Source organism: Homo sapiens, chromosome 22, assembly GCF_000001405.40.
Source record: "Homo sapiens chromosome 22, GRCh38.p14 Primary Assembly".
Taxonomy (NCBI): Eukaryota; Metazoa; Chordata; class Mammalia; order Primates; family Hominidae; genus Homo; species Homo sapiens.
The window spans coordinates 34,713,730-35,232,408 of NC_000022.11; the positions used below are offsets into that span (position 1 = coordinate 34,713,730).

General features: G+C 44.0%; 1 protein-coding gene, 6 long non-coding RNA genes and 1 pseudogene across 8 annotated transcripts, besides 23 other annotated features; 2 read left to right on the plus strand and 6 right to left on the minus strand.

Moving 5' to 3' along the window:
- Window positions 1-42,935: 42,935 nt before the first annotated feature.
- LINC02885 (long intergenic non-protein coding RNA 2885) lies at window positions 42,936-284,187 on the minus strand. Its single transcript, NR_138042.1, has 5 exons — window positions 283,990-284,187; window positions 188,894-189,034; window positions 184,107-184,227; window positions 46,626-46,758; window positions 42,936-45,332 (listed from the first exon to the last, which is right to left on the minus strand). It is a non-coding gene; the product is annotated as a long intergenic non-protein coding RNA 2885 (long non-coding RNA).
- Window positions 43,731-55,134, plus strand: LOC105373014 (uncharacterized). Its single transcript, XR_938204.3, has 3 exons — window positions 43,731-50,468; window positions 50,887-50,971; window positions 53,756-55,134. It is a non-coding gene; the product is annotated as an uncharacterized LOC105373014 (long non-coding RNA).
- Window positions 46,511-47,710: an enhancer, noted in NCBI's record as "CDK7 strongly-dependent group 2 enhancer chr22:35156231-35157430 (GRCh37/hg19 assembly coordinates)". NCBI's record gives its function as "activates an origin of replication core promoter dependent on BRD2, BRD4, P300/CBP, MED14 and CDK7 cofactors, with strong dependence on CDK7, by STARR-seq in HCT116 cells {active_cell/tissue: HCT116}" and the evidence as "EXISTENCE:reporter gene assay evidence [ECO:0000049][PMID:35650434]".
- Window positions 120,635-121,191: an enhancer, noted in NCBI's record as "NANOG-H3K27ac hESC enhancer chr22:35230355-35230911 (GRCh37/hg19 assembly coordinates)". NCBI's record gives its function as "activates a minimal SCP1, AML or CMV promoter by ChIP-STARR-seq in naive H9 embryonic stem cells {active_cell/tissue: H9 hESC(naive)}" and the evidence as "EXISTENCE:reporter gene assay evidence [ECO:0000049][PMID:30033119]".
- Window positions 122,887-123,387: an enhancer, noted in NCBI's record as "H3K27ac hESC enhancer chr22:35232607-35233107 (GRCh37/hg19 assembly coordinates)". NCBI's record gives its function as "activates a minimal SCP1, AML or CMV promoter by ChIP-STARR-seq in primed H9 embryonic stem cells {active_cell/tissue: H9 hESC(primed)}" and the evidence as "EXISTENCE:reporter gene assay evidence [ECO:0000049][PMID:30033119]".
- Window positions 126,447-127,170: an enhancer, noted in NCBI's record as "NANOG-H3K27ac hESC enhancer chr22:35236167-35236890 (GRCh37/hg19 assembly coordinates)". NCBI's record gives its function as "activates a minimal SCP1, AML or CMV promoter by ChIP-STARR-seq in primed H9 embryonic stem cells {active_cell/tissue: H9 hESC(primed)}" and the evidence as "EXISTENCE:reporter gene assay evidence [ECO:0000049][PMID:30033119]".
- On the minus strand, window positions 159,631-170,496 carry LOC124905109 (uncharacterized). The gene is made up of 2 exons (XR_007068083.1): window positions 170,412-170,496; window positions 159,631-160,190 (listed from the first exon to the last, which is right to left on the minus strand). It is a non-coding gene; the product is annotated as an uncharacterized LOC124905109 (long non-coding RNA).
- Window positions 190,557-191,757: an enhancer, noted in NCBI's record as "CDK7 strongly-dependent group 2 enhancer chr22:35300277-35301476 (GRCh37/hg19 assembly coordinates)". NCBI's record gives its function as "activates an origin of replication core promoter dependent on BRD2, BRD4, P300/CBP, MED14 and CDK7 cofactors, with strong dependence on CDK7, by STARR-seq in HCT116 cells {active_cell/tissue: HCT116}" and the evidence as "EXISTENCE:reporter gene assay evidence [ECO:0000049][PMID:35650434]".
- On the minus strand, window positions 233,357-239,053 carry LOC105373015 (uncharacterized). The gene is made up of 3 exons (XR_938205.1): window positions 238,962-239,053; window positions 233,833-233,922; window positions 233,357-233,394 (listed from the first exon to the last, which is right to left on the minus strand). It is a non-coding gene; the product is annotated as an uncharacterized LOC105373015 (long non-coding RNA).
- Window positions 236,115-236,616: an enhancer, noted in NCBI's record as "H3K27ac hESC enhancer chr22:35345833-35346334 (GRCh37/hg19 assembly coordinates)". NCBI's record gives its function as "activates a minimal SCP1, AML or CMV promoter by ChIP-STARR-seq in naive H9 embryonic stem cells {active_cell/tissue: H9 hESC(naive)}" and the evidence as "EXISTENCE:reporter gene assay evidence [ECO:0000049][PMID:30033119]".
- Window positions 236,617-237,116: an enhancer, noted in NCBI's record as "H3K27ac hESC enhancer chr22:35346335-35346834 (GRCh37/hg19 assembly coordinates)". NCBI's record gives its function as "activates a minimal SCP1, AML or CMV promoter by ChIP-STARR-seq in naive H9 embryonic stem cells {active_cell/tissue: H9 hESC(naive)}" and the evidence as "EXISTENCE:reporter gene assay evidence [ECO:0000049][PMID:30033119]".
- Window positions 310,177-310,767: an enhancer, noted in NCBI's record as "H3K4me1 hESC enhancer chr22:35419897-35420488 (GRCh37/hg19 assembly coordinates)". NCBI's record gives its function as "activates a minimal SCP1, AML or CMV promoter by ChIP-STARR-seq in primed H9 embryonic stem cells {active_cell/tissue: H9 hESC(primed)}" and the evidence as "EXISTENCE:reporter gene assay evidence [ECO:0000049][PMID:30033119]".
- Window positions 329,432-329,661: an enhancer, noted in NCBI's record as "active region_18889". NCBI's record gives its function as "activates an Ori minimal core promoter by ATAC-STARR-seq in GM12878 lymphoblastoid cells {active_cell/tissue: GM12878}" and the evidence as "EXISTENCE:reporter gene assay evidence [ECO:0000049][PMID:35858748]".
- Window positions 352,429-373,658, plus strand: ISX (intestine specific homeobox). Of its 2 annotated transcripts, NM_001303508.2 has the most exons (5): window positions 352,429-352,733; window positions 353,023-353,587; window positions 368,789-368,940; window positions 370,654-370,770; window positions 371,725-373,658. In NM_001303508.2, exons 2-5 carry the CDS (start codon window positions 353,359-353,361, stop codon window positions 371,962-371,964), a joined length of 738 nt encoding a protein of 245 aa, NP_001290437.1. In that variant the 5' UTR covers window positions 352,429-352,733; window positions 353,023-353,358; the 3' UTR covers window positions 371,965-373,658. The 2 variants fall into 2 exon arrangements, with proteins under 2 accessions (NP_001290437.1, NP_001425661.1); NM_001438732.1 differs by having other exon boundaries at window positions 352,429-353,587.
- On the minus strand, window positions 359,053-362,242 carry LOC124905110 (uncharacterized). The gene is made up of 2 exons (XR_007068084.1): window positions 362,068-362,242; window positions 359,053-360,909 (listed from the first exon to the last, which is right to left on the minus strand). It is a non-coding gene; the product is annotated as an uncharacterized LOC124905110 (long non-coding RNA).
- Window positions 362,332-363,531: an enhancer, noted in NCBI's record as "CDK7 strongly-dependent group 2 enhancer chr22:35472054-35473253 (GRCh37/hg19 assembly coordinates)". NCBI's record gives its function as "activates an origin of replication core promoter dependent on BRD2, BRD4, P300/CBP, MED14 and CDK7 cofactors, with strong dependence on CDK7, by STARR-seq in HCT116 cells {active_cell/tissue: HCT116}" and the evidence as "EXISTENCE:reporter gene assay evidence [ECO:0000049][PMID:35650434]".
- Window positions 373,659-406,094: 32,436 nt separating the features above from the next.
- LINC01399 (long intergenic non-protein coding RNA 1399) lies at window positions 406,095-517,327 on the minus strand. Its single transcript, NR_126356.1, has 6 exons — window positions 517,269-517,327; window positions 481,128-481,290; window positions 458,610-458,731; window positions 457,706-457,873; window positions 406,284-406,338; window positions 406,095-406,175 (listed from the first exon to the last, which is right to left on the minus strand). It is a non-coding gene; the product is annotated as a long intergenic non-protein coding RNA 1399 (long non-coding RNA).
- Window positions 413,180-413,229: an enhancer, noted in NCBI's record as "active region_18890". NCBI's record gives its function as "activates an Ori minimal core promoter by ATAC-STARR-seq in GM12878 lymphoblastoid cells {active_cell/tissue: GM12878}" and the evidence as "EXISTENCE:reporter gene assay evidence [ECO:0000049][PMID:35858748]".
- Window positions 413,270-413,329: an enhancer, noted in NCBI's record as "active region_18891". NCBI's record gives its function as "activates an Ori minimal core promoter by ATAC-STARR-seq in GM12878 lymphoblastoid cells {active_cell/tissue: GM12878}" and the evidence as "EXISTENCE:reporter gene assay evidence [ECO:0000049][PMID:35858748]".
- Window positions 413,340-413,599: an enhancer, noted in NCBI's record as "active region_18892". NCBI's record gives its function as "activates an Ori minimal core promoter by ATAC-STARR-seq in GM12878 lymphoblastoid cells {active_cell/tissue: GM12878}" and the evidence as "EXISTENCE:reporter gene assay evidence [ECO:0000049][PMID:35858748]".
- Window positions 417,598-417,767: an enhancer, noted in NCBI's record as "active region_18893". NCBI's record gives its function as "activates an Ori minimal core promoter by ATAC-STARR-seq in GM12878 lymphoblastoid cells {active_cell/tissue: GM12878}" and the evidence as "EXISTENCE:reporter gene assay evidence [ECO:0000049][PMID:35858748]".
- Window positions 421,407-421,943: an enhancer, noted in NCBI's record as "NANOG-H3K4me1 hESC enhancer chr22:35531129-35531665 (GRCh37/hg19 assembly coordinates)". NCBI's record gives its function as "activates a minimal SCP1, AML or CMV promoter by ChIP-STARR-seq in naive H9 embryonic stem cells {active_cell/tissue: H9 hESC(naive)}" and the evidence as "EXISTENCE:reporter gene assay evidence [ECO:0000049][PMID:30033119]".
- Window positions 434,965-435,014: an enhancer, noted in NCBI's record as "active region_18894". NCBI's record gives its function as "activates an Ori minimal core promoter by ATAC-STARR-seq in GM12878 lymphoblastoid cells {active_cell/tissue: GM12878}" and the evidence as "EXISTENCE:reporter gene assay evidence [ECO:0000049][PMID:35858748]".
- Window positions 440,905-441,428: an enhancer, noted in NCBI's record as "NANOG hESC enhancer chr22:35550627-35551150 (GRCh37/hg19 assembly coordinates)". NCBI's record gives its function as "activates a minimal SCP1, AML or CMV promoter by ChIP-STARR-seq in naive H9 embryonic stem cells {active_cell/tissue: H9 hESC(naive)}" and the evidence as "EXISTENCE:reporter gene assay evidence [ECO:0000049][PMID:30033119]".
- Window positions 440,905-441,441: a biological region, named in NCBI's record as "Sharpr-MPRA regulatory region 1139".
- Window positions 441,147-441,441: a silencer, noted in NCBI's record as "tiled region #1139; HepG2 Repressive DNase unmatched - State 12:CtcfO, and K562 Repressive DNase unmatched - State 12:CtcfO". NCBI's record gives its function as "represses a minimal TATA promoter and a strong SV40 promoter by Sharpr-MPRA in HepG2 and K562 cells {active_cell/tissue: HepG2 | K562}" and the evidence as "EXISTENCE:reporter gene assay evidence [ECO:0000049][PMID:27701403]".
- Window positions 441,414-441,613: an enhancer, noted in NCBI's record as "active region_18895". NCBI's record gives its function as "activates an Ori minimal core promoter by ATAC-STARR-seq in GM12878 lymphoblastoid cells {active_cell/tissue: GM12878}" and the evidence as "EXISTENCE:reporter gene assay evidence [ECO:0000049][PMID:35858748]".
- Window positions 444,503-445,334: an enhancer, noted in NCBI's record as "H3K27ac hESC enhancer chr22:35554225-35555056 (GRCh37/hg19 assembly coordinates)". NCBI's record gives its function as "activates a minimal SCP1, AML or CMV promoter by ChIP-STARR-seq in primed H9 embryonic stem cells {active_cell/tissue: H9 hESC(primed)}" and the evidence as "EXISTENCE:reporter gene assay evidence [ECO:0000049][PMID:30033119]".
- Window positions 457,497-458,696: an enhancer, noted in NCBI's record as "MED14-independent group 3 enhancer chr22:35567219-35568418 (GRCh37/hg19 assembly coordinates)". NCBI's record gives its function as "activates an origin of replication core promoter dependent on BRD2, BRD4, P300/CBP and CDK7 cofactors, and independent of MED14, by STARR-seq in HCT116 cells {active_cell/tissue: HCT116}" and the evidence as "EXISTENCE:reporter gene assay evidence [ECO:0000049][PMID:35650434]".
- Window positions 463,889-464,390: an enhancer, noted in NCBI's record as "H3K4me1 hESC enhancer chr22:35573611-35574112 (GRCh37/hg19 assembly coordinates)". NCBI's record gives its function as "activates a minimal SCP1, AML or CMV promoter by ChIP-STARR-seq in primed H9 embryonic stem cells {active_cell/tissue: H9 hESC(primed)}" and the evidence as "EXISTENCE:reporter gene assay evidence [ECO:0000049][PMID:30033119]".
- COX7BP1 (COX7B pseudogene 1) lies at window positions 480,672-481,298 on the minus strand (annotated as a pseudogene).
- Window positions 517,328-518,679: the final 1,352 nt, after the last annotated feature.

A 518,679-nucleotide genomic window follows, 5' to 3' on the forward strand; every position in this document is an offset into this window, starting at 1 on the left:
CCTCCTTGACAGAGAAAATTTTGCCCCTCCAATTCCTTCCTTCCTTCATTCTCTCACCAAATATTTATTGCTAAACAGTGTTCTAGGCATCAGGGCTTAGCAACTATCTGTCCTGGGGACATTCACACTTACATGTAGAAAAAGAGACAAGTCAGCAGTCCATTTCATTGCAGTGTAACAGGTTTTGAGATGGAGGGAACAGAGTCCTGCAGGGGTACTATGATGGGACACCCAATCCAGGTGGCTGAAGAGTAAGAAGCAAGACAGTGATAACACAATTCATTTTCATCTCTTAATTTGGGATGTGATGAATTTTATCCACCTCCCAAGGATGGAGTGCTCCAGAGAATGGGGATTTCAGGGAGGAATTTTCTCAGAAGGCCTGTTCAGGTAGGACTTAAAAGAACAGGAGATATATGTCAAGAATACAGAATAATCCTCAGCATCCATGAGGCAAAGCATTTTTCATGGTCAAGGCCAGCTGTACAAATAAGATATTGCCCTCCCACTGCTTCTCATCCTAAGACCCAACCCCTTAACACAGCAGATCAGACCCTGCACTATCTGATCCCCATAAGGGGGCCCACAGTTATACCACATTCAACCTCCCCATCCCTGAGGCTTTGACCTCACTTGCTTTCCTCTCCCACACACCTTCCCAGTCACACTCTTCCCCCTCTCTGGACCACTTTCTTTGCCTAATCTCCCTTTTCACTCTCCAGCTCTTAGCTCAGGAGAGCCATTTGTAGTGGGTTGAATCATGTCCCCCAAAACTCATGTCCATCTGAAACCTCAGAATGAGATCTTATTTGGAAATAGGGTCTTTGCAGATGTAATTAATTAAGATCATACTAAATTAGAATATGCCCTAAATCGAATGATTGATGCCCTTATAAAAAAAAAGAGTACAGAATGCACAAGATACACACAGGCACAAATGCCAAGTGACAGCAGAAGCAGAGATCTAAGTGATGCAGCTATAAGGCAAGAAACAGCAAAGCTGGCTGGCAATTACAAGGATTTAGGAAGAGGCATCTCCCCTGGAGCCTCGAAGGGAGCATGGCCCTACCAACACCTTGATTTTTCACTTCTAGCCTTTGGAACTGTGAGACTATACATTTTGGATGTTGTGAGCCACCAGGTTTGTGGTAATTTATTATAACAGACTTAGAAAATGAATACCTCTTTTCCTGACCCATGCTATCCCACCCCAGCTTGTTCAGAAACATCCCACCTCTGTCCATATACACACACACCACTTTTATACTCTTCTGGCAATCTGAACTTCTCTCAGATATCCCTTATCAAAGTTTGTAATTACATAGTTATTTTTGTAATTTTTTCATTGTTTGTCTCTTCTACTAAATTATAAACTCTATTTTTGGTAGGGAATCTTATTTGTTTTAAAACACCTTCAAATCATCAGAGCTTAACATGATGTAGGTCCTCAATAAATCTAAGTCTATTCATTAAATAATTATCGATCTATCCCTACAAATGTGAATAACCACAAGAAATAAATTAAGTAAGTGCCAAAAGAATGGAAGAGAAGGGTGGGAACAGGAGCAGAAGAGAGAGAACCTGATAGTATGAAATTAACAGAGAAGGTTCTGAGAAATTAGGAGACTTGCATTATTGTATCTTAAGTGGATTTCAGCGAAGACTCAAAGGCATGTGCTTAAAAACAGTGGCTTTTCAAACTCTTTTAACCATGACCCCAGTAAGACATACATCTTAGTCATGACCCAGTGCATGTATTAATAGACGGATTTCATGAAAGAGTAGTTTAATGAAGCAGTTCTTCCTCCCACTATGTGAATGTGCCCCATTGCTTTCTGTTCTACTCTATTCTGTGCCTTGCTATGTCTTTCTTCCTCTCCTCCTCCTCTTCCTCCTCCTCCTCATTCTCTTCCTCCTCCTCCTCATTCTCTTCCTCCTCCTCCTCATTCTCTTCCTCCTCCTCCTCCTCATTCTCTTCCTCCTCATTCTCTTCCTCCTCCTCCTTCTTCTCCTCCTACTTCTCCTTCTCTCCCTCCTCTTTCTCTTCCTCCTCCTCTTCTTCCTCCTCCTCCTCCTCTTCCTCCTCCTCCTCCCCCTCTTCCTCCTCCTCCTCCTCCATCTCCTCCTCCTCCATCTCCTCCTCTTCCTCCTCCTCCTCCTCCTCCTCCTCCTTCTCCTCCTCCTTTTGCTGCTGCTGTTTGCACAGAAAACATTAAATTCACTTCACAGACAACCAATGGGCTGTGACTGCAAGTTCTGGACTAAAAGCTCCACAGGTGCAGAAGTCACAATTGTGTTGTTCACACCTCTATTCCTAGAACTTAGTGCAATCCCTGGCAAGGTCGTTAGTTGATAAAACCTTGTTGAATATATGAAAAATCAATATGTTAATAGTTTCATCTTGTGGTGTCTCTTAACAAGTTCTCTCTTTTCACATCTGAAGCTATAAGATCATTCTTTTCTCTGAACCTTTCAAAATATACTGTTTTCAAGGCTATGTAAGGTAGATTGTATTTCATGATGTTCAGTGTTCCTGGCCATACCATTAAACACTCAGTAATTTCTATGTGCTAAAAGGCAAATCTAATAATTTGATTCCTCCATTTAAAATTCTTCTCTTTATTTGATTTTATAACTAACATTTGTCTAACACATGCCGCATGTATGAAGGCAGATACTCTACAGGTTTATATTTTCATCCTTACCTTGGGGTTCTTCCTTTATCTCTCTTAATTCAACTTCACCAAGTAGTTTATCATTCCCTTAAATACACCATGACACTTTTACATGTCCCCTTGCCTCTCCTAAAGCTGGCCTCTCTGCTTGGAATTCTTGGAAAGTTTCTTGTCTATCTTACTTGGTTGAAGTACAAACTCCTATACATTCTAACAGACGATATCCAAGTGGAACCAGCCCTCTAGCTAATGCCACCATGCACACATAACTCTCTATATATAACTTCACAATTTGAACACATAAATATAATTTCTTATGTTACTTTTTAGTTATATTTTGTTAGCTATTTTCTCCCTCCTGTGAACTCCTTGAGAACACAAATGAATGAAATGCTATTAATCTTTATTTTGTAACTCTGGCACTGAACATACAGTAAGCGTGGAGGGAAGATAGAAGAAAGGGAGGTAAGGAAGAGAGGAAGGCCCCTCCACTTTCTTATCACTACCCTGTTCCATTAGTCTATGTATCTGTTTTTGTACCAGTATCATGCTGTTTTTGTTACAGTAGCCTTATAATATAGTATGAAGTCAGTTAACTGATGCCTCCAGTTTTGCTCTTTTTTGCTTAAGATTGCCTTGGCTATTCAGGCTTTCTTTTGGTTCCATGTGAAGTTTAAATTTTTTTTTCTAATTCTGTGAAGAATGTCGTCGGGAGTTTGATAGGAATAGCATTGAATCTGTAAATTTCTTTGGCCAGTATGGCCATTTAAACAATATTTATCCTTCCTATCCATAAGCGTGGAATTTTTAAAATTTATTTGTGTTATCTCTGATTTTTTGAGCAGAGTTTTGTAACTCTAATTGTAGAGATCTTTTACCTTTCTGCTTAGCTGAATTCCTAGGTATTTTATTGTTTTGTGGCTATTGTGAATGCGATTGCATTACTGATTTGACTCTCAACTTGGACTGAAAATTCAACAACCTGCTCCTGAATTACTTTTGGATAAACAATAAAATTAAAGCAGAAATCAAGAAATTCTTTGAAACTATTGAGAACAAAGATACAACATAACAGAATCTCTGGGACACAGCTAAAGCAGTATGAGAGAGAAGTTAATAGCCCTAAATGCCCACATCAAAAAGGTAGAAAGATTTCATATTAACTAGCTAACGTCACATCTAGAGAAACTAGAGAAACAAGTGCAAATCAGCCCCAAAGCTGGCAGAAGGCAAGAAATAACCAAAATCAGAGCTGAACTGAAGGAAACTGAGATGCAAAAAAACATACAAAAGATCAGCGAAACCAGGTGTTGGTTCTTTGAAAGAATAAATAAGATAGATAGACTGCTAACTAGAATAATAGAGGGAAAAAAGAAGAGCCACATAAACACAAACAGAAAGGACAGAGAGGACTTTACCACCAAATCCACAAAAATACAGAAAATTGTCAGAGACTACTACAAACATCTTTATGCAAACAAACTAGAAAACCTAGAAGAAATGGATGAATTCCTGGAAACATGCAACCTCTCAAGATTGAACCAGGAATAAATTGAATCCCTGAACAGATCAATAACAAATTCCAAAATTGAATCAGTAATGAAAAGCCTAGCGACCAGAAAAAGCCCAGGACCAGACAGATTAACTGCTGAATTCTACCAGACATACAAAGAAGAGCTGGTACCATTCCTACTGAAACTGTTTGAAAATATTGAGGAGGAGGGACTCCTCCCTAACTCATTCTATGAGGCAAACATCATCCTAATACCAAAACCTGGCAGAGACACAACAAAAAGAGAAAATTTTAGGCAATATCTTTAATTAATGTAGATGCAAAAACGTCAGCAAAATACTGGCAAGTTGAATCCAGCAGCACATCAAAAAGCTTATCCATCACGATCAAGTAGGCTTTATCCCTGGGATGCAAGGTTGGTTCAACATACAGAAATTAATAAATGTGATTAATCACATAAACAGAATTTTTAGAAAACCACATGATCATCTCAATAGATGCAGAAAAGGCTTTTGACAAAATTCAACATCCCCGCATGTTAAAAATCCTTAAAAATACCTAGGCATTGAAGGAACATACCTCAAAATAATAAGAGTCATCTGTAACAAACCCACAGCCCACATCTTACTGAATGAGCAAAAGCTGGTAGCATTCTCCTTGAGAACCAAAACAAGAAAAGGATGCCCACTCTCACCACTCCTATTCATAGTCCTGGAAGTCCTAGGCAGAGCATTCAGGCAAGAGAAAGAAATAAATGGCATCCAAATAGGAAGAAAAGACAAACTATTTCCATTTTCAGATGATATGATTCTATATCTAGAAAGTCCTGTAATCTCTGCCCCCAGAGCTCCTAGATCTGACAAACAATTTCAGCAATGTTTCAGGCTAGAAAAACAATTGCTTCCTTGGAAATGAAAGAATTTGAGTAGAGAATTTCAAACTCAAAATAACAAAGCTACATTTTCTCCAAAATTTTTGGAAATAAAGATGTTTGAAATAACCTAAAGTTGTTCATGTAATAACAAGCTAAAAATAATAAATTGGTTAAAAAGTGCTTGAAAACCAAAACTCAACACAGATCTGTTTGCCCTTCAATTGACACATAGTCTCTATTATCACCCTTGACCATGAACTTGCAGTTTTGCATGTAGCATATACCTGAGTAAACTAAAAGATCAAAAATCAAAAGAGTTTAAAAAAGGAAACTCAGTAATTTTTATTTTTACTATACATTACTAACTCCCACATGTATGATAACCAATAGGGGTCTATGTAATGCAAACTGTATATCTCATTAACTAATTAATTAATGGTTTTACAGCCAATTTGCATCTTGACAATGCCTGTTGTATGAGAAGACTAGAATTCAGTATGATAGTACCCTTGCTTCAATGTGCAGATTTGAACTTCTCCACACCAGTGTACATTATCTAGATGGAACTGCTATTCCACAAGTCCATTTTGCAGGTCTGTTTTATTTAAACAAAGGCACATTCTCACATTATTAGTCATGAGTCCCACCCTTGTGAAGCCCAGTGACCATTAAACTTCTCCACACTGGTGTATATTATCTAGTTGGGAAGTGTTATTCCACAAGTTCATTTTGTGGGTCTATTTTTATTTAAACAAGGTACAACCTCACATTTTACAATGTCATGAGCCCCACCCTTGTGAAGCCCAATGACCATTGAAGGGCAGGGCCCCTCTTCTGTCCCCAACTAGCTCTTACAGTCTACCCTTTCCCTTGCCACTAATCCCAAAGCCCCCTCTATCTATGGGGGTCCCTCCCCTCAAGCCTGATTGAATCTCTCGAGTTCCTCTTCTGGGTTCTTCCAAAGAAAAACTCACAGGCATTTGCCTTTATGATTCTTAGTCATGATGGAAACGAATACAAATGGAAATATTCAAGGAATAAGACATTATAGAAGAATATTACAAAAATCCCCAAGTTTTTCAGGTCTCAAAATCATGGTCTTCAGTTCACAACTTGTTTGCCAAGGTAGTGCTTAGAATCCACAGTAAACTGTTGATCTCCTCTTTAGTTCCTAAGAACATATTCACTCCCCAAATCTTTTCTTTTCTTTTTTTTTCTTTTCTCTGCCTGTAGTCCTGTAAAAGCCAGCAAGGTGGACCCACAGGTGTGACCTAGTGTACACTGACGTGTTTATTGATATTACTGAGATAACTGGAATTTCTGTGACCGGACTAGGGGAGACAAAGATGAATCTCACATATTTACCTATTTGGCAAATATTCACTGATCACTGCTCTTTGTTTATCCCATGGTCATAGGAGGCAAAAGCAGATAGAAGAAAATGTGTTATTCCCTCACGAGGTTCCTAGTTTACTCAAAAAAGATGCTAAATTACTGAGGAAGAATTTAGAATGCTATTTACATTAATTATAGTATTTATGTAATTATGTAAATATATCTTAAATATATATAAGATATATAAATTATAGTATTTATATATAATATTATATATAAATATATAAATAAGTATATATACTTATATATAAGACAGTATATCAGAGTATTTATATAAATATAGTATCTTATATACATATAAGATATATGTGTATATCTATTATATAAGTATATCTATTATATAGATGTAATAATAGATATCTGTATTATATACATATATTCATATATCTATTATATACATATATACATATAAATATAGTATCTTATATATATGTAACATGTATTATATGTATTTATTTATATGTATTATATACATATCAATATAGTATCATATATAAATACTCTTCCAAATTTTTCCTCAGTTTACCCAAAGAAGCCAAATTACTGAGGAAGAATTTGGAATAGTATTTATATAAATATAGTATCTTATAAACTATCATATGTATATTTGGATGTATCATATATATAGTATCTTATAAGTATATATGTATATAAGTATAAAATACATATATAAATATTTATATAAATATAGTATCTTATCTACTTATATGTATATAAATATTTCAAATATACATACAAGATAGTATGTAAGATACTATATTTATATAAATACTATTGCAAATTCTTCTCAGTAATTTAGCTTCTTTTTTGGGTAAACTGGGAACCTTGTGAGGGAATAACACATTTTCTTCTACCTGCTTTTGCCTCCAATGCCCTCCCTGAAGGAGAAGGCATGACATAGGTAATTGATGAGTCTGGGAGAACACAGTTGCCCTACAGGGCAGATATGCTCACTTGCATGGATGCGATAAGTTCTTAGCCAATCACTAAACTGCTCCATTGCAAAGGGCTACATTTTTTCCAGAGCTTCTTCTGACTAAATGGATTGAGTTTGCTTTAGGAAGCCCCCACACCTCTTAGTTAGCTCAGGCCGCTATAACAAAATACCATTGACAGGGTGGCTTAAACGACAGAAATTTATTTTTTCACTGTTCTGGAGGGTGGAATCCAAGATCAGAGTGCTAGCATAGTCAAGTTCTGGTGGGGGCCCTCTTCCTGGCTTGCAGATGGTCATCTTCTTGCTGAGTCTTCACAAGGAAGGGGGCTAGGGGAATCTTTCTGGTCTGTCTTCTTATAAGGGAACTACTCACATTATGAGAGCTCCACCCTCATGACTCCGTCTGAACCTAATTATGTCCCAAAAGCTGCATCTCCAAATACAATCACTATGGGAGTGAAGGCTTCCACATAGGAACATAATTCAGTCCATGGCACCTCATGACTAAAAGACCTAGAGCCAGGCGTGGTGGCTCATGCCTGTAATCCCAGCACTTTGGGAGGCCAAGGTGAGAGGACCACTTGAGCCCAGGAGTTCAAGACCAGCCTAGGCAACATGGTGAGACCCGTCTCTTAAAAAAATTAGTGCAGTGGCTAATGCCTGTAATCCCAGCACTTTGGGAGGCCAAGGTGGGAAGATCACAAAGTCAAGAGATCGAGACCATCCTGGCCAACATGGTGAAATTCCGTCTCTACTAAAAATATAAAAATTAGCCAGGCGTGGTGACAGGCGCCTGTAGTCCCAGCTACTCGGGAGGCTGAAGCAGGAGAAATGCTTGAACTGGGGAGGCGGAGGTTGCAGAGAGTCGAGATCGCGCCACTGCACTCCAGCCTGGCAACACAGTGAGACTCCGTCTCAAAAAAATATATATATATACTAAATTTTTAAGAATAAATAAAATTTATTTTATTTATTAGTTCTCCATCTGGCTTTGATTAATAAGAAAGATCACCTAGATATTCTTTCCGACTTCATTGTTTGTCTCTAAACTGGCTCCCATAGTAGGGAATAGGCCTTCATTTATTGAGCCCTTTCAAATACCAATCAGTCTTCTCAGACGTTTGTAGAATTGTGGAAGGAGGTAAAAGGGATTCTATAGAGCTACATTCTTCTAAATCAGTGCTTCCCAGTTGAGCTACCATGGGTCACTAGCTTATTTATGATACCTAAGGAAGTGTCAGTGGGAAAAAAAAATTCTATGGTTAAACAAGTTATGGAACCCTTTGTTCTTTAACCCCCTCTCAAAGTCACCATGCATATTGGTGTGAGAGGTTAGGTTTCTCTAAAGAAACCTGATTAGCTCTGTGTAACCTGAGGTTTCTCACTCTTACTTGATCGCAGAACCATTCTTAGCTGAATACCAATTAACCTCATAGGGAACTGAAGTCTCTCGCATTTGTGAATAGCTGTTCTAGACCATGCCCTTCATCCTCCACAGTTTCCTGATGTATTGTTTTATCTGAATGCTTCTTCTGTCTCTCTCGAATTTCAGTTTAAATCCCTCTTGATCAAGAGAGTAAGTTAACTCTTAACAAAACACTTTCTGAAGAGTAGCCTCTAGCAGAAGCAAGCTTATTATTCTAGTATCTCAAAACACAGTCCACAGGACCATGACCTGTTTCTTTTAAATCTTCTACAAGGTTCACTTCACACACCTTCCTTTCACCTCTAAGTTATCATCCTTGAGTGGGAGAATAAAAGGAAATGTCAATATCTTGTATCTTGAGGCCCTCAGTCTTCTTTCCCAGACATCAAACTATTAATACTAGAGACAAATTTCAAGCTGCTTAAGGTTGCATCAATTTTACCCACACGTCCTAAAAGAAGTGGGTAGTGATTGCTGGATTTGATGCATCTTGGCAGGTGCTCAGTCACTGCAGGAAGTCAGCTCTCCACCAGATCAGGCATATTCAATCTGTGTGCAGCCACCCCCATACAGCTCAGCAGACTCCCCAGTCACCCCTGGCATCTTTTTATCCTGGACCTGTAGTCGCAAGACTCCTTGCACCTGCTCCTATACTGTTCTCCAAGCATGCACTGCAGTACCTGTCTCAGAGGGTACAGCTTTACCTTCTGTAGGCAGAGCCTCAGACATGCCTGTGCTCCAGCTTCAAAGCTTTGCCTGTCCCTTACTCTTCTGAACTTCATTCTTCTTCTGGCCAGCCTCATGACACTAGTTTTAATTCCTCTCCTGTCTCCTCTGAATTTCTTTTTTTTTTTTTCTGATGACCTTAATGAATTAAGTCTCCCATCCAGACAGGAACTGCTTCATCCTCACTTTCCCTACTTGCCAGCCTCAATTCATCTGATAATGCAGTATTTACCAAGCTTATTAAGCCATTTAACAGTTTGAATACTATCACCACTCTTATGCATCAGTGGAATGATAAGAGAGTCAGGGGTTCATGTGTTATAAAGTGCAATTATTTGTCTTTACTTGGAATTGCTTTCTGACTTTTTGTTTATTTTATTCAGACACTGTGAGGAACATGAGACTTCACGTGTTCTTTTTATTTCTGTCATATGTCCTTTGGGAATAAGTTGGAATCATATAAATATTTACCGTGGAATAAAATTTGAATACAATGACAAAAGTATGTTGAAATTATAAGACAATCTGCATAACAAAGATGTCACTAATGTGATCAATTGGTGTAGCAGAACATATTTTAAAAATAGTTTATCACATAATTGTTAAGACAATTGCATAAATGTATTCAGTTTCTAATGTGAAAAAGGGATCAAAGATCATTTCAGCACAAAGACAATGTAATTTTTTTATTGTCTTGCTAGGTTCATCAGGCTAAAATGGTGGTTGGTGATAGAGCATTCCCCTAAAGGAAATTAACATTTGCTTTGCCAGTCATACTGGAGAAGTAGTTAATCCAGGTTAGAAAGTGGAATGGGATTTTGGAATAGAGAAGAGAGAAACTTCTCCTTTATGGGTCAGAAAAGACTCTAGACATGTGGAGAGGGCAGGAATAGCCCAGATTTTTGAGGCAAATGACTTCTGGACCTGTAGAGACAACAGGTATAAGTGGCACCACTGAGCATTCTGTTCTTGAAGGAACTCTCAACTGGAAGCAGCACTGGCAGCAGAAGCACAAAGAAGTGGCTGGCTTCTGAAACAGTCAATGTTGTACAACCCCTGTTGAAAGGTGGCAGATCTGATTTCTCGTTCCAGAGAATCCAGGAGAGTAGGCAAAATGGACATTTTGGACATGAGAGAAGCAGTGTATTCTCACTGGGGCTGGGAAGAAATCAGCATCAGTTCCAGTGGAAACAATAGAATAAACAGATGAGGGAGCAAAATTGTAACAAGCAAATTGGAACTGAGGGGTCAGAGAAACTTGCTCTTCCATGTAAGTATTGCAACACCACGGGAAAACTCAGAAATGACTGCAGGGAACACTTTGATGTGAAATAATATTTAACAAGTAGGATGGCAGGGGCTAATTCTATAACGATACTTTAGAATGATGTCAGAAAGATAATAATATGTAAGGTGACAGCCCTCATCCTCCTACAGAAATACCAGTTTTATAACCATTCATAAAGGAAAATATCTTCAAAAGAGCTCTGGAATCCAGGTAAGAGATTACAGCACCTGGGTGGAGCCCAAAAATGAGAAAAGATATATTAAAGAGAGTAGGAAGGATAGTTTCACATTACCCACAGCACTCCTCTCACAAGCCCATGCAGTGCAGTATATAGAGAGATATCTTCAGGCCTGAAGTCTCCTGTGGGGAAAAGAGAGAAAAAGGAGTGTCCAACTTCTCCACAGATCCTGGCAAAAATACCTGCCTCTCAAGACTTGTTGTGGGTCTGCCCTCATAGATCCAGGCTCCAGGTTTTCCCATGAAGACCCGGGCTCTGGGACCATCACCCATCCACATACCCCAACAGCATTCCTACCTGGAATCTTTTGTCAAGCTACCTGGTGAAAGGCTTTCCTTGCTGAGTCCAGTCTGCAAAGATTGGTAAAAGTGACTACTTCAAATGTGCACATACCAACACAAGGCCACAAGGATCACTAAGTTTCAGGGAGATTTAGCATTTCCAAAAGAACAAAATAAATGTCCAGTAACCAGCCCTATAAAAATTAACATCTATGAACTGTCTGACGAAGAATTTAATCTCCTTTTAAAACTCAGTGATCAAGAACAGAAAACCAAACATTGCATGTTCTTACTCATAATTGGGAGTTGAACAATGAGAACACGTGGACTTAGGAAGGGGAACATCACACACTGGGGCCTGTCAGGGGGTCGGGGAAGGGGGGGCTAGGGGAGAAATAACATTAAGAGAAATACCTAATGTAGGTGATGGGTTGATGGGTGCAGCAAACCACCTTCTGTAACAAAACTGCACGTTCTGCACCTGTACCCCAGAATTTAATAACAAAGAAAACCTCAGTGAGCTAAAAGATAATGCAAAAAGATAACTAAATGATATCAGAAAGATAATACATGACAAAATAAGAAGTTCAATAAAAAGACAGAAACCATAAAAAAGCAAGTATAAATTCTTGAGCTGCATAATACAATGACTGGAATGAAAAATTTCAGTAGAGAGTACCAAAAGCAAACTCAATCAAGCAGAAGAAAACATCAGTAAGCCCAGGTACAGGCCATTTGAAATTATGCAGTCAGAGAAAATAAAAGAAAAAAAATATTTTTTAAAAAAGAGTAAAGAGAGCCTACAGGAGTTATAGGCCACCATCAATATATGCATTATTAGAGTCGTAGAAGCAAAAGAGAAAGAGAAAGAAAAAAAAAAGCTTATTTAAAGAAATAATGGCTGAAAACTTCCCAAATCTGGGGAGGAAATGGGCATACAAATTCGTGAATCTTAAAGAACCCCAGTAAGTTTAATCTCAAAAAGTCTACATTGAGACACATTATAATTAAATTGTCAAAACCCAAAGACAAAGAGAAAATTGTAAAAGCAATAAGAGAAAACTGACTCATCATATACAAAGAAACTGCTATAATACTTTCAAAGGATTTTTCAGCAGAAATCTTGCAGGCTAGGAAACAGTGTGATGAGATATTTAAAGTGCTGAAAAAACCCTACAAACTAGTAATATTATATCAGCAAAACTGTCTGTAGAAATGAAAAACAAAAACTTTCCCAGACAAACAAAAACTGAAGGAATTTGTCACAACTAGACCTGCCTTACAAAAAGTTCTAAAGGGAGTTGTTCGAGTTTAAACAAAAGGACACTGGCAAACAAAACAAAGTATATAAAAGTATAAATCTTACGGGTAAAGATAAGCATATAGGCCAATACAGAGTAATGTAGTAGTATAAGGGTGATAAATCATCACTTTTATTCCTAGTATAAAAGTTAAAAGACAAAAGTATCGAGAATAAATACAACCCCCAAAATTTGTTTGTATCGAGTATAAAATATTTAGAAAGTAAATTCTGATATCAATAACATAAACTATTGGGAGGGTGTAGCATCATGTTTTGTATGCAATTGAAGTTGATATCAGCTCAAAAGAGACTGTTAACAACAATAAGAAATTTTATGCAATTCTCATAGTAGCCACTAAGAAAGAAAATAGCAGAAACAAAAAAAATAAAAAAGAATAAAAATATATCCCTACAAAAATGATCAGATTACAAAGGAAACAGCAAGAGGGGAACAAAAGAACTACAAAACAGAAAAAAAAAAAAAACTAACAAAATGGCAATAGTAGATCCTTACTTACCAATAGTTACTCCAAATGTAAATAGGTTGAATTAATCAATCAAAAGACACATAGTAGCTAAATGGAAACAAAGAATCTAATCCAACTATATTCTGTCTATGAGACCCACTTTAGATTTAAGAGCACATATAGGTTAAAAGTGAAAGGATGAGAAAAGATATTCCATACAAATGGTAACTAAAACAGGGAGTGGGTGGCTATACTTATATCAGACAAAATATACTTTAAGTAATAAACTGTCACAACAGAAAAAAATTCATTACATAAGATAAAATTGTCAATTTGACATGTGCAATTAAAATTATATGCACCCAATATATTTTGGAACACTTAAAGGTATAAGGAAAATAAGCGTTATAAGGAAATTAAATGTTTCCACGTTGGAACACTTAAATTTATAAGGAAAATATTAACAGAGCTGAAGGATAAATAGCCAGAAATACAATAACACTAGGAAACTTCAAAACCTCACTTGCAATAATGAAAAGATCATCCAGATAGAAAGCCAACAGGAAACAGCAGACACTAAAGACACCACAAAAATACTTAGGACCAATAAATGAATTTAACAAAACTTCAAGGTGTAAAATCAATATACAAAAATGAATTTTTATAAACTAACAGAATAATCTGGAAAGAAATTAAGAAAAATCTCATTTACAATAGCATCAAAAACCTAAAATAATTAGGAATAAACTTAATAAAAAAACATAAAAGACTTGTTACACCCAAGAGAATAAAAAGACACCCTGTGTCCATGGATTGGAAGAATTAATATTGTTAAAATGTCCATACTACCCAAAGCAATCTACAGATTCAATGCAATTCCTATCAAAATTATAATGGCAATTTTATAGAGATAGAAAAACATCCTAAAATTAATAGAACTATAAAAGATCCTGAGCAGCTAAAAAAAAAACTTGAGAAATAACATACTTTATGATTTCAAAGTATATTTCGAAGCTTTAGTAATAAAAACAGTATGATCCTGACATAGAAACAAACAGATAGACCAATGGAACAGAATAGTGAACCTCAAATAAACTCATGTATTTATAGCCAACTGATATTTGACAATTGTAAAATACCAGCTAATCAAGAGGCTGAGGCATGAGAATCACTTGAATACAGAAGGTAGAGGTTGGGGTAAAATTGCACCACTGCACTCCACTCTGGGCAACAGAGTGAGACTCTGAAAAAAAAAGAAAAGAGAGAGAGAGAGTTGGGGGCAAGAAGATGAAGATGAAAAGAAAAAGAAGGAGGAAAGGAAGAAGGAGGAGGAGGGAGAAAAAGGAAAGGAAAGGAAAGGGGAGAAAGGATATTTTCTTTAATAATACATGGTGTTAGAAAAACTGGATATCCACAAACAAAAGGACAAAATTGGACCCTTACCTCATACCATACAAAAAACCCTCAAAATTGATTAAATATTTAAACATAGGACCTGAAACCATAAATCTTCTAGAAAAACCATAGGAAAAAAGCTTCTGGATATTGGTCTTGGCAATAAATTTTTGGATATGACACAAAAAGCTTGGGCAGCAAAAGCAAAAATAGACAAGTAGTATTACATTAAACTAAAAAGCTTCTGCACAGGAAAGGAAACAATCAACAAAATGAAAGGCAACCTATGAAATCAAATAAAATATTGGCAAACCATACACTATCTGATAAAGGGCTAATATTTAAAATATATAAGGAACTTCTACAAATTAATAGAAAAAATATTAAGAAATGGGAAAAGGTACTGAATAGGCATTTCTCCAAGGAAGATATACGAATGCCCAGCAGGTATACAAAAAGACATTCAACATCACTAACCATCAGAGAAATGCAAATCAAAACCACAGTGTAATATTATTTCACATATGATGGCTATTTTTATATACATATATAGCAATATTGAATGGCAAACAAGATAACAAATATTGGAGAAGATGTGGGGAAAATGGAATCCTTGTACACTATTGGTGGGAAAGTAAATTGGTGTATTTACTATGGAAAACAATATAGCAATTACAAACTAAAAATAGAACTATCATTTTATTCAGCAATCCAACTTCTGGGTATTTGTCCAAAGGAATTGAAACCAGGATCTCAAAAAGATATATGCATTCCCCAGTTCATGTCCTTTGCAGGGACATGGATGAACCTGAAAACCATCATCCTCAGCAAACTAACACAGGAAGAGAAAACCAAACACTGCATGTTCTAACTCACAAGTGGGAGTTGAACAATGGGAACACATGGACACAGGGAGGAGAACATCACACACCAGGGCCTGTCTGGGGGTGGGAGGCAAGGGGAGGGAGAGCATTAGGACAAATACCTAACGTATGCGGGACTCAAAACCTAGATGACAGGTTGATAGGTGCAGAAAACCACTATAGCACATGTATACCTATTTAACAAACCTGCACGTTCTGCACATGTATCCCAGAACTTAAAAGTTAAAAAAAAAGATTTATGCATTCCTATGTTCATTACAACATTATTCATGATAGCTAAGACATATAAGCAATTTAAATGTCCATTGATGAATGAATAAATAAACTGTGGTTTATACGTATAGTAGAATATTATTTAGCCCCAAAAGAGAAGGAAACCCTGCCATTTTTGACAACATGGTGAACTTGAAAAATACTATGCTAATTGAAGCAAGTCAGACACAGAAGGAAAATTATCACATAATACCATTTATAAGATGAATCTAAAAGAGTCAAATTCATCAAAGTAGAGAGTGAGATGGTGGTTACAGAGGTTGGCAGGAGATGAAAAGGGGGAGGTATTAATCAAAGGGTACAAAGTTTCAGTTACAAAAAAAGAATAAGTCATATAGGTTTACCATACAGCATAGTGCTTATAATAGTTAATACTATTCTGTATACTTAAAAATTGGCTGAAATTATAGATCTCTTGTTAAGCATTCTTATCACAAAAAAAAAAAGAAATAAGAGGATGAAAGGAAACTTTTGGAGGTGTTGAATGGGTTTACAGCATCGATTGTGATTATGGTTTCATAGATACATACCTCCAGACTCATCAAGTTGTATACATTAATTGTGTATAGTTTTCCACATGTCAACAACAATAGAGAGAGAGAGAGAGAGGCCCTTCCCAGAGCAGCTCTCCTTGCTCCTATGCCAACTGGGAAGCTTCAGTTCCAGCTCCTGTCTTCAGACTTTTCAAATGTTCATCAGATACCAAGTTCTGCACTTCTCAACTCTAGGGAAACCATGTCAAGTTCTTCAGATGTCTTCCTGAGGCTCTCCTTGCATGACTGGAGTTGTAGGGCAGGCACCCCATGTGCTGTGGTGGAGAAGGGAGTGAGGACTCACAGCTTTCTGACAGCTCCTTCTCTAACAAGTCCCTACTTTTTAATCTCTCCAAAGTCTTTTATTCCATCCACCTTTCCTAATACTGAACCTAGAAGGGCATAGGACAAGAGCAAGTCCTGGAAGTGTGCATCTATAGCATGTGGGAGTACTAGGGACTGCTGTGTTGTTCTTGACCTTTGAGGTCTCTGAGAAAACAGAAAGCATCTCACTTAATACTCTTTTATATAACTGTAGAACAAATTATTGTTACATCATATATGTGCACGTGTGTGGATGTATGGATATAAAACCACACTAACATCTTGCAGAACTCAGTTTGGAAAATCTGGGCTAAGGCATTTCTGATTAACTTGCATTAGACAGAAGTTACCCCAACTTCCTTCTGAGAACAACACTTGCTCAGAAAGTCTTAAGCTGAATGATCCAAAACACCTACAGTGTTTTGCTGAAATCAAACTTTGGGCTGCAAAGTTGGCATGTCTTTCCAGCAGAGGGTATTGGATTTGAATCGCTCAGCTCTATTTGGAACCAACAAAGCACAATTATACAACAGTTGTGCTGGGCTTCTAATGATGTCAGAGAATGGGGAACATGGAAAACACAATTGTCCCACTTAGAGAAATTAGCAAGGACCCCAATGTCATCATCACGAAACTAATCAGCTTACTCATCAGCTCCATATTCTGAAACTCAGCTAGTTTTTACGAAGCCTCTATGGGAATTAGAAAAGACCCTCCCCACTCTAGGCAGATAAATTAGAAAGAGATAGCCTCCTGGACAGGTGTACCTCCAGGCCACAACTGTGCTTGGTCTAGATTTTAACCACATTCAGCCACATGCCCTGGCTAGTTACAAACTGTGCCATTGTAAACAGTGGCCCCAAATATATTTTGTTTATTTTAAATAAACTTAATATTTTCACCATAGATGTGATAATGTTTATACAAATTATTTCTAAAATATGTAAAAAACAACTATTTTTGCCACCACCCAAAGGCATAAACGTTGTATTTCTTGAGCATATTTTAAGTGGTTGTGATCACACTGTATATGGCTTTGTATGCTTCTTAATATAACGATATGATACAAGCTCCTTTTTTGTTCTACAAATTCTTTGTCAATGCCATGTTAAGTAGGTTTTCCATAGATATCAAAAAGAAAGACATGAGCGAATCTTAGGGAACTCAGGGAAAAGCCAAAGACAGCTGAAAATGAATGAAAAACTCCAGGACCTATCTTTCTGGGAAAGATTAAAAGAGGGAAAACACATATACAGATGGAAGGTTTGAAACCTATATTTTGGCAGGTATTTTCTGAGTCAGAGTGCAAGTCTTGAAGGGACTTAGGATTGATCTTCAAGAAATCTGGAACTCACCGTGGTCCAGCACTCTCTCCATTTGAGGAAAGCTGGATCAAAAAGCACCTCACTGGACCAACTCATGCCAGCTTCTCAAAGCCAAGGATAGCATTTTATCCAAATATTTTGCTTTAATGTCAACTGAAAGTCAAACTTTAAAAATAGCAGGAGGCATTTTGCAAATCTAATTAGTCTCCTCTGAGATGCTCTGGGGTGCATTGAGTACCATCTACCTGCATTTGGTAGACTAGAAGTAGGGAGAGGTGGAGTAGAATAACCCACCGGTGAGCTGCAGCCAGTGGAGGGCCAGGCTTTTATGAAGCTCAGGGTGACAAACAGATAGCCACCCCATTCACTGACCTGCTTTATGGAGACCAGAGGTGATGTTCGGAGACAGCCTTTAGAAAGAGCTATTGCTTGGGACTGGGAGTGGTGGCTCATGCCTGTAATCCCAACACTTTGGGAGGCTGAGGTGGGTGGATTACTTGAAGCCAGGAGTTCCAGAACAGTCTTGGCAACATGGTGAAACCCCAACTCTACTAAAAATACAAGAAAAAAAGCCAGGTGTGGTGGCGCATTCCTGTAGTCCCAGCTACTCCAGAGGCTGTGGTGGGAGGACTGCTTGAACGCAGGAAGTGCAGGTTGCAGTGAGTCAGTATCTCTGCGCTCCAGCTTGGGTGACAGAGTGAGACTCTATCTTAAAAACAAAAAACAAAAAAGCTACTGCTTGCAGAAAGTTATATTTGGCATTCCTAATCTCTTTGCATCCTGAAAGCACCTCACCAGAAAAAGTTCTCATCCACATGTCTCTCCCCAACCCCTGCCCATCAAAATAAGTTCTATAGAGGGCTAGATTTGTCAGTTCTCCATGGGACGAAAACTCAGAGCTCTACATCCTAGGACGTGAGTTCTCTAAGTCATTAAATAAACTCTGGCCAATCATGTAAATCCTTTGGGATTCTGGCAGTGACTTGTTATATTTGAAAGTTTCTTAGATTTTCTTTATGAAAAAAAGAATGCTCAGGATAGATTTTATGTCACAACTCATAAATTCAACTCAACATGTGTTTATTGGACACCTTTTATGAAACACAAATTTTGTAATAAACTATATTAAATCATTCATGAGAATAACATGCATTGTGTATATTTCCTGAATGGAAATGGTAACCAAACTTGTTCACAAAAACTCCTAATGAATCACTTAACTGAATCAACTATACCCCTAACATGAAACAGATGATTCACACAAAAGGGATAGAGTTTAAGAAAAGGAGTATTTATAAATATGTTGGCAGGGTGAAGAGAAACCCGCTAGGGACAGTGAAGCACCCTAGAGCCAGCAACAATGGGAAGCTTTTACCTGTCCTCAGCCAAAAGATAGAAGAAGCTGTTGCTGGAACCAGTGAGACCCTTAGCTCTAGGAGGATGGGGCTTCCCAACTGGTGCTGGGATTTTCAAGGGAAGAAAGTAGCCATTGCCAAACTGTGACCAGAAGGGACACAGAGGGATAAACACTCAAGCTCTCTCCCTTTCCACTCTTCAGTCTTCTGCCAATGATTCTCATTGACTGAACCCAACAGGAGCCCAACTATCCTTAGAGGTTAGCTTTTGGTGGCACAGAAGAATGACAGAAAGGTCTGGGGAGTGGATCTGGGAAAGTAAATGATGAACACCCAGCGTAGCCCATTCACCGCCACCCCACTTTCTCCCTTTGCATTCACTCTTACGCTTTGGATGGAAAGCTCATGATCTTAACAGGTGGAACACATAAAATTTTAGTAGCTTTATATCATCACCTGATAATGTCAATTCAGTTTCACCTTAAACCTAAAATATTAACACCAGGAGTGCTCTGCTCTTTCATATAAGGCAGTTGGGGTGGGAGGAAGAAGACAAAACATAATTAATTCACCTAAAATTTAGCTGCTAGAGTTTTCATTGCTGTAAGTGGTCACAAGAAATTAATTGGTAATCATTGCTTCTTTTTTCCACACATATATTACATTTACTACCTGCAGAGTAGCTTCTGCATCATCTTGAGATGGGATGACTCAAACCCTCATTTCTTTAGGGTCTTAGTCATCAGCTATCCTTTTTTATTGAACTGCAACAGCTTTCCATTGACTAAGACTATTGGACAAGAAAGTACTAAGAGAGACCCAGAGAATTCCCATGGGTCCCAGATTGGTCTTAATTTAGTCCTTCTGTGTGACAGGGCACAATAAATATAAGCCTACTGCTTCAATTATTTCTTCATAAAATAAGTGCTTTGTGGTACTAAATTTTACCTTCTAAAATGACCCCCAATAATCTCTATCTCTTGGTATTGATACCCTTCTGTGACTCCCCTTCCCATGCTTATGTGTGTGAGCTGGTCTTAGTGACTTGAATCTAATGTACAGAATATGGCAAAAATGATGGCACTTTACTTTTGAGATGAGGTCATTAAGGGATTTGACATCTGTCTTCTCTCTATCTCTATCTCTGTCCCTTTGGCTATTCTGGAATTCTTGCCCTGATGAAGCATGGTAACATGTTGTTAGGGGCCCTGTGGAGAAGGCCATTTGGCAAGGAAGCCCAGTGAAGAACTGAGGTCCCCAGTCCAAGAGCCATCATGGAACTGAATTCTGCTAACAACCACATGAGTAAAATTAGATATGGATTCTTCCCCAGTCGAATCTTCAGATGAGACTGCAATCCCAACAGACACCTTGATTGCAGCCTTGTGAGAGACCTAAAATAGAGATTTAGTTAATAAATGCCTGTTATTTTAAACCACTAAGGCTCAGGATAATTTATCATACAGTAATAAGTAAATAATGTAAGAGACAATGTAATGTGATCTATCATGGTAATGGATAAGGCAACAAACTTTCTTATTGGTAATCAGGACCTGATCTTTACAGTGACAGCCATCTCTGCCTGTTGGATCAACAGCAAAAGGACCCTAAAATGGCAGGGGCAATTCCCAGCTTGAAATATAACAGAACCATGTCTGTAATTCCTGTTAAAAGTATTCTTCTCTTGGTCACAAGGACCTCCAAACCCATTAAGGTAAGGTTGTAGAAGAAGGCAGCAAAAGTTCCTTAAGTATACTTTAATTTCCATTTCATTAATCTTGGGCCTACGCATTCTGGCTTGAGGGAAGGCAGCACCACTTAGGGCCACTGATTTAAGGCATGTACTTTATCCTGTAAGTTCTAATCTCATATGGTGGTGTCTCCCAGCTGGCACCATAAGTGAATCTTCAACAGGGCATTCTATAAGTTTATCCAGCAAGCTTCTCCTCAGTGATGGGTCGCAATAGATGTGAACCCATTGGTATATTTCTTTTACCGTAAGTTCCTTGTTCAGAGGCATGAAGTATGAGACACCATGGCAATAGATAAAATATTTATAAATCCTTGACTGGTGGTGCCACCAGAAGTATTGCAAGCAGGGAAGACAAGTTTATTTTCAGAATATCTGTATATCTATATCTATCTACACACACAAACACACACACATATTACCTTGAAGACAAATTGATATCTCCTCCACAAGGAGAGAAGTCTAATGTAATCAACTTACATTAAGGTAGTTTGTTTGTTCCCCAAGAATAACTGCGTGCCATATAAAAATTTCAGCAGTAGCCTCTGTTGCTGGCAAATTGAGCACTCAGCAATGGCAGTAACAAAATAAGCCTTCTTGAGAGTAAGTTCTTGTTATTGAGCCCAAGCATTCAAAATGTAAAGATACACCCCTAATAGTCTGCCTTTCTCTTTGTTATAGGAAAGTGAAAGAAGCAGCTACTTGTATCTCACTCAGAGGGGAATTTTCTTTCCAGACTCATGAAAACTTTACCAATATGTCAGGCTCCTGACTTTTTAGATTTTCTGTCATCCTCTGGCATGCATGTGTCTCATAAACTATATAAGTTGCTTGATACTTGGCTCACTGAGTCCAATTAGCATTATATCTTTAATATAATGGATTAGAATGATGTTCTGTAGGACATCAAAATAATCAGTTTCCTTAAGACCAGGAGAGCTCACATCATCCTGTGATAAGACAATGGGTTCTTGTCCCGGACAAATGAAGGCAAAATGCTTACAGTTACCTTTATCAATGAAGGTTGGTAAATAATAAAGCATTTGCTAAATCAACCACTGTATATTGGATGCCGGAGACTGTGTTGATTTCTTCCAGTAAACATCCCTCATTTTGAACCATGCTGCAATTGGCATTACTACCTAATTATATTTGTGATAATCCACAGTCACTTTCCAAGGCTATCTGGATTTTGTACTGGACACAGAATCAAGTTAAACAGAGAATCACCATCCTTGAATCTTTCGAGTCTTTTATGGTGGCATTTATATCCACAGTATCTCTTTGGGATACAGTATTGCTTCTTTATTTGAAACAAGTGGTAGACAATTCCTTCCTATCAAAATACTCCTTACTTATTGGGTTGGAGAGTAATAGAGGGATTCTTCCAATTGCTAAGTATATCTATTCACAATTGTATTCTCAATTTTCTGCTGCTGAGTAACATTACCATAAATTTAGCAGCTTTAAACAACTTCTATTTGTTATCTTACAGTTCTGCAGATAAGAATTCCAGGCAGGCTGAACTGGACTATCTGCCTGGGGTCTCACAAGTTCAAAGTCAAGGTGTTAGCTGGGATGGGCTCTTATCTGGAGGCTCTGGGGAAGAATCCACTTCCAAGCTAATTCAGATTGTTGGCAGAATTCAGTGCTTTGTGGTTGGAGGACTGAGGTCTTCATTTCTTTGCTTCCAGCTGGAGACTTCTCTCTATTTTTAAAGACCCCCTGCATTCCTTCGCATGTGGTTACCTCCATCTTCAAAGCCAGCAATGGCACCTGGAATCCCTACTGTGCTTGAAATCTCTGACTCACTCTTTTGCCAGTAGCTGGAATAAAAACTTTCATCTTTTAAAGGGTTCATGTGATTAGATTAGGCCCATTCAGATGATATCTTTCTTACCACATAACATAAAATAATCATGAGAGGGACAGCTCATCATATTCACATGTTCCACACTCAAGGGAAAACACTGTACAAAGGCAAGGACAAGAGTCATTGGGTGCCATTATTAGACTTCTACCTACCATATCAATTACATTTATGGTGGGAAAATAACCACAGTATGGGTTCACAACCCTCTAGTCCCTGTAAGGTAGACTCAATTGATCACCTGACTTTCATAGGCCTCCACTCTGAATGACCAGACCATGTGGTATTATGAGGATTAGGAATTAGTTTATGTTTCTGAGAATTAAACATTAGGTCAGAGCCAGTATCTAACAACTTATGGGGAAGCCCAGATACTTCTTGTCCCCTAATTTGCAGACACCCTTGCAAATGGCAACATATCCCTCAGACTCAGAGGATGTTTTTGCCGAGAATTCAGCATGTAAGATTTTCAAGAGTCTTTTCTCAAATGGACCTAGCCTCCCCATTAATTGATGGACTCTGGATGAACGAACTCTCATGAGTCTGGCAACTGGGAATGAGGTTATAAATCTCTACTATGGCAACTTGAGACAGGCTTGCACCCAAGAGACCTAAAACTTTTCCGCTTATATGTCAAGCATCACCTTAGTAGGCTGCACATCTATTTTATTACCAGGGACTCATTAATCGTTAGCCATCAACATAGTTTGCTGTGGGTCAAAACACTCTGATTACCACTCTATCCCTGGGGCTTAATTCAGTAATTGCACCCACTTATCTCTGACAATTAATCTACGCCACTGGACCTCCACAGTGCCTGGATCCCATTATTCCCAGTGAAACCTGTGAACCTAATTTCACTGCAGCATCTCCCACCATGATCATGGGTGTACATAGTACAGTCATCACAGACTTTTTCAAGGAATCCTTCCTCTTTGCCAGGAAAGTTCTAGGATTCAAATATCCTTGACTATAGGGTGCTGTTGAGGCCAGGCTTTAATTATCCAATCTAGTAGATTGTTAATGCCATTCTTAGCTGCTATGGCAATATATTAAATCTCAAATCCTAGATGAATACCCTCATTGACAAATTTGTTCTGATTTAATCTTATATTTTGATCTTCTTGGCCTATTACTCTTAGAATCAACTCCCATACCTTTTTCCGAGATTCTGCTAATAAAAATTAGCAAGACACAGCAAATATAGCAGTTTATAGGTATGGTAAAGATGACTGCATATGCTTTGCTATTTGTATTAGTTTGCAAGGTCTGCCATAACTAGGAACCATAAATTGGATGGCTTAAACAACAGAAGTGTATTTTCTTACAGTTCTGAAGGCTAGAAGTCTGAGACTAAAGGATTGACAGGGTTAGTTTCTTATAAAATCCTCTCTTCTTGGCTTGGGCATCTTTTTGTGCCTCCACTTGATCTTCTCTCTGTGCATATCTGTGTCCTAATCTCTTCTCACAATAAAGACACATCATATTGGATTAGGGCCCACCCTCATAACCTCATTTAATTTTAATTACCCTCTTTAAAGACGATGTCTCCAAATACCATCACATTGTGGGGTACAGGAGGTTAGGACTTCAACCTATGAATTTGGGAAGAACACACTTCAGCCTGTAACACTATTCTCCCCATAATATAAGTGAAATTGATCATTCCCCCCTTGAATATCAGCTGACCCTGCAATCTGTTTTGAACAGTAACGTGGTAGAAATAATACTGTATAACTTTCAAGGCTGGGCTTTAAAAAATATACCTCTTCCTTCTTGACCTAGGACCACTCTCCCCTTCAGAACCACTTACTAGGTAAGGACAAATCTTGCCATTTGTCCTTTTCTCTGTGTCCTTTTCTCTCTAGTGCCACCAGAGGTGATGTGCCCACTACTGCTAAAGAGAGAAGTCAAGTGGAGGGAAGCCCAAAGTTATGTTTGATGTTCCAGCTCCATCTGCTCTCCAAGCTGAAGAGCTGCACAATTGAGCTCTAGCCAACCTGTAGAGTATATGGTGATTAGCTCAAGCCATTAAGTTTTAGGGTGGTTTGTAACTACCCTACACTGAACCAAAACAACAGGCTAACTACTCCTGGAGTAAGCTTTGTACTTCTCTGTCTGGCTGCACAGGACTCTGACTTTTGTCATGGGCCTGAAGGCAATGAGATAGTGGAGATAGGTCTTGAGGAGAATTTAGCAGTTGCTTAGGGTGAAGTTATTGGAAGGATTTTATGCATGGGAAGTCAACCCCTCAGCCAGAATATTCAGAGAGAGTTCTCAGCTACAGCTATGTCAGTCCAAAACCCCCATCCCATATGTCTCAGGGTCTCATTCTGTTCTATGGTGCTCTTGCTTAGCATAAGAAATATAGCTGCTGTTGGCTCTGCAACATCATATTTCTTACAATCTGGACAGAGCTTGATCCTCAGCAGCTATTACTAGACAAAAGAGATTCATTCAAAATGACTATAGGGGCTTTCTGATTTTACCCCTGCACCCCTTCAAGGACATTCAAATCTTGCCATTTGTCCTTTTCTCTGTGTATAATCTCTAGTGCCACCAGACATGATCTGCCCACATCACATCTCTAAAATCTTTATTGTTGCCATAGTGACTAAGTATCTCCGTCCTTTGATCTCTCCAAGTCTTGGCTTCCACCAGCACTCTCTCCCATGCTACCACTGGCAATAATTTAAGTAATTGATGCCAACACATGCTACGGATTACCAGTGTCTCGTTTCCCCCAGTGAGGAGGATATCAGAGAACTCATCAGATATGTAAGCAACCCAGCCCCTGAATCTTTTTTGACTGATGCTGGTGCAGTCCCTGTATCAGCTAGGGCCCTGACTAAGAGTTTAAAGAAGGAACTATTTACAAATGCATGGGCAGAGGTGAAGAGCAGCAACAAAGTAGGATGAAGCACCCAGGACCATCCCCAGCAGGAAGTGATAACCATTCCTAGGTTGAGAAAGGACCAGGGATGAGAAGAGTTAGCAGACCAGACCTGGCAAGAGTTGAAGCTCCAGGATAGATCTGATCCATTGGAGCTGTAACTTTCATGAAAGAAGTGCAAGCATTGCTAAGTGGAGGCCTGGTACAGAGGAATCCAGGGAAGTTAACACTCCATCCTCTCTCTCCTGCAATCCACCCATCTCCTGCCATTGTCTCCCACTGGCCAGAACTATTGGGAAGCCAGGAACAAGGAAGCCAAATGATGTTCCTAAAAGCCAGCCTCCTGGGGCTCAGAGCAGGTATAGAAGAGTGAAGCATATCTTGAGGACCCCACAGAAAATTTCTAGCACCATGACTCACATTCAAATCTTATTTTCTACCTGAATGTTCTCCACACCTCCTGAACTGATCATCACTTTATTCACGTTGAGGACCTGATTAGGACATTTGGTAAGACCCTTAGCGTTGCTAGTGTTGTTCTTATTAATTTCTTTTTCTTGATTTTTTTGTCCTTTTAAAATTTCTTTTCCAAGCTTACTATGTCTACCCTCCTGATCAGCCACTCTGATGTGTTTATCATCTATCCTTGAATTAACATATACCCTTGTAAACATGTAATTTTGTCTTGTAAGCATATATATCATGGTGGTTAACTTTATGTGTCAACTTGATTGGGCCACAAGGTACCCAGGTATACAGTCCAACATTATTCTGGGTGTACCCACAAGAGTGTTTCTGGATGAGATTAGCATTGGAATCTGCAGGCTGAGTAAAGCAGATTGCCTTCCATGATGTGGGTGGGCCTCATCCCATCTGAAAGGACAAAAAGACTGGAACTTCCTCGAGTAAAAGGGACCCCCTCCTGCCTGTGGCCTTCAAACTGAGACATCGAGGCTTTTTCATGTGTTTGAATTTGAGCTGAAGAATTTGCTCTTCCTGAATCTGGAGCCTGCTGGCATTCAGACTGGAACTACACCATCAACTCTCCTGGGTCTCACTACCGACAAATCTTAGGACTTGTCAGCTTCCATGATCATGTGAACCAATTCCTTATAATAAATTGTGTGTGTGTGTGTGTGTGTGTGTGTGTGCGCACGCACGTGCGCGTGCACGTATATCTCCCATTGGTTTTGTTTCTCTGTAGAACCCTGACTAATACTGGCATCATTAATTTGCCAGAATGGTACTGCACTGTAGAGCTTTCTCTGATTCTTGCCTTTGCAATGCAGCACTGTATTTATAAGTGCTTCTTATTCGTGTTGCTGTGTGTATAACTAGTTGGCTGCTTCTAACTACTGCTAACTACTATTCCATAGTTAATATACATTCCTTTTATTTAGCTATTCCCTTCATGGTGGCTTCCATCTCCCAGATAGCACAAACAATCCACTAATGAACATCCTTTTACCTCTGTCCTCATAGACAGGTGTGAGAACGACTCAGAGCTGTACGTTCGGGATTGTTTTCCTAAGTCAGAAGGACTCTTACTTTTGTATCTCCTGAACATGGGTTCTAGTTCTCTTTTAAAATGTTGCTCAATAAAACAGCTGCTTGGCTCTCTTCTTTGGTTCTTGCTTCATGTCTGTAGCCTCCTTCCCAGAAGAAAGAAGAGATCATTTTAGAATAGTTGAAACACACCTGAACCCCTGACACTTATAACCGCCATATATATGATTTGCATGTTAGAGATAAGGTAGCAAACTGGGAGATTTTGGGTGACATCCCCAACTCACTTGAGTGGTGTAGAGGTGTGCCCATTTATTATGTGCTCCATTCATACATGGGCGAGATCACACATGCATCAGTGTTGGTCTATTGGGAAGTTAAAGTGATTGATTTCTATCTAAAAGACAGATCATAAAACCTAGCACCGCTGTTGGGAAATGTTGGTGCAGAGTTGTAAAGGTTAGATTATTGGATTTGATAACAACACTAATGCTTGCTTGTAAATAAAATTTACCCATGCTGCTCTTCTTTGGAGTCCTCTCCTCATTTTTGTTATTAAACCGAGCATACCATTCCTGCTACCCTGAGTCTTCTCTATATCACCATGAAGGAGACTTGGGGATCTGATCCCAGGCCTGTCTGTCTGCAGAGTGTGCACTCTTAGCCCTTTGGGAAGTACAGCAAGCAAAGCTCAGCTCCAGTGCCCAGAACCCTTCCTGCCACCCTCCCCAGCTTCTTTTCAGAACCTCAAAGTTCTTCATTTTTTTTCTCCCTTAACGCTTTATAGCTCTCAGTAGGTATCAGGGATTCTTATAAAATCTCACATGTGGTAGAGCTTTCAAAGATTATCTTTTCAAAGCTCCCACCTGAAGCAGGAATGCTGCCCCTGGCACTTCAGCAGCTGGTTCCCTGCTTTGCCTGGAGAACATCTCACTTTCTCCATTGCCCTTCTGTGACACTCCTATCCTGGAGAAGTGCCAACTCTGCTCTGTCTGGAAATGGCTTTTTGTACTTCTTCTGCTTTGTGCAACCCAGCTACCCCAGGCCACACAGACTGGCACCACTCCTCCCAACTCCTAACAGCGATTTGAGCACTCCCAGACATCACTGCATCTTCCCCTTGTCAGATAACCCCATTCCCTTCCTTGTGTATCTTTCAAAAATAAATTTACATGGGGTACATCTCCATCTTTACTCTTATTCCTTCCTGTGGAATGAGGGACTCTGAACCCTAAAAGACACCTCAGGAACTTCTACAAGAGTTGTGGTTAGGGACTTAGAGAGCCTTTCTTTGTCCCTTAAAGAATACTAGGTCAGGTGCAGTGGCTCACGCCTGTAATCCCAGCACTTTGGAAGGCCGAGGTGGGCAGATCATGAGGTCAGGAGTTCGAGACCAGCCTGGCCAATATGGTGAAACTCCGTCTCTACTAAAAATAAAAAAATTAGCTGGTCGTGGTGGAATGTGCCTATACTCCCAGCTACTCGGGAGGCTGAGGCAGGAGAATTGCTCGAGCACAGGAGGCGGAGGTTGCAGAGAGCTGAGATTGTGCCTCTGCACTCCAGCCTGGGCAACAGAGCAAGAACCCATTTCAAAAAAATAAAATAAGGGAAAAAAGAATACTAAGTAAGCAATCTTATCTATCCTTCTCACCCTATGTGTGCTGTAAATTCCAGAGGGATGGTTACAGAATGACTATTAAATGGGAATCTCACATACACAAGCACACAAAGGAGGGCCTCTGGGGTTTGCCCTGGTCAGAGAGCTGAGATCCCTGCCAAGATGACATTAAAGAAAAATTTCTCCAATGCCAAGAAAGCCACCATGCAAAAGGGAGACACACAGAATTAAAATACGTGAGAGACTGAGGGGCAGAGGAGGATCCCAAGTACCATGGGATATTGGATGGCCAGACCACACCAAAAAGAATCACCTCTGCTGAAGACTTAGTTGCTTCATTATCTATAACCAGGTTAAATCAAGGAAGTTAACTGAAGTCCATGGGCCTGTGCTTTTAAAAAGAAATCTCAGCAGCTGCAGGTCACAGTTGCAAACATCCAGGGAGCCCAGCCTTTGCCCTCTCCTCCCTCCAACCAGCTACAGGAACCTGACATCATTTCTTAAAAGGATAGAATTTTATCTGCTTGAAAACTTCCATTTTGGGTCCTCTCAAAGCAAAGGGTTATTGTCTTGATGAAAAATTAATGGAGAGAATCATTTCTCGTGTGTGTGTGTGTGTGTGTGTGTGAGCGTGCATGCGTGTAGTGTTAGCATGTGCATAAATGACTGAATAACTTAACCTAAGGAGGGATGTGAATGGGTATAGAACAATGGCTAGAGAATGCCAAGCATTTGCCTTGGAAACAAGGAAGGCTGCACCTTATAGGGCCGATCTGGCTTTTCCAGATTGGTTATTCCAAGGCACCCTGAGGCCATGGTTGAGCTGTGCAAGTCTGATTTCATTTAAAATTGTATAGAAACAAGTGTATTTATAAAACGATAGTTAGTTCTGCAATTCCTTGAAAAAGAAATGCATATATGAATATGTACATATGTTTATAGTGTATCAAATCGTTCTGGAGGAAGGCTGAGGCTAGACATCATAGCAGAATTTTTAATTCACAATGTGAGTAGCAGAAAAGGCACCTCCTCCTCCCCCAAACCACCAGCTCATCACTACCAAGTCAGTCCAACCACCAGTACTATTCTGTGAGGGACCTTGTCAACTGTCTTAACATCTACTTTTTTGGGTCTGGCACCCTTTTGTGCCTACTCTAGACTGGAACTGGGGCCTCCAGATGATCTTTTCTAAAACTACCTACAGAATCTTCAATGTATTCAAAGGTTTTTTTGCTTCCCTTTTTTCTTTTTTTTTTTTTTTTTGAGACGGAGTTTTGCTCCTGTTGTCCAGGCTGGAGTCCAGTGACGCAATCTCGGCTCACTGCAACCTCTGCCTCCCGGGTTCAAGCGATTCTCCTGCCTCAGGCTCCCAAGAAGCTAGGATTAAAGGCACCCACCACCACACCCAGCTAATTTTCTGTATTTTTAGTAGAGATGGGGTTTCACCATGTTGGCCAGGCTGGTCTGATCCACCCGCCTTGGCCTCCCAAAGTGCAAGGATTACAGGTATGAACCACCACTTCTGGCCAATACATTCAAAGTTTAACAGATTTGATCTGCCTGCTGGTTGCTGCTCTCACATGCTTTCCACTTCTCCAGGATTCATAAGGATTCCTGATAGAGAGCAGACCGTGATCAGTGGTACCATTGCACCTGCCCCCCACCACCCCTCACTGACTTGCATGTTCAGAACCAGCACCCGCCTCACTGCTACACCTGCTAGGCTCATTCTCAGGAGACTTCAGAAAAAGCTCAGGCCCCCTGCTTTAACATGAAAACCTTTGAGAATGGCCTTTTCAGCTTCAAAGCCACCATGGTGGGCAAAGCTTCAAAGACAGAGCAGGGTTAGCTTTGAAGATCTAGTGTTTTCAAAGCAGTGGTCTTAACCTTCTTCTAGGTCATAGACCCCTCTGGAAACCTAATAAAAGCTATGGAGCCACATGCCGTGAAAATACAAAAGCTTGATGAGAAAGTTGTCTGCAAATGCAGAGGGCTTGTGGACACTGAACACCAGCGTAGACCATAGGATAAGAATTCCTACTATACTATCATAGCCAGATGTGCGCATCAGTATGTCTTTTGCAAGTCTTCTCTGAAGGACCCCAATGAGTCTTTCTGATCTCATTTGTCAATATTTTCACTTTTCTCTATTTCCCAGGTCTGCGTTCCATTCATCCATCCGTCTAGGTCTGATATTCAGTAAGTAGATTATGGTTTGGGTTGTATTTTTTCTTTTAGAAGCCAGCATCCATTCTGACTGGGAGGTGCCCATGTCCCATAGGGTTATTTTGAATAATACTGTCTCTGAATTCATCATTCATCCATGCATCTACAGATCCTGCTATCCAACCATTTAACCATTTATTCCCACTCAGTCAAAAAAAAAAAAAAAAGAAAGAAAAAAAAAACACCTTCCATACTCCAGGGACTGGAGAGACAGCAGGAAACAAGACCAAGATTTTCTGCCTTCATGTTATTGACAATTGAGTGAAAAGATGGACAAATAAAAGCAATTATAATGGAAAAACATAAATGTTCTAGAGACAATCAGGACACTTTGAAAATATATAAATGTTTTTAATTTTTTTTTAACTTTTAAGTTCATGGGTACATGTGCGGGTTTGTTATATAGGTAAACTTGTGTCATAAGGGTTTGTTGTACAGACGATTCCATCACCCAATTATTAAGGCTAGTACTCATTAGTTTTTTTCCTGAGCCTCTCCCTCTTCCCACCCTTCACCCTCCAATAGGCCTCAGTGTCTGTTGTTCCCCTCTTTGTATCCATGTGTTCTCATCATTTAGCTCCCACTTACGAGTGAGTATGTGTGGTATTTGGTTTTCTGTTCCTGCGTTAGTTTGCTAAGGATAATGGCCTCCAGCCGTATCCATGTTCCCGCAAAGGACATGATATTGTTTTTTTTATGGCTGCATAGTGTTCCATGATGTATATACTCCACATTTTCTTTAGCCAGTCTACCATTGATGAGCATTTAGGTTGATTCCATGTCTTTGCTATTGTGAATAGTGCTGCAATAATCATATATGTGCATATGTCTTTTTTTTATTATACTTTATGTTTTAGGGTACATGTGCACAACATGCAGGTTTGTTACATATGTATACTATGTATACATGTGCCATGTTGGTGTGCTGCACCCATTAACTCGTCATTTAGCATTACGTATATCTCCTAATGCCATCCCTCCCTCCTCCCCCCACCCCACAACAGGCCCCGGTGTGTGATGTTCCCCTTCCTGTGTCCATGTGTTCTCATTGTTCAATTCCCACCTATGAGTGAGAACATGCGGTGTTTGGTTTTTTGTCCTTGCGATAGTTTGCTGAGAATGATGATTTCCAGTTTCATCCATGTCCCTATAAAGGACATGAACTCATTTTTTATGGCTGCATAGTATTCCATGGTATATATGTGCCACATTTTCTTAATCCAGTCTGTCAGTGTTGGACATTTGGGTTGGTTCCAAGTCTTTGCTATTGTGAATAGTGCCACAATAAACATACATGTTCATGTGTCTTTATAGCAGCATGATTTATATTCCTTTGGGTATATACCTAGTAATGGTATCACTGGGTCAAATGGTATTTCTAGTTCTAGACCCCTGAGGAATTGACACACTTACTTCCACAATGGTTGAACTAGTTTACAGTCCCACCAACAGTGTAAAAGTGTTCCTGTTTCTCCACATCGTCTCTAGCACCTGTTGTTTCCTGACTATTTAATGATCGCCATTCTAACTGGTGTGAGATGGTATCTCATTGTGGTTTTGATTTGCATTTCTCTGATGGCCAATGTTGATGAGCATTTTTTCATGTGTCTTTTGGCTGCATAAATGTCTTCTTTTGAGAAGTGTCTGTTCATATCCTTTGCCCACTTGTTGATGGGGTTGTTTGCTTTTTCTTGTAAATTTGTTTGAGTTCTTTGTAGACTCTGGATATTAGCCCTTTGTCACATGAGTAGATTGCAAAAATTTTCTCCCATTCTGTAGGTTGTCTGTTCACTCTGATGGTAGTTTCTTTTGCTGTGCAGAAGCTCTTTAGTTTAATTAGATCCCATTTGTCAATTTTGGCTTTTGTTGCCATTGCTTTTGGTGTTTTAGACATGAAATCCTTGCCCATGCCTATATCCTGAATGGTATTGCCTAGGTTTTCTTCTAGGGTTTTTGTGGTTTTAGGTCTAACATTTAAGTCTTTAATCCACCTTTAATAATGTTTGTATAAGGTGTAAGGAAGGGATCCAGTTTCAGCTTTCTACATATGGCTAGCCAGTTTTCCCAGCACCATTTATTAAATAGGAAATCCTTTCCCCATTTCTTGTTTTTGTCAGGTTTGTCAAAGATCAGATAGTTGTATATATGTGGCACTATTTCTCAGGGCTCTGCTCTGTTCCATTGGTCTATATCTCTGTTTTGGTACCAGTACCTTGCTGTTTTGGTTACTGTAGCCTTGTAGTATAGTTTGAAGTCAGGTAGCGTGATGCCTCCAGCTTTGTTCTTTTGGCTTAGGATTGACTTGGTGATGCGGGCTCTTTTTTGGTTCCATATGAACTTTAGAGTAGTTTTTTCCAATTCTGTGAAGAAAGTCATTGGTAGCTTGATGGGGATGGCATTGAATCTATAAATTACCTTGGGCAGTATGGCCATTTTCACAATATTCATTATTCCTATCCATGAGCATGGAATGTTCTTCCATCTGTTTGTATCCTCTTTTATTTCATTGAGCAGTGGTTTGTGGTTCTCCTTGAAGAGGTCCTTCATATCCCTTGTAAGTTGGATTCCTAGGTATTTTATTCTCTTTGAAGCAATTGTGAATGGGAGTTCACTCATGATTTGGCTCTCTGTTTGTCTGTTATTGGTATATAAGAATGCTTGTGATTTTTGCACATTGATTTTGTATCCTGCGACTTTGCTAAAGTTGCTTATCAGCTTAAGGAGATTTTGGGCTGAGATGATGGGGTTTTCTAAATATACAATCATGTCATCTGCAAACAGGGACAATTTGACTTCCTCTTTTCCTAATTGAATACCCTCTATTTCCTTCTGCCTGATTACCCTGGCAAGAACTTCCAACACTATGTTGAATAGGAGTGGTGAGAGAGGGCATCCCTGTCTTGTGGCAGTTTTCAAAGGGAATGCTTCCAGTTTTTGCTCATTCAGTATGATATTGGCTGTGGGTTTGTCATAGATAGCTCTCATTATTTTGAGATACTTCCCATCAATACCTAATTTATTGAGAGTTTTTAGTATGAAGGGCTGTTGAATTTTGTCAAAGGCCTTTTCTGCATCTATTGAGATGATCATATGGTTTTTGTCATCCGTTCTTTTTATATGCTGGATTATGTTTATTGATTTGCATATGTTGAACCAGCCTTGCATCCCAGGGATGAAGCTCACTTGATCATGGTGTATAAGCTTTTGGATGTGCTGCTGGATTTGGTTTGCCAGTATTTTATTGAGGATTTTTGCATCGATGTTCATCAGGGATATTGGTTTAAAATTCTCTCTTTTTGTTGTGTCTCTGCCAGGCTTTGGTATCAGGATGATGCTGGCCTCATAAAATGCGGTGGGGAGGATCCCCTCTTTTTCTATTGATTGGAATAGTTTCAGAAGGAATGGTACCAGCTCCTCCTTGTACCTCTGGTAGAATTCGGCTGTGAATCCATCTGGTCCTGGACATTTTTTGGTTGGTAAGCTGTTAATTATTGCCTCAATTTCAGAGCCTGTTATTGGTCTATTCAGAGATTCAACTTCTTCCTGGTTTAGTCTTGGGAGGGTGTATGTGTCAAGGAATTTATCCATTTCTTGTAGATTTTCTAGTTTATTTGCGTAGAGGTGTTTATAGTATTCTCTGATGGTAGTTTGTATTTCTGTGGGATCGGTGCTGATATCCCCTTCATCGTTTTTTATTGTGTCTATTTGATTCTTCTCTCTTTTCTTCTTTGTTCATCTTGCTAGTGTTCTATCAATTTTGTTGATCCTTTCAAAAAACCAGCTCCTAGATTCATTGATTTTTTGAAGGGTTTTTTGTGTCTCTATCTCCTTCAGTTCTGCTCTGATCTTAGTTATTTCTTGCCTTCTGCTAGCTTTTGAATGTGTGGCTCTTGCTTCTCTAGTTCTTTTCATTGTGATGTTAGGGTGTCAATTTTAGATCTTTCCTGCTTTCTCTTGTGGGCATTTAGTGCTACAAATTTCCCTCTACACACTGCTTTGAATGTGTCCCAGAGATTCTGGTATGTTGTGTCTTTGTTCTCATTGGTTTCAAAGAACATCTTTATTTCTGCCTTCATTTTGTTATGTACCCAGTAGTCATTCAGGAGCAGGTTGTTCAGTTTCCATGTAGTCGAGTGGTTGTTTCTTAATCCTGAGTTCTAGTTTGATTGCACTGTGGTCTGAGAGACAGTTTGTTATAATTTCTGTTCTTTTACATTTGCTGAGGAGTGCTTTACTTCCAACTATGTGGTCAATTTTGGAGTAGGTGCGTTGTGGAGATGAGAAGAATGTATATTCTGTTGATTTTGGGTGGAGAGTTCTGTAGATGTCTATTAGGTCCACGTGGTGCAGAGCTGAGTTCAATTCCTGGATACCCTTGTTAACTTTCTGTCTCGTTGATCTGTCTAATGTTGACAGTGGGGTGTTAAAGTCTCCCATCATTATAGTGTGGGAGTCTAAGTCTCTTTGTAGGTCTCTAAGGACTTGCTTTATGAATCTGGGTGCTCCTGTATTGGGTGCATATATATTTAGGATAGTTAGCTCTTCTTGTTGAATTGATCCCTTTACCATTATGTAATGGTCTTTGTCTCTTCTGATCTTTGTTGGCTTAAAGTTGGTTTTATCAGAGACTAGGATTGCAACCCCTGCCTTTTTTTGTTTTCCATTTGCTTGGTAGATCTTCCTCCATCCCTTTATTTTGAGCCTATGTGTGTCTCTGCATGTGAGATGGGTTTCCTGAATACAGCACACTGATGGGTCTTGACTCTATCCAATTTGCCAGTCTGTGTCTTTTAATTGGAGCATTTAGCCCATTTACATTTAAGGTTAATATTGTTATGTGTGAATTTGATCCTGCCATTGTGATGTTAGCTGGTTATTTTGCTCGTTAGTTGATGCACTTTCTTCCTAGCATTGATGGTCTTTACAATTTGGTGTATTTTTGCAGTGGCTGGTACCGGTTGTTCCTTTCCATGTTTAGTGCTTCCTTCAGGAGTTCTTGTAGGGCAGGCCTGGTGATGACAAAGTCTCTCAGCATTTGCTTGTCTGTAAAGTATTTTATTTCTCCTTCACTTATGAAGCTTAGTTTGACTGGATATGAAATTCTGGATTGAAAATTCTTTTCTTTCAGAATGTTGAATATTGGCCCCCACTGTCTTCTGGCTTGTAGAGTTTCTGCCAAGATATCAGCTGTTAGTCTGATGGGCTTCCCTTTGTGGGTAACCCGACCTTTCTCTCTGGCTGCCCTTAACATTTTTTCCGTCATTTCAACTTTGGTGAATCTGACAATTATGTGTCTTGGAGTTGCTCTTCTCGAGGAGTATCTTTGTGGCTTTCTCTGTATTTCCTGAATTTGAATGTTGGCCTGCCTTGCTAGATTGGGGAAGTTCTCCTGGATAATATCCTGCTTATAATACAATAATTTCTATTTCTTTGGGTATATACTAAGTAGTGGGATTGCTGAGTCAAATGGTATTTCTTTTTTAGGTCTTTGATGAATTGTCACAGTGTTTTCCACAATGGTTGAACTAATTTACACTCCCATTAACAGTGTATAAGTGTTCAAAATAGAATTTTAACCAGTACTTGAAATCAGGCAATCAGGAATGCCTTCTGAAGAAAAATATGTATAGCTGAGAATAATGGATAACTGGGAGTTACCCAAATATAATGCAGACGGAAGAGTAGATGAAAGAATGTGCAACTGTCCAAAGTTTTGCGGTTCATCTTAAAGCTAATGAAGAGCAACTTCTGGCTCTTAAGCAGAACATTAACGATTTGACCTGAACCTCCCAAAGCTCACCCCAGTTCTCCAGAGGAGAGAATGAATAGAAGGAATCAAGACTAAAGACAAGAAACTAGTTAGAAGGCTGTTGTGGTGTTCCAGATGGTAAGCTAGACTTGGATAATGACAGCAGGGTTGGAGGAAAGTGGGTGCTTTGGTGAGCTATAGAGGGTATAAATGATGAGACTTGGTGATTGACTGATTTAGGGGTTAGAGCTGAGGGAGAAGGAATAGCCAAGAATACAATGCCTTAATTTCTGATTTGGGCAACTAGGTGGCTGGGTGCACAACATTAAGAAAAAATGAAAAGGAATCAGATTTGTTAGGGACACAGAAAGATAAGATAAATGCAGCTTTGGACATGTTGAGCTTGAGTTGCCTGCAAGACATTCAAGCAGAAGTGTCTAGAATTCTACGGGCTCTAATATGCAAGAAAGATCCAGCCTGGAAATACAGATTTGGGAGCCACCAGTGTACACATTGTTTTTAAAGCGTGGAGAAGAGTATGCAGAGCAGAGATTTTCAACCAGGGAAATGCCACAACCCCTTCAGGGTATATTTTGGAGATGTACACAAGCATTTTGTAGTTGTTACTGTGACTGGGGGCAATAGCTGGCTTCTACTGGGTGGGAGCCAGGGATACAGGTTGCCCTGCAATGTTGGAGATAGTCCCACACAAAGAATCCTTCTCTGTCCTGTGTTACTCTCTCACTGTTTATAAAGATCTGAGCTTAGATAGTCTAACTCCAAGTAAATACCTTTTTTAACATTGCTTTATTATACGTTGGGTTTTCTAGGAATGCAACTACAGGGTAAGGGGAAGGAAGACTTCTCTGTAAACCCAGTCCATATTCATGCCTTCAGACCAGACTTCTGTTCTGAAATCCTGACTTCCTGACTTCTGTGTGTTCAACATCTCCATGTGGAGGTCTAATGAGCAACTCAAACCTAAATTGTCCAAAACTGGACTGCTAATCTCTCCCCTCTAACTTCACCTCCACTCAGTCTTCCCCATCTCCATGGAGAGTGACTTTAAAGTCAAAACCTTTCAATTATACTCAACTCCTCTAATTTTTTTCTCACAACATCTGCCCATTTCATCAGGGAATCCTCATGGCTGTACGACCAAAATACCTCCAGGCTCTGACCTCATCTTCCCATCCCCATAGCATCATCTCTTCTGAGCCACAGCTATCTTTTTTTTTTTTTTTTTTTTTTTGAGGTGAAGTCTCACTCTGTCACCCAGGCTGGAGTGCAATGGCGGGGTCTTGGCTCACTGCAACCTCTGCCTCCTGGGTTCAAGCGATTCTCCTACCTCAGCCTCCCGAGTAGCTGGGATTACAGGCGCATGCCATCATACCCAGCTAATTTTTGTATTTTTAGTGCAGAGGGAATTTTGCCATGTTGGCCAGGCTGGTCTTGAACTCCTGACCTCAGGTCATCCACCCACCTCAGCCTTCCAGTGTTGGGATTACCGGTGTGAGCCACCATGCCCAGCCCATCTCTTGCTTGGTTTATTGCAATTGTACCTAACTGGCTTCCCCACTGTCATTCTCGGTCTCTTACAGTTTATGCTCAACTGCAGCCAGAGTGACACTATTAAAACCTAAGTTAGATTACATCACTCCTCAGATCTAAACCCTCCAATAGCTTCCCATGTCCCTCAGAGAAAGAGCCAGGTCCTCATGCTAACTTATAAGGCCGTTAATAAACCTCCCCTGGGCCCTGCTTACCTCTCTGACCTCATCTCCTTTGCTCTCCCCTTCACTTGCTCCTGCCAGCCACAGGGGCCTCCTTGCTCCTCTTTAATACAAACGTGCTGACCACACTCTTGCATTTCAGCCTTTCTACCAGCTATTTCCTCCACCTGAAACACTCCTCCTTCAATTATCCAAATAACTAACTCCCACATCTTCAAGCTGTGGCTCAGATCTCAGCTTCTCAATGAGTCCCACGCTGACCACCATTTCTTAACTTGCAGCTCCCTTCCAGGCAGCATTCCTATTCTTTCACTCTACTGCATTTTCTCCATAGATCTTCTCAGCTTCTAAACAGCACATTATTAACTTAGGATTTAAGTTTATTTTTTGCTGTCTGTCCACCCTACCAGTTGCTAGTTCCATGAGGGCAAGAATCTTTGTTTTATTTATTTCTGTTTTCCAAGTGTCTAGAATAAAGCCTAGCAAATAGTAAGTGCTCTATAAATATTTCCTGAATAAATGTATTAATGAACTATGGTAAGATTAGCTCTTATGCCGTCATGTTTTCTTCCCAAACTATTGATTCTGGCATAAATTCCATGAGAAAGACTTTCTTGTTGATATTCAAAGCTAAGCGTTCAGAATTTTTTTTAAAACTTACTTTATTTCTCAAAACAACAACAATAATGAAAGTCTTGTTTTTCAAGACTTCTGGCTCTTCTGGAAGTTCATATCCATTCAGGATCTCAGTTGTGTCCTTGGTTCTAGGCCACATTCGCAGTAGCAGTAGGAAAGCAAGTCTGGTTGTGCAAGGTGAGTCTGGGGTATCAGAAAAAGAACCCTCAACTGCTGTCTCCAAATACTCTTCTCTGCACATATTGGAGCAGCTCTGATCTTTGGGACATTCTTGGATGAAGCCACAGTCTTACTCTCTCTAACCTTTATCATTTGACCTTGGTACTTCTTTCTAAGATGAGCAAGGACAAGACTCTCCCTTCTTCTTTCAGGCCTAATTGAAGGCCTAATTTAACCCTTCAGTCTTTGCACTCCCACGCACTGTCCCATCTCTTAGTCTTCTCATTCAAACATCTACTGGTTGTTTATCTCTCCTCCTATGACACCAGTTAAATTAAGCACTTTCAACATCCTAGTAGAATCTTCTGCATGGACTCAGATTTGTCTCTATCCCTCTTACAGCGCAGGACCCATGATAGACACAATATTCTAGGTGTTATGTAACTGTGCATGGATGAGCCAGAACAGAACCAGTCCCTGAAGCTTTACTTACTTATTTGTGCAACCACTTCACATTTGTCCAGAGGGTTCAGTGTTATTCTAACAGAAACAGAAAGTAACTGCAGGGTTTTAAACAGGAGGATCAGAACTGAGTTTCCCTAAGCTCGCCCCAGAGGAGCGAATAGATCAGAAGAGTCAAGGCTGAAGGCCAAAAACCAATTAGGAGGCTGTTGTAGTGTTCTTGATGGTAGTTCGCTGGGAAACTCTGGTCCCTAAGTCCCATTGACACATGTTCTGTGAGGCTAGATTACCCCTGTCTTACACTTCTGAACTTGGATTTTGGTTTCTTTTTTCATGGGTTAGGAGACAAGGGCCCTTATTTTTTTAATCCGAAGCCTTTAGTCATTTATTTGGGTTAAGCCAAAATGTATCCTCCTTGTGCTCCTAAAACATGCTTCTAAAATTTTACTTGGCATTATTTTTCTGTGTATTCAGGTTTCTTATTACATTCCCTCCCACCCCTGCCCTAAAGCCTGGGGTTTCTTTGAAGAGAAACTCCGAGCCTTTTCTATTTTACATCCCCATAGCACAAAGCAAAGTGCCTTGTACACAGCTACCCTGATCGCATTTGTTGAATTAAGCTAAGGTGAATGGGTCTGAATTAAAAGCCGCTGTTAAAAATGCAAGTATGCTATCTGGGCTCCACATGACATTAAGGTACCCATTAAAACCTTGGCACAGAGTAATTTATTGAATCAGTTAATAACCACCCAGTAGGCAGTGAAGGGCTGAAACATGGGAAAATATAGCTTAGACTTGGGAGAGCCTTGAGGGAAAGGGCTGTGTGGTACAGAAATGAGACACAAGTCTACTGGCTGAGGAGCAGGCAGGTTGAGTCCTGCATCCAATAAAGGGGCATGGAGTTGAAGCCAGAATAAACTAGAGTTCAAATGCTGTTGCTTACTAGCTCTGTGACCTTGGGAAAGTTAATTAACCCCTCTGGACCATGACTCTGCCTAAAGAACCGCACAGTCAAATGCCAAATACTTGTACAGCTTGTCTTTGATTTCCTAAGGTTATACACATTGTGTTCAGTCTCATATATTTCCGGATGTGTTGTAGATTGGTGCCTGGCACATTACAGGCCCTCAATGTCTACCAGTTGGATGACTGAAAGTGACTGGGGCATCCGCCTGTCATGGGTACGAAAGCCAGCTTCACCATTCTCTACCAGCTTGCTCCAGGTAAGACTTCAGCTCACAGTGCCTCGCTTTTTAAATCTATGAAATGGGAAGTATAATGCTTTCCTCTCCTCTCAGTTTATCACAAAGATAAGCTTATCACAAACTTTAAAGTGCCTTAGTCCAGTTTCTGTTGCTTATAATGGAATACCTAAAATGGGGTAATTCATAAGAAAACGAATTTCTTTCTTATAGCCCTAAAGGCTGAAAGGTGTAAAGTTGAGGGGCCACATCCAGTGAGGGCCTCCTTGCTGGTGGGGACTCTTCTGAAGAGTCCCAAGGTGGCCCCAGGCATCACATGGTGAGGGGGCTGAGCATATGATCTCAAGTGTGTCTTCCCCTTCCATGATAACCCGTTAATCCATTAATGGATTAACTCACTTATGTGGGCAGAGCCCTCATGTTCCAATCACCTCTTAAAGGTCCCACTTCTCAATACTGCCACATTGGGGATTAAATTTCAACATGAATTTTGGAGGAGACAGATATTCAAACCATAGCAGAAAGTATGCAAAACACCTTGCACACAGTTGTTTATTAAGTATTGGTGCTTTCCATTTCCCATTGCTAACACACTTAATGCCATTTTCACACATTTTTTGGACAGAAGAGAAATTGCTTGGCAGTTGGATGTTCCTGAAATTTTCCCTTCCAGATGAATTTCTGATCACAAAAGACATGAATTACTTTAGGTGAACTTTCCCTCACTCTCTGTATGTGAACTTGGACTGCAGTTTTATGTGCTCAGGTGCCTTCACTTCCTTTCCCCAAAGAAAGAAAGAAGCAAAAATGTGCATATGTTCACTCACACCCCTCTGAGCAATGACAGTAAACAACCAACACACTGCAGGAGCCAAGAGGCTGGCCCTGTGTGCCTGTGTATTTCTAGCAGCCCTCACGTAAATGGGCACGTGGCCCCCATTGAAGCAGAAAGTTTACAACTCGCAGGTGCAAGAACAATTTTTCAATTAGGGATAATATGGTTCTTCATCACGTTTTTCTGGAGCCGTGTGGGAGGAAGGGTTCTAGCCAGGTGGAAACTCAGCACAACAGTTACAGTTTAGTAATCTGAGATGTGTTTTGCCAAAAAACAAAAAGCTTCTGATTGATTCCATAGCTTTGCAAGATATAAGTCTATGGTGGTGATTGGTGATTTACTCCTGCTGGAATGAATGAGTAGATTTAGTGGTAGCCTTTTAAAAATTCTTGCAAATGTATGAACTTATTCACTGGCCCTTTCTGTTTCATCAGGCTGAATTCTCGTTTTGGCTCAATTATCAGCCTCCACATCCCATTGATTTTCTCTTTTAATGTCTCTCCTATCCATCTTACCCCTTTTAAAGCAAGCCTGCGTTCCTGCTGGTCAGGATGAATAGATATGATAGTAGAGCTTCATTCTACCTTAAAGGAAGTAGTTGGGATGAATAGAGAGGAGGCAGAGGTATTCTAAGTTCTGGGGAAAAATGTGGGAACATGTCTGCTTAAAGAAAGGACAATTAAAAAAAATGAGTGTGTGGCACTGAGGACGTAAAGATGCAATGCAAGGTGAGGTTGAAAATGTAGATCAGAATTAAGTTGTTGAGAAACTTGATCACCTTATACATGTATTTTTGACTTTAATGTGAAACCCATGGGGAATTATTGAAGAATTTAGAGAAGAGAAAATGTTGTCATCAGTCTGGTGTCTGTACGAAAAGATAAGATAGATTGGAGCAAAGACTAGAAGGAGGGAGATTGGGTAGATGTACTCAGGTTTCGTAATTGGGAGGAAGAAAGAGAATATAATTCCACTCAACATGGTTTGAGCCCACCTGTGTAACAATCCAGAGGCATGGAAGGATTAAATGCCCTTGTCAATACCAGAGATTTGACGTTGAGAAACTGACACAAACACTAAAAACTGTAGAGAGCAGAGATGATAATTTTATTGAATTTTGCCCCCAAGACTCACAATGCAATACAGATTCATATTCAGTAAACACTTATTGGGAATCTACACTATCAGGAATGCTTTTTAACCACAAGTAATGGAATACACAAATAATAGTGGCTTAAAGACATTAGTTATATCACATGACAAAAAGGCTAGAGATCATTGTTTTTGTGTTAACTTGTTGCATTGCTATCATATAACTGCTTTCACTTCAAGCACTGTGCAGAGCCTCCCAGAGGACCTCCGTGTGTGCTCCTTTGGTTCTTCCTAGGTTCCATAGCCAGCCTTAGCTGCAAGGGAAGCTGGAGAGTGAGCATTTAGCATTTCTAGCCTATAGAGTAAAAGGAAGCCAGGGAGGAAAGAATTGGGAATAAAGGTTGGATCAGCCACCCAGCAGTGAATACCACACCTTCTAATCTGCCAAGCACTTTCACAACCAACATTGCTGCATAACATTCTTAGCCATGAAGTAAATATCATCTCCAAAATTATCAACACAGAAACATAGGCATGGAAGGATTAAGTGGCCTTCTCAGTATTGCATAGCTAGTAGCAGAGATTTGAAGTTGAGAGACTGACAAACACTCCTCAACTAACTGTATACTTCAGAAAAACTGTGCCCACATGAAGAAAGGTGAAGAGTTAGTCAAAGGACTATAAAAACCCAGAAAATAAATGTAACATTTGAGCTAGGCTTTGAGTGAGTTTTTACATGCAAAGAGTCAAGAAACAGCATTCATGGTACATGAAACAGAAGGAACTATGACCCAGAGTCACACAAACATTAGAGACACGTTGTTAGGGAAGGACAAGGAGTCCACCAGTTGGAGAAGCCAGGACATCTTCCAAGAAATGGACTGAAACCACAGCAGTAACTCTCACCCCAGGTATCTGTCTCGAGGCCACCCTCCCTCAGATGCAAACAGAGGCCACACTGGCCCCCAAATCCACTGCTCTGAGAAAGTGGAACTGGTGCCCACCAGGCTGAGGTCATGACTGAGGTCTTCACATACAAGCCATTTGTAGAGAATTTGTAAATATCCACCAAATAGTGATTTGCAGAATATAAATTTGCAGAATATAATAGGGTGTGTTGGAAGCACCAATAAATAAATATTGGGGCTGTAAAAAGTTTAGTCTGAGAAAAAGGGAAGCAGTTACTTTACTGCAGTGTAACTTTGGTAAAAGCAAAAGAAAAATCTGAAGAAACAAAATCCAATTTGGTGAATCTGACCACATAAGCAATATGAGAGTAAACCAGTCTAGGTTAACTCCCAAGCTTACCACTTCCTAGCTTTGTTACCCTGGGCACATGTGAACAAAAGTTCTCTAAAAAGGAATTTTGAGGAAAGAGACTTTATTCCAGAGAAGTGATTGCAAACTTGGAAGATGCAACCTTCAATGTAAAGGAAAGGTGCCATCCAGAGAACAAAGGGAGAGTTTTGCTTTTATAGAGAAAATTCACACCCAGGTTCCCAATCAGGTTCATTTATGCAAATGAAGCATTCAAACTTGCTTAGTTCTAATTGGTTGATATAGTTGATCCCTGATTGGCCAAGGCAGGTGAGCTCTGATTGGTTAGTTCCCAAATTAGACATTTGGGAGTTCTGAAGGTCCCAACCTTAAACCCGAGGAATGAGTTTTCTGGGAACTAAAAGATATGTGTGACCTCTAATTAGCAAATGACTGCTTGACTATTTTAAATTTAGGCTCAGTTAGGCTCTTGGGATTCATTTTGAAGAACTGGCTCTTTCAGGTTCACATTTGGAAATATTTCATATTTCTTCTCCAATCTGAGCCCCATGACCTATAGCAGCTTAGTATTATGCAAAGCCCACTGATTTTTTAATCAGATGGCCAAGCCCAGGCTGTCTGACAATAGCAAGTCACATGGACTTACTGAGCATTAATTTCCTCATCTGTACTTGAAAATCAAATCTGAGTGAAATTTACCTTGGTGTTCACAGATCCTAGCACCGGGAAAATGCCCAAGAAATGCAAGTTACCATTATTAGCAGTATTCCTAGTGTCACTCTGATTAATATAAACAATGAGAGCAATAATACCTACTTCACAGTGCTGTTGAATAGACTAATTACTAATGAATAAAATCATTTAACCAGCCTTGTAATGTGAAGTACATAAACAAATACTTGGTTCATTTGCTTCTTTCTCACCAGCTTTTTCTTGGCTGAAAACAAACTTTCCATTTAAAATCAAAATTTCAGTAATGATAACAAGATCTCTTCTCCATGGTTTTCTGTTGGCTGAGTCTGTGTGGTTCATTGATATACCCAGAGGTGATGTCAGCTCAGAATTCGAAAGGGCAGAATGATGGGTGGTCCCAGGTGGAAGTCTTGATAAGCTGATAAGATAGGAAGAGAATGAAGATAGATAGGAAATTAAAAATATTGGCAAGAGAGAGATCAAAGCGAAGGGTCGTGGGGGTTAGGCTTGAAAAGGAGAGAAAGGCAAGATGAGGTTGATGGATAGGAAGAAAGTGGAAGGTCAAAGATTAGAGGGCTCCGAGAAAAGAATGTGAATGAGAACGGAAATGACTGGAGGTTGTGGTTGGGAAGTGAGGTGTTAAAATTTTAAATTTCTGCTTCAGGAAACAGCAGGGCCATAATGGTGGATGGCTGACACTGGGTGAGGAAAGGATCCCCAGAGACTAGGAAGCAGAGGGTGTGAGAGATCAGCATGCTGATGACTTGTTGGGATCATGGAAGGACGTGGAGAAGGAGGTTCAAGGTGTTGAATGACGTGACAGCAGGCTGGCTGAGGATGCACATTCTGCAGAGATGTCTGCTTAAACCATAGCCCTCTGGGAACAGTGTCCCTTCTTCAGTACAGGCAATTTCCAATGAGTAGCTAGACTGTCACCTTCTCCCAGTTCTGTGTCCTGTTTTGGACTGATACTTGTCTTCCTTAACATGGATAGCTGTCACCATAATTAGGGTTGGAGGCTGTGGTTCCCAGTCAATCAGGATCCTGCCATTGACGATTTTGCTAGTGCTTTCCTAGGCTTGCAGCCTTTGCACCCACCTTAAATTCCTATCCACAAACCTGGTCAATATCCCCAAGAGGAAAATACTTTGTCCTACATACATTCCCCATGCCCAAATGTGCAGTCACCCTTACTCCTTTCATATCTGAACATTGCTTCCTGAAGGTTTCATGTGCAGAGACTCCTTCACACACAATCTAGAATAAAATGTAACCAATTTCCTCCTCCATGATAGATGTGATGTACTTAATACTCACTAATTGTTAAGGTATTTAATGGCTACAATCTATGATGAAGGTGGAGATGCTTTAAAGTAATTTATGGAATTTATGCCTGTTAATTAAATAAGCATTTCACATGTGCATTGGTGAGTCTTTATACATTTTTTAAAAAATGAACATATGAATTTGTGAGACATCAGATCTGTCTATTCTGCAGACAACTGTAGACCTCTAAACAATAAACCCATAGCCACGGAGAAGTGTCTGACCCACAGGTTGGGAACTGCAGGTTTAAGATGTTTGGTCTTCACAACTCTAGAGAGATTTTTTAAATGAGGAAACCGATACCCAGGCATAATAAGAAAAACAGATCAACCACAGTAGGGACTTAAGCATCAGGCAAGTGTGTATTCAAACCCGGTCCTCATACCTACATGGCTTGAGAATTCTTCCTTTTCTTCTACCTGCTGAACCCTGAGCTCCGCTGGTAAAGTGAAGCTAACCTCTGTTGCTTTACTTCTGACTTCTTCTGTGCCCATATGCTCTTCCGGTACAGGTCTGGCCTGGAGTATACAGGGGTGATTTGTCATTTTACAAAACAAATACAGTTCGGTTGAGAAGAGAGCCAAGTGAAAAATAATCCCAAGGCTAGAAAGCTACAGTGGAAGTTTGGAGCAAAAGAAAAAAACACAAACCAACCCCCCAAAAACATAAAAGCTCAGGATGATTTATTTCATAATTTAAAAATCAAAATTGCCTTCAGGCAGGAAGGCTTGTTTGCCCAGTTTTACCCTAGAGTGAGTCATAATAGCTAAGTTACATACCCTTGGAAAAACCAGGGTTTTTCCAGTGGGAGCACTGAGATGTCATTAAGCCCAGCACTGTGTGTGGCGGTGCCAGAATCAAATGTCCTTTGAAATTGAGACCAGCCAAGAGAAAGCCCCAGGGCCAGTGCTGCGTTTCTCCAGAACATGTCATGTCCCCGCCGTCTCATCTAGGAGGTGGCAGGGAAAGAATTGTGGGGAGCAAACAATCACTCTAGCTGCAGGGATAGGGCAGAGCTAGGTGGGCAGTGGGACATAGACAAAGGAAAATATTAATCACAAGGACTAGATTGAATTCCATCTGCAGTAAGGACATAGTCTGGACACAGCCACCAATAAGTCCAGACCTGTATCAGTTATCTAGTGCCCCAATATTTCAGCATAACAAATAACCCCCAAACTTCAGAGGCATGCAACAATAAGCGTTGATTTTCATTCACAAGTCTGTGAGCCAGGCTTCGGCTAATCTCAGCTGGCCTTGCTGTTGTATCTGTGGTCATCTAGTGCATCAGTTGGGGAACAGCTGGTCTGGAATGCTTTCACTCACATGTCTGGCATCTGCCTGGCTATCAATGAAGCAATGGAGGTATGTGGCTCATGTGTCCACCGTCACCCAGGAGACTAGCCTGGGCTTGTTCACGTGGTGGTGGCAAAGTTCCAAGAAAGAATGGAAGCACAAAAGGCTAAGTCACAACGCCAACCCAGATTCGAGAGATGAGAAAGTGGATTCTAACTCTTGACCAAAGGAGATGCAAAGTCCAATGGCCAAGGCCACAGATACAGAGAGAGGTGGAGAATTGGGGACCTTTTAACAATTTTCTACAAGAACAGTGCCGCTGGTGATGTTGCAGAAGAGAGCTTAGACTTCATCTATGAAGCCACAGAGCATGGTGTGGAAATCTGCAGTTAGAAGATGGATTTTGTCGGACAGTATAGGGACAAAATAGTCCAAGCTCTCCAACATAAAATGGACTGTCTTAGGAGATGATACTTTTACATGATTATAACTACTAATGTTGAATGTTTATTACAGGAGTCAATGTTCTGGGTGGCTCACAGGAATTAATCATGGCAGTAACACCATGAGCAGGGTCACTGTGAACTGTTATGCAGGCATGTTCTGCGGAAAGGGTCCACTTGGCTGAGAGGCATGCTTCTTGCCGAATCATGAGTGCAGGTGTGGAGCTGTGTCCACTTGGAGGAAGGAAGACCTTTTGCTAATGCATATCCAGGTGATGTATTAACTGGCAGCAGCCCAGCCTGCTTATGAGGTTGGTAATAGTGTATTCTGACTTTCATTTTAGAGTTAAACAACATGAGACCTAAGAGAGTTTAGGTAAATCACTCAGAAATATTCAGGTTTTGAGCAGAAGAGAGATTTGAACTCAGGCAGTCTGCCTTCAGCTCAGGCTTTTGACCATAAAACTATCCTGCCTGGCTTGATCCTTACAACAACCTACTAGAAAGGGAAGCCATTTCTGTTTCACAGATGGGAGATTTAAGGCTCCAAAAGTCAAGGAACTTGCTAAAAAATTAAGAGATTCAGGTATTGAATGGCAGTAGGATTTTTTCCCATACCTGTCTAATTCCAAAGCCTATTTGCTTTTAACTGTAAACTATCTCTTCTCCATCAGTAGTCTAAGAAGTTCTCTATCACTGAAAGCATGCAAGAAGAGGCTATATGTCACGATTGCTAGGAGAGATTAATGCATCAGCTGAGAACTGTAATTTAGTGTCCCTTTACCTTGAAAATTCTATAAATAGGACTGGCCACGAAAGCTTTCTGGGTTGCTCCATCCTTGCTCCGCTTGATTCCTCATGTTCAGAAGTAAGATCAAGACAAGAAGTTCCCTTCCATGGAAACAAATATCCAAAGCTGAGAAAGGCACGGAGATGTAGACAGGACATTTGCTTTACCTTTTATTACTTACCTGCTCTGGGCTAGGGCATTCAGGGGCCCTCAGAGTCTCACTGGGTTCCTATTAACTGCCTGTTGCGTACAATGGGCTTTGGAAAACACCCTTCCTTCTGGGAAATCTTCCCAAACCTGCAAAAACTATTTTGCTGACCTCCCAATGGAATTATATAGAAGATAATTTAAAATAAAATGTCTAACTCTGTGTGTCAGACTCACCAGTGTAGCCCTGGAAGGTTTATGAGGACAGAGGGGAAAGAGGCTGGGCTACAAAGACCAGAATATTCTGGAGGCATCGACACACCCTGGTTTCCTTTCCTGCCTCTATCACTCTCTGGTTCTGATTCCAACTCTCCTTAACTCTGATGTAGAGCCTGGGATTCCTTTGGAATCGAGTACTCATGCTCACCCACCCACACTAATGGGATGTGCTTCTTTAACCCTCCAGATTTCAAAGGCACTGTCACTACCAGAAAAATCCTGCCTCTGCCCCCAAAATTCTGTCCCAACACAACTTAGCAGTTGATGCGGTACAACGCAGGCTGGTCAACCAATGGCACCAATGGTACTGTTCATCCCAGAAGGACACTGAGTTTGAGACCCAGCTCTACAATTGATCGATTAGTAGCATGACCTTGGGCAAGTGGCCTGAAACTAAGCCTCAGTTTCCTCATCAGTAACAAAGAAAAATATTATCTCCTGGGGTTATATTAAGAATTCAATGACCAACATCAAAGACTACAGAATTTCAGTTAGACAGAAGAAATGCATTTTTGAGATCAATTGCACAGCATGATGACTGCAGTCCCCAGTCTGACCACCTCTCACCACCTCCACAGCTCCAAGCTAACCTAGTCACTGTCATCTTACCTGGAGTATATAATATAACAGCCTCTTCCCTGGTCTCTCTGCCCCAACCTGTGGAGGAATTTGAGAGTGAAGCTCTCCCCTTGTAAGGAAGAGCATGTCTATGTCTCTATACAGTTCCCCATTTCACCCAGAATCAAAGCCACAGCCTGGAAGTGGTGCAGAGAGCCTCACAGGCTGTGCCCACCCCCATTTCCTCTTAATCTCCTCTCTTACTCTCTCCTTCACTCACTCTACTCTAGCCACAGGGAGCTCCTTGCTGCGTCTCAAAACACACCAGGCACACTCCATCCAAGCTCCTTTGTGAGAGCTTTCCCTCTGCTTCAATTTCCCCAGATATCACTGTGGTTCATTCTGCCCCCTTCACATTTTTCATCTTATGCCATCAGCTGCAAGGTGTCGTCCTACCACCCTATTCACAACTGCAACCCTCTCTCACTCTCAGCACTCCAATTTCTACAACCCTGTCCTTTTATTGATTTCCCATTTTCATTAGCATTTATCACATTCAAGCATATTATCTAACTTAATCTAATCTAACTTATTTATCATGTTTATTATTTATTGTCTCTCTCTCCGTTAGGATATAAGCTGCTACAGGGCAGGGCTTTTTGTCTATCCTGTTCCCTGATGGATCCCAAGTGCCTGATCCAGTGCCTTGCACAGAGTAAGCACACCACAAATATATGTTGAAGGAATCAACAGATTAATAGTAGCCATTAGTATGATCATGTTAAGAGCCTCTTAAGACCAAGAATCATGTCTTATTCCTGTCTATATGCCCAACCCTTACTATAGGGCCTGGCCCTGCTGAGATGCTCAGCAAAGGTTTACTGAATGAATGAAACCAAGAAGCCTCCCTTCCTGGAGACAGGGAGAGGCTGAGCACTAAGCTCATATTGGCTTGCCTGAAGGACAACCCTGCATGTCACATCCAGAGAGCAAAATTGTCTCTGACATGTAATTTAAAACCTGAGATGCCTGGATATAAAGTCTTACTCAAGTAAATGGGATCAAACATCAGGGCATTTCCACTCTACCAAATAGATATTCTGGATTTAATATGATCTCTCCTTCCTTCTCAGGTCTCTCAGGCTGCCCTCACCCCTGGGGGAAGTGGGGGATGAATTTGGCAGAGCTGGCCTCAGGAGGTGGATGGCCTTGCTTCAGGTAATCCCAAGTCCCATCTGAGTCTCAATTTTCTGATCAGTGAGAGGCCATCACCTCCTTAATTTCCATTCTGAGCCTCCTCCATCTATCCCAGACCTGGAAGAACCTACAACCTTCTTATGACACTCTCAATTCTGCAGAATGTGGATTTCATCTTAGGTCACATGGCTCCCAGAATCCTCAGATCAGTTTATCACAGTTAATTGTGTCCATGGAGAAGTGGGAAGAATAATGGCTTCAGTTTTAATCCCCAATCCTCTAATTACTCACTGTGTGACCTTAGCAAGTTTTTTAACCTCTGCAAGACTCAGTTTTCCCATCTGTAAAATGTGCATAATAAAACTTGCCATTTATTTTTGTTGTGGAATCTATATGAAATATAAATGCTCTTTCCCTACCAGAACCTGACTTCTCTAGGACAGAGATTTGTCATTCTTTCACTCATTCATTCACTGAGCACTATGTTTATTGAGACTCATACAAGGTCTCAAAAGGATAATTATTAAGGTACAGTCCCTGCTGTACAAGAGCCTAGAGACCTGTGTAATAAATCATTACTAGCTAGTGTGATAAATATTAAAATGAAACTATGAGCACACACCATGAGAACTCAGAGGAGGGAGTAATTATACTTAGGAGGAATGAGGAAGGCATCAGACAGAATATGATGTGTAAACAATTTTGAATAGCAGTTTTCCAGGCAGACAAGGGGGTCAGGAGGAAGGATATTCAAGGCAGAGAGAACTGTGTGAATGAAGCCACGGCGCACTATGTTACTCACCATTGAAATTGTGACTCTCCAGCCTCCACCTTAAAATGCAACACCTGGAGGTTCTAAGTAAATATATGTTCAATAGACAAATCTTTACTAAGGACATCACATAGTCATCATGGACTGTTCCTGGCATTTACAAAGCCCAGTTTTCATTCACACCCAACTTGTTAGTAGTGGGGCCGGGGAGGGGGGTGGGGAAGTGCACTCAAATTTTCTCATCACTGATTTCTTACATTTATGAAATCACTGATAAGACTTAGGAGGATAGTGAGTGGATACTGAGAGACTGCATTTACAGAGGAAATGGGCTCTCTGCCCTCTTTTCTAATTAGCTTCACTGGGAAGATATTGTTATTTTCTTTATCCACACACTTGGCCTCAAAACTCTTCCAGTTTAATGCTAACTTTACTGATAAGCCTAACCTGGAAAAGTATATCTTATTACTCAAAGGCAAATGATGAACAGAAGTGTGATCTAGCTTCTGAGGGAAGGAGATGGGAAGTGACATGTCCTGAGCATTTATACATCACAAAGACCTCCAACATAAATTCTCAGAGCCCCATTTTATAGAGGGAGAAATTGAGGTTTGGAGGATTAATGTTTCTTGCTAGTAAGTGGCAGAGCTGGGACTCCAAGTTGGGATGTAAAAAGAGCAGGTCTATTTTTCTTGTGTTTATGGACTGAATGTTTGTGGTCCCAAAAATTTATGTTGAAGCCGTAACTTCACTGTGAGGCTTCTAAGAGGTGTGGCCTTTGGGAATAGGGTCAAATGAGGCCATAAGCGTGGAAGCCCTATGATTGATAGGATTAGTGCCTAAGAAGAGGAAAAGGCTAGAGCTGTGTCTTTCTCCACCACAAGAGGACACAGCAAGAAGGTGCCCATCTGCAAGCTAGGAAGAGAGCCCTCACCAGGAACCAAATGGGCTTCCCAGTCTCTAGAACTGGGAGAAATAAATGGCTGTTGTTGAAGCCACACAGTTTATGGGTATTTTCTTACAGCAGCTTCAGCCAACTGACACTTGTCCTCGCAGAACATATATGCCTGCAGCCCCTGACCAAAAGCACCTATCTCACCCTGTTCCTATACCAATCGCTCTTCAATTTTCCTGGAAATAATAGAATATTGGGTCTTTTTATCTATTTCTTGTGCTTTCTCAGTCTTGGTAACTGAGCTACTGAATCTTCTTGACTCCCAAGTAGTTCCAGGGAAGGTGACAAGTCTATAAAACGTCTGTGCATGTCAGAAATAAAGACATCACCCTCTACTCTACTAGGAAGCCAAGAAATGACCTGGCCAGGGATGAGAATCATCAGGGTCAGATCTGAACAGGCAGTGGTCACAGGAGTTACCAGGGCATACCTAACCAGAAACACCAAGGACACCTAAAAGCAAAGCTGAAAATGTATGGAGAAAGTAGCCATGCAAAACAACCTTCTGGCCATCCTTGTGTCTGTGTGTATGTGTATGTGTGTGTGTGTGTGTGTGTGTGTGTGTGTGTGTGAAAGCTAGGAGATGGGAAATGGGAGATGGAGAGAAAGAGTAACATACAGTGGGATGAAATAGATTATAGAGATAAACTTGAAGAGGGAGAGTATACAGGAAATTAGTGTTTCCAAGAGAAACCTCAAAGGGTTCTTTCTTCTGTGGACACTTTTAATACCCTCATATGCCACATCCATTTATTCCATTCAGACTCTCTAAAGTATCTTTAGTTTTGATTAACTGAACTGTTTCCTTTACTACCTATCAGGAAATTATTCAAACCTAAGTTAGAGACTTAAAGGTGTTCTATTGTATAAGGCATGATTTTTTTAATAACCCATCACTAAATACAATAATAGTCTAAGAAACACAGTTTGCAAGGTCAAGTAAGTCATCTCTGGTATTAAAAATGTTCTTTTTATGCACATAAACTAAATACTAGGTTGATGATAAATGATGTGGTATGTGGCTTGCCAGTGTTGGGGTTGGCGAATCACAAATTAAAGCTTATTTATTATTTTCTAGAGGCTCTCTGTCAAAACTCTTTCTACTGCTCAATCATCTTCCTGGGAAAAAATATCAGATGGCAGGATCGAGAGGGAGCAGTGTTGCCTGGACAGTGTGGGAAGTAAATGGCACAGTATGGGATTAAAGAAGGATATTTGGTAAGTCCTGAACTTGTGTCCCACAATCAGTTTTCCTCAGACAGGACAATAAGACACTGCAGGCCTCAGAAGGATCAAAGTAAATCAGCCATGCCTAGCATATACTGAAACCATATCTGCAAGTTCTGAAGATCATGGAACACACAGAATGTTTGTTGAATTCATATCAAGATGAATGAAAATAAGCGTGGAAAAGAAACTAAGAAGTGATTATTCTGTTGTTTTCCAAGCTGGGCAAACCACATGTGTAGCAAGGCTGGCATTTGTCCTGAATCACTATGTTTCCAGGACCACAGACACCCAGGAGTATAGTCAGAAGTAGGTACGTGGATCTCAAAACAATGTTATAAGAAAGCTTGAAGGAATGGAGAACATTTAGCCCAGGAGAGCATCCATGGGACATGACTATTATTTTCAGAAAATGGAAGGCTCTTGATGTAGGGCAGGGAATCACAATTGTTTTGTATGGCCTCAAGGAGCACTGGAGCCATGCATGTGAATTGCATTTTAGCTTAGAATTTAAACTTCGGAAAACATTCTAATAATAGAGCTTTTAAATATAGAATAGGCAGACTCAGTAGGAAGTCAGCCATCTACAAGTAAAGGTCTTCAGCATGTGCTCTATCAGGTGACAGATTCAAAAGTTAGTCTGGATTACCTTTAAAGGAAAAAATTATTTGATTCTATGAAAGGGGGGAGAAAAGTCACTATATTAGTTGGAGTAAGGGCTCCATAACAGAGACTCAACAATTCAATCACATAAAGGGCCAGGAAATTGATGACTCTCTCCCAGAACACTGCAAGGCAGGTAGGCAGCCTCTGCTTCATAAAACCATCATGGGAACCAGGCTGGGGTGGGAGAACCTCAATGTGAGGCTTCTGAGGCAAACCCGGTTGTCAACCATATCCAGTCAGTGGGAGGAAACAGGCGAAGTCCAGGACTGGATACTGCTTATTAACCATGGAATACAGAAGTTGCACGCATTACTTCTACTCCTGTTCCATTGGTGTATCTGGTCTCCTGACTACATTTCACTGCAAGGGATGCTGGGAAGTGTACTCTGAGCCAAGCAGCCAGGAAGAAAAAAAATGAATTGAGAATCCCATGGCAGACTTGTGATGGACATCCCAATTATCCTGATTTGATCATTACACGTTGCATGTAGGTATCCGAATATCACATATACCCCAAAAATATGTACAACTATTATATATAAATAAAAAAAATTTTAAACAGCACACTTGGCTACAGTCATCTATCAAACTATCTGTCAATTGTTTATACATCTATTACTATATTAATAATAAACACCAATGTGTTATATTAATATTAATAAATTACTACAGTTAAAAACACTGCTTTAAAGCCATTCTGCCTGGTTATGACACCTAACTCCACCATTTAGTAACTGACCATGAGCAAGTTAACCTCTGTATGCTTCCATTTCTGTATCTGTTACATGGTGATAACAAAGATACTTATCTAAAAATATTTTTATGACGTTCAAATGAAGTAATGCAACTAATGTGCTTAGAACAGTGCCTGAAATATAAAAGGAGCTCAGTAAGTATTATGATTTATTAATTACTATGTGAATATAGAAAGAAAGAAGTACTTTCTTCAGGGTATACCTGCAGATACAGAACTCCCATTGACCTACGTGATCAGAAGGTGAGGTATTTTCATGGTAAGTAACTGAAAGGGATGATTTAGGCCTTTTTCACCCTCAAAGTGGCCCCACTCACATCCTCTGGTCCTAATTTACCAGCTAAACAGAGACACTTGCTTTATCACATTTCTCTTCCATCCACCTTCCCAAGTGCTTTGGAAGAAAGGCAGACTAGAAAAACTGCAATGTGCCATCCCTGGCTGTTCTATAATGTAATTAGAATCTAAGCAAATGAATGCACCCCATTTGCTGGATGGGCTCCAAACAGCCCTTGGAAGAAGGATAAACACATCATCACAAGAACAAACACTGAACCACAAATAAATAAAAATATCACCCCTGCCTCGGTGCCAGCTTGCATTAGCAAATGGGTAATCGGGGTTTTCAAATGGAAATATACTTTTGCCATCTCATTTGGATTGTCATGATAAATTCTACATGACACCCGAGGCTGCTTTACAAGAGACCTGAGAAGGCCTCCTCTTATTAATGGGGCTTATGATCCCCTCTGAGAGGTTAAGTTTGCTTGAAAATTCAACCCATTAAATTAGCAAGAACCCTGGATGCCTGGGTTGGTATAGGGCCTATGGGGAGTTGTAGAGTTGGCCATATGGGAAGATTCATGCTGCTGGGAGCTCGGATACCTTTGGCAGGGGAGAGGGTTAAGACTGAGAACTAACAATGAGGGAGGCAAGATCTAATTATTTTGAGCACCTCCCTGTGCTAAGCACTTTAAATGGAACTGCATTTAATCCTCACAACAACCCCACAAAGACAGTATTTTAACTCCAATTTTATGGATAAGTACACTGAGGTTCAGCAAGTTTAAGTGATTTGCCCAAGCACATAGCTAGACAGGAGGTAGAACCAAAAATCAGATTCACCCCTGCATTTCTCCTAATCCTGGGGGTTGTTTTTAATTGTTTTTTCATAATGCTGATGTAAAACTGGGGCCAAGTCCTGAAAAAGTTCATGATCAGTGAAGTCGACCTGAAATGCTGAGAGCAGGTAGCAGTTACATGAGTAGTACAGCTTGTAAGAGTCACACAGGCTATAAGAAGAAATACTGCCTGCAAGGTCACACAGCTTGTCAGTGACAAAGGCAGGACTGTCACCAAAATGTATGAGATGTCAAAGCATGTGCCTGATGGTTTATTACAGAGGTAAGACTCTGGCTGAGCCTTGAGGGACATGCAATGTTTGGAATGGAGGAGAAGAGGAGGTGAGAGAGGTGGATGGGTGGGCGACCAAAACAATCACAAAGTGAGTGAGAGTTTCTTTTCCTTATTTGGCCACCAACCCTCATTTCTTCCTCCTTCAATTACCTTTCACCAGCTGTGTTTCTCCTGCACTTGGCTCCCATGCTTTTGCCTAGGCTAATGCTTCCTCCTGGAATGCCTACCCAACTCAATCCCACCCGCTTGTCAAGGTCAGCCTAGCGTCTACTATCTGCTTGGAGCCTTTGTATTGTTCACCCATTCATTGAACAAGTATCAATTTAGCCCCTAGAATGTGCCAGGTCCCCTTCCAGGTACTGGGGATTCAGCAGAAAATGATATTAAATTCCTGCCTTCATGGAGCTCACATTCTAGTTGGAAGAAACAAAAAATAAACAAATATACAAATAAACATCCATCATATGTCAAATAGTGAAATGTGCTAGAAAGAATAAGCAGTGTATGGCGACAGAGCATAACAGAGATAGAACAGCACTCCTGTAGACAGAGAGGTGAAGGGAGACTTCTTTGATGAGAGGGTTGATATTTGCATAGAGACTTGAACGAAACAAAGGAGGGATGCACACAGACACTAGGGATGCAAATCCTGCTGGGTGTGCTCAAGAAACAGCAGAGAAGGGGCACACCTGGGGCAAGGTGAACAGGAGGAAGAGTGGGAAGAGACGGTGGCAGAGGGAACAGAAGCCTCACTATCCCTGACCAGAATATACCACTCTTTGCCCTCCACATTCTCGCCATGACCCCCAGGACATTTGTTTTTACATCTCCCATTCTGCCTCAAGTCGCACTCTGGTCAATTGTGAACATATCAGTCCCGCAGTAGACTGTAGCCCAGTGAAGCTAAGGGCCTTGTTCTCATCAGCACTGTAGCCCTTGCACCCAGCACTGAATGCCCTCGTAGCTCAGACTAGCAACAGTCAGTGTGGAAAAGAGCACAGCACAACCCAGTGGGGATGGGGAGGAAGACGTCTAGGAAGGAGCAGAGCATGGAGTCAGCCCCCTTGGCATCCTGTGGTCTAATACACCTTATCTGCAGGAGCTCAACAACTTAGGCCAATGGGTCTGATCCCTTGCATGTGTGATACTCAGAGCCAGTGAGTATGCCATGCCTATATGACAGTCATCAGCAAAGATACCAGTGGCAGGGCCAGGGTCACCCATGGACTGTTAAGATGTAGTAAAAGAGTTGGGAGGCTGAGATTCATGATAGAGCTCCAGTAGCTCCGGTAGCTATAGTAGCTAGTGTAGCTGAGAAGTGGTGTGCTGAATAGGAAATGGAAGCAGGTAGCCTGTCTATGAGACTGGGTGAGCACAGCCAGTTGAAGGGAAGGCTATGACTCGACAGGTGCCCTGGCTAGCCCTCTCACCCCAGGCACATCCTGTCCTAGACCTGTAGCTGCTACAAAGATGGAGACGCCAGTCTTTCGTAACTGAATCAGAGTCTGGGAGGAGTGCCTACCCAACCGCCAGAGACCGAGGTGCATTTGCTATACAGAACCATTCAGCTAATGCTAACTTGCTGTTCTTCTATCAGCCTGAAGCTTTGCACACACAATCTCTTCCCCCGCCTTCTCTGTGAGCTCCTAGGAGATCTTCCCATGACAATCTAGGGGATAGTGAAGAGCTACACTTCAGATCCAATAGGTCTCTCATTACAGCCAATTCTGAGTCTGAAAAGCAAAATGCATGACACCCCCTGGGCCCACCCCTGCTCCTCATCAATCAAAGAGCTCTTAATTAGCTCCCTCGGCCTCCCTATTCTCCTCCCGGTTTGCTGCTGAGTCTCTGGTGAAGCCCCTAGAGTAGCTGAATGTGAATGTAGACCCTGCCAGGCGGCAGGTGATTCTCCTTTCTGCCCTCCTGGCAGCAAGCACTCCAGAACCATATGGAGCAGCTTGGTACCTCAAAGGGCAGAACTTAGAAAAATAGGTCCCTTAGGATCTCCAAGTAGAATAGTCTCATTTTACAGATGAAAAACCTGAGATCCAGAGAGAGATTTTTTGGTGGAAATTTGCTGGATTTGAGCCTTTGAAGACATTGCCTACCTCTCTGCTTACTTCCTGGTTTCCAGATATATTTTAATCTCTTTTTATTTCTTCATCTTTGGTGACTTTGTATTAAATAAGAGCATTCTTGCTCAACATCACTAATCACCAAGGAAATGTGCATTAAAACCAGAGTGAGCTATCACCTCACATCTCTTAGATTGGCTATTATCCAAAAGCTAAAAGAGAACAAGTGTTGATGAGGATGTGGAGAAAATGGAATTCTTGCACACTGGTGGTGGGAATGCAAATTAATATAATCGTTATGAGAAACAATATGGACGTTCCTGAAAAAACTAAAAATAGAACTACCATATGATCCAGCAGTCCCATTCCTGGGTATATATCTAAAGGAAATGAAATCAGTATGTCAAAGAGATATTTGCACTCCCGTGTTTGTTGCAGCATTATTCACAATAGTCACCATGTGGACTCAACCTAAGCGTCCATCAACAGATAAATGGATACAGAAAATGTGATCTATATACACAATGGAATATAACTCAGCCTTAAAAAGAAGGAAATCCTGTTATTTGTGAACACAGGTAAATCTGGGGGAGATTATGTTAAGAGAAATAAGCCAGACATGGAAAGACAAATGTTGAATGATCTTACGTACATGTGGAATCTAAAAAAATTGCACTCACAGCAGCAGAGAGTAGAATGATGGTTACTGGGGCTGAGGGTGGGGACATTGGGGAGACATTGGTCAAACAACACAAAATTTCAATTACATAGGAGGAATAAGTTCAAGAGATCTATAACATGGCGACTATAGTTAATAACAATGTATTGTAATTGAAATAAAAAATTGCTAGGAGAGCAAATTTTAAATACTCTCCCTCAAAAAAAAATGGTGCGTATGAGGTAATGCATATGTTAAATAGCTCAATTTAGTTATTCCACAATGTACACATATTTCAAAACATCATGTTGCACTCCATAAGTATATATTTTTTTAATCTGTCAATTTTTTTAAGGAGGAAAAAGAAAAATAAATACATGTGTGTAGCATATCAAAGTATTCCCATTCCCTAATACCATAAGGTCATAGCTAGGGTATCAAACCAGATCAGCATAAACAGTTCAATGCAGGCATGTCTTCCCATAAGCCAGGAAGAAGGAATATTAATGAAGAGGAGATGTTTGAGAGAAAATGTAGACACACCATAGGGGGTCATTCAGGAATAGAAACATGAGAGTGCGAATATCTCTTCAACATACTGATTTCATTTCCTCATATACATACTGATTTCATTCCTGTGATATACACCCAGGAATGGGATTGCTGGGTCATATGGTAGTTCTCTTTTTAGTTTTTTCAGGAACCTCCATATTGTTTCTCATAATGATTATATTAATTTGTGTTCCCACCACCAGTGTGCAAGAATTCCATTTTCTCCACATCCTCATCAACACTTGTTCTCTTTTAGCTTTTGGATAATAGCCAATCTAAGAGATGTGAGGTGATAGCTCACTGTGGGTTTTAATTCTCATTTCCTTGGTTTCTATTCCCCCTGAAAAGGAATGGGAATCCCATGTATCTGTTTGATTAGATACATTATAATTCCCACCTTACGGATGAAGAAAACAATCCCAAAAGCTAAGCAATTTGCCAAGGATTGCAGGCAAGATAATATAATAACAAGATAATAATGACCATTTAAAGAGTGCCTCCTAAATGCAAGACACTCTATGAGACATTTTGTAATTACTGTATCATTTGACCTTCATAATCATTCCTAGTAATTGACAAAGTCAAGATTTGAAATCAAGTCTCTCTTATTTCAAACCTTATGCTCTTCTCCCAATATCATATTGACTCTCTAGAGGTTACCCTTCCTAAGTAGGAGAATTAGACTCCCGTAACCTAAGGATTTTTTTTCTATTTTAGGTAAGGATCAAGCCACCACTCTGGGGCTCATTCATAAATAAATGGATTCTGCATTCTGCAGAATACAAAAGTTTATTCCACACTCAGAGTGTGGCCAATTCTGTGCTAAGCACTTTATGTGCATTGTCTCAACTGAATGACCAATAAATGGGTATGGCCATTCCCCTGGTTTTACAGAGGAGGACACTGAGACTCAAAGAGACTAAATTCTTTGTCCAAGGCTTCCCAGATGGTATAGTTAAGAATCAGTTCTGCCTGAATCCACTACGAATGATTGCATGGGAAAGGCAGGCTTATCACCTGCCTTTTAGAATGCAGAGTTTCTCAAACTTTTGTGTTTTAAAACATTACAGACTCCAGAACTTCATCCCAGAGTTCTGATTTATCAGACCTGGGTTAGGGCACAGGATCTGAAGCTGCAGTAAGCATCTCATGGAATTCTGATGCTAGCGGTCTTAGGAACATGCTTTGAGAAGTGCTGTGTACATGTGGTGCAGACAAGTCAGACCCGGCCAACAACTAAGGCTCTCTCTGAGGCAAACCAGGCCTTCCTATCCATCAGCAGACAAAAGTTTGCGGAAGGATTCTGGAGAGTGTTGTGAAGTCTCGTGCCCCAAATGCCAACGTTGAGCAATTTATAGAAAGGGCTCCAAGGTGGGTTGGATGAGCTAGCTTATTATTACAGGAAGCTGTTTCTTCTCCGTCTTTTATTCCCACTTGATAGCATTATCACTAACCAGTTATACTGTCTGTACCACCTCGGGCAAGTCACTTAACCTTTTACAAAAAGATGCTGAGCTATAGGACCTCTGTGATTGAACTTTCTGTGATAGAGTCATAGTCCAGACTTGCTCAAGTCACAATGCTTTCACTCCATGATGTTAATACTTCAGACCACTGACTAAGCATTCCTTTTTTAAACTTATTTTATTTATGTATTTAACCAAATGAAATACTTCTCTAGACCTCTAAACTACAAACACTCTGTTTCTCCTTAAAGCATCTTTACTGGCTGAAATTCTAAGAAAAGAAAAAATGTATGTGGAAGTATTAATTATTAAGCCATTATTGATACACTGAGCAAGAATTATGCTTCTCTTTGGCATGGCCTCCCAGGTCTGAGGAAGTTTATCCTGTGGCTGGAAAAAAACTTGTCTTCCCTGCTGAGTTCTATAAGACCAGATTTCTGTTAGATCCTATATCCTCATATTCTCATTACCAAGAAGAGTGTCAGCAACTGCATACTAAATGACTTCTTTGCGGGAAAGGAGAGTTAGGAATGAATGCATGAATGAATGAAGTGCTGAGAAACTTCTGGGGTTGAATTTTTGAAGAAAAGTTTCAAGGACATAAAAATGGTGAAAGTGGAGGAGATATTAGCACAGTTGGCACAGAGATAAGACAAAACCTGTGCCTGTTCCATAAAAACCCTGCACATAGTGAATATGCAATAATCATCGCTTATCGAATGAAGTCATCCCACCCACTGAGAGTATAGATGTGGCAACCTTTATGTTTTAATTTTAATAGGTTTTCAACCCATGGTGCCAAGGGAATTATGGATGGATTTCAGTCATTCTCACCGAATTAGGATTAAGACAAATAAAGCAAAATAAGACAAATGACCCAGGTTTTAAAGACTTGGACCGGGGTGTCTATCATGGAACAAGACTATTATAACTTAATGTGATGTGTGCTGCAGTAGAAGAAAGCATGGAGTGTCACGGGAGCAACAGGAGGGGCCCACTAACCAGGCTGAGTGGGATTCCAAGAGGACTTCCTGGAGGAGGGACACATTGGCTGAGTATTGGGAAAGAGTGGAATAGAAGGAAGGAAAAATGAGACTAGGGGAGTGATCCAGGTTCTGGATGTAGCATGTGGAAAAACTCCAATAATGGGAACTTGACCGTATAGGGCTAAGACACATGAAATGGCTCATTGTAGCTAAAGTATAGTTCTATAGTGTGGTTAGAAAGAGATGGGGCTGGATAGGCAAAGAGTGATGGTCAGGGAAGTGGGTTGTTGGTCTTGCATAACAGTTAGGGTAAGCGGGAGGCCAGTAACGATTTTTAGGAAAAGAACTGACTAGATCTGATTTGTGTTTTTGAAAAATCCCTTTCGCTACTGTGTGGAAGGTGATCTGGAGGGAAATTGGTTAGAGGTCATTGTAATAATCTAGCCAAGAAGTGATGAGAGCCTTAACTAAGTAGACACAGAAAGTATAGGATTTAAAGACATTCAGAAGAAGAATTTATGGGAGATGGTGACTAACTGCATGTGGAAAAGAAAGGAAAAGACAAAGATAAGAATGATTGCTATGTTTTGTGCTTGGCTGACAGTTAAATGGGTGTTATCACTGAAACGAGGAGCATGAAAAGGCAAAGACAGTTTGGAGAGAAAGACAGAAGTTAATTTTTTGACATGTTGCATTTTAGATGCCCATGAAACTCACAAGTGGTGGTTATTAATAAGCAGTTGATTTTATAGGTCTGAAGCTCATGGGAGAGTTCTGCGTGAAAAGAACAGAGATCTGTGAGTCATCAGCCTGGAGACGGTGGTTAGACATGGGGGCAGGGATGAAACACCCTGAAGAGTGTGCTAGAGTAAGAAAAGTGAAGGGCTTAGAAGGTGATATGGTTTGGCTGTGACCTCACACAAATCTCACCTTGAATTGGAATCCATATAAACCCCAGGTGTTGTGGGAGGGACCATGTGGGAGGTGATGGGATCATGGGAGCAGCTTCCTCCATGTTGTTCTCATGATAGTGAGTGAGTTCTCATGAGAGCTGATGGTTTTATAAGGCAGTTTCCCTGCTCTTGCTCACTTTCTCTCACCTGCCACCATGTAAGACATGCCTCTTCCCTGTCCACCATGACTGTAAGTTTCCTGAGACTGAGGTACTGCTATAAAGATACCAAAAACTGTGGAAGTGACTTTGAAATTGGGTAACAGGCAGAGGTTGAAACAGTTTGGAGGGGTCAGAAAAAGACAGAAAGATGTGGGAAACTTTGGAGCTTCCTAGAGACTTGAATGGTTTTGACCAAAATACTGACAGTGATATGGACAATGAAGTCCAGGCTCAGGTGGTCTCAGATGGAGATAAGGAACTTACTGGGAACTGGAACAAAAGTCACTCTTGCTAGCTTTAGCAAAGAGGCTGGCAGCATTTTGTCCCTGCCCTAGAGATCTGTAGAATTTTGAACTTGAGAGAGATAATCTGAAATTGAAAATTATGTTTAAAAGGGAGCACAGCATAAAAGTTTGGAAAACTTGCATCTGACGATGCAATAGAAAAGAAAACCCCATTTTATGTGGAGAAATTCAAGCCAGATGCGAAATTTGCATAAGTAGGAGCCAGATGATAATCAACAAGACGATGGGGAAAATGTCCTCAGGGGATGTCAGAGGTCTTCATGGAAGCTCCTCCCATCACAGGCCCAGAGGCCTAGGAGAAAAAAATGGTTTCATGGGCCTGGGCCTGGGCCAGGGCCAGGGCCTTGCTACTTTGTGCAGTCTCCAGACTTGGTGCCCTGCATCCTAGTGTGGCTAAAAGGGGCCAACATACAGCTCAGGCCATTGCTTCTGAGGGTGCAAGCCACAAGCCTTGGTGGCTTCCACATGATGTTGGGGCTGTGGGTGTGCAGAAGTCAAGAACTGAGGTTTGGGAACCTCCACCTAGATTTCAGAGGATGTATGGAAATGCCTGGATGTACAGGCAGAGGTCGGCTGCAGGGGTGGGGCTCTTATGGAGAACCTCTGTTAGGGCCATGTGAAAGGGAAATGTGGGGTTGGAGCCCCCACCCATAGTCCCCACTGGGGCACTGTCTAATGGAGCTTTGAGAAGAGGTCTGCCATCCTCCATATCCCAGAATGGTAGATCCACCAACAAAACCACAAGGAGATGACATCTCACACCAGTCAGAATGGCAATTACTAAAATGTCAAAAAAATAACAGATGCTGGTGAGGTTGTGGAGAAAAAAGAATGCTTATATACTGGTGGTGGGAGTGTAAATTAGTTCAACTATTGTGAAAGACAGTGTGGCAATTTCTCAAAGACCTAAAAAAAAGAAATACTTTTCCACCCAGCAATCCCATTGCTGGGTATATATCCAAAGAAATATAAATCATTCTATCATGAAGACACATGCACACATATGTTCATTGCAACACTATTCACAATAGCAAAGACATAGAATCAACCTAAATTTCCATCAGTGATAGACCAGATAAAGAAAACGTGGCACATATACACCACGGGATAGGGATACTATTCAGCCTTAAAAAAGAATGAGATCATGTGCTTTGCAGGGACATGAATGGAGCTGGAAGCCATTTTCCTTAGCAAACTAACACAGGAACAGACAACCAAATACTGTATGTTATCACTTACAAGTAGGAGCTAGATGATGAGACCACATGGATGTATACAGGAGAAGAACACACACTGGGGCTTATCAGAGGATGGAGGGTGAGAGAAGAGAGAGAATCAGGGAAAATAATGAATGAATACTAGGCTTAAAACCTGGGTGATGAAATAATCTGTACAACAAACCCCCATGACACAAGTTTACCTATGTAACAAGCCCGCACATATACCCCTGAACTTTTTTTTTTCAAACTTTTTTTTTCTTTTTTTAAATTATTATACTTTAAGTTTTAGGGTACATGTGCACAATGTGCAGGTTAGTTACATATGTATACATGTGCCATGTTGGTGCGCTGCACCCACTAACTCGTTATCTAGCATTAGGTATATCTCCCCCCTCCCCCCACACCACAACAGTCCCCAGAGTGTGATGTTCCCTTTCCTGTGTCCATGTGTTCTCATTGTTCAATTCCCACCTATGAGTGAGAATATGGGGTGTTTGGTTTTTTGTTCTTGCGATAGTTTACTGAGAATGATGATTTCCAATTTCATCCATGTCCCTACAAAGGACATGAACTCATCATTTTTTATGGCTGCATAGTATTCCATGGTGTATATGTGCCACATTTTCTTAATCCAGTCTGTCATTGTTGGACATTTGGGTTGGTTCCAAGTCTTTGCTATTGTGAATAGCGCCGCAATAAACATACGTGTGCATGTGTCTTTATAGCAGCATGATTTATAGTCCTTTGGGTATATACCCAGTAATGGGATGGCTGGGTCAAATGGTATTTCTAGTTCTAGATCCCTGAGGAATCGCCACACTGACTTCCACAATGGTTGAACTAGTTTACAGTCCCACCAACAGTGTAAAAGTGTTCCTATTTCTCCACATCCTCTCCAGCACCTGTTGTTTCCTGACTTTTTAATGATTGCCATTCTAACTGGTGTGAGATGGTATCTCATTGTGGTTTTGATTTGCATTTCTCTGATGGCCAGTGATGGTGAGCATTTTTTCATGTGTTTTTTGGCTGCATAAATGTCTTCTTTTGAGAAGTGTCTGTTCATGTCCTTCGCCCACTTTTCGATGGGGTTGTTTGTTTTTTTCTTGTAAATTTGTTTGAGTTCTTTGTAGATTCTGGATATTAGCCTTTTGTCAGATGAGTAGGTTGCGAAAATTTTCTCCCATTTTGTAGGTTGCCTGTTCACTCTGATGGTAGTTTCCTTTGCTGTGCAGAAGCTCTTTAGTTTAATTAGATCCCATTTGTCAATTTTGGCTTTTGTTGCCATTGCTTTTGGTGTTTTAGACATGAAGTCCTTGCCCATGCCTATGTCCTGAATGGTAATGCCTAGATTTTCTTCTAGGGTTTTAATGGTTTTAGGTTGAACTTAAAAGTTAAAAAATAATAAAAAGGCAACTTAAAATAAAAGTATGTTAACAGTCATAGCTCTGAGATCATAATTTCCCAATGACTAGAAACAACACAAATGTCCTTCAACTGGTGAGCAGATAAGCAAACTATAGTATATCCATATAAGGGAAAACAACTCGGCCATAAAATAAATGCAGTAACACGAATGAATCTCAAATGCATCACACTAAGAGAAAGAAGCCAGCATTAAAAAGCGACATACTGTCTGATTCCATCTGTATGACATCCTCAAAAAGGCAAAACCACAGGGGCAGAACACAGATCACTGGTTGCCAGAGTCCAGAGAAGTAGATGTTACCTACAAAGAGGTACAGGGGAAATGTTTTGAGATAATGGAATTGTTCCAGTATCTTTACGGCAGTAGTGGTTATTTGACCATGTTTGCTTGTCAAAACTCACAACTGTACTCCAATAAAGGTAAAATTTTTACATGTGAATTACATCTCAATAAGAAAATGTGAAAAAAAAAATTCAGAATGTTGCCATAAGAGTGGTTGGTTAAAGCCTTTTGAAGGTCAAGGTCATTGAAATGGAATAGATCCAGGGTCTATCAGGTGGAAAAGTTGGGGGTTGAAGTCACCAGGATAAAATCTAGTCATGGAGAATAGAGGGAAACAGAGTCAGGTGCCAAAATTCAAAGGAACTCACTTCCTTGCCAAATATATATACTCACTTTGGCATACCAAGATTAAGAATATTTCACTTTAATTATATTTTAAATATAATTCATAAATACATGGGATTTTATATATGATCCTTAATGTATAGGTGTGTGAATGTGTATGCACCTATGTGTATATATACTTACATACATATATGCTTATACATATATGTTTATAAGAATATATATGAATATATGTATGTGTATACATAAGAATATGTATACATTTTAAAAATAATTCTTAATCTGGGTATACCTAAATTAATTCCCAAATTCCTAGGTCTCTCATGTAGGAAGAAACATACCCTAATGTGAGTGTGAACGCAGACATTTCTTGAACAACCTGTCACAGGTGTAAATCTTAGACTGGGTGTCTAAATAAAGAGACTGACTTGGGGAGTTACCCAGCAGCCCCCAGGCATGTAAGGCTCAGGCTGTCCTGATGGGGACAAAATCCCCCCGTGTCAGTGCTCTTTGGAGGATCCCCTAATCTACATGTATTGGCCAGCTTGTTACTTTTATCCTAATGGGAATATTAGCATCACAGTATGATCCTGGGCTCTTGTCTGGAGTACTCCACATGTCCCTTTGTGTGACAATATTGGGCAGCTGAGGCTCATATTATAAGTAGAAATGAATGAGAGGAAGGGAACATAAACTTCCCTGCAATTATTGTCCTGGTAATTGAAGTACATCACTGCACCTATTAAAAACCCCACTTCTGTAAGTGACCCTGTGGGGATGGGACCCTGTATCCTGAGCTCAAATCCTGTCCTTCCACAACTACCCACCTATGCTGTTTCAAGCAAAGCACCACTGGGACTTTAAGCCAAAACCTTAAGTCAAACCCCAATCCTGGTGAGCTGGCCCAGCCTGCAGAAAGCCCTAAGGCTATGGGCCCAAGGCCAGGACCAGAGCAGATCAAGCTGTCTTTTTGCCCATTTCTCTCTCTGGATGCACTCACACTTTTCTGCTCTCTGTCTTCCCACTCCAGTGGACAGGAAAGATGAGCTTGAGGAAAAGAATGCCAGGAAACAAAAGGGTAAGAGAGCTGGCCTGGCTGGAGTGCCTAAGCCAGCTCCTATGGTCCAAGAGAACCAGGGAGCTCATCTTTTCCCAATTCTGCATTTGGTGATGTTTTAGTCTACCAGGGCTGCCATAACAAAATGCTATAGACTGGGTGGCTGAAACAATAGAGATTTACTTTCTCACCATGCAAGAGGATAGAAGTCCTTGATCAGGGTGTCGGGCAGGGTTGGTTTCTTCTGAGGCCTCTTTCCTTGGCTTGCAGGTGGCCATCTTCTCCATGTGCCTCCAAGTGGTCTTCCCTCTGTGTGTTTGTGTCCTAATTTTTTTTTTTTTTTTTTTTTTTTTTTTTTTTTTTGAGACAGAGTTTCATGCTTGTTGCCCAGGTTGAAGTGCAATGGTGTGATCTCGGCTCACTGCAACCTCCACCTCCTGGGTTCAAGCGATTCCTCTGCCTCAGCCTCCCAAGTAGCTGGGATTACAGGCATGTACCACCATGCCTAGCCAATTTTTTTGTATTTAGTAGAGACGTGGTTTCGCCATGTTGGTCAGGCTGGTCTCGAACTCCTGACCTCAGGTGATCCACCTGCATCGGCCTCTCAAAGTGCTGGGATTACAGGCATGTGCCACCACGCCCGGCCCCTAATCTTCTTATAAGGACACCAGTCATGCTGGATTAGAGTCTACCCATATGACCTCATTTTACCTTAATTACCTCTTTTAAGGCCCTATCTTCAACCCCCTAGTACCACATTCTAGGGTACTAGGGGTTTAGACTTCATGTGAATTTGGGGGGAACACAATTCAGCCCTTGATAAGTGACATCACATTGGCAGCAAGAAATTGGCCTTAAAGGGAGTATTCACAAATACAGAAATTTGTAAAAACATTACAAATCAGGACATTTTATTTTATTTTCCTGAGAGCCATTGTGAAACATTTACTAGTGCAACACTGGGTTACCTGAATCACTAAAGCCACTGTTCTTGGTAGTCCTGGGGTTCTCAGGGTGAAGAACTGCCCCAAAAGAGCAAACCCGGGTTCATTGTATAGTACTTGCTTTGTGAGAAAAAAGAAGAGAAGAATTGAAAGAGAAAGAAGAAAAGAACAGCCTGATGCTGAGCTCAAAGTGTTAATGGCTTTGTCATGTGTCCTTCTTTCTACACTTCCTCCCAAAAAGTGACCTTGAACTTCAGTCTCCTTTGGAGACAGTACGAGGAGAGGGGTAGGAAACAACAAAGAATTCCGATCTCTCAGCGGGCCCACAACCTTGCACTGGTGCACATCTTTTAAATGTTCAGTAGTTTTCCACAGCATCTCATTATATTCTGTGGATAGGCAGAGTGGGTAGTAAGCCCTTCAATTATAGACAGATAACGCCGTGAATCAGGAGCCCCGGATATTCAGTAGCAGAGCCTGGCTGGAGACAGGCAGCCTTCATCATCATTCCCAGAATGCAATGAATGCATCCCTCCCAAAATGAGAGCCACGTTCCAGTTTCACCCGAGAAACACTGGAATGGGATCACAGGGAATTTACCTAATATGCAGCTTGAAGCCGCGTGGGAGTTAATGATCTGGTGGGTAGCACACAGAGACAGGGTAATTGAAGGGTTAGCACCATGAGGTGTTGGGGTAATAGCCAGATTGATGGTTGAAGCTTTTGTTTCAGGTCCAGAAAGCAATTAAAGACCCTGGCACAGTGCTTATTATCCAGAGATCCAGGTGGCCACAGGCTTGTCCACACACTGTAATTTGCTCCAGACCCTCGCCAGCCCCCCTCACTGGGCTCAATTTTGGTCCTGCAAACAGTGCTGCTCTCCCCCAGAAACAGATAGAGGCACTCCTCTCTCTGCTCAAGGCTGAAAGGTTTTGTCCAAAGCATTACATTCTCTAGTGGAGAACTACAGGATTTTTCTTTTTTTAAAAGCAAAGATCTAAAAGACTAATTTGAAAAGACAGTGGCATGATTTACATTTTTCTGCTGTGCAAAGAAGGCCTGAGGAAGTGAGGGGTTGCTTTGTTGACTTGCTTTCTTCGCATTTCATTCTCAGCAGTATCTCTACTTCCCTGTTTTCAAAAGTTGCCTTTCTTCTATCTTTCCAAGTCTCCAACCAGTGCCTGTTTGTCTAGTAAATTCCCAGGAGGAAATCAAGTCTTATCCGTCAGCTCAGGACGTTTTCCACTTATTTATAAGGGAGAAAAGTCAACAACTCAAGAACCATTAAAAAGAAGTGAACAACAAAATGGCAAGTGGCTGCTTTAATTTTCTTTCAAATGCTTCCTGGCCAGGCTGCCTGGAGGAAGTCTGCTTGAGGGCTGACAGGCAGAATTATCTGTGGGCAGCTCTACAGAGTGTGGCCCTGTTTCTCAGACCTCAGTCATCTGCCCACTGCCAGCATGAACAATCGTTTACTTGGTATTTCTTTCTTTACATTGATGCATTTATTTTCACTTAGGTAAATGTGTTTTGAAGAATAACTGTGTGTCAAGGACAAGAACTCCTTCCTCTGTGCCTAAAGGGGATTACAGAACATTGAATTTTGGGAGGGACCCAAAGAGTCCTGTAGTGGAGTAAAGTGGCTGGGAAATGCAGCTGAGCAACACAGCAGGTACAGGAGTATGTGCCTGTGGCTGACTTCACATCTCCATGCATGGCTGTTCCTCTTTCCCACCTTTCTGTCTCTCTACTATCCCAAATTCCAGAGCCCTACACTGACTCAGGCTCCCAGGGGAGAGTAGCAAATATCTGAACACCAATACAGCCTATCCCAGGATTGAAGTTAAAAATAAGATTCTTTATTGCACAGAATCATGGATCATACATCTGTTTTCTTTTAGTGTCATGCAAGATAACTCTGGGTGTAGTGGTTAAGGCATATTATCAATATCAGCCAATTTTGTGCCTGATATCTCAGACTATGAGAGTACTGAGAAAGGGGAAGTTAATACTAATCAAAGGAATTACAGGAAAATTTAAGCCGAAGGCCCATACTCTGACTTTAGAAATGGATAACATTTTGATAGGGAGTGATGGTAGAATGGGGTTCTGGTTGGGGGGAACAGCATGAACAAGACTAGGAAGGACAACAGTGTCAGGAACAGCAAGTAGTTGGGTGTGACCACATGTTAAAGAACAAAAGCACTAGGGCAGTAGCAAGAGTAGAATTAGGAGATAGGATTGAAAACTTAGGCTGGGAATAAAACACACTTTGTTCTCTAGGCAATGGAGAATCAATGGATAATTTTATGCAGAAAAAACCTGCAATCAGATTAATGGTTCAGAGTTAACTGGTACAGCATAGAAGGGTCAAAGTATAGGAGAGACAAAGACCGTTTTATAAGGTGATATGGTTTAGCTGTGCCCCCACCCAAATCTCATTTTGAATTGTAACTCCCACAATTCCCATGTGTCATGGGAGGGACCTGGTGGGAGGTAACTGAATCATAGGGGCGGGTCTTTCTCATGCTGTTCTCGTGACAGTGAATAAGTGTCATGAGATCTGATGGTTTTACAAAGAGGAGTTTCCCTGCACAAGCTCTCTTCTCTTTGACTGTGGCCATCCATTTAAGACATGATTTGCTCCTCCTTGCCTTCCACCATGATTGTGAGGCCTCCCCAGCCATGTGGAAGTGTAAGTCCATTAAACCCCTTTTTCTTCCCAGTTTGAGGAATTTCTTTTTTTTCTTTTTTTTTTTTTTTTTTTTTTTTGAGATGGAGTTTCATTCTTGTTGCCCAGGCTGGAGTACAATGGCGCGATCTCGGCTTACTGCAACCTCCACCTCCCAGGTTCGAGTGATTCTCCTGCCTCAGCTTCCTGAGTAGCTGCAATTACAGGCATGTACCACCACGTCGGGCATTTCTTTATCAGCAGCATGAAGATGAACTAATACATGAGGCTATGGCTGTAACCTCATAATATGAATATGAATATGAAGGGTCTGGATTGGGACAATGTTCATTCATCCATTGATCATTCAGCAAATACTTGTTGTAGAGAGTATGGTAAGCAATAAAAATTTACAGTCTACCAAAGAAGAAACAGACCTTGATCACACAATTATGCAAATAAATGCAAAATTGCAGTGGGCTTTACTTGCCAATTGGGAGCCACATGGGTGTGTATAACAGGGAGATGTGACTTGATCTTGAAATTCTTCATAAAAAGAATGACAGTTGAGCCAAGATCTAAAATATTAATACAAGTTAGGTTGGCATAAAAAGGAAGAAAAATCTTTCTCTGATGAGAAAACAGAACACGTACAAGTCCTCTGAAGATAGAAACATGGCATATAGAAAAGAAACTAGAAAAAAATGTTTCCCAAGGCTGGGAAAAAATGATGAGTGGATATTTGGATCAAAATGAGGCTGGGCCCCTCTCTATGCCCGTGTAGAGTCCCTTAGACTATGCTCAAACTTTTTGCCTTTATTCTAACAGCAAATGGAAGACAGTAAATAATTTTAAGCAGAAAGGTGACATGATTGGATTTGCATTTCAAAAAAATACATATCTGGCCTGATTAAAGAATAGATTGGAAGGGAGAAATAGTCAATGGGGAGAAACTTATCATAAGGCTCTTTTCGTGGCCAAGTAAAAGATAATTTCAGGCTGGACTGGGGTAGCAATGGGGGAAACAAAGAGAAGTGGACAGATTCAAGGACATTTAGGAAGTGTAATGGATTGGGATTTGGTGACAGATTGAATACAACAAATAAGAGAAAGGAATCTGTCAAGACCATGAGGTCTGGCTTGTGTATTTGGATAGATGGTGGTTATGTTCCCTGAGACAAGGAATGATGGGAGAAGGGTGTGTGTGTGTGTGTGTGTGTGTGTGTGTGTGTGTGTGTGTGTGTGTGAGAGAGAGAGAGAGAGGAGAGAGAGAGAGAGAGAGAACGAGAACGCACATAGAGAGATCCTTAGTCCAGTTTTGAACATTTTAAGTTTGGGCTGTGTCTTTTCAAACATCCAAGAGTTGCTGTCAACTTGACAGTACATAGAAAGGTCTGAAGTTCAAAGAGAGGTCTGGAGTTCAGTGATAATAGAAATGAAAGGCAGGCATTAGAGTAGCAGGATGACATTTATAGGTTAATTAATTTTATGATCATTAAAGTTCAGGACTAGGACTCCCCAAAAAAGATATCCATTGTATCATGATTATATCAGGATACTTTTGACTGCAAGTATATGAATGCCTTAATTCAAACTGATTAATAAAGAAAACACATCTTGTATCTTTGGAAGACTCATAGTAGGGTGGACTTTAGTGTTGCTGATCCAAAGGGTCGTTGATGTCATCTAGAGCCCAGATTCTTCTTATCCCTCTGTTTTGCCATTCTTAGTGTTGGCTCCATCCTCAGAAGATGAATGAGGCCACAGGTCCAAGTGTTACCTCTAGATGTGATAATGGCCAAAAGAAGAAAATAGACCAACTATTTTTATGATTTTCCCCTCAAGCCCCAGTGACTAGGATTAGCTCACATATCAATGCCTGGATCAATTACTGGCAAGGAGATGGGATGACCATGATTGGTTTTAGTTAATGATCTGTGATGAAATGGAAGTCATGTAGTCAATCTCTGTGTTTTTCAAAACATGAGAGAGAGATTCATCATATACATGTAACAATAAAAAGGTATGGCAAGTTAGCTACATCAAGTATTGCAGTAAATTTTTTATGCACATTGCCTCATTGAATCCCCACCAGAGTCCACAAACGCAAGTTGTATTTTTATTTCCATTTTACTAATGCAGAAACTGAGGCTCAGAGAAGTGAAATAATTTTCTGAAGGTTGCACCACCAGTACGTGCCTGAGATTTCATTACTTGTTTAATTCCACAACTATTAACAACTATGCTATCCTGCCTTTTTCAGCATTCCCAGTATTTTTAATATCAAAAATAATGCTTGAAAAGAAAATGTGTTATTTTGACACAGACATGTATACCTCTAAACAGCACACTAGCACAGAAAACACATATTTATACAATAATCTTTTTATAAAGAAACTTTGAATTATCCCCTCTAGTTTTGTCATATGCATTTACATATTTACTTTGTGATCATAGATTAGATTTGTCTCCTCCTTTTCCTCTGAACACTATATTGTGTACATTTTTATTGTTTCTCTAGTCGTTATAATCTCTTTTTTAATAACCTTATAATATTTCAGTGAGTGACTACACAATGATTACGTAAACTTACTTAATGATTCTCTCACTGTCGGAAGGCATTTTCAGTTTTACATAATGTAGATAATGTTGCCCAAAAGAGTTTCAGGCACATCAGGAATTTGTCCTCTTTCATTGAATTATTTCTTCATTTTCCATGCTGATGTGGAGAAACGTTGGGCCAACAGGTATGAAGCAGCTTATAGTTCTGGATATGTCCTGCCAAATTACCCTGCAAAAATGTTTTACTAATTTGCATTGCTGCATAGTCTATAAGTATGCCATTAAAGTAGCTATCCAGCCAGCATTGGTCATCTGAATGGCTACTATTTTTTATTATATAATAGAGATAAAATGGTAATTAAACTAAAGAGCTTCTGCACAGCAAAAGAAACTACCATCAGAGTGAACAGGCAACCTACAGAATGGGAGAAAATTTTTGCAATCTACTCATCTGACAAAGGGCTACTATCCAGAATCTACAAAGAACTCAAACAGATTTACAAGAAAAAAACAAACAACCCCATCAACAAGTGGGCGAAGCATATGAACAGACACTTCTCAAAAAAGGACATTTGATGGGCGGTTCCAAGATGGCCGAATAGGAACAGCTCCAGTCTACAGCTCCAGCGTGAGTGACGCAGAAGACAGGTGATTTGTGCATTTCCAACTGAGGTACCGGGTTCATCTCACTGGGGCTTGTCAGACAGTGGGTGCAGGACAGTGGGTGCAGCGCACCGAGCGTGAGCCAAAGCAGGGCGAGGCATCGCTTCACCCGGGAAGCACAAGGGGTCAGGGAATTCCCTTTCATAGCCAAACAAAGCTGTGACAGATGGCACCTGGAAAACTGGGTCACTCCCACCCTAATACTGCACTTTTCCAATGGTCTTAGCAAACAGCACACCAGGAGATTATATCCCACGCCTGGCTCAGAGGGTGCCATGCACACAGAGCCTTGCTCGTTGCTAGCACAGCAGTCTGAGATCAAACTGCAAGGCGGCACTGAGGCTGGGGGAGGGGCGCCAGCCATTGCTGAGGCTTGAGTAGGGAAACAAAGCAGCAGGGAAAATCAAACTGGGTGGAGCCCACCACAGCTCAAGGACGCCTGCCTGCTTCTATAGACCACCTCTGGAGGCAGGGCATAGCCGAACAAAAGGTAGCAGAAACCTCTGCAGACTTAAATGTTCCTGTCTGACAGCTTTGAAGAGAGTAGTGGTTCTCCTAGCACAGAGTCTGAGATCTGAAAACGAACAGACTGCCTCCTCAAGTGGGTCCCTGACCCCCAAGTAGCCTGTCTGGGAGGTGCCACCCAGTAGGGGCAGACAGACACCTCACAATGCTGGGTACCCCTCTGAGACGAAACCTCCAGAGGAATGATCAGACAGCAACATTTGCTGTTCAGCAATATTTGCTGTCCTGCAGTCTCTGCTGCTGATACCGAGGCAAACAGGGTCTGGAGTGGACCTCCAGCAAACTCCAACAAACCTGCAGCTGAGGGTCCTGATTGTTAAAAGGAAAACTAACAAACAGAAAGGACATCCACACCAAAACCCCATCTGTATGTCACTATCATCAAAGACCAAGGGTAGATAAAACCACAATCATGGGGAAAAAACAGAACAGAAAAACTGAAAATTCTAAAAATCAGAGCACCTCTTCTCCTCCAAAGGAATGCAGCTCCTCACCAGGAACGGAACAAAGCCACACAGAGAATGACTTTGACGAGTTGAGAGAAAAAGGCTTCAGATGATCAAAATTCTCCGAGCTAAAGGAGGAAGTTTGAACCCATCGCAAATGAGTTAAAAACCTTGAAAAAAGATTAGACAAATGGCTAACTAGAATAAGCAATGCAGAGAAGTCCATAAAGGACCTGATGGAGCTGAAAACCATGGCATGAGAACTATCTGATGAATGCACTAGCTTCAGTAGCTGATTCGATCAACTGGAAGAAAGGGTGTCAGTGATTGAAGAGCAAATGAATGAAATGGAGCGAGAAGAGAAGTTTAGAGAAAAAAGAATTAAAATAAACGAACAAAACTGCCAAGAAATATGGGACTATGTGAAAAGACAAAATCTACGTCAGATTGGTGTACCTGAAAGTGATGGGGAGAATGGAACCAAGTTGGAAAGCACTCTGCAGGATATTATCCAGGAGAACATCCCCAATCTAGCAAGGCAGGCCAACATTCAAATTCAGGAAATACAGAGAATGCCACAAAGATACTCCTCGAGAAGAGCAACTTCAAGACACATAATTGTCAGACTCACCAAAGTTGAAATGAAGGAAAAAATGTTAAGGGCAGCCAGAGAGAAAGGTCGGGTTACCCACAAAGGGAAGCCCATCAGACTAACAGCTGATCTCTTGGCAGAAACTCTACAAGCCAGAAGACAGTGGGGGCCAATATTCAACATTCTGAAAGAATTTTCAACCCAGAATTTCATATCCAGCCAAACTAAGCTTCATAAGTGAAGGAGAAATAAAATACTTTACAGACAAGCAAATGCTGAGAGATTCTGTCACCACCAGGCCTTCCCTACAAGAGCTCCTGAAGAAAGCACTAAACATGGAAAGAAACAACTGGTACCAGCCACTGAAAAAACATGCCAAATTGTAAAGACCATCGATGCTAGGAAGAAACTGCATCAACTAACGAGCAAAATAACCAGCTAACATCATAATGACAGGATCAAATTCCACATAACAATATTAACCTTAAATGTAAATGGGCTAAATGATCCAATTAAAAGACACAGACTGGGAAATTGGATAAAGAGTCAAGACCCATCAGTGTGCTGTATTCAGGAAACCCATCTCACATGCAGAGACACACATAGGCTCAAAATAAAGGGATGGAGGAAGATCTACCAAGCAAATGGAAAACAAAAAAAGGCAGGGGTTGCAATCCTAGTCTCTGATAAAACAGACTTTAAGCTAACAAAGATCAGAAGAGACAAAGAAGGCCATTACATAATGGTAAAGGGATCAATTTAACAAGAAGAGCTAACTATCCTAAATATATATGCACCCAATACAGGAGCACCCAGATTCATAAAGCAAGTCCTTAGAGACCTACGAAGAGACTTAGACTCCCACACAATAATGATGGGAGACTTTAACACCCCACTGTCAACATTAGACAGATCAATGAGACAGAAAGTTAACAAGGATATCCAGGAATTGAACTCAGCTCTGCACCACATGGACCTAATAGACATCTACAGAACTCTCCACCCAAAATCAACAGAATACACATTCTTCTCAGCTCCACAACGCACCTATTCCAAAATTGACCACATAGTTGGAAGTAAAGCACTCCTCAGCAAATGTAAAAGAACAGAAATTATAACAAACTGTCTCTCAGACCACAGTGCAATCAAACTAGAACTCAGGATTAAGAAACTCACTCAAAACCACTCAATTACATGGAAACTGAACAACTGGCTCCTGAATGACTACTGGGTACATAACGAAATGAAGGCAGAAATAAAGATGTTCTTTGAAACCAACGAGATCAAAGACACAACATACCAGAATCTCTGGGACACATTCAAAGCAGTGTGTAGAGGGAAATTTATAGCACTAAATGCCCACAAAAGAAAGCAGGAAAGATCTAAAATTGACACCCTAACATCACAATTAAAGGAACTAGAGAAGCAAGAGTAAACACATTCAAAAGCTAGCAGAAGGCAAGAAATAACTAAGATCAGAGCAGAACTGAAGGAGATAGAGACACAAAAAACCCTTCAAAAAATCAGTAAATCCAGGAGCTGGTTTTTTTAAAAGATCAACAAAATTGATAGACCACTAGCAACACTAATAAAGAAGAAAAGAGAGAAGAATCAAATACACGAAATAAGAAATGATAAAGGGGATATCAGCACCAATCCCACAGAAATACAAACTACCATCAGAGAATACTACAAACACCTCTACACAAATAAACTAGAAAATCTACAAGAAATGGATAAATTCCTCAACATATACCCCCTCCCAAGACACTAAACCAGGAAGAAGTTGAATCTCTGAATAGACCAATAACAGGCTCTGAAATTCAGGCAATGATTAACAGCTTAGGAACCAAGAAACTCCAGGACCAGACGGATTCACAGCCAAGTTCTACCAGAGGTACAAGGAGGAGCTGGTACCATTCCTTCTGAAACTATTCCAATCAATAGAAAAAGAGGGAATCCTCCCTAACTCATTTTATGAGGCCAGCATCATCCTGATACCAAAGCCTGGAAGAGACACAACAAAAAAAGAGAATTTTAGACCAATATCCCTGATGAACATCGATGCAAAAATCCTCAATAAAATACTGGCAAACCGAATCCAGCAGCACATCAAAAAGCTTATCCACCAAGATCAAGTGGGCTTCATCCCTGGGATGCAAGGCTAGTTCAAAATATGCAAATCAATAAATGTAATCCAGCATATAAACAGAACCAAAGACAAAAACCACATGATTATCTCAATAGATGCAGAAAAGGCCTTTGACAAAATTCAACAGCCCTTCATGCTAAAAACTCTCAATAAACTAGGTATTGATGGGACATATCTAAAAATAATGAGAGCTATTTATGACAAACCCACAGCCAATATCATACTGAATGGGCAAAAACTGGAAGCATTCCCTTTGAAAACTGGCACAAGACAGGGATGCCCTCTCTCACCACTCCTATTCAACATAGTGTTGGAAGTTCTAGCCAGGGCAATCAGGCAGGAGAAAGAATAAAGGGTATTCAATTAGGAAAAGGGGAAGTCAAATTGTCCGTTTGCAGATGACATGATTGTATATCTAGAAAACCCCATCGTCTCAGCCCAAAATCTCCTTAAGCTGATAAGCAACTTCAGCAAAGTCTCAGGATACAAAATCAATGTTCAAAAATCACAAGCATTCTTATACACCAATAACAGACAAACAGAGAGCCAAATCATGAGTAAACTCCCATTCACAATTGCATCAAAGATAATAAAATACCTAGGAGTCCAACTTACAAGGGATGTGAAGGACCCCTTCAAGGAGAACTACAAACCACTGCTCAACGAAATAAAAGAGGACACAAACAAATGGAAGAACATCCCATGCTCATGGATAGGAAGAATCAATATCATGAAAATGGCCATACTGCCCAAGGTAATTTATAGATTCAATGCCATCCCCATCAAGCTACCAATGACTTTCTTCACAGAATTGGAAAAAAGTACTCTAAAGTTCATATGGAACCAAAAAAGAGCCTGCATTGCCAGGTCAATCCTAAGCCAAAGGAACAAAGCTGGAGGCATCACACTACCTGACTTCAAACTATACTACAAGGCTACAGTAACCAAAACAGCATGGTACTGGTACCAAAACAGAGATATAGACCAATGGAACATAACAGAGCCCTCAGAAACAATGCCACATATCTACCACTATCTGATCTTTGAGAAACCTGACAAAAACAAGAAATGGGGAAAGGATTCCCTATTTAACAAATGGTGCTGGGAAAACTGGCTAGCCACATGTAGAAAGCTGAAACTGGATCCCTTCCTTACACCTTATACAAAAATTAATTCAAGATGGATTAAAGACTTAAATGTTAGACCTAAAACCATAAACACCCTAGAAGAAAACCTAGGCAATACCATTCAGGACATAGGCATGGGCAAGGACTTCATGTCTAAAACACCAAAAGCAATGGCAACAAAAGCCAAAATTGACAAATGGGATCTCATTAAACTAAAGAGCTTCTGCACAGCAAAAGAAACTACCACCAGAGTGAACAGGCAACCTACAGAATGGGAGAAAATTTTTGCAATCTACTCATCTGACAAAGGGCTAATATCCAGAATCTACAAAGAACTCAAACAAATTTACAAGAAAAAAACAACCCCATCAACAAGTGGGTGAAGGATATGAACGGACACTTCTCAAAAGAAAACAAATTTTGCAGGCAACAGACACATGAAAAAATGCTCACCATCACTGGTCATCAGAGAAGTGCAAATCAAAACCACAATGAGATACCGTCTCACACCAGTTAGAATGGCAATCATTAAAAAGTCAGGAAACAACAGGTGCTGGAGAGGATGTGGAGAAATAGGAACACTTTTACACTGTTGGTGGGACTGTAAACTAGTTCAACCATTGTGGAAGTCAGTGTGGCGATTCCTCAGGGATCTAGAACTAGAAATACCATTTGACCCACCCATCCCATTACTGGGTATATACCCAAAGGGTTATAAATCATGCTGCTATAAAGACACATGCACACATATGTTTATTGCAGCACTACTCACAATAGCAAAGACTTGGAACCAACCCAAATGTCCAACAATGATAGATTGGATTAAGAAAATGTGGCACATATACACCACCGAATACTATGCAGCCATAAAAAATGATGAGTTCATGTCCTTTGTAAGGACATGGATGAAGCTGGAAACCATCATTCTCAGCATACTATCACAAGGACAAAAAACCAAACACTGCATGTTCTCACTCATAGGTGGGAACTGAACAATGAGAACACTTGGACACAGGAAGGGGAACATCACACCCCGGGGCCTGTTGTGAGATGGGGGGAGTGGGGAGGGATAGCATTAGGAGATATACCTAATGTAAATGACGAGTTAATGGGTGCAACACACCAACATGGCACATGCATACATATGTACCAAACCTGCATGTTGTGCACATGTACCCTAGAACTTAAAGTATAATAAAAATATATATGTAAAAAATAGAGATAAAATGGAATGTCCATATTTTCTTTTGATAACCAGCGAGGTTGAGCATTTTCCAGGGTATGCAATTTCTACTTGCATTTCTTCATATATGAATGTTCTGTTTGTACCATTTACCCCTTTGATTTAGGAGTTTTAGATAGTGTATACTGAGAGGGTTACTGACAGTGGCCTGGGAGATAAACTCCATTTAAAGGAGAGTTTGTGGGGAAAGAAAAGTGCCTCCCATGAAGCTTGGGCTTTTTAAGACCCCAGAATGTGTTTTGAGCAAAACATAGCTAAGCCATAGATGTGAGGGCCCTTAATGGGACTGTTAGGGGAGACGTTATTACCAAGATTTATTTGTCTTATTCCAGGCTGTAAATTCATTTCTTAGCCCAGTTTCACCATGTGCCATAAATAACAAGGCTGTGTAAACAAATATCGCCCAGACACATGAACCAATTGAAATTAGACTTAAAAAATACTAATAACACTGCCATTACTTGATTCTTGTTTATGTCATGACCCACGGTCACTCACTCTTGACTGCCCCCAAACCTACACATACAGACATGCACACACAGAAGCACATACATATATGCATGCCTACAGAGACATATATACACACACACAGACACACAGACACACACACACCCACCATGGTTGCTTGAGAGACAAATGACCCCATAAGGCTATCCTAACCAAGTACGCAGAAGTGGAGAAACATGCTGACAGATAAATAACTGTTAGAAAAAAATTAATATTTCCTTAAGTACTTCTTCAGATCGAATAGTATTTCCTAGGAGATACGTGAGAAAATAAGAGGCAGAGAAATATGGGCTTGTTGCCAGCTTTCAATCACTGCCCATCCCTTAGGTGAGAAAATATGAGGGTTTAATTGAGTAGCTCAATAGACAGTGAAAATGACTCGACATACACAGTCAAAATTAAGAGACGAACCAATCAGGGGATGATTTAGTGACTCAAGTTTGCAATTACAGCCTTCAAAGGCATCCCTGTCTCCTTGTTTCCCTACAAAATCCTTGGGCTGGTATGTCAAAGCCTGGTAATAACAGTAACAGCAACCATCAATAGCAATTCTGAGTGATTCTTAATGAATCAAGGACCTAGAAGTTTCCATACAAATCACAGAGACATACTGTGCCACTGGACCTCACAAGATAAGTTTAAGCAGCAATTTTAGATAATAGGGCCACACCATATTGAGTCCCTCTCATGTGCCAAGCAATGAGGTTTCACCGTCAGAGCAGCCCCGGCAGCAGATCAGAGGAGCAGTCTGTCTACATCTCAGGTCTGCCTGAATCCAAAGCTCAAGATCTTCTCCTGCCCCATGCTGATGATTCAGTGGTCACCATGTTAGTATCATGATTTGGAGCGCTTTCCCCACATGTCATCTTATTAGATTCCTATTCACTGAACACTTTGAGGACCTACAGTATGCCAGACACTGTATGGAATCCAGGATGCAACACTGAATAATACATAATCCTTGGCCTCAGAGTGCTTTGGGTCTGGTGTAGGAGAGAGATCAATGTTTTAAAAAATTAAAATACAATATGAAGCTCACCATGATGGGGATAGGCAGAGGTGCTATGGAGACGATCAGGAAAAGATTTATTTGCCCCTGAAGGAACTGAGGCTTAGAAAATTTCCCTGACTTGTCTAAGGTCCCACAGCTAATACATGGCACAGCTACCTTCAGCATCTGCCAACTACCTACATTCTACTGGGTGTTGATTTTCCCATCTGTAACGTGGACATACTGCCTCACAGGCTTTTTGAAATGCATGCGAAGGTATTTTATGAAACTTAAAAGAATTTAACAAATGTTATTTATGGTTGGTGCTACTGTTATTATCAGGCTATGTATGACATACTAGCCCAAGGATTTTATAGGAACAAAAAAGAGACAGAAAATGAGTGAGAGAGCTCAAATATAGGTGCCATAGGATCATTTTGTCTGATTTAACATCAATTTTAAATCAATAATTGATCAAACAAATTGACGGCCTACAGCATGCATGGCACTGTGATAGACTCTGGGGATATAGCAGTAAATAAGACAGACAAACCACCAATTAATTATACTTTTTTTTTTTGAGACAGAGTTTCACTCTTGTTCCCCAGTCTGGCATGCAATGGCACGATCTCAGCTCACCGCAACCTCTGCCTCCCAGATTCAAGTGATTCTCCTGCCTCAGCCTCCCGAGTAGCTGAGATTACAGGCATGCGCCACCACACCTGATTTATTTTTTGTATTTTTAGTAGAGACAGGGTTTCTCCATGTTGGTCAGGCTGGTCTCAAACTCCTGACCTCAGGTGATCTGCCCACCTTGGCCTCCCAAAGTGCTGGGATTACAGGCATAAGCCACCGCGCCCGGCCCCAAATACACATTTCTTAGTCAATAAATAATGTTCAACCATGCAACAAAGGAGAAGTTTGGGGAACATGAGGGCTTATAAAGGGGAGGCTGACCTGCTCTGGAAGGGCAGAGAAGGCTTTCCTGAGGAAGTATGGTGAGTTGAGAGCTGAAGTTGAGTAGGAGTTCCAGGAAGAGGGAAGAGTACGTGAGGAAGGCCCAGAGGCAGGAAGGAGCATGCTCCTAAAGGCCAGTGTGGCTGGAGTCAAGACAGCAAGGGCAACAGTGGAGAGAGATAAAAGTAGGGCCCTATATGTGATGGTCAGAAATATAGACAATGAGGACCAGTAAAGAGCTCGGAGCAAAGAAGCACCATCATGGGGTTGACATTTGTAAAACCTCACTGTGTTGGAATCGAACGGAAAAGAGGCAAACTGGATGTGCCAAGGCCAGTGAGGAGAATATTGCTCTGGTTCAGGGAAGAAAGGATGAAGCTTGGACCTGGGAGTTGGCAATGGAGATGGAATTCCTCAAAGGACAGATGCTAGTGAAATACAAGATCCTTCTAATAAGAAATCTTTCCCATTTAAACAATGTTGGAAACCATGTAGTCATCTAGTACTGCATGTGTGTGAATGTGTCTTTCTCATTAAACTGCATGTTTCCGCTCCCTAGCCGAGCCCCTTGCACATAAGGAAGTCCTCCATAAATGTTGTTTCTTCACACTGACTTTAGATGGAATGTACCAGCAGTGAGCATCCTGCATTCTTGGATAGATGTGAGTTGAGAAGTATGAGAAAGAAAAACGCTTGAATCCAATCCAGATTATTTTTTCTCTTCTGTAATATAGATCCTTCTTGTCAGTTAATTCTGAGTGATTTCTCAGATAAAGGCAACTTAAGCTGCCTCATGCCATCCAAACTATGTCTGCCTGGAGGAAATTAAACTGCCGTGTCCATGCAGTGTAACACTTGGCAGAAAAGAGACAGTGCTTCACGTTCCTGCAGTGGTATCCCATCTTTTCATAACCGCTTCCACTTGCTCTTCCTCCTCTGGCTGCCAGAGAAATAACCCCCACTTCTTCCTCTTGTATCTTTTAAGGACCTATGGTGCTTTCTTAGTTCAGAAGATAGGGCTGGAGTCCACCTCTTCATCTGGACTTCTTGGGCCATGCAGATGACCGTGATAACATATATTTTGCCTGCTCCACCTCAGTAGCCATGCTGTAGGCCAACCCTAAAATTTCAGAGATGAGGCCCATCCAAGAAGATGAGGTGGTGGTGATTGTCATAGAGCAGGTTTCCTAGAAGCTGAGCCTGAGATGGGGGAGGAACCTGGAGGGGAGCGAGGGAAGCAGGACAAGGTAGGGAAGAGGCTAGACAACAACGTGGCTTCAGTAGAAGCCTGGACAGCCTGATTCCTCTGGGAGCCTGAGCATAAACTGCAGCAAGGACGTTTTCCTGCCCAAATGCAAGACAGCTGGGCCTTGATTCCCACACAAAAGTCACTGGTCATGGGCTGCACTTCATGGTGACTGGGGAACTTGATCTCCCAGGCATCCCTAGGGAAAGGGCTCCATCAGCCAAGATTAAGCCTCCACAGAAGAAAGCAGCTGGATGCCCTTAGCTACTGACAGCTGCAGTAGCTGGGGGAGGAGGGTGAGTGCACTGGCCAAGCAAATGGGACCTGCATAGGGCAGCGAGAGCATCTGCTAGAGAATTCATTCCAGTTCTTAAAGTATGCATTTGTGATGAGGATGGTGGTTCAGGAGAATGTTCCAAGGGAAATGCTGTGAACCAGCCACTCCCATACTGCGTGTTCTTGAATAAGTAACATCCCCTCTGTGAATCCCCTTGACCTTCTACTAAGTGAGTTACCGGTTATAAAATACTTCCTGTCTCTACATTTCTGACATGAATCCTAAACTCCAATTAGGTTAGAGTCTATTGGAGAATTTCGATTTTTTTTTTTTTTTTTTCCTTGAGAAGGAGTCTCTCTCTGTCGCCTAGGCTGGAGTGCAGTGGCGGGATCTCGGCTCACTGCAAGCTCCGCCTCCTGGGTTCATGCCATTCTATTGGAGAGTTTCTATAACCAAAGAAGATAACTTGGAAAATGCATTAGTCTCTGCCATTTGGGAGTCCAGAAGCATGTGTTTGCTGGAAAATTTAGGAGTGGAGCGTGAGAGGGAAGTGAAGTGATCCCATAGACCATGAGGCCATAGACCATGAGGTCCTCCAGGCCAGCAGCTATAGTTCCTCATCCTCCAATGCCCAACCAGCAACTGGCATTTAAAGTCTATGTGAAGAAGGAGAGAGAGGTAGAGCAAAAGAAGAGAGACACGGGAGCTAGGAAAGTAGCTGGAAAGTCCTGTGGTAGTTATTTTATTTTGATTTCCCCAATCCCCTCAACTTAGATAGCAATGAGGATGCTTCTAAACATGTACAAACGAACCTGAAAATATAGACAGAGGAAGAATCTGCCAGAAAGGTAAGAAGAAAAGCAAGAGAAACCTACATCTCAGAACCCATTCTAGGTTATGGAAGAGTGGTCGCTAGTGTCACATACTGCCAAGAAGTCAAGTAGAAAAGGATGGAAGAGATCCGAGTAGAATTGGCAGCCTAGAGGTGATTGGCAACTTCCTTTGGCAAGAAGAGTTCTTGATTCCGTGAACTTGCATTCATTTCCATGGCTGCGTTCTCCCATGGGAGGGCTGGCAGAGGCTGAAGGATGGAGGGAGGTGATGGGGAAGAGAAGAGATCCAGGCTCCTTCACGCATCCCCACGCGGATAATAGAATGCTGCTTAAACTGCCCTGCTCACACCCCCTTTCAAGTCAAGAATTGGAGCTAATGGTAAAAACATTCCATATGTTCTGAGTGGCTACAAACTCATTATTGTGCCTTGGCTGGCAATGTAGCCCTTCAGTTAATGAAATCCGGTGCTGGAGCAAATGAATCCATGCAGGAGAGGGGTGTCTGATGGTGGCAGCTGAGCTTCAATTTTTTTCACTTTTTATTTCTTCTCCCGCAGCCCCATCCCAGAAAGAGAAAGAGCTAAGAGAAAGGGGGAGAAAAGAAACAGGACTTAAAACAGCCCCCAAGTCCAAACAACAAAAACAGCAATCGCTATATTTCAAAGCCAGTGCAAATTAGACTAAGCGGCCGCAGAAGCCAAATGGAAATCGTAATTCTTCCAGTCCCTTGCTGCTCAGACACGTGTAATAGGTTTGGCAGAGAGTCAAGGAATACAGGGGCCAAGCCGCGGTATGTTTTAAAGAATCTGAAGCCTGTTCACTGTGGGGAAGCCAGATTTCTGCACAGCTCGGAAGGAGGGACGTCTGGACCAGGCTGGACAGGTCCAATTCTCCATTGGAGAAGGGCCCTGGACCTTTCAGAGACTTGGAAGCCTAAGGTCAGGGGCAGGTCTGTCCAGGTGAACAGGAGTCATGCACAGGCAGGGCAGGGTTTGGGTGGGGAAGCCTGTAGACCACCCAGGACCAGGAAGCTATGAAGCAGTCTCCTTTAGGGAGCTAGAGAACAGCCTGAGAAGGCTGCAGAGGAGGCTGCCAGGAAGTGATCTTGGTTACATTTGTCACAACAGTGAGGGAGAGGAGAAGGAAGGAGACACAGAAAGGAATTGCCATCCTCTGTTCCGACACTCTGCTGGGCATTCTCATTCAACTCCCTGAGATGGCCACCAGCCTGCCTGCTTCCCAGAGGAGGAAACTGAGGAGCAGAGAGCTCAAGGAGCCTGCCCACTGTCATAGAGCTGGAAATGGGGGTTAAGAGTCAGCATTTGAACCCAGTTCATCCTAAGTTCCAAGCTCATGCTCTCTCACCTACCAGTGATACGGAAGCGGGGCAGGAAAGTGCTGAGAAGGGAAGGGCATGATCCCTGGCAAGGACTCCACCCCAGGAGCCTGTGTCTACTGACCTAGGTGAGGGCAGGCACTTCTGCCTTTGTGCCCAAATGTTGCATTTTCCAAGACCACCCTGGCCCACCACACCCCCATCCTGTGCCTAAAAAAACCCCAGGACCCTAGCAGACAGAGACATAAGCGGCTGGACATTGAGAGGAACACATCAGCAGAAGACACAAGCGGCTGGGGAACATCAAGGGGAACACGCCGGCAGAAGAGCACACCGACAGACACCTGTAGGCCTGCAGGCCATTGACCAGTGGAACAACTTGGAGTTTGGCTGGCGGGGCCGGGCGGGGGTATCAGAGGAGAGACTGGGCAGCTGAGCGGCCTGACTCCAGGGGAAAACCACCTCCTTTCTGGCTCCCCCATCTGCTGAGAACTACTTCCAGTTAATAAACTCTCACACTCATTTTCCAAGCCCAAGTGTGATCCAATTCTTCCGGTACACCTAAGTACCCCAGTACACCCGGACATACAAAAAGCCCTCTGTCCTTCTGATAAGGCAGAGTGTCTAACTGAGCCGACTAACACCAGCTACGTTCTGAGGGCTAAACTAAAAGAGCACCCTGTAACAAATGCCCACGGGGGCTTCATGAGCTGTAAGCATTCACCCCTAGATGCTGCCATGGGATCGGAGCCCCATCGCCTGTCCATCTGCATGCTCCCCCTAGAAGTTTGAGCAGTGGGGCACCAAAGAAGCGAGTCACACCCCTATCACATGCCCTGTGAGGGGGACAAAGAACTTCTCCTGTTTCACCAGGGGTTGGCAAACGTTTTCTGTAAAGTGCCAGATTTTTAGGTCTGCAAACCATAGAGTCTCTGTTGTAAATACTCAACTCTGTTGTTGTAGTCTAAAAGCAGCCATTTGTAAACAAGTGAACATGGCTGTGTTCCAATAAAACTTTACAAGCACAGGTGGTGAGCCAGATTTGCCTCATGGGTCATAATTTGCCAATACATGCCCTACACTAATACAAAAAGGGAAAAACAGGACATTGCAGAGACTTGTTGGAGGAAGCCATCTTAAGACTATGTGACATATGCAACTAAAGCAAATTTACTCACACAACAGCTGGCAATATGACATAAGGGTTAGAGCACAAGTTTTATGTAAGACGGTCCTGAGTTTGAGTCTGACTTTGCCCCCACACTGGTCAGTTAAGCTGGGTCAAATTACTCAACCTATTTTAGTCCCTGTCTCCTCTCACATTAACTGGAGATAATAGTAAGATCTAACTCAATAACCTTGTAAGAATTAAACAAAATAATTATTGTACTTAGCACAGACTTGACACATAAACACTCAGTAAATATTCACTTCAATTATTTCAGCATATTCCCAATCATCAACAGACCTGCAAAGTGAGTCTCCTCTCCTGCATGTCATAGATGAGAACACAAAGTCTCCGTAGGATTAAGGGCGGTGCCCATGGCCACACAGCTGGGAAGGGGCGGAGCTAGATTGGGAGCTGACTTCTCCAAGAGTCTAACACTCATTTTTCCATCCCACTGTGGAAGGAAGAAAATACCCAAAGACGGCCGGGTGCGGTGGCTCACGCCTGTAATCCCAGCACTTTTGGAGGCTGAGGCAGGCGGATCACGAGGTCAGGAGATTGAGACCATCCTGGCTAACACGGTGAAACCCCATCTCTATTAAAAAATACAAAAAATTAGCCAGGTGTGGTGGCAGGCACCTGTAGTCCCAGCTACGCAGGAGGCTGAGGCAGGAGACTAGTGTAAACCCGGGAGGCAGAGATTGCAGTGAGCCGAAACTGCACCACTACACTGCAGCCTGGGCAACAGAGTGAGACTCTGTCTCAAAAAACAAAAAAAAAGAAAAAAGAAAAAGAAAAAAAAGAAAATACTCAAAGCCCAGACATGTGGACAACAGAAAGCAAGAGCAGAAAGACATGACATTCAGCTCCAAAGCATGCGAACAGATCTGTCATGGTGTTCTCTGCAGAGTCACAGAGGATCACTATCCAGAGCTCTAACCTGGGTCAGGAACCAGGCCTGTCATGACAGTTTTCTGGAGGCCACACTCTTGATTAAAAATATTGCCTTGGTGTGAAAAGCCACCTCCTCTGATAGATTTGCACAGCTCCAGAAGCCTGTGGGGGCAGAAGCAGGGAGCCGATTATCTTCCCATTGCTCTGGACCATGGAGGAAAAGGGCAATGGCATTCTTTTCTGCCTGGAAGGGGAGACAGCAAAGCCACTCTGATGCTCAAATGTTTCAGGGGCTCAGTTATCCAGTGCTCTTGCCCAAAGCAGACTGGATAGAACATTCCAGCAGAAAAAAATAAATGGACTTTGAAAAATCACTGCTTCAGTTGATTCCTGGCACAGGTGCCTCCTTCTTCATGCCTTTGGGGTGTATGTTGGGGTGGCTATTAAAACAAAAGGCCAGAAGCTGGAAATCCAGGTATCAGTGGGGTCTTTCTCTTTCTCTGGGGAGAATCTGTTCCTTGCCCTCACCAAGTTTTGGTGGCTGCCCTGGCATCGTTGGGCTTGTGGCCACATCACACCAACCTCTGTCTCTATCTTCACATTGCCTCTCCCCGATGTGTCTCTCTCTTGTAAGGATGGGTGTCAGTGGATTTAGAGTCCACCCAAATAAGTATGATATTCCCATCACAAGATTCTTAATTATATCTTTGAAAAAAAAAAACCCTTAGTTACACCTTTTTCCAAATAAAATCCCATTCACAGTTTCCAGGGACTAGGACAGAGACATATCTTTTAGCAGGCAGGGGCATTATTCAATCCACTGCAGGATGTCTCATGGTCTGATTCAGAATCAAGGTGATGTTTCTTGATTCCAGAGAATCCCTGAATGTCAGAGAAAGTATCTAATGCCTGCCTTTCTCTCTCTCGACTGCTCCTTCATTTTTCCTATGAGAAATTAAATAATCTGCCCCAAATTACTCTACTTGGAACAGCAAATCTGGGCTGAGAATCTGGCCCTCCCCCTCTAGTTCTTTCTCCTTGTATTTTTCCACTGCTCTCCCTGGTGAAATAAACACACCTCCAATTCTCTGCCTCGCCTGTCTCTGCCTAGTCTGATTAGGTCAACCCCAGCAAGCTCAATGTGATTGTACTTTTATAAAATGCACCATGCTGTCATGCTGGATGAATGTCATCTTTTCCCTAGAACTTGCGTTGTAACGGACTTCAACTCAGTTTTGTATGTAGCTTCTAGGAAACAGAATCTTGGTTGACATCACTGATTCTTCCTCCTCTGTTCTCTCTGCTCAGATGCTAACTTATGGGCATCTCAGTGGACACAGGAAAAAGGTTGGCTTGAATCTAGGCATAGTGACTGAGGAGTTTACAGAAAATCAGTTGTATGCATATTGTGTTACCAACACCATGGGAAGACTTATTTATGGAAAAATAAATGATCAGTCACTAAATATTAAGTGCCTATCATGCCAGACCATATAAGTGGAGCTGATAGTTTAAAAGAGTTTACTTAATATTTTTTTGTTCATCTACTGAGCTACAATGGGAATTTCATCTGGCAATGGCTAAAATCATATCACTAATACATGATTTCATCAGAAGATGGGGCTGTGTGAATAGCAGGAATTAGTATGTGCACTCAGCTCTGAGAGGTGGGGAGCAGACTTTGTTTCCGTAGAAGCAGGAGTGTGTCTCTCCAAAACCCATCGCCTGAGGGCACTACAGAGAGTATGGCCTCAGGGGACTCAGCTGCCAGAACACTGTGAAGCCTAGAGACATCACTCTTGAAAGAGCCTCACTTTTCCCCTGTCATTGAGGTAAATAATTTTTAGCTGACTGATGTCACCCAGAAATTCCCATTGCCTGTAAGCCATAAAATAGTTAATTAAGCAACACACTTAATGGAGAATTTGCGTGTGTCACAGTGTGTTCTCTTAATTAACATTTTAATATGTTTGTGGTAAGAGGGCTTGAGGTCATCTAAAGAAAGAAAATTAAATGCATTCTAAGGAATTAATATGGTGCCAGGTATGTGGAAACTCCTAATCAATAGCAGCCATTATTGTTTATTTATTTATTTATTTTTATTTTACTTTAAGTTCTGGGATACATGTGCAGAACATGTAGGTTACATAGCTATACATGTGCCATGATGGTTTGCTGTACCTATCAACCCATCATCTAGGTTTCAAGCCCTGCGTGCATTAGGTATTTGTCCTAATGCTCTCCCTCTCCTTGTCCCCCACTCCCTGACAGGTCCCAGTGTATGATGTTCCCCTCCCTGTGTCCATGTGTTCTCACTGTTCAACTCCCACTTATGAGTGAGAATATGCGGTGTTTGGTTTTCTGTTCCTGTGTGAGTTCGCTGAGAATGATGGCTCCCAGCTTTATCCATGTCCCTGAAAATGACATGAACTCATTTTTTATGGCTGTATGTATTCCATGGTGTATATGTGCCACATTTTATTTAGTCTATCATTGATGTGCATTGGGTTGGTTCCAAGTCTTTGCTATTGTAAATAGTGCTGCAATAAACATACATGTGCATGTATCTTTATAGTGGAATGATTTATAATCCTTTGGGCATAAACCCAATAATGGGATTTGCTGGGTCAAATGGTATTTCTAGTTCTAGATCCTTGAGAAATCACCACACTGTCTTCCACAATCATTGAACTAATTTACACTCCTACCAAGAGTGTAACCATTATTGTTAAGAGGACTCTGTGTGCAGTACTGTTCAATGAAACTGCATGGTAGAATTCACAGAAGGCTGCACATACAGAGAGGGGCATGACGCGTATGGCGTGTCTGATTCCCCATCTCAACTTCACATATGTCTTGAGAGGGAATGCAGAGCTTCCCTCAGCCCTGCATCTCCAGATCCTGGCTCTCTGCCTGGAAAATAGCAGGCCCACAGTGAGTGATTGCCTGGTGCTGCATAAACTGCCAGGGTTCCCCAGTGGTGCAGAATGAGACCCCTGGCTGACACATCAGGGGATCAGGTTCTAACTTATCATGGGATGTTGGGAAAGATGGAGCTCTTGCCCAGGCTTCAGAGTTTCCATCTTAGAAAGTGGGGTTTGGAACCCATTCATTTCTGTAGTTCATGCCAGTCTACATAAATGTCAATGATTCTGTGACTCTTTGTTCAAAGTCATAAATCTTGTTAAGTTGCATTGGAGTTGGAGTCATCATGGTAGATTTGTGAGGCTACTGAAAGATCATGAGCCTCTGCCCTAAATTGTTTTCCAATCTGATGACGGAAATAGGGCTTACCCAACATGAAAAAAGTAATAAAGAGTAATTAAAGACTCATAATAATGCATTGCTTTATGGCTAGAGACAATTCTAAACAAGACATCATTTTTCACAGAACAAATGGTCTTGATCAGGGGTCAGCAAATGACTCTGCAGAAGCTAAAATTTAGTCCCTCTGTATTATATAAATACGGTTTTATTGGAACACAGCCATCTCATTGTTGAGTATTGTCTATGGCTATTCTCATACTACTGTGGCAGAGCTAGGTAGTTGCAAAATAAACCACTTATTTCACAAAACCTAAAACACTTACTACCTGACCCTTTTCAAAGTGTACTGGCCCCTCATCTATTTGAAAAAATATGTACCTTCAAAGGAGGCTATATCTTGGTTACTGCAGTGATCTGGGAAAGCTCCCTGGAAAAAAGGGTCTGAAGAGCTCTAAGAAGTGGACAGGTAATGGAGAGGCAAACAAAGAAAGGAAAATCCCATACTCATAGAATCCTAGACTTACAGGAATCTTCCAGGCACCTGTGCATCCATGCAGTTTGCCTTCAGGATTGAATCTTCACTGGATCACACCTGAACAGATAACTGTTCAGACAAGCCCCGCAGAACTCTCGAAAAGAGGGCAGACACCCCATGCAATATGCCATCAGCATCACAGTGTTTCACCCAGAGTTGAAGAGACAGGATAGCAAAAGAGCCCTCCCACTAAGAGATAGAAATCTACTTCCCTGTAGGTTTTTGAGAAAAATAAAATAGTTTCTTCCCAAGTCATCTCTATACCAAACTGAATTCCCACAGAACAGTTCCCATATACAGTTCTCAGGCCCTCTCCCATCATCACCAGCCTACTTCAGGCACACTCCCGTTTGTGAATTTTCATCTCCAGGATGACACCAGAAGAGAGCCTTGTGGCTCCGGGGATTTTAGTCTTCAGTGGATCACTACCTCCCTGTGTCTCTTTCCAGCTGCTTCCCTCCAGTGCACTGTGTTTGAAAGAGCTGTGGTTTGGGCATTATATAGACTTTTATATAAATCTTGGCTCCCCTTTTTCTATCTCTCTGAGTCTCAATTCCCTCATTGTTTAAATATAGCCTACAGGATTGCTGTGAAGACTGGAGATAATGGTCATAAAGAGCCCAGGACATGGTAAATGCTCAAGAAGTAATAGTTATCTTTATCGTTCTAGGTAGCCACCTCTATTAATGAAGTCTGATCTCGCAGGAAATCAGTCTGCAAAGCAGCTTCACTCTGCCAAAATTCTCCCCGTGTCTGTTCCCATAAAAAAATTGACAATCTCTGTTTCTGGGAAAAGTGGGGTCCTAATTTGCCCCAACTGAGGTCTATGTCCAATTACAAACTGTCCTTCCAAGTTGCATGGCTCTCTCTGTGCTCATTCTGCTCTGGCTCCTATGAGCAGCTCTGTCTGCTCACACCCATTCCTCTGATCCTGGTATTTTTCCCTTGACCTGCCACCTCTCTGACTCCTCTGAGAAGCACAATAGGCTCTGCCTGGTGTGAACTTCTAGGTATTATTCTTCTCCCTCACAAAGCTGGACCGTTAACTTGACAATGTTCCCTAGCCCAGGCAATGCGGGGGCTTTCCAATGCTGGGACCAATCCTACCACCATTTGTATGCTCCTTCTATCCTTGGTAGCTCTGCAAAACAAACTTTCCCTTTTCTCACAAGGAATTTTTCCAAATATTGAACACAGAGATACAGATTGTAAATGTGAGTCCAGTAGCTGGACCAGTGTAAAAAGCCAAGGATGGATGTGAACTTAGAGAAGAACTCCAGAAATGTCTGCGATATGGTTTGGCTCTGTGTCCCCACCCAAATCTCATGTTGAATTATAATTCCCCAGTGTTAGAGGTGGGGCCTGGTGGGAGATAATTGGATCATGGGGGTGGTTTCTGGTGATTTAGGACCATCCCCCTGCTGCTGTCATATGATTGAGTTCTCACGAAATCTGGTTGTTTCAAAGTGTGTAGCGCCTTCCCCTTTGCTGTCTCTTCCCCTCGCTCTAGTCATGTGAAGATGTGCTTTGGTTCCCTTTTGGCTTCTGCCTTGATTGTAAGTTTCCTGAGGCCTCCCCAACCATGATTCCTTATAGCCTGTGAAACTGTGAATCAATTAAACCTCTTTTCTTTTTAAATTATCCAGTCTCGGGTATGTCTTTATAGCAATGTGAGAATGGACTAATACAGTCTGTGAAATGCTCAGTGTGGTTGGCAGAATAATGCCCCCACCAAAGATGCCCATGCCCCAGTCCCTGGAACCTGTGACTCTGTCACCTTACATGGCAAAAGGGACTTTACAGATGGGATTACAGGATTGTTTTGGATTATATGGGTGAGCCAAGGCAGTCACAGCACCCTTAAAAGTGGAAAAAGAATGCAGAAGAGAAGTCAGAGTGATGCAATCTGGGAGGAATTTGACCCTTCATTAGTGGCTTTGAGGAAGAAAGAGGGGGCCAGCCAAGGAATGTGGGCAGCCTCTAAAGCTGGAAAAGGCAAGGAAACAGATTCTGTCCCCCAGCCTCCAGAAGGAAATAATGATACTGACACTTTGATTTTAGCTCCCTGAGGCATGGGTCAGACCTTCTACACTACAGAACTTTAATATGAGAAGTTTGTATTGTTTAAAACCACTAAATTTGTGGTGATTTGTTATGGCAGCAGCGGAAAACTAATATACTCAAGAAAAACAGACAGGAAAGTGAGAAGACTAGCAGAGAAGATTGTCAAGAAAATCCAAGAAGGTAGAGTTTCAAGAAGTAGGAGGTGGCAAGAATGACAAGGAGGTTGAAGGAGATAAGAACTGGAAAGAAAAAAAATCTGGATCCTCTTCTCCCTGCATGCTAACCATATCTTCTATTTCCAGCTCCACCTCCCAAAACAATATCCTACAGCCACCGGGGTGATATTTCTAAAATAGAGATAAAAACACATCATTCTCCAGCTTAAAATTCTCTACTAACTCCCACAACCTTCATTATAAAGTCCCAAATTGCTTGAAGACATAATCTACCCACAGATAACCTTCCAAGTCTATGCCCTGCCACTTTCTCCATGTTCCAAAACATGCTCACCTTTCCAAACCTACTAACTCTCCAACGCTACATTCCGCAAATATGGCACTCACAGCACTTGCACCCCCGCCAAACACTGCACACACTATTCCATTCCCCAGGCCTGCCCTTGGCAGGTTTTCAATCTTAGCTGCAATCTTCAAGACCTAGCTCAAGTCTCCCTTGAGATGCTTTCTCTCATAAACTCCCAGCCTCAGTCCCGGGCTTCACCATGAGCTTTGACAGCTTATATATGCCTCCATCATACAGTGCTGTGCTCTTTAGGGCAGAGCCTGTATCTTCATCATGCAATTCTCAGCATATGGTGTCTCAACTCCCCTCCTTGGATATGTAGGAGGTCTCAGATCTGACCTAAGAGCCAAAGCTAAGAAAACAGAACTGGCGACAGGGTGCGGTGGCTCACACCTGTAGTCCCAGAACTTTGAGAGGCTGAGGCAGGCGGATCATGAGGTCAGGAGATTGAGACCACCTGCCTAACACAGTGAAACCCCATCTCTACTAAAAGTACAAAAAATTAGCCGAGCGTGGTGGCACATGTCTGTAATCCCAGCTACTCAGGAGGCTGAGGCAGGAGAATCGCTTGAACCTGGAGGGCGGAGGTTGCAGTGGGCCAAGATCATGCCACTGCACTCCAGCCTGGACAACAAGGCGAGACTCTGTCTCACAAAAAAAGAAAAAAGAAAACAGAACTCGCTTTTGGCTCTCCAATGCTGCATTCCGCAAATATGGCACTCACAGCACTTGCACCCCCCCATACACTGCACACACTATTCCATTCCCCAGGCCTGCCCTTGGCAGGTTTTCAATCTTAGCTGCAATCTTCAAGACCTAGCTCAAGTCTCCCTTGAGATGCTTTCTCTCATAAACTCCCAGCCTCAGTCCCGGGCTTTGCTATGAGCTTTGACAGCTTGTATATGCCTCCATCATACAGTGCTGTGCTCTTTAGGGCAGAGCCTGTATCTTCATCATGCAATTCTCAGCATATGGTGTCTCAACTCCCCTCCTTGGATATGTAGGAACACAGCATTAGGCAAGAACACAGCATTAGGCAAGTTCTAGACTGTGCAGTGGTATCTTAGGCAATGATGGAAATGTACTATATTTATGCTGTCCGTTAGCCACAGGTAGCAATAAAGCACTTGAATATGGCTAGTGTAACTGAGGAACTGAACTTTTCATTGTATTTCATTTTAATTCATTTAAATTTGTGTTCAAATAGTTACAAGTGGTTAGTAGCTACCTGATTGGATAGTGCAGCTAGTGGAAAGGCAAGATAAATAGGAATATAAGCAAGGCATCAAATCTAAAGGGAGGACGGGTTAACAATTATGAAACCACTGTCTATTCATACTGGAATTGAACAATTTAATAAATGGGTGGTAAATGGTGGAAGCCAAGATTTTTTATTGTTGGAGAGAAAGGTTACAGACAAGCAAGGGGAGAAGGCTAGAATGATTCATCTGGTACCAGATCAGTGTCCTACACATGAGTATTTTAGCTTAATATAAGGTGACATAAAGACACAGTTAATGATATGCATATATACACTGGTTAGTACATACGTATATATTTCCTTGCTCTGTCAGCTGCAAGGGCCTAGAACCAACAAGCACATATCACACCTCCATCTTGGTCTCTAAAACCATTCTACCATAAAAGGAACCAGGGCTTTCTAGAGAAGTGATTGACTGTAGGACTGGGGTAAGAAATACGTAAATATGTAAGATGAGACTGGAGCATCTTGCCGTACCAGGAAGCAAAGAAGTGAAGAAACACACACAATGATGAAGTAGACCAAGGGGACACAGGAGCCAATTAAAAAAAAAGAAAGAAAGAAAGAAAGAAAGAAAGAAAGAAAGAAAGAAAGAAAGAAAGAAAGAAAGAAGAGCCCCAAGTGACCAAAGCTGAGATGATTTGAGCAAAAAAGTAATAACATGAATTGGATTACAACCCAGAGTATAAAAAAAACCATGAGTCCATAGTAATATGAATAAGTGACTGAATAAAAATGAGGTTGGTGCAAAAGTAATTGCAATTATAAATGGCAAAAAGGGCAATTACTTTTGCACCAACCTAATAAATAAATGAAGGAGAATAGACAAGTCTCTTGCACAGAGGATTCCACATCTTTCATAATCAATGCAGATGCTGCATCTTTAAGGAGTTACAGCATAATTCCCATTCTTTATGTGCAGACTATGCGTAGTGACATTTTGCCAAAGAGTGCAGTATGAAAAGATAGAAAAATGAGTGCTTTGCAGCTGGAAAACCTGATAAAAGCTGCCTTATGTCACATCAAAGTAAACATCAACAGTGACAGGACATGTTGATAGCATGTACTCCTGATAGGATGTGATAAGAAATGTTCTTTACCTTTGTGGTCTTCCTCCAAAAAACCCATAACCCTAACCTAATTAAGAGAAAAACATCAGACAAATCCCAACTGAGGGAGAGTCTACAAAATACCTGACTAACATTCTTCAAAACTGTCAAGGTCACCAAAAACAAAGAAAAATCTTAGAAATTTTGACAGCCAAGAGGAATCTAAGGAGACAGGATGCCTCAGAGCAATATGAAATCATAGATGGAATCCTAGAACAGAGAAAGGACATTAACTAGAAACTAAGGAAATCGGACTACATGTGGACATCAGTGAATAATAATGTATCAGTATTGGTTCATTAAGTGTGACAAATGTACCACAGTAATGTAAGATGTTAATGATAGAGGAAACTGAGCATGGAATATATCTTTACAATTACTCTGTAAATCTAAACTACACTGAAATTAACTTTATCTAAAAAAAATCCAAAGGGATCAGGGAAAAGACAAAAAGGATGTGATTTTTTTTCTGAGTCTCCTGGTCATAGCACCCCATATTTCTTGAGGACTCCTCACTTCCCCTAATCTTAGTCCATGTGATTTGGATAAAGCTTTTCCCTACATCCTTATTCCAATGGAGGGGTAGCATATGATCCAGGATCAGCCAACCAGTGATATGGTTTGGACCTGTGTTCCTGCCCAAATCTCATGTCAAATTGTAATCCCCAATATTGGAGGTGGGGCCTGGTGGGAGGCGACTGAATCGTGGGGGTAGATTCCCCCAGTTGGGACTGTTCTGGTGATAGTGAGTGAGTTCTCGTGAGATCTGGTAGTTTAAAAGTGTGTGTCACCTCCCCCACCTCTCTCTTCTTTCTGCTCTGGTTACGTGAAGACAGCCTGCTCCTGCTTTGCCTTCTGCCATGAGTCAAAACTCCCTGAGGCCTCCCCAGAAGCAGATGCTGTCATGTTTCCTAAACAGCCTGTAGAACTGTGAGCCAGTTAAAACTCCTTTTTTTATAAATTACCCAGTCACAGGTATTTCTTTATAGCCATGCAAGAACTGACTAATACACAAAGCATTTCATCTCCATGGCCACTGTGATAGGCTCAGGAGTGGGCACTTGCCCCAACCCAGGCCCATGAAACCCATCTCCAGTTTGTTTGTTGGAGCAGTTGAAGAAGACAGACTCACCCACCCCATGCCCCACCAGGATCACTCAGGGGATGGAAGCTGGCAGCCATCCAATTACCACAAGCCAACATCTTGCCTGAGAATGGTGCCACAATAAAGGAAAACAGTCAAGAGAGAAGGAAAAAACCAGAGTTCCAATGACAGCCTTTCATCTCCTAATGTTCACAGTGAGTGGATTTGGCAGTTTGATGAGCTACTATAGTCCCTTTTGCTTAAACAAGTTTGAGTTGGGGTTTCTGTCAATTGCAACCACAAAAGTCTTGACCAAAACAGTTGGTCTGAGCATCATGGTCTGGGGCCAGAATCTTTAAGAGGGACATTAGAGGTCGCCTTTCTTCTTAGCCTCCACGTTTCCATGCAGAAACTTCTAGTGAACTGGGATTTAAGTAACTCTTCTACCCCTCTCCGGGTGCACTGATGACTATCTGATAGGTGACATCAGTAAAAATAAATAAGTATATATGGATCTGTCCCATTGGGGTCCCCCTCTTTAACCTACCTGCCTGCAAAACTGGATATGTTCTACTGCACTGCAGCCAGCATGGGGCATGAGCAAACACCTGCATTCTAGTGGCAGTTCTCAAAGCTCATTTTCTTTTGGTCTCACTCTTCAGCCTTGGTAGGCTTAAGGCAGCTATTCTGGGTAAGATTGACAGCTTCACAGACCCCAACTTTCCCTTGAATGCATCATCCTGAAGTCTCAACTCAGGGGTAAAAACTAGAATGCCTGAAGGTTGCTGCAGATCCAAGACACGGTCTCCAATTTACCATTATCCATAATGAAAGTGGTATTTTGCCCATTAGTTGTCTGACATCTATTTCTCATCCTGTTCTGAACTCAGTCTGAAAGAAGAGCATAATTAATTTCCACCTCTCAAATCTCGGCAAAAGAATGAGGATGAGGGATAGGGTATGGAGAACAATACACAGAGATGTGGAAGGATTTCGACAATGGAAGTCATTTTATGGTCCTTATATAACTCTTCTCCTGTGTGTGTGGACAGAAAAATGCTAAGGGTAGTCTTTTAAAAACTGTAAGAGGGGTCAATAACTAGCTTGACAAGAATAAATTCCTCTTGTCATTATGAGTAGCATGTATACGGCAAGCAGAAAATTTCTTTATATCTTTTCTATTGTCCTGAATGATAACTAAATTGAAATATAAGGTATATTTGCACACCTTAAGTAAGTTATAGAGGAAATTTGTCTTCCCCTCCAGGGATTCCTCTGGCCACGGGTCTTGAAAGGGCATCCTCTCAAGATTCTATGTCTGGTTAATCCCTTTATCCCTCTGTTCAGTGGGGACAGTAACTTCTCCCATTTTTATGAGAGATTAACTGTGAAAGTGACTTGGTTAATGCTTCCAAAGTGCTGGGCAAGTACCAAGAATTGCAATAAGGGAAGCTGGAAAGCAGAAGTGAAGTCTGAGAAAACTCACATTCCTTTTACATAAATAACTTGTGCCATTATCTTGGTTTCTCAAGTCAGAATTTCTTCTGTAAATAATTCACAGTAATAGGCAGTGAGCTTGCTGTGAAGGGAAGTGGTTAATTATTTACAATACTGATGGAATGTGAAACCTAACACAATCTGGATGGAAAATGGGGAATGTGTTAGGGATAAAGGAGACCAGGCTCTGTCAGAGGAGAAGATGGCAGTGAAAAAATTTAATAATATTAGTGTCTTTCTTATAGAGCTAAATCCTACTGGGCTCAGACTCTGGGGCAGTGTAACAGTGAAAGAGCAGGGTTCAAACAGCTAAAAATACATTGACTCTTGAACAACACAGGTTTGAACTGTGTAGGTCCATTGATATGCAGATTTTCTTCCACATCTGCCACCTCTGAGACAGCAAGACAAACTCCTCCTCATCCACTCTGCTTACTCAGTGTGAGGACGACAAGGATGAAGACCTATAGGATGATGTACTTCCTCTTAATGAATAGTTTTCTCATTATTTTCTCTAACAACATTTTTTCTCTTACTTTATTGTAAGAATACAGTATAAAATACATATGACATACAAAATATGTGTCACTCGACTATTTATGTTATCAGCAAGGCTTCCAGTCAACAGTAGGCTGTTAGCAGTTAAGTTTTGGTGAAAACAAAACATATACATGTAGATTTCTGACTGCACAGGGGGTTGACACACCTAATCCTAACATTGTTCAGGGGTCAATTGTAATTTCAAGTAGCACTCGCTTGTATGTCTTGAACCCCATGCAAGAAACATATAACTTAAATACACACATTGGAGGTCTCTTCCACTGAGTGATATGGGGAGAAGATAAAGAGTTAACTGGACCAAATTAGCATTCCTTTCAATAACCAGAAAGGGGTAGAAAATCTGAGAACACTCAAGCACTAATAACTTTTATCATTTCACAACGTAATAACTTAAAACTATGGTACTCTTGCCTTGATTCTACCTGTCCTGTATACACTGAATGTATAATTTCATTCTTACAATGACCTCATTTTCCAGGTACCATCAACCATCCTTATGTTGTAGATGAGGAAACTGCACTTCAGAGAAGTGCAATAATTTGGCTGTGGTCACACAGCTAGAAAGTGGAGACACAGGTCTGTCTTTACCTTTGTGTTTTTTTCACCAAGCCTGATGAAAATACACCACCAGTCCCACAAGAGTTTCCAGCAGTTCAAGTATGTCCAAAGCGTTAACCCTTCTTTCTTTTTGACCACAAAGAGATGCAGACTTAGTGTTGCAGAAGGGGAACAGCATTAGCTCCAGGTTGTGACCGACCGGGGCTAGACTCCTTGCACCCTTGTTTAATATCTGTATTAATTCATTCTCACATTGCTATAAAGAACTACCTGAGATGGGGTAATTTATAAAGGAAAGAGGTTTCATTGGCTCACAGCTCTGCAGGCTGTACAGAAAGCATGGCTGGAGAAGCTTCAAAAAACTTACAATTGTGATGGAAGGCAAAGACGAAGGAGTCACGTCCTACATGGCTGGAGCAGGAGAAAGAGACGGGGGAGGTGCTACACAGTGTCAAACAACCAGATCTCATGGGAATTCACTCACTATCATGAAAATAGGAAGGGAGAAATCTGCCACCATGATTAAATTGAACATGATATTTGGGTGGGGACACAAATCCAAACCATATTAATAGCTGTGTAACACAGGCCAAGTTGTTTAACCCCATTCAGCCTGTTTTCCCTATTGATTCATTGCACAAATACTTACTGAGCAACTGTCATCTGCTGAGCAACTGAGGTAAAGAAAACAAACACAAGTGTGCCTGCCCTCAAGGAGCTTACATTCTAGTGCATATAATGAATAGACAGTGGAGGTGGGGAGTAAGACTGCTATAGGCAAAATAAATCAGAAAATGATACAAACTAAAAAGAAAGGAGAAAGAGCTGAGGGAGTATGTACCACAGGGATCCAGTTTTAAATGCAGTCATCAAAAAAGTATCATGAAGATGTGAACATTTGAACACAGACTGAAGGAGTCAGGAGCCAACCATGTGGAGATCTTGGGGAGGATTCCAGGCAGAGGGAAGAGCAGGCACAAAGACCCTGAGATGAAGACATGCAAGATGATAAGAGGTTACCTGGTATGTTTGAGGAGCATCAGTGAGGCCAGAAAGGCTGGAGCAAAGAGAGTGAGAGGGAGGAGGTGACAGGAGATGAGACCAGAAAGGTGATGTGGTGCAGGGGGCAAGTCCTACAGAACTTCCTTAGCAAAGGGAGCCATTCTTAATGTGTGAGATGGGGAGCCCCTGGAGGGTTTTTAGCAGAGAAGCAGCATGAGCAGTCTTAGGTTTTAAGACTTGTCTTGCGGTTCCAAGATGGCTGAATAGGAACAGCTCTAGTCTACAGCTCCCAGCATGAGTGACGCAGGAGACGGGTGATTTCTTCATTTCCAACTGAGGTACCAGGTTCATCTCACTGGGGCTTGTCAGACAGTGGGTGCAGTATAGTGGATGCAGTGCACTGAGCATGAGCCAAAGCAGAGTGAGGCATCGCCTCACCCGGGAAGTGTAAGGAGTCAGGGAATTCCCTTTCATAGCCAAGCAAAGCCATGACAGAAGGCACCTGGAAAATCGGGTCACTCCCACCCTAATACTGCGCTTTTCCAATGGCCTTAGCAAACGGTACGCCAGGAAATTATATCCTGCCCCTAGCTTGGAGGGTCCCACACCGAGGGAGCCTGACTCATTGCTAGCACAGCAGTCTGAGATCAAACTGCAAGGCAGCAGTGAGGCTGGGGGAGGGGCGCCAGCCATTGCTGAAGTTTGAGTAGGTAAACAAAGTGGCTGGGAAGCTCAAACTGGGTGGAGACCATCGCAGCACAAGGAGGCCTGCCTGCCTCTGTAGACTCCACCTCTGGGGTCAGGGCTTAGCGAAACAAAAGGCAGCAGAAACCTCTGCAGACTTAAATGTCCCCGTCTGACAGCTTTGAAGAAAGTAGTGGTTCTGCCAGCATGGAGTTTGCGATCTGAGAACGGACAGACAGCCTCCTCAAGTGGGTCGCTGACCCCCAAGTACCCTATCTAGGGGGCACCCCCCAGTAGGGGCAGACTGATAACTCACACGGCCAGGTACCCCTCTGAGACAAAACCTCCAGAGGAATGATCAGACAGCAACATTTGTTGTTCAGCAATATTCACTGTTCTGCAGCCTCCGCTGCTGATACCCAGGCAAACAGGCTCTGGAGTGGACCTCCAGCAAACTCCAACAAACCTGCAGCTGAGGATCCTGACTGTTAAAAGGAAAACTAACAAACAGAAAGGACATCAACACCAAAACACCATCTGTATGTCACCATCATCAAAGACCAAAGGTAGATAAAACCACAGAGATGGGGAAAAAAACGTAACAGGAAAACTGAAAATTCTAAAAATCAGAGCGCCTCTTCTCCTCCAAAGGAATGCAGCTTCTCAGCAGCAATGGAACAAAGCTCGACAGAGAATGACTTTGACGAGTTGAGAGAAAAGGCTTCAGACGATCAAACATCTCCGAGCTAAAGAGGAAGTTCGAACCCATCACAAAGAAGTTAAAAACCTTGAAAAAAGATTAGACAAATGGCTAACTAGAATAAGCAATGCAGAGAAGTCCTTAAAGGACCTGATGGAGCTGAAAACCATGGCACAAGAACTATGTGACGAATGCACAAGCCTCAGTAGCCGATTCAGTCAACTGGAAGAAAGGGTATCAGTGATTGAAGATCAAATGAATGAAATGAAGTGAGAAGAAAAGTTTAGAGAAAAAAGAATAAAAAGAAATCAACAAGGCCTCCAAGAAATATGGGACTATGTGAAAAGACCAAATCTACATCTGATTGGTGTACCTGAAAGTGATGGGGAGAATGGAACCAAGTTGGAAAACACTCTGCAGGATATTATCCAGGAGAACTTCCCAAACCTAGCAAGGCAGGCAAACATTCAAATTCAGGAAATACAGAGAATGCCACAAAGATACTCCTCCAGAAGAGCAACTCCAAGACACATAATTGTCAGATTCACCAAAGTTGAAATGAAGGAAAAAATGTTAAGGGCAGCCAGAGAGAAAGGTCGGGTTACCCACAAAGGGAAGTCCATCAGACTAACAGTTGATCTCTTGGCAGAAACTCTACAAGCCAGAAGAGAGTGGGGGCCTATATTCAACATTCTGAAAGAAAAGAATTTTCAACCCAGAATTTCATATCCAGCCAAACTAAGCTTCATAAGTGAAGGAGAAATAAAATACCTTACAGACAAGCAAATGCTGAGAGATTTTGTCAACACCAGGCCTGCCTTACAAGAGCTCCTGAAGGAAGCACTAAACATGGAAAGGAACAACTGCTACCAGCCACTACAAAAACATGCCAAATTGTAGACACCATCGATGCTAGGAAGAAACTGCATCAACCAACGAGCAAATTAACCAGCTAACATCATAATCACAGGATCAAATTCACACATAACAATATTAACCTTAAATGTAAATGGGCTAAATGCTCCAATTAAAAGACACAGACTGGGAAATTGGATAAAGAGTCAAGACCCATCAGTGTGCTGTATTCAGGAAACCCATCTCACATGCAGAGGCACACATAGGCTCAAAATAAATCAATGGAGGAAGATCTACCAAGCAAATGGAAAACAAAAAAAGGCAGGGGTTGCAATCCTAGTCTCTGATAAAACAAGACTTTAAACCAACAAAGATCAAAAGAGACAAAGAAGGCCATTACATAATGGTAAAGGGATCAATTTAACAAGAAGAGCTAACTATCCTAAATATATATATGCACCCAATACAGGAGCACCCAGATTCATAAAGCAAGTCCTTAGAGACCTACAAAGAGACTTAGACTCCCACACAATAATAATGGGAGACTTTAACACCCCACTGTCAACATTAGACAGATCAATGAGACAGAAAGTTAACAAGGATATTCAGGAATTGAACTCAGCTCTGCACCACATGGACCTAATAGACATCTACAGAACTCTCCACCCAAAATCAACAGAATACACATTCTTCTCAGCTCCACAACGCACCTATTCCAAAATTGACCACATAGTTGGAAGTAAAGCACTCCTCAGCAAATGTAAAAGAACAGAAATTATAACAAACTGTCTCTCAGACCACAGTGCAATCAAACTAGAACTCAGGATTAAGAAACTCACTCAAAACCACTCAACTACATGGAAACTGAAAAACCTGCTCCTGAATGAATACTGGGTACATAATGAAATGAAGGCAGAAATAAAGATGTTCTTTGAAACCAATGAGAACAAAGACACAACATACCAGAATCTCTGGGATACATTTAAAGCAGTGTGTAGAGGGAAATTTATAGCATTAAATGCCCACGAAAGAAAGCAGGAAAGATCTAAAATTGACACCCTAACATCACAATTAAAGGAACTAGAGAAGCAAGAGCAAACACATTCAAAAGCTAGCAGAAGGCAAGAAATAACTAAGATCAGAGCAGAACTGAAGGAGATAGAGACACAAAAAACCCTTCAAAAAAATCAATGAATCCCGGAGCTGATTTTGAAAAGATCAACAAAATTGATAGACTGCTAGCAAGACTAATAAAGAAGAAAAGAGAGAAGAATCAAATACACACAATAAAAAATGATAAAGGGGATATCAGCACCGATCCCACAGAAATACAAACTACCATCAGAGAATACTATAAACATCTCTACACAAATAAACTAGAAAATCTACAAGAAATGGATAAATTCCTCGACACATACACCCTCCCAAGACTAAACCAGGAAGAAGTTGAATCTCTGAATAGACCAATAACAAGCTCTGAGTTTGAGGGAATAATTAATAGCTTACCAACCAAAAAAAGTCCAGGACCAGATGGATTCATAGCCGAATTCTACCAGAGGTACAAGGAGGAGCTGGTACCATTCCTTCTGAAACTATTCCAATCAATAGAAAAAGAGGGAATCCTCCCTAACTCATTTTATGAGGCCAGCATCATCCTGATACCAAAGCCTGGAAGAGACCCAACAAAAAAAGAGAATTTTAGACCAATATCCCTGATGAACATCGATGCAAAAATCCTCAATAAAATACTGGCAAATCGAATCCAGCAGCACACCAAAAAGCTTATCCACCATGATCAAGTGGGTTTCATCCCTGGGATGCAAGGCTGGTTCAACAGATGCATATCAATAAATGTAATCCAGCATATAAACAGAACCGACAACGAAAACCATATGATTATCTCAATAGATGCAGAAAAGGCCTTTGACAAAATTCAACAGCCCTTCATGCTAAAAACTCTCAAAAATTTAGGTATTGATGGGACGTATCTCAAAATAATGTGAGCTATTTATGACAAACCCATAGCCAATATCATACTGAATATGCAAAAACTGGAAGCATTCCCTTTGAAAACAGGCACAAGACAGGGATGCCCTCTCTCACCACTCCTATTCAACATACTGTTGGAAGTTCTGGCCAGGGCAATCAGGCAGGAGAAAGAAATACAGGGTATTCAATTAGGAAGAGAGGAAGTCAAATTGTCCCTGTTTACAGATGACATGATTGTATATCTAGAAAACCCCATCGTCTCAGCCCAAAATCTCCTTAAGCTGATAAGCAACTTCAGCAAAGTCTCAGGATACAAAATCAATGTACAAAAATCACAAGCATTCTTATACACCAATAGTAGACAAACAGAGACCCAAATCATGAGTAACTCCCATTCACAATTGCTTCAAAGAGAATAAAATACCTAGGAATCCAACTTGCAAGGGATGTGAAGGACCTCTTCAAGGAGAACTACAAACCACTGCTCAACGAAATAAAAGAGGACACAAACAAATGGAAGAACATCCCATGCTCATGGATAGGAAGAATCAATATCATGAAAATGGCCATACTGCCCAAGGTAATTTATAGATTCAATGCCATCCCCATCAAGCTACCAACGACTTTCTTCACAGAATTGGAAAAAACTACTCTAAAGTTCACATGGAACCAAAAAAGAGCCTGCATTGCCAAGTCAATCCTAAGCCAAAAGAACAAAGCTGGAGGCATCACGCTACCTGACTTCAAACTATACTACAAGGCTACAGTAACCAAAACAGCATGGTACTGGTACCAAAACAGAGATATAGACCAATGGAACAGAACAGAGCCCTCAGAAATAATACCACACATCTACAACTATCTGATCTTTGACAAACTTGACAAAAACAAGAAATGGGGAAAGGATTCCCTATTTAACAAATGGTGCTGGGAAAACCGGCTAGCCATATGTAGAAAGCTGAAACTGGATCCCTTCCTTACACCTTATACAAAAATTAATTCAAGATGGATTAAAGACTTAAATGTTAGACCTAAAACTATAAAAACCCTGGAAGAAAACCTAGGCAATACCATTCAGGACATAGGCATGGGCAAGGACTTCATGTCTAAAACACCAAAAGCAATGGCAACAAAAGCCAAAATTGACAAATGGGATCTAATTAAACTAAAGAGCTTCTGCACAGCAAAAGAAACTACCATCAGAGTGAACAGGCAACCTACAGAATGGGAGAAAATTTTTGCAATCTACTCATCTGACAAAGGGCTAATATCCAGAATCTACAAAGAACTCAAACAAATTTACAAGAAAAAAACAACCCCGTCAACAAGTGGGTGAAGGATATGAACAGATACTTTTTAAAAGAAGACACTTATGCAGCCAACAGACACATGAAAAAATGCTCATCATCACTGGCCATCAGAGAAATGCAAGTCAAAACCACAATGAGATACCATCTCACACCAGTTAGAATGGCAATCATTAAAATGTCAGGAAACAACAGTTGCTGGAGAGGATATGGAGAAATAGGAACACTTTTGCACTGTTTGTCGGACTGTAAACTAGTTCAACCATTGTGGAAGTCAGTGTGGCAATTCCTCAGGGATCTAGAACTAGAAATACCATTTGACCCAGCCATCCCATTACTGGGGATATAACCAAAGGAATATAAATCATGCTGATATAAAGACACATGCACATGTATGTTTATTGCGGCACTATTCAAAATAGCAAAGACTTGGAACCAACCCAAATGTCCAATGATAGACTGGATTAAGAAAATGTAGCATATATAGACCATGGAATACCATGCATCCATAAAAAAGGATGAGTTCATGTCCTTTGTAGGGACATGGATGAAGCTGGAAACCATCATTCTCAGCAAACTATCACAAGGACAAAAAACCAAACACCGCATGTTCTCACTCACAGGTGGGAATTTAACAATGAGAACACTTGGACACAGGAAGGGGAACATCACACACTGGGGCCTGTTGTGGGGTGGGGGAGGGGGGAGGGATAGCATTAGGAGATATACCTAATGCTAAATGACAAGTTAATGGGTGCAGCACACCAACACGGCACATGTATACATATGTAACAAACCTGCACGTTGTGCACTTGTACCCTAGAACTTAAAGTATAATATATATATATATGGACTTGTCTTGGTTGTTATGCAGTGAGTAGACCTTTGAGAGATGAGGGTTTGCCTTCCACCAGGCATAAGATGATAGTGTTCCATGTTGGTGGTAGCAGTGTAGGGTTAACACTACTGACAAAGGCCGGCTGGTGAAAATTAAATATGCAATGTCTGGAAAGCACCTGGCACACAGTAGGGTGTGGTGAATGACAACTATTATAATATAGATCCTTTTGCAGGGAAAAAGATATCATTTTCACACTTGTTCCAATCCCAATGATCTGTAGGCAGCCTTTATTATGTGAAAGACAGAAACTTCTAGAAAACTGGACATGTGTTATTCAGATTTTCTTTGCACAGCTTCACATGCACAGCTTACATGAGTAAGAAAAACAAAAATACACAAGACTCTCTTTCTAAAGAAAAATGTAAAATAACACGATATGAGCTTCCCCTTTTAGGGAGGGAGCTGGCTTTGATTGATTAATTGCTTTGCTATCTGGAATTGTCTTGCTAAGAATAACAAGTTTCAAATCAGATTGAATTTCTACTTCATGCTCGTCTTTCTAACTCCTTAAACTTCTCGACATCCAAGGAGGAGAACAGTAACAACCAGACAACCAAACAGTCCGTTTGGCCTTGGACTTTGTCTTTCTCTAAGAGAGAATTCACATTAGGACCCCTTTGCTTGGTAGTTTCAGGTTTTTGAAACATTGTTAGATAATTATTTAAGTCATAAACAGTGACAGTATGATTATAAATCTTATCAGCAGTACTAATCATGCTTTTTTCTATAGAAGCATTTTCTTCAGAGCCACAAAAAGCTCGTTTTACAGTATCCGCTTCTGGAGGAGAGTGATAGTTTTACTGATCTCCATTCTTACTGTACAGAATTGTTTAATAAAGTGATTTCTGTTTTCCTGAAATTAATCAAAATAATAAGTTCTTGGTTTTCTTGATTTTTGACACTGAGAACTTAATGAAGTTTGCCATTATAATATTATGGTTCTTGGATTTTTTTAATCAATTCCAAGACATATTACTCATTTATTCATTCAACAAATATTCATTGACCATCCGCCATGTGACACCCATTATGTTGGGTGCTGAATATACAAAGAAGAAGAAACAGCCCCTGTCCTCAAAATACTTCCAGCCTATTGGAGTGACAGTCAAGCCAAAAGGCAATTCAGCACAGCAAGATGATTTGTACCTTGGAGGACTGTGAAAAACACTGTGGGAAGGAGAGATCAGGAACTCTAAACCAGAGAGCTGAGGAAGTCTTCATGGAGAGGTAGCATTTGATGTGAAGCCTAAGAGATAAATGGGTATTTGCTAGGCAAAACTAGAGGCAGGGAACTGGCCTCCAGGAGAAGGAATAGATTACCTAAGAAGGAACAAGAATGGAATACGGGAGCCTGTCCTATGGAAAAAACTACAAATATTTTAGACAGGTGTAGTGAGGCCATATTTTCGGAATGCATATAAAATACAGAATAGACTCCAAGTCCTCAGAAGTCTGTTCTGATTCCAAGAATCTGATGATTATCCAATCACACAGGATAATGTGTGCCAGGTAGTAGGAGTTCAGAGATGAATAAGCCAGTGTCTTCCTTCCAGAGGTTTATGGTCTTGTCATCTAAGCTGGTATTCTAGCAGCATAAAACAAAGGATTTTTTCCTGTTTGATAAATCAGAGAGATATTGTTCTGCCCACATATCAGCTTGTCATTAGGCAATTGACTTACCCTTTGAGGGTCTCAGTTACTTCATCTATAAAATGTAGGCCAGTATACTTACTCCCAAGGGGCTTCTGATGAATGATAAAATACATGAAATTGTCCAACCTCATGTCCAATACATGGCAGATGCTCAACAAATATTAGTTACACATTTTATTTGTAAAATAAAGAATTCTATTTTTATTGAAAACCAAGGAGATAAAGTGGCATGTTCTAGCATTGGGGAAAAAGAGAGGTGAAGATAATTAATAATCCTGTTACCTCTTGCATTTTTTCCCACCCAGCCCAACTCACAGAAGGAAAGAACATGTGAGGGGGAAAGGTGGTCAACACTAGACCAGGATCCAGACAATGGGAGAGAGGAGAGGTCTATGTTTGCTCAACATATATCCCCAGCATCTAGTATAATTCCTGACTCAAAGCAGGCGCTCTGTAAATCTTTGTTGAATGTATTATCTGCAAATTGGAATCTGCATTAAGCAACTATATAAAGAAAGATGTGTAGTTCTGGAATTGAATAATGCACATATCCAGTGGCCAAAACCCACCAAGATGGTTGAAGGAACTAAGGATGTTTAAGCTTGGGAAAGAACCCACAGAGATGTGATTTCTGCCATCAAATATTTAAAGCATCATCTTGAGAACAACTGAATTGACTTGATCCATGGGGCTCCAGGAAAATGTGCTAAGAGCAACAGGAACAAGTTACATGGAGGTGAATTTCAGTTCAGTTCTCTTTTAGAGCAGTTTCTCCCATGCTGCTTCATTTGAGGGTGGCCTCAAATATGATTGCATTGTCTATCACTGGTATGTTCTAGTACAGTATCACATAATGGGCTCTTGCGTATCAAATGGACAAGTAGAAAGATAATCTTTAAGTTCTAGGTTTCTCTGGTGGATACTTGTGGTTTTAGTCTGGCACATGCCTCCTTTTCATGAACTTCCCTTCCTTCCTCCAGGTTGTTTTGGTGAGGTTGCCAATCACAAGGCTGCACTCCATGCCTCACACCTTCATCCCTCACACCTTCATCCCTATCCCTGGAGCAGTGGGCTTGACAGCAGCTAGGAAAATCAGCATCTCTTGATGAGGTGGAATTTGTCTTAAGCAAGGGCGCACAAAGTCAGAAAGTCCTTGCCGTTGGTAATCTGATGGCAGCCACTCTTGGAACCAGTTCAAGTGTTTCTAATGCTGAGGTGTCCTGGCGTCCCCTGGTTCCTGTCCTTTCTGCCGGCTGTTGGTTCAGCAAATACTTTAATATTATGAGTTACTCAATAGCCTTTGAATAAGCCCCTCCATTACTTAAACTAGTAGGCAAGTGAACACTTTCTTACAAAGGAAAAACTCTTGTAGAGGGGATTTATTAGTTCTATGACTAATTTTGCCATCCATAGCCTAAAATGGCCTCCTAGTCCCCTACCAAAGAGATACCACAGGGTAAAGGGGATCATCTGCATCCCCCAGCCATGTACTGTAGTGCCAACGTAGCAAAAAGCAAGAAGTAGAAAGGAGGCGCAGTTTCAGGAAGTACATTCTGTCTTTCTCTTTCTTTTTCCTTATGGTCTACATCTTCACATGATAAGTAGGGCAGTCTAATTAAGAAAGGTGCAGAAGGAAAGGAGGGAGTCTCAGAAGAACAGGAAAGAAGAAAGAAAATTGAGAGGTAGAGATGTATGTCTTCAAAGAGTAATGGTCCCACAAATGGCCTCTGCAACTGTTAAAACACAGCCTTAGTCAACTAATTACCAATTACAAGGCTATCAAACCATAAAAGTTAAACTTGCCCACCCTGGCTGCCTGTCTTTAAAAGCAGAAAAAAAAGGAGGCTGGTGCCAAAGCCCCTCAATCATGATGCTCAAAATAGAAGCTATTAATTTAGCAGAGATCATGTGGCAGCCTTTCAAATGGCCTTGGCTTGACCCCTGAGGCTCACTGGGAAGGGTTCTCTCTAAAAACCACCACATTTGCATGCCATTCCCTGATCCTAACCTTCCTTAAGGAAGTTCAAGTAGGAGAGTGGCATGGTAGAAGAAGCACTAGGGCTGGATCCCACAGGCCTGGGTTCAAGTTTGGGTCCTGCCACTGACCATCATAAGGTCGTAGTATAAATCTGCAGTTTGGGGGCTACTATTCAAAATTTACTCCCTTTCCTTTTCCCTACTGGCCTTCCTTTGTAGCAGAGCATATGGAGGGCATAGGGGAAATGTATGGGAGTGGTTCTTGCTGTCTCAATGATGGGGGCACTTTTAGGCAAGGACTTGGTGTGCTAGGTGCTCTACAGAGCTCACATTGGCTCCATCCACCAAGAATTGCCTGACAACTCTCACAACCTCCAAAGTTCCTGGCAGACAATCCTGCACAAGGAAAAAAGTTTATCATTAGCTGAAAACCTTTCTTGGTTTTACATGAAAACATAGTTATTTTTGCCCTATTTTTACACTGAACTATCCAGGAGTACAATTACCATGTAAATCAAGAGAATATTGTATAACATTAGTTTGTTCAGAACTTTCCAAGAGTTGATAGCTAATTCACAAAATATCCCCAATAGCAGGACTGCTGGCAGTGTTCACAAGGTGTTAGCAAAACAGTATCTCTGAATTGCAGTTCCCTCAAATTCATGGTGATTTTATGGCTCTAGTTTCTCATCTTCTGATATAGCTTCACCTGAGACATTATTTCCTTATTAAATACTAAATGCATTATGATTTTATTAAATATGGCTTTACTTTTATTTCTTTATTATAGTTAGGGAACATTTTAAAAAGTTTTTTTGGTGTGTTGAGGTAGGTATATTATCTATAAATTTCATTTAAAGAAAACATAATATCTGTAATATTTGTATCTTAAGCCCGGTTTCTCAGTAAACAAACTCTGAGATGGAAGTCTATACGCAGAAAGCATACTGGAGGGTGCCCCTGGGATCAACCGTGGGGGACCAAGGAGGTAGGATGGGTCTGAGGGAGAGGCTGAGCTGGAACAGTTACAACAGAGACAGCCCTTCCCACAGGGAGCTCTGGTCCTGGGATGATCATTGGATAAAGGACGCCCCTGGGGAAAGGACATAAACTTAAGTGAGGACATGAACTTCTGGTGAGGGCAATTTTTGAAGAGAAACTCAGCTGAGCTCTTTCAACATTCTTGGCAGCTGGCTAATTGATGGACTCAGTCTCGAAAAAGGCCCTGGGCAGCACACCACAGTATCCACTACAGTCCACCCTTGCTCTGGTCAGATACAGGTGCTTAGTAAAACAAGTTCTGGAAACAGCTTCTGCATGGTTCTGGTGGTTCTCTTTTCTGGAGAAACTTAAGAAATGTGTTAATATGCTCAGGCTGCTATAATAAAATATTACAGATTGGGTGGCTTAAATGACAGAAATTTGTTTCTTGCTTTTCTGGAGGGTGAGACCTCCAACATCAAGGTGCTGGCAAGGCAGGTTTTATTCTGAGGACTCTTCTCTTGGCTTTTGTGTGGCTATCATCTCATTGTGTGCTCACATTACCTTTTCTTTGTGTACAAATAGGCAGAAAGAGAGAGAGAGAGAGTGAGAGCACTCAAGAAAGCTCTCCGGTGTCTCTTCTTATGAGGATACTGATCTCATCAGACTAGGGCCTCTTATGACCTCATCTAACTCTAATTACCTCTCAAAGGCCCCATCTCCAAATATCATACATTGTGTTCAACATTTGAATTTTGGGGTGACAATAACATTCAATCTACAACATTAAATTGCTATTTATCATGGTTCTAGATAAGTTATAGAGATACAGTTGTAGATCTGTTGTTTAAAAGCATATATATTTTTTATATAGGTATACATGTATATGTATACTTATATAAGCGTGTGCGTGTGTGTCTATATGTGTGTGTGTATACAGAGAGAGAGAGAGACAGAAAATGAGAGATTTATTATAAAGAATTTGCTCACATAATCATGGTGGCTAAGAAGTCCCAAGATCTGCAATTGGCTGGAGACCCAAAGAAAGCCAATGTGTAGCCCCAGCCTGAAAGCCATCAAGCTCTAGTCCTAAGAAGAGCTGATGTTTCAGTCCAAGTCCAAAGGTAGGAAAAGGCCAATTTTCCTGGCTGAGCTCAGCCATCAGGCAGTCAGAGCTCCTTCTTAGTCTTTTTCTTCTACTCATGTCTTCAATTGATTGGGTGATGCCCATCTACATCAAGGAAGGCAATCAGCCTACCAATTCAGATGCTAGTCTTGTCCAGAAATGTCCTCACAGACACATACAGAATCATGTTTAACCAAATGTCTCAGCACTCCACGTCCTGGTCAAGTTGACACATACAATTAACCATCACAAGAAGGTTAGTGGGAGAAACTATAGAACCTACTGTTGAATCTGGAGCTTTTGCTGCAATTGACACTTATCATTTCCTTTATCTACTACTCATTGAAGACTGCCCTCACCTCTGGCCAGCCCCTCTTCTGGTCTAGTGGCCTGTGTCCTCAGGTCATGGCCGGTTCATTCATCCATTTGCCATCAAAATTGAACAAGGGAGTACAAACAGATGCCCCAGTGGATCACCTGCTACCAAGTATGTCCTTCTCTGCCTCCATGGTGAAAAAGTAGACCTACTTCCTGCTGATCAGCAAAGTATATTCTCACCAGGAAGGTGATGTCTTTACCTGTCGGTCAGCTTCCTGTCATGAGGAGCCTGAAATGACCAAGTGACAGCCAAAGTTTAAAATTTAACGGGACTCTTTCTCTGTGCCTTGGTGGAAATGCTCCTGCTCTTTGACAGAACCTCTAAACCCACATACCCCAAAGTTATGGGAATGGGAGACACAAAACCGCCAAGTAGGTAACTGGGTATGATGATAAATGGGGTCACTTCTACTTTCACCCTTTAGTTCTCAGACCCATGTCTTCAACTCCCTGGGGATGCAACACAATACAATGATCTATGGTTTAGGATATACAGTGCATGCTGAAGGATTATGTTCCATCTTTGTATATCATCTCCAAGCCATTTCATCAGTGGTTATTTGAAAACGCCATGTCAGCAACCTAACTGATGGGCAAATTTGGGGCAGTCTACCATGTCACATGGTCAGCGTATCCCATGGTCATGCTACCACTGCTACACTTCCATTGCCATAAAGCGGGTTGCTTACAGGAATCTCCTAAAAATAGGTAGAACACTCTGCAAGTTCTCAAATGGCAGTGCTAGCTGAGGTCATGCAGGCTGGAAAGGCAAATGTAGACAAGTGTAAATTCTGGTCAAAGTGAATCACAGCCTTTCACAGGTGAAAGGAGTCCAATGTAATCAACTGGCCAGAAAGTTGCTAGTTGATCTCCTCCAAAACTGGTGCCATATCAGGTAGTCAGCATTGACCTCTATTGCTGATAGAGTGAACATTCAGTCATGACAAGGGCTGGATCGACCTTGATATTAAAGTGGGAGCCTGTTTGTAGCCTCCATCCCAGCCATCATGGCTTCTCCATCACTGTGTTCACTGTGCCAATATTGAAAGGACAATGACCACCTGGCCAGTATCTCCTGGCCATGTCATTCTGTCTACCTGGTTGTGCCATGGCTCTTCAGTGGTAAATGCTAACACAAGACTGTTGTGGACTAACACAAGACTGGCAGGGTTTCACTAAAACAGTGTTCCCAGGAGTAAAGCATATTGCCTCCAGAAGCCAAAAAAAAAAAAAAAAAAAAAAAGCCTATCAGGCATTATGCTTGCTCCCTAATAGTGGGAAAGACAAAATGCAACAGTTTAACCTTTATTTTGAAGAGGTGTCCTTCACGCACCAGATCATTAAGTTCCTAAAGAGTTCCCTGATGTAGGAATGCCCTGAAACTTAGTTGGGGTAATCCCAACCTCTAGGGTGCATTTGTCTTGACATAGCCTCCAACATACATGCCACTTTTTGCTCATCTGTTCTGCTTAGAATCAAGATTTTTTCATATGGAGGATATGTGTGATATCCTGAAGACTTTCCCATTCCAGTCTTGGTGTCTCACTCTTTCTCAGTCAGGGCCTGACTTTGGTAAAACAGCCTTGCCTGGACTGAGAAGACATTCTTCCCTGGGGCTCTGTTTTTCTAATAATTAAGCCCTAGGCTCAATTCTCACCTTTATCTGCCCTCCTACTATAGAAACAAAAACAAAAACAAAACAGTAGCTTTATGTGCTACCAAGGAAACCCTCTGACTTTCATACTTCATGGTATATCGATGTTTGATCACCCTGACCCTAGTTAGAAGTAGAAATGGGATGTTGTGATGTCATTCTAAATCAAAGAATAAAATAAATATATGTTAAAGAAAAGGGACAGGTGTTGTGGCTTATGCCTGTAATCCCAACACTTTGGGAGGCTGAGGTAGGAGTATTGCTTGAGGTCAGGACTTTGAGACCAGCATGGGCAACATGGCAAGACGCCATCTCTACAAAAAACTTTTTTAAAAAAAAGAAAAGAAAAATAAATTAGCTGGGCATGGTGGTGCTTGCCTGTAGTCCCAGCTACTCAGGAGGCTGAGGTGGGAGGATCGCTTGAGCCCAGAAGTTTGAGGCTGCAGTGAGCTATATTCACACTGGAAGGAAGGAAGGAAGGAAGGAAGGAAGGAAGGAAGGAAGGAAGGAAGGAAGGAAGGAAGGAAGGAAGGGAGGGAGGGAGGGAGGGAGGGAGGGAAAGGAAAAGGATGAGTAAATCATTTATGTACCCCATCCGTATGCCATGCACATAATAAGCCTTATTTCATTTATTATTCACAAAAATCCTGTGAGGCCACCATTGTTATTCCTATTTTATGAAAAGGAATTGAGGCCAGAGAGGTCAAGCAAGAAGCCTAAGATCACACAGATTGGTAGAGCTGAGATCTGATATGGCCCACCTGAGTCCAAAGCTCACGCTCTTTTAACTATGTGACAGAACCTTCCAGATGGCTTCATCCTGAGCAAGCAATTTAGGAACAACTTCACAGACATACATTTGAATAGGCCTTGAAGGATGAATCAAACCGCAATAGAGAGCCTCTGAAGATGAAGGAATAATAGCATAAGCAAAATTCGAAAGCACAAAAGATTAAGAAAAAGCACAGTGGGCCGGGCGCGGTGGCTCATGCCCGTAATCCCAGCACTTTGGGAGGCCGAGGCGGGTGGATCACAAGGTCGTGAGATCGAGACCATCCTGGCTAACACGGTGAAACCCCGTCTCTACTAAATATACAAAAAATTAGCTGGGCATGGTGGCAGGCGCCTGTAGTCCCAGCTACTCCGGTGGCTGAGGCAGGGGAATGGTGTGAACCCAGGAGGCGGAGCTTGCAGTGAGCAGAGATCACGCCACTGCACTCCAGCCTGGGTGACAGAGCGAGACTCCGTCTCAAAAAAAAAAAAAAGAAAAAGAAGAAAAAGAAAAAGCACAGTGTGACATCCAGGCAGAGCAGAGGAAGGGGATAGAAAGTAATAATACCTACTTTGAATCAGGATGGAACCAGGTTCCTTACATACATTAGAGGTTTTACTCAGCTTATTTGTTCAGAAGCTGCCCCTCTTTAGTCTATAGATTTTATCAGGGCAAAAACCACGTCCCAGCATCCCATTGAGTCCCCAGTACTGAGTAAATGCTAATGGACAAATCAGCCCAGATAGATTCCATCATTTACTAGCCACGTGTCCCACACAGAACATCTAACTAAGGCTTAATTTCCTCATAGGCAAAATAGAAACACTAACTCCTACATGGTAGCCATTCAAAGCATGTCTTATGAGTGAATAAATTATCTCACTATCCCCATCAATTGGTTCCATTATCCTCATTCTAGGGACAAACAGACCCAGAGACGTAAAATTGCCTGAAGTCACATAGGTATTAGGTAGGAAGGCGTAATTGGACATGGATCTTCCTAATGTCAAAGCTTATGATAAATGTGTCTGCCATGGGATCCATGGATAATGGCAGACTGAAGATCACACCAAGGAATTCCACAGGTTCTGCTGCAGGAAGGCTATGGTGTATTTTTTTTTTTTTTTTTTTTTTTTTTTTTTTTGAGACAGAGTCTTGCTCTGTCACCCAGGCTGGAGTGCAGTGGTGTGATCTCGGCTTACTCCAAGCTCCGCCTCTGGGTTCATGCCATTCTCCTGCCTCAGCCTCCTGAGTAGCTGGACTACAGGTGCCCACTACCACGCCTGGCTAATTTTTTTGTATTTTTAGTAGAGACTGGGTTTCACTGTGTTAGCCAGGATGGTCTCAATCTCCTGACCTCATGATACGCCCACCTCAGCCTCCCAAAGTGCTGGGATTACAGGCATGAGCCACCGCACCTGGCCAGCTATGGTGTATTCTAATGTGGTGACATGGAAGGCTCCAGAAAGGGATGTAGACATAGTTATAACAATATGGGGGAAGAACACACTCAGTGAGGAAAGACAGTGCAACCATCACGTGTCCATGGGCCCCACAAGTGTTTGAAGAGCTCCTATCCTCAGTGCAGCTCCATGTGTGCAGAAATGTTCCACCTCACCCACTCAGGGCTCTCTATTTACCTAATTTTTGTCGTGAGCCAGTGAGCTATTCAGTCCCCTGCTGGGGTACAAGACACTGTGACAGATAGCGGTGCCCAGGCTGGGGAATAAATTGCACACTTCTGCCAATAAAACTAGCCAGAAAAGCAGGGAGGTTGTCACTGGTGGGCAAATTAGGCAGGAGTCCTTGGGTTTGTTTGCAATGTGGAGCGGCATGGAACACAGAGAGCAACTAGGTCTCCCAACAGTGGGAGCTGGAGGTCCACAACCTCTTGTGAGTAGGAGGCAGAAATCCAGTGAGTCCCACTGACAATCACAGTCTCTCATGGCAGAAGCACACAGGGGCACTTAATTAGCATAACAGGTGTCCTGATGAACAGGCATTCGACGTACATGGATAAAGAAAAAGTGAAAATGGTCACTGCTTTGTGGACAGATGAAGAACTGTCCAAACTCACCTGTGAGCCCTAGAAAGAAACCTGAAAACACCTTTACTCATTCCACAGACCAGACAAAACCCAGAGCAGTCACTTAGCTCAACTCCAGAAGAGGCAGAAACAGAGGGGAAGGATGAGGCTCGAGGACTGAGTTTCACTTCAGGCTGTTTTGGTCTTTTCCCAGGCTTTCAGCTCCTTTGCTTTTGAAGGCCCTGTCTCCTGTATCTCACAGCTTAACAAACCAGTAATATGCACCCATATTCCACATGAATATAATTCACATAGACCTAAACTACTGAAGAGTAAAGTTGCCATGGGCAAGTTGACCTAATGTCATTTGACATAAATATTTAACTAAATGAATATTGCTTTTGATTGTACAGTGCTCTTTTGCTATTTTCGAGCTAGTCATTGTTTCTCAGGTCTCACATTTTTAAATGCTCTTAAACAGCTTGTGTGCTACAGGCCCCATGCTCAGAGTACCTAATGGAGACATCAACTCTGCCACATCGTAACTGTGTGAACTGTGTGATCTCAGGCAAGTCGCCCAGCAGAGCTTCAGTTTCTTCATCTATAACCTTGGGAGAGCAATGCCTGCTTCACACAGCTGCTATGAGAGGCCCTGTTGTGAGAAAGTGCTTAGTGCAGAAGAGCCACGCAACAAAACTGTCTTTGTTTTCACTCCATAGGTCCTTGGAAAGCCAAGAACAATAAAGGAAGGGGTAAGGATTCATCATTTGCTCCACACATAACACATGACAGACTCTGAAAGCCTCTTGTATATAACACCCCATTTGGTACCGCCCAACATTCTCATGTGGAATAAGAGGCCATATTATCCCCTGGTTTTAACTGAAGGCATTGTGGTGACAAGACTGAGCCAGGTTCACGCAGAGCTGGGAGGCAGGAGCAGGTAAATGCATATAAGGAGGTTTTTGGAGAACAAGAAATTAGAGGAAGTTGAGTTTCTCTCTCACATCCTTGCTCCAGAATTGCAAAGGTTACATTTTCATCCCTTTGGTAATTGTCAGGTCTCTGAGCTCAAGCTAAGCCATCATATCCCCTGTGACCTGCACATACACATCCAGATGGCTGGTTCCTGCCTTAACTGATGACATTCCACCCCCAAAAGAAGTGAAAATGGCCTGTTCCTGCCTTAACTGTTGACATTATCTTGTGAAATTCCTTTTCCTGGCTCATCCTGGCTCAAAAGCTCCCCTACTGAGCACCTTGTGACGCCCCCCACTCCTGCCTGCCAGAGAACAACCACCATTTGACTGTAATTTTCCTTTACCTACCCAAATATTATAAAACGGCCCCACCCCATCTCCCTTCACTGACTCTCTTTTCGGACTCAGCCCATCTGCACCCAGGTGAAATAAACAGCCATGTTGCTCACACAAAGCCTGTTTGGTGGTCTCTTCACAGGGACGCGCATGAAATTTGATGCCATGACTCAATTGGGAGACCTCCCTTGGGAGATCAATCCCCTGTCCTCCTGCTCTCTGCTCCGTGAGAAAGATCCACCTACGACCTCAGGTCCTCAGACCGACCAGCCCAAGGAACATCTCACCAATTTCAAATCCAGTAAGCGGCCTCTTTTTACTCTCTTCTCCAACCTCTCTCACTATCCCTCAACCTCTTTCTCCTTTCAATCTTGGCGCCACACTTCAATCTCTCCCTTCTCTTAATTTCAATTCCTTTCATTTTCTGGTAGAGACAAAGGAGACACATTTTATCTGTGGGCCCAAAACTCCGGCGCCGGTCATGGACTCTGGAAGGCAGCCTTCCCTTGGTGTTTAATCATTGTGGGGACACCTCTCTGATGATTCACACATGTTCCATTGGTTTCTGATCTCCATGGGGACTCCTGCCTTGATCATTCACCCACGTTCCCTTGGTGGCAAGTCAATTGCGGGGACCCCTGCTTTGGCTGCTCACCCACGTTGCAGCCCAGGGCTGCTCCCTACCCCCTTCTCTGTGTCTCTACCCTTCTCTTTAAACTTGTCCCCTTCACTATAGGCAACCTTCCACCCTCCATTCCTCCTTCTTCTCCCTTAGCCTGCGTTCTTAAGAACTTAAAACCTCTTCAACTCTCACCTGACCTAAAATCTAAGCATCGTATTTTCTTCTGCAACACCGCTTGGCCCCAATACAAACTTGACAATGGCTCTAAATGGCCAGAAAACGGTACTTTCAATTTCTCCATCCCAGAAGACCTAAATAATTTTTGTCGAAAAATGGGCAAATGGTCTGAGGTGCCAGGCATTCTTTTACACATTGTTCCCTCCCTAGTCTCTGTTCCCAATGCGAATCATCCCAGTCCCAACCCCAAGCGTCGCTGAGTCTTTCTAATCTTCCTTGTCTACAGGCCCATCTGACCTCTCCCCTCCTCCCCAGGCTGCTCCTCGCCAGGCCGAGCTAGGTCCCAATTCTTCCTCAGCCACCGCTCCTCCACCCTATAATCTTTTTATCACCTCCCCTCCTCACACCTGGTCCGGCTTACAGTTTTGTTCCGTGACTAGCCCTCCCCCACCTGCCCAGCAATTTCCTCTTAAAAAGGTGGCTGGAGCTAAAGGCATAGTCAAGGTTAATGCTCCTTTTTCTTTATCCGACCTCTCCCAAATCAGTTAGCATTTAGGCTCTTTTTCATCAAATACGAAAAACCCAGCCCAGTTCATGGCTTGTTTGGCAGCAACCCTGAGACGCTTTACAGCCCTAGACCCTACAAGATCAAAAGGCCGTCTTATTCTCAATATACATTTTATTACCCAATACGCTCCCAACTTTATATAAAGCTCCAAAAATTAAATTCGGCCCTCAAACCCCACAACAGGACTTAATTAACCTCACCTTCAAGGTGTGCAATAATAGAAAAAAGTTGCAATTCCTTGCCTCCACTGTGAGACAAACCCCAGCCACATCTCCAGCACACAAGAACTTCCAAACGCCTGAACCGCAGCAGCCAGGCGTTCCTCCAGAACTTCCTCCTCCAAGAGCTTGCTACAAGTGCTGGAAATCTGGCCACCGGGCCAAGGAATGCCCACAGCCCGGGATTCCTCGTAAGCCGTGTCCCATCTGTGCAGGACCCCACTGAAAATTGGACTGTTCAACTCACCTGGCAGCCACTCCCAGAGCCCCTGGAACTCTGGCCCAAGGCTCTCTGACTGACTCCTTTCCAGATCTTCTTAGCTTAGCAGCTGAAGACTGATGCTGCCAGATCGCCTCGGAAGCCTACAGGACCATCACAGATGCTCTAGGTAACTCTCACAGTGGAGGGTAAGTCTGTCCCCTTCTTAATCAATACGGAGGCTACCCACTCCATATTACCTTCTTTTCAAGGGCCTGTTTCCCTTGCCTCCATAACTGTTGGGGATACTGACGGCCAGGCTTCTAAACCTCTTAAAACTTCCCAACTCTGGTGTCAACTTAGACAATACTCTTTTAAGCACTCCTTTTTAGTTATCCGCACCTGCCCAGTTCCCTTATTAGGCTGAGACACTTTAACTAAATTAGCTGCTTCCCTGACTATTCCTGGGCTACAGCCACACCTCATTGCCACCTTTTCCCCCAGTTCAAAGCCTCCTTCACATCCTCCCCTTGTATCTCCCCACATTAACCCACAAGTATAGGACGCCTCTACTCCCTCCTTAGCAACCAATCATGCACCCCTTACCATCCCATTAAAACCTAATCACTCTTATCCCGCTGAATGCCAATATCCCGTCCCACAGCACGCTTTAAAAGGATTAAAGTCTATTATCACTCGCCTGCTACAGCATGGCCTTCTAAAGCCTATAAACTGCCCTTACAATTCCCCCATTTTACCTGTCCTAAAACCAGACAAGGCTTACAGGTTACTTCAGGATCTGCGCCTTATCAACCAAATTGTTTTGTCTATCCACCCCGTGTTGCCAAAACCAAATACTCTCCTATCCTCAATACCTCCCTCCACAACCCATTACTCTGTTCTGGATCTCAAACATGCTTTCTTTACTATTCCTTTGCACCTTTCATCCCAGCCTCTCTTCGCTTTCACTTGGACTGACCCTGACACCCATCAGGCTCAGCAAATTACGTGGGCTGTACTGCCACAAGGCTTCACAGACAGCCCCCATTACTTCAATCAAGCCCAAATTTCTTCCTCATCTGTTACCTATCTCGGCATAATTCTCATGAAAACCCACGTGCTCTCCCTGCTGATCGTGTCTGGCTAATCTCCCAAACCCCAATCCCTTCTACAAAACAACAACTCCTTTCCTTCCTAGGCATGGTTAGTAAGGTCAAAATTCTTACACAAGTGCCAGGACTGCGTCCTGCAGCCTTTCTGTCCAAACAACTTGACCTTACTGTTTTAGCCTAGCCCTCACGTCTGCGTGCAGCAGCTGCTGCTGCTTTAATACTTTTAGAGCCCCAAAAAATCACAAACTATGCTCAACTCACTCTCTACAGTTCTCATAACTTCCAGAATCTATTTTCTTTCTCCCACCTGATGCATATACTGTCTGCTCCCCGGCTCCTTCAGCTGTACTCACTCTTTGTTGAGTCTCCCACAATTACCATTGTTCCTGGCCCAGACTTCAATCCAGCCTCCCACATTATTCTGGATACCACACCTAACCCCTATGACTGTATCTCTCTGATCCACCTGACATTCACCCCATTTCCCCATATTTCCTTCTTTCCTGTTCCTCACCCTGAACACACTTGTTTTATTGATAGTAGTTCCACTAGGCCTAATCGCCACATACCAGCAAAGGCAGGCTATGCTATAGTACCAGCCACCAGCCCACCTCTTAGAACCTCTCATTTCCTTTCCATCGTGGAAATCTATCCTCAAGGAAATAACTTCTCAGTGTTCCATCTGCTATTCTACTACTCCTCAGGGATTATTCAGGCCCCCTCCCTTCCCTACATATCAAGCTCAGGGATTTGCCCCTGCCCAGGACTGGCAAATTGACTTTACTCACATGCCCTGAGTCAGAAAACTAAAATACCTCTTAGTCTGGGTAGACACTTTCACTGGATGGGTAGAGGCCTTTCCCACAGGGTCTAAGAAGGCCACCGCAGTCATTTCTTCCCTTCTGTCAGACATAATTCCTCGGTTTGGCCTTCCTACCTCTATACAGTCTGATAATGGACCAGCCTTTATTAGTCAAACCAGCCAAGCATTTTTTCAGGCTTTTGGTATTCAGTGACACCTTTATATCCCTTACAGTCCTCAGTCTTCAGGAAAGGTAGAACGGACTAATGGTCTTTTAAAAACACACCTCACCAAGCTCAGCCACCAACTTAAAAAGGACTGGGCATACTTTTACCACTTGCCCTTCTCAGAATTCAGGCCTGTCTTCGGAATGCTACAGGGTACAGCCCATTTGAGCTCCTGTATGGAAGCCCCTTTTTATTAGGCCCCAGTCTCCTTCCAGACACCAGACCAATTTGGACTATGCCCAAAAAAACTTGTCATCCCTACTATCTTCTGTCTAGTCATACTCCTATTCACCGTTCTCAACTACTCATACATGCCCTGCTCTTGTTTACACCGCCGGTTTACACTGTTTCTCCAAGCCATCACAGCTGATATCTCCTGGTGCTATCCCCAAACTGCCACTCTTAACTCTTAAAGTAAATAATAATCTTTGTTGGCAGGACTATGCTGAATCTCCTTAGGTACTCTCTAATTAGATGTCCTGGGTCCTCCCAATTCTTAGTCCTTTAATACCTGTTTTTCTCCTTCTCTTATTCCGTTTAGTTTTTCAATTCATATAAAACCATATCTAGGCCATCACCAATAATTCTAAATGACAAATGTTTCTTCTAACAACCCCACAATATCACCCTTTACCACAAAATCTTCCTTCAGCTTAATCTCTCCCACTCTAGGTTCCCATGCCGCCCCTAATCCCGCTCGAAGCAGCCCTGAGAAACATCGCCCATTATCTCTCCACACCACCCCCAAAAACTTACGCCATCCCAACACTTTACTACTATTTCATTTTATTTTTCTTAATATAAGAAGACAGGAATGTCAGGCCTCTGAGCCCAAGCTAAGCCATCATATCCCCTGTGACCTGCACGTACACATCCAGATGGCTGGTTACTGCCTTAACTGATGACATACCACCCCAAAAGAAGTGAAAATGGCCTGTTCCTGCCTTAACTGATGACATTATCTTGTGAAATTCCTTCTCCTTGCTCATCCTGGCTCAAAAGCTCCCCTACTGAGCACCTTGTGACCCCCCCACTCCTGCCCACCAGAGAACAACCCCCTTTTGACTGTAATTTTTTTCTTTTACCTACCCAAATCTTATAAAACAGCCCCACCCCATCTCACTTCACTGACTCTCTTTTCGGACTCAGCCCGCCTGCACCCAGGTGAAATAAACAGCCATGTTGCTCAGACAAAGCCTATTTGGTGGTCTCTTCACACGGACGTGCATGAAAGTAATAATACAAGAAGTAGGGATTTCAAAATCTCCAGAGTGTTTAGAGTCTTTGGAGGGGCAGTGGAGAGACACACATCCCAAACTTAGCCCACCTATTCAATGCATTGGATGGCAATCTTCATAGTTACAAATGGTAGAGCTGACCCTGAGGTCCCTAGAAGACCTGTGACATAGCCAACAGTGGATCACAGATGGAAAGAAGAAAAGGGAAAAAAGTTTTGGAAGAAAAAGGAAAAGCACATACAAATATATGCACACGCACATACATATGCATAAATGTATATATTCATTTGTATATATGTGTGTCTGACACACACACATATAAACAACTTAGAAAAGGAAAAAATATCTCCAGGTGCCTGGTTATCTTAAGAATACCAAGCCACATGACCGCCTTCTCAAATGACCAAACATCAGCCATGTTAAATGACCTGTACAAGTGGTAGTCAAGGTCAGGGTCCTGGTCAAACAAACGGGAAACCATTAATAGTTTTTGTACATATGTTACGTATTCCGTAAAATTCTTCCCTTTTTACAAGTAAGGATACTGAGTCTCAACATTTTTGCAATTTGTTTAGGTCATAAAGCTAATAAGTGGTAGAATCAGATCTTGGACCAGGTCTGTCTAACTCCAAGGTCCAAGCCTGTTCCCCAAATGTCTGTGCCTCAGCATAGTCCAAAGTTTCACTCATGTCCATGTGAAGACCACTAAACAGGTTTTGTGTGAGCAATAAAGCTTTTTAATCACCTGGGTGCAGGCAGGCTGAGTCCAAAAAGAGTCAGCGAAGGGAGAGAAGGGTGGGGCCATTTTATAAGATTTGGGTAGGTAAAGGAAAATTACAGTCAAAGGGGGGTTGTTCTCTGGCAGGCAGGGGTGGGGGTCACAAGGTGCTCAGTGGGGGAGCTTTTTGAGCCAAGATGAGCCAGGAGAAGGAATTTCACAAGGTAATGTCATCAGTTAGGGCAAGGACTGGCCATTTTCACTTCTTTTGTGGTGGAATGTCATCAGTTAAGGCAGGAACAGGCCATTTAAATATCACTTCTTTTGTGATTCTTCAGTTACTTCAGGCCATCTGGATGTATACATGCAGGTCACAGGGGATGCTATGGCTTAGCTTGGGCTCAGAGGCCTGACACAAAAGTTTATAGTTTTTTGTTTTAAATCATCTTAAGATAGCAATGGACACGCTCAAGCAGTATACTGAATATTTTTCACTGGGAATTGAATATTCTAACTTCCAGTTTATAGGTGAGAAAATGAAAGTTCCAAGATATAATGTAGCTTGCCCACACAGCCAGCCAGTGATGGTGCTGACGTAGGATTTAGGACTATCAATCCCTATGTCATTTCCACTCTAGAGAACTGCCTTCTCATTGCCCTGAAGCAAACCGCATTAACTGACATCCACACAACTAAGTGTCTGTAGGGGTCAGGATTCTTTTGCAGGTGACAAGCAAGATAAAAATCCAGGAACTTCTGGGGAAAGCAATGCAGAGTGATTCCCTATTGACATAAGTGCATTCCTGAACTCCCACTTCTCAGCACTCAAAAGAGGTTACGCTTTCCTCCATGCTGATCTGGTAAATGAGTTTGCATCAGCATAAACTGAATAGAGGAGAAAGAGGTATCAATTCAGGGCTTCTAGTCTTAATGACAAAGCTGTAATTGTGTCCCTGGGCCAGACAGCTGCCAGCTTCCTGAGAAAGGAGATATCTTTTAAGCTTTAAGGAGGCTTTGGTTAAAAATAAACACAGACAAAGTCCTGGTTTTACTCACTCTCCTCCACCTTGTCCAAGGGGGAAGGAAAAGCCAGTGGAATTGTAATTGGTGCGGGCATCTGCTAAATAAAGTAACACAGACATGCAGTTTCCACCCCTGTGCAAGGTGAGAGTAAGAATTTTGTATGAGTTGGTGAAAATACGACAATAGAAATAGACTGCAACACACCAAGCAAAGGTCATAAATAAAGCAACAACCTCACAGTAATGGGCATGACATGGGATGCGAATCTTGATCCAAAATCTAACAGGCAGAAGCAGGCAAGAATCAGCTCTTGACTTGCTTTTGAGTGATGTCTTGGAAATGGTTCATAATAACCATGAATTCCAATTTGGTTGAGTAATTCTGTCCAAAGCAGAACCTAATAAGGGAGTCATCAGGACATCAGATTGCAGCAAGTTTAGGAAGACTATGAGCAAATTTTAGGGAAGCAAATCAATAAGTGGATAATCGTAAATGTCTCGGTCCTGCCCAGCACTCCATCCACCCTGAGATTTTTACTGTCAGTAAAGAGAGTGTCTGAACTGGGAGCAATCCCAGAGGAGAGAAACAAAGCAAGGAAAATGAGCAGAATGAGTATAGATTCACTGGGGAAAAGATTAAATTCACCGTTATTATTAATATTACCATTATTATTTTATAATCAAACACTTATGAGCAGTTGTATTCCAAAAAGCACCTTGGTAAGTGGCTGAGAAATATAGATGCTCCCGGGTCTCTTTTCAGTCCCAGGCTTGGTGCCCATTTGTCTCCAGGGACTCAAATACTTTCCCTCCACCCATAAAGCTGCAAGTTCCCACTCTTTCCCCAGGGGAATAGATATGCTAAGGTCTGGTTGCAGTCTCCCTCCAGACTGCCTCAAAAAGCACCTCATAGGCTCTTTTTTTGTTGTTTTAGGAGTCTTACCACTGACCACCAAAGGAAAAACAGGAGAAAAAATAAAAAACTTAAGAAAAGTACAAATACATCTTGCAGAGTTCTTACCTCTGTGATCCTTAATCAGCAATGATGAGAGAATGGAGCCAGTAGGGGACAGTGCAGCGCAGTTCAAGAAGCTCTGGCTTCTTCTGGCTTCTTCCAGCTGATGCCAGCTGGAGAGGGTTTGAATCCCAACTCAAGCACCTGTTAGTGGGGCTGCCTCAGGGATATCACTTAAAAATCCTGAGCCTCATTGATATGGTTAGGTTTTGCGTCCCCACCCAAATCTCATCTTGAATTGTAATCCCCAAGTGTTGAGGAACCTGGTGGTAGGTGATTAGATCCTAGGGGCAGTTTCACCCATGCTGTTCTCTGGATAGTGAGTGAGTTCTCATGAGATCTGATAGTTTTATAAGTGTTTGACAAGTTCTTCCTTTGCTCACTCTTCTCCCTCTTGCCACCATGTGAAGAAGTCCTTGCTTCCCCTTCTGCCACGATTGTCAGTTTCCCTGTAAGTTTCCAGCCATGTGGAACTGTGAGTCAATTAAACCTCCTTCCTTTATAAATTGCCCAGGCTTGGGTATTTCTTTATAGCGGTGTAAGAATGGATTAATACAATAAATTGGTACCACAGAGAGTGGGGCACTGCTGAAAAGTGGGGCACCTGAAAATGTGGAAGCAACTTTGGAACTGGGTAATGGGCAGAGTTTGGAACAGTTTGGAGGGCTCAGAAGACAGAAGGATTTGGGAAAGTTTGGAACTTCCTAGAGCCTTGTTGAATGGTTTTGACCAAAATGCTCATAGTGATATGGACAATGAAGTCCAGGCTGAGGTGGTCTCAGATGGAGATGAGGAACTTCTTAAGAACTGGAGCAAAGGTCATTCTTGCTACACTTTAGCAAAGAGAACTGGCAGCATTTTGCCACTGCCCTAGAGATTTGTGGAACTTTGAACTTGAGAGAGATGGTCTGAAATTGGAACTTACGTTTAAAAGGAAAGTAGAGCACAAAAGTTTGGGAAATTTACAGCCCAATGATTTGATAGAAAAGAAAAACCCATTTTCTGGGGAGAAATTCAAGCCAGCTGCAGAAATTTGCATAAGTAATGAGGAGCCGAATGTTAATCACCAAGACAATGCTCTCCAGGGCATGTCAGAGACCTTCCTGGCAGCCCCTACCATCACAGGCCCAGAGGTCTAGGAGAGAAAAATGGTTTCAGGGACTGGGTCCAGGGCCCCTTGCTGTGTGCAGCCTCAGGACTTGGTGCTCTACATCCCAGTTGCTCCAGGTTTGGCTATAAAGGAAGACACAGCTCAGGTTGTTGCTTCAGAGAGTAAAAGCCCCAAGCCTTGGCAGCTTCCATGTGGTGTTGGTCCTGCAGGTATACAAAAAACAAGAATTGAGGTTTGGGAACTTCTGCCTAGATTTCAGAGGATGTATGGAAATGCCTGAATGTCAAGGCAGAGGTGTGCTGCAGGGGCAGAGCCTTCATGGAGAACCTCTGCTAGGGCAGTGTGGAAAGAAAATATGGGGTTGGAGCCCCCACACAGAGTTCCCACAGAGGCACTACCTAGTGGAGCTTTGAGAAGAGGGCTACCCTCCTTCAGGATGGTAGATCCACTGACAGCTTGCACCATGCCCCTGGAAAAGTGGCAGACACTCAATGCCAGCCCATGAAAGCAGTCAGGGTGGGCATCAGGGGTGTAGATGAACCCCGCAAAGCCACAGGGGTGGAGCTGTCCAAGGCTGTGGGAACCCACCTCTTGCATCAGCATGACCTGGATGTGAGATATGGTGTAAAAGGAGATTATTTCAGAGCTTTAAGATTTAATGATTGCCCTGCTGGATTTCAGACTTGCATGGGGCCTGTTTCTTCTTTGTTTGGGCCAATTTCTCCCACTGGAATGTGAGCATTTATCCAATGCCTGTACCCACATTGTATCTTGGAAATAACTAACTTGCTTTTGATTTTACAGGCTCCTAGGCAGAAGGGACTTCCCTTGTCGCAAATGAGACTTTTGACTTGAAGTTTTGGGTTAATACTGGAATGAATTACAACTTTAGAAGGCTGTTAGGAAGGCATGATTGGTTTTGAAATGTGAAACGGGCATGAGATTTCAGAGGGGCTGGGGCAGAATGATATGGTTACGCCTTGTGTCCCCACCCCAATCTCATCTTGAATTGTAATCCTCAGGTGTTGACGGAAGAACATGATGACAGATTATTGGATCATGGGGACAGTCTCCCCCATGCTGCTTTCATGGTAATGAGTGAGTTCTCATGAGATCTGATGGTGAGTGAGTTCTCACAAGATATCTCTCTCCTGCTGCCATGTGAAGAAGGGTTTTGCTTCCCCTTCACCTTCCTCCTTGAATGTAATTTTCCTGAGGCCTCCCCAGCTATGTAGAACTGTGAGTCAATTAAACCTCTTTCCTTTATAAATTACCCAGTCTTGGGTATTTCTTTATAGTCATGTAAGAATGTACTAATATACTCATTTTTTTTCTGTAATATGAAAATAGAATTTACCAGGATGAGTTTTTTTTAGGACTTAGAATTATTTTATTTATATATATATGTATATTATATATACACATTTATGTATACATAAATGTAGATATAAATGTATATATATTCATTTATGTGTATATATAGGTATATAGAAATGATATAGATATAAATATAAACACAAACACAGATACCTATACATCTATATATATATATATCAATCATACACATAACACAATAGGAGTTAAATATGTGGTAGCTATTTCTATTTTTATCCTTGGAAAATTAACTGGATGACCTCCCTATGTTATTACCCTGGGGGTGAAATTCAACAAACTCTCTCCTTTCTTCCTGACTCATCTGAAAGTGAAGCGCTGACTAACACATTTCATCCTGATAGCTCCTCTTCCAGTCTTAAAATGTAACCCTGCCTAGTCCAACCATGAGCAAAACATCAGACAAACCCAGACAGAAATTGAGGGGCATTTTATAAAACACCTAACCAGTACTCTTCAAGCCACCAAGGTCATCGAAAACAAGAAAAGACTGAGCAAGTTTCACAGACCAGAGAAACTTGTCAACTAAATGTTAGATGGTATCATGGAGGTGATCCTGGAGCAGAACAAGGCATGAAGTTAAAACTAGTAAAGTCTAAATAAAATGTTGAGTTTAGTACTGCTCCACTGTGTTCCTTAGTTGTAAGAAATGCGCAATGGTAATGTAAGATGGGAAAACGTGAATGGGATGGGACAATGGGAAAAACTGGGTGAGGGGTATTTGGGAACTCTCTTTACTATTCTTGCAACTTTTTTTTAAATTTAAAACTATCCTTTTTTTTTTTTTTTTTTTTTTTTTGAGACGAGTCTTGCTCTGTCACCCAGGCTGGAGTGCAGGGGCGCGATCTCGGCTCACTGCAAGCTCCGCCTAAAACTACAAGTTTATTTAAATAAACATTATTCTAATGGAGCAGTAGGTGCCTCTAGATAGACTGAACAATCTGAATCATTGTAATACTAATTAACAATTACTGAGTACTACCATGCCCAGAAACAGAAATAAACTTATTACCTGGCATTATTTTATTTAATCATCCCAATCACTCCACCAGGTAGGCACTAATATCCCGATAATGTAGCTAGTAGGACCTCTAAAGAGGGATTCACTTTATATTTATATTATATTTTTCTTATGATAGGCAGCAATTTGGAAATCAAAAAATATTTCCTCCAGGAAAAAAAAATTATAAGAAGAGTGTTTCTATGAATGTGTCAGAGTGAGCTGACTTAGTTCCTCCTATAGGAAATTCCTTGCTCTAGAAACAAAGAGATAGCTCAAGGTCCAAGTATTTAGAGTTTGAATTAGCTATCAATTAGAGTTTGAATTGATGCCATAGTGGTACAGCATCATTCACTCCAGAAATAGGAGTAAGGTCTAGGGACTTGAGAATAACTACCCAAGGATTAGAAGAATAGGGCTTAGAATAAGCTCAAGAAAGCAGCAAAGAAGACTGTCTTCTACCTGTCTGAATAGAGAACTAAAGAATCCCCCTTGAAGTCAAAAGTCTAAGTTTACTCCACAAGTGAAGAGAGGGTCAGATTTTATACTTATCACAAGGTAAGGGGATCCCGAAGTCAGAATTTCATGGAAAAACTAGTTTAGAAACAGTGAAGTCTCTGAGTCTTGGAAGAAACAAAAGTTAAGACTATTCTATAAGAATACTTTCATAGCCCAGAACACAAGGTAGTCCCACCAAAATATGAAAAAAACACAAAAACATAATAAAATCTAACAATTTATTTTACCACATTAACAAAGGTGAAAAAAATTGATCATAATGATAGATGGTTTTTAAAAATTGCCACATTCAACACCAATTTACAAAAGAACAAATAAGTCTTGGAAAACTAGGAGTAGAAGAGAACTTTCTTACACTCATAAAAGGTATATGCAAAGCTCTACAGCAAACCTCAAAGTTAATGATGAAACATTAGAAGATTCTAGGTTCTGCAAAAAAGAAACTCAACAAACTCTCCCCTTCCTTCCTGACTCATCTGAAAGTGAGAAGCTGACTAACACATTCCACCCTGAAAGCTCTTCTTCACGTCTTAAAATGTAACTCTGCCCAGTCCAACCATGTCCTGGAGGTCTTACCTAACACAATATAAAGAAAAAAAATAAGTGCCAGATGAAAGAATGGGAAAGAAATGCACAAAGGATAATAATTCAAAGAAATAATTTTCTACATAGAATAGCCAAAATAACCTACAGCCATGTTATTAGAGCTCATCAGAATTCAGCAACAATGCTGGCTATAACATCAAGATGCAAAAAATGGAATTTCCATGTTTAATTTTATAATAAACTGCCAAGATACTTTCCAGAGTGATATACGTTTTATATCAATAATGCCTGCCTGATCCAGTTTCTATGCATCCTGGCCAGCATCTGATGTTGTCACTATTTTTTTATTCTGCTCATTCTGATAGGTGTGTAGTTACATCTTACTAAGGTTTTAATTTCCATTTCCCTAAAAGCCAATGATGTTGAATATTTTTTCATGTGCTGCTTTGTTGTTCACCCTCTTTGATGAAATGTCTGTTGATATGTTTTGCCCATTTTCTAGTTGAATTGTTTGTTTTACAACTGATTTCTGAGAGCTCCTTATATATCACAGACACTAGCCTTTTTTGAATATGTGGTTTGCAAATATTTTATCCTATTCTGTAACTTGTATTTTCATCCCTTTAACAGATCTGTTGCAGAGCAGAAGTTTTTAATTTTGATAAGGTTCAATTTTTCAAATTTTATTTTTATGGATCATATTTATGGTATCAAATTTTAGAAATTCTCCACCAACTCTTGGTTCTGAAGACTTTTTTCCTATGTTTTCCTCTTGAAGTTTTATATTTTCCATTTAAGTCTGTGATACATTTTGACATTTTGAGTGAACTTTCATGTAAATTATGAGGTTTAAGTCAAGGTTTTGGTTTTTTTTTTTTTTTTTTTTTGCCTATCAACATCCAGTTTCTCGAGCACCATTTGTTGAAAAAAACTTATTCCTCCATTGAAATTGAAATTGAAATACAAAGGAGCCAAGAAAGCTAAGGCAATTTTGAAAGAATGAATAAAGTGGGAGGATTTACTTTACCCAATTTCAAGATGTATTATATAGCCACAGTAATCAAAGTTGTGTGGTCCTGACAGAGGGAAAGACACAGATCAATGGAATATATTAGAGGACCCAGATATAACCTCACATAAGGAAGGCCAACTACTTTTTGACAAAGGTTCAAAAGTAATTCAATGAGAGCAAAACAAAATGAGCTTGAACCTAAAGTTCACATCTTATAAAAAATTAACTCAAAATGGATCATAGATTTACATGTAAGACATAAAACTATAAAACTCTGAGAAGAAGACATGGAAGAAAATCTTCAGGATTTAGGGCTTGGTTAAGAGTTCTTAAACATAACATCAAAGGCATAACCCATAAAAGGAAATATTGATACATTTGATCTCATCAAAATAAAATAAAAAACATTTTCTCTGAGATAGACCTATTAAGGGGATAAAAAATAAGCTGTGGAGTGGAAGAAAATATTTGCAAACTACACATCTGACAAAAGACTATTATCAAGAAAATATTTTTAAAAACTTTCCACAATAATTTAAAAATCCCAAGTAAAGGCTGCAGTGAGCCCTGATCAGGTCACTGCACTCCAGCCTGGGTGACAGAGCAAGAACTTGTCTCAAAAAAAAAAAAAAAGAAAAAGAAAGAAAAAAAAAGAGGAAGGAAGGAAGGGAGGGAGGAAGGGAGGGAGAGAGGCCGGATGCCGTGGCTCACGCCATTAATCCCAGTACTTTGGGAGGCTGAGGCATGTGGATTACCTGAGGTCAGGAGTTCAAGACCAGCCTGGCCAACATGTTGAAATGCCACTTCTACTAAAAATACAAAAGTTAGCCAGGTGGTAGTGGCGCGTGCCTGTAATCCCAGCTACTTGGGAGGCTGAGGCGCAAGAATCGCTTGAGCCTCAGAGGAGGAGGTCGAGGTGAGCCAAGATCCCCCTGCCACTGTACTCTAGTCTGAGTGACAGAATGAGACTCTGTCAAAAAAAAAAAAAAAAAAAAAAAAAAAAAAAAAAAAGGAAGGAAGCAAGCAAGCAAGCAAACCACATGAACAAACACAGATGTTCACTATCACTAGCCACAGCTAAAATTAAAAGTAGTGATAGTCCCAAATGTTGACAGGGATATGAGGAAACTGGATCCCTCATGCATTGCTGGTGGGAGTGTAAAATGGTGCAGCCACTTTAGAAAATACTTTGGCAGTTTCTTTTCAAAGCTAAACATACATTTACCGTGTGACCCAACAGTTACACTCATTGTATGTTTGTCTCAGAATAAATGAAAATATATGTTTATACAAAAACATGTACACAAGTGTTCATAGCAGCTTTGTTTATAATAGCCAAAAACCAGAAACAACAAAAACGTCCCTCCCTAAGAAAACAGTTAAACCAATGCAGTACATCGATGTCATAGAATATTTCTCAGAAATAAAAAGAGAACTATTGATACACACAACTTGGCTGGATCTCAGGGCATTATGTTTAATGAAAAATAGCCAGTCTCAAAAGAGCATATGCTATGTGATTGTATTTACATGGCAATCTCAAAATGATAAAATTATAGAGTTAGAACACAAATTAAGGGTTTCCAGCGGGTAGGCATGGTGTGGGGAAGAAGGTGGGGTTGGCCATCAAAGGGTAGCATGAGGGAGATCTTTGTGGTAATGTAACCAAGAGTAGGCTTGGCTGCTTGCCACTTGCAAAGCCGGTAACAAGGATGAAGTCCAGTAAAAGGAAAGTGACTTTATTTCCAAAGCTGGTAGTAAGGAATGGCTGAGAAACCACTTTGAAATTTAGGCTGGGGAGAGGGGCCTAAAAATAAGAACTTGGAATGGGAGGTATGCGGTAGGGTACTCAGTACAAGGTCTGTGTGTCAGAGGCATTTGAACCACAGCAACTCCGTCTTGAATAGGGGCTGGGTAAAATGAGGCTGAGACCTAATGGGCTGCATTCCCAGACAGTTAGGCATTCTAAGTCACAGGATGAGATACGAGGTCAGCACAAGATACAGGTCATAAAGACCTTTTTAATAAAACAGCTTGCAGAGAAAAAAAACAAAGCCAGCTAAAACCCACCAAAACCAAGAAGGCAACAAGGGTGACCTCTGGTTGTCCTCACTGCTACATTCCCACCAGTGCCATGACAGTTTACAAATGCCATGACAACATCAACTGCCCTTTATGGTCTAAACGTTACCCTATATGGTCTATAAAGGGGAGGCATAAACAATCCACCCCTTCTTTAGCAAATAATCAAGAAATAACCATAAAAAAATGGGCAACCAGCAGCTCTCGGGGCTGCTCTGTCTATGGAGTAGCCATTCTCTTATTCCGTTACTTTCCTAATAAATTTGCTTTCACTTTATGGACTTGCCCCGAATTCTTTCTTGTGCAAGATCCAAGAACCCTCTCTTGGGGTCTGGATACGGACCCCTTTCCTGTAACATGTGTGTCTATTTCCAGGGGCCACCTTGAGCCCTAGTCCACCTGGAGCACAGGCTGGGATCAGTAACAATGGCCGGGTTGTTGACTAACCACCTTGGGGTAACCTCTGGAGTTTTTCAGCTTTGTCTCCATGCTTGGTCTGTCTCAAGATTAGTCCCTGGAACTTTTAAGTAAGCACAGAATTAGATACAAAGATGCAATTAGATACATATGCCTGGGGTAAAAGGAGTACACAGTGAGAAAGGGAAGGGAGTGAAGTTTCAAGGCTACATTTTAAGACTAAGAGAAAAGGATTTTGTTTCAAGGTTACATCTTGAGAGTGAAAAGAAAGGATAAAAGAAAAAAAGCTTTTAAAGTGTGTTTTGGGCTGGGCGCGGTGGCTTGCACCGGTATTCCCAAGACTTTGGGAGGCCAAGGCGGGCAGATCACGAGGTCAAGAGATCAAGACCATCCTGGCCAACATGGTGAAACCCCACCTCTACTAAAAATACAAAAATTAGCTGGGTGCGGTGGCACCCGCCTGTAGTCCCAGCTACTCAGGAGGCTCAGGCAGGAGAATCGCTTGAACCCGCGAGGCAGAGGTTACAGTGAGCCGAGATCGCGACACTGCACTCCAGCCTGGTGACAGAGCGAGGCTCCATCTCAAAAAAAAAAAAAAAAAAAAAAAAATGTGTTTTGAAGCTAAACTACTCAGTTACAGTAATGGAATTATGCCATCTCTTGATTTCAGTGGTAGTTACACAAATCTACACAGGTGATTAAATGTCAGAACTATACACACATGCTGCACCACTGTGAGTTTCCTGACTTTGATGTACTGTAGTAATGCATAGCTTTATGTATGTATATATATATATATATGTATGTATATGCTTATGAAACTGGGTGAAGGGCACAGGAACTGATCTACTCTCTTCGCAACTTCCTGCGGATTTATAATTATTTCAAAGTGAAAAGTTAAACTAGAGACTGTCAATCAATATTTTTTAGTATGTGAAATGCCTTTGATAAATGTAGTGTTATTATAACAGCAACAGTTTTATAATAAAATGCCTAGTCATCAGTGAAAAGGACAAAGCTACTTTTCTACTAGGTTAGGAAATATTGGGGCTCACCAGAAGCAGAATGCTGAATTCCTGTTCTCAGCCACACATGTCACAGATACTGAAAGCAACATGGCTAAGTAGGCTCTAAAGTGATGCTAGAGGCTGAAAGACCCGAGTGTGCATAAAAGTTTCCCCACTTTATCTCTTTGTACATTTCTTATGTCACTAATAGTAGCGACAAAGATGACTTGCTCATCTCTGACCCCTCAGCACCCAGGACAGCACCTTCCACTGAATCAGGCCTCAATTAATAATTGTGGGATTGCAAGTGTCTTTACCTTTCTGAACCTCCAATCCTTCTACTGAAAAATTACTATCTTTTTCCTCTATTTTCTATTTACCACCTCTTCCTGCAGGAAACTGGCATTTTCAAAAGCCACGTTTACATATGAAATCAACAAGATTAACACATTTATTGGTCTATTGTGCAAAGGAAGTATAATCACAATACTGAAAAGATGGCTAAGAAAGTTTTTTAACCACAGCTATCTTTGAGTGTGCAAATAGGGTTTCTGACACACAATCAGGAGGTCATCAGACACTGAGACTTGTTCTGAGCTGACTGACGTCATCCACTCCCTCCCAGGAAGGTTCCCTAGGGGTGACTGCTGATTTGGACAACCAGTCACTTCCTAGGAACACAGAAATCAGACATTGTATGCTGCTTCTCCTTTAAGGAATTTCCTTTACTCTCTTTTTAATTTTTCTTCATTCCTCTCTTTATTTTTCACATGAGACATGTAATTGGTCATTTATATAAATTAGAACCACAGACTAGAACAATCTTTGGATCTTCACTCTTATTAAATTTACAAGAATCTGAGGCCTGGATAGCAAGGCTTTTTCCTCAAGTTCATGTCTTAAGTCAATGGCAGAGCTAGAAATTCAACTTGATTGATTCCAGCAATCAATCCATAGCTCATGTATTCTGAACTATCTCAGGGAATCTCAGAGCCAAAGTGCTCATCTCAAAACTAGTCAGTTTCATTCCTTATAAAGTTAAAAAGATGGTAAGCTAGGCTCAGAGCAGCCTTTCTTTTGGTGTGGGAAGAGGTAGGAGTTATCTGTGTAATACGGTACTCCCACTTGCTCTGTGTTCAGGACACTCACTCTAAGTTCAGCAGGATAGATCTAAAGAAAGTTAGAGGAAGACAACTCTGTCCACCCAACAAAATAAATCACTTTAAAATAAATATGTAATAAACAAAACAATTTTTAAAACTTTTAACAATATCCACTGTGGGTACGAATGTAGAGAAATAGACACTCTCAACCACTAGTAGATAGATAAATTAGTACAGTCTTTGAGGGCACTATTAAAGAAAATTAAAAATGTATATAATTATAAATCTACCAAAGCGCATATATGATCTGTATGCTGAAAACTACAAAGTGCTGGTAAAATAAATCAAAGTCCTAAATCAATGGACTTTATTCCATGTTCATGGACTGGAAGATTCAGCATAGTAAAGATGTCATTTATCTTCAAATTGATCTATAAACTTAACACAAATTCAACCAAAATCCCAGCAGGACCTTTTGTAGATAGATAAGCCGATTCAAAAACTCATAGAGAAAGGCAATAAAACTAGAATGGTTAAAACAATTTTTAAAATGAAGGAAGAAGTTGAGTAGTAAACTTACCTGATTTTAAGACTTCTAATAAAGCTACAGTAATCAAGACACTATGGTATTTGTGGAGGAATAGACATATAGAGCAATGGACTAGAATACAGAATTGTAAAGTAGACCCACACAAATATAGCAAATGGATTTTCAACAAATGTATAAAGACAATTCAATGGTACTCCAAATATCCATATGCAAAAAAGAACTTCAATTCATACCTCCCATTATATGCAAAACTTAGCTCAGAATGGATCACAAATCTAAATATAAAACATAAGACCATAAAACCTTTAGAATAAAACATAGCAGAAAATATTTGTGTGCTGGGTTGGGCAAAGAGTTCTTAGATATGACACCAAAAGCATGATCCATAAAAGAAAAAAAAAGATAAATTGAATTTTATCAAAATTTAAAACTTTTACTCTGCAAAAGGCATTGCTAAAAGATTGAAAACGCACTCTATAGACTGGAAGAAAATCTTTGCAAGTGACGTATCTGGCAAAGAAGTAGCATGAAGCATACATGAAGAACTTGTGAAACTCAACAAACCCAATTTTAAAATGGGCAAAAGACTAGAATGACACTTCATCAACGATGTTTAACATCTTTAGCCGTAAGGGAAATACAATACCACAAGAAGATAGCACTATATGTCTATTATAACAGCTAGTATTTTAAAAATACAACACCAAGTACTGGTGATGATGCAGAGAAGCTAGACATTTGAAACATTACTGGTCAGAATGCAAAATGGCACATCCATTCTGGAGAATGGTTTGGCAGTTTCTTATAAACTTAAACATATATTACCATATGGCCCAGTAATCCAACTCCTCTATACACACCCTAGAGAAATGAAAATTTATGCTCAGACAATTCTGAGCATAAATAAGCTGATTCAAAAGTTCATAAAGAAAGTGTGTATAGCTTCTCTATTCATAATCACCTCCAAACTAGAGGCAATCCCAATGCCATTCAGTGGATGAATGAACAAACTTACTGTGGTTTATCCACACAATGGAGCATTACTCAGATAAAAATAAATGAACTGCTAATGCATACAATGATTTAGATGAATCTCAGAAGTATTATGCTGAATGATAGAAGTCAGCCTCAAAGATAACTGTGATTTCTTTTATATGATATTCTTGAAAAGACAAAACTATACTGATGGAGAACAGATTTGTGTTTGACAAATGTTATAGATAGGAAAGGGTGTGACTAGAATGGAATAGCAAAAGAGAGGTTTTGAGGTTGGTGGAATTATTCTGTAACCTGATTGTGGTGGTGGTCACACAAATCTGCATATTTGTTAGAAGTCATAGAAGTATATAACTTTAGATGTATGTGTGTCATACATAGAACTGTATGAGAAAAAAAGGTCAGTTTTACTGTACGATGATTTTAAAAATAAAATTAAAATATGCATATTATTAATGGATCTAGCCAGTGATCATGAAATAATGATTTTTTTTTATTTTTAGAAGTTCTATTGTATTTTTACTGAGCACTGTTGAAAGACACATCTAACACTTGTGAACCAGGTTTCCTCATCTATACAATGGGGATTCATTAAACGAGCTAATGCCCACAGTGTTTATAGAGGGATAGTCACAGAGCTAGTACCCAACAGTTGGTAATGACTGTTTTTCACCTCCCCTGGATGCCAGGTGCTGGAACCAGTTCAAAGAGCCAGTGTTGGCTAACTGGCCTTCCCAGTGCCTATTTCTCAGACTGAGGGCAGGGTTTAGTCAAAGTTGGATCTAAAATAAAAAGCATATTTCCTCCCTCCCCATAAACAATATGTAAAAGAGTTCCTTTTCTTCAGTTCTATTGAGCAAGCTGTTTGCTTTCTCCAAGTCTTAGTTTATTCACCTGTACAACGGGGTAAATTAAGACTCAACAAAATAAAAGAGACAGAGTACCAGACATCCAGGAAGCCTCCAATAAATCCTGGTGGACCCTGTGTTTGCTCACTTCAGCCCCCTCCTTAGAGCTCCTGAGATCATCAGGGGAGCCTCAAGACCTGCCTGCCAAGGCAGAAGCCATGGCCTACCCTGGTCCAGCTCAGAGGACTGGTCTGGAACTTGCCCCACAAGTTCCTGGTTCATACCTTCAGCAGCTGAGCACTCAGCTCCTGAAGGACGCTCCTGTGCCCAGAGAGATGCATGCTCTCTGCCCCCCCGTTCTCTTGCCCACCCCTCGCTTGTTCCAGGAAAGTTGTACAGCTCATCAGAATCAGAGCTTTCCCTTTCTGAATTTTATCGCTGGGGCTCTGGGGCCTTCTGCAAGTATAACTCTAGTGCTTTGGGTAATTTAAACATGCTGCGCTGCTTAACCTTTTCTTTTCTGCTGAGCACCTACAGATTTCTTATGAGCCAAAGAGAAGTTAAGTGACCTATAACCGCAAATCTGTGTAGCCTCAGTATCTGGTGCAGGAGAGGGACATTTGTAAATCGAAGGGCGTGTAGCTATCATCTTTTCCTGCAACGTGTGGTGGATCAGATGCCAATTCCCTTAAATGCCAAGCCTTCATTTCTGCTATGGGCTTTGTCAATCCCAGAACTCACAAACAGAAATCACACGCCCCAAAACAAACAAAATACTCAGTCTACAAGGAAGAGAAGTAGCTGATTTTTCTTCCCAATACATACAACTCTCACCCAATCTAGGACCTTTAAGAAAAAATAATAATAAAATATTTTCAGCCGGGCACAGTGGCTCACGCCTGTAATCCCAGCACTTTGGGAGGCCGAGATGGGCAGATCACGAGGTCAGGAGATCGAGACCATCCTGGCTAACACGGTGAAACCCCGTCTCTACAAAAAAATACAAAAATTAGCTGGGCGTGGTGGGGGGGCGCCTGTAGTCCCAGCTACTTGGGAGGCTGAGGCAGGAGAATGGCGTGAACCCAGGAGGCGGAGCTTGCAGTGAGCCCACATCGCACCACTGCACTCCAGCCTGGGTGACCCAGCGAGACTCCGTCTCAAAAAAAAAAAAAAAAAAAAAAAAAAAAATTCTCTTCCTGACCCAAGTTGTATGGGTTTTCTGGCAAACAGGAGGCAATCAGATTTCAAATAATGCAAGTGGTTGAAAAATGATGGTGGGTGTGCATATGTCCGTGTGTGCTTCTCGTCAGAGACAGCCGGCAGCCACAGAGGTACTTTCCGCAGGGAGCTCTTCAGGAACCGTTAAAACCAGGATGCCTGGGTTTTCTTTATGAGCCCACTGGCCGTACTTAGATATGTAGATATGTATAGTTACAGTTGTCCTTCACAGCTGAAGACATGGCTGCTGACAATGTTATTTCCCGTGCAGATAAATTAAAATATTGGTGATAATGTTGCCCTTTGGTGGCAGATCCTAGAGGTCCCTCCAGCTTCACAGCTTGAGCAAGGCTGGGCCTACAGATGGGCCCTTGCATATTCTTCCAGCTCATAGCCCCTCTGGAGAGCATTTTCTTCCCTAAAGCCTGCCTGCTTCCTCAGGCCACAGTAGGGCCTTGGTGTTTGCTTTTCCACCCACAGAAAAAGAAATAAAACCAAATGTTTAAGTTACAGGTAAATCAGGACCCCTTTACAATTGGGCATTTATCTTCTGCCAAATGCTTTCTCCCAGCAGTGCCTGCTGTTTACACAGAGAGAAGTAGGAGGATGAGTGAAAGTGGTTTGATTTGAAACATTTTTCATTCTCCCCTCCCCCTACCCTTTTTGCATTTTTTAATGTTCTCCCCTTGCTTTCTCCCTTTCATGTTCTCTCTCTCCTTTAATGTTCTCTCTCTCCTTTCTCCCTTTTCTTATGTGATGTCACCCACCTAATCCTCCCTCCTCCACTCATGTATGTGGGTCCTGGTCCTTTTGCTTCTTCTGCAGCTTTGTCCCCATCCACAGCCCATACTGTTACATGGAATACTTTTTTATATATACATACTTTAAGTTCTGAGTTACAAGTGCAGAACGTGCAGTTTTGTTACATAGGTATACACATGCCATGGTGGTTTGCTGCACCCATCAACCTGTCACCTAATTAAGTATTTCTCCTAATGTTATCCCTCCCCTAGCACCCCACCTCCCCTCAGGCCCCAGTGTGTGATGTTCCCCTCCCTGTGTCTATGTGTTGTCATTCAACTCCCACTTATGAGTGACAACATGTGGTGTTTGGTTTCTGATCTTGTGATAGTTTGCTGAGAATGATGGTTTCCAGCTTCATACATGGAATACTTTCTAAGAAATGAAAACCTGAGTGTATCACTCTCCTGGTACATGGCGGGCCTCACCAGCTTCCCCCTAAGCCTCATCAGAGGATCTAACAATTGGATCCCACTTCCTCCTACAGACTCAACTCCCCAATGCTCCACTTGACACTCTGTGCTTCAGTAATACTACCTTTCCTGCCATGGACTTCCCAGTACCACTCTGTGCACTGCTGTGTGCTGTGCCCTCAGCCTGATACTGCCATCTGCCTCAAAAGGCTTTGTTACTTACTCGCTATGAAATACTGAGCAAATTACTCAAGGTACTCTTTTGCCTGGATTACTATTACTTGCCTTTTAAGTTCAAATTCGAGTGAGACTTGTCTGAACTCATTCCTTCCCCTTAATCTGGATTGGGGCTTTTTTTTATTTCTTCACTAAAGCAGAGGTCAATGAACTGTGGCCTGTAGGCCAAATTGGGCTGCCATCTGTTTCTATAAATAACGTTTTATTGAAACATAGACACACTCATTTGTTTGCCTTCTGTCTAGCTGCTTCATGCTGTAACAGCAAAGTTTAGTTGTAACTGAGACCATATGTCTGGCAATCCCTAAAGTATTTCCTCTCTGACCCTTTGCAGACAAAATGTGCCCATTCCCATTCTAAAGCACCATATCACAGCACACACTACATTATATGGAATCACTTTCTTTACATATCCATCCCTACACTAGAATATACCTTCTTGAATTGAAAATCTCAGCCTACTCGTTTCTTAGCAAAACATGGTGGTTAATAGTCTGAGTCTGAAGTCAGACTGTTAGAGTTAGTATTCTGGCTTTGTTAATTACTCATTATGTGATACTGAGCAAGTTACTCAACCTTTCCTTTCCTATTTCTTAATTAAATGCAGATAGCAGTGATACCCACTTCATATGCTTATTACAAGTATTAGTTAGATGTAAATTTCTTATTACAGTGCCTAATACTCAGAATGTACTATATAACTGTTGACCATTAATATTAATATTAATATCACCAGGCCCTAGCAGATGGTAGGTACTCAATGGATATGTTTGACATTGAACCATTCTTTCTTGATTTATGCCTTTAGAAAATCAGCAAATTAGAAAACCATCTAGGGTCACACTCGAACTCTCAACCTGAAGACTATGTTATCATTGGTTGCTGCTCTCTTCCTCTGTTCTTTATCTTTTTCTCTCACCTTCAATGGCAATCAATTATCAAATCCTTTCAACACTAATTCCAACACATATGCCAAATCATGTTACATCCCTCCATAGTCACTATTTCTGTAATCCAAGTTATCATCATCTTAGGCCTGGACAATCTCAGCAGCCTATGTCAGCAAGCTTTTGCTGTGTAACAAACCACCCAAAACTTATTGGTTTAGAACAAAACCAATTATGTAGCTCACAATTTTGTGGGTCAATAATTAGGGCTGGGCTCAGCTGGGTTGTTCTTCTGGTCTCTGCTGGGCTCACTCTTGTGGCTTCTGGGTAAGGCTGGGGCTGGGTGGTCTTAGATGGCCTCTGCCGAGATATCTCCTCTCTGCTCCACCTGGTTTCCCTTGCTCTAGCAGGTCAGCCCTGGCTTGTACACATGATGGTTGAGTCAGTTCCAAGAACGCATGCAAGGTCTCTTGAGTTCTACACTTGAGTATACTGTGACTTCTGCCCCATTCCATTGAAGAAAGAAAGTAACAAGGCAAGTACAAATTCAAGCCATGGAGAAACAGACTCTATCCTTTGACAAGAATGGCTGAAAAGTCACTCTGTAAGTGACATGGAGACTGGAAGAAGAATAATCATGCCCTTTTGTGCAAATTATTGACCACAGCCTCCTCACTGGTCTCCCTGTTGTACCTTTACTGTTGCTCCACTCCAGGATCTGCACAAGAAACAGAGTGATCTTTTAAAAATATAAATAGATTAGATTACCCCTCTACCTAAAACCCTCCACGGCTTCCCATTGCTTTCAGAATAAGACACAGATTCCCTAGTGTGACCTTGCAAGGTGCACTCTCTGTCTTCTCTCCATTCATTCTGCTTGTTCACTCTGTTCATCCTCCCCGCGCTTCCTCTGCTCCTCCAGTAGGTCCACCTTGCCCAGGCTTTGGGTCTAATGCCTGACTTTTCTGACTGCCTTGGTGGGGGAGATGGTGGTGACTTCCTTCACACCTGCCTGGCTGCCTCCTTCTTGTCTTTTGGGTTTTGACTTAAACTCAAGTCAGAGATGACCACCCAACTTAAAGCCCCATCACCTTGCTTCATTTTCTTTATAGCATTATTATATTCTCTTATGTGTCCTTGCACATCTGTTCAGTCTTTCTCTTTCCCCACTTAAAATGGAAGCACCATGAGAATAAGGACCTCCTCTGTCTTGTTCATTGTCTCAGGGTCTAAAATGCTTCCCAATTCATAGTAAGTGCTCAATAAAGATTTGTATAAAGGGTGAATTTACTGAGTCATACCATATGCCAGGCTCCAAGTTAAGCACTTTATTCTCATTATCTCATGTAATCTATGCAGGAACCATGCAAGGTAAACATTTTCATCCCAATTTTACAGTTGGAGAAATCAAAACTCAGAGAAGTTGATGTTCTTTTTGAACGTAAGTCATTATTAGCAGTGACTATTCATTCTTCTCTGTTGCTTTACACTTCTTGTGGTGTCTTTTTCTGTGTTATTTATTTGTTCTGTTCCATTTTGTGCCTTAGTGCACAAAATTGGGTTAAACCTAACATTTGGTGCACTTTGCTATTTATTTGGGGTGTTCACATGCCTATTACTATAAAAAGTTAGACTCACAAAAATAGTGATATTGTCTATATACTATTGACTCAATATCTTCTGCCACCTCCAGTCTCTAGGTTGAGGCTATCTGTGATATTTTGTCATATGACATGTACTGGTGGGATAAGGTGGATCTTAGGAAACCTCTGACTCTTAGAAAGGTAAGACTCACTGGAGATCATATCATCCGTCTCCTTCACACCACAAATGGAGAAGCAGAAGGCAAGAAATGGGCAATAATGTACCCAAAGCTACCCAGTGACTTCTGCCACTTACCAGCAGATTACACCAAAAACCAGGTCTTTTATGGAAGGTGAGTCTTGCCATTCTTTCATTTTACTTTCCAAAGCAAGCAGAGGCAACCAGAGAACCAATGGCCAATACTGAGGTACTCTAAGCAGTCTCCTTTTTCCTCTTCCTCCACCCAGCAGAAATTATCTGTTTCCTTGAAATTCCTTCTGACGACAAATAGCAGGCACCTCTATGTCACCAAAGTATTTTAAAGCTAGTGGGTCCAAGTTGACTTTCCATCCAATAGAGAGTACCACCATTGCATGTTAAATGCATTCAACAAAACCATCTCTTATGGACCCTAAGTGTGGCCTTGTGGTTCCTTGCCAGGCATCCATGGTGCCCACATCTCTTGGATCCAACCCTCTCTCTCCACCCTACTATCACCATCCTTATTGTGATGCCACCATCTTAAATCTGGACTCAATGGTCACTCCTCACCCACTTAGCTCCCCTTTCGACTCCCACTCCCCACAAGCAGGCAGAGCATCTCTCTCTTGCCTCTGTTTACAGCCTTCCAGTGGCTTTCTACTCTGAGAATAAAAGTACAATGTCTTGGTGTGGCCCTGAAACCCCAAGAGGGCTGGTACCTCTCTGCATTGCAGTCACACTTCTCACCACCTTCCCCTTCACTCTGCTCTCAGGCCACTGGAACCTGTCTTCAATCTTCACTTCTGCTGCTTCCCCCTGACTCAGGCCTCTACCCTTGCTGTAGCTTCTATGTGGAATCACCATCTTGACCACCAAACCTTCCCCTGGCTCCCGTCACCTAAAAATCTCCTGTCCACCTGCTGCCTTCAGCATGTATCACTGACTCCAGGACATCTCCCTTGAATCTCTGACTGGGTCAGTCTCCCTAGTACAACTGTTCATTATGTGATATGTAGAGCATTTTCTGTGGGGATGTATTTATGTGATGATGATTATTGGCATTGTGTCTGTCTCCTCCTTCAGGTTGTAAGCAGTGTGAAGGAAGTGACCGTGGATCATTTGCTTCTCACTCTTCTTCTAGAGCCTGACACTCTGCCTGGTGCACATGAGAAGTTTAATAAGTATTTACTGAATGAATAAATAAATGGCACTCTTGCTTGGGGTTTTCCAATTACTGTAACCCATTGTTTGGCATGAATGACAGATTCCTAGGCCAATCAGAGTGAGGAGAATGGATAGGTGAGGTCCCAGGAGAGAGACAGTAACTCTCGGTGGTTACATCAAATGTCCAGGGTTGCTTACTCTCTGTGTTATTACTGAGCTTGGGTTTCAATATCTGTAAAAGAGGGATAATAATAGCAACCACATTAATAATAGTCATAATAATACTCAGTAAGACACTGGGAGAACTACATGATTCTGTGTCTGGCAGATAGCAAGTGCTCCAAAGTGCTAGCCATTGTGGTTATTATGAGAATGTATCAAGATAGCCGTAGCAAAGGATCATTTTTCTAAATAAGCAGAGAGGACTATGGAAACCTTTTCTCTAAATACTGGTAAAATCCTCCTAAAGTTCAGAGTAAATGACAGCCATGCACTTATGTCACCTTGGAATCCTGACTCCATGCTTACTCAGGATTCCACCTTCCTTGTGGTCTCACTCTCCTTGCCCTTGTCTCTGCCCCTCTCCCGGCCACATTCCCCCTCTTCCAGCCAGGTTCCCCACCTCTCAGGTACTTGCTTAGCAACTGAATCTGTCTAGCTAATGAGGGTGGGAGACGAGCCTTCAGAATCATTCCACAGAGTCTCATCTTCCCCATTCTCCTTCTTCCTCACTGCCCACGCCTCTACCAATTAGGCACATCCTTTCCTGAAGGCTCTCAACTCCCCAGGAGTAGGACAGAAATAGCCCCCTTGCTTCAAAATCTGGAGCAGCATTTCCACCTCCACCAAAGACACACAGCTACACTCCTGTTCATTTTCCCTCCTTCCTTTTCACCAGCCTGCACCATTTCACCTCGACATCATTCATTCCTTACTGCTGCTTTGAACTTCGGAATTCTACATCAATGTGGAAAAGGCATGTGGGTAACAAGTGACTTCTCAAGGGACTTCAGTTTGCTCATCTGCAACACAGGCTGCTAGAAAAACTGAATTGGCTCTTCACACTGTATTCATGAGAAAGAAATAAGATAATGTGGCTTTTGTTTGTTTGTTTGTTTGTTTGTTTGTTTGTTTTGAGATGGAGTCTCGCTCTGTCGCCCAGGCTGGAGTGCAGTGGCACAATCTCAGCTCACTGCAAGCTCTGCCTCCCGGGTTCATGCCATTCTCCTGCCTCAGCCTCCCAAGTAGCTGGGACTGAAGGCGCTTGCCACCACGCCTGGCTAATTTTTTTGTATTTTTTTGTAGAGAGGGGTTTTCACTGTGTTAACCAGGATGGTCTCAATCTCCTGACCTTGTGATCCAGCCACCTTGGCCTCCCAAAGTGCTGGGATTACAGGCATGAGCCACCACGCCCAGCCAGAAATAAGATAATGTTTGGCACATAGTAGATGTTCAGAAAACGTTGACTCCTATTGCTCTTACTTTGTGCTTATTTTCTAAATCATAATTTACTAATTATGCCTGACAAAGAAACAAACTATTTGAAATCAGGGCTCATCTGCAGGATCTGTCCAGACATCAGCCACCTATGGTTCTGGCAGGAAAGAGGATGTGGAGTGGCATCCATCCCATGACACAGTGCTGAACCAATCTCCCTACCTCCTCCCCTTTCACCCAGCCTTAGGAAAATCCTGTGATGAGATTACAATCTTCCCAAGGACAGGAACCTTATCATGCTCAACTTTGTACCTGGCCCAGTGCCTGACAGGTACCCAGCACTCCAAAGAATATTTTCGCAAGACCAGCCCAAGGCTGACTGGTACCTCCGCAGTTCGCTAGAATAGATCATGACCCTCATTTCAGACTTTGCAACTAGGCTGTGTGGTTATCACCCAGGACAGAGACGAATTCCTTGGGTCTTTGCTGCATCCTTGGTGAGGAATAACAAGGAACATCTGACAGAACATTTACAGTCTGTGGTATAGAAGCCTACTAATATTAACTACATAACACATGCCATAGCCTCCTCATTACAGGATAGGCATTCAGTCGTTCCCAATATGCCCTTTTATTTTGTTTTATTAAAATCTGACTTTTAAAAGGCCACCTCTGGGTGAATTTCTAAATAGGCATCTCAACAGGGTGGAACCAACCACCTAGAGGCAAGATTTTGGTAGCACGAATGGGCCACATCAGTCATCAGAATACTACCTTAATCAAGTTCAGCATTTACTGCATGTTAGACTTAACCAAGATTCATGCTTCCAGCAAACATTAAAATGGTGAATTTAATAAACCAGACCTTCTCCTTCTCACTAACATAATCCATTCCTTGCTCCCTGCCTCTGCCACTATCTTGCCAGCCTCCACACACTGTTTAGTAATTTGCCAACTGCACATAGAAACTGACCAGCTAAAAAGTTTCATTTGCAGCAGAGATACTTTCCTTTGGTATTTAGTTCTGCCGCCCACCCTCCATACACACCTACCTCTTACCTTCTGAAGTTCACGAGGCTTTCAAAGCGCCCATTTCCACATGCATCTGTTATTTACCAAAGCAAATCAGAGTACTTCACAGCCACAAATTGAAGAAACCATGTTGGGCTCCTCAAAATTCCCATTAATGGGCACCAAAAAGAAGTTCGTTAAAACAATGTAATATCCTTAATGCAACTAATGTGCTTCCTCCTGTTCTAACAAGCTCATGAATAATAGATGAAGGGAGCTTCATCTGTCTTAATTAATTTGGTCTTGAAATTAATTCAATTCAATACAAAATTAGCAAGCAATTAAGTCTCATTGGCCCAAATGGACAAAAATATGCCAATACGTCACTGGCTAGAGAAGCAAACTAGAAATGGACAAGAACCATAGTCCATTCTCCCAAACCAGAACTTCCAATAGGAGCATCACCAATCCCCATGAGGCCATAACTTGGTCCCTTCTCCAGATCTCATAATTAAATTTCTGCTTAATCACTAGGAATGTCAGCATTTATATGTTGGGAAATCCTTGAGGGAGGTTCCAAATGCATAGCAAGATTGCTTTTGTTTTTGTTCTACTTTGTTTCTGAAACTTGCAAATAATTTGAGAATTTGCTACGTATTAAGGCATAGAATCCAACAGCAATTATCAGCTGCAATACATGGGCACTTGCAATGAACACTTTGGTCTAAGAAATTATCACAGTTTGCTATGTACATGAGTTTAGCAAATTCTTGGTTCCATTATCTACTTGGCAATTACATATAGTGTTATAATAATAGTTTATCTTAAAGTAGGGCACTTCTTCTTCAGATCTTGGCGTGCTTAATGAGCACTTTTTTCTTAACCCTCACAATGCCCTTTAGAATTGGTAAGATATAAATATCATTAAAATTACTTTCAAAACAAAGATACTAGGGTTCCAAGACAGGGATGGACAATCACAGCATTCTAAGAGCTTCAAAAGACATTAACTCCAACCATCTATCCTGTGCTTGAATTCTACTTGCCTTTCTTGAACACCTCCAGCAATGGGGAACTCATTTACACATGAAGCTACCCATTCCATCTCTAGAGAATATGATTGTTAAATTGATCTGGAATTTATCTTCAGTAGATAATGACTTTTTAAACACCAAACAAGTCTGATTCCTCCTACACATGGCATCTACTCTCCATGTTTAGCCACCTTCTTCACATCAACTTCTCCTTATGATATGGCTCTGAACCCTTCAATATTTTGATCATTCTCCTGGGAATCAACTTCAAGGGACAATGCAATGTAGTAGTGGGAAGCATCAGTTCGGAAGTCAGGCAAACCTGGAGTTGAGTTGTGGGAGTATAATTTCAAGGCTGTCTGTGAACGGGCTACATGCTTAGGCCTTTGAACCTCAACATCCTCATCTATAGAATATGGTTAAAATCTCCACTTTGTAAGATTATTGTGATGATTGATGGACCTAATATATAAAGAATATTTATTATAGAGTCCAGCACAATTGAGTTTTCGGTAAATGGTAACCAAATAATAATTTTAGCTAATTTCTACATAGCTCATACTAAGCACTTTATACATTAACTCATTGCCACTTCACAGCAAGCCATGACATTGTTGTTATTCCTATTTTATAGATGAGGCAACTGATGTACAGGGAAGTTAAGGAACTTGCCCAAGGTTGCACAGCCACTAGGAAACAGAACTGGGACATGAACCTAGACAGTCTAGCTCCAGAGTCTGTATTTGGCAGCCATGTATCTTAAACTGTGGTCCCTAAAATAGAATGCTTTTCAGGTGTTGTCAGATCTAAGCTGATATGGTTTGGCTGTGTCCCCACACAAATCTCATCTTGAATTGTAGTTCCCATAATCCTCACGTGTAATAACAGGGACCCGGTGGAGGTAATTGGATCATGGGGGTGGTTACTCACATGCTGCTGTTCTCACGATAGTGAGTTCTCACAAGATCTGATAGCTTTATAAGGGGCGTTTCCCCCTTTTGCTCAGCATTTCTCCTTGCTGCCACTATGTGAAGAAGGATGTGTCTGCTTCCCCTTCCATCATGATTGTAAGTTTCCTGAGACCTCCCCAGCCCTGTGGAACTCTGAGTCAATTAAACCTCTTTCCTTTATAAATTACCCAGTCTCAGGTAGGTCTTTATTAGCAGGGGGAGAACAAACTAATAGGCAAACTGAAGAGCAGATCAGGACCCTGGCCTTCTCCCAATGGTGAGCAAAATTATCCTAGTTTTCCTCATGTGGGCTTTCATCTATTTAGGTGCTCCTCCCTCTGTGATGTTTTCACTGTGATGGGTTGCTGAGCGTTGACTCCCCAATCCTTTGTTTATTCAGCTGCTTTGTAAATCCAAGCATAAAACTTAACAATTAGCCTTTTTAAATGCCTTCTTGTTAAATTTGATGAGAATTCTAAGCTGCTGACATCTTCTGGGATCTTGACTGTCTCACTCAACACATTTTCTTCACTCCCAAATCCGGGTCTTTCACACATTTGATGAAAGTGCCTCCCCTATCCTCATCCCAGGCACTGATGAAAATACTGGGTCAGACAGGGCACCATGACATTAGAGTCCTCTCTCCAAGACGGAATTGATCTATTAGTCAGCACCCTCTGGGTAGGGCTTAGTCCTGTACAAAAATAGAACATGAGTCACCTTCCCTTTAAGATCGTGGCTTAAATGGGAAGGAAAGTAAATTGGTAATCTCCAAGAACATTTCCAAGTCTAACACTTCAGAAAAATACTAGTGTGTACTAGGTTCTCCATGGTCTGGACTTTGTGTCCCTCAGAAGTCGTAAATCCCACCATTCTCAGTTCACATGTAACTCGCCAGCCAGCCACAAAACTTACACAGTCCCTTAATCACAATCTCTGCTCCTTCCCACCACCATGATTGTGTCCCTGCTGCTGCTTCTGCCCTCATCTGTCTAGTTGATGACATTCTAGTTATTCTTCAAAACCAGCTCAGATCAACAAATGGTTCTGGAACAACTGACCATCCATATGCAAAAGGAGAACTTTGATCCATACCTTACACCATATGAAAAGATGAAATCAGAATGAATCACAACCCTAAATGTGAAATATATAAATTCTAGAAGAAAATATAGACAAAACATCTTTGTGACCTTGGGTTAAGGAAAGCTTTCTTAGCTACAACACCAAAAGCATGATCCATTTTAAAAATTGATCAATTAAACTTTATCAAAATTAGTAATATTTATTTTCAAAAGACACTCTTAGGAGAATGAAAAGACAAGCTACAGACTGGGAGAATATATTTTAAACTGACATAACACCATGATGGGCAAATCCACGGAGAACAAAAGTAAATTAGTGGCTGCCAGAGGTTAAGGGGAAGGGAGAATGGGGAGTAACTTTTAGCAAACATGGAGTTTTTTGCTGGGGGATGATGAAAATGTTCTGGAATTTGTGGTGATGGCTGCACACATTCTGAAATGCTAAAACCAATTAATAGTACATTTTTAAATAGTAAAGTTTATGTTGTATGAATTATATCTCAATTTTTAAGGAGACTTAGATCATCTTCTGCTGTTTAAACTTATCAATGGCTTCCTGTGGCACTCATACAAAAATCTAATCTCCTTACCTTACAAGGCTCTATTTTTTTTTCCAAAAAAAGGACAGATAAACTCTTGAGTCCCACTCTCAAGCCAGTTTCTCTCATATTCATTAAATATATATATGTTCCTCTATGTATTATGCATTGTTCTAGGCACTTGGGATTGAATAAAACAGATGAAGAACTCAGCCCCTGTAAGTTTACATTCTAATAGAGAGAACATACATTCTCAGGAAATGGCAAACACTGGACTCATACATGACTGGTCTCTTTCTCTCAGACCCCATCAGTATGCCTTGTCAATTTAACCTTCAAAATATATCCGGAATTTAATCACTGCTTACCAGCTTCACTGCAATGGCCTTGGTCTAAGCCACCATCTTTCTCTCCTGGATTATCACAGGACCTTTCTAAATGCTCACTCCGCTTCTATCTTCCCAGCTTTCAGAGTTTTCTACAAATATCACCCACAATTATCCTTTTAAAGCATAAGTTAGATCATGTTGCATCTCTTCCCACAACCCCCCCAATGGCTCCCTTTCTCACTCAAAGAGAAAGAACCTTATCATAATGCCTGTTGAGGCCCAGTCTGATCCCTAGCTCCCTTCCACAACCTCTCCCCACCTCACTCCCTCTGCTTCACCTGTGCTGGACTTCTTGCTGTGTATCAAGTAGACCAGGCAAGGATTCTGCCTCAAGACATTTGCACTTGATGCCCCTGTGCCTGAAATTCTTTTCTCCTGGATATCCACACGATTTGCAACTTCCTTTCTTTCAGGTCTTTGTCCAAATGTTACTTTATCACTGTGACCTCCCCTGGCCATTCTATATAAACTGGGAATTTATCTGCCCAATCTCTCAGGGGTTCTCTCTATCCTCTGACAGATTGTGTTTTTCTCCACAGTATTTGTCTCTACCTGACAAAATATTGATTGGTTAATTGATGCTCTTGGAGGGCAGATATCTGTCTGTTTTTCATAGCTATATTCCTGGTGCCTAAAATAGTCCTAGCATATGACAGCATTTTACAAATACATGTTAAATAAATGAATGAATTGTTTTGGGATGACAGGATATTTCTTTCTGCCTCTAGGGACTCACAGACACCAGAGCTGGGTTACAGGTATTCAAGTAACCCAGCGTGTACCACCATCAAAATAACACCTGCCATTTATTGAGGTGTTCCTTCACTGGCCTTCATTCATCATGTCTTGCATAAAAATACCAAAGAAGCTCAGAAAATCAAAGGCAGAGTCAAAGGGTCTCAGAGGCTGGAACTGGGTGGCTGTTTAAATTCCAACTCTGGTACTCGCCAGTTCTGTTGCCTCAAGTGAGCCCCTGAGTCACAGTTTCCTCATCCATAAAGCAGGTATAATATGTGCACATTTTGGAGTTGTTATGAAGATTGGAGATAATGCTTTCTTTTTTGTTTTTTGTTTTGTTTTGTTTTTTGAGACAAAACCTTGCTTTGTCACTCAGACTGGAGTGCAGTGGTGAAAGCTCGGCTCACTGCAACCTCCGCCTCCTGTGTTCCAGCGATTCTCATGCCTCAGCCTCTGGAGTAGCTGGAATTACAGGCGCCCGCCACCACGCCCAGCTAATTTTTGTATTTTTAGTAGAGATGGGTCTTGCCATGTTGGTCAGACTGGTGTGGACCTCCTGACCTCAAGTGATCTGCCCACTTTGGCCTCCCAAAGTGCTCGGATTACAGGTGTGAGCCACCACGCCCGGCCTGGAGATGATGCTTTCTGAGCACTAAGCACAGTGCTTAGTATCATGGCAGCCATGATTAAGAGGAGCTCAATGAGGAGGTGACTGTGGAGAGTGCACATCAGGTTGATGGAATCACCAGGATGGAGCATCCTCCACAGCATAAACCTAGTAACAGGAATGGCAAGTTGCAGATGCAGCAGGGAGACCCAGACAGGACCCAAGATGGAGACAGGGCTTAAAAGATTTGGTATCTGTTCCAGGCACTCAGCTCCTGTGTGCAGAAGTAAGAGGGCCCAGAATGAGGCTAAATATAATACATTTAAGATCCAAGGACCTACTATACAGCCAGAAACAGATGATGTCTAACACATGTGAATGAATGTATTGGCATTTGGAAGACAAACTCAGACACCAGATTCCTATCAATATACATTTATAGACACATAGATATAGACATAGAAATAGGTATAAATATAGATAGGTATGTTGTCTTTCATTCTTCTGTGGAAAGTGTATAGCCAAAAACAAAAAGGACCTTTTCACCAGGACTTCCAAAATGGTCTTTCTTGGAGTGAAATGACTGAAAATCCAGCCCAGGTTTTCATCAAGCCTTCCAGCCCTAGGAAGTAGAATCAGTGAGGTGGTGGCTTCCAGGGAGAATGGATGTTTTCAATAAAGGGGCAAGCTCTTTCCTTTTGTGGGAAGTTAAAATATATTCATTATCAGCTTTGAAGTTCACACAGAGTCAGCAAAGATAGTATTTATAAGCAAGGAAAGTTTATCAGAGACTAGAAACTCTGCTTTTCCTAATGATTGAGTAGCAAACAATGGTATGAGTTTATCTGTAGGGCTTCACAAAGAAAGTTGAACTCCACTTCTCTATTTCCATTTCTAGAGAAAGCCTGGCATTATTGTCCTTCCATGGGGGAGATTTTTCCTAAGTAAAATATTTCCTAAGTAAAAGCTCTACTTCTTGTTACAGGCCCACAATAAAATAATAATAATAAAGAAATACTTTTCCTCTTTCCAGTGTCCTCCCCCCATTCACTATCAACCACTCCCTACCATAAGTACACACACATACCCTCCAGAATGCCTAAAATTTCATCATTAGGAATTCAGCTTTTTGTGCCAGGCTTGTTTTTCTTCCAGCTATCACCATATAAAATGCAAATAATCTAGAAGTGGAAATAATACTGGAGTTTACATTTAGTTAGCAACTTGGTGTTTACAAAATGCTTTCACTTTCATTATGTCTTTGAAGTTGAACATAGTCTTGAGCTCAGCATACCCAGAACCAGCAAATGACAAAGATTCAATGTTCAGGGAATATCTCTTGAGTGCATAATTGAAATGAATGAATGAACTGACACTATGACATTTGTAAAATGAGAATTACTGTCTCCATTGAAACAAAAAGTCAAAAAGGTAAGTGAATTGCCCACAGTCACAAACAAGTAAGTGGTAAACCTGCAGTTTGAACATCTGGTTGCAAAACTAGGGAAGCGAAAGCTACCATCTTTCCTTTGGACAAAAGTGTCTGAAGCCACGTGAGAGTTAGCTGAGTACAGCAGGATTGGAATGGAATAGGACATTGGGTGAGGAGAGGTGGGCAATGCTGAGCTTGGAGCTGAAAGACCTGGGCTAATCATGCAATCTTGAACTTAACCCTTCCCTTAGCTTTGTTTTCCTAATTTGCAAACTGGAGATAATAAGATATTAATGTGCAAGGTTGTAATGAAGATCTAAATAAATACCAACTACAAGAGGACTTTGCAAACCTGTAAAGAGCATGCAGATGCTAATAAATACAGAGTTAGGAGGCGATCAAACCCTGAGCAGCCCGTAACTTAGCTTAGTTACTTACCTTTAACTCACTAAAAATAAATCTTAATAGATCTCTATAGAAGTAAAAGAGAACCACTTTTCCTCTTTTTATATTCCTACTTCCCAACCCCACTCTCCTTTCATAAGACGGACGACTCTTGCGTGTATTTGTATGTCTGGTTTGGGGTGATTCTTTCTGACACCGTTTTATCCACTATTTTGCTTTCTTGCAACTCAATGTGTTCCTTGCAACTTTTTCAGTTTATTACTTCAAACTTAATTTTTACTGAAAATTAATTAGAAAAAGCAAATATTACAAAATAAGCTACATGAATGAGAAAGCAATTCATGTTTACTACAAACAGATAATTACAAAAGACCTGATGACTGCATACCTCAGACCACACCATGGCCTGGTCATTGGACTCTGTTCCAGGACTAGCCCTGTTCTTGGGTTTATGATAAGACATCCACTTCTAGCCTATGCCACTGAACCCTCCTGCCTCCCAGAAATTCTTATTTCTAGGGCAAAAGACCTTGCACAGCTTCTTTTGTTTAGAGCTAGCAGAGAAATTTAATTTATATTTTCCTAAGACATCAAGATTTGCCTCCAGTGCCTCACATTGCCCTGTGGAAGCCCCAGTGACCTTTCTTCCCCAGAAAGCCCAGTGCTGGCCGTCCCCTTTGCCCAGCTCTCTAGACTGCAGACATATCAATTCAGTTAGACTCAGAGAACTCTGACTCTCAGGAACTTGAAGAGGCAGCTCCTTCAGGTGACTAGGAAGCTTGCGTACAGAGACAGGGTGGCTTGGCCAAAGTCACACACATAGAATCATACCACCTGTGTGAGGTGAAAGACCATCTAATCCCATCAGCATCCTCTCCATGAGTGTCCTGAGTCTGCAGGATTCCTGACAAGCATCACTCATCCATCCAGCCTCTCCTTGAACACCTCCAGCAGTGAAGAAATGAAGAACTTAGCACCTCCCAAAGCAACCCATTTTATGTTTGTTTATCTCTGACTCCTGGGAAGTTATTATACTAAGCTGCGAGAGCTGCAATCTCTCTCTCTGTCTCTCTTTCCATCTCTTTCTCTTCCTCCTTCTCTCTCTCTTTCCCTCCCTTTGTCTCTCCTTTCATCCCATCCCTCCCTCTCCCCCAGTTTTACTTATTTACTCTGGCCCTCCCTGTTGAGGCCATACAGGATTGGTCATCTCCAACAGTAGAGCTAGAATTAAAACCAGATCTCCTGACCTGCATTTCCTATTCATCCCACCACACTGTATAACCTCCCTCACCCTACAATACACACATGACAAGGAAAGGTAAAGGATTTCCAACAATATCTTTAGCAGCATATTATTTCCCTATTTGTATTATGAATATAATATTTAATCCACCACTCATTCATTCATTGGATTTATTGAATATTTTCTTTGTACCAGGCGTGGAGCACCAAGCATTAAAGAACATAAGGCCCTTGAGATCAAGAAGGTGGAAAACTCTAACTAAAATGCAGTGTAATAAGGGCTACACTAAGGATCCCTGCAAAGTGCTATGTGAGCACAGAGGAGAATGTTGCTAATTGGCTGAGACTAATTTCATCAAAAATGTCTTATTTATTCTTATATCTCCAATGCTTGTCCTGTAGTAGACACCTCAACAAATATTTGAATGAATAAATGAAGTGACACTTTACCAAGCTTTGGATTATAAGGAATTGTTCTCAACTTAGAGAAGAGAGGAATAGCTTGTACATTCTTTGTGATGCTAGGAAAGGAATTCATTTAGGACATATATTAATGTGCTAGAGCTGTGTATTAGTCTGTTCTCATGCTGCTAATAAAAACATATCTGAGACAGGGTAATTTATAAAGGAAAGAGGTTTAATGGAATCACAGTTCTACATGGCTGAGGAGGGCTCACAATCATGGCAGAAGGTGAAGGAGGAACAAAGTCACGTCTCACATGGTGGCAGGCAAAGGGAGCATGTACAGGGAAACTCCCATTTATAAAACCATCAGATCTCATGAGATGTGTTCGCTATCATGAGAACAGCATGGGAAAGACCTTTCTCCATGCTTCAATTACCTCCCACCGGATCCCTCTCATAACATGTGGGAATTATGGGAGCTACAATTCAAGATGAGATTTGCATGGGGACACAGCCAAACTATATCAGGCTACCATAACAGTGTACCACAACTGGGTAGCTTAAAACAACAAAAATTTATTTGCTCACAATTTGAGAGGCTGGAAGTCCAAAATCAAGGCGTCAGCATGGTTGGTTCCTTCTGGAGGCTCTTGTGGTCATCTGTGCCATGCCTCTTCCAGCTTCTGGTGGTTGCTGGTGGTCTTTGGTGCCCCTCAGTTTGTAGGCGTGTCACTCCAATCTCTGCCTCCAGCTTCACATGGTGTTCTCCTTCTGTGTGTGTACAAATTTCCCTCTTCTTATAAGGACACCAGTCATTAAATTAGGCCTAATACTCCAGTATGGCCCCATCTTAATTTGATTACATCTGTAAAGCCCTGTTTTCAAATAAGGCACATTCATGGGTACCAGGCATTAGGACTGACACAGTTCAACCACAATAATATATTGAATAAGATGGGAGATATAGTCACTTGATATATACTTAGTGCCAATTATGAGATGAGCACTGTTCTAGATCCAGAGAGCATGAACAAAACAGACAAGGAACTGCCTTCATGCAGCTTATGTTCTAGCTGTGGGGAGATAATTAACTTGATAATTAACTAACAAGAAAACATGAGAGAGTGCAAAGGACAAACATTGAGTGAGGTGATAAGTAGTGGCTACTTTAGATTGGGCAGTCAGGGAAGACTACTCTGGGGAGTGACATTTAAGGTGAGCTCTGAATGAGCAGCAGGATTCAGGCAGAGGGTGAGTCTCTACTTTAGGGAGTGGCTGTGGGATACCGTAGGGGCAGAGAGAAGACCAGTGTCAGAAGGTTGCTCCCCCCAGTGCATCCACTGCAGTTTCCTCTTGTTACCAAATGGTCACTCTTTTCCATAGTCTCTCTTCCAAATTTACAGGGAGCTGGTCAGATTGGCTCAGCTGATTAGAACTGCACCTACTTGGCTGAGCCTGCCAGGCCACCTCTGGGGGTGCAGGGGGGCTCTAGGAAGGGCTATACCTGATCCACCCAATGGTCATCTCTGTACTAGTCCAGTGCCTTCAGACCAGGGAGTGAGGCAAGACCAGTTTCAGTTAAAGACAGACAAGGGCACATTCAGGAACTTGGCCCACTGTACAATGCACAGACAGAGAGCACAAAAAGAAATGTGTCCCCTGTGAGAATCATTACAGCCTTTGGAGGCTGTGGCTGTGAACAACGAACAGCAATTCTGAGTTCAGCAAAAATGAATTTATTGGCATGGTATGGGACAGTTCAAGGAATCAAATGGAAAGCTGGGGAAACAGCTCTTAAAAAGAATGGGAACCAATACAGCTGGGGATCTGGGAGGCAGGAACAAGTGAACAGTCTATTTGGGCAATTGTTGTTGGAATGAATGGATGCCACCAAGTTTTCCTTGTAGTAAAATTTAAATTACAGGGAGAAAGTATGCGAATGGCCAAGCTTGAGTCTCATGCCCACCCCTTGGCTGTTGGCGGGGCACCCTGATTATACACCAAGACTAGATCAAATGGGCAAGAGAACATCTCCCACAGAAAAATCTGGATGCTCCTTCTGGATGGCCAAAACATCATGTTTATCAGGATAAACACCTGATAAACATGGTGTTTATCAGGCCGGCAAAAGCCACAGTTGTCCTCCACAATTATCAGCACATGCATTTCACCAGACTAGGTCTCTGGTCTAGGTAGAAGAGCCCATGAAGCTCTGTGGAAGTTTCTTGACTTATTAATTAGTGCCATGACTTTCTGCCTATTTATTTAAAAATGTTTAGATGTCCAGTAGTCATGCAGTCCATTTTTCTCCACAAAGGTTTATGCCAAGGTGCTGGCACGCCTCCTTCCAGTCAGACAATCTGATAAGCAAACACATTCGCATTTAAAAGGCAGGTCTGTGAATGGTCTTTTTTCCCCAAGAAGTAATTCATATTAGACGCCTGGTGAAGGCTGGGGAAAATATAACATGCCCTGGTGCTGAATAAGTTGGAACTTCAATGCTGTCAGCAGGTTCTGGATGTGAGCTGATCTCAGATAAAACAGCTCCTTACAGGCAGAGGCACTGGGTCCCAGTAATGCCTGGAAAAATGGAGCCACCCGAAGTGGACTCTCCTGCTTCTCAGGGAAATATCAAAATAGCTCAAATGATGACCCCTCCTTGGGAAAATTCTCACAGTGGAAGAGACAGGTTTCTATGTGCAAATAAAATAACTCTATCCAGGCAGTTTGCCAGGGCAGGGTCCCAGCCAGAGTGAGGGTACTCCCCTTGTCTGATGAGGATGGAGGGAAGGGGGGGCTTAGTCTCTTTTTCTCCATTCATCTTGGGATGTTATCCCACTTCAGCAGATGGGGAAGGAGACTTGAGGACTGCTTCATTCAGTGTGCACAGCCTTGGACCACAAGAAAAACCCTCATGGACACTCAGGTCAGGGAAACTACATTTTCAGGAATAAGAAGTGTCTGCCTTCCACTCAGAAATCTCACAAAAGTCATGAGAACACTGGTTCAGAGTCCACAGAACTAGATGGGGTTCCTGGCTCTGCTATGTACCAGCTGGTAACCTCTGTTTCTTTAGCCCTAAAATAAAAATAACAATCGACCCTACCACATAGGGTTATAAGGAGAAAGAAATTAGTCTATGAAATCAAAGTTCTTGACACAGTGCCCGATGTATAGTTAGTGTTGAATAAATGGTAGGTATCATTGATCATTATCACCAAAGGGGGACAAGCCAATTTTCATCTCCTCTCGAACCCTGAGCTTTTATTTACTGAACCAAATCCATCTCTCCTACAGAAGAAGAAATAGAAGGGGCTTGATTGATTTCCACAAATAGGTACAAAAAAACAGTGTCCTGCACTGGAAATAATTTTTGCTAGTAACACCCTGCATGCTATACATGCCTGAGGGTAATAACAAGCATATCCTTAGAATGACCCTGTATGGCACACACACCTGAATGTATGTTCCAAGCTAGGAATTCCAGGCATAGCCAACCCAGAGATTCATTCGTGGTCTGTGAGGAACATCTGGACCCCAGCCTGTCCTTTGGATCACAGGCCATATAGGGAATTGATGCCCTGAGTTTTGGGTTAAATGAAGATTGCCAGGTGGAGGTCATTAAGGGGAAGGTGTTAAGTGAAAATGCTGTATCAACTGCATGCTGTTTGCAAGTGACTGCAGTTTTCCTGCCCAGCCCACCACCACCAGGCAGTGCAGTTATCTTATCCAGCCCACTGCCACTGGACCATTTCTATATGTAAGGCGATTCTCCTGTCCAGCCTGTCCTGTCCAGCCCGCTGCCGTTGGACTATCCCCTGTATGTAATCCCCTGATGAAACCCTAAGTCTTGGCCAGGCAGGGTGGCTCATGCCTGTAATCCCAGAACTTCAGGAGGCCGAGGCAGGCAGATCACGAGGTCAGAAGTTTGAGGCCAGCCTGACCAACATGGTTAAACCCCGTCTCTACTAAAAATACAAAAAAGAAAAAAAATTAGCCGGGCATGGTGGCACATGCCTGAAATCTCAGCTACTCAGGAGGCTGAGGCAGGAGAATGGTGTAAACCCGGGAGGCGGAGCTTGCAGTGAGCCAAGATGCGCCACTGCACTCCAGCCTGGGCGACAGTGCGAGACTCCATCTCAAAAAACAACAACAAAAAAAAAAAAAAAAAAAAAAAAAAAAAAAGAAACCCCATGTCTCATATGATGGCTCTGTGTCTCTTCTTCAACTTCTTGAACCTGCTGGCTTCCCTACTGAGGTTAATAGGGGTTCAGCACAACACACCCCTTCCACAGTTTTACTAGCCATGCCCACCAACCCCCATCAAAGTGGTTTCTGCATTTCTATGTAGATCTTGACCAAGAAGCTTAAGAAGGCTGAGATTCATCCAGCTGAAGCCCATCCATGAAGATCACCTTCTTTCTTAACCCAGTCCCTAACTGACCTCTTACTATGTATGCATCAAATAGATTATCTGAGAGGCAGCTTGGCAGTCATAGAAAATGCAGACTTTGGGCAAGACATCCCTGGTGAAAATTCCTTGCTAGCTATGGGACCTTAATCAAATGATTCACCTCTCAGGCTTGCATTTGACTTTCAGAGGCATTTTGGGTTTTAGAAACAGTGCATGTGGTTGGGAGTATATAGGGTGTTTCTTTCCCACACCAGGTGTCTCCTGCAAGTAGAAGAAACTTCCTGGCCCCTCTCCTCCCCTTGTTTGTCTTTCCTAGGGAAGAAGAGCGTGTTTTATCTGATGGTGCATTAAAACATAAGTGTGTGTGTGTGTGTGTAGATGATAGAGATGGATGATAGAAAGATAAATAATATAGAGATGAGAGAGAGAGAGCGAGAGAGAGAGCAAGAGATAGTAAAGCTAGATAGACCCTTCTACTCTTTCTAACATGTGAGCTAACTAAAGGAAATTCATCCTTCCCCTGCTACCTGGTGCTTCAGTTTTTATAGGGGGCCTAATCCTGCAAGTCACATTGCCCCTATAAGAGGTCTGCCATTGGTTGAGATTCCCAACACCTTGTGCATTGAGGTATGAATGTTGGGAGAGAGACAAAAAGAGAAATTTAGGGGAGCAAAAAAACATGTAGAGAGCCTTTTAGTAATACCTAGGTGGGTGACCAAGCTTTATGGTACTTGGTGCAGTGCAGGTTATGAGCTGAGCCTCATCCTCATCCTGGGCACATACTTTGAATCCTAGTTTTATGGCTAACTAGCCATGTGACCTTGGGCAAATGACTCTGCTAGCTTTACACAGAGGAAAGGAACAATGAGGGATTTTCCCTTACAGGATCTGTTTGCCTACAATCATCAGCTTTAAAATTTAAAAAGACCCATGTGCTTGTCTCTGGATGCACTGAGGAAGGGGCTGGGGGTATTAGGACCCCCACCACATTCATGATTGGGGTGTTCAGAAATTATAAGATGCTCATCTAGCCTTTTAATTATGTTAATGTTTTGATCCATATTTGGCTATCAACTTCCTATCTTTTCTTTACAGCAACCAGGCCAGACTATGAAGAGCAAATCTTCATTTGTTCACTCAAAAAATTGTTTTTTCTGATATTTATGGAGGATCTACTGTGTGATGTATCTAGATCCTCAAGATACAGCATGAACAAAAAATAAAATTTTTGCCCTCGTGAAGCTTATAGTCTAATGAAGGAAGACAATGAAAACATTTTATAATGTTTATTTCAGGGAGAGGGGGAGAAGATAGACTGTTCAGGTGGCAATAAGTTCTGTTTCCCAGTAGGAAAACAAATGAAACAAGAATCAAGCAGTGGAGAGTGAGAATATTGAGGGCTGTGGCCATTTTATATAAAGACCTTCGACAACAGGCAAGCGTGCAAATGATGCAAAGATGTTTGAAACTGTAATCAGTGAAGGCTAGCTTTAGTTCCTCTTTGTCTGTTCCCCTGGAGCTAAACCATCTCCAGGCCCCTGAGGGGTCTTCTGAAACACATGCAATTCAGACAGGCCAGGTGCAAAGCATGTGCCAGACAGGCAGGCAAAGCCAGACCTCCTTCAGACCCAAGCAGGGAATGAGTTATAGTCAGGGAGAAGTGACTCAGAGAAAGTCTTCACATTCTCCAGCCCTGAAGCGTTTGACCATGGCTGCAGATTGGAATCATCTGGAAAGATTCCCACTCCCCTGCCCCACCCACCCCACCCAAGACTGAGTCTTGCTCTGTCACCCAGGCTGGAGGGCAGTGGCACAATCTCGGCTCACTGCAACCTCTGCCTCCTGGGCTCAAGCAATTCTCCTAGCTGGGACTATAGGCATGCATCATCAAACCCGGCTAAATTTTAAATTTTTAGTAGAGACGGGGTTTCACCATGTTGGTCAGGCTGGTCTCGAACTCTTGACCTCACGATCCACCCACCTTGGCCTCACAAAGTGCTGGGATTACAGGTGTGAGCCACCACACCCGGCCAAAGATTTTTAAAATACGGTTCATCTAGCCCACTCCCAGAGACTCCAACTGGAGTCTAGGGTGGGTCTCATGTAGTGTCTTCTTAAGGCTCCCTAAGTGATTCCAAAGTGCAGCCAGGGTTGGGGACATCTGCCTGGAGACCTATGCAGGGCATTAATCATAGGAGACATGGAGGTGGCAGGATTGGCCTCAGGGGCTGGGGAGTGGAGCTTGTAAGAGGAAACTCAAAAGAGGTTAGAGCTCTTTTCTTGCTGGAAGGTGCTCCTTGGAATTCCTGCTTTGAGGATTGTTTTGCATCTTGGAAGTGCTCTCCCAAAGCAGCTGAAGGTGCCAAAAAGTAGAATCACCACCATCACCATCCCAGAAACTCCCATCCTTGAAGGAAAAACTGGAAAAACTTAGGAGTCCAGAGGAAAGGGGCAAAGTCAAGCCCCCAGAATAGTTGCCTTCCCTTCTAGCCCAGACAAAAGTAGCTCTCGCAGTCTCCACATTCACTACTGGCCCAGCCTAGCTCACCCCCGTAGGAAATGTCACAGAAATCTGAGGCCAACAAACACCCAGTGAGAAATCAAGGGCAGCCACTGCCTCAACTGTCCTCTTCCCTATTGGGGTGATCATGGATCTTAAGGAACTTTTCAGGGGCTGGGGATCTTGGCCAACTCTCTCTCCATTAAACATAGCTAAGGAGTTCATGACAGGAGACAGGCAGGTGGGTGACAATTTAAAAATAAAGGAAAACAATAGCAAAGCACGCACTAGGTACTGCCGTGAGCAAGGATGCCTTCGAATGCTTAACCTGCATCCTATTTGGAATCCCAGCACTATTGGACATGTGCAGTAGGGTCTCCGTTTTGCAGATGACAAATTCAGGGTCAGAGAGGGCAGGTAAGTTGCCTGATATCACACAACTGGCCAGACCTTTCCAAATAGCCTCATCTGGCTCCTAAGCAGTCACAGAGATGGGCCCATGTTGGCCAACACCAGTGAAGACCCTTTGAGGTTGAATTTGTAGACTGTCTCCTAATACCCACAGTCCTGGAGCTGTGCTCTGAGGAGCTGGGGTCACTCATGGCACTGTTGCACACAAGGATATCTGACCTGGCTCCTGGGAACATTTTGCATCTGCCAGGCAAGGCCAAGGGAAACTCCTCCCGCATTTGCTTTTTGTAAAGGAGATTTTGGAGGGTTAAGTTTCCAGCCTCAACAGGCTTATCAGAGAAACTCCCTCTGCTACACAGTGAATCACAGAATAAAGTCAAACCAGCTGGCAACCCTGCTGTGCAGGGAGCCTGAACTTGATTCAGAATCCAGGGGATGAGCAGAGGGTAATGAGACTGGTGGGAGAAGGGGAAGCTAATGGGAAGGACTCATTTCTTGCTTTGTAGGGGCTGCTGCCAGACAGGGTGAGGAGGCACCCAAGACTGACAGCTTCTGCTTATGGATTTCAGCCACACAATGATATTTTGCTTCCCCAAGCACACCCTCAACGTGACCTATATTTGGGTGTAATAAAAATTGCATGCTGGGTGGATTTTCTTAGCAACACATGTTCTTCTGACCTTGCCTGCCAGTTCCTAGGCCCTAAGTGCACAAGGCAGCAGATCATACAGATGCACCCTCTGCCTCCATTCAACCAAGGTCAGTAGCCAACTGTGGGCCAGTCCCAGCGCTTCTCATGAGCCTTTGCACCAAACTCAGCCCAAGGAGATCCTGAGTAGCTGCTCTGGGTCAGTAGAGAATGTCTTTCTAGTTGGAGAAGCCAGCATCTCACCCATGGAGGTATTTTATTATCACTAGATTGCCAAAATGCTCTGCTCATCAAGAAATAAGAAGAGGGGGCTCCGTTTTCCTCCCATCACACCTGTTTCTCCCAGTTGCCCTCATTCAGAGGGCAAGTAGTACATTTCTCAGAACAGTATACAAATTCTCAGATCCAGCCCGATCAGCTCTGTTTCCCTCAATGCTGCCCCACTTGCCCCTGCCTTTCTCGTGCTTTCTCCAAGGCCCTGACTCCAGCCTCACCCTTCTACCTTGATGCACCAACTGGCCATCTTCCCAGTTTCCCATCTTTGGCTTTATTTCCTGAGCTCTCTCATCTTACCTCTGGCAGAGCTCAGCACAGACTGATAATTCAGTAATAAACCTTCAGTCTGGCATGTCCAAGACAGTTACCATGTAATCTAATTGGAGAGGGAAACCCTGGATGAATCTGTTTCATTGCTTCTCATTACCCATTACAATTGGATAATTTTGAGTCCTGAAGACTTTTCAATTCAGTTTAGTGGGCATATACTATACACCTATTATACACTTATTATACATCTACTAGATATGTGTATAGCACTGGGCTGGATGCCCTATGAGACAGATGATGGCACAGAATGTTGGTGCTCAGAGAAACCAGCAAAAGAAATTCTTAATACGTAACCTATGGAGCCCTGGGGTTATTACATGGATGGTTCCAAGTTCTCTAAAAACAAGACAGAAATTTTTATTTCATAAATTTCCCTCATGCTACGTTGTAAATTGCCTGTCTGGGAAAACATTTTTATGTCAAATTATATTGTTAAGGTACTGTTTTCCTCTTAACAAGTACTATAATCATGGTCATCATTTTATGGTATTTAGAATAGAATCTCAAAGTGATAGGAAAGAAGAAAACCTACTTGCAATTATGACTCCAACATGGCTGGTCTAAATCAGTCCTAGCTTGACCTTGAAAATGTCAGCAAAGCTCACCTTGCCCATACTTTCATCACCAAACACGGCAGAGCTCCAACGTGGCTGTCCTTTTGAATGACTGTGATCTTGCCACAGAAAGCTTAGAGCCAATCTAACTGAATTGTCACCTGACCTTTGCCCATTCTTAATCTAACATTGGACAGTATAAGTCACTGGAAAAAGAATGCTCAAAGCAAAGTCTACAGTGTTCTCCTGAATAGCAATGGCAACAACAATAACAATTAAAAAACAACACAGCAAGAATAATGGCTAACCTTCATTGAGTGCTGATTAAGTACCAGGCATTCTGCCAAGGACTATACATATCATAGTTCACTTAATTCTTTTAACACACACACACACACACACACACACCACATTAGATATTCTGTCATTCTTCACGTTTCAGATTTTTAAAAGACTAAGGCCTAGAAAGATTAAGTAGCTTTCCCAAGGCCACACAGCTGGGAAAGGGGAAACCAAGATGCAAATCTTTTTTCACCTACCTCAGAGGACAGCACTGTACCTCAAAGCTATAGCATCTTGCCCGCCACTCTCCTTAATCTTGGAGTAGTGGGTTCCTGTGTTCCATTATTGGGAGAGAAATTTACTGGTGAACAAATGGATGATATCTTGATGCTGTAGGTGACATGGAATGGCTGATGAAGCTAACGTGGTTGCCCTAGGCTGCTGTGGAGCTACGAACAGTTGTCTGTTCTCTTCAACCCATTGGTGGAGGCACCAATCCCATTTCCCGGTGCCAGCATCAGCTCCTCTATCTCCTATGGTGATCTATTTCCCAGACCACAGCACAACCAGCCCCCTCCCCTGCCCCAGAAGTAACTACATCAACCTACTACTGCCTCTAGCTGCATGTTTGGTGGGAATGATTCTTAACTTGAAAAAACTGCAATAATACTAAAACTTGTATTTGGCCCACCACAGAAGCCTTATCTGTAAGATGTAGAAGGTTCTATGGGAGAATTCTGTGACATTAACTGAAATGCTCTTCACCTGTATTTCACAACCCTGCCCTTCACCCCCTGCACCATGCCAACCAGCAGCAAAAACTTTCTGTATGTCCTACCCTCAGTGGAAAAGGATAATACAGCCTAAAACAAAACTCGACTGAGTTTTAGAATGCCAGTTTTACAGCCGTAACAGTGACAGCAGTCTTAACAGCCTTGAGAGAATACTCAAGAGCTGATCTTTGAAAAAAAGAAGGCATGGGCATTAAATAAATGATAAAGAAGCCTGAGAGGAGAGGTAACATATATGACATGGGCTAAGAAGAGGAGACAGGTTACCATACATTTGGAAGAGGGAAGTAAGAGAGTTGGTTATTGAAGTAAGTTCCAGAGGAAAGGACCACATTCTCACTCTTGCCCTTTCCACTTAAATCTGGAAAGGAGAGAGGATTCACAGAAACACCAAATGTCTTGGGGAGATCTCAGAGCATAAAATATCTGTATCTTCCCCTCCAGGGTCCCTTGGGGAGTCTGCAAACCTTGCAGAGAGGTTGTTCCCAGCAAGGCACAAGAGTGGTAGAGTTAACAATGGCAGAGGAAGGAGTCTTGATGGATGGGCCTGAAAGTGGCCTCACAGAATGGTGTCCCATGCACCCCAGTGGGGAAATGGGGGGAAAAGACACTAAGAGTTGCAAAGCGATTGAGGGGAGAGCAGAAGGGCTAAGAGATTGTAACTGGCCCAAAGGGGCCTGAGTTAGGATGAAGAAGAAACAGAAAGCATGGCCTATCAGTGGGAGACCACATAGTACCACAGACACCACAGAAGCAAATGTCAACACATGGTGATAGGGACCCACCTTCTTCAGATATTTCATCAGAGATCAGCACGAACAAAGGATGATCATGGACCAGATGCCCTATGCCCATCTGATTCCTGTCCCTTGAGGAGAAACAAAGGAAAAAGGAGAAGCTAAGCATCTTGAGTTAATTGTGTATTTGTCCCAAAGAGACTGAGTATTAAACTAGACTTGGCTGAGCATACTTGGTTTTGCAAGATTAAGTTTTTTGCCCTTATGGAATTGGAGGCATGAGAGCTAAGACACTGTTTTATACAGAAATAAAGCAAATTAACATCTTTACAAACCTGAGTTGGGGTTTTTGTGTTTTTGGTTGTTTGTTTGTTTGTTGAGGCGGAGTCCCGCTCTGTTGCCCAGGCTGGAGTGCAAAGGCGTGATCTCGGCTCACTGCAACCTCCACCTCCCGGGCTCAAGTGATTCTCTCGCCTCAGCCTCCCAAGTAGCTGGAATTACAGGCACCCACCACCACGCCCAGCCAATTTTTGTATTTTTAGTAGAGACAGGGTTTCACCATGTTGGCCAGGCTGCTCTCAAGCTCTTGATCTCAGGTGATCTGCCTGCTTCGGCCTCCCAAAGTGCTGGGATTACAGATGTGAGCCACTGAGCCCCGCCCAAACCTTAGTTTTGAGGACTGTTGTGACCATGAAAATTCAGCCCCCAACAAGTGCTCATGGAATTGCTAAGGAAAAATAAAAAGCACATAAACAGCTTCATTTTAGGGCATGGTCAAGCTACTTCGGGTCTTGGAACACTAGAAAAAAAAAATAGAAGCATCACTTCTGTTACACGGCATTCACTCCCAAGACATCAAATTTTCTCCAGTATTTTGAAATAGGTCATGGAATTGACAGCCATTTCTCTTCATCTTGCAGCAGTATGTAACTACTGATGTATTTCAATGAAGCTAATTCCTGGGTTTTTAATTTATTTTCACTTACACTATCAATGAAGAAGTCCTATTTTGCAAGTCCCATTGGGAATCTTCTCTTACCATCCACATGTTCACAATGATAAATGGTTTCATTGCCAAGCAATTTACTTAGAGGGAAAAAACGACACTCAGGGCACACACAAACGTAAGTATCTTCATTGCTTGGAAACACATCTGGGATAAGGGGGACCATTTTTCTCCCTCTCATAGCATTCCCACCTAGGCTTATAAATAGTAACATTTTCCCTCTCTTTCCACTTTTTTCTTTATTCCCATGATGGGAAAGGAAGTATCTAGCATTCAGTGATACAATTTTTCCCTACAGAGCAGAGGAAAAGAGTCTCTACCTAGCCCTCTTCCTTGTGTTTTTTTTTTTTTCTCTCTGGCATCCACCTACTCAAAACACACACACATTTTTAAGCTCCTGCAGGGGGACAGCTTCAATTCCAGATGATTACTTTCATTCTAGGAGAGGATTATAGAAAGTCTGTTCAGACTACAAATGCAAAATGGGTTCCCATTCTAACTTCACCAATAATTAAGCTGGTATTTGATCTGCCCCATTTGACCCCAGTGTACTTCTCTCAATTGGCTCTAAACTCAAAAGTGGGAGAAAGGTATAATATATTGGCCCCTTAACTCTTAAAAGGCTTTTGTGTTTTGCAAATATGGTAGATTAGAAAAATGGCCACAGATTAATCTCCTTCCCATATCCACAGCTTCACAAGGTAGTGTTTCTCACCAATAGTTGGAGTTTGGGTCCATGCCTTGAATGTGGGCTGACTAGTACCTTGCTTTGACCAGTAGGACAGGGGCAAAGGAACAAAAACAAATACTTGAAAAGTACTTGTTCTTGTTCTCACAGGCTTGCTCTCCGGCTATTCATGGAAGCCAGCCACCATGTGAACAAGCCCAGGCTAACCACCTGGAGGATAAGAAACCAACATGGAGAGTGAGCTCAGACATGCCAACAATCAAGACCAGGCTAGCTACTACAAACCAGCAGGCCCTTGCCAATCCACCAGCAGGAATGCAGATGCATGCACAAGCCCAGTTGAGATCAACTGAGCGCAGCTCAGACCAGAAGAACCATCAGCTGTGCCCAGCCCAAACCGCCAATCCACAAAATCATGAGCCAAATTAATGGCTGTTGCTTAAGCACTAAATTGTAAGAGAAGTGATACAGTGAAGAAAAAAGCATCAGATGACATTGCCCCTTGGTTGCTTTCTATATCGGTGTGCTCAAGTGTCAGATCCAGCTGATCAACCTCAGAGAACTTCCTGTTATCCTCTCCTTGAACCACCTTTTTAATACTTAATCAAGAAACAGGAGTAGAACTCAGAAGCCCTTATCTTGGGAGGCTCACCAGATTCTAGACACTAAGTCTTAAAGCACTCAATGGAACTTCTGGCATATAGTCACTATTATCATTATTGTTATTATTACTTTGCAGATTAAAATGCTCTTTCTCAGAATAATCTGACAGGGAGAAATTCTTGGTGGACATTTTTGGCAAGTTGGATAAAGTAGTGGTTTGAATTCAAGCCCGGCATTCACCGTTATGGACACTGCCAAAAAGTTCCTAGCATTTCAGCAATTTTCACTCTTCTGAAAGAACTAGGAGGTGGAAAATTATCCTGTTTCCCAGTCAAGAAAAAATGTTTTTGTAGACTGTTGTACACAGTGACAAAACCTTGTCTGTTTCTCCATAAGCAGAAATCTGTAGACACCAGGAAATATAGCAGAATTCTTCTGAGGTTTACTAGTGTGTAGACAGCCTTACGATTGAACTGGATTCATAATCCTTACCTTGCTGACACAGATGGCATCAAGAATGCAGAGCCAACCTCATTAACTCTAGGACAAAGGGGATTATACAAAATAAATTAAACTCAAAGAATCTTAGAGGATTCTGGGCCTCCTTGACACACATCTGACCTTGTGTGGCAAAGTGAGTTCTGGAAACAATAATGGGGTTTGTTACTTACCTTTCTGAGTCACAGTTTGGGGACTTGTTGCCAAAAAAACAATGTTGAAATGATTAGATTGCTGAAATGATGCTGTCATGCAAAGACAGCTCCAACATTTCTATTTCTTTTTTAAGTCAAACAACAGCAGGCTCCTCACTGAAATGTTACTTTTCAGCAGAATTTCAATTTACATTTTTCATTCATTTGCAAAATTTGGATTTATTGCTTTTTTAAGGAAGAAAGCAGTAATATTTTGTGGAGGAAGGCAGGAAATGAGACAAATAATTTTTTGTAAGACTTGTTTGTATGGTCTGTCCATATGAAAAAAATGAAATTCCCATGCAATAAAATAAATTACAAGCAAAAGTTTGTTGGTATATAGTTCCATGTATGTTTCTGCAGAGAGAAATGATAGCTTTTTATCAGTTGATCAGAAGGGGGGGAAAAGGATTAAAAATATTTATCAGAAAGAGGAAATGGGCAATAATATAGCAGTTAAAAAATGTGTTCAGGAGCCAGCTTTTTTTACTTTTTGCCACTTACTAGTAGAGTGATTTAGGAAAATAAAAATATGTCTGAGTTGTTTTAGTAAGAATGTGGCTAATAATGCTTATCCAATAGGGGAGTTGTAAAAATTTGATCAGATCAGATATATAACTGGGATATAGTAGGCACTCAGTAAACAACAATGTACTTTCTGTCCTCTAATTGAGCCCCTTGTGTTGTATTTAAAATCTCTCACAATCCAAACCCAACACAAATTCTCAAGAGTTTCATCTATCAACACTCTATATGTTTTTGTCATATATCCCAGCAGCCCTGGCCTGCTATGTGGTTTCTGTCAACTTCCCTAACCCCTTCTTACCAGTAAAATAGGTATCTACCTCATGGAATCACCATGAGGATCAAATGACATTATATATACAAAGAACTTGGACCAGGGCAGAGTGTATGATAAGCACTCAATAAATATTAACTAAATATTACACTTATTATCCTCATCATCATTATTAGGTACCACACCCTGACCTCTCCTTTCTCTGTATCATCATAGATGACACTTTATTTTTCTCGGCTTTCCTACATCCTGCTCATGTGTAAGTCTCAATTCACTGATCCCTCCCAGGAATGGCTGAGCCACCATGCCCCCTGATCCATGTGCCTCTCCTATCTCACATACCATATCACTCTATGGTTCCCTGCTCATCTGTCTGTCCCTCTAGCTAGTCTGTGAGCTTCTAAGGGCAAGAATGGTGCTTTGTTCATCTCTGTACTGCCAGGGCCCAGCACACAGCCTGGCTTATGGCAACTGTTCAGTGAATAATGGTGCAATTGAGAGAAAGAATAAATGTATGGATTCTATCTCCTTCCAAACAAGCATAGCTCTTATTTAATTTCTTCATTTATTTTAACTATTTTAGTTTTTGGTGGAAAAAAATGATTTAAACTGGTGTCTTAATCCATCCATTCAGGTTGTTAATAACAAAATACCATCGACTGGGTGGCTTATAGACCACAGAAATTTATTTTTTACAGTTCTGGGAAGTCCAAGGTAAAGACAGAAGAATAGTTGGTGTCTGGTGAGGACTTTCTTCCTGGCTCATAGATGGTGCCTCCTCACTGTGTCCTCACATGGTGGAAGAGACTAGTCAGCTCTCTGGTGTCTCTTTTAAGAGCACTAATTCTATTTATGAGGGCTGTAATCTCATGACCTAATCATTTACCAAAGACTTCACCTTTTGATACCATCACTGATATGGTTAGGCTTTGTGTCCCCACCCAAATCTCATCTTGAATTGTAAGCCCCATAATCCCCATAATGTCCACGTGTCAAGGGAGAGACCAAGGGAAGGTAACTGAATCATGGAGAAAGTTTCCCCCATGCTGTTCTCATGATACTGAGTGAGTTCTCACAATATCTGATGGTTTTATGAGACTCTTTTCCCTTCACTTGGCACTTCTTTTTCCTGTCACCTTGTGAGGAAGGTGCCTTGCTTCCCTTTCACCTTCCACCATGATTGTAAGTTTCCTGAGGCCTCCCCAGCCATGCTGAACTGTGAGTCAATTAAACCTCTTTCCTTTATAAATTACCTAGTCTTAGGCAGTTCTTTATAGCAGTATGTAAACAGACTAATACAGTAAATTAGTACCACAGAGAGTCGGGTGCTGCTATAAAGATACCCAAAAATGTTGAAGCAACTTTGAAACTGGGTAACAGGCAGAGGTTGGAACAGTGAGAAAGTTTGTAACTTCCTAGCAACTTGTTGAATTCCTTTGACCAAAATGCTGGTAGTGAAATGGATGATGAAGTCCAGGCTGAGGTGGTCTCAGACAAAGATTAGGAACTTCTTGATAACTGGAATACAGGTGATTATTGCTATGCTTTAGCAAAGAGACTGGCAGCATTTTGACCCTGCCTTAGAGATCTCTGGAAATTTAAACTTGAGACAGATAATTTAGGGTATCTGGCAGAAGAAATTTATAAGCAGCAAAATGTTCAAAAGGTGACTTGGGTGCTCTTAAAAGCATTCAGTTTTATGCATTCCAAAAGAGATGGTTTGGAATTGGAACTTATGTTTAAAAGGCAAGCAGAGCACAAAAGTTTGGAAAATTTGCAGCCTGACAATACAATAGAAAAGAAAAAAACATTTTCTGAGGAGAAATTCAAGCCAGCTTCAGAAATTTGCATAAGTAATCAGGAACCAAATGTTAATTACCAAAACAATGGGAACTGTGTTTCCAGGGCATGTCAGAGGTCTTTATGGCAGCCCCTCTCATCACAGGCCTGAAGGCCTAGGGGGAAAACGTTGTTTTCTGGCCAGGGCTCAGGACCTTGCTGCCTTGTGCAGTCTCGGGAGTTGGTGCCTTGTGTCCCAGCCATGGCTGAAAGGGGCCAACATACAGCTCAAGCCATTGCTTCAGAGGGTGCAAGCCCCAAGTCTTGACAGCTTCCATGTAGTATTGGTCCTGTGGGTGCACAGAAGTCAAGAATTGAGGTTTGGGAACTTCCACCTAGATTTCAGAGGACGTATGAAAACACCTGGATGTCCAGGCAGATGTTTGCTGCAGGGGTGGAGCCCTCATAGAGAACCTCTGCTAAGGTAGTGTGGAAGGGAAATGTGGGCTCAGAGCCCCCACACAGCATCCCCAGTGGGGCCCTGCCTAGTAGAGCTGTGAGATGAGGGCCACTGTCCTCCAGACCCCAGAATGGTAGATCCACCAACAGCTTGCACCATGCACCTGGAAAAGCCACAGGCACTCAATGCCAGCCCATGAAAGCAGCCAGGAGTGGGGCTGTACCCTGCAAAGCCACAGGAGCAGAGTTTCCCAAGACCATGGGAACCCACCTCTCACATCAGTGTGACCTGGATGTGAGACATGGTGTCAAAGGAGATCATTTCAGAGCTTTAAGATTTGACTGCCCCACTGGATTTCAGATATGCATGGGGCTTGTGGTCCCAATGTTTTGGTCAATTTCTCTTATTTGGAATGGATGTATTTACCCAATGCCTACACCTGCATTGTATCTAGGAAGTAATTAAATTGCTTTTGATTTGACAGGCTCATAAGCAGAAGGTACTTGCCTTGTCTCAGATGAGATTTTGGACTTGGAATTTTGGCTTAATGCTGGAATGAATTAAGATTTGAGGAACTGTTGGAAAGGCACGATTGGTTTTGAAATGTGAAAGGGACATGAGATTTTAGAGGGGCCAGGGGTGGAATGATATGGTTAGGTTTTGTGTCCCCACCCAAATTTCATCTTCAATTGTAATCATCATAATCCCCAAAATCCCCATGTGTCAAGGGAGAGACCAGGTGGAGATAATTGAATCACGGGGTGGTTTTCCCCATGCTGTTCTCATGATAGTGAGTGAGTTCTCTCACAAGATCTGATGATTTTATAAGGGGCTCTTCCCCCTTCACTTAGCACTTCTCCTTCCTGCTGCCTTGTGAAAAACGTGCCTTGCTTCCCCTTCACCTTCTGCCATGATTGTAAGTTTCCTGAGGTCTCCCCAGCCATGCTGAACTGTGAATCAATTAAACCTCTTTCCCTTAAATTACCCAGTCTCAGGAAGTTCTTTATAGCAGTATGGAAAGGGACTAATACAGTTCCCTTGGGGATCTGAATTTCAACAAATGAATTTTGGGGGGAGGCAAACATTCAGACCATAGCAAGTGGTTTAAGCAAAAGGGAATGTATCTCTCAATTAAGAAGTCCAATAGACAGTTCCTGGCATACCTGGATACAGGTATTGTACCCACTTCTAACTCTGCTTTCCTCCACGTTGGTTTCATATTGATACAGCCTCAGCCGTGCTCCCTTTTGGTGGCCAGATGGTCATTGGTGACTTCAGACTGCATATTCCCAGACTACTTGTGCCAAGGCAAATAACTTATTCTTCCCAATAGTTCTATAAATGTTCCAGAATTGAAATTAACTGGCTAGATACCCTCCCCTGGAGAAAGGTAGTAAGAACTCCATATTCTCTAAAAGACTAGTTGCTTCCCAAAGGAAATTGGGTGTGGTTACCCAAAGAAGAAAATATATAGGCTCAACAGGCAAAAATATACTTGTCTATTACAAGTTCCCTCTCTGTCTCTAGTCCTCCTTGCTCCTAAATTTTCACCTAGAGAATTGGGCTTCCACCAATACTAACCACCTGCTTTCTTCTTCTCAGTTTGTGGTAGCCTCTCTCTTACAATCTGTGACACTTTGAGAAGACCCACTAGCCACCCTCAGTCTGTGTGCCCATGGCCTGCTTACTTAAGCCACATCTGTGCAGCTTCCTGATCACACTCAGTGCTGGAGTTTTAGAGGTCTCAATACTGGACACCTCTTTCCTGCCCTGGTGCAAGACCAACTTAGAAATAAGCAAAAGGTTCAGGCAGTTGGGATTTTAGAAGTTCCCTTCCCCACAGACAACAGTTGTTGGAGAACAAGACTTAAATGAGTAGCAGCAATGGGTTTCCTAGTATTGCACATTAGAACTGGGCAGACTTCTCTACCTGGTCACACAGAGTGCTGAAAGCCTGCTGGCTTCCCCATGGAGCCTGCCCCAGAAAGAAAAAATTGAAAACATGAAAACAACTCTACTCCTACAGCATTCAGGAGTAGAGTTGTGCTTTCTGCAGGCAGGAAGGAATCAAGAGAAAAACAGAAAGTGGCCACGCCAGGGATGCCTAGTTCCTTCTCCCAAACTAACCAATCAAGTAAGTCTCTGCTCCCCCAGAGAAGGAGTGATGGACGTGTGAGGGAGAGATGCCTGTGTATTACACCAATGCATGCTCTTCTGCATGCAGTGGGAGACAAGAGTCCCCCCAACAATCAACCTGGGTCTGGCTTGTTTGTGCATCACTGGTGCTGTAATCCTGACAAAGAAAGCACCTCCTTTCCAATCATGTTCTCTTTGCAAGCAGCTGGAAGTAATCTATAGGGATGTTGTCACTCTTTGGACACCCCCAGGAAGATTCCACCTCCAATTCCACAAGTAGCAGGATGGGGCATGGGAAGAGGCTGAAGGGGAGGGGGCAAGTAGCTGATCCATTAAAATCAACTTGATGGCAGTTCCTTTTGTCTTCCAAAAAAACAAAGTGTGTGTACTACCAAAGATTTTTGCTGACTCTTGGCTTCTTTGCTTTTAGTGCTATTGTTCACCCTGGGGATTTATGGTAATTCTTACTCCCTAAAAGATATCTCTGTAAGAATGCCCATAAATTTAGGAAGAATTGTTTCGATTTTCCTTACTAATTATTTTGCCTCTCAGTTATATATCAGCAATTTTTAAAGTCATAGGATGTTTCTTAGATACAATGGAGTATGAGATACAGGGCTCTGGGATCCAACAGATACCTAATTAAGAGTAAATCAGGTAAAAGCACAGACGGGGAACCTACTGCACATAGAAGATTGCTCTACCTGCCATGGGAGGACAGCGGGGAACAGAAAAGTAGTGTCTGACCTTGAAGCAATAGCCATTCCCAAGGCTACTTCCATGAATACAAAATGACTTAGCAAAGCAAGGACATTTTAATACAGCAAGTTTTGTTTGGGATATTTCCAACTATATCAGACAGGGGTCTCTTGATGAGTACACAAGGGAGGCATTTCTTTCTGTTCTCTATACAAGAAAAATCTAGTAAATCTAGTATTTTACTGACAAATTATTTTGTTTGCAAACAATGAGCCATGAATATCATACAAGCTAATTTTGGTTTTCTTTTTTATTTTGGCTGCCAGGGAGCTCAAAACCAATATTCAACCCATTTCTAACAATTGTATAGGAGCTTGTAGCAGGCATTTTACATACTAATCTTAGCTTTCCTTGGTTCTCCAATCCTAATGGTCCCTTCATCCTAATTTGTTCATCCATTTATGGTGGCCTGCTCACTGGGTTACAGAGTCCCTGGCCTTCACAGGTTCATAATTTTAGAAAGCGGCCCCAGCTACCTTTCTCTGCTTCTCTGCTCAATTTCAGAAGATGTTTGTCATTACAGAAACCTGGAAGCAGCCCATGCTGCAGGTAAGGGGTAGCTGAGATAAGGCATGTTCTTGACTTTGGGTAGAACAGAAGAGACTAGAAAAAAATCCCTAGAACAAAGGCTGAGAGTAGAACAGAGTGTGCACAGCCAGGAAGGGTAATAAGCATTACAGAATTGAGTAGAAGTCATGAACAAGGACTTCCCAGAGCCTGGGTTGAGGTAAAGGGACAGAAAAGGATGGGGGTACTTACACATGCTGTGGAAGATGCAATACTGGGAAGGAGAACATATATTCCATGAAAGCAGGAGACATATTGTCTTGCCCATTACTGTCACACATGCCAAGCATGGGATTGCATTCAACTAATCTATTTTCAATGAACAAATGCCTCAGTAGGGATGGTTCATTCGTGATCTGCTTCTCTCTTGACACCTCTATACCTTGAATTCAACCTTCCTTTCATTCTCTGATGCAACAGTGTTGGAGAAGGCAAAGTAAATACAGTGACCTAGAATCAAAAGTTGCAATATTAGTGAGCCCTCAGCATGTTGGGCTAGCCAATGTACCAGGGGAGAGACTGATGCCATCTTACTTATGATTCTGCAGAGCTTAGCAGTTTAGCACATAGGCTGCAGATCCAGATACCTTGGGTTCATCTCCCAACTCTGATACCTGGCATCTGTAGGACCACAGCCAAGTTATATGAACACTCTGTGCCTCAATTTCCCCATCTGTACAATGGGGATAATAACAGTAGCAACTGAATAGGACTGTTGTGCAGACTGAGCCAAGATATGTGCCTGGTATATAATAAATACCATATAGGTGCTAGCCACTATTTCTAGCTAAAGACCTGGTCAGCTATGGCTCATACCTGCATGGTGATGCTATAAACTTTACTCTTTATAGTGAAGCAGACACTGGGAGCCAGGGTGGTACAGAGCATGGGAACAGAGCTATAGAGAAAGGGAAGAGGTCAACAGAATCGGGTATCAGTGAGGATGGGGTCAGGAAGGACAGAGTGCACCAGCAGAACACGCATCTGGGAATGTACCCCTCCAAGTCCTCACTGGCTGGGATTCAAACATGAGACCCAAGTCTCCAGACCAGTCTGGAAAGACCAAGTCAGAGGGCCAGACCTGGAGGGTCTGGCACCCAAGGAAGAATTATTGGTTCTTGGCTCCTTCCCAACATTCTGCTGGGGAAAAAAAAATCCTTAGTCCTTCCCTGGTGTTTTTCAAGGAACCACCATTCAACTAGTCATGTAGGCAAACACCTTAGAACCACCCTAGAGTTATCTTTTGCCCTCATCCCCAGAATTTCCACTGCCAAAGCCTAACCTACACCCAGCTACTTCTCTCTATCTCTGCTACCGCCACCATCACCTCTTGCCTGGGTAACTGGTCAGACCCTGCTTACTGGTCTCCCCAGAGCTTCCCCTTCTCTCCACAACCCACTTTCTGAACAGCAAGCAGGTGGATGTATTTTTTAGTGTAAATCTAATCACAACTTCTTCTACTTAAAACTCTACACTGGCTTTCTGTCACCCTTGGAATAAAATTGATGCTTCTTCCTTTAGCCCATGACGGCCTCAATCATCTGGGCTCTGCTGACTTCATCCTTCAACACGTTTCCTCTCTTGTACCATAATTTAGCTGCATATTCTTTTTTTTTGCATTTCCCAAACACACTAGGCTATTAGCACTCTGTGGCCCTTTGCATTGGCTGATCCATCTGCTTAGAACTTTCTGATTTCCAGTTTTTTCCCCCTAGATGGTTCCTTTTTGTCATTCAAGCCTCAGCTCAAATGGAAGACCTTCCCTAGCCACCCATGCTGGGGAAGCATCCAATTCCACTTTCTCTCGCCCTCCGCCCCCCACTTCATGGCACTGAAAACTAATAGGAATGTTCCTGTTTGTTTGTTTACTTTTTCACTGTGCCCCCAAGTAGAAGGTGAGCTCTATGGGAGCAGGGATTTTACCTGTCTTGCTATCTACTATTTCTCTAGATCAATACAGTCCCTAGAATAATACCCGGCACGTAGTAAGTGCTAAGAAAATATTTATTGTGTGAGCAACTTAATCAATCAGAATATGCCCCAGAGCCTGGGGTGTAGTCTTTAACCCTCTGTAATAGAGCAGACACTGGGAGCCAGGGTGGTACAGGATGTAGGAACAGGGCTATAGAGAAAGGGAAGAGGTCAACAGAATAGGGTATCAATGAGGATGGGGTCAGGAACTTGCATAAGCTTGCAGGTAAGTGTAAGGAGAGAGAGGACACAGAGACCAGCAGTCAAGCAAGACATGAGCAGCAATGTTCAACTGGATTGCAAGGTCACTGCCTTGGAGATGGAAAATCTATGTGTGAGGGAAGGTCAGGGCAGCTACTTGGATGGAGCATGTCAAGCTGACAGAGAGCCCATTTGGTCCATCCATCCTATCAACAAATCTCTAGGAACTTCTACCATGAGCAAGGCAGTAAAGTGAAATTTGTAAAAGACAAAGAAATTAGTGTACTTCGGTCCCTGCCTAAAGTAGGCTCCTGGGCTACTGAGAACTCAAGTACAGATGTGGTACTGTGTCGTAAGTACTATAACATTCAGAGTCTAAGGGAGCACAAAAGAAGAATTCCTCCCTCAAGTCCACTCGGGGGCCAAGGAAGGCTTTGCAGAGGAGGGGGCAATTGAGTTGGGCATTGATGGCCAAGGAGTTCCGGGGAAACCATGTTGAAGCTGGGAGAGTAGAACACCTGAAATCCTGTGAAATCCATAAAATTCGTTCCCTGGCTTTTTGGCATTATGCTTCCCCAGCTAAACACCCCCGGCTACAAGGTCTGCCAACTATCTGCCTTTTCAAATCATGCCTTTTATCTGAAACAGCTTTGAAGCTCCCTGGGCTTACTCTCTTCCATTGTTCAAAGTAACTACTGGAAACGCTACCTCTTGGCAGTGAACCGTCACTCTGATCCATCGCCAGTGGGAGGTTCAATTGGTACAACCTTTGGAAGAGTAATTTAGAAGACTGTTTCAGAAGTCTTTTTTAAATGGCCATGCATTTATTGTTCTGAATAATCCTGTTTCTGGAAATCTATCCCAAGGAAATGATCCTAAATTCGGAAAGAAAGATAAAAGCTGTATGTGTACGTGTTCACTATATATACTAGCTATATTAAGAGCAAGCTAAATGTTCAGTTATAAGGGAATTAATATTTTTAAGTGGTTCATGCAGTGGAATATTATTTAACCATCACAAAGGGCACTTTCTTAGAATATATAAGAGCTCAGAGAAATACTGCTAAAGTAATGTTACATGAAATAGGATTTCAAGACTTACGGGCAATATGAACACAACTATACAAGAAAAGTATGCCTTTGTCATCTTATGACAAAGGCTGGGAAATGAGTAGGAGGAATGTTTCATGCTCCATTACTGCATCTGGGGAGGTGTTTATTGGTGATATGCAGGAAGCACTGGGACTGTTTAAAAGGAATGGGTTAATGTGCTGTTGAAACCCAAACTGAAAGTGGCTCTTGCACTTGGGTTTTAAGTGCCCATTCTACTGATACAGCTTGTCTTCCCCTTCTGCCACCCAGACCCAACACAGAGAATACAAGCTTCCCCAGGGCATGAAAAGAGACAGAGACTGAGAAGGAGACATAAACATAAACCTAGCGGCACAGACACACAAACACTCTCAACAACAGGAAACTCAGAGGGATGGCACATTAGAGATACATTGAAGGAAGCAATATTGTCCATGGAAACCAGCTGATAAAGATCTAACTCTTAAAGCAAACTTGGAGCAAGTGCCTAAGTGATGACTCTCAATGAACTCATGCCAGTTAGAAGGTCTGAAAACAAGAGCCAGATCTTCCAATACTCCAATCTTCCACACTGAGCAATGTGGAACTCTCAGGAGAGTCCACATAGCATATCCTCAAAGACACAGATGCCACCCAGACCTGAATTTGGATAGGTCTGCCAATCTCACTGGCCAAGAGCTCACACCAGTTCCTTAGTGTGGGGAGCTGGAGATCAATAATGGAATCCTCTATTTGGTGTTTGTTTATGCTGTGGATGTTATGACTAAATTTTGTATATCTCCTATTCTGGAAGAATTTTGGTTTAAGTCATTCTGTTATTTTTACCTTTAAAAATAGAAAGCAAGGCAGGGCACAGTGGCTCATGCCTGTAATCCCAGCACTTTGGGAGGCCAAGGTGGGCAGATCACGAGGTCAGGAGATCGAGGCCAACAAGGTGAAACCCCGTCTCTACCAAAAATATAAAAATTAGTTGGGTGTGGTGGTACGCACCTGTAATCCCAGCTACTCAGGAGGCTGAGGCAGAAGAATCACTTGAACCCAGGAGGCGGAGTTTGCGGTGAGCTGAGATTGCGCCACTGCACTCCAGCCTGGCAACAGAGCAAGACTCCATCTAAAAAAAAAAAAAAAAAGCAAAACCTTTCTTATTCTAGATACATATATGTGGATACTTGAAATTATTGTAGTCAAGATTATATTCTCTAAAGCCACAAAAACAAACAACATAAAAGCAAATCTCCTTAAAGACTGTGGTTTTTTAAATGCTTATTTATACTGGGTGTAATATATATAAACATATATGTATGCAGGAGAAAAAAGGTGGTTAGAGAAATGTATTTCGGTGTTAACAGTGATTGTCTTTGGCTGATTAAACTGAATGATTTGTTTTATTTTGTTTTTCAATGTTTCTGACTTAGACCAATTTTTCTTATTTCTCATGTATTACTTTCATATTCTCAAAAGGAAACCTACTTCGCACATAGATTCTGTTGGAAGTTAATTGGCAGGGTGGGGTAAGGGGGTTTATAATGCTATTCCATATCCCACCATACAGTTTTGCTGGCAAACAATTCTCATCACACAAGAGCTGTCCCCCGGCTGCCTACACGCATTGCTAACACTTTATTTCCTTGTGTTTCCTGCTCTACTTGGACATAAATATGCCTGGCTCCAACCCCCACATTGCCCAATGCCTTCAACTCAGAACGTCTATCTTCTACCAGCTCTATCGCAATCCTAGACCTGATCAGGGGAAATTTAACAGCCTAGGCCAGCGGTTGGTGACCCAAAATCAATGATTCTGGCTGCTATTCATGTTGTGACCTCGATCCCTACACCTAGTAACTGGGCCATTCCAGGTATGAGCTATGGTAGATTGATTGTAGCGATGCCCCCAATTAAAGGCCTTCCTGTATCTATGCCCTTTCAAATGGGATATTGAACTCCCCACCACCCGACCACACACACACACACACACACACACACACACACACACACACACACACACACATCTAAAGATGGTGTCCATTTTTCTTACCTCCTTGAATCTGGGCTGGCTGTGTGAATTGCTTTGGCAAATAGAATGTGATAGAAGCATAGGCCTAAAGAGGATTTGTCCACTTCTGTTCTCTCTCTCTTTCTCTCTCTCTCTGTCCCCCACTCTCACACCTCTGCCATCATGAGAACATGCCCAGGTAGCATGGGACCACACCCAAACTAGCCTGCTGCAGGATGAGAAGACAGCCTACAGCCCACTATGCAGAGAGAGAGCCCTTCCAAGATCCACAGACTTCCTACCAAGCCCATAGATGACTGCAGAAACTACATGAGCCCATCTAAAAGCAGAAGAACCTCCCAGGTGACCAACAGATTCATGGCTGATAATGTTTCTTGTTTTCAACCACAGTTGTAAGGTGATTTGTCACATGGCATTATTGTGACAATAGATTGTGATACAGAGTTGATACTCCAGTTCCAATGATTGTCTTTTCTCCCAAATCATCTAAATCTCTGCCCAAAATGCAGGTCCATGCCCCAGTATCCAGAGAAACTTGAGTCTTGCCATGGCCCTAGAGTGCTCTCTGCTTTGGCCCCAGGGTCTGCCTGGCCAGATCCTTTCCTAGCCCCTCTTATCAAGACTTTCCAGACATAGTTCCTCTCTGGGCCACTGCCACCAAGCTCCATGTGACCTTGATAGTGACCATTAACCTCATTCACTGTGCACAGAGCCCATCCCACAGCCTGTGAACATGGATATACATGAAATGCTTAATGATAAGCACTAAATGTAGAATGATAAGAGCAATTGGGAAAATGAGGACAACCCATGGTTATTAAGCACACAGTCCGTGCCAGACACCATAGTCAATGCTTCTGCTTATCCCATTAATACAATGTCTCTAGTAGTAGATGTTATTATCCCCATTGTGATGAGAATATTGAAGTTCAAAGAGTTTGAGTAACTTGTTCAGGATTGCACAATTAATAACTGGTAAAAGTGTGATTTAAAAGCATGTTTGATTCAAAAACTCTGCTCTTTTCACAGTTGCCACGAGTATCAGTTAGCTATTGCTGAGGAAAAGTCCACCACAAAACCTGAACATCTATTTGTCACTGGTCTGGGGGATCAGCTGGAGTTTGGCTGACCTCAGCTGGGGTCCCTCATCCATCTGTGGCCAGTGGAGGTAGGGGGAGTGGTGGATCCACTCTAGGCCTGACTCTAGAATGTCCTGGTGGAAGCAACCTAGCTGGGATATAGCTCAGCTCTACATCCACAGAGGATGATCTCTCTCATCCTCCTACCTTTGGGGGCCAGCAGGCTAGCCCAGGCATGTTTTTCTCCTAGCAAAGGCAGCAGCACAAAGGAGCAGAAAGAGACAAGCAAGTGCTCTTGAGGCTTGGACTCAGGGCTGGCACACCATCACTTTGTCTTTTTCTATTAGCCAAAGTGAGTCACATGACAGAGCCCCAAATCAAAGGGTGGAGAAGCATGCCTACCTATAGGGTGAGAGCCCTGCTAAGTTACATTGCAGAGGCACAGATCCAGGGAAGGGTGAAGTATTGGGCCTATTAGTTAAACTTAGATATCATGTCCCCTTATACCTGTGAGATGGTGGCAAATGTGAATCCTGCAAAGCAATGTCTTGTGGGTCAAGAGCATGAGCTTGGAAACAGACTGCCAGGTTCAACTTGCAGTTCTGCCACCTTTTAGCTGCACAGACTTGGTTGAATTACGAACTTCTCTGTATTTCAGTGACCTCATCTATAAAATAATTAAGCCAACCTCTTAGCATTATTAATGAAGATTAAATATAAAGCACTTTGTTTATATGTATTATATGTACAGATAACATGATTGCCTATGTAGAAAATTCCAAAGAATCAACAGAAAAGTTCCTGGAACTAGTAGGTAATTATAGCATAATTGCAGAATACAAAGTTAATATACAAAAGTCAATTGCTTTCCTATAAAGCAGCAATGAACAATTGGAATCTAAAACTGAAACATACATAGCACTTAGTAAATGTGAGCTCTTATTACATAAAGAGGTTATAGGCACAGAGAGCAGGGTGCTTCCTCTTCTGTTCTTCCATTCGTTTGTCTCAATCTAAACCTCTTTAGGCCAGTTTCAGCCTCTAGCACTCAACATTGGTGTATAATCTCAAAGCACACTGATGAGTATTCTTTGTTATTGACCTCATTTTCCTCATGAAAAACTGAACTCTGGAGGAGATCTGGGCTTTATATAAGGTAACAAAGTAACCATCATCATCACCATAATTATCACCATCATAACCCTGGTCTTCAGGTTCTCGGTCTCCAGGCTCTTACCCAGCCAGTGAGCCATGCTGCTCCTTTAAATAAAATGAGGGGTTTGGAAGAGAAAATGAAGAGAAATCCTTGGGAAATTTGAGAGAAATGAGTAAAGAAAAAGAAAATATATCCTTTTACCAGAGTTTTCCTTCTTAACCCTGATTTGGAGTTGCTCTTTGCTCTGGAGGAGAGCTCTAGATGGGCTGGGAGATTTGGATCTCATTTGCAGTATTTCTCAAAAGCAGCTGTGCAAACCCAGGCAAGTCATTCTGCCTCTTTGGGTGTCAATTTCCTCCCTTGAAAAGTGAAAATGATGTCTCCCTGTCTGTCCTATCAGTGGTAAGGAAAATCAGATGAAATGATGGCTACAAAGGAGCTGTTCAAACTATAAAACATAGCATGGGCCGGGCACAGTGGCTCACGCCTGTAATCCCAGCATTTTGAGAGGCCGAGGTGGGTGGATTATGAGGTCAGGAGTTCAAGACCAGCCTGGCCAATATGATGAAACCCCATCTCTAATAAAAATACAAAAATTAGCCAGGTGAGATGGCACACACCTGTAGTCCCAGCTACTCAGCAGGCTGAGGCAGAAGAATCGCTTGAACCCGGGAGGCGGAGGTTGCAGTGAGCTGAGATCATGCCACTACACTCCAGCCTGGGTGACAGAGTGAGACTCTGTCTCAAATAAATAAATAAATAAATAAATAAATAAATAAATAAATAATAAATAAATAAATCATAGCATGAATGTGAGCATAAGAAAAAAAATGAAAAAAAAATCTCCAATGAGGTTGTGGCCTAGTCCTTTGCAAAGACATTGAAATTTGGTGTCCTGGTGACTTTCTACATAGTTCCTAGGGAGTAAAGAACATGTCTTCTACACACATACCCTCAAGAGCTCATTAATTGCACTGCTGGGTAGAAACACATGCATACACCTGAAAATCTATCACTTATGGTGCTCTAATAATACCTGAGTTTTGAAGCTCAGGAGAAGTCCAAAGCAGAGACTTGCAGGTACCTAGTGGTCCAATGGAGTGATTGTGCACCAAGGCTTTGAAGCCAAGAAGAATTGGGTTCAAATCATTGACTTACAGTCTGATGCTCAGATGCATTATTAGAGAAAAGAGGGCAGGGGATGATAATATCAACCTCATAGAGCCATTGTGCCGTATCAATATATATAAATATTTAAAATGAGATAATGTCTACAAATCTCATTGATTGAGAAAAAGAAGAGGGAGAGTGATATCTTAAGTGCCAATCCCTTGGTGTGTGTTACCTCCCTGGAATCCTTATAGAGTTCCTGCATTGTGGTATCAGTCTCCTTCAAAGCTTCCAGATCCTTGTGTGACTCATGCTAACACCTCTACAAATAGAGGGACCAAGGCTGTTAAAATGCTGCCACAGATCAGTTGGCTCATGGAAGGAGCCAGGAAAGGCTGAGGAAGGGAACAGCTCATACCATCATGGCACCCAACAGTTGAGCAGCAAAGGCTATGGCAAGAATAAGTGGAGATATTCTGAATCTTCAGCTCCCAGAGTCCCTCCAGATTTGCTTAGAGACTCACTCCACTCTATGGACCACAGGCACCGGGAGCACTTTCTGTGACAAAAGAAAATAAACAGAAGGATAAGTAAGAAGTACAATTTTAGGTTATTACAGAAGATTATCGCAAACAAATAGACCTAGGTCTAAATCTCAGCATGCAATTTACTAGCTGGATGGACTTAGGTGGGTCCCGTGACCTCTCTGAGCCTCTTATCTATAAAACAAGAATAATCAAACCTACCATAGGAATGTGCTGAGGATTAAAGTACATGTCACTTGTAAAACATCTAATCCAAAGCTGGTGCTTAATATATGTTAGTTCTTTCTTCTCCTCTTTCCTCTTAACTTCTTGCATGTGGAATAAATTATCAAATTAAATATATTTACATTAAAGGCAACATCCAAACAATAGAATTCAAAAGGAATGTAGGGAGAGGAAAAATTCACAGTATCCATTCCTTAGAACTTCAGTCCTTATTTTAAAAATAGATTATTACAAACCAATGGGTACTTTGAGAAAATCGTGTCTAATTCTGCCCATTTTGAAGACTGGAGGATGTAGAACTGATGCCCAGAAAAATAAAATGGCTTGAAAAAATTCACACAGAGAGTTACAGGCAGATCTTGTATTAGAACCCAGTGTATTAATCAGCTACTGCTGCATAATAAACATCCATCAATCTCAGCAATGTAAAACCTCCATTATGGATTCCTAGGCACCTACCTGTGAATTAGCTGGGCCATGATGGCCAAGATACTCTTCTCAGGGCAAGAGAAGCCCCAAGACAGCTCTACCGCCAAAGCACATTTCAAGCCTTTTCTTACATCATCTACTAACTTCCCATTGCCCAAAGCAAATCACAAGGCCAAGCCCCTCAGTAATGGGGTCAGGGAGTATGCCACATTCAGGGAGGATGACTCAGCCCAGGGTGTTCTTGTGGGAATGGTGAGAGATAGAGAGAGAATATAAATGCCTGCAGTACAGGCAGGTAACATGCAAGGGTGTAAGTGGGCCAAGACGAAAGGCAATAAGGAGAGGTAGGGCGTGTGGAACTGTGAGACCATGCCTTCAACTCCAACTGATTGTTGCTAGATCGTATCTTTCAAGAGATGCTGACATGAGGATCTCTATAAAGAAAGCTTCCTCTGTCTTAAATCAATGAGCAGGACAACAGAACAAGCTGATGGGCCACATTTCCTCGAGCCCTGCTCTTCACCACATTACCTGTCCCTAAGGTTCTTGTTGGTCTTTCTGTGACTGAGGATCTCAGTGTGAGTCCCTAGAAATATTCACAAGACTCAGATCATGGCAACAGGTGAAATGGCAGCCCTGCCACATCCTGAGTTGACAGTATGTAGCAGGTGTCCTAAGATTAAGCTGAGTGGTTTTAGGGAAGTAGGGGAAGGAGAAGTCTTACAAATTTAACTCTTAGAGGCAAGAGCCTTTCTTTCATCAGGGCTCCAAGCTACAGCAATTTGCACAAGGAGCAATCTGCACATTTTCATCCCGTCTATCTTCCCAGGTTATTAAATATTTCTTGTCTAAGCTAAGTCGACAAAGTTTCTTCTAACATCTGGAATTTTTAATATCTGAGACTGTTTTGGGGAACTTCATTGTATTCTTCTGCCGACAAGTAAAAAAAAGAATAATAGTAATAAGATGATGATGATGATAATAATAATAGAATAATAATGAGTCACCATATAATGAACCCTTGCTCTATGCCAGGCACTGTTATAAGCTCCTTATATGTACTGATATACTGGATTTTAATTATTCTATAATATAAATGTTGTTCTCCATTTTACAGAATAAGAAACTGAGACACAGAGAGGGGAAATAATCCAACTAATATTATTCAGTAAGTAAAGACATTCATTTTCCCCAATAAATAACTCTTACCAAGCAAGTGACCCACCCTTCAGAAAAAATCTGATGACATCCAAAATTGCCTTTATGAGTCACAAAGGCAGTTATTTATTAAATATCTACTCTGTGGTCAACATATTTTATTGAATTCTCACAATAGCACCATGGGGTGTGCCTAATCCCCATTTTCTCCATAGGAAATTAAGGCTCAGAGATTTGCAATCATTTCCCCCACTATCTAGATATAATTTGGAAGAAGAGGCTTTGAAACCCACATCGGTCTGGCTCCACTGGAAGACAGAGGCTCCAATTTAGAAATGAGGCCGCGATATTATGATATATGTATATGTTGGTTTTTGCCCACAGTTCCTGGCTCATAACTCACAGTTTTTTGTTATGATGTTGGGGAGCTTTAGGCCTCAGAAGCAGGCCTCAGAAAACAGAATCTGTCTCTCTCTCTGACCTTCCCCTGCCCACCTTTCACCAGCTCAAAGCAAGACTCCAATCTTCCCCTGCCTTTCTGATTGAGACCCTCGCTCCACAGAGGATCCTGCCTCATACCCTGGAGGGGAGAATGCTGCAGAGAGGCCCAATCATATTTTGACATGGTTGTCCATGTTTCAATCATGCCTGTGCAAAGTAGTCTCCACAAAGGGCCCAAGAGGACAAGTTCAGGAAGGTTTTGGATAGCTGAACACATGGAGGTTCCTGGAGGGTGGCCCGCCAGAGAGGGCATGCAAGCTCTGCACCCTTCCCCCATACCTCACCCTATGCATCTACTATCTGTATCCTTTGTAATATCCTTTATAATAAACAAGTACATAATTGTTTCCCTGAGTTCTGCAAGCAACTCCAGCAAATTAATCGAACCCAAAGAGGGAGTCGTGGGAACCCCAACTTGAAGCTTGTTGGTCAGAAGTTTGGAGGCCTGGACTTGTGACTGGTGTCTGAAGCAGGAGGAGGGTAGGGGAGAAGTCCTGTGGGACTGAGCCCTCACCCTGTGGGATCTGACGCTGCTTCCAGGTAGACAGAAGAGGTCAGATAAGAGATCTGAAAATGAAGAGATCGCATCTGCTCTGACAAAAGGGCATATGAGATGGTTTTGCCTGGGCCCTAAATCCAAAAAGCATTTTAACCAATCAACCCTTAGATACAGGGTGTCCTTAGAGGACACCCAGCTGGTGTCTGCTGCAGAATTGATTGCTTATTTGTTGGTGGGGAGAAACCCTTCACATTCGGACACAGAAGTCTTTTGTCTGTATTGATTGTGGTGTTGAGTAACAGAATAGACAAACACACTTTGAGTTTATGGGGTTTTTTCACCCACAGAGGCTCATAAATTCTTACTTACCTTCCCTCCCAGGCCTTCCCTCCCATCAAAGTTCCAGACTCATCACAGCCTCCCCAGAGCCTAAGCCAGAGATCCTGAAAGTCAGGTCCTGCCTTCCTCTGGCCTAAGCTGGAGATCCTGAAAGTCATGGTCCTGCCATGACCATGATAAAAGGTCATGGCCTTTTTATCTCACCAAGTGTGGTGCCTGCTCCTTCACATGCTTGGAGAAGGCTATGACCAGGACTGCTCTCTGACCTCTTGTCCTCTTGCTATCCTCAACTTCTCTTCAGCAACCCACATCCAGCTTGCCTTTTAATACTGCAATAAGGTCGATCTCGTAAAATCATGGGCTTCTAGAAACTTTGCTAGCATAATGAAACTTAGAGATGATCTAGTCTACCCTCTTAGTTTATCAGAGAAATTATGAGGCTTCCTGAAAACGCCAGCCCACACTGATCCCTAACCCTCCACACTCTCTTTTGTGTGGATTTTATTGTTGTTGTTGTTGATACCATGCATATGAGCACTATATATTTGTCTTATATTTTTTCTGATGGTCTTTTGTGTATCTTGTCTTACAATGACAACATCAAACAATCAGACCTTCAAGCCAGAGAAGCCCTTATAAATTCACTGGGCAGAGTACCTTCATTTTCCTGCTGAAGAGATGAGTAGAAAGAAGGACCAAGACACACCCAAATCCCACCACCTCCAACACTGGAGGAGCACAGACCAATGAATTTTAAGACCAGCCCCCTTGTACTCTACCAAAAGTAGGTGACAACTTCCATTGGCTTTACTTCCTAGAGTTGTCCAATAAAGACCAGTTGAATAGAGTGTAGAGATCATCACCCATTCAAGGTAACCAAACCAACTCTGAAACCAACAGGCCCAGCAATGAATGCTTAGAGGCAAGAGAGACTGTATAGAAGAATACATAGGTGCAGAGTGAATACACTAAAAATAATACTAGCTAAAATGTATTGAGTCCTCAGCAGTTGGCATGTATCAACTCCTTTAATCCTCACAATAATCTATGAAGGAGGTTGATATAATTTGGCTGAGTCCCCACCCAAATCTCATCTTGAATTGTAGCTCCCATAATTCCCACGTGTTGTGTGAGGGCCTCTGTGGGAAATAATTGAATCATAAGGGTGGTTCCCCCATACTGTTCTCATGGTAGTGAATAAATCTCATGAGATCTGATGGTTTTATAAGGGTTTTCCCCCTTTCGCTTGACTCTCATTCTCTTTGCCTGCCATCATGTAAGACATGCTTTTGCTTCTTCTTTGCCTTCTGTCATGATTGTGAGGCCTCCCAGCCATGTAGAATTGTGAGTCCATTAAAACTCTTTCCTTTATAAATTACCCAGCCTTGGGTATGGCTTTATTAGCAGCATGAGAATGAACTAATACAGAGGTATTATTATTATTCCTCTTTTACAGGTGAAAAAACCAAAGCACACAGAGATAAAGTACCCAAAGTCACACAGCCAAAAAGTGGCACAGCCAGGACTCAAGCCCAGCCTGTCTGGGTGCAGAGCATGTACCCACAATCCTTGCACCATAGTCTCTTGATTAATGCATCTCCTCTCACTGTTAGCTCCTTGAGAGCATGGGCACTGTCTTGTTCACTACTTTATCCCCAGCACACAGCAAGGCAGCCAGAATTGAAAACTTATTGACCTAAATCAAACTGAACTGAAAAGTCTTTATCACATGGCCAGGAGAAAGGTGCCATCATCCACTTGCTAATAGGGTGATCCAAAGAAAGTAGCTTGATCTCAACTCCTCTCAGTATATATAAATGGGGACAGTAGTACCTACGTCATTGCATTAACTCCAGTTGTATTTAAGATAATGTTTATAAAGTGCCCGGCACATGATAAGTGGTCAACAGTGGTAACTGGTGTTATTAATGGTGGCAGGGAAAGCAAGACAAGAAAATAAACCCCACTGGTGCTGGGACTATGTATGTGCTCAGAAGAGGTCAGATCAGAGATCTGGAAATGAAGAGATCACATCTGCTTTGACAAGAGGGGAAATGGGAGGGTTCCCCTTGCCTGGGCCCTAAGTCCAAAAATCATTTTAGCCAATCAACCCTTAAATACAAACTCTCACATGAATCTCAGAGTCCGCCTAATTTATGTAGGGAGTAGCCATGCTCTGAAATCCAAAGACATCTAGACTCAAGGTCTGACTCTATCAAAGACTTGCTCTGTGACCTTGGACAAGTCACTCAGCCTCTCTGGGCCCCAATTTCCTCATCCATAAAATAAGGCATTTGAACTAAATGATCTCTAGGCCTCTTTCCAGCGTTACTTAATAATCATGCTAAACGACTGGAAACAAAATGTCTTTCAGCCCATCTGGCTCCTTGGTGGAAGAACCAACACAGGACTTTATGAGTCAGGGCTTGGGAGCAAGCTCTAAATGGAGATGATAGCTTTGGGGAGGTTTTTGTTTATTGTGATGATAACTCACAGTTACATGGTGTTTTACCATTCACAGCACCATTTTCTGTAGATTCTCATTTCATCTGCTCTACAGCCCCATGAATCTGATCATCCTCACTCTGTAGAAGAAGAAGCTCATTCTGAGAGTGTATCAGGAATTTGTTCAGCTGCAAGTAACAGCTGGCCTGACCCATGTGGTTTAAGAAAAGAGGAGTTTATTTTTATCTAGAATTAGTCAGGGATGGGCCAGGCAATGGCGGCAGGGCTGGTGTCTCTGATTCTCTTGCACTTTCCTTTTAATCATAAAATGATCCAGACATCACATCCATGGTCAAGGCAGGATGCAGGGAATGAATGAACTAGTGACAACAGCCTCCCTTCCCAGGAAGCAAGACTTCCCCAGAACCCCTCCCAGCATCCTCTTTGCTCATATTTTATCAGCTCACACTATCACAGCTTTGGCCCTAGTTGCAAGGCAATCCGCCATGGTTCTTTTACCTGCCTGTGTTAGTTTGCTAGGGCTGCCATAGACAACAAAATATCACAGACATGGTTGCTTACACAACAGACATTTGTTGTCGCACAGCTCTAGAGCCTGGGAAGTCCAAGATCAAGATATCAGTAGAGTTGCTTCGATCTGAGAGCTGCGAAGGAAACCTCTGTTACAGGCCTTGCTCCTTGGCTTGTAGATGGTCATCATCTCTCTGTTTCTTTTCACTTCATCTTCTCTTTCTGCATGTCTCTGTGTCCAACCTTCCCCTTTTCACAAGGACAAGAGTCATATTGGAATAGGCTTCATGCTAATAACCTGATCTTAACTTGATTACCTCTGCAAAGACTCTCTCCAAATAAACTCACATCCCTGAGGAACATCAGCATATGAATTTGAAGGGGAGGGGAGCACAATTCAACCCTCTGTAGTGGAGGCAGCTAGGCAGTAGGGTATTGGCCAATAAACAGTGTCTGTCTTTGAGAGTTAAGAAATTTGCTCAAAACTAGTAAGTGGCAAAACTGGGACTTGAATTCAGCTCTTGACTAGAAGTTTAGGGCTCCTTCTCCTAAGACCTCCTACCTCTCATTTAGCCTCTCATTAACAGGAGACAGTAGTTCATAATGGTGCAGAGAACACGCTCTGGATTCAGATTCCCTGGGTTAAAATCTACACTCACTGTATGACCTTAAGTAAGTTACCTAACCCCTCTGGCTTCAATGAAAGGGAGACTCATTCACGATTTAACAAATAAGGATTGAGTTTCTTGTCTGGCACTCTTCTCAGTGCTGAGAGTGACCACAATAGAAATAAAAGCACCTATTGAATAGTGTTATATTAATTTGATGAGACAACTCATGTAAATAAAATATTTAGTTCTACAGTATTAGTAGAACTAATACTACTAATACTAGTGGTATAGCACATAGCAGGCATTCAAGAAATGTTATCATTATCATCACAGTAATTTTCATTAGCACTCTTCCTCTCTCCTCTTTCTGGAATTTCTGAGATTGTACTTTACACTCTGGTCACTGCGTATATCAGGACAATGGATGTAGGTGAGCCGTGAACACTACCGCTGGCGGACACAAAACCACAGTGTACAAGGTACCCTGGAAGCTGCCTAATACTCCACCGTGAGATGTGTGTTTGCTGGCCCAGAAGTCTGGAGAAGGAAGTCACTTTCCCCTTGATGCCCAGCAGAGCAGAAATGATGGAGGCGCCAAGACCAGTAGCCTCCAGCAATCAAAAGACGATGGGGCTATCACTGCAAGTTTGGCAGTCATGGGGAAAGTGAGCCAGAGAAAGAAGACAGAACTTGAGACCCTCTGGAAAGATAGTAATGGAAAATAAATGATTCATTTCATAACACTGGGTCCAGAATATGATGTTTCAACTGGGACAGTTAAGGTCTGTATCAAAGGAGGAAAGGTAGGACTGAATGATAATGACCTTGGAAAGAAAGGAGGAAGGGAGCTAATATTTAGCATCATTCTACTACGTGTCAGACGCTATATACCACATCTCCTGAATCCCCATGACAACCGAGAGAGGCAAAATGGTATAATAGATAAGAGGGAAACTTATGAGAACTGTCAGATAAAACCCAAATATGAGTTCCAGCTTGGCTATTTGCCATTAAATACTGTGCTCTCTCTGGAAAATTACTTAACCTTTCCGAGTTGGTTTTCTTATTTGTTAAGAATGGTAATGACCAACATACCTAATAAATTTTAAAAATGAAGGTACATGCTTAATAAAGAGTAGTTCCTGCTTTTATTATTTTTTGTTCTTTTTCCTATTATTACTGCTACCATCTCAACTAGTAAGTAGATTTTTGTGCCAAAATTCTGAATAATCCTGATATTCTGCTAGAAAGCTTCTTGGCTATTTGCATATGATGATCCATCTTTTACTTCTGAACATATAGAAGAGGCGAGTAAATTCTAAGAGCACTTAAGCCATTTTGTTCCAAGAAGATAATTTATATAAGTTATAGCAAGCAATTTGGAGGAAAAAAAATCAGAATAAAGGAAGCACTCCCTCTGAGGGCACCCAAATGATAAAGCCAAGTGTAACTGTCAATCTGTACTGTCAATCATTTTGGGTATAAAGGAAGAGGTGGGGCTGCTAAAAATCAGAGAAGCTTTGGTCCTCCCCCCACTTTCTTAGCCCCGCCTATCCTAGTCCCCACTCTCACCACCCACCTAAGGTGGGGAGAGGCCCCCAGATCTGCTGAGATGAAGAAGACTTCACCAGCAGAGGGCTGATAATATTAGATTTTTACTTAATAGGATCTTGGATGAAAAACAAAGAGTTTTTTTAAATAAAACACTTTATAATAAATGTCTGTCTCTCGACATTCCAAACCTTTTACTGAGTATCCTCTGAAAATAATAAATTTTGTGACTGGCAGGGAGAATTTTTGGCCAAAAACACTCCTGACACATAATCCTCCCCATTCTCCACATAAGGAGACGGGGCACAGAGAATGTAGACAATGTGCCAGTTTGTGGTAGACCTGGCTTTTGAGGTCACATGTGTCCATCCCCAAAGCCCATGTTTTATTACACCTCACTCATTTCCTTTCTTTAGACAGAAAACCTGTGGATTCAGCAGTCTCGGGGCCTAGGACTTGTGTCTCAGCCTTGAAAGACAGGTCTTACCTAGCACATGGGAATAATGATAATGGCTAACCTGCACATGAAAACCTCCCAAATGCCAAACGCTGTGCTAATTTTTAATGAGAATTATTTAATGTTGACAACTCTTTGACGTGGGAACTGTTATCATCTCTAGTCTATAGAGGAATCTGAAATTAAAGTGCCAAGTCATACAGTTGTGACTACTAAGCAGAGACAGGACTTGAACCCCAGCAGAGTATCATGGATGGGGACCCAGGCTCCTAAACAGCACACACTGCTGCCTATGGTAATAATGTACCTACATGGTGCTGGGAAAGGCTGTTTATGGAGAAGATGGACAGGACCTGTCTCCCTGAGACTTGTCAACAGTGACTCACTCTAACAAACATCAGTAAAAATCATGTAGTTATCAACTGATGAGCACGGCTTCTCTACCAGAGAGTGTATCCCCAAAGCAGGAGAGACCATGAAAGGGAATGAGTTGGGGAAGGAGGAACCACATGGGGTGTGCTAGCTACCGAACTAGCCACCATCAGGAACAACCAGTTCCTCGATCTTGCGGGCCCATCCTCTACAAATGCATCTTGGGATGCTTTACCAGGAGGTGGGAGAGGAGTAGGGAAGAAGAATTTACCCCTTGACTCCTACAACCCATGGGTTAAGAGTTCATCCTGGGGTGAAGTGGGTAGAGAAAAACAACACTTTCAAGTCTCAAGGTGCCTGACACTTCAGCTTCAACAGGGAAACTCTAGGGCTTGAAGCAAGAGGCTTGCAGCCCTGAACATAGGAGAGGCACGGTCAGGTTGAACCAGCATGCAGCTGGTCAAAATCCATATAGTGTAAATAGCCACAGCCCAGTGCAAAGTGAAAATGCAGGGCCCCTTGTTCAAAATGATTACAAATTTCAAAACGGCTATGGCAGAGCATTCAAGCAAGCGTGTAGCGCTTCAAAGCCAGGGCCCTGTCCAACTGCACTGACCACATAGCCATGAAGCAGGCTCTGCCATGTACAGTTGATCACCACAGGGGCAACTGGGGCCAGAACAAAAAGCCCTGAAGACAGGTAGACAGGTGAGGCTGAGAGCACCTGAAGTGGCTTCTGAGATGGGCTCAAGGCAAGGCTTGATGAAAGGGTGAGAGGAGAGAAGCTTAGGGCATAGGGTGGGGCTAGAATGTGCTGGGACTTGGAGAAATTGGTTTCCGTCATGTACACAGATCACTTACAGAAGTCAGCACCTGTGAGAACAACCTCTAGGTTGCATGTGTTATATAAAAGGTTAGCAGTCCAGGTAGTAAGAGTAGAGATTACCAAATGAGAACTAGATTAGCCAGAAAAGGCCTCAGGGAGGCTATTAGATGCTACTTGGGGACAGAAAAAGTGGGAGAAAGCAAGCAGGGGTCATTCCCATTAGTTCTTCCCAAGTACCCGGTAAAATCTGGTGCCCCCTGGCTGGTAGCAGACACCTGTGTCCATAGAAGTTAACAAGTAAAAGCTTTGCCTGTGTGCAGCAGACAAGGGGGACGGCTCTCATTTGCAGCTGGGACTAGAATATCTCTAAAGTAAGAGTATCGTTTCCTACTGGAGTACTCCTTCTCCATTATCCAGCTGAGCAAGGCGCTCTTGCCCTCCCACCTCTCCTCAGCCTCCACCCACTTGGTCGCAGGCAGCAGCAAACTTATTATGTGATTGTACAAGGACTCAGCTATGGACCACTTGTTCTTCAATTTTTCATAGCCAGGCAGCTTTTTATCTTTGAAAGGTTGGTTCTCATTATTCATTCTCCAGTTTCCAACCTTGCATCAGCCCTTAAGATGTGATATTCGACACTATCGTCCTAATAAGATTCTGAAGTTCCCTCCAGCATGTGTTAGGGTCTTCTGGGCCCACCCCAAGCTGTGATATCTTTAATTCATACCCATCATTCTTGGACGAGGTCCTAGTACCCCTTCTCCACATCACAGCTCCTCTGAAGCTCACCCTAGTCTCATGAATGGGAACTAGCTCTCCGTAGTTCAATAAAAGTAGGGCCTTCATATTCGGGGTCAGGCTTTAGCTGTTTCCAAAAGAAGACAGTCACATAGTTCTAATGCTTTCCCTCTCTATGATTCTATAATTTAGATCTAGGTTATATGCAAATTTGGGATCCTGAGGCCCAGTCAAGACCACCAGGTTGCTGTGACAAACTGGATCCTGGAATCATGAGGCAGGTGAGAGTCTTGTGGTTCCCAAGCCACAGCCCTTCTAGTAGTCGATGTGCTCTACCTGAGTACATACTCGAGTTTGTCTGGGTGACCTGCATCATATCCCAATGCCTCTCAAAATCTGGGGCTCACCTCAGACCCTTTATAGGGGCCTCATGTCATTTCCAGTGTTTGTGGGTCTCCTCCTCTCTGGTACCAGACCTGTCTGTCCTGCTGTAGTAGAATACTCACCACTAATTTCCACCAAAGCCCCCGTGGTTCTCACAAGGTCAGCCTCTGCCTGTTATCCCCATTGCTCATTGCCGCCCATCTGTTTGGCTACTTCAACAAGCCCTACTGCCAAAATTGGGTCTGAGATGGATGCAGACCCTATGCCTGGACTTCCCAGCTGTCCTTTCTGGAGCCAGCCTCTGGGCTGGGCCAACTTCCCCAGCTACTATCGTACCTGGCCCCAGCTTGCTCCCCCTGCTTGTAGAGCCTGTGCTGCCAAGACCCCAGCATGCCAATTTCCAAACCCATCTAAGCACCTTTCTTCCTGGAATACTTTATTAATCATGTCCAACACCAAGCACAGAAATCCAGGAGAGAGAGAGAATTAATGGGAGCAGGAACTCCACTGGCATCGCCAGCTGTGGATTTTATTTGGCTTCATTCATTTATTCATATTAAAAAAAATTTATTGGCCAAGCTCCCCATGTCAGACATTAGAAAACAGCAGTAAACAAGAGGGAGAGGTTCTGTCTTCAGCACACTTGGAATCTAGTAGGTAGAAAAGACTTTAAATGGAGTCACACAAGGAAATACACAGCAATTACATTTGTGGTGGATGCTAGCAAAAACTGCATGACCCTGGATTGTAAAACACAGAGGGATCCATTGCTGACTAGCCCTTCGTTATCCTCAACTGACATCACAAGGAGATGTAAACTGAAATTCTCCCTAATTCACAAATTCTTTGGCATTATTTCCAATTGTCCTTAACTTTGGTACAGGCATAATTTTATGATTCAAATAAAAATAAAAAGCAAACTACAACCTTCTGATTACTGCCATCAGCTCTAATAATAGCTTTGAGCTCCTTGAAAAGAGGGAGGGGGAACAGAAGAAAACTCTCTGGATAGATAAATGCCAAGCACTGTTTGATGATTGTAGTTCACATTACAGAGGCGAGGAGAGGAGCCAGGAAGCAGAAGTCAGGCGCCTTTGGGATTTCACAGGCTGGAGACCCCATGCATTTTTCTAATTCCAATAGGATAAGCCTCAGAGGCCCTTAATGCAAGATGGGTTTTGAGTGTTTCCAAGCTTCCTGAGAAAGATAAAGCCTGCCTTCTTCATCAGAATTATTCAACTGTGGTGTAACTGCTTAGCAAGGGAATGGGGAGGGCTTATAGGACTCCTGTAGCTCCTCCTACCCACCCTGAAGATTTGCTTGTGGCTAATACTACCCTGAGCACACCACATTTTCTTTCTTGGCCTCTCCACATCTTATCTTCCCAAGACTGGCTTCCCATGCCTCAAACCGCACATTGCAGACAACTCCCTTTCCTCAACCCTCCTGAGAAGCACCTCTTCCCTATTCCCTTACTCACGAATTCCAATTTTCTCAATGAGACCTGCTCCTGGTAGAGGCCAGGAAAGCAATCAATCCCAGGAAACTAATTTGAGCCATTGACATACTCCAAGGCTGTTTTCTTTTTAAAAAGGAGTGTTGCCTGAGTTCTGGTCTCAGCTTTGCCACTTATTATGTGTGAGCTTAAGCAAGCCTCCTGGCCTTAGTAGCTGCAGGTTACTCATCAGTAAAACAGAGATAATACCAACCATACCATGAGGTAATATAGTCCAGGGGCTAAAAGTCTAGCTTCCCAAGTTTGAATCCCAGCTCTGCCACTCCCTAGCTGTGAGATCTCAGGCAGATTACTAAAACTCTTCCTACCTTAATTTCCTCATCAGTAAAATAAGGATAGCAATAATATCTACTTCAGAGGGTTTTATGAGGATTTAATGATATGTAAATATATAAAGCTCTTGGGCCAGTGCTTATGCTTTAAGCACTATACAAGGGTCTGCTATTCATAACAATGGTATTATTATTACATGCACTGAAGCATGAATGTGCTAACCAAATGTGGGAAGAGATGGGACAATGCTCTTTGTACTCCAAGGGCAGTACTTACTTCAAGAGAGATCTCAGAACCTGAGCTCAGTGTATGGATGTCCTAGGAGGAAAGGAGCAAGATAACTGAAAGGAAAAAAATTGTAGTCAGAGACGGATCAGCAGAGGTCAGAGATGAAACAGACTCAACGCTTCTTGAGGACAGGACTGTGTCTATGCTATGGTCTAATGTTTGTGCCCCCTCCCCGAATTCATATGTTGAAATCTTAACCCCCAAGGTGATGATATTAGGGGTTTGGGGGAGGTGATTAGGTCATGAGAGTAGAGCCCTCATGAACAGGATTAGTGTCCTCCTAAGAGACCTTGCCCCTTCCACCCTGTGAGGACACAGCTAGAAGGCACCATCTATGAACAAGAAAGCAGGCCTTCACCAGACACTGAATCTGTTGGCGCCATAATCTTGGACTTCCCAGTCTCTGAAACTGTGAGAAAAAAAAAATTTGTTGTTTATAAGGCAACAAGTCTAGGGCATTCTGTTGTAACAGCTTGAATAGACTAAGACAGTCTATTTTTACCACTATTCAATCCACAAAGCCCAGTGTAGGGCCTGGCATATAGTTGATAGATATGGAAGAAAAGAAGGAAAAGAGGAAGAAAAAGTAACAAAGAGGAAAGGAGGGAGGGAAAGGAGGGAGGAAAGGGAGGGAGACGGAGGGAGGGAGAGAGGGAGGGAGACAGAGGGAGGGATAGAGGGAGGGAGACAGAGGGAGGGAGACGGATGCAGGGAGGGAGGGAGGGGAAGGAAGGGAAGGAGGGAGGCAGAGAGGGGAAGGAAGGGAGGGAAGGAGGGGAAGGGAGGGAGATGGAAGGAGGGAGGGAGGGAGAGAGGGAAGAAAGGAAGGAGGGAGTCATCATTCATAGTTTGGTAATGGGAGTGGGTAGTCGAAGAAGGCATATCACTGGATTTGAGAAAGCTAGTGAAACAGGAGAAGAAAGTATTTGTGAAAGGAAAATAAATCTTGGGGCCCCAAAATCACTAAGATAAAGGGAAAAGTTAAGCTGGAAACTGCTGGGGCAAACCTTCCTCCCATTCTATTCAAAGTCACCCTTCTGCTCACTGAGATTAATGCATAACTGATTGCCTCCTTTGGAAAAGCTAATCAGAAACTCAAGAAAATGCAAACATTTGTCTCTTATCCACCTATGACCTGGAAGCCCCCTCCCCACTTCCAGTTGTCCTGCCTTTTCTGGACCAAACCAATGTTCATCTTACATATGTCGATTGATGTCTCCTGTCTCCCTAAAATGTATAAAACTAAAGTGTGCTCTGACCACATTGGGTACATGTCGTCAGGACCTCCTGAGGCTATGCCATGGGGGCACGTCCTCAACCTTGGCAAAATAAACTTTCTAAATTAACTGAGACCTGTCTCAGATTTTGGGGTTTCACATACTGGACATGCCAGCCTCATAGGCATCAAAGTCCTTCAAGATAATGGTAGGACTGAATCTGGCAAGGAAGCTCATGAGTCAGGAGCTTCAAGAATGTGGAGGAGGAACCAGGAGGTTGAGAAAACTCAGCCAGGAGAAGAGACAGAGGGTGGTGGAGCTGCCGAGAGGCATGAGACTCAGAAACGCTTCTACACAAGGATGCAGGAGTAAGGATGGAGCACGTGCAGCCAGGAGAATGTTGTCTGGCACGTGGTGAAACATGCAGCTCCCCACAGCGAGGGCAGGTAAAGTGGTATATTTAGAGGAAGGCAGCCCTCAGCAAAGAGGAGAAAAGCAGAGAGAGCAGTCAAGGAAGCAGGATGTGCTTCCAGTGTAACAGTCAGTACAGGAGAGTCACAAGTTATTTGTGAGCACATAAGCTCACTTCAGTTTTATACTGACTATAATTTATTTTAACAAGGCTCTATTCCCAGCTGACAGTAAGAAAATTATATTTAGCCCAATGCAGTCCACACAGTCCTGTCTAGTAATTTCTCCAGTCACTGCTGTTTTAAGACTTAGTCATATCTCAGATAAGCATTCAATCTAATGCAACTATTATTATTATTATTATTATTATTATTATTATCAGTTATTAGAACATAAGCTGTAAGAGGGCAAGGATGTACTGATTTGATTCACCACTGTATTCACAGCACCTAGAAGGGTTCCTGGCTCATAGTAGGTGCTCAATAAATATTTGTTAAATGGATGACTGTCTGGTTCAAAGCTCCTCGTTGAATACACATTCTGTTCCCAAGCAATAGGGGTCTTCATGCTGCCCACTGCACCACAGCAGGGAGTGTGTATGACTCGACCTGGGCACATCAGCTGCTGCATCTGTGGCAGCATATTCCATGGCTCCTGGGCCCCCAGGAGTGACTTCTGTGTAGCTTGTTGCCCTGGATAATCAAGCCACTGGCATGCCTTTCCTTTCCTGGAGATGCTAGCCTTGACTCCACCAGGAAGTATGGTGGGGTGGTGAGCCAGCCCTGTCGCTACTAAATTCTATGGCTCATCCAGGCCCTTACAGGTTACTGTATCAGTTATCTCTCGCAACAACAGTGTTGCATAACAAACTACCCCCAAACTCTGTGGCTTACAATAACAAGCATTTACTGTTCAATTCTGCAGGTCAACTAGGTGGCCTTGCCTCAGGTTGCAGGTCTGCCGGGTGGCGGGTATGGTTGTGGCTCATGTGTCTTTCACTTTCCTGGAAAGGCAGGCTCTCCAGCAAACCCAGCCCTTCTCTAGGCAATGGCAGAAGGACTGAGTGAAAACACACACGTGCACATGCACACGTGCATGCACACGATGCTTCTCCAGGCTCAGGACTCGGCCCGTTACTCTCACCCACATCCCATTGGCTAAGGCAAATCACATGGCCATGCCCACATCAATGGGATATGGGAAGAGACCCCACCTCTAGCAGGAATAACTCCAAAGTCCCCCAGCAAAGGGCATGGATATAGAAGAGACGAAATATTGGACACAATTGTGCAGCCTACCACAGCAACCCTGCCAGTCCACCTGGTGGGAACTCAGACGTCCCTGGGCACTGACCTCTCTCTCCACCGCCCTCTCCACAGCTGTTGCGTCCCGCTCCTTCAGGATGTCTGTTGTGAGCCACCAGCTTGCATTTAGGATGCTGGAAGGAAGCAGACACTCCGGCCAACTTTGGAATGTCCACTCTTCATGGGAAGCATAAGGCCCCCAACCCCTTTCCTATCAAAGCCAGAGGGGGTAGCATGGCCTCCCTCAAACAGCATCACCTCTCTGCCTGCAAGATTGCTTCACTTGTGCTCTGAGGAAATGAGACAGAACCTTCCATTCTGGGTTTCCTGGTGGCTTTTATCTGACACTCCACAGGGTCTCCTTTGAGGTTAGTCTCGGGGAAATTGGCACCTTCATTGTTGGTGACCTGGCTAAAAATGGACAAAAAAAATACAGCTCATAGTTCAAATTATTGTCACACTTCTTTACCCTAGGAACCTGGGTTTCAGAGAAGAAAGAGAAAGGATTGAGGATGGCAAAGAAAGCACAGAGATGAAAACACCAGTGGGGGAAATAACACTCTCTCACAGAGTTTCAAGGGGGCTTAAATAAGAAAATGTGGGCGTTCAGTAAATATTTGTTTGATTTTCTTAAACTTTAATTCATTCTACCTCCACTAAAAAGAGCTCTGGCCAAAAACACCACTGGGCAACTTTAGAGAAAAATAGCTGCAGCAGGGAGTGTGGTCTGAGAATGATAACTTGCCAGTAGATAGGTGGAATTTAGCCAAAGCAAAAAAATAGTGTTATTTATCTTAGACTTCTAAAAGTACCAACCTGGCCCAGGCACAATTTTTCAAATGACACACACACACACACACATGCACACGCACCCCACATAAACAAACCCTATTATTATCCAAAGCAAATAAATGTACTAAGCAGATTTCTCACTGAAAGGAAATGGCATGAAATGAAGAAAAAGCAATAATTCCTAGACATTTTGGTTAATAAAAGCACAAAGCTGGCTAACTTTTGGTCTTTAATGTCTATATCAAAATTATGATAAATTGTACACATTAGGTGGGCCATAGGCATAAACAGTGCTCTACCCACCATATAAAAAGATAAAACCCTAGCCCACAAGCAGCATTTCCTACTACTAGAACCCAAGCCCACCCAGTCAGTCACAGAGTCCTGGGAAGAGACCATTTGAAGAAACTGGAATGTCACATGCCTCATGCTCAAGGTGAGCAGAAGCATTGGGATGTCTAGTCCATTTTAGGAAATGGAAACAGCTATGCAAAGGCTGAGGTCCAGGTGACACAGAGCAGTCAGGAAACCAAAAGGCCAGTGTGCCTGGAATACTGTCAGTGAGATGGTTAGTGCCAAGAGGTGCAACTGGGGAAACATCAATGGCTGGACCACGCTGTGCCTTGGAGAACACATCACTTACTACCTGACTGATAACCACCATCTTTCAGCTCATTGTGGCTCATCTGCTCAGCAGACATGATTGGCATACACAGAGCCCAATCAAAAATGACATCTTTCCCAATTCATGTTACTAGACTCCTCCCTTCCTTTTCTTTTCTTTACTTATATCCTAAGCAGTCTCTAAAGCAATGCTCTGAAAAAAATATTTACCACAATCCGTTGGCCATGAAATAGATTCTTAACAAAAGCACAGATCTCTTTTCTCCATCCTGTTGGACAGCTGAAGGATTAAGGTCTATCGCAAAGACTAGCTTTTCACCAAATCTGTTTTCCGTATATCCTAGGACAACAGCTAGACTGTATTTCTCAGCCTCCTTCACAGTTAGTTGGAGCCATGTAACTGAGTACTGCCAACAGAATGCAGGCAGAAGTGATGTATGTCCCATCCAGGCCTAGCCCATAAAAACTTCTCTCCATTGCCGTCTGCTGGCTGGACATCAGTGTCTGGAGACACCTTGGAAGCCAGCTACTGAACATGACAAAACCACCATCAGCCTGGGTCCCTGAATGACTGAGTGGAGCAGGCCTCATTCCTATCCATGCCCTACCTTTGATTAGATTTCATATGAGGATGAAATAAACTTCTATTGCATATCATTGAACTTTTGGAGTACACATATTATACCTACTAATGGTACCTTAACTATATCTGGAATTTGACCTATTTCCTCAAGGACAGTTTGGGTTAACTTTTCCCCATTTGGAATTACATAAAGCAAGACTCATGGTCTTCAAAATCCTCTCTTGAAGAGAAGGTAATGCACTATACTTGTTGGAACAGCAGAAGTATAGTCATGCAAGCTGGAATCATGGCAATCCTGCCATCCATTCTGGAATCTGCAGTTAAGGCATATCTTGGAGATATTACAGATTCAGTTCCAGACCACTGCAATAAAGCACATATAATAAAGTGAGTTACACATTTTTTTGTTTCCCAGTGCATATAAAATTTATGTTTACACTATTAGGTGTGCAATAGTATCTGAGAAAACAACATATATATCTTAATTTTAAAACACTGTATTGCATGACAAAGATCTAATATCCAGAATCTGCAAGGAACTTAAACAAATTTACAAAAAAAAAATCAAAAACTGGGCAAAGGATATGATCAGACACACTTCTCAAAAGAAGACATTTATGCGGCCAAGAAACATAAAAAAGCTCAACACTGAACATTAGAGAAAAGCAAATCGAAACCACAGTGAGATACCATCTCATGCCAGTCAGAATGATGATTATTAAAAAATCAAGAAACAATAAATGCTGGTGAAGCTATGGGGAAATAGAAATGCTTTTACACTATTGGTGGGAATGTAAATTAGTTCAACCATTGTGGAAGACAGTATGGCAATTCCTCAGGGATCTAAAACCAGAAATACCATTTGACCCAGCAATCTCATTACTGGGTATATACCCAAAGGAATATAAATTGTTCTGCTAATAAAGACACATGAACACGTATGTTTATTGCAGCACTATTTACAATAGCAAAGACATGGAACCAACCCAAATGCCCATCAAGAACAGACTGAAAAAAGAAAATGTGGCACATATACACCATGGAATATTATGCAGCCATAAAAAAGAATGAGATCATGTTTTTTGCAGTGACATGGATGAAACTAGAAGCCATCACCCTCAGCAAACTAACCCAGGAACAGAAAACCAAATACCATATGTTCTCACTCATAAGTAGGAGCTGAACAATGAGAACACATGGACACAGGGAAGGCAGCAACACACACTGGGGCCTGTGGGGGTTGGGGGGGTGGGGGCCAAGGAGAGGGAACCTAGATGACAGGTTAATAGGTGCAGCAAACCACCATGGCACACGTATACCTATGTAACAAACCTGCACGTTCCGCACATGTATCCAAGAACTTAAAGTAAAATTAAAAAAAAAAAAAATAACAGCCAGAAACTGAAAATTACAACCTAATATAAAGCAATGATTGGTACAGAACAGTGTTTTTGCTTAGAGAAGAATAAACAAGTAGAGTGGAAGCGTCTGAAGACAAACCTGAATAAACATGGGGAAATATGATAATGGTGGCATTTCAGATTGGTGGGGAAAGAGATATAGGTTGTTCAATAAATTGTGTTTCAGAAAAAAAATACTTTATTGCAAAAACTGCTAATGGGCCTTCAGTGAGTCATTATCTTTTTGCTGGTGGAGGATCTTGGCTGGATGTTGATGCCTGCTGACGGATCAGGGTTGTGGTTGCTGAAGGCTGGGGTGGCTGTGGCAATTTCTTAAAATAAGACAACAATAAAGTTTGTCATCTCAATTGACTTTTTTTCTTTTTTTTTTTTTTTTTTTTTACAAAAGAGCTCTCTGTAGCATGAGATGCTGTTTGATAGCATTTTAGTCACAAGAGAACTTCTTTCAAAACTGGAGTCAATGCTCTCAAATCCTGCCACTGCTTTATTGACTAAGTGTATACAATATTCCAAGTCACTGTTGTCAGTTCAACGATGTTCACAGCGTCTTCACCAGGAGTGCATTCCGTCTCAAGAAACCACTTTCTTTGCTTGTCCATAAGAAGCAACTCCACATCCTTAAGGATTTATCGTGAGATTGAAACATTTCAGTCACATCTTCAGGCTCCACTTCTAATTCTGTTCTCTTACTGTTTCCAACACATCTGCAGTTACTTCTTCCACCAAAGTCTTGAAACTCTCAAAGTCATCCATGAGGGTTGGAATCAAGTTCTTCCACATTCCTGTTAACATTGATATTTTGATCTCCTCCCATGAATCATGAATGTTTTTAAAGAAAGATGAATCCTTTCCAGAAAATTTTCAATTTACTTTGCCCAGATCCATCAGAGGAATTGCTGTCTATGGCAACCACAGCCTTAGAAAATGCATTTTTTTAATAATAAGACTTTAAAGTCAGAATTACTTTCTGATCTATAGGCTGCAGAATGGATGTTGTGTTAGCAGGCATGAAAACAACATTAATCCCCTTATGAGTCTCCATTAGAGCGCTTGGATGATGAGGTGCATTGTTAATGAGCAGTAATATTTTGAAAAGAATCTTTTTTTCTGAGCATCAGGTCTCAAGAGTGGGCTTGAAATAGGCTGTAAACAGATGTGCTTTCATCCAGGCCTTGTTGTTCCATTTCTAGAGCACAGGAAGAGTAGATTTAGCATAACTCTTAAGGGTCCTAGGATTTTCAGAATGGTAAATGAGCATTGGCTTTAAAGTCATCAGCTGCATTAGCCCCTAACAAGAGAATCAGCCTGTCCTTTGAAGATGTGAAACCAAGCATTGACTTTTCCTCTCTAGCTATGAAAGTTCTAGATAGCATCTTCTTCCAATAGAAGGCTGTTTCATCTATTGTACATGGAAAATCTATTGTTTAGTGTGGCTGCCTTAATTGTCTTAGCTAGATCTTCTGGGTAACTTGCTACAGCTTCAACATCAGCACTAGCCTTACAATTTGATGTTATGCACATGGCTTCTTTCCTTAAACTGCATGAACCCACCTCTGCTAGCTTCAAACTTTTCTTCTGCAGCTTCCTAACCTCTCTCAACCTTCATAGCACTGAAAAGAGTTAGGGTCTAGCTACGGATTAGGCTGTGGCTTAAGGGAATGCTGTGGCTAGTTTCATCTGTTCAGACCACTCAAATTTTCTCTATACTAACAATAAGGCTGTTTTGCTTTCTTATCATTCATGTGTTTACTAGAGTAGCACTTTTAATTTTTTTCAAGAACTTTTCCTTTGTGCTCACAACTTGGCTAACTTTGGCGCAAAAAGCCTAGCTTTCAGCGAGTCTCAGCTTTCTACATGCCTTCCTCACTGCACATAATCATTTCTAGCTTTTGATTTAAAGTGAGTGGCATGTGAGTCTTCCTTTTACCTGAAGCCAATGTAGGGTTATTAATTGGCCTAATTTCAATATTGTTATGTCCTAGGGAGTAGGGAGGCATGAAAAGAGGGAGAGAGATGGGTAATGGCCAATTGACAGAGCGGTCAGAACACACACAACATTTATCGTTAAGGTCTGCCATATTATATGGGCATGGTTCACGGTATTCTAAAACAATTATAATAGTAACATCAAAGACCATTGATCACAGATTACCACAACAGATATAATAATAATGAAAATGTTTGAAATATTGCAAGAATTATCAAAATGTGACAAAGAGACATACAGTGAGCACATGCAGTTGGAAAAATGGCGCAGATAGACTTGCTCAATGCAGGGTTGCCACAAACCTTAACTTTGTAAAAAAGACAATATCTGCAACACGCAATAAACAAAAGCACAATAAAATGAGGTAGGCCTGTATATTTTTATCGTCAATCACTGCACAGTTATTCCTCGCCTACTGTACCATCCAAGGGAACAGGGCAGAGACATGGACTCTGTTGCTCAGGGAACACTCAGACATTAGACTTCCATGTGACATCTTTTAAAAGGTTTTTCTTCAGGGTTCATATATAGACCCTGCAGACCTAGGAGCTGCCACCTGTCAATCATTGGTATTCTGGGCATGTCCTGTAATTGTCCTTCCAATTACTGATATGCAGGGACAGTGGACACCAAAGCATAAGTCAGCAGAAGTCCGGGATTGGTTTTTCCTGGCCTTAGTCACTTTTCCATTTGGAAACTTCCATTAACTAGGGAGGAGCCTGGAAAAAGGATAATATTTAGGAAATCTATGCCTCTTTCAGATTAACTGGCCACTGATCTATCACTGGTTCTGGGTATTGAAATGCTCCGTTAACTACAGGAATCCTCTCACTAGGGAAAAGGGTGGGTGCAGGTCTATGATGGGTGGAAAGGGAAAAGTCAAGCTGCATCTGTGTCTATGCAGCGTATATTTCCATCTGTGTGCGTGTGTGTGCGCGCGCGAGAGAGAGGAGCACCTGTGTGTGCATGCTGAAATAAACCTCTGTGGGAGTGACAGTTCTAATATTTGGACTTGGCAATAGCAAAGCCTTAAGTGTTCAGTAAAACCTTCCATATTCTTATAACCCAGAAGAAAGGAGGGCAGTGACAACGTAGTTGTTGAAGGCCCTATGTAAAGATGGAGTGAGCTATTGAAAGTTCTTTGAAAGGAAGCCTGAACAATGCAGGAAGCCTGCATGGCTTCCAGGTCAGACAGCCCTGGGTTTGAATCAAGGCTGCACCATGTAACCTGGGCAAGTTGCCTATCCTTTCCAAGATGGAGTTTTCTTATATGTTAACTGAGAATAACAACAGCTATTGCCTGGCTGTTGAGCCCATTAAACAGCATCATGTTAAAAACTTCTAAAAGACTGAGTATAGAAGGAACATACCTCAACATAATAAAAGCCATATATGACAGACCCACAGCTAGTGTCATACTGAATGGAAAAAATGAAAGCTTTTCCTCTAATATCTGGAACACAACAAGAATGTCCACTTTCACCACTGTTATTCAACATAGCATCAGGGATCACCTGAGGTCAGGAGTTCAAGACAAGCCTGGCCAACATGGTGAAACCCCATCTCTACTAAAAATACAAAAGTTAGCCAGGAGTAGTGGTGGGTGCCTGTAATTGCAGCTACTTAGGAAGATGAGGCAGGAGAATTGCTTGAACCCGGGAGGCAGAGGTTGCAGTGAGCCGAGATCACGCCATTGCACTCCAGCCTGGGTGACCCAGCAAGACTCTGTCTGAAGAAAACCCAATAAATTAAATAAATAAAGTAATGAATTAAATTAAAAGAAAACACCAAAGAAACTCTCCAGGACATTGGTCTGGGCAAAAATTTCTTGAATAATACCTCACAAGCACACGCAACCAAAGCAAAAATGGACAAATGGGATCTCGTCAATTTAAAAAGCTTTTGCACAGCAACAAAAACAATCAACAAAGTGAAGAGACAACCCACAGAACGGGAGAAAATATTCGCAAACTATCCACCTGACAAGGGATTAATAACCAGAATATATTAGGAACCCAAACAACTCTATAGGAAAAAAATCTAATAATTCAATTAAAAATGGGCAAAAGATTTGAATAAACATTTCCTAAAAGAAGACATACAAATGGCAAACAGGCATATGGAAAAGTGCTCAACATCACTGATCATCAAAGAAATGCAAATCAAAACTACAATCAGATATCATCTTACCCTGATTAAAATGGCTTACATCCAAAAGACAGGCAATAACAAATGTTGGTGAGGATGCAGAGAAAAGGGAACTCTGGTACACTGTTGGTGGGATATAAATTAATACAACCACTATGGAGAACAGTTTGGAGATTACTCAAAAAAGTAAAAATAGAGGTACCATATGATCCAGCAATCCCACTGCTGGGTATATACCTAAAAGAAAGGAAATCCAACCCAAATGTCCATCAATGATAGACTGGATAAAGAAAATGTGGCACATATACACCATGGAATACTATGCAGCCATAAAAAAGATGAGTTCATGTCCTTTGCAGGGACATGCTGGAAACCATCATTCTCAGCAAACTATCGCAAGGACAGAAAACCAAACACCACGTGTTCTCACTCATGAGTGGGAGTTGAACAATGAGAACACATGGACACGGGGAGGGGAACATCACACACCGGGGCCTGTTGGGGGGTGGGGGGCTGAGGGAGGAATAGCATTAGGAGAAATACCTAATATAAATGACGAGTTGATGGGTGCAGCAAACCAACATGGCACATGTATACCTATGTAACAAACCAGCATGTTGTGCACATGTACCCTAGAACTTAAAGTATAATAATAAAAAAAAAGAGAAAAGTGGGAGGGTAGGAGGGGTGTGGGGGATTAAATACTACCTATTGGGTACAATCTACATTATTTGGGTGATGGCTATACTAAAAGCCCAGACTTCACCACTACCCAATATGTCCATGTAACACCACTGCACTTGTACCTCAAATCTATAAAAATCTTACAAAATTTGAAAATTTTTAAAAATAAAAATGTGTATATTTGTCCAAAAAAAAAAGAAAGAAAGGAAATCTGTATACTGAAGAGATATCTGCACTCCCATGTCTATTGGAGCACTGTTCACAACAGCCAAAATTTGGAAGCAATCTAAGTGTCCATCAAGAGATGAATGGATAAAGAAAATATGGTACATATACACAATGGAGTAGTATTCAGCCATAAAAAAGACTGAAATCCTGTCATTTGCAACAACATGGTCATTAGGTTGAGTGAAATAAGGCACAGAAAGACAAACATCACATGTTCTCATGTATTTGTGGAATCTAAAAATTAAAACAATTGAATTCATGGAGATAGGGAGTAGGAGGAGGGTTACCAGAGGCTGGGAAGGGTAGTAGGAGGGTTGGAGTACCTTGGGGATAGTTAATGGGTACCAAAAAAAAATAATAATTAGAAAGAATGAATAAGACCTAGTGTTTGATAGCACAACAGCGTGTCTATAGTTAATAATAATTTGATTGTACATTTTAAATTGGATTGTTTGTAACACAAAGGATAAATGTTTGAGGGGATGGATACCCCTTTTTACATGATGTGATTATTACTGTTTGCATGCCTGTATCAAAACATCTCATGTACCCCAAAAATATATACACCTACTATATACCCACAAAAATTATAAATTAAATCCCTGGCACAGACTAAATATTCAACAAATGGTCACCATTATGGCCTTAGAGTCAATGGATGCCCTTTGGCCTATTTACCATCTCATTATTTCGTATGTGCAGTTTTCATCCTTGTTTTGTCTTTTGATTCAGCCAGCTACCTCAGTGTAGGTAGCTGGCTTCCTACACATTTCCTACACTTCTTAGGACCTTGAGTCCGTAGAGAAAACCTCTAGAGATGTGCTATCCGGTATGGTAGTTGCTAGCCTCATGTGGCTATTTAATTATAAATTTAAATTAATGAAAATAAAATAAAATTAGAAACTGAGCTCCTCAATTGCACTAGCCACGTTTAAAGCTCTCAGTAATCTCATGTGGCCAGTAGCCACTGTATTGGATAGCACAGATAGAGAGAGCATTTTCCCCATCATGGAAAGTTCTATTAGACAGCACTGGGCTAAAAAGGATTATATAGAACTATGAGCCATTTTCCAGTATTTCCAAAGGCCTAATGAAAACTCTATATTTACTCTCAACGAGACTGCCCAGGTTAGCTAAAACACCCAGGGGACTACTTTCGGCTGGAACTATAACAGGCTGTGCTGTCATATCTTCCATGGCCAATGATCAAATAGGTGGGCTGGGAACAAGCCAGGGCCCTAGGCCCTGCATCTGGACCTGGAGAGCTGGCTGTGCAGCAGGCACAGCAGCTAGCGGGCAGTGGGCAGGACCTCTGGCTGCAATCCCGGCCCCTAGTATCTTTGTGGTAGAAAGTGTGGAGGAGTCAGGAGCTATAAAGCCCAAGTATGGCAAAGCCAAAGAGGTAGGAAGGAGATATGGTGACTGGGGACCAACCAGGTGTCAAGGACATGGGAGGGAAGGCAGCACTGGACCCAAGCAGAAGCTGGAACTTGTGAGTGTGAAGACGACTGTGGAAGAGCAGCTCAGCTTCCTGACCCTGTGTATACTGCACAGTCTCCTAAAGGTAGCGGGCAATAGATCTAGATATTACTTGTCAACAAAAATGCTCCTCTAAGAAGTTGTGTTTTTGACTCATAAAAGCGGAAGAACAAGTTAAATATTACTTTATACATGCAGTTTACTTGTTGGATGTGACCAGTCCATGAGATCTAGTCTCCTTTTTTTCTTGCTAAGAGAATCCCAGCTTTGTCTAGCCTGTAGTCACATGCCTAGTTAAAAATACTTCCCAAACTCCTCTGCAACTAGGAGTGGCCATGGGACCCAGTTCTAGACAATAAGATTTAAGAGTAGAGCTTCTGAGAGAGCTATAATTTTCCTCATATAAAAAGACCAACTTAACTGGATCACTCCTTTTTTTTTCTTGGCTTTTTTCCCAATGTTTTCTGCCTGAAATTCACATGTGAAGTTTGACTGTGCAGCAGACATCTTGAGGTTGAAAGCCACATCCTAACAAAGTCAGGGTGGTGGATGGAACATGGGTTTTTTTGTTTTGTTTTGTTTTGTTTTCTTTTCTTTTGAGATGGAGTTTCGCTCTTGTTGCCCAGGCTGAAGTGCAGTGGTGCGATCTCGGCTCACTGCAACTTCCACCTCCCGGATTTGAGCGATTCCCCTGCCTCAGTCTCCCAAGTAGCTGGGATTACAGGCGCCTGCCATCACGCCCAGCTAATCTTTTGTATTTTTAGTAGAGATGGGGTTTTACCATGTTGGCCAGGCTGGTCTTGAACTCCTGACCTCAGGTGATCCACCCGCCTCGGCCTCCTGAAGTACTGGGATTACAGGCATGAGCCACCGCACCCGGCCCAGAATATGGGTTCTTAAAGACTTTGTACGTACTCTAAACCACCAACTCTGGACTCCTTATTGCATGAAAAAGGCAAACCCCCGTTTGTTGAGGCCACAGAAATAATGGTTCTTTACATGCTATCATAAACAATGGGCAAAATATACCAAAATGTGTACTTTGTGGAGGAAACACTAGTAAAAGGAGCCTTTGACAAGGAACAGATACTGTTTTCCCCTGCTTTGTGAGGTCAGAGAACAGATTCTGAAATCAGGCTGCAGGGTTTGAATACTGGTTCTTCAGGAGCCACTGTCCTATACCAAGTTTTGGTGCAAATCAAATAAGGCAACTCCTCTAGACAGATAAAAGTCCAGTGGGCCCACAGCTTGGTGAAAAGGTCATATCTTTTAATGAATTTGATAAAGGATTTGTTCCTCCCAACAAACTCAGCCTCATACTAGCATCCATGACTTGTTAACCAGATTGGTGGCCGGATTTCAGACTCCTGGGCCAGGCATCATTGAGCTGTGAAAAACATGCACAGACATACACGGTGGCCATGGGGTCCACCACCTCCCACTTGTGAAGCCTGGGCCAAATGAATGGATTTCCCTTTGCCTCAATTTCCTTATCTAGAAGATGAAGCTAATAATAACATGCTATCTTTACATGCTATCATATACAGTGGGCAAAATATATCAAAATATGCACCTTGTGGAGGGAACGCTTGTGAAAAGAGACTTTGGGCTCAGCACAATGGCTTAAGCCTGTAATCCTAGCACTTTGGGAGGCCGAGGAGGGGGCATCACAAGGTCAGGAGTTCAAGACCAGCCTGGCCAACTTGGTGAAACCCTGTCTCTATTAAAAATACAAAAATTAGCGGGGTGTGGTGTTACATGCCTGTAATCCCAGCTACTCAGGAGGCTGAGGCAGAATTGCTTGAATGGAGGCGGAGGTTACAGTGAGCTGAGATCACGCGCCACTGTACTCCAGCCTGGGTGACACAGTGAGACTCCATCTCAAAAAAAAAAAAAAATTAAAAATTAAAAAAAAAAGAGAGAGAGAGAGACTTTGACAGGGAAGCTTACTGGATCATAGATTAGGGAACTGGTTTGGAGACTCCTTTGAAGCAATGAGTTTAAGCCTAAACTCGCCGGCTTCCTCCCTTTAAGAGTTATTTTGCATATTAAATGAGATACCCAGTATCTATGTCTGCACAACAGGAAACATACTACCTGCTGTTGTTAACAATGCAATGGCCATTATCATCATTATCACCATCATCATCGCCATCATCATTTTCCTTCCCTCATAATGTATTTACAAACCCCTAAAGTGTTGGCCAGCAAATAAGGACTCAATTATTCTTAAATTTAGAATCCGGTTGAATGATGGCCCACAGCTCTGCCTCCATCCGTGTTCATGAGCTCCTCATCTATCTCAACTAAATCCCAAAGCATTGCCTTGATTCCAAGCATCAGTTTGTCATATCTGCAGCAGCATCAGCCCAGAAATGTTTTAATTGCCAAAAGTTCTGTTTAGCCAGCTGAAGAATGAGGACTTGTAGAATAGCTGTCTCCGTTTACTGTCACGTCAGCACAAATAGAAAATTTTCTCAAAGTGAGATGGAAGAGTAGAGGGTGGTCTGGAATGTCCTAAAGGAGGAATGAAGGTCTGTGTTGAGTCTGGGAGCTCAGGTCAGGGTTTTGTTGATGAGCAATCAATAAGGCAGGACCAGCGGGTAGAGACTGTTGCTCTGTGTTTAGAGCTGGGACAACAGCTTGTGGAATGTGGATCCCAGGAAGTGGTGGATCCAAGGGCAAATAGCTGTGTGATTCCTCCGTTTCTCCCTTCACAGCCATAACCATAGGTGTGAAAACAGGTGGAGAGCATCACTGACAAGATGCTCCCTTAGGAAGAGAACCAGCAGCACTGGGGTGGAAGAAAAGCCTGGGAGATCCACGTAACAGAGGAGCCCTGTTCCCCTCCACCAACTGCCCCTAGCCCAGGTGTGGCGCTGGTGCCAGGTCTTCAGAGGAAGGGAGTTGTCCCTAGGAAAGGGACCAGGGACAGAGTGAAGAATGAGGCTGGAAGAGAAGCAAGGAGCCAGGAGGATGGTGATAGACTGAGATGAACTCAGCAGTGAAATTACACGTGGCAAAATGGAAAATCTACATTAGAGAGTGGTGATTCCTGCAGTGCCTGTCAATGATGCCTCAATGTCTCCCCTCAAACCTCCAACCAAATTTCCATTGCTCACTGATGCCTGGTGTAAGTGGATTCACCTGAGGGGAACATAAAGAGAAGATGAGATTCACAGCTAGGTCCTCACTTTGCTCAACAGAGGCATCACAGGATGCCTGAGCAGTCTGGAGACAGTGAGCCCTCAGGACTCTGCAGAAACCCAGGGGAGGGGCTCTGGACTTCCTCAGGGATTGGCAGGGGTTTGAGTCTCATTTACATCTTTGAAGGGCAAAAGTTCCCAGTGGAGATCTGGGTTACACATCCAGGACCAGTTGGTCAGAAGATTGCACGTTTCATCTTCTGCAAAGCCTGTTTGGAAGGAGGGTGGGTGCCTCCAAAATGGAGACTCCAAAGATATCCATGCAGATCCCAGCTCTGCACTTACAGGCTGCTTGGCCTTGAGAAAGCTCCCTGACCTCTTGGAGTGTCATTATCATCTAGCACGGTGCCTGGTTCCTAATTGGCCTCAACCACTCTTCAATGACTGTGCAAATGAGCCTGGTGCTGAAGACAGTCTTTATGCAGAGACAGTTCCACAGACCCAGCCTGAGGGAAAGCTGTGTGGGGAGGAGGGAAGCCTGAGTGCTGTGTCTCCGGGGAGCAAAGAGGAGCAGGGGCCCCACCAACCCTCTGCCCCAGGTCTTCTAGGGTGGTCTGCATTTTGCCCCAAATACGTAGCTACATGTTATGCCATGTAAAGGTGTGGAGTAGAAGCAGGGATAATCTTGAAAACAATTAACAACTGGTACAGTCAGAATGGATGCCATCTGTCACTGGTGTGCACCAGCCACGTGTATAAGGTATTCGTGGGTGCAGAAAATAATATCCCTATAGGCAGCACATTGTGATCACCAGAATATCAACTCACGGCCTTTGAAGGAACATGTATGCTGGTCCCTGCTTTACAGCCTCACTTAAAACCACGCAATGTTGGAAATAGCCCTTCTCTCCATGAGCTTCAAATTCCTCACCTATAAAGTGAGTAGAGAATGGCCTGCAGAGCCAAAGTGAGGGTGAGGGAAGGAAGGCAGCGTGGAGTCAAGCAAGGGAGCAATTTCAGGAGTCCCAGCCTCAGCCCCAAGCCTTGGGGAGCTTTGGGGCACAAACAACCCCTCAGACTCTGATGGAGTTTGTCTGGAGACAGAGGAGCTGGGTGTTTTGCACCCACACTGGTCAACTAGTGACTACAGGCTGTTCCCATTGTGGCATGGACTCCCAGGCATAGTAGCTCTGCCTATGCTCAGAGACTCCGATTCCCAAGAACAGTCCTCTGACTGTGGCGGTGTAGGTGAGAGCCATCGCAGCAAAACAGTATCTGGGCTGGGTGCACAGAGTGGGTTACAGGGATGGGAGGGGAGGACCACACTAGCTGGAACTCTTATGAGAATCAAATTAAATCAATGCATGTCGGAGTTTTTTCATCTTCCCATCCCTGGGTGCAATAATGCTGATAACCACTTACATGTCTCTTACCATAAGCCAGGCACTGTTCTAAGTGCTCCACATGGATTCACTCATTTTATTCTTACCTCCAGATGTGAAAACTGGGGCACAAAAAGGAAAGTAACTTGCTCAAGGTCACACAGCCAGTAGGTGGCAAAATGGGTACTTGTGCCTGGAAAATCTAGGTCCACAGCCCCTGCTCTTAAACACCGTGATGTGCTGCATTCGGGTGTGGCCAGGGCCATGCTCCCTCATGTGCTGTCCAGTATGGCAGTTGCCTGGCACGTGTGGCTACCCACGTGTCAATTCAAAGTTAAGATTTTTAAGTTAATGAAATTAAAAAGGCAGTCTTTCATTTGAACTAGGCACCTCTAAAGTGCCTCATGTAGAAAGTGGCTACCATGTCATATTGGACAGTGTACACAAAGAATATTTCCAATAGAATGTTCTACTGGAGATTAAATATACATATAGTGTATTTTTTTTTTTTTGAGATGGAGTCTCACTCTGTCGCCCAGCCTGGAGTGCAATGGTGCAATCTTGGCTCACTGCAACCTCCACCTCCCAGGTTCAAGCGATGCTTCTGCCTCAGCCTCCCGAGTAGTTGGGATTACAGGCACACACCACGATGCCCCGCCAATTTTTTGTATTTTTAGTAGAGATGGGGTTTCACCATATTGGTCTGGCTGGTCTCGAACTCCTGACCTCAGGTGATCCACCCGCCTCGGCCTCCCAAAGTGCTGGGATTACAGGAGTGAGCCACCGCGCCCAGCCAAGGTATTTACTGAAATAATAGCTAAATACACATTAGCTATTATTACTCCTGCTACTTCTACTTATTATATTTGCTGCTTTTATTATTGTTGTCACTAATATAAAGCTGGAAGGAACCACCATAGAGCTCATATCACATCGCAGATGGGGAAATCAAGGCACAGAGAAGGAACTCTGCATAAAGGTGACAAAGCCAGAACTCTCACTCTCTCGATTCCCTGGATGGCCGTCTTTCCACCAGTGTGCTATAAAACAATTCCACAGCCATTTTAGCACTTCAACTTCAAGCTTTGTCTATGGGGTTTAAATATTCCATCTCTGACCAACCGTGAAACCATGGAAACTGAATGGCAAATTGAAAAGGCAGCAAACAAATTAGCTTGCAAAACCCCACAAATGATATAATCGCTCCAGTATTTAAGCTGCAGATATTCTCTGCATTTCAGCCAAGGCCTTTCTCAATTGCTTTTGTAAACCTGCACTTGTGTGTTCCACGTTCAGCATCAGCCCACACAATACTGTGGCCAGACTCTACATGCATCCTCAGCTCCACAGATTCAGAGCCAAACTCAAAGGGGTGAAACTTACCCTTGACCCAGACCTTTACCCTCCCATCCTGGGCAGGAAGGCCAAAGCACAAGAACAGGTCTCCAGTTCTGTTGTTTTATTCCTCCTGGGAGGCTCCAAAGATAAGTAAATAGGAGTGCTATTCTGTGGGTGGGAAGAGAGTAAAATTGTTTAAAGTGGAACAAGGGGGAAATTACAATAAAAACTAGCCAGAAGCAGAGAGGCATCTGTGGTAGACTGCATTAATGGTTCAATTTTTCACCCCTTCTGGTATCCACACCTTTTGCCAATTAAATGGGGTGCCGTACTTCCCACTATGCTAGAGCATAATTCCTTATCTCTGTGGGATTTTCTTTGGACAGTGGAGTGCTAGTAAATGTAACACAGAGTCCTGAAAGGCTCTTGTGTAATTGAGCTTGCTCCTTCTTGTGCCATGAGACGAACATGCCCGTTCATCCCAGAGACGATGGAAGAGAGGCAACGGGGTCAGAGCTGCCTCAGCTTAGCTAGCCCAGATAAGCTCAGATGAAAGCAGGGCACCCATTCCTCCCACCCATGCTGACCCAAAAAAGCATGAGTGAGTCCAGCCGAGGTCAGTAGGGAGCTCACCTTAGCCCAGCCAGTCCACGACCAATGCACAAGAGGCATGATCTGTAGTAAATGACTTGTTTTAAGCCACTTAATATGGGGGTTATTTGTGACTCAGCAATAGCTAGCTGATACAGCATCCTTGATTCCTCTCTCCCTCACTTCCAACATCCAATCCATCAGCAAGCTCCAAATAAATCTACCCACTTCTTTCCAATTGCCTGGCCACACCCTTAGTCCATTCCAGCATCATTTCTCATGTAAACCACTGATTCTCTCTCACCTACACTCTTGCCTGCCTCCAATCCATTCTCTACACAGAAATTGGGATTCTTTCTTCAAAGCAAAATTGAATTAGGTCTCCCTAGACCTAGAGTAGAGACAAATCTTCATAAAATCTCAGCTCCTAATGATGCCCACCAGGCCCCTACAGGATCCATCCCCTGATGACCTCTTCCAGCTCTGTTCATCCCACTCTCCTTGAAGTCTGACCAACCTTCTTTTAGTTCTTGAAACATTCCAAACTCTTTCCCACATTGAGGTCTTTCACATTCGGTTCCCTCTGCCTGAAATGCTTTCCTCCCTATTTTTAGCATAGCTAACTCTTTCTCTCCCTTGAGCCTCATCATAAACATACTTCCCTGGCTGTATTCCTAAAGGATGGTTCCCTCTGTTTTCTCCATCTCAAACTAGCTATCTCTTTCTTTGAATCATTGAAATTGGCTACTATTTTATTCCTTTGTCTGCTTTCTTTATTCATTCACTCAAAAGTTATTTATGAAGCTCCTATTATGTGCCAGGCATTGTTCTAGGTGCTGGGGAGGCCACAGTGAACAAGACAGACCAACTCCTTCCCCTCATGGAGACACTGAACAAGTAATAAATAAATTGTGGCTCACACACCTTGCTCTCTGTGGGGTGTCTGGTCATGTAATCGGGGCAACAGAGTAAACAGGGGAGACTCCATTGGCCTTGACTGCTCTGCTTAGAATTGGTTGCAAGTGAAATAGTGAGAGAAATAAAAAGTATACACAGACCCAGAAGCTCTAGGTCAATCTCTTCTACCCAGCGCTCAGTTTCATCCCTTTGTGATCTCATCCTTATTCTGTTGAACAGCCCCTCTTGGTTCCTCCCTCAATCTTGAGTTGTCCTGTCTTCAATGTTGTTTACTTCATTTGCACAGGATGTCTCTCATTATTATTTGTATGGGTCCCAGTACCTAACCAACTTAGTGTGGGAGATCAGACCCCCATCCCCATTGTACCCTCTGCTTCATTCAATCAAAGCCCAGCTGTGTTCTTGACTCACCTTACTCTTCTGCTCATCAGAAAATAGACCTCTGCTGGGCTGAAATCTGCTTATTTTTTGTCTGTTTCTCCATGGGGCAATAATGATTTATAGCAGTTCCCATGAATTTGCAGACTTCCCACTTTATATTTCTTCTAGCTCTAGCGAAACTTGATAACGTTTCCTTCTCTAATGCAATAAATTTACCTTCTGGTAAATACTACTCCACTCAAGAGAGATAATGTAATTTTAAGTAGTGATAAATGAGATGAAGAAAATAGAGCAGTCCTGTGTTTAATAGAAGTGGCAAAAGTGGGCATCCTTGTCTTGCTCCAGATCTTAGAGTAAAAGCTTTCAACTTATCTCTGTTCAGTACATCAGCCTTGGGTTTGCCATATATGGTTTTTACTGTGTTGAAGCACATTTTTTCTATTCCTAATTTGCTGAGAGTTTCTATCATGAAGGGATGTTGAATTTTGTCAGATGCTTTTACTGCAGCTATTGAAATGTGAGATAAATTATATTGAAATGATCATGTATGGTTTTTGTCTATTTGTTCTCTTCATCATGGTACTAGAAGTCCTAGCCAGAGAAACAGACAAGAGAAAAAAAAAAGCATTCAAATTGAAAAGGAAGAAGCTAAATTGCCTCTGTTTGTAGGCAACATAATCTTGTATATAGAAAACCCTACAGACTCCACTAAAAAATTGTTGGAACTCATAAACAAATTCAGTAAAGTTGCAGGACACAGTGTCAACATACAAAAATCAATAACATTTCTATACACTAACAGAACACTATCTGAAAAAAATCAAGACAACAATCCCATTTATAATAGCTACCAAAAAAAACTTATAAATAAATTTAACCAAGGAAGTGAAAGATCTCTACACTGAAAACTATAAAACATTGAAGAAAAAATTAAAGAAGACACAAATAGATGAAAAGGCATGCCATGTTCATGGATTGGAAGAATTAGTATTATTAAAATGTCCACACTACCCAAAGCAATTTATAGATGCAATGTAATTCCTATCAAATTATCAATGACATTCTTCCCCGAAATATTTTTTAAAAATCTAAAATTAATATAAAACCAAAAAAAGACCCTGACTAGCCAAAGCAATCTTGAGCAAGGAGACCAAAGCTGTAGGCATCACACTACCTGATTTGAAAATATATTAGAAAGCTGCAATAAGCAAAACAGCATGGCACTGGAATACAAAAAGACATACAGACCAGTGGAATAGAATAGAGTGTCCAGAAATAAATCCATGCATATATGGTCAACTTATTTTCTGTAAAGATGCCAAGAACACATGATGAAGAAAGGACAGTCTCTTCAATAAATACTGCGGGAAAAACTGGATATCTACACGTGGAAGAATGAAATCAGACCCTTATCTATCACCATATACAAAAATTCACTCAAATGAATGGCTATTATCAAAAAGACAAAAAATAATAAATGCTGGTAAGGATGTGAAAAAATGGGAACCTTTAAACACTCTCACTGGAAATGTAAATTAGTTCAACCATTATGGAAAAGAGTATAGAGGTTTCTCAGAAAATTAAAAATAGAACTACCATATGATCCAGAATTCTCATTCCTAGGTATATATCCAAAGGAAATGAAATCAGTATGTCAAAGAGATATCTGCACTCCTATATTTATTGTAGCAGTATTCACAACAGCCAAGATATGGAGTCAACCTATCGTCCATCAACAGATGTACAGATAACAAAAATGTGGTATATATACACAATGGAATACTCTTTAGCCATAAAAAGGAATGAAATCCTGTCATTTGTGGCAAATAAACCTGGAGGACATTATGTTATGCAAAAGAAGCCAGGCACGGACAGACAAACAGCGTATGCTCTCACTAATATGTAGGAGCTAAAAAAGTCAAAACTCATAGAAATAGAGAGTAGAATGGTGGTTGCCAGATGCTGGTGGGGAGGAGTAAAAGGGGAAAGGGGAGAAGTTGGTCAACAGGTGCAAAGTTACAGTTAAGAGAAATAAGTTCTGGTGTTCTATTGCACAGTAGAGGGACTACAGTTAATAATATTGCATTGCATTGCATATTTTACTTTTTTATTATTTATTTATTTATTTATTTATTTATTTATTTTCTTTGAGGCGGAGTCTCGCTCTGCCACCCAGGCTAGAGTGCAGTGGTGCAATCTCGGCTCTCAGCTCACGGCAACCTCCAGCTCCCAGTTTCAAGCGATTCTCTTGCCTCAGCCTCTTAAGTAGCTGGGATTACAGGCATGCATCATCACGCCTGGATAATTTTTGTATTTTTAGTAGAGACGAGGTTTCACCATGTTTGCCAGGCTGGTCTCGAACTCCTGGCCTCAAGTGATCTGCCTGCCTAGGCCTCCCAAAGTGCTGGGATTACAGGAGTGAGCCATCACGCCTGGCCTGCATTGCATATTTTAAAATAGCTAGAAAAGAGGATTTTGAATGTTCTCATTGCAAAGAAAGATAAATGTTTGAGAGGGCAAATATGCTAATTAATCCAATTCGATCATTACAAAATGTATACATCTATCAGAACATTTCTGTACCGCATAAATATGTACAATTATTATTTGTCAATTAAAAACAAAATAAAATTTAAAAAATAGGGGAGAAAATATGGCTTAGGTAGCTGCCCCAGTCTGTGTTCAATCAACATTTGTTGAATTAGTAAATTAACAAGTGAAAGAAACAATTAAGGGTCTTGCAGCTTTTCTTCTTCTCCCCAATCAAGCTTCTTCTCATCTCTCGATTTTCTGTCTTCTCCTGAGAGTTAGACTGAATTAACTAGGTGTTTCTTCCTCCAGATGTGATCCAGGTTAAGATCCAATAGATTCATTAATGTACAGACTAATCTGTTATAACAAAGAAGCCCCAAAATTCAACTGATTAAATAAGAAAAGAGTTTATTTCTTTCTTATCTAACAAAGATAAGAGGTCCAAGCTGACAGAGCAGCTCTGCTCCATGAAGTCATTCAGGGGCCCAGGTTCCTTCTATCTTCCTGCTACATCAACCCCGGGTATTTTGTCTTTACCTCCGTGATCAAAACTGGGTCACTACCATGCCCATACTTTGGCCTACGTAAAGTAGGAGGCAAGCTGTTTCTTAAAGAAATAACAGCAAGTTACACATTCCATTGGTGAGACTTTAATCAAACTCAGAGAATCTCAGAAACGTTGTCTATAGCTGGGTGGCCATGTACTTAGATAAAACTTGGGGATGTGCTATTTCTTTCTTTCTTTTTTTTTTTTCTTTGAGATGGAGTCTCGCTCTGTCACCCAGGCTGGAGTGCAGTGGCGTGATCTCAGCTCACTGCAACCTCCACCTCCCGGGTTCAAGTGATTCTTCTGACTCAGCCTGCCAAGTAGCTGAGACTTCAGGTGTGCACCACCACACCCGGCTAATTTTTGTATTTTTAGTGGAGATGAGGTTTCACCATATTGGCCAGGCTGGTCTCGAACTCCTGATCTCGTGATCTGCCTTGCCTCTGCCTCCCAAAGTGCTGGGATTACAGGCGTGAGCCACCGCGCCTGGCTGGGGATGTGCTATTTCTAACAGAAAGAAGGAGAGAATGGATATTGGGAAACAGCTAACAACCTTAGCCACACTCAAACCTTTTATGATAACCAAACCCTGGCAAGGCACCATTCATTGACCCTGCGGCTTCCCCTCTCTGAAATGTTCCTTTTCTTCTTCCTCACCTATCAAACTCCTACTCGTCCTGTAGAGTCCAGCTCAAATGAACCCAGCATCACTCAGCTATTCAGAGCCATTTGTGCCGAGGGCTGTGGAAGGAGTGCTAAGCCCCTGCATTCTGAAGACTTCACCATGAGATTCTGTAGGTAAAGCATTAGCACATTGCCTGACTCAGTAAGTGACTGAATGGATAGTGTGTTCTCAATAAATGAGCAATGTCATCATTGCTATTGTTCTTTTCTCAAGGTTTTCCTGGGAAGAGGCTATACGATACAGTAGGAGCACCAGCTTGAGAACCAGTAGACTGGTGCTTGAATCCTGTTTCAGTCACTTTTTCACTATGTGACCACGATCTGTGCTTAACCTGTCTAGGACTCTGTTTCCTCATCTGTTAAATGGGAATAATAGCAGTGCTACCTTACAGAGATATTTATTAAATTATATGATCCATGTAAAGCATTTAATACAATGCCTCCAAAGAGAGTTTCAATGAATGGTAGTTTTTCTGATTTAGCTATCATCATTCTCATAATCAGGGAAATATAACCATGTGTATTGATCAGGTGTGCATTTAGCTGTAGAATAACAGAACCCCATAACAATGACACTGAAAGATGGGAGTTCATTTGGCTTCCAAAGCAATGAGCCCAAAGGCAGATGGGGCTACAGTGGAGACTCAGGAGCTCAAGGACCTGAGTTCCTTCTCTCTTTTCTCTTTACCATCACTAGTGTGTTGGCTTTTCTCCTTGCATATGTCACTCCTAGCCCCCAGATGATGGCTGTGCCTCTAATATGAGCATATTCCAAACCGGAAGTAGGAAAAATGATAAAAGGAGGCTTGCCAGTCAAGTCTCTTCCTAGTTACCAGGGAAAGTAATGCTTCCCTGGGTGCCCCATCCCATAAACCTCCTCTGAGCTCTGAGTGGTCAGAACTGTGCCATATGTCTGCCCCTAAGTATCAGGTACCTGGAAGAGGACGTTGTGAATGGGAGTGGGATCAGCCACCAACAGTGACTGTTACGGGTTAAATTATGTCCCCCACAAAGCTATGTTCCAGTTCTAACCCCTGATGCATGTGAATGTGACTTTATTTGGAAATAGGGTCTTTATAGATGTAATTAGTTCCCGGAGTAGAGTAGGCCCTTAAGGCACTATGACTAGTGTTCATATAAGAAAAGAGGGGCACAGGGAGAAGACAGCCATATGATAATGAAGGTGAAGATTGGAGTGATGCTGCCACAAGCCAAGGAATGCCAAGAGTCATCAGAAGCTGAAGAAAGCAAAGAGGGGTCCCCCCCGGAGATTTTGGGGAGAGCATGGCCCTGCCAACATCTTGATTTTGGACTTCTAGCCTCCAGAACTGTGAGAGAATAAACTATTGTTGTAAGCCATCCAATTTGCAATATTGGGGTACAGCAGCCCTCGGGAATAAATACAGTGACACTGTCGCAACCAGGTGAATAAATGGATGCGTCATCCTGTGACCAGTGCTAAAATTGAGGGTTGTATTAAGCAGACTCATTCATTCATTCATGCAACCACAGTCTGACCCGGGTGATTTGCTTCAAGCTAATGTTACAGCCCCAAGTGCAGCCCCTTATCTTCCCAACAACCCCTGTTCTTGGGTCTCTAGAGCTCCTTGCTCAAGAACAGGTTTACTTGTCCACACATCAAGTGCTTGCCTGCGCACAGCTGAAGCCAACAGTGCAAGAGCGGACTTAGCCCCAGCTGGCCTCTATGCCTACACCTGGCTGTGCCGCTGGGAAGGTGTCTGGCGACAAGTAAATGTAACCTACAGCCTAAAGGACCCAAGACCCCAGAGCTGCAGGAAGCCTCCATGAGGAGCTACTGATGCAATTAACTTGGGAAACACTTGCTAAGAGTTGGAGTAGGAAGAAGCAACCCATGGGGCAAATTGGGACAAAAGACACATTTTTATGCAATCAGGTAGACTTGAACTGTGAGTTATTACTGCTTATCAGAATGTCTCTCCTGCTCTGCAAACCATCTTTAAAGATAAACAGTGCTTCTCCCCAGGGTGGATTCTTTCTCTTATATTTATTAAACTCTATTGAGCAAGCATAATGCATCATGCTTCATGCATCAGTATACTTCAGCCTCATCACAACAGGAAAATGGGGGAAAGTGCTATTTTAATCCTTATTTTATAGACAGAAAAACTGAGGAAATTGACCAAGGCTGCATAGCCAGCAAACAGCAAAACCTCGACTCAAACCCAGATCCATTGTTTCTGATTTGTGTGCCCTTGACCACTTAAAGCAATTCTGCCAGCCCAGAAATTGTGCTTAATTAGCTCAGAAGACAGTTTCTTTACTGAACACTTGCTGAATTCAAATGAAGTTATTATACCATATTTCACAGGAAAAAAATACATATTAGTCTTCTTACACTTAAGTTTGTTTCCCATAATTTTTCTTTAAAATATCATACATCTGCTTGTCTATGTGGGCAAAAGACAAGCAAATGAACAAATAGAAACATGCTTTTTATAGAAAATTGAGATGTTTTTAAAATTCTTTATGTATGTTTTTTAGGCTTGAAGACCAACTTTCACGTAATATAGTCAGATCTGAATCTGACCACATCATCGGCAATATTGTTTCTAGTTTGCTTTGTAGAAGAAAATGCATCCATATGTCACAGTATTCCATATAGGAGTAAATGTTTCAGAGTACTCTAACCCTTGAATAAATTAAATAGTTCAGAGAATTCTGGATTTAAATCACAACTCACCCATGTCAAATGAAAAACCAACCTTGACTTAGGATAGGAGAGACTATTACAGTGGGGAGAACACTGTGACTTTGGGGTCTTTGAAGCATCTCAAAATCAAACCAAATAGGGCTTTCTTTTCTAGGGAGGGGGAAGCAGAACTGGCAGGGACTTTGGGGGAGGCTGGCAGGTGGTGAGGGGAGCATATAACATGAAGGGGGAATTTAACTGGATTTCTCTTTCTGGTCAGCCTCCTAGAACAAGCTGTTCTACACCTGGATGCTTGCTTAAACTTAAGGATGAGCAAAGTTTAGGAGCCTGTAGGAAGGAGAAGCCTGACTAAAGTTTGGCTGAGCCAAGTTCATCGGTACTAGCATCATTTGCCCACCCGCTTCTGAGTTGCACGACCTTGGGTTACTTACTTTTCCACTCCAAGATTCAATTTTCCTTTTTTTCCAAAATGTGGACAATAACTGGTCCCTGCCTCACAGCATGGTAAGGAATAGATGAAACCCTTTGCAAAGAACCATCGACCTCTATTTCCTCAGGCCTAGAAGAGCACCCAAGGACATAGCAAGTCCCTGTCTACTGTAGCTGCCATCCTTGTATACCTGCATAAAATGGGGCTGGGTGAGGCTGCTTGTGCTTATGTTTGGAAAGTTCTCTGAGTCTGCAGCATGAAAGCAAGGCTGTCCCCACTCTCTCTGAGCTTGAGACCCCCGCTCACTCCCCTGCAATGACAACCTCTCAAATGCAAGCTTGGTAAATTTGTTCTCAGCCACAAAGGAAATGGATTACAAAGCTTAATTAAAGAGGACATTTTCCATTCTGTTATTTTTTTAATGCATCTGGTTAGGGAAAATAAATACTTTTTATCAGCCAGGAAATTCTTCAGATGCACTTTAGCCTGGGATGCCAGAACCAAGCAAAATGTTCAGAATCTTCAGTTCTTAGGAATGACATCTAGAAGGTAGGAACTGAGGAAAAGGAACTAGGCAGCTTGAAGAATGGGGAGTGTAGTTATTCTATCTCTGCTCCTTGTCCAGCAGAGGGTGTCACAGATGATGGCAAAGAGTCATTTATTCAACTGACCTGTGAGCACCCATTAACTCATGCACTTTTCCTACACCATCTTGTAGAATCTAACTCCAAGACCCCATCCCGAGCTCCGGGACCCCCATGACCCAGCCCTGCTCTTCTGACCTCATTTTCTCCCCCTCCCCTGTCATTCTTCTCCAGTCACATTGGCCTCCTGGTTCCTCCACTAGAGAAGGAGGCCCCTCCCTCAGGTCACTGCACTAGCTCTTCCCTCTTTCCTCGGCCTGAAATCAGCTCCCTTTCTTACACAACTTGAGTCCCTGCTGAAATACCAGAAAGAACTCCCCATCCCCAACCCCTGCTGTGTAAACAGCCCTCCCACTGCCCCTGTACCATGCCCCCCCGCCCCCCGCCACCATGATTCCTTTATACTCATGGGACTTAATACCACTTAAAATGATATTTTTACATTTGTTTTCCATGTTCATGTTAAGCCCCCCTACAATGTAAACTCCATGATATCAGGGACTTGGTTTTATGGCTACCAAATTTCCATTCTCTAGAACCGCTCCTGGCATAAACATAATAGGTGATTGATAAATATTTCCCTATTATCTCACTTCATCCAGCCTGGAAGGTAGGTATTGTGGTCCCCATTTGACAGATGGGGAAATAGACCTTCAGAAAAACTAAGTCACTGGTCCAGGGTTGTACAGCTAGGAAAAGGGAGCCCTGGCTTTGAATCCGCATCCCAAGCTTCCTGTACCACCCACTGCCTCCTGAGAAATAATGCCTTTAAAAGTGACTCTCAGGGTTACCCACAGGCTCCAGAGGACCAAGAACTCCGTCTCAATCCTAAAATGCAGATAGGCTATGAACTCCAGCTCATCAGGGTACTGGCAACTTACATAAACCCCAGGCACTCCTCCAAGATCAGATATCAGATTCGCTAAGTTCAAGTGTATTGGAATCATCTGTCACCCCTTCAAAATTATTTACTCTAAGCAGTTGATAATGAGAACATTTATAAAGAAGATGCCCACCTGAATAGTATCTTAAAGTAACAGACAGTCGGTGTAATGGTTCACTAATTGGTCTTTGCTAAACATCAACTCAAATGGCCAAAATACTCCTTAATGGACCAACTATATTAAAAGTCCAGGTGCAGGTGAGATGGGAAACAGCCTTCAGCTATGCATGCTGTGGGAAGGCCCTGAGGCCCTAAGGAGGCAGCAAGGAATCTGGCAATGAACTCAGGCTTTGGAGCCAAATAAACCTTAGAATCCCCCTTCTCCCAGCCCTACTATCTCCTTCCCTACTGCTTACTACTTATAGCCTTAATGGGAAATGGGCTGTGATTAACTTCTCTAAGCCTCACTTTCAACATCTACAAGGTGTGGGATGAAAGACATAATAATGGTACCCAAATTTATGGCAGACTATGGAAAATAAACCACATTGTACCTACAAAGCACTTGGCACATTCCTTGGCACATGGCAGGTGTTTGATAAATGATAGTTCACACATTTCTCTTCAGTGCACCTGTTTCCCTGAGCCAAGGGACCCAGAAGTGGGAATTTTATTAACTTTTTAATAAGGAGGCTATGAAATAATCTCAAGACTAGAGTATACTTGGCCATTCTTTTTAAAACCCCATTCACTGTATTTGCTGCTCACTTGTCTTGCACCAGGCTCTGTGCTCAGCTCTAAAAGAGACAGAGATGAATAAGACATGAACCCCAAGGATAAGACCCTGGTGATTGTGTCTATGGAGGTAATACTGCATTTTGCCTTCTAAATAAAGTTTGTTTTCTCATGCTTAATTAGTATCATTTCTTCTCTGTGCTTAGTAATTGGTTCAATGGATTGTTGGAACTGTTGATAACTGTGGTGATAAAAGTACTTTTCAGTTTGGGGCTTTAGCACAGTCTTAACTGTCTCATTGATTCAGTAAATATTTGGCCGGGTGTGGCGGCTCACGCCTATAATCCCAGCACTTTGGGAGGCCGAGGAGGGTGGATCATCTGAGGTCCGGAGTTCAACACCAGCCTGACCGACATGGAGAAACCCCATCTCTACTTAAAAAAATACAAAATTAGCCAGGCATGGTGGCACGGGCCTGTAATCCTATCTACTCGGGAGGCTGAGGCAGGAGAATCTCTTGAACCTGGGAGGCGGAGGTTGCGATGAACCAAGATCACGCCATTGCACTCCAGCCTGGGTGACATGAGCAAAATTCCATCTCAAAAAAGAAAAAAAAATGTATATATTTGGGGGCACTCACTAGGCGACAGGCACTATTTTAGATTCCAGGGATACCATGGTGAACAAAGCAAAGTTCCTGTCCCCATGGAGCTCATATCTAGCTGGGAAATGTGGTAGTTTTAAGACATGTCTGCAAATTCTTTCATCTTTTTCTCATCAAGATGTGGGTTCTCTATTCCTCACCTTGAACCTGGGCCCACCTTAATGATTGGTTGGTCACCAGCATAAAGAGGAAGTGATATTCTGTGACTTCCAGGCTGGGCCATAGAAGCCAGGCAGTTTCCTCTTGGTTCCCTGGATCACTTGCACTGGAGCTGCCACGTAAGAAGTCTGACCATCCCGAGGCCTCTATGCTGTGAGGAAGCCCAAATTAGTCCACATGGAGATGCCCTGAGTCTACAAGAAAAGAGAGGACAGACAGAGATGCTCCTCTAGACACCATTTCGCTGAAACCACATGAGGGTTCACCAAGCCAAGACCGCTGAGCTGAGCCTTTCCCAGGTTCCTGACCACAGAAACCATAAGAGATAATAACGTGATTGATGGTGGCCAGACACAGTGACTCACACCTGAAATCCCAGCACTTTGGGAGGCTGAGGTGAGAGAATTGCTTCAGGCCAGGAGTTTGAGACCAGCCTAGGCAACATGGGGTGATCTTATCTCTACAAAAAAGTCTAAATATTAACCAGATGTGATGGTGCGTACCTGTAGTTCTAGCTATTCAGGAGGCTGAGGTGGGAGGATCACTTTAGCCCAGGAGTTTGAGGCTGCAGTGAGGTATGATTATACCACCGGACTCCAGCCTGGGTAACAGAGTGAGACCTTGTCTCTAAAAAAAAAAAAAAAAAGATTAATGTTGTTTTGGGGGTGGTGTATGATGCATCAATGGATAACCAGAATAGGGAGAACATAATAAACAAACACATTTATCAAGTAATGATAAGAAATATTAAGAAAAGGAAAGCAGAACAAGAGAATAAATTGACATGGGTGTCATCAGGGAAGACCTCCTGAGTGGTGACAACTGCACAAATATCAAGGAAGGAGCCTCATGCAGCATTCCCAGTGAAGGGGACAGCAAGCATGAAGGCCTGCGGCAGGAACATGCTTAGATACTCAAGGTCAAGCAAGAAGGAAAGTGTAGCTGGGCCACAGTGAGGGAAGAAAGGAATAGAGGAAAGTTAGATTAGAGTAGAAGGCATGGGTCAAATAGGGCCTTACAAGATAGCATCATCAGAATAAAGATTAACACTCACAAAGTACTTACTTACAAACTGTCAGGCATTATTTCAAGCACGTTCCATGTATAAATCCATTTACTATCACAGCATCCTTCAAGGTAAGTAATAGCATTAACCTGATTTTACAGATGAGAAAACAAAGGCACAGAAAGGTAAAATAAGTTGCCAAAGATCACAGAACGTGGTGAGCGACAGAGCTAGGATTTGAATTCAGTCAGTCTGTCTCCAGAACCCATGACTTACTTAACCACTACTCCTCAATGCCAGGGTGAGAAATTTGATTGCATTCTAGGTTGCGTGGGAAGCCACTGAAACTCTGAACAGGGGCATAGTGTGGCAGGGCTGACATTGCATCAAGGTTGTTCTGGCTGTGCTGTGGAGCATGGATCATAGAGAGGCAAGGGTGGAATCCAAAAGACTCGCCAGGGAATTATTGCAGTCCCAGTAAGAGATGATGTTGGCTTGCACTAGGGCAACAGCTCTGGAGGGAGTACAGAGTGGGTGGATTGGGAATAAAACTTGGAGCTGAAATGACCTGCTGATGGGTAGAACCAGATGTGAAAGAAGAACCAAGGATGACTCCCTGAGGGTTTCAGTATGAACTACTGGATGAGCAGTGATGCCTTTTAATAAGAAAGGAAACTGAGGAAGGGGCAGATTTGGGAATCAGTCCTTCTGAGGCAGTTCTAAATCTTAGTCATTTCTACATGGACCCGCCAGTCTCCAGCACAAGGCCTAACACATAGGAGGGTGTGAGCAATATTGTTTGAACAACGGGGCCACTAAGATCCAAGTTTGGCCTTGCCAGAGGCTATCATCCTCAAAGATTAAAAATTGTAATTTCTGGCTGGACATGTGGCTCACTGTAATCCCAGCACTTTGGGAGGCCGAAGCAGATGGATCTCTTGAGGTCAGGAGTTCAAGAACAGCCTGGCCAACATAGTGAAACTCCATCTCTACTAAAAATACAAAATTAGCCAGGCATGATGGTGCATGCCTGTAATCCCAGTTACTCGGGGGGCTGAAGCAGGAGAATTGCTTGAACTCGGGAGGCGGAGGTTGCAGTGAGCCGATATCGTGACACCACACTCCAGCCTGGGTGACAACAGTGAAACTGCATCTCAAAAAAAAAATAATTCATAATTTCTTTCTAAAATCATCAAAGATGACCTCAAAAATCCTTCTTCGTCATTTACACTTTAACATAAATGATTTTTGTCACATCTTCTCCTGGGATCACTTTGTAAGATCGGGGGAGAGGGTTGGAGTTGGGGGAAGGTCCTGAATACTTGGGTAAGAGATGAGACCACACCTCTGCAAGTTCAATGGGCAAGTTCAAAGGCCTCCTGAACTCCTGTAGATCTTACATGCACAGCACCCAAAGTGGAAATGATTGCACTGACTGAATAGCACCCATGTTCCAGGCCTCATACTAAGCACATGTCATACCTCATTTTATTTGACCTCAAGAACACCATGTGAGTGCAGTCCTGTTATCCCCTTCCAAGTGATGCAACTGCTCTGATAGACAGCAAATAATTTGCTGATGGTCTCACAACTTCTAAGTGATAGAGGTAGTATTTAGTCCAAGGTTGATTCAAAAATTGGTGCTCTATTCACAATAGCAAAGACATGGAATCAACCTAGGTGCTCATCAATGGTGGACTAGATAAAGAAAATGTGGTACATATACACCATGGAATACTGTACAGCCATAAAAAAGAATGAGCTCATGTCCTTTGCAGCAACATGGATGCAGATTGAGGCCATTATCCTAATTGAATGAATGCAGACACAGAAAACCAAATGCCACATGTTCTCACTTAGAAGTGGGAGCTAAATATTGTGTACACATGGATATAAAGACAAGAACAATAGACACTACAGACTCCAAATGGAGGAGGGCTGAAGCGGGCAAGGGTTGAAAAACTACCTACTGGTTACTATGCTCACTATTTGGGTGATGGGTTCAATTCAAGCCCAAACCTCAGCATCACACAATATATCCATGTAGCAAATCTGCACATGTACCCTCTGAATCTAAATTTTATTTCTAGCAGTACTTTTCCCACTCTGCCACCCTGGGAGAAAGACTGACGAGGTACAATGAGCACTACAAGGTGTCCCAGGCACAAGGTCCCTGACCTGGCTCCGCCCCTCACCAGGTGAGGACCTTAGGTCAGTGACTTTCCTTTTGTGTGCCTCAGTTTTCTCATCTTCGAAAGGAATAGTAATGAGGTTCCTAACCTCATTATGCTTCTGTAGGGACACAGAAAGTAAGGTGCTGGCAACTGTTCTTGTTACAGTACTAACAATCATGGCAGGCCTCCTGGAGGAGTGGAAAGCAGTGCACTATGGACTGAACTGTGTCCTCCCCTCCCCCAAATCCATATGTTGCAGCCCTAACCCCCAATGAGGCTGTATTTGGAGATGGGGCTTTTAGGGGGTAATTAAGGTTGAATGAGGTGATAAGAGTGGGGTTTGGATCCAATAGGACTGGTGTCCTTATAAGAAGAGACACCTGGGCCAGGCACAGTGGCTCATGCCTGTAATCCCAGCACTTTGGGAGGCCAAGACAGGTGGATCACCTAAGGTCAGGAGTTCAAGACCAGCCTGACCAACATAGTGAAAACCCATCTCTACAAAACTACAAAAATTAGCCGGGCATGATGGCATTTGCCTGTAATCCCAGCTACTCGGGAGGCTGAGGCAGGATAGTGACTGGAACTGGGAGGTGGAGGTTGCAGTGAGCCGAGATCACACCATTGCACTCCAGCCTGGGCGACACAGTGAGACTTCGACTCAAAAAATAAAAAGAAGAGACACCAGAGAGCTCACTCATCCTCCTCTCTCTGCATGCTCTGAGGAAGAGCCATGTGAGGCCAAAGCGGCCATCTACAAACTAGGAAGAGGGCCCTCGCCAGGAAACAAATCAGCTGGCACCTTAATCTTAGACCTTCTTGCCTCCAAGAATTAAGAGAAAATTAATTTCTGTTATTTAAGCCACCCAGTCTATAGTGTCTTGTTATGGCAGGCCCAGCGGCTAATACACAGTTCCAAGCTGCGCTTCCTCTCTCATTGCCCAGACTTTCCAGACAGGACTTTCTGCCTCCTGCTCTCTGAGGGCCCTCCCCCTCTAAACATGCAAATGTACTCACTCAGTTCCCAGGAAATGCGAAGCAGACAGCCCTGGAATTCAAAACAGCCTGCAGACTGCAGCCTCTTATTTTAATGATTCTAATTTATCTCCAGAATTATCAATAATAAATCAAACTAAGTGGAACTAAAACAACTTTCCCTGTGGCTGTGTCATGTTCTGTTGGAAAAGACGACCCCTTCAAAAGGCTGTGTTGATCACCAGCTCCTCCATCTGCCCAGCGAGCAGGTTCCCTGAAAAGGTGCTCAGTGACTTTCCTCCATGGAGAAAGACGTTTTCCATTTGTGCCTAACCAGCCATGCACAGTTTCAGGAGCACCACATATAACCCTCATTTAATTTAAGCTTATGGGTTAGGAATGAGTATGACCTCATTATACTAACGGGAAAACTGAGGCACAGAGGGGTTCAGTGAACCTTTCAAAGTCACAGAGCGGGGATACTAACCCAGCCCTCCCTAGCCCCAGTCCCACGTTCCCTCCCATGAAAAAGTTGCCTCTGAGCTGCAGATATCAGCTTGGTACCCTGGAAAAGGCTCAGGCTTTGGAATTCAGCATCTGGGTCTGAGTTCCTCCTCTGCCTTTAATGATGGGTAAGCATTCAGGGAAGTAGCTGAGTCTCACTGAGCTTCCTTTCCCATCTCTAAAAGTGGCAGCTTATCATGCTTAAAGGACAACCATGTAAGTAACTCCAGAGAGCCCCTAGAACAAAGAACACAGGAACAGCGTCCCTGGAGGTGATCCGTGGGGTGGTGGGGAATACATCCCTCAGCAGGTTGTAGGAAGACTGAATTAATAGTGGCAAATCACAAAGTAAAGTGCCTGTGACTTAATCAATAATCACAATTATCATTATTTATTATGATGTTTGTCTGGATTCTTGCCGATATTCACAAGCTGAACTTCAGGTGTAATAAGAACGGCATTGACGTACCACCTCCTGCTTAGCCAGTGGAATAATTGTAAATTATGGTCAGTAAAGGGGAATGTTCTTGAAACCATGGGAATTCAAAAGTACATCATCCAGCCTGAATGACTACTTTGGAAAATAAGGAAGATGAGGTCAAAGAAGTTGTAAAATTGTTGGAGGTCACACAAGCACCGTCTGGTGGAATCATGGTGAGAAGACGGGTCTCTCCTGTCCCTCAGCATCTTCCTTCCTGGACTTCCTCCCCAACAGAATAACAGCTCTGGTCTGTTGCACCACACTATGCAGTTGAAATGTTGCTTTCACCGATATTACTACTTTTTGGTCCTTGTTACATGTTGAATTATGTCCCCCAGAAAGAGATTTTGAAGTTCTAACCTCCTGTAGCGGTGTATTCCCCGCTACCCCCCACGGATCACCTCCAGGGGTGCTGTTCCTGTGTTCTCTCTTTTGGGAGCTCTTGGGAGTTACTTAGACGGTGGTGCTTTAATAATTATAAGCTGCCCTTTTTAGAGATGGGAAAGGAAGCTCACCCAGACTCAGCTACTTCCCTGAACACCTACCCATCGTTAAAGGCAGAGGAGAAACTCAGACCCAGATGTTGAACTCTTATTTGGAAATAGAATCTTTATAGCTGTAATCAACTTATGACAAGTCACACTAGAGTAGGGTAGACCCTAAATCCAGTATGACTGGTGGCCTGGAGAAGAGATGACAAAGGCAGAGATTGGAGTGCTGGGTCTGTAAACCAAGGGATGCCAAGGATTGCCAGCAACACCAGAAGTGAGGAGAAAGACGTGGAGCAGCTTCTCCTCATAGACCTTTAGAGAGAGCACAGCCCTGCTGACCCCTTGATTGCTGACCCCTTGATTTCTGACCCCAGCCTCCAGAAGTGTTTGAGAAGAAATTTCTGTGGCTTGAGGCCACCTGGTTTGTGGTACTTTGTTACAGCACCCCTAGCAAACTAATACAGTCCCCCCAAGCAGACACTGGAATAATGTTCCCTGCTTTTTCAGGCAAGAGTCCAATCTCAGAAGGTATGAATGGCTAAGACGTCACCAAACCCTCCTACCTCACTGCTCTCCAATCGCACTGGCCTCTTTCTCTTCCTCAAAGTCACCAGGGCCTTGGCACTTGATCCTCCTGTTGGGAACTGTGTTAGCCTGTTCTTCCTTTGCTATAAAGAAATACATGAGACTGGGTAACTTATAAAGAAAAGAGATTTAAATGGCTCATGGTTCTGCAGGCTATACAGAAAGCATTGTACTGGCATCTGCTCAGCTTCTATGGAGGTTTAGGAAGCTTCCAATCATGGTGGAATGTGAAGGGGGAGCAGGCACATCACATGGCCAGAGCAGGAGCAAGAGCATGGGTGGGGGGAGATACCACACCCTTTTAAACAATCAGATCTCACAAGGCCTCACTATCATGAGGACAGCACCAAGGGGATGAGGTTAAACCATTCATGAGAAATTCATCCCCATGATCCAATCACCTCCCACCAGGCCCCACCTCCAATGCTGGGGATTACAATTCAACATGAGATTTGAGCAGGGACAAATATACAAACTGTATCAGGAACACTCTTCCCAGACCTTGAAGTCAGCTGCCTCCTCCTTCCCCACCCCAGGCCTTTATCCAACATTACTCTTCAAAGAGGTCTCCCTCCCCCACCACTACCCACCTCAGTCCCTCTCTTTATATGATGCCCTCTCCTTCTTCATCCCTCTCAAGGCACCAGAGTGCTTATCACTTGGATATATGTTGATTATCTCTCTCCCTCCGCAAAAATATTTGCTTCTTTGAGGAACTGGAATTCTGTCTGTCTCTTTCTTTCCTGTCTTTTTAGATGGGAGCACATAACTGATGCTCAGTAAGTACCTGTTAATAGACTGGAAAGAGCAGGAGCTTTGAGATCAAACCTGTGTTCATAATTTAACTTCACCTTTTTTACTTTGGTGACTTTATTCGTGTTCTTAAACCTTCCTGGTGCTCAGTGTCCTTGTCTATCAAGTAAGAACAATAATAGACAACATCTACTGAGCTTTTCTTTGTGCCAGGTGCTGTCCTAAGCATTCGAAAGGCATGAATGCATTTAAACTTCACAAAAACCATATGGTAGAGGTACAGTTGTTATGCCCATTTTACAGTAGAAGAAACAGACAGAGAAGCTGAGTAACATCCCCAACATTCACACACTGCACTGGAATTTGACTTCTTCTTTGACCAGAATGCCTGCACTTAAGCATTAGGATTTGCTCTTCCAACAGTGCCAAGGATTTTTATCTCATTAGGCGGTAGTGAGGACTGGAAATGATTCATGTACAGTACTGAGTGTGGCCCCTAGCATATAATTCGAGATCAACTTATAAAACTCATCAAAGTGTTGCTGACATTTTGCAACTCTTGTTACAACACTCAAATCCAGTGTCTTGTTACTCTTGTTTTCTACTTTCTTCAGTGGTTCATTAATCAGTGCTCCACCCTTTATTTTACCCTATGTGCTAGCCATTGGAATCCACAGGCAAATTTTGGTACTGCAATTGGCCCAACAGGGGACTGGGAGAGATTCCTCTATCTCGGATTCAACAGAGCTCAGTTTTGTTCAACAAACTCCCTTTGAGCCCCTAATTATGTCCCAGGCACCGCAGCAACCAGGGCACAGGGAACAGGCCTTCAACTCCAGCCTGCCAATATTTAATTTTCCAGCTTCACATTCTAACCCAGGTTTGCACAAGAAGAAAGAAAGCCCGATCATGAGAGCATCGGCAGTAGACACTACCCCCGATTTTTTTTTTTTTTTTTTTTTTTTTTTGGAGACAGAGCCTTGCTCTGTCACCCAGGCTGGAGTGCAGTGGCATAATCTCAGCTCATTGCAACCTCTGCCTTCTGGGTTCAAGTGATTCTCCTGCCACAGCCTCCCAAGTAGCTGGGATTAAAGGCGTGTGCCACCACGCCAGGCTAATTTTTGTATTTTTAGTAGAGACGGGGTTTCATCATGTTGGCCAGGCTGGTCTCGAACTCCTGACCTCAAGTGATCTGCCCACCTCAGTCTCCCAAAGTGCTGGGATTAAAGGCATGACCAACTTTATGACATGAGGGACAAGCATTAGACAGAAATCAGAAGACTTGGGCTCCAATCCTCAGTAGATAGGATGGGCTGGTAGGTAAACAAGGGCTTTACAGTCAGACACACATGGGTTAAAATCCAAATCTGCTAACTGGCCACATGATTTCTGAGCTCTTTAAGCTCGCTGAGCCTGTTTCTTCATTGTAAAATAGGAGCCACAGTATTGCCCATTTTGCAGGACTTTCTAAAGGATTACATGTAACATACATGTAGTACGTACTTAATAAACGGTGGCTACTATTACTACTCTTATTACCAGTGGTATCATCTTGAGTAAGTCAATTACTCATAATTACTCTCTTTGAGGTCTGGCCTCTCATCTATAAAACAAGGTTAATAATCCTCATTCTTAAAGAGATGTTGGGATAACTTAATAAAACACGTATGTTAAAAGCCATACCATAGAGGTGGTGGTTGCACAACATTGAGAATGTACTTCAATATCTGCACAGGCCTGGTGCTGGCAGTGCCCTTTGTACTGAGGTGTTGGAGCAGGACAACAGTGAAGTTCATTAGGAATGCAACCCAGGGTGGGCTGCTGGGGTCCATCCTGTCTGAGGGGCCAGGAGTGGAGCCCACACTCACTCAAGTCCCACTTTGGGGCAAGCCTGAGCGCCCAGCTGTTCTGTGGAGGCACAGACACTCGCCCTCAACAAGAAAACCATTTCAGAATCATTTCTTGAATGACCCAGAAAGGCCACTGTGCCAGTCTGTCCATTTCATTTTAACAGGAAATAATCAGGTACTTTTCCTGGCTTGGAGCAAGAATGGATCCTCTTTACTGTATTTAAAAAAAAAAAAAAAAAAAAAAAAAAAAAAAAAGGCCAGGCGCGGTGGCTCACGCCTGTAATCCCAGTACTTTGGGAGGCCGAGGTGGGCAGATCACGAGGTCAGGAGATCGAGACCGTCCTGGCTAACATGGTGAAATCCCGTCTGTACTAAAAATGCAAAAAATTAGCCAGGCGTGGTGGTGAGCGCCTGTAGTTCCCAGCTACTCGGGAGGCTGAGGCAGGAGAATGGCGTGAAACCTAGGAGGCAGAGCTTGCAGTGAGCCAAGATCACACCACTCCACTCCAGCCTGGGCAACAGAGCGAGACTCTGTCTCAAAAACAAACAAACAAAAAAAACACTCATGGACACAGGGAGGGGAACATCACACACACACAGAGGCCTGTTGGGGGGATGGGGGCCAAGGGGAAGGAGAGCATTAGGACAAATACCTAATACATGCGGGGCTTAAAACCTAGATGACGGGTTGATAGGTGCAGCAAACTACCACGGCACATGTGTACCTATGTCACAAACCTGCACGTTCTGCACACATATCCCAGAACTTAAAGTAAAATAAAAAATAAAAATAAAAAAGAGAAAGAGAGTGAATGTACTTAACGCCACTGAATTATACACTTAAAAATGGTTAAAATGGTAAATTTTGTTATATATATTTTACCACAATGAAAAAACTGAAAATTAGAAAAACCAACAAAATAAGCCATTCCAGTTGGGATTCCTATTTATAAACAACAGAGCCCACTCTAGCTAGTTTAGCAGAAAGTGAATTTATGAGAATGTCAGGGCACTCACAGATCTCCAAGTGGGTCAGGAATCAGTCTCAGAGGCTGTGCAGCCAGGACCTGCCTCAGTAAAAGCTCCACAATGTCACAAGGGCACTAACCCCACACAGCTCAGCTTGGCTGGAGCCTCAGCCAAGCAGGACACGCCTGCCATCACCGTCACTGAGTGGATTCTGCATGGCTCCTGTTCCTTCACTTCACTCCACTCCCTTGAAAGTCCAGGTTTTGGCCGGGCGCGGTGGCTCACGCCTATAATCCCAGCACTTTGGGAGGCCAAGGTGGGCGGATCACCAGGTCAGGAGATCGAGACCATCCTGGCTAACACTGTGAAACCCCGTCTCTACTAAAAAATACAAAAATTTAGCCGGGCGTGGTGGCGGGCACCTGTAGTCCGAGCTACTCGGGAGGCTGAGGCAGGAGAGTGGCGTGAACCCGGGAGGCGGAGCTTGCAGTGAGCTGAGATCGCACCACTGCACTCCAGCCTGGGCAACAGAGTGAGACTCCATCTCAAAAATTAAAAAGAAAGTCCAGGTTTTGCACAGACCTGGACTTTCTAACTGCACTTGCTTTCCGTGTTGTCATGATCAAGGTCATATGCCAGGACTATGGTTGCAAGGAAAGCAAGTCAATGTACCATGTCTTAGGATGCATGAACTTCCGTGGTGGGGAATTCCCAAGTATAAGGAAAGTGTGCACAGATACTGTGCCACCAAAAGTCCCCTAAAAGTCCATTTCAGGGGCTTTGAAACCCAAGCTGACTTGGGTTTTAATACCAGCTCTAGTAATCGCAGGCCATATAATTTGCAGCAAATAATCTCTCTGATTCTCAGTTTCCTCATCATGAGAGAGGAGTATTAACACCTACTTTCAGAGATTTTATTCAAATCTTGAAAATAATACATCCAAAATTACAGCATATTATAGGTCCTTCCTCCACACGCCCAACAAACGCAATTGAGCAATTGGACAGGAAAACTTTTTGACAACGTACCACCATGAATGGCCTTAATGCTGGCGATCTCTGCCATGGGATATTGTCTTTTCCATGAACATGCCAGACACCATCTTCATAAAAAGAAAGTCAATCTTGACGTGTCTTAGTCCATCTGTGCTGCTATAACAAAAATACCTTAAAATAGGTGGCTTATAAACAACAGAAATATATTTTTCACAATTCTAGAGCCTGGGGAGTCCAAGGTGAAGACAGTGGAACATTTCATGTCTGGTGAAGGTCCATTCCCTGTAGACGGCACTTTCTCACTGTAACCTCACATGGCAGAAGGAGTGAGGTAGCTCTCTGGGGTCTCTTTTGTAACAGCACTAATCTGACAGCCTTCATGACTCAGTCACCTCCCAAAGACACTACGTCCTAATACCATCACCTTGAGGGTTAGAATTTTGATACACGAATTTGAGGAGAACACAAACCTCTAGACAATAGCATGAGGCAACTTGCAGACTTCCCGCTGAATAAGACCATGGCAGACACAAAAAAGACCCCAGTTCCAGGGGAGAGAATAGCCTAGCTGAGGGTGAGGGCTGAGCAATAGGAAGCTCTTCCATTGCAGGGGCATGTGCCTATGCATGGCCTGGAAGAGAAGAAATGCAGCATGCATGTCCCAGCAAAGGGACATATGACATAACCTCAATTAAGTGCCAGAGGTCACACAGTCCAGCCTTGGAATGGTCTTTTTGTTTATTTGTTTTTTGTGTTTTTGAGACAGAGTCTCACTCTGTCGCCCAGGCTGAAGTGCAGTGGCACAATCTCGGCTCACAGCAAGCTCCGCCTCCCGGGTTCACACCATTCTCCTGCCTCAGCCTCCCGAGTAGCTGGGACTACAGGTGCCCGCCACCACGCCCAGCTAATTTTTTTGTATTTTTAGTAGAGATGGGGTTTCACCATGTTAGCCAGGATGGTCTCAATCTCCTGACCTCATGATCCGCCCACCTCAGCCTCCCAAAGTGCTGGGATTACAGATGTGAGCCACCGCACCTGGCCTGGTATGGTCTTTTAATGAGTCCTGCATCAGAAGTATTTCCAATCTGTATCTGAATCTTCCAAAATACATTGCAGAAGACCCAAATCCTAATACATAGCCACACTCTTTATAGTTCTTATTTCCCATTCCTCCCAGTCTCCAATTCTCTCATCCTCAGCAGCTGCCCCAAAGCCTCTTTCCTTCTCTCACTGCTCTACCTCGAGATTCCTCCTGAAATCACAGCAGGGGCTCTCATTTTTCTACCCTTTTCCACACTAATTTTCTTTTCCTTTCTCCTTTACAAACCGAATCTACCCAGACTAGCACCTCCGTTTTTTTCCAGATGACTCCGTGTGTGTGTGTGTGTGTGTGTGTGTGTGTGTGTGTGTGTGTGTGTGTGTGTGTGTGTGTCTTGGGCAGGGCAGGAAAATCACCTCCATCAGACAAAGCTGGAGGTTTCCTTCATGTGCAGAGAGAAAGTGGGCACGACTCTGCATACATTAACAATTTTGTCTCTGTTATATACATTTTTGGAGATGACAATTAAACCTGTGAGTGAATTTGGTCAATCATAAGGTCTGGCAACAACCTTGAACGGAGGTTTGCATCTTAGAATTCTCTAACTATGATAGATTGAAAAAATGGCCACAGTGCTTTCCAGCTTCTCCCATCAAGAAGCCTGCTGCCCACCTGTTGAATCTTGTAAGGTCTTGTGACTTGCCTTGGCCAAGTGAATATGGCAGCCGTAGCACTGTCTGAGTCCTGAGCCTAGGTCTCAGTCAGCTTTGCAGCTTCTGCTTTTGCAGCTTTGGCAAACTAGACACAGAGTATGAGACGTACCAGGCTAGCCTGCTAGATGAACAGAGACAGTGGCCCAGCCTCCTCTATTACTCCAGCCAACAGACAGGCAGCCCCCAGGAACAGAGCTTCCTAGATGACCAGCAGCTGGCCACAGAGACGTGTGTGAGACCAGCCAGGACCAACAGAGAATAAACATCCAGTGGAGCCCAGCCCAAATGCCAACTCACAGAGTCGTGAGCTACATAAATGGCTATTGTTTTAAGTCACTAAGTTTTGGGGTAACCTGTTACACAACAGAAGGTAACTGATAAGATATGGCACCCCAAACCGTCATGGTAACAGGTTCTAAAGGAGGCTTCTGAACCAGTGTCTGCCTGCCATTGAAAGGGCTTCCCATCACCTGTGGGTGTGGGGTACTCATAGGTCTCCCATGGAACCCTTCTGTTGGCTTTCCTGTCTAAACCTCTGGATCCCTGTTCTGAGTCCTGCAACCCTAGGACAGTTTTGTTTTCATCCTTCCCTCCCACTGTCTCCCATTATCATGGCGACATATATCAGAAAGGAAAAATGGCGCATTTCTGCAAATCAGCTAAGGTTTTGCAGCAGAGATGACAGCTGGGATTGCTGGCCCATTGTGGAGTACAGTACCACAGGATCTCTTCCAGACAGAGAAGCAAACTGGACCCACTGCAGGAAGCAGCTCTGTTCTCACTAACCAACATTAGGGTTTGGAATCAAGTCGCTTTTCTAGGGCTGGAGATTGTAGTGGAATTGCTAGTGACATGATGAAGACTACAGTGAAGCTCCCAGCCCCAGAAACTGCATCCTCCTTCCTCCCTACCCTGTTAACGTGTTACCTGAAATTCCAGCATTCATTCCTTTCATTTTGTGTAATGGAAAATGCTCTGACATTAACTATATACTGTCTGCATAGCAAAGCCAATATCAACAAAGTTAAAAGGCCACAGAATGGGAGATGTCTGCAAAGCACATAGCCAACAAAAGATTAGTGTCGGGAATATATAAAGAATTTCTACAAGTCAGTAACAAAAAGACAAACAGCTCAGAACAATGATGGATGAAGGCGGTCAAAAGACAATTCACAGATGAGTTCACTCGAATGGCCAATAAACGTGTGACAAGGAGCTCAGCCTCACAAGGAGCCAGGGAAAGATAAACAATAAGCAGTAATAAGATATCAACCCACAAGTCACCAGATAGGCAGAAATCGTTGCAGGAGGGAACATCAATTGGTACAGCCACTTTGATGAGAAATTTAGTAACACCTAGCAAATGGGAAGACCCACCCTGAGACCCAGCAATTTCACATCCCAGATCTAAAAAGAAAAAGTCTTCTTGCACATGTGTACAGAAGACATGCCCCAAGGCGTTCACTGTGGCTCTGTTTGTAATAGCAAAAAATTGGAAACAACCTACATATCCATTTAGAGGGGAAATAATAAATTATAAAATATTCATACAATGGAATTCTATACCAATCTTAAAATGAGTGAATTAAATTTGTATGTATCATCATGAATAAAATATAATGTTGATATAAAAAGCAAATTGCAGAAAGTTAGGTAAAGTTTGCAGTTTATGTAAAATTTTAAAACCCTAAAAGAATCCTAGACACATATATAAAAGTACAAAATTGGGCTGGAAGATTACTCATCAGCGTTAGAATAGGGTTATCTCTTGGGGACTTGGAAGGGGACAGGGACTGGGGAGGTGAAAAAGGGGGCCTCCAATAGTATTTGTCACATTTTATTTTTTTAGAAAAGAAAGGACCTACGGAAATAAGGCAAAATACAAATACTCATGACACTGGATGGTGGATAGACAAGGGCTTATAATTTGTTTCCAATTCATTTATTCATTCATTCACTCATTCACTCAACAAATATTTACTGAGTAACTGCTTTGTGCCAGTTACTGTTCTAGGTGCTGGGGACACAGTTGTGAATATGACAAAATCCCTGCCCTTGTGGCACAGACAGTAGAGACGTGCAGACAAGAAACAAATGAGTAAAATTATTAAATTGTCAGATGATGATAAGATCTATGGAGAAAAATAGGACAAAGAAGGTCAATATGGAATAGAGGTGTTGGGAAAAGTGGACAGAAGGTTTAAATTGGGAAGCCAGGAAAGATTTTGATACAAAGGAGACACGAGGATCAAAACTGCAGGGATAAGAGAGGGAGCCACGGACATGAGCAGGGAGGGACCCTCCAGGCAGAGGAAGAGCAGGTGCTGAGGCCCAGGGCGAGTGCCTGGTGGGCTCAAAGAGCATAGGAAGAGAGATAGGAGATGAGCTCCCAAGGTAATGGGGCAAGAGACGGGGGGCATCATGTATGTTTTAAATATTTCATAATGTTTAGCAGAAAAAGAAAAACAAGAACAGAAAGAGAGAGGGATTTCCAAAAGGTGGTTGGTTGAGCTCAAACAAAAATATACAGATTGGTGCAAAAGTAATTGCGATTTTTGCCACTTAAAAGTAATGGGAAGGCCGGGCGCAGTGGCTCACACCTGTAATCCCAGCACTTTGGGAGACTGAGGCAGGCGGATCACGAAGATCAGGAGTTCAAGACCATCCTGGCCAATATGGTGAAACCCTAGCCCTATTAAAAATACAAAAATTAGCCAGGGGTGGTGGTGCATGCCTATAGTCACAGCTACTCAGGAGGCCGAGGCAGCAGAATTGCTTAAACCCAGGAGGCGGAGGATGCAGTGAGCCATCATCGCGCCACTGCACCCCAAACTGGGCAACAGAGCAAGACCAAGACTCCATCTCAAAGAAAAAAAAAAAGGGAAAAAATGCAATTACTTTTGCACCAACCTAATAGTTGGGAAATGCAAATTTTAAAAATAGATAAACTCTTCAAAGTTCAAAATGTGCCACTAGGTCCAGTGAAGTTTCAAGAGGGAGCTGGAGAGGTAGTTCCCACTGGCTGCACACTGGACCCACCCGGGATCTTTACAACATCCCGATGCCCAGGTGGCACCCAAGTTACATCAACCAGAATGCCTGGAGCTGGGCCAAGCACGGGTCTACACCAACCATGGCCTGGTGATCTCAATATGCAGCAAAGCTTGGGAACCACAAGGATAGCGTGTGCTGAGTTTCCCTAACCTAGATGAACCTGGAACCTTCCGATTTTCATTACATGTTTCCCAGACCAAATCACAGGACTGGGTTTCCCTACAGAACATCAGTTTGTGAAATGGAACTCAGTTGTTTGGGGTTATTGTTAACATAGTTTTTAAAAACATATTTTTTTTTTTGGTTAAAAAAGCAATATATTCCCAGTCATTTCCATATAGATGTAAAGTACTTAAAATAGTGTCTGGCACATCATCAGAGCTCAATAAATGTTGCTCTTATTGTTGTTGTTATTTATACCTTAACATGAAGTTTATCATCTCTCTTCCTAAAAACGGGTCTTGGTTGACACATCAAAACATTTATTAAGAATATTTATTCAGCCTTACAACATGCCAGGGACTTTATATGTCTGCAAGTCAGAATCTTCTGATTTTAAAGATGAGGAAACAAAGGCTTAGAAAAGTAAAGCAACCAGCCGAGGGTCACTCAGATAACTGGTGGCATGACCAAGGCTATGTGTGTGGATCTTGCCCACCACTAAAATTCATCCTGATTTTATAAGATTGTTGCTCTTTCCCAATAATGTGAACGTAGTTTTGGATTTTATTCTCGTGTAAAGGAATACAGAAATGAAAGAACCAGATGCTTTTCTGGGCTCCCCAGGCAGAACTAATCCCTCCCGTCTCTGGGCCTCCACGGGCCTTTGTATGTTCCTCCATTATGGCTCTTAGCATATTGATTTCCAGCTGGAGTTGGGATTCACGGTAAAGTCAGGGAAGGGGGTGGCTGCCCTGGGTACCTCCGAAAGCTGTTGTTCTAAATTGTGCTGTGGTTCTGAATTGTGCTGTGGGTATGGGCTACAGTGCGTGGGCTGCAGATTTGCTATATGGGCTACAGTGCATGGCTGCAGATTTGCTGGTAGTGCTATGACCCCTTGTGTGAGGGATGAGACCACACAGAGGCAGTGCATCCTAGTGGTTCAGAGAGGGAGTCTGGTGGCAGAATGCCAGGTTTCCAATCCAGGGTCTGGCCCTTGGTGGCCTTATGACCTTGGATGACTTTCTGGACCTCTCTGTGCCTCCATGTTTTCATCTGTAAAACAGAGGTAACCGCAGTATCTTCTGCATAAGGTAGAAAGGATGAAAGGAATTAATGCATGCAAAGTTCCTGAACAGTGCCCAGCATACATCAGCACTAAATAGACATTAGCTGTTTGCATCATGTTATGGTTGAAACTGGCATCAGAATGGGGTTAACTTTTTGGAGGTTGGGAGGGGACAGGGACTAAGGAGGTGAACAAGGGGACCTCCAATAGTGTGACTTGGATGACTTTCTGGGTCCCTCTGTGCCTTCATTTTCTAAATCCATACAAATAGAACACAGATTGGTGGATACCAGGGTCTGGAGTGAGGGGTAAACATAGTGACTGCTTAATGGGCATGAGGTTCCCTTTTGGGAAGATGAACATGTGTGAGCCTAGATAGAGGTAGTGGTTGTGCAATACTGTGAACACATTTAAGGTCACCGACTTGTTCACCTCAAAATGGCTAATTTTTGTTATGTGACTTTCATTTCAATGAACAAAAATTAATAAATCTGGCTAACCTACATTCTCATCCCAGTTCACCATATCTTAGCCAAATTACCTCTTCCTCATATTTCCTCATCTGTCAAAAGGAATAATAGTAATATTTTGATCACAGGTCACATGAGAGAGTTAAATCAGGTAATTATGTAAATTAGACCATGCATGTAAAGAACTGGGCACACAGTAAATGTCCAAGAAATGATACTGATTTGTTTTTGAGTTTAAGAGCTACAATAGGGAGCACTTTGGAAGTGACCGTCTCTGCCTTTTCATGGAATGGATTGACACATGTCACCTATAAAAAGATTGCATTGTCAAGCACATGCATGCAGGTCATGTACAAATTAAGGAGGAAGCATTCTCCAACACTGACCTGCCGGGATTTATCTGGAAAACCCATTCTCAGCAACTCAAAAGTTCTCACACTTACCTCTTTTAGAACTAACTAGAAGTTACTTAGCAAATATTTGAAATAGACCCATCAATTTCAATGAAATATATCTCTAAAGAGATTCTATCCACCTTTACTCAGATATTAGGAAACGGTTCCTACAACAATGCCTTTGATGGAAGACATTGGCAGAAAGGAATCTCTTGCATGCCATTCTGTGTGCAGTGTTCAATTTTGTTTGAAAAACAGTCACCCAGGAATTTCTACAACACCTGTTCTGGCCTGGGGGAGGGGGATGGCTTTAAAGAAACACATGTCTGTATTGCCCTTCCATAATCTGATCAAACTGCAACAGAAGGAGAGGAAGAAAAAACAGAGAGATTTGTAAGATATAAATCATAAAAGCAACAAAAAAGACAGAAATATTATAAATGAAAGACCAGGTGCACTCTTTCAAATTATGCTGAATTGAGCCCAAATCCCTAATGTTTCATTTTGTAATGGCTATCCAAACAGATGTCTTAGCCTTCAGAAAACTCACTAAAAATGGAAGTGCAAATCCTCCTTGAGCTGTTGCTTTACCCAAACCTCCTGCCGCCATGTTGACACCAATGGCATAAAAACACCAGTGGTAGAAGGGAGGCAAAGTCTAGTGCCAGAAAGTGTCATGGAACTTTTCTTATTGACCTATTACATATCAAGAAACATGCTAGAAAAGTTAGCATTCATTAGCTCACTTAATCCCTAAAATAACTCTAGGGGGGTAGAATTTATTAGCCAGTTTTTTAAAACATACTAGAAGGCAAGCTCAAAGCCAACAGGAAGCCACCGCGTGGGCATATGACCTGTACTGTAACACAGGGCCCACGCTTGGTTGCTTGGTTTAATTATCTGCTGTTGTTGTTTTGAAGCTTCAATTTTTGAACAAGGAAACCAATATTTTTCATTTTGCACTGGGTCCTGCAAATTCTGAGCTTATCCTGCTACGTACAGACGTGGTGATGTTTCAACAGGCCTACCACCACCTTATGTACTTCCCGAGGCAGTAGAATTAAGCCCCTGGTTGCTGTTCTTTCTGTTGTATCAGAGATACAGGTTTATAATGAGGGTAAAAGGAGATTGCATATGCAAGAGGGCTCTGAAAAGACAGCTGTCAGTTACAGAGAGATAGATACTCCACAGGTATCCTAGACCATCATTGTGGCCCACAGACCAAATCAGGCTTGTTGCCTGAGTTTTATGACCCAGAAGCTTGGAATTGTTTTTGGTTGTTTGTTTTGAGACAGGGTTCTACCCTGTTACCCAGGCTAGAGTGCCATGGCACAATCATGGCTCACTGCAGCCTCGACCTCCCGGGCTCAAGTGATCCTTCCCTGCCTCAGCCTCCCAAAGTGCTGGGATTACTGGCATGAGCCACCATGCCTGGCCCTAAGAATAGTTTTTACCATTTTAAATAATTGAAAATTTTAAATAATATTTCACACCACATGAATGTTATATGAAATTCAAATTGTAGTGTCCATAAATACACTTTTACTGGAACACAGCCATGCCCATTCATTTACATAGCAATGATAGGCTGCTTTCCAATGGCAGAATTAAGTAGTTACAACAGAGAATGTATGGCCCCAAACCCTAAAATATTTACTATCTTACCCTTCACAGAAAAAGTTTGCCAACCCATGCTCTAGATGTTTGATGAGTGAATGAATGCACAAATGAATGAATGAGTGAATTTTAAAATGTTCTTATAATTTCATTGTTAGTATTATATTTACACAGTGTCAGAACAACTTGGTAAAAGGTCCAGGCCAGGTGCAGTGGCTCACACCTGTGATCCCAGCACTTTGGTAGGCCAAGGCGGGTGGATCACCTGGGGTCAGGAGTTCAAGACCAGCCTGACCAACATGGTGAAACCTTATCTCTACTAAAAATGCAAAAAATTAGCTGGGCATGCTGGCAGGTGCCTGTAATCCCATCTACTCAGGAGGCTGAGGCAGGAGAATCGCTTGAACTTGGGAGGTGGAGGTTGCAGCGAGCCGAGATCACACCACTGTGCTCCAGCCTGGGCAACAAGGGTGAAACTCCATCTCAAAAAAAAAAAGAAAAAAAAAATCCAAAACTCACTAATGGTACTCAATATCTGTTCTGATTTTTCCCTCAGAATTACCCAAATGTTTTAGAAAACATAGCATTTAAATTCCACATCTCTTTATTTTTCAGTTTATGGTAAATTGATTGCAAAAAATAAAAAAACCCTAATTCTTCTTCTCCATAGATCTATGCCCCTTGATATGACTTTGCAGTTCCTTCTACTAAGAAGATGAATCCATTTCTCCACCCGCTGAGTCTGGGCTGGTCTTGTGATGTGCGTTAGTCAATAGAAGTGGCTGAAGTGATGGCGCGCCAGTTTTTAGCCTACACTTCAAGAAGCCTATGGACTTCCACTTGCTGTCTTGAAACCCTGTTTGAAAAAGGTTCCCTGAGGACAAGGCCAGACTAGCCTGCTGGAGGGTGAGAGACCACAGGGAGCAGAGACAAGTCAGCTCACATTAGCAGAACCTCTCAGTCAATCCACAGACCCGTAAGCAAAAATAAGTGTTCTTATAGAATGGCACAGTGGTTTGGGGATTGTGTGTTATGCAGCATTATTGTGGAAATAGATAACTGATACACCGTCCCCTTTTTGTTTACTCATACGCATTCCTTCTTTGTTATCATCTACAGAAGAGTATTAGCAATGGACATTGATCAAACCCTCATAATAATAGCAATAAGAAGAACTGATTCTGAAAATTATTATGTGCCAGGCAATGTGCTAAAGATTTTCCCTGAATCCTCTCACTTAATCCTCACAAAAGTCTTGGGAGGTTGTGTACGGTAGGCAGCTTCTACAATGGCTCCCAGTGACCCCTGCTTTCTGGAATTCATACCCTTAGGTAATCTCCTCCCCTGGAGTGTGGACCAGAGTTAGTGACTCACCTCTAACGAATGAAATAGCTCAGTCTGATGGAAGCAGCTGCCCTGTTGTGAGCTCCCCCTAGGGAGAGGCCCACATGGGAAGAAATCAAAGTATGCCTCAAACCAACAGCCAGAGGGAAACTGAGGCTTCAGTCCAACAAGCCAGAAGGAACTGAATCCCACCAACAACCACTTCATTGAGCCAGTAAGTGGCTCCTCTCCCAGTCTTGAGATGGCTCCAACATCAGCTGACACCTTAATTACAGCCTCGTGAGGGACCCTGAGCCAGAGAATCAGCTAAGCCATGTCCAGATCCCTAGTCCTTCGAAACTATAAAACAGTAAATGCTTGCTTTTTCAAACTGCTAAGTTTTGGAGCCATTTGTTATGCAGTCATAGATAACTAATATATGATATGATGCCTTTTTTGCAGATGAGAAAGCTAAAGCTTGGTGAGATTACGGAAGCCTACAGTTACACAGCTGACTCCCTCCAGAGGCCCCATCCACACCCACTGTTGGACTCCTGCTACTCTCGGAGGCTTGGAGTTGGTTTCTCCTCCCCCAAATCGGTCTCAACACTTACCCTTACTTCCTGCTCTTCGTGGTCTCAGCCTCACTGTTCTTCGTGGACTCATTTTTTCTCTTCCCTTTGTTTTATTTTTGTCTCTTTCTTTCTTTTTTGGCTTCAGTGGAGTCCTAGCCTTAAGGTTTTCCTTCTCTAACCCCTTGTTCCCCTTCCATTCTCTTTCCAGCCCTCTGTAAGCTGCAGCACAGTGTTTACAGTTAAGCCAGCCTCCATTGAGGCCTTCAGTTGCCGAAGTTCAAAAAAATCAACCTAGAATAACAACGTATTGTTATATAAATGGCATCTCAGAAATAAACTAGTCAAATACGCTTATCCCCACAGTTCACATGGGGGAAAAGCTTGCTACCTGATGTTCTAATACATAATAGTTGTTTTCTCATTTATCAACTTTCATCCCCAGTATCTGTAAGCTCCAAGAAGGCAAAGACTTTCACTATTTCATCACTCTTTTCTCCAGGCCTAAAATAGGTCTCACTCCAAAACAGACAGGCAAAGATTATTTTGAGAGTGAATGAATATTAAATGCAGAAGATAACAGATCAAGAGGGAGAAAAGGGGTTGCAATTTATTGAATAGCTCTTATGTGCCAGGCATTTTTACCAATATTATTTTCTTGAATGGTCGCAATCATTTTATGGGGCTTCCCATTTTGTAGGTGGGGAAAATTGAGGCTCAGAGAGGTTAATTTCCCAAAATAACACAGCTAGTAAGGGACAGAGCAAGGATTGGAACCCAGGTCCCCATGGCCTCAGAGCTTGTTCTCTTTGTTTCACATCCCACTACTGTGGGCCTGTGGGGTCTCAATGGTAGTGTCTCAAGCACTCAGACTAGAATCTACACCTCCGGTGACCTGGCTTCTTGGCAAGCAGCTGAATGGCCAGAAATCCCGCCATGGCCCCTACTACACCTTTACAAACACAGGTCACAGATCCATCATCCTTAGTAGCACTCCTTGCTGGTAAAATAACAATACAATCTCGTGTGACTGTGGGAGAGGGATTAAGAGCACAGCTGCACTAGAATCCAGTCCTCTCAGTTACTTGCATGACTAGAGCAAGTTACCTACCATCTGTGGGCCTCAATTTCCTCCTATGGAAAATGAGGAAAAGAAACGCACCTAACTTCATCGGGTTGCTATGTGAATGAAATGAGTTGGTCCCTGTGAAATGCCCAGAAGAGCCAAACACATACTAAGTCCTCAATAAAACTAAGCCAAAATAATTATTATCACTTAGCCTCTCATGTCACCCTCCCAATCCAGTTAAGTGCATCCCCTTTTTAAGGATGAACAAACTGCCTCAGAGAATGTCAGCGATTTGTCTGGATTCTTTAACAAAGCCAGGAGAAACGAGGATCCATGTAACATTCCCCTTCCCATTCTGCATACCTCACCCAGAATCCATGTGGCTCCTCCATGTGCTCTTGTTCCACCCCTCCCGCACTAGCTCCTGTATGTTTACACTTGATAACTTGGCTTCACATCTCCAAGCTGCACTTGGAATCGTTCAGATCACAGCCGAGCATCTTTATGTGTTGTTCAATCTTTGCTTCTGAAATGAGGCTTTCTTTAAGAGAAGAGGGACAGGAAGGCAGAAGATGGAGCCCCAGATAAAGAGGGAAACTGAGTAGGAGATGGGAAATACAATGAGAGGGTTTCCAGCAGGGACCCCGTCCATCTCCATGAAGCACAGCACACTCATTTCCCCCGCAAAAGTCTTCTTCGTTGCAGAATGGAATGGGGAGCCCACAATAACGAGTCTTTAATTACGAAACTCTTTTACCTTATTGCTTTTGTGCGGCCCCGATGAAAATAAGCAGTGGCAGTTTCTATTAGAAATGTTAATTACTTTCCCGGGTAATTAGACTCACTGGGTATCGTGAGCACCTGACCTCACTTCATAACAGCAGAGTTGGGAAAAAGAAAAAACGTGGCTGGGGTTGAGGGAGGTGGGGAAGAAAAGGAGAATGTTTATAAATGCTGAGAAAAGCAAAATCATCCAAATTAGCTAATAGAAAACTGTAGCTAAAGGGCCCCTGAGAATGGCTGGAACAGGATACCTACTAGGAAAGGGCTTTTCAATGCCAAGGACTTGTCATGAGGATGGAAACAGGGACAAATCTCTCTTAAAATAATGGGATCTTGGAGAGATTCCTACCGGGTCTCCTCTAGCAAATAAGGCTGCTGAGGCACCAAGCTGCTCAGAGACTTCGCAAGATCACACAGCAAGGTGGAGGCAGGTGTGAGCCCAATAGGGCGGCTGCTTCACCTTGTCTGATACCAACGGGGATTGATTCCTTCAATAGTTAGCCATTGACCACATGCTAAGGGCTACTTTGGCACTAGGAGAACAGCACTGACACAGTTCCAATTCTTAAGGAGTTTATGGTCTAGGGGTACAGAGAAAATGGCCATACTGCTATGAGGGAGGCATATAGAAGGCTGTAATAAAGAATCATTGGTATAGATGGAGTAGTCAGGGAGGGCTTTCCTGTGGAGGTGGCTTCTTCCCTGAGACTTAAAGGTAGAGAAAAGTCCCCCCAATTGAAGAGTTGGGGTGAAAGAGTGTACTATGTGGTGTTGTGGATTAGTGTCCCCCAAAATTCATGTCTACCCAGAACCTCAGAATGTGACCTTGTTTGGAAATCAAGGTCTTAGCAGATGTAACTATTTTAAGATGAAGTCATACTGAATTAGGATGGGCCCTGAATCCAGTGACTGGTGTCCTTATAAGAAGGGGAGAGACACAGAGACACAGCTGCACAGGAAAGAAGGCTGGGTGATGACAGAGACAGAGATTCAAGTGATGCAGCTGGAAGCCAAGGATCACTGGCAACCACCAACGCTGGAAGAGGCAAGGAAGGGTCATCCCTTGGAGCCTTCGGAGACGGTGTGGACCTGCTGACACCTTTTTTTTTTTTTTTTTTTTTTTTTTTTTTTGAGACAGAGCCTCACTCTGTCACCAAAGCTGGAGTGCAGTGGAATGATCTCAGCTCACTGCAACCTCCACCTCCCAGGTTCAAGCGATTGTCCTGCATCAGCCTCCCAAGTAGCTGGGATTACAGGTGTGTGCCACCACACACAGTTAATTTTTGTATTTTAGTAGAGACTGGGTTTCATCATGTTGGCCAGGCTGGTCTTGAACTCCTGACCTCAAGTGATCTGCCCGCCTTGGCCTCCCAAACTGCTGGGATTACAGGTGTAAGCCACCGTACCCGGCATGACACCTTGATTTTGAACTTCTATCCTCCAGAACTGTGAGACACAAATTTCTCTTTTTTAAGTCACCCAGTTTGTGTTACTTTGTTATAGCAGCCCCAGGAAATTAATACACTTGGCTACCATGAGCCCACATCCCTGGCACTACAGAATACATTCTGAAAATATAGGATAAGGTTATGTAGAGAGTGCTGAATGAAGGTTCCAGCTCTCCTGCTGACCTGTAACTTCCAGTAAGTCACTCCCCAATTTGGACCTTATCTAAGTCAGGAAGAACTTGGAGTTCCCAAACACATAGTCAAGGCCAAGTCAAATCTCAATCACTTAAGGATCTGTTTAATATGCAGATTCCTGGGCCCATACTCCTAGGCTTACAGAAGCAGCATCTCTGGGTGGGGCTCCAGAACCTGTACTTCCTAACAAGCTCCCTGTGAGAGGGATTTAGATATGCCATTATGTTTTTAGAATTTCTGGGTCCAAACACACACTCTACGTCCCTTTTAGAGCAATGTGTATCATATTCTAAGGGCTGCACACTCTGGCCTTGACCATGAGCTGCACCTGACCATCCACACTGACCTAATGCACTGCTGAGGCCTGTTTGAAAACCCAGGCATCCCAGATGCCAAGAGATCCTTCTGCCAAAGGGAAGAGGCAGGCTCGGTCCTCAGAGTCATTAAAGAAGCTGTTTACAGAGCCCTGCTCCTCTTTTAATTTGTTTGTCTTTTCGATTGTGTAATTGAATCCAAGCCATGGGGCTCAGCCAAGCCTTGCCAAGGAAGGAGTGATCCCTCAATACCCAGGAGTGACTGATAGTCATTTCTGAGGCAAGAGGTGCTCTGGGTCTGGGTGGCAGGAAGGTCTGAATCTTGCCATGCTTCTGAATGGAGGCAGTGTGGTGTGGGGGACAGTGCTGGGACTTAGCAAATTAGAGAAACCAGGATTCAAATTCCCACCTCTGCCATGAGCCAGCTGTGTGACCTGCACAAATTGCTAAGTCTCACTGTGCCTCAGATTCCTCATTTGTGAACCCAAGAGTAACACATCCACCTAGCAGGGTTGCCGGGAGAACTACAAGAAGCAATGCACACAGAGACTCCAGCACATTGTGGATGCCCAGTAAAATATGCATTATCGCTATCTTATTACATTTGTTATTATTGTTGTTATTGAATAGCAGAAGGCTCTCATGGAGAATGCCGGCCCCTCTGGCAGTGGATGGCACATAGCTGTTAGAGCCAAGAGGGGATAGAGAGATGGCAGCCTGGTGTCATGAAAAGAGCCCAGAATCTAGAATCAGAATTTCTAATTTTGAATTCCAATTCTGCTCTATTCCTTCGGTACGGCCTCGGATGAGTTACTTAAACACTCTCATCTCCGAAGTGGAAACCGGTATTCCTATCATACCCATCTCTGCTTGTGACAATCAAATGAGACAGCATATGTGAAATTGGGAAAACTCCAAATCTTTTTACAAATCCAAAAAAGAAATGATTCTCTAGCCCCCTGGTTCATAAGTCTGGCTGCACATTAGAATCCCCTGCGGTGTTTTTTTAAAAAATCTCAGTGTCTGACTCAGTTGAATGGCAATCTCCAGGAGTGCGGCTTGGAAGAGCAGGCAGCCACTGAGAGTGGCTGACCTGGCCCAGAGCTCTTGTGCTGCAGAAGAGGAAGGCTAGGCCCAGAGAGGGAAGCAGCCTTTGTACACAGCAGGTTAGTTACACTCTGGAGTATCCCTCACTCCCCACCTCTGCCTCCTGCCAGGATGAAATTCCAACAGGCAGAGTCTCAGGGATGAATCAGGAAGCCAGGAAGGATTATTTGCATTGTGGCACCCTCCTGGGAAACCAGGGTATGCACAGTCAGTGTTTAGCCAAGAGGGATATGCCCAGAAGCTCCTCGGCTTGTGGGCACTCACCTTGCAGAGGTACCCCTGTTCTTGGATGATCAAGAGGCAGGGGTCTACTGGCAGGCAACTCAGAGGTGGTTACTGCAGCAAGCCCAGAGGAAAAAGCATGCAGAATGGAAGGTAAGCAAGTTTCGGGGTCAACCCAGCTAGATTTGAGTTCCCCACTCCCACAATCCCCTCCCCACCACCCACCACTGACTAGCTGTGCACCATCAGGCAAGCAGAATGAATGAGAGTTTTGCTATTTAAACACCATGTTTCCCTGCTAGGCTGGCTCTGGTTCCTGCTTCTTAAACATGCTTCCTTTAGCTCTGGTATTCAGTCTACTCCCTTGGATGAATCAGCCCTTTTTGGGAAAGAACAATGTCAGGCAGGCTCCTTTATCTACAATGGCACAGCCAAGGAATTGAATGAACCAGATTGGGTTGCTTGAAGAAGATCAGGGAGCAAAGGCAGTGAGGCCCCAGCCTCCAAAAAGCTGTGTGTGGAGGAGGCCCCAGGAGCAAGCTAAAGCCAGGACCCTAGGTGGAAGACCCAGCAACGGAGATGCTGTGGAAGGAATTTTGTCAGCATAAAGTTGTGTAACAAAGGAACCAGCTGCCTTGAAAAGTAGTGAGCTTCCTGTCACTCAGGAGTTAAAGTGGTGAAGGTTGCATGGCCACTGGTGAGGATGGTATTAATGGGATTCATACATTCAGTGGAGAGGTGGACTAAACAAACTTGAAGGCCCTTCCATGCTCCGATTCTCTGTTTTCCAAAGTCTGAAGTCCCACTAACCACATCTGCTAAAAAGAAGTCAGGTAGACTTACAAATCCTGACTCCACCACTTGTCGTGTGACCTTGAGCAAGTTTTCTAGTCTTTCTGAGTCCTTTCCCTCATCTGCAATACAAAGATAATCATATCCATCTCGAATAACTGGGGTGAGAATTAAACCATGTACTATATGCACCGAGTGCCTTGAACAGGCCTTCCACACAGTCAGGTCTGAAATAGCAAAACACCACCCTGGCCGCCCTCCTAATCTCCAGCAGTAGCTTCCCAGTGGTCCTCAGGTTTCCCAGGATATGTGCTTATTAAGCAGATTAGTGCACAAAACCAACCATTGCTCACATCCTTGGATGCCCAGGATTAAATGCTGGTTGCAATCTCCCTTCCCATTAAGCTCCTGCCTCGCAGAACCCAAGCTATTTCACAGGGAGGGAGGTATTAATAACCATGCCTAAAGGGAAGCTATTGAGAGGGGGAGAGAAAAAAAAGTGGTGTAAATGACCACAAAGAATGCAGGCATGGTGTTTGAGCTGAAAATGCACATCACAGATTCTGGTCTGCACTGCTAAGCAAGAAGGCAAATTCCTTCCTAGTTGCTGCTGCCAAACATTCTCTCCCCAGGGCACCAGCAGGCTGCCTTCTAAGCTTGTCTCCCCCAGGCCCATCCTAAAAGTAGGAGGTAAGCATCGGTCTGCTGGGCAAATAGCAGTCAGGGCCAGAGCGACACAGCTGACCCCCACCTCAACACCTTCTATGTGCACAGTATAAGTAGGGACCTTCTAGTGGGATTTGAGGGGCCCAGAGCATACTCCCACCTTGGTCCAAAAAGCATCTCCCTTATTAATTTACCGTGCATGCTTGAACTTATGACTTTTCCGTTTTTCACTTTCAAAGTACTTTTACTTCTGTTTCCTAAAACTGAATTCCTAGACCTCATTAAAAGAAAGCAAAATGGTCAAAACCATTTCCCACAGCTAAGAACTCCTAGTTGGTTTAGAAATCACCTCCCAGTTAACCCAGGTGACCTGAGGGAAGAATAAACGACATCCTTGGAAATTGAGGTGAAACTCATACTGTCCAGGACCCTTCCACTTCTTCCCCTCCCTGACATACACACACACACACACACACACACACACGTCACCAGATTTCATCTTGAGCTATCAAATGCCCAGTCAGCCCATTTGTATTAGTCCTTTCTCACATTGCTCTAAAGAACTAGCTGAGACTGGGTAGTTTATAAAGAAATGCGATTTAATTGACTCACCATTCTGCAGGCTATACAGGAGGCATCACTGGGGAGGCCTCAGGAAACTTACAATCATGGTGGAAAGCAAAGGGGAAGCAAGCACATCTTCGCATGGCAGCAGGAGAGAGGGAGTGAAAGCAGAAGTGCCATACCTTTAAACAACCAGATCTTGTGAGATCACTATCACAAGAACAGCAAGGGGGAAATCCGCCCCCATAATCCAATCATCTCCCACCAGGTGCCTCTCTCAACATTGGGAATTACAATTCAAAATGAGATTTGGGTGGGGAAACAAAGCCAAACCATGTTACCATTCATTCAAGATGATGGCAGCCAACACTCTTGTCTCACACGTAAGGGACAGCAGTGGCCGAGGGGCCAGGTTCTCTATTACCTGACACTATAAATGCTCCAGATGGGCTCATATTATAGAAAGTTAATGACAAACCTCCTAATCAAAACACAAGGACGGATGGTTCCTCTGGTAGGTCAAATCAAGGAGGGTGAAGGTGAGAATGAATTAAGTATCATCGCATCCATTTTACAGATGAGGAAGTTGAGGTGGTAAGAAGTAACTTGCTCATTACCACAGCCAACAACAGATGGCAGAGGTAGCTTCAAATTCAAGTTGGCCAAGCACTAAAAGGCGTGTTATTTTCATTATGTCACATGAGTCCTTACCCAAAAGCTCAACTTTGCCTACTTCACAGTGTGGAGAGAGTCCAGGTCTGGGTCCTTTAGAAACAAGGCTACTCTGTTAGGCCTGTGACTGTCAAAACTTAACAAGCATAAGAATCACCTGGGAGCTTGTTAACCTGCAAAACATAAGTGTGGTCCAGACCAGCACTTCTCAAACTTACATATGTACACAAATCACCTGGGGATCTTGTTAAACTGCAGATTCTGATTCAGTGGGTCTAGGGTTGGGGTGAGACAGCATTTCTAACAAGTTCCCAGATGAAGCCCATGCTGCCAGTCCGTGGACCACATTTTTGAGTTGCAAGAGGCTAGAGTTAGCCAGTGCTTGAATCCTGGCTCTGCCACCTACTGGCTGTGTAACTTAACCTCTCTGTGGCTCAGCCCTTTCTGTATTAAAGATGTGTGTCAATACAGTGCTACCTCATGGAGCTCTTTTAGGATCAAATGAGATGATTCATGTAAGTCACTCAGCACAGCAAGCAGTGCATAGAAAAACCTCAATAAATGGAGACCTATTATTATTATCAGTGAGTTTTGTGGCACATTATAAGCTTTCAATACATAAATAAAAATTGTTAGTGTTACATTTTTCCATTAGCTTACATTTATTCAGCTTTTCCAAGTTCTGTAGTTTCCCCTGGAAATGAATTTCAGAGATAGCAGTTTGCATTTGTATAATGCACATTCATGTATATTTCCATTTTAGTTATCAATGCTAATTTAGTGCTGAAAACGACTACGATGTAAAACTTCTGCAATTCCGTGGCTGACTGAGTTTGACTGGCCGGTTCTTCTGCTCCACATGGTGCAGCTGAGGTTGCTCACACACTTGGGAGCTTAGCTGAGAGCAACACTGAGGCTGAAACGTCCAGGTTAGCCTCTCACCCTCCGGGGCACTCTCTCCACATGGTCTCTTGTCATTCAGTGGTCTAACATAAGCTTTTTTCATAGCATGATGGCTGGTTTCCCAGAGTGAGTGTTTCAAGAGGAGGGGCCCCAATGTGCAAATGCATATCGATCCTCTACTTATATTATGTTTACTAATGTCCCATTGGCTCAAGTCAGTCGCATGGCCACACCCACAGTCCAGGCGGGAGGGGACTACACAGGAAGTGTGATTCATAAGAAGCCACCCACATGAAGTCTACCATGATTAACTCATTTTACTATAAGCCCTTTGAAGACAGGAGCTCATATGCTAGGTGCACCATCGTATCCCCAGTCTTAGAAGATTATTGAATACATCCAATCCTCACAACCAATCCAAGAAGCAATTAAAGCAAAAATATTCTCCCCATGTGCAGACGGCTATGAGAGCCTGAAGTTGTGTTGCTAGTGAGGGTTGGTGCCCAGGATCCCAGGCTCTGGCCCTCATTCCTTCCTCTCCACTGTCCTGCCTAACCTCGGAGCTTAAAGCTTTTCTCCCAGCCCTTCCCTCCCTGTGTGACTCCTTTCTCCAAGTCTCCTGGTGAGAAAGTTAATTATTTATAAATGAACATTTAAATGCACCAGAATAAGTGCTATGTAAGGGAACCCTGTGGTGACTCATTGAGTAATTAAAATAATCATTTATTCCATAAGCATTTATCAGGTTCTCAGTTTGTACTAGGCACTGCAGGGGCAGAGATGGACAAGAAAGAGGTCCAAAGAGTTAGAAGATGTGGTTCCTGCCCTCAGGGAGCTAAATCACTTATTCTTTCATGCCACAGGTGTATTATGCACCTCCTACTCATGTGTCCAACTAAGTACTGGGCAATGGAGGTGAACCCAGCACTGTTTCTGCCCTCAAGACGCTCACAGACTGGCAGGGAGTAAATGAGCCCATAGTTGTAACCATTACCCCTGCAAACACAGAAGGGCCTTAACTCTGCCTGGTGCAGAGACAGGGGTCAAAGAACTTCCCAGGAACAGTGACCCACAAACTTTCTCTGGACACAGAAGTTGACCCATTAGACAAGACCCAGGAGGCCTTACACAGAGCCAAGAAGGCAGGGAGAACAGTACAAGTCACTGAGGTGGGAAGGGAGGGCTTCTGTCTTCTGAATCCTACATGCAGAGCCAGTTTTCCAAGACACGCAGCCCAAAATTGTTCCAGCCAAGAGTACCAGCAAGCATTACTTGGACAGGGTGATGCTTCCCCTCTTCATCCTTTAAGACTCTGATCAATGCCATCTACTTGCACAGGACTTCTCTGATGGCCAAAGTGGGTTCCCCACTTCCTTTGCTATCACGCACCATGTTTGCCCCACTCATGGTGCCTAGCCCTAGCTTTGCTTATGTACTTACTATCTGTCACGTCCATTCAAATTAAACACCGTGAAGGTAGGGACTTTACCATTCCCCAATATCCTGATTAGAACATAAGGCACAAAGCAAGGACTCTGTTTTGTTCATTTTCATCCCAAGCATGTAACAGAGTCCCTGGCACATGGTATCTTCCTAAAGAATGAATGAATGGAAGGGTCCTTGAAGGAGGTATGAAAGGGCTGTGACTTGGGGGATATTAAGAGTAAATACTATAGTTGTACTGTGGCTTTAGAATAAGACCAATCTGAGTTCTGATCTTGCCTCTGCCCCTCACTCAGGAACTATAGTAAAGCAATTTTTCCTTCTCAGATTCTCCACATTCCTCAGCCTGGTGTCAGACATCCTTTTTCAAATCAAACTTTAGAGCAGATATGAGGGTTCTATTTTTGACAGGGTTAGCGATGAGGGGGTCTTCTGAGTCTACCAGGGAGGTCAACCTGGGAGGAGCCCAGCCAACAGCATATAATCAACATTGTGAGGAGATATCAACTGCAAAGCCAAGCTGAGTTTGGTTCCCAGGTCATAGCACCTAGGTCCCAAGAGGAGCCAGCAGAGTTCAGTTTGGGCTGATGGAGCACTGAGAATCCCTAATACAAAGGGAGTCAGCTACTTGGCAAGTCTGTCTAGGGCCCCAGCCTAAGAGATAGAGAGAAAGGCAAGAGAGCTGTGTGTTTTCACACGTACTGACCCCTCTTCAGAAAAAGCCATCCTTACCTTCCACATGGAGGACTTTTATCCATTCTTCAAAACCCCATTGAAATGCCCCTCTTCTCTAAATCTGTTCTGTCTTTCATACAAAGGTAGTCACTCCCTCTACTTTATTCCTATTGTAGCTGGAGCATGCTTCTACTGATAATTATCATCTTTTCCATTAGGCAGAGAACTTTCCCAGAGCAGAGAGTTGGCCTTACCTCTCTGTAGCTTCAATGCCCAGCACAGTACCTCTTGTATAGTAGCCATAATAATCACTAGCTTTTATTAGGCACACACTCTGTTTTCAGGATTTTTGCTTAAAGATTTATGTGCATTACTTAATTTAATCCTTACAATAGCCCAGTGAGTTAGGTTCTAATAGGATTCCCATTGTATGGTTGAGAAAACTGATGGAAGTAGAATTCACTACATACCCAACGAATGTGTGTTAAATAAACGGGCAAATAAGAAAGTGACTGAGTGAAATAACCAGAAGTAAAGTTATTTTTTGGCTGTCTTTATCTTCTAGAGAGCAGATAATCACTGGGGCATCCTACTGGATGGAAGTGATCTATACCCATGTGCTTGGATTCCTTTCATGTCCATAATGGGAAAAGGGTTGAATAAAATGTATGACTGGCTGGGCGCAGGGACTTAGCCTGTAATCTCAGCATTTTGGGAGGCCAAGGCGGGTGAATCACTTGAGGTCACGAGTTCAAGGCCAGCCTGGCCAACATGGTGAAACCCCATCTCTACTAAAAATACAAAAAAAAAAATTAGCTAGGCGTGGTGGCACTTCCCTGTAATCCCAGCTACTTGGGAGGCTGAGGCAGGAGAATTGCTTGAACCTGGGAGGCAAAGGTTACAGTGAGCCAAGATTGCACCATTGCACTCCAACCTGGGCAACAGAGGCAGACTCCAGCTCAAAAATAAATAAATAAATAAATAAATAAATGTGTGACTGAAATCCCTGGTTACAAGACATGATTTCTCAGACCCCCTAGAACAAAAGACAGGACCTCGAAACCATTGTCTAAGAGCAGATCGTTACCTCTTGAGGGGCTGCTCATTCTGGAATTTCTTTCCTTCCATAATGCACCCACCTTGGCCACCTGGATGGTCCTTCAACTGCCTTGTGGAGGAATATGCCTGCAACTTGCATCTCTCCTAGCTTGAGTGATATGGACAACCGTAGGTGTTAATGCATACCCATTTCCACTCCTCTGACCTTTGTTGGTGAGAGCCTTCATCAGGAACACTGTGTCCTGTGTACTCAGAGATTAAAATGGACTTCCTCTTTAGTTGCTTCTCTTCAAAGCCTTGGTCTGGTGAATACCTGGCTCTTATGATTACAGCAGATTTGTTGCTCAGGTCTCAGTAAAAATTCTAGACTCAGTCTCAGAAACTTCATAAGGTGCTGTTACACTAGTTATGGGCCTGAGATAAAAGTTGTGGCTGGGTGAGCCCTGATCACAAAGAGACAGCATCTTCTCATGCCCACCATCCAAATGAACTTAAGGTTCTCAACCTGTTCCACCCCCAAAGCTGTGTGCTTACTACCCCAGGAGGGCCAAAGAAATGCTTCCTCCCTGGCAACAGCTGGAGCCAAAGAAATTGTTTCAACATGAAAAACGCATGAAGGTGAATGTGTAACATGTTAAGCCCTGCAACAGATTTTGCAATAGCTTCAGATCAAGACTATGTAATTCAGATAACAATCATATTTGGGCATATTTGGAAGTCTTGCAAATTCAACCCCCTCTATTGATATTATTTAATATTTATTGAGTATCCACTGGGGCTAGGCCCCATACTAAATATTCTACATGCAACCTAAGTGTTCATTAGCAAATGGATGGATGAAGAAAATGTGGTATATATACACAATGAAATATTATTCAGCATAAAAAGAAGGAAATTCTGTCATTTTCAACAAAGATAAACCTGTAGGGCATTATGTTAAGTGAAATAAGCCAGGCACAAAGAGACAAATACTGCATGATCTCCCTTGTATGCATAGAAGTAGAGAGTAGAAGAGTGGTCACCAGAGGCTGTGGTCATTAGTGGGGAGGGTGGGTTGGAGAGAGTTGGTCAGAGAATACATAATTACAGATACATAGGAAGAATAAGTTCAAGAGATATATGGCACAGCATGGTGACTATAGTCAACAACTACATATTGTACTCTTGAAAAACAGAGTGGATGTTAAGTGTTCTCACCACAAAAATGATAACTGGCCAAACATGGTAGCTCTTGCCTGCAATTCCAACACTTTGGGAGGCCAAGGCTGGTGAATCCCTTGAGACCAGGAATTCAAGACCAGCCTGAGCAACATGGTAAAACCTCGTCTCTACAAAAAATACAAAAAATTAGCCGGACATGGTAGTGCACACTTGTAGTCCCAACTACTTTGGAGGCCGAAGTGGGAGAACCACCTGAGCCCAGGAAGTTGAGGCTGCAGTAAGCCATGATTGTGCCACTGTACAGCCTGGGTGACAGAGCAAGACCCTAGCTCAAAAAAAAAAGAAAAAGAATTATAACAATGTGAGGTAATGCATTTGTTAATTAGCTAGATTTAGCTATTCCACAATGTATTAAAATATATACTTCAAAACATCATGTTGCACATGATAAATACATACAATTTTATCTGTCCATTTTTTAAAACTTTTTCACAATCCTAAGAGGGAACAACTATTAATATTACTCTCATTTTCCAGCTGAAGACATTGAAGTTCAAATAGATCCAATTGCCTGCGCAGGGTCTCATAGCCATGGGGTAGCGGAGTGCAGGTTTGACCCCAGGTCTGTGTGACTCCCAAGTCTCTGTATTATTCTGCCAGAATAAGAATCCAGCCCAGCTTTGGTGGGCCAGGCCATCTAACTATTGGAGCTTCCAAGCCAGGAATCTCAGAGTCACCCCATAGACTTATACCAAAGCTTCTCAGCAGGGCCTAAGAACGCAGACACAGCATCCTTCAAGAGGGAGCCAACCTGTCACCTGGGAAACGATCCGCCCCTCGACTCGCTACTCAGGCAAGTGTCTGCCTCTCCCATCCATATCTACATCCCATTCCAAATCTCTACGGATCCAAGAGGAAACACCCTTCTCCTCCCTTCCCTTCCAGAAACACCCTAAGCTGCTGGCCTCAGCCCCCAGAGCATCAGTTGATGACTTAAGACCTGGAAGTCACTACCAGAGCACTTTGAACACACCGGATCCCAGGACAATTGTACTTTTCTAGGCCTCCATTCCTTTCTCAGTGAAATCAGGAATTAGATTAGACTAGACGTACTTTTTTTTTTTTTTTTTTTTTTTTTTTGAGACGGAATCTTGCTCTGTAACCCAGGCTGGAGTGCAGTGGCGCGACCTCAGCTCACTGCAACCTCTGCCTCCCAGGTTCAAGCAATTCTCCTGCCTCAGCCTCCCAAGTAGCTGGGATTTCAGGTGCCCACCACCACACCAGGCAAATTTATTTTGTATTTTTAGTAGAGACGGGGTTTCACCATGTTGGCTAGGCTGGTCTCAAACTCCCGACCTCAGGAGATCCATCTGCCTTGGCCTCCCAAAGTGCTGGGATTATAGGCGTGAGCCACCTCACTGGCCAGGAATTAGACTAGATGCACTCTGACAATTTGGCCAGCTTTGGCATTGCCAGATATTCTAGAACAGTCCATTTTCTGCTGTTCAACAGAACTTTCTGCAGTGATGAAAATGTTCTGTATCAGTGCTGTTACATACAGCAACCACTAGCCACATGCAGCTAGGAAAGGTGGTCTGCTGTGATGAGTGAAGTGAATAGTTAATTGTATGTAAGTTTGATGGATTTAAATTAAAATAGTTGCATGTGACTGGTAGCCACATATAAGACACTGCAATTCTAGAACTATTATTAATAAGATAGCTTCTGGGCTCTGCAAGATATGTAAGGCCATTGTAGGTAATCAGTAATATCATTATAATAACCAACAAGGCATTGAGTAGCTTGCAGGGCTAAGTCCTCCCAACCTCCATCAGCCACTTAGCAAAGACACCAGAAATAAACAAAGTAATTTTATTTAAAAACAAAATAGTTTCCTATACAAACAAGCTTCAAAACTGTTTGTCCAGTAGCCCCGCATAAATGCACTGGGTCCCTAACCTCTTCCCATACAGACATTCTGCGGCAGCCACAGCCTCTTGCATCAGCTCGACATCGTTTAAAGTTTTTGTCTTGCCACATCCATTATCTCTTTGATCCTCAAAACAGCTCTCTGAAGGAAGTCTCATTATTCCCATTTTATAGCCCAAAAATCTAAAATTCAAAAGATTTAAATGACTTCTACTGAACCAAAGAAAAGTCCTACTCCATGCAATGAGGCTTGAGGCAGTTGGCTGATCTTCCCACATTTGGAAATGATAGAAGTCTGGGTCTGTGACTTTTTTAAATAGATAGGTAAACTCTCTCAGTACCTTGCTGGCCTGCAAGTGTTATTGGATGCACAAGGCAGGGAGAAGAGCTGCAGGCATGGACAGAGAGCAGATGGTGCCTGGCCTGATGGGAGGTGGGCACATCACACAGAGCATTAGGGGCCATGTGTAAGGCTCGGTTCAAATTCAATGCTCTGTGTGATGTCCAGCACATCTCTCTACCTCTCAGGGCCTTGGTCACCTTCTCTGGATAATAAAGGTGGGATATGCCAGATAATCTCTAAGGCCTCAGACAGCTTAGGACTTAAGGAATTCATGGAGCATTGCTTGCTCTGAGTCTAGCACCATGCATGAGATACAGGGAAGAAGGAGGCAGGGCTGCCTTCCCTCAGGAAGCTCTGCCAACTGGTCATTGCCATTTGCAGAGTCATCTGACCTGCGGAGGTGTGAGTAGAGGGGACAGAATGAGACTTAGGAGTCAGCCAGATCTTGGTTCACCACCCTGCCCTGCCTCTTCAAGCTATACAGGATTGGGCAGATCGCATAACCTCTGAAAACCTCAGTTCTGTCAACTACAAAGAAGGATCACCACGGCCCCTCTCCAAGGTTGCATTGAGGACCACATGAGCCAACACATGCCGAGTGGTTCCTATCAGCGCTGCATGTACCATGAATGTCACTTCCTTTCCTTTTGCCTTATCCACCAACTAACAGAGAGAACACCTGCTGTCTGCCAGAAAACTCCTGTCATTGGTCTTGATTCACAGCAGGTCCCCCACCTACTCCACTCTCCAGCCCTGATCTATGCTTTCAAGCCCTGCTGGATCCCTAAAACATGCATATCAGGCCTGCCTGGTGAGTCAGGAGACAGAGACAAGAAAAGAGAAGCAGGTTAGGATGACAAGGAATGAAGTCTCCCTCCCCAGGACAAGATGTTTAGCCAACTTTTCCCCCCGTCTTGGCCGAGACAGGCTGGAAAGTTGCTCTCCTGAGGGCTCCCACCCAAAGATCCCACTCATACATCAGCCTTCAAGCAGGAACAGCTCCCACAGCTATAAGGAAGAGACATCTGTCCCTCCCCTTCCCACTGACACCCAGAATGAGTCTAATTAGATTGTCTCTGCTCTCAGCTGCCACTATGGTTGGTGCCATGGAAGTGCAGCAAGAGGGTGACGTGAGACACAGATGCCCAGAAATGTCAGGTATTTGCCAATCCCAGGGGTCAGGCACTTTGGCTGGGATGGAGAACCTGCAGTCAAACCACAGAGATCTGTAGAGGGTGGACAGTGAGTTGAGGCCCAGATAGGAACTGTTTTTCTGGAAGGAAGTGAATCGTTTTTCAAAATAGGCTCTGAGCCAAGCTAGCTTTTGAAATCTTATTCCCCAAATTTTGGATCTCTGATTAGAAATTATACCAGTCAGGGTCTTGGCAGCAAACAGAAACTCACTCATCTGGTATTTTTGAGGAGATTTTTAACGAAGGGACTATGATGGGTACACAGGGGTAGGCAGAATTCAGACAGCCCAGAGGGAATGTTGAGGAACCTAGGCACTAGCAACAGCAAGAAGCTGTGACCACTCCTAGGGCGAAAAGGAAAAAGGAAGAAAAAGTTGCTATCAGGGTCCAGTCGAGAGCTGGGTTCTTTACAAGGGGCCACCTACCAGAAGCTGTGGAAAGAGATACATCCATCCATCACCAAAACCGCAACAAAGCAGGGAGGACAGGGTGAACTCAGACCCCCAGCATCTCTCTCCTCCCAAACTCCAACTCCCCCAACTGGCCAAACCTGACTAGAAGTTAAATGGCAAGAGCCCTGCAGTGCAGTCCATAGAGGTCAGGCTCGTGGGGCACAGAGCAGGGCAGAGAAAGAACCAAGACAGATATGAGCAGATGAAGAGTATCCAGGTGAAAAAGGGAAAAGCTCTCGATTTTGTCTTGGAGTTCCTGACCTGGGATCAAATCTTCACTGTAGCACATATTAGCTAAGTGACACTACGCAAATTCCTTATCTTTTCTAAACATCAGTATCCTTATTTAGAAATGTCCTATTGTCAAATTCAGAAAATTAGAAATAATATTTATAAATAGAATTTATAGTTCCTTGCACAGAAGTGGTAAACAATGACCTGGAAGTGGCTAAAAAAAAAAAAAAATCACTGGCTTTGAGATCAGGTACTGGGTTTCCTATCCTGGTTCCTTCACTTTCTTGTGTGACTTTTGGCAAGCAGCTTGACCTATCTGAACCCAAGTGTGTCACCTGCCAAATAGGTATAAGAACATCTGCTTTCACAGAGTGACATGAATTTAAAAATATATATGAGTAGTTTAGTTGCCCAGGCACAGTGGCTCATGCCTGTAATACCAACACTTTGAGAGGCTGAGGCAGGCAGATTACTTGAGGCCAGCAGTTCGAGACCAGCCTAGCCAACATGGCAAAACCCTGTCTCTACTAAAACACACACAAAAAAATAGCTGGTTGTGGTGGCGTATGCCTGTATTCCCAGCTACTCATGGGGCTGAGGCACAAGAATCACTTGAACTCAGGAGGAGGAGGTTGCAGTGAGCGAAGATTGCACCACTGCATTCCAGCCTAGGCAACAGAGCAAGACTCTGTCTCCAAAAAACAACAACAACAACAACAAAAGGAGTTTAGCACAATGCCTAGCACAGACAGTTCCAATAAATACTTATTGTCTTCTTCTTGTTGATAAAGATTGAGTAGAAAGTATGTCTCAGGTGTGCCTGGAGGCATAAGATTTTCTCATCTTGACTTTGTTTCCCCTATCAGAGGCTGGTGAACTTGAATTTCAATGGTTCTTCACTCACCAGAGCCTCTTCTAGGATTGGTATTCTCTTCAAGCCGAGACCCATAGACCCAGGGTCAGCCAGACCAACAATCTTCCTATAAATTTGGTACCCACCCTCCATAATCTGGCTGTTCCCCCACCCCAAGAGGAGAGCAGCACTTGGATTATGGATCATGGAAGAAGGCTCAGCTGGACAAAAGAAATTTTGGCCCCTCCATGTCCCATGTCATGATTTCCTCAAAGCACAGTGAATCTAGAGACACAGCCCTGAAGACCTGGGCTTTGAAAGTCCTTTGCCAATTGAAGGAATGGGTGTGCTCTGACTCAGGCTCACATCTCGACTGTGAGAAGCTTGAGGACTGAGATGACCTAACCCACCTTGCTGCTCCTGCATCTGACACAGGGCCTTGATGATAGACCTGAGCACCCACAATATGCCAGGCCCTGGGCTATACCAGGTGTACTTCACTGAACAAAGCAGACATAATTTAATGTCCTCATGCAGCTTATAGACTGGCTGAGGAGTCAGAAATTTTACAAGTAATTACAAATATTATCATTGTGATTGAAGTTAATGTAGGAGATCCTAGGAGATCCACTGCCAGTTAGAATGCACAAGGACCAATGTTCCTATCAATAACAGAATAAAACACTAGATAAACTCAATATTGTATTTCTCTTTAAAGTCACACAAGAGTGGTGGATGCAAAAAAGTTTAAATGAACCAAATGCCAGAGAGGAATGAGCCCTTCATCAGTGAGGAAAGAGCAACTGCTACTCTCATACCTGGGCCAATTGCCAGGTCTGGATATGTGTGGGTTGAGAAGAAGGCCTGCCATAGGCAGAGGAGCTTTGCTGGAACAAGGATAAACCAACCGAGCTTTTAGTGACAATGTGGGCTGGTGTGACAGATTGGAATCTCAAAGAGTCCAAGTGCAATAATAAATCTTTTGGCACAACAGTTCTCCCCCACAGGAATTGTGCTGAGCCAGCAGCTGTGGGGGAGGAGCTGGAAAGCAGAGATAGATCTTGCAGTCTTGTGCAGTGCTTAGGCTAAATCTGGAGATAAACTGAAATGTACTAAAGCTGCAAATCAACCTCCTCCTAGCCCAAATTCTGATAAGATCAATGGATAAGCCCCTCACCAGTGGCTGCATAGGAAGTTGGACACTGGAATAATGGAAGATGAAAGATATCTGTTATTTCATTTGAAATAAGGCGTAAACTAAAACTAAACAAGGTTTCAACTCAGCCCAGTTCAGCTTGATCATGGTGGGATCTGAATGATCAGCCTCTCACCCTAGCTTCCTGATAGGGAAAAGAGTGGGCGCTCTCTGGAGAAAACAAAATAAAATGTATCATCTCATTCAGTCTCTACTGTTCTTTTAATCAAAATGTCCAACACATAATTGAAAATTATGAGACATGCAAAGAAGCAGGAAAATGTGACCCATAATCAAGAGAAAATATAGTCAATAAAGATAGACCCACAGATGATTTAGACTTGGGAATGAGCAAACAAGAACTTTAAAATGATTATTATACACATATTAAAGAACTTTAGAAGAAAATTTGTGCAGATTAGTGGTCAGAGGGGGAATTTTAGAAGATAAATGAAACACTTATAAAAAGAACTAAGTGGAAACTCTAGAACTTAAAATTACAATATCTGAAATGAAGAAGTCAATGAATGGACTTAACAGCAAAGCAAACTTAGCAGAAGAAAAAATTAGCAACTCAAAAAGCAATCAATGTAAAACCCTCAAACTGAAACACAGAGAAAATAAGGTATAAATGGAAAGAGTATGTTCTAATATACTATCTATTGACCTAACATATGTAATTGAAAAGGTAAAATGGAATTACTACGGGAGCATGTAACCCATCAGCATGTTCCCATTTTAGATCATTAATTGTGCTGCTCCTTTTGCCTGGAACACAGATAGCCACATAGATAATTCCTTCATATCCTTCAAAATTTTGCTCAAATGTTTTCATCTCAGTGGAGTCTTTCCTGACCACTCTATACAAAATCCGCATTCACCTACATTTCCACTTATAGCTGGGATTTCTCCACATATTTGTTTTATTTTTTCCTGAACTCTTGTCACCATTCATAAACATGTATTTTATTTACATTGGTTGTTTCTTCTTTCTTCCACCTTAATATATGTTCCCTGAGAAGTTTTTACCTGTTTTGTTGACTCTCCAGCACCTAGAACCTAGTAGGTGCTCAATAAAAGTTACTAATCAAATAACAATGAGATTTAAACCTTCTCATATATAAAATAGGCATGAAGAAAGAACTTTAGGCTTTAACTGGAGAGACAAGTGTTTCAAGGCAGGTCCTTTTTAAATGCAAGTGGCAGAAATCTAACTAAAAATGACTAAAGTAAAAAAGAAAAGATATTGGTTCATACAATTGAAAAATGCAGGGTTTCCGGCTTTAGACATGACTAGATCTAGACACTAAAATGAAATAACAAAAAAAAAATGGCCTTTGTCTCTGGGTTCTATTTTCCCTTGTGTGAGCTTTATTCTCAAGCAGGCTTTCTCAAGGGCAGTTGAGTGGTAAAGAAGACCCCACAGGCTCCAGCTTTGCATGCTTTGGATAAACCACTCCAGGGGAAGAAAGCTTCTTTCCCAACGGTGCCAGCAAGAACTTCAATGCTATGCTCATTGTCCAGACTTGAGTCACAATTTCTGCATAGATCCACTGTGACCAGGAACTGGGGTATTGTCACACTCCTACTAAACCACATGGTCTGAAAGTGGCAATTCGTCAAAGAAAAGTCAAGGTGCAATTTCCAGAAGAGGTAGGAAATACCAGGCAGGTAAAAACATGTGTCTATGTCCTTAAGAATCATCTGAAGTGTGGGGATTAGGACAAGCAAAAGTATATCAAGCAAAGACTTGTGGTAGGGGGAGCATGAAGAATTTTAGAAAAAAAATAATTTCTTTTTGGTTAGAAAGAGCAAGAAAAAAGTGGTGAGAAATGGGGAATTAAAGAGAAGACAAAATTTGGGGGCCTTGTCAAGAATGTTTAGAAGTTCGAATATAATACTAATAAATAGCAAAGGGAAGCCCTTGAGGTATTCAAAGCTGGAAATTTAAATGGTTAACTTTTGGTTTTGAAGAGATCCCATCAACTGTCCTATTTAGAATGGATCAGACAGAAATAAGACTGAAGTCGACCACCTGTTTGGTCGTCACAATTTTGTGATGTTTGGTGTCACAACTGTCTATAAGAGAAAGATGATGGAGACCTATGAAGGTAACAGTGGGGATGAACAAAGTAAAATTATTTGGGAGACAATTTGTAGAACACAATTAGAGAATGCTCTAAGAAGATTAGGGTTTATCGATAGCTCTCAAAGCCTTACCCAGAAGATCTCAAGCTCTCTGTCACTTCTGTGCTCTTCCTCCATAGGTTATAAGAAGTTCTAGTAGGAAGACAATGCTGTACCTGCTGCTTCCTTTCTCCTCTCCTTCCCTAACCTCATACAGGGCAGATCCAGACAAGCATTCCCAGAAGTAGGTCCCTGCTCTGAAACCTATACGTAGAGGAGAGGTTTAAAAATGTTTAGATAGCAAAGGTAAGTGAAGAGAGCCCATGATGGCACCACCAAAGGCAAGTATATTGCCCTAGAGTCAAACAGAGCCAGGTTTTATTCCTGCCTCTGCCACTTATTAGCTGTGTGCCCTTGAGCAAGTTACTTAACCTCTCTGAACCTTAGCTTCCCCATTTGAAAAATGAGTATATCACATTAGCTCACAGAGTGCTTATGAAATTTAAATGGCTTTGTGCATCTGAAGGCTGGGAACAGTGCCTGGCTCACAGACTGAGCTCAAAGGAGATTGGTTCCATTTTTCTCCCAATCTTTCTTCCTTAGATGCCTAAGGACGTATTCCCACCTATTTTCCTTTTCGACAGCAATCCTTCATCATGCCCCAGTTTTGTGATATAATTTTTAAAAATTAAATGCAAATAGTCAAGTCATCTAATTCATTACTTTCAGCTTCAATGACAATTACTAACTGTACCAAGCCTCTGGCAGGACACTGGCAGCTGTTGGGCAGCTTCAGAGTATTGATTAGGCTCTCCTGGGCCACAGGTTCATATGTTTAGGCTAATAAAAAGGAAATAGCACTTATCAAATAGAAGGTTATACATATCCCTTTAACCACTGGGACATTTGTGAGACCCCTAGACATTAGAAAGTTCCTAATGAGTTCCCAGCAACAAGCTGCTCCCCTTATCTCACCCCCTAACCCCCGCCTCAATTACACTCATACGCTATACACACCTGGTGCTAATCATCCCCACTAGAGCTGGTGATTAGAAAGTATGGAGGGAATAAGGAAAGGATATCTGAAAACCCATGAGTGTGGGTGAGACCTGTGACTTACTTTTAACCAATAGAATGTAGCTAAGGCAATGGGATATACATGATTACATATAAGTGATTACGTGACTATGTTACATTAAATTGTAGTGCCCCTCTTGGTGGAGTCTCTCACTCTGTTGCTGATTTTGAGAGAGCAAACAGCCATATTAGGGAATGCTTTGTAGCAAGTAACTACAGGCAGCTTCCAGTTGCTGAAGATAGCGTTCACTAACAACCTTCAAGAAACCGAAATCCCCAGTCCTATAGCTCAATGAACTGACTTCTACCAAGAACTGTGAGTTTGGAAGCAGTTATTTCCCCAATCAAGCATTCACATGAGAACCCAGCACTAGCCATTACCTTAATGATAACCTTGCAAAGTACCCACCTAAGCCATGTCCACACTTCAAACCCATAGAAATGGTGAGATAATAAATGCAAGTTGTTTTAAGCCACAAGATTATAATAATATTATTTCATAGCAGTGGATAACTGATATACATGGTAAATTCTAGAGGAATTAATTAATGAGGAAATGGAGAAAAATTTTAATCAGAAAAGGGGCAGACCAAGACAGTTTGATTCAACACACATGTATCTATCAAGGTTCTATGTAGGCAGAATACTAGCTGATTGATTGTGCTAAGGGCTGATGGAATGGTTTATTAATCAGGGTAGGCCACTGCTATAAGGAACAACCCCAAATCCTTCATGAGGATTCACATCAGAACCCAATGCCTGTCATAGTGAAATAAGAAGAGAACTTAGCTCTACTCCATGCAGTCATTCAGGAACCCAGCCTCCTGCCATCCTGTGGCTTCCCCATCCCCTAGCCTCAGAGTTTCCCACTGGAACCTCTGCATCCAGCTTGTAGACAGGGGGAGAAACAGAACATAGAGAACCATATGGGTGGTTTTTTAGTAAGGAGTAAAGCCAGAAAGTAGACAAGTCACTTCTGTCCTCATCAACTCAGGCACATGGTTTCTCCTGACTACAGGAAATGCTGAGAATTATAGCCTCACTCATGCCCAAAGAAAAAGGAAAGAGTCTGGTAAACCCATCCTAGTCTATGCTCTGGAAAAGGAATAATATTTTTTTTTGAGACTAAGTCTCACTCAATCTGTCACCCATGCTGGAGTGCAGTGGCACAATCTCAGCTCACAGCCCACTGCTACCTCTGCCACCCAAGTTCAAGTGATTCTCCTGCCTCAGCCTCCTGAGTAGCTGGGATTACAGGCTACCAAGAACTGTGAGTATGGAAGTAATTATTTCCCCAATCAAGCATCCAGATGAGAACCCAGCCCTAGCACCACCCAGCTAATTTTTATAGTTTTAGTAGAGACAGGGTTTCACCATTTTGACCAGGCTGGTCTCAAACTCCTGACCTCAAGTGATCTTCCCACCTTGGCCTCCCAAAGTGCTGGGATTACAGGCATGAGCCACTGCACCCAGCCAGGAATAGTAAATGTTCAAGAATAATTCAAGCACAACCTTGACCTTAAGTAATTCACAATGTACTAAGGAAAGCAGGCAAGTAGCAACAAACTATAATACATGACACAATATGAAATATTCTTAAGAGAGAGAGAAAAGTTGGAGAGAAGGACAGAGAGAAGAAACTTGATGTCATAGAAACTACGACCCAGGTTTCTTCACTTACATTCTCTGAGCTTATGTTTTCTCACATTTAAATTTGAGAAAATAACTGAATCTCTCAGTGCCTCAGTTTCCTCACCTACTAAATGAGAATAATAGTGCTTCTCTCAAAAGTTGGCTGTGGAGATGAGATAATCCATGCAGATAAAATGCTTAGCACAGTATCCAACACAAAGCAAGACTGCATAAATATTAGCTATTATTATTTATTATTATCATTATCATTATTATAAATTCAGGGGACCCAAAATGATTTGGAAGTGCTTCATAAAGTATAAAGAGTTTTTCTACATGTAGCGGATAGTTTTTATATTACCCCCAAGTGCTTCTGCTGCTCAGAATAACGGGAGATTGATTCTGGCCCTAGGAAATGTGGATAGGCTTCCAAGAGGAGGCAGCATTTAATCCAGACTTGGAAATGTCAGAACTGTCTTCATTCCACAGATGGGCTGCTGCCTGACAAGCTGGACAATTGGTTTGCCTCTTCATTCTGGAGAGTTACAGACTGAGAGGGGAAGAAATGAAATCCACGGAATTCAGGGCAGGCTGCAAGGTGACCATGAGCACATTCACCAGCTCCTGATTAGAGGCAGATGTCGCCACCACCCCCGTCTTTTCATGGCTTGGATGATTTAAAAAAGAAATTTAAAAAGAAGCACCAGGTGATGCAGCAGATAATAAACTTATGGAACTCATTTCCCCAGGAGGCTACTGAGGTGAAAATTTTAGATCATTTCCCAAAAAGCTTAGTTAAATTCATGAGTGATTGATTCCTAATGGATTATCAAAGCCTGTTAGGAAGGAAATCCTTAAACTTTAAGGTTGAAGTCTTGGAAAACAGGTGTGCTCTCTGATGAAACTTCTCTCTGCACCTCCGTCACAGACAAAATATTAGGCTGCATGTATCTCTCTGAGTTGACTCACTGTGACAATTCAGTTAGAGAGTCACTGCAAGGAAATGCCTGAAATAGCACTTGTGACCAGAGAGGGCCAGTACAGGGCACCTGCACCATCACTCTTCCTGACAGATTCGTGGCAGACATCACTAGTCCATCCCAGCACCATTTCCCACGGAGCCCCATGATAGCTCCAGTCTCTTTCCCAGCATAGAAACAACTTGGCCGTCCCTGATAGACCCCCACACCTTTACTCAGGATGAAATGAGGCCCAAGGAGTGGAAGTCGTTGGTCCAAGATGTTTGCTCCAGGGTTATCCCTTTAAAATCTCTAGACAGGCAGGCAGGCTAGTGTGGGAGGCAAATAAAATCTGGTGTCCAGTCTCATGTCCATGCCTCTATCTCTTGTGATTCAAAGATGTACAATCCTACAGGTCTTTCCCTCCTTTCATATTAATAAACCTGCTGTTCACTTTATATAACAGATGTCTGGACTTAGAGAATAATACACATGAGTCAGGAAGAAGAGGAGTAGAAAGAGGAAGAAGAGGGAGGAAGAGGTGAAAGAGAAGGAGAGAATCATGTTTGCACTGCATTTGACATTTATAAACACCTTTATATCAATCATTATTATATTTAATTCTATCTTCCCAGCTTCACAAAGAAAGAAAAACAAATGAGGCTCAAGGAGGCAAAGTGACTTGCCTAAGCTCTCACATCTCCTCCAAGGCAAAGCTAAAGTTCAAATCAGGCCTCTGTACTATGCTGAGCTCGTTTTTCACTCCCACGAATGAGGATTCATTTGGAAGTAAAGCTTTCCTCTAGGTGTCAAAAGCACCTGTCTTGCACATGGATTGAAAGGGCAAATCTCCTAGATCAAACCCTGTTTCCCAATAGCACGACCGATTCCTCTAGATCATGCTGTTTTGTCCCTGGCTCTCCTGCTGCCCAGAGAATGAAGACATATCTGTTGACACATTAGCAGAGAATGTCATAGTGTGACAGCTGTGGCTAGCATTTGGGTACCAGATGTCCACTATCTCCCAGGCCAGATCTCTGTCCCTCTCTAATGGGGATATCAGTGCTACTAGAAATAACATCATTAACAAACTACCTATTACTGACTCTCCGAACAAATATTTATTGAGTGTTTACTATGTTCTGGACCTGGGCCAGGCCCTGGGGGACAAAGGCAGGACAGTTCATGGAGCTTACATTAGAAGTAGAAGTAGTAGTAGTAGTAGTAGTAGTAGTAGAAGGGAGGATAAATAATGAACATGTTTATAAGTAAGTGAAGAAAATAACATCAGAAGTGATACATGTGATACAGAGTCACCGCAGGATTAAGTAGGGCATGCCTGCTTTGGACAAGCCTTTTTGAGGAGGTGACATTAAGCCGAGCCTTTAAGGATGAAGAGGAGTCATTCATGTAAAGAGAAGACAGAAGAGTATCCCAAACTGTTAAGTACAAAGGCTCAGAGGCCACAGAGCTTGCGTTCAAGGAGTAGAAGGCCAGCAGGAAGCTAAAGCAAGATGAGAAAACCAAAGCCCTGGGAGTTGGAGCAATTTGACTACGACCTCACAGGCATTTTTGATGATGTAAGTTAGACATCCCCAAATGGATTGCGATATTATAAACAGTTTCCCCAGGTCTTTGTCAGAAAGCCGCTCCCCTGCAGCTCGATATTCACCTCTTCTCCCTGCTCAGTCCCCTCTTGGCATTCTAATTTTCCCAGAGTAATTTCACAGTAATTCCCAGGCAATTGACTGCAGTGTCACCAGCCAGAGACGATGAACTGAGCTGAGGTGGGCTACAAGGAAGGAGAGGACATGCTCTCTGGACAAGAGAGTTCCTTTCTGCTCGCAAAGGACCTTCTCCAGCAGGAAGAACAGCAAAGGCAGGGGAAATAGCACATTAAATGACAGGATCAACTAGGCAGGTGGCTGGTTTGTTTTTCCAAGAGCATAAGCTAATCTCGAGAACTGGGTCTGGGGGCTGGGGGTGGGAGCAATCCTCTGGGTTCTCTTCATTCCACTTCTGCAAACTACTTCCTATGCAATTATTTTATCCCTTGCTCTGGGTTTATTTCTAACCTGTAGAAAAGCTCTTGTATACAGTAGGCACCTAATAACCATCAGCAGAATGAATGAACAGGTTATGCACGGTAAGACAAGGATGCAAAGGTGTATAAGCCTGTATTAGAGTTCTACAAAGAAACAGAACATATATAGAGAGACAGAGAGAGAGAGAGAGAGAGAGAGAGAGAGATTTAGTATGAGGAATTGGCTCACATGATTATGGAAGTTAAGTCCCATGAGCTGCCATGTGCAAGCTGGAGACCCAGGAAAGCCAGTGGTATAATTCCAGACCAAGTACAAAGGCTTGAGTACCATGGGAACCAGTGATGTAAATCCCAGTCCAAGGGCAGAAAAGGACCTATGTCTCAACTCAGAAGGCAGGAAGCAAAAGGGGTGAATTCCTCCTTCCCCTGCCTTTTTGTTCTATCCAGGTCCTCAGTGGTTGTATGATGCCCACCAACAAGGGAAGGGCAATCTATTTTACTGAGTTCACCAATTCAAATGCTAATCTCATCCAGAAACACCCTCACAAACACACCCAGAAATAATACTTAATCTGGGCACCCTTGATGGAATCAAGTTGACACATAAAATTAACCATCACAAAGCCCATTCATTCATTATTCGTTATCAATAAGCACTATATGCCTGCTATATGTATGGCACTGTGCCGGACATGAAATAGGCGAAGCTAAAAGATGGAAAAGGTATTCATTCATTGACTCATTCAATTATGCAACCTATGTTGGGTACATGGACTAATGTTCTACAGCATTTTGTAGTTACATGGCTTCATTTTATCATTGCCATTTAATAGCACAGTCCTTGGAGTCAATCCTGAGTTCAAATCAGGTCTGACCATCTGGACAACCTTGGGCAAGTTACTTAACCTCTCAGTTTCACTATCAGAAAAATGGGAATAATAATACATTTCTTCCTGTGTTATTATAAGTCTTCAAGCAATAACATGAAAGGGGCGTAGCAGAGATCTTCACACATGGTAAGTGCTCAATAAATGGTAGCTAGTCTCATTATTATAATGTATGTTATTTTTTGTCCTCCTGTCAATACTTTGAAGAAGGTATTTTTTCCTCATTTTACAGGGCTGAACGTCATAGAAAGTTACATGGCCAAATATCTCAAGGAACCAGAACTAAGCTGAAGCCTTTGCCATCCTTGGCAATGATATCTCCAAACTCAGGCCTTCTGATCCAAATAAAGCATTTGGGAGGTTTATTAGACACCATAGTACCAAGCTTCACAATTGAGGCTCACTTTATAGGTGGAGTCACTGAGGCCAGAAAGGTTGAGCAAATTGTCCAAGGTCAACAGTCTTGGTGGAGCTGGGAATCAAATCAAAGTTTTTTGGGTTTTGAGGTTCTTACTATGTGACAGACAAGATGCTCAACTCCAAAGATGTTCAATTAAATATGGCCCAGGCCCTACCCTTGAGAACACTCAATCTAGGGAGGCGTGGGCAATTAGAATGGAGATGTATCTTTCTGAGAAGAAAGATTCTTCAAGAATTTGACTGCAGTCTTCACATGTATGTGAAGCACTGTCCTTTGAAAGGCAAAGTAAAAGGTAGCATAACACATTGACTTTGGGTCAGGCAAACCCAGGTTCAATTTCCACCTCTTTCACTCAAGCCTTGTGACCTTGGGCAAGTCATTTAACTTGATGGGCATTTAACTTGCTGAGCAAACCTCAATTTGCTCATCTCTAAAATGGACATGATAACAACACTTACCTCCATAGGCTGCCCACAGCCCATCAGGAATGGGCTCCATCTTTAGTTCTGCCCCTTCCCCCAGGATTTAAGTCTAAGTATAGCAGAGACTCCAGGGATCTTGTTCATTGTATTATGTCTGGCACACAGCACAGGCACTATGTGGATGGAGGAGGGTGACCACAGAGAGGCATCCCAGGCAGAGGGGAAAGCATGAAAAAAATCATGAAGGTGTAAAACAAAGGGGTGTATTCAGAAAACTGGAAATAATGAGTAGGTATGGCTGCACCTATGAAGGAGTATGGCAGAGGGAGTGGGCAGGGATGTTGGCAATGAAGGGGAAGGTGGGAACCTGTGGGCTGTGATGCAGACCTGCACTTTACCCCCAGGTTCCTTACCTTGAGTTCTGTGTCGAGTCTGTTCATCCCTGTATTTCTCACGAGCGGGCTGGGCAGACACTGTGAATTGTCTACCCAAAGACTATTTATAACCAATTCCTCCTTGTCTTTCTCTATTTCAAAGGTTGAGAAGGGTAAAATAACCTATTTCCCACCTGCCTGGCGAGCCATACACAGCAGCTGTGGCCAGCGAGATGTAGCAGAAGGCCCAGGGAATGTTTTTCTTTCTAGAAAAAGTCGTGTGTGTGTGTGTGTGTGTGTGTGTTTGTGCTTTGTGTCCGTGTGTGCATGAATGTATGTATGTTGCCCTTTTCTCCTTGGTGCTGCTTGTCCCTTACCCCTTCTTTCCTACTGGAAGACTCCTAGGGATGCAACAGCCATGGTGCAAGTAACTATGAGGTGACAAGCATAAGAGTACAGGCCTACGTGGTAAGAAAGGCGATGAAGCACTTGGTCTATTTGACAAATAATCCTTTATGTGTTTAAGCCACTATGGAGGTGTTTTTCTATTACATGTAGCCAAAAGCAATCCTGGTTCATGCAAGGACTTCCTAGCCACCCTATCCGGGTAGCCCTACTTGGACAGATCTTTGCTGATTCCTCTTATCCTTGGACCAATCTTCTGTATGTTTCCAACTGGGCTCATCAAGATGCAACCCCTGCCCCCATAAGGTTTAGACTTGAAGTCCTTCCACATCATGATCCTGGTTTCGTGACCAAGACATTTATTTCCTTTCATTATCAAGGTGAGATGTAAGACAGAAATGACTTACCGACTGATGCGCGGCCTCTGTTTTGTGGCTTTGTCTCACGCTGTTTGGGCTCCCAGCTTCCTGACTGCTCTGTCTGCCACGCTGAAAACACTGCCACTCCCAGGATACCAGGCTTAGAAGAAGCCTTTCAGGGAATTGTGCTGGAGCAAGAGCAAATCTCAATATGTTTATCCTTATGTTTTTTCTTTTCTGCATTGCCTAGAGGATAATTAGGATTATGATAATCACTTTACTGTATGTTTTTTTTTAACTTCTACAATAAGCTCTTTGGAACCAAAGGGAAGAGCCCAGAGGGAAGATGGACATGGAGCTTATGCCGTAAGGACAGACCAGAAACAGAAGGCAGAGAGTCAGGCAGCCCTGTCACCAGGGAAACCAGAGGAGGGTTTGTGGTGTCAGCAAAAACTGACAAAGACTTGGAAATGAACAAAACCAAGCACTGGGCATCCTTTCCCTGGAGTTCTGTGTATTATCCCGTGGATCTCCAGGGATTACCTACTTTTACCAGGATGAGTACCTTTGGCCGACTTCAATCAGCTGGGTTATTTTACAGCTCTCTATGGTTAGAAGTTATAGAGAGCTCATAGTAATGCAAATGATTCTTGTCCATAGCAATGAAAATGAATTTTATTGGGAAAAATATAATCCCAATCATTACATTTTATTGCCCAAGAGCAGTGGATCTCAAAGTGTCACCTGGGTACATCAGATTGCCTGAGACACTTTCGAGGAGCCTGTTAAGTGAAACTATTTTCATAATAATAGTAAGGCACTATTTGCCTTTTTCACTCTCATTTTCTCATGAGTGTACGGCGACGTCTTCCAGAGACTACATGACTTGTGATACTTTTAGTATTGCTCTGACAGCAAATGGAATTTGCACTTGTGTATTCTTGTGTTTTAAAAATGTCTCAGTTTTAACTTCTAAAACAGCAAATATTGGGCGGGCATGGTGGCTCATGCCTGTAATCCCAGAACTTTGGGAGGCCGAGGCAGGTAGATCACTTGAGGCCAGGAGTTCGAGACCAGCCTGGCCAACATGGCAAAACCCTGTCTCTACTAAAAATGCAAAAAAAAAAAAAAATAGCCAGTCATGGTGGCACATGCCTGTAATCCCAGTTACTCAGGAGGCTGAGGCATAAGAATTGCTTGAACCCAGGAGGTGAAGGTTGCAGTGAGCCGAGATCGCACCATGGTACTCAAGCCTGGGTGACATAGACTCTGTCTCAAAATAAATAAATAATTTTAAAAACAGCAAATATTGATAGATATAACGCAAATAAACAAAAGCTCTTTGAGAAATCCTCAATAATTTCCAAGACTGTAACAATAAGCCAAAACCAAAAAGTTTGAGAACTGCAGCCCTGTAGAATATGAACTAATTTAACTAATTTTGCATCTATCAGCAAATTTATTTCCGCATCCCTGATTGGTGTGTGTGTGTGCAAGTAGGTGTGTGTGTGCATGTGTGTGTGTTCTCCTTGAAACTGTTTTAATATCTTACTGATCCTTTATTAACTGAGTTAAATAAAATCTTATTTATTTTATATCTGAACGTCATGTTTTCAACTTTTTGAAAAATGATGCTCAAATGCTAGGCTTGGAGTAGAAGAAGGAGATGTGAGTTGTGGCCAAGAAGAAGACCAAAGAACCAAGACCACGTGGAGGGCACCCAGGCAGCCTGGGATGGGTCTCATATGCTCTTTGTGCCCAGCAGCACGGAGCCACGTAGGAGTCCAGTCAATACCCCAGACTATGCCTCATGGTTCAAGCAAGGACAGCACTTGAATGAAGTCCTGCCTAGCAGCCCAGGTCCCCCATGGACTATCCAGCAGGAGGACAACAGCCACACCCAGAGGCTTTGCTAAGCCTATCCAGATTTTCTGACATGGAAATCCCACTTTTCAATGGCCCTGTGTTTTAGTAAGCCCCTTCAAAACAAAAGACAAAGCTCTTGACACCCAGAGCAGGTGTAGAAGGGAAAGTCTTGCTCCCAGTCCTAGAGTAAAACTGGGCAATATCACACCATCCAACTACATGGCCCAATCCCCAGAAAAGGCAAGAGACCTGCCCAAAATAGCACAGACTCTTGGAGGAGGAGACAGGAGCAAAATGCAGGCACCTGTCTCCCAGCCCAGGGCTCTTGCTCCTGCTTTCTACTGTCTCATTATGCCGACAAATCTACTAACACGTGCACTCAATTTTCCTAGGAGTCAATACCTTTGTCAAGGCCACCAGAGCTCCCAAGAGGAGACAGGATGTGGATTTTGTAAGCTCCATCACTGGCTCTTCTCTCTTTGAGCAGTCCTTATCCTCACTGAGCCTCAGTTTCCTCACTTGATTGTGAAGATGGTAAGAGGAATAAAACAAACTAGCCAGGCGTTGAACCCACAGGAGTTGCTGAGCAAACATTTGCTGACTCAGAATCCTTTTCTCTTTAAATTAATTCCTGCCTATTGCTCTCCAGCCTGAATCCAAGTGCTGGCCAATGGAAAGGTACCAGCAGTGCAAGGAGAGCGGGTGGGAGCCAGGAAGATAAAGAAGGAGCGGCCGGGCTGGATGGAAATCACTCCTGGTCAAATGGAGTCATGTGGTATGGAAAACTTTTAAAGGAATCCCTTAAAATGTGTGTTTGTGTGTGTGTGTGTGTGTGTGTGTGTATGTGAGAGAGAGAGAGAGAATGTGTGACACCCCCTTAGTGTAGCAGATATAATATTATAAATGTGTGAGTATTCCTGTAGTCCTCTCCCCTCAGATGCTAAAAGGGGGGGATTCTTGCCTGCAATCTCAGCCTACATCGCTCCTTTGCTGGGGAGAATTTAGGATAATGGGTGAGACAGAGAGAATTTAAGGACCCCTGAGAGGCTACAATAATCTAGATAAAGGGTTGGCAAACTATGGCCGTGGGCCAAATACAGCCCTTGACCTGAGCTAAGAATGGTATTTAGATTTTTACTTCTAATTTAATTTTATTTTATTTATTTATTTATTTTTTTTTGAGACACAGATTTGCTCTGTCGCCCAGGCTGGAGTGCAGTGCCGCAATCTCGGCTCACTGCAACCTCCACTTCCCAGGTTCAAGCAATTCTCCTGCCTCAGCCTCTCAAGTAGCTTGGATTACAGGCACCTGCCATCACGCCCAGCTAATTTTTGTATTTTTAGTAGAGACAGGGTTTCACCATGTTGGCCAGGCTGGTCTCGAACTCCTGACCTCAAGTGATCTGCCTGCCTCAGCCTCCCAAAGTGCTGGGATTACAGGTGTGAGCCACTGCACCCAGCAGGTATTTAGATTTTTCAATTGTTGAAACAAAATCAAAACAAAGTACTGTTTCATGGCATGAAAATTATATAAATTTCAAATTTCAGTGTACACAAATGAAGTTTTAATGGAAGACGGCCACGTTCGCTAATTTAAATATTGTCTGTGGCTGCTTTGAGGCTACAGTGGCAGAGGTGAGTAGTTGCTACAGAGACCATGTGGCCTGCAAAACCTAAAATGTTTACTCACTGGTCCTTTAAGGAAGAAGTTTGCCAACCTGATCTACACAATAAGCCGAGAGAGAGGAAACAGAATGCAGGCAGAGCGTCAGGAAGAATGTGAAGGAGGGAGGTGGGAGTTAAGGGGAGGCAAAGATATCTGGGGGTGAGTGAAGAAGCCACCATCTCCATGAAAATACTGAGAGAGAGAAGCAGCATTAGAGAAAAAGAGAGAGGATCTCCAGGATGTTTCTATATTTTAAGAATACACCAGCCAGACACAGTGGCTCACACCTGTAATCCCAGCACTTTGGGAGGCTGAGGCAGGCACATCACTTGAGTCCAGGAGTTTGAGTCTGGGCAACATGGCAAAACCCTGTCTCTAAAAAAATACAAAAAAAAAAAAAAATTAGCCAGGCATGGTGGCATGCGCCTGTATTCCCAGCTACTCAGGAGGCTGAGGAGGGAGGATGGCTGTAGTTTGAAAGGCAGAGGTTGCATTGAGCCCAGATCGTGCCATTGTACTCTAGGCTGGGTGACAGAGTGATCTTGTCTCAAAAAAAAAAAAAAAAAAAGTTGGTAAAGTTTTGTTGATATGGATAGAAACATCTGTCATAAAAATCAGAAAACATATATGAGAGTAATGTATGTCACCAAATTCAAGACAGTAATTCCCTCTGGGAGAAAAGGGAGATAAAGCTATATCTGTCATATATTGAGTCTTTCAAATTAAAATATTATATATTTTAAGAAAATAAGCTGTTAAGAAATGAAAGAAAAAAAGGTTAATTAGTGATACAGACGAAACAACAAGAAGTGATTTTTTTTTTTTTGTCATAGTCCCTGATGTCCAGGACTAGGGAAGTAAAAGTCCAAGTGAACTTCTTGGTCCTAGGCTCCTCTACACTATTTTTTGTTGTGGTTGTGGTAGTGGTGGTTGTTAGGCTATGTACTATATTTTGCAGCGAATCTAAGACATACATCTTTTTCACATTTTAACAACTCTGAAATAGGGCTGCATTTTACAATGGGTGGTACAAGATAACTAAATTGGCAGAGTTTTTTCCTTCCTTGGTGCTACAAAAAAATAATGATTTGGCTGGGCACGGTGGCTCATGCCCTGTAATCCCAGCACTTTGGGAGGCCAAGGCAGGTGAATCACGAGGTCAGGAGATTGAGACTATCCTGGCCAACATGGTGAAACCCCATCTCCACTAAAAATATAAAAATTAGCTTGGTGTGGTGGTGCACACCTGTAGTCCCAGCTACTCAGGAGGCTGAGGCAGGAGAATCGCTTGAACTTGGGAGGTGGATGTTGCAGTGAGCCGAGATTGGGCCACTGCACTCCAGCCTGGCGACAGAACGAGACTCCATCTCAAAAAAAAAAAAAAAAAAAAAAAAGTGATTCATTTTATAATCAGTAGTATATTAAATCTTCTTTCAAAGGGATAAATAAATAAAGATTCTGTTCTTCAGCATTCCATTGAGAGACCAGGTGAGAAATGAAGCACTGTTGGTTTCCTTTTGGAAAGGCGGGCTTTTTTGAGTGAGACACTGTATTGAGACAGGGCCACAGGCAGCCCCAGGATTTACCTGTTTAATTACCTTATGGGAGGAGGAGAAGAGGAGAGTTTGAGTCATATACTGTTGTTTCAGATTATCTCTTCCTAGAAAACAAAGAGAGTAAAAGTCATACTGAGTTGCTTTGATTTAGAAGATGTGATGAATCGGAGAAAGCTCTGTGCTGGTCAGCAGAACCCAACCTGGGAAAAATATCTGTCCTAATTCCTAAGTGTTATTAAACTTTGTCTCCCAGAGTAAAATAAAGTACAGAGTCAATAGTAATTAAGCCTTCTTTCCTCTGAGTGGGTCTTAGAAGTAAGGTATTCTATAAGAAACAAGTCCCTACTTCCTGATACAACCATCCCGTGGGAGAGAAAGCAGAGAAAGCAAACTGTGCTCTGTTGAATAGAACTGGGAGCAGAGGAGGGTGAGGGTTTGGGAAGGCTTGAGCTGTAGTCAGAGGTCATGGCTGCAGAAGGATACACAAAATCCATCCTGTTCAGATGAAACTCTGAGAATCAGCTCCTTCATCCTTGCTACCATGCAGGAGCCTTGGAGCCTTGGAGAACTTAAAAGAATGAGGCATGATCCTCAAGAAGCTATGAATATGACATCTGTCATCAGCCACACCCATCCCAAGAAGAACAAGGTTCAAACCCTGAAAGTCTTCTCTGATGCCAGAAATGAAATACTGAGGGGGCAGGCAGCCTCTGCAAGCCAGATAAGGAGGTGTCATTGCCTTTAAGTGTTGAATTCAGTAGACCCACATGGGTAATTTATGGATTCATTCATTCAGCACACATTTTTTGAGCACTTACTATATGCCAGGCACTGTTTTAGGTACCTGAGACACAGCCCTTTCTTAGCGGTTCTTACATTTCTCCAATTCAAACGCCATATAAATTACCTCCCTTAATTCTCTATTATTAGTAGTAAACAGTAGAGCTGGGATTTGAATCCACAGTATCAAGATTCAGAGTCTGTTCTTAACTACTATGCTATATCACCCCTCCAGATGGAAATTGAAATTAAAATACTGCATCTGAAAATTGTTATGCTCTCTTAGAAGTCATTCTAAAACAACCGATAAAACCCTGGGTTTTGGAATCATTGGGAATTAGAATTCCTTCCTCTCTGCTGGCCTCTGATCTCTGTAATGACAGAGACCATATCTGGCTTGAGACTGTTGTGTTCCAAAGCATCAAGCCTAGCACATACTAGGAACTCACTAAACATTTGTTGACTGACTGAATGAATGAGTTCATATACCAGTGGTAGGATCTTGGAAGAATGACCTAATCAATCTACCCTTAGTGTCTTAGTCCATTTCTGTTGCTATAACAAAATATATTAGACCGGGTAATTTATAAACAATAGAGGTTTTATTGCTCACATTTCTGGAGACTGAGAAGTCCAAGATCTAGGCACCAGCAGATTCACTGTCTGGTGAGGGCTAACTCTCTGCTTCAAAGATGGTGCCTTCTTGCTGCATCCTTACATGGTGAAAGGGGCTAAAAAGCTCTTTTATAAGGGCTCAGCGTTCATGACCTAATCATCTGCTAAAGGCCCCATCTCTTTTTTTTTTTTTTTTTTTTTGAGACAGAGTCTCGCTCTGTCGCCCAGGCTGGAGTGCAGTGGCGCAATCTCGGCTCACAGCAAGCTCCGCCTCCTGGGTTCACGCCATTCTCCTGCCTCAGCCTCCCGAGTAGCTGGGACTACAGGCACCCACCACCATGCCTGGTTAATGTTTTGTATTTTTAGTAGAGACGGGGTTTCACCATGTTAGCCAGGATGGTCTTGATCTCCTGACCTCGTGATCCGCCCGCCTCAGCCTCCCAAAGTGCTGGGATTACAGGCATGAGCCACCTCGCCCAGCCAAGGCCCCACCTCTTAATACCACTGCACTAGTGATTTTTAACATATGAACCTGGATGGCGGGACATCTATAAATATATTCAAACAATAGCAATCAGGTATTCTGCATGTATCAATATTTCCTTACAGAGCCACCGTATTAAGTGAAATTAGAAATTTCGAACACATAACACAATGCCTAACACACAGTAAGCACTCAATAAATAAGTCTGATACCACCTGGCATGTGTCACACACCTGATCCACAAGCAGATGTTTTAAGGAACACAGAGCTTGGCTTGGAAGACAAATAAGCACATAGCAGAGACAATTGTTGATTTGGGGGTTGGAAGGGCAGAAGAAATGAAGGGGATTAGAACTAACTCTCCTTGATAATAACAGTTTCCCATCCTTTCTGGGTGTGCCCCCATGACAGGCAGTGTTTGCAAGCAATAGCACCCACCTGCCCTGATAGAAATCTGCAGGATTCATCCTCAGCTTCTCAGCCCTAGCATCTTCAGGCGCCCAAATATATGATTCACACTCAGATAGTCTCTGTCTTTCTCTCTCTCTCTCTCTCTCTCTCTCTCTCTCTCTCTCTCTCTCTCTCTCTCTCTCTCTCTCTCTCTCCATTTCTTTTTTTTTTTCTCTCTCTCTCAAAGGGCTGACCAGGCATCAGAGTCAACACAGGGCCAGTATTGCAAGCCCTCCAGGCTGTTCTCACAGTTTAGTTGGTGCCATGGGTACCACCAATGCTGTGGGTCTAGCTACATCATGTTTATCTGATACCCCTCCCTAATATCTTTCCAACAATTCCCTTTGTGCTTGAGGCAACTGTTTTGAGTTGAACTATATCTCACCCCAAAATGTATATGTTGAAGTCCTAACCCTCAGTACCTCCAAATATGACCAACCCTGCCAACACTTTGGCCTTGGACTTCTAGCCTCCAGAACCATGAGAAAATTAACAGGTATTATTGAAGCCCTCCAGTCTGTGGTACTTTGTCATGGCAGCCCTATAAGCCAATACAGCATCCATGGTCAGTTTCCACTATCTGCAGTCCCTAAGTGATGCAGCTTATGACTTTTAAATTTGAGATGGGCGCAGACTGTGGTGATAAGCAGCATGGGATGGAAGTTAAAAGCCTGGACCTTGGAGTCCAGCTGCCTAGGGTCAGATGTTCACTCTGCCATTTCTACTGCAGGACCCTGGGTCAGACCTTTCATGTCTCTGTGAGCCTTGGGTTGCTCATCTCTAAAAAGGAGCTAATAGTTTCATTTTCCTCATGGGGGTGCTACAAATAGGATTAAAATATGAAAAATAGAACAGTGCATGGCACAAAGTAAGTGCTGCATAGGTATTATTTATTACATCTATTGTCCTCTTGGTGGAAAGACAAATGTGTAAGAGAATCAGAGAAGGCTTGTCTTAGAGGTGGGATTGGAGCTGGGCTCTACCCAGCCTTCTGTGGGATGTTCTTCTCTCTCAGGTTCTGCCCAAGTGAAGTTTTTCCCCCTTCATCTACCTCAGGACCATGGGGTGGGCGCTCTAGTTCATGAGCATCTATGATGAAGAGGCTACATCTACACAAAGATTACCCACCACGTTTTAAGCCATGGAACCATACAAAGAGGAGTTGGGAGAACCCTGCCTCCTCACCCCCTTCTCCTTGCCCAACAGTGGGTGGGGGTGGGGGTCTGAGGGTGCTGTGGAGGGCAGTGTGAAAACAGCCAGTTCTAATCCAAACCACCCATTTTACACCCGTGGAAACTGAAGCTCAGAGAAGAAAAGTGCTGCCCCCAAAGTCACGTAGCCAGCTCATGGCAGGGCTAAAAGCAGGAGCCAGGTCTTGACACTGGGAATAAAAAGCCATCATAAACCATTTATGACCCCCTTATGCCAAGAAGAGAAATGGTGTGAAGAGAGGAGGAAATAGAGTTTCCTACTGCCTGGAGCAGCCATGGGATGTCAGTCCTTAGAGGAAACTAAAATGCCGGAGAGATTTGGAAGCTGGGCTGGCAGGCCATGGCCCCTGCACTGACATTACCCCACCCTGACCCTAGACAGCCTGGCCCTTGGGCTGCCGGCCCCACACTATGCCCTGCGAGTCACTGACCCTCCTTTCCCTTGCCTCCCTTTCCAGCTGGGGGTCTTCCCTTACCTCTTCCTCCCTCTCATCTTGATTTGACATGTTGTGGCTTCGTAAAAGGAACATTGAACGAAATAGACAGAGCTGGATCCAGAGGGAAATTTAAACTCTTCAGCAGTGGGCACAGTACAGACCCTGACTAATCATATGTGCAGTGCTGTGTAAGCAACTTAGGTGTTCATTTCACTCTCACAACCACCCTATAAAGTAGACACCATTCATAGCCCGCTTTTACACATGAGGAAACGGAGGCACTAGAGCAAGTTGCTCACGTGAGGTTATCAGCTTCCAAGTGGCAGGATTAGAACCCTGCTCAAGGCCAAGCCTGTGCACCTGACCACATCTTTATATGGACCCCAGGTAAATGGAGGTGGCTAAAGTAACCCGTGAATGTGTAATGGTCACTTTTAAGCCTTTGTAGAGGTTGACTCCTTTCCCTACACAAACTCCATGTGTCCTCACTGTCCTTCCTGCCAACCCCAAGCATGCCAGGTGTAGCCCCACCTCTGTGATTTTCTCACATGGTCTCACTTGCCCAGAAGGGTCACACCTTGCTCCCTCTCAACCCAAGCCCTTCTGTCTGCAAAACAGCAAGAAATTCAGATGAGGTGGTACCAGATAGGGAGCACAGGCGTGGGGAAATGAGACCTTTATCCTCACTCATCAGCTGTGTGACCTTGAGTAAGTGCCTGCGTAAGTGCTGGAGCTCTCTCGGTCTCAGTTATCTCATTCATTAGGTCAGAAGCAACAGCAACTAACTCACAGGGTTGTAGTAAAGAGTTAACGAGGCTGGGCGGGGTGGCTCACGCCTGTAATCCCAGCACTTTGGGAGGCTGAGGCAGGTGGATCACGAGGTCAGGAGATCGAGACCATCCTGGCTAACATGGTGAAACCCCATCTCTACTAAAAATACAAAACATTAGCCAGGCGTGGTGGCAGGCGCCTGTAGTCCCAGCTACTCGGGAGGCTGAGGCGGGAGAATGGCATGAACCCAGGAGGCAGAGTTTGCAGTAAGCCGAGATCACACCACTGCACTCCAGCCTGGGTGACAGAGCAAGACTCCATCTCAAAAAAAAAAAAAGTTAATGAGAAGTCCGTGTGCTGAGTGCCTAGTACATGACAGCACACAGTAGGTGCTCAAGAAACTGGCTGCTGTGCAAGGGGCTCACGTATGAGCCAGGGGACTGGGGACACCACTCAGTGTCAACCTAAATAATTCCAGAAACATTTTGTGTCCCAGCCTAAACTGGGGACCCCACCCTGCTTATGAGTTCTCCAGCCTTTGGGGGTTCTGACCCCACAAAGGATGCAGCCACCCTGGGTTTCTCGGGGAAAGCCAAGGCCCTGGGAGGTAACTCCACCAGCTCTGTTAGCCTCCCCTGCTCAGCCCCCTGAATCTCCCATCCACACTTCATCATCATACAGCACAGCCTTCCCCAGACTCTGTGAATAAAAGGCCACCCTGGTCAATGGGGCTGACACAAGGGACTGAACGCCCTCCTCTCCAGTGACCCAGGATGGCCCCTGGTGCCCACTGACCTGTGGTTTCTAATGACAGCCCTACAGAAAGTAACTGAATCTCAACCCAATGGCCTTGGAGTCTTGTTAAGGATGGTTGCCCGCAGAGATGGCAATACCAAGAGAGTTTCAGTTCCCTGGTCTGACTCACTCCGCCTCCCCAAAAGCCCCATCAGTCAAAGGGAAGAGTGACCTTTCACTCTGGATGCAAAATAAATGTTGCCCCCTCGGTGTCTTTCAAGCATCTTTTCCTTCCCCTAGCCAGCCACACCCGGCCATCCATCCTGGCAGCCAAGCTCCCACCAACAGCACCCTGCCAGCTCCTTCCACAACCACCCAGGCAAAGTCTGCTCTGAACAGAGAGGGAAGCATTGGCAGATGGGCCAGGAGGGAAGCTGCAGCAAGGAGTGGGGGACTCTGGACTCGGCATCAGGATGCTCAGCCTGAGCCTAACAGCAGCTCAGGAAGAAGAGGGAACCCCAAGAATGTGGAACCCTCATTTATAACCACCACTTTATCTTATGGGTTGGAAAAACTGGGCTCCAAAGCAGGGAGTGACTTGGCCAAGGGCTGAAATAAAATTTCCTGGTAGAGCCCAGCCTGGCTTCTAAAGCCATGCCTTCTCCTGTGCAGAACCATCTTTGCCCATCAACCCTCAAACAAGCACACAGTAAGCACTGCCAGGCACCAGCCCATTGGCTACAGCCATGGGATTTACAAGACGTGTTCACATCCGAGATCTCCTGAGCCCCAACAGCAAATCTCAGCATCCTCTACAAAGCCAGGCACACGCACATTTCTCCCCAAAGCCTGGGGTCTGCACTACCCTTTGGGAAACATAAAGACAGGTCAACCCCTGCTTGGCACAGACAGTTGACCTCGCAGTGATGCTGCATAAAATGTCCAAGCTCAGCATCTCTGAAGCCACAAGCACTGAGTGAAACCTGACTGGATGAATGGGTGGGTGGATGAATGAATGAACAGAAGGAACCACTTCTTTTCCAATATATTGTCTGTGATTTTAAAAAGAGGGTGGGGAGTTTCCAAATATGAGGTGTTCGCTTCCTGGTGGAAAGAATACACAGGCCTCCCCAGAGGGTCTTTCCATTTGAGCTAAGCAAAAAGTCATGGGCCCATAGCAATGTCTGGAACCTCTAAACCATTTTATCAGCTTCTCAAAACCTGGTCACAGTGGGGAAACTGAGGCAAATTCATTTGGTGAAAAACCACAGGTTCTTGACCCAGACTGCCACATACTTTGTGTGGGACCTCGATCAAGTTACTTAACAGCATAATGGCTGAGCTTGACTGCTTTGCCAAGGAAAAGGAAAGAGATGGTGAGGCCCCAGGAGGAGACCCCCATGGAAAACTGGTTAAAAACACAGGGTCTGGAGCCAGACCATCAACCCAGGTGAAGTTATAACATCTCTGTGACTCAGTTTCCTCCCCAGTAATCGGGGATCCCATCCTTTCCTTGTTGGATGATGGTGGGAATGAGATGGGTGCCAGGAACACTGCCTGTCCCAGCAAGGACTCCCAGGGGCCTGGGATTCTCAAAGGGGTGCCACCTCCATTGGATGCCCCTTTCCTTGAGAAACCCCAAAGCCCTTTCAGAGGCTGTTCAGCTGTAACCTCACTCCAAGGGCAGTTTTCTGGATCTCAGTAGCCTTCCTCTTCAAGTTACTGTGATGTCAGAGACATGAAGAAAGTGCCCTCCGCAGACAGAGGGCACCAGGCAAGGAGAGCAATGTCATGGAATGAGACGACATCCACGAAGAATGCGGCCCCCTACCCAGGCGGCCCACTCGCCCGACAGAGCATTTTTCCTAACCAGCACGGTGGGCCTGCACCAGGACCAGGAAAGGAGAACATGAAACAAAATGGTCCATAATTAGAATGGCAATAAAAGCAGGGGGGAGGAGGAAGGCAGTGAACTCTATTAATAGTGCTAATAAATGTTCCAGGATAATACCGCTGTGTTCTGAACCTGCCCGTGGGAGGTGTTGCTTATACTCATTTGCATATTAATTTGGAAGGAAAATGCTGGGCTCTTTCTGCTGGGATAAATCAATTCCAGTGGAAGTTCTCAGATGGGAAGCAGCTAATTCTTCTTCCCTTTTCCTCCCAGCAGGAAGACACCCATTTGCTGCCAGGAAAATATTTTTAAGAGCCACCATGGTGTGAAAAAAACTAGGCCAGAAAACTATAGGCGAAGTGCAGACTTCGCAGATGGCTGGAGCCATGCCGCGATGAGCTTAGGTAAGGCCCAGCTTAGAGGAGACTCAGGAGCCAGGATGAACCAGAGAGAAACCTGGCTTCCCTTGAATAACACCATTGGAGCAAAGATGGCCACCTTGAATTCCAGTGTTTATTGATTGGTACTGGCTGGTAATGGAACGACAGAGTTGAGAAGGATTTTAAATCCAGGACCAGACTCAGAGGACAGAGTGCGGTGATCAATTGGTGATGTCTGCCACGGGAGACAGTATGGTAGGATGCAAGATGTCTGTCACGCTGCCCTGAGGAGAGTCACTGTTCATAACCTGAAACGGGGCATTATGGGCCATTCAAAGCAGGCAGGGTAGAAAATGGGAACAAAACTTCAGAGCAGCCAAGCAGAGCGATAGGCCAAAGAATGTAGAGAGACATAGCCCAAAGAATGCTGAGCATCTACTATGTTTTGGACACTTCAGATGTGGAGGATACGGAGATGACTAAGGCAATGCTTTAAGACATTAAAACTAATAAAGACAGGCATGTAAACAAGACTTATGCTGTAATGAGACATCACTCCTCTGCTTCTTCTAATTACTGGGCTGCCCCTTCCCGCATCCTCCACAAGCTGCTATTTCTCCACTTCTCTTGTTTATTAATACAACATAGAGATTCCTTCCTTGTATCTTTTAGCTCCTCTCCTCACTGTGCATACTCACAAGGGAATCTCTCACTCCTCAAGCTTGAACTTCCTCCTCTGCACCAACAGCTCTCAAAAGTTAGTCTCAAGCCACAGTTTTTCTTCCCAACACCTTTCTTGGATGCACTTTAGGCATCTCCATGATTACAATCCCCATTTTGAAGATGGGGAAACTAAGGCTCAGAGGGATTCCATAACTTCCCCAAGGCTAAACAGCTAGCAGGTGGTAAAGATTAGACCCAAGGTCTGTGTGACCAGGGCCTGCACCCCAACCCCCAGACCATTCTGCTGCCAGCCAATACTGCCCATAACAGCATCACAATTGACCCCAGGAAGAACCTCGCTTACAGGGCGAGATGCCTGAAGACAAACACAGGACATTTCTTCCTCTCACCTCTCTCAACCACAGCCTATGCTGCTTATGATGAGATGTGGGCTGTTACGGTTACTGGATGGGACACTAACCAGATATGCAGGAGGGCTGTGAAGGCAGGAGACGGTTGAGGTTCTGTGACTTTGAGTAAAGCCTGTTTCTTTCGAGCTGTACATTCTTATGACATGACACCGTTCACTCTCATATATCATGAGATTAGCAGTCACCAGACTTCTCCAGTAAACAAGATCCTAAAAGCAGAGTCCTGGGCCGGGTGCAGTGGCTCACGCCTGTAATCCCAGCACTCTGGGAGGCCGAGGCAGGCGGATCACGAGGTCAAGAGATGGAGACCACCCTGGCTAACACGGTGAAACCTCGTCTCTACTAAAAATACAAAAAATTAGCCAGGCGTGGTGGCGGGCGCCTGTAGTCCCAGCTACTTGGGAGGCTGAGGCAGGAGAATGGCGTGAACCCGGGAGGCGGAGCTTGCAGTGAGCTGAGATTGCACCACTGCACTCCAGCCTGGTTGACAGAGCGAGACTCTGTCTCAAAAAAAAAAAAAAAAAAGCGGAGTCCTAAGGAGATGACATCATCCTCACCTCCTTGCTGAGAAGCTGGAGCTCAGAGAGGTCACCATCTTTCTTTCCCAGAGCCCCAGCAGAGCAGAGACCAAGCCCAGAGAGCTCAGGCTTCCAGCCCCAGGAGTTTCCTTTCAATACCAGAATTCTTTCTCTAAAACAGGCCAAAACTAATTCTGAGTGGTGTTTATTAAGCATAGAAATTGAGGAAAAGAGATGTTAGCACGATGATCATGTATTTAAAACATGAATTTTTCAAAGGATCTATTTGTCAGGGAAAATCCTTGGTGCTCTGTATTCCATGTTGCTGCATAGAAAAGAGCTGTGAACACTGGGTGTCTGGGGTCATGGACCACTGCTACGTCCCAGGGCTCTAGTACTTGAAGAGTGGGCACTCCTGGCATCCCTTCCACACAGAAAGGAGAGACTGTTCAACATCACCCCTCAAAGAGGTCTTCTCTCTGACCACCCTCCAAGTCCACAAGAGCAGCTTCATCCTCCTGGGTGCCCACCTGCTCGTTCCTCAGAGCGCTCCCTAGTTGCAGGGAAAGGGAGTGTGGCATCAGGGCCAAAAGCAGGGGTTCCAGGACCAGACTGCCTATGTTCCAACCCCAGCTATTTTCTACTGGCTGGGTGGCTGCAGGCTACTCACCTCCCTGTGTCTCAATACCCTCACCCCTAACATGAAGAAAATAGCAGCATCTGCCCCATGGGGTTATCATGAGGATTACAGGAGTCGAAAGATGTGAAGACTGACCGGCTGTGGTGGCTCATGCCTATAATCCCAGCATTTTGGGAGGCCGAGGCGTGTGGATCACTTGAAGTCAGGAGTTCGAGACCAGCCTGGCCAACATGGTGAAACCCCCTCTCTACTAAAAATACGAAACTTAGCTGGGTGTGGTGGCACATGCCTGTAGTCCCAGATACTCGAGAGGCTGAGGCACGAGAATCACTGGAACCCACGTGGTGGAGGTTGCAGTGAGCTGAGATCACACCACTGCACTCCAGCCTGGGTGACAGAGGGAGACTTTGTTTAAAAAAAAAAAAAAAAAAAAAAAAAAGATGTAAAGATTTAGAATGGTGCCCAGCACACAGCGAGAGTTTGCCCTCATTAGATTCTTTTTTTTTTTTTGCTGCTTTCTGTCTTCCCCTCTAGCAAGGAAACTCCGCCATAGCAGAGATTTTGTTTTGTCTGCCACTGAATCCTCAACATCTAGAATAGTTGCTGGCACTAACCATGGGTCTATTTGCAGAATAGTTGTTTAACACAAGCTCTGCCAGGCACAAGACAAGGTCAAGGTAAAATAACTCAGAAGGCACAGAGTGGAGGTGTCTATAAGGAGGAAATGTGAACAGATTGTCAAAATGTGGAGTGCAGAGATCAGTGATCCAAAGAAGGGAGGCTTTGCGGTCAAAGCTGGGTCTGAGCCCTTGCAGTGCCATCGTCTGGAGGTAGGCCATTGTCTGGAGGTGGAGGAGCAGCTGCACCTCTTGGAGCCTGTCTCTTCGCCTATGAAATAGGTGTTCTCCTCCTGCATGTGGGTTAGAGTGAGGTGGAAGCAATCACATCCATGTCATGTGTGCAGGAGTTCAGTAAATGTCAAGCTCTTTTCCCTGAGCTCCGGCTTCTGCGGAGCCTTCTCCCACCATGAGCTCCCCATGCCCGAGCCCTACTGACTGGGAGATGGTTGCCTCCATTAACAAGACCTCCTCTTCCCAGCCAGAACTCATCTCTGCTTCCCAATAAGAGAGACATGCTGTTTCAGTTACACTCCTAGCTGGAGGTGGGAGGGGGTTAAGCTCCTGTTTTTGTTTTTACAATGCAAAATTTGTCAACTTGGTGCAGTTGACAGACTGTCTCTGTGTCACCGCGCTGGTTTCTTTAATTGCTTTCTCTGCATGCGAGCATCTGTATGTGTGTGTCTCTGTGTTCCCTGAGAAAGGCGTGCTTGCTTCAGCAGAAAAGGCGCTGATTCCAGAAGACGGGCCTGTCCCTTAGTACATCTGGCTGGGACCTCTGAGACACAATATGGGGTGGATGAAGGGACCTTTCTGGGAGTCAGGAAACTGGGATTCTGGTCCACATTCTTCCCCTAAAATAATAGTAATCATTGCATCAAAGTCAATAATAATAGTGTGACATATGCTAAAAGAGGACTCTTTCTAGCTCAGTTTCCATTTCAGGTCCCAGGACATTCCATATTCAAGGTGAGTCCTCATCCCCACTCCAGGATGTATGAAGGTTGCCACGGGATCCCTGTTCTCCCATCCTTGGGCGACCACACCTCTGATCCAGTAAAAGTTGCAGCAGCTTCAGGAGCGTTTGGATACGGAGGGACTTTTATTTGGAGAGCCAAACCTTGTCCAAGATGGTGGAATAGAGGTAAGCATACTTCCCTCTCACCTCAAGCCCAGTGAGATGGTCTTCAAGGAGGCCATTGGGGACCTTCCCTGGGTCTGAGTGGTTTTCACACCATGGTCTGCCATGCAACACACACCTAAAGAATCTAGGGGTGAGAGGCTGTGGCTACCAGCCTGAAGCAGTGAGCAGGGGCAGGGAGGCACGACATGTCAAGATTGAGCTACCTGTCCCCCAGAATGTGGACAAAGCTGGGCCAGATGCGGGCCACAAGGAGGAGCCAGTCTGGCACCTACCCGAGTGGACTGAGGCAAGATGATCTCAAAAGCAGAACTGACTGACCGTCAGGTTCCAGGTGCAGCGGGAGAAAATTTAAGTGCACATTTGGTCATCTTGTGACCCCGAGGGGAGCCGATACAAGCTAAAAGTGGAAGAGCATTGAGACTGAAAAAACCTGAGTCCCCAGTGACGTCACTGAGCCACTGAATGAGCCAACCTTGGCCCCTCCAACCTCAGGACTTCCCAGCATGTCCTCGTTATCTAAGCCATCTGAACTTTCTGGTTCTTGAATCCAAGCTGATACGAGCAATTTGCCCTAAAGTCTGTAATTAGCAAGTGGAAAAGTTGAAACTGGATGATAGGCCTGGGGGCCTCTGAGTCCAGTGCTTGTCATGGGTCACTGCGCTGAGATGTTCAGATGTTCGTGGGAAAAGTGCTGTGGATGCTCACATCACAGACACGTGAGCCCAAGTCACAGCTGAGACATGGGTAGCATGCAAAACTGAGGAAACAAGATGGTAAAAAGCGTTAAGAGAGCAAAAGTGGAAGCTGTAAGCACCCATCAGGATACAGCAAGGACTCCATACAAGTGTATTCTGAGAAACTGTCATAGACCAGAGGAGACAGGGGTGGGGGAAGACATGACATCTAAATGCCAGGTGGTGACGTGGATTGGATCCTGGAAGAGAAAAAGGATGCTGGCTTCCGAGTACTGCTGAACTGTGGGTGGGTGGCTGCAGGACTCTCAGGTGACCCTCTTGGTGTTTGAGTAAAGTGCCCCAAGGTGGAAAAAAAAAAAAAAAAAAGCCAGGTGTGGTGACTCACGCCTGTAATCCCAGCACTTTGGGAGGCCAAAGCGGGTGGATCACGAGGTCAGGATTTTGAGACCAGCCTGGCCAGGATGGTGAAACCCCATCTCTACTAAAAATATAAAAAAAAAAAAAATTATTTAAGCCATCTGAGCTTTCCGGTTCTTGAAAACTGATGAACTCCAAATAAAGTCTACAGTTCGGTTAATAGTAATGTACTAATCTCAGCTTCTTAGTTTTGACAAATGTACCATAGTAATGTAAAGATGTTAACAATGGGGAAAACGGGGTGGGCTCCTTCGACCCAACCACCTACCTGGCATTAGGGTTAGAGCTGGGTCAGAGCCTGGGAGGCCTCCTGCCTTCTCTTCATGACCATTCCAGGATCCAGCCACTCAACTTCATGGTCTATGTTTAGAAAATCCTAAAAGCAAACAGCTATAGCCTCTCCATCCCCCTGAAATCAGCATCATAAATCTCAATTCTAAAAGTTAATAACATTTGTCTTTGCATTTATGGCATTACTATTATAGAGCAGTCTGCCCAGGCTCAAGGTGGCTATAGGAAATGGTTTCGTTTGATGAACTGCCTCAGCCTGTCCCCACCAAGTTGTGATCTGGCTTCTTCTAATGGAGGGATAGCAGAAGCTGTAGGAGGGATAGGCTGGCTACGATGATTCAGAATGGCTTGAGGGTTCCCAATTAACAGTGTTAAAGTAGGGTGGGCAGCTTTTTCTGCAGATCATAATTCCTGAGGGTGCTCATCACTCCAGTGTTTAGGGACATACCTGCCTTGGTCGCAAGAATTCTAACAGAAGAACCCAAAGGAAATGGGAAAGCTAGAGTAGAAAAGTGAAACTGGCTCATCCTCTCCCCTCTACCTGCTCCTCCACTAGACCTACCAACCCAAACATGAAAATCCCATCCATCCTTCAGAGTCCACGTCAGATCCCACCTCTCTCTCTCTCTCTCTCCACCCCCACCCCCCACACACACAGTGGTAGTCAATCTCTCACTCCCCTAAGATCCTGTCAAAGCTTGCACCTGTGCCTCTATCATAGCACTTGTCAGAGTCAACCTGGATGGATGGAGGGATGCACTCATTCATTCATTCATTCACTCAGTGAATATTTATTGAGCACATACTATGGGCTACATTCTGAGGATATCATATATAATATCAACCGAAACAGACAGCAGCCATGGAGCCATGGCCTCATGGAGCCAGCAGTCTAATTGCTCATATGAGTCTATCTCCCCCATTAACTGTGGTGTCTGGAGTCAGGGACCTCTATCTCCTTCATCCCAGACCCCCAGTGCTCAGCACAGTGAGGAGCACAAGACATGCTTTCTGAATGCACAATCAAATGGATTAATCAACCAACATTAAGAACCCGCCTATCTCTTTCTTAAGACGCTCAAGTGTCCCCAGTTGTCTGCATCAGAGTCAGAAAACTGCAGCCCACGGGCCAAACTCAAACATTACCTGTTTTTCTAAATAAAGTTTTATTAGAACACAGCCACACTGATTTGCTCACACACTGTCAATGGCTACTTTCATGTTACCATAGCAGCAGTAAGTGTTTGAGACAGAGACTGTATGATTCACAAAGCCAAAAATATTGACTCCCTGTTCCTTTACAAAAAAAGGCTTGCTAACCTCGGATCTACGGAATAAAGCCCAAGCTTAGAGTAGCATCAGGGCCCACGAACACATCTCTCCATTCTAGTCTGCGTTCTGCATATGCCTAACTGCCCACAGCTCCCTGATAGGCCCAGCCTACTAGTGCCTTTAGGATTTTTTTGCCTGCTTGGAATAGTCTTATCCCCAAACCTTTCCACCCAGCTAACTTCAAAACTACACACAGAGTCAGCTCAAGCATCTCCTTCAGGTTGTCTACCTCCTCTTCCTCCCTTTCCCCACCTCCTGACCAATTCGGGCATTCCCCCAGGCTCCCACCACATCCAAATTCTTCTCTATTGTGGCTCCTATCACCAGTACTGAAATTGTCTCTCTCCTGGTTTTTCTCCCCAACTAGTTCGAGTTTCTTGCAAACAAGGACTTGTCTTGGATGGAGGTTGTCCTGGTGATGTCTTGTTTTTCAGTTTTGTTTTGTTTTTGAGACAGAGTCTGGCTCTGTCGCCCTGGCTAGAGTGCAATGGCGCAATCTCAGCTCACTACAACCTCTGCCTCCCAGGTTCACGCGATTCTCCTGCCTCAGCCTCCGGAGTAGCTGGGATTACAGGCACGTGCCACCATCCCCGGCTAATTTTTTGTATTTTTAGTAGAGATGGGGTTTCTCCATGTTGGCCAGGCTGCTCTTGAACTCCTGACCTCGTGATCTGCCCGCCTCAGCTCCCAAAGTGCTGGGATTACAGGCGTGAGCCACCGCACCCGGCCGATGTCTTATTTATTGCTCTCTTCCCCAGGACTTTACGCAGGGCAAGTTCTCAGTGAGCAATGTGAACAGAACTATGTGCCTCTCCATCACTTTCCTTAGTTCTAAATGCTCCCCACTCCCAGTGCCCAGCCTCCCACTAGCTCAGAGAGAACAGGAGCATAGAAATTGAGTCCAAGGGGAAAATTCCAGTTATATAAACCAGGGATGATCCAGGGTTTGGTACCCGTGAGTGGGAGTTGATGGTGACGGGAGGTTGAGTGTTATTATAACACAAAAGAGGGCAGAAGTGGCAAGGGCAGAAACCCAGGAGGGACCCTTACCCAGGTTCCTATTGGCTGCCGCACAGGGAGACCAGCTGGGGCATCTCCTCTGGCAGCTCAGAGCCAGGGGTGCTGCCAGGGTGTGGCTAACCGGGTGGAGTGGGAATGAATAGGATCATGCCTGTGGCCTGGCACAGGGAGGTCACCAAGGCTTCCCTGCTTTGTCCCTCACCCCCTGTGATCTCTTCACAGAGAAGCCAGAGGGAACCTTTTGTAAAATAAGTGAGATCATGCCATATCCCTGCTGTCTGCCCTCCCACAGCTTCCCAGTACCCCTGGGATCAAATCCCATGTCCTTGCTGTGGTCCATCAGGCCCTACATCAGCTATGGGGTCTGCTCCCATGCCACGATGGTCCTCACTCTAAGACCCAGGATGATGGAGAGTCACTATCCAGAATGTAGCAGATGACTTGCCAGACGGAAAAGAGAACGTGGCAAAGCATGAACGCTGGCATACATAATTCTGTGCAGACTTTATTCTGAATGAATGAAGCCCACATTCAATGGGACCCGGAAGTATGATCATCTTGCAGGAAGGGAAGAAGAGGATGGTGACCAGTAGTAATCAGTCTTCCAGAGGCTAAGAGCTCTGTTTTGATTCTCTATCCGTAGTCTCTAAAATGGTGCCTAGCTTGATTAGGTGTTCAATTAATATTTGTTGGATGGATGACAACATCCAGGGATGACCCCAAGGTTAGATGGCAGTTTGACTTCCTTCCCGTGTTCTGAGCTGATGCTGTTCCAGATCAGATAGGCTCAATGGCTTCTGACATATCCATGGAAGCTATGGAAGCCAGAAAAGCTAGCAGTGAATCTGACAACAGCCTTAGGTGCCCAGAGCCGGAAGGAAGTGTCAAGGGTGTTCCCAGTAAAGGAGTCCCTCCCAGTGAAGGCATCCCTCCCAATAAGGGAGTCCTCTTGTCCTCACACAGAATCCTCCTGGGGTGGGAATAGGGTTCTAGGCTTTGGCAGGGAAACCCCAGGCAGGGTTTTCTGTGCAGGCCACTAATACAGACACTCAAGAGCCTAAGGACCCTGAGTTTAGCACTCAGACACCCAGGCCAGGATGGGTCTCTCAGAAGACCTGGGCCAGAAGGCAGCTGGGAAACCAGGACCTCATCAGAGTTTGGAAAATGGGCACACAGTTAACAAAAGAAAGAAAAAAAAGTTGGTGGGGGCGGGGATGCTCCAGGGAGCAGATGATGATTCTGAGCCCCAGAGCAGGGCAGTGACTTACCCCAGGTCACACAGCAGGGCCAGGGTTTGAACCCAGAATAGCAGAAACCACAGCAATAATGATGATGCCAGTAATCATAGCTAACCCTTCCTGAACTCTTATCATCTGCCAGGCACTATTATAAGCACTTTTCATACATAACTCACCTAGTAATTTTATGAGGTAAGTATTGTTATTCATCTCCATTTTATAGATGAGAAAACCGAGGTGCAGAGAGGTTAAGTGATTGATCCAAGCTCACACAGCTACGAAGTAGAAGAGCTAGAATTCGAGACTGGGTCTCTTTTGTCTCCCTGACTCCAGCCTCCATGTCTTTATTCTTTTTATTTGTAAGATACATACATACATATATATATAAATTTTACTTTAAGTTCTGGGATACACGTGCAGAACATGCAGGTTTGTTAATGTGGCGTGGTGGTTTGCTGCACCTATCAACCCATCATCTAGGTTTTAAGCCCGGCATGCATTAGGTATTTGTCCTAATGCTCTCCCTCCCCTTGCCCCCAAACCCCTGACAGACCCCGGTGTGTGATGTTCCCCTCCATGTGTCCATGTGTTCACATTGTTCAACTCCCACTTATGAGTGAGAACATGTGGTGTTTGGTTTTCTGTTCCTGTGTTAGTTTGCTGAGAATGATGGTTTCTAGCTTCAACCATGTCCCTGCAAAAGACATGATCTCATTCTTTTTCATGTCCAGCCTCCATGTCTTTAATTGCTATGATACTAATACTATATTAGACTAGTGACCAGCCATGCTCATTATAGATCCAGCAGATGAGATCAAAGTCAGCCAAAATTAGAGTTGGGGACCCAGGCCTGGGGAACCAAAGTATCCAGAGTGAGGGAAGAAGACCCAGGAAACCTGAACCAAAGGTCAGAGCAGGGCCAGTGACAGGGCCAACGGGACTGCGAGCCTGGAGGAGAGGACTCCAAATGGAGAGCTGGAATACCAAAAACGCCATTCATGTTGCCCTTTCTACATACAGGGCAGCCCAGACTCTCATTAGGAACTACCTCATTTAATCTTCACAACAGCCCTGTGTAGTGGGGACAGTATTACCCCATTTTAGTAACAAGGAAGCAGAGAGGACACAGAGAGGTTAAGTAACTTGCACAGGGTCACACAGCGAGTCACCAAGGAGTCAAGATTTGAACTGGGGTCTGGCTCTACATTTCACCACCACATTGCAGGGAAGAGTGAGGTCCCAGGCACAGAACTGCGTGAACACAGCCAGCTGGCCACAGGGCCCTGGTTGAGCACATCTGGGAACAGCAGTGCTGTGCTTCATTAGGCTCAGTCATCCAGAAAGTGTTCCTAGCCTTGGGAGATTCTGGATTATCTAGGGCTGAAGCTGTCCCTCCTGGTAAGCTTCTCCCACGAACCTTACCTCTGGCCTCGATGGTCACAGTGATTAAACCTACCCACCCACTCGCTGCATGTCCTCTTCTGCATTTTTAGTGTCCCCCTGCTTTGGCTGGGCATCCGGCCCCTCACCCTCTCCTCCTCGTCCTCTGGATAAAGGCTGCCATGCCAGCATCCCCTCAAGCCCAGCAGTCCTGGTTCCCCAGACACCACTTCCCAGCACACGGCCTCAGAAGAGACGCCCAAGCAGCTCAGTGTCTTCTAAACACACACCCTGATTTTTCACACAACTACTGCCAGTTTTCTGTTACATCAGGGAAAGTAGGCGAGGGTTTATTTTCCCAGATCCTCCAAAGAATGCCCCTGAGCACATGCAGGCTTGTTCTTTCCTGGACTCATAAAACATGGTATTTACACAGGTGTGACGCAGGGTGCCGCCCAGCTGAGCCTCTCTCCCACCCAGCCAGCGTTCAGTATCCAGAGCTTGCATCTGCCCATCTGGGCCAGGCTCGGTGCATCTGTCCCCATGGAGCTGTCCCGGTGGAAGTTCTGCCCCCACTGCTTTGTCCTAAAGCTCCCTAATTCTTCTTTTCAGAATCTTTGCCCGCATATATCCTCTGGACAGGGCTGGAACAGGACAGCAACTGTCAGAGTGTGCCCTGCAGAATGGCTGGAGTCAATGGGAATGAAGCGGGAGAGAGAGAGTGGATTCCATGGTCAAGTGAGACTGAGAAGCTCTGGGTAAGACAAAACCACATCGGTTCCTTTACTGTCCGACTTCCCAGGGCCTTGAGTGTTCCCAAGTGTATTAGAAATCTACTAGGGCCAGGCGCGGTGGCTCACGCCTGTAAATCCCAGTACTTTGGGAGGTCGAGGCAGGCGGATCACCCGAGGTCAGGAGTTCGAGACCAGCCTGGCCAAGATGATGAAACCCCATCTCTACTTAAAATGCAAAAAATTAGCCAGGTGTGGTGGCGTGCCCCTGTAATCCCAGCTACTCAGGAGGCTGAGGTGGGAGAATTGCTTGAACCCAGGAGGCGGAGGCTGCAGTAAGCTGACATCACACCACTGCACTCCAGCCTGAGTGACAGAGGGAGACCCCCATCTCAAAAAATAAAAAAAGAAAAAGAAGTCTAATAAAGGGACATTGTTTGATTCAATAAATATTTATTGAGCACCTATTATGTCCCGAGCATTGTTTTAGGCACTGGAAACACACCAGTTGATAAAATAAACCAAAAATAGAATTATTTGTTGACAGACAAGAAATACAGGAAATAAGTAATATACCGAGAATGTTAGAAGGTGATCCATGCTACAAAATTTTTTTTAAAGCAGGATAAGACAGATGAAAGGGCCACGGAGGAGGCGCAGGTTGCAGCTGTAAATAGGGTGGTTGGACTAGATCCCATTGAGAAGGTGGCGTCTGAGCAAAGGCCTGGAGGACATGGAATGAGCCAGCCAGGCAGAGAGGATGAACTAGCCAGTGTAAATGCTCTCAGAAAGGGTATGTTCGGGGCACAGAGGAGGCCAGTGTGGCTAAGTGGAGGGGGCCAGGGGACAGTGGCTGGGGATGAGCTAAGGGAACTGATGGGGCAGACTGTGTAGAGACAGTCCCTCAGCTTTGGCACTATTGACCTTTGGGCTGGATAATTCTTTGTCGTAAGGGCCTGTCTCGTACATTGCAGGACATTGGCCGGCATCCCTGGTCTCTACCCACTCAAAGCCAGTAGCACCCTCCACCCAGTTGTGACAAGCAAAAATATCTCTAGATATTGCCAAGTGTTTCCTGGGGGGCAAAATTGGCCCCAGTGAGATTCGAGGCATGGAGAAGTGAAGTCACTTACCCAAGGTCACTTTGACTCATACCAATCTCATACCATGCTAACCCATAAGGCGGGCCACTGCTCCCGAGTGCAGAGTCCTGAAGTTCTGTGTGAGGGAGCAGCCTGGGTGGAGCTGTCTTCTCTCCACCAGAGCATGCCCACACAGCAAGCATCCTCCAGCCGTGCCTGGTCCTCCTGACCATGTCTGAGCTCTTGTCCCTCCCCTACCCAGCAAACTTACACATCCTTGTTCTCATTTCTGTTCAAGGCAAGGTTCCAGGAAACGGCGGGGCCCTAGAGCATGAGGTAGGCAACCTGCTGAGACCCCCAGTTGCCGACCGAGGCTGGCCTGCTCTTGAACCTGGTTCTGCCTCTTCCCAGCTGTTTGGCCCTGCAAGACAGATGAGGATGTTAATTTAACCTGCAGCACGTGACTGTGGTGAGGCTTAAATGAGAAAACGTTCATGAACCCATCTAGCAAAGCGCCCAGCACTGAGTAGGCTCCTAGATACTGGTTTCTTTCTAACACCTTGTCACAGTTTCCTAGCCCTGCCATAACAAACGACCACAAATTGGGAGGCTTAAACCAGCTTATTTTTATTCTCTCACAGTTCTGGAGGCTAGCAGCCTGAAATTGAGGTGTTGGCAGGGCCACGCTCCCTCTGAAGGATCAGGGAAGGATCTTTCCTTGTCTCTTCCAGTTTTTGGGTTCCCTTGCTCATGGCAGCATCACACCAATCACTGCCCCATCTTCACATGGCATTTTTTTTTTTTTTTGAAACAGAGTCTTGCTCTGTCGCCCAGACTAGAGTGCAATGGTGCAATCTTGGCTCACTGCAACCTCTGCCACCTGGGTTCAAGCAATTCTCCTGCCTCAGCCTCCCAAGTAGCTGGAATTACAGGCGCCTGCCACCATGCCCAGCTAATGTTTTGTATTTTGAGTAGAGACGGGGTTTCACCATGTTGGCCAGGCTGGTCTCAAACTCCTGACCTCAGGTGATCCACCTGCCTCTGCGTCCCAAAATGTTGGGATTATAGGCGTAAGCTACTGCGCCCGGCCCTTGACACAGTATATGTGTCTCTCTGTGTCCCCTCCTCTTATAAGGACACCAGTCATTGAATTTAGGATCTACCCTTCCCCCACCAAGGGAGGCCATGGGCAGGTCTTCCTTTCTCACAGTCTGTGCCTGTGTTTCCCCTCCTGCAAGCATGACCTTCCTGGTCCCCGGGCCCCAGGTGTTCTGGGAATATCCTGGGGCTGACCTCAGGCAGGAGAAAGGAGTTTGCTTCCCTGACATTTTTTATTCTGGATTAACCCAGCGAATCTTTGGGGACTGCGAGGGCACGGACACGGTAGAATCCCAGGTGGAAGAAGGCAAAGTGGGCGGGAGGGGAGAACTTGCATGTTTTAACCTTTTTCCTGCACCCAACCCCGCCATCCGACGCCAAGCTTCCAGTCAAACCTGAGACCACAGCTCCCCCTGGCGGTCAGCGCGAGCCCGCACCGCGGCTCTCCTGTGCTCACGCAGCCCTGCGCGGCGGAGGTGGCTGGAAATGAATTTAGCGTCAGCACAGTTATTTAAATTGTTTTAATTAATCACAGATTGAGCAGTAAATGAACCACTAAGTGGAGAGAGCGCGCGGGAGCAAGCGAGAAAGAGGTGAGGGGAGGAAGGCAGAGCCTAGGTGATGGCTCGAAAAAGCACAGACAGCTTCAGAGTGGGGCAGGAGGAGGGGGTACAGGCACAGGTCGCAGAGCTGTGCCCCCCACTCCTGGTGCCACACGTTGGGGCGGGGGGCATTCCAGCCCCAGTGGGGTTAGAAGGAGCGCAGAGCCTTGGGGCTAGGGCCTGCCTTCTCCCTTGACAAAAACGTTGAAAGGGGCCGGGCGCGGTGGCTCAAGCCTGTAATCCTAGCACTTTGGGAGGCCGAGGGGGGCGGATCACGACGTCAGGAGATCGAGACCATCGTGGCTAACACGGTGAAACCCCGTCTCTACTAAAAATACAAAAAATTAGCCGGACGTGGTGGCAGGCACCTGTAGTCCCAGCTACTCGGGAGGTTGAGGCAGGAGAATGGTGTGAACCCGGGAGGCAGAGCTTGCAGTGAGCCAAGATTGCGCCACTATACTCCAGCCTGGGTGACAGAGCGAGACTCCGTCTCAAAAAAAAAAAAAAAAAAGGTTGGAAGGTTGGCTAAAGAGAAGACAAAGCAGGAAGGGGGAGTAAACTTAGTAAATTTTTTTATTATTATTATACTTTAAGTTCTGGGATGCATGTGCAGAACGTGCAGGTTTGTTACATAGGGATACATGTGCCATGGTTTGCTGCACCCATCAACCTGTCATCTACATTAGGTATTTCTCCTAATGCTGTCCCCCGCCCAGCCCCACTCCCCAACAGGTCCCCAGGTGTGATGTTCCCCTCCCTGTGTCCATGTGTTCTCACTGTTCAGCTCCCACCTATGCGTGAGAACATGCAGTGTTTGGTTTTCTGTTCCTGTGTGAGTTTGCTGAGAATGATGGTTTCCAGCTTCATCCACGTCCCTGCAAAGGACATGAACTCATCCTTTTTTATGACTGCATAGTATACCATGGTGTATATGTGCCACATTTTCTTTATCTAGTCTGTTATTGATGGGCATTTGGGTTGGTTCCAAGTCTTTGCTATCGTGAATAGTGCTGCAATAAACATATGTGTGCATGTGTCTTTATAGAATGGTTTATAATCCTTTAGGTATATACCCAGTAATGGGATTGCTGGGTCAAATGGTATTTCTGGTTCTAGATCCTTGAGGAATCGCCACACTCTTCCACAATGGTTGAACTAATTTACACTCCCACCAACAGTGTAAGAGCATTCCTATTTCTTCACATCCTCTCCAGCATCTGTTGTTTCCTGACTTTTTAATGATCACCATTCTAACTGGCATGAGATGGTGTCTCATTGTGGTTTTGTCTGCATTTCTCTAATGACCAGTGATGATGAGGTTTTTTTCATATGTTTGTTGGCTGCATAAATTTCTTCTTTTGAGAATTGTCTGTTCAAATCCTTTGCCCACTTTTTGATGAGGTTGGTTTTTTTCTTGTAAATTTAAGTTCCTTGTAGATTCTGGATATTAGCCCTTTGTCAGATGGATAGATAGCAGAAATTTTCTCCCATTCTGTAGGTTGTCTGTTCACTCTGATGATAGTTTCTTTTGCTATGCGGAAGCTCTTTAATTAGATCCCATTTGTCAATTTTGGCTTTTGTTGCAATTGCTTTTGGTGTTTTAGTCACAAAGTCTTTGCCAATGCCTATGTCCTGAATGGTATTGCCTAGGTTTTCTTCAAGGGTTTTTATGGTTTTAGGTCTTACATTGAAGTCTTTAATCCATCTTGAGTTAATTTTTTTATAAGGTGTAAGGAAGGGGTCCAGTTTCAGTTTTCTGCATATGGCTAGCCAGTTTTCCCAACACCACTTATTAAATAGGGAATCCTTTCCCCATTGTTTGTTTTTGTCAGGTTTGTCAAAGATCAGATGGTTGTAGATGTGTGGCATTATTTCTAAGGCCTCTGTTCTGTTCCATTGGTCTATATACCTGTTTTGGTACCAGTACCATGCTGTTTTGGTTACTGTAGCCTTGTAATATAGTTTGAAGTCAGGTAGCGTGATGCCTCCAGCTTTGTTCTTTTGCTTAAGGTTGTCTTGGCTATACAGGCTCTTTTTTGGTTCCATATGAAATTTAAAGTAGCTTTTTCTAATTCTGTGAAGAAAGTCATTAGTAGCTTGATGGGGATAGCATTGAATCTATAAATTACTTTGGGGCAGTAAGGCCATTTTCATGATATTGATTCTTCCTAACCATGAGCAGGGAATGTTTTTCCATTTGTTTGTGTCCTCTCTTATTTCCTTGAGCAGTGGTTTGTAGTTCTCCTTGAAGAGGTCCTTCACATCCTTGTAAGTTGTATTCTAGATATTTTATTCTCTTTGTAGCAATTGTGAATGGGAGTTCACTCATGATTTGGCTCTCTATTATTGGTGTATAGGAATGCTTGTGATTTTTGCACATTGATTTTGTATCCTGAGACTTTGCTGAAGTTGCTTATCAGCTTAAGGAGATTTGGGGCTGAGACGATGGGGTTTTCTAAATATACGATTGTGTCATCTGCAAACAGAGACAATTTAACTTCCTCTCTTCCTATTTGAACACCATTTATTTCTTTCTCTTGCCTGATTGCCCTGGCCAGAACTTCCAATACTATCTTGAATAGGAGTGGTGAGAGAGGGCATCCTTGTCTTGTGCCGGTTTTAAAAGGGAATGCTTCGACTTTTGCCCATTCAGTATGATATTGGCTGTGGGTTTGTCATAAATAGCCCTTACTATTTTGAGATACATTCCATCAATACCTAGTTTATTGAGAGTTTTTAGCATGAAGCGTTGTTGAATTTTATCGAAGGCCTTTTCAGAATCTATCGAGATAATCATGTGGTTTTTGTCATTGGTTTTGTTTATGTGATGAATTATATTTATTGATTTGCATATGTTGAACCAGCCTTGCATCCCAGGTATAAAGCCAACTTGATTGTGGTGGATAAGCTTTTTGATGTGCTGCTGGATTCAGTTTGCCAGTATTTTATTGAGGATTTTCACATCAATGTTCATCAGAGATATTGGCCTGAAATTTTCTTTTTTTGTTGTGTCTCTGCCAGGTTTTGGTGTCAGGATGATGCTGGCCTCATAAAATGAGTTAGGGAGGAGTCCCTCTTTTTCTAATGTTGGAATAGTTTCAGAAGAAATGGTACCAGCTCCTCTTTGTACCTCTGGTAGAATTGGGCTGTGAATCCATCTGGTCCTGGGCTGTTTTTTTGGTTGGTAGGCTATTAATTACTGCTTCAATTTCAGAACTGTTATTCGTCTATTTAGGGATTCAACTTCTTCCTGGTTTAGTCTTGGGAGGGTGTATGTGTCCAAAAATTTATCCATTTCTTCTAAGTTTTCTAGTTTATTTGTGTAGAGGTGTTTATAGTATTCTCTGATGGTAGTTTGTATTTCTGTGGGATCAGTGGTGTTATCCCCTTTGTCATTTTTTTGTGTCTATTTGATTCTTCTCTCTTTTCTTCTTTATCAGTCTGTCTAGCGGTCTATGTATTTTATTAATGTTTTCAAAAAACCAGCTCATATGTTCATTGATTTTTTGAAGGCATTTTTGTGTCTCTATCCTTTCAGTTCTGCTCTGATCTTAGTTATTTCTTGTCTTCTGCTAGCTTTTGAATGTGTTTGCTCTTGCTTCACTATTGCTTTTGATTGTGATGTTAGGGTGTTGATTTTAGATCTTTTTTGCTTTCTCCTGTGGGCATTTAGTGCTATAAATTTCCCTCTAAACACTGCTTTTGCTGTGTCCCAGAGATTCTGGTACATTGTGTTTTTGTTCTCATTGGTTTCAAAGAACTTATTTATTTCTGCCTTAATTTCATTATTTACCCAGTAGTCATTCAGGAGCAGGTTGTTCAGTTTCCATGCAGTTGTGTGGTTTTGAGTGAATTTCTTAATCTTGAGTTCTAATTTGATTGCACTGTGGTCTGAGAGACTGTTATGATTTCCATTCTTTTGCATTTGCTGAGGAGTGTTTTACTTCCAATTATGTGGTCAATTTTAGAATAAGTACTATGTGGTGCTGAAAGAATGTATATTCTGTTAATTTGGGGTGGAGAGTTCTGGAGATGTCTATTAGGTCCACTTGGTCCAGAGCTGAGTGCAAGTACTGAATATCCTTGTTAATTTTCTGTCTCGTTGATCTGTCTAATATTGACAATGGGGTGTTTAAGTCTCCCACTATTATTGTGTGAAAGTCTAAGTCTCTTTGTAGGTCTCTAAGAACTTGCTTTATGAATCTGGGTGCTCTGTATTGGGTGCATATATATTTATGATAGTTAGCTCTTCTTGTTGCAGTGATCCCTTTACCATTATGTAATGCCCTCCTTTGTCTTTTTTTTATCTTTTTTGGTTAAAAGTCTGTTTTATCAGAGAATAAGGATTGCAACCCCTACTTTTTTTTTCTATTTGCTTGGTAAATATTCCTCCATTCCTTTATTTTAAGCCTATGTGTGTCTTTTCAATGAGATGGGTCTCCTGAATACAACACATGGGAGTTCTCGACTCTTTATCCAATTTGCCAGTCTGTGTCTTTTAATTGGGGCATTTAGCCCTTTTACATTTAAGGTGAATATTGTTATGTGTGAATTTGATCCTGTCATCATGATGCTAGCTGGTTATTTTGCCCGTTCGTTGATTCAGTTTCTTCATAGTGCCAATGGTCTTTAAAATTTGGTATGTTTTTGCAGTGGCTGGTACTGGTTTTTCCTTTCCATATTTAGTGCTTCCTTCAGGAGCTCCTGTAAGGCAGGCCTGGTGGTGACAAAATCTCTCAGCATTTGCTTGTCTGTAAAGGATTTTATTTCTCCTTCGCTTATGAAGCTTAGTTTGGCTGGATATGAAATTCTGGGTTGAAAATTCTTTTCTTTAAAAATGTTGAATATTGGCCCCCACTCTCTTCTGGCTTGTAGGGTTTCTGCAGAAAGATCCGCTGTTAGTCTGATGGGCTTCCCTTTGTGGGTAACCCAACCTTTGTCTCTGGCTGCCCTTAACATTTTTTCCTTCATTTTAACCTTGGCGAATCTGACGATTACGTGTCTTGGGGTTGCTCTTCTCGAGGAGTGTCTTTGCTTTGTTCTCTGTATTTCCCAAATTTGAATGTTGGACTGTCCTGCTAGGTTGGGGAAGTTCTCCTGGATAATATCCTGCAGAGTGTTTTCCAACTTGTTTCCATTTTCCCTGTCACTTTCAGGTACACCAATCAAACATAGGTTTGGTCTTTTCACATAGTCCCATATTTCTTGGAGGTTTTGTTCGTTCCTTTTTATTCTTTTTTCTCTAATCCTGTCTTCTTGCTTTATTTCATTAAGTTGATCTTCAGTCTCTGATATCCTTTCTTTCTTCCACTTGACCAAGTCAGCTGTTGATACTTGTGTATGTTTCACGAAGTTCTCATGCTGTGTTTTTCAGCTCCATCAGGTCATTGATGTTCTTCTCTAAACTGGTTATTCTAGTTAGCAATTCCTCTAACCTTTTTTCAAGGTTCTTCACTTCCTTGCATTGGGTTAGACCATGCTCCTTTAGCTCAGAGGAGTTTGTTATTACCCACCTTCTGAAGCCTACTTCTGTCAAGTTGTCCAACTCATTCTCTGTCCAGTTTTGTTCCCTTGCCTGCGAGGAGTGGTGATCCTTTGGAGGAGAAGAGGCTTCCGGTTTTTGGAATTTTCAGCCTTTTTGCGCTGGTTTTTCCTCGCCTTTATGGACTTATCTACCTTTGGTCTTTGATGTTGGTGACCTTCTGGTGGGGTTTTTGTGTGGACATCCTTTTTGTTGATGTTGATGCAATTTCTTTCTGCTTGTTAGTTTTCCTTCTAACAGTCAGGCCCCTCTGCTGCAGGTCTGCTGGAGTTGCTGGAGGTCCACTCCAGACCGTTTGCCTGGGTATCACCAGCAGAGGCTGCAGTACAGCAAAGACTGCTGCCTGTTCCTTCTTCTGGAAGCTTTGTCCCAAAGGGGCACCCGCCAGATGCCAGCCAGAGCTCTCCTGTATGAGATGTCCGACCACTGCTGGGAGGTGTCTCCCAGTCAGGAGGCGCAGGGGTCAGGGACCCACTTGAGGAGGCAGTCTGTCCCTTAGCAGAGCTCAAGCACTGTGCTGGGAGATCCGCTGCTTTCTTCAGAGCCACCAGGCAGGAAAGTTTAAGTCTGCTGAAGCTGCGCCCACAGCTGCCCCTTTCCCCAGGTGCTCTGTCCCAGGGAGATGGGAGTTTTATCTATAAGCCCCCGACTGGAGCTGCTGCCTTTCTTTCAGAGATGCCCTGCCCAGAGAGGAAGAATCTAGAGAGGCAGTCTGGCTACAGCAGATTTGCCAAGCTGCAGTGGGCTCCACACAGTTCAAACTTCACATCGGCGTTGTTTACGCTGTGAGGGGAAAACCACCTACTCAAGCCTCAGTAATGGCGAACGCCCCTCCCCTCCGCCAAGCTTGAGTGTCCCAGGTCAACTTCAGCCTGCTGTGCTGGCAGCAAGAATTTCAAGACAGTGCATCTTAGCTTGCTGGGCACTGTGGGGGTGGGATCTGCTGAGGTAGACCGCTTGGCTCCCTGGCTTCAGCTCCCTTTCCAGGGGAGTGAATGGTCTGTCTTGCTGGCATTCCAGTTGCCACTGGGGTATGAAAAAAAAAACTCCTGCAGCTAGCTCAGTGTCTTCCCAAACAGCCGCCCAGTTTTGTGCTTGAAACCCAGGGCCCTGGTGGTGTAGGCACCCGAGGGAATCTCCTGGTCTGTAAGTTGCAAAGACTGTGGGAAAAGCATAGTATCTGGGCCAGAATGCGCCATTCCTCATGGCACAGTACCTCACAGCTTCCCTTGGCTAGGGGAGGGAGTTCCCCAATCCCTTGTGCTTCCTGGGTGATGTGACACCCCACCCTGCTTCAGCTCACCCTCCATGGGCTACACCCACTGTCTAACCAGTCCCAGTGAGATGAGCTGGGTACCTCAGTTGGAAATGCACAAATCACCCGCCTTCTGCATTGATTTCACTGGGAGCTAGCTGCAGACCAGAGCTGTTCCTATTCGGCCATCTCGCCAGCCACCGAATTAGTAAAATTTTAACACGTGCCTTGAATTGTATTCAGCACTTCTACACTCATTACTGTATCTTTGAAACACAGTTTGAAACACCAAGCCTCCTCCCAGCAATGCCAGCAGCTCACTTTGTGACACTGAACCGTACAATGCTCTTGGCCTTTCCATCTGCAGAGTGGGCACAGACACCTATAACTAATTGAAAGAGATAATGTCTAAGAGAGCTGCCAGATCCAGGATTCTTTTCTCTTGAGCAAGACATTTCAATGACTCTTCTGGACTTGACTTTCTCCTCTGTAAAACAGGTTTACCACCTTTCATTGAATTCAACACAGGATTCAACAAACATCAGCCAAAAGGCCCATTTTTGCACAGCCCATGCGCTAAGACTATTTCCTCACATTTTTAAATGGTTAAAAAATCAAAAGAATAACATTTCATGCCGCATGAAAATTATGAAATTAAAATTCCATAAATAAAATGTTATGAGAACATAGCCACGCATGTTTATTTAAGCAATATCTATGGTTGCACAGCAGCAGAGTTAAGTAGTTGCAATAGAGACTGGATGGCCTGGGAAGCCAAAAATATTTACTATTTGACCTTTTATGTAAAAAGATTGCTGACCCCCAATTTCATCCATCATCATTTGTAAGATGCATGATTTTTATATACAACTAAAGAACAAAACCCTCCCCAATTAAACTACACCCTTCTGTTTTCATCATACTTAGATTTTTTTAAACTTTATATTTATAAAAGTTATTTAGGTTCTTTAAATAGAGAGCTGTATCACCTATCTCACTTGTGAATACATAAAAGAAAAAATATGCAAAATAATTGGGTTCAGATACTCCTTAAGCATCTTCCTATTCAGCAACTAAATCTTCTGAATCACTTTTTGATTCAAAATCACGTTTGTCCTTGTTTGACACACAATGCTGTCCTCAGTGCCTCTGTGTAATGCAACATTCCTTAAAAGAACGCTTTGCTATTGTCTTGGGATTTTCTTTCCAGCTGCTTGTACCTGTTCTGGAAATTCTGATTATAATGCACATGATGTGACAACTACCTTATGACTGCTGCCAGGCCAGTGGTGATTTTAACAAATATCCCAATTTCAGAGGTGTTAAAATGTGGAGGGGAAATGACATTAATAATACACTTTTTCAAAATTAGAACCATTGTCATCTGGCTCCCAAATAACAAAGAACAAAACAGATAAAAGTTCTGTCCTCGAGGAGCTGCAAGGCTAATGATTTAGGAAGATAATAAACAAACAAATAAGGGTTGTATCAGTGGGTGATGAGTGGGCGATGAGTGCATTAAAGTAAAATAAGCAGAGTGGGAGAAAGAGGAAGAAGAGGAAGAGGAGGACGGGAAGGAGGAGAGGAGAATGATGAAGAGGACAGAGGAGGAGGGAGAGTTGGGGAAGAAAGTGGAGAAGGGGGAGGGGTAGGAAGAGAAGAGAATGAAGAGGGGAGGAAAGGAGGAGAAAGAGAAAGAGAAGAGAATGATGGGAAGGTGCTATTGAGGTGGGGTATTGTCAACCAAAAACAAATCAGAGAAAAAATATCTCTAGATATGTTGCAATTATTAGGGAATTAGAAAAGAGAATTCTAACCGCCCCCTCGTCGCCCACTACACACACACACACACACACACACACACACACACACACACACACAGCTATAACCAGCCACATATGCATCTGAAGAGAGAAACTTTTATTGGCAAAAGGAGACATTCACATAAGCTGCTGGGAAACAGAGTTTACTGATTTTAGAGCCTCGAAGCCAGCATTGGAGTCAGTTCATTGGTAGAGGTGCTGTTACTGGGCAGGTGTTCCTTCCAGAGCATCTTATCTAAATTCACTGTCCTGACCCGGGGCTGTGGTTCCTGGTGGCAGCTGTGTGTGGGGTTCATCCTGGTGGTCTCTCGGGCTGTGAAAGCCCAGGTAAGGAGTATTTCCTGGGGCTCTCAATCTCCATGGTCCTCAGTCACTCTGGTGGCTGTATTGAGGCAAACAGAGAGATGGTTCCTTGGGCCCGAGGACCTCAGTGGGCAGCCTCGGCAGCTCCTGTCTCTGTCTAATGAGGATGAAGGTAGACAGGTCCCAGGATGCAGCAGGCGGCTGCTGGAGGCCGAGTAGATGCAGGACCCCACACCTGTCTCCAGAGTTAATTACATTCCTTGTGGGAGGCAGGTTGGGTTGGGGTTTCCCTCACTTGCAGCCAAAAGCATCCTAAGTGAATCACAAGGAGGGTCTGCTGGGCACAGGGTCCAGGACAGAACAGCCAAGAATGTGAGGAAAGCCAAGATTTGGACAATCGAACATCAAAGAGGCCCAGGAGCCAGGCTGTCACCACCAGGATGACCTTGATGATCCCTGAGTCAGGCAGCCCTCGAGGAAGGAGGGCAGGGTCCAGTATGAGTGCAGAGCAAGGACTCAGGATCTCAGGCCATTTCCTAGTGTGCGGCATGACAAGAGGCAAGGGTACCAGCCAGAGAGCACAGAAGCCCACATGGAGCCTGAGAACCTGCACATACTAGCTGTGTCCCCTTAGACAAGCCCGCACCTCTCTCTAAATCAGTTCCTTCCTCTGCCACGTATGGACAGTAAAAGGACCTGCCTCTAGGGTTGCCACGTGGACAGATGAGATCATCCTTTCCAGGTGCTTTGAACAAGGCTTGGCAATGTTGAGTAGGTGACAACTATGAATATGTCTCAGCCTTGTCTGTTCCCCTGTACTGCTGCCTGGTTGCCACACCCTGTCTGTCTGACTTTCAAATGCAAGCTGGGGTGCCCTCTCCTCCAGGAAGTCTTCCTGGCTGTCCTCCCACTCCAGGTCTAGGTAGATGTCTTGTCTGTGCTTCCATCTACCATGCTTTTAAAATCTGCCTCTCCAATACCTGTTACAGTACGTGGCACCTTGTAGGTCCTTAACAATTGTTGAATAAACAAACTGAGAAAGCAGGGACTGGGTTCCAGGAACAAGGCAGAGGCTTATTTATCAAAACCAAGGACCAATGGACGAGTGGTGGGAAGGACTTGGTGCCGAATTTCCTGATGCCTTTTCCCGCACACTCCAGGTCGTATTGGTCTCAGAGGTGATTTTCATTCATGCAACAAATATTACTAAGCTCCTACTGTATTCCACACTCTGTTCTTGGCATAAAGATGCAGCACTGAACAAGACGATCATAATTCGTGATCTCTTAGAGCTTGTTATGTTCTAGTGGCAGAAACAGACATACAAGGAAATACATAAAGTACAAGATAATTTCCGATCAAGGTATTGAGAAGACAAGACATGAATGTAGTGAGAGGGACTAGGGAAAGGAGCTCCTTTAAACAGAGTAGTCAGGGAAGACATCTGAACAGAAATTGGCATGAATTATGAGAGGGAAGGAAGTCAGGCCAAGAACTGAGAAAGGACTTTCCGCAGAGAGGGAACAGGCCCAGTGCAAAGATCCGGAGGCAGGATCAAGCCTGATGCGTTAGAGACACAAAAAGAAACCAGGGAGGCGGAGCTTGGGGAACAAGAGGAAGCGGTGGTAGGAGGGTGGAAGGCAGGGGGCAAAGGGAGAAGAGGGAGGCCAATGAGGATGCCGTCATGACTGTCCAGGTGAAAGATGGTGATGGTTTGGACAAGAGCCATGGAGGGAACTGGGACTGGAACATCTTTTGGAGGTAGAGTCAACAGGACCTTGTGACCTTATTTGGAAATGGGATTCTTGCAGATGCAAGTTAACATGACGTCATTAGGATGGGCCCCAATCCAATATGACTACTGTCCTGATAAGAAGAGAAGAGACACAGAGACAGACACAGAGAGAAGGCCATATGATGAGAAAGGCAGAAACAGGAGTGACATAGCTACGGAGCCAACCAACATCAAGGATTGCTGGGAACACCAGGAGCTGAGAGAACATACAGGAGTAGTCAGATGGCCTTAACTGGGAGACCAAAGACGGGGCTATTTTCTTTCCAGCTTTGCCCTGGGTTGGTCCTGGCTGAGCACCCACACCCTGAGCCCTGCTCCAGGAATGTCTGCAGCTTGTCCCACAGCTGGCCATCAATCATGGATGGAAGATTCCTGCCCTGGCATGGTTTGTCCTCTCTCCTTGCCCTCTGTGTCTACCACCTGCATGTGAAGTTATGCATTATCGCCATGCTAGCTCTTTCCTTGAGGATGTCTGCGTCTCACATCTGTCAGAAGGCACCTCTTATTAGTACAAACAAAGAAAATACCAATAGCACTGCCCACTGCTTATGATTTGCAAAGGGACTTTATTTACTTTGTCTCTCCTTTGAGCCTCAGAAGTAATAATAATAGCTAATATTTATCAAATACTTACAAGGCACTGGCACCAAGCTAAGGGCTTTACTTACTGTGATGAGTTCAGTCATGTCCTCCAAAAAAAGAGTGTTGAAGTCCTAACTTCCAGAACCCGTGAGTGTGACCTTATTTGGAAATAGGATTCTTGCAGATGCAACCAAGTTAAAATGAGGTCATTAGGATGGGCCTTAATCCAATATGACTGGTGTCCTTACAAGAAAAGGAGAAGAGACACAGAGACAAACACAGAGAGAAAAGGCCATATGACAACAGAGGCAGAGACTGGAATGATGCAGCTATAAGCCTATGAATGTCAAGGATTGCTGGGAACACTAGGAGCTAAGGGAAAGGCACAGAATAGATCCCTACTTACAGTCTTGCTATGGTTTGAATGTTTTTATCTCCTCTAAAACTCAGGTTGAAACCTAATCCCCAATGCAACTGTGTTGGGAGGTGGGACCTAATGGATGCTGTTTAGGTCATGAAGGCAGAAGCCTCATGGATTAATGCTTCTATAAAAAGGGCTTTCAGGAGGGAATTTCTCTCTCCCTCTCTCTCTCTCTCTCTCTCTCTCTCTCTCTGTCTCTCTCTTCTGCCATGTGAAGACTCAGGGTTTATCCTTCTACCTTCCACCTTGTGAGGATGCAACAAGAAGGCCTTCACCAGACACCAGCACCTTGATCTTGGACTTCCCAGCCTCCAGAACTGTGAGAAATACATTTCTGTTCTTCAAAAAATAACCAGGTCTGTGGTATTCAGTTACAACAGCACAAAATGGACTAAAATCAGCCTCCATAAAGACCATGGCCCTGGCAACACCTTGATTTTGGACTTCCAGTCTTGGGAACTGTGAGAGAATTAATTTTTGTTGTTTTAAGTCACTTTGTTGGTGGCCATCTATTTCAGCAGCCCTAGGAGGGTGTGACCAAGGACAGCTGGGGGATGGTAGTGTTTGCTAGGGTGCCACAGGCCAGGGCTAATGGGCAGTATCTTAGTCCATTCCTGCTGCTGTAACAAAATACCACAGACTGGGTAATTTATAAATAATAGAAATGTATTCCTCACAGCCCTGAAGGCTTGGAAGGCCAAGATCAAGACATCAGCAGTTTCAGTGTCTGGTGAGGGCTCAGTCTCTGCTTCTAAGATGTTGCTTTAAATACTGCATTCTCCAGAGAGGATGAATGCTATGTCCTCACGTGGCAGAAGAGATGGAAGGGCAGGAGGCCCTAGCTAGCTCTCTCCAGCCCTTCCATAATGTCACCAATCTCATCCATAAAGGCAGAGCTCTCATTCCTAATCACCTCCTAAAGGCCCCACCTCTTAATCCTATCACCTTAGTGATTAAGTTTCAACATATACATTTGAGAGGACACATTCAGATCATAGCAGACAGGAAACCACCCACTGGTTGGTTTCTCACCAGAGGCTGTGCATTTATAAGTCTCCTGCATATCACCAGCAGGGAATTGCTCTGCTGATGTGGAAGCCACTTGCTCACAGAGCCAGAAGAAACAAAAGCATAGGAACCACGAAAAGAAGACTTTTCCTCCAGTGCCCCCTACTGCCAAGGTCTAGCATTGTGCTAGCTGGCAAAGGAGAAAAGTTCACAGGGTCCCACTCCACTGTCACACAGCAGGGCAAAGGAGGATGAATTGCGAGCAGAAACACAATCAGGTAATACCTGGCACACCTCCGGATCAGAGGAAACAGACGATTCCACAGCATATTCAACACCTCCATGATTAACTGCCTGTTACCTCTTCGGTTCCATCTCTCACCACACCCTTCCGTACATGGCAGACTCCATGAGCAACTTACAATTCCCCCAACAAGACAAACTGCTCGATGCTTTTCCCTACTCAAGCTGTACACACTCCCTGGGATGCCTTACCCCCTCCTCCCAGTCAACCTCCATCATATCTAAAGTCACATTTTGAATTCCTATGATGTTCCAGTCACTATACTGAGCCTTCTTTACACATTATCTCATTTAATCTCATGTGCTGACCCTGTTGAGGAAGTGCATGCAGCCCCACTTCACAGGCCAGGAAACTGAGGTTCAGAAGTGCAGGGTAAACAAAGCAAGATATATTAGTCCGTTTTCACACTAATAATAAAGACATACCTGAGACTGGGCAATTTACAAAAAGAAGAAGTTTAATTGGACTTACAGTTCCACATGGCCAGAGAGGCCTCACAATCATGGCGGAAGGCAAGGAGGAGCAAGTCCCATCTTCCGTGAATGGTGGCAGGCAAAAAGAGAGTTTGTGCAGGGAAACCCCCATTTTTAAAACCATCAGATCTCTTGAGACTCATTCACTATCAAGAGAACAACACAGGAAAGACGCACCCCCATAATTCAATCACCTCTCACCAGGTTCCTCCCACAAAACGTGGAAATTGTGTGAGCTACAATTCAAGATGAGATTTGGGTGGGGACACAGCCAAACCATATCACAAGATCACTCAGCAAATAAAGGATGGAGCTGGAATTCAAGCATTCTTCCCCTCATGACCCTCCCAGTGGCTGAGGGATGGCATCTTGTGGCAGAACTTGGTGTCCACCTTGTCCTAGCCAAGGTCACGTGGCAGGGAGTGTCACACCTGGATTCAGCCCAGTTGTGCTGGCCTGCAGAGCTCTACCACCCTAAATCACACTCATTCCTATGTGTATCCTGACCCCAGACCATGAGATGGCTCTTTTTAACTCTACCTTCCAGTTCCAGAACAGCAGGGGTTTGGGGACCATCTACCAGTGATCATAAGGCCCATTTTCAGTATAACGGTCTCGCAGAATTTTTTAAAATAAAAAATTTGAATCACTTACATCTTGAGACATACCCAGGGAGTTATATGCCGAATAAAAAATTCAAAATGAGCAAAGGTGACTGCCTCAGAAAGCATTCCGACCACATCCCTCTCTTGTATAAAATTCCCAGGCATCCTGTTGTCACTTAAATTTCCATTTCCTGGGTTACTGATGAGATTGAGCACATTTTCTTATGCTATTAATCATTTCCATTTCCTCCAGAGTCCGTTTGAACCCCAAGACTGTCGCCCAAAGTCCTAATGGAGTCATCTTGCACGGAGTGGGGAAATTGGAAGGAGATGTTAAGACAAGTAGGAAAAAGCCATAGTAGGGAAATTGGGGGAAGGGAATGGAGCCGAGGCAGAGGGAGAGGCACATGCCTACTTCCCAGTCTTTGAGCCTGGCTGCACCTCTTCCTCCAGGTGTATTCCCTTTCCTCCCCACACCCGACTCTGCCCCCTCTCATCTCCCTCAGATTGCCCACTATTAAGCAGGTTGTGCTCTGCACAGGAGCACCAGCTGAATGAGCCAGCTAAACCCTCTCTCACTCTATTTATCAAGCGCTGCACCCTCAGGGCTACATCTGCTCTGAGGGGAACTTTTTCTGACTAGCCACAGGCTCTGCACCATGGCCAGTGCAGTTCTGGAAGCACAAGAGGGAATGATGCAGCGGGCCCATATTCCTCTTTTTTTTTTTTTTTTTTTTTTCCGAGATGGAGTCTAGCTCTGTCACCTAGGCTGGAGTGCAATGGTGCAATCTCGGCTCACTGCGACCTCTGCCTCCCAAGCTCAAGCGATTCTCCTGCCTCAGTCTCCCCAGTAGCTGGGATTACAGGTGTATGTCACCATTCCCAGCTAATTTTTGTATCTTTAGTAAAGACAAGGTTTCACCATGTTGGTCAGGCTGGTCTCAAACTCCTGACCTCAAGTGATCTGCCTGCCTTAGCCTCCCAAAGTGCTGGGATTACAGGTGTGAATCACTGCACCTGGCCCATCTTCTATTTCTTTAGCCAAGACCCTACACATGGACCTAAACCCCAAACCATCTAGGAAAGCCATAGGGACAGAAAAGGGGTCTCCTGACCGACACAGACTGGCTGTTCAATGCGCATGGCCCCCCTGAAAACGATTCCTGGATGAGCCAAAAATATAATCCACTTCCTCAGCTTCCAGGGGCCAGGCCAGGAGGTGGCCAGCCAGGACTGAGCAATCCAGAGGCGTGTGTGGGCCCTGGCGCAGACAGATGCTGCTCTGGTTTATTTCCTGTTAGCCTTGTAATGTAATACACTGTGTGTAATTGGTACATGAATCAAGAGACACACTCCCTCTACGTTCTGCGGGGCTCTGCTGGAAAACTCGCTGTGTTCTCTGCCTCACTCTGGCTCCTCTCCATCTGGTCAACCTGACATTTCTGAGATGGCAAAGAAGCGACTTTGCCGCAGCTCCTAAATTGGGGAGTATCCTGGGGTTTTCCTAAGTAGCAGTGATGAAATCATCAGATAGCCATCCTTCCTTTTCATTCCTAGAAAACAACAAGTCTGTTTCCAACTGTAAGGAATTGGAGAACCCAGGCAGCAGCCAATGGGAACAGATGCTGGTAGACTGTGGCCAGATCGATCTCACTTCCTGCCTTTACCACCACTCTGGCCGCCTCCCAACCAAACGGTACCATCCGTCTCCACGGTCCCCCCTCGGTTAATCTTTCTGCATTCTTAAGGAAGCAGTGCAGGACGGTGCAAAATGCCTAGGTTTTGGAGACCCACCAACCCAAATTTGAACCTAGATCTGAGTGCCTAGACCAAGTGACTTCACCCCCCCATGCCTCAGTTTCTTCATCTGTAAAATGGGCATGATAATACCTTTCTCCTTGGCTTGTAGTAAAGACTAATTAAATCTCCCAGAAGGCCTAGCACAGAGTTTGTATTTGACAAATGTTAATTTGACGCCTCCACCTTCACCCTTTGTCCCCAGCCCTGGCCCTGCCCCATCAAACTGTGGTGATTGGCTTTTCATGATGGCGAAGAATGAATCCAGGATACAGCCTGGGGTGAGGCCTGGGCTTTCACTCTAAACATACAGTTGTGAATTTACTAGGGGTCCCTAGAGCAGTTCTCATGTTCTAGGTATCCCTAGTAAATTCCTTCCACGGCCAAACATCAATTCTTTCCATGGCCAAACTTAATAATGAAGTGGCCAGCTTGCTCAAATGTCCCACCCTATTTAACACTTACGCATCTCTATCACGGCTCATCACACCCTTGGGTCAATCATCAGTCGGTCTTACAGACTGTGGGACCTTAACATCCCATAATAGTTTACACAAGAAATGCAGATTAACCTTATTTCTAAATGCAAATCTCACATGAGATCAGTGAAAGTGCTATTAGCGTATGGCTTGGGACACACACGAAGTCTCTGACAAATGAGTGGTTAAGCAGCAGACGGTGTGGATCCAAGTCCCTGCTCCCCACTTCCTAGTTGCACATCTGTGAACAAGGTATTTAACTTCTCTATGCCTCAATTTCCTTAGAACATGTGCACCACAGGCCAGGCGCGGTGGCTCACGCCTGTAATCCCAGCACTTTGGGAGGCCGAGACAGGTGATCACCCGAGGTCAGGTGTTCATGACCACCTGGCCAACATGGCGAAAACCTGTCTCTACTAAAAATACAAAAATTAGCCGGGCATGGTGGTACATGCCTGTAATCCCAGCTTCTCGGGAGGCTGAGGCAGGAGGATTGCTTGAACCTGGGAGACAGAGGTTGCAGTGAGCCGAGATCACACCATTGCACTCCAACCTGGGTGAGAGAGTGAGACTCTGCCTCAAAAACAAAAACAAAAAAACAAACAAACAAAACAAACAAACAAACAAAACATGTGTACCACAATATGACCTACCACGTTGAGTTGTAGTAAAAATAAATCCATGAACACATATGAAGAGCCTGGCACATGGTGAGCTCTCAAAAAATGCTAGTTATTAGTAGCTATGTAGAAGGGTTAGGCCTGTTAATAATTAATAAAGAGAAAAATCAATGAGGATAATGAATAAGTACCTCAAAAGAGAATGATTTCAATATCAAAGTACTACAAAAAGCCCTTAGGAAAACTTACGAAACCCTCAAGCATTTTTGCAAAAAAAAAAAAATGACCCTCTTTATAGTTGTGCTATGAAAATATAATAAGAAGTGAAGGTTGTCCTAACATACCATTACACCATCTTGTCAGAAAAATTCTACCAAAAAGAGGAACATGTGATTCATTCTGTGTTCACTCTAAAAATTAGTGCACAATTTTAATTCTAATAAAATAGTGTTAAACATAATATACAATTAACTCACTTTCATTATATTTAGCTGTATATTTCAGTGACAGGTTGGTATCAGCTAACAGGATGAGGGACTCATAAGGTTGGCATTAGACAGACGGAACTGATATTCCAGTGGGTAACTGGAAGCTTATGAAAGAAATACATTCATACTTGTGTGGCCAGAGAGGTGACCCAGGCCAGGAAAAACTGAAGCAAGAGCCTTTCTTTCTTTCTTTTGATCAATAAATATCTGTTGTGCCAAATACTGTGCTAGATGCTTGGAATACAGCTGTGAACAAAGAGATAAAAAATCCTGACTCTCATGGCCTCTAATTCAGCTTGATGGAAGGGATGGTGGGGGGATAAGCTCTAGACCATGGACATACTCAGTAAGTAAATTAAATAGCATATTGGAAGGAGACAAGTGTTATAAAAAATGAAAAGGAGGCCGAGCGCCGTGGCTCACTCCTGTAATCCCAGCACTCTGGGAGGCCGAGGCAGGAGGATCACCTGAGGTCAGGAGTTCAAGATCAGCCTGGCCAACATAGTAAAACCCTGTCTCTACTAAAAATACACAAATTAGCTGGGCGTGGTGGCACACACCTGTAATCCCAGCTACTCGGGAGGCTGAGGCAGGAGAATCGCTTGAACCCGGGAAGCAGAGTGTGCAGTGAGCTGAGATCACGCCACTGCACTCCAGCCTGGACAACAAAATGAGACTCCATCTCAAAAAAAAAAAAAAAGAAAAAAAGAAAAGGAGGATCAGGAATGCCAGAGCAGGAGCGAGCAAGGTGGGCCTGGTTGAGAAGATGGTGTCTGGGCAGACTGGAAGGAATGGAAGAATGAGCCATGAGACTATGTAGGGAAAAGCATTCCTGGCAGAGGGAACAGCAAGTGTAAAGATGAAAGTGCGTCTGATGTGTTCTGAGGAAGAGCCAGCAGGTCTGTGTAACTGGAAGACAGCCCATGAGGATCAGATTTTACAGAGTCTCATGGGCCATCTGACTTTATGTGGGGTCAGGGAAGGCTTTTGACCAGGAATGGACAGATATGGAGACAGATATGGCAGCTGGATGGAGCACAGACTGAAGAGAAAGAAGAAGGCAGAGAGCCTAAGTGTGGTTGTCCAGGAGGAATGCACCTGGCTCACTCCAGGGGCCGCCAAGGTGGTGTGGGAAGTGGGGGGATTCAGGATATACCTAAAGTTCTAACCAGCAGGATTTGCTGATGGAGTGGGTGTGGGATGTGAGGAAAAGGAGGCAGGGATCATTCATAGGTTCCTGGTTTAGGTCAATCTGGGCTGAGGCCTGGAGCCCGATCAGTTGCCCCAACCCAAGGCAAGGGCGCATGGAAACGGCCACAGCATCCACTGTGCTGGCCTCATATGATCTCATTTAATGCTCACAGCAGGCCTGTGACATAGGCATTGTTAGTCGCACTGAAGACATGAGGGAAACTGAGTCCCAAGAAGTAACCAGACAAAGCTCACAGCAAGCAGCAGAATGAAGAGGTGAAGCTGAGATGGTCTGACCTTGGCAGCCTGGAGCCTTAGCCACTGGTTGACGCTGCCATCAGCCTCCACAAGGGGTCCCCCAGCTCTGGAATATTCTATGCTGCAAAATCAGTAATCAAGAGACCCAGTTGCCACAGGTCTTGGCTTTTCCACAAACTGACCTTGTGGGCTTGGGGAAATGGCCTCTCCTCATGGGCTGCAGTTCCCCATCTGGGTTAATGGGCTCTCCAGGCCTTTTCTACTAAAAAAATCCACTGTGTAAATACTGCAATTTCCAGAAAGTTCTAGCAGCACCAGCAGACCTTTCCAGAGTGAGAGATGGGTTGCACTGCCCTCTATAGAGAAAACCTCCTAGAGAAGCTCTGTCATGCTACCTATTCTCTGGTCTGTCCCTCTGCTGGTGACCCCGCACTAGCTGACCACCCCTTCGTGGCAATGATAGACCCGCCCACTCAGCTCCTCAGCCCATGTCCCTCAGAGCTCCTGCCTGTGCTCGCCTTCCCTGTTCCTCTTTCCCTTCATCAAACAAAGAGCTGCTCCAATTGCAGGGTTCTGTTTGCAACCATGATGAGGTCTATCATGCAAGTCACCAAGTCGCCATTCACTGCACACCTGTGAAGTTCAGTGGCCTCATCTCATCTCAAGCTCTTGACAGCTGAGAGGGAAACACTGTTTTATCCCCACCTCTATTAGGTCATGAAAAGCTGGACGTAGGTCAGTTGAGAGCAGGCACAAGAGGATGGGCCAGGTTTGGCCCTCCCAGTGGCCAGGCCCAGAGTCCAGAGTCCATGGCAAGAATATTCAGCCTCCCTCCAACCCCAGCAAATTCATGGCAGCTCTTCTCCAGGTGAGGCTTTCCCCTAGGTTGACATCCCCATCTCCACAGCACATTCTCCATCCCCTCATCTCAGAGACTGTGCAAGTGCCCCTTCCTCCAGGAAGTCTTCCCTGATGCCCCAAGTGAAGGAACTTAACCTTCCACTGAAAACCCCAAGGCAGTTTCTAATAGTCACTTTTAGCTTTGGTTTTTCAATGAGCACTGGAAGATAAAGCGGTTTTTAAGTGTATAGGCTCTAGAGCAGGACAGACCTGGGTTCAAATTCCACCTTCTCTGTTTCTTAACTGTGTGGCCTTGGGCAAGTTACTCACCTCTCTGGACCTCCTTTTCCTCATGAGGTTTTTGGGAGATTTTAACTTAAATGGTCAACTTTAGGTATAGTGCTGATAGCAGCTGCTACTGCATCCTGAGGGCTTTCTGCAGACCCGGCACTGTTCTATGCCCTTTATGTTCAATTCTCACAGCAGCCCTGTGACACAGGTTCAATCAGTAGACCCATTTTACAGAAGAAGAGGCTGAAGCACACAGTGTTAAAATAATTTGCGCAAAGTTCCCTGGCTTCCCTACTTATTTGCTGTGTGCCTTTGGGCAAGTCACTTAACCTCTCTGATCTTGAAAAAGTTATATTATTGTATGGGAGCTCTGTTTTCACTCTATTAAATCTTGCAACTGCAAAAAAAAAAAAAAAAAAAAAGAAAAAGTTATATTATTGCTTGTGTGCCCCAGTTTCCTCCTCTGGAAAAGGGAGTTTCTGGCATGTATTAATATTGAAAAACAGATATGATATTTAAAAATCATCACGACCTTCATGTTTATCATTTATACAATTATAGACTTGTCCAAAAAGGTAAGAGGTACCTCAGTAAACCTTACAAAGGAGGGAAGGAAAGTGGGCAAGAAGGAAGGAATGAGTAAGTGAATGAATAAATCCATGCATGCATCATCCACCAAGCGAAAGCTCTGGAATGCAGATGGGGAGTAGAGGAATGTCAAGTATATTTTAGTCATAGATCTGACAATAGAGGGAGCCTGCAGGTGCAGAGGAAAGGAAGACCCACATCATTGGAGCCACATAATCCAGCTGCCATTGCCTTTCAACCCCCAGAGCACGAGTCCAAGGGCCATTTGCATCCTGATGGATGGGGATGCAGTGGAAGTGTCAATTGACCATCATTGGTTCATAAATGGACCCCATAACACAAGTTATCAGTTGAAGACCCCAGGGATGCTTTATTAACATTTCTAATCTATGGGTTCATTTGAGAAATCATCAGGGACAACAACCTAATAAATCGTGGGTTTAAAGGACTCCAGACAGCAGCACATCGGGCCTTCCGTGAAAAGGGTGGTAGTGCTGAACTTTTGAGATAATCATAGTAACTGTCACCAGGGAGACAGGTTGCAAAAGAGAGTCCGCAGTCAGCGGCGTTGACAGCTGGAAGCAGATTGTCCAGAAAGGACAGCTCTTCCTGGTTGAAGTCAGAGTTTGCAGAGGAAGAAACTGCTATTAATTGTGCACCAACTTCGTGCAGGCACTTTATTTGCATGGCCTCATTTAAGCTACCTCAAAACACACCTGCGTGGTAACTGCTCTCATCCGCATTTTACAGACAAGGCAACCAAGATTCAGAGAGATTTGTTTCTTGCTCAGTTATTGCCAGTAACTGTTGAGCTGGAATTCAAACGCAGGAAACACCCATTTGACTGTCCATGTTATTATCAATCACTGCACTCTTCTGGTCACCAGCTCCATTGCCCCATTCCACCGAGGTGGAAACTGAGACCCCATTGTCTACCCACACACGAGCAAGTCAACAGCAGAGCTGGGAAAAGGATTCAGCATCTTGGTTTCTATCTTTGAGTTCTTTCTGGGCTGCTTCCCTGACACTGCCATTCCCCATCTGGCACCTTCCCCTCCCATTCTCATCTCCTTACTCTGCTTTTTTACTCCTTCATAACACTATTGCCTGCTGTGTTCTATATTTTTGTTTGAGTCCCAGCATGCTCACATTAGTGAGCTGAGGGTTTGAGCTGTTTCGTTTTACAGCTGTTTGTACTCCAAAATGGTGAAGCAGGCTAGAATTCATATGCAATTGGTTACACGCACATCCCCAGTGGAATCAAAATAACTAACGTCTACTTGCTAAAGTTCTCCCCTTGGCTGTAGTCCCTGACCCCAGGGGTAGGGAAGAAGCACTGCTACATTTGCCCGTTTGTAGGTTTTCTCTGTGCCCCAGGATCTCCATGTCCCAGCTGACAATTCCTTTCATATTGACACATTCTTGAGAGGTTACAGACTTTGTGGCTCACTAAGTTGCCTTTAGCCACCTCTGCTTCAGTGTATTATGTGTTTATTATTACTTTGTCACTGAAAGGATTACCAAACCTCCTTTCTCCAGGTTTCTGGGGGACTTACTCATTGTAACTCCCAACTATGAGCAGTAGTGCAGGCTGCTGGCTGTGGATCCAATATTCATGTGTCTGCTTTTAATCCACAGTACCCCAATTTATTTAAAGCAGCAATGTTCACATGTGAAAAAACACATTTTTGAGCCCTGCTTTCACCTAAGCAAGGAGTGGGGACCAATGAGATGAAAGAGAAAATTATCGAATGGAGTTCCCGCCAGAAGGGCTCTTGGCAGAGGCTAACCCAGCTGAGGGATTTATCCTTTTTCCTTTCTACCTGGAATGCAAACCTGATGTCTGGAGCTCCAGCAGCTATTTTGGACTATGAGGCAACCATGTGGCTGGAAGCTGACGCTGAGGTGGCAGACCTTGATAACAGTGGACCTGCCACTCCAGCCCTGGCCTGACAATACTGGGACTCCATTTACATGACAAAAACTAAATTCCTATTTTTAAGACACTTATTTCTGTATTCTGTGACATGCAACCAAAAATAACGCAAACACATGTGCTAACACGTGTGTTTTTATTCAGCGGACGCTCACTGAGCACCTGCTATGTGCGAGCTACTGTGTTAGGTATAGAGTGGCAAAGATGAGTAAGCCGTGTGCTTTCAAGGGTCTCACGGTGCAGGGGAATTCCACAAGTAAACAGCATGCCAGCTTATGGAAACTATAGTAGTAGAACGTTCCGAGAGCTGAGGGATACAGAGAAGTGGGGTTGTACAGAAGAGGGAAGCTGACCCAGCCAGGAAGGACAGAAAAAGTCACCCAGATGATGCACTGACTGTCACAGGACAAGAAGTCACTTGAGTAGACTTGGTGCAGAGAAATAAACAGAGGCAGAGAGTGGATAGTGATAGCTTGTTTGCCAGGCTGAAAGGTTCGGGTTCTCCTTGTCCACATTTGAGTACACTTACACACACACGTCACAAACACACATGCACGTGTGTCAGAGGCAATTTCTTCTTTGCCTCTGCTGAAGTCCCTCAGCATTCGGCAGTCTGTGTTTAGAACTTCCCCATGGATCAAAGATTCTGTGTTTACATTTTATCCATGACTCCTATCTGTTGGGGCAGGAGTATGTTGCCTCCACGACAGCTAAAGTTTTCTGTTACACCCGTGTGCCTGGATCACAGTCTGACAGGAAAGCACTGGCTAGGCAGGAAGGATACCTCAGTCCCAGTCCCCTCTATACCCCTTACTTGTTTAAGATGATTAATGTCTTGTTCCATTCTTAGTATTTATTTGCACCACTGCCTCATCCTGGAAAAGGCTTGAAGAGGTTGATTTGAATACATGCAACACAGCCCATCTTTTAAAGGAAGGAATAAAGAAACCAGGGTGAGGAAAAGGAAGAGGGAGGCAGCAAGATGCCCCAGCATATTCTAAGATCCAGGAAGCCAGATGAATTTTTATTTATTTTTTTTGAGACCGGGTCTCACTCTGTTGCCCAGGCTGGAGTGCAGTGGCACAGTCTCGGCTCACTGCAACCTCTGCCTCCTGGGTTCAAACAATTCTCATGCTCAGCCTCCTGAGTAGCTGGGATTACAGGTGCGTGCCACCTTGCCTGGCTAATTTTTGTATTTTTTTAAATAGAGACAGGGTTTCACCATGTTGGCCAGTCTGGTCTCAAACTCCCGTCCTCAAGCAATCTACCCACCTAGGCCCCCCAAAATGCTGGGATTACAGACGTGAGCCACCATGTCTAGCTGGCCAGATGAATTTTTCAGCTTAGTTTCTGGTAGCCATGGGGGTTGGAGGGAACAGAAACACAGCCACCTACAAGCCGTCAGGATGACAGTGATTCTAAAAGACAGAAAATGGCCCAGTTGCTCCTGGAAGTGGGCTCTCCCTGGCGTGGTAGTCTGAGGAGAATTTAACCATGGACCCTCACAAAAGGAACATCATGAGAGCCTCCTCAAGATCTTATTCACCTTCTAAAAGGAATTCTCGGAGTGCTTTTCTCTCCAGCTAATTAGAGATACGACGTGGAGAGCAAACAGTTTGAAGTTGTAGTCTATAGCAAGCACCGGCCTGTCACACAGATATTCCATGTTACCAGCCGAGGGATGATCCAAGTGTGTTAATCAATTAATAGACCAACCTCTGCCCAAAGAGAGGCCGAAGGGATACCTGTGGAGATCCGGTGAGAATACCTGTGTGAATACCCATGGGGATACCAGTGAAAAAACCCATGAGAATACCTCTGTGAATACCAATGAGAATACCTGTGGGGATGCCTGTGAGAATGCCTTTGGGAATGCCTATGGAAATGCCTGTAGAAATACGTTTGGAAAGACCTATGGGAATACCTCTGGAAATACCTGTAGGAATGCCTGTGGAAATATCTGTGAGAAAGCCTGTGGGGATACCAGTGAGAATACCTGTGGGGATACTTGTGGGAAAGCCTGTAGAAGTACCTTTGGAAATACCTATGGGAATACCTATGGAAATATCTGTAGGAATACCTGTGGAAATATCAGTGGGGATACCTCAGAGAATGCCTGTGAAAATGCCTGTGAGAATCCCTGCGAGAATACCTGAGAGAATACCTGTGTGAATACCAGTAAGAATACCTGTGGGAATACCTGTGGGGATACTTGTGGGAAAGCCTATAGAAATACCTTTGGAAATACCTACAGGAATACCTATGGAAATATCTGTGGGAATGCCTATGGGAATGCGTGTGGGAATGCCTGTTGGGATACCTGTGGGAATGCCTGTATAAATACCGGTGAGAATCCCTGTGGGAATACTTGAGAGAATCCCTGTGTGAATACCAGTAAGAATACCTGTGGGGATGCCTGTGGGAATACTTGAGAGAATGCCTGTGTGAATACCAGTGAGAATACCTGTGTGAATACCAGTAAGAATACCTGTGGGAATACTTGTGCGGATACTTGTGGGAAAGCCTGCAGAAATACCTTTGGAAATACCTATGGGAATACCTATGGAAATATCTGTAAGAATACCTGTGGAAATATCGGTGGGAATGCCTGTGAGAATACCTGTGCGATCACCAGTGAGAATACCTGTGAGAATCCCTGTGGGAATACTTGAGAGAATACCTGTGTGAATACCAGTGAGTATACCTGTGAGAATACCTGTGGGATACTTGTGGGAAAGCCTATAGAAATACCTTTGGAAATACCTATGGGAATACCTATGGAAATAGCTGTAGGAATATCTGTGGAAATATCTGTGGGAATGCCTGTGAGAATACCTGTGCGATTACCAGTGAGAATACCTGTGTGAATACCAGTGAGAATGCCTGTGGGGATACCTGAGAGAATGCTTGTGAGAATGCCCGTGTGATTACCAGTGAGAATACCTATGAGAATGCATGTGGGGATACCAGTGAGAATACCTGTGAGAATGCCTGTGGGGATACTTGTGGGAAAGCCTATAGAAATACCTTTGGAAATACCTATGGGAATACCTATGGAAATATCTGTAGGAATACCTGTGGAAATACCTGTGGGAATGCCAGTGAGAATACCTGTGTGAATACCAGTGAGAATGCCTGTGGGGATACCTGTGAGAATGCCTGTAGGAATACCTGAGAGAATGCCTGTGAGAATGCCCGTGTGGTTACCAGTGAGAATATCTGTGAGAATGCCTGTGGGGATACCTGTGAGAATGCCTGTAGGAATACCTGAGAGAATGCCTGTGAGAATGCCTGTGTGATTACCCGTGAGAATACTTATGAGAATGCATGTGGGGATACCAGTGAGAATACCTGTGAGAATGCCTGTGGGGATACCTGAGAGAATGCTTGTGAGAATGCCCGTGGGATTACCCGTGAGTATACCTACGAGAATGCATGTGGGGATACCAGTGAGAATACCTGTGAGAATGCCTGTGAGAACCCCTGTGGGGATACCTGTGAGAATACCATGGGAATGCCCGTGGCAATACCTATGGGATGCCTGTGGAAAGCTGTTTTCCTAGAGAAGATGGCTATGGATCTGCTCCCACACAAGAAAAAAATGTCCTAGCCGATCAAGCTAAGCCATGATCATTTTAGCTTCAATGTTTTTCAAAGTACCTTTTACTAATCTCCCAAGAAGGACTTAGAAAATTCCTAATACTGCACCCATAAGATGCCTAATGTTAAGCAAATATAACCTCCTGGTGAGTCCCTCGAATGGCTTAGTGGGAAAATGGAACCCTAAGTGACTAAACGAGTGAATGCAATTCACAGGTTGTTGAATAAAAGCCAACTCAATGTTGGAGGACATCTGCCAAAAATGACAATTGGGGGGTGGGAGTAGCTCATCCTGAGCCACTTTTTTCTGACAGTAATGAGGCTATTCCTGGTTCATGACAATAAAACCATGTCATCTGCATAGAAAAGACTTGTAACTTTCTGTTCGCTATAGCAAACAGTAATGCATTCAGCTCATCCAAAAATCTTTCAAGTCATAAAATACCCGTTAAAGGAAGCAGGGACGGAAGTACATCGCTCTTGTGCTGTAGTTGGAATTGCTATTTGGCTCATCAGGACACTATTTCTGCCGACCTGGCCCTCATGCTGTGTTGAGGTGCAAGTTCTACATAAGCACCTGTGGCAGGGTGGGGATTCATAATGAGCTCCTGTAGTTTAGCCCATAATTGGTTTCTCTCCACATAATTAGTTTCTCTCCACTGAGTCGAAGGCCAAAATCAGTCATTGCTATTGTAATTCTTACATCGTGCCTGACAAATTTTTGCACAAGTGGCATAAAAAGGTCAATAATGTGGGATAAATGTGTTGAAAAACCCAGGGGCTCCTCATACAAAATATAAGCTTGAGAAATGCAACTTTCAATTCATAAGAGGGAAGTTGGCAGATAGTTTAGCTGGAATGTGAAGTAAACCAATGGGTCTATCATTTGGAGAAAAATAGAAGGTGATCCTTTTACAAAGTAGGATAATCTGCCATTTGGATCCATCCAGACAAGAGGCACATATGGAGTTCAGGAGAGGAAACAAACTTGGCCATTGCACACTTGAAACGTGGCAAATCCAAAGTGAGGTGTGCTGTAAGTGTAAAATACACAGGAGTTCAAATAGAAAGAAAATATGCAAAACAACTCATTCATAATGATTTTATCATCATTATCATAATTTTATGTTGATCACCTGTTGAGATGATAATGTTTGAATATTTGGGGTAAATAGAATACTATATATTATTAAAATCAATGCCATCTTTTTTTACTTTTTTATTATGCCCACTAGAGAATTTGAAATTACTTTCATGCATTATGGTAACCACTTTCAAGATGATCCCCAGTGATCTCTTCCTCCTGGTCTTCACAGCCTTGTGTAGTCCCTCCCACATTGCCTCAGAGGTATCAGGGTTGGCCTGCATGACACATAGAATACTTCTGAAGTGATGACATGGGTGATGGTCCATTGTATGTGTCAGCTTGACTGGGCTAAGGAATACCCAGAAAACTGGCAAAACATTATTTCTGAGTATGTCTTTGAGGGTGTTTCCAGAAGAGGTTAGCATTTGAATCAGTAGACTAAGTAAAGAAGATGGCCTTCACCAATGAGGGCAGGCATCATCCAATCCATTGAGTGCCCAAATAAACCAAAAAGATAAAGGAATGGCAAACTTGTTCTCTCTCTCTCTCTCTCTCTCTCTCTCTCTCTCTGTCCCTCTCTCTCTCTCTCCCTCTCCCCACCCCCACCCCCCATCCCTTTCCCTCCCTCCCTCCTTAAGATGGAATATCCATCTTCTCCTGCCCTTCCTTGGATATCGGAGCTCCTGGTTCTTGTGTCTTCAGATTCTGGGACTTACCCCAGTACCCCATCCACCATCCCCATCCCCAGTCAGTTCTCAGGTGTCAGCTTCAAACCTGGACTGAATTATTCTGCTGCCAGCTTTCCTGATTCTCCAGCTTGCAGATGGCAGAGATCATGGGACTTCTTGGCCTCCCTAATCACATGAGCCAACTCCCATAATAACTCTCCCCTTATAAACATATATCTTATTGGTTCTGTTTCTCCAGGGAACCTTAACTAATACAGTATGTCACTCCACTATTAGACTACAAAAGACTGCAACTGCTGTCTGTCTCGCTTGCTCACTCTCTCTCTCTTCATTTATTCCAGGAGAAGTTAAATGCAATGCTATGAGCAGCCCTATAGAGAGGCCTATGTGGCGAGGTCTGAGTCTCTATCCACAGCCATGTTAGGGAAACTTCTTGGAAGCAGATTCACTGGCCCCAGTCCAGTCTCTGGTAATCACAGCCCAGCCTACATCCTGACAAAAACCTCGGGCAGGATCTTGAGTTGGAACCACCTAGATAAGCTGCTCCTGGATTCCTGATCCTCAGAAACGGTGTGAATAATTAAGCCCTGGGTAATTTATCACAGAGTCACAGGTAAGTAATTCACATGCATTATATTTCTACTGAGCAGCATTGATCTCAAGCTAAAAACAAACAAAAAAAAACAGCAAGCCTCTAGAGCAGACATTCTTAACCGTAGCTGCACATTAGAATCACCTAGAGAACTTTCTTTAAATTACTGCCGCTGGGGAACCACCCCAAACCAACTGAATCAGGAGGACTCCAGGGGGAGAGACCTGGCACTGGTATTTTTTTTAAGTTACCCAGGTGATATTAATGTGCAGCCAGGGTTGGGGTCACGCTCTAAGGAAACACTTCTCAAATGTCACAGTACTTAATTCCACGTATCACCTAGGGCTTTGCCACTCAATGGGTGCAGGCAAATTACCTGGCCGCTTGTTAGAAATGCCAGGTCTAACCAAACAAGCGTACAGAATCAGAGTCTGCACTTTCAATAAGACTCTGGAAAATTTCAATGCACATTGAAGTTTCAGAAGCAGGGATTTAGGGTATCACTTTGAAACTGGACCTCAGAAATCTCACCCTCCAAATTCCTGCTAAGGGTAACCATCCCCAGAATATGTTCTCCCTGAAAGATGTATTAGCTTGAAGTTGTGTGTGAGCTCTCTCCCCAAAGGATTCTGACATAATTAGTGTGGGTGGGGCCCAGCCACAGAGAATTTATGGGGGTTTGTGTGGTTTTTCTTGAGACATGGTCTCACTCTGTCACCCAGGCTGGAGTACAGTGGCACAATCATGGCTCACTGCAGCCTCAACTTCCCGAACTCAACCATCCTCCTGCCTCAACCTCCCCAGTAGTTAGGACCACAGAAGCGTGCCACCATGCCTGGCTGATTTTTCTCTATTTTTTTGTAGAAATGGGGTCTCACTATGTTGCTTAGGCTGCTCTTGAACTCCTGGGCTCAAGTGATCCTCCCACTTTGGCCTCCCAAAGTGCTGGGATTATAGGGATGAGCCACTGTGCCCAGCTTTGTGAACATTTTCCCTGGGTGATTCTAAGCTGCAGAATCACCTAGCTGGGGCCTTGGAAGCCACCATCCTGAGTGAGCATAAGACAGGACTGAGCCCTCCATCAGTCCTTTCTCTGGGTCTCTCATCTCGCCACTACAAGTCTAAGTCAAGAGATTAAACATGAACTCTACAAGCCAACTGTCCCATCTAGGACTTTTCTGAAGAAACAGCCATTTCTTCCAACTCTAGAGAAGAAAAACTTGCCACCTGGGACTTCCCCAGAGCCAATGCACACATCTCAGTAAGGTACTTACCTAAGGGACTTCCTGGAGTACTGTAATTCTAACGTTCATAACCTTGAGTCACATCCTTGAAAATGAATCCCCAACAAGATGCAATATGACTATATAGCAAGATTTAAGTTTTATATTGATTATTGTGCCACTTCCAAACCAAACCCCTTTTCACACAGCTAACAGTGGCCGCAGTTTAAGAATTGTTTTACTTCTTTATTCATTTGTTTTGGGTTTTTTTCTGACATTATTTATCAAACCAAGAATGAAGGACAAAATCCACAGCTACTCAAATTAAAATGAACTAAAAGCCAGTTTTAATTTTCCGACAACCCCATCAACAGTGGTAATGGAGTGTACCCAAGGTGTCTCTCAGCATTTCAAGAGTTTCTCAAAAAAGCAATTTTCAGCAATTTGCAAGTTCCATTCCCCTTTTCTCAACAGCCCCATCTTTTGAGATGCAACCATGAATTAATAGCCTTAAGCATGGCAATACCAAGGGTTAAGATGGGAGACATATTATCACTCTGTCTGTGGGTGAAAATCACCATCCTAAATTTAGTAATAAATAAGAAAGGCTAACTGTAATACAATTTACAGCACTGACTCCTTCAAACTACTTACCATAGTTTGTAACTATTTTATCACTTCTCTATTTGTTTATCATTAGTGTCCTCTCTGATCTATGACCACATCAGGAGCCATGTCGGTCTGGTTCAATATATCTCTCCTACTTAGTGTAGTGTCTGACACATAGTAGGCACCAAAAGAATGTTTGCTGAATGAAGGGTTGAGCGGATAATTTCCCCAGATTCATGCCATGTGCTAATGCTTAGTGCTTTATAAATCCATTGGTGAAAGTTTGTCTACTCAGCTTGACACATCTGTTCATAAGGAGATGATCTATGGTAAATTAGTTCTACTCCAGAGCAGTTTAAATGGGACCCTGAAAATCCTACGCCAACCCTGACATTCTGTTCTTCAGACATTATTATGACTAACTTGAAATATGTGATATAAATGGAGGCTTTTAACCATCATACACAACTCAAGGTCCAAGCAGCCTGAACATAACCACCCAGAGGGATGTGAGTCCACTTTGAGTCAAGTCCAGACTCTCTGGTTGCTAAACCCTGAAAGGGTTTTGTTCTATGTTCTATGTTGTGCTCTGAGCATTGTAACTCTCTCCAGGATCTGCCCAGCCTGCAGGGAGGAACCAGATCTCTTTCCCAAGCAAGGGGGCTTAGAACTCGGCAGGCTTCAAATGTTCTCAACAAAATCTGGGGTGAAAAAGAATCAGTCAAACATGAGCTCAGAATGACAGACTAAAGTATCTTGGTTTCCCTAGGAAGCCATGTCAAATGCAGATCTCAAGGGCAAATAAATAATACAAGGACTAAGGGTCCACTGAGAACTACTGATGCTCTCACCAGATCATCCCCATGATAGGCTATCTTCCTTTCATTGTCCCTGATCCTTCAGCACATATGACCTAGCCCTCTTCTGCTCAGGAAGACAGTATCACATAATCTCAGATACACACAGAGGGTCAGTCCCTGGAAAAAATGTTCTAGAGGGAAGTAGTAGAGAGTAGTAACCCTACAGGCCTCAAATCTCTCAACAACCAACCCAGTGAGATCTTCACAGAGATGTTTCTTTGAAAGCTCTTTCTTAAAACTTAGGACGGAAAAATAATTCAGAAAAGAGTTGTGGAGTGGTGGAAACAACTTGAGATTGGGCGATAGAAAGATTGGGTTAAAGCTGGGACTCTGCCTCCTGCTAGGAGATAATGGAGAGACTTTGAGTGAGTCACTTGCCTCAGTGGGCTTCAGTTTCTTTAACTGTGCAACAGGGATTATAACTCCCACTTCCAATGGAAGCTGTGTGTCAAATGCCATAATACAATGGGCTTAGGACATAGCCCAACTGTAAACAAATGTGAAGGCATGCTGTAGGATAAACAAAGGGCAGACACTCAAGAAGGGTCAAATGCCAAAATACAACGTGCTTAGGACATAGTCCAATTGTAAACAAATGTGAAGGCATGCTGTAGGATAAACAGAGGGCAGACACTCAAGAAGCGGCTTTCCCTTCCTTCTCTTCTTCCTTTCTACCTTCTCCCATGAACTGCAGGAGGTAATTAGTCCATGTCTCCCATTGCTCAGGAAGTGCTAATGCCCCATACATGCAGTCACATGCCTTTTCTGGCACCATCTTCTGACAAGAAAAACCATTTTGTCTGTCACACGCACCTTGAAGCAGATACCATTGGTCACACCCCCCAAACAGCAATTACCTGTCTTCTTCTGGCTGACAAACCCCAATTTTTCCCAGGAACTAAGCTCCAGAGAGTGGTAAGGAAAGCTGTCCCACTGCATAGTCCAAGGGAGCAAATGCTGAGTAATTCAACTTGTAATGGTAATTGCATTATATCTGCCAGCAACTGGTTTAAGTGGGGACATGTGACACAATCCTGGCCAATGGGAAATAAAGGGAACTTGTTAGAAGACTTCTAGGAAAGGTTTTTCTCTATGATAAAAACAGTGAGAACAAAATGAATAAAATACTTAGGAATACAGCTAACCATGGAGGTGAAAGATCTCTACAATGAGAATTTAAAAACACTGCTTAAAAAAATGAGAGATAACACAAACAAATGAAAAACAGTTCATGCTCATGGATAGGAAGAATCAATATTATTAAAATGGCCATACTACCCAAAGCAATTTACAGATTCAATGCTATTTCTATCAAACTACCAATGACATTCTTCACAGCATTAGAAAAAAACTATTTTAAAATTCATATGGAATCAAAAGAGAGCTCAAATAGCCAAGGCAATTCTAAGCAAAAATAACAAAGCTGGAGGCATCACACTACCCAACTTTAAACTATACTACAAGGCTACAGTTGCCAAAACAGCATGGTACTGGTACAAATACAGACCCACAGACCAATGGAATAGAATAGAGAGCCTAGAAATAAAACTGTACTCCTAGAGCCATCTGATCTTCAACAAAGCCAACAAAACAGGCAGTGGGTAAAGGACTTCCTATTCAATAAATGGTGTTACGGGATCCTTGGGGTGTCACTTTGCCAGCTGGAAACCACTGGGCCCACTTGTCCTGGCAGGTTGTGCTAAGTTTGCACTACTGGCCTAGATCCCATGCTTGCCAAGGACAAGTGGAGTGGTGAGGGCTGTGTGAGCAAGTAAGCATGGGTTGTGTCCCATGTGCACAGCCAGGCACACTGGCTGTGGCAAGGCAAGCAGCTCTAGGTGCTGGCATGGGTGCCAGCTCCTTGTAAGGCTGTGGCTGGACCAGGTGTCCCACAAGCAGCTTTCACAGCTGGCACTGGGGAATGTGGTGGCACCCAGAAGCTTGGAGACACCAGGAACCTCAGAGCCCCAAAGAGGGTGTCACAGCCCTGGCTCAGGGAGCATCTAGGTCCAGGCTCCCCAAATGTCCACAGCTCTTCTCTCCTCGTCACCTGCAACGTGATGAGCAAGGGGCGTGTTTCAGCCCATTTGTGTTACAGTTCTTTCAGCCCTGCCATTCAGCAGGTCCAGAGTTCTTGTCCCATGCCCAGAAAGAATGAGGTATGTGCAAAGTGGAGGGTGAGCAATGCAAAAAGGAGATTTACTGAGCAATAGAGTAGCTCAGAGGAGACTTGCAGTGGGTAGCTCCTCTCTGCAGCCAGGATGTTCTGATGACTGTTCAGCTGTCAGCAGAGAGGAGACCCTGGAGTGGATAGCTCCTCTCTAAAGCTGGTTGTCCCATCATCTCAGCTCTCAGCAGAGAGGAGACCTTGGGGTGGGTAGCTCCTCTTTGCAGCTGGTTGTCCCATCTTCTCTCTAAATCTGGCCGAGTCTGGGGTTTTTATGAGCTTCAAAGGGAAGGAAGTACGTGCTGATTGGTCCATGGGTGGGCCCAGAAAAAGCACAAGTTCCCACTCTGGTTCATAGGGCTGGCAGCCCAGCCCCTAGGCTTCAGGGCTTCCTCAGCTTGAAGGTGAGGCTTCACCAGAGACCCGTCCCTTTCTGCTCAGAAGCCTGTCTGCCTCCTGCTGCTGTTCATGACACTCATGCTGTTGGTGCTGAGGGGTGCCTGCAGGCCAGCACTGAGCTACCCTCAGACCCTCCTCGGCTTCCCTCCCATGCTCATTAGCACCCAAAATCTAGAGCAGGCCAAGGCGGCAGGGGGCTGGCATGTCAGCACTGTCCCCAGCATGCACATACCCAGCCAGGTTGTGACAGCACCCTGGCTTGTCCTCAACTTTTCTCCGAGATTAGAGCAGGCACCAGGAACAGGGAGAGGCCAGGCAGTGGAAGCAGGCATTTTCAAACCTGCAGAGCAGGTGCTGGGGGCGGAGAGAGGCCAGGTAGTGGGAGCAGACATTTCTGAGCCTGCAGGGGCAGGGGGACCTGAGAATGCAGAGATGCCTGGGTCCACAGCCGCAGTTTGGGTGGCTGAAGCTGTGCCTGGGAAGGTGCCTGCTACTACCTCCCAAAAGCACAGGGACGCCTGGGTCTTCAGCTGGAGCTGTGTGGCCACAGCTGTGTCCAGGGAATGCGAAGCTCCCACCCTGCCAACTCCGAAAGGGGAGGGTCTGCTGCCTGTTCCCAATCCCACTGGCTCCATGGAGTGCACAGCCCTGGCTGCACCTCTCCCACTGCAGCCGGCATCATGGCAGTGGTCACTCTAGACAGGCCACCACTGCCATCACTGGGATAACTGATTAGCTATATGTAGAAGATTGAAACTGGACCCTTTCCTTACACCATATACAAAAATCAACTTAAGATGGATTAAAGATTTAAATGTAAAGCCTAAAACTATAAAAACCCTGGAAGATAACCTAGGAAATACCATTCTGTACATAACCCCTGCCAAAGATTTCATGACAAAGACACCAATAGCAATTGCAAGGAAAACAAAAATTAACAAATAGGACCTAATTCAACTCAAGTGCTTCTACACAGTAAAAGAGGCTATCAACAGAGTAAACAGAAAATCTACAGAATTGAAGAAAATATTTGCAAACTATACATCTCACAAAGGTCTAATATCCAGAACCTATAAGGAATTTAAACAAATTAATAAGCAAAAAACAAACAACCCCATTAAAAAATGGGCAAAGGACATGAACAGACACGTTTCAAAAGAAGACATACGCATGGTCAACAAACATATAAAAAATGCTCAACATCACTAATTGTTAGAGAAATGCAAATCAAAACCACAATAAGATACCATCTCACACCAGTCAGAATGGCCATTATAAAAAAAAAGTAAAAAAAATAACAGATGCTGGCAAGGCTGCCGAGAAAAGGGAATGCTTATACACAGCTGGTGGGAATGTAAATTAGTTCAGCCATTGTGGAGAGCAGTTTGGAGATTTCTCAGAGAACTTAAAACAGAAGTAACATTCAATCCGGCAATCCTATTATTGGGTATAGATCCAAAGGAATATAAATCATTCTACCATGAAGACGCATGCACACATATGTTCATCACAGTACTATTCACAACAGCAGCATCAAGTAATCTACCTAAATGCCCATCAACAGTAAACTGGATAAAGAGAAGATGGTGCATACACAGCATGGAATACTATGCAGCCATAAAAAAGGAAGACGATCATGTCCTTTGGCAGCAACATGGATAGAGCTGAAGGCCACAATCCTAAGCAATGTAACACAGGAACAGAAAACCTAATATCTCATGTTCTCACTTATGAGAGGGAGCTAAACACTGAGCACACATGGACACAAAGAAGGGAACAACAGACACCAGGGCCTGCTTGAGAGTGGAGGGTAGGAGGAGGGAGAGGATGGAAAAATTATCTATTGGGTACTACGCTTATTACCTGGGTGACAAAATAATCTGAACACCAAACCCCATGACACACAATTCACTAATTTGTTAATAACAAACCTGCACATGTACCCCCAAACCTAAAATAAAAGTTAAAAAAATAAATAAAAAGAATGAAGAAAGGCAAGTCTTATCCTCCCACCTTGGAAAGGTTTGTGTGAGGCCTGGACCTGCAGCAACTATCTACCAGCCATGTCAGGCAAGCTTAAAGATAAAACCAGTGCAATGGATGCAGCACTATTCACAATAGCTAAGATCTGCAAGCAACCAGGTGTCCATCAATGGATGATAGACAAAGAAAATGTGGTGTATATATACACAACAGAATACTATTCAGCCTTGAAAAAGAAGGAAATCCAGTGGGACAATGACAGTTAACAAGAATTTATTGCATATTTCAAAGTAGCTAGAAAAGAAGATTTAGAATATTTTCAGCACAAAGAAATGATAAATGTTTGAGGTGATGTATATTCCAATTACCCTGATTTTATTATTATGCATTGTATGCATGTATCAAAATATCACATGCATGCTGTAAATACATACGACTATTATGTATCAATAAAAATTAATTAAAATTCACATTTTTAAAAAAGGAAATTCTATCATTTGCAACAACAAGGATGAACCTGGATGACGTTATGTCAAGTGAAATAAGCCAAGCACAAAATGACAAATACCTCATGATCTCACTTATATGTGGAATCTAAGAAAGTCAAGCTTATAGAAGGAGAGTGAAGAACGGTGATTGCCAGGGGCTGGGGGTGTGGCTGGACGGGGAATTGGACAGATGTTAGTCAAAGGATATAAAATTTCAGTTAGACAGGAGGAATGAATTCAAGAGCTCTGCTGTACCACATGGTGACTATAGTTAATAACCACGTGTTGTATTCTTAAAAATTGCTGGCTGGGCATGGTGGCTCACACCTGTAATCCCAACACTTTGGGAGGCCAAGGTGGGTGGATCACCTAAGGTTGGGAGTTTGAGACCAGCCTGACCAACATGGAGAAACCCCATATCTACTAAAAATACAAAATTATCCAGGCATGGTGGTGCATGCCTGTAATCCCAGCTACTCAGGAGGCTGAGGCAGGAGAACCACTTGAACCCAGGAGGCACAGGTTGCGGTTAGCTGACATTGCACCATTGCACTCCAGCCTGGGCAACAAGAGTGAAACTCCAACTCAACAAAAAATTGCTGAGAATAAATTTTAAGTGTTCTCACCATAAAAAAAAACCACAATAATTACATGAGGTAATACATATGTTAAGTAGCTTGATTTGGCCACTCCACAATGAATACATATTTCAAACCATCATATTGTACATGATAAATATATAAAATTTGTATTTGTCATTTAAAATAAATAATTTTTAAAAAATAATAAGAAAATGAAAATAGGATATATTAAACCAATGCACTGGGGATGACAGAGAAGAAAGATGGAAGTGCTTAGTTCTTCACATTGTTTTCATGCCTGAACTAAGCCACTCTGCATCCTCCTACCTACACACGTGATTATGTGAATTAACAAACCCCCATTGTTTAAGCCTCTTCAAGTTGGGTATTTGATCACTTGCAGCCAAGATCATTCTGATCCACACTCCCTCCCATACTCAAACACACACAGCCTATAACTTGCCTCCACTTTACTTGGGTTCCCAATGACTCCTTAACTTGTAGTTTGGTTGATGGTAGAGCCATCACTCACAAAAATGCCCATGGCTCTTTTACTGCCTGTGGGATAAAATTCATATCTGGAAAAATCCAAGTGTGTTCTCTCACCTGGCCTCTCTCTAGCTTATTATTTTGTTTTACTTATAACATTGTCACTACAAAAGTAAATTAAAGTGGAGAATACCTGAGCAGACAAAGCCAGTTAGGCCTCATAAGTGACCTTATCATTGCTTGATTTACAAACACAAGCAAAACTAAACTTAAGCTATTTCTTGTGAATGCCTATATTAATGAAAAACAGAACCGAAGTCCAACCAAAAAGAAGCCACCAACAAACTTACATAACTAGGGACTTTTCAATGGAATAGATGAAATAAGGCAACTTTATAACTGTAACCAATCAAATATTTTCCTTGTATCACTTCTTCATCTCTCTATAAAAGCCTGTGTCTTCAACAGACCTCCTGAACCACTTCCGCTTTGGAGCTGCCTGATTCATGAATTGCTATTTGTTCAAATAAACACTTTAAAATTGTATTGCGCCGCAGTTTATTTTTCAACATCACAAATGGAAATTACATTGGGCATTTATGTGCTATCAATTTATTATCTGTTTATTATCTATTTTCAATGTAAGTTCCATGAGAATATAGACCTTGCCTCTTTTAACCACAACTGTCTCCTTAGCATAAAGATCATGGTCTAGCACATCACAGTGGATGCTTCAAAATTATGTTATGGATGCATAAATGATTGGAGGCCGCAATCCACCTTTCCCACATGCTCTTCCTAAATACTTCTTCATAAAATGAAACCCCTCTCTCATCCATGAAACCGGTAACAGTGCATCATTGTATTAGTCGGTTCTCACATTGCTATAAGGAACTACCTGAGACTGGGTAATTTGTGAAGAAAAGAAGTTTAATTGACTCACAGTTCCACATACTGTACAGGAAGCATGGTTGGGGAGGCCTCAGGAAACTTACAATCATGGCAGAAGGCAAAGTGGAAGCAGGCACATCTTCACATTGCAGAGCAGGAGAGAGAGAGAGAAGGGGGAGGTGCTACACACAGACAGATCTCATAGAACTCTCTCACAATACAGCACTAGGGGGACGGTGTTAAACCATTAGAAAATACCCCCATGATCTAATCACCTCCCACCAGGCCCCACCTCCAATCCTCCAACATTGGGAATTACAGTTCAATATGAGATTTGGGGGTGGAAGTGGCAGAGGCAAAAAGAGAGAGGCGATGGAGCCCTTTCTCTCTGCTGGGCCTCGTGCCTGCAGCTGTGTGCTCACCGTTTCACTTAATCCATTCAACAGCCTGATCAATTAGGTGTCATTAATGCCATTTAACAGCTGAGGAGACATGCCCAGAGAAGTGGAGTGATAGGACAGCTAGCCACTAGAAGCAGCAAGATTCAAACCCAGGTGAGTCTGGCTCTGCACCTCACATCCCTCCCACTTTGCTGTAATACCCAGAGACCATCTGGCTCAGCCCTCTCATTTCACAGGTGAAGAACTGAGCAGCAGCGAGAGAAATTGCCAGAGTTACACCTGTTGTTTTCAGCACCTTGTTTGATTTCCTTTCATTTTGCCTCTTTCCAAGGTGTGACTGGCCCCTGGACAGGTTAACAGATCCAAACCATATCAACCATGCATGCCTCAATGTGTCCCTGCTCCAAGTCTTTGTTCCTACAGTTATCACCACATGACCTACTCATTCTTTGGTGCCCAGTTCAAATTCTGCTTCTGAGAGTCAGTAGGGGACACTAGAAAGATCAAGGTAATTGACTCAGCATGGAACACTAGCTGTGCCACTACATAGCTGTGGGACCCTGGGCACATTACTTAAAGCCTCTGAAGCTTAGTTGCTTCACTGTAAAACAGGGCTAAGATATCTACCTTAGCAGAGTTTATTTGCTTGTGAGTTTTACAGTAGATTCAATAAGACAATTCAGAAAAGGGACTTATATATGATGGCCCCTCTCCTTCCTTTGTTGTTCCTCCTCTTCAAAACTTTCATTAATCCAACAGCCACTCAATCTCTGACTTCTCTGACCACCCACAAGATTCCATCACGGACCATTGATACTTCCTGCCTTGTGTCACTGTACGTCTGCAGCCATGTCCCCCTTCCTCCCACCCCACCCCACCCCCACCCCAGAATGTAAGTCCCTCAGGGCAGGGGCCATATCTCTTTCATCTACATCTCCAGAGTGTTTGGCACATAGTAGATGCTCAAGAAATATTCATGGAATGAGCATACATGTGAGTGATAAAAGAATTGAAGTCAGTAACGTCAGGATTATGGCTAATCATGGGAGAGAGGGGAGTAAGCGTCCGGGTCCACACCACAGAAGGGTGTTCTGTTAACCTGTCCAGGGGCCAGTCACACCTTGGAAAGAGGCAAAATGAAAGGAAATCAAACAAGGTGCTGAAAACAACAGGTGTAACTCTGGCAATTTCTCTCGCTGCTGCTCAGTTCTTCACCTGTGAAATGAGAGGGCTGAGCCAGATGGTCTCTGGGTATTACAGCAAAGTGGGAGGGATGTGAGGTGCAGAGCCAGACTCACCTGAGTTTGAATCTTGCTGCTTCTAGTGGCTAGCTGTCCTATCACTCCACTTCTCTGGGCATGTCTCCTCAGCTGTTAAATGGCATTAATGACACCTAATTGATCAGGCTGTTGAATGGATTAAGTGAAACGGTGAGCACACAGCTGCAGGCACGAGGTCCAGCAGAGAGAAAGGGCTCCATCGCCTCTCTCTTTTTGCCTCTGCCACTTCCACCCCCAAAGATCCTGTCCTTGCTCTTGACCAAGCATCTCAAGTACCCATCAGAGCTTCCTCTGCCCTGAGTGTAAGGAACCTTGTCCTCTCATCCAACAACCCCTTCCATGGACCAATGGTGGGCCTGACTTCTAGGGGACTCTGGCCTCTTCACTGCAAAAGTCAACAAACTGGTTCATTTGTCTCCTGGCAGGAAAACTCCCCTGTCCAGCCCTAGGAAAGGGATAGGTCTAAGCAGGGTCATGTGACTCCCTCTGGCCACAGAATGTGAGCAGAAGGTCTATCAACCACTTCCACTTCTGACTCATCAAAATTTCTCCTTTCAACAGAAAACCAAATACTGAATGTTCTCACTCATAGGTGGGAGTTGAACAATGAGAACACATGGACACAGGGAGGGGGAAAATACACACTGGGGCCAGTCAAGGGGTTGGGGGCAAGGGGAGGGAGAGCATTAGGACAAATACCTAATGCACGCAGGACTTAAACCTAGATGATGGGGTGATAGGTACAGCAAAGCACCAAGGCACATGTATACCTATGTAACAAACCTGCACATTCTGCACATGTATCCCAGAACTTAAAATTAAAAAAAAAAAATTCTCCTTTGCTGTCTCCCTTTCCCCAGAAAACTTGGAGCCTATGATTGGAGAATGGTGGCATCACTGTTTGAAAGGAATCTGGGTCCCTAAATGACTACATTAGAATGTGATGTGGGTGAGCTATTATGCTCCCAAGACTATAGGGTTTACTTGCTACTACAGCAGAGCCTATTCCCCCCCTAACTAAATCAGACAGCCTGACACTTCCAAGGGGCACAGCTCCTAAAATGGGGCATCTTTACCTGTTCCCTCTCTCAGGGTGAGTCCCTCTCTCTCCTGACTCACTCTTCTCAGGGAGTGGAGACCAACGTTCCCTATCCTTCACCTCCCACCCCTGCCCTCTATGAGAAGATCTAGATTCTAACATCCAAATTTACATTCACAGTCTCTGCCAGGGTATCCATCCCTCCTGTGCAAATTGGCTCCTTGTGGCCAGCATGGCATCATGGACATCCCCAGGGGAGTACTGTGATCAGGCCCTGCCATCACATTTTCTGTACCTCCTTGGTCTGGACCTCAGTTTCCCCATATCAGAAAGCCCTGGAATGCTTTTCCTGATCTGATATTTGCAAGCCATGGAAAGCACATCTGAGAGCAAATGAATGCCTAAGGCTGACAGCCAGCAGACTGCACCTCAGCCCAGCCTCCCCCACACATGACCACAGGCTCTCCTGGCTGAGTAAACATGTTTTATTGGGCCTGGGTACACTTCCTGGCCATTCTGCTCCCACCTTCCCTTCCCCTGCTCTGGCCAGTTCCCCAGCACAGCCCCTCCCTGGGGCCTCCAATACCTGTCCTTCAGATCCCCACTGCCTCCTGCCACTTTTCTACCCTGACACCTGCATCCCCAGCCTTAAGGGGCGTGGAGAGTTTTTCTCTTATCAGCCTGTTTTACTGCCCCCTCCTCCTTGGTTACACAGTAATTTGGAGCAAAATTCCAGGCAAGGACAGATCAACAACTGTCAGCTCCCAGTCAGAGAGAAAGGGCCTCTTCAGTCTGTCTCAGGAGACTGGGAGAAACAGCATAAAGGACCCCACAAGGAAGGGAGAGGTACCCTGGGTCAGGCGCTTGTGGAGAGAGGGCTTCGCATGTAAAGTGACGTCAGGGAAAATAGAACAGAAAAAAAGCCAGGGCCAGCCCAGAGGCACCTGAGAAGAATCAGACCCACAGCTCAGCCCAGCCCTGGCACAGAGAAGAGACAGGCCTGGCAGCACCCAGGGACCCCCTTTCCTCAGCCTCCACCTGCAGGACAGCAGGAGCACTGATGCGCTGAAGGTACGTTCTGGAGTCTGGAAGCAGCAGAACTGAAGGAAGTAAACACGGGTGTCTGGGAAGACCCCTCAAGCTGCAGTAAAGCCCAGGACTGAATTGGCCACCTGAGGCCAAGGGTGGCACTCCAACCTCCTCCTAAAGGCTGGCTAGAGCCACAGGAAAGGGCCAGAAGCCAGAGAAAGGGCAAAGGTGGACCCCTGCCTCCAAACCTCCTCTGGAGACTGACCTCCTCTTTCCTGTGCCTTATTGTTTCTCCCTCTTCTCTTTGTTCGCCACTGGGCGGTGACCTCAGGGATCCTGGCCTAACCTGGTGATTGTGCAGGCAACTGTGTCCGAGAAGACCCTTCTCTGGAAGATTGAACCCCAATTCAGCCATGGTGACTCCTTTGATGTCAAACTGGTAAGGGCTGAGCCGTGGGCACAGGATACCACTCCTTCCAGCTCTTCTGCTGTGACCTGCCCATGGAAGTCCCTGTGGACACGAAATCCTGTTTGGATCATCTAACTGGAGGCTCTCTGTTCTTCACCTCCACGCGCCCTCTTGACCCCAGGAGGTTCAGGGGAGGAAGTACGCCACTCTCCACTGGCACCCTCCTTGGCCTACACAGAGTCACCCCTGAGCCCCTCAATGTGTGCTGAGGTGGGCCCTGCTCTCTGCAGGGGTATGGAGAGAAATAGCTTGGGGTGCTGTGAGGCCCCGAAGAAGCTGAGCCTGTCCTTCTCCATTGAGGCGATCCTAAAGAGGCCTGCCAGGAGGAGTGATATGGACAGACCAGAAGGGCCAGGTGAAGAGGGCCCCGGAGAAGCTGCGGCCTCAGGCTCTGGGCTAGAAAAGCCTCCAAAGGACCAGCCCCAGGGTAAGTGTCTTCTGATCATTTCTTTCTGTTTCCTGGTCTCCAAGACCCAGCTGGGCTCAGGCAGAGAAAAAGCTTCTCCGTCCATATTAACTGGATAGAGGACTCTAAAATTCAGAGCAAGACCTGGCTCTGGGCTGGTTTCCTGATATACCTTTCAATCTAACCCAAAACTGTGCTTTTCAGCTTCAGACACCAAGGCTCAGTTAGTTGCAGAATGCAGGGACCTGGGGCTTGTTATTGTAACCAGGCCCCGGCTAAGAATGCTAGTTACCATTTATTCAGCATTGACAATGTCATAGGCATTCTCTTTTAATTTCAGTAGAAAAGCATGATTATCATAACTGGACAGATAAGAAAACTCATCTGTGAAAGAGAAGAGGAGGATAATGTCCCCAAGTTACACAGCTGGTAAACAGAAGCCCCGCTATCAGGACCTGGCTCTGACTCCCCCAAATCCCTGCTGGGCCCAGCACAGTCTCCTCCTCATAAGCCAAGTTCAGTCTGCACAACTTCCAGGGGCTGAAGCTTTGCCCAGGGGCCGAAGCTTTGGCTTGGGAAAAGTCTGTCCACCCTGATCACCTTCCCCAAGCCAGTGGCCACCCCAAGGCATGTCCCCAGATAACAGTGACCAGGTAGATCGAGAGCTGGCTTGAGGAAGGGAGGAAAGCCGCACTGGGGCATTGGTGTGGACGCACACACCTGCTAACAGTCAGGAACCCAGGATGTGAGTCTTAGCTCTACCTTGGCCTGCTATGTGACCTCAGAAAAGTCCCTGTCCACTGCAGCCTCAGGTTTATTCTCAGCAAAACACCTGGGTGAAGGAATAAGAAATGGTGAAGCTGGCGATGTCTCAAGGGCCTTGTCAGTCTGACTGTCACTGAGCCTGGAATATCTCACATGAGGTTCTCAGTTCTCTCCCCTTTTCACCCCTTTTAATCCCAGAAAATGCTGGAAAGGAAGCTCAGGGAGCCCTTAATGTCATTACCTGCCATAAATAGAGCTCCACATCCCCACCAACGAGGCAAGTCTCCCATGGAGGGAGCTGATGAGGGGTCGCACTCAGCTGCAGGCATGAGGAAGACCAGGAGGGCTGTGTGTCTGCAGGCAGGAAGGAGCCTGGTGTGTTTCCCTATAGCTGAGTTTTCCAAAGGGAAAGGGTCTCTAGCTTAATTTTTGGAAGTTCATTAATATCTTCCAGTCCATTAAAGATTCATAGGAACATTTCCATTGGGGTCCTGAGTCTCTCCTCCTGCAGTTGTACAAATCTATGATCACCCTGTGTCATGAGAGAGAGGTCTCGCTTTTCCTACCAGAGAAGCTTCCCTTCCCCTAGCCCGATGACGGCAGGCTTCAGAAAGGAAACCACTCTTTCTAGGCCTCCACGGAAGATTCTGGCATGTTCCGTGTCAGCTATCCATCTGGTCCCAGAACAGACCCCAGTAAGTGCTGACCAGACTAGCGGTGGTGACATCGGATGGTGGTATATTCCTTCCACAGCACTTTTGTGGCCATTTTCCCATCTCACTGTCACACTTGGGAGCCCAACTTACAGATGATGAAACCAAGAAGAGAAGATAAATCCCCCACAAAAACTATGTGAGTAATGAGCACTAGAATTGAACCCTGGTGGCCTTAGACCATCTACTCTAGATTATTCCTGAACTTAGTTTAAATCCATCCGTCTCCCACTATGCTGGAATTCGGCATTTCTGAAAGCTTGGAGAGGGTCCCACTGGCGGCTCTCAAGATGACCTTGGTGGGTATGTAGATAAAGATGATCTAGCTCAATAGTCCTGTAATTACTTTTATACTAACCTTGTATTTATGATGAAAGACACTGTTATCTGTGTATGATCATGATATAAGGTATTATTTTAAAATACATTTATTATTTGAGTCAAACACAAAAGTCTATTTGGGAAAATGCTAAACAAATAATACAGATGGGATATGAACTTGCCAGAAACTATATAAAAGAAACCTGCAGAAATTGCAAATGAGCTGGAGTCTCTGAAACACACTGGGTGAGAAGGGCAGGGTTTCAGGAAACCTACCCTCTAAGCCCAGATCTGGCCCCAGTGCACGGGAGGACCTCAAGCCAGTCACTTCCCTCTCTGGCCTCAATCTCCCCACCTGTAACATGAAAGAGCAGGGCTAGAATATTCATAAGGTCTCTCCCAGCTCTGACATGCCATGACCAACTTAACAACAAATTAGTTGCTGAAAAACCTTGCAGGATTCCCTTGTGGTGATTTTCCACTGTAGAATCTTTCTCCCTGGGGAAAGGATGGTCATGATCCCAGGCAGGGCAGGAGCAGAGAGACTGGAAGGCCTCTCCCTACCCTCACAGGAGCCCTCATGCCCAGGCCTGTGCTTACTGCTGCTGGCTGATGCTTCTCTACTTCCCTGTTTTACGTCCCTCCTTTTGTGCAGGACCCCTCAGCAGAGAGCAACAGGAGCAGAAACAGCAACACCCTCTCCTGCCCCAAGAATAATGATAGAGGAATAAGTTCCTCTTTGTCTCCACTTAACATTTAAAAGGCTTCCTAGACTGGCTCACAGACAACCCTTGCCATCTCACCTAGGGATCTTATTAAAATGCAGCCTGTCAGGCCCAGCAACCAAGACTCTGACTCTAAGTGAAAAGGCCCAGGAATCTGCATTCTAACAAGCTCTCCCAAATGATTCTGATGTTGGTGGCCCAAGGAAGTGGTCCTTAGAGGAAGCTGAGACTCAATAAGGTGAAGTGGTTTCTTCCAAGCTACAGAGCCAGTACATGCAAGAGATGGGGCCAGGCTAGTTATCTGGGCTCCAAGGCTAGTGTAGTGCTCTACTGTCCTCATTTCTCATGGTAGGGACCAAGGTCCCCCCTGACATCTTCCCATTCCTGCAGGGACCTTCATGATCTATAGGTTGGACCCTCCCAGGTCTTAAAAGTCAATGGGAAAATCCAAGAGGACTTCTTTATCTGAAAAGATTCTACACCCAGCCTCCTGCTCTCTCCTCCAAGGAGAGGGAAGCCCTCCAAAACTCAGGACCCTCCAAAGTTAAGGGAGACCCAGTCAGGAGGAAGCCTCTTTATACTGAAAGCTCAGATCCTGGGAAGAGAGAGAGGGAGACCATCTTTGCATCTCTACCACTGATAATCCTTTGTGGGGAAATCATAGGCCCCAGGCGAAAGGTGATAGAAAATTGACAAGGAAGACAGACCACCCCAGTGGGTAAACCAGTATGGACTGCCTGGCCTGTGGGGAACCCAGGTATCTTCCCTTGCCTGCTCACCATCTATTCATTCAGTCAGTGACTAATCACTGAGTGCTTACTCTGGGCCAGGCTGGGGGCTGGGGAGGTGAAGGTGAATAAAACAAGATGCAGTGACTACTCACCTGGAGGGGGATGGAAGTCCCTGGCAGTGCCACCTTGGGGCAGTGCTGCCTTCTGCCCATCTTGTCTGATGGAGCTGGCCAGGGGCATGGTAGAATTCTTGGCATTTGAGAAGCATCCTGTAGCAAGGGACAGCAATGTTTTTCTGCAAAGGAACAGATGGTAATTTTAAGCTTTGATGGTCAGATGGTCTCTGTCACAATTACGCAACTCTTCTATCACAGCTGAAACTCATCTGTAGACAATGTGTAAATAAATGGGTAGGCTTATGTTCCAATAAAACTTTATATACAAAAACAGGGGTCAGGCCAGATTTGGCCCTCATGCTGCAGTTCATCAAGGACATGACCCTGACACATTAGTGTGGCACTCAAAGTCCTTCCCAGACTGGCCCTGTTCATCCCAGGCTCACCTCCCATCACACCCTCCCCGGCCCTGTCTACCTTCGAGGTGCAGGCAGCTCCTCTCCAAATTCCAAACCTTTCTTGCCCTTTAAATGCTTTGGTGTCTTTGCCATTTAGAAACCACTGCTCCTCCTGCCACCTCTTCCTCTTCTTTCCCCTCTTCCTCCCTGTATTAATTTTCTATGGCTGTTGTAACAAATTACCACAACCTGAGTGGCTTAAAACACAGAAATGTATTCTCCTACCATTCAGAAAGCCAGAAGTCTGAAATCCAGGTATTGGCAGAGATAGCTCCTTCTGGAGGCTCCAAGGGAAAATCTGATCCATGCCTCTCTCGTAGTTTCTGGTGGTTCCAGCAACCCTTATTCTTCTTTGACTTGTAGACGCATCACTCCACTTTGCCTCCATCTTCTCACAGCCTTGCCGTGTGTGTTTGTGTGTAATGTCCCTTTCTCTTATAAGGACACCTGTCATTGGATTTAGGGCCCACCCTAAATCAGCAATGATCTTATGCCCAGAGCCTTAATTATATCTACAAAGACTATTTGGAGCAAAATTCCTGGCAAAGACAGATCAACAACTGTCAGCTCCCAGTCGGAGAGAAAGGGCCTCTTCAGTGCTATCTCAGGAGACTGGGAGAAGCAGCAGAAAGGACCCCACAAGAAAGGGAGAGGTACCCTGGGTCAGGCGCCTCTGGAGAGAGGGTCCTTTTCCTTCCCTGTTCCTCACTTCTTTCTCCTCTCCTCCTCCCTCACTTCTCCCTCCTTTCCGTAGCCCTCCTCCTCCCCTGAACTACCTGAAATCAAAGACAGCTGCTCTGCTATGGGAACTGGGAGAGGCAGCCCTGGTTTGAGGCTGTGACTAAGGCCTGTGTGTATCTCATCACCTGGTGATTAACAGCTCTGGCTCTTACCCAGGTAGACCCAGGAGCTCCCATCAGAGCAGACGAGAACAGGGCAAAAGGATGTGGAGTTAAAAACAGGCACTTCCTCAAGAGAAGTGTGCTTTGGTCTTCCTCCAATGGACTCCATCTCTTAGTTCCTGGCACCAGAGCTATGGGGACCTTCCTACAGGGATACCTGGAGACTGGTTCTAGAATTGAGAACCTGGCTCAGTCTCAGGCCCTGTGGGAGCACAAGAAAGTACAAGGCATGGCCCCTACCTGCAAAAAAGAGCACGGTATTAGTGTGGGGTCCCCCAAAAAAGCAGACCCTAAAGAAAGGATCTGAGCACAAGTAGTTGATATGGGACATGCAAGGAAGTAGTGGAATAATACAAGGAAGGGGAGGCAATGAATAAAGCATGTGTTATTAAACCAGTGGCCCCTATGAGTAACTGAAGCTCAAATCCTTTGGGAAATGGAGCAAACATACTCCCTAGAATTATCCAAAGATTTGATCCCTAAAGACAAACCCTGGCAGTAAGAAGTAGATATGGAGCATGGAAAGGTCTGGGTGATACAAGCCAGCCACTGACAACATCAACTACAATCATAGGGCCCAGAATGTCAGAGCTAGGAGAAATCCAAATGGGCAGAGGAGGAGGCTTAAAACATTGGCTATAATTTAAGTTTGATTTATCCACTGTATTATTTATCCAGACAGGCAACAAATAGCCACTGAATATCTACTGCGTGCCAGGCATACCTATTGCACAACAAATCATCCCAAAACTTAGTGGCTTAAAATAATAAATATTTATTATCTCACTCAGTTTTGTGGATCAGGAATTTGGGAGTAACTTAACTGGGTGGTTCTGGCTCAGGGTCCCTCATAAGATTGCAGTAATGATGTTATTTGGGGTTGCAGTCGTCTGGAGGCTGGACTGGAATAAAAGATTTATGTCCACGGTGGTTCACTTGCATGGCTAGTGAGCTGGTAACAGCCACTGGTGGGAGGACCCAGTTCTTCCCTATATAGGGCCCTCCACATGCTGCTTGAGTGTCCTCACAAAATGACAGATAGCCTTTCTCAAAGTAAACAGTCCTCGAGGGACAGCCAAGTGGAAGCAGCTTCCTTTTAGGACTTAGCCTGAGAAATTACATCACATCACTTTCACTGCATTTCATTCATTAGAAATGAGTCACCAAGCTGGGCCCACTTAAGGAGAATTTGAGAGGAGGAGTGTCCATGAAGTTGCAAACCCATCTGACAGCCACTACGGTACTGAGTTGGGTGCTGGAGATGGTGTAGAGCAGTGGTCCCCAAACCTTTTTGGCCGGTTTTATGGAAGATGATTTTTCCATGGACGGTGGGTGGGGAAATGGTTTCAGGATGATTCCAGCACATAACATTTATTGTGTACTTTATTCCTATTATTATTCATACTCACCATAATGTAGAATCAATGGGATCCCTGAGTTGGTTTTTCCTAGGAGAATCTAATGCTGCCACTGATCTGACAGCAGGTGAGACAAATAACCATCACATAATCACAAATGAAAGTACAATTACAATTGTGGCAAGTGCTGGGGAGATGGTGACTTGGTACTCCAAGGGACTATTCCATGGGAGTTTGGTCTGCCACGGAGGTCAGAAAATGCTTCCCAGAGAAGCTGTGGTCGGTCTGTAATCTGAAGACTGAGTAGGGTCGAAGGGAGGGCATTCCACATGGAGGGAGCCCCATGGACAAGGGCCTGTTAATAGGTGATGTCCAAGGATACAACTTGAGGTCTAGGAGCCAGAAAGGAGCCAGCCCACGCTGGCCTTGTAGGCTATGGTAGAGATTTTTATTTTTGCTTTGTATTCCTAGGGGAATGAAGAACCATTTTCAAATTTTCGACAGGAAAGTGTACAGTGATCAGTATTAATGAGAGCTATTTGGTTCCAATTGACAAAAATTATCTTAGGCCAGCTAAAATGGAGAGGGACATGTATTGCCTTGGAGAAAATTAAGAAATCACTTCCCAGACTAAGCCAGGTGAAGGGCAGAATGATAAGCAACCTTCAGCCGTGATGGGATCCAGAACCAATAATGTCATCAAGTCTCTGCAGCTGTTTCTCTCTGCATGTGAGCTCACCTCTTCCTTGCTGCTAATTGGCATTCTCCTAATAGTTTCCAATAGCTCCAAGAGTTACATCAGCCTCCAGTGACATCCTCAAGCTCTCTAAAATCCCATGTTCAAAAGCCCCAGAGGAGGGACACCCATTGGCCGAGCTTGAGTGAGATGTCCACCTCCAAACCAGTCAACTGAGACCAGCGGGTGTGGCTGGAGCAGCTGTGTGTGCTTGGGCCTTGTCTGGAGTCTTCATCTTGCTGTTCCCCTTCTACTTCACTGTTCCATGCTGGGATGATGGTTCCTTATTTCAGGACCCTTAGAACTCTTTGTACATCATTTTAGTCTCCATATATGGAAACCTCAAGTTTCTTTATCAGTAGTGTGTTGCTAAAGAGGTTTCCTCCCCACTCCTTGTAAGGAGGCAGTTGTTAATAATTTGTTGGCCAGAAATGTCTATTCCTCCTGTTTGCAAAGCCCTGTGGCTTTGTAGATCTCTAATCTGGGCATTCTGCACTTTTGCCACCTTGGTCGGCCTTCTGTAGGTATTTAAGTAAAGAGAACAATTAAATTCCTCCTTAGTTCTTGGCAAGAAGGATAACTAAACATGGATTTCCCCATTGAACAGGAACAAGTTCTAGGACACTTCCTGTGTCACATCTTGAAACATCCCCTGACTGCACAGCTTGTGTTGTCTGATTATTCCCCTGCATCAACACAGTATAGATTGGAGAGGAAGTGGAGAGGGTCTGAAGCATAAACACACACGTGCACACACACATGCATGCACGCAACACACGCACACATGCACACAACTTCCCAGCAAGGAAGGGAGTTAGAAATGTTGAAATATTATAGCACATGAAATCAACCCACTGCTACCCTGTCCCAATAATCTGTGCCCATGCTTCATGTTTAATCTCACCAGACCTAAACGCATTGTCATTAGTCACATTGTCATAATACAAATACGATATACAAACCTAACAAAGTGCTTTAGAACACAGAAGAGGCAATAATGAACTCTGCATAACACCATCAGAGACAGCCCTTCAGAGAAGTAGTGGCTTTTGAGATGGAGTCAGGCAGAGAAGGGGACAGGACATGCCAGGAAAAGGAAAGCCTGTGAAGCACCCAAGAGGTATAAAAAGGAATAATCCTTTGAGAAACAACAAAATTGAGTGGCTGGAGTCTAAAATTCATGGAGCATAGTCACAAGAGATGAAAGAGGTAAGGTAGACGGAAGGTCAGGTGTGTCAAGCCAAGAACTTTGGCCTTTATATATGCACATCAGCATTTTTTAAGCCTTAGATTTTAAAATGTTTTGGGAACTTCAGGCTTTCATTGAGATGCATGACCAGAGCTGCCTTGGATGAAGGGAAGATGGAGTGGGCCCCACACACACTTCAATAAAGGAGCTCTACTGCTGTTTGTTTTGTAGGGTTTCCTTATGATTTCCTTTAAACAAAGGGTACAGTTGCTTTAAAATAAAAAAAGGAAGAAACAAAAATTTTTTTAAATACGTAAGTAAAAAGTATGGGTGAGTGTGGGTATGTGTGGGTGTGTGGTGGGGGGAGTACACATGCTAAAATTCATACATACAAAATATTATGAAAGTGAGACCACAGGTATGGAAGATGCAAGCTTCACACTGCCTAGAGAGTGCTAAGCCAGTCACCCCGGGGAGTGGCACTCACTTTCTGGTGAGTTTCTCAAGGGTCTCCTCCTAATTGTTCCAGTGATTTCTTTATTCTCATCTCTTTCCACTTTGCTGTTTTATTTCATTATTTATTTACACAAGAAGTTCCTGTGTATTACAGAAAAATAGAAAATACAGATAAAAAGGTAAAAGAAATGTGACTATAATTCTACCATCTCACCATCCAGTAATAATCACTACAGATATTTTGATTGATTGACTCATAGAGACTCATAGAAAATTTTTTTTTACAAATATGGAAGCCAGTTTGTTGTAAGCTGAAATTTCGCACTCTTAAATTAAAAAAAAAAAAATACCTATTGTGTTTCAACCAGGAGATTCACAACAGACCTCATAAAGAAATATTTGATTGATTTGAGCTTTGACGGATGAGTAGGAGTTCACCAGGCAAAGGAGGAGGACAAGGAATTCCAGACTCAGGAAGCGCAGAACAAGGACCTGGAAAATAAAAGTGCATAGCCGATTTGGGGAATCTGGAAATGGTCAGGTGGGACTAAAATTATGGAAATGACAACTGAGGGAAAGCAGATGATGCTAGAAAGATGGAATGGGAAAGGCCTTGAACGCCATGCTAAGGAGCTTGCCTTGTTCCCTGTGGGCACAGGGAGCCAAAGAAAGTCTGTGGCCTGACTAGCGAAATGAGGCCAGCGCAGGTGGGCCATGGGGAGACTCCTGCCCCGCACCCCACCTTCGTGTGTCAGGAGGTGTCCCCAGCCTACAGGAGGGCTGCAAAGGGGGCCCTGGGTGTCCTCCATGGTGAACCCACTGTTTTCAGAAGACGAGGATGAGGCCCATTTCCAGAGACTGCCCAGCGGCAAAGTCCCCCGGGCCTTTAGCTGCTCAACCAGGACCAATTAGCAGACCCCAGAGAAGAAGCAATCAGGGGAGGGTGCTGAGCGAGGAGAAACATCAGTTTATAATTAGGTGGCCTAATCACCTGTGTAAATTGTGTATTTCTTATGATCGATGTGCTAAATGGCTCAGGTTTAATTAAGTTCTGCTGATTCATTCTCTTTGAAGACCTATTAAAGTGTGAGTCACAGCTTGCACCATTAACAACGGGGAGAGGAGCAACTTGAAAAGGGTGGCAGTTCCCTGCTGCCTCCATCCCCCTCCACTGTTGTCCCCACATGCCCACTCCCTAGGTAGGCTGGGCTTTGACCACCTGCTTCTCGGCTTCTCTGCCCAGAACCTGGTAGGGAGATGCTGGGCTGGATGGGAACCCAAGGGTTTTCTCACTCCTGATCCAGTTCTCCTTCCAGGATGATCCATGCTGCCTCAGAAGTGTCCCCTCTTAGCAGGGACCCAGAACACCCTGGTTTCTCCTGGTGATTGAGAATCCTATCCTATGCATGGGCCAGGGCCATCAATGAGCTTGTATTTTCCAGCCTCTTGTCTAATAACGAGTTTCCAAAATTCTACATGCTGAACTGCATTCTACCTTCTTCTCTGTTCCATATTATGCTTTTCTGCCTTCTCCCACCTTGTTCCCTTATTTGTAACTCTCTGTGGTCTGTAACCCAAGCATCAGCTTTCCTGGCAACCCCTCACAGCCTCCTCTTTTCCTGTAGGAAAGTTGAAGTGCTGACCTTCATCATTCCTGAGCTGCCCCCTTGGACACTGCTCTAACCTCATTTCCATGACTCCAGGCTGAATTCTATCTGTCTCTCCCAACACTGCTCTTGGCCTTCTGATTGGGTCTTTCCAGTCATAATTCCTCACCAGTATGAATTTTAGGCACCCCTCCTTATTCCAAGAGAGGCCACTAAAACTGTGAGACACAAGCACAACATCATCATCATCATCATCATCATCATCATCACCTCTCAAGGACAAACATTTATCCTGAGAATGTGTAGTTCAAAGCTAATGAGAAAACATATTTTTCTCACCAGGCTATGACTTGGCAGGCAGCCCCTCCCCCATGAAGTCAGCAGTCAGGTTGTTTTGCAGAGCAGAGTTTAGATCCTTTCCTTCTTCACCCCACCTCTAAATTACCTTCTTCCAGTACTCTTGGGAACAGGAAAAAGCCATCATGTCTTAAAAGCTGCTCCTTTGGTTACACAAGTGGAAGCTTTGAAATATTTATTTTATTATAGATTCTATTCTTAGTCATAAATCCTTGTTCACCTGAGTTTCCTTCTGGGGTAAATGGAGGAGACGGCTTATTTTCGTTATGACCCGTCTTCTGTTTCTACTCCTCTGTTCTCCATATTATTTCATTTCCTGTATTCTGGTTCCACACCCCACATTCTCTCCCACAGTTCTATAGTCCCATGAAGACCTCAACTCCCTGCTGTCCTTGACACCTCAGTTTTCCAGGTCAACCTGGAATCTTCCCTTTTGTAATTTTTTTTTTTTTTGCAGCTTCCTACAGAACTGCACTATATCATTTACTATCATCTAATATGCTGACTGACTGAATGAATGAAGGAGTAAATCCAATACTATCAAGCATGGCTTGTTCATTTTGTACTCCTGCAGACTGGCCCTCAGTGCCTATTAGGTGCTGGTTACAGAGATGACATTCACTGAGCTCTTGGAATGAATTAACACCTGCCATTTCTCTCTACATCAATTCTGACTGACTTCAGCTATATCCCTTAAACACAACACCAGCTCTAAACATAGAATAAATATCTTTTTTTAAAAACCCATGAAGTTAAAAAGGCAGTGTGGACTTAGGGAGGGAAGGGGGTAGAGAAGGAGAGGCAGAGATGAGGCTCTCCTACAGAGGTGGGTCACAGGCCAATAACTCACTCTAGTGGGGAGTAATGTTCAAAGCCTCACTGCCTGCGACTCCCAAGAAGCTTCCAAAAATCCACAATAGTGAGCGAAAGTACTTTGAAAGGATAAAAATGGATTAACAACAAAAATGAGGGCTAGTAGAAGGGAGTGAAAGCAAAAGCAAACTTGAAATCCCATTTCTACAACTGAGGCAACCGGGCCTGGTGGCTTCCCAGAGAGAAATCTCACTAGCCCTGTCCCTTTCACCAAGTAAACGCGTTCTGCAGGCAAGCCTGCGGTGAGTGCTTTTGAGCCATTCATCCTCCATCCCAGAGACGGAGGATTACAAATGTCAGGGTGGATTTTGCCTTAGTGACCTGATCATTCAATGCCTCTCTCTCCCTCCATTCTACTGATGGGGAGACTGAGGCCCAGATAATGAATCCAGAATGTGGCACAAGTTGCATAGTGGAACCAGGAACACAGCTTGGATTTTCTGATGTCCAGCTCACTGGATTTTCTACTATCCAATGACAGCAGGATCGATCATAAGCACCAAGAAAGAAAACAAGTTAGTTGATTTCTTCAAGTGTTAAACCCTCAGAAGTGAAATCTATTTTTCACTGAGTGTCTACTCCAATTCTTAGTATGTGATGGCTTTACCTCTCTTATTTGGGGTAAAAAGAAAGTGGGCTGAGTGGGAGTCAGAAGACCTCAGCTGGAGCTCAGACTCCCACCCCTCCTTTGTAGCAGCTTCAGCTCACGTCAGTCATCCTTTCTGATGTGTGACATCTGACATTGTACAAAGTTTTAGACGAATCCTGTGGAAGTCTTTTCTGTCCAACAGGATTGAGAGCAGAGCCTGAATTCTACTTTTATCCATTTAAGACATATATTTGTTAAGCTCTCTCGGGGAGCCAGTTCCTCAGCTGGTCTCAGATACAGTCAGTTACAGTCCCTACTCAGATACAGTCCCCACCCTCCAGGGGCTCACAGCCTAGAGATGGATGACAGCAGACATACGAGGCTCCCTTCCCTGGGAGGCTTAGAGTTCTCTGAGCATGAGTGTAAGTGACCCTGGGACAAGAAGTACCTCGGTTCTTAATTATTTCCCAAGAGCGGTTTTTCTTACAAGGAATGTGGAAAAAATCAGGAGAGGCAAGGTGTTAGCTAGAATGGTAGGAATTCCACTGGGCCCCAAAAGTGAAGGTGATCTGGGGAGAGGGTTTGTGCCTTTTCTACAATCCCTAAAATCACAACACAGGGACAATCTGCAGTCCAATTAAGACAAGGATTTTAATTCTGTCCTCAGAAGTCCATGGTCAGGTAAACAAACCCACTGCCACCGGGTTTGGTCCTTCCTCCAATGTCCTCTGTTACCTGGCTCCAACCAGGAGCTACAGGCAATGCTGGTTGAGTCTCCCATTCTGCCAATGGGGCAATCTTCCTTACTCTCCATTGTGTGGCCAGGTTCAAGGACCACTTTTCTGTCCTTATCATAATTGGTCTCTCTGCAGCATGGACCCAGCTGACTGTGCCTTCTTTCAGTCCTCACTTTCCTCCTCCTTCAGAGGCCTCCCCTTCTCGGTCTCTTTGTTGCCTTCCCTACTGCTGAACCTCTACATGGTGAAGGCACCGCAAACTTGCTCCTGGGTCCTGTCCTCTTCCCCACCTACACTTTCTGCCTATGTGATACCCATTCCCATGACTACAAAGGCTAAATAGATGCTGATAGGTCCTTAATTTGAACCTCAGTCCTCAGTTCCCCTTTGAGCTCCAAACTTATCAATGCATCTTCCTATTCCATAGCTTCCTTTAGCTAGCCAATAGGCATCACACATTTAACATGTCCAAGATGAACACCTGATTTCCCCATAATACAAACACATGAACACACACACACACACACATCTTTTGCTCAAGCCAAAACCAAATTGTTGTCCCTGGTTTATCTCAGCCAAAAGATAATCCATCAATCTCACCTGACAGCCTCTCTCCAAAATATATCCCATAATTAGCTCTACACCTCCCTGCAAACAACTTCAGCAGCATGACAAGAGAGATGGTAGTTGATGGAGCTCATCCTACTAATCACATCCACCACCACTGTACCACTAGAGGGGTTTGATTCTCTTTCCTAGTTGTATAAAGAAAAATGTCCAGGATGAATTCCAATAGTTCCAGTTCAGTTTCCCCACACTTGAACCAGTTCCCACTACAACTACCTGGTTGGTGTATGTGAAGAACAGTTTTCAAAAGGAGGGCAGGGCAGTTCCCAGGAAAGAGGCACTTCTGGACAGATAAATCCCAGCAGGTGTCCACCTCCCTCTGTTAGCACAGTGACCACCATGTATTCTAGGTCATGTGCAAGCCTATCTGTACCCCTTATCTCACCATATGATGAGTGCTTCCAATCAAGGACCGAGCCTTCAGCTTTTCTGCAACGCACTGCCTAGTGTTGTGCCTGGCAGAAAGGGGTTTGTGCTTAACAAAAAGGTAGATGAATGAATGATAAAGCTAGCAAGTGGAATGAAGATATTGCCAGTAAGAAAGATTACCCAGGGCTAGAAAGATTAGGAAATAATTTTTGGAGATTATAAGAATGAATGCAGATGCTGAAGAATCAGCAGATGTTAGAATTGCAGACAAGAGAGAAGAGGTGATCCCAGACCGAGGTGATTGTCTTAGAAAAAACAAAGTGATAAGCACACACGTGATGTGTTATGGATATGGTAAGCAGCCCAACTTGAATGAGCAAGGTGTGTGGGTCAACAAAGTATTGGAGGCAGGGCTGGCTTCATGGGTGTGTGTATGGCCAATGCAGATGCTCAGGACCCTGTGCTTAGAAGGAGGCCCTGAGAGTGGGATTGAATGCATATTGTCACCATCTTGAAATCTTAGTAATTGCATGTTTGAATCTCTGATTAGTGGAATCCAGTGGAACAGTGATGCATGCACCAGAGGCTATCAATGCCTTCTCATAACCTCCCAGCTTCTCTAGGATGGTCTTGGTCAACTGTTTCCCTGCTGCTACCCAGCAACTACTGCTCCCTCCATCTTGGTGGGGAAGGGAACTGGGCAGGGGTTCATGGAGGGTTGAGGTCAAGCACTGAGTTGCAGAGTGGAACCAAGTTTCTTCATGGGGTATCCATGACTCTAAGTCTCAGGGTGGGTCCCCAGGTCCCTGCGAGACCTAATCTCACCCTGTGAGTATGCTTATGCTCTTTGAGGGATGCATGACATGAAATAGCAAATAAAAACCCACTATGACAATTTAAGAGACTATGGAAAAAATAAAAAGCTATCTTTCTGCTTTTTGAGCAATAGGCCCCACATTTTCATCTTGCACTGGGCCCCACAAATGATGTAGCCAGCCCTGGGTAGAATGGAGGCTGGACAGGTGAGTTGGAGACAGGCTGTCAACAGCTTTGACTGCTATCGAGCTCAGCCTTTACTTTGCAGACCAAGACTGACACACTTTTTCTATGAAGAACCAGCTGGTAATTACTTTAGTCTTTGCAGGCCACACAGTCTCTGTTGCAATGATTCAACTCTGCTGTTAAAGTGCAAAAACTGTCAGAGACAATACGTAAACCAAAGGGAGAAGCTGTGTTCTAATAAAACTTTATTTAAAGACAGACAGTGGGCCAGATTTGGCCTGGTAGCCATAGTTTGCCATCTCCTGCTGTAGACAAAAGGAAGTCATTGAAGGCAATGTAGCAGCAGAAAGGCACAATCAGAGAAGATTTTCTAGATGGTTAACTTGGCCTCAATGTCCATGGTGGGTGAGGGTCGGTCTAGAGGCAGAGGATTTTAGGAAAGAGAATACTGTGAAGCTCCAAGCTCAAGAAGCCAGGGGCCAAGGCTCGGGAGCAGCAGTGGGGTGGAAGGGTAGGACAAGGCAACACAAAAACCCCACCTAGGTGCTGACACCAAGGCCACTGACACAACTTGGACCCTCTCCCATGCAGAAGGAAGGAAGAGCAAGCGGAGGGTTCGTACCACCTTCACCACTGAGCAGCTGCATGAGCTGGAGAAGATCTTCCACTTTACCCACTACCCAGACGTTCACATCCGCAGCCAGCTGGCAGCCAGGATCAACCTCCCAGAAGCTCGGGTGCAGGTACAGCCATCCCTACCTCAGCCCCCAGCCTCCATGCCCTTGGGACCATGTGTGAGACACAATATATCCAGGGACTTTTCGGGTTGCCCCATCTAAAAGTTTCTGTTGGCTTTATCCTGTGAGTACAGTCATTTTGGCCAAATATTATTTTCCATGAAATGAGGTCACTATAGCTCCAAAATGGTTTCTCTCCTCCGGGAATGGAAAGGGAGTAAAGTGGCATCAGTGATCACCATGGATCTGCTCCATACCCTTCCTCCCCGCTTGGCGACAGTTCCCAAACGTCGTTCACAATGCAGCCTCATTCACAAAGTATTGGCCATCTAGATCAGGGGTCAACAACCTTTCTGCAAAGAGCCAGATGGTAATGATATTAGGCTTTGCAGGGTATATCGTCAGTGTCAGAGCAACTGTTCAACCAGGCCAAGGTAGCACAAAAGCAGCCTCAGAAAATATGTAAACACACTTTATTTATGAACATGAAATTTGAATGTTGTGTAATTTGCCTGTGTCATAAAATACTACCCTTCTTTTTTTTTCTAGCCATTTAAAAATGTGAAAACGATTCTTAGTTCATGAACCATTCAAAAACAGGTGAAAGGCCAGATTTAGCCTGTAGGCCGCAGTTTGTCAACCCCTGATCTACAACACATGGGTATCCCTTTGGAGGCAGTGTAGAGAAGTGGAAAAGGTCTTGAATTCGTGGTCTTGGTCGGAGACCTGGTTTAAGCACCAACAGGCTAATCTCTCATCTGTGATCTCTTCACCGCAGTTTATTGCTTCATGCAGGATTAGAAATACAGTAGCCCATTGTCACTCACTAGAGGTATTTCCTGCCCTCTTCACATGCACCCAGCTTTGCAAGTGCCACCCTAGCACACGACGTTCCACCAGATCTCACTGTGGCACCGTTAGCATTCTCTCTAAAATAGTTCTCTAAGTTGCTCTCCTTTTTTTCTTTCCACAAATGTGATGGACTCATTCTAATTCAAAATCAGGCCAACATTCTGTTCTTTATTCTATCCTTTCCTTCTGGCTGGGGACCACTCATGTCTAAGACTTCTCTCCTTTTTCTTCCCATCTAGAATCAGGCACTAGCTAAATGGGAAGCCCCTGTATCAGCCACAAAGCCCAGAATTCAACACCTGCCTATGCAGAATTACCAAGGATAAATGGCCACAAGTCAGGGACCATCAGCACCTGCTCAGGAATGCAGGGAGCTGCCAATATTCAGCCGGCCAAGAGGCCCCAGGGGTTGAAAAGGGGTGGCCCACTGATGACCCACACATGACTTCCATTTGGTCTGCACAGTAGTTTAAAACTCAGAAGCTTTCACATATAAATCAATATTCCACTTTGGAGATTGCATGAACCTGCAACACCGGACTCACATTTCCACGTGGTGACTGTTGACGGGAGCTGAGAAGCTGCCCCATTTTGGCTCTATTCACCACAGACCCCGCCAATCCCAATTGGGCAGCACCAGCTGCTTCACTCATGCATGGCCCCCTGGCCCTGTAGGCATTGAAGGTGGAAACCCCGGTTCCCTCTCAGAAAGCTGACCTCCAGATCCAAAGACATCCTGGATGCCACAGAGCTTTACAAACTATAAAGTACAGTCCCTTGGAAGGTGTAGTTATTATGAATTTGGGGGAAGTGGTATTAGATGGAGGAAAACTCTTGCTTATCCCCGTCCTTTCTCCCTGATTACAGATCTGGTTCCAGAATCAGCGAGCCAAGTGGCGGAAGCAGGAGAAGATTGGCAACCTGGGGGCTCCACAGCAGCTGAGTGAAGCCAGTGTGGCCCTGCCCACAAATCTGGATGTGGCTGTAAGTGGCTGAGGCCTCAAGGTAGGGTGGAGGGAGCCATTGTCTGGAAATATCCCAGTCAGACCCAGATGTGAAGAAGCACCTCGGGGGCTCTGTCTACAGGAAAAAGTGCAAGGAAAATTATATTAGAAACAGCATGGGGCAAGGAGAAATCTGGAAGACTGTGGGGCCTGGGACAAGTGGCTGCCTGTCTGTCCTCATGTCTCCTCCCTTAGTGAACATCATGGTGCCTGTCCTTCCTGTGCAAAACTTCTCAGTTTACAAAACAGGATCACAGAGGGAAGTGCAGTACACAGATGTTGGACACACGGGCTCTGGAGTCAGACTGCCTGAGTTCGAATCCCAGCTCTGAATTGCCTGAGGAGTGGCTTGGAAGAGTCACCTTATCCCTCAGAGAATGTAATAAAGTTTTTTGATGAGGATGAAATAACTGAGATGTAGAGGATGCTTAGCACCTAGGAAGTGCTCCCTAAGTATTTAGGGAGCCATTCATGGAGACAGCACGTATTTTTGAGTGGGCACCAGGTGCTAAACACGGGATAGAGCAGTAAACAAAATAGACAATACTTCCCTGCCCTAGAGTTAAAGGTTTTTACATACCCACAGTGATGCCATGAGATGAGATTTCTCATTTATTCATTCTTGGCAAATGTAGAAGCTGGGCTCTGAGAGGCAAAGTGACTTTTCCATGTCAAAACAATTGTAAGTACCAGGACTCAAGCCAGGTTTTAAATCCCCAGACCATGCACTTCTCCCCACCTACAGTAACCAACCATCCAGGTTTGCATGGGTCCACACAGGACTTTCAGAGCTAAACCCAGAAGGTCCTGAGCAAACCAGAACAAGTGGATCACACTACCCACTCTTAGCTGCCCAAGCCATGGAGGGAAACGCTGAGAAGCTGCAGAGACAGCTTAGGACTCACTTCTCTCTCCTGACCTCTCCTTGTGACAGGGGCCCACGTGGACATCCACTGCTCTGCGCAGGCTGGCTCCTCCCACGAGCTGTTGTCCATCGGCTCAAGATCAGCTGGCCTCTGCCTGGTTCCCTGCCTGGATCACCCTCCTCCCAGCGCACCCATGGGAAACACAGCCTGTCCCAGGTCTTCCCATCCATCAAACTTGCATCCCTGTGCTATGCATCCTTCCACCTCCACACCCCAAATGGGGCAGCATCTGTGCTACTTCAACATAGAGATTGGACATGCTCTCCCCAAATGAGCCACTTTCCTCTCCAGGTGAAGGCAGGTAGCAGATGTGCCCTGGGCCTCTGGGGAAATCGATTTCACAATCCAAAAATGGCCCACAGCCCAGGAAGCTACCCTGAACATGCCAGTTGGAAGGCTGCACCAGACTCAAAAGCAAACTAAACAATAAAGGACAGCTCTCTTCTCTCCTGGCTAAAGCTGCTCTCCTGGTTCAGAAGACAGGCTGGATGAGATCTCAGGCCGAGCTCTGAAATAGGGAGGTAATCCTCCAGCACCTGTGTTTCCTCTAACTTGCTGTGTGACCTCCAGCCGGTCACTCACCCTCTCTGGACCTCATCTGTAAGAGGAGCCAGCTGGATAAGATGATTTCTGAAGACGCTTCCATGGTGGGCACTGAGGCACAGAGGAGGCCAAGGAGAGGTTGTTTGTTCATGCATGCATTCATCCGTGACACATGAGTACCTACTGAGGACTCCATAAACAGAACGGGATACAGAGATAAACAATTTGGGTTCTGTCCACGTTTGTCAAAAGGTGGTGCTGGCCCACCTCTGAAAGCAGAACACTTGCTCAACAACCTTGCTGTTGGCCCAAGTCTAACACATTCTTTATGACTGTGAGCATCTCAGAGTGAGAGAAAAATGTAGAAAGTTTTTTAAATTCTAAACAGGATTTAGTGTCTTTAGTTATCTTGCTGGATGGGAAAGGGATGTTGTCATTTCTGGCACAAATGAAAAGTAGGACGGAAAGCTCCTTTCATTCAGTTTATCTTTCCAGGATATATGAAAAGGGACCAGCTGGAAGACTAGCCTCACTCTGTCCTCGAAAGCCTGAGCTTTCATTCAACTCCCTATTTCCATGCAAAGACGCTGGGCAAACCACATGTTCTGTCTGAGCCTCAGTTTTCCTATCCATAAAATGAAGGTAGCCAGGCCTGCCTCAAAGAGCATTCAGGAGGCTCTGAGAGGACATGAGAGTATTTTGCAAAGTGAGGGCAAGGCCCAGTGTGGAGTGATATTGTTATTCCAAGATTCCACTGCAAAAGTGGCTGCTTTGGATGCCAGCCCAGGATGAGTAGTTCCTGTTCTCAGGGAGGTCATCCGCTGAGCATCCCTTCTGCACAGATGTCTCTGATTCTTGTCCTTGCAGGTGGAGGACAGGGCCTGCTCCCCTAAGCTGGGAAGCCTGGAATGACCTCTTGCACAAGCCTAAATTCCAGGAATCTTCCCCAAATCCCAGATCCTCTGCAATCTACCTGCACCCCTGACCCACCCAGGAGTTGGACCGGGAGTTGGGAAGCCTAGGTCTTAGTCCTACACTCCTTCTAATTTGCTGTGTAACCTTACCATTAATCTCTCTGGGTCTCAGTTTTCTCATCTGTATTGGAGGTAGCAGTGCTAGCTCTGCCTTCAGGCATGCAATATGCCAGAACTACAGACAACAGCCCACAGGATGCAAAAGTGCTTTGCCATCTTAAAAATGCCAGATCACTCAGAGCCTATGAATGTGGATATCAACACCAGGTCTCTAGCACCGCTGGATGAAAGGAGAAGGCTAGAGGCTGAGGGAGGAAAGAGCAGTTAACAAACAAAGGCAGTAGCTCATCACTTGGGTAGCAGGTACCCATTTTAGGACCCTACACTCAAATGTGCAAAATAAAATTTCTATCATTTTGCTATAACTGGATTTACTTTCTATGTTGTTTGCAGGAAATGTATTCTGGTAACTTCTAGGTTACTGATGCCTCAGGCACTTCAGGTTTAAAGGCAGTCACTTGAGATCGTTGCCCTCTGTTCCCCTTCTTCCCACAGGGGTCTTTGCTAGGCTGAGGGGCAGGGTTGGAGAAGTGTTTATGCAAATGCCACCTCCAGCCTCCCAGAGGGGATGTTTGCTTCCCAGCTTTCTCAGTCTCCTACTAGTGTCTTATCTAGCCTGGCCTTGGGCATGACCCCTCTGCCCTAGAGATGTATCACCCCATTCAACTCCCTATTGGGGGTTCACTCCACATCCTCCGCTGTAGCCTCTCACCACAGTTGTGAATCCTCGCTGGCTTCCTCTCTTTCTCATGAGCAAGAGGAAAAGCTGACAACTATCCCACACACTTCTAGGGCCATGGGAGCCCTGGGCCAGGCAGCAGGTCTCATTCATTCTAGACCTCCTACAGCCATTTCTCATGCCCTGGTGATAGGAAGGTCATGGATGAGACTTGCAGATCTCCAAACTTGTAAGAGGAATGGAAAAGATGCAGGTCCCCTCTGCTCTGGGGTCCCACTCCCCTTTCTCAGCAACATACTCCTTCCCCAGGCTCCTCTTGAAACAGGATTTTCTCAACCATAGAGATTCAGATGATCAGATGTCTCAGCTTCACTACTGAGGTAAACATTGATTTTGTGAGGCCACTTCTTTCCCCCCAGGAATTTTCTCCCCAATAACTATTTTTATTCCCTTTACCTTATGTGTGTGGGATAAAGGAATCACTTTAGAACTCTTGCCAGGTGTGTGACCTTGGGCAAGTGGCATGTCCCCTCTCTGTACCTGTTCCCTGGATAACAACAATTTCTTGCCTCTTAGAGTTTCTGTGACAATTAAATGAGTTAATACATTTTGGCACATGGTGGACACTCAAGCCATATTAAGAAAAACTCATTTTCCCAAATACACCTTCTACCTCTTTCTACTTCTGAGCTTGAGCATCCATTCTGATCTCAAGCTCTATTCCAGGAGTTCTTAAACCAGTCTCCAGGAAGTCAAGGAGCTCCCAAGAGACTATGCAAAATTGTGTGTATCTGTGTGTTTATTTTTTCTAGGGAAAGGGTTCATTGCTTTCATCAGCTTTTCAAAGAGCTCTGGGGCATAAAAAATAATAATAATAAAGAATCTCTGTCAGACATATCTGAGTCAGATCTTGACAGCTTCATATTCTAGCTGTGAGGACTACAGACTTGAGAGAAGATGAAGGATAACTATTTTAGAAAGGTAAAATAAAAAAATATTGCTATGGTTTGAATGTGTCCCCCAAAAAATGTGTGTCAGAAACCTAATCACCGTTGTAACAGTGTTAAGAGGTAGAACTTTTAAGAGGTGATTAGGCCATGAGTCTCTGTCCTTATGAATGGATTAATGTTGTTATTACCAGAATGTGTTCCTTATAAAAGGATAAGTTCAGAATCTCTCTCTCTCCACCCCCCAACCCCCGGCACCTTCTCTCCCCTTCTCTCCTCCACTCCTCCACCATTTTCCTTCCACCATGGTATGACACACCTTGACAGCAAGAAGGCCCTCACCAGATGCCAGTCCCTTGTTCTTGGACTTCCCAGCCTCCAGAACCATGAGCCAATAAATTTCTTTTCATATATTAATTACCCAAGCTGTGGTATGCTGTAATAGCAGCACAAAATGAACTAAGGAAAATAGAAAATGAACAAATGCCCAAGTTTTATTTAGCTCATTAATTAATGAGAGAACTGCTAAGATGTCATAACCAGCTCAAAGGTGAACATGCACACATATTAAAGGAACAGACAAGCATACAGGCAATCAGGAATGCTGAAATGAATTACAAATAAAGAAAAACAAGAGTCAATAGCCATAGGGAAACAATCAATTTCATCTCCACCAAGCATGACTTATTTGCATTTCTAGTGACAAGAATCACTTTCATTTCTAACCATTCTCTACTCATTGAAGTTGAAAAATAGCTCAAAGATAATAAAGATGCAGATATTCTGAAAGAATGTGCTAGACAAAATACCCTGTAATCTTTATGGGCCCTTTTCAAAATCTTTCAAAAATTTGTACCCGCATAAAGTTACTTTGTCTATCTGAATCTCACTTTCCTCATCCATTAAATGGGGATGACCACCTGCCTCAGAAGATTGCCATGAAGATTATATTAGATGATGTGCGTATAGTTTGTGCGAATAAAACACTTTGAGTGTAGGAAATCTTTATTGCTTTTCAAGCTCCTCTAGAACTCAAGTTTAAAAGCCCATATCTGTAAAGTGTTTTGAACTACAGTAATATTTCTTTAATATCCATCCACCTTTTATAGTTCAATTTCTTAAAAGGCTAACCCAGAGGCCAAGTTGGGTGGATCACGAGGTCAGGAGATCGAGACCATCCTGGCTAACATGGTGAAACCCCGTCTCTACTAAAAATACAAAAAATTAGCCGGGCGTGGTGGTGGGTGCCTGTAGTCTCAGCTACTAGGGAGGCTGAGGCAGGAGAATGGCATAAACCCAGAAGGCGGAGCTTGCAGTGAGCCAAGATCATGCCACTGCACTCCAGCCTGCGCGACAGAGCAAGACTCCATCTGAAAAAAAAAAAAAAAAAAAGGCTAACCAAGCAATAGAAAATGGGCAAAAAGCAAAAATAAGAGATTCACAGGAAAAACATAGAAATGGATACTAAACATATGAAAATATTCTCAACCTCACTCATAATTAAAAACGTAAGTAAGTTAGTAATGAAATATATTTTTAACCCTTCAGATTGGCAAATATTTAAAATGTTGGTGAAGAATTGATGAAACAGGCACTCTCATATATAAGAAAGTGTGAATTAGTAAATCATTTTTGAAGACAGTTTGGCATCAACTATTAATATTCTAAATGCAAATCTCTTGACCTAATTGTATTTGCAAGAATTTATCCAATAAATACACATGTATATAAACACTGTATATAAGAATGTTCACCAAGGCTTTATAATAGCAAAAACTAGAAACCATCTAAATAGGACACTGGTTGAGTCTATTGTAATATATTCATCTGGCTGTTAAAAATAAGAGATTGTAATGTGCCTCATGAGAAATTACCATTAGATATGTCATTAAATAGAAATATCAAGTTGCAGAACAGTATTATGATCTCACTTAAGAAAAAAATGAAAATGATATCTTCATAAAAACAACCTTTTGTATAAATGTATGAGGTACAAGTGCCATTTTGTTACATGCATAGATTGTATTGTGATCATCAAGGCTTTTAGGGTATCCATCCTTCAAGTAATGTACATTGCACCCATTAAGTAATTTTCTCATCATCTATCCCCCGCTTACCCCCTCATCCTTTCAAATCTCCATTGTCTATCATTCCACTTGCTATGTCTATGTGTACATATCTTTTAACTCCCACTTATGAGTGATAAATGCAATATTTGTCTAACTGTGCCTGACTCCACTTAGATAATGAGCTCTAGTTCCATCCATGTTCCTGCAAAAGATATAATTTTATTCTTTTTTATGCCTGAATAGTATTCCATTGTGTATGAACATTACATTTTCTTCATCCAATCCTCCAGTGACAGACGCTTAGGTTAATTCCATATCTTCGCTATAGTGAATAGCGCTGCAATACACATATGAGTGCAGGTATCTTTTTTATATACTGATTTCTTTTCCTTTGGGTAGATACCAAGTAGTGGGACTGCAGGATTAAATGGTAGCTCTATGTTGAGTTCTTTGAGAAGTCTCCATGCTGTGCTCCATGCTTGTACTAATCTACATCCTTTATAGGCCAGTGGTTTTTGCATAAGTCAGTTTCTGCTCCATATCAAACTACCCCAAAACTTAGTGGCCTGAAACAGCAATCGCTTCTTTGGTTCATAGTTCTGTGGCTTGACTAGGTTCTTCATCTGGTGTGGGCTGATTCAACTAATCTCAGCTGGTCAATCTATGGCCACTGGGTGATCTAGGATGACCTCACTCACAGGTCTGGGTTGGCAGGCTGTTAGCTGAGGTAACAGAGTGAGTGGGCCACATGGCTCTCATCAGCTTCTTCATTTAGGAGTCACTGGATTCCAACAGCGCAAAAGCAGAAGCTAGGAAAGACTCCTGAAGCTTAAGGCTCAGAATTCATACATCACTCCTGTTGCATTCTATTGGTTAAAGCAAGTCACAAACCCAGCTCAGAGTGAAGGTATGGGAAAGTAGATTCCTCCTCTTTGTGGGAAGTGCTGCCGAGTGCCATTCTGTATTAGCATGTTTTCACACTGCTATAAAGAACTACCCCAAACTGGGTAATTTATAAAGGAAAGAAGTTTAATTGATTTATAGCTCAACGTGGCTTGGGAGGCCTCAGGAAACTTACAATCATGGCAGAAGGGGAAGGGGAAGCAAGTCACCTCCTTCACGTGGCAGCAGGAAGGAGAAGTGCTGAGTGAAGGGGGAAGAGCCCCTTATAAAACCATGAGATCTCATGAGAATTCACTCACTATCATGAGAACAGCATGGCGTAAACCATTTACCTCCACCTGGTCTCTCCTTTGACACGTGGGGATTATGGGGATTATAATTCAAGATGAGATTTGGGTGGGGACACAAAGCCTAACCATATCACATGCCTTGTTTACCATCCACCATGACTATCAATGCCCATCTCATCCAGACCTCTTCCCTGAACTCTCCTGACAGCTACACTTGTATGTCTGTCTAATAGGCATTCAAGCTTAACATGTCTATGTACAAACTCTATGAACTACCCTCCCCAAACCTGCTTCTTCCTCAGCCTTCCCCCTCCCGGCAAATTGCAATGACTTTCTTCTAGCTGCTCAGGCTAAAATCCCAACAGCATCCTCAATAACTCTCTTTTCTAATCAACTAGCAAACCCGGCATTCAACCCCACCTCCCTGACACCAGACACCAGTATGTGTGCTCTAATGCCCACAGACACTCCCTAGTCTCCCTGTTCTCACCTTGCCCACTGGGCTCTATTCCTCACTTGACAGCCCAAGAAATCTTGGTAAAATGTGAGTGAGATCACACCTCTCAGAACCCTAAGTTCTTTTCTGTCTCAATAGAAATAAAGTCAAAGTCCTTCACATGGCCAGCTTGGAAGGCCCTGGGTCTCCTAACACTTCCCCAGTGCTCTCTGCCCCAGCCATGCTGGCCTCCTGCCCACCTGCTGATCCAAGGCACAAATCATCCTGCCCCGAGGCTTTTGCACTTACCATTTATTCATTCTGCCTGAAGCATCCTTCTCCAGCTATTTGAACAGCTCACTCCCTCACTTTCTCTTGTCTTCCCTCAAATACCACCCACAGATCCACCCCCACACACTATCATTCTCTAGCCCTATACCCCACTTGATTGTTTTTATAACACGTATCAACACCTGATATATTATACATTCATTTATTTACTTATTGTCTATCTCCCAACAGTAGAATGCTGGTTCATTTTGAGGAACCAAAACGGGGCCTGGCACATTGTAGGCACTCAGTATTTGTTCTATGCACATGCAGTGTGCACACACATGTGCATGTGTCTATTTAGGCATAGAAAATTTCTCTATGAATACACAAAAAAAACCATGACAACAATTACATCCAGGGAGTGAGCTGGAAGTATCAAGCGATAGAGACAGAAATGTTTATTTTCACCGATGACCCTCAGTGTTTGAATTTTTGCTGTTAAGTCTATAATTCTATAAATTAAAATGTTAATAAATAACAGAACAGTTAATGATGTTTCTCTCCTATCTTTCACATTTTACAATTTTACATTCTGCTACCAAAGAAAATGTTAGTCTGCCTCTTCTGGTGCTGGAGGGGGTCTCCCATGGGGACTGGGTGGGGGGGTCAGCCAATTAGCCATTCCAGCAAATAACAGGAGGGAGAAGTGAAGGGCTGGAAGGGGTTATCCAGAGGAGGGAGAGCAGGACTCAGGGGACAAGGAGAAGCGAATAGGGAACTCTGGGAGCCAAAGCAAAAGGAGATCAGGTCCACTCACAGAGAAAAACGGCAGGCCTAGAATTAGAGAAAAGAAGCCCTCCCACCCAAGAAACAACTCTTACACATAGGATTACATATAGGATGGTTTGTAAAGTAATCTCAGGGGCATAAAGGCAGAGGATGAGCAGAAAAAAAAAACACCTCCAGCCTGGCATGATGGCTCATGCTTGTAATCCCAGCACTTTGGGAGGCCGAGGCAGGCGGACTGCCTGAGGTCAGGAGTTCAAGACAAGCCTGGCCAACATGGTGAAACCCTGTCTCTACTAAAAATACAAATAAATACAAAATAATACAAAAAAAAAAACCCGTCTCTACTAAAAATATGGGCGTGGTGGCAGGCGCCTCTAATCCCAGCTACTCCGGAAGCTGAGGCAGGAGAATTGCTTGAACCTGGGAGGCAGAGGTTGCAGTGAGCCGAGATGGCACCATTGCACTCCAGCCTGGGCAACAGAGGGAGACTCTGTCTCAAAAATAAATAAATAAACAAACAAACAAAACACCTCCTGTGGAGATTAGGCCAGGGAGCTGGTTCACTGCTTCTCAGACAGATATACATACAGGCAATGGCAATGCCTGACCTGAGGCCTCTAATCAATATCTGAGCAAGATGTTACAGGGGAACCAAGGCAGTGGCGGGGTGGAAAGAGGATTGGGTTCTGGTGTCCTTTTTATAAGCAAGTCATCCGCAGAATTCTGCAAAACACAGGATTCACTTGACAAGGTTTTGAGCCCCTGCTCTGTGCTCAGAACTTTTATTTAAAGCTTTCTGGCACCCCATATCCTTTTTTTTTTTTTTTTTTTTTTTGAGACAGAGTCTTGCTCTGTCGCCCAAGCTGGAGTGCAATGGCACGATCTTGGCTCACTGCAACCTCCGCCTCCCAGGTTCAAGCGATTCTCCTGCCTCAGCCTCCCGAGTAGCTGGGATTACAGGCACCCACCGCCATGCCTGGCTAATTTTTGTATTTTTTAGTAGATATGGGGTTTCACCATGTTGGCCAGGCTGGTCTCAAACTCCTGACCTCAGGTGATCCACCCGCCTCGGCCTCCCAAAGTGCTGGGATTACAGGCATGAGCCACTGAGCCCGGTCCTACCTGGCCCCTCCTAATCTCCAAGTCTAGACTCCTGAAATGAAAGAGACTCTTTTATGGTTGTGACAAAAACTGGCTTAAGCTCTGACTTCAGCCAGACATTATAAGTTCAAGTAACTGAAAAGTCCAGTTAGGGCAGGGTCTGAGGCTCAGTCATGTCTCTAGGCTCAGTCCCCATCTCTCCACTCTGCTTTTCCTTCCACCAGCCAGCCGCTCAGGCTCACATCTTCCCAGCCTCATGCCAAAGGAAAGAGACTGTTTCCAAGGGTCACCACAAAGGTCCTAGATTGTGTGCCACTGGCCATCCCCGAGGTACACGTGATCCCTCAATCTATCTGTCCCTAAGGCTGGGGAGGCAGGAGGGAGCTAAGTTCTGACTAAGGCCGGGTTGCAGATCCCTCCTGGGGTACAGCAAGAGGTAGAGTCAGCTCCACCAAAACCATGATTGAGAGTGGAGAAATACAGATCCCTGGGAAAACTATGATGCTGATATCGAAGACAGGGAAATGGATGCTGGGTTGATGAACAATAGGCTTTTATTACAGAACTCAAAATGTTACCTATTTGTATGACTTAGGAGTGCTTTCAGCGGCAGGAAACAGAAGACCAACAGTGGCTTACAGAAATATAGCTTTAAATTTCTCAAATAACAAGGAACTAGAAGTTGGGTCAGCCTATCTATGATTCTCTGTCCTGTCCCTCATGGTCACATAGTAATTGCTTCATCTCCAGCCATCACATCTGCATTCAAGTTAGGAAGAAGCGAGAAAGGGAGTGTCAGCTACATCTGTCTCTTCTATCAGGAAGAACAAAGCTCTCCCAAAAATCCCCCAGTGGATTTCCACTTAGGACTCTTTATCCAGGACTTGGTCACAAAGCCACACCTAGATACAAGGGAAGCTGAGAAAGCAAGTACTTAGATTTTCCAAACCTCTATAGTAGATGCTGGCAATGGAGAAGGAGGTTGGGAATGGGTATCGGGTAAACCAAAACAACTGTGTCTGCCACACTCTCTGGGCCCTTTGATGACCTTACAGGTAGAGTGGCACAGTGGAAAAGTCACTGGACTGGGAGTCAGAATTGCTGAGTTCTAATCTGAGCCAAACCACAAGGTGTTTGACTTTGGACAGTTGCTTTACCTCCCTGGACCTTGGATATCTAATGGACTCTTGGAGAACACTAGAAACAGATATTGCGAACTATCGATATTCATTCAATTCACATCTATTAAGCACCCTGAATATCACCAGACATGCTACCAAAGGCTGCAAGAGATAGAAAAGTAAGAGAAAGGGTATCCCTTCTTGCATGGATCCTGTATGTCTTATGCTTTGAGCTGCAGATAACAAAAAATACAGCTTGAGTTGGTTTAAATAGCAAGGGAAACCATTATTTCACTGAAGTCCAGATTTAGAGTAGGCTGCGGGGTTGGTTGATTCGGAAGCTCCGCAATATCACCAGGAACTCACTCCTTAGGGTTAGGCTGCTCTACCAGCCTCACGGCTGGCCTCATCCTCAGCAGTTTTAGGCGTGTCCAGGCATGGCAATGTCCAGAGGAGGAGAGAGCAATAACTGATCTGGAAATGAAGAAACCTTCCCAAAAAGCCCCTCGGTAGACTTCCCCTCACATTATTGGTCAAAGCAGTGTCACAGCCCAATCCTGCTCAATTATTAGCAAAGAGAAGAGGATGGCATGATTAACTTACACACATTCTTACGGAGGGAATGAATGTTGGAAAATCAGCCATAATGTTCATTACATTAGCAATAATGACAATAACAGCAATAATAACAGCAAATGTTTGTTTATTGATTGATTGATTGATTTTGAGACGGTGTTTTGTTCTTGTTGCCGAGGCTGGAGTGCAATGGCATGATCTCAGCTCACTGCAACTTCCGCCTTCTGGGTTCAAGCGATTCTCCTGCCTCAGCCTCCCTAGTAGCTGGGATTACAGGCATCCGCCACCACGCCTGGCAAATTTTTGTATTTTTGGTAGAGACGGGGTTTCATCATGTTGGCCAGGCTGGTCTCAAACCCCTGACCTCAGGTGATCCATCCACCTCAGCCTCCCAAAGTGCTGGGATTACAGGCATGAGCCACCATGCCCAGCTCAGCAAATGTTTATTGAGTACTTAATGCCAGGCACTTAACATGTATTATTTTGTTTATTGCTCCCAGCAACATTTTTTTTTTGGACAGGGTCTCACTCTGTTGCCCAAGCTGGAGTGCAGTGGTGCAATCATGGCTCACTGCAGCTCTGAACTCCTGCGTTCAAGCCATCTTCCCACCTCAGCCCCCCAAGTAGCTGGGACTACAGGAATGTGCCACCACACCTGGCTAATTTCTTTTACTTTTTGTAGAGGTAGAGTCTCATTATGTTGCCCAGGGTCTAGAAACTTATCTCCATTTGAGATTCAAACTCAGATCCATGTGGCTCCAAAGCCTAGGGTCTTAGCCCTCAGGCCATACACATAGTACTTTACACCGTGCCGTGTTGAAATACACCAGGGACCTCACCATCTGGCCCCCATGAGTGACTCTCCCACCCTCTAGTCTTTGTTTCTGCTGTTCACACCAAGTCCATCTTATCTCCACCTACACAAATCAGAGCCCACCTCCAGTTCCAGCCCCATTTCCTGCTTCCCCCCTCCCAGGGCCCTAGTCAGACTTAACCTCTTCCACACGGGTCTTTAGGCACTCTTTGTTCAGACATTCATGATATAAAGTAAACTTCTGGCCTGGGATTCGCGAAGCCTGAGCTCTGGTCACATCCCCATCCTGCATGGCAGGCAGTGACCGATTTGCCACCTACTTTCAGCAACTCGGTTTCCTCATCTGTCCGATACGACTGATCAATATGACTTCTGAGGTATCTTCCAGTTCTGATATTCTGGAACTCTCTCCAGTTTGCAGAAAGCCAGATTCTGAGCCCAGACTCCTTGCCTGAGTTCCCAGGAGATGTCGAGTCACTTCCTTACTATGCCCCAGGATCCCAGTCAGAAACTGGCTCAAATAGCACTGACTCCTTTCTCCCCGAAAGGTGGAGGCCAGGACTAATGAGCATGGTTTGCCACGAGCCTCAGGGTCTGCAGAGAAAGGTTCCCAATGGAAGCTATTACTAGTCTTTCTCTGGGGCCATGGCTAACAAAATAGTCCCCTGTGGGCTGAGTCACTCAAATTAATTGTTTGGTTTCTTTTCTTATGATTGACACGTAATAATTATACGTAATAATGGGATACAATATGATGTTTTGATACATGTATACATTGTGTACTGATCAAATCAGGGTAATTAACACATCCATCACCTCAAACATCTATCTGGAGCTAAACACAAAGGAAGAGCAGAAGGGGCTGGAGTCATGGGGAAGGTCAGGGAAAACTGTGAACAATGGGCAAAACAGATGATTGGGTGTCAGGACCGGCTGCAAGCTTCACAGGGCCCAGCGCAAATGAAATCAAGAACCCCACTTTAAAAGAGGATTAAGAATTACAAGACTGCAACAGCAGAGCATTAAACTAAGTGTGTGCTCCTCTTAAGAACAGAGCCCTGGGTAACAACACAAGTCACATATTGAGGCTGGCCCTGCTGGGTGTCCTTCCCATGGAGAGCTGGGCATTCCCTAGTAGACCCCAGAGGCAAGCAGACTCTGCAGGGTCTGCACCTAGGGCTGTCTTCGCTGGACTCTTCTGCAGCTCTGTATAGATAGAAGTTAACGTGCAGAGGGCTCCCAATGATCCAGATGTTTCCCATTCATAACACTGCATGGGGTTCCTGTCCATGGTAGCCCAAATGAATTTTGTCCAATAGAGAATATAGCTCTCCCTGAAGTCCAATTTTCATTGAACCATCTGTAACATCTTACTGGCTCCCTCATTAATTAATGAGTTAAATAAAATCTCTGCCAGGTGTTCGTTTTATACTTCTAAGAGAATTACAATTTCAATATTGAAAACTATCCTTTAACAGGGGAGAGAAGTTCAGATAGTCATAACCAGGATGGCCAGATAATTTAGCATCCCAACCATGACACCCTTGAGAACGAAAAGGAAAGGCTGTTAATAGTCATAGTAGGACAACTAGGTATAAACCAGGACTGCCCAAACAAACTGGGACCTTAGTCACACTGACTACAACAGACAAATGGGTGTTGTTGAAGCATTTGACGAAGACTTTTACTGTCATGGAGAAATACTGGCTTGATGCAAGTCCAAGTGGATAAGTTAAAGAGACTAAAGGACATATACAAAAGGCACACTCCTGCCTCAGGGTCTTGGCACTGGTTGTTCCCACTGCTTAAAACACTCTTTCCCCACAATCCCACATGACCCCTCCCGCACCTTCCTTAAGCCTTTATTCCAACACCACCTTCCCAGGGAGGCCTTCCCTGACCAGAGGGCTTACTGTGAACCCTCCCACTCCCACCTCCTCGTAACCATAGCCCTTTGTCTGCTTTCTTGTCCTCCATAGTACCTGATATACCCTATGATTTACTTTTCTTTCAGTTTGCTCCTTATCTCCCCTATAGCATGCAAGCTTCAGATTCCTGACTGCTTTGTGCACTGACGGGTCCCAAGTGTCTAGAACAGTGCCTGGCACACAGTAAAGACTCAATAAATATTTGTGAAATGACTGCACTAATTACCAGATTGCTATCAGCCCTAAGAAATATTCAACACTTCCACTAACTGCTTGGATAATGATACAGACGGTATGATTAGAACACTGGAGGAGAACCAGAATTTTAGAGTAGATTCATTCATCCATACAACCAATAATATCAAGACCCTATGTGCCAGGCCTTGTTCCAAGTGCTAGGATTCAGTGGTGAACAAAACAGACCAAAGCCCTACCCTGGTAGGGATTACCCACGTGTGTGTGTCTGTGTGTGTGTGTGTGTGTGTGTGTGTGTGTGTGTGTGTATGTTCAGAAGCCTCATAAGGGGCTTACCCTCCAGCAGAGAAAGACAGAACCAAAATAAACACAATAAAGAAGTAAACTGTATAGGATACCAAAATATAATAAGCGATATAGAATAAAAGCAAAGATGTGGCAGGGCTAAGGGGAAGAGGTTAAGGGGAAGACCCCACTGCAGGTGGGCTGCAGGTTGCAGTAATGAAGAGAAGCCCCTACAAGAAGATTTGACTTGAGCAAAGGTTCAAAGGTGAATGCCCACCTTAAAGACGAATGGCCCCAGGAGACAGACTGGCCCTGTGGAGAGGGATTGGCACTCTGAGTCAGAAGTGGGTTCTCATCCCAGCTTCCATAGACAGCTCTGTTTCCATATCTGTTATTGTATAACAAACCACCCCAAAAGTAGAGCCTTGACAGCCACAACTGATCATCTTATGATTCTGTGGGTTGACCAGGCTCAGCTGATGGTTATTCTGCTCACATAGCATAGGGTGAGGTCCCTCATGCCGCTGGGGCTGGAACATGCAGGCTGAGGCCTTTCACCCTCCAGGCCTCCTAACCATGTACTCAGGTCTGATCTTTTTTACAGTGAGGTGGCTGGCTTCCCAGAGCTAGCATTCCAATGAGACAAGCCTAGTGTGCAAGTGCTTATTGAGCTTTTGCTTACGTTGCTTGCTGATGTCACAAGGCCACACCCAAGGTCCATGTGGGAGGAGACTACACAAACATGTGAAGATCTGGAAGTGTGATTCACTGGGGGGTCACCAGTCTAACAGTCTACCCCATGGTGCATGACCTTGAACCACTTAATTCAAAACAATCTCTCCGTACTTCATTTTCCTCATCTGTAAGGTGAAAGCATAAACATCAGTGCTCTCTGAGGCCCCTTCTCCTACCAGCCTTCTTACAATGGAAAAATCACAATGGAAAAAAATCTTGAAGAGCTGGCTGAAACAAGATGAAACTTCCTGTTAATAAATATAAGGACCTGCCCTTGAGACCAGAAAACCAACCAGGAAAGTTCATGAAGAAAAAGAGGTGGCTTAGTAATCATCTACAAGAAAAGGTTTAGGTAGTTTATTCCAAGGTGAGCTCAGTAGAAGTTAGCAATGTGCTACAGCCCCCTAATGAGTTAATGGGACCTTCAACTGCATAAATGGGAGCATTAGATGAAGGCTAAGGGAGGTGATACTCCTCTGTAATCCAGCCCTAACTGGAGTGATGCATTTCCTTCTTGGTGCTTCCTCTTGAGAGAAATGCAGACAAAGTGGACCATGCACAAGAGAAATGACCTGCAGAGAGATCAGGCTGGCACCATCTGAACCCACAATTAGTCTTAGTCTCACTAAGACTGGAATAGCTACATTGCACGAATCCTGACCTAAGGCAGTGGGGAGTAGACGGCACCACCTGTGAGGTGTTCTCACCTAAACAATTGAACCTGACTCCAGTTCTTCTGTAGACTTAAGTACCTATTTACAGCAAGCATAGAGGATAGAAAAAAAAAAACTAAACACCATGCAGAACTAATCAGCCATGTTCAGAATATAGGACAGTCAGCAGGACAAATGATTCCATTTCTCCAACAAATCTATGGCATGGGCCGGGCATGGTGCCTCATGCCTGTAATCCCAGCACTTTGGGAGGCTGAGGCTGGAGGATCATTTGAGGTCAGGAGTTTAAGACTAGCCTGGCCCACATGGTGAAACCCAGTCTCTACCAAAAATACAAAAATTAGCCAGGTGTGGTGGCACAGGCCTGTAATCCCAGCTACTCGGGAGGCTGAGGCAGGAGAATTGCTTGAACCTGGGAGGTGGAGGTTGCAGTGAGCCGACACTGCACCTCTGCACTCCAGCCTGGGCAACAGAAATAGACTCTGTCTCAAAAAACAAACAAACAAACAAAAACAAATCTACAGCATGGAAAAAATAGGAGAGGAACTGTTCAGAATAAAAGCTACTTCAGGTACGTAGCAAGCAAACACACTACGTAAATCTTTTCTAAACCCTGATTTTGAAAAAAAAATAAAATTAAGAAAAACCTTAGATACAATCAAGGTACTCTGAATATGGACTGAGTAACAGAGGATATCAAAATTTTCTGTTAATTGTGTTGACCGTCATAATAATGTGTTTTTTTTTTTACTTGTACAAATGTATGGGGTACATGAGAATTGTGTTACATGTATATAATGCATAGTGATCAAGTCAGGGTATTTAAGATGTCCATCCCCCAAGCACAATTCTACTATCAAACAGTGAATATATTCCTTTTATCTTACTGTATGGCTGCACCCTTTAACCAAAGGGTGTCCAATCTTTTGGCTTCTCTGGGCCACACTGGATGAAAGAATTGTCTTGGGCCACACATAAAATACACTAACACTAACAATAGCTGATGAGCTTTAAAAAAATCGCAAAAAAAATCATAATGTTTTGTTTTTTGTTTGTTTGTTTGTTTTTGACATCCTCGCTCTCTCTCCCAGGATGGATGAGTGCAGTGGCGCAATCTCAGCTCACTGCAACCTCCGCCTCCCGGGTTCAAGTGATTCTCCTGCCCCAGCCTGCTGAGTAGCTGGGATTACAGGCACACACCACCATGCCTGGCTAATTTTTGTATTTTTAGTAGAGACGGGGTTTCACCATGTTGGTCAGGCTGGTCTCGAACTCCTGACCTCGTGATCCACCTGCCTCAGCCTCCCAAAGTGCTGAGACTACAGGCAAAAATCATAATGTTTTAAGAAAGTGTACAAATTTGTGTTGGGCGGCATTCAAAGCCATCCTGGGCCGCATGTGGCCTGCGGGTCACGGATTTGACAAGCTTGCTTTAACCCATAATTTGATTTTTTAATGTTCCTCTGATGCACATGAAAATCTTATAAGAAAAAAGACATAATGTTTTGGCCCTGCTTTAAAATACTCCAAAACACACACACACACACACACACACACACGAGGGTTGGAGAGATTTTAAAAAATGACTGGCATAATGTTACTAGATGTTGCAACTTGCTGGTGGGCAAATGGGTGTTCATTAAGCTATCTTCTCTACCTTTGTATATGCTAGAAATTTTCCATAACAAAAAAGTTAATCCAGAAATCATTTATTTATTTTTTAATAAAAGAAGACTAGAACAGAAAAAAATTATCTGGAAGGCACAGGTTCTCCAAATCAGGTCTCCTCAGGGTCACATGAAGGAACCTGGGTGCTTGGGAGGCAGCTGGGGGCCTCCGAGATACACCCCAACAGTCAAATGTCTGAACAGCTTGTCTGGCATAAGAGGGGAGACTTGCTCTGCACCGCCCCACCAGGCAAAACCAGGACCAAAATGCGAAAATCTAGAAAGGCAAGTTCAAGTTTAATATGAAAACCAGAAGAGGAAGTTGCCTGAACTCCCCTTCTCCCTCCACCTCTGCAACCCCTCCTCCCCCACAGCCCTGCAGGAACCCTGCCTCCCAACCACTCTGAATCATCTGAGGCTCCAGGAACATTCCTAGCTCTCAGGCACATTCCTAGCGCACACCCTTCCCCTGCGCTGTCCTTGGTCAGAAATATCCTCTCCTCTCTTCAGCTCTTGTAACTCTACTCAAACTTCAAGGCCCTACTCAAACAGCTGCCCTCCTCCCACCCCTCACAGTCCTCACTCCCTCCTTTAAAATAAGAACACCCTTTGCATATAACACGAGTGCTTAGAATGAGCTGGGTGGCTATTACATGCATATGACTTTGCAGCTTAGAAAAAGTGTTATATTATCTTTATAGATAGATATCATAGATCAGTTATATATTATCTTTTATAGTGATTCTTCCTTTTCACTCTCACAACATTATGTACCTTTATTGAGATTATAGAGGTCCCATATACTGAGGTCCTACCACGTGCCAAATGCTTTATTCTTATACCAATCCCATGACACAGGCATCATAAGTGTCAGAGAGGGGAGGCAACTTACTCAGTGTTACACGGCAGGGGTCTCATTTGAATTCAGGCTTGTGTAATGTCAAAGCCTCTATAAATGTGCACATGATGTGTGCATGTATGTATGCTTAATCCGTGCGAGTATACACTGTGTATATACACACAGCCTCCCCTTCTGCACTGTGTTTGTTCTCTTCTCTAGCAGTGTCTAGCATATGGTAAATGCTCAATAAATGTTAGATGAATGAATAAATCCTGCATTATGACTACTTAGTTTTGTGCCTACAATAACCCCCACTACTATAAACTTGTGAACGCTGAAATAAATACATGGATTTAGGCTCCAGGATTCCAAGTGGGATAGAGAAGCAGTCCTCGAAGATGAGTGTCAAGACTCAGACAGAGAGTGGCAGGGGCCTACCAAGGTCACCAGGAGGTCGATGGAGGGCTGGAGGGAGGAGAGGGGCTGAGGGGGCCTCCATTGTGGTCACTTTCACCAGCCCGGGCTGCTCCCAGACATTCTCAGGGTTTGGGAAAAAGAAGGCCTCTCACCTCTTCCCCAGCAGCCTGGGCCCTGACCGCTGTGTGACCCCTGGGAATAGGGACCTGTACTCCCCAGGGAGGAAGGTTACAGCCAGGAGGCAATAAAGTCATTTCATGGTAATTAGAATCGTAACCAATTTAAGTCATTTACAGCTCTCAAACAATTACAGGGTGGTTCTTATCGCCCCAAAAATCCCGAGATGTTATTTGAAGGGGGCCATAAACTGGGAACCTGGTTGGGGGTGGGGAGTAGACAGGGAAGACGAGAGAAGGAAAGATGGCTGCTCATGGCAATGAGAGAAGAGGAGGCTTTTTAAAGTTCTATGGCCGGCTGCTCTCTACAGCAGATGTGGGTGGGACAGGCCCCTTGCTGTGGATTTAGTGGGAGAAACATGTCCCATCCCTAGAAGTTTCCTCTCCAGAATCACAAAATATCAGAGCTAGAAAGCCTGAAGAAACATCTAGTCCAGCATTTCCCAAATAGAAACCCTGGATATCTTGTGATTCCTGAGATGTTTGTTGGTATTTGATGAAAAGTTTCCTAGGACGAATGGGCTTGGGAAATTTGTAAAGCGTGGCTCCCTCGTACAGAATCTCGGAGCTCATTGCATGTCCAAGGTTCTGGGAAGATCTACGGGAAAGAAACCAGGTTCCGCAGGAAAGTGTAACTGTGTGGAACCCAGTGCGTCTCAGACTTTGACCACGAGGCTTTTTAACCCCCATCGAAATCTGTTAATAACGCAACAAAGCTCAGGAAATCTGCACCTGCGTCTCTCGTTTCCTTCCCACTCTGGGGCTGAAGATAGAATGAGTGGCTTTCTGTTCCATGACAACACACGCCCTTGGTTGGGGCAGGTATTTGCACCCAAAACAGTGGGCAGTCAGCCTTCTGGGGGTACTTTTGGAAGATAACGGGGGTGGTAGAAATAACATACAGAGATCCCAAATATCCTTTACCCAGTTTTCTCCAATGGTAAGATCTGGCAAAACACTATCACAACTAGGATATTGACATTGACACAGTCAAGATACATAAAATTTCCAAAAACACAAGATTCCTCATGTTGCCCTTCATAACCACATTCACACCCCTCCCACCTTCACTTTGTCTTTAATCCCTGGCAAACACTAATCCGTTCTGCATTTCTATCGTTTTATCCTTTCAATCGTTTATATAAGTGGAATCATGCAGTTTGTAACCTTTAGTGATTAGCTTTGTTTACTCAGCATAACTCTCCTGAGATCCATTCAAGTTGCTTCGTGTGCCAATGGTCCGTTGCTTTTTACCACCGAGCACTATGCCATGGCGTGGATGCACCACACAGTCTGTTTGATCATTTTTCACCCCCTGAAAAACAGCTGAGTTCCTTCCAGAGTGTGGCTATTGTGAATAATGATGCCTTAAATATTTGAATACAGGTTTTCATGCGAACACATCTTCATTTCTCTGAGATAAATTATTGGGAATGCCATGGCCATATTGCATGTTTAGTTTTTAAAGAAACTGCCAAGCTGTTTGCCAGAGTGACTGTGCCATTTTACATTCCCGCCAGCAACAATGAGTGATTAGTTTCTCTGCACCCTCATCAACATTTAGTATTAACAGTACTTTTAAGTTTAGCCTTAATGATAGATATATAGTGATATCTCATTGTGGTTTTAATTTGCATTTCTCTAGTTGCTAATGACATTGAATATCATTTCATGTGCTTATTTGCCACCCGTATATCTTCTTCAGTGAAATTTCTTCATATCTTTTCACTATGTTCTCACCGAATGGTTTGCTTTTTAGTACTGAGTTTTGAGAGTCATTTAAATAAGTACTATCATTTTACAGACATGCAGATTGGAAATATTTTCTCCTACACAGTAGCTTATCCTTTTATTCCCTTAACAGGGTTTTCATAGAGCAATAGTTATTAATTTTGATAAAGCCCAATTTATTGTTATTCTCTTATGGATCTTGCTTTGAGTGGCAAGTCTAAGATTCTTTGCCTAGCCAGAGAGCCCAAAGATTTTCTTCTATTTTCTTCCTAGAAGTTTCTTCATTTTGCATTTTAAGTCTATTATTCATTTGAAGTTAATTTTTATCTAAGGTGTGAGACATAGGTTGGGGTTTCCATTTTGCCTATGGGTGCCCAATTGTTCTAGCACCACTCATTAAAAAGGCTCTCTTTCATCAACTCGATTGCTTTTGCACCTTCATCGAAAATGGTTGAACATATTTGTGTTCAGTTATTTCTGGGTTCTACATTCTGTTCCACCTATGTGTCCATTGCTTCAGCAACACTACGTGGTCTTCATTACCATAGCTGTATAGTAAGTCTTGAAAGTGGGTAGACTGACTCCTTCCTCATTATTCTTGTTTTACAAAATGATTTTACCTTACCTTCTAGTTCCTTTGTCTTTGCACATAAATTTTAGAATAATCTTGTCTGTATGTACAAAAACAATCTTGTTGGTATTTTGATAGGAATTGTGTTAAATATGTATATGAATTTGAGAAGAACTGACAGATGTACTATGTTGAGTCTTCTGATTCGTAACACAGCATGTGTCTCCATTTATCCAGCTCTCCTTCTATTGCTTTCATCAACGTTGTGTAGTTTTTAGAATGCAAATCCTTTACAAGTTTTATTAGGTTTACACCTATGTGTTTCTCTTTTTTATTAAGAAATTCACATGATATTGCACTTTTAACATTGGTGGCCATATGTTTCTTGCTGTACATATAAATACAAGTGATTTTGGTAAGTTCTTTTTGTGTCTTGTGAACTTACTAATTCACTTGTTAATTCTAGTAGTTTTTCATAGATTCCTTGGAATTTTTTACATAGATAATCATGTAATCCAAAAATAGGGACAATTTTATTTCTTCCTTTATGATTTGCATGCCTTTTCTTTTCTTGCCTTATTGCATTAGTCAGAATTTCCAGCACAAGGTTGAATAAAAGTGGTAAGAACTGTGAGTGCAGACATTCTCACCTTATTCTTGATCTTAGGGGAAAAGCATTCATTCTTTCACCATTAAGTGTAATGTTAGCTTTAGATTTTTTTTTTGATGTTCCTTATCAAGATGAGGAAGTTCTCCCCATTTTTATTTTTCTGAGAATTTTTGCATGAATAGGTACTGAATTTTTAAAATGCTTTTTCTGAATTAAATGACATGATCACGTAATTCTTCTTTTTCAGGCTGTCAATATGGTAAATTACACTGGTTGATTTTTCGAATGTTAAACCAACTTTGCATCCCTGGAATAAACCTCATTTGATCATAGTGTATAATTATTTTTATATATTACTGCATTCTATTTGCTCATATTTTGTTAAGGACTTTTGCATCTGTATTCACAAGAAAAATTGGTTTGTAATTTACTTTTTTGTACTATCTTTTAAATCCACTCTACCAGTCTCTGTTTTTAATTGGTATGTTTTAATTAATATAATTATTAATATGTTAGGGCTTGAGTCTATCATCTAATTTTTTCTGTTTGTTCTCTGTGTTTTGGTTTCTCTGTTGCATTTTTTGTGGCATAGTTGAACATATTTTCCATTTTTAATTATCTATAGTATTTCTGAGTGTATACCTTTTTATTGGTTGCTCTAGGTATTACGTTATATATACCTATGACTTACCATAGTCCACTGGTGTCATCATTTTATCAGTTCAAGTAAAATATGGAAGCTTGCCTCCCTACATGTTCCTTTACTCTCTCCCATTTATAATATGTCTTAAATGTTTCCTCTATCTACATTTAGAACCACATCAGGCAGTGTTATAATTTTTGCTTTAGCGATCAAGCAATTTATAAAGCTCACAAGGAGAAAGGAAGTGCCTTTTCAGTCCTATCTTTTTCCTCCTTTCCTTCTGGGACTCCGATGACACACGTTTGAACTTTTGTTATAGTGTCCCAGGGCCCTGAAGCTCTGTTCATTTTTTTTCCAATCTATTTTCTCTCTGTTGTTCAGATATCTGTTATTCTATCTTCAGGTTCACTGAATCTTTGCTCTGTCTCCTCCATTCTGATGTTGAGCCTAACCACATAGGTTTTATTTTTTTCTATTATTGTATTTCCCCGTTCCAAAACTTTCATTTGGTTTTTCTTTATCTCTTCTATTTCTTTCCTGAGACTTTCTATGTTTTCATTTGTTTCAAGTGTGTTCTTTATTGCTTGTTGAAGCATTTTTATTGCAACTTCTTTAAAATATTTGAGATAATCCTGACATCTCTGTCCTCTTAGCTTTGGCACCTATTAACCATCTTTTTTCATTCACTTTGACAGCCTCTTAGTTCTTATGATGGGTGATTTTCTAGTGAAACATGAACATTTTTATATATTTTGAGATTCAATCTTATTTGAACCTTCTGTTTTTGCCATATGTCTCTAACACCATTCCACTCTGGTCGGGGAAAGAAGGGTACCAGCTCATTACTGTTAAGTAGAGGTAGAAGTCCAGATTCCCCCCACACTGACACCCAAGGTAGGGGGAAGGGCTTCTCATTACCACTGGAGGGGGTGGGGTTAGCTCTCCATCTGATCGTCATTGGCACTGCAATGAGTAGGTGGTCTCATTAACTATGGGCAATAATGAAAGTCCTGACTCTCTACAAGGCCTCCTCTGATCACTCCAATAGGGAGAGAGAGAGGACTGCTGCCTGGCAGAGTGAAGTCCAGACTCTGCCCATGGTCTTCTCTGATGCCACAAGGTAGGGGCTAGTCCCTAGCCAGTGGGGATAAAATCCTCAGATCCTTACTCACCCTTCTGAGACACCACCCCAGCAAGGGATTTGGAGAGCGTCATTATAACCTCATTAGTGTGGAAGTAGAGGCCAGTCCCCACACGGCCTCTGCTGGCCTGGGTGGGGATTGGGCTGTATTTTTTCCTACAGAGTTTGAGTGGAATAGAGCAGTTATTAATCAAAAGGTTTCTGTCTTGCTAGGATGCCACTTTTCTGGCCCTTTGGCTAAATAAAGCAGGCTTTAGGGGGACAAAATGGTCCATTTCCAGGTTGCCAGCTTCTTCAACCCCAATTTGGGAAATGTAAGGGAAAAAAAAAAAACAGGGAACTCACCATGCCATTCCTTGGATCCCAAGTTCCCTAGCTAGTCTATGTCTTCTCTCCACCTCTTAGAGTCTTCCTGTGTTTATTTCCTAACCGATGTCCATGGTTTTTAGTTGCACTTAGTGGAGAACTCTGGGAAAGTACATCTACTCTATCTTCCCAGACGGAGACGTCTAGATTATGCTTTTCACATCTTTGCACCTTTGCGTATGCTGTTCCTTCTGTCAAGAATAATCCCTCCCCTCTACCAAGAAGCTGTTGCCAGCCCCACAGACTGGTTAGGTGACCCACAGCATCCGCTGTGCCTGGACCACAGTAGTGATCAGACAGGGGTATCTTCTTTTTGCCTGTCTCACGCTCTAAACCATCAGCTTCTTGAAAGAAGGATGAAGTCCTGGTTGACTTTGCCTCCAGCTCACAGCACAGTGTCTGATGCATGGTAGACACTTGATGAATGTTTGCTGAATGAATGAATGACATTCACCGCAGGATTCCCTTCTGCCCTCGGGCAGTGCACAGCATATAAATGAGGAAAACTGCACTGTATGCCAACTCTTCCTAGACTTTCTTGGTGACCTTGGAAAAATAACCTGAACTGACATCAGTTTCTTCCATGTTGACTAATGAGCAAGAAAATGGGAAAAACGATTATTACCAAAACTAAATATTTTCAGCAATTAGTACGTGCCAGGCACTGTGCAAATTGCTTTATCTTCATTATCTTATTTAATTCTAAAAATACCCCCAATGCGATGAGTTCTGTTATCTCCATGGCACAAATAAACAGACCAAGGTTCCATGAGGTTGTATAAATTACTCATGGTTGCAGAGTCGATGTAAGGTAAATGTAGGGCAAAAGTCAAACCCAGATATCTCTGCCTCCAACACCCCATGTCAGGTGGAATTCCACAAGACATTCCTCCTGGGCCTAACTTGGATCAGTTCACAAAAATTATGGGACATCCACCATACTCTGGGAGTTGAAGATTTTTTTGAATCCCAAAATATATAAAGGTTACAATCAAAATCAGATAAAGATTTTAGAGGAACTTAAAGCATTAAAGGCGGGAATGGGAAGGAGAATAACATGTATTAGATGTTCTTGGGCAGCCAGGGACTGTGGGCACCGCCTCACATATAACATCCCCCCGAGTCCTCTCAATGGTCCTAGAGGGTTGCTACTGTCAATTGCACTCAAGGTCAAAGGACAGTAAACATTGAAGCCATGCCTAGAACCAGGACCATCTGTCTCCAAGGTTCTCACTCTTTCCAATATATACATTCCCATATAAGGCCTTAGTTCAAGAAATGAAGAAACCAATGTTGGGAGCGGGGGGCCTCATCTCACCAGTCCCTATAGGGTTTGAGCCCACTGAGTGTGATGAGTTGAATGTCCAGGCTCTGGAAGTCCTCGGCTTGTGTCCCAACTCTGCCACCACTGCCCAGCTATGCAAGCTTGAGCTATAAACCCCAATGTCTCCATCTGTAAAACGGCATTGACAAGAGTACTGTATACCTACAGCCCAAGGAATGAGATGCTTTAGGCAACTTATCATAGCACTGGTACATGGCAAACGTTCAATTGCTGGTACTGAGAATCACTGTGCTAAGCTCCAGCATGTCCAATCCTATGCCACATGCTGAGATTAGAAGATGTGGCACATGGCCTTTAGGAAATGTGGCATCTGGCTGGGGAAATGGACAATTAAATAGTTAAACCTCAAGGGAAGAGCCCAAAGATGTGGCAAAAGTAATTGCTTTGAAGAGTCTGAAAAGGTGTCATGAAAATGTGGTAGATTTCTAACCACTGAAAAAGTAAGAAGAAAGAACAACAGACAGGCCGGGTGCGGTGGCTCACACCTGTAATCCCAGCACTTTGGGAGGCCAAGGTGGGCAGATCACTTAAGGTCAGGAGTTTGAGCCCAGCCTGGCCAACATGCTGAAACCCTGTCTCTACTAAAAATACAAATAAATTAGCCAGGTGTGGTGGCACATGCCTGTAATCCCAGCTACTCAGGAGGCTGAAACAGGAGAATTGCTACTCAGGAGGCTGAGACAGGAGAATTGCTTGAACTTGGGAGGCAGAGGTTGCAGTGAGCCAAGATCACGCCACTGCACCCCAGTTCAACCTGAGTGACAGAGTGAGACTTCTTCGAAGGGAAGGGAAGGGAAGAGAAGGGGAGGGGAGGGGAGGGGAAGGGAGGGAAGGAAGAGACAGAGAGAAGTGGAGGGCTGGCTTTTCAGGACAGGAACAGCACGAACAAAAACCCCAGAGACAGGAAGAGAAGGCTGGTGGGAAGGGAGCAGTGGGCCTCAACTGGAACACAGTCAGGGAGGATGGGGGTGTAAGAGCCCAAGAAACCTGATTCTCCATCCTGGGATCCTTCCTCGAGTTTTTCATAATGATGCAATCAAGCCCAGGACAAAGTTGTTTTCTTATCCAGCTTGTGATCTCTGAAATCGCATTAATGACCCTAAAGCAAAGTTCAGTTTCTACTTTCAAATGACCCTCAGGACTGAGATGTTCATCCTTTTGGCAGCACTCATTGAGAACCTACTGTGTGCCAGGCACTGCCCTAGTGCTAAGAATTCACCAGCAAACATGACAGACACACCTGCTGTGATCTCCAAGCTTGCTTCCGCAGAGGGGAGTTGGAGAGTAAGCAACTTCTTGCAAGATTCTATTTATTCCTTAGCTGTCATTGTGCTGTGTGCACAAAGGTTAGTATGCGATGAAGTGGTTGATATGTCCTGGGGCTCAGGGAAATAGGATGGGGTGTGAAACCTCTGGCATAACCAGGGCAGAAATAACAGCCAGGAACCCACTTACAGCCCAAGTTGCCGAATGCCTGGCAGACCAACATTTTTAAGGGGCAAAGAGAGGCCTATAAGACAGTCTTCATATGTCCATGGGCCATCATATGTCATAGAAACCAGTGACAAAAGGCAGGGACTGGGATGACTGTACAGTTTACAAATTCAGGCTCCCTCGGCAATGACAGGGTGTTGGAGAGGAAAGCTCACTGCTCCAGAAGTCTCTGAGAGGGTCTGGGTTTCAGGGTGAGGTGGGCCATCACATTGAGCAAGTTCCAAGAGTTGGGATCTATCATAGACAGATGTTTCTAGAGTATGTTCTGTTGAACTTAGAACCGCCTTGCAATATCCAAATAGGGGCTCAATTTAAAAACAAAACAAAACAAATTTCTTCAGATTTTTTTTTTGCAGGACTTCTCAGAGCCTTAAATGTGCTGATATGCATTGTGGCTTCCTGAGATGGACCAACACTTTCCAATCTTGTTTGACCTAGAACATTTTTTTCTAGGGATTCATATTAATATTTTTCCCTATGCAGATAGAAAATCACCCCTTTAGGGTTAACCTCCCTGGCTGGACAAGCCAATGAGCCCCGACAAACAGGCCTACATTTTTTTTTTTTGAGACAGAGTCTTGCTCTGTCACCTAGTCTAGAGTGCAGTGGCAAGACCTCAGCTCACTGCAACCTCTGCCTCCCAGGTTCAAGCGATTCTCCTGCCTCAGCCTCCCAAGCAGTTCAAATTACAGTCACCTGCCACCATGCCCAGAAAATTATTGTATTTTTAGTAGAGATGGGGTTTCACCATGTTGGCCAGGCTGGTCTCAAACTCCTGACTGCAGGTGATCCACCCAACTCGGCCTCCCAAAGTGCTAGGATTATAGGCATCCACCACCACGCCTGGCTAATTTTTGTATTTTTAGTAGAGACAGGGTTTCGCCATATTGGTCAGGCTGGTCTCGAACTCCTGACCTCAGGTGATCCACCTATCTCGCCCTCCCAAAGTGCTAGGATTACAGGCATGAGCCACTGCGCCCGGCCCCTATTTTCAAACTGGAAGGTATGCTGAGTGTGAATAATACAGCTTCGCATCAGTAATGGATTTCCTCCATTCCATCCCTGGGAAGCAATCCCTGGGCCCCTGCTTGAACGCCTCCAGCCACAAGACATTCATGACTTGTTAAGGAAGCCCACTCCCACTGTTGAAGGTGAGATTCCATCTGGAGCCCTTCCTTGGGCTGAGCTGAAATTCACCTCCCTGATTCTTTCATCATCAATAACAGTAATGTTTATCCTACTATCATTTATTTAACATCTTTTATAGGCCAGGTTCTGTGCTGAGTATTTTTCATGTGTGATCTCAGTGAAACTCTTCAAGTACTCTGTGAGGTCAGAGTGTGCCTCTCCTACAGCTGAGGAACCGAAGGTTTGGAGAAGTTTCATTACTCTCCTAGCTCACCCAGCTAACAAGAAGCAGATAGATGACTCAAGTCTGACCCAAAGGCCAAGAACTTGGATGTACCTAACCACTCCACTCTCCTGCCCTTCCTCACAAAGCTCCTCCCTCTTGAGCCCTCTAGAATGAAAACACCCACATCTGTGGCCCGCCTCACACGCCAGGCTTCATTCTCATGGACTAACATATCTGAGTCTTACAGCAGTCTGTGAGGTGGGGTCGGTGATTATTCCCAGTCTGCAGGGGAGACATTGACCAATGACCTGCCCCGAATCGCACAGATCCCAGGTGGCAGATCCTTGGTGCCCAAGCCATCTGGCTCCGGAGCCCACCGTTTAGCCACTGTTATGAATGCATAATGCAGGAGGGAATCCCAGTTGTGTATTTTAGAGGAATTATTGAAAGTCCCATTGCTTCTCCATCAGGGTCGGAGCCTTCCCCCTGGTGCCACTGAGCACCAGCCATCCCTATGGTGCCGCTGAGCACACCTTGGGTGGAGACGTGCCCCCTCACTGTGTCTACAGCCTTGTCCATGTGCCCACCCATGTTCTGGCTGAAGGGACTGTGTCCCCTGTGAGCCTCATCTTTCCCAGCTCCATGGCCCCTGGTCCTTCTGTGCTTCCTCCCAAGCCAGGGTCTCTAGGCCCTCTCTATCCTTGCCTCTCTCCTGTGGGCCCATCCCAGGATTCTGTGCAAATAGTCAGGCCATTTCTATGGCCCCAGGGAGGAAAAAAGTCAGGAACCCAGGACTGAGGACAAGAACATGGACAGGAATCAAAGACGCTGTCCAGTGAGGACTTGCTAAGCCTGGACTCTTTGGGGGAATTATTTCATTTAACTCATATGGCAGCTGCTGACATCTGGAAGAAGCCCCAGGACATATCCGTTGAATGAATCAGGCAGCCCTCACTTTCCTCATTTTACAGATAGGGAAAGAGATGTCCTGAGGATCTTAGAACAGGCTCAACATCACACAGCTATGACAAATTCAGGATTCAAAGCCAGCTCCTCCTGGCTCCCTCATTTTTGCTCTTTCTTCCACCCCCATATTACAATGCTTGGTCCACATTTGGAGTCCAAAGAAATGGATCCTCACTCCAGCTGTGTCTTGGACTCCTTTGTTGACCTTGAGCCAGGCTCTCTGGAAAAGGCATCCAGAAGCTCTCCAAGGAACCTTTAGGAAGAGGAACTTCCTGGGTTTGGTGACCATGAAAGGAGGAAAGAGAGAATCCACCAGCTGGAGCTCCACGTGCACGCAGCCAGCCCTCGATGTGCAACATCTTTGACAACAGGAAGACACATGCTCTCAAGTGGCTCACTCAAGCGTCTTTAAAGAGTTCCGTAAAACTCTGCATTTCAGTGCACGACCAGTAAGTGTATAAAGCGAATGTGGTGTGCTGGGCATACAGAACAAATGGAAGAATCTCAGGCAGAGAGCCCCACGTGAGGAATCAGAGACAGGCTGGGGTCCAGATCTCTGCCCGCCTCCACCCAAGATGTGCTCAGCGGAACCACAGGGATGGCTGGTGCTCAGTGGCACCACGGGGAAGGCTCTGAGCCTGATGGAGAAGCCATGGGACTTTCAACAATTCCTCTAAAATACACAACTGGGATTCCCTCCTGTGTTATCCATTCAGCACTTACCGACAAGTACATGCCTAGGAGAGTTGCTATGAGAATTGAGGAAACACAAAGGGGATTGGAAGACGCTTCAACGGCAGAGCATTTCATGCATGGGAGGGAGAGCTGTGGGGGCCCGCGGAACATTCCCACCACCATTGCCTCTCCTCTCTGGTGTGACCCTGGGAGAGGACAGTACAAATTAGCCAGGCTGTAACCTGATGCTAGAAGCTATCTAGGTGTTCTGTGGCTTCAGGTCACTGTCTGCCACACAATGAGGCAGTGAGCAGGCAGCTGCCCCTCGGCTTCTAGAAAAGGAAGGTGGTGGCTGGGCGTGGTGGCTCACGCCTGTTAGCCAGCACTTTGGGAGGCCGAGGAGGGCGGATCACGAGGTCAGGAGATCGAGACCATCCTGGCTAACACGGTGATACCCCGTCTCTATTAAACAAAATACAAAAAATTAGCCAGGCGAGGTGGCAGGCGCCTGTAGTCCCAGTTACTTGGGAGGCTGAGGCAGGAGAATGGCATGAACCTGGGAGGCGGAGCTTGCAGTGAGCCCAGATGGCACTGCACTCCAGCCTGGGCGACAGAGCAAGACTCCGTCTCAAAAAAAGAAAAAAGAAAAGGAAGGTGGACAGTGGATTCGAGCATAGATCCCAGCCCCAGATCCCACAGCTGCTAGGGAAGTGCACAAATGTTTTCTATGAAGGGCCAGATAGTAAATACTTTAAGCTTTACGGGTCTTAGGATCCCTGTTGCAATTACTTAACTCTGCAGCTGTAGCTCAAAAGTAGCCAGAGACAACACATCAGAGAATGGCCATGGCTGTGTTCTAATAAAACTTTATTCACAAAATCAGTCAGTGGGTTGGATTTGTCCCGCAGGCCATCATTGGCCCTCAATAATCCCAAAATATTGCTGGCCTCCGATGGTGTTAAAGAGGATTTGAATACAAAGTTGCTGTGACTGGCCATTTTTCTCACCACCCCACAAAATCTGCCTTGCCATTGACACTCAATTCTATCCTTGAAAGCCTGAGAAATCCCAGTTAGAAGATGCAACAGCCCCTTCCTTCTTCAGACCAAGCTCCCAGCTGGGTGACGTTGGGAAAGTCCTCCCACCTCTCTAGGCCTCATTCTCCCCTCAGTAAATGCACTTATTGAAGGCCTCCCCTAGGACCAGGCGCAGTGACCAGGTACAGCAGGGTGTCCAGGGAACAGCCCCAGAACATTGGCAACAAAATCTGCCTTCCATGGAGGTAGAAATTGGGACTCAGAGAGGTTAAGCAACTTGCCTGAGATCACAGAGCTAAGAAGTGTTCATACAGGAACTAGAACCTAATGCTTTGGGCTCCAGAGGCCAGAGCTCCCACCTCTGCCCCTCTCAGGCTAGGATGACTCCGAAGCCCCATCGGGTCCATGTCTCTGAGTGCTGGGAAGGTGCAAAGTCCAGCAGGAGAGAGCATGAGGATGACAGAGGAAGACCAGGGAGCCGCCTCTGTTATCCACCAACTGTGTGCCAGGATATAAGCTCAGTTATGGGAGGTGTTATCCTCCCCCAGGAACAGGTGTGGAAACAGGCTCAGAGAGGTAGAGGGCCTTGCCCAAGGCCACAGAGCCAGTGGTGAGTCAGGACATGAACCCAGGCCGAGGAACCCCACATGGCCAAGCTTAGCTGACTTCCCTGGCCACACTCCGCCCCTCCGTTTATGTTCCCAGAATGAGACAGGAGCCCGGGAAAACCTCCTCCCCAGGTGGCATAGAAGTGAGAGCCCAAAAAGGCGCACCCTACCCCCAGTGCCCTCACTTGGGGACACCACTCAAGCCTACAGGTGTCCATCAGTCCAAGCTGAGAACCATCAACAATGGCCCCCTTCACTCAGACCCTGAGAAGCCCCAGGACTGGGGTGCAGCCGGGTTCAGCACCAGGAGGATTATCAGCCACCCAGGAAATGCCTGGAGGTCTTGAACTTCTGAACTCCTCGCTCACCTCCACCTGAACCCAGCAAAATGGCCTCTTTCCTGTTATTACTTTATAGCCTTGACTGTAAATTCTTCCCTGATCCCACTTTATGGCTGCAGGATAAAAACATGTGCCCCAGGCATAGCTTTCGAGGAGAGCGCCTGGTTTATAAAGTGGTGCTGTCATAGCACAGAGAAGGGGTGCAGCTCAGCCGGCCAAGGGAGTGCAGCCCGGGGCTCACTGCTGGCGCACGGGAAGGGCAGGCTGACCAGACCCTGCCAGGGCACCAAGCCAGGCACACTGCAGGGCCCTGGAAGCCAGGCAGCAGTTCCCACCCTTACCAGGGATGGCAGCGTGACTTTCTTCACTGCATCTTCGGGGTAACCCTGAGAAACAGGCCAGGTTTTATGGCTACCTTCATATTACAAGTGAGGAGGCTGACGCTGGGAGAGGTGGCGTGTACAGGGCCACACAGCCAGGACGAGAACTCAGACCCAGAGCTCCTTCACCACCTGCTCTCTCAGAATAAACCCTCAATTGTCTACAAGACAGCTCATCTCAACAGAATTGCTTCAGCCTCATTGAATCCTCAGCCGTCCTGGGAGCATGAGTATTACCCTCCCCTCTTACTACACAGGTGTTTCTGAAGCATCCTCTGCCTGCCCTCAGCACCCCACTCCTGGCGCTGCTGCCCTCATACCTGTGGACTGACAAGGAGGAGAAGCGGGGCCCCTGCAACGCTGTCCTTTCTTCTTCCCTCTCTCTTAGGAGCCAGATGCTTAGATAGAGGACCTGAACCCTTAGCCCTCTATAGGGATCCCTGTCCATAGATTGATTCAGGGAAGGGCGGGGGGCTGTGCCCACCCAGCTGGTACCCCGGGTGGGCTGTCAGACCCTGATCTCCAGATTTAAGCTCCATTCTCCATGCCAGTACCCCGGGTGGGCTGTCAGACCCTGGCCTCCAGATTTAAGCCCCATTCGCCATGCCAGGCACTATCGATAATGAAGGTGCTATTTGGGCTGCCTTTCTCCATCATCTTACTTCCAGATGCAGGCCAAAGCTGAAAGGTGGCAAGTGCTAGTGTGTCTGGGAGATGGTCAGATCCAATGGAAGCGAAGCCCTCTCTCTCACCACAATGACAGTCCCTCTCAGTACTCCTTCTGCTGTAACTTCCACAATTCCTTGGTCCTGCGGTGTTTGGAGGCCCCGACTTGTGATATAATCAAGGCTGGCCAGAAGAAAGTGGCCCACGGGAGGACAAGGCCATAAGAGCGGGGACCAGGGAGAAACCAGAGCTGCCCAGGAAAGGGACGGCAAGGCTCACATTCAAGGCCGTGGCTGCAGAGCTAAGTGGTACGAGAAAAAGCCCCACACCAGAGCCAGGAGATCCGCTTCTAGGCCCCACCCATGCTCCACACGCCCTTCAAATGCCACCTCAGCTTCCTGGGCCTCAGGTTCCTGACTCACCTGTGAAATGGGCAAAGCCAGGGCATGGAACCAGAAGATCTCAGGAGATTGTTCTAGAACGAGGATTCTGCACCTTTTCCTTCAGCTGTGACTCTCAGCCCAGGCCACACACTAGAACCTCATGGGGAAGCTTTTACAAACATCAATGCCCAGGTCTTCTGACTACTGTGCTATAAAGATACGCAACCTCAAACTGGGATACGTTGACTTTAAAGCCAAGAACAGAAGCTGGAAGGACCGTGAAGAGGTGATACTAGGAGATGTCCAAGCGTAAGAAACAAAGATGAAATAAATATCAGCGTAGTAGGTGAGAGTTGGGTTTTGGAGTCAGACTTGAGTACCACGTCTTGCTTCCTTACTCACCAAGAAACGCCACTCAGGAAAGCTATGCCTTCATTACCAGTAGCACCTGGCATGGAGAATGAGGCTTAAATCTGGAGGCCAGGGTCTGACAGCCCACCCGGGGTACTGGCTGGGTGGGCACGGCCCCTTGTCCTTCCCTGAATCCATCCATGGACAGGGATCCCTATGGAGGGCCAAGAGTCTTCAGTGTCAGATGGCCTGAGCTCAATAGTGAATCTGCCCCATGAGTTGGCCTGGGTACTTGATTCGCTTTTTAGTCCTGCCTGCTTTGCAGCATTGAGAAAAGGGACATGAAAGCACTTTGTAGACATGGAATACTTTGCTGCGCACCTCCTGGTTTTGAATGTTTTATCTATAAAATGGGCACGATAACACCTTTTGCCTATGACTGTCCTAGGGATTACATAAAAGGGCCGTGTGCATGGCATACAGCACCCATTCAGAAATATGAGCTTTATCATTAATAATGCACTGTGCATGCCCCATTTCCAGGGCAGGTGGGCACGCATCACTGTTAAGCAGGTGGGCTCTGGAGCTGTCATACCGGAATCAAGCTCTGCTTCACTCACCTGCTAGCTGTGTATCCTTGGGTCAGCCAGCTCTCTCCTCTGCACTATGGCGAAGTTGATGATAATGTTAGCTTTGTGGCAGAGTTAAATTAAGGAGTAAGTAAAAATATCTAACACAATATGAAGCTATTGTAGGTTTTCAGTACGTGCTTCCTTTCCGTCTCCTTTTTCTCCAGCAGTGGTCCCAGGATGCCAGCTATGTTGGTGACAAGGATCCTCCAGTCCAGGAAGCACCTGGGGTTCCCCCTAGCCCTGGCCTTCAGTGTCAGGTAGCCTAAGCTCAGCAGTGAATCTGTCCCATGCCTGGGCCTGGACACTTGACTTATTTTCCAGTCCTGCTTGCTGAGGAGCATTGAGAAAAGGGATACAAAAACACTTTGTAGACATGGAATACTTTGCAGAGGCACAGACCAAGGCTGGAAAGAGACCAGAGTGGCTGGAGAATCTAATCTGGCTCTGATCCCCACCACCAGTGTGCTGAGCAAAGGTCACAAACTCTCAGCACCAGGTTTGACATCAGAAACTTCCTCTTCAAGGTAGAGCCTGGAGAGCCCCTCTTTCCATCAGTCTCAGAATCCAGGAGGAGAAAGAGAAGTGATCTTGGAGTCAGACAGCCCTGGGCTTATGTGTCCTGGTCCCACCACTGATAAGGGATGTCCTTCTTGTGGGCCTCATTTTCCCCACCTGTAAAAAAAGAACACGTCCCTAGCCCCAGACGTTCATTTTAAGGATCAACTGAGAGCAAGTCTGTGCAAAACCTTCCAGAAATCCTGAGAAAAAGCTCGTTCTTACCAGCTATGGGACCTTAGGAAAATGACTTCATCTCCCACGACCTCAGTTTCTCAATCTGTAAGACAGGGATAATGGTATTCACCTCATAGGGCTGTTATTCAAATTAAATATGATAACGGGAGTCAACACCTAGGTCACTGGCACATGGTAAGTGCTCAATTCACAGCAGCCAGCGTTACTGTCACTGTGGCACCTTCTTCCATCCCACGGCACCTTCTTCCCCCGGACCCAGCCCCTGGAGGGCAAGCATGGCTGTCTCCTCTCTGCAGTTGAAAAAACCTTTTGGTCCAGAAGATCCAAGGCCTTCTGGGGGCTCCAGCCTCCCAGAAGCCCCCCACAGGCATCACCCCTTGCACCTGGGAATGAAGCCATTCTCAGGTCGCAGGCTCACTCGTTGTTCAGCCTGACTGGACATAAGAAGCTCTACGTGGAGTTATTTTAATCTTTCCTCACAAATCAATAACTGCTTACCTTGAAGCAGTTTTAATTAGTTAAGGCCTGCTGAGTGCTCTGCTGATAAACTAGCCTGCTATTAATGCTAAGTATCTGCTGTGTAGTTGCTATTTTTATTATTGTTGTTCTTATGAAATCCTCATTTCCTGAGCCACACAGCTGGGACTATTATTTAAAAATCACCTTAGGCTTGAGCCTCCTTCCCTGAAACCTGGGGAAAGGGCCCTTTCCTCACAGCTCAGCTCACCCCTTCCCACGCCTACCACGTGCAATACCCTTAACACACCATTATATTAATAGAAAGATGCTTCCTTCAACAACAGAAAACAACCTCCACAACTTTTGATATCTGACTTCTGTAGCAACAGAGCCCCCTAAGCTCTATGAGCCCCAAGGTGAGGATCACCTCACTCGCTTAAATCAGCTACCAGTGAGGAGAGCAGAAGGAGGGAACATTTATTAAGAGCTTACTGTGTACCAGCAATGGTGCAATGTGCTCACTACTGGGACCTCATCTAGTCTTCGGAGAATCCAGAGGTGCTAACACAAGCCCTGTTTTGTCAGTGAAGTAACTGGGGCTCAGAGAGGTTAGTGCATTTGCTCAAGGTCATAGCATCAGCAAGTAGGGAAATGTGGAGCTAAACTTTTCTCTGTCATTCTGGTTCCCACTGGGGTAGGCCCCTGGGGGACCTCTCCTGGCCTTGGCTGATTTCTCCCACTCTTTTTTTATTATTATTTTTGAGACAGGGTCTCACTCTTGTCACCCACGCTGGAGTGCAGTGGCGCAATCTCAGCTCACTACAACCTCTGCCTCCCAGGTTCAAGTGATTCTCCCATCTCAGACTCCTGAGTAGCTGGGACTACAGGTGCACCCCACCACGCCCAGCTAATTTTAGCATTTTGGGGTAGAGATGGGGTTTCACCATGTTGGTCAGGCTGGTCTCAAACTCCTGACCTCAAGTGATCTGCCTGCCTCGGCCTCCCAAAGTGTTGGGATTACAGGCACAAGCCACCAGCGCCTGGCCCTCTCCCACTCTTTATACCTCTTTGTCGTAGGCTCTAGGACCCCAGCCTGCCTATTTGTGTTGCTCTCTTTCACACTGCCTCCTCCTACTCCATCTCTTGGTTTTATGGCTGGTGGGGGAGGATTGGGGCATGGGGCATGGTCTCTCTAGGTCAAAGACCAGCTTCATAAACCTTTGTAATCATTGTTCTGGTAAAGAGACAGAGGAGACAAATAAAAACAACAACAAAAATCCATCTTGGAAGGAGAACCAATATCTGGGCAATGTGACGAAGTGGTTTCGAACCTGGGCAGGGGGAGAAGCCAGGGTTCAAATCCCACATGTGCCTCTTTTTTTTTTTTTTGAGATGGAGTCTCGCTCTGTCTCCCAGGCTGGAGTGCAGTGGCGCCATCTTGGCTCACTGCAAGCTCTGCCTCCCGGGTTCACACCATTCTCCTGTCTCAGCCTCGCGAATAGCTGGGACTACAGGCACCCGCCACGACACCTGGCTAATTTTTTGTATTTTCAGTAGAGACAGGGTTTCACCATGTTAGCCAGTATAGTCTCGATCTCCTGACCCCGTGATCCACCTGCCTCGGCCTCCCAAAGTGCATGTGCCTCTTATTAGCTGTGTGACCTTGGAAAACTTGCTAAAGCTCCCATTTTCTCATCTGAAAATGGCCTTTCTGGTAGCATCTGCCTCCCAGGGCTATTATAAGGATTAAGTGAGAGAAGCTATGTTAAGGGTTTGATGTGCTACCCAATGCAAAGTAGTACTTTTTTTTTTTTTTTTTTTGAGATTGAGTCTCACTCTGTCGCCCAGGCTGGAGTGCAGTGTCGCGATCTCAGCTCACTGCAACCTCTGCCTCCCGGGTTCAAGCAATTCTCCTGCCTCAGCCTCCTGAGTAGCTGGGACTACAGGCGCATGCCATCACACTCGGCTAATTGTTTGTATTTTTAGTAGTGACAAGGTTTCACTGTGTTAGCCATGATGGTCTCGATTTCCTGACCTCATGATCCTCCTGCCTCAGCCTCCCAAAGTGCTGGGATTACAAGCATGGGCCACCGTGCCTGGCTGCAAAGTAGTTCTTTTTATTGTTAGTAGTAATTATTGCTAACATATAACAAGTGGTTACCATGTGTCAGATGCTGTTCTGAGTAACTGTCTTGTTTCATTTTATTTATTTACAGCAACACTCTGTGGCATTCCCATTTTACATTTGGGAATCTTTGTATCATCCCCATTTCACAGATGGTAAAACCTAAGGCTGAAAGATGTGAGTAACTTGCCTGAAGTCATGCATTTTTTAACTAAACTTCTTATTTTGAGATAATCGGAGCTTTATAAGCAGCTGCAAGAAATAACAGAGAAATCCCCCAGTGGTAACATCTTGCAGAACTACCACAACCAGGATATTGACTGATACAATCAACATACAGAACATTTCATTCACCACAAAGATCCCTCTTGTTGCATATTGCCCTTTTATATCAATCCACTTCCCTCTAATCCCTACTGCACCTGAAACACTGTTTAGAGAATTTCTTCTGCCCATTCCTTTTTTTTTTTTTTTTTTTTTTTTGAGACAGAGCCTTGCTCTGTCACCCAGGCTGGAGTGCAGTGGTGCAATCTCCGCTCACTGCAACCTCTACCTCCCGGGTTCAAGCGATTCTCCTGCCCCAGCCTCCCGAGTAGCTGAGATTACAGCTGCCTGCCACCATGCATGGATAATTTTTGTATTTTTAGTAGAGATGGGGTTTCACCATATTGACCAGGCTGGTCTGGAACTCCTGACCTCAGGTGATCCACCCACCTCGGCCTCCCAAAGTGCTGGGATTACAGGTGTGAGCTGCCGCGCCCGGCCCTTCCGTCCATTCTTTTAGGACAGGTCCATTAGCGGCGGCAAATTCTTATTTTCCTTTATCTGAGAATGGCTTGATTTCCCCTTCATTCCTGAAGGATATTTTCACTGGGTATAGGAATCTGGATTGACATTTCCTAGAAACTCATCACCCGATTTTTCCTCAGATCCCAAAGTCCCTAGCCAGCCTGCCGCCTTCTCCACCTTTTAGAGTCTTATGTTTATTTTGTATTTCATGTCCAGGGTTGTTAGTGGCACACAGCAAGAGAAGTAAGGAAAAGTATGTCTGTCCTATCTTCCCAGAAGCAGACATTGCCCACACACATTTTAATAAGTGATTGAGTCTGGATTCAACCCTGAGCAGTCTCAGAGCCCATGATCATAACCACTAGGCTATACTTCCCCAGGCCACCTGAGTTTATTCAAGTGTGCTCCTCTGGAGACATAGGCCAAAATCTCTTCTCAAGAATATCAGTGGAAAGTCCTGTTGGTTCAGCACAGAGATCTTTGTAGAATGTGGACAGACACCCCTCAGACGTCCCACACTCACATTGCACTAGCATGTGAGCTAAGCCGTTTAAATATACATGTGAGACCCTCTTACAAAAGGCCAGGGACTTACTCTTTTCTTTCCTTCATCCATTATTTATTGAAGGCATGTAACCAGGGATACAAAATCGTAACTGCCTTTTAAATTGTTCTCTTATTTTGTACCAGAAACTTTGCAAAACACTTCACATACTGGCCACTCCTTGGACATCACATCAAATCTTATCAGCTTCATCTCTTATTCCAGCCACTGCTGTGAAGAGCAGAACTGTGCAGGTTTAGACCAATTTCATGAGTGTTAAACCTGACTGTGCCTTATCTCAGGCCCCTACTATGCATTTCTCACCTCCTGACCCCAGGTACCTGGGAAAAATCCACTCAACACTCACTAACATGCAAACTGGAAGTGCAGGGCAGCTGACCCTCTTCAGACAATTCTTGACCAGCAGGGGACAGACACCCTCTTTCTTTCCTCCAGTAGGTGGTTCTGAAACCTAACCCAGAAGGCTTTTAGAAGGAACTCTGGGCTGGGCGCGGTGGCTCACACCTGTAATCCCACCACTTTGGGAGGGCGAGGTGGACGGATCACCTGAGGTCAGGAGTTTGAGACCAGCCTGACCAACACAGTGAAACCCTGTCTCTACTTAAAATACAAAAATTAGCTGAGTGTGGTGGCATGTACCTGTAGTTCCAGCTACTTGGGAGGCTGAGGCAGGAGAATCGCTTGAACCTGGGAAGTGGAGGTTGCAGTGAGCCGAGATCTTGCCACCGCACTCCAGCCTAGGTGACAGAGTGAGACTCCGTCTCAAAAAAAAAAAAAAGGAACTCTGAAATTGAATAAGTAGTCCTCTTTAGAGGTGGCCAAACTCATCAAAAGGATAGCAGGTCTTTGTACTGGATTTACTTCTTTCCTGTTTTTATTCCCTGCTATCCTCGCTCCTCCTTCCTGGGATCACATTTCCAAATAAACTATCTTCACATAAACCTTTGGGGAAACCCAGGCAAAGACATTGAGTACTGGGAGTGGCCCTGGAAAGCAATCCAGAAAGTTAACATTCTGCAGCTATTAATAACCCCTGAAATTCTGTAGCATCACAACCACTCAGGCCTCCATCTGTGGTTGAACAGAATAAGGTACAGCTGGATAGTGAAATTCTGAATTGTGTAATGACTGTGGCACTTGACCAGCCTAAGGGTAAGAGTAATTATGAAGACTGTGCAGTGAGCCAGCTTTTCTTAACTGCTTGAGAAACGTTAAAAACGACAAATGACAGGCTCAGATAAGCCAACCTGTCAATTCAAGGCAGAGTTGTGCTCCATCTATAGCACTATTTAAGGATACTCTCATCTCCTGAAGCTACCTGGCAAAACGTGCTGAGAATCCGGCCTGGATCTGACTATAAGAGTGGAAGAATTACAGAGGAACCTAAATGCACAGCCACAAGACTCCTGTGATCATCAGAGGTCTCAGAGGAAATGAATGGGACCCTAAAATTCAGAACGAGGACAGTTAGGTAAACTAGCCTGAGAATGTTGGACCCCACATGCTGTGAACATATCAGGCCGATAGAAACATCCTCTTCCAGCTGGGCATGGTAGTTCATGCCTGTAATCCCAGCACTTTGGGAGGCCGAGGCGGGTGGATCACCTGAGGTCAGGAGTTCAAGACCAGCCTGGCCAACATGGTGAAACCCCGTCTCTACTAAAAATACAAAAATTAGCTAAGAGTGGTGGCACGTGCCTGTAATCCCAGCTACTCAGGAGGCTGAGGCAGGAGAACCACTTGAACTCGGGAGGCAGAGGTTGCAGTGAGCCGAGATTGCACCATTGCACTCCAGCCTGGGCGACAGAGCAAGACTCTGTCTCAAACAAAAAAAAAAAGAAAAAAGAAAAAGAAAAGAAAAGAAAAAAGAAAGAAACATCCTCCTCCCCTCTACAGAGCAGTGCTATGTTTCCTTGCTTAGAGAGCCTGCAGAGAGTGAGGCTGGTATCTCACAAATTCATGCTTGTCCTCCTCAAGATCTACCCCTACAGTCCCTCATTACTTTCAGGATGATAAACAGAATAAAGTCTAGGTACAACGCAAGCAGTAACACACAAATGCAGCTCTGGGTTGGGGTAGTTTTCACACTGAAGGAGTTGCAAGACCCAGCCAAAAAGACTCTCACGGGTTAGGGTAGAAGTATTGACACAAGGACACTCAATTGTGACCTGTTTTAACAAGGATACTGGGGGCCATCCTAACACTCTGTTGGGACAGCTCCTTGTAGCTGGAGCACGGTGATTTATTTGTTGAAGTTTTTTTGTTTGTTATGTTTTGTTTTGTTTTTGAGATAGAGTCTCACTCTGTCACCCAGGCTGGAGTGCAGTGTTGTGATCTCGGCTCACCGCAACCTCCGCCTCTCAGGCTCAAGCAATTCTGCCTCAGCCTCCCGAGTAGCTGGGATTACAGGTGCACACCACTACCGCCCAGCTAATTTTTGTACTTTTAGTAGAGTCGGGGTTTCATCATGTTGGCCAGGTGGTCTTGAACTCCTGACCTCAAATGATCCACCTGCTTCAGCCTCCCAAAGTATAATTAGATGAAGTGAAGATGCTAGAACTGCTCTGGCACAATATTGAGAAAGGGACCAGAAGGCTTAGGGAGGCAGGGCAGCTAGCTATATTTATTATGTGAGATGGGCAAACCCACCCTCCACAGAGGCAATAAGCCACATGCTGTTGGGAGGGAGGCAGGCCAGGGTGTAGGGAAAGCAAACCAGCATCTCTGAGAAGCCTGGGGCAGCCACCTCTGCAGGCGTCAGTTCCAAAATGTCATCTGGAGGATTGCTTTCAAGGGACACTTTCAGTTCCCGATGTTTATCCTGGATTCCCCCAAAAGTTTATGTGGATAGTTTATTTGGGAATGTGATCCCAGAATGAAGGCGTGAGGATCGGGGGAATAAAAACAGGAAAGAAGGGGAGCTAATACCATGACCTCTTATCCTTTTGATAAGAGTGGTAGATGTTGCCAGGGAACTGGTATGTCCAGTGTTGGTGGACATGGTGAATTCCAGTCAAATGGCAGCTGTTCATCTTCAGTGGCCAAGTGGATGAATTTACTGAGATAGCAAGGTTGAGTGGCAACGAGGGGGTTCCCTCATTATCCTTTGACCCAGGCTCTCCTTTGGGGGAAACCCAGATTTATCTGGCTGGGAACATTATCTAATTTTAGTATCACTGAATCCCACTAAGCTGAGATAGCCCCTGTCCTTTTTACAGGTGAGGAAACCGAAACTCTGAGAGGTCGCCTAAGTGGGGGGGATGAAAACCAGCGCTCTGACCACATCCTGGCCTTCGTCACCATGGGATTCCGAGGGACAAGCCCAGGGGAGTTGCAGCATCCTCTGTCTACCCTATGTACGTGACCCCCCTTTGCGGTTTTTAAACCCCACTGCTTGCTGACAGATTTGTCACCTGTTATAAGGGCAGAATCCATTATTATTATCAATAGTAGTGATGGATACTTAAATAATAAATGCACTAATCTCATTAAGCCACTTATTTAATTAATCTATTTTAATTCATGTAATTAGTTAATATGATAATGCTTCCTTTCATCCAAAGACAGCCTGCAGGCTCTCCAAGCATGGTGTATTATGATTAATGGATTTTCACATGTTGAGAAGGAAGGAGTTTGGGGAAATGCTCAAAGTCAGAGTTGCCTGGTGGGGGTCGCTTAGCCCATGGAGAAGCCCACTGCTCTCTATCTGATGACTGCTCTCCCGCCCACAGGCACTAAGCTCTCACTAGCTTTCTTGACTTTGCACTTACCTGGAAAGTCCTCTCCTTTTCTCCCTGTGTAGCAATACCACCCATCCTTCAAGACTCAGCTTAGGAGTCACCTCCAGCAGGAAGCCACCTGACCTTTCCCAGCTGGATTAGACAGCTCTCCTGAGATACTCTGTGTAGCACATGTCAGAACTATGGAATGTCCCCTGCTTAAAAACAAATGCTTTGAGAGAAAGGGCTGGGCTGTGACTACAGCATCAGCAACCACAAACACAGCAACCACCATCATTCATTGAGCATCTATTCTGCACCAAGCATCTTCCCAAGCACATTGCAAAGATAGTCTCTTTCCGTCTTCACCCAACATCAAACTGGGAATTGTTTCCTCATTTCTTTTGGAATAAGGAAACAGAAACTTCAAGCAGTTAGATAACTTGCCCAGAGCCACCCACCAGAACCAGGATTCAAACTCAGGTTCAGATGGTCCCAAAGCCTGAATCCTTAACTACCATGCCAGACGTCTTACTTGTCTTTGCAGCCTCCACCCCTAGCACAGGGCCTTACTCAATACTTGTATAATGAATGAATGCCCCAAATGCTTTCTTAACAAATTTGGATCTCATAGTGAGAGAAACAAGAAGACCTTGTGGCTGAAAGGGGAGTGATCATCAGCTTAGAGGAATTCCGTTATTATGTTGATCTTTCATGGTAATGTTTAAGGACATTAAAATTTTCAATACCGTTGATGGAATTACATTTTACTCTAAGGTCTAAAACCACAAACAAACAAAAATAGTAATTCCATTAGTGGCTGAAAATGGTAATAATCCTGGTGAGTATGAATTTTATTGCTATAGCAACTGGAAAGCCCAGAAATGATAAATAAAAAGTTCTTACATGCTGTGAGGAGTACATTTTTGTTGCCAATACTCCATCAAACATTTTAATTCCATTAGTAGTTAAAAATTGTAATAATACCCTTGACAATAATTTTTATTGTTATACCTGTAAAACACAAAGATAAGAAATAATTTTGTCAACTGGAACATGGTGATCATAACTCAGTGGTATTAGTGAGAAGCCTGTGATTCAGTTTCAGTGTGACTAGCATCTCGATTTGGAGCCTTAACACCTGAAAATGTGACTCAAAAGCTATTTCAAACTTAAGCCATTTCCCTCTTTCATTTCTAGTGTTCTCATGGCAAAGAAAGAACGCACTCAGAAGTAGGTTGACAGTGGCTCTGCCACTATCTTGTGACCTACCCTGGCTCTCAGTCTTCTAATCTGTTAAATGGGACCACATAGGCTCTGTTTTAGTTTAGTCTAATACCTGGGGATACAGTCATGTATTATGTAGATGGTGACCCTGACCACACGGAGCTTATGGTTTTGGGGGAAGATCGATATTATTTATTATCAGCAGCATTGAAGGGAGTGATTTTCAGGAGCTCACCCAGAGGCCACCAAGAAGCTCCTCCACCTGCGACCCTGATGTAGGTGACTCTCAAGAAGCTCCCCTGGAAGCTTCCAGGCTCAAGCCTGTACACCTCCCCGGCTGCTATGCCTCTGGAGAGCAAAACCTTCTTCCTCTTCCATGGCTTATACTTCTCATGAGCACTTCCATTGGCCGACTCTACCCCAGAACAATCTTAGGAAGGGCATTCTAGGAAGGCTTCTCAGAGGAAGTAACATTTAACTTAAAAACCAAAGGATGAGGGGAGGCCGAGGCGGGCGGATCACAGGGTCAGGAGATCGAGACCATCCTCGCTAACACGGTGAAATCCCATCTCTACTAAAAATACAAAACAAAATTAGCTGGGCATGGTGGCAGGCACCTGTAGTCCCAGCTACTCAGGAGGCTGAGGCAGGAGAATGGCATGGACCCGGGAGGTGGAGCTTGCAGCGAGCCGAGATAGCGCCACTGCACTCCAGCCTGGGCAACAGAGCGAGACTCCATCTCAAAAAAAAATAAAAAACAAAGAATGAGTAACACTTGGTCAGGGGAAAAGAATAGAGAGGAGCTGGGAAGGGAGAGGAGAAGGAAAAATAATCCCAGGTAGTGGGAACAGCATGTGCAAAGTAGAGCTTTGCTGTCACTAGCCACCTCTGGGGATCTCCCGCAGCTCAGTGAAATTCCCCACTGGTGGACTGGGAGTAGGGTAGGGGATGGCACAGCGGTTTCTCAAATGTGGTGATGGAGTTTACTCCACCAGTTTCATCAAGTGCTATCATCAGTAGATTTCATCATGGTGCTTATAATTTTTTTTTTTTTTTTTGAGACAGAGTCTCTGTCGCCCAGGCTGGAGTGCAGTGACGCAACCTCGGCTCACTGCAACATCTGCCTCCCAGGTTCAAGCGATTCTCGTGCCTCAGCCTCCCAAGTAGCTATGATTACAGACGTGAGCCACCACGCCCAGCTAATTTTTGTATTCTTAGTAGAGATGGGTTTTCGCCATGTTGGCCAGGCTGGTCTCGAACTCCTGACCTCAGGTGACCCACCCGCCTCAACCTCCCAAAGTGCTGGGATTACAAGCGTGAGCCACCGCACCCGGCCGCTTATACTTTTTTATGAAAAGTTCGCCATGAATATTGCATCTCTGAGTGAACAGAATGGTGACTCACGTTTTGCAACGTATATTTCTCATCTAATTTATTTTTGACAGTCCTGTCATATTTTTGACAATTAAATAACTTTTCCCTCTCCTTGGGATTTAAGGTCATGCAGCCTCCACGACTCCTCCCACCTATATTGCCTCAATATTCTCCCATATCAGCTAGCTCGTGATTATAAAAATATTTAGAAGAAAGAATAAACAGAACTAGGTCTTTAGGGGTGGTGTGGAGAGGGAGAACAAGGAGATCATGGGTTCAGTTTTGAATATGTGGATTTTGTGATACACTGGAGACATCCAAGTAGGGATGACAAAGGACAATTTATATATTGGTCTGGAACCCAGCAGAGAGAGCAGATATAAATTCTGAAGACAGGGAATGCAGGTGGCAACTGAAAGCATGGCGGCAGATGAGAAGGTAGTGAGGAAGAGCAGAGGAGGCAGGATGGAGCTTTGAGGAAAATCAACATTCAGTGCCTGGTAAAGGATGCTCAACCATAATGGAGAAGACAGAGGACAAGAATCCAGAGAACTAGTAGCTGAGCCAGGATACTTTGTATCAAGTAAGTCAAGTGGGAGCTGATTCAAGGAGATAGGTCTGAAAGTGTCCAGGACTTTAGCAACGTGGAGAATGTCCATGATGCCCTCCCTGAGAGCTGTTTGTTGGAGACAATGGGGAAGAATCCAAATAGGGGTGGGTTGAGGAGGGAGAGGATGGGGAGAAGGAACAGGGACCAAAAGTACAGGCAACCTTTGAAGAAGTGTGGCAGCCAAGGGGAGGGGGCAGGCAAAGGCAGCCACAAGGGAGCGTGGGGCCAAGGTTGTTGTGATGGTGGTTGTGTTTCAAAACACAGGTAGAATTTAAGCATATTTTAAAGATCCAAGACTGCAAAATGCAGGGTGAGGGGAAAGGCAACTAAAGCAAGGCCAAGCTAAGGCAGGTCCATGGGGAGTGCGGGGAGGGGGCGGTGGCAAAACTTAAGGAGACGCTCATTCCTTAAACGGCAGGGCCAGCGTTTGCCCAATCCTGAGAGCACATGCCTCCTTAATTTTACATCCTAGAAGCCTGACTGGCTTCACCCTGGCCAGAGCCCAGAACTGAGATCTTAGAGTCCTTGAGGTGACAGCTCCAGAGCACAAGGGTGACTCTCAGAGTGTTACCCTTTTCCAAAAAAAAAAAAAAAAAAAAAAAAGCTTGACAAGGAAAGTTATAATCAAACTTGCAGGACTTGAAAGAACTCTAGAGGCCACCTCCTTCTGTGGCTTTTCAGGATGTCTTTAGCTGTGAACACTTCCTTTAATCTCATGTGGAGGCCCAATAAGTAAAACAGGAAATGCAGATGGCTCTAGTGGAAGCTGGGAGCCAGAAGCCTTGAGCTCTGGTCAGGTCCACAGAAAGCTTAAGCTGCACGGATCACAGTTTGCAAGTCTCTGGGCTGGTTCAAGATTTCCACGTATTCATTTGTGAATTCATTCCAGCTTTCAGTGCAGCCTCTGAGGCTGTGGGGGAGGCTCAGCAAAGGGAAGCCCGATAACACCCTTGCATCTGCAGAATCATCTCAGTTTCATGGGTGGACTTTGCTTCTACTAACCTGACACATTTAAATTAAATTTTTTTATCTCTGCCCTGCCTTGTTCCCCAAAGGATTTAAGGTAGTGTACCAAGATATACGTGAGACACAAGATAAAGCACCTAATGACATAGACAAGGAGATAGCAAAATAAGCAAAGGGAAGTTAAAGGAAGAGAGGCTTAGATCTGGGATTTGCTCAGAGTCCCAGCCACTTACTGCAAAGTGGTCGCAGATTTGACTCTAAGCTTTCTAACAATAAAGCAAACAATGCTTCTAGCAGATGAAGGCCAGATAATTGAGGATTCATCTGCCCATTAAAAAACAACACCATCAAGAAGATTTGAGTTAGAGCCACAAAAATAGAATTTGATTTGCAGAATTTTAATTTACTCCTGACATTCTAAGAGTGTTCCCAAGGTGTAAAGAAAGGTATTCTGTCATAGACCAGATGTTGACAAGTCAAAGCTACCTTGTGTTAAAAGAGCTAGTTAGTCTCAAAAAAAAAAAAAAAAAAAGAGCTAGTTAGTGCCTACTAACTCCTCTCTTCCAGAATGTTCTGGGTCCTTGAGATATGAGTGTGGAGGCCATGACAAGAACAGAAAGTGCAGTTCAAGACAGTTGTTCCTGGGGTGCCGAGAGACTGGGGGTCTGTGGGTGACAGGAGCACCTTGCCGACTCTAAAGTCTCAGCTAACCTTTTTCTGACTCCAGGAATTCACCCAGGAGCGTTGGCTCTTAATACAGTCTCCTATGTCCACTTTCTCCTATGAAGCAATATTTTCCGCTGTATTTATTCATGAATTATTTTATTCATCAAACATTTATTAATGTCTACCATATGTCATTTATTTTCACATCCGTTATCTCACTCAATCCTCAGACAACCTTGTGGGGAAAGTATTCATGATTCTTCCCATTTTATAGATGGGAAAGTTGAGGCTTAAAGAAGTTAAAGTAACTAATCCAAGGTTTCACAGCTAGTAAGTGGTAGAGCTTAGTTTTGAGCCAAATATCCTGACCCCCAGCCTGGTGCCTTTTGCATTGTGTCATGGAACCACCTGAACTGAACACATCAAGGCTGAGGATCAGAGATTGCTAGTGGCTCCCAACCCAGCTGATATCCAGGAACCAGGAAAACCAAACCAGGGGACCAAGAGGCTTGTTGGAATGAAAGGGAAGTCTGCTGTCTTGAGACGGTGGGATCAGAATCGGTATCCTTGTATGCAAAATTCAAGCAATTATCTCTCCTTGGCAGGTTTGCTATTGTTTAGAGCCACCACGTACATGTGTGCAGGTCGTGCACTGCACAACTCTAGAGGGTATCATTCATAGCAGCAGCAGCATGGATTTGTATTTTACTATTACGGTCTTCAAGCAGGTAGCAAGAAAGAGTACCAATGAGTAGGCATCTTTTCCTAATTTGCACATAGATGCCCAGTGTCAGCAGGAGTGCTGGTGTGTGCCTCACAGGTGTGTGTTTAGTGACTGGCACAGAGAAAGCCCTTGATAAAGGCTAGTTTCCCATATCTCCTTCTGTAATATGAGAACCATCAAACTTGCTCAGCCTGCCTTACAATGCAGTTCTGAAGATCAAAATAAAATAATAGAATGAAAGTGTTTTCACAGACGCACCGGGCCACTGTTGAGTACAAGTATAAGGAATTAATGGTTTGGCTAAGGAAGTCGAGGGGAGGCTCTGGCACCAAGGCACCGAGACACCAAGGCTAGGTCCCAGTCCACTCAGGGAACAGGTTATGTGCTTCCCATGGAGTCCGCTGCCAGCTTGGGCTTCTGCAGTCGAGTTGGGGGCAGGGCCCCTATGCCAAGCAGAGGGAGCTCTGACGCTCACTGGCAGAGGAGACAGGGAGAAGCAGAGGCTTCCTGGACCCTCATGTCAAAGCAGTTTGCGGGAGAAAGGAAGAGAAGGGGAAGCATAATATCCACCGAGCAGGCAGCGGGAGATGCAAAAAGCAGACAGAGACTGAAAGAGAAATGAGAGGGAGAGGGGTGAGGAAAGAGAGCAAGGGAGAGGCTGAGAGGGATGGAGCAGGGCAGCCAGAAAACAGAGAGTGAGAGCAGGATGAGATGGAGACAAGGGAGGAGGAAGGAGAGAGAGGCGACCTGAGAAAGACCCAGGAAAGAGGTGAGCGAATGTGCGTGTGTGTGCATGTGTGTGTGCCTGCGTGTGTGTGCGCGTGTGCGCAGGTGGGGGTGAGGAGGAAAGGAGAGGAAAGAGGAGGGGAGAGGAGGGCCCTGAAGGAAAGGGGAGGGAAAAGGAGAGACTGGAGTTCAAATCCCAGCTCTTCTCTTCGCTGTCTCTGGAAGGTCCCTTAACATTCCTAGTTTGTTTCCTCAACCACGAAGTGTGGATAATAATCTTTACTTCTCCCTGCCCTCCCTCCACCCTCCCCAGTCCCACCCACTCCTTGGACTGCTGCAGGCACCAGGAGATGACAGATGTCAGTCTTTGGAGTTTGGCTGATGGAGGGAATGCCGGTATATTCCTGAGAAGCGTGAGTTTTTCTACTCAGCCTGGTGGGCTTTGTGCGGCCCCTTGCTTTGGCTGGGCTCGGGGAAGTCGCAGTGCCTGTTATAGGGCCTGGCAAGAGGACCATCAAGATGAGGGCTTTGTCTGGATCTAGGAGAGCTAGATTTCTTTCACCGCTTCCTTTCACCAAATGGAAAAGCCAGTTTTGGGATGTTTTCTCACAACTACCCTGAAACTCTCAGACAGCTCTCAGGTGCCTTCCCTATGTGGGCTCCCCCACACCAGGGTTTTGGGACTCAGGAGTGGTTGACAAGGAGGTAACTGTAGAATAGAAGCCTTAGAAATCAGATGGAGGTGGCTGGCATTTCTCCTCTCTTTTCTCAGTGTGAAGAGGCCATAAAACAATTAGAGCTCCATGTTGTTCTCCCAACAGAGCAGGGCGGGTGTCTCTGCCTTGTTAGTGTAATCAGCACCGTGATAAGGGTTCCCCTGCAACTGTAGGAGAAGATAGGCTGCCCCATAAACCTGGGTCACCAGCAGGGCACGGGGGTGAAAAGGTAAAGGGAGGAGCCGTGGCACCTCATGCTGTCCCAGGGAAAGCCTCCAGCTGGAATTCTGACCTGATAGGGGAGGGCCGCAGGCCCCTCAGCCTGAGTACCTTCTTCCACCGTGGCGCTTGTCCCAGACTTGGGGAAGGTGCCTGGCGGGTAGGCATCAGAGGTTAACCCACTTCTCACCAACAGCCAGGGTTGACTGTAAGTCTGGAGGCACAGGGACAGGCAGACCATTTGTCATTGAACCATTTCTGTTCTGAGCCTCTGCCACCCTGCCCCTCCCCCAGGGCCAACTAGACCACCATTACCTTCCCCCGCCCCCCTTCATTCAGCCTCAGGAGCCACAGGGGGGCTCTAGGACTCTGCTCTAGCTATCGCCTGCATCAGCCCTGCTTGGACAGTGCCCAGGTCCTGCTGGTGGTTAAATATTCTGAATGCCTCCCCTGCCAACAACCCTGATTTCCTGAGCGTGAAGATCTTAGAGGAGAATGGCTCCATCTGTATTTGAAAGCAGGAGGCCAGGTAGAGGACAGAAGAAGGAATAGCCCTTTCGCCTGCCCCAGGGGAGTGACTGTGCCTTTCATCAAATGCTTTCTTTCATTTAATCCTAACCGCAGGGAAGTGGCACTGCTCTTTGAGAGTAACAAGAAAGAGAAAGTAATTTACCAAATTTCCTTCTCTGTGTCTTAAGAAGAGACTTTGGCAAACTGAGGGTGAAGGGTGAAAGCCCTAACTCTCAGGCACCCTGAGAAGGAAAGGAACTCCAGATTGAACATCAGGGCCTGGTCACAGCCTAGATGTTGTTACCATTTGGATAGGGTTCCAGAGACCGGCGGGCAAGCGCTGAGGCCAAAACCCTTTGAGGGTGAGATGCAAACAGGGTCGGGAGGCCAGTGAGTTGACAGTTTCTCTTCATGACTCAAGATGTGTCCTTGGCTGTGACTTCCACCTCCTGGTTGTCAATATCCTCATCTATAAAATGAGAGGCTTGGATTTAATAATACAAATTCTATCTCCTCCTTCTCTGATTCTATGATTCTCATCCAACCACTTATCCACTGGATGGAAGGAATGTCTGTGAAGGAGGCAAAAGAGGAGGTGATTCTATCTGGCTGCAAGAAGGCCCAGTGTGTCTTGAAGAGCACAGGATTAGGAGACAGACCTGGACAGGGCTGCCATGTATGTTTGTTGAAGTTCCACACTGCACAACGGTGCTCGGCTGAGGGGGCCAGGGGGGTTGCAATACAGCCTGGGCTCTGCTCAGCAAGCTGTGCACGCTGGTGTGGGGTTTCATCCACCTGAGGAAATGCACCGTCTTCTAATGTGTGCAAATGTGCCACATAGGCTAGTGGCAATTCTGACCTTAGGAGAAGATGCAGAAACCAATAGGGAGAGGGAGCTCATTAAATCCAAGGTTTGAGACTTTTTAGCTCTGTGACCTCAGCTGATTTAAAGAATCTGAACTTCGCTGGGCGAAGTGGCTCATGCCTGTAATCCCAGGACTTTGGGAGGCCGAGGCGGGTGGATCGCCTGAAATCAGGAGTTTGAGACCAGCCTGACCAACATGGTGAAACCCCATCTCTACTAAAAATACAAAATTAGTCGGGCGTGGTGGTGGACACCTGTAATCTCAGCTACTTGGGAGACTGAGGCAGGAGAATCACTTGAACCCAGGAGGCAAAGGTTGCAGTGAGCCAAGACTGCACCATTGCACTCCAGCCTGGGCAAAAAGAGCGAAATTCTGTCTCAAAAAAAAAAAAAAAAAAAGAACCTGAACTTCAGTGTTGTGATAAAAACTGGGTTTGTTGTCATTTCCTGGCAGAAATGATGTGAGGCTGAGCCCAGAAAATAAATCTCCAGCATGAAGCACAGAACCTGAACCATAACAGGTACTCAGTTGAAAGAGTTTTCTTCCCGCCTCCTCCCTACCTGGGTTTCTCTTGGGAAAATGTTCATCAGTGTTTTGGCATTGGAAATGGCTTCCTTTGCCTGGAAATTCGGCCCTGAGAGTCCATCTGCTGGTGGGAGCCTCCCCTTACCACCTGCCCTCACCTCTCAATGGTATTGCCCTAGCATTCCATTTCCATCTTAGAATGCTCACCAGGGTAAGACGTGAAGCCTCCCTACAGCAAGAAAGTCGAGACCAGGAAGAAGTCTGGTGAAGGTGTCACACAATAATTGTGGGATTGGATTTTCATTTTTGCATGTGAACCCAAGCACTTTCAACAGGTAACGCCCTCTCTCTAGTGGTTTCTGCATCTTCTCTCCCCTCTCACCACTTGAGAAACAAAGAAACTAAAAGGTGTGCATGGATCGTGAATGTTCAAGCTGGAAGGCCTCAGAGAGGTCATCTGGTTCCATCTATCCACCAAGGACGCTTTAAAGCATCATCAGGCATTATCCAATTATCACACTCTCTTGAACTCACCCGCTGACTGTTTCCCACTGTGCTGAGCACAAGTTGCTAACAGCTTTCTCAGTGGGCATAATTACCCAATTTTAGGGCTGGAGCGGCACTGAAAGGTGCCAATGGGGATTCACTTAGCGGTACTGTCCCCAGCTACACTCTCCCGCTGTGTTCCAGGTTACTCATTCTTGATCAAGTCTTGCCTTCAAGACTTTACCACCACAGTACTTTTTGCCTCTTAGAATTTAAAGAATAGGAATAACTTCTAGAAAAATCTGAAACAGTGCTTTGTATACACTGGGCCCTGCTCCCAAGCCTTCAGTGGCTCTCTATTGCCCACAGAATTAATCCCAGTTCATTTAACTGGCCCTTTGTTCTATATTATGGAAAAACAGAAACAAATGGCACTTGGTTTATCCTCTTAAGGAGTCCAAGTTCTACTGAGAGTGATGGGTACAAGTAAGTCAGGAATGAATAAGACAGCAACCACAATAATTGCTGCCAGTGGACATGGAGGATGGAGGAACGGCATGTGTGTGGGGACTTGTGGGCCTTTGACGGTGGAAAGTATTTATTCATTTTACAGGCAGAGCATGAGACCAGAGAGGAAAAATGAGTTATCTCAGGTTGCACAGTGAGACAGAGGCAGAGCCAGAACTAGAACCCAGGACTCCTGGGTTCTCTTTGTTCTGTTTCAGTGTTTCTTTTATATGGTTCTTAATTGTTGAGTTCCCTCCTTTCTAGAGCACAGCTACAGCCTGGCACTGTGAAAAGAGTGCCAGGATACTGGGTGAGGGGTCTGGAGTCTCAAGTGTGAGTCCTGGCTGGCTCTCTGCCATGTGACACTTTGGGGAGATACTTAAGCTCTCTGAATCTTCTTTTTCTGATCTGTTGTTCATCTACCAGAATTCAGCTCCATTAGGGCAAGGAAAACATCTCATTCTTCTTCCCCAGGATAGGTCTGGGGGACTTTGAGAAAGACAATAACAGATCACAAACAGGGATATTCAGCAGTCTGGGGCTTGGGAGACAAAACTGTGGGGAAAATAAAGGTTTGGAAGGGGCCAGCATATTGAAGACTTGGCAATGGATGAATGGAAGACAGGGAGAGGAGAATGTGAGGGGGGAAGAAGGGTCTCTCGCACTGTTGACTCCCCCTCCAACACTGAGTAAATATTGAGAAAACACCTATTAAAAGGTGAAGGTTGGCCAAGGGTATAAGCTCACTGCTCAGGCCTCTCCCAACTACAGAACCAGAGAGATGCTGGGACCTTTGCTCTCAGCACCTGAGAAGGAAAAGCTTGGCGGATTCCACTCAGTCTCTGCCTTTGCTGACAGCATCACCATGGACAAGCCACCACAATGCTACAAGCCTCAGTTTGCTCACCTGTGAAATGGGGGTGGTACTGACTCAGAGGCTATGGGAAGGGTTCCATGTATAGACAATCTGGGACAGAAAGGCGTGGCTGGCATTGCTCCAGGCACATTGCAGTTATCAACGCATTCTAGTCCAGGCCCCCGAATCACATCTGATGAGCTGTGGTGATCACCAATGCCGGAGTTGCCTGCAATGACTGCACTGCCACAGCAATTGGCCCTTGTAAGGCCATTTGTCTCATTTTCTTCCCATCTCCCAACAGGTGGCGAAGTTGAATGCACCACATTCAGAATGCACAGAAAACCCAGAATGGGACTGCTTAGGAGTCAGGCTGTGCTGGCTAATTAAAACAGGAGCATTTGTAGACAGGAATGTGGCTCTCTTGAAAGTCCAGGAATTCTGGGTAATCAACACTCAACCATCAACAAACACTCTCTATTCCAGGCACTGGGAGCACCCAAAAAAAATAAATAAATAAGTCAAAATTTTGCCTCCAGAGGCCCCATGAGGCCTTCATCTACTGGGGAAGAAGACAGGCAAGTAAATTGGAACATCACAGCCCACAGCAATATGTGTCAGAAGACCAGGAATGCCAGGATCCACGAGAGTGCAGGGGAAGCATGCTAAGATGTAGAGGAGGTGACACCTGGGCTGAGTGTTGAAGGTTGAATAGGAGTGTGCCACCCAGGGAAATTGCATTCCAAGCAGAGGAGATGGCCCACATCAGGTCTGAGAGAGGGAGGCTAGGAGAGAGAAAATAAGTCCCCCTCAGTCCTGCCATGAGGAGGGCCAAGGGGGCTCACCATCAATGATGTCAAGCAACAACCAGGCCACCAAGCCAACTCAGGCCCCTTCCTGGAAGAGCAGCCCAATGGCCAACTGGATCATCCAGTTGGCTCCAGATATTTTATACTAGACCTCGGGCACCTCCCAGCCCAACTCCCTCACACCCCAATCTGCCAAACACCTGCCCTTCCTTCAAGGCAAGTCCAAGGGACACCTCCTCTGCAAAGTTTTTCCTGATTCTGCCAGAAAACCTCTGTTATGGAACCCGGGTGTATTAGCGTCAACTGTCTGCTTCTGCACTCAGCTGTGAGCTCCTTGAGGGCAGGGGCTGTGCTTCATTATAATAGCACAGTGTGTAGAACCCAGAAGGTACATAATTAATATTAATAACAGCCATGACGACTGTAATGACTAACAGTCATTGAACACTAGTGCCAGACATCAGGCTTAGGGATAGGCTCTAAGTATCATCATCATCCTCATTAGCTCATTGAATCCTCGCAAAAGCCCTATGAGATAGCGCTATTGCTATCCCCATTCTACAGATGAAAAAACTGAGGCTCAGAGAGAGGACGTGGCTTGCCCAAGGTCAGACAGCTAGTACATTTCCAGGCCAGAATTCAAACTGACCCCAAAGGCTGGGTCTTATCCACTGAGTATCATGCTTTGTTATGTGATAAATTTGATTGAACTGAATTGATGCCATAATAAAAGGGGGGAACCAGCCAAGCACAGTGACTCACACCTATAATCCCAGTGCTTTGGGAGGCCATCGCAGAAGGATGGCTTGAGGCCAGGAGTTCGAGACCAGCCTGAGCAACATAGCGAGATCTCATCTCTACTTAAAAAAAAAAAAAAAAAAAAAAAAAGTTTTTAATTGGGGAGCAAAGTTATTCAAACGAGAAGAAAAAACTGTAGGAAATGACATTTGAACTGGGGGAGGAGCATTGCCAGGAAGGTTATTCCAAGAAGAGGAAATAACAGGAGCCCAAGGTTAGAAACCACTGCTTGAGGAATGTGTTCAGCATGTGCTTGGCAGTAGCTAACTGCTCATTATATGTGTTTTAAAATTCAAATTGAGGCTGGGCATGGTGGCTCACACCCGTAATCCCAGCACTTTGGGAGGCCAAGGTGGGCAGATCACCTAAGGTCAGGAGTTCGAAACCAGCCTGACCAACATGGTGAAATCCCATCTCTACTAAAAATACAAAAAATTAGGCGGGCGTCATGGCATGTGCCTGTAATCCCAGCTACTCAGGAAGCTGAGGCAGGAGAATCACTTGAACCCGGGAGGCAGAGGTTGCAGTGAGCCAAGATAGCACCATTGCACTCCAGCCTGGGCAATAAGAGTAAAACTCTGTCTCAAAAAAAAAAAAAAAATCAAATTCAATTGGAATTTGTGAATCATCATGGGTAATAGCGTGTAAATTGCTCGGAAGAGAGTAGCAGGAGGAAGGTCTGGAAAGACACGTGGGGCCAGCTCAGGAAAGGCTGGGAATGCCAGGCTAAGGGCTTGGCTCTGACCTGAGGCTTTTAAGAAAAGATCTTCATTGGGAAAGGAGACTTTGGGTTTCAGGGCTGGCTCACAGGGAACGGAAATTTCACTCTTAATGAGAGAGATTATGGGGAGAGAGCGCCCCCACATGGGAGAGCCGGCTGCTCCCCTGAGTAATTCAAGGCTGTGATGTCTTGGGCCACATGGCACAAGGGGGTGGATCAGCTCCATGTCTGACATTTGTGGGGCCTAGAGTGAGAGTTTAAATAGAGCCGATATGGCATCCCCAGTACTGCCCCTAGACCACTGCATGTTCCAGGGCCCCCTCGCTGTACCCTGCCTTCCTCAAACACTCTACATCCTCTGCCAGGGCCTATGACCACCCATGGCCAGCAGTGCCAACCTAGGGGTGCAATCCAGGCCCAAGCTGGGTCCCACGTGGGCTGCAGTCCCCATTTCTCCCCTGTGGGGCACTCTCTGGCCCTCTCCCTTCCCCCAGCCTCCCTCCTCTGGCCCAAGGCCAGACTCCTGCTCCAGAAAGGAGCCAGCAAGCAGATGGCTCCCACTGGCCGGTTTTTCTTGCATGAGATGACCTGTGATTGTGCCAGTAGACTGGCACCAACACTTATTCGGGGTGACAAATTGTTTATATAAACAGGGACATTAAAATATTTGCCCCAGGCCAGGTGCGGTGACTCATGCCTGTAATCTCAGCACTTTGGGAGGCCAAGGTGGGCAGATCATTTGAGTTCAGGAGTTCAAGACCAGCCTGGCCAACATGATGAAACCGCATCTCTACTAAAAATACATAAATTAGCCAGGAATAGTGGTGGGTGCCTGTAATCCCAGCTACTCTGGAGGCTGAGGCAGAAGAATTGTTTGAACCTGGGAGGCAGAGGTCGCATTGAGCCAAGATCGCCCCACTGCACTCCAGCCTGGGCAACAGAGTGAGACTCTGTCTCAAAAAAAATAAAAATAAAAATTGCCCCAGCTCCTACACACCCTATAAAAATTTGCCCTAGCTCCCACACACAAGAAGCAGCCCTGACCGTACACTTAAATATTTAAAAGTTATCACTCAAACTAAGTTCATAAAATACATTCTATCCACCTACCATGACAAATAGACCTTCATAGCAACCTAGAAGTCTGGGTCCAAATTTAGGCTACTCCAACTCCTTGGTGTTCCATGCTAGAACATGGTGGGGAGAGGGTTTGAGGCATGAGCCCCCAGCGTGCAGCTGCTCGTGTCTCTGTCCTGAATCCTGTGTTCCCCGGTCCCTACCTGCACACATGTGGACCTTCTGGCTGCACATCCAAGCTCCATATGCCCCCAACCAACTTCCCCTTGGTACTCTCTGGGCTGGGAGTGTACCCACCAACAGTGGGGTCCACCTTGTAAAGAATAAGGAAAGGAAAGAGGGCTCCAGGTACTAGAAGTTGCCTTGAGGCCCTTTGGCCAGAAAATTCCAGGGTTCTGAGTACCCAGAGCATGATCTAGAAGGGAAGAGGGCACAGCTCCAGCTGTCCATGTTCCCTGAGAGAAGGGACATAGCTGGAGGAGAGCAAATAAGACCTTTTAAAACACAGGACTCCCCTTTCCCAGGCCTAAGTCACTACCAGACAGAGCAACTGTGCCTTAAATGCAGGTCCCAAGAACCAGCCTTCTGTCATTACCTGGACCCATGCAAAAGAGGATCTCCTCCTTCTCATGCTTTCTAGAAGAGTTCCCATCTCTCAACATCCCCACCACCAAAGCAGACTCTAGGGCCTTCTACACATGGCTGATTGGGTGACAGGATGGAAGACTGCTCACTTAGCTGCAGAGGAAAGAAATGGGACCTGAACCTGTCCTCCCACATGGCTCACCAGAAAAGTCCTACATTTAGGATGGAAGTTGGGGGCTCATTTGTCAGGTATTTGCCTAGCCATTGAAATTTCTATACATTTCCCATCTGGCTATTATTTCACTACAGGGCCTACCACAGGAGGAAGACATTTAAATTAGTCAATTGCAGTACCAAAACTCCAGCCCTGACTATCCTATCTAAAACGTTTGTGCGAGACTGAACTCCTGTTAGAAAGACATGGTAGAATTTGTTAGCACTCCTCTGTATTTTATGCGGGAATCCCCCTATATTTTCCAGTCTTCCTTGTAGCTGGCTGGCCATGTGATTGATTCAGGGCAATGCAATGGAGTGGGAAGTATGTAAGTCATCTCCAAGGCAAGGTGGTAAGGTACCTGGCGTGCCTTCGCCTCATGCACACAATTGGAAGAGAAGGACTCCAAGATGGTTTAGTGATGGGTGAAAGGGGCTTGGATCCCTGAGTCACCACTTGGAGGAGGGAAGCCTAAGAGAGCTGCCCAACCCTCACCAACTTGTTACACGAGCAAGAAATTAACTTTTACTTTGTTAAACCACTGAACTTGATGATTGTTACCACAGCTAATGAGTGTTACTCTATGTAATATGGAAGCTGTCGGATTAGTCAAGGTGAGACTTGGCAATGTTAAGGCAATAGCAGGATGGGGTGGATATGAGAAATATGAGGGAGAGGTGCTCAGCAGTGAGGGAGAGGGCAAACCATGTTCCTGCATGAGTCTAATCCAAGGTGGACGATGACAAGAGCCAAACAGGAGGTCCAAACGTGGGGCTGTGGGCTGTAAGGAAGACAAGCAGATGACACAGAGAGATCACAGAGGCGATCGGTGGAAGAGAAACAAGAAAATTAAGAACATTTCTCAGTCTGATAACTCCCCAGCTACAATGCGCTGGTCGCTTCTTCCAGAGTGGTGCGCCCTGCTGGGACATGGACAAGTAGCCATTCCTGCATCCCCCAGGAAAGGGCTCCTCTTTTCCATGGACACACACAGAGTCAGCTAGCCTGGTTAAATCAAGGAGCAGATGCCCTTGGGGTCTAGCCCCAGGTCTGTCCATCCTGGATATGAGTCATGGGCCGGTCAGCCCCCTTCTCTGGGCCTCAGTTTCTCCTATGTAAAAGGAGGAGGTGGGTTTGATCTAATTACCTAATAATGGCTGACGGTGAAGGGAACTAAGCAGAAACAAAGGTGAGGGGATTTATGGCTCTTCTAACAGAATCATGACGATGAAGGCAGGGGTGAAGGGACATCCCCTCAAGAGAGGCCAACTCAGGAGCTGAAACACATCTTTGTGTCTCCGCCATCACCTTCATCTTCTCCCACTGCAGATGAGCTTTCTCTGTGTGAAGAGCATGTGGGCCCAGGATGCTCCAGGTCCCCTAACACAACTGTCTGAGGAAGAAGGATTCAGACAGGTCCAGGCTAGATCTCATGCCCCCGCTGTGGAGGGGGTGGGGGGGTGTTACCAGGAGAAACAGTCACAGAACAGATGTGGGCTACTGTGGGATCTCTGTGGATCCCCAGATTCATGTCTGCTGTCCTCCCCAGATGCCTCCTGCCCTGACCCTAGGTGATGCGACCTTCTCAGCCCAGCAGACTCTTCCGCCTGCACTCACCTGGTGGTTACTCCTGGACAGTGCCTGGCAAAAGTGCCAGGACACTTTGGGTTACTCCTGGACAGTGCCAGCTCCTCTGAGAGGTGATCTCCCCTTCCAAGGAGGCGGGGATGATTTTCTCACCAGTTTGCAGGTGGAGCCATCAGGCCTGAGGAGGTTAAATAGCTCAGCTGTGAGAGGTCACCAGGAAAATTGGAGGAACCTGGGTACACGCACGCCTTCTCTAATGGCAGTTTGTTCAGGGCTTGGCCCGCTGTACTAGTTCAATGGGCTTTAGGAGGCCTTTTGCCTTCTTGGAACTTCCTGAGGAAAATGACATCCAGTTGGCATGATGCTCAAACAGGCAGATGAGTGGTGTGAGCCATGAAGACCCTCACACCCATCTCAGCTCCACCTGCCCTTCCCAGGCACCCACCTGGCAGAAGGGAAGACGGAGGAGGAAGAACACACTGACCTCAAGCTCCTGCTGGGTGCCACATTCCTACACCCTTCATCTCACACTTTAAATGTGTTTAAGGTGGCATTAAATTACACCAATAATACAACAGCCTTCTAATAAAAAAGGTAAAACATTATGGGTAAGTCCATAAGTCACTTAGATCACTGTAACCTCCCCTGAACTCTCCTCCAGGAACCACTGTGACCATTTAGCCAACATCATCCTGTCTTTTCTCATGCATTTACTTTCAAACATATATGTTAAATTTTTCTGGGGTTCATAACATAAATAGTATCAATTGTACCAATTTTGCATGCAGACCATAATGCAAACATGTTTTTCCTTTTTTTTTTTTTTTTTTTTTTTTGAGATGCAGTCTTGCTCTGTCGCCCAGGCTGGAGTGTAGTGTCATGATCTCAGCTCACTGCAACCTCCGCCTCCCGGGTTCAAGCAATTCTCCCGCCTCAGCCTCCCGAGTAGCTGGGATTATAGGCACACACCACCAAACCCGGCTAATTTTTGTAGAGATGGGGTTTCACCATGTTGGCCAGGCTGCTCTCGAACTCCTGACCTCAGGTGATCTGCCTGCCTTGGCCTCCCAAAGTGCTGGGATTACAGGCATGAGCCACTGCGCCCACCCTGGACATGTTTTATGTAAGTGGCAGCCGAAGCTTCAGCAGGCTACTTGACCTCTGTGTGTCTCAGTATCCTCTCCTAGAAAGTGGGGATAATAATAGCACCCTACTCCTGGGGTTGTTGTGAGACCCACACAATCAGGGGCATTGCCTGGCATGCACACACACACACACACGTATGCATGTACACATAGCAATAAAAGGGCTATGTAAGCATCAGCCATTCAGGTTGCTTTTCTGTCATTAGTATTGTGCAAATATGTTTCTTCACTCACTTAGATGTCTTAGAAATCTTTCCAGGTTAGTACTATAGGTTTGCCTCAGTCTTTTTACCTACTGTATACTGCTCCATAGCATTGATTTCTATCCTTTATTTAGCCATTCCCCTTTTGATAGACATTTAGGTTATTTCCAAATTTTAACTTGTGTGAATAATGCTGCATTAAACATCCTGGAATGGACATGCCATTATTTCATTAAATACAACAACTTGTGAGGCAGGTTATTATGTGCCAGCTTTTGAAGAAGGGAAATTGAAGTGGGCACAGTCAAGGGGCTGAGCCAGGATTCAGCCCAAGCTGGTGTGGAGCTCATGCTTTTTCCCCTACACCAGGCTGCTGCCCCTGCCCTACCAACAGCCCCCACCTCTGAGCACCCCTTAAGTCACAACAAATGCCCTTTCTTCCACGTCACTTAAGTATGAATAGATCCTTGTCCTAAAAACATTGTGGGGCTCCTTACCCATCCCCTGGCTACTGAGGTCCTCTTTTCAAAGAAAGAAAAGGGAGAGGCAGGTTTTGGAAAACGCAAAATCATTTGAAAACCACACTGAATTGTGTGTTTCCAACTCAGCATCCCCCACTCTCTCCCCAGTTAGGAACCTACAAATCACATTTTCCAGCATCTCTTTGCCCATGTGGTTCTGGGTTTGAGTCTGTCACTGAGGGGAACTGGCACAAGATTTGAAAGGCGGAAGTGAAGGAGAAGCCATCATTCTCAAAGAGTAGCTGCTTGGGAACTGCTGGTTTTGCTGCTTCCAACCAAAGCACTTGGAAGGAGCTTCTAGAGATCCTCAAGCGTTGCAGCAACTTCCTGCAGGCTTGTGAGAACCACCAGCTTCAATACTTCAGGCCCAGGTTCCTGGCCGTGTCAATGTCCCTGGATTTTGGCAGCAGCTCCTCTAACCTCTGACACCCCGGATCTTCCAGCCATTCTGTCAGCCCCCGTTTCCCGCAGTCCCATAAGCCCCTATAACCTTCATGCCTGGAACGCAGAGAGGTTCCTGTTTTTCTAACCAAACTCTGACTGATATAAAAGTTAATGCCAAAAAAGAACATTGACTTTTGACTAGACTATTGATTTATGAAAAGTGTTGAAACTTTAGAAAGAGGTTTCTTTATGTTCTATTATTCCCCAGAAGGGCCATGATCCAGAAATGAGCTGAATTCATAACGCGTGTCAAAAAGGGAGCTGAGCTTTGGGGACAAACTTGCAAGTGACCGTGACTGGCAGGCGAATGGTGACCCAGACTGGGCCCCCCCAACCAGAACTGTCTCTGGACCATTTTGTCTTTGGAATCCCATTTTAGGAAAATTGAGGGATGCACAACATAGCTCTTCTTCAGAGGGTGCAGGAGAAGCAGGGAGAGGGATGAAGGCAGGGAAGGAAGACAAGACCCACTCTGACCACACAGCTGACCTCCACCCAGACTGCCCCCAGCTCTCATGCTGGATTGGCCTAGGAAGCCCTAACAATAGGCTATGTCTCCCGCCAGCAGCTTGGCCTCCCAGGAATGACTCACTCCACCCCTATTAGGTGTGGCAGGCTGGAAAATGGCCCCCAGAAGATACCAAATCCCTGGAACTTGTAGATGCACCTTATTTGAAAATAGGGGTTGTGCAAATGTTATTAAGTAGAGGATCTTGAGAAGAGGAGATTATCCTGGATTATCCTGGTGGGCCCCAAATCTAAAGATTTCAGACAGACACACAGAAGAGAAGACAATATGAAGATGGAGGCAGAGATTGAAATGTTGCGGCCACTTAGCCCAGAAGCATCAAAGTCGCCAGCAGCCACCAGAAACTAGGAGAGAGGCACAGAATGCTGTCTCCCCAGAGCCTCCGGAGGGAGCACAACCCTGCCGGCACCTTGATTTCAGACTCTGGCCTCCAAAGCTATGAGAAAATAAATTTCTGTTGTTTTAATCCACCAAGTTTTGAGTGGCATAGGAAGCTAATACAGGAGTATATACTGGAGGGACTTGAAGACCCTCTGGTCAATAATCTTTTGTTTGTTTGTTTGTTTTTGAGACAGAGTTTCGCTCTTTCACCCAGGCTGGAGTGAAGTGGCACAAACTCGGCTCACTGCAGCCTCCCCACCGTGCCCCATGGGTTCAAGCGATTCTCCTGCCTGAGCCTGGAGAATTGCCTGGGTTATTTTTGTATTTTTAGTAGAGTCAGGTTTTACCATGTTGGCCAGGCTGGTCTCGAACTCCTGATCTCAGATGATCCACCCGCCTTGGCCTCCCAAAATGCTAGGATTACAGGCGTGAGCCACCGCACCCAGCCTGGTCAATAATCTTTAAACCCTGCTCCTCAGAGGGCTTTTGGGGGCATCTTCAGGCAGGATTACGTAGGACAAGTAGGTCAGACTCCAGGCCAGCCATCCCTCATGGAGCAGAGCAGCTCCCCCGCAATCTCCTCTACATATTGGGCAGTGAAGTAAGATTAAGTAAGAACAAGTGATGGGGAACTGCGGGGAAGCAATTGTGGAGGGGCTGCAGGTGAGTTTTCAAGCCAAATATCCAACTGGTCCCTTCAGTTTTCCGTTTTCTCAGACAGACGGAGTGACTTGCCGCTGGTCATACAAGTTAGTAACAGAGCAGCAATCAGAACCTGGGTCTCCAGTCTACACTGCAGCACACAAGCCCACACTGAACAATTGCACAGCGCCAAGGACTGGGATTGGAAGGGACTGCAGGAGGATACTTTATCTGTCTCCTGCCCTCTGATTAGATGGTGGGAAGGTTTTAACTTAGGTAACTTTGCTGAAAAGGAGCTGCAGCATCTGCTGACCAGCTGTCGTGGCTTCTCCTAAGCAAGGTCTCTTCCCTTGGCTGGCTGTGCAGGCAGTTGATCAGCTTCTCTCAAAGGTCTGTGAACAGGAAGCCTGGAAACCCAGGTGACCCAGGTCATTGACATGCAGGAATCAGCTTGCTTCTTGGATTGGGCTCACTAGAAACTGACCCTGAGATGGAGATGTGAATGCAGGCAGAGCTGATAGCACTGGCCCCACTGCAGGAAGCCAGACCTGCTGGGGCAAGCCAGGGGCTTCCCACCCAGTCGCTGGCACAAACCCAGGACCCCAGTTCAGAAGCAGCAGAGTGGTACAAGCAGCCCTGTCCTGAATGTCTAGAGTCCTGGGTTGGAGGGGACTCGGTGGGTGCAGTGGGTGTCCTGGGGCTTGTCACTTGTCAGCTCTGGGCACCCCCCCATTTGTGGAACAGAGGGGCTCTGCCCCCTGCTCCCTAACCCCCTTCCAGCTGGCATTCTGCAAGGGGGCTGCCAAGCTACCACATCTGGCCATAATCTCCAGCTGTCATAGAGGAATAAAAATAGCAGCATGACAGACGATGACAGCTTTGGATGTTTCCCCTGCCTTTTTTGTGCATGTCAATTTCTTTTCTCCCAAGTTAGGGAAAGATTCCTTGATACAATCAGGATTATCTCATAATGCTTAATGAAGGGCCTCCTGGCGCCTCGGCCACAGATTACTCTAAGCTCTTGCTAACCCACTGAAAGGATGATAGAAATTGGCACAGGTACAAACCACCCGCTCCTTGTGCAGGGCCGTCAGAGCAGGGCATGCGAGGACTTCAGCAGATCCAGTAGGCCTACTGCTATGGCCTTGTGTGGTGAGGCAGATGTTCAAAAAGAGGATGGAGCTGAGTCTCTGCTGCTTACTCACGTATCCAGTGAGACAGGCACTGTCACAAAGAACACCGGGGGTCCCATCCCAGTTCGGTCTCATTCCAGAACTGACTGTGTGCTGGGGAATAAGCAACTCCTCTAAGCAGGGCCTCCTCTGGAAAATGAGGGAGTAAGTTTTCTTCTGCAGGTCAGTGTTGTTTGACTGGCTGCCTGAAGGTCATGCTGAGAAGGGTTTGGAGGCTACACGGGACTCTTCAGAGAATGGCTGTGCTCCACTGGGGATGTCTGCTATGGCCAAGACTGGGACGGTGGCCATATACATGCCACTAGACCTCTCTGGACTATATGAACTCTAAGGCTCATCCCAACTCTGGTATCTTATTAAATCTTATAGATATTCATCCTATGATCAAAACAGCCATAATATTCTCCTTACTGTGGCTTCTTGCCAAGTCCTTCAAATCATCTTTTTCTATCAAAGGTGGTGAATGTATGTAGTGGACACTCTTGTGTGCTACCCAGCTCTCTCCTTTAGGATTGGGGTTCTCTCTTCTTTCCCCCAGCTGCCAGGATTGGGGATGGCTCATGACCCCTTTCCTGGAATTGCACTGGGTTGAAGGGAGTGGCTTTGTCTTAGGTCATGCCTGCCCCCTTCCCCAAGGGGATATCTGTATCCAGTGACTGGTCTATTTAGGAACACAATGTGGGACAACTTTCTCCCAAGTTTCGACAGTTAAAGTCTGTCCCAACTCTATAGCAACTAGAAACTCCACACTGCACAATTTCACAGCACCAAGGACTAGGGCTGGAAGGGACTGCAGGAGGTTATGTCATCTGTCCCCTGCCCTCTGATTCGATGGTGGGAAGGTGGTAACTTACGTAACAGGCGAGAAGGAACAGTGGCATGTATTGACCAGCTGTCGTGGCTTCCCATAAGCAAAGTCTCTTCCCTTGGTAGAACTGAGCTTCTGTTTATTACATCATTAATTGCATCGCGGCTCATCTTTTCCCTTTCCCCAGTCCTGTATCTTTCACTCTCTTATAAATGCTGACAAGTGACAAGCCTCAGGACACCCGCTGCACCCACGGAGTCCCCTCCAACCCAGGACTCTAGACATTCAGGACAGGGCTGCTTGTACCACTCTGCTGCCTCTGAACTGGGGTCCTGGATTTGTGCCAGTGACCGGGTGGGAAGCCCCTGGCTTGCCCCAGCAGGTCTGGCTTCCTGCAGTGGGGCCAGAAATATGAGCTCTGGCTCCCCCTGGTGGCAAGACCAGAAACGAGCTCAGCGTGACTGTCCAGTGTCAAAGATGTGGGAGGAAGCAGCGGAGAAACCAAAGGAGGAGGAAGACGCCACCATCACTGTCCCCAGCCATGCAGCCTAAAAGTCACTATCCCTTCCTCTCTTAGAGTCTTTTGGTTCAGTTTCCGCCCCCATCATAGTAACAGAAGGGGCCTTGGGCCCAGTTGCAGCTAAATTTTGTCCCCGTGAAAGTTCGTATGTTGAAGCCCTAAATCCCAGTACCTCGGAATGCGACTGTATTTGAAGATAGCGCCTTCAAAGGGGTAGTTAAGGTAGAGTGAGGTAATGACAGTGCGCACTAACCAACGTGCCTGGTATCCTTATTAGAAGAGGAGATTAGAACACAGACACGCACAGGAGGGAGACCACATGGGGACCCGGGGAGAAGACAGCCTTCTACAGCCAAGAGAGGTCTCAGAAGAAAGCTGCCCTGATGATCTTCCAGAACTGTGAGAAGTGAATTTCTATTCTTTAAGCCGCCTAGTGTGCGGTACTCTGTTTTGGCCGCCCCAGCTGATTCATCGACCCCTAGTCCTTTCCCTTCCTGGCCTCCTGGCCCGCTTCTCCCCTCCCTCTCCCCTGCCTCACTCCCTCTTTCTCTCCATATCTGAAGATACCTCCTTTGCTCATTTATTCTCCAGATATTTACTGAGCCCAACGATGGACTCATTCTTAGAGACAGAGAAATGAATAAGAACTTTTATTCACCAGTAAATATTTACTGAGCACCTAGTAAGTACCAGGCTCTGCTGTAGGCACTGGGTTATGATGACACAAGGCAGGCATGATCCTCAAGGTGCAGTCGGCATGGGTGGGGTTGGGGGGACTGACATGCACGTGTCCAGCCTGTCTTCCACTGAGCACTGGGTGCAAACCCCATACGGAATAAGGCAGAACCCAACTCCCACAGAGTGGGGAAAAAAAGAACCCAGGAAGCCAGTAAATAGAGGTGAAGTTTGTGCTAAGCTTTGAAGGATGAGGAGGAGTTCTCTCTCTCCCTCTTGTTCTCCATAAAAGTCTATCACTAAGCAATGCTCAGTGAATATATGTTGACCACATGAGCAGAGAAATAGGATTAGTGACACGGCTCTGATGAGTGGAGGAACACCAGGGCTCTTCGTCTCGAGTCAAATTAGATAAAATGACATGGACACACACGGAGTGGTTTTTCTTTTTTTTTTCTTTTCTGAGATGGAGTCTCGCTGTGTTGCCCAGGCTGGAGTGCAGTGGCATGATCTCAGCTCGCTGCAAGCTCCGCCTCCTGGGTTCATGCCATTCTCCCGCCTCAGCCTCCCGAGTAGCTGGGACTATAGGTGCGCCCACCACCACGCCTGGCTAATCTTTTTCTATTTTCAGTAGAGACGGAGTTTCACCATGTTAACCAGGGTGGTCTCGATCTCCTGACCTCGTGATCCGCCTGCCTCAGCCTCCCAAAGTGCTGGGATTACAGGTGTGAGCCACCACGCCCGGCCTACACATGGAGTGGTTTCAAGGAGCAGAGAGTTTGATAGGCAAGAAAGAAAGGAGGAGCCAGAAGGAAGCAGCTCCCCTGTACAGAGATGGGGGGGCTCCAAAGCCGAGAAAGGAGACCCCAAGTGCAGCAGAAATCAGCCGGGTATATGAAGAGGCTGGAGAAGATGGTGTCTGATTTGCATAGGCCTCAGGGGAGTGGTTTGACCAGGCGTGTCATTCATGTAGCCCACGAAAAAACTGGCCCTCCCACCCTGCCCTTTTAATATGCAAATGCAGAACGCCATGATGTTCTACACACATGGGGATATATGGGGGCGGCCATGTTGCCAGGCACATGTAGGGGCAAGGGCAAGAGGACAACAGTGGGAATCGCCATGTTGGGTGGACCCACTTTCTAATGGCCTGCATTTGCATATCAAAGGTTGCCGGTGGGCTCTAAGAGCTGGGGCTTTCCTGCTAGACAAGAAATGTTTCTGGAGCTGCTTTAAGAGAGGAAAACTTTCCAAGGACCCCTTTTCCTATCTGCCTAAAATAATTTCTTAATAACTCCTACCACATTAGGATGCACGTCTAGTTGATGAAGGGAGGGGAGACACAGGTGAGGGACAGGCAGGCAGCTGCAGGAAGAAGAAAAAGAGACTTGCCCCAGAGGTGTGAGTACTCCCCAAGCTGACATCTGTTCTGATCTGAAAGTTAATTATGATATTTGGACGTTTTATTTTTGATCCTACTTAATAATTACAACAGAACCCAAAGTGTGAGATAACACTGAATCATTAAATGGGATTTAATTATTCTCCCAACTCTCAGGAATTAAGGGACTTCGGAGGAAATGCATGTTTTCACATAACAAAGCACGTGTTCCCCTCCTAATTCCTCCAATCTCTCAAGGCAGAAGGCAAAGGGCCAAGATGGCAGCACATGTAGCACAGTGGCTACAGGTATCCTATCTGTGCAAAGGGTCTAGGTGTTCCACTGGGTTTGGAGTATTCCCAGCAGTCAGGGTGGTAGATGTGTTCATTCAGCCATTCATTCACTCAACAGAAATTCATGGAGTGCCTACTGCTATGTGCCAGGCATTGCTCGTTCTAGGCCTTAGGGAGACAAGGTGGGCAAGGCAGACAAAATCCCCCCTCAAATGCTGATTACACTCTAGTCGTGGAGACTAGACTAATAAACAAGTGGAATATTGGACAATGAGAAGTGCTATGCAGAGGATTTCAATAAGGTGTTGTGTCGAGAGGGGCTGGCTAGATGGCCACTTCAGACCACATGGCCCAAGACAGGCTCATTTGGGAGGTGACAGGTAAATGGAGGTCTGAATGAAAAGAAAGAGCCAGCGCTCCTAAAGCAAGCTCAGGGGCAGCAAATGCAATGATCCTAAGGTGGGAATGAGGGACAGAGAGTAAGAGGGGGTGGGATGAGTGAGGGGTAAGCAGGACCCCCTGCATAGGAGCAGGCAGCAGAAGAGCCTTGCAGCTCAGATAAGGAATTGGGTTTAATTTTAAGGGAAAAGGGAAACTGCTGGAGAGTTTTAAGGGGTGGGTGGAGTCATACACTGATTTTTTACTTTAAAATATCACTCTGGGCCGGGCGCGGTGGCTTACACCTGTGATCTCAGCACTTTGGGAGGCCGAAGCGGGCAAATCACGAGGTCAAGAGATCGAGACCATCCTGGCCAACATGGTGAAACCCCGTCTCTACTAAAAATACAAAAATTAGCTGGGCATGGTGACACGTGCCTGTAGTCCCAGCTACTCAGGAGGCTGAGGCAGGAGAATCGCTTGAACCCGGGAGGCAGAGGTTGCAGTGAGCCAAGATCCCACCACTGCACTCCAGCCTGGCAACAGAATGAGACTCCACCTCAAAAAAAAAAAAAAAAAATTACTCTGGCTACAGTGTCGAGAGTGGGACAGAAGCTGGAGCTGGGAAAACAGAGAGGAGACCTCTGCAGCTGAGACGATGTTGGTGTCAACAGCTATCTACCCTGCTGCAAAAAATTACCCTTTATCTCCTCGTAATGGCCAAATCCCCAGTCGCCCCTCATTTTTTACAGTACTCTGCAGCTTAGAAGGTGCTTTTGCTTTATATGACATTTGATTTTGATGCTTATAATAAACCGGAGAGACAGACACTATCATCCCCGTCTCAAGGGCTCAGAGAGATTGAGTGACCTGTCCCAAGAAATGCAGCCAGTGAGTGGCAGAGCCAGAGACTGGAAGAATATCAGTCCCTGATCTGAGAGACAGCTAAAAAATAAAAAAAGCTTTGGGAGACAGTGTGATGTCTAGACCTGCACTGCCCAGTAGCAAGTTTTTCTGGACAAAAGGAGAGAACTTTTACAGCCTCAGATCTTTGTGCCTACACTTTTTAAAGAAGTCCGCAGTACAAACTAGACACTGAATCTAACAAGGTGCTCCATGCTCAGGACATTTCTGGAGCCAAGGTGCAGAGGCAGAATGGACACAGGCTTTGTAGTCAAAGATCCTCAGAGAGGATTCCAAGTCAGTCACCTCCCACCTGGACCCTCTGTCTCCTCAACAACAAGGTAAGTTAACCTGGCTTTGAGGATGTCTACAGGGCCTGAGGCACCTTCTTTGAATCTTCTCTGTTGGGGACATCTTTATCCTTAAGATTACTTTGAATTTTTTTTAAACATTCCAGAGCCACTGGGAGTAAGGGAATACATGGGTGCGGACAGAGGGGATGCTATTTGAAATCCAAAACATTTGTGCCATTTGCAACTCAAAGCCTGGCTGGCTGAGCCGCTCCTGGCTCCTCGCGCCTCTTCTTCGCAGGCATCCCACTGCTCCAGCCATTTGGTCCTCGGCCCAGGCAATACCCCCACCTAGTGGCTACTTTCTCCTCTCTCTCCAGGACTGGCGAAGAGTCAGGTTGACAATGAGACTTCTTATCGGGCAAACAAATCACCTGGCGGTCTTGTTAAAAAGCCGATGGGGATGGGGCCTGAGATTCTGCATTTCCAAGGAGCTCCCAGCAAATCCTGCTACTGTATATCCTCAGACCCCACTTTGAGGGGTGAGGAAAATGGAATTTCTGAGCTGTGCTGACCAGTTGCCAATTTACAAGGGCTCATCTACGCTGCTTTTGTGTGGTCAGTGGTTCCAGTGTGCCCAGCTTCCCCTTGATCTAACCCAAAGAAATAGAGTCAGAATGGGTAAAACATGAGGAAAAGCTTTCAGTATTACCAAAAAATTGCATATAGGAACAGTATCTGCACAAGCTACTAGACACAGGGCCAGGTACTCAGGATGCAAAGGACAAGGTGCTCCAGGTGGTTGGTGGTCGTGGAGAACCGTGAAAGTTGATTCCTGCACACGCTTAAGAACAGCGACTATTTCCAGAAAACCCAGTAGGAGGCAGTAGAGGGATGGTGGGGCAGAACAACTCTGGGGTCAGCATTCAAAGACAAAAATTCTCATCCTGGTTGTGCCATTACTGGGTTGCATGACCTCAAGTAAATGAATCCTCCTCTCTGGTCCTCAATTGTTAATAAATAAATAAATAAACAGGGAGGAGGGGTTGGGGTGCTGGCTGACATCATCTCCAAGGCATTTTCCAGTAATAAGATTTCAAAATTCTCAAGAGGCAGGCTGCGGACATAGTGGTTAGGCACACAGACAGCTGGACTGCCTGGGTTTGCAGCTGGTCTCTACCACTCGCTAGCTCTGTGACCTTGGCCAAGTTACTTAACCTCTCTGTGCCTCAGTTTCCTGATCTGTTAAAAAGAAGAAGAGTCCCTACTTTATAAGGCTCTTAGAAAGACTACGTGAATTGATGTGTAAAATATGTAAAACACTACCTGGTCCTCCTAAGTATATAACGTGAGGTGCTCTTAAGTCCTTATCAGTCCTTTAAAAACCTCATTAAGCCATGCCGACTGAGAGGAATTCTAAAATGGTGACATGACGATTCTAGATTTTGGAATACTTTGAAAGCGAGGTAGTTTTAAAGTGCCCAGCATACATCCTTTCCTTGTCCCATTTTTCTGGCAACAGAGCGGCTTTTCAGGAAAATCCCATCCATCCATGCCAGCCTGAACAATACCCTACACACACACACACACACACACACACACACACACACACACACACTGGCAACAGAGCGGCTTTTCAGGAAAATCCCATCCATCCATGCCAGCCTGAACAATACCCTACACACACACACACACACACACACACACACACACACACACACACACACTCTCTCTCTCTCTCTCTTACTTTTCAAGGAATAGCCGTGTGACCAAGTTTTGGCCAATCAGAGCTCTCCGTACCCCAGGTTCAGTGATTGGTTCAGGAGTGGGCACATGACCCAGCCCAGGCCAATCAAAGGAATCTCTGGGGCTTTTGCTAAAAACACTAGAAAACGGAGATATTCTTTTCTCTTTTCTCTGGGATCAGTAACTATGCAAAACATATCATTGTGGAGCTACCTGGTCATCCTAGCTGCTACAGGAAGAGTGCCTGCCTGAGAATGGGATCAATACAGAAGAAAGATTAGCCAAAGGGTGGAAAGAGACGGAGTTCCGAGGGCATGATTTGACTTCCTGGATCCAGGCACACCAGACTCCAGACACCCAAACTTCTGAGTTATACAGCCCAGTCATTTCTTTTTTATTTATTGAGCTGGGTTTCTCTCACCTGAAACTTGACTAAAGAGTCCTAAGGTAGGTATTATGGAATGTCTGATCCAAACAAGGTTACACAGATGGCAGAACTTTATTGAACCTAGTGTATGCAGCTTTAAAGGCCATGCTTTCTACATTAATCCACATTGCCTTCTGTGAACCACCCACTCCCCTCCCTCAGGAGGAATTACTTGAAAACAATGACGTTGGATGTTGATTGGTGGTCCACAAAGGGTGGTTCCTGGTTCTGCAACAGCAGCATTGCCTGGAAACTTGTTAGAAGTGCAAATACCAGGCCCCAGCCCAGATCTACGGGGTCAGAAGCACTGAGGGTGGGGCCCATAAGTCTTTTTAACAAGCACTTCAGGGCATTCTGATGTACACTCAAGAATGAGCACCTCTGCCAGAAATGAACAAATCAACTTCATTTTGGTTTAATTATTTTCTGGGCACCGTTTGCCAGAGCTGGGGGAGTAGAGATAAGCCAGATGAGGCTCTTGACCTCAAGGACTCCGAGTCTGGTGGTGATAGCCAGATCAGCACTCCACATCCAGCCAGCCATCTCTTAGTTGGGGGCATTTGCAACTAGCATCCATGTTTTCCTGGCAATGCCAAACTTTCAAACTTCCAGCCATTCATACTCATATCCTCTGCCTCCACTTTCTCATCTGAAAGGCTCCTCCTCATGCTTCAATACCCAGCTTCAATATCCCCCTCCCTGAGGCCTCCCAGCAGAATTAATTGCCCCTCACCTGAGAAGGGTCCTGCAGCAGGGCCTTCCATCCTTGCTCAGGACGTAATCACATTGCAATCACATTGCATTAGCAGTGCTTGTTGGAAAAGTAGTGTCTCCAACCCAGCTGTAAGTAATTTGAAGGTGAGCACTCTGTTCCCTTCATCTTCTATCCAGAGCCCAGCACAGGGCCTGGCACACAGTAGAAGCTAATAAATGCTTGATGAATGAATTAATACTTAAAGGCAGCTCTGAAGGATAGCAAAGGCTCACGTGCACAGCCTGAGAGAGTACAGAGTTGACCTGAGTGGGGACCCAGATCCAGCAGCATCAGCACCCACACACCCAGGAGCCTGTCAGCAAGGCACAGTTCAGGACCCACCCCAGACTTACTGAATCAGAGGCTGCTTTCACACAAGATGGCCAAGGGACCTCTTTGCATTTTAAAGTTTGAGAAATTCTGCCAAGGGCAAACTTACCCTTCTGCATTCATAATTGAAGGGATTATAAACAAAGTTGATGTCATCCACACAGAACACCTATAGAGGCTCTGTCAGTTGAAGCCATTTTCTTCTCCCCTTGGGAGAGCTCCCAACTTGACATGTTCTGGAAAACTGAGGGGCCCAGGGAGAGCCCTTTATTTTCTCTTACCCAGGACATAGCTGGTGGGTAGCATTCTGAGAAGACGGCAGACAGCACTTCCTCCCTCAGCCAAACCCTTGGCATTGCAAAGGCTTCCAAGAAAGATACAGAGAGTTTAGTTCTGGTCGAAAAGTCCCCACTTATCTAAGAATGCAATCAATAATGGCAAGGGGAAATCAATGGGGCCAGGAGATCTATCTCTCTGTGTATTTATGGAGCGTGGATCCCTGGTTGGCAGGAGGCTTCGGCAGACCAGATGGAGCCTGTGCCTGCTTCCCGGAGATCCTGATTCCCTTTCCAAGAATTATGGAGTGTCCTTTGTCTCTGCTCGATAACACCCTGGAGTTACAGAGCCATTTAGAAATGAATTGGCTCATTTTTCTCCCTTCCCCTTGCTTATAGTGACAGGTCACCCGGGCCAAAGAGTTATTAAAGGGACAGATAGGACACTTTGCACATTCCGTCTGGCTCCACCAGCCTTCCTGTCAGCGGCAGGCCCCAAAGCTCTAACTCCTTGTCAAAGAAATAACATTCGAGGAAAAAAAAAACAACAGGTAAAAAACTTGAGGCAAGGGTATTTTATTTTATTCCAAGTACTTTTTCCATTTTTTTCCATAGAATTTCCAATTATCTCTCACCTCTAAATATGCCATTGCTAAAAGTCTCATGAGCAAACTGAATGCATGGTTTATTTTTCCCAAAGTTAGCAAAACCATCTCCTAAAATTAAATTTACCTCCAGAGGAGGATTTAGACAAGTCACTTAACCTCTCTGGTCTGTTTCCCCATCTATGAGGATGACAATCCCAGCTGCTAAAGTCACTTCAAGGAAAGTGCTTCATACGGTGCGTGAAGCCTAGGAGATACTCAATAGTTATTCATTCATATTTATCTACAAAGTATTATTATTAGAATATTAATTGCTATTTCCTGAGCTCTTACATATCTCAGGCTCTGTATGAAGTTGTCAGAACTTTTCACAGGCAGTGGCTTGAGCAGAGGTTGAAGCTTTGGCCCTGCCATTTACTAGCTGGGGATGGGGTGTTGGGCCATCATGGGAAAATCAACATCCCTCTAGGCTTGGACCCAGGGCGCCTGCAAGGTGGGGGTGGAGATCCTGCATGAAGCCGCACTGAGATGAGGGTGCCTAATGTAGCCTCAGCTCCACTCTGTGCAGCAACAATTCTATGAAGCCCTCCAGAGGGATCTGAGCTCCTCCTGGAAGCCTCTGCTAAGGATTCTGAGGTGATGTTGTGTATCTCAGTCCCTGGGGATGGAGCTTTTGGGGTAGTTGGTAATACTAATAAATTCAGAGCTATATTTAGTTCCGGTCTTTAATGTTCTCTACAGCTCTCTACAGCTCACATGACTGTCTCCCTGTCCATGGCTGTGTTACGGCTCACTAGAAGGCAGCTTTTCCAAACTTATCAAATGGGTCATGTCCAGCTCATCTCTGTAAGAATGGAAAGCCTCCTGAGAATGTGCTCTATGACCTTCCACTCACCCCTAGATTAGGATATGTGGGATGCCCATAAGCCCCCAAATCCAAAATACTCTACTCTTGCAGAGTAAAAACCAAACAAACAAACAAACAAACAAAAAAAAACACCAGCTGGGCGCAGTGGCTCACACCTGTAATCCCAGCACTTTGGGAGGCTGAGGCAGGTGGGTCACGAGGTCAGGAGTTCGAGAGCAGCCTGGCCAATATGGTGAAACCCCGTCTCTACTAAGGATACAAAAATTAGCTGGGCGTGGTGGTGCACACCTGTAGTCCCAGCTACTCGGGAGGCTGAAGCAGGAGAATCACTTTCCCCCGGGAGGTGGAGGTTGGAGTGAGCCGAGATTGCGTCATTGCACTCCAGCCTGGGCGACAGGGCGAGACTGTCTCAAAAAAAAAAAACCTATATTCTGTAGCAGACTGGCTAACCGATTCTGTAACAGAACAATTCTTCCTCCTTCCAAGTATCCATATCCTTTGCCAGGTAACTGCCCCACACCCTTGACTCTGGGCTCTGTGACGGGGCTTTGTCCAGAAGCATGAGAACGCACCTGCTCATTTTGTTCTCACGCTTCCATTTGCTGTCATGAGAAGGACATGCCTGAGACAGCCCGCCATTCATGACAGCATAGATTTTTCTATTTATTACAACCACTTCCTGGCAGATGGCAACAAAGTTTCTAATTTTCTCAAAGGTGGGTTAGCAGATGTCCTAATACCATTCTTCCCCACATCCCAGTATTGACTTCACTTCCTGTGTATTTCTCAAAGCAGTCCCCCTTCTCTGCTTGCATGGTTTGTCTTTTTAATCCCTGTCTAGCAGCAAGGTTTGTGCTTTCTTTTTTTCTTTTTCTTTTTTTGAGATGGAATCTCACTCTATCGCCCAGGCTGGAGTGCAATGGCGCAATCTCGGCTCACTACAACCTCCGCTTCCCAGGTTCAAGTGATTCTCCTGCCTCAGCCTACTGAGTAGCTGGGATTACAGGCATGTGCCACCATGCTTGGCTGTTTTTTGTATTTTTAGTTGAGACAGGGTTTCGCCAAGTTGACCAGGCTGGTCTCGAACTCCTGACCTCAAGTGATCCGCCTGCCTCAGTCTCCCAAAGTGCTGGGATTACAGGTGTGAAAAACTGCACCCAGTGCTTTGTGCTTTATAAATATGTTCTGAATGAATGAAGGAAGCATCAGCAATAGAGACATTAGCAGAAAATAGTAAGATAAGAATATGAGAAAATATTAAATATGTTTTTGTTGTTGTTTTAGAAAGTGTCTGACTCTGTCACCCAGGCTGGAGTGCAGTGGCACGATCTTGGTTCACTGCAACCTCCACCTCCCAGGTTCAAGCGATTCTCATGCCTCACCCTCCCAAATAGCCGGGATTACAAGCACGTGCCACCACACCAGGGTAATTTTTTGTTTTTGTTTTTGAGACGGAGTTTCGCTCTGTTGCCCAGGCTGGAGTGCAGTGGCGCGATCTCAGCTCACTGCAACCTCCGCCTCCCGGGTTCAAGCGATTTTCCTGCCTCAGTCTCCCGAGTAGCTAGGACTACAGGCGCGTGCCACCACGCCCAGCTAATTTTTTATATTTTTAGTAGACATAGGGTTTCACCATGTTGGCCAGGCTGGTCTCAAATTCCTGACCTCAAGTGATCCGCCCACCTTGCCCTCCCAAAGTGCTAGGATTACAGGCATGAGCCACCACACCTGGCCTAAATATGTTTTTAAATTTGGGACTGCCTGTCCATGAGAAAGGTAGGGAGAAGAGAATTCACCTGGCACCCCAAGGCAGTAGCAAGGGGAGAGGAGAGAGAACTAGAAAGAAGACTTACACCTTTGGATAAGGAGCTGCAAGTGGGAGAGTTAAGGGGAGCCTCCAGGGGAAGTGCTGCAAAGAGAATTCTTTGCTGTGCAGGGGCCTGCACGAGGGCCTTGGATCGGGGTCCTGTGGGGCGAGGGTGGGCTGGGTGGAAAGGTGGGTAAGCAGGCCTGACCCTGAGGCCAGGGCAGGTAAAGTATGGTTGCTGCTCCTCTGCCTGCATTGCCAGAGAGCTGCATGGTTAAGATGCAACATTCAGCACCGTCAGGAAGCTGGGCTCCAAAGACTCCCAGAGCCCTTTCCTTCCCCTACACCTTCTACTCCCACAGGGGTAAAGAGCAGGCCATTCTGCCTCCTAAGCCTCCATGGATGGGGGACTAAGTGGAGTTGCCTAGGCCTTCCCTTTTCTGAAACAAGAGCATCATAAAGTTTCTACAGCCATCCCTGTCCCTGACTGCCCATAGCGCTCGTCCTGGGCCATCTCCAGTCCCATTCTGTGCCCACGTTGTGCCCAGCTCCTGACTCTCCCAGGTCCAGGGAGGACAGTGCTGTCTCCATTTCTGCTTTGGTGGAGCTGTAACCACAACATGCCATGCTGCTAAGAACATGTTTCTATGGGGCTGTTTCCACGTGTGCCATCTCCTTAGTCTACTGCCTTCTCCAGGATATAACTCTCTATTTCCTCAGTCCTCACTTTGTGAAGTATGGCTTCATCACCAAGCATCTGTGAGATCCCACATGACTCCTCTGCCTTCTCTGGCCTTTTTTCCCCCACACTGAAATTACCGGATCTGGACCGGGTGATGGACAATGTCCAGGATCTGTTGATCTGTTTCCCTTCCAAGAGCTGTGAGTCCATTAAAAAGATTCCTACAGCCCAGAATTTTCAAAGGGGGTGGGAGAAGGAAGGAAAGATTCTCCTTTCTCTGCTGAACCACTAAAGGATCATTAAGCACTCAAAAGTCTAAGGCAACACAAAAATGCTTAATAATTGCCAGGGATTATTTATGAGGAATGGAAGAGAGGAAAGAAATGGGGAAATGAATGATCTCAAGCTGGCAAAGTGGTTTTGCTCCCAGAGGACCAAGAAAGATGCTTAAAATTCAACTCCTTTTGAAGACAAAATGAAGGATTCAGCGAGCCAGGGGTTGCAGGTCAGGGGCTAACTCTACGGAGAAGGATGTGGGCCATTACCAGAGGAAACTGGCAGGGTTGGGAGTTAACCTGAATGACACCAGCTCCCTGCCCCTATTTGAAAAGAAGCTTTGAACAAAAAGAACAGGTTTGCCACAAGTATTACAGAACCAGGATTAATATTATTATATTCAAATATATCATACAAATAGGTAAGAAGAAAAAAACATTAACCCCAGTAGATAAATGAGCGAAGAACATAAACAGACTGTTCATAAAGGAAAAAATAAGTCACTTTTCTCTTAATAAACAAAATACTGCAAACCCTCATTAACAAAGACATGTACCTAAAAATGACAATTAGACACAAATTTTTACCCATAACATAAACAGAGTTGTTTTCTCTTAAGGAGTGTTCATTAGAACATGTCAAAAGCTGAGATAATATTGTCTTAGTTTCCTTGGGCTGCAATAGCAAAATACCATCAACTAGGTGGTTTGTAAATAACAGAAATTTATTTGTTACGGTTCTAGAGGCTGGAAGTCCAAGATCAAGGTACTAGACGATTCAGTAATGCTGAGGACCCATTTCCCCAGAGACGGTGACTTCTCACTGTGTCCTCACACAGTGGAAAAGGCAAGAGGCCTCCCTCGTGTTTCTTTTATAAGGGCACCAATCTTTTTACAAGAGTCCCACCCTCATGACCTAGGGGTCATGAGGCCCCACCTCCTAATACCACCACCTTGAGGGTTATGATTTCAACATATAAATTTTGGGAGGACACAAATATTCAGACCACAGCAGATTCACTTGCTGATAAGCAGGTAAATGTGTCCAATTTTCTTTGAAATATGTAACAATAGTCATAAAAAGTTCATATCCTTTGGCCCTATAATTTCATCCCTAGAAATTTAACCCAAGAAAATAATTAAAGATATGAACACAGTACCTATACAGGAATAGTCATCACAGGATTAATTACAGTAGAGAAATATTGGAAGCAACCCGGTTGTCAAACAAGGAAATGGCTAAGTGAAGGTATGTTAACATAATGAAATACATGCAGGCGTTAGAAGTCATGTTTTCAAAAAACACTTCAATGGCATGAAGAATTTCTTCTAATATGATGTTGACTGAAAATACAAGCCGGGAAAACTGAATATGTCATAATATCCGTAGGCAAAAACGTGTACTTTTGGAATATATAAGCATGGGCATAGAAAAGAAGGTAGAAGAGTCTGGGCGCGGTGGCTCACGTCTGTAATCCCAGCACTTTGGGAGGCCGAGGAGGGCGGATCACAAGGTCTGGAAATCGAGACCATCCTGGCTGGTGGAAACTCCGTCTCCATTAAAAATACAAAAAATTAGCCAGCTGTGGTGGCAGACACCTGTAGTCCCAGCTACTCGGGAGGCTGAGGGAGGAGAATCACTTGAACCCAGGAGGCGGAGGTTGCAGTGAGCCGAGATCGTGCCACTGCACTCAAGCCTGGTGACAGAGCGAGACTCCATATCAAAAAAAAAAAAAAAAGTGGAAGGAAATACATCAAAATGCTAACAGTCATCAGGACTCGGGAAAACAGAGCAGAAAAACAACCAGAAAAAAGTCTCATGGTGGCCAACATCCACCAGGAAAACAAAGAAACAGGGAAGCCTATTCAGAATAGAGAGGAAGACCACCCTTGGGAGGAGGAAAAGACCGCCTCCTACAGGAAAGACCTCCAGCCTACAGGAAAGAATAAACAGAAACAGGCTCGCCAACTTGCCCCTAATTTTCTTTGTTTCTTTTAAGTTCTGAGATACATATGCAGAACGTGCAGCTTTGTTACATAGGTATACATGTGCCATGGTGGTTTGCTGCACCTTTCAACCCGTCATCTAGGTTTTGTTGTTGTTGTCGTTGTTGTTTTGTTTGTTTGAGATGGAGTCTCGCTCTGTCGCCCAGGCTGGAGTACAGTGGCACGATCTCAGCTCACTGCAAGCTCCGCCTGCCGTGTTCACGCCATTCTCCTGCCTCAGCCTCCCGAGTAGCTGGGACTACCGGCACTCGCCACCACGCCCGGCTAATTTTGTTTTTGTATTTTTAGTAGAGACGGGGTTTCACTGTGTTAGCCAGAATGGTCTCGATCTCCTGACCTCGTCATCCACCCGCCTCAGACTCCCAAAGTGCTGGGATTACAGGCATGAGCCACCACGCCTGGCCCATCTAGGTTTTAAGCCACGCATGCATTAGGTATTTCTCCTAATGATATCCCTCCCCTTTCCCTCCACGTCTCTGACAGGCCCCAGTATGTGATGTTCCCCTCCCTGTGTCGATGTGTTCTCATTGCTCCACTCCCACTTATGGGTGAGAACATGCAGTGGTTGGTTTTCTGTTCCCGTGTTAGTTTGCTGAGAATGATGGTGTCCAGCTTCATCCACGTCCCTGCAAAGGACATGAACTCATTCTTTTTTATTGGCCCCTAATTTTCAATGGGCCATACCCAATAGGCAGGTCAATGATGGGATGAATAGAGGTGGAGATGATATGGAAATGTTCATGGAGGAGATGAGAGGAATCAGGAGAGAATAAGGAGCTACAATTGAGGAATTGTCTGTGTATCCTTATGGGAAGCTGTGTAATCCCCATGACCATCATGATGAATTTTGCCAATGCCTGGACTCCTGCCATTTTCCATGAGGTTAATATTGTGATTCCCATTGTTTTCTTTTTCCTTGCATTTTCCTAATATGTCTTTACTCATTTGCTGTGAACCTTATGTTATTTCCATGTGTCAGGTGAGTCTTGTGCTTCCAGCTTCTAGCTTGATGTTTGCAGATGATCGATAAATGTCAATAAATAAAGCCTTTGTACCCAGTCTGTTTCTGTCATCAGTAGAACTTTGCTCATTTGCATGGAAAAAATGTAAAGTTAATAGAGCAATTAAAAAGCAGTCTATACATTTATTATTGTCTCATTTTTAAGAATGTATACTTATGGAGGGCAGTTCCAAGATGGCCAAATAGGAACAGCTCCAGTCTACAGCTCCCAGCGTGAGCAACGCAGAAGATGGGTGAGTTCTGCATTTCCAACTGAGGCACTAGGTTCATCTCACTGGGGCTTGTCAGACAGCGAGTACAGGACAGTGGGTGCAGCCCACCAAGCGTGAGCCAAAGCAGGGTGAGGCGTCACCTCACCCAGGAAGCAAAAGGGGTCAGGGAATTCCCTTTCCTAGCCAAGGGAAGCTGTGACAGACGGCACCTGGAAAATCGGGTCACTCCCACCCTAATACTGTGCTTTTCCAATGGTCCTAGCAAACGGCACACCAGGAGATTATATCCCACGCATGGCTCAGAGGGTCCCACACCCACAGAGCCTCACTCATTGCTAGCACAGCAGTCTGATATCGAACTGCAAGGCGGCAGCAAGGCTGGGGAGGGGCGCCTGCCATTGCTGAGGCTTGAGTAGGTAAACAAAGTGCCGGGGAAGCTCGAACTGGGTGGAGCCCACCGTAGCTCAAGGAGGCCTGCCTGCCTCTGCAGACTTCACCTCTGGGGGCAGGGCATAGCCGAACAAAAGGCAGCAGAAACCTCTGCAGTCTTAAATGTCCCTGTCTGACAAATTTGAAGAGAGTAGTCGTTCTCCCAGCACAGAGTCTGAGATCTGAGAACAGACAGACTGCCTCCCAAGTGGGTCCCTGACCCTCGAGTAGCCTAACTAGGAGGCACCCCCCAGTAGGGGCAGACTGACACCTCACATGGCCGGGTACCCCTCTGAGACGAAGCTTCCAGAGGAATGATCAGGCAGCAACACTTGCTGTTCAGCAATATTCGCTGTTCTGCGGCCTCCGCTGCTGATACCCAGGCAAACAGTGTCTGGAGTGGACCTCCAGGAAACTCCAACAGACCTGCAGCTGAGGGTCCTGACTGTTAGAAGGAAAACTAACGAACAGAAAGGACATCCACACCAAAACCCCAATTGTACGTCACCATCATCAAAGACCAAAGGTAGACAAAACCACAAAGATGGGGAAAAAAACAGAGCAGAATAGCTGAAAATTCTAAAAATCAGAGCGCCTCTCCCCCTCCAAAGGAACGCAGCTCCTCACCAGCAATGGAACAAAGCTGGACGGAGAATGACTTTGTTGAGTTGAGAGAAGAAGGCTTCAGACGATCAAACTTCTCCAAGCTAAAGGCGGAAGTTCGAACCCATCGCAAAGAAGCTAAAAACCTTGAAAAAAGATTAGACAAATGGCTAACTAGAATAACCAGTGTAAAGAACTCCTTAAATGACCTGATGGAGCTGAAAACCATGGCAGGAGAACTATAAGACGAATGCACTAGCTTCAGTAGCCAATTCAATCAACTGAAGAAAGGGTATCAGCGGTGGAAGATCAAATGAATGAAATGAAGTGAGAAGAGAAGTTTAGAGAAAAAAGAGTAAAAAGAAATGAACAAAGCCTCCAAGAAATATGGGACTATGTGAAAAGGCCAAATCTACGTCTGATTGGTGCACCTGAAAGTGACGGGGAGAATGGAACCAAGTTGGAAAACACTCTGCAGGATATTATCCAGGAGAACTTCCCCAACCTAGCAAGGCAGGCCAACATTAAAATTCAGGAAATACAGAGAATGCCACAAAGATATTCCTTGAGAAGAGCAACTCCAAGACACATAATTGTCAGATTCACCAAAGTTGAAATGAAGGAAAAAATGTTAAGGGCAGCCAGAGAGAAAGGTCGGGTTACCCACAAAGGGAAGCCCATCAGACTAACAGTGGATCTCTCAGCAGAAACTCTACAAGCCAGAAGAGAGTGGGGGCCAATATTCAACATTCTTAAAGAAAATAATTTTCAACCCAGAATTTCATATCCAGCCAAATTAAGCTTCATAAGTGAAGGAGAAATAAAATCCTTTAAAGACAAGCAAATGCTGAGAGATTTTGTCACTACCAGGCCTGCCTACAAGAGCTCCTGGAGGAAGCACTAAACATGGAAAGGAACAACTGGTACCAGCCACTGCAAAAACATGCCAAATTGTAAAGACCATCGAGGCTAGGAAGAAATTGCATCAACTAATGAGCAAAATAACCAACTAACATCATAATGACAGGATCAAATTCACACATAACAATATTAACCTTAAATGTAAATGGGCTAAATGCTCCAATTAAAAGACACAGACTGGAAAATTGGATAAAGTGTCAAGGCCCATCAGTATGCTGTATTCAGGAGACCCATTTCAAGTGCAGAGACACACATAGGTTCAAAATAAAGGGATGGAGGAAGATCTACCAAGCAAATGGAAAACAAAAAAAGGTAGGGGTTGCAATCCTAGTCTCTGATAAAACAGACTTTAAACCATCAAAGATCAGAAGAGACAAAGAAGGTCATTACATAATGGTAAAGGGATCAATTTAACAAGAAGAACTAACTATCCTAAATATATATGCACCCAATACAGGAGCACCCAGATTCATAAAGCAAGTCCTTAGAGACCTACAAAGAGACTTAAGACTCCCACGCAATAATAATGGGAGACTTTAACACCCCACTGTCAACATTAGACAGATCAATGAGACAGAAAGTTAACAAGGATGTCCAGGAATTGAACTCAGCTCTGCACCAAGCGGACCTAATAGACATCTACAGAACTCTCCACCCCAAATTAACAGAACATACATTCTTCTCAGCACCACATCGCACTTATTCCAATATTGACCACATAGTTGGAAGTAAAGCACTTCTCAGCAAATGTAAAAGAACAGAAATTATAACAAACTGTCTCTCAGACCACAGTGCAATCAAACTAGAACTCAGGATTAAGAAACTCACTCAAAACTGCTCAACTCATGGAAACTGAACAACCTGCTCCTAAATGACTACTGGGTACATAACGAAATGAAGGCAGAAATAAAGATGTTCTTTGAAACCAATGAGAACAAAGACACAACATACCAGAATCTCTGGGATACATTTAAAGCAGTGTATAGAGGGAAATTTATAGCACTAAATGCCCACAAGAGAAAGAAGGAAAGATCTAAAATTGACACCGTAACATCACAATTAAAAGAACTAGAGAAGCAAGAGCAAACACAGTCAAAAGCTAGCAGAAGGCAAGAAATAACTAAGATCAAAGCAGAACTGAAGGAGATAGACACACAAAAAACCCTTCAAAAAATCAATGAATCCAGGAGCTGGTTTTTTGAAAAGATCAACAAAATTGATAGACTGCTAGCAAGACTAATAAAGAAGAAAAGAGAGAAGAATCAAATAGACGCAATAAAAAATGATAAAGGGGATATCACCACCAATCCCACAGAAGTCCAAACTACCATCAGAGAATACTACAAACACCTCTACACAAATAAACTAGAAAATCTAGAAGAAATGGATAAATTCCTTGACACATACACCCTCCCAAGACTAAACCAGAAAGAAGTTGAATCTCTGAATAGACCAATAACAGGCTTTGAAATTGAGGCAATAATTAATAGCCTACCAACCAAAAAAAGTCCAGGACCAGACGGATTCACAGCCAAATTCTACCAGAGGTACAGGAGGAGCTGGTACCATTCCTTCTGAAACTATTCCAATCAATAGAAAAAGAGGGAATCCTCCCTAACTCATTTTATGAGGCCAGCATCATCCTGATACCAAAGCCTGGCAGAGACCCAACAAAAAAAGAGAATTTTAGACCAATATCCCTGATGAACATCAATGCAAAAATCCTTAATAAAATACGCAAACTGAATCCAGCAGCACAAAAAGCTTATCCACCATGATCAAGTGGGCTTCATCCCTGGGACGCAAGGCTGGTTCAACATACGCAAATCAATAAATGTAATCCAGCATATAAACAGAACCAAAGACAAAAACCACATGATTATCTCAATAGATGCAGAAAAGGCCTTTGACAAAATTCAACAGCCCTTCATGCTAAAAACTCTCAATAAATTAGGTATTGATGGGATGTATCTCAAAATAATAAGAGCTATTTATGACAGACCCACAGCCAATATCATACTGAATGGGCAAAAACTGGAAGCATTCCCTTTGAAAACTGGCATAAGACAGGGATGCCCTCTCTCACCACTCCTATTCAACATAGCGTTGGAAGTTCTGGCCAGGGCAATCAGGCAGGAGAAAGAAATAAAGGGTATTCAATTGGGAAAAGAGGAAGTCAAATTGTCCCTGTTTGCAGATGACATGATTTTATATTTAGAAAACCCCATCGTCTCAGCCCAAAATCTTCTTAAGCTGATAAGCAACTTCAGCAAAGTCTCAGGATACAAAATCAATGTGCAAAAATCACAAGCATTCTTATACACCAATAACAGACAAACAGAGGGAAATTTGAGACCAGCCTGGCCAACATGGCAAAACCCTGTCTCTACTAAAAATACAAAAACTACCGGGGCATGGTGGCACACACCTGTAATTCCAGCTACTTGGGAAGCTGAGGCAGGAGAATCACTTGAACCCAGGAGGCGGAGGTTGCAGTGAGCCAAGATCATGCCACTGCACTCCAGCCTGAGCAACAGAGCAAGACTCCATGTCAAAAAAAAAAAAAAAAAAGCCTTCAGATGAAAGTTGAGATCCTACAGGAACAATTAGGCTGAGATAATATTTCCTTTTAAATTATATAATATAAGCCTTCTGCCCTTTCTGAATAGAACACTGTAAAATTATATATATATACATATATATATATATATATGTATATATATATGTATATATTAGCCATTTATTCCACAAACACAGGGCACATTTGTGTCCAACATTATGGTAGATTTTAAAGATATGGAGATAACTAAGTCAGAGACCCTGACCCCAAAGACTTTGCCATGGGGATTGGGGGAAGTACACTAGTAATTACAGTAGGATACAAATGGCACAACAGAAACATGCTGAAGGCGAGACTAACTCCTCAATGAGTGATGGGAAAGTTATTTGAATGGGTCTTCAAAGATGCATAGAGGTTAGCCAGATAGACAAAGAGAAGGCAGGACATTTCAGGTAGAAGGAATTGCATGTGTGTGGTAGGTAGATTGCCCCCCAAGCCCACCAAAGACATTCATGTCTTAATCCCCAGAACCTGCGAATATGTCACTTTAAGGTAATGGACTTCTCAGATGTGATTAAGGTTAAGGCAATTAGCCTGGATTTCCCAGGCGGGCCCAATCTAATCACATGAGTCCTTAAACTCAGAGACTCCCCTGGCTGTGGTCAGCGGGAGATGAGACTACATAAGAATGCCAGAGAGCTGGGATATTGCTGGCCTTGTAGATGGAGGGAGGGCTGAGGCATATGGCAGCCCCCTGGAGCTGGGGATGATAAGGAAACTGATCCTTCCCTAGAGCCTCCAAGAAGAAAAGCAGCCCCACCAACACTTTGATTTTCAGCTCAGTGAGACATGCTTCAGACTTCTAACTTACAGAAAGGTAACACCATTTGTGTTTTTTCAAGCCACTAGCCTTGTGGTGATTTGTTACAGCAGCAACGTACACTAATGCACCTGCAAAGGCATGGAGACGCAGACTGAATCACATTCCTTGGCCCTCTTGGCCCTTATCTCTGGCTTTTTCTGCAGACCAGGTTCAGCAGCACCTCCTCCAGGAAGCCTTCCAAAACTTGCCCAGACTAAGCAAACTCTTCTCTCCCATGTGCCTCCGCACACCTCTCCTACTGAGTGACTCACGTATGGAACACAGAGGACAATGGGGTTCTGCATCACAGACTGGTCACATGCTCATGAAACTCACCTCTTCCTCAGCCCACAGCCCATTGGTGTCTCGGTGGGTCCCTGTGCCTCGTTCTCACTGATGGAATCTGAGCAGAAGTGAGGGGTCACTTCCAGGACAGGGCAGTCAAGGGCAAAAGGGGCTCCTGCAGGCTTTTCTTCCCTCTCCTCCTCAGATGCTCTGTGTGAGCTACAGATGGAAGGAATCAAAGCCCTGAGTCAGTACTGGGAAGAGACCTGCCTAATAGGAGCCTCCACAGAGGTCTGCACATAAACGAGAAATCGGCGTTTATTGTCTTAATTCCTTGGATCTGGGCAATTTTATAGCAAGAGAAAGCTAAGCAACTTGGGCCAGGCACGGTGGCTCACATCTGTAATCCTAGCACTTTGGGAGGCTGAGGCGGGTGGATCACTTGAGGTCAGGAGTTCGAGACCAGCCTGGGCAACATGGTGAAACCTCATCTCTACTAAAAATACAAAACACTAGCAGGGCATGGTGGTGGGCACCTGTAATTCCAGCTACTCGGAAGGCTGAGGCAGGAGAATTGCTTGAATCCGGGAGGCAGAGGTTGCAGTGAGCCAAGATCGTGCCACTGCACTCCAGCCTGGGCAACAAGAGTGAAATTCCATCTCAAAACAAAGACCCTCACCCAAGATGTCTGCTGTTCCTGAGCTGATGCTTTCTGACCTCTGATGCCTGTGGGCTCCCTGCTTCTTTGTAGGTGCCTTGCTCTGCCTACCACCAACCGGAATGTGAGATTTTGCCCCCTCTTCAGTTTACACACACTTACATAAAATGCTGCTCACAGAAACACATTGTGAAGATTGGCAGGGGATCAGAGGGGTTCCCACTGCAGCAAGGCAAACAACCACAGGGAAGCAGCAGGGCCCCCTCCCACGGGAAATCCCCTGGCCCTTGTCCTCACCTGGTTCCAGTTTTCTTCCATGTTTCTGGTTCCTTTCTCTCCACCCTCCATTCTGTTTCAACTCCTACTCAGCAGGAAAATCAGTATCTCATCCAGGTGGCTACTCGTCTGAAATCCTGCACCTGCAAGATATCAGAGCCACCTTAAGCAGACATTAAGCAGACCAGACTCCTGAACGTACTAAATGACACTTACCTGTGGGATGTGGTGCACACCTGGCATCTGTCTCAGAGACTGGCCAGGCAAAGCCATGTGCTTCTCAACTGACTGCTCATTCCAATCCCCTGGGGAGCTTTCAAACGGCAGATGTCCCTGAAATTCTCATTTAATTGGTGAGAGGCGGGGCCCATCTCATGAGATGACTAGGATGTGAAGTCCAGCACGAGAGCCCTGGCAGAACCTCCACTTTGGGATGTGGGGGCTCAACACTGTGATCTCAGTACTGAAGCTTGAGCCCTACCAAGGCACTTTCCCAAATGAAGACCCTCTCTCCCTTAGGGGAGCCCCCATGCTGGCTGCTAAGTTTCTTTGTTTATCTCTTTACATCTGATTCTGTGCCATTCTCCCTCCCTGGGCTGTGCGCTGTCTGCTCCTGGCTGGGGGCTGGGTCTTATCCTTCTGGATGAAGCAGGTGCTCAGCGAATGTTTGGAGAGGGATGGAGTGGGTGGGAGTGAGGTAGTGGGAGAGGGATGGAACTGCAGGAAGGAAGCCCAGCCCAGAGGATGGAACCAAGGCGTCACTGGCCTGCTTTCAGAGACATTTCCCATTGCAGAAAGGGTCTGGGTCATAACCCAGTTAGACTAGCATTCTGCACCGCAGCTGAGTTGGAAATTATGATCCCCTGGCTTTACTGCCAGCCTGCTTCTCCTAGAGCACCATTTCTCAAATTCAGCTCTACTGACATTTTAGGTCAAATAATTCTTCATCAGCCTGGGAGAGATGTCCTGTACATTGCAGGAGGTTTGCAGCATCTCTGGCCCTACCCACTAGATAACCCAGTTGAAACAACTAAAAATTACTTCAGACATTGCCAAATGCCCCATAGGCAGCAGAATCACCCCAACTGAGAACCACTGTCCTGGAGGTTTAGGTCTTCTCAACTACAGCCCCCACCCCAGCCACGTCGAGGCTCCCATGAGCCCCTCACAGCAGTTTTGAGAACAGAATGAGCTTTATAGGGTAATGTACTTAGCACAGCACTGGCTAAGTACCGTGAAAGACTTAATACATGTCAGTTACTAGTAGTACAAACTCTGAGAGACAGACTACTTGCATGCATGGGGAAGAAAACCGAGGTTCAGAGTCACAAAGTGACATGCCCAAGGTCACACAGCTGGCATCCAAATTTAGACCTGTTTGACTTCAAAACTTTTGTCCTATTCATCTGAGACACTGTCTCTCTTCATCAGGCAATGGAAAGAGCGCATCTGCTCCCACACCTGTGAGCTGAACCCATCATGCAATCCTCAGGAAAGTCTGCAGACAAGATGCCCCAGCCAAAGGCTGAAATCCATAAATCCAGCAAGACCCCAGCCCTGAGGTCAGAGTGGGAGTGACAAGGAAGGACTCCCATGACCAGGAGGAGAACCAGGTCTCTCGCCATCTCTGGACCTTTCTGTCTCTGCATTTCCACACATGGGGTGTGTACCTCCCCTTCAATGGTGAGCCCCAAAGGGCAAGGACTATGTCTGTTGGTTTCTCAGAGCCAGGTAGGAATGCAGTCTGAGAAAGAAGAAAGAAGCCTATCATTAAGACACAAAATCAGAGTAACTCTAGCAGCAAAAATGAAATGAAAATGCAGTTTTGTTATTATAAACTCAAGCTACATCAATCCCTCTAATCTGAGGGAAAGATTGGCCCAGAAGCCTGGGGCAGGCCTGAACCTTCAGGTCAAGGAGCTGCAGCTGTGTGATCCAGGAGCAGGTGGAGGCCAGGAAGCAGGGCAGGTCATGGCCCCCCAAAAGTCTTGTTACTGCCCAAGGCCAGGCTCCCAGGTCTCTGATGTCTTCAGAATTCAGGCAGAGTCAGTGGCTGTAGCCACCGCCTGGACACCCCCTGTAGTGCCCCCGAGTACTGTGGTGAAAGGTGACTTCTTTTTCCCTTCCTTTTAAGCCCAGGAGGCTAATAATAAAATACTCTCTGTTTCTGAGTCTACAGGAGAAAATGCCTTCTAAATCCATTAAGTTGCTAATGCGTGCATTTGCAGACCAGAAAGAAAGGTGCAGGATTGATGGATGTACTTGTCATATTTATGGTTTGTAGCCATGTGATTAATGGGCTCTGTGGTTTATAATGCAATGCTCATTTCACTCTCCTCTTTAAGCTCTGGGTGATTTATAGAACATTTATAGGGCATTGCTATTGCATTTCAATGGAATGACAGTGATAACATTTTATCACCCTGGATTATCAATTAGTCTCCTTTGAGAAAAGGATGTCCCGGACTTAGTATGGGAACAGGGTGAGGAGAGGGGATGCTTCTCAGGAACATTTGCATGGTCACCTGGAGTTCATGGCCTTTCTCCCTGAGAGCTGCCTCCTCGTTCCTCTCTAGGATGAATGGGCTGCACGTGTTCAAAGACAGCACAGGAGCTGGGAGCCTTCTACCCCCAAAGCCCTCCTCTCATCCCTCACCATGCTGTGCAGCAGCTACTCATGGGTCTCTACCCACCCTGAGCCAGATTCCACATGCAGCCTCCAGAGAAATCCCCTTCTCACATCACACCCTTTCCTGGCCCTCCATAACCCTCACTGCTTTCTCGATGTGTGACCTTGGCTACCCTAGATGGCCCCTCTGAATCTCAGTCTCCTCATCTGTAAAATGGAAAATGGGGAAAGTTTTTGGAAAAAGTAAAATGAAAAAAAAATTGCAGAGTGGTCGAGAGCATCAAATTGTTTAGCACAGTACCTGAGATGCACGCCTTATGCTGCAGCCACACACACACACACACACACACACACACACTGCTTGCTGTTCATCCATCCAGCTGCTGTTACCTCAGACCAGAATTCCTTCCACTTCTTCATCCAGTGAAATCATATTCCTCCTTCAAGGCTTAACCAGAATGCCCCCTCTTCTCTGAAACCTGCCTGATTCTCCAATATGACATTATTCCCCTGCCCTTTCTCTGCACTCATCCCATTGAATTTGCCCCTGTTTCTCTTTGCTCTACAAGCCTTGTTTCCTCTGTGGGTCTGTGATGTCCTTGAGGGTGAGACTGGGCCCAAGACACGTCTGTCACCCACACCTAGTGCAGGGCCTGGTACCTAGTAGGTGATTAATACAAGGACTCAGAAGGGGCAAGGGCAGGTTGAGCAGGAACCTAGGGCATAGGCAGGAGCCCAGGTATATTCTGGTAGCTCTTGAGAACCAGAACGCACACAGCACAGCCAATGAGGAAACCCAAACATGGGTCTACCTATCCACATGCAGCCACCTGTCCCCTCCACTTTATTTTCATCCTCTTTATCCTCATCCTCTGTTCTGACTCTGCCCTCAGTCATTCATCCAACAGCTATGAATAGATTCCCACAATGTGCCAGATGCTAGATATGCACAGTGAACCAAACAGAGACAGCCCCTGCCCTCGTGGGTTTACAATCTGGTGGGGACCGTAATAAACAAAGAAGCACACAAATGAGTAATTACAAATTTGACAAGAGCTAAGAAGGCCAAAGAGGGAAATGAGAACTGGAACAGCCCGGAAGACCTACTCCAGAGAGGGTATTAGGGAGACCTCTCCAAGTGTCTTAGTCTGTTTGCTGTTGCTTTAACAGAATACTTGAAACTGGGTGATTTACTTGAAAAGAGATTTATTTAGCTCAGGATTCTGGAGGCTGGGAAGTCCAAGGAGCATAGTGCTGGCATCTGCTCACCTTCTGCTGAGGGTCTCGTGCTGCATCACAACATTGCAGAGAAGTTGAAGGGAAAGCCAGCGTGTTAAAGGGCAAAGACAAGAGGCGGCCATTCTCAAAGGTAACTATTCCAGACCCTCGAGCACAAATGCAGTCTTAAGAGAACTGTATTAATTCATTCATGGGAGCAGAGCCCACATGACCCAAAGGCCTCTTAAAGTCCTCACCACCTCTCAATACTGTAACATCGGCAATTAAATTTGAACATGAGTTTTGGTCTGGACAAACCACAGCATCCAGGAACTAGCATTCTAGCTGAATGGTGAAAGGAAGCAAGGGTTATTCATAGTCAGGATACCAGCCAGTCTATGTGGCTTTGTATGAATCAGGAAAAAAAGGCTCCCCTCTCCGGGCAGACACAGCCCTGAGCAAGCACTCATCATGGGAAGAACACAGGCTGATTTCAGTCCCCACTTGCCCCCAGTGGTAGGAGTGCCCTTGTACAGTGCACAACCTACACAACTGAACACAGTGTATGAGTGTCCCATTTCTGGACTCACTCCATTTCTGGATTTGATGACCCCATTGGATTTCTGGATTTTAACCTTTTGTGTTTCTGAGGGTCTAAGTTCTCATTTGCCATTTGTCCCCTCCCATTCCTGGCTGCCCTGGATTACACCCCACCCCACAGATCCAGCTCTTAACTCTGGAAAGCAGATCTTGATTTGAACACCTGACTGGTGTTTCTAGGAACTAATATCAGCCAGCAAATAAGAGGATATAGATACCAAAGCAGAAAATTAATCATCAAGTTATAAGTTAGCACACAGAGAAAGCAAAGAGCACTGACTAGAAGCCCCCTAAGGGCAGGGATCACAGTAGATCCCCAGCAGCCACACAGTGCCTGGCACAGACAGGGCACACCATTGCATGAGTAGAAATAGACATCTGTAAAATAGACAGCTGTGTAAACACATCCATAGTTCAAATTTGTACAGGCAGAGGATATAAACTGGAAAGGAGTCAATGTGAAGAAGTCCAGGGACAGGGCAGCCTTTGGAAACTGGAGAAGAGGAAGAGCCAGAGAAGGAGAGTGGGTGGAAATGATCAATGGGAAGAAAACCAGGAAAATATGGTTTCCTGAAGTCAAAAGAAGGGAGTGCTTCTAGAATGACAGATAGCCACCAAGAGGTCAGTTAAGACAATAACACAAATATCCACTAGATGTGACCATCTGGGAGTAATGTTTGTGGGAGAGTAGAAAAATGCCTGATTAGGGTGTATTCAAGAGCAAATGGGAGACAAGAAATTGGTGACAGTGAGCATAGTAAACTCTTTCAAAGAGTTTAGCTGTAAAAGGGAGTAAAGAAAAGTGGGAGCAACGGGAAGGGATGTGGGGTCAAGGAAGGGTTTGGTTGAAGTTGGAAGACATTACAGCCTGTTTGCATTGTGTGCTCATGGGAAGGATCCAGAGCTTAGAAGAAAACCTGATGAAGCAGGAGAGAAGAGAGTGGCGACAGCGATGTCCTTAAGAAGGAAGAGGTATCTAGTGCACAGGTGGAGAAGGTGGCCTTGGATAGGAGCAGGGATAGCCCATCCATTCTGTTACCAGGAAGGAAACAGAATAAATGGACAGAGACGCAAGCTTCACACACGTGAGATGCTCAGTATATGTGAAAATTACACTATCCCACCCACCTGATCCCAGGTGGCTCAGCTGCTTCCCACCTGTCTCCTTGGCCCAGACCCACAGACCTGTGGCTGCCTGGCCTGATTCCTCTGTGCCTACCAGGCCTGCTTTTCTGCACTGCCCCCTCCTGGCTTTTCAAGAGCTGGCCTCCATTTTTAGCATGCCAGCAAGCAGCCTCCTGGACAGGCACTGACAGGCAGGAGAACATGGCCAGGCCCTTGGCAGTCATCATGGAGCTCCAAGAAGCTGGCAGCCTGGGCACTGGGCTGCCTGCACAGCCACACAGAGTCAGGGACCTTTTGCCAAATGTTGGTGAAATGTCTCAATGGCAAATTTAATTGTGCCCAAGTCTCCATTCTCGGCTTCCTCTCCTCTCTGCAACAAGCCCCTCTACTGCCGTGTCCCCAGAAATTAGAGGAGTGAGGCTGGGCAGGCATGTCTGCCAATGCCAGGAGCAGCTTTGATTGAAAAGGGAAATTGCAGGGCACTGAACATCGCAGGAATACTAGGAAGATGAGGCCAACATCTTCTGTGGAGTCTCAGGGTTGGGGCATCCACACGGGCACATCGAAGTGTACCACGCTGCACAATGGTAGAATGGCTGGCAGAGTGGTTCGGCACTTTCGGGGAAGCTCCAGGTGATTCCAGATGACAGGAGGTGACTCCCTGTCTTCCTCATAGGGAGCTGCCATAAACAACACACAGCTGGCAGGAGAGCCCAGATGGAGCGAGAGTTACAGGCCAAGCACCACATCTCCCCACCCACCCAGGGCACTGCTGACTCTGGGGCCAGCTCCGGGAGGACCATTCCCCAGCCCGGCGCAAGGCTCTGCTGAGGTCAACCTTACAGCAGTGAGCAAGAGCCGTGGTTAATTTGTCTGTAGATATTTCAAAATAGGGAATGATGGTGCTGAAGTCCCTGTTTTTAGTGAGTCTGGAAGAGCGTGGTTCCTGACTTATTTCTCATCGAAGTTCAAATGTATCTGTTTGTCTCCCTTTCTCTTTCTCTCCTCTTCTGCTCTCTCCCTAGGTGTCTTTCATTCTCATTCCCTCTTTAAACTTACCTCTCTTGTGCCTCATCAACCTTCCTCCTTTTACTATTTCTTTCTTCACTATCATGGTTGTGCTCCTAAAATAATCAAGATAGGACAGTATATTCCTTAATATTTACTAATGAGCCTCTATTCCATGGCATGACCGTAAGGATCAATCATTGAACTAAAATCATTAGATAATACTACATATAGAAAATAATACTATAGGCCGGGCGCGGTGGCTTACACCTGTAATCCCAGCGCTTTGGGAGGCCAAGGCGGGCAGATCACGAGGTCAGGAGATCGAGACCATCCTGGCTAACACGGTGAAACCCCATCTCTACTAAAAATACAAAAAATTAGCCGGGCATGGTGGCGGGCACCTGTAGTCCCAGCTATATGGGAGGCTGAGGCAGGAGAATGGCATGAACCCGGGAGGCGGAGCTTGCAGTGAGCTGAGATGGCGCCACTGCACTCCAGCTTGGGTGACAGAGCAAGACTCCATCTCAAAAAAAAAAAAAAAAGAAAATAATACTATATACATTTATATACACAGTCACACATTGCTTAATGACTGGGATATGTTCAAGAAATGCATCGTTAGGCGATTTCCTTGTGCAAACATCATAGACTGCACTTACACAAACCTAGATGTTATAGCCTACTACACACCTAGGCTATATGGCATGGCCTATTGCTCCTAGGCTACAAACCTGGACAGCATGTTACTGTACTTGACTAGTCCATTCTCGCATTGCTATGAAGAAATAACTGAGACTACATAATTTATAAAGAAAAGAGGTTGAATTGGCTCATGGTTCCACAGGCCATATAGGAAGCATGGCAGCATCTGCTTCTGGGGAGGCCTCAGCGAACATACAGTCATGGAGGAAGGCAAAGCAGGAACAGACACATCTCACATGGTGGGAGCAGGAGAAAGGGTTGGGGGAGGTGACACCCACTTTTAAACAACCAGATCTCATGAGAACTCTATTATGAGAACAGCACCAAGAGATGATGCTAAACCATTCATAAGGGATCCACCCCCACGATCCAATCGCCTCCCACCAGGCCCCACCTCCAACACTAGGGATTACAATTGAACATGAGATTTGGGTGGGGACATAGATTCAAACTGTATTATGTACTGAATACTGGAGGCAACTATAACATAATGGTGTTTGTGTATCTAAATATATCTAAACATAGAAAAAGTATAGTAAAAATACAATATTACAATCTTATGGGACCACTGTCATATATGCAGTCTGTCATCAACCAAAATGTCATTATGGGGTTCATGACTGCATATAAAATCTGCATCATAACCCCACAAGGCAAAATAACAATATTTATCATTATAATAATAACCTAACCTACATATTTACTGTGTTTCAGACACTTTTCAAAGCACTTTCACGAGTATTAATATGTTTAATCCTCTCAATAACTCTAAATCCAGGTACTATTACTACCCCTATTTCACAAAAGCAAAATATCGAGGCACAAGTAATTTGCCCAAAGTCACACCATTATGTATTTTGCAGAGTCAGAATTCAAATTCAAGTAGTCTAGATTCAAAGTCTGTGCCATTGAAACTCAAATTGAGTGACCTGTGTAAAGTCACACAGCCAAAAATGTGTAGGAACAGGATGCAAGCTCATGAATGTCTGATCCCAAATCCCAATTCTTCTCTCCCATCAGAACATATCGTCCCCACCTCTAACTTGGAATGCAAAAGAGATGGACATTTTACACATTATTCTCTAATTCCTTGTCAAACTTTCAATGTTTCTTTTATAACTGATGCTTGATGAATTATTTTCTCCCTGTGGATCCCAGATTGCCACTACAATTAAAAATTCCCGACTCTGTAGCCTACTTGAATTACCTCTCTTCAAAGGACCCATACAATGAAGTACACTTCCAACTAAAATCACCATGAACTGGCACTAATCTTTTTTTTCCCCTCTGAAGATTTATAAGTCCCAGTGGTTCACATGAATTAGATCACTTAACCAACATGTTTTGAGTATTCACTATGTGTCAGAAGATGAAGTGTTTCCTAGCCCTCAAAAAGCTCATGGTCTGGTAGGACAGAGAAGGCAAGTCCATTAATTCAAAGTCAAGGTAAGAAAGTGATATGAGCCCAAAAGTGGAACAGATATTACAATGAGAGCTTGAAGAGCTAAAAGGGTCTTGGAACACTTTCTAGGGGAGGAGGCAAGATAGCTGGGGAATCTATAAGAATACACGGACTGGATTTGGAAGGTAACAGTCTTGCAGGGTCTCAACACCACCACTGGAAGCCCTGCAGATACAAGGACACAGAAGGTTGTAAACATTGGACATACTTTACATCATGCTCTGAGAGTTGGATTTTTATTATTGTTAGCCCCTCTATCACCATCTTACCCACATCACTTTATATAAGCTAATTTGTCTCTTTTTTTCAGAAAAGAGAAGCAAAAAGAAAAAAATCTACATTTTGTTGTTGTTCTTCTTTGTGTGTTTGGGTTTTTTTTTTTTTTTTTAAGCTTCCTGGTTGTCTCAATATCAGAAAAACAAAACTAGTCTTCTTCAAACACCATTTTTATCAAGCCTCTTCTAGGCTTAAAACTCTCAGCACCTCCTCACCCCACTTGCCTGCAGGATCTTGTCCAAACACATCAGCTTGGCATTGAGGTCTTCCATGATCCATGTTCCATGGATCCAGTTCCAAATGACTGCTCTGGCCTTATCTCCTGCTATTTCTGCACATGCATTTCCTCTAGGTATACTGTGGAAGTAACCTACTCGCTGAAAAAGAATACAGAATGTGCTGAAGTTTGATTAAGAAGGAGAGTTTAAAAGTGTTGCTGGATCTAGAACCAGAAATACCATTTGACCCAGCAATCCAATTACTGGGTATATACCCAAAGGATTATATATCATTCTACGATAAAGACACATGCACACGTATGTTTATTGCGGCACTATTCACAATAGCAAAGACTTGGAACCAACCCAAATCCCCATCAATGATAGAGTGGATAAAGAAAATGTGGCACATATATACCACGGAATACTATGCAGCCATAAAAAAGGATGAGTTCATGTCTTTTGCAGAGACATGGATGAAGCTGGAAACCATCATTCTCAGCAAACTAGCACAGGAACAGAAAACCAAACTCCGCATGTTCTCACTCATAAATGGGAGTTGAACAATGAGAACACATGGACACAGGGAGGGGAACATCACATACCAGGGCCTATCAGAGGGTAGGGTGCTAGGGGAGGGATAGCATTAGGAAAAATACCTAATGTAGATGACAGGTTGATGGGTGCAGCAAACCACCATGGCACGTGTATACCTAGGTAACAAAACAGCACGCTCTGCACATGTATCCCAAAACTTAAAGTATAATAAAAAAAAATGTTTAATGATAATAACAATAATAATAGTCATCATTACAGATGAAATAACAACCCAAAAACTCAGGGATATAATAAACAAAACTTTCATTTTGCCATCACTGAATTTATTTACTTACTTACTTACTTATTTATTTATTTATTTATTTATTTATTGAGATAGAGTCTCACTCTGTTGCCCAGGCTGAAGTGCAGTGGCACAATCTTGGCTCACTGCAACCTCCACCTGCCAGGTTCAAGCGATTCTCCTGCCTCAGCCTCCCAAGTAGCTGGGATTATAGGCGTGTGCCACCACACCCAGCTAATTTTTGTATTTTTAATAGAGACAGGGTTTCACCATATTGGCCAGGCTGATCTCGAACTCCTGACCTCGTGATCGGCCCGCCTCAGCCTCCCAAAGTGCTGGGATTACAGGTGTGAGCCAGTGCGCCCAGCCTTATTTTATTTTTTTGAGACAGAGTCTTGCTCTGTCACCTAGGCTTGAGTGCAGTGGCGCAATCTCAGCTCACTGCAACCTCTGCCTTCCAGGCTCAGACGATTCTCCCACCTCAGCCTCCCAAGTAGCTGGGATTACAGGCACAGGCAACCATGCCTAGCTAATTGTTTTTGTATTTTTAGTAGAGACAGTGTTTCATAATGTTGGCCAGGCTGGTCTTGAACTCCTGACCTCAGGTGATCTGCCTTGCTTGGCCTCCTAAAGTGCCAGGATTACAGGCACGAGCCACCACACCCAGCCCACCATCACTGAATTTAACTACTTTCTTAAACTTCATTTTGCTTGGGGGCAAAAACTGAACTTCACTCAGTTTCTGATCTACTTCCCTACTAAGGATTATCTAAATTCTCAAAAATTTAGTAATGTCAAAGTACAGAGTATAGAGAGCAGAATCTGATCCTCAGTCATTACCTTCTGGCCACTTGACATCTTCAAAGAGTCTGTACTACTGTGTGTCTTTGTCCCAACAGCAAAGCCTCCAAGCTTTGTCACAGCTAACTTCCACTCAGGTCCTTCATCAAGCTCTCTGAGGATGACTAAGGCTTTTCTTGACATCAGTGCTACAACTGGGTTCCAAAAAAAAAAGTCATTCCTCCGCTTTCCAGGAATTTTATGAGGCTCATGCAGTAATCTCTGTCTAGACACCTGAAATCAGTTCTATTCAATTCCTCAGACCAAAATAGGGCAGAGGAGAATTATGGATCTTGCCACGTTCTAAAGCCTTATGCAGGAAAAAGGGCACATGTTTCCTCTACTATGAGGCACCGCTAATTGGGAAATTCTGTTGTCACCACTATTTCCCTTTTATTCTTCCCTAGAAAGAAAGTACAGGTAGAGGTCTTTCTAGGGACTAGACATCTAAACCCCAATCTTCACTGACTAGTCTCTCTTTCTTAATTCCAGAAGATTTGTATCTCTGCCATAGTTGGAAAAGTTTTAAATCATAATGCATTTTTTTCAATATATTGAGAAGAGTGGAAAATTTATGTGATGATTGGTGAGTTAATCAAAGTTTAAATTTTTTAAATTTCGTTTTAAACTTCATCTCCATATGAAATTCAAAAGTTTATTATAGGCCACAGATCCAAGAAAAACAGTGAATTCTAATCAGAATAAATACAAACAAATCTTCAGTGGAGCACATTATGGTCAAACTGCTGAAAGGATAAAGACGATATCTTTAAAATTTGATAGAGTATAAAAATATCAGTATCTTAAAGAGAGAAAAATGTCACATCATATATAGACAATTCGTAAGAATGACAGCTAATGTCACAGTGGAAACCAAGGTAGCCAGAAAACAGTGGAACTGCATTTTTATAGTGCTGGAAGGAAAAAAAAACTGTCAACCAAGTCAATCAAGATGTCTGTATCTAATGAAAATACCCTTCAAAAACAAAAGTGAAATGAAAACATTTTTAGACAAGCAAAAAACTAAGAGTATTTGTCTCCAGCAGACTTGCACTATAAGTAATGCTGAAACAAGTTCTTCAAGCTGAAAGGCAAATGAAATCAGATGTGGAAAGGAATAGAGACATAAGAATAATAAACATCAAGGTAAATATTTATGTGTTATTTTAATTATATTTGTTTTACATATTATATATTTTAAATTATTTTAAAAGACTGTTTAAGGCACAATAACTATTTATTGTGGGATTTAGAATATACAGAGAGGAAAAATATATAACAAGAGCACAAAAGGCAAGAAAGGGATAAAAATAATTGTATTGTTTTAAGGTTCTTACATTGTTTTTCAAACAGTATAATATCCTTTGAAGGTACAGTGATGAGTTAAAGATACATATTATAATCTCTAGAACAATCCCCCCAACAAAAAACTATTATATCTAAAAAGTTAATATGGGAAATTAAATTGAATAACAAAAATTACTCATTTCATCCAATAAAACTCAAAAAGGAAGAAGCAGAGAAATAAAGAATAGATAACTCACCAGGCAGATCCTCCAGGCCTCAGCCTCCAGCCACCTCCTCCCCAGCCCCCCGCAGAGCTATCAAACCAGTAGCAACTCAACAACTTCCTGGACAGAGCCTCCAGGGGCAAGTGAAAGCCTCTCCACCACTGCCTCTGCAGTGGAACTGCCCTTGCTACCCTTGGACTAATGAAGGAGCAAACACCCTAAGTGCTTTATCCACACCTCCAACCAGCTGCAATCGACCCAAGGAGAGGAGGCCAGTCCACTTCCCATGAGTACCGCACATCCCCAACTGCTCATCACCACACAGGGAACCCCTGGCTTGGGTCCACAGCACAGACCCTCCATCCAGGGTTGACTGCACTGATGATTACTGAACAGCATCTCTCTGAGGAGGAGCCCCCAGGAGACAAGCAAATGACCTTTGGCCACAAGTACTACTAAGATCCCTTCCTCTGCTGCCTCCAAGTTGGGGAAGAAACATAAACACTGAGATCACCCCAGAGCTGCAGCAGGCAGCCCAGGAGTGCCAAGTCACAACCTACAGCCAGCACTCAAGGGAGAGAGAAACCCACACCTTCAGAGCATTGAGAGGGAAAATGACTGCAACTGCAAGGAAACACAGGGGAGCTACATAATTGAGTGAGAGTTTACCAACTGACCAATAAGCTTAAGTGTCACCTGCTGAACCACACCCCAAAGCTTCCACACCAAAAATACCTCACTAACAGACACCCCTGAAACCAGAGGCAAGAAGACGGCTTCAAATAAAGATCCTGCACAAAACCTCAGCCCAGTGAAAACATCCAGAAAAGAAGTCTATTGACTGTACTCAATCTACACTGCAGTTAAAGGAACACCCACACGCAGAGGTGAAAATGAACCAATGCAAGAACTCCAGTAATTCAAATGACCAGAGTGTTGTATGTCCTCCGAATGGCTGCACCAGTTCTCCAACAAGAGTTCTTAACCAGACCGAACTGACTAGAATTACAGAAGAATTCAGAATATGGATAGGAACAAAGATCATCAAGATTCAGGATGGCAAAACTCAATCCAAGATAAGAATCACAATAAAGTGAAACAGGAGCTGAAGGACGAAATAATCAATATAAAAAAGAACCTAACAGGTCTGACAGAGCTCAATAACATAATACAAGAATTTCACAATGCAATCACAAGTATTAACAGCAGAATAAACCAAGCTGAGGAAAGAATCTCAGAACTTGAAGGCTGGTTCTCTGAAATAAGACAGTCAGACAAAAATAAAGTATACGGAATAAAAAGAAATGAACAAAATCTCTGAGAAGTATGGGATTATGTAAAGAGGCCAAATCCATGAATCGTAAGCAATGCTGAAAGGGTGGAGGAGAAAGCAAACAACTTGGAAAACATATTTCAGGATATCTTCCATGAAAACTTTCCCAACCTTGCTAGAGGGGCTAACAGTCAAATTCAGGAAATATAGAGAGCTACTGCAAGATTCTACACAAGAAAATCATCCCCAAGACACATAATTGTCAGATTTGTCAAGGCCAGAATGAAAGAAAGAATGTTAAAGGCAGCTAGAGAGAAAGGGGGCAGGTCACCTGCAAAGGGAATGCCATCAGGCTAACAGCAAGACCTCTCAGCTGAAACCTTATAAGCCAGAAGAGATTGAGGGCCTATATTCAACATTCTTAAAGAAAAAAAATCTTCAACCAAGAATTTCATATTTAGCCAAACTAAGCTTCCTAAGTGAAGGACAGATAAGATCCTTTTCAGATAAGCAAATGTTGAGAGAATTCATTAACACAAGACCTGCCTTACAGGAGATCTTGAAAGGAGCATGAAATACAGAGGAAAGACTGCTACCAACTAACACAACACTCTTAAACACACAGACTAGTGTCACTTTAAAGCAACCACACAAACAAGCCAACATAATAACCAGCTAACAGCACAATGACAGGATCAAATCCACAAATATCAATATTAAACTTGAATATAAACAAGCTAAATGCCCCACTTAAAAGGCACAGAGTGTCAAGCTGTATAAAACAGCAAGACCCAATGGTATGCTGTCTTCAAAAGACCCATCTCGCATGTAATGACACTCATGAGCTCAAAATAAAGGGATGGAGGAAAATCTACCAAACAAATGAAAACAGAAAAAAGCAGGGGTTACAATCCTAATTTCAGGCAAAACAGATTTTAACCAACAAAGATCAAAAAAGACCAAGGAGGGCATTACAGAATGCCAAAGGGTTCAATTCAACAAGGAGATCCAACTATTCTAAATATATATGCATCCAACACAGGACCACCCAGATTCATAAAGCAAGTTCTTAGAGACCTATGAAGAGACATAGATTCTCACACAATAGTAGTGGGAGACTTCAGCACTCCACTGACAGTATTAGACAGATCATCAATCAAGGCAGAAAATTAACAAAGATATTAAGGACCTAACAACAATGTATACATTCTTCTCATCACTACATGCCACATACTCTAAAATTTACCAAATAATTAGACATAAAACAATCTTCACCAACCATAAAAGAACAAAAATCATACCAAACAAACTCTCGGAGCACAGCACAATAAAAATAGAAGTCAAAACTATGAAAATCGCTCAAAACCATGTGATTACATGGAAATTAAACAGCATACTCCTGAATGACTTTTGGGTAAATATTGAAATTAAGGCAAAATCAAAAAGCTCTTTGAAAATAATGAGAACAAAGATACAACATATTAGAATCTCTGGGACACAGCTAAGGCAATATTAAGAGGGAAATTCACAGCACTAAATGCCCACATCAAAAAGTTAGAAAGATCTCAAAATTACAACCTAAATTCACAACCGAAAGAATTAGAGAAGCAAGAATAAATCAACCCCAAAGCTTGCAGAAGACAAGAAATAACAATTCAGAAATGAACAAATGCGGAGAATCATGAAGAAACTATATTTAAAGAAATAAAAACAAAATGATTAAGATTATACCAGCACTGATAAAAGACATAAAACCAAAGATTCAAAGAAACAAAGAAAGCCTTAACCAGGATAAATTTAAAGAAATCAATATCTTCATACATCAGAGGCAAACTTCAAAATGCCAAAGACCCTAGAATGTAGGTTCCATGATGGGAGGGGGTACCTAGCGCATGATAACCATCAACAAATACTTGTGCAATTAGTGAATTAAGTAGGAAATCTTAATTCAGAGAAAAGGGATATATGATATTACCTACAAAGGAGCAATTAAACTGACAACTGACTTTGTAGCAACTATGAAAGCCACAAGAAAATAGATTAATATTTTCAAAGTGTTGAAAGTAACTACCAGATTAGAATTCTGTATCAAGAAAAAAACTATATTTCAATCAACAAATGTGAAATAAAGGCATTTGTAGAGAGAAAAAAGACAGAGAATAGTCTATTAACAAACAAGGACATGTTTCACAAGGAAGGAAAATGATCTCAGAAGGTTTCAGATACAAAAAGGAATAGAAACAAATAAATGGTAAATATATGGGGAAATCTAAACAAACATTGATTTTATAAGACACAATGACATGCAATATGTGAAGTTAAGAAATCAAGAAAGAATTAAAATACAAAACAATAACAAACAAGTCAGGAGGCAGGTAATCATAAAGTATTCTAAGGCTCTTGCTTTGTTCAGGAGAAAAATAAAATTGTTAATTAACTTTAGAATGTTGATATACATAATATATAAACTTACATACATTATATATTATATACTTATATGTGTACAATTATATGACAGTATATACTATTACATATATTTATACAATTATGTGTTGTAATATAACAATGCACATATATTTCTAGAGAAACCAGAAAAATAGAAAATAAGTTTAGTATAAATTCTAAACAAGTGGAGAAAAAAGTGAAATAAGGAGAAAAATATCTTAAGGCAAAAGAAAATAGAAACTAAAAGAAAAAGCCTAGAAAATGTGGGTCACAGAAAAGTTAAAATCAGCAGAAATGAATCTAAATAAATTAAAAACCAGGCTGGGCATGGTGATTCACACCTATAATCCTAGCATTCTGGGAGGCCAAGGCGGGCAGATCACCTGAGGTGGGGAGTTTGAGACCAGTCTGGCCAACATGGAGAAATCTGTCTCTACTAAAAATACAAAATTAGCTAGGCGTGGTGGCACAAGCCTGTAATCCCAGCTACTTGGGAGGCTGAGGCACAAGAATCACTTGAAACCAGGAGGCGGAGGTTGCAGTGAGCCAAGACTGTGCCACTGCACTCCAGCCTGGGTGACAGAGAGAGACTTCATCTCAAAAAAAAAAAAAAATTAAAAATCAAAATCAATGTAAATGGGCTAAACTCTCCAATTAAAAGACAGAGACTATAACACTGTATTAAGAACTCAATCATGACTGGATATGGTGGCTCACACCTGTAATCACAGCACTTTGGGAGGCCAAAGCAGATGGATCACCTGAGGTCAGAAGTTTAAGACCAGCCTGGCCAACTGCCAACAATGGCAAAATCCTGTCTTACTAAAAATATAAAAATTAGCTAGGCATAGTGGTGCACACCTGTAGTCCCAGCTACTTGGGAGGCTGAGGCATGAGAATCACTTGAACCCAGGAGGTGGAGGTTGTGGTGAGCCAAAATTGCACCACTGCACTGCACTCCACTCCAGCCTAGGCAACAGAGTGAGAACCTGTCTCAAAAAAAAAACAAAAAACAAAAAACAAAAAAACAAAAACAAACCTCAATTATATGCTATTTATGAGGTTAAAAAAAGGTTGAAAATAAAACAATGAAAAAACTAGACAAATCCCAACAAAGAGACAGCTGTCAGACTGAGAAATATTAAGGCAAAAAAAATGCTATCAGGAAGATACAACAATTCTAAACTTGTATGCAACTAATAACATGCATTCAAATACATAAAGCAAAATTTAACTATTAACCTAATATTCCCCAAAACACATCAGTTAATATGCCAAACATGAAAGAATACAGTACCACTTATTGAGCACTTATTGTGGGTGCTCATTTCCAAAAATAATTTTGCTTAATCCTTATATCAAGCAGGTACCATAATTATTTCCATTTTACACATAAAGAAATCAAGGATTAGAGAACTTAAAGAATGTTCTCAATATCACATAGCTAGTAATGGTAGAACTGGTATTCTAACTTTAATCTATCTAGCCTTATAACTCAGAACCTTAAAGTGGGTAGAACACAGAAATACAAGGTTAGCACAATACTGCTAAATAAAACTTGCAGATAGCATTGGGGAATTTGTTATAAATAGGTGATTTTCAGCCAACAGAATGAAATTCTGGAAAAATGTCTTCTCCATATACAGGAGACTGTCCAGAACAAAGAAGAGATGAGGCAGGAACACGGTCCAAGGCAGAAGAATTGGTGCCATAATAGGGTACAGAGTAGGTTCACAGGGACTCATAAGAACCAGAACTGGACATCTCAGTGGAGCTAAATCAGCAGCCAGAGTATGCTGGTGTCAAGCTCAAGGTTATGGGGTTATAGCTGGACCAAAGTCCTGTTTCTCCAGTGTAAGATGGGCCTGCTGAGTGGAAGATAAGACTGAGCCTAAGATGGGATCAAATGGTTCCAACTGTGAGAAAGAAATATTAAACAGGGGCTTGTACTGAGACTGATCTCAACAATGCATAGAATAGTACTCTATAAATGTTTGCAGAAGTGAGTTAAATGCAAGAGAAACCCTGTGATTCTATCAATGTCAAAATCTTTACAAATTTTTTCGCCAGGATGTGTGTGCCTCTTGTGTCCCCCTTGCTAAAGGTACAACTTGGGTCATAAAGTAAATAGCTTCCATCATAGAAAAGTCTCCCTGAAATGATGCCATGATGGTGTTACATGGTTGGGCTCATTAATGAAAAGTAGCAATTTCACACAGAGCCAGCATGGGTGATTTCCAGTCGTGGAACAACTTGGCCTTAGCAGAGTCATCAAAACTCTCCGGGGTCATTGAACTCAAGAATCCATTGAGACACGGTTTAGCTCAGAAAGCCACTTAACACGCTTGGAAGATCGTGGGTCTAAGTCCCTGCATAAAAATAATACTTACAAGGGGTGTCTGAAATTATGCTCTAAAACCAATTCACCACATAATAAATAGGTCTCATAAACAAACATATGACCTGGCCCCTACAACTTCTCTGATCCCATCTTCTACCACCCTTTCCTGTTCTCATTCCCTCCAACTCATTGCACTACTTTCAGTTCATTGACCCTGCCAAAAACTCATGCGCCTCGGGTTCTTTTCATGTGCTATTTCCTCTCCTTGGGATGTCCTTCCAGACGGCCTCATGGCTCACTCCATTCCTTCAAGCCTTTGTCCAGTGTCTCCTCATCAGCAAGGCCTTCCCTGACAGCCCTGAATAAAATAGCAACCCCATCCATGCCATCTGCATCCTGACCTTTTCCATTCCTTTCTCCTGCTGTATGTTTCTTTACAACACCTACCACCATCTACAGGACTGCTAAATAGGGGAGTGTGGATTGGGTCTGGGGTAGGGGAAGAGTGACAGGACGAAGTTTTCTTTTACACTCACCAAGTGCCCACAAACTGTGAACCAGCCATGTTTGCCATCAGGGAGGCCAAGTCTCTAATTTACACAAAAACAACAAATGGGCTGTCAGATACCCTGACCATCTACTACATTATATGTATCCTTGTCTGTCTGTTTTTATCTATCTCCCTGTACAGAAAAAAAAAAAAGTTAACCTAGCACTCCTAACTGCTGTCCTTCAAAAGGCCTGTTTACGAGGTTGGCCCTTGGCTGGCATCAGACAATTTGGAATTCCAGAGGGTTCCCATTTCCTGTTAAAAGTGACTCACTGTTCCAAACTGTTTGTACAATGTGGTTTATGCTGAACACTTGCTTTCCTACTGAGAGGCTAGAGTTTCCGTGCTAAGAAGAGGGTACCTATGTGACCAGCCCCCCAATGCCCTGGGCACTGATCTCTGATGAGCTTCCCTGGTACAGAACATTTCACATATATTTTTTGTTTTGTTTCTAGAGACAGTCTCACTCTGTCACCCAGGCTGTAGTGCAATGGCGCGATCTCAGCTCACTGCAACCTCCACCTCCTGGGTTCAAGTGATTCTCATGCCTCAGCCTCCCGAGTAGCTGGGATTACAGGCACCCACCATCATGCCCGGCTAATTTTTGTATTTTTAGTAGAGACGGGGTTTCACCATGTTGGCCAGGCTGGTCTTGAACTCCTGATCCAAGACAGGTGATCCACCCACCTCGGCCTCTCAAAGTGCTGGGATTACAGGTGTGAGCCACAGCATCTGGCCACATTTGACATGTTTTGTCACAATCCATTGCTGGAGGAATTAAGCCTGTCCTGTGTGACCACTGGGAGAGGACTCATGGATGCTTACACTTGGTTTCCTCTGGACTTCGCTCCATATGCCTTTTCCTTTTGCTGATCTAGTTTGGCATCCTTTCACCATAACAAATCATAGTGATGAGCACCACTGCCGTACTGAGTCCTGTGAGTCCTCCTAATGAATCATTGAACCTGGGAGTGGTCTTGGAAACTCCCAGCACACACCCCCAACTAGGGTGTCTGCTTCGTGAGGTCAGAGGCACACTCTGCTTTGCTCACTGCTGTCTCCTTCTATTAGACACCTCTTCTGCAGCCGGACACTTGGTCTGCTCCACTTGCTGTAGCAACCAGCTGTGTATGGCTTCTGCCTGGCTCCACGTGGCACAATCCAGCAGTCCTCCTCTGACAGCCACACCTGTATGACAGCAGACTCTGTGAGACCCTCTTGGTGCCCACACTGCCCAGAAGTACAGGCAAGTTGCACTTGGTGCAAGCCTTTGACCAACAGGAGATGGGAACCAGCCATGAGGGCTTCCTCTGTTCTCTCCCAAGTGGACTTTTTTCAGTCACATCTTTCCTACTTCTCCAGTGACAGCCTCATGAGACTGAGCAATCCATTGCACTTGATAACAAGCAGCGGCCATGCCAGTGACCCTAGGTAACACTCCCTAATAAAGTCATAGCACATGCGCTTTTGCCTCAGACTCCGCTTTCTAGGAATAGCATACTGAACCCAGAACAATGCCTGTCCCATCAGTGGGACTGAAGGAGTAGCTGTTGAAAGAATGAATACCTTAATTTAATGAATTCCTGGATCAGGAAAAGGGTTCTTTCTGGTAGCCTCTAGGTATTTCCTGTTCTGATGCAGTCTCCAGGTTGGGATGGGGTGGGACCAACAGAGGAACAGATATTTGTTTGCTATATCCTACTTCATACCAAATAAAGGAACCAAGGTGGCTTACAGAGATGAATATAGTAAAACAGATTTTTAAATAAGAAAATCAAAGCAAAAGGAAATAAGGTGAAAATACAAGATGAATTCACTTAAGCACATGAAAAGCATCCATAAAGCCTTGTAGGAGGTAGGTTGGAGAGCTGACTTAGAGATTCCCAGCACCGAAAGCAAAGAGGAAAATCTCGGCATTATTATAATGTCCCTCATTGTTCAAAGCATTAAATACAAACTAATCAGCAGAATAAAAGGTTTCGACTGGGTGTGGTGGCTCATGCCTGTAATCCTAGCACCTTGGGAGGCTGAGGCAGGAGGATCACTTGAGGCCAGGAATTAGAGACCAGCCTGGGCAAGATAAGGAGAACCTGTCTCATAAAAAAGGAAGGAGGGAAGGAGGGAAGGAAGGAAGGAAGGAGGGAAGGAAGGGAGGGAGGGAGGGAGGGGAGGGAGGGAGGGAGGGAAGGAAGGAAGGAAGAAGGAAGGAAGAAGGAAGGAAGAAGGAAGGAAGAAGGGAGGGAGGGAGGAAAGGAGGGAGGGAAGGAGGGAGGAAGGAAGGAAGGAAAGAAGGAGGGAGGGAGGGACGGAGGGAAGGGAAGAAGGAAGGAAGGAAGGAAGGAAGGAGGGCGGGAGGGAAGGGAAGAAGGAAGGAAGGAAGGAAATAATAGTTTTCCTTGGTGCAGGAACCTGAGAGAAATTACTCCCCAATAAAGGGGAAAGCATGAATGGTAATGGACAACACTTTCAATATATCCTACAACAAATACAAAGACCTATTTTTTGTCCCAGTTTCTTATAATGTCCTTCAATTATGGCCAATATGAAAACAATTCTACAAGGAGTCAGTAAAGTCTAAATGCATACCCTCTCTGATGTCTGGCTTGATCCAGGGACAAAATTGATAAGAAATAGGTAGTGATTCTTTACTACTTAGGAGTTGTGGGCCACTCTGAAAATCCAATTATAGAGGCATGTCAAAAACATGTCCTGAAAGAGATAACACATTTTCTGAATCCCAGTTCCAGTTCCCGGGAAGTCCTGCTGTATTGATATATATCCTGGCATTCCATTAGAGCGGAATAATAACAATAACAACAGTGACATTCATAATAAATGATAATAATAAGAGCAGCAACAACAAACACTTATTATATAGTGCTACATAACAGGTTTGTTTTTAAGCACCCGGATGAATTTTGGAAACTCCTCCCCGAGGCACACACTAATTTTTCTTGAGAAAGTTGTGCAGATTTTCTTTCCTTAGGCAATGAGTAGGCATTAAAAAGCCACGATAGGTTCTTTTTTTTTTTTTTTTTTTTTGAAGGTTTCAAATATACTTTATTTCTTCAATAATGTCATATCTTTTTTTTTTTTTTTTTTTTTTGAGACAGAGTCTCGCTCTGTCGCCCAGGCTGGAGTGCAGGGGTGCGATCTCGGCTCACTGCAAGCTCTGCCTCCTGGGTTCACGCCATTCTCCTGCCTCAGCCTCCCGAGAAGCTGGGACCACAGGCGCCCGCCACCACGCCCGGCTAATTCTTAATGGGCACACAGTGCTTTCACTTGGCATCAATCATGAGCTGTTTTTTAAACAATTCGGTATTACACCAGCTGGAATGATCACTGATCTATCCGTCCTTTTGGGGTGGCTCAGCTAACAGGGGATGGGTTCCATTCCATTTCGATTTGTGTTGCTACACTTGTCCATACAGCAGTACAGAAAGTGGCTCCACTAGCTAATACAGCATTACCATATCTGTCATGAAAATCAGGTGTACCTTTCTGGTGGCTCTGCCTTGCCATTGTTTGCTGAATGCTTCGAACTTGGAGACGACTTGAGTGTGTTTTTGACCAAGAGAAACATCGTGAAGGTGAAGATAGAACTGCAGCAACGCAGCTGCTGCTTTGGTGCAAATTCGCTTCGGGTACCCTTGAAGAGCGCTGGAAAAAAAAACCCATGGTAGGCTCCTTTAAGAAGTGGAATGAGACAAAGAAACCCTTTTTCAGGAGACTCTGTCTCCTGCAAAGCTAAGCAAGCTGATATGGAAGAGACGAGAGGCAGGAAGACCTGTGGAGCAGGGGTTACAGCAACCTTGGCACCAAGTTATGCAGACAGGAGATTAAAATACATATATATAGTGTGTATGTATATACACATATATGCATATATGTATATATACACACCACATATATACGTGTATATACACGTATATATGTGTATATACATATATATGTATACATATGATTATACACATATATACGTATATATATGATTATACACATATATACATATATGATTATACGTATATATACGTGTATATGATATGTATACACGTATATATACGTATATACACGTATATATACACATGTATACGCATATATACACATGTATACGTATATATACACATGTATACGTATACACATATATACGTGTATACGTATATATACACATATATACGTATATGGGTATATATATACACACATATACGTATATGTGTATATATACACATACATATGGATATATATACATATATGTAGATATATATACATATATACACATATGTAGGTATATATACATATATACACATATGTGTATATACACATACACACATATATGTATATATGTGTATATACGTACATATGTGTGTATATATACGTATATATGTACATGTATATATGTGTATATATACATATATGTATGTATATATGTGGTGTATATATATACACATATATATATACACACACACACACATACAGAAGCATTAAGAACATCTGATAATTTGATGAAAGGAGCTGTGGAGAGGGAAGTTAAATATAGATGTCCTTGCATACATTGCTTTCTTCTGGGCTTCGGTCTCCCCATTTGTAATACAAAGGACTCAGTCTCTGATTCTCTAATAATACGAGCTAGCACTTGGGAGCAGAGGCAGTGCCATAGTGAGTGATGTTATTATGTGTTGATTGATTTAAATTGCTGGCCTTGAGGTGCTACAAGAGCCTTCTGAACACAAGTGAAAGATTAAATTACAGTCACTCCAGCTTTGTGGCTGAGTGTCTTTTCTTTTTTCATCAAGAAGTTCTAGGGACCAGGCGCAGTGGCTCATGCCTGTAATCCCATCACTTTGGGAGGCCGAGGTGGGTGGATCATGAGGTCAGGAGATCGAGACCATCCTGGCTAACATGGTGAAACCCGTCTCTACTAAAAATACAAAAAAAAAAAAAATTAGCCAGGCGAGGTGGTGGGCGCCTGTAGTGCCAGCTATTCAGGAGGCTGAGGCAGGAGAATGGCATGAACCCAGGGGGTGGAGCCTGCAGTGAGCGGAGATCGCGCCACTGCACTCCAGACTGGGCGACAGAGCAAGACTCCATCTCAAAAAAAAAAAAAAAAAAAAAAAGTAGTAATAGTTCTAGAAAGGCTATCATGTGCAGTACCCTGAGCTGGGTACTCTGAAATAAAGATGCACCCCTGGCCTGGAAGAGCATCCAGCTGCAGCCCCTACCCATGGGGAAGAGCAACGCCTTCCAGGTGCTCAGAGCCTAGCCTAGGAGACAAATACACAAAGAACCAGTGGATACCCGACATGGGTGAGCTGCCTGAGCTTGTACCTGGGCTCTGCGGGCTCAGAAGAGGGTCTGATGGATTCTAATGCTGCTGCTTAGAAACAGGTTCTTGTTCATTGGAAAACAGGAAAAGCCGTGAAGATGAATTCGTTCTCTTGAAAACAAGTTAAATCTTGAAACCTTATTACATGGGGAGAAATGTCACAGGGATTTGAACGCCGTTAAAAAATAATCAGGGCTCTTAAGCACATTTGGCTTTTTTATTGCCTATGTTCCAGCAACCACAAACTTCTGTCAAAAAATAAATAAATAGCCAAATGCCAATGTCAACTTTGAGAGATGGCCTGGTGGGGCAGGAAGAAAAAAGGACAGGGACTTCGTCTAGTCTGTCCTAGGCAAGTTATAACAGCTCCTTGGATTTTAATTTCCTTGTGCATAAAATATCTGTAACTATTTATGCCCCACTTCTCTCATAAGCTTCACAACTACCATTTATTGAACACCTATGATGAGGCAGATACTGTACTAGGAAGTATGCATGTATTTATCATCTCGATTCATCTCTGCAGTGTCAGAGCAAGGACAGGTGGTCATTATTCCGCTGTGGCCAAGGCCACAGAGGGTTGATGTAACTTTCTTAAGTTCAAAAGCTGCGTGGGGTGGAGCTATGTTCTGAAGCACAGCTGTCTTGCTTCAAAATCTGTGCAACTGGAGCCATCTTTGGGAGTCTGGAACTCCAAGAAAATAAACCTGGTGAATCCACCCTAATTGTGAAGAACCTTGACCACAGGGCTGAGAAACATGCTTGAAGCATGTCCTCTCCTGACCTCGGCAACTCTGCAGATGATACTAAGGATCCAAGTGTCCAAAGAAAGACATAGTTTCTGGCCAGGTGCAGTGGTTCACACCTGTAATCCCAGCACTTTGGGAGGTTGAAGCAGAGGATAGTTTGAAACCAGGAGTCAAGACCAGCCTGGATTCCACCTCTACAAAAAGTGAAAGAAAAAAAAAATTAGCCAGGTATGGTGGCACATGCCTGTAGTCCCAGCTATTTGGGAGGCTGAGGCAAGAGGATCCCTTGAGCCTAGGAGGTGAAGGCTGAAGTGAGCTATGATCATGCCACTATACTCAAGCCTAAGTGACAGAACAAGACCCTGTCTCAAAGGGGAAAAAAAAGACATAGGTTCTTAGCACTTGCAACCAAGTCAGCAGGTGCCTGTGAAGTCACAAGTGGATGGAGTTGGATGTTACCTCCCACCTCCACCGCCCTCCCTCCTGCCTCAACCCCCTCTAATGGGAAGGGGCTGTGCTTTCCAGTCCAACCCCCACCTCCACAGAACCAAGCATGCAGGCAGACCCACAAAGGAATCCTGAATTAGCTCGACCTGCCTCCCAGCTGCTGGATGAGCCTAATTAGACCAAATTAATAATTTATTCAAGCAAAATGAGACATGCCAAGACTCTCCAGGGAGGCTGTAAAATGATAATGCCTTCTTATTAGGGAAATGTGTCAACACCCCATGCAAACTCTGGGTCTGGGATAGAAGCAGGAGGCTTGACTTGATTCACCTTGTGAGGACAGCTCCTGGGTCCTTCCACCTGCATCTCCCCATGTGTGGTATCTCCTGTCTCATTACGCACTCCTCCTCCTTCTTCATACCCCTTCCTTCTCCTCTTCTTCCTTCCCCGGTAATTCTCCCCCTCCTTCTGCTCCTCCACCTCTCTTCCTCCTCCTTCTCCTCCCTCTCCCCCTTCTTCACCCTGACACCTCATTAACCTAAACTTTCAAATCATTCTCCCCACCAGAAAGGAAAGCCGGATGACAAGCTAATATTTCCATGTCACACACTGAGTGATTCTTACATAAAAATTAACAGGCACTTGACAAAGTCATAATTACTAACTAATGATGCATTATGCAATTTCCATAATTAGTCATGTTATTGATATTTCCTCCCAACCACAGAGATGGGGGGGGCACCTTTATTTATAGCTAGAGAAATGGCTAATCTGTGTGCAGGTTGTTGAGAGAGAATCTATAGAAAACAGTTCCCTTCTCACACACACCCAGACCCAGCACCTGCCCTCCAGTCCCCTCTGGAGCTGGTTTCTGTCTTCAGAGCAACAGGAACAAACTGATTAATCATGAGCAAGGATTAATCGAAGACATTGAAACATAGCACTGGGGCAAAGTTTTCAAGTATCCCAGCCATGTGAGGCATACCACAAAAGCAGATGTGGAAACTGAAAACTTTCATAGAACTTTGCAAACAGCCTCCTTCACCCCTCATCTCACAGCAATCCTCCTGAAGCCCGCATCTATTAATCCATTTTTCAGGTGAGAAAACTAAGGCTTGCAGAAGTGAAACAATGTGCCCAAGTGCACAGTGGGCATGCGCAAAGCTGGGATACAAATGCATATCTTCCAGTTAAAAGCCTGGGAGGCAGTGCTGTACGGTGGATTCAGATAGCAAGTTCAAACACTCCCTCCCAGCAGCTCTGCTGTCTTAGGCAAATTACCAACTTCTCTCAGCCCTGGTTTCCTCCTCCTTAAAATGAAAAATAAAAAAAGCAAAAACAAAAACCATATTACAGAGTGTTGTTATGATTAAATAAATCCCTCGCTATCACATAAGTGGTATTACATGTGACATTATGTGACCCTATATTACATTATATCACATGATGTTATGTTATATATCTTTTTGTTTCATTGTTCATTGCTTGTATTCCTCCCTAGACTATAATCCTGTGGGCAAGTACTTGGGTTGTTTGCTGTTGTATTTCCCTATCTGGAACAGTGTCTGGCACATATTAAGTGCTCCGAGAATGAAAGAATAAATGAAATGCTTAGTATGTTGCCTGGGCCATCATTGACACTCAGTAAAACAAGTCCCTTTCTCTCCCTGTTGCCACAGCCAGAAGCTTTGCCTGGCTGTGGTCAGGCTGGACAGGGCTTTGATCTCCCCAACATAAACTGGCCTAATTTGAGATGGGGAATCTCACAGGGACAAGACCAAGCCTCCAATCCAATCAGCCACTGTTTGTCTAATGACCATCGGCACGGAGATTGCTCTCTGGATGATCACACAAGCGGATGCTGCAGGCCCCTTGTCTTTGCTGCTTACCCACAAGGGGAGAGACTGCAGGTGAAGATCAAAAATAGAACCACCGGGCAGGGTGCAGTGGTTCACACCTGTAATCTCAGCACTTTGGGAGGCCAAGGCAGGTGGATGGCCTTGAGCTCAGGAATTTGAGACCAGCCTGGGCAACATGGCAAAACCCCATCTCTACAGAAAAAAAATATAAAAATTAGCTGGGCACGATTGCACATGCCTGTGGTCCCAGCTACTCGAGAGGCTGAGGCTGGAGAATTGCTGGAACCTGGGAGACAGAGGTTGCAGTGAGCTGAAATCGCAAAACTGCACTCCAGCCTGGGTGACAGAGTGAGACTCCGTCTCAGAAAAAAAAAAAAAAATAGCAATCACCACAACAGGTGTGCAAAGGGCTACGTGAACAGTAGAGATAGTGAGTGACCTGAGATGCTGGGGAGGGAGAGACAGGGACAGTTTGGTTTGATCTAGAAAGGTGTTATGCCACGCAGAGACAGTGAATTGGAGTTCCCAGAATGCGCCATATTTCTGCATCTCCACACGCTTGCACATGTTGCTCCTTCTAACTGGGATGCCCTTGTCCTCTTGTCCACCTGCTGAACAACTACTCAACCTTCAAGACTCAGCTCTGATGGAGCCTCCTTTAGAAAGAGTTCCTTGAGCCCTCTAAACACAGATAAGCACCTCCTGTTGATTTAACCTCTGATCACTCTATAGGAAGATGAATTATCCAAATATACACATGCAGGCACCTACTGTATGCAGAGCAGTCTGCTAAGCTTGGTGAAGAATATAATGACTGCCCTCAAAGAACTTACCAGAGTACTCTAGTTATGGGGTGGGGCAGGGGACACAAAACCTACTTTTCAGTGGAAAAACATTAGATTAAATCATATGAAATTGCCATTTTAGTAAGTGATATGGTTTGGCTGTGTCCCCACCCAAATCTCATCTTGAATTGTACTCCCATAATTCCCATGTGTTGTGGGAGGGACCCAGTGGGAGATAATTGAATCATGGGGCAGTTTCCCCCATACTCTTCTCTTGGTAGTGAGTAAGTCTCAGGAGATCTGATGGTTTTATCAGGGGTCTCCACTTTTGCGTCTTCTTCATGTTCTCTTTGCCTGCTGCTGCCATCCATGTAAGATGGGACTTGCTCCTCCTTGCCCTCCACCATGATTGTGAGGCTTCCCCAGTCACGTGGAACTGTAAGTCCAATTAAACCTCTTTCTTTGTAAATTGCTCCATCTCGGGTATGTCTTTATCATCAGCATGAAAACCGACTAACACAGTTAAGTCAAAATGGCTGAATATTGGTAATTCCATATGGTACAACCTAATAATTAACAATGCAAGCTTACCTATAAGCAACCTCATTTCCTAATATCTGCATAGCATTTTCACTTTGCAGGATGCTTTCATGCCCATGATCTCATGTGAGCCTCACACTCTCTCTGCGCCTTAGGCACTTTCATTTACTTATTTATTTATTTAGAGATGGGGTCTTGCTCTTGCCCAGGCTGGAATGCAGTGGCACAGTCATAACTCACTGCAGCCTCAACTTCCTGGGCTCAAGCAATCCTCCTGCCTCAGCCTCTTGAGTAGCTGGGACTACAGGCGTGCACCACCACACCCGGCTAAGCTTTAGACACTTTTGTTGTCCCCATTTTACAGAAGAGAAAACTGACGCACAGGGTCAGTGACTTCCCCAAGGTTCCTGCAGTTAGTAAAAGGCCAAGACAGAACTTGATCCCATATCATCTGAATCCTAATATGATGCTCATGTATATTGCTCAAGGTTAAACAGACCACTCATGCTGAAGGGGTTGGAGAAGGTATAGAAGGAGGAAATCAGAAAAATACAGGAAATTTCATAAAATTGAGAGTTGTGCAGGGATGGGAACTCATCAATCATTCATTTGGCCAATACTTATTATGCAACTACTAGGTGGTAGGCCCTAAGCTAGACACCAGAGAAACAGAGTTGATCTAAGAAAATAAGGTCCCTACCCCCACGGGGGGGCAGGGAAGACAACTGTAAGCAGGTAAATAAATGATAAGGTACTCTCAGAAAATCATTAAGTGCTATGAAGAAAATAAAACAGAATATGTAATGAAGAGTAGGGGATGGGTGAGTGAAGGAGGCCTGAGAGAGGTGAGCAGGGAAGGCCTCCTAGGCACGTTCCCTGTGTGCCGAAAAGAATGGGACCAAGCAGAGTTCTAAGGGAAGAGCATTTCAGGAGGGTAATTGATATGGTTTGGCTGTGTCCCCACCCAAATCTCCTCTTGAATTGTAGCTCTCACAATTCCCATACTTCGTGGGAGGAATCTGGTGGGAGGTCATTGAATCATGGGGGCGGGTCTTTCCCATGCTGTTCTCGCGATAGTGAATAAATCTCACAAGATCTGATGGTTTTTTAAAGGGGAGTTCCCCTGCACAAGCTCTCTCTTGTCTGCCACCATATAAAACATCCCTTCCTATTCTGCCATGAATGTGAGGCCTCCCTAGCCATGTGGAATTTTGAGACAAATAAACCTCTTTCCTTTATAAATTACCCAGTCTCTGGTATGTTTTATCAGCAGCGTGAGAACAGACTAATACAGTAGTCAATGCAAAAACCTTGAGGTTAGAATGAGTTTGGTGTCCAAGGTCAGAGACAAGGGCAGTGTGACTGAAGCAAGGGACAAAGAGGGAGTGGTATGAGATGAGGTCTCAGCTTGCATGAATCAAGTCAGAGAATACTTCCTGGGGAAAGTAAGCTGTAACCCAGACTGCAAAGGCAGAGTAGGATTTGGAGAGGGAGCAAGCAAAGAGGGAGAGAGCTCCACCACAAACATCATCTCTGATCTCTGGCTGGTCCACTGACTCAGCAGGGGCAGTGATCATCACCAACCACAGTTTCTTGATGAAGAAATTTCATCAGGATGAAGTGGTTGGATTTAGACTGCAGAACACACATTTCCAGGAGTTTCAATCATTGTCTTCATCTTCAATTAACTCACTGTTCATAGAAGAAGAATAAAGTTTGTGGCACTCCAAAGTGTTGAATCTGGAGCCTTGACCAATGGGTGGAAGCTTCAGAATAGCAAATTGGATGCAACAGATAGAGAAACAGGCAGAGCTGAACTCCAAGACAATGGGCTTATGCAGAAAGCAATGAGAGTCTCGGCCTTGGAGGCATGCCAGCCAAGGCCCGAGCAGCACCTAACAGGGATCTGAGAGAGAGCTGAGTGTCAGAGGAGGTTCCAAAAGGATGACTTTAACTACAGTGATCCTACATTGCAGTTCACCCAACAGTCCCTGTTATGCTTGTTGTCCCCATGTAGTTGTCATTACTGCTATTTCCTTCCTAGAAGGTCCCAGAATGGGAAATAAATGATACGGACCCCTAACTCTAAGGCCCCTCTCAACTCTGACACTCTGTGATTCTCTTTCCTATCATGTCGCCTCTCTCCAGCCTCTTCAGCTGTCATCCTACAGTATTTGCTTAAATATCCCTTCCACCAGGGGCCCTGTCCTCGGTCCTCTGAAACTGCTGGTTCCAACTGCCCAGCAGTCCTTCTGCTGTAATGCCAGCCTGAGTTTCCTTTGGGAAACCTGCTCTTCATTCTCTGGGAGTGGGCACGGGACTCCACCTGGCCAATCAGAGCATGCCGACCATCCTCCTGACCAGGTCATCAGTGTGGGGTTGATGATGCCACCTTGACAGTCTGCTGAGAACAAAGCTCACACAGGGGCAAACTGAGCAGAGGCATCGTGCTAAAGCCAATTTGAACAACAGGATGCACCCATGCCTGAAGCCAACCCCAACCCCAGCTTGTCACTTACCTGAGCCGGTAACACCCCCTTTTGGTTAACCCAGTTGAGTGAGGTTTCTGTCATTTGCAGAGGAAAGACAATCTGGCCCCCACCCAGTCTAGGCCCCCTGCTGTGTGTCCTCAGAGCACCCTGCACTTTTCCTCTGAATAGTTATGTCATCCTTCATTCTAAATCCAGGCTGCACATCTGACTCCTACAAAAGCAGAAGTGCCATGAAAGCAGGAACATCTGCCTAAACCCTCCCAGTCCAGATGGGAGCATGGGCCACTTCTTCCCATCATGGGGGCCTCCACTCAAAAGTGACCTCCTTGGGGAAGCTGCCTCTGACCACCCTGTCTAAAACAGCTCCTCCAGTGATGCTCTTCTTCCCAGGCCACCGGCTTCTCTTCAGAGCACCTTTCCTGTCATTTTGCAACATGTCACTCTAGATTACCTCTCTGTTAACCTATTATCTTTCTCCCCACAATAACGTAACTGAAGTCACTGGCTCGTAGCAGGGACCTTGTTGTTTGATTTTCCACTGTCTGCACAATGCCTGGCATAGCCAGGGCTTCTGATAACCATGGTGAATGAATGAGCAGGAGTGAATGAAGGAATGAAGTGTCAGCATGGGAATTAGTTGAAATCATGAGTGGAACAAGCATAACAAAGTGCCTTGGTAAAACTGAAGGTTCAATAAGTGTGAGCTGCTCTTTCTATGGCTTCTACTGTAGTCATTCTTCCTGGGCGTTAACCACACTCCATCTCTGTGCCAGGCATGGTGAGTGACACAGTTAACACATTCAGGGCTATAGCTAAGACCTTTACACGTATTATTTCTTTTTTTTTTTTTTTTTTTTTTTTTTGAGACGGAGTCTCGCTCTGTCGCCCAGGCTGGAGTGCAGTGGCGCGATCTCGGTTCACTGCAAGCTCTGCCTCCCGGGTTCACGCCGTTCTCCTGCCTCAGCCTCCCGAGTAGCTGGGACTACAGGTGCCCACTACCACGCCCGGCTAATTTTTTTGTATTTTTAGTAGAGACGGGGCTTCACTGTGTTAGCCAGGATGGTCTTGATCTCCTGAACTCATGATCCGCCCACCTCAGCCTCCCAAAGTGCTAGGATTACAGGCGTGAGCTACTGCACCCGGCCACACGTATTATTTCACTTAAGCTTCCTAACAACCTTAGGAGGTAAGTATTATTACAATTCCTGGCTTACAGATGAGGAAACTAAGGCACAGAGAGGCAAAGTAACTTGCCCTGAGTCACACAGCTAAATGGCAGAGCCAGGGCTGGGATACAGGACACCTGGTACACCATCTGTCACTTAATCGCTAAATAGCCTTTGCATCATGCAGGTAAAAAAAAAGGCAGAGTCACTGCTCTCAGAGTAGACCAGATACATGAAATAGTGTGAGTGCCCTGCACATAAGTGCTTAATAAATTAATGCATCATTCATTGAATTGAGGGGAGGAAGATAGAGCCACTCTGGCCACAGAATTCAAACCTGCTTTGTTCCCTCACTGGTCAGCATAAATTTACCCTCATTCAAGCTAAGAGGTAATTTACACCGTAATTTCAGCTTCCTGCAACTTCAGAGGAATCGATGGAAAGGCAGCCTTACCTAAGATCTTTTCCTTTGAAAAGAGATGTGGGAAGAGGTGGGTGTGCAGGGAGGAGGCAGAAAGGAACTGTTGATTATATTCAAGATTATATTTGAAATAATTTATAAAGTGTCACATGGTAAATGGGCCTTTAAATGGAGCCTGATACTCCTTCAAACTGCCATTTCTCTCCTTTCCATTCATGAGAAGTGTTCTCGCCGCACTCTCTCCTCCCCCGACGTCTGAGCAGTGTACAGGCACATTTCAGAGGAGCCAAGAATTAAATCAAAATTACATTTCTCTCGCCGTCTCTTGGACGAGTGAAACGGTTCATTCTTATTGGCTCCTGGAGGCTCAGGGGGCCAGGGGAGGGTTGATAATATTGCTGTGTATTCATAGCCCACTGTTCAGCAAGGAGGGCCTGCAAGCATTATCTTGCAGCAGGCTGTGTTATTAACTGGTAACGAGCTTTCAGCCGTAAGTCACAGGCTGGAATGAGGCCCCTGAGGTGAGTGAGAACTGAAAGCTGCTTCTAAAAATGGCTAGATCAGGCCAGGCACAGTGGCTTATGCCTGTAATTCCAGCACTTTAGGAGTCCGAGGTGGGAAGATTCCTTCAGTCCAGGAGTTTGAGACCAGCCTAGGCAACAAAGCAAGACCCGATCTCAATTTTTTTTAAAAAAAAGAGAAATTAGCTGGGCATCGTGGTGCATGCCTGTAGTCCCAGCTACACAGGAGGATGGCTTGAGCTCATGAGTGTGAGGCTGCAGTGAGCTATGATCTTGCCACTGCACTCCAGCCTGGGCAACAGAGCAAGAGCTTGACTCTAAAAAGAATAAGAAAACAAAAGGGCACGCTCCCTCTCCTGTCTGAAGTTTCTCCTGTAAGATGGAGCTCACAAAGGGAAAGGCAGAGAGGCTCTATCAGTTAGGAATGCTTTCTGCTGCCAGTAACAGCACGTCTGACTAATATAAACAAGGAGCTCACAGGTCGATTCAGTAGCTCAGTGATGTCAGGGCAGCGTCCCGCCAATCCTCTTGGCCTTTCCCTCATGATTATTAGATGGCTGCTATAGCTCCAGACACCACACCCAAGTAGGATGAAAGGGAGGGAAGAGTAAAGACAAATCCACCCATCCCTTTTGCCAGTAAATCAAAAGCTTTCTCAGAAGCCCTACCCTCACCTCCCAGCAGACTTCCACTCACATCCCACTGGCCAAAATGGGGTCACATTAACATACCTAGCTGCACTCTAAATTAGTTATCAAATGAGAAAAGTGGGGAGAGGCTGCCACATTAGCCAGCTAACAGTGCAGGGGAGTGAAAAGAGCACTGACCCAGGAGGCAGACAGTTGGGCTCTTCTACCATCTAGGTCCACGATCCTAGTCTGAGTCTCAGTTTCCTCACCTGTTAAATGGGAAGCATTGAACCAGATAAACTATCTCTCTGACACTGAGTCAGTTTATGACTTCTACAGAAATACCCCGTGCTGACCTCATGGGGGCCTCCACTCAAGGGTGACCTCCTTGGAGAAGCTGCCTCTGACCACCCTGTCTAAAATAGCTCCTCCCCTGCTCCTTGCTCTGGAATTGGCAGCCCAGTTCATTGGTACCAAGTGGTAGGCTGGAGACTCTAGAGCCTAGTTTGAGAGGAAGGGAGTTAAGACCATAAGAGAGACTGGGGGATCAAGATTTCTCGGTTCTCTTTCCTTGTCCTAAGATTTTGGACATGTCCAGGATAGAGTCTTCCAATTGAAAGTTATGTAACCTGAAATAATAGTAATAACAATGATGCAAACTTTGAATGAAACTTCACTATGCACCAGACACTATGCAAGAGCTTCACAAGCATAATCTTCTCAGATTCTAACAATCCCACAATGTAGTTGTTATCAATACACCCATTCCATAGATGGGTAAACTGATGCTCCACATCATGCCCTCGCCTGACTTCACACAGCTAGGAAGTGGAGGAGCTGTGGTTCAGCTCAGGTTCTTACCAACAGCCCAGGTTCTTAACAGAACATTTTATCCTCTACCCATTCCAGAAACTCTACCATTATCCTGCTTACCCTTATTCCCATCACAACCCTTGAAGGTTGTCTTAGTCCTTTCAGGGTACTCTAATAAAATACCTTAAACTGGGTAATTTATAAACAACAGAAATGTATTGCTCATAGTTCTGCAGGCTGGGAAGTCCAAGATCAAGGGACCAGCATATTCCATGTCTGGTGAGGGCCCATTCTTAGATGGCAACTCCTACATCCTCAAATGACAGAACGGCAAAGAGGGGCAAACAAGCTTTCTTGAGCCTCTTTTTTAAGGACACTAATCCCATTCACAAGGACCCTACCCTCATGATTCATTCACATCCGAAAGGCCCCACCTCTTAATACCACCATACTGGGGTTCAGGTTTCAATATATGAATTTTGGGGAGACGCAAACATCAGGCCATTGTATTCCACCCCTGGTCCCCAAAATTATGTCCTTCTCACGCTCTAAATATATTTCATCTCAATAGCCCCAAAAGTCTTACTTCTTTCCAGCATCAACTTTGAAGTCCAAAGTGTCATCTAATTATCTAAATCAGATCTGTGTGAGACTCAAGGTATAATTCATCCTGAGGCAAATATCTTTCCAGCTATGAGCCCACTAAATCAAACAAGTTGTGTGCTTCCAAAACCCAACGGTGGGACAAGCAAAGGACAGACATTCCCATTCCAAATAGGAGAAATAGGAAGGCAAAAAGGGATAATTTGTCCCATGTAAGTCCAAACCCCAACAGGACAAACAACATTAAGTCTTAGGGCTGCAGGAGGATCTTTGACTCCGTATCTTTGGAACATATTGGGGCAGGGGTTGAGCTCCCAAGGTTCCAAGTGGTCCTACCCCCCATGACTTTGCTGGGTACAGCTCATGCAGGAGCTCTTACAGATTGGAGTTGCAAGCCTATGGCTCTCCCAGACTGGAATCACTGGCCGGTGGCTCTACTGGTCTGGAGTCTCAGGGTCAGCCCCACCCCCAAGGTTCTGCTGGGCTTTGCCCTAGTGGCGATTCTCACAGGCATTGTTCTGCAGCGGTCTCTGCTTTGACCCTGAGCCTTTCTAGGGCATCCCTTGAAATCTAGGAGGAGGTAGCCATGCTGCCACAGCTTGTGCACTCTGTGTGGCAGCAGAGACGGCACTATGTGGACACTTACAAGGTTTACCACCTGAGCCCTTTGTAGAGAGGGACCAAGGCACACCTAAGGCTTCCAAGGAGTACTGCACCAGAAGGCAGGGAGCAGAGTCCTGAAATCATTCTGCCCCTAGGGCCCTAGCATTCTGGGCCTGAGATAGGTAGTGCAGCCCCAGAGATCTCCAAAATGTCTTCAGGGTCATTTTTTCCACAGTCTTGATGAACAGCACCTGGCTTCTTCTGAGCCATACTAATCTCCTATCAAATGACAGCCTTCGCCACACACTCCATGTTCTCTCCTGAACATGGCTTTTCATTCTTTACAATATGGTAAGGATAAGAATTTTCCAAATCTTTAAGTTCAGCTTCCCTTTTGATTATAAATTCCAAATTTAATATGTGTCTCTCTTCTTACATTTTACTGTTGGCAGTCAAGAGAAGCCATGCCACATCCTCGACACTTTGCTTAAAGATTAATTCTACCAAATATCCTATTTCATCACTGTATTAGTCCATTTTCACACTGCTATAAAAAAAAATACCCAGGCCGGGAGCAGTGGCTCATGCCTGTAATCCCAGCACTTTGGGGGCTGAGGCGGGCAGATCACGAGGTCAAGAGATGGAAACCCTCCTGGCCAACATGGTGAAATCTCATCTCTATTGAAAATACAAAAATTAGCTGGGCATGATGGTGTGTGCCTGTAGTCCCAGCTACTTGGGAGGCTGAAGCAGGAAAATCGCTTGAACCCGGGAGGCAGAGGTTGCAGTGAGCCAAGATCGCACCACTGCACTCCAGCCTAGAGGCAGAGCAAGACTCCATCTCAAAAAAAAAAAAAAAAAGAAAGAAAGAAAGAAAGAAATACCTGAGACTGGGTAATTTATAAAGGAAAGAGGTTTAATTGACTCCCAGTTCAGCATGGCTAGGGAGGCCTCACGAAACTTACAATCATGGCGGAAGGCAAAGGAAAAGCAAGGTGCATCTTACATGACAGCAGGCGAGAGAGAGAGAGTGTGTGCAGGGAAAAGCACCAGACACTTATCAAACAACCAGATGTCATGAGAACTCCCTCACTATCATGAGAACAGCATGGGGAAAACCACTCCCATGATCCAATCACCTCCCGCCGGGTCCTTCCCTCGACATGTGCAGATTACAATTCAAGATGCGATTTGGGTGGAGACACAGAGCCAAACCATATCACTCACTCAGATATTCTACCTGCCACAAAGCACTAGGACACATGCACAATTCAGTCTCATTCTTTGCCAGTGTATAACAAGGATGGCCTTTCCTCCATTTCCGATAGTATATTCCTCATTTCCATCTGAGACCTCATCATAATGCCCTTTACCATTCATGTTTTACCAGCACTCTGTTCACAACCTCTTCAGTAATCTCTAAAAAGAAGGCTTTCCCCACAGCTCTCCTTTTCTGAGCCCTCCCAAGAATCGCCCTTAATGTTGCATTCACAGTAATCTAGGCTTTTTCTAGCTTGCACCTCCACCTTCTTCTATCCTCTTCCCATTACCCAGTAGCAAAGCCACTTGCACATTTTTAGGTATTTGTTAAAGCAACGCTCCACTTCTCAATACCAATTTTGGTCTTAGTCTGTTCCTGCTGCTATAATAAACTACCATAGGCTGGGTAGTTTATAAACAACAGAAAGTTATTGCTCATAGTTCTGGATGCCAAGAAGTTCAGGATTAAGGCACCAGCAGATTCAGTGTCCAGTGAGGACCTGTTCCTCATAGATGGTGCCTTTTGTGTCAGCACATAACAGAAGGGTAAAAAGGGACAAACAAGATCACTTGAGCCTCTTTTATAAAGGCACTAATCCCATTCACGAGAGCTCCACCCTCATGACCTAGTCACCTCTGAAAGGCCTCAGCTCTTCATATCACCACATTGGGGTTTAGGTTTCAACCTCTGAATTTTGTAAGAAACACATTCAGGCCATAGCAGGGGTATGTATCATCCTCATCTTTTACAGAAAAGCAAGACTCAGAGACATTATGTGATTGATCTGAAGTAACTGCTACTAAGTGCTAGAGGCACTCAGCTAGAGGCCAAATTTGAATGGAGCACTCACTCAGAGCCATGCTCTTCCACAATACCATGCCATGCAGGAGTCTACCAGGGCAAGCGCCTCTGGGAGGCTCATCTTTGGAGCTACCCTATATAAACCCTTGCCAGCATGGCAGGTTCCAGAAAGCCAATCAATGCTGACCCTGCTTGTCCTTTCCTGCTAACTCTGGAATTTGTCAAGAAGAGCCTGGGGGGGCATACTGAGTGGGCTTTGCTCCTGTGGGGACTCCCAGGGGTGGCAGGATGGTCTTTGAAGAGCTGCATCATGACCAGAGGTTGACTAACACCATGATTCAACCTCTGCGGCAACCAGCTCTTCCAGGGCTCAAGACAACTGGTAATGGGGTATAAGAAGGGAGACTCTGAGCCCCACAGGTCCCCTCTGTGATTCTCAATTTCTACAGAAGCAGAAGGAAAATGGGATGATGGCCATAGCTTCCCAGATGACAAAACCCCAAAACACTGACTTGAGGACTTCTGGAAGCCTAACCCTTTGGGGTCATACCCAGTTCCAAGGTGGAAGGGACAGGGGCATTCCTTATGAGGATGTAGTATCACTCAGATGCCATCGAGAGTCAAGAGGAAGCCTCGGAGATCTGCCATGCTCTGTTGCCCCTCCAGGCTACACATTGCCATGAAGCAAAGAGGGGGCCCTGCAACAGTGCAGGCTCCTGGCAAGACCCCTACTCTTTTCTCCCTTGGCCCAACACCACCTCAGACTACCAACTGTCTGGAGACCCCTGGGAACAGTCTTGGGGGGACTGTTCCCATCATGCCCTCAATCCCTGTTTGTGTCAGCCCCAGTGAGCAGCCCAGGACCCCCAGGGTAGCTTCATCCTCTGGACTCATCTTCATTCAGTTTTACGGAGGGGAGAGGCCACCCCCAGGATCCCCTTCTTGACATTATTTTTCTCCACAGCACCCATCACCATCTGAAATTCTCTATGTCTTATTGATTTGTCCCTTTCTGCCTCCCATGTCATGAAAGTAGACTCCAGGAGGGAGAGACATCACTGCCTTATCCCAAACCCTTGGATGGTCCTGATACATAGTGGGACTTTGACAAGTATTTGCCACATAAATGAACTACTCAATGAATGATGAATGGCAAACTAATGGAAACCAAACTAAAAGTGGCTTTCTAGGTTGGATCAACCAGCAGCTCCATGCTGTGAGGTTTCTCTGTGGTTCTCCCGGCTTTCCCATCATGCTTGCGAGATGGCTGCCCCAACCCAAAGCACCGTGCCTTCATGTGACAATGCCCTAGGACAGGAAGGACAAGTCTCTGTCCTCTGCCCCTTTAGAGGGATGAAGAAAACCTGCCCAGTAGCCCACAGCAGCCTCGCTGGGCAGTTTGTTTCACCTGCCTGTGCCTCGACCCATCATTGGCCAAGAGAATGGAATTCTGTGTTCTGTTTATACCAATCAGCATTTCCTGCCCTTCCTCCAGTAAAGGAAGGGACCTGAAGCACCTGGGCACCCATCCCTTGAGCAAAGCCTGGATGCTCTAAGAAGAGAGGAGGTGGGAAGACACTGACTGTGGGGAGGCAGTGCTCCAAGTGTGCCATGAATGCCTTAATTTTAAGTGCAATCTTTTCCTTAAGAGGATGTTTGTGTCCCTCCAAAATCTCTTCCTTAAGAGCTTTATTTTTCTGTGCTTCTTTCTCTTCCCAGCATAAACCAGTCCAGCCAGCCTCAGCAGCTTTCTTTCCTTCCCCCAACTCATTATCGCAGCCCTGCACAAGGGCCAAGGAATCCACCTAACAAAGATAAAATGTCCTCAGCAGCTGGAAGGCAGCAAAGCTATGCAGTTTCACATGGTCAGCCATGAGTCAGAAGTTCCCAGAGCGTCTCCTGCCAAAGCTGCCTCTAGGAACACCTGGTGAGCAACTGCTGGCTCTGAGGAGAAGGGTCTGGAGGGCATGGTGAATGAGAAAACATATATAATCTTCCGCCACATTTCTGGTAGCTTCTTATAGTCTAAAAAGCAGTTTGCCTTAGATTTCATGTAATCCTTATAAGAAGCCCAAGAGGTGACCATTAGGTTCACCCCCATTTAACAGATGAGGAAATGAAGAATCAGAAAAATAAGAATGGGTTGTCCAAGGCTAGAGCCAGAGACCTAGAAGGACCCTGCCACTTGACCACTGCACACATGAATGCCTGCTTGAGTGTGCATGTGCACACCTGCATACATGAACAAATGCCTCCAACACATACACATGTTTCAACATTTCACACTGCCCCCAAGGCAAATACTACTTCTGAAACCATCCACAGAGGACCCTTCCCTGAATTTCCTTCTCAATTCCCCCAGCTGAGATGGCTGAACTGGATTGGAGGTGATTCCCTGACCAGGAATTCCACAAACCATTTTCAATGGTGGCATGAGATTAGTCCAGGGGCTCCACCAAAATACCAGGTCTTGGTTTCTTGCTGGGGTCCCAATCCATAGGGCTCTCCTCTTTCCACAATTCTGCCCCTGCTGTGAGTTCAGCCCCCATCAAAACAGACATGGAGTAAGAACAGAGCCTCAGCAGGGAGGACGTAAGTGCTTGAAACTCAGGGTGGTCCCTAGACTGGCAGCATCAGAATCACCTGGGAGCTTGTTAGAAATACAGAATCCCCGATCTTTTGAACCAGAATTTGCACTCTTATGAGATGCCCAGGGAATGCCCAAGAGACAGCAGCCTCCAGCCTTATTTTAGGATGCAACCTCCAGTTGCCCACACGCCTTGCCTGAACCTTCCCCGCTGCTGACTTGTGTAACTAGAGTATTGCCTACTTTCCAAGATAAATTCCTACCTGCATTCCACTTATGATAAATAGATACCTGTATTGTTCCCTGTGACTAAATGCTTTTGCAGGGGTTGGGAGGGCTGCCTACCAGCCCAGGCTGTCTGTGACCAGGAGCCTCAGTCTAAAATCCCACAATCTCATCAGAAAAGAAAGGATGCTGCTGTGGTGTGTAGATCATGGAGAGACTTTGAGATTAAAAAGACTTGAGTTTGAGTTTGCCTGGAGTAAAATGCAAACTTTCTATGTTCTACTTATGAAATGGAAACAATAAGCCTCCACTGCAGGACTCTATGAGATCACAGAAGAAAAAGGTGTTGGCCCAAGGTAGGTGTTCAATATATCTTAGTTCTTCTTCACTGACCCACCCATAGATGGCTGTGGCAAAGCTTCAGACAAACCTCTATAATCCTGACATCACAAATCAGTGATTATTCCCCAAATCGGTTAGGATGCTCTGGGCTACAGGTAACAGAAGACCCAACTAAAAGTGGCTTAGATGATGATATGGTCTGGTTCTGTGTCCCCACCCAAATCTCATCTTGAATTGTAATTCCCACATGTTGGGGGAGGGGCCTCGTGGGAGGTGATTGAATCATGGGGGTGGTTCCCCCATGCTGTTCTCATGACAGTGAGTGAGTTCTCACAAGATCTGATGATTTGGGGAGGGGCTTTTTCCCCCACTTCGCTCTACACTTCTCTCATTCTTCTCCTTCCTGCTGCCACATGAAAAAGGACGTGTTTGCTTCTCCTTCCACCATGATTGTAAGTTTCCTGAGGCCTCCCCAGCCATGCAGAACTGTGAATCAATTAACTCTCTTTTCTTTATAAATTACCCAGTCTCAAATATTTCTTCATAGCAGTGTGAGAACAAACTAATACAGATGATAAGAAATTTATCATCTCACGTAACAAGCTGCCCAAGGAAGTCCAAGGTTGGTTAACTCAGCAGTTCGACACCAGCTTCAAGGACTCAGGTACTTGCTTTCTTTCTGCTCTGTGAGTTTCAGCATGCCTCATGGGCATGAAAAGACTGCAGCACTTCCAGGCATCACATATTGCATCCAGCAAAAACAAGGGAGTTCCCTACAGCAGACTTCCTCTCAGTTCCATGGGCCAAGATTGGCCCACACATCCTTGCCTAAACCATTCACTAGCCTGGCCAATCTTGATCTCCTCCCTGAGGCTGAGAAAGGAACCAGCATCTACTAAAGCACACGGTTTCTCTGAAAAGGAAAATAAGGTAGGAGAAGCTGTTGGCTCCTCAGCCAACAGTGTCTGTCACAGGCCTGCTACCCAGGATGTGCCTTTCTGACTTTGCCTGCTGCACTAAAGCTGCTTCTGGGGCTGAGGGACCACACTCTCGATAAACCCATTCTTCCTATAACACTGGTTCTCAAACTCACCTGCACCTTGGAATTGCTTGGATATTTTTTTTTAATACTGATGCCTAGGTCTGTATCACAGAGATTCTGATAATTGGTCCAAAGTGAGGCCTAAGCCTGGGGATTAAATCTCCTCAGATGAGTTAATGTTTGAGAACCACTTGTCTAGATCAATGGTTCTCAACATTTAAGGCACCTCAGAGTCATCCAGAGTTCCTGACTCAGCAGGTCTGATGTAGAACCTGAGGGTTGCATTTCTAACAAGTTCCCAGGTAATCTGATGGTACTGACTTAGGGACCACACTTTGAGAACTGCTGGTCTGGATTAGTGCTTTATAAACTTCAATGTGCATATAAACCAATTTGGAGTATCTCATTAAAATGAACATGCTGGTCCCATAGGTCTGAATGGGGTCCAAGACTCTGCATTTCCAACAAGCTCCCAGGTGATACTTGTAACCCAAACTGTGTAGCAGGGTCTAGAACAGACAGGGGTCAACAAACTAGATCCCGCAGGCTAAACCCAGCCTATCGCCTATTTTGTAAATAAAGTTTTATTAGAACACAACCTCAGTCGCACATGGCGGCTCATGCCTGTAATCCTAGCACTCTGGGAGGCCGAGATGGGAGAATCCCTTGAGCCTAGAAGTTTGAGATCAGCCTGAGCAACATAACGAAACCCTGTCTCTACAGAAAATTAAAAAATTAGCCAGGCATGGTGGCACTTACCTGTGATCCCAGCTACTTGGGGGGCTGAGGTGGGAGGATTGCTTGAGCCTGAGAAGTCAAGGTTGCAATGAGCCACTGTACTCCAGCCTGGGCAACAGAGCAAGATCCTTGTCTCAAAAAAACAAACAAACACAATCTCACTCATTTATTTACACATTGTGGCTGTGTTCACAACAACAGCAGAGTTAAGTGATCACAACAGAGATTTCATTGCCTAAGCTGAAAATATCTCCTATCTGGTCCCTCACCAAGAAGATATTTGCTGACCTCTGTCTACAATGATCACAGGTTCTCAAATGTGGCTGTACATAGGAATCACCTACGGAGTTTTAATGTCTAGTTCCCACTCCTAGAGATGTCTGGTATCTGATGTCCGATGTCTGGTGTCTGGACCTTATTCCTAGAGACTCTGATGTAGCTGGTGTGGGATTCAGCTGGGGCATTGGAATTTTTATAAACTTCCCAAATGATCATGATGTGCATTTGAGACTTGCTGGTCTAGTAGACATCGCCCTAGCCCCTGCACCCGCACCTGTCCTTACATCCAGTGAAGACTTCACTTTAGCAGAGGCTCTGCTTCCAGATGTCTGCCTTTATCAGCTGCTCTAGGAAAACAAGACAGGCCCAGCCAGGACCTAAGACATGCCCCTCTCCAAAGGGGCATTTTGGAGATGTATCTTAGTCTATTCAGGCTGCTATAACAAACAGCCATAGACCAGGTTGTTTATAAACAACAGAAATGTATTTCTCACAGTTCTGGAGGCTGGGAAGTCCTACATCAAACTGTGGGCAGATTTGGTGTTTGGTGAGGACCCACTTCCTGGTTCCTAGATGGCTGTCTTCTCGCTGTTATCTTCATATGGCAGAAGAGACAAGAGAGTTTTCTGGCATCTCTTTGATAAGAACACTAATTCCAGTTGGCAGGGGTCGTGTGGGGGTGTGGGACATGAACACTCAGTTGATAGCAGTAAGTTCACGTGGATGTGTAAAGTTCAGCATGCCCATTTACAATAGCTCAGTGTACATTCTTGTCCCTTCCCAGCTAAACCTCACCAGGTCTGACCTTCCTAACAAGTCCATCTGGCTCCCAACCCTACTGAGAGAATCTGAACCATTCTCTGGACTGAACCATAGCATGAAGCCACACACGAGATATCATCTAGAAAGAAAATGTGAATTGTCCTTTCTGGAAAAAAGGAAAAGAGAGAGAGAATTGCTAGCAGTAGAAAGTGGGTTTTCAGGCCTCAGTTTCCAAGAGCAGTGTATAGGTCCTTGGCAGCAAGTCCCAACTGAAGTGCCCAGGAGTACCCTGGTTAAAACACTTGCATAGTTCTGGCCAGGCATGGTGGCTCATGCCTGTAATCCCAGCTCTTTGGGAGGCCGAGGTGGGCAGATCACCTGAGGTCAGGAGTTTGAGACCAGCCTGACCAACATGGGGAAACCCTGTCGCTACTAAAAAAAAATACAAAATTAGTTGGGCATGGTGGTGCATGCCTGTAATCCCAACTACTCAGGAAGCAGCTGAGGCAGGAGAATTGCTTGAACCTAGGAGGCAGAGGTTGTGGCAAGCTGAGATTGTGCCATTGCACTCCAGTCTGGGCAACAAGAGTGAAAACTCCGTCAAAAAAAAAAACAAAAAACAAACAAACAAACAAAAAAAAAACACTTGCATAGTCCTTTAGAAAACCTCAAACACTAGCTTTAGAAGAAGAAACATTTTTTAAAAAAAATCAAATGGGTGCTGCTGACAAGTCAAAGATAAAAATGGTCCTCCCACTTCTCAATGCACTCTTAAGCTTGAGGGCTTCAGGAGATAGTGGGTAGGGGCACATTACTTTGTCTGAAATCACAGCTACATCCTAGAGGATGTTTCCATACCACCCAACCATGGGAGCTGCCATTTGCTCAGCCTCTCTGCCCCTGCCCTAACTCAAGGTGGGCCAGATGTAGGAGCCCACCGCCCTGGCCTCAGTCAGGGACTGGCCCAGAGTTGGCCTTTGACTCACACCAAGCCAGTCAGAACCCTTCCCTCGGATACTGGGAGGGGAAAACAAATCTCAGCCCCTTTCTGGTGGTGAAATTAAGCAATGACAGTCCCCACCATGGGGATGAAGCCAGCCTGAGAGAATGAAGCTGATAAACAAATACAGCAAAGATAGGATGGGGAGAGAGTCCTTGCAGCATTCAAAACCCCCATTCCTATTGTTCCTGAAGTACAACTGTGCCCCTGTGCTCCTTATGGTCATCTGAGCCAAAATATTCCTCTTTTGCCCAAACTAGTTCGAAGTGAATTTCTGTCTCATGTGACTGGCTACTGTAAAAAATGCAGAGTGGTGATGTGTGTCTAAGAGGGCCAGCTGTGAACCAGGAATCCCTCCACTGGAGTCAAGTGTCACACTGTTGAGTGGGGCTTAGGGGAAAGAAAATGAGTAGTACAACATTTTTCTGCTTTGATGCTATAGGAAGGAGGGAAAAGCATGTATTAGTCATGTTTCTGCAGCAATAAAGCTGCGCAATTAACTCCAAAACTCAGAGCCTTAAAATAAGCATTTATTTATTGCACACAAGGGATAATAGTGTTATTCCACTGAGATGGATTAGATTATTGTTCACAATTCTTCATGCTCTCCCTGTAATAAAAGTGCATGCCCTTTATTGTGTGATTCCTCAGGGCCTCCCTGTAGAGTATATTTCCCCACCCCATTGAGGTTCAATCTCATTGTGTGACTTGCCTTGGCCAGTGGAATGTGAGCAGACATGAAATGGACAGAGACTTTCAATGTACTTGCATGGTTTGGCTTGGATTCTTGGGTTCCATTAGTGCCTTGAGAAGAGCATGTCCTTGGTGCTGCTAGTCCCAGAATAGACATGTGCAACAGGCCTGAACCTGGAGCCAAGCCCAGCCAACCCCAGAAGAGCCCAGCACAACCACAGCTGACTCACAGGACCATGCAAGAAAAGTAAATGCTTGTGGCTGTATGCCAGCAAGTTTGGGGAATGTTTGTTACTCAGCATTATTTCAGCAGATGCCTGACTACTGTAAGAAGTACTCACTACACAGTAGGCACTGTGCTAGATGCTTAGCATGTGGCTTCTTATTCAGTCTTCACAATAACCATATAAGGTAGATGTTATTATACCCACTTTACAGATAAGGTGATTGAAGCTCACAGAGTTCAGTTCTTTTCCCAATGTAACACTGCAGATAATGACAGGCCAGATTTTGACATCGACTGACCCATTATATTGAGGTCCACCATCCTTTTATAACACATGTGCATTCTTTTCATTTGAATTAGGGGGAAAAGACATGTTCAAAGGGGTCCCAGCCCTGAGAATTGGATGTCTGTTATCATCAGATGCACTGCACTGCATTCCACAATGCAGTGGGAATCAGTGGTGACAACAGCTGTCAGCCAGAGGGAGAAAAAGTTGCTTCTAGCTCCTGCCAGGCTGAAGTAAGAGGCCTGATGTGCAGGCTTAATGTGTGGAAAAGGTCATATATAACCCCCTGTCGACATGCAGTATTGACCTGGCAGATATTGATGGTGGCCACTCTAGTTGTCATTTCTCCCTTCTTTCTTGTTAATAAAACATCAGTTTTATTCCAGTAGCAAAATACCCAGCCTCAGGACATGAATTGTGATATAATCCAAAATAGTCATGCAATCTTCTCTCTCTTTCCTAGATACTAGGTCCAAGTATGGGCGTCTGACCCAGTTCTGGAAAATGAGACGCTCAGGGAAGTCTACTTGGTGCTTCTGGGAAAGCTATTTCTCCCTAGTAAGAGAGAGACACCCTCTTCCTTACTGCTGGATCATTGTGGTGAGGATCTGATGACTCACTTAGAAGACATCACCTAGCGTGCTGAGAATGATGGAGCAGACAGATCAAGATCTGGGTCTAGGACAACATCACTGAGTGGTTGAAACAGATCTGGAAGTATCTGCTTTCCTGTTCACTAACAATCAACCTCCTTACTCTTTAAGCCACTGCTAGCAGGTTCTCTGTTACTTGCAGCCAAGCATATCTGTATTAGTTATCTACTGCTGCATAAAATGACCACAAATATTTCAGCCAAGAAAAGGAAAAAAATGAATAAACATGGTAATTATTTAATATGAGTGATGGATCTATAAATGCATTATACTATCTCAACTGTTAATTATATTCACATTTTTTATGATTTTTTTAAAAATCTGGCTACACTTTTCTGATCTGCATAGAGCCAATAACTCCACATTAAACATAGAGAGTTAAGGGAAAGCATGTTGAGAACATCAAGAGTGGCTCTGAGCTGGGGAGGGGTTGCCCTCTGAGGTCTGCCGTTGCCTCCCGTCCACACTGTGACTCTGCAACACATATGCTCCAACCCTGCCATCCAAATACACACCTAGTTTCCCAAACGGACCAGGCTCCTTCACGCCCTACCCACATGCTTTTGCATTTTCTCTACCCTTACCTGGGAATGTCTTCCAACAACTTCTTTCATGCCATCTACCAGTTCCACCTCGAAAATTCAGTTCAGCAAGTGTCAGTTCTTCAGTAAGGACTTCCCCGATGCCATCTGCTAATCAGAATGGACTCTGCCCCCACCCCCACCCAGAACACCCATTGTTCCTTATGAAGATGATTATTACAGTATGCATCACATTATGTTGCAACTATTCATCTTCTTGTCTGTTTCCCCCACTAGGCTAAGAGCTTCTTGAGAAAGGGGTTCCCCATTCATCTCAGTATCACATTGTTAACATAGGATTTGGCACGCGGTAAATGCTAGTTAAATGTTTGTTGAATAAATCAGTGGTTGAATTAATAATTAAATAAATAAATGAAAAAAATCTAGCAGCTAGCAACAACATTTATACATCCAATTTAAATCTGTAGATCGGACAGTGATGAGCCCTGAGAGATAGTCAGCTTACCACGTGATTTCTGCAGCCCCACTATGCCCTCCCTAGACCTCTGAGTTTCCCTTGGTCTAAATACGAGATCACTACAAATCCCAACACAGAAAAGTCTCCAAGACACTAAAATTAAGAAAAAACACCAGGCTAGATTCCTTTGTGTGACTCAGAAATAAACACCAAAGGCAATTCCTAAAAGGAGCTACAGTTGTCTTAGAATCCAACCTGGAGAGGGCAGCTTTGTTGGCAGCTGCCATTCTGTGCCAGTAGGGCTCAGAATGATGGAGCTATGTTATAGGAAGGCAGATTTGGGCTCAATGTCATGGATTTTCTTTAAAAGTTACAGTTGTCCAATCAAGGCACAGGCTGCCTCCTAGAATCAAGAGTTCCTCATTCGTCCAAAAGTCAACAATTGTTAACTGAGCACCTCATGGTCCAGATGTGGGGGTTACTACAGTGAACAATGTAGGAAAGGCCACTGTCCCCTGCAGATGACAGGCTAGATAAGCCAAGGCAAAGCCTGGGTGATTCCAGGAAGACTGCAGAGGGGGTCCTCTCAGTCTAGACCCCTGGACACTGGACCAGGTGACCTCCAAAGCTCCTTTCAAATATAAGATCAGGCTGGGTGCAGTGGCTCACACCTGTAATCCCAGCACTTCGGGAGGCTGAGGATGGCAGATCACCTGAGGTCAGGAGTTCAAGACCAGTCTGGCCAAAATGGGGAAACCCCTTCTCTACTGAAAATACAAAAATTAGCTGGGCGTGGTGGCAGGTGCCTGTAATCCCAGCTACTCAGGAGGCTGAGGCAGGAGAATTGCTTAAACCCAGGAGGTGGAAGTTGCAGTGAGCCGAGATCGCGCCATTGCACTCCAGCCTGGGTGACAGGAACAAAACTCCATCTCAAATAAAATAAAATACATAAAATAAAATATAAACAAATATAAGATCTGTTTTTCTTGTCCTGATGATCCTGTCTGAGTTATCAATTTCATGTAAGACAAGTGGCTCTTAGGAATCTTCCAGGGGAGGGTGGAAAAGTTACTAGATACCCACAACTTCAAAGGATATAAACTTGAGAAAGCTAGAACCATAACTCTGTTCTGTCATCATGTTCATCACAGATCTTGGCACGTAGGAGAGACACAATACAAATTTAAATGAATAAATAAGTAATTTAACTACATGGAAAGGGGGAAGAAAGAGTAATGTCAGCTGGGAAGATGGAGCGAAGAAGGCTTTGTATGGGGGAGATATTAAAACTATGAGAAAGAAGGATAAAGGAGTTTAAAGTTTTTCTTTGCCTTTTTATGTAAATTCCCTGCATCATTTTTTTTTTTTTTCTGAGACAGAGTCTCACTCTGTTGCTCAGGCTGGAGTGCAATGGCACAATCTTAGCTCACTACAACCTCCGCCTACCGGGTTCAAGCAATTCTCCTGCCTCAGCCTCCCGAGTAGCTGGGATTACAGGTATGCGCCACCATACCTGGCTAATTTTTGTATTTTTAGTAGAGACGGGGTTTTGCCATGTTGGTCAGGCTGGTCTAGAACTCCTGACCTCATGATCCACCCACCTCGGCCTCCCAAAGTGCTGGAATTATAGGTGTGAGCCAGCGCGCCCGGCCTCCTGCACCATTCTTAAAAGGACTATACTAAAAACTTAAATTGCCTTTTCAGTTGCTTTCGAATTCTAGACTGAGGTTTTTTTGCAGCATGAGATTTGTGTTGAGCCTGGACACAAGGTGACCCACAATTCATATGAATTATAAATTTTTTAACATTGTCAATAGTCAATTGGAAGTGATAGCTTTGAGATGCCAGTCTTGTGCAAGATGGGACTGTTCCATACACGACTACTGCCATGCTGTAAACCCGAGCCACTAAAGACCATTCCTGAGGTTCATGGATCTACAGTCAGCTTGTTGTCCAGCCTTGTTGGCTCATTCAATTTTCCTTTTCATGTTGCATTCATACTCTTGCTAAGGAAGGAGTCAGAATGTACTGAACTGAGAAAGGACTGATGAGATTTGTCATGTCTCATTTCGATTGGCTGGTGGCATACAAAACATCTTTTGATACAAAAGGCCCCCATAGCTCTTGCAGCATAGGTTGTCCACAGCAACAGAAGTGGAAGTCTTGGACAGGTTCAGTTAAAATTTCTGCACACACCTGAGTACCGACTGCTCCAGAGACTCTCTGGGTCACTGGGACAGGCAACCTCTTCACTCGTGGGTGCCAAAAATGCTCCTGCACCCCCATTGCTCTCCTCCTACTGCTATGAGCTGTGTCCTGCTCCATCATTTTCCTAAACAACCCCAGGCTTCAACATTTCCTGTCACTCCAACACAACATATTCCCTGGATTAATCCATACAAAAGTCCCAAGAGTCAGTCACTACTGACCTAATTTTATAGATCCTAAGGTCACACAGCTAATAAGTAGGGAAACATGCCATAGATCGAGTATTCCAATGACTCTGTCATAAACTGAATGTTTGTGTCCCCCCCCCAAAAAAAAATTCATATGTTGATGCCCTGACCCCTAATGTGACTGTATTTGGAGATGGGATCTTTAAGGAGGTGATTAGAGTCATAAAGGCAGGGCCTAATCTGATAGGATTGGTTTCCTTATAAGAAGAGAGGCTGGGCACCATCGTGCATGCCTGTAATCCCAGCACTCTGGGAGGCTGAAGCAGGAGGATCACTTGAGGCCAGGAGTTCAAGACCAGCCTGGGAAACAGTGAGACATCGTCTCTACACAAAATTTAAAAATTAGCCAGGCGTGGCAGCATTCGCCTGTAGTCCTAGCTACATAGGAGGTTGAAGTGGGAGGATTGTTTGAGCCCAGAAGTTTGAGGCTGCAGTGAGCTGTGGTTGCACCACTGCACTCCGGCCTGGGAGACAGAGTGAGACCTTGTCTTTAAAAAAGATAAAGAAGGGGCCAGGTGCAGTGGCTCACGCCTGCAATCCCAGCACTTTGGGAGGCCAAGGTGGGTGAATCACTTGAGGTCAGGAGTTCAAGACCAGCCTGACCAACATGGTGAAACCCCGTCTCTACTAAAAATACAAAAATTAGCCAGGTGTGGTGGTACATGCCTGTAATCCCAGCTACTCAGGAGGCTGAGGCAGGAGAATCACTTGAACCCCGGAGGCAGAGGTTGCAGTGAGCCAAGACGGCACCAGTGCACTCCAGCCTGGGTGACAGAGTGAGACTCTGTCTCAAAAAAAAAAAAAAAAAAAAAGAAAGAAAGAAAGAAAAGAAAAGAAGAGGAAGAGACACTCAGAGATCTCAATTTCTGTTTGCACATGCACAAAAGCAAGGCAATGCAAGAACACAGCAAGAGGAAGCTGTCTGCAAGCCAGGAAGAGAGTCCTTACCAAAAATGGAATTGGCTTGAACCCTGATCATGGACTTCTAACCCTGAGAACCATGAGAAAATAAATGTCTGTTGTTGAAGCTTCTGCCCACTCTGAGCCTTTGTTCATCCTTCCTCCTCTGCACTTCAGTCCCTTTCCTGACTCAGGTGCACCAACACTGCTCAAATCTCTAAATGAGCATCACCTCCTCCATCAAAATGTAACCCAGGATCCCCGGATTTGGGGATACTCATTGTCCAAAAAGTACCCAGTTGTAACTGTTGCATTTTGAATTTTTGTTGTTTCAAAAGTTTCAAAAAGAAGCCTAACCCTGGCAAAACCAAAACTGGTTAGCTCCAGAGATGCCTGAATTCGAGTGAACTTTGGGGAATTATCCTCATCACCACACTAAAAAACCCCATCCAGGGAGGAGCTTATTGGCTGTTTTCTATGGATGTGACGTCCATAGAAGCATGCTCGGCAACTGCACCTGTACATATAATGGCTCAGCTAATCAGCCTAATAAATGCCCTGTTTTCACCTTTGTTTGGGGACGCACTGCTTTGGGCACTGTCCCCAATGTCCTCCTTCCTTGTTGCAAGCAATGAAATCCCTGTGTTAAATCTTCCTTGGTTGTGGTCATTGGACTGCCACCCACCTGATGTGTGTACAACAGAAACATTCCTGACTCCTTACATTGAGCTCTGTATGGGTATCAGTAACAGTGGTAGCAACAACTAATATTTATTGAGCACTTACTATAATCAGGCTCTCGGCTATGCTTTTTTATTTTTTATTTTTTTAAGACAGGGTCTCTCTCTGTCGCCCAGGCTGGAGTGCAGTGATGCGATCTTGGCTCACTGCAACCTCCGCCTCTAAGTTCAAATGATTCTCCTGCCTCAGCCTTCCAAGCAGCTGGGACTACAGGCACGTGCCACCACGCCCAGATAACTTTTGTATTTTTACTAGGGACAGGGTTTCACCATGTTGGCCATGACAGTCTCGAGCTCCTGACCTGAAGTGATCTGCCTGCCTCAGCCTCCCAAAGTGCTGAGATTACGGGCATGAGCCACCATGCCTGGCCTCTGCTATGCATTTTATCCCCACTATGTCACCTCATCTTCACATCCACCCTTAGACAGACAGTATTTCTAGCCCCATTTCATAGATGAGGAAACTTAGGTGAAGCATCTTCCCCAACCGAGTAAGTGGCAGGGCCCAGATTCCAACGCTGCTGGTCTGACTGCAGAGCCTGCAACCTTGCCTGCTTTTGCAGCATGCTAACATTCACTACCTGAACTGTCTGCTGCTCTGTCCCCACCATCAGACTTTGAGTCCACAGGACAGGGACCTTGTCTGATTCACCCCTGTATCTCTGCACCTTCAATGCCCCACACAATGTTTGGCACATCTGGGGCCTCACAAAGGCTTGAAGAATGAATGAATTAATAAAGGAATGAATGAATGCCTCTCCTCACACTTGTAGCCACCTGTCACAGTGATCAGGAAATATCCAGTTCCTTTGACTGTGGCTACTCACAAAGAATCTCAGTGTGGGATAATGGAAGTTACAGCATGTGCCGTCTGTCCACACAGACTCCAGTCTCCATGCGTGCATGTCTGAGTGAACAGATAACTCACGCTGAGATTTACTTAGAAGGCATTTAATTCAGCTCACACTTCTGCCGACCAAGCCTATTACTTGCAGAAATCTATTCCATGCATTACCATTTTGATTTCCAGTGCTGAGACAGTGGTGGTTTGGTAGCATCCTTTTTTTATTTTTTCTCCTCTCACCAGTTGAGTTACTGTCTGTGTTTGTGGAATAAATTGCTATACATTGAGTTACCAACACTCTAGAATGGGGAAATATATTCTCAATGCTCTATGGGCAGCTGACAACATTATGGAAATACACAAAGTGTGTGTCAAAGTTTATGTGAATGGTGATGAGTTGTGATGGATGTTGGAAGAATGGGGGGTAGGATGGGGGGTGAATAGCGGTGCCCTCAGAAAAAGTGACACTCTCCATGTACCCTTTTCTTCCCACTGCAGCTGGCCTCAGCTTCTCAGACAGGAGTTTTAAAGGTGGAAAGTTAGGGTCAGACAAACAGGAGGAGCTGGTCACTGGAAAAACAAGTTTGGACAATAAGATAAACAGCCCCCAGAGTCCAGTAAGCATGATGCTGGGGACACTGTAGGTGCTCTACTTGTACTTTTTTATTATTCTTTTTTTTTTCTTTTTGAGGTGGGGGTCTATGGAGTCTTGCTGTATCACCCAGGCTGGAGTGCACTGGTGCAAACTTGGCTTACTGCAGCCTCCACCTCTCAGGTTCAAGCAATTCTCCTGCCTCAGCCTCCCGAGTAGCTGGGATTACAGGCGTGTGCCACCATGCCCAGCTAATTTTTGTATTTTTAGTAGAGACGGGGTTTCACCATGGCGGCCAGGCTGGTCTCAAACTCCTGACCTCAAGTGATCCACCTACCTCATCCTCCAAAAGTGCTGGGATTACAGGCATGAGCCACCGTGCCTGGCCTTTTTATGATTCTTACTGGGTCCTGTGTGCCTTTGCTTCTAAAGGCTGCACCCGCTGAGTGTCTCTGGAAGCCGGCCCTTGGGCACCTTCACAGGCCCCTGGGTGCAGTCCTGAGCCAACAACCGTGTAGTGTGGGAACATGAAAGGCCAGCAACCTTGCTGAGTCGGAACGAACTCTAAGGTCTAATATATACTGCAGAGCTGCCCACAGAATCAGACTGAAGCTGGGGCTTCACCTGAAGTCACTGCCTTGCTTGGCTTCTCTCCCTTCCCTTTCCTTCTGGCCCAATTTGCTCACAGCTTTCTCCTGGGAGCACCTCCTGAATATACCATTTGTACATGAAATGTTCATCTCAGGGGCAGCCCCTGAGTGTGTAGTCAGGGGATCTCAACCAACTGAGAAGGTCTCTGCGTCTGTGTGAGTGGGTTCTGGAAAATCCAGCAGTTGGTGGGGCAGCAGTGCCCAGGGGCACAGGATGGGAGTTAAGGGCAGCAAGGGAATCTCCAGAAAACCCAAGTGCCTGGCGGACAGTCAGCTCCCATCTCATACCAAGCCAAAGATCATGAAGCCATAGGATGCTGTTAACAGGCACATAAGAACTGTGCTGACCCACTTTCCTTCTTTCCACACTTCTCTACCCAATACTCCACAGCAAAAGGAATCAGAAACAGCAGATCTTAGTGAAAAAGAGAAAAGGGCTATCCCCCTTCCCAAAGCCAGTGTCCTGTCTGCAGCTAGTCCCAGCTGGATGGGGGAAGGAGGAGTGTTACCTTGGGAAGAGACTCAGGTTCTGTTTTGCAACTCCCACTGACCATAGGGCTTTGTCTTGCCTCCAGTGACAGACAGAGTCATGGAGATGAGCAGAGTTTTCATCCAAGGACAGGGAAAGGACAGCCATCCTCCAGCCAGCATTAGAGGGACAGAGTGAAATAATAACAAAGTGGCTTTCATGAGTATCCCTTTAAGCACTAAATGTTCCGCATGCAATTTACACATCTAATAAGTACTTCCCATTGGTATTATGGTTACCATTTGTCTTATCATTGATTTGCTAGGTATAATGGTTTCTTATTGCCCCTAGAGGGACATGCTGTCAACAAGAATGTACCGGTGAGAATGGAGGCAGAAAGATCAGTTAGGAGGCAGCTATGGTAAGACATGATGTAGCAAATCCCGGGAACTGGCTACTCTAAGCCATCTGCACACCCCCTGCCCCTGCACACTCACTCGAGCCCCTCCCCAGTAAAAAAGACAAAGGCTCTCAATTAGGAGTTATGGCCTGGAATGAGGAAGTGACGCCTGGAGAAGCAGCAACTACCCTGTGACCACAAGAACCAGTGCCAACACTGAGGATACTGGAGTAGAAACAGGAGGAGGCACCAGGGTCCCTGATGACATTTTTGGGCATTTGTTCCAGTTCTGGACTGCCTGCCCCAGACTTCCTTTTGCATGTAATAATACACCCTTCACCTTTGTAAGCAATGGAGCTGTTTTCTGTTACTCAATGTCAGGCCTCTGGGCCCAAGACTGCACATACATATCCAGATGGCCTGAAGTAACTGAAGAATGACAAAAGAAGTGAAAATGGCCTATACCTGCCTTAACTGATGACATTACCTTGTGAAATTCCTTCTCCTGGCTCATCCTGGCTCAAAAGCTCCCCCACTGAGCACCTTGTGACCCCCACCCCTGCCAGACAGAGAACAACCCCCTTTGACTGTAATTTTCCACTACCTACTCCACTCCTATAAAACGGCCCCACCCCTATCTCCCTTTGCTGACTCTCTTTTCGGACTCAGCCCACCTGCACCCAGGTGATTAAAAAGCTTTATTGCTCACACAAAGCCTGTTTGGTGGTCTCTTCACAGGGACACACATGAAACTCAATCCTGACCAATATGAGGCATGAGAGCCTGGCCTAGAGAAGTTGTGGAGGACAGCGGAGAGGAAGTACTTAATACTTAGGAGGTGGTAGAATTGACAACACTTTATGCCTAACCAGACATGAGGGGAGGAGGAAGTCAGGGAGGAAAGAATGTCTTCCCCAACATAAGGAATACAGCAGGAGAAACAGGTTTCAGTGGTAAAATCAGAGGTGCATCATCATCATGTCAATAAGCTGCTTCAGACCGTATTGTTTTCCCCCGAATTCTTATATTGAAGCCTTAACTCCCAGTGAGACTGTATTTGGGGCTAGGGCCTTTGGGAGATAATTAGGCTTAATGAGGTCATGAGGGTGGGGTCCTCGTGATGGGATTAGTGCCCTTATAAGAAGAGAAACAGACATCAGCGCTCTCCCTCTGTCTTGTGAGGACACAGTGAGAAGGCAGCTTTCTGCAAGCCTGGAAAAGGGTCCTCACCAGACCCTACCACACTGCACCCTGATCTCAGACTTCCAGCCTCCAGAACTGTGAGAAATCAATGTCTGTTATTTAAGCCACACTGTCTATGATATTTCATTAGGGCAGCCTGAGCAGACTAATATGTAAATGCTGTGCATTGTGCTAAGAAAACAGGTTTTCCCTGTTGTCCCAAAATTCTGCATAAACCCCCAAACTAGGGACAATGGGCATGAAATCCTCTCACATTCTAAAAAGCACAGTGACATAGCCATGCAAGATGAGCCAAGAAAGGACAGAAGTACCTCTGCCCCACAGCCATCACCCCTTCCCAAGCCCCTCCAACCTTTATCAGCAAAAGACCTGGAGGAATTCCAGAGGACTCACTAGACAAGGGAGTATTTGAAATATGGGGAGAGCGCTGTGTCTTTTCGTTTCCTGCTGTACGGCCCTGGCTCCCACCCAAGCCAACTTCAAGAAAGTCATTTGCAAAGATTAGGGCTATGGCATCGTTTGGGTTCCCCAGAAGGAGACCTTGAGGCAAGAATCCAAGGACACGTGACTAACTTGAGAGATTATCCAAGGAAACTCCAGGAGGGGAATAAGAAAGAGCTGGAGAAAGAACGGCAGTGAAAAGGGTGTGGTTATTGAGAAGTGACCACTGTGGATGAGAGGGAATTCATCCTGCTGTGAAACACTGGGAGCTAGTGAGGAAGACGACTTTCAGAGTCATCCCACCAGGGGGCAAGGGACCTGGGCATTTATTAATACACGCCAACACTCACCAGTCATCATGGAGGGCTGCTGCTGTGGTGTTAATTTCCTGGTACTTAGGCCCACTACTCTGGCCCGGGGCCTGGCCACTGTAGAACGCCCTCAGGCAAAGAGATACAGGGGCTGCCCTGGAGGTTAGCCAGTGAGCACTTTAGCAGAGACAAGGAATGTAGGTAGGAGACATTGCCCACATCCCAGCATCTGCTAGGGGCTGCCTGAAAGAAAAGGACCCTAGATCTGTGTTTCTGCAGCAGACTCTCTGATCTGCCCCTTAAGTCTAACAGAACAGGGGAGAAAAGACCTGGAGCGAGGCACAGGGTAGGGGGTGGAGGTGCAGCAGCAGGCACTCCCACTATAGCATGGCAAAGATGCGTGAGTCTCCCACAGGCGGAGAGAACACCACTGAAGGACCAAGACTTGAGCAATTTCCACGTCCAAAGATCCTAATCATTACCCAAGGAGACTTGAGTGGCAAGAAGCTGTGGGCTCCCCCTGGCAACGATGGGGGCTAATGGGGTGGTCAGGGCTCCCACAAGAGCTCTTCACGAGGACCTCTGAAGAACCCACACAGGCACCCTGAGAAACAGCTAGCATCCTGCCCATTGCTCCCAACCTTTCCCATCCCTCTCCCGGCGCAGGTCTCTGGGGCTGGGTCAAGCCTGAGCGGGAGGGTGGGAAAGAGGAGCATTAAATGAAAAACCAGATTGAAGTACTTAGCTGCAAATGACCAAAAATCTCAAGGATCTGCCTACGATATTGTAAGAAAGATAAGAGTAGAGCAGAATATGCCCCCACCTGGTTCAGACAGTTCAATACATCCTTGATAACAACCAGCTATTGAGTACCAGACACACAGCGAGGTGTTCCTCAGGGCTGAGCTCATCTAATCCTCTCAGCAACCTTAGGGGAAGGTGTTACTGTCCCTACTGTACAGCTGAGAAGTGTGAGGCTTAGAGAAGCTACACAGTTTGCTCAGGATCATACAGGCAACGCATAGCAGAGTCTAAATTCAAACTCGGACCATTTTCATTCTGGTGCCTTGTTCATCAACTGGTAGGTAAATTATGGTATACCCATACAATAGAATACTAGTCAGTAACAAGAAGAAATGAATGACAGATGCATGACGGAACCTGGATGAATCACAAAAACGTTATGCTGAATGAAAGCAGGCAGACACAGAAGACTACTTTCTGTAGGATTCCATGTATATGAAATTCTAGAAAAGGCAAAGCACAGTGCCAGGGAACAGATCAGTAGTTGCCAGAAGCCAAAGACTGGAGAAGAAATGGGGCATGGGAAGCTTTCTGGGGTGGTAAAAATGTTCTATACCATGGCCAGATTCTGTGGCTCATGCATGTAATCCCAGCACCTAAAGGTGTTAGCAGAGCCAAGGAGGCTCTAGCCATGTGAGGGCATGGGCTGGAGAGGAGGACAGAACTAGAGAAATAAAATGAAATGACAGGTGGTAGAGTTGAGAAAGGGATGGACAGGGAGCAAATCCTAGAGTAAACATCTGACTGAAAAGAGACTTAGAGATGAACTCTAATCCAATGCCTGCCCCCACCTTTAAAGTTGGGGAACTGAGACCCAAAGAGAAGATTAAAGCAGCGGCAGTGGTGCTGGGGGGGCTGTTTACCTCTGTATTGGTCCATTTCACACGACTCTAAATAACTGCCTGAGACTGGGTAATTTATAAAGAAAAGAGATTTAATTGACTCACAGTTCCACGTGGCTGGGGAGGCCTCAGTAAACTTACCATCATGGCAGAACGGGAAGCAGCCATATCTCACACGGCAGCAGGAGAGGACGCTTGTGAAGGAAGTGAAGGGGGAGGAGCCCCTTATAAAACCATCAGATCTCGTGAGAACTCACTCACTATCACGAGAACGGCATGGGGGGAACCGCCCTCATGATCCAATCACCTCCCACCTGGTTCCTCCCTCAACACCTGGGGAGTACAGGTCAAGATGAGGTTTGGGTGGGGACACAGAGCCTAACCATCTCAACCTCCTTTATTTCATTCTTTCAACAAACATTTACAAACAGCTTGTTCTACATAGCAGACAGTCCAAGTCAAACAGGGCAGAGCCCCTGCTCTCCGGGAGTCCACAGCCGGAAGACGGACAGCCAGATGCCCTGGAAATTTACACTTCATGATGCTCAAGACGCTCAATGTCCCAGTCCCCCAGGCTGAGTTACCAAAGTATTGACATAAGAAAGGGGACTACAGATTTGAGGAGCCCGCAACTTATTCAGGAAGCCCTCTTATGGGAAAATGATACGAAATTATAAATGCAAAGTTAGGTACAAAAGCAGAAGGGGTCTGTACAGGTGAGAAGTCCTGAAGCTTAAGCTTCTTTAGCTTTTACAGCAATTCCTTCCCTGACCACACCTGAATTCAAGGGCAAAAACATACTTCTGAACTGGGCCAACAGCGCCCTCTAGCGGACCCACAGAGGAAGGCCTCAAGGAGCTCTGAGCTTTGGACACACCCACGCAGGCAGCGTAAAGCCAAGCAGGTAAATTTGGCCATCGGCTTCCTAGACACTTTCTCATCAGCCCATAGACCTGCCCTTCCTAACCCTAGAGGTGTGCAATTATTATTAGAAGCTTAGAGCTCAGCGTCCAGATGGACAGTTCCTTGTAGTTCCTTGATTTGGGGCAGGTAACTTAACCTTTCCACGTTTGTTTCCTTTACTGCAAATAAGTTGTGTCATAATGAGATTAAGTAAGTACCTACTTCAGAGGATGGTTGTAAAAATTAAATGAGATGACTCACTTTTATGATGTCTCTAAAATTAATTTTAAATAGACTCACTTATAAGTGCTTTATACAAAGGGCACTTTGATGTGTAATTTTTATTATTATTATTATTATTATTATTATTATTGAGACAGAGTCTCTCTGTTGCCCAGGCTGAGTGCAGTGGCGCGATCTCGGCTTACTGCAACCTCCATCTCCCAGGTTCAAGCGATTCTCCTGCCTCAGCCTCCCGAGTAGCTGGGACTACAGGCGCCTGCCACCACGCCTGGCTAATTTTTGTATTTTTAGTAGAGACGGGGTTTCACCATGTAAGTTATTTTTTAAGGAAAATGTATTCACCTGGCCATATTTTCTGCTTCTTCATGAACTCTTCTGAAGAAATTACCCTTACTACACACTCACA

Bases quoted from the DNA above. Each gene is read 5' to 3' on its own strand.
- ISX (NM_001438732.1), top strand. From the start codon at position 353,359: ATGTGTGCTGAGGTGGGCCCTGCTCTCTGCAGGGGTATGGAGAGAAAT. The intron at 368,941-370,653 runs GTACAGCCATCC...CCCTGATTACAG, and splicing joins TCCCAGAAGCTCGGGTGCAG to ATCTGGTTCCAGAATCAGCG. The intron at 370,771-371,724 runs GTAAGTGGCTGA...TCCTTGTGACAG, and splicing joins CCACAAATCTGGATGTGGCT to GGGCCCACGTGGACATCCAC.